Genomic DNA, 576716 nt, shown 5'->3' with positions numbered 1-576716 from the left:
TGCGGACAGCGGTCCAGGGTCATCACCGGACACGCCCTAGCCAATGACAAGACAATGCCTTAGTCTCCTGCGAGGCCCTCTAAGTAGGCACAGCGCGAACTCTGTCAGGTTCCCCTCCCCCCCCCCCCCCGGTAGGGTGAAGAAAGAGGCAGAAGCGAGTGGAACAGATTTGAGAAGGGCTCCTTACCCTCCTCTTCAGACATCGTGAGGCAGGGAGTCCCGCTCTGAGTGCCTTAGACTCGGCGTCTGCGCTGCGGCTGAATCGGCTGGATCGCGACCGCACCCACGAGGTAACTGCGGCAGACAGAGGCGCCAAATGGAAGGCGCCCAAACCTCCCCTCCTAAGAGAAGTTTCTGCAACTGCGCAGTAGCACCCAGAGCCCGCCATGGGGGTACTACTGTTGGGGGGAGGGCAGAGGTGGCGCAAGCGTGGTGCCTTGCTTCGCTCCGTTTCTATCTATATGTACACATTTTTAAGTGTGTTTCCCCCTCCCCCCAAAATGTGAACCGGTAGCCACCATTGTAATTCTGCTCTTCTCAAAATGCTCCTCACACAATACCTCATAGAAAAAATGTACAGTGTCAGAATTCAGACTTTGTAATGTTTTCCGGGTTGTATACTCATCGAGTCCAGCGCCAGCTTTGGGAACAAATCCAAAAACAATCCAACTTTTAAAATGTGTCCATAATAAGACCCGCTAAAGGGCGCCTGGGTGGCTCAGTTGGTTAAGCGACTGCCTTCGGCTCAGGTCATGATCCTGGAGTCCCAGGATCGAGTCCCGCATCGGGCTCCCTGCTCAGCAGGGAGTCTGCTTCTCCTTCTGACCCTCCCCCCTCTCATGCTCTCTCTCTATCTCATTCTCTCTCTCAAATAAATAAATAAAATCTTTAAAAAAAAAAAAAAAAATAAGACCCGCTAAATCCATGCCACCCTGCGCTTCAGCTGTCCTACTCTACTTGCCGTTTTCCAAAAAGCCATGTCCTTCATCCCAACTTAAAATAATAATAGCTACAATTTACTAAGTGCTCACCACAAACCAGCCGCTTAGTATGGCTGACCTTATGTGGTCCTTAACGGCTATAACAAGTCAGTATTATTGTCCCATTTTATTTATTTTTTTTTTAATTTTTTTTAAGACTTTATTTATTTATTTGCCAGAGAGAGAGAGCGAGAGCAGGAACACAAGCAGGGGGAGTGGGAGAGGGAGAAGCAGGTTTCCCGCCGAGCCGGGAGCCCGATGCGGGGCTCGATCCCAGTACCCCGGGATCCTGACCTGAGCTGAAGGCAGATGCTTAACAACTGAGCCACCCAGGCGCCCCTATTGGCCCATTTTAAACATACAGAAACAGATGCTTAGAGAGTTTAACTTGCTCAAAACCACAAGGCTAGCAGCAGGGTTATGATTTGAACACACATACCCCACCCCACAAAGCACATGCTCACATCCCCTATATTATTCTTCCTCCTACTCAATTGCCTATGGAAATTTTCCACACCCTTCAAAGCTTGTTCCAGACATCTATTTTTTTTTAAGATTTTTTAAAATTTATTTATTTGAGAGAGAGCAAGAGAGAGAGCACGAGTGGGGTGAGGGGCAGAGGGAGAAGCAGGCTCCAGGCTGAGCAGGGAGCCCAGTTCCCACCGATTGTGGGGAGGGGGGCTCCAGGATTATGACCTGAGCCAAAGGCAGATGCTTTACTGACTGAGCCACCCAGGAGGCCCCCTACACACACATCTGTTCGAATAATATCTGCACCAAGACACTTTCCTACAGCCCCCTGATAAGAATGAGGAGCAGCACCATGCATTATTTATATTAAATAGCACTTCCATCACAAGGTTCTAAGAATTAAAAGTTATGAAATATAAAGCACCCAGCACAGTGCCTGGAATTCTAGTTCATTTCGCTGTGTCAGTTACACAATGACTCCTGGCACCGCATCTCCTCATCATAGGGGAAGGGTAAATTGCTTTGCTTTTGAGAAGGAAAGGTGCATTTTCTTAGGTGGAAATATACAGTTGTTTCCCTGTTGTAAGGGAGTGTAAATGTGTGCAGGAGGGTGCATAAGGAAGCTGAAGAGAAGAATGGATGCACTATACAGTTTATTGATATATTACCTCTCAGCCAAATTCAGCCCTTTTTCCTGCTCTCAGAACATGGATATGGGCCCTTTAAATGTTTTCCTTTTGCCAGTAGCACAGTTGAATACTTTTCAGTAGGAAACATGGGAAAGAGAGTGTAGAAGAAACAAGTTGTGCTTCCTAGTCCCCGTTTGCTCTCTAGGCAGGCTGCTGCAGAGTGCAGCCTCCCAACCCAAACACCCACCCAACAGAGCATGTTTCCAGCACGTTCTAGAGGGCGGCTCTACAACAAGTCCCATCAGTGCTGCACCTAGTGACTTACCTCACTCAGTGAGTCAGAGTGGAGCTTTCTTGGGTGTGTCTACTCCTAGAGGTAGTAGCTCTTGTTTGTAGCTCTTATTACTATACTCTTTTGAGTTTCCTTTTTTTCTTACTAGCCAGTCCCGCATTACTCCAATCCTGATACACTTAATACTTCCTTATATTAAACATTCTCTGTTCAAATTACTGTGTGGTCTTTCTCTTCATCTTGGACCCGGACTGATCCACTCACCCTTTTGAGTTTCCTTTCATCAGCTAGTGCTCAATGGGAACACAAGGTCTGTTCCTACACTGTAATTAAGCATCCAACAAGATGTTCAACAACCACTTCAGTTTCATTTCCAGTCAGTCCTCTCCATTCATTCCTCTGACCCCTTTTCTCCATAGAGAGACGCAGAATGGAAGGATAGACTTTCCTACTGTCACTCCTAAGGCTAGCTCTTCTGGTCTACCTAGGCTGCATCAACCTGAGTAAGGCAAAATAGAGTGCCCAACAGGCAAGGGAGACCTGCCGGTGGTGGAGGACAAGCAATGGTGGTAGTGCCATCTACATCTTCTCACCTGAGAGCTGAGTCCCACAAGCTACTGACACAGCAGTGTTTCTATCAAAACCCTGTGCAGCCATGGGAACGTGGGGTTCTTTTTTTTTTTTTAACATTTTATTTATTTATTTGAGAGACAGAGCGGAGCGACAGACAGAACACGAGTTGCGGGGAGGGACAGAGGGAGAGGGACAAGCAGACGCCCCACTCAGCAAGAACCCTGATGCAGAGCTCAAGCCCAGGACTCCAAGATCATGATCTAAGCCAAAGGCAGACGCTTCAGCGACTGAGCTACCCAGGTGCCCCTGGACTTCTAATTCTTGTAATGATGAACTGCATAATACAGAGCCACCAGGCCCCTGAGAAACAACTAAAAAAGCTGGATGAACTGTTCTTAAAATACTCTCAAGAACAACAAAAAGTTAAAACAATAAGCAATTACTGAACTAAGAGCTCTGAAAGACCAGAAACCTAGAAAAATGTAAAAAGCTGGCAGGACTGCTTTTATTCTAAGACACTAATCTAGAAAAGTCTGAAAGAGGCCAGACTGTACTTCTGGTGACTTTGTAGGACTAGAAGCAAAAGTCAGAATCTGGGACCCACCAATGGCAGAGGGCTGGTAAACCACCCTCTGCTTGAACAGGGACCACGGTCACCCCATCAGAGTAAAAGTGATCAAGGGGCGCCTGGGTGGCTCAGTTGGTTGAGCGACTGCCTTTGGTTCAGGTCATGATCCTGGAGTCCCTGGATCGAGCCCCACATTGAGCTCCCTGCTGAGCAAGGAGCCTACTTCTCCCTCATCCTTTGCCTGCCGCTCCTCCTGCTTGTGTTCTCCTCTCTCAAATAAATAAATAAAATCGTTAATTTAAAAAAAAAAACAGAATTAAACAACAGTTAACTACACAGACTATGGTTCACTCTCATATTATCGAGGGATTTAACACACAGAGGTGCCTGGCATAAGCAAACAAAAATTCTTTGCCGTGAATATAAAATCAAGTTATTTCTACAAACGATATCTAAATAGAATATCCACCACAAAGTAGAATATAACCAAGTCTAGGAGAAGAAAAGATGGAAGAAATAAGCAATAAAAACATCTATGCTGAGTGACAGCACCTCCTGCTGGCAGCCACCGCAACAACCACACGGCGCTCGCACGCACGGTCGGCCTGACTCCTGCACCTTGCTGATGACGTTGGTCCTCTGGAAGCAGCTAGTCCGTGAGCACCTTACGACATCCGGGGGAAGGATCCAGATTGAAAATCCCCAGGACCCCAAGTTTTCAGGAAGGCACCTCCTCACCCTTTAGTAATGGATGGAAAACCTTGTTTCGGCAAAGCCAGCGAGAGAGGCTGAACTACGAGCTGGAGGACGGACGGCACAGACTCAGAGCGCATGGAGCCCAAGCGACAGCCGCCCCAACCGTGGTGGGGAGGAGAGAAATCCAGCAGGTGCAGGGCGGTGGGGCTCTTGGAAGGCAACAGGGAAGGACGGAAGGTGAGGTCTCAGAGAGCACGGACCCCAGGCTCGAGCCACTGCACTCGAGGGAGGGTGGGCAAGGAGCCCCCCACGTTACAGCTGCCACGGGACGCTCTTCTAAATGCCCATTCTTCACCCTGGCCACACGTGGATCCACCAGGGGAGCTGCAAACACTGCTGGGGCCCAGGCCCGGGCCCCAGACGTTCCCACGGCCCTGGTCAGGGGAGGCAGGGTGCTGAGCTTGACGGCGTCCAGGGGACCCCCACGGGCACCAGGCTGAGGGGCACTGCTCTGTACGCTTCGTGGGGCCGGTCCCAGGACCATTGCATTGAATTCTCGGGTCACCCGGGCAGGTTCACGTTACCAGCCTGGTTTATGGGCAGCAGGAGAGGGCAGGCCATGGCCACGGTGCAGCAAGAAGAGGGTGTGAAGTGACCGTAAATGCGACCGACGGGACCATGACCCACTCTGCCCACGAGACAGAAGGGGTGCGACACTCACAGAGCAGCACTGAGCTGTGTGGTGCTCAGGACACTCTACCGCTTTTATTCAGCTCTGTTAAAACGGGGGGATGGATCACAAAGCACGACTGATGACTGGATGCCACTTCAAGATGGGGGCACACGGATGTGTCTGTGTGTGTGAGAGATGGAGTGTGTGCGTGTGTGCGCGCACGTGTGTGTGTGTGTGAGGGGGAGGGAGGAAGGTAAAGAAAGTGTGAGAGAGAGAGATCGAGGAGACACAGAGCTAGAGGGGGAGGTGGGGCTTCGGTGGGGGCAGAGAACAGGAAAGAGACTCACAAGGAGTCCGTACATAGAAGCGGACACCTCCCCTTTGCTGTGTGAGTCTGACCACAGCCAGTCTGCCTTCCAGGCTGTCTGGGCCTCCAACCCTGGGAGGCTCCTACCAGGGAGCCATGGGGACAGCAGGGTGGCCCAGCTCTGGGGAGCAACGTGGCCACAAGCCCCCCTCCGCTCCAGGCTGACACCTTGTCCTGCCCATAGGCCACATGCTGACCACCAGCTTCGCAAGTCAGAAGCTCTCCTCCCTTGCCTTTTTTCTGGTGGTGACGCCAGTCCCACGTTGTTTCCTGGCTGTGGTCCCAGAGTTCGGGCAACCTTGAACGCGATTCCTTCTCGCATTTTAAAGACAAAGGTGGTTGCGCTTGACTGTTTGCTGGCTATCATGAACCCAACAACTCGGGCCATCCTCAGAGGGACACCTCCTCTGACAACAGCCCAGAAAAAGGTAAAATGAAATTGCCGGAGTCGCCTCCCAAAAGAATACCTGAATGGGATTCCATCAAGGGCACTGTGCATACTGAATGATGGATTCTGCTCACTGAGAGCCCGCCCCCTACCCCCAGTAGCTGCCAGAATGATCTGTCCAGAATGCTGGTCTGGCTGTGTGACGCCCACCCCCATTTATAATTCCTTAATTGCTTCCCACGGGCCTTAAGATACCATCCGTAGGTGACCCAAGGGCCTTCCTGTTCCAGGCCTTGTTCAGCTCCCCAAGTTCATAACGACTCCCCAGTATCCAGCCCGTGTTTCAGTCTCTCTCAGCACTTTGTGGTTTACCAGATGCCTCAAGATTACACAGCCTGGCAATGACCTGGATGGAATAAGGGAATCTGTCCCCCTTTAAGTGTGGCCCCAAGTGCTCCCATGGTCGGCTGAGCAGGGGTTCTTGTGAAGATGGAGGATTTGAATGAGAACCAAGGTGGAGGGAGGGAATGAACGCTCACAGGCAGAGCCGAGATTCTTCTTTAAAATGTGGGGTTAGCTTTACCTCACAGATAAATAAAAGGCCGGCCGCTCAAGAGCCCATGTCCCGCGGCCAGAGGGCTAAAGCCTTACGCCGATAACACGGAGGTCACATGAGGCCTGCATGCACATTTTGCTTGGCCTGGGCTTTCATATACTTATGCCTACATCTTACAGTTGGGAGACTTCACATGAAAATCTGCATTTCTACTTGCTTTGGAAAAGCTGGAAGATCTATAGCATAAGACTCAAAATTTTGCATGTTCACCACTGCAAGGACCACTCCTTGGGGGCAACAGGCGGGCTCCAACCGGACACGGCCCCCTCCGGTCGCCTGTGCACACGTAAGCACTGCACCCAGCCAGCTTCTCGGTGAGGCCGCCAACCTGGCCCAGCCCCAAAGCCTGTCTGCCATCACTTTAGCCTGAAAAACAAGGTGCACAGCCTCGTGGTAGAAACGATGCTACGTGTTGCCCGAGTCTTCCGTTTTCCTCTTCTTGGGAAAACCACCGTACCCAGCTCTCTTGCCCTTGAGCAGGGCCACGTGCTCGTTCTACCAGTGGGCCCTGAGGAGAAGTACCATGGGTCACCTCCGGGCTGAGGCAATGAAAAGATCCTTGGAGGCCACGTGTTCCGTGAGCAGTGCCACAGGAAAAACGCGGCAGCCACGGAGCATCGGACTTGGCCTGGGAGAAAAGGGACAAAAAGCAAAGGCACCGAGATGTCAGGGTCTGCTCGTTACTGCGGCAGAGCCTAGTGTATCCTGACCAGTCTAAGCACAGTGACCGACCGAAGCCACATCTTCATCAGGCAGTTTACTTATTATGACATAATGACAAAGCTTAAAATCTTTTGCACTGTTGTCATAAGTATATCCAGGTAGCAGGCAGTTCAAACATGTGGCAATGTCCGCAGTGGTGCTGATCCCCAACACTCCCCGCTCGGACCAGTACGTCGCCATAGCCGGCTGATGGAGGGAGGCTCCTGGTGGCTGTCAGGAAGGGATTGCCTCAGGGCAGTCATTCCTGACCAGTCATTTCTGCTGTACCTGCACTTTTTCTAACAGAAATATTGCTGTTGATTTTGCCGGCATCCATGCTACCTTCTGAAATATATTGGTACATAAATTAGTAAAGAAAGGTGCGGGAGGGGCGCCTGGGTGGCTCAGTTGTTAGGCGTCTGCCTTGTGCTCAGGTCATGATCCCAGGGTCCAGCGATCGAGCCCCACATCGGGATCCCTGCTCAGCAGGAGGCCTGCTTCTCTCTCCCACGCCCCCTGCTTGTGTTCCCTCTCTCGCTGTGTCTCTGTCAAATAAATAAATAAAATCTTTTTTTTTAAAAGAATCTATAAAAAAAAGGGGCGCCTGGGTGGCTCAGTCGTTAAGCGTCTGCCTTCAGCTCAGGTCATGATCCCAGGGTCCTGGGATCGAGCCCCGCATCGGGCTCCCTGCTCAGCCAGGAGCCTGCTTCTCCCTCTCCCACTCCCCCTGCTTGTGTTCCCTCTCTAGCTGTCTCTCTGTCAAATAAATAAATAAAATCTTTAAAAAAAAAAAATAAAAAAAATAAAAGAATCTATAAAAAAAAAAAAAGAAAAGAAAAGAAAGGGGCAGGAGCCCCTGGGTGGCTCTGTCGATTAAGCATCTGCCTTGTGCTCAGGTCATGATCCCAGGGTCCTGGGATCGAGCCCCGCATCGGGCTCCCTGCTCAGCGGGGAGCCTGCTTCTCCCTCTCCCTCTGCCACTCCCCCTGCTCCTGCTCTCTGTCTCTCTCTCAAATAAGTAAATCTTTTTTAAAAAAGGTGCAAATTAGAAACCAGGATTTCTCACTCAGTGACTGTTTCCAAATGCCGACATTCATATGCTGATTACACGTTATATATAAATTTCCCATATAGAAATGAGATCTATACTCTTTGTTTTTGATGACCTTGCACACTGTCCTCTTTGGAAGGAAGTCTCTGCCCGGCCCACAGGCAGGGCGGGGGCAGCAGTGCTCCACCCCCTTGAGTGAGAATCTACAGGATTTGGGCTTCTGCACAGGTGTGTCTATTCCCCCCCATCTGTTCATTTCTTCCATCACTTGTTCACAGCGGTACGCGCTCCTGGGGATTTATTTTATGCTTTGGGTTCTGAGCCGATACTACCTTCCTTGTTGCTCAAATCGTTCCAGACCGAGGTACTGGGAGCTCTTCCAGCTGGCTCGCGTAGCCCTGTGAAATGCCCCATCCTTGTGCCTTTGGGGGCACATCCTTCCCACACAGCAAGATGCTCCAGACTCATCTGGAATATTCCCTGCCCCGGTCCTAGAATGAGCCATTTCTCCAAGGAGCCCTAGTTCCTGTCACTAGAGAAGAGTGTCAGAAATGAATTATTCAGGTATGACAGTAGTATGGTTCCTTTTGAAAACATTTCTTTATCTTTTTGATATACATACTGACCTATTTAGATTAAATGGTAAGTCATATTGGCTTCAAAACAACGTGGAAGTGGGGGATGTGGGTGGGAGTATGGATGCAACAAGATTAGCCATGAGTTCATAATTATTGAAGCTGGGTGATGGGTCTGCAGTTCTTTTTACAATTCTGTTTTTGCAGGTGCTTGAAATGTACTATCGCAGAGCTTTTTTAAAAGAAGGGAACATTTGGGCGCCCGGGTGGCTCAGTTGGTTAGGCGACTGCCTTCGGCTCAGGTCATGATCCTGGAGTCCCGGGATCGAGTCCTGCATCGGGCTCCCTGCTCAGCAGGGAGTCTGCTTCTCCCTCTGACCTTCCACCCTCTCATGCTCTCTCTCTGTCATTCTCTCTCTCTCAATAAATAAATATCTTTAAAAAAAAAAAAAAAGACTGTTAAAAAAAAAAAAGAAGGGCACATTTGACAGGGCCAATGGAAACAGGTGTTTTATAGGAGATACCAACACCAAAGACAACTTTGACCTTCTATATTTTTATTTTTATTTATTTTTAAAAGATTTATTTATTTATTTGACAGAGAGAACACAAGCAGGGGGAGCGGCAGGCAGAGGGAGAGGGAGAAGCAGGCTCCCCACTGTGCAGGGAGCCCCCTGCGGGGCTCGATCCCAGGATCCTGAGATCATGACCTGAGCCGAAGGTACAAGCTTAACTGAGTCACCCAGGCGCCCCTATATTTTTATTTTTAAATTCCAATTCCAAAGCATAAAAAAGTGACCTCTAAATTGTAGAGAAAAATACTAGCCCGGTTCAAAAAAAAAGGGCACCAGCCAGCAATTGGTTTGGAGATAAAAGATATAAATTGTCTGTAGGACACAGGACAAAGGTTAAGTGTTTACAGGTCATAGTTAGCTCTTTAAATGCTAGTTAAACACGCACACACACATGCACACAGACACGCACTTGTGCTCATGCGTGCACCCAAAACAGCAAGCCATTTCTTTAAAGCACTTGGTTTGTGTCTTAGACAAACCTTTCAGTACGTGCGTACAAGGTCAGGACTTCTTCAGTTCTCCTACAAGCCCTGTCTGCCTTTGCCCCGAGAACCCCCGGGATCACTCGTCTTTCATTACTATTCAGACATCTGTGAGATGTGTCATGGTAGTGGGGGGGGGGGGCATGCGTGGATTATTCAAGTACAACTATCGATAAAAATAAGTTTATTTTAAACTGGGAGATGTACTGGAAATGGGCATGTTTTTCAGAAGAAAGTTTGGTTTTGTGTTCTTTTGTTTATTCAGCCGACATTTATGTATCTCTTGTGTAGGTGATACTCTGCTAAACCCTGGGAACACAAAATAAATACGAGCGTCAGCCGTGGAAGTGCTCCCAGGGAAGAAATTTAGCGTTTCCGACATGGCCTCTGGCAGCCAGCTCTGGGAACGACAGGCCGGGCGACCCAGAGGGCCAGAGAGTCGTGGGAGGTGGGAAGTGCGGGAGCTGGTGACCTCAGAGCTGCGGGGGCTGTGGGCCAGGAGGCGGACAGTGGCCGCCACCCCGTCAGGGGCCTGGCTGCGAGGGCAGGTGACGTGCTGTCAACAACGCAGGACTGGAGAGGGCTAGACTGGCAAAGAGAAGATGGGAAAAGATTTAGGTGTGATGAGTCGAAGACGTGCCTGGGAGCTAGCAGGTCGAGGCACCTTGAGACCACGGGATACACAGCAGTCCCCCTTATCTGCAGCGGATACGTTCCGAGACACCCAACGGGCCCCGGAAACACTATGATTTTCCTACACATACATGTCTCTGATGAAGTTTACTTTATGAATGAGGCACAGTAAGAGATGAACAACAATAACTAATGATAAACTAGAACAATTACAACAATGTACTGTAATGACAGTTCTGTGAATGCGGTCTCTCCCTCGCTCAGAATGTCTTATCGTACTGTACTCCCCCTTCTCCTTCTTCCTGTGATGATGCGTCAGGATCGTCCGCTTCCAGAGCCGGGTTGACCTCGGGGACCCGAAGTCCGTGGATGTGGGGAGACGACGAGATAGATAGGCCTACTACTCAAGGAGAATGTTCAGGAAAGAAGCTGTAGCTAGAAAGGTAGGGACGATTATTGTTTTCATTGTTAGTGTCTCAGGACTATCCCCTTAACCTCTAATTTTATGTCCCGGCCCGTAGCCTCTACTAACCCTGCTGTCTGTAATTTAGAGGGTACTTTGTACCTTAGGATGCACTCGATCTTGTTCCAGTTCCATAGATTCCTAAAAACACGGAATTCTTTTTTCCAATCTGATGTCTATCACTAATACCTTTTTCGTTATATCAGTATCTGCCCTTTAATTTTGCTTACTTATGTCAAAGGCTGAAAGATACAGTGAAGTCTTTTTTTTTCTATTGTATTTCTAGTAACTGATCTGTATGGTCTATCGGGTGTTGCTTTCTACTTGTTGATTCTATGTCATTGGCCATCGATGCCAGTCCATGATCTGTCGTCCCTGGACTCGAACCTCTCACCATGTAAGGACTCCTGATGCGTTGACTGCTTTTTGCCTGCAATTCTATGGTGCAGGGATCAATATTATCACTGGGCCCTACTTTTGGTTCATCTGCAGATTCCTTTCTCTCTAACCCTTTATTTTTAATGTTGAAAGCAAATGACAAGGTGGGTAAAAGCATATAATTGTTTTGAGAATCCATCCTTGAATTTTTTTAATATGGGTGTTTAATCTGTTTATACATATCATTAAATTAAGGTGGCCTTCTGACAAGGTTATGCTTTTTTCTTATGCTTTTGCTGTTTCTGCCTTCCACTACATGGCAGTGTGTTATTGCCTTTTATCTTCCAGTGATTTGAACATGCTATGGCCTGTGTTTTTGTAATTAAACAATCATTATAAAAGCAATACACTGCAGCCAGATCAGAAAGTAAAGATAAGCAAAATGAAATGAAACAGACCCGGAATCCCACCTACCCAGAGACGCCCACTGTAAACATGTTTGTATCTATCTTCCAAAAGGTCTTGTAGATCTGTAAACACATCTGTGTATAAACACACAATAGACTCCTCCGGGGAAGTCATGCTACCCGTCCGCTTCTGTGACCTACTTGGATCGACATATACCGCATGCCTTTCCATGTGAACAGGTCTCCTCTACTTAATTCTGAAAATCCCCTTGTTGTGGACCCAGTCAGCCTTCTTACAGATATTTATGTTCAAACTGCCCTTTGGATATGTTTGTACCAAATTTACTTCTCATCAGCATGAATAATTAATACTGTTTTTCATCTTTGCTAATTTGATAAAAGGGGAGGAATAACATGCATCCTGTTTTCATTCGTGCTAGTTTCAACCCTAGGCAAGCTGCACGTTTCTAGGTTTTCTTAGCATTTCTCCTTAAGGATTTAATATACGATGAAGGTGATTTTTTGGAACCAGTTGGGAAAGGAAGCAGTGTTCAGCAAATGATGTGGGAACCACTGATTCACCATGAGGACGAAAGGTTTTTGATAAAATGCTCACCAGATGTATTTATGATGTCTTCAAAAGAACCACAAATCTCCTAGAAGAGACATGGGTGTGCTTACAGCAGCTCAGCCCTGCTCGCTGTCCCTGGCCGTGAAAGCCCTCCGCCCTGCACACACACACACCCCCACCCCGCCCCTCCGTCATCCTTCTGGTCTGGGCTAAAGCGACACCTCCTTGGGCCGTGGCTCATCCTCCGCTCCACCAGGAAAACATCATCTGGTGTATCTCCTGCCTACTTGAGTTTTGCCACACGTTGTACATTTATAAGTGACCCAAGCCTTTGGAGCTTTTTCATGCTCTCTTCCCACATAGGCCGGAAGGTGCCTCAGGTCAGGGATCTCGCCTCTTGCCGTCCCTCTTCCCTGCCCAGGAGCCTTCCAATCATTTAGCCCCTTTCCGGGGGTGCTTCCTCCCACCTCCACTTTTTAAAGTACACGTTAGAAATACCATTGCCAGTGCGTGCTCCCTTCAGGCCTGTTCCTGCTTCGGCTTCCTCCTGCAAAGCTCTGCCTGGGGGGGGGTCTCTGGCCCACCTCCCCGAAGAGTGGCGCTCCCCTCCGCCTCCTTCCCGACCAGGGCCGCAGTGTGCTGGCTGTTTGGGAACTGACGTAGGAGAGTGGGAAAGCAAGGGCTGGAGCGTGGCAGAACCACGAAGGCCGCGCTTCGGGAAGTCTGAGGCCGCCCTGGGGTGTAATACACACCCAGACGTCAGACCTGTGTGCGCGTCGGGGGCGGGGGAGGAAGTACCTGTGCACGCGGAAGTCACGGGCATTTTCTCACGGACCTCCCAGTGAGTAGGAATACTTCCCAGACTCTAGCAAACGCAGGCCTGCCCATCTTTGCTTCCAGGAGCGGTGTGCGTTTTCCTCATTTTCATTTCCTTCCAGATATTGCATCTGGATAATAGGATATTTCATTTCCTATTCCAGATATTTAGTGGGAAGGCAAGAACGAGGGACTCGGGGGCTGCTGGCGAAATGTCACGTTAAACTAGATGACTGCTTGAGAATTCCAGTCTTTCACTCTCTTGGGAGCCACACTGTTCTCCAGTAACTCTTTCTCCCTACGGTTCCAGTGCTTGGCACTCTGTACGTAAAAACCAACCGGAAAATGATCTAAGGGCCAGGTGGCAAGTTATGGCGCTAACTCTCATACTTGTGGAAAGGCTCAGGATGAATTTGGTACCAAGAAAAACTCAAGCTAAATTTGATTCCCGGGAGGAGGAGTCAGTGCACAAATAGGCGGGCCCTACTCCGGGTCAGGTGCCCATCCGGACACTGCTGGCGCAAGAAACGAGCTGGTGAGACTCACTGCCCTTAACGCCGAGCTCGCTCTAGTGGGGGAGACCTCCAAGGTGCCAATGAACACGAGGTCAGCAAGGGCCTCAGCTACATTTCACCCTATTTTTGAGCTGCGCTGTCAAGTCCCCCAGACCCAGGAAGTTGCAGCCATTGACTTCTTCGGACATTCTCTGTAGGAGGCGCCAGGATGGCCTGGGCCAGCCGCACACGCCTTCTTGCTCCAGAAGCCAGTCTGAAGGAGCAGCCCCTGGGGGGCACGCGCTGTGCTCGTAGCAGAGGGGAATGAGAGAGAGATGAGCAAGAAGCCCCCGGGAAGCTTCTGCTGGGGCTTGATGTGCCGTAGGGCCACTTACGTCTCGGCCAAAGCAGGGTTCAGGGGCAGCGGTGGCCCGGACAACCGGCTTTGCCTGTAAGGAGGACCTGCTAGCCCGTGCCAACGGATGGGACGCAATATCCTCTGACAGGGAAAGGAGGGGGCGAGGGCTAGGCGCAGTTATATAGCCCACCCCGAGGGTAAGTGCTATGGAGAAGATCAAGCAGGGAGGGAGGGTCAGAGGAGCTGGGTGTGTGAGTGGAATGGGGGGAGGGGAGCATCCAGGAAATTGGCAGAATTCAAGGAGGTATGAATGTCTTACGTTTTGCTATTAGGATCACGACGTATGCTTGAGACGGCTGGCTGTTTGCCAAAGATCCAATTCCTGGTCTTCTTGGGCACAGACGTTGCTCATCACCATTTCAGTCTGGTGTGGCCACGTTGTCCTAAATGAGTAACTCTCTACTGTCATCTCATATCCACTGGGTGCCCACCTCTCCTGGACTGTCGCATAGATGCCTTTGTACTGTTGGCTTCTCTCAGGCTGGATCTAAACAAGGTCCACGCGTGGCATCTGGATGACATGTCCTTAAGACCGTGTTACTCTCCCATCATGGCAACTTCCTTTCTTTTCTTCGGTGGATGCAAGGAAATTGTTAAATGACCTGCTAAATGTGATGGCTTCTGTCTAGCATCGGCTGATGCCCAAAGACAAAATAGACACTCATGGCAAGACCTTCTGCTTATGCTATCGGCTACACTTTCACATTTCAAAGTCTCGAGAACTGCGAATCTCCGGCCGATCTGATTAGATTGCTCTGTTTTAATTTGTGCTGTGGTTGTTACTAAGCTCAGACTAGCGCTGCCCTTTTCTTGCTGTCCACTGGGCTCACATGATCAGTCTTTAGTTCTCCGTTTCTTTGCTTTATCCCTCTAAAACGACCTGTTCAGCTGTTGAGTTAACATTTTATGTCTTCACCCACCCACTTTTCCCCACCTCCTAACATCTATGAAATTGGCGGCATCGATGACCATGGCGTGTGATTTAAGAGGCGACCTTCCTCTCTCCTACTTGGTCCATTAAACGATGGCTCATCTTACAGCCAGAGGCGTCTCAGATCTGATTACATAAAGGCCCCTCGCTCTGGACCTTCTACTCCTCCCTGCCAACAGTGGGCAGCTTCTCCGGGGCAACCTTCTGAGGGAGGCAGACCAGTCAGGGTTGGAGAGGGCACTCGTGACATTCGAGGTCTTCAGAGTGGAAGTGGTTGGATACACATCCAGAAGCCTCTGCAGCTGCTGGAGGGCAGGGGGCCAAGGCGAGGCAGGCAGTTCCCAGAGATCCAGGCACGCAAGGGTTGCGGGGGAAGCCCCCCTCCATGGTTCCAGCCTCCTGCGTGCCTGACGTGGGGAAATCTCCAGACGACATCCAGTGGCCGCTGGCCAAATGCACGCCTGCCTTCTGCTCGGCCAAAGGCCTGTCCTGAGCAGCCACCAGAGGCAAACTGCTTCTGCTTACCTTCCACCTTCTCCCTCGCGGGGGCCTCTAACCCCCACCGCTGGCGAGGGGGCCTGGGAAATGCCGCCTCCAGGCTGCACGGGGGAGAACTTAGGCTGGGGGCGGGGCGGGGCGTGTCAACCCCATGCAGCGCTTCGGAACACGTCACGTGTGTCAGTCCATACATTCAACGTAAAGGAGCTTCGTTTCTCTCATCTTCTCTGAATGTAAAAAGAGCGTGTAGTATGTTCTTCCCCCCCACTGGACTGACTTCTTTCTGTGCCTCATGGAGCATATAGACCCCCACCCCCTGACGTCGATGAACTTGAGCAGCGCAGGCCAGCCAAAGGCAGGTGCCACAGTGAGGCCAAAGGTGGAGTGGGGCTTCCTGAGGCCACAGCCTGCCCGCCTGCCCCCTCGCCCCTGAGGGATCAGTTCCCCAACGCTTTGGTTCTTCAGCTGAAGAGCGGGACACAGAATTACTGCAGTAGTAGGACACTTAGCGCTCCCAGTCGCTAGGAACTGGCTCACGTGCTCTATCATGAGCTGCCCGAGGCTCTCCTTTCCATGAACGTTGGGTCACCGCAGTTATGGTCTAGGCAGCTGGAGGGCGGGAGGTAGGTCGCTTATTCCTTAAAGCTCGTCTCCTGGGTTGCGAGCGCCCCTGGAGCCAGAGCAGGGGGTCCCACATGTCCAGAGTTACCTCGAGTATAGCAAGGAGAGTGGGGAAGCTGGAGCGGAGGACGTGCTCACCGTGGAGAGTTGCTTTCAAGGTGCAGTTCCATCCACCTTCAGGAGAAAATTGGGGAAATGTCGGGAGGTAAAGGAAGGAACCCTGTCTGCCATGCATTGTGAACGTGGGCCCCGGGCGGCACATCCTCCATGCCCGAGAGCCCTCCCTCGTTCCCTGGATCCACGTCAGAGGACTGAGAGATACGAGCGCGTCCCAGCATCTCACCCAGAGATGCTGTACAAACAGCCCCAGAATTCCAACCGTACTTCATTCACTCAGCCAACGGTGAATGCAACCCCTTCGTACTTGGAAAGCGCTGCTTTCCTCGCCACGACATTGTTCCTAGTCACGAGGGTTAGCTTTTCATTTCTAGTCCTATTACAGAAGGGCCTGGCTTTTTCATGCTTACCGAGGGGGCCTGGGTTTGAAAGTCTGGGAAGTCCTACTCTGGAACGCATACTCTGAAGACGTTGCAATGACCAGAAATCATGCAGAGACGAAAGCAAATGCTCCACGCGCCCGGAGGGCTGCGAGGTCAGCTTGCAGAATTGCGCCAGCTGGTGTTGGAAGGAGGGACTGAGAGGCAAAACCAGAGGAAAGATCATTTTAAAAGCCCGGAGAGTTCACAAGAGCCTAACGTGGCATGCTCTCTCTGGACTACAAGCTGACAAACCAGACGGGAAAGAGCAAGTGGTTCTGAATCCCCCAAGTCCCAGACAAGCACAGTGACAGCCCCGTTCCAGCCACTAGAGCAGCAGCCTTGGAGCCTCGGCGAGGACCCTGTCATCTCCGAATGAACTAGCAGACACGCTGCTGCAGTGGGAGGAGCTTCGGGGTTCAAAGGCATGGAGCAGAAGCTCCCGGCGTAGGGGAGAGGGGCAAGGGGTCAGATACTGAAGGCGATGCGACCCCAAGCCCGAGCCTCCGAGGCTTTTCCGCCCCGTAAGCCGCGAGAGCTGAAGGCGGAAAGGCGGTGTGGCTCCTGGCCCTCCGCCCGGGGCCCACGTTCACAATGCATGGCAGACAGGGTTCCTTCCTTTACCTCCCGACATTTCCCCCAATTTTCTCCTGAAGGTGGATGGAACTGCACCTTGAAAGCAACTCTCCACGGTGAGCACGTCCTCAGCTCGAGCTTCCCCACTCTCCTTGCTATACTCGAGGTAACTCTGGACATGTGGGACCCCCTGCTCTGGCTCCAGGGGCGCTCGCAACCCAGGAGACGAGCTTTAAGGAATAAGCGACCTACCTCCCCCCCTCCAGCTGCCTAGACCATACCCCGGGGGTAAAAGGGCAGCCAGAACTGTGAGGCAGACGTAGGAACTCGGGGACGGGGACGAGATATGTGGGGGGCCCTGGTCTTTTCCAGCGCGCTCGCATCACCAATACCATTGCGAGCAACAGGTTTTGAGCACAAAGCTCACCGACGGAACTTCGTACTGCTCCCCTGGGGTCTCGTTTAGGCCCTACAAGAGATCGGCCCTTTGCTGCTAGCGATCTGCTTATCTGTAGAATGAGGGCAAGTGTTAATACCCAACTCTCTGGACGCAGAAAACCACAAACTTAGTAGAGCGTTTCTTTATCGACTCTAATAAATTCGTACATTAATGTCATGCGGTGAAAGCAAATAAAATCAAATCTGAGGCTTTGACATTATTGTGGTTTTAAAACTTTATTATATTTTAAAATCTGAAAACTGTAAAACATAGTATTCATACAAACACCTGAGGACTGTTCAACTGGGCACAGCATCTTCACACAAACAATTTGAAATAAGACCAGGTTTAAATTAGAATTTTGTCTTCTAACACAAAAGGAATAACATAGATAAGACCACCCTTTAAATAGTTGCATTCTTATATAAGGTACATTTGGTTTTCTGAGAAAGAAAATGTACATTCATGCCCCTGGTGTATATTTTATTGGCATTTACAACAAATGGCTAAGACTTTTAGCACAGATTCTCATAGCTTATAAACATTACACCAAACTTATACAATGTAATTACAACATATAGCACCATTTCCCCTTAAAAGTTCTAACTTTAAAAATAAAGCCCAAAATGATAAGTCAGAATTAATGCATCTTCCAAAATTTAGCAGAATAAATGGCTCAGAGCTAAGCAAATTAACTAGAAACATTGCATAGGACAGAGAGCTTCCCTGTATGAAAACCAACCTACGGATTGTTTCTTATCCCCTGAAGACAAAGCTGAGAGGTAATAGTAATAGCAACTGATGCACATATTTTTTACAGAATAAAAACCTCTAACTATATAAATAGTTCACCATTACCTCTGTGGCAGTACAAAGTGCCATATTAAATTCAAAAAGAACAGATTTACTTGTTTGTATACCTACAGGTATAGAATAATATATAAATACGGTATAGTATCCATATGAGGAATAAACACAGACAATAAAATATCTATCTTTAAAAAATTGGGGCACAGGTGTCTTCATATAGAGATGTGAGAAATGAATGCCCAGTTAAATGTCTACACTTAGCGAAAATATGTAATGTTTTAAAATAACAGGTATATTATTGAAAAATATTTAATCAGACTCCATCCAAACCACCCTTGTAGTATAATATCTCCTGCATAAAACAACCATTCTATTTATCCTATAATTGTTCAAAAGTTATCAAAAACTGAATAAGAACACTTTATGAAAGTTTATAAGCTTGCTTTTTTTCTTTAAATATGAACAAATACAACATACAGAGAAATAATAACAAAAGGAAAATAACTTATATGGCTTTCCCTTTCTAGAGACTGGCAGGACAGGAACAGAACTTGTAGTAACAGACATAAAATATCTGGAGAAAGAGATAGTATCTACAGCTGCATCTTTAAATTCTCTTCTAAGGAAAACTCGTCACAGATTTCATTAGAGAACTTGTCAGTCCCTGATACTTCCCCCTTTGGGATTTAGCTGTTTTGGTTCTATATATAAACATTAACTTAGTGGATCACTACAACAAAAACTAATGATATATTGTATGATGACTAGCATAATAAAATTAAATTAAAAAAAAAAACATTAACTGAAATCAAAGGTGTTTCTCTGTTTCCAGCATGAAAATACATTGTAAATTGTACAAAGTGATAAACTGTAAACTGTAAAACAATAAAAAGACATAAAGAACTCCCAATTTGAATATGCTAATACTAACACGTAAATGGTTTTTTAAAGAAGTAGATTGGACTATCATGTTGTTCTGCAATTCTGGATATAACCTATTTTTAGAGGAACTGTCTACCAAACAAAAGCTGCTAGGGGAATTAAAATATTTTTAAATTAAAAGTTATCAGGCTAACAGAGAATGCTGTCCAATCTAAACTTACACACTTTTTTTCAATTGTATTTTCCTTCTTTTAGTTTTTCAATGTAGTAACATAACTTTAATGCCGGCCCCAGCTTCAGCCCCATGTACTTCATCATCACATCACTTTTGAGTAGTAGCAGGGCCTTCCCATCAATTTCCTACAGAGAGAAAGAAATTACAATTAATAATGCATTCATATTTTGTCAAGTTATATATAAGAACATGTAAAATAGAGAGCAGTTGTACATTCTCGATATATATTCTCTGAATATGCATTTATTTCCTGAAAACTATTAAAAATATAATTTATACAGCAAGACATCATTTGATAATTTCTAAATTCACTTCAAATTTTAAGAAAAAGGAAATTTAACCCAGTATCTTTCAAAATTGGCCTAAGCACCAAACTATCTCCTTTTAAATACTGTGTGTTGAATAAAATACTACGTATCTATGACAAAGGTTAGAAAGCTATGAACTGTAGAACTGAATTTCAGACGGTCGTTAACTTTCTTAGCAAGGCTGGGAGTATGAGGATGTCAGCACCAATGCAAACCGTACATGTGCTCTACAGTGTTGTCTTCATGTTGGAAGCTCATCAGTTCGTTGTCTGAAGCTAAACTAACTAAATGCTAAAACTAATCACCGATTTTCTTAGAATACTAAAAAGGACAGAAGATATTTGGTCACTGATTTGTTACAAAAGACTATAAACATTACTTAATAGACACAAGGCATCCTCCTAAAATTTTTTATTTCCTTAATTAACCAATTTATGTCGGAGAAGCATATTATTTGGTATTCATGAGCTCCTATTTAAAATAAAACTGTACTTAATCTTACACAGTTGCTGGATTCATTGGGCAGGACACCCTGTCACAGCTTGTGGTTACCCCCTCCTACTCACGGTCCTGGGGCCGAGCAGGGAGCAGGTGGGGAGGAGGATCCTTGTGGGAGAAGACATCTGAGAGTGGCCATGCTGAATCATCTTCTCTTGAGAACTTGAAGACTTGTAGTATTTTAGGTACTCGGGTACCCATTTAAAGCACAGATCCAGCCTCTACCATTTAAGAATCTAACTTTGGGCCAAGTAACCTTTCTCACATATGGAAAAATCAGTTGATAGGGTTCCCCCACCATCCACACTAATCAGCATCCATCCAACTGAAGGGCCTGCACAGAGGTCATTGAAAGGCATTACGGCAGGAAAACCGGATCAAAAGATACATTACATGTTGCCTGAAGAGGTCGGCGAGGGGGCCTGATATCTGAGGATCTTTATGTTTCATAAACTGTATCACTTCATCCACAGACCAGGTTGAAGGGTCCTTAGAGAAGCCTTGTTTCAGGACACTGGGGTCAGGTACAGCTATATAACTTGGAGCTTCAATGGGGGGAAAAAAGACAAATCATACTTGACCTGATCATTATCCTGAAAGAAGAGATGTTAGGTAGGGAGAAATGGTCCCATTCCTGGAACCTTCTATTAAGCACCCCAGCAAGGACCCAGGACTCCAAGTGTAGAATCCAGTGAAAGCCTAGATTAGGATGACCTGAGGATGGCTACCCAAGAGCACCCCATCTGACCTCCCCCAAACAACAAAAGCAGCTTCAGAATTTACCTTAAAGCCTCAAAAATCATAAAACAGACTGATCAATCTGAGGCCTTGTGGGCCACAGGCAAAGACAGCAAAAGATCTGGTGTTTGGGGTAAATGAGGTTAATCTAAGCTAACCTATTATTCTTGAATTTCTCTCAATCTGTCTCCTCTTGGTCTGTCTAGATTAGGTTTCTTTTACTAGCTAAATAGAATGGAGAGTCTCCAGATTTAGTTTTATAGTTGCTTAAATTTATTCACTTTAATCAAGGAATCTCAATAACCCCATTATGTTTGAGAACCAAATGAGTTTTACCGAATCTCTCCCATGTATTCAATATGGATAATTTTAGCATCACTTTACTCTTCAAATGCCTGTCTCTTAAGGCTTAAATGGTTATCTGAATTTTGAAGAAAACAGGATTATTTTCTGCTTGGCTAGGTCAGAAGTAACTTTAACATTATACTGAATACCTCTCTCAAGTTTAATTGCATAGTAACAGATACTCTGGTTGAATGTTTATAGGTCAAAAAAAAGAAATAATTGAGAAACAGAATTAAGCACTCATACCTCAAAAAGTTTTAGCTGTGCTGTTCACCAAGTTGTGCTGTAATTTCTTTGTGTCCAGACAAGTATTCATTTTATTCAACCAGAGCACTTGACTCTCTAAAGATAGTGTGTGATAACAGAAGTGAGTTTTGTAATTTGCCGGGAAGATCTGTTTCTTTAAACAAGGACCGTCAACACAAATTTGGTCTTTTTTGGTGTGATTTAACCAAAGATATACGTTTTCTTTCCTATCATTTGGGCTCCAGCCATTTTAGGGGCATTTTGAGTATTTACCCAGGTAAAGGGCAAAGAAAAACAGAAGATAAAAGAACTCAGAACGTAAGTTTTTTTGTGTGTAGCTCAAAAGTGTACTTATTTTCTCCTTCAATATGACAACTTTGATGTGAAACAAAAACTCTTTACTAAAACATATCCTCCCTTTCACTTGTCAGAGATAAAAATGTTGGTCATATCTACCAAGAAATGCTACTGCACTATTTCAACCCAAATGAAAATGATGATGGTATAGACCATGCCATGCCTAAGGCATTCTAACAATTTAGGCAGAAAAGTCTTCTCCTTTAGTTCTAAGAAAGACTTAAGATGAAAAAACTACTGGCAAAGCTAATCAAGCTAATCATACCTCTAAATAACTTTTTTGTGGGATTTCTGGTTTATGTCATCAGAATCCGGTATTGTTATATCTTAAATAACATGCAACCAGTTTTATAGATTACTACAGAAAAACTATATGCAAAGATATAATTGATGGTATAAAACTATAATTTTATATTAAAAATAAAACAACTATAAGATCATCTATGTTTAATTCATTATGGAGAAATCATTCAATTGGGCCCATACCTTCAAAACAATCAGAGAAGTTGTAAACATTAGTGTTATTCAAATAATTACATGAAATAAACTAATTATGTGAAAAATAATCAAAGTCCAGTCGTGCTTTTCTCCTGAATGGCTCTGTCTTACACTAGAGTATCAGTGTTTCCGAAATAAATAAAAGTGATTTGATTTTATCCACAACAGTGTTATTGGATTTCTTTCCTATAACAAAAATGAACAATTTATTTCATTCAAATAATGGGGCAGGGCAGGAGGTTGTGAGAGCATCACCAGCAATCAGGGGTGGACTCAGCTTTAAGTAACAGTTCCAAGACCTTCAAGAAAACAATAGTAATGACACCTCTAGACAGTTTCCCAGGGAAATGCTTACCTATTCTCTGGAGACGGAAGCAGCCCAGCAGTTAAGCGTACAGCCTGGAGTCAAGAGTGCCTGGATTCAAGGACTGACCCAGCCACTTTCTAGCTGGGGACCTTAGTCAAGTGACTTCTCAGATTTCTCACATGAAAATGTTTACCAGCACGTACGTCTTAAGGAATTGCTGTAAAGGCTATGTAAAATATTACATGCCTGGCACACGTCAGATAGTGATGAAGATGATGCTGATTTCTATTATTACTAAGTAAATCACCAGTAAGTAATGTTATTACTATTAGTCTTTCCACTCCTGGGAAGACCAAAAGCTAGACTTCTCAAGCTCAAATACAGGCTACTTTGGCATAGTAGTATTAGTCATACATTTGAAAGTGAGGAATTCAGTATCAGGGGTAACCTTTTATAGCCTTTTGCTGAGAAGGCCTGTCTTCAAAGCTCTTATTTTGTGAAAATACCTAAAAATTCTGGGTATACTAACCCTTGATGGGATAAGCATCTACCATCAGACTCCTTGCAAATGTCATTCTGAAAGCAGAGACGATCTACATGAGGTGGGAGATGGGGGGATGATATTAAACATGTCATAGCATGTATACAGCGCAGTTGCCCATAGAAAACATCCATTAAGAAAAGCAATCAAGTTGGATGGTTCCTACTGCCTTCAATACTCACCTTGCCTAGATGCCTACCAGGAGAAAAAGGACAAAACACATTCCCACCCTTACCCCACCTCGGCCCGCCCCTACCCCCACCCCCTTCATCCTTAAAAGGGTAGAGGGTAACTATCTTTGCACATGGAAAACTATTCTGGCTCTTTCCAAATGGCAAAAGGACGCTGCCCTGTTTACACGTTATGTATTCCTGGTGGGTCTGAGGGAGTAACTGAAGATATGGAGAATGGGGAAACAGCTACAACAACAGAATACCAGAGCCCAGATCTGGGAGCCACACGCAGGCTGGAGTCAGGAAAGGTCTCAAAAGAGACAAGGAAGAGAGTACATCAGAAAGGAGAGGAAGTGCATCTTTCCCGGCCTCAGAGTCACATGAGGTTTCTGAGTCCAGACAGGATCCAGTGAAGTGATAAATTACAATGGAACCGTTAATAAGAAGTACTGATCTAAGAGGTCTATGAGAGACATGGCTGGGACCCAGATCCCCAGGGATACTTCTATGCCGCCATGAGGATCGGAGCATCTGTAGTGGCTTGACCCTGACAGTAACATAAACAGGGAGGACTCAAACTCCTCAATCTTGGCACTTTCTCCAATATGATACACTCTCAAGGGATGTTGTTGGGCAAAGAAACCTTAAGGAGAAAGAAACACGTTGGTTGAGAATCACTGTTTTTAAATATACCTTCACTTTTCTTCTGCATTTGGAATTTAACTTCATGGTGACTGCTCTTGGTAGATCTGGTCCCCACTAGTGCTGAACTTGAGGTGCCTGGCACACTTGCAGAAAAATTCCTGGAGACTGCAGTATGAGTGCTTACAGGATTTCTGCTGGTAGCACTTAAAGAACTTGCTGGATTTAGTGGTGGGTTTTTGGAATCTTCAGGAAGCTTTTCCTCTTTGGGCATGCCATTTCCCTCAGAAGACAATAGTTCTTCTACAAGAAAAAAAGACAAAGGCAATTATCTTCAGTAGACTTATAGCTTAAACACTACTAAAAGGTCAAAACATCTCCTAATCTTCAACAGTTCACTTAAGCCATGCTATACTGAACCATAAACCTCTAACATAAAGTGCGTGGCCACCCCCCTCCTTGGCATTTATAGTAATGGACACTGTCTTAAAATCCAAATTGATTCCACTATGTCACCTGTATTTCTCGTGGCAACTGTCCCTTCCCAGTCTTGCTACCAAGCCTGCGAACACCTCACTGAAGCACTCATTTTTAGGAATGCAGTTCTTCACAACCATTATAATAGGATCACACAGTTGGCTTCTAACACTTGCTTACTACTTGGACACTTAAAACTTTCAGTGGAGAAAGGCCCTAGGCACTAGGTTTTTCTATTCACTTTTTATCAGCTTTCAGTAATACAAAGCTGAATGGAAAATGTGACTGTAATTATTTTACTTTTATGTAAGGAGAAATGACAACTGTGTACCTCTGAAGGGAATGAGACTCTTGACAAAGCTGCCAAAGTAGGAGCCTCAATGCTCACCTGATCTGGGCAAATACACACCCCCACCCAAGAGCATATAGTTAAGTGGTAGTAGAGTGAGTTTTCTTCCCATGCCAGGAACTTGTAAATACTCTTTACCTTTAGGGGCATGCATCTTTGTTTTGGGGAGCTTAGGTGACACAGGAGCAACATAAGGTATAGGTTCCTGAGAAGACCGTTTGGGGCTTTTCTTTTCTGTTATGTCTTCTTTCACTGTTTAAAAAAAAAGGTGTCTGTTACAACTAACATTCCTCAAGCATTTTCAGATCATCAGCATATAACATTTTTGTTTCTAAAACATTTGCCTACTGTGACTTCATCAGCAATTTATCAATTACTTGGTTATTTATGAATAATATGTGTTGATTTCATCCCATTAAATATTTCAGTGACATCATATTCAAGAGCTAAAAGAATTATATCCAGGCATCATTTATTCTAGGATCATCAGATATCTCTAAGTATCTCAGGAAGCAGTGAGGCAATCAATTATAATGTGTCTAAAAAGGCCTAGGAAAACTGTTCTCATGAACAAAAAAAGTTAAGAATTCAGAGAAGGAGAAGACAGTGTATAGTGGACATCTCATTTTATAGGCAACAGTCCTGGCCCAGAGCTACCCTTCCTATAACTCTACAGCTTATTATTAAACCAAATGCATTTTTACCTAAAGGACCACTCTTTAAGGCATGATCCTGAAAGTAACGACATCTCAAATTATTAATTAAACTCTAAATATCAATCAGTATCTTGATTTAACCTCCAACTAAAAGGAAAAATTAAGTATAATAGAAATCTAAATAGTCTGATAATAGAACTTGCATGAGAAGACTGCAGTGAGAATGTACCAAAGTCAAACTTCACCTGGTTACTGATCACTAAAGAGTCTACGAGAGCTCTTACCACTTGATTTTATTTTTATTCATGGACTACAAAAACCAATAGGCAAAACATACTTCTGTGAACGGCAAATATTTCTATAATTAGGACATTTAAATTCCTATAAAGAAAAAAATTGGCTTTTTTCATACTCATTTAATGATATGGAAAATTCAAATACTAATGTATAGTTTTCTACAGATGTATGTTACCTCAGAATCTTAGCAAGATCAGAAAATCTTTTCTTTTACTTGTAATATTCTAATGCTTTCTTATAAAAAGTTAATGAAGCTAGTGTATGGTCTACTATCTGGGGCTGATAAAACATAAAAATGACTCTTGACTTCTGCTCCTGGGTATTGTAGTAAGCTCAGGCACGATAAACTTTTCCTGCAGAGATAACTAGAAAAAGCCAGATAATTTACAAAATATTTTAAAAGTCATCATAGAGAGGCACTGCCGGGATGACTGATTAAAAGACCTGCAAAATCCACTTCTTCATAAAAATAACGAGGAGATTGGCAAAATTAATTTTTCAAAAACTCTGGGCATTACATAAAGGCTTACAACAACCCAAAAAGCATTTGTTCAAGAAAAAAGTGGCTGAACCTCAGAAAGAACAGCAAATTCTGTGGCATTTTAGCTTCCCTACCATCATCCCCTTCACTGTTTTTGCAGCAGCTTTGCAAACCAACAGGTTCATAAGTACTGTAGCTGTGAAAGCCAGCAAATCCTAGCAGCCACTGGAGGGAACACAATGGGTTTGGAGCTCTCAAAAGGCCCTATCCCCAGAGAACCGGCACAATCTGACCAACCTTGAAACTCAATGGAAAGCTCTGATCTCAGGCCTTGTTTTATTGGACCTAAATCAGAGCCTGCTCTGTGTGAACAGTCCTATCTCTAAGGCATTGTTCAAACAATCAAACAAGCAAACAAATCAAACAAATCCACCGTAGTGATTGTTTAACACTATAGCTGCCTGAGGCAGCATCATCATTTGGGGCTGATAGGAAACTGACCAAAAAGCTTTAAAAACAAACCTGGAGAATAAAATGCCCATTAGCAGACTTTGAAAACCATAGAGATACTCCTGGGAATCTAGAAGGCCATATGCATGTGCAAGGCAGTATCCATGCCCAGGAAAGACCTAAGACCTTAATCTTTCATTTCTTGCTGACCTTGAAGCTCTGCACAAAGCAGACTTGTAAACTGCCTCCTGGAATGTTCAAGGTAAATTCCAACACATACATGAACTCTGTGGCAAAGGATGGAGGCATTTATGGAAATCCCTGTCCAATCATTTGTTGAACACTAAGCTAAATGAGCAGACTTCAGTGGCCACATATAATAAATGAGCCCAGGAAGTCATTAGGTTAGTCCAGGTAAGTTACTATACAAAAGGACCAGCAACAAAAAACCCTAGGGAAGAGGGGAAAATCTGATTTTCAGAGTTACTGCTTTACACTCTTTTAAAATGTCCAGTTTTCAATTAAAAATTAGGAGACATGCAAGAAACATAAAAGTATGGCCTATACAAAGGGGGGGGAAAACAGTCAATAGAAACTGCCTCTGAGGAAGCCCAGATACTGGAGTTAGTAAACAAGGACTTTAAATCAGCAATTTTATTTATGTTCAAAGAACTAAAAAATAATAATCATGTCTAAGGAACTAAAGGAAAGTATGAGAACAAAGTCTCACCAAATAGAGACTATCAATAAAATGATAAAAAATTACAAATCGAAATTAGGACTTGAAAAGTAGTATAAATGAAATGAAAAATTCACTAGAAGGGCTCAACAGCAGATTTGAACTAGCAGAAGAAAGAATCAGCAAATTTAAAGAAAGGTCAATTGAGATTTTAAAGTCTAAGGAACAGAAAGAAAAAAGAATGAGGAAAAATGAACAGACTCCAGAGACCTGTGGGATACCATCAACGACACCAAAATACACATAATGGAAGAGCTCCAGAAGAAGAAGTGACAGAGAGAAAGGGACAGAAAGAATATTTGAAAAAGTAATGGCTAAATGTTTCCCAAATTTGATAAAAAGCATTAATCTGAATATCCAAAAAACTCAACTATCTCCAACTAGGTAGGATAAATTCAAAGATAGCCACACCTAGAAAAAACACAGTCAAACTATCAAAAGCAAAAGACAAAGAGAATCTTGAAATTACCAAGCGAAAAGCAAATCATCATACAAGGGATCCTCAATAAGATTAACAACTGACTTCTCATCAGAAACTATAGAGGGCTAGTAGGAAGTGGGATGATATATTCAAATTGCTAAAACAGTCAACTAAGAATTCTACATCCAACAAAACTAAACTTTAAAAAATAAAGGAGAAATAAGAAATTCTTCACAAATGAAAAGTGAGGGGCACCTGGAGGGCTCAACTGGATGAGCATTTGACTCTCGGTTTTGGCTCCCATCATGACCTCAGGGTTGTGGGGTCAGGCTCTGCCCTGCGGGGAGTCTGCTTGAGATTCTCTCTCTCCCTCTCCTTCTGCCCCTCCCCCTGCTCTCTCTCTCCCTAAAATAATCTTTTTTTAAAGAAGTGAGAAAATTTGGGGTGCCTGGGTGGCTCAGTCGGTTGACCATCTGCCTTCGGCTCAGGTCGTGATCCTGGGGCCCTGGCACTAAGCCCCAAGTAGGGCTCTCTGCTCCGCGGGGAGCCTGCTTCTCCCTCTCCCTCTGCCTGCCGCTCCCCTGCTTGTGCTTGCTCTCTCTCTGTCAAATAAATAAAATCTTTAAAAAAAAAAAATTTTTTTTTAAAAAGGGAAAAAATTCCTCACTTGAACAGCTTACCTACAAGAAATGAAATTACATTCAATAGTAACTCAAATCCACATAAAAAATTAAAGAGTACTGCGGTGCCTGGGTGGCTCAGTTGTTAAGCATCTGCCTTCAGCTCAGGTCATGATCCCAGGGTCCTGATTTTGAAGCCAGTGTTGGGCTCCCTGCTCAGCAGGGGAGTCTGCTTCTCCCTCTCCCTCCCTCTGCCCCTGCTCATGTGCTCTCTCTCTCACTCGCTCTTTCTCTCAAATAAATAAAATCCTTAAAAAAATTAGAGTACCAGTTAAAATATCTATGGTTAAATATTTATTATGAGAGAGAGTGTGCATGCAGGGGAGGGAGGGGTAGAGGGAGAGGGAGAAAGAAACCCAAGCAGACTCATGCTGACTGTGGAGTGTGGAACCCGACGAAGGGCTCAATCTCACAACCCTGACATCAGACCTGAGCGGAAACCAAAGTTGGATGCTTTACTGACTGCGCCACCCAGGCACCCCAAATATATTTGTCTTTATAACTCTTTTCTTCTTCTTCTTCCCTTAAAAAAACAAGTAGGGGCGCCGGGCTGGCTCAGTCAGTAGAGCATGTGACTCTTGATCTCGGGGTCATGAGTTCAAGACCCATGTTGGGAAGAAAGCTTACTTAAAATACAAAAAAATGATAATAATAAAAAAATGAAAAAAATTACAAAATTGTATTTTGGGGCTTATAATGTATAAAATATAATTTGGCAATAAAAGAACAAAGAAGGGGGCAGGAAATAGAGCTGTAGTAGAGCAAGGTTTTTGCATAATATTAAAATTAAGTTGGTATTAATCCAAACGAGATTGTTTTAAATTAAGATATTAATTGTAATCCCCACGGCAGGCAACTACTATGAAAATAACCCCTGGACAGAAAAAAAAAAAAAAAACAACTCAAAAACTTTAGTAGAAGGAACAACAAAGGAATTAAGATAGTATACAAGAAAACATCTATTTAAAACTAGGATTCATATACAAATAAAAAAATAAAAACAGAAAAAAAGAGAAAACATCTATTTAAAACAAAAGAGGAAAGTTATCAAAGAAAAGAAGAAAAGACAAAAAGAAACAATAAGACCTAGAAAACAAATAACAAAATGGTAGATGTAAATCCAACCTTATGAATGAATGAATAAATAAATAAATTCTTATTAGTAATTATATTAACTGTCCATGAGATAAACACTCCAGTAAAAAAAATTAGCAGAATGGATTAAAAAAAAAAAAAACCATGTTCCAATTACATAATTAACACAAAAGATACACTTTAAATTCAAATATACAAATAAGTTCAAAGGGAAAGGTGAGAAAAAATATACCATACAAACAGTACTTAAAACTGGACTGCTTATAGTAACATCAGACAAAACGGACTAAGAAAATCCTAAGAAATTCACACAAACAAAAACCCCAATGGTAAGTAACAAATTCAGCAAGATCACAGAATAAAGATTAGTAATACAAAAATCAATTGCATTTCTACACACTTGCAATGAACAACTCAAAATTTAAGAAAATAATTCTATTTACAATAGTGTTAAGAACAATAAAATGTTTAGGGATGAATTTATCAAAAGAAGTGCCAGATGTGCTTTCTGAAAACTACAAAATATTATTGAAATAAATTAAGGAAGACCTAAATACATTGACATCCCATATTCATGAACTAGAAGACTCAATATTAATTTTTAAGAGATTTTATTAATTAATTAATTAATTAATTTGAGGTGGGGGAGGGAGAGAGAACATGCAAGCAGGGGAGAAGCAGAGGGAGAGGGACAAGCAGACTCCACATTGAGCATGGAGCTGGATGCGAGGCTCAATCCCAAGACCCTGAGATCATGACCTGAGCTGAAATCAAGAGCCACCCAGATTCAATATTATTAGATGGCAATAATCCCCGAATTGATCTACAGATTGAACACAATCTCTACTAAAATTCCAGCAGAAAATGACAAGCTGAACTTAAAAATCATATGGAAACCCAGAATTGCCAAAACAATCTTGAAAAAGGAGAACAAAGTTGGAAAACTCATACTTCCTAATTTCAAAAGTTACTACAAAAAGCTACAGTAATCAAGATAGTGTGGTACTGGGGTGCCTGGGTGGCTCAGTTGGCTAAGTGTCTGCCTTTGGCTCAGGTCATGATCCCAGGGTCCCATTCTCCCTGCTTGTGCTCTCTCTCTCTGTCAAATAAATAAATAAAATCTTAAAAAAAGAAAAAAAAGGATAGTGTGGTAGTGCCATGAGGATTGACATACAGATCAATGAAATACAAAGTCCAGAAATAAATCCATATATTTACAGCCAACTGATTTTTCACAAGGGTGCCAAGACAAGTCAATAGGGAAAGAGTAGTCTTTTCAACAAATGGTGCTGGGACAATTAGATATCCACATGTGAAAGAATGAAACTGGACCCTTATCTCACTGTATATAGAAAAATTCAAAATAGACCAATAACCTAAAATATAACAGCTAAAACTATAAAATTCTTAGGAGTAAACATAGGAGTAAATCTTTGTGAAACTGTATTAAGGAATATTTTCTTAGGTATGACACCAAAAGTACAAGAAACAAAAGAAAAAATAGGTAAATTGGACTTCACTGCAATTAAAAACTTTTGTGCTTCAAAGGACACCATCAAGAAAGTGAAAAGACAACCTACAGAATGGAAGAAAATATACGCAAAGGATATTTCTGATACGGAACTTGTATCCAGAATATACAAAGAACTCTTTATATATTAACAAATATAAATATAATATAATATATGAGGAACAAATATGTTTCATTTCTATGTAATAAAAAGACGAAGAACCCAATTAAAAATAGACAAAGGATTTAGATAGACATTTCTCCAAAGAACATCTACAAATAGCCAATAAGCACATGAAAAGATGCTTAACAACCTCAGCCATTAGGGAAATGCACATCAAACCACAGGATACTTTCAGGTTTTGATTCTCAAGTTCATTATGAATATAAGAAATTACTTGCCCACTTTGAATGAACAAAAACAACTATATATTATACATGTCTAATTAGTTCATGGTGGCTAAAATGTTTACTTTGAGGAGAACATGAGGAAAAACTAAATTACACAAGATTCTCACGTTAATTATAAAATATAAAATAGAAGCACAGTACACAATTTTACATTTTCTCTCACCTGATTTATTTTTATCATGCTCTGCAGGATTAAGAGTAGTACCTCTGTAAGAGCTAAAAGGCTGGCTACTCAGAAGGTTATCACACTGCAAGCTGTGGCACAGGGTCTCAAGAAAGCGAAGAGCAAATGATGCACTATTCACTGGAGGGAGCTGGATAGAGTGAGTTTCCCCATCAAAGGAAGCTATGGGGGGGAAAAGAGATGTCAGAGTTAGCTCATAGAAAGATAAAACTACAACATCAAAAAAAGCCATCAATTTAGGAAATGTATTATAAATCTAAGTCGTGGTTTTTGTAATTTATAAAGGAATATTCTTAAATTATAAAGGCCCCTCTCAAACACAACAGCCTACATTGGTAAAGGCATTCTCATTTACAAAGTATTCCCAAGGCAAACAACAACAAGGGCAGCAGCAGCAACCCAGCGATCTCTACCACTTCCTGCTACTCCAAGCATTCTGTGGGTATGAACATAGTAACTGATCAATCATGAAAGCCAGTTGGATCTTATCTCATTAGCAGTTCTTGAGTCACATTTTCATTTAGAGCTTCCTATAGATCAGTCTGTTTTCTAAAAACATTAAAATATATTATCAACCAAGGTATTTTGTCTATAGTGAGCTTAATACAGCATGTAAAAAAACCTTTTACCTCAATTTACAGTATGACTCTGACCATTGTCTATTTTGAACGTAAAGTTAAACTTTCCCACAGTTAAAAATCTATAAATAGGTATTATTATAAATATTCTATTATATCAATGTAAGTATGTCAATATTATAAGTAGTTAATAGACTATAAATATTATAAAATAATCTTTATATTATAAAATCCTTGCCTTTTTAAAATAAAATCAAATTTGTAAGAAGAGCTGAATAAAGGGTTAGTTGAGCATACCAGTTATCACTTCTCCTCCACGATGATCTGGCTTAAGAAATCCAAAAACAGTCTTACTTTGAATGGCACAATCCACACAGGCCTGCACGGTCCTCCGGAGCACCACATTCACGGGGCCCGGGCCAAAGTGGTCAGGCAGCTGCTGGATTTTCTTCTGATCCAGGTGAGGGCCACAGTTTCCATGTTTGTTTACATAGACACAGACTAGAGGAAACGTGTATATAAATACAACAATCAGATTGGTTAAAAGCAACATAAACATTACATAATTAATTACTATATCCCACTAGCCACACTTTACTCAGAGACCCAAATACAGTTAATATCAACAATCATTTCTGCTACCTAAAAATATGTATGCAAATATATTTTCACATTTGTATAAAGACCTTAAATCTAGAAATAATCCAAATGCCTAGTCAACTTTCTAGAATTTTGCCTAGAATAACTATAATAAAAACTATCCAACTTTTAGTAGCATCACAAAACAATTCTTCACACATTCCCACATCATGTAAAATGGTATAAAGATAAATATTTTCACCTTTTAACTGTACACACAGTATAAGAATTTTCTTTCAAAACTGATCATGTGAATACACTTCTTGGACTGAATTTATTTTAAATCACCAACATTGCACCTTCATTGTATTTTCTAAAGTAACCAAGTAATTTAAGATACATGCCACACAGTAAGTTCTAATGACCTAATTTTTTTTCATTAACTTAAGGAAAATAAAAATGTTCTTTATATACATGCCAAGGTTCACTGAAGAAAATTAAAAAATAACGCTTTCCTTAGTATAATAAAAGCATATGACTTAGAAGCAAATCATCTATAATCACACAAATGTCGTGTTTCCATAATATTTCTTCAGAGAATCAATAAATATAAATCAACATACAATATAACAATATGAGAGTACATTATTACCAAGCATAAAATATACTGTCCCCCTAAATCAAGAAGCACGTTATTTTTATCCATTACCTAATTTATATTGCCAAATTTTACATATACATGGTCTATATTCAGTACAATAAAAACCCATTAATCTCACTTTCACTATGTTGAAATACGTAATTCAACCTTGTGGCAATAGCCAAAGGAAGGATGGACTCTGTCACAGAAATGAAACAGCTATTAAAAACTTAACCGGGGGGTGCCTGGGTGGCATAGTCAGTTGGGCGTCCGACTCCTGGTTTCGGCTCAGGTTGTGATCTTGGGATCGTGAGTTGGGCTCCGCACTAAGCGCAGAGTCTGCTTGAGAATCTCTCTCCCTCTCCCTCTGCCCCTCCTGCTCATGCTCTCTCTCTCTCTCTCTCTCTCTAAAATAAGTAATAAATCTTTTTAAAAAAATAAAAATCCATGGTGCTGATGGGATGGACAAAGTCCTACTGAACACAAGTGAAGCTAAACAAAGATTTCAATGTTTTATCTCCTTTGCGTTATACTTATTTAGCTAGTCTCTCCTGCCAACAGACTAAAAATCAGAAATAATAAACTGACAAAATGAGGTATGTTACAACAATCCTTTAAGTGATTTCTATTTCAAAAAAAATAATTTATTTTTAATCAGGAAAGGGAAATTGGGAAGAAAAGTCTAAGGAACAGAAGAGTATAAGAAAGACAAAACTAGGAGAAAAAGCAATGGTACATGCTTTAAAAAAATAGGAAGGCAACAAGAAAACATAGAAGAGATGACAAATAAAAGGGGGATTTGTTCAGTCTAGGTTTGTGTCATTTCACTCTTCACATAACAGAGAGTAATTTAAAGTCATCATGCCCCTTGACAGGAAAGGATCTTTCAAGATTTTAAAAGACATTTTAAAAAGATTTGAAGTAGCTTTAAAAGTACATACAAGACAAAAAGACATTGTGAAATAAGATAAAGGGAAAACAAAAATAGATTTGACAATGGTGTAAATTTTGTAAATCTTACTAAGCTGGATAAAATACTTTAAGAGTAGTGAATTTTCAAGTGACTTGTATATTTAAACAGTTTTTCCATAACATCAAAATGAACAACCAGAATTTCAAAATACTTTAATATGAAAAATGCTAAGAAAAAACCAAAAACGTGTCTTATCATCTTTTTTCCTCTTATTTTATTGCTCAAATTTCAAAGACACTAAAATAACACAGAGTAAAAGATTAGTAATTTTATACCCTAATACCCTATACTATACTATACCCTAATACCCTATACTAATTTACCTGTTGACATCACTATTTTAGATGTGCCAGGAACAGCATCCTTATCATATGAAACACGACGGTCTCTGACCAGCGATTTTATAGAAGCTGAAGATGTAGAACACAAAACAGGAAAATATTTTTCCTGTAAAAAAAAAAAAAAAAGCACAAGTATATATTACATATTTTTAAAAATTCTTAGATAAGGAGGTCAGAAAATTATCAGTCAGTGGTCACAAATGATCAGCTGTCAGAAGTCCTTGGGGTTGGAAGCCCCTGTGTGTGTCACAAATTACAGTACTTTCCAAACTGCGCTCCTCAGAGGGGTCCATGAGCTGGTCAGGTGGGAGAAAAAGAGACCAAGAGTATGGGATTCCCAGCATTACCCCTCCTCCAACTGGTCACACCTTAGCCGAATGGCTCACTCTGTAAAACTTGTTTTTATTTTCTGAGGTTCCCTGCATGGCAAGTTTTTTTCACACTGCTGAAGTAAAGTCTGCAAATCCAATCCAGCAACACATCAAATGGGGGTGGGGAACCTCAACAAGGCAGAGGATGGACTTTGCCTTTACAAAGCAGTCACTCATCTGGCTTTTACTACATCTGGCCTGCATTTCTCCATATTATATACAATTTTGACAAAATTACATGTGCTTTGCTAAAGCCCATATAAAATTATGCCTACTGTATATAAGAACCAAATGTCTTCCAGGCATTGTTAAGTATCACTAGTGTTTTATTATTTTATATCAACTCTTGGGGTTTTCTTGGAGCTACCTTCAAACACAGCTCTCCAAAGTCAGAGAAGGGGGTCTTGTACCTAGAAAAGGTAATTAACACAGAGGATATTTTAAAAGCAGGGACAAAGGAGGATAAAATAGGATAACATTCATTGTTGTATTTCCTTATCTGTTTAAATTAATGACTGTCACTTGGGTTCACTGTATTCTAGTAAATCATGTTATTTTTTAAGTACTGAATTATAATTATTATGTTGATATATTCTCATTCTTTCAGTATTTTAAAAATCGGAAATCTGAATCCTTTGACTTAAAACATACCAAGATAGTATGCTTGTATTAACACTGTAAATTGAATAAAGGTACATTTATTTGAAAAATGTGCTTCTATACCTCTACAATCCTTAAAGGGGGGGCATATGTGGACAGTTGACAAAGAGTCTACTGTAAGAATAATTCGTACTCTAGTTCAAAGACTTCCTAAATAATTAAACTATGGGGGCACCTGGGTGGCTCAGTCGGGTAAGCGTTTACCTTTGGCTCAGGTCATGATCCCGGGGTCCTGGAATCAAGCCCTGTGTCAGGCTCCCTGCTTCTCCCTCTCCCTCTGCTCTTCCCCCCTCCATGCCCCTCTGCTCCTGCTCACTCTCTCTCTCATATAAATAAAATCTTAAAAAAAAAAATTAAACTATGGTGTGACAGTACTGAAAAAGGGATATAGGTAATTGCATGAGAATCTTCATCTTTTCATGATGAAATAATAAAGCTAATAAGATGGTGAATTAAAATTCTTCCTTTGAGGGGCGCCTGGGTGGCTCGGTCGTTGAGCGTCTGCCTTCGGCTCAAGTCATGATCCCAGGGTCCTGGGATCGAGCCCCGCATCAGGCTCCCTGCTCGGCGGGAAGCCTGCTTCTCCCTCTCCCACTCCCCCTGCTTGTGTTCCCTCTCTCGCTGTGTCTCTCTCTGTCAAATAAATAAATAAAATCTTTAAAAAAAAAAAAATTCTTCCTTTGAAACAAAAAATAGTTTATTATCCAAAAAAATTATAGAACCTGTCCCTTGCCCCACCCTACCACCTTATAAACAATATTTTCAAAAACACCTTTTTAAAATTGTCAAATTAGCACTGGAATTATTTGAAAATAAAGGAGTGAAGAGAAACTTTATGGAGTTATATCTTCATCATTATGCCAACTAATCACAAAGACTTTTTTCAGCAGCTGGAAAATACACATTAAAAATATGCATCAGGGGCACCTGGGTGGCAGAGTCAGTTGAGTCTCTGACTCTTGGCTTCAGCTCAGGTTGTGAGCTCAGGGTCATGAGATCAAGCCCCAAGTCCCGCTCCATGCTCAGCGCAGAGTCTGCTTGGGACTCTGTCCTTCTCCCTCTGCCCCTCCCCACTGTGCTCTCTCTCCCTCTCAAAGAAATAAACCTTAAAAAAAAAAAAATGCATCAATGACATCCTTGATACATTCTAGTTTTCAAAATGCATTTAAAATAAAGCATTATTTCCTCTTAAATATCACAACTTTCCTTAATTTTATGCAATTTATTTTGAATTTGAAAATTTTAATCTAATGATTTATATTAGAATAACCTGCTTATTTGATTTTTTCAATGTTTATGATTTTATATTTGAAATATATTCACTGTTATTGACTTTTAATTTTTATTTAAAAATTTTGAATGCTTTTTGAAATAAAAATACCAACATTAATTTAAGCATTTTAAAATCAGGGGCGCCTGGGTGGCTCAGTCAGTGAGCGTCTGCCTTCGGCTCGGGTCATGATCCCGGGGTCCTGGGATCGAGCCCCGCATCAGGCTCCCCGTTTGGCGGGGAGCCTGCTTCTCCTTCTCCCTCTGCCGCACCCTCTGCCACTTCCCCTGCTTGTGCTTTCTTGCTCTCTCTCTCAAATATTTGAGAGAGAGAGACACAGCGAGAGAGGGAACACAAGCAGGGGGGAGTGGGAGAGGGAGAAGCAGGCTCCCCGCCGAGCAGGGAGCCCGGTGCGGGGCTTGATCCCAGGACCCCGGGACCATGACCTGAGCAGAAGGCAGACGTTCAACGACTGAGCCACCCAGGCACCCCAATAAATAAGATCTTTTAAAAGAAAAAATAAATAAATAAAATAAAATAAAATCAAAATGGCATTGTCATTTTGCTCCATACTGTAAACATTAGTTGAAACAAAACAGAAATGTTATATACATTAATATCAGATGGCTGAACTCAGAAATGTTTATTACTGCTAAAATTTAATTTAGTTCTAATAAGATCTAAGAAGATTCTATGTGTTTATGTTAAGAATAAATCTCTTGTGGGGTCCCTGGGTGGTACAGTCGGTTAAGCATCTGACTCTTGGTTTCAGCTCAGGTCATGATCTCAGGGTTGGGCTCCAAGCTCAGTGAGGAGTCTGCTGAAGTTTCCTCTCTCCCTCTCCCTCCGCCCCTCCCCCTGCTTGCTCAGTTTCTCTCTCTCTTTCTCTGCCTCTAAAATAAATAAATAAATCTCAAAATATATATCTTGTAAAAAAAAAAAGAAAGAAAGAAAAAATACATCTCTTGTAGAACAGATATATTTGGGTCTTTTTAAAATCCATTTTTATAATCTCTGTCTTTTAATTGGAAAATTTAGTCCACCAACTTTTAAAGTAATTACTAATATGTTTGGGTCTGGGTATACCCTTTATTATTTCTTTTCTATTTGTCTCCTCTGTGTTTTATTCCTCTATTCCTCCTTTCCTTTTTTTTTTTTGTTTTCAATTACTTGTTGAATATTCTTTAGAATTCCATTTTAGTTTTCCTACTGGCTTTTTAGCTATACTTCTCTGCATTTGTGTTTTTACAATATGCCCTGGGGATTACACTGTATAACCCACATAGTTAATATTGTACTACTTAACATAAAATGTTGAAATCTTGCAATGACAGAAATCCATATCCCCTACTCAAAGCCTTTATACTCTGTTATAATGTATTACATCATGTTATGTATTGATGTTATGTAATGATGTATTATATCATGCCATATATATTACATTACCACACAAGCCCATATTATAATTCTTGCTTTAGTCACATTATTATAAAGAAATTAAGAAGAAAAAAAGCAAAAAACAAATCATTCACATTTACCCAGAGATAAACTTCCTTCAGCATTTCTTACAGTGCTTATCTGCCAGTGTGGAATTAATTCTCTAAGTATGCTTTTATCTGAAAAAGTCCTTAGTTCACCCTCACCCTTGAAGAGTATTTTTGCCAGATATAGAATTTTGTGTAACACGCCTACCTCCTGTGCGTACTGCCCCCAACCACAGTGTGTCTGCTTCCATTCAAGCTCCAGTATCTTCAAGTAGTTGTTTTTTCTATTATTTCCAGGTTTTAAAGTTGTTTTCTTTGGGGGAGTCAGTTAGGTAGCCTAGCATCGTTGAATTTATCACTTTGATTCCCCTTTCCACCCGCTTTATTGAGGTATAATTTATGTACAGTAAAACTCACTTCACATTCATTTCTAAAATGTACTGACTTTTAAATAAATTGGCCTGAACATAAATATACCCAAACAGTATGTCCAATGTGGTTTTGAAAAAGTTGAACACTATTCAAAGTTTTAAGTTTACCCAAGAAAAGAAATACCAATCTTGATAGCTAGCTATGTGGACTTTAAAAAGCTTTATATATGCTCTTTGTACGGTACATTCCTAAAGGGCCTCATCATACTCTTAGTAAATCCTAAACTCCATGTTATAAATAAGGCACTGCAGAGACCTCTAATACAAATTAGGAGGAGATTAACTAACCTTTTTTGGGGCTTTCTTCCTTGGTGTAGTATTTTTAACAGCACTTCCCTTCTTAGGGGCTGAAGTCTGTGCAGGTGGTTTAGTGCGACCTGATTTCCTGATCTGCTGTGTTGGTAATATTACAGCAGTTTTCTGTGGAGACTGCATTGAACGTTGGGTTGCTTTGGAAAGAGAAGACTGTGTTTTTGCTATATTCTTTGTAACAGGCACTGAGGAAAAAAAAAAACACAACACAAAAATAAAACTAAAGTAAATGACACTGGTGTTCTCTTCTTAGGACTCTAAAGAAATTTAACTCAACCGTTAAAAATATTCCAAAGGTTATTCATTAAAAACCACTTAAAATAAAAGTACCATTTAAAATGAAGTTTCAGAGGGCACCTGAGTGGTTCAGTCAGTTAAGTGTCTGACTCTTGATTTCAGCTCAGATCATGATCTGAGGGGTCATGAGATCAAGCCCCACATTGAGCTCCATGCTCAGCAAGAGTCTGCTTGAGATTCTCTCTCCCTCTGCCCCTCCCCCCACTCACACATGTGTGCCCTCTCCCTCTCCCACTAAATAAATAAAATCTAAATACATACATACATACATACATACATACATAAAATGAAGTTTTAGGTATTTAAGATTTCAGATTATCAGCAAGTAGTCGAATTCTCCAGAAAAAAATAAAGAGGCTTTTATAAGACAAACCAGTAACTTCAAACTTAGCATAGTGAAAATTTCTAGCAATTTACTTTTTGTCTGCTTCTCCTATTTTTAGTTCTTAGCACAGAAAAGAGTTTTCCCTTCAGAAAATACCATGCCAAAATATCTAATCATGCCATATGCAGGAATCACTTTACCCATCAATAGAGAAAAACACAGCAAAACAGCTATCAACTCCTAGTTCATCTTTCAGAGGCCAGAGGAATTCCCTGCACTTGATTTTTAATGGCTCAAGCACATTACGTTCCTATATGTATGTCTAGTAATAAAGCTTCATATACTACAATACAGACTCTACATTAACATTGTCATGGAAGGACCATTATCACACCTAAGTAAGCCCTATCCAGACAGTTTGAGCATGTCAAATGAAGTTACCTGCCAGGTTACTTTTGTCTATGTTCACAGTCAAGTAAAAAGAGATGTTTTTAGTATTAATCTCTTAATAATTTTATTACAAAAACATGAATTTGACATAGTAAGAAGTACTAATTTCAAAAATTCTTTACAGGAAGAGCTGTGTAAGTAAAACATTTATACATTTATGCAAAACTCAACTGCTTTTATTTTGAGGGCTTCATTTTACAACTTGAAACTAATCTATCACTTTGCTCCTCCCATACTCCAGGACTATGTATAAATCTGACCTTCGACGGAGAATACCACATCTTCCCTGTAGCCTTTTTATCTACCTTCTGTCACTTGCCAAACCAAGAGGAGGGAACAGCCTTCTCTCAGCTGCCAGGGCAAAGGGAAGACCACTTAACTGCCACCATCACTTCCCCTGCTTATTTACAGTAATTCATGTACTTACCCCAGTCTCCTTACCTCTTTACCATCATCTACCTCATACTCGACACTCAACTTCTGCTTTCTTCAGTAACTCCAGTGACCTAATTCACACTATTTCTTCTTACACAGTCTCCCTGTCATCATCTTCAGTAATTTAAACATCATAATCTGATGCTTCATCATCCTGACCTCATCACCAAGAGTTCAGCCCCTCCCTAAAATGGTTATACTTAGCTATTTCTGGAATTCTTCAATCTCCAAGACAACCACTGTGCCACCTTTCTTTACCTCCAATTTTCTTACCTGTCATCTTTGCTTCATACAAACTGACCATGCTTTTTATGCTCATTATGAGCTCTAGCCACAAACCCTCTCCATTTTCATTCAATCTATTAACTTTCTTCTGGCTTTGCTTTACTCCTTATCAACCTCCTATCCACTTCTACCAATACCCCTCTAACTAGTATCCCTTACTTTATCACCCCTTGATCTTTGATCATGTCTAGCATGTTGGCTCCCATCTTTGAGGCACACTATCATTTGCTTTCTTGGTCTTGAGCTACAGAACAAGGGTCAGCAATCTTTTTCTATAAGAGCCAGAGAGTAAGTATTTCAGGCTTTGAAGCCCGCATATAGTCTCCAACACACATTCTTCTTTGTTTGCTTGGTTTTCTTAAATCGTTTATGAATATAAAAACCATTCTTACCTCACAGGCTACATGGGCTGGATGTGGCTGGCCCTTGGATTGTAGTTTGCAACTCTTGCTTTGGAACATTAGAATATTATTGATTGCTATAAAATCCACACTAACCTCAATCGGGGTGTCACTGCTGCAACTCACTAATTTCCAAGTATGTTCCACAGCGGAATGTTTTTCCCTGTTGAAAGTTTCCATCTCCTTCTCACTCTATTCCATTCAGCAAACGATTATGGGAAGATTAAAGGGTATCTTTGGGAGTGACCATAACCATACCATTTCTCCATCTTAAAATGCTGTTAGTTTCATTCATTTTCATCTCTTGCTCTTGCATCAAATGAAAAGTTTTGTCTCTATTCTTCTAAGTCCAATCAATCCCCTTTACTTATGTCCTAATAACTATCTTCTTTGGTTCCTCTGGGACATTATGGTTTCAATGTCCTCCTCTCTCTTCATGGTATTTAGTCACTTGATTCCCAACTCCTTGCTCTCTCTTACAACCCTCATAAACCCTTTATTTTGAAGTTAGCTCTCCTAGTTTCTGGTATACTTTCAAGCCCTTGCATGAATCTCCTTCTATTCACTACCAAAATACCAAGAAGAATCACCTATACTTGATACTTCAATTTCCTTATTATTCTGTGTTTCCTTAGCCCCCTGTAATAAGCTTTTCTTCTTCCAAATATATTTTAAAGAAATTATTTCCCAGGTCAGTAATGACACTTTCCTAGTTACTAAATCCAAATAAATCGTCACTGTCTTGACTAATCTATTCATCTCCACACTTCTGGTCTCCACCTCTGAATACATGGCATGAAGAAAAGGAAACAGATTGGGCTTTAGACCTGAGTTTAAATTCTTGCGCCAGGTTGGTTTAAGACAGAACCTAGGAGAATAGAAGGTCCTCAAAAAATACTTACTGAATGAACAAAAACTATTTTCAACCTGCAAGCCAATGTTATTCCTCTAAAACCAGTATATTCTATATATAATATGTAATTAAGTTATAACGAATAGAACAGTAACTTTGTGGAACATGGCAAATGTAATGAAATCATTATTTGATTTAAGAATTTTGGCGTTTTAAAATTTAAAATTTGGCATTTGAAATTAATAAACCGTGGGACACAAACACTTGAGCTACAGCTTCAAATATTCCCCTAAAATGTAATATTGTATGACAATAAGAGCTCCTTAATTCATGGTATATACACATGTATGAGCAAAATAAGAAAAAACCATTATAAAAAATTTTATGTATGAAAAGAAATTTTCACTTTAGAAAGCAAGCTTCTCTTTTTTTTTTTTTTAATTTTATTATGTTATGTTAGTCACCATACAATACATTAGTTTTTGAGAAAGCAAGCTTTTCAAAGGCAAATACTCAGTTTCATTTACTGCCATATCCCCAGCACTTAGAACAAAATACTTTTTCAACTATTTTAACTAAAGAGGAAAGAGTAATCATCCAATATATTAGACATCAAAATTAATGTATATACATTATACATGTATTTATTATCTCCATAAAGCAATCATGTAACATATACACCATGTTGAAACTCAATATTAAATATTAATTAAATTATTTCCAATACAAAATAAATTTGTTTAAATGTTAAGGTTCAAATTATATATAGCACTATAACCATGTGTTCATAGTGGCCACGAAGTGAGTAAAAACCTTTTTGAAAAAAGTATGTGAAATATATAGAAGGATATACTAACCATCTTTAATAAAATTTTTATGTGAATACCTAACACAAAACCTACCTGGTTCTTCAGCTTATCCTCAGATAGAACAGAGAATGTTCAGCTAAGAAAAATATCCAGGAGATGAGAAGTTAGTGAATTGTGGAAATGCAAAAGAAATTAATAAGTCATGATCCTGGAGTCCCGGGATCGAGTCCCACATCGGGCTCCCTGCTCGGCGGGGGGTCTGCTTCTCCCTCTGACCCTCCTCCCTCTCATGCTCTCTGTCTCTCATTCTCTCTCTCGCAAAAAAAAAAAAAAAAAAAAGATAGATTTCCTTTTAAAAAAAAAAAAAAAAGAAATTAATAAATCTTGGGAAATGATCAGAAGGCAGTAAATAAAGTCAAGAGGAGGCCTGGAAGCCTGGAATGGGGGGAACTGAAGAAAGGAAACAGATGTCAATATTTATTGGCTACCCATTACATGCTAGGCACTTATATATATCTGCTATCCCATGTAATCCACCCAAACGTCCTATGAGGTAGGTATCATTTCCCCCACTTTCTACATGAGGAGACTTAGGCTCTGTGAGGTTAGATAATTTAGCCAAGATCACCCATTTGGCTAAGAGAGTTTGGTCTCCTAAGTGCATGCTTTTTCTAATATGCTGCCTTGCTTTCTGTCCTCTAGCAAAAAAAAGGCTATTAAAATTCACTCCCCTGAGTCAGAGTGCACATGTTTACAAAAAGGGGGTGAGGGGGACAAAAGACAACCTTGTGAATTCCTATGTGATATTTCACTAGAGATTCTATAGATGCTCTCTGACTTCGGTTTTTTTAAAAAACCAGAAGTAGAGGCATACTTACAACGACAAAACATTAACAGGTACAGACAAAAACATGCTGGTAAAACTTTTCATGCCTGGGGATTTAACCTTATTTAATATTTATTTCCAAATAGCACTCATTAAATATACATTTCTGCTGACACACGAAGATGCTTTATTATTGAAAGATAGTGCTTGCCTTCTCTGAATTGTGAAAAGACAGCTGCACATACAATTACCACAGAAAAGGAAATACACTTAGAAATGAACAGCAACTTCCTAGTTCCAGCTACTGTTACACATGTGCTGGTTTAGCTTACACGTGGCTGACTTGAACCTAAACAAAAATGGATCAGAGATATAAATTAATATGTATCTTGCTTTTGATCTAAAAAGACTTAAGAGGTATGGTTGCTTAGTGTTCTCCAGATTTTCCATCCACCAGTTACTCAATACTTAGTGTGTACTTTTTACCAGCCTAGGCAACTGAGGAAATCCAGAAGAAATAAATATGGTCCCAGTCATATAGTTCATGTTTCCCATGAGTATAATTGTGGATCCATAAAATTCCTATTTCCTTAAGTAGAAAGATGATACAGGATTTCCTTCTCCTCAAATAAACTGAATGCTATATGACAAGAAGAGCAGAAATTACTATAAAAACAGATTCCTTGAATTTGAGCCAAGAAATAAACAAAATCAATTTCTAAATAGCCAAAAACAGAAAAGTAAGATATGGTCTGGAGAAACCAAAGTCGTAAAAAAGAAAAATCTGTCATTGTAAACATTTGACTTTGGACCTTTTTCAGGGTTAGAAATTCTTTGCAAGTCATCTTCCTTGTTCTTAAAACTACATGTACAATTAAACTATCATTTATACTAAAATCTTTCATACTGCTAACTACAAACCCAAGGAAACAATATAAACCTCAACTGTAAAAAAATACAGAGGTATCAATAGAGACAGTTACACTTACACTATCATTATCCAAGGTACTTGAGGCCTGGTATTCACAAAAGCTCAGTTGAGGTGCCCAGTACCTTTATCTGGAATTTTGCTCCCTGACTCACTGAGCTCACAATGCCACAAACTGACTGGTCATGGGCCACAGTAAGAGCAAAGGGGAGGTAAGTCAGCTGCAAACCCCCTGATCTTCCTTCATTCACTCCTGCTGCCATCCCAGGCCATCACCCTGGCCTCCCTGACCGGGGTTTCAGATTCTGCCACATTTGTTCTCTCTTCTCTCCCAACCTGTATCACAGGAGCCGCCTATCCCATCCCAGAAGCCCAACCTTGCTTCAGAAACTAAATGTTCATAACAGCCAGAGTCTGCTTTTCCTCTGAAATTTTGAATCCCCAAGGACTCTTCTTGTCACATTAAGAGTTACCTTTCCCTTTCCATAAGCATGCTGAGAGTCTTTTATTTTTTTTTAAATATTTAACATCAAATGGGTTTTTTGTTGTTTGTTTGTTTTTTAAGATTTTATTCATTTATTTCAGAGAGAGAACATGAGTAGGGGGAGGGGAGAGAGACAGAAGGGGAGGGAGAGGGAAAGGGAGAGAGTCCCAAGCAGACTCCATGCCAAACTCAGAGCCCAACACGGGCCTTGATCCCACAACCCTGAGATCATGACCTGAGCAGAAACCAAGAGTCTGATGCTTAATCGACTGAGCCACCCAGGCATCCGTGAACCTCAATTAAGCTAAGAAAAACTCTTAAAGGAAACCACAGGGGGTAGTTACTAGTGGAAAGGAAAACAAGGAAGCATGTTCCTGACAACACAGGAGGCATTTGGAAGCCAGAAGCCAGCTGAGGACTATGAATCTTCTCAGAAGAAGCAGGGTAAAGATCAGATGGACATGGGACTCTGGTACCAACTACTCATTATACCTATTCCTTTCTCTGCTTCTCATTATCTAGGGCAGGGACACTGCTTCCAGATTAATTAGGTTCAAATCCAGATTTACCACATAATAACTATGAGACCTTAGGCAAATTCTTTAAATTCAGCATGTGGCACATGGTAAATACATTCAATAAATGTTAACTGTTAAGTAGCAGCAGCATCACCACCACCACCAGCCCTGTCGCTATTCTCACTCACCCTTCCCAGGCTCTGCGGGTGCTCCTGGCCCTGTTTTATCAATGGATAGGTTATTGGGGAAACCTTGTTGTCGACGCCTAACAAATGCAAGAAAAAATTTCCTCCAAGGAAGGAACTCCTATTTACCTACATTCTATCTAGCTAATACCTTCACTCCTTCCTTTCACGACCAAACTTCTTGAAAGACTAGCACGTTCACTATTACGGCCATTTTCTTATTTTTCAACCCTCTGCAATTACACTTCCAGACAACTCTTTTTAGGGAACCTCTGGGTGCTAAGGTCACCCACAAACTCCTAACAGCACTAAACACTTTCGATAATGTCTTCTTTTTTAAATTCTTTATTGGCTCTCATACAGCCACTCTCTCCTGGTCTTCCTTCTACTTGTCACTTTTCCTGTGGTGTTCCCCGGGATTAGCCACCTTCTCCCTACCCCCACCTCAGTTTTGAGTGCTTTAAGTTTACTCCCTTCATTTTAGCTACCGCCTACATATAATAATGATTGCCAAACTGCTTGCTCTTATGTTCTGCTGCCCACTTAAGTATTCATAAGCCACCTCCCACTCATCATAAGCCTCTCTCAAGTTTCAGAGCTGTGTTTTCAATAGCCAACTAGATAATCTAAATAGGCATCTCTTGGGACACCTGGGGGGCTCAGTTGGTTAAGCATCTGACTCTTGGTTTCGGTTCAGGTCATGATCTCATGGGTCCTGGGACTGAGCCCTGCATTGAACTCTGCCCTCAGTGGGGAGTCTGCTTCAAGATTCTTTCCCTCTGCCCTTCCCCCAACTCATGGGCGCATGTTCTCCTTCTCTCAAATATATAAATAAACCTTTAAATAGGCATCTCTGACTCAACATGTCCAAAACCAAAATTCATCATGCTTATCCATGATATGCTCTATCTTGAACGACATTACCTTTTACACCCAATTATCAAAAGTCAGAAATCTTGAAGACATCTTCGTACTCTTCCTCCATCCACATGTCTAACCAAGGCTACCTAAGTATTTCCTAGGTGTATTCTTCTTTATGCCCATGAAATGACTTGGTTCAGATTCTCATGACTTCTCACATAAGCTATAACACTAGCCTCTAAACTGGCATTCCTGGCTGCCCTTTCCAATCCATACTCGATAGCACATAATCATGATCTTTTTAAAATACAAACTATATGTGGGGCACCTGGCTGGCTCAGTCTGAAGAGCATGTGACTCTTGATCTCAGGGTTGTGAGTTTGAGCTCCATGTGGGGCGTAGAGATTACTTAAATAAATAAAAAACTTAAAAAAAAATCCAAACTGTATGTCAGTTTTCCTCTTAAAAATCTTCAGGACGCCTAAGTAGCTCAGTCAGTTAAGCATCCAACTCTTCATTTTGGCTCAGGTCATGATCTCATGAGTTATGAGATCGAGCCCCGCATCAGGCTTCACTCTCAGCAGGGAGTCTGCTTGAAAATTCTCTCACTCTACCCCTCCTCCCACTTGCACATGGTCTCTCTCTCTCTCTCTCTCTCACTCACTCAAATAAATAAATCTTCAGTGATGCCACAATATCCATAGGCTAAAATCTAAACTCCTTGGCCTGGTGTCCAAGGCCCTCTACATATCTTCACAGCCTCATCTCCTCTATTCTCCAACTATCATTATAGATTCAGCCATAATCATCTGTTTCAGGTCCCCTGACTGCCTTTGCAGAGGTTGATCCAAGCCTTCCCTCCCTTGTCAATGGCTTACCTACTATACGTTTGAAACTCTGCTCAATTATTAGCACTGCAAAATTCTAGCACTAAATTCCCAGGCATGCCGCAGGACCTAAGGCTCATAGACTGCACATAGTGCAGGTATCTCTGGCAGCACAGATATTACAGCATCTTATCTTTACTTACATATCTATCTGTCCCACCACACTGTGAATTCCTTTAGGGGAAAGAACTATGTAAGTTTGAACCGTTATTATACCTCCAATATCTGGTCTAATGCCTGCCACATAATGGGCATCCAATAAATGTTTGTTAAATGAATAAATGTTTAATATCCAAGTTTTGTCTCTGGTCATATATTCCCATAGAAACAGTGCAGGTAGTTTATGCATTAAATAGCCACCATGGCTTGATCACAACATTTTACAATTTTCTTGGAAAAATATGCTTCACTTCAACAAAGTAGGTTACAGAAGGAACACACCTCAACCTAATAAAGGCCATATATGAAAAACCCACAGCTAACATACACAATGGTGAAAAACTGAGAGCTTTTCCCTAAGATAAGGATGTCCACTCTTACCACTTTTATTCAACATAGTACTGGTAATCCTAGCTATAGCTATCACACAACAACAACAACAAATAAAAGGCATCCAAATTGGTAAGGAAGTAGTAAAACTTTCACTGTTTGCATATGACATGATAGTATATATAAAAACCCTAAAGACTCCACCAAAATACTATTAGAACTGACAAATGAATGCAGTAAGGTCATAGAATACACAATCAATGTACAGAAATCCATTGCATTTCTATACACTAAAAATGAAGTAGCAAAAAGAGAAATTAAGAAAACAATCCCATTTACAATTGCCCCCAAAATAATAAATTCCTAGGAATAAACTTAACCAAGGAGGTGAAAAACCTGTACTCTGGAAACTATAAAATACTGATAAAAGAAATTTCAGATGACACAAACAAATGGAAAGACAGTCCATGCTCATGGATTGGGAAAACCAATATTGTTAAAATATCCATACTACCCAAAGCAATCCACAGATTTAATACAATCCCTATCAAAATACCAACAGCATTTTCCACAAAACTAGACCAAATAATCCTAAAATTTGTATGGAACCACAAAAGACCCCGAACAGCCAAAACAATTTTGAAAAAGAAGAACAGGGGCGCCTGGGTGGCTCAGTCGTTAAGCATCTGCCTTCAGCTCTGGTCATGATCCCAGGGTCCTGGGATCAAGCCCCACATCGGGCTCCCTGCTTGGCAGGAAGCCTGCTTCTCCCTCTCCCACTCCCCCTGCTTGTGTTCCTGCTCTCTCTCTGTCAAATAAATAAATAAAATCCTTAAAAAAAAAAAAAAAAAGAACAGAACTAACTGGAAGTATCACAACCACAGATTTCAAGATATACTACAAAGCTATAGCAATCAAAATAGTATGGTATTGCAAAAAAATAAACACATAAATCAATGGAACAGAGTAGAGAGCCCAGAAATAAAACCACAATTACGTGGTCAATTAATCTTCAGCAAAGGAGGCAAGAATATGCAATGGGAAAAAGACAGTCTCTTCTACAAATGGTGCTGGGAAAACTGGACAGCTACATGCAAAATAATGAAACTAAAAAAAAAAAAAATGAAACTAGACTGCTTTCTTATACAGTACACAAAAATAAACTCAAAATGGATTAAAGATCTAAATCTGACATTTAAAACCATAAAAATCCCAGAGGAGAGCACAGGCAGTAATTTCTCTGATACTGACCATAGCAAATATTTTTTAGATTTGTCTCCTGAGGCAAGGAAAACAAAAGCAAAATTAAACTATTGGGACTACATCAAAATAAAAAGCTTCTACATAACAAAGGAAACAATCAACAAAACGAAAGGCAACTGAATGGGAGAAGATATATGTAAATGACATATCTGATAAGGGGTTAGTATACAAAATATATAAAGAACTTACAAAACTCAACACCCCCAAAAACACAAATAATCCAATTAAAAAATGGGCAGAAGATATGAACAGGCATTTCTCCAAAGAAGACATACAAATGGCCAACAGACACATGAAAAGATGCTCACCATCACTCACTATCAGGGAAATGCAAATCAAAACCACAATGAGATATCACCACACACCTGTCAGAATGGATAAATACAAAAACACAAGAGACAACAAGTGTTGGTGAGGATATGGAGAAATAAAAACCGCTATGCACTGTTGGTGGTAATGCAAACTGGTACAGCCACTCTGGAAGACAGTATGGAGGTTCTTCAAAAAATTAAAAATATAATTACCATAGGATCCAGTAATTCCACTATTGGGCATTTATTCAAAAAATACAAAAACACTAATTCAAAAAAATATATGCACCCTTATGTTTATTGCAGCATTATTTACAATAGCCAAATTATAGAACCAACTCAAGTGTCTACTGATAGATGAATGGATAAAGATGATGTGATACACACACACACACACACACACACACACATATATATAATGGAATATTACTCAGCCATAAAAAAGAAAGAGATCTTGCCATCTGCGACAACATGGATGGATCTAGAGAGTATAAGGCTAAGTGAAATAAGTCAGTAAGAGAAAGACAAATACCATATGATTTCACACATGTGGAACTTAAGAAACAAACAAACAAACAAACAAGAGACAAACCAAAAAACAGACTCTTAACTATAGAGAACAAATTGATGGTTACCAGAGAGGAGATGAGTGGGGGGATGGGTAAAATAGGTGAAGGGGATTAAGAGTTCACTTATGGTGGTGAGCACTGAGTAATGTACAGAATTGTTGAATCACTATATTGTACACCTGAAACTAATATAACATGGTATAAAAAAAAAAGCTTCAAATACTAATCAACTTAAAAATCAACTTCTAGGATACACTCTATGAACCATGAGAGACTACGGACTCTGAGAAACAAACTGAGGGTTCTAGAGGGGAGGCGGGTGGGGGGATGGGTTAGCCTGGTGATGGGTATTAAAGAGGGCAAGTACTGAATGGAGCACTGGGTGTTATACGCCAACAATGAATCATGGAACACTACATCAAAAACTAATGATGTAATGTATGGTGATTAACATAATAATAATAAAAAAATAAATGCAGGATTTCAAATCAAAATCACAATTTGGGGGCGCGTGGGTGGCTCAGTCAGTTAAGCATCTGCCTTCGGCTCAGGTCATGATCCCAAGGTCCTGGGATCAAGCCCTGCATCCGGCTCCCTGCTCAGCAGGGAGTCTACTTCTCCCTCTCCCTCTGCCCCTCCCTCTGCCACCTCAGGCTCTCTCTCGCTCTCACTCTCTCTCAAATAAATAAATAAATCTTAAAAAAAAATCACAATTTGGTACCACTTTACACTCACTAAGATGCCTATTAAAAAGGAAAATAGTAAGTGCTGACAGAGATATGGAAAAATTGTAACCCCCATACATTGCTGGTGGGAATGTAAACTGATGCAGCTGCTGGGAAACAGTTTGGCAGTACCAGAAAAAGTTAAACATAGAATTAACATATGAACCAGCAATTCCATTCCTAGGTACACACCCCAAATAAATGAAAACAGGGACTCTAACAAGTACATGTACAGGGATGTTCACAGCAGTATTATTCACAGAAGCCAAAGGGTGAAAACAGCCCAAATGTACATCAATGAATAAATGGATAAACAAATGTGTTGGGCGCCTGGGTGGCTCAGTCGTTAAGCGTCTGCCTTTGGCTCAGGTCATGATCCCAGGGTCCTGGGATCGAGCCCCACATCGGGCTCCCTGCTCTGCGGGAAGCCTGCTTCTCCCTCTCCCACTCCCCCTGCTTGTGTTCCTGCTCTCGCTATGTCTCTCTCTGTCAAATAAATAAATAAAATCTTTAAAAAAAAAAAAAAAAAAACAAATGTGTTATACATGCATACAATGGAAATATTTTTCATCCATAAAAGAGAATGAAGTATTGATACCTGAAATGGCATGAATGAATCTTGAAAACATTATACTAAGTGAAAGAAGCCAGACACAAAATCACATACTGTATGATTCAATTTACATGAAATATCTAAATAGGTAAATCTATAAAACAAAATACAGGTTAGTGGTTACCAGGGGCAACAGGGAAGAGAGAACGGGAAGCAACTACTCAGTGGGTACAGGGTTTCCTTTTAGGGTGATGAAAATGTTTTGAAATTAGATAAAGGTAGTAGCTGCACAACATTATGCATGTACTAAGTGACCCTAAATTGTGCATTTTAAAATGGCTAATTTTATGTTATGTGAATTTCACCTCATTTGAAAAAACAACACTGGGGGGAAAAGGAAATGTGTATACTTCAAATGGGCCAGAGACTTTGCATATATTATTAAAATCTGTGTTTATAATTTTGTAAAGCAAATATTATCTCCATTTTACATATAAAGAAATAGAGGCTCAGTGCGATAAGTAACATCTTTAAAAAAAAGATTTTATTTATTTATCTGAGAGAGAGAGAGAGCGCGCACAAGCAGGGGGAGAGGCAGAGATAGAGCTGAGCAGGGAGCCCAATGTGGGACTCGATCCCAGGACCCCGAGATCATGACCTGAGCCGAAGGCAGACGCTTAACCAACTGAGTCACCCAGGCGCCCTAAATAAATAAAATCTTAAAAAAATAAAAAAAATTAAAAATAAAGAAATGAGATTCAAATTCAGGACTGTCTCACCCAAAAGCCCATGCTCTTTGCTGAAACTGAATACTATTTTTAATTAGTGAGGGGAAATAATGAAAGGACATGTCTTTCAATTAAAATATTTTCTTCTATAAACTTAGCAAAACAAAATGCAGAATTAAATAGTTGGGTAAACACTTCTTCAGGTTCATATTTGAGGGAGCTTATGTGTAAACCACAAATAAAAATATCTAAAGTACTACTAAAAACAAATTATCAACATGCCCTTAATAATCCAATGTTTAGGGGCTTTCCTTTTTTTCAATTCTCTTGGCTAAATAAACCCTTAAGGAAAAAAAATTGCATCAAATATTGGAGGAGTACCTTCTTTACTCTAAATTTTCTTGGGAATTTTCTCAAAATCAAACATTTATAATCTGAACACATTTTATGTCTATTATTTACTAGAATAACAGAGTAAGAATACTTAAGTAGATAGGACCAAACCAATACAATTCTGTATACACAGAACAGAATACAACATATGCTTCTGAACACATCCTCAGCTGGTCTCAATGACTACTGGCAATTAACATTTCTGATTTTTTAATTAAAATATTCTGAGGTTTATATACCGAAATATTAGCAGATGGCAAGAATACAAGCAATTTTTAGATTTTACTCTGATCACTTATCTTTGTTCTCTAAATGTTCTACAATACCAATTTTGTCACTAAAAATATAAAATGCCCCAACAAAGATAAACCTAGCCACTTTTTTGAGTAACAGAACAAGTCATATCCCTAAAGAAAACAATTATTCAACATAAGCATTATAATATTTTATTTTGATAAAAAGCCATACAGCTTGTAGAGGCATACATGAATCCACTAAAAGTAACAGTAGAGACACCCATGCAGGCTCACTGCATACTGGCAGTGATCTTTAGAATCTGCACCTGTCTCCAGCAGTTTCAGAATTAAAGAGTAGATACCCTCAGTAGCACAGGCTGACTCAGCAGAATGTAATTGAAAAAGCATCTCTATCGCCCAGGCAGTTGACCAGTAGAGACACGTGGGCTGTACTTCCATTCATAGTAGCAGGGGTACTCTTGGTCTTGGTCAGACACCTCCCACAGGTATTTGCTTATCACTCTTCCTTTTATCATTACTTAAAGCCCTCTAAGATACTTTTTCACTTTTCTCACTTTTCCTACCGTGCCCAAAACAAGTATAAGAGTTCTTTTTGAGACCCGCCCCACCATTTCATTTTAAAAGTTTGTTTCACAACTAATCATTACATGGAAAAAGGATGGCAAACACTGGAAAAGTTACAACGGAAAACAAGGTCTCCAATTTTTAGTGGTAGCTGTCCCCAGTTTTTATGGAAATGGCACCTGTCTTCGTATTTTAACCCTTGTTGGACCTATTCTAACTTGAATGTTCTGCCCAGTTCCTTGCTCATTTACTAAAAAGAGATGGTTTAGTTGGCACAGCTGGCGTCCAATAGTGTGAACAAGTCCAGCCCTGTTGCCTTGGCTCCTCCATTGTCCTTCCTGAGTTTCGTTGATAACCCAAGTAGGTTTCCCTCTCAAAACCAAGAGCCACAGTTTTACAATATTAAAAATGCTTTAAACATATAATAAGAGGTAATTCCCACATATAAAAAATAAATAAACCATTTACTCACAAAAGTAGAGATCTCATTTAGAAGAGCTTGTTTTGGGGGTCTGACAGAGCATCCCCATTTGGGAAATGCTGCTATGTCTTTTCTAGGAGGTTTTAAAAATTACATCTGGATAACTAAACCAAAACCAATATACTGAAAGGCTTTTGTAGCTTTGATTTGCTCTCGTCTCCCCCATTTCAATACAGGGCTTGGAGATCTAAGATAAACAGATTCAAAAAGAGAGAAGAAACTCTTCATACACCTTATAAAATATATCTTAACCTGCATAGAATATTCGATCTTAAGGTTACTGAAAACTTATAAAAATGCTACTGGGAAAAATATCCCAAATGCAATTAAAAGGTTAAAGGATAACTCACTAACTTAAAATACAAAAAGCTACTTATCTCCATACCTAAATGACACTGCCTTTTTTCTTGGCATACATGCAAAATTAAAATAAAATCTAGTGGAATTTATAAGGTTTTCCTAACCTGTTATATAAGTATTCAGTCTAGAAAGGAAATCAAAAAAAAGGCAAGAAGCAGCTAGAAATCACAATTAAAATTTAGAAGGGTTTTAAGAGTGTTCTTTTAACAATACTTGCTGATCACAGATGCTTTGTAAACCGCTCCCTTCAGCTTCATGGGGGGTGCTTCCCATGAAGACCATTATATTTCACAATTGCTACTCCTATCTATCTGCTCACTTCAAAAGAAACCAAGATTTTGGTTACAATGACATTAAAGAAGATGACAATTTCCAAAACCTGTAATATTTTCAGAAGAAAGTTCACATGAAAAGAAGTAACTTCAGCTGTTTTAGGCCAATTCATAACTCCTCTAACAATTCTGAGCTTTTAAAAGCCACTCAATTTTTAAATCATAGCATCTTTTTTCTTACCAAATGACTTCTCTAGAATGACTTCCATTATGCTGTTAAAAAAAATCATAGCAGTCACTGCTATAATTTCCACAAAACATATTAAATGTATTGACACAATATTTAATTAGTAAAATGTTATCTGCATTTCTGTATCATAAAAATACTTCTAATAAGTCTCATATAACACTAATGAAAAATCGTGTCATATTCCTCAAGGCTACAGAAAAATATTTGACAATGCTCTTCATCACAAACTGGAGATTTAAATCGTCAATTTTGACTTACAATAGGGTTGTCTCTTTTTATTTTAAACCATTTTTATGCTAGAAATAACTAAAGACTAACTTTTCTCTTGTACCATATAACAGTTTTTAGAAATGACTGATCAAATAATAGTACCAACAATTTCAATAATTAATATTTAGAACAAAAAAGAATTTTTTTGAGATAACAGAAATGATTGGGATATTTAGTATACAAAAGCTAACAAAGCAGACAGTGAATTTCTTTAACCATACTTCAACTACAATATAAAGAAACTTTTGGGGTAATTCCTACCTTTAGAAATATTCCAGAGAAACAAGTTGTTGCTAGATTTACCATTAAGGTGACTTAGGTTCCACTTGATAGCCTTTCTCCTTTACCAGAAATAAAAGTGCCTTTCTGGAGAAAGCGAGTTAACAACAAAGCCCATGTTGCCAGAGCAAGCCTGGATTTCTAGCAAATGGGGATGAAGCTATTTGCATTTGTTGGTTTAAGGGGAGGAGGCATAGGAGGAGGGACTAAGAAGACTGTTAAAGTAATTCACATATTGTCTATGGGCTGTATGGACAGTGACCATCAGTCACCTACTCAAACTTCCTTCAGTCCTGCCTTCAGAGAAGAACCAAAGGTTACCCTGGGTCAGAGAATCTGGAAAGAAATAAGAAGACATGCAAAATCTAACTGCTAACCCATTGCATCTATAGACAAAGTTATCCCCGTTGGACCACATGTCCTAAAACCAAGACATTTCAAAAGTCTCAAAAGAACTTGTTAAAATATATCACAGAATAGAAACAAGAAAGAAGCTCCAGGCTCTGCTTGCAATTATTGCAGTATTTAGCTGAAATACTCAAAACAGAGAAAGGACATTTGTTGGGGGTTTTTTTCCCAAGATACTTCTTTGCATCACAATAGCCGTCTCATTTGCACAAGCAAAACATTTGTTCCAAGCTGTTAGTGCGAAAAAGAAAATATCAGCTGTTTTAAATTTCATGGCTTTTGAGTGAATAATTTGGGTGATAGCATTTCTATTTCCTTTATACCAAACAAGAAGAATACTAAATAAACTAAGTATACTAGTCTGTATTTTACCATAAGCTACACTAAGGGCAAAAATCTAAACAAATGCTTAAGTGTTCATTCAGAAGCTTTCTGGTGGGACTGACACACCTTGAACTTTTTACAGCCTTAATTATATGTATCTCTGTTTCTTTTGACCCACTATAACATAAAGGAAAAATGCTGCTTTATGTGGTTTTTACTAAACATACACAGTCCTATAAAAGAGGGAAAAAGTTGGTAAAGATACGTCCTAAAAACTATAAAATCTTAATTTTAAAACTTAGAGAAAGGTGAAGCCCAAGTTACAGAATCTACCACATACAACTCTATGCACATCTGCACAAAAAGCAAAAGCAGCCATAATTTCTTGTTTCTTAAAAAAAAAATGAGAATGAGGTGGGGGTGGGGAAGAGAGCACTTGTTTGCTCAATGGAAGCTTTGAAATGCTTCTCAAAAGACTAACTTTGAAACGGTTCAATAGGAAAATGCTACATGGGAAGGGCCTTACAAAATAAGATCACCATATAAAATGACTAGTTATATTTTTTTTAAATGATCAAAAGTTTAGATTTTAAAACCCACACTCCTATTTTCTTACACTCCTAAAATTTTAATCAAAAAATCCCTAAACCATATATATACACACCATGTACACACCACGTACACACACACACACCACGTACACACACACACACACACACCCCACAAAATAAACCAGCATTCAAAGCAGCAGCTAACAGTGCCCAAGATAATCACATTTAAAATCTGTTCAACACATTTTACTTTAATCTTAAGAAGAAAGTTCCTATTCATACAATTTATGTCTGAATTACCAACAAAGAAAATCTAGTATGTCAGTTCTATCAAATATCATCAAAAGTGTTTTACAAAGTTGTGAAAGAAATGCCATGTTACCACTGAGTTCCACCTAGAAATTAAAGCTTTTTCTGTGAGAGTTGGGGGGGGGCAGGAAACCCAATAGTTAAAGGATTTTATCAAGAAATGAGTTAAGATAGTCACTGATAGGCTATAGTACCACTAGAGAGGAATGCTTCCTGATTCTAGGTTTTCCCCTCCTCCACAGTTCCCTCTGGACCAGAGGAATTCCTCTAAACCCTTGGGATCCTGCAACTTTATACTCAAAGCATCTGGAAGTTTGCTGCCCTCCTTCCTGGTCTGTATGGTCACAACTGCTTAAAAAATTAGGCTATAAGATGACACTTCACACCAGTGTAGGTCATTAATTTATAATCAATAATGCATAAATCTGAAGCTAAGTTAAATAAAACTAATTCACTAATGTTTTAGAAATTATGTAAGTTCAAAGTTTAATATTCATAGTTAACTTTAAAAGTATTTAAGTGCCTCTAAAGCCAGGTAGAATGGTTTACAACGTGGCAATTTATATTTTAAAAAAAACAACTTTGAATTTCCCACAGTATGAGAAAAAAGTTAATATTAGGGCAAATTTTTATAAGAATCCTCTGCTTCTGGGAACGCCTGGGTGGCTCAGTCGGTTAATCGGCTGCCTTTGGATCAGGTCATGATCTCAGGGTCCTGGGATAGAGCCCCACAGGGAGCCCACAGGGAGCCAGCTTCTCTCTCTCCCTCTGCACCCCCCACCTATGCGCTCTCTCAAATAAATAAATAAAATCTGAAAAAAAAAAAAAAAGAAAGAATCCTCTGCTTCTGAGTATTTCCAATTTCTCAAGACTAGACACCTACATTTACTGTGTTTATAAATAAAATAGTAACCTATTTGTTTAGAAGCTTTCCCAAATAAAGGAAAAATTTCAATATTAAATAAAAAAAAATCACACATTGCCTTTAAAATACTGGTAGTTCCAGTTCTGATTCTAAGTTGCTGGATTTCAGGTCTTGCTCTTTCGTGTATTAAATATGTGGACTTTAATGAGATGACTGGCTATAAATCCTATAACTATATGTGCCAGAGACAAAAGAAGGGCAATGTGAGAATAAATCAATAGCTTACAGAACATTCTTAAATTTCTATTATTTTTTTCAGAGAGAACCAAGATATAAAATACAAAGGAGGTGGGGAACAAGTTGAAACAAAAAACAGCAAGATCAGATAAATTCGTCAAGAAGAAAAAATCTACAATGGGCCTTGTTTTAGTTTACTTGACTCAGCCTTCTTTAAGTTGTCAAGGACATAGTAGCACACATACTTCTTTCCTCTTTCTCACCAGATACCCTGTACAGGTCTCCAGAATAAATCTGATGAGCAGTGACAGCACCAACCAGAGGTGAAGGGCTTTGAAAGATTGTAGGGTCATAACAAGGGCCAAGAAAGGAAAACCTAAATAAACAAGAGAAAAAAAAAGCCACATAGCTTGCTGAATTTTCTACCCAAGGTACGTTTCCCAGTGGATTTTTCTACCAATGATAAGCATGAAAAGAACTTGGCTGTTTCTGATTATAGAAGTGTTAACACAGGGAGAAAAAAAAATTTGTTAGTCTAAGTTTTAAAGTATATTAAACTTTACTACTATTCTTGAAAAAAAAAAAAAAAGCCAGTAAAGCTTAAATAAGTAGTTTTTTTAATGTAAAGCCAAATCAAGTGGCATTCATGGATGCCTCATTACATTTCTTTAAGAAACTATGAAAGTTAATTATCTTTAGTCATTAGGTATTTAAAAAAGCTTTAAGTGTTGTATCTTAAAAAAATGTTGGAAAAGCAGTTATATAAAGGTCGAAAACCAAACATTTCCAGTGTGTTTAAGAAATATTCAAAAGTTGAACAAAACAATACATATTTTTAAAAATTTATGAAATTCAATTATTTGTGTGCCTTTTAAAATTATTTAGCTAAGACCCTTACTTTAGACCCTTAAATTATTTAATATTCAAGTCAATAAAATTAATATTTCTGCACATTTTTAAAGACCATAAATAACATTAGAAAGCAAATGACTGAGAAAAAAGTTTTTACTTTTATGACACCACACACCATACACAAAAATAAACCCAAAATGGATTAAAGACCTAAATGTGAGACCCGAAACCATAAAAATCCCAGAGGGGCACACAGGCAGTAATTTCTTTAGCAACATCTTTCTAGATATGTCTCATGAGGCAAGGGAAATAAAAGCAAAAAAAAACTATTGGGACTACATCAAAATAAAAAGCTTCTACACAACAAAGGAAACAATCAACAAAACTAAAAGACAACCTACAGAATGGAAGAAGGTATTTGCAAATGACATATTCAATATAGGGTTAGTATCCAAAATATATAAAGAACTGATACAACTCAACACCCCAAAAAACAAATAATCCAATTAAAAAATGGGCAGAAGATATGAACAGGCATTTCTCCAAAGAAGACATGCAGATGGCCAACAGACACATGAAAAGATGCTCAATACCACTTATTATCAGGGAAATGCAAATCAAAACCACAATGAGATATCACCACACACCTGTCAGAATGGCTAAAATCAAAAACACAAGAGACAAGAAGAGTTGGCAAGGATGTGGAGAAAAAGGAACCATTGTGCACTGTTGGTGGAAATGCAAACTGGTGTAGCCACTCTGGAAGACAGTATGGAGGTTCCTCAAAAAGTTAAAAACAGAACTACTCTATGATCTAGTAACCGCACTACTGAGTACTTGCCCCCAAAACACAAACACACTAACTCAAAAGGATACATGCACCTTATGTTTATTGCAGCATTATTTACAATAACCAGATTATGGAAGCAAACCAAGTATCCACTAAGAGATAAATGGATAAAGATGTGGTGTATACACACACACAGGGATATTATTCAGCCATAAAAAAAGAACGAAATCTTGCCATTTACAACAACATGGATGGAGCTAGAGAGTAAAATGCTAAGTGAAATAAGTCAGAGAAAGACAAATACCATATGATTCACTCATATGTGGATTTAAGGAATAAAACAAATGAGCAAAGGAAAGAGAGAAAAACCAAGAAACAGACTCTTAACTATAGAGAACAAACTGATGGTTACCAGAGGGAATGGGTGAAATAGGTGAAGGGGATTAAGAGTACACTTATAATGCGGGCGCCTGGGTGGCTCAGTCAATTAAGCATCTGACTTTGGCTCAGATCGTGACCTCAGGGTCCTGGGATCAAGTCCTGCATCAGGCTCCTCACTCAGTGGGAAGTCTGCTTATCCCTCTCCCTCTGCCCCTCCCCCCTCATGCTCTGTTTCTCTCTCAAATAAAATCTTTAAAATAAAAAAATAATTTTAAAAAAAGAGTACACTTATCATGATAAGCACTAAATAATGTATGGAATTGTTGGATCACTATATTACACACCTGAAACCAATATAACACTTTATATTAACTATACTGGAATTTGAAAAAAAGCAAATGACTAAGTTTTGACTTTTTTTTTTTTACTTTTTTGACATTTATTGCTATGTGTAATAAATGAAGCACTCAAAACAAATCAACACAAAAAGTAACAATAAGAAAAAAGCAGGAAAAGGGAATTAGCAGGAAAATTATAAAGAGATATTAATAGCCAGGTATATGGGAAAAAAAAATCCAACCTCACTAATAATCTAAGAAATGAAAATTTTAAAAACTTTTTTTGAAGATTTCATTTATTTGTCAGAGAGAAAGCACGTGTGCACGAGCCGGGGGCGCAGCAGGCAGAGGGAGAAGCAGGCTCCCCGCAGAGCAAGGAGCCCAATGCGGACTTGAACCCAGGACCCTGGGATCATGACCTGAGCCAAAGGCAGATGCTTAACCAACTGAGCCACCCAGGCGTCCCTTAAAAACATTTTTTTAATTAACAGAAATAATAAGATAATGCCCAAAGTTGACCAGAGAAGGAAAAAACCACTTTCACTCTCCTCTGAGGGGAATGGAAATGGGTATTACTTTCTGAAAGACAATTTGTCAGCCTTAGAAACATATCCCCTAACCCAGCAAACTTAGTCTATGGAAATAATTAGAGATATGCAAAGATATATTCATCATATCATCTATGTCAAACAAAATAGAAGTGTGGCTAAATTATGGTACAGCCATGTAATGTAATACAACACAGAAATATAATTTTGTAGGGATATATTTTACATGGGAACACAATCACAATGTATTATGAAAAAGTAGGTAAGAAACCAGAATATGCAGAATAATCCCTTTCAAAATAAAATTATTTTAAAGTACAAATGTAACCTACAGCATGTTCTTGTTTAAAAGAAAAAAAAAAAGCCACAGGGACACCTGGGTGGCTCAGTTGTCAAGCGTCTGCCTTCGGCTCGGGTCATAATCCCAGGGTCCTGGGATCGAGTCCCATATCAGGCTCCTTGCTCAGCGAGGAGCCTGTTTCTCCCTCTGCCTGCCGTTTCCCCTGCTTGTGCTTGCTTTCTCCCTTTCGTTCTCTCTCTCTGGCAAATAAATAAATAATAAAATCTTAAAAAAATTAATTAAAAATTAAAAAAAAAAAGCCACAGATAAAAGCAAAAGTTCCCTTTACCACTCAACACCCCTTCCCAGATATAATTACTACTAAAGATCTGATATATAGCCTTTCAGATCTTTTCTATGTATGAATATACATACATCTATAGTTACACATAGAAATACATTATTTGTTTTGACTTAATAGTATTATACTGTATGTATTTTGAGGGGTTGCTTTTTTCACTTAACACATCTTGGAAAGCCTTCTTAGTAAACAGGAATCCTCTCATTCTTCTAAATCGTTCTATATTGTTCTAAAGAATAACTATGCCACAACTTATTTCAACATTTCTCTTGATTTGGCCATGTGTGTTCTAAAGCTATATGTATAAGACAAAAAGAAGAAAAAGCAGTACAAAGCCAAGTACAGATCAAACTATTTGTCATGGTTATCTCTGCATGCTTTCCTGAATTTTTTGCTTTGAGTATTTATTACTTTTTTCTATTAGAGAAAAACTGTTATATTAAAATAATGAAAAATAATTTTAAAATATTATGATTTTAGAATATATCACATCACATCTAAGAAATGATATTTTTATATTATAGCTGTCATTTAATGAATGATTATTGGCTAAAGTAAATGTTTTCTCTACTCAAAGAGTATTTCACCTTGTATAATAAGTACAGCAATAACCCTATTAATCTATGTAATGAATAAGCAATGCTTGGAAAAAAGTAAAAATGAATCATTTATGAAATATCTTTGGGTGAGTATCAACTAACAATCTTTAACCATACTTTTCCCAGAATCCTAAGATTCTTCTGGGGACTTCTGTGAATCTTTACAAAACAGAATGTGGCAACAGGGGGCACATCTTTGTTTCTACTCTAAAGCTTCCAAATTCTACTTTCACATGGCTTGGATTATTTGTATTCATAAAGCAGTCATGAGAAGTGCTTTATAATGTCAAATCATTTGTGCCATTTGAAATCCTTATTGATGATAAAACAGTTAAAATGTAATATAAAACATTTAAAGTTTTTCACACATAAAAATAAACAAATCATCATTTGTATATATGTGGTTCTGCCAAGATATCAAGATTCAACAAAACCCACACCTAGAAGTATCAGAGTAAAACTGCAGAACACCAATATGAAATATTAAAGTAGCTAGAGAAAAAATATTAAAGTAGCTAGAGAAAAAAATATTAAAGTAGCTAGAGAAAACATTAAAGTAGCTAGAGAAAAAAATGACAGATCAGAGGAAAAATAATTAGATTGACAGTTGAATTCTCAATAGCAATGGAAACCAAAAGGTAAAAGAATGATATCTTCAATGTACTGAAAGAAAATGCCTGTCAATCTAGAATTCTACACCCAGAGAAAATGTCTTTCAAGGGAGGAGTTGAAATAATGACATATTCAGATGAATGTAAACTGAGAGGGCATGCCACTAGCAGACCCCCTCACTAAAGAAAAATCTGAAGGATCTATCTCAGACAGAAGAGAATTAATCCCAGATGAAAGGTTTGAGATGCTAAGAAGGAATAAACACGTTGAATATGTTGGTGAATCTCAACAAATACTGACTATATGAACGATAATAATAGCTAAGAGGATTCCTAAAAGATGTAACTAATTAAAATATACAACAGTGGAGTGCCCAGGTGACTCAGTTGGTTGGGTGTCCAACTCTTGATTTCGGCTCAGGTCATGATCTCAGGGTTCTAAGATTCAGGCCCGCATCGGGCTCCATGTTGGGCATGGAGCCTGCTTAAGATTCTCTCTCTCCCTCTGCCCCTCCCACACCTCAAAATAAATAAATAAAATAAATTAAAATAAAATATACAACAGTAACAACATGAATGTGAAGGGGATAAATGGGCAGAGTGTTCTAAGTTCCCTTTATTGTCTTAGTACAGAATAAAGAGATTGATCAATTTCAGACTTCCATTAAGTCAAGAAAGCATGTTAAAATTTTTAGAGTACTAAAAGAACAGAAAATATAATGTATAACTTCCAACCAAGAAGAGGGGAAAAATGGAATAAGAAAAAATAACCCCAGGGCGCCTGGGTGGCTCAGCTGGTTAAGCGACTGCCTTCGGCTCAGGTCATGATCCTGGAGTCCCTGGATCGAGTCCCGCATCGGGCTCCCTGCTCGGCAGGGAGTCTGCTTCTCCCTCTGACCCTCCCCCCTCTCATGTGCTTGCTCTCTCTCATTCTCTCTCTCTCCAATAAATAAATAAAAAATCTTTAAAAAAAAAAAAAAAAGAAAAGAAAAAATAACCCCAAAAGGACAAGAAAGGAAAATAAAACAGAAAAGGCAGGACAAATAAAAAGCTCAAAATAAGGTGGCATACTGAAAACCAAATATGTCTGTAATCACAATAAATATAAATAGATTTTAAAAGCTCCAGTTAAAAGACAGACTGGCTGACTAGCCAAAAAATCAAAATCCTACTATTTACAAGAAATTCAACTTTTTAGACAAGACTAGGTAAATGTTGAACATTAGAAACAGAGAGGCCAAGAACACCAACCAAACAAAAGCTGGTATAGCTATATATAGCTAATAGCAAATATAAAATAAAGCAGATTTTAAGGTTAAAAAAAAAAAAGCCACCATAAAGAGGGTTACTACAGAAGGTTCAACCAACCAGGACACTATAGTAGTTCAAAATTTGTACACACCTGATAACGTACCCACAAAACAGATAAAGCATAAAGTAAACACTAGAAGAACTACAAGCAAAAACAAACTTATAATCATAATGGAACCTACAGGGGAAAAACAATTTGAGTAACACCAAACTTCTCAAAAGAAACCCTGGAAGCCAGAAGGAAGTTGCACTACATTTTACAAGTGCTTAAAGAAAAGAACTGTCAACACAGAATTCTATATCCAGCAACTATCCTTCAAGAATGAAGGGAGGGCGCCTGGGTGGCTCAGTTGGTTAAGCGACTGCCTTCGGCTCAGGTCATGATCCTGGAGTCCTGGCATCGAGTCCCACATCGGGCTCCCAGCTCAGCGGCGAGCCTGCTTCTCCCTCTGACCTTCTCCCCTCTCATGCTGTTTCTCTCTCTCTCGCTCTCTAATACATAAATAAATAAAATCTTTAAAAAAAAAAAAAAGAATGAAGGGAAAATAAAAACATTCTTGGATGATGGAAAACTAAGAATTTGTTGCCAGATGACCTACCCTAAAAGAATGACTAAAAGAAGTTCTCTAAAACAGAGAGGAAATGATGATAAAAGGAATCTGAAAATCAGGAAGAAAGAAGTGAAATGGCAAAATGTGGGTAAATACTTCTGAATTTTCTAATTATGTTTAACAGTTGAACAAAAATTATAACACTAATTCATTCTCAATGAATGTAAGTATTTAAGAAAATATTATGAATGATGGAGGGTAAAGGGATACAAATTGAAGTAAGGTTTCTAAATTTCACTTTAACTTGTGAAATGTCTAGTGGGGTAAAGGACAGAGGAGGTGGATCTCAGAAAGTATCCATGAAACCACATTTTTAAAAAATGCTCTGCATCTATTTATTCAGCTCTCTAAATCTGGCTTTTCAAAGTAGTCTAGTAACCATGCTTTTACTTAAGACCACTAATGAGCTCTCCTCTCAACGTTTATGCTGTACTATCTTTCATCTCCTGTTGTTAGGGAAACCAACCTAGTAACTCTCCTACATTTACGTATACTTTTTCTCTTGATTTCTATCTTCTACTCATCCCTTATTTTTGTGTTTCTCAAAGTCTGGGCCTCAAACCATGTGCAATGGAAACACCAGAGCCCCACTCCAGACCTACTGATTCAGAACCCCTGGGTATGAGTTCCAGGGCATCAGCTTTTGAAAAAGTCCCCCCTCCCCCCCAGGTGATTCAAGTGTGAGAACTGTTTTAAATATTCACCCACAAGGTTCTGTCCTTGGTCCTTTTCTACTTCTACCTGTTACACATGCAAAATTAAAGCCACACCCAAAACTTCCCCCACTTACTGCTATCAATTGGATGTGTAAGCTGCCTACCATCCACCCCTCCCCCAGACAGCACCTATAATCCTACCTGACATACAGAATATTTATTTGAATGAGCATGATGGCTCTCAAACCTGCTTTGTCAACTAAGACCTATCTCTTTTGGGCTCCATACCTGCATGTGCAGCTATCCAATGGACATGTTCACCTGGTATCTTAAAGTTACCCTGAATTAGTTAGGATTAAATTCAGCTAACAGTAACAGAAAAACCTAAAAGAATAATGGTTTATATAACATAGAAGTTTATTTCTCTCAAATAACAGTCTGGAACAGGCCAGTATGAAAATTCTGCTCCACAAAATTCTCAGGGATTTTGGCTTATTTCTGCTTTTCACTCCACTATACCTAGAATATGGTCCCCATTTCATTGTTCAAGATGGAACTCCACCCAAAACAAGCACATAACTAGCATCAGGATAGAAGCAGGAAGAAGGAAGACAGAAGGGTACATTCATCTCTAATATACTTCCTATAAGTAGAACATACTAGCTCTACTTTTATCCCGTTGACCAGGACTTAGTCTCATGGCCATATATAACTGCTAGGGAGGCTGTAAATATAGCCTTCATGGTAGGCAGCTGAATTGTGTTACTAAGAAAAAAAGGGATACCAGATAGTGTAAAACAACAGCATTCTTGGTCATGCATTCCAAAGTCATCATGTTCCAAACTGAACTACCTCGTTTTCAGGGTAAACTGTGCGATTTTATACCTTTGTGAAGTGTCCACCCTACCTTTATCTCTATTCTGCCTGGCAAACTCCTTCTCTCTTAATACATCATGTGTCTTTCTGTTAAGCATTCCTTTACCCAACCGATTTTCCCTCCAGCCTAAACAAACTGGATGTCTTTGGGCCACTTTCGTATCTAGCACACGTCTCTATTTTTGCACTGCTGATTCTGTATATATACATATTTTTTTTTAAGTCTATTCTTCCATTTATCCCGCTAACTCCTTGAGGGCAGAGACTGCCTTAGTATCATACACACATAGATCTGGAGCATATTAAATTTTACAAAAATCAGCCATTAATATCTACTTCCTAGAATTATGGCAGCAGGGAACTGGTAAAATACGTCCCTAATAAAAAGGACATCACAGTATGTAGTATTGTAATATAATGGAATGTGTTAAAGTCCCAAATCAAAAAAGAAAGCAGTTACAAGAATATGGCTGTATGCTTTTATCTAGCCACTGCTCTCATCTTACACACATTACTTACACATTTTCTACACTCATCTTTTTTTCTGGTATAAATAAATTTTAGTTGGATAAATTTTAAGTATGTTTACATTTGATTCTACTAATAAGTTTGTATTTAACTTAAGCAAATGATTAGGTTCTATGCTTAGATCCCACTTAAATTTCAGCAGTTATTCCATCACAGAAGACCAGGTTAGGCATGTCTAAGCTCTTGGAAGACACCTAAGGAACCTCAATATTTTGATGATTTTTTTCTGAAAGAAAATATCTAGATGATCATAGAATTCAACTTAGGAAGCACAGCATTACAACTGATAAACACCTGACTATAATAACATGTTAATCTATGATGGTTTCCATAGTGTAAAATTTTCACTGACATGGGCGCCTGGGTGGCTGTCGGTTGAATGTCCAACTCTTGACTTCAGCTCAGGTCATGATCTCAGGGTTATGAAATCGAGTCCCATGTTGGGCTCAGAACGCAGCGGGGAGTCTGCTTGAGATTCTCTCCCTCAGCCCCTTCCCCAACTCATACGCACGTTCTCTCTCAAATAAATAAATCTTTTTAAAAAATAAAGTAAAATTTTCACTGACGGGTAGATTTTACTTAAGACTATCAAACTATCAATTTAACTTGAAAAAACTGACCAAAATTGTGCAAAACACATATATAACAGTTGTTACACCTTACCATTTAAAAACTACCTTTGAGATATAAACAATGGAATACTATGTATAATTTTAAATTGAATATCAACTACAAAGATAGCTAAGCACCCCAAAATGCTTTCAGTAACAAGGCTTCAATGGTCCAAGTGTGACTTGTAGCTTGCCCATATTCTCCAATGTGGACTGTCAATTCAGATTATGATGCTGAGTTGGCCCTCAAAAATTCTAATCATTGCCGTCTTCTACCTTCAGTTCTCTAGCCTAGGCAGTGCCCTCCCTGTCCTGTCTGCTGTTCCAGCTGAGCAAGAAGTCCTAACCTCAATGCCAATAGCAGTTAGATCTAACTTTAATAAAATAAAAGAACATGTAGTTACTTATTATCTTACCATGAGTTCCAGGTGGTTGTAATACATCTCCTGTCAGGCGACACCACCCAACTGGGAAAATATCTCGACAATCGTACTTGCACCAATAATCAAAAGCTCCACTCCAGCCATCAAATGTGATATAAACTTCATCTCCTCTAACATCTCCAATAGTTGCAGGGCAGATCAGATAAGGGTTCTTTTTGTCTATAGCTTCAAGTTTCATTCCCACTTTAAAATTATTTAGAGGTGGCTTTGGTGGTTCCTACCAAAACATTTTTAAAAAAAGTTTTTTGTTAAGATGTAATAAGAAGCATTTGTTCAACTGTATCTCACAACTTTTAGCAACCAAAAATTAAACTCCATGTTTATCAATTAAATACAGGAAGAAAACAGTTCTCAGAAGTCTCTCTGAAACTCTGCTCTACATCTCACTTACTCTGGAGCAGAGCCAAGAACCTGGATGGAAACAAAACCAGACTGATAGTAATTCATTCATTCATCTAAGAAATATGTGTTATATAGTATGTACCAGAAATTTAGGATTAATTAGTGAACAAAAAATAACAAAGATCCCGGCTCTGGTGGAGCTTACCTTCTAGTGGTGGGTGGTAGTAGTGGTTGGGTGCGGGTAGGGGAAAAAGAGAGAAGCAATCAACAAGAAATTTTAAAAGAGGGAATCAAACAAACCTAATAAATGTATAAATTACAGGGTATGTTGAAAGCTGGTAAGTCCAAAGAGAACGAACAGCAGCATATATTATCTAAAAAAACAAAAAAAGAAACCACCTCCAAGTATAAAATGCAGACACAAGAACATGAAAGTCATATAGTCTGGGGTCATTTATGATATCCAATCCAGAAACCAATATTAAAGAAGCATCCTTTAGTTATAAACATTTAAAGCATGCAAATGCTAACAGGATTCTTAAAAGCCTAAGTGCTATGTTAAAAGCAACACCTTTTCTTTCAATTTGCTTTTTATCCTAGTAAATAGCACCATCATCAGCCCAGTCATCCAAGCCAGAAGGCTGGAAATAGTCCTAGACCAGGGGTTATCAGCCCAACTAAACATCAAAATCACTTGGGGCCACACCCCCAGGATATTGATTTAATTGGTCTGGGGTGGGGCCCAGGCATCAGCACATTTTAATTCCCCAGGTGATCCTAATGTGCATCCAAGGCTGAGAACCACTGCGCTAGACACATCCTTTTCCCGTAACACTCACATTCAAAGACCAAGACCTGCCAATTCTATCCCTTAGATTCCTAGGATAACAACATTAAAAGTTAACCTTCAATCATTTAGTATAAGCCAGGCACTGTTCTAAATGTTTTCCATATATTTAATTCTCACAACTCTATAAAGTCAATGCAATTATTATCCCCATTTTATAGAGATAAAACTGATGCACAATTGCCTAAGAATATACCAGAAGTATCAGAGCTAGATTTTAAACGTAGGCTGACAACTCCTTGGAACATCCTACCACATTCACCTGCTTGGACAACTCCAACTGATCCACTTCAAAGCCCAGCTCTCCTGGTCTCTTTAAGGCTTCCCCGGCCAACTCCTGCCCACTCCTACACCCCCTCAAAGGAGGTGCTCTTGCCTTCAACTGCAAAAGTACTCTGGAAATGTGTTTACTCCTCTGAGGCTCAGGGATTCTCAAAAGCAGATATATCTTATTCATATTGTTATTTCCAGCAGAGTACTCAACAGCAAGATCTTTTTTTAAAAAAAAAAAACGAATTAACCAAGTAATCACCTGAAGAACAGTAAACAAGCTTTCAACTAATTCTTTCACCAAGATACAATTTAAAAACATACTGGTGGGTTGATTCCTTTTTTAAAATGCCCCCTTTAAACCCATCTCACTGTCCTGTACTTTTCCAGTGATATCCTTTATACCCGAAGTCTTAAAGTTCCTTAATTATTAGTCTTCAAAGTCCTTTTAATTACATAATCTTAATTTGGTTCTTAAAAACCACCCAAAAGTCAGCAGGGCAAAAGTTAGCTTGATCAAAGATCACAGTTATTTGATAAACAAGTAGCTGGTAAGAAGCAGACTTACTGCCACTTCATGAAGGGGCTAAAGGTCAACTAATTGTTACTACATATGGCAGGAGAAAAGGGAGGTGGATTTGACAAAAGAAAACTTTGGCAGTTGATAAACTTGTGCTGCACATTCACAGAATGGAGGAAATATTCAAGGCACACACAAGGTTCCTAGGACCTTACACTATCATATAACCAAATAAGAGTAAGACTTTCTGTAGCAAAGCAAACTAAATTCAAATGGCAAGACACATTTTCTGCTACAAAACAGAATTAAGACAGGAATGAGCAGGAAAGAAAATTTTAAGATTCAAACTCTAATCTAAAAAGAGATATCCCAAATGTAACAGTATGTCATCAATAACACTATTAGCTGACAAAAAAAACCAATGATTATGGACAAAATGCAATTTATTCTCTAAGATTTTCATACTGTTTATTAATTCTTCTAAATTTCATGAATACTCTACCAAAGTTACTTACATCAGTATAGCCATACAAACATATATTAACAGAGCTCTGGAAGAAAACAAATATATTGATTTTTAAAAAACCAAAGGAACTGCGCCTTTTTCATAAATAAATGAAAAGGTTTTCTCTCAAAACAAGCTACCTCCAGATTTAGATAATTGGCAAAATGGTTCCCTCTGCTGTCCACAAAAGGTAATGATATAAAGTAGCTTTTAAAAATGTTTTTAAAGAATGTTTTACATGTCATCATCAGTTCTTGAATGACTTCCTAAACACAAAGATATAATGTGTAGGGGCGCCTGGCTGGCTCAGTCGGTAGAGCATGCAACTCCTGATCTTGGGGTACTGAGTTCAAGCCCAACGTTGGGTGGAGAGCTTACTTATATATATGGTAGTAAAGAACGCTCTTTTAACCCCTCTCCTTGCCTACCTACCTACAATATGCTTCTCCTTAAAGGCTATTTCTTTTCATATCCCACAGACTCTGAGGCCAAGTGTGAGCATTATCTGCATTACCCCTCCGCTTGCAATATTCTTACCCTTGTAACCTCATGGTCCCTTCTCTCCCTTTCTTCAGATCTTCACTCCAATGGCATCTTCTCAGCAAGACCTTCCTGGCCAACCTATCTAAAATGTCACCCTCCCTTTTCCTTAGCAGTTACAACCATCAAACATAATATAGACTTTATTTATTTTGCATGGTTTATTATGCATTTCCCCAGCCAGAAGGCAAGCTCCATAAGGACAGGAGCTCTTTCACTGCTTTGTTTATGGCTGTATTCCCAGTCTACTCCTGACCACAGACTCTTATCCTTAACTTCTACGTCCTTACTTTTAATCAACTACTTCTTTGACCTCATCAAAAATTCTAGTCCTTTAAGCTTCATTTATTTATTCACAAATATTTACAAAGTGCCTACTAATGTCAGACACTACTGAAGGCTCCTGATACACATTAAGTAGCAAAATAGACAAAAATCCCCCCCTTGTGGTATTCACATGCTTAGTAAAGAGAAAGATGAGAAACACCGTAACATAAGCAAAATATATTCTATGTTAAAAATGATAAGTGCTATGCAAAAAAAGAAAGTAAAGCAGAGCAAGGGCGATCCAGAGAAAAATGTAAGGAAGGGGTTGTGCAAAACTTTAAATAGGGTGAGGAGCCTGGATGGTGCAGTCGGTTAAGCGGGACCAACTCTTGGTTTCAGCTTAGGTCCTGAGACTGAGCCCTGTGATGGGCACCCCACCCCCTGGCACATGCATGCGCAGGAGCTCTCTCTCTCTCTCTCTAATAAAATCTTTGAAAATAATAATAAATAAATCTTAAAAAGAAACACTTTATTTTTTTTAAGATTTTACTTATCTGAGAGAAAGAGAGAGAGAGAGGTGAGGGGTAGTGCACGAGTGGCAGGGGGAGGACAGAGAAAGGGAGAAGCAGACTCCCTGCTCAGCAGGGAGCCCAATATGGGGCTCGATTCCAGGACTCTGGGATCATGACCTAGCCGATGGCAGATGCTTAACCGACTGAGCCACCCAGGTGCCCCAAAAAGAAATACTTTAAATAGGGTAATGAGAACAAGCCTCATATGGAAGGTGACATGTGAACAGAACCCTAAAGGTGATTATTAACCACGCAGTTACCTACAGGCAGAGAGAATAGCCAGGGCCAAGGCCCTAAAGCAGGAGATGTGTCCACATGTTCGAAGAACAAGGAAGTGAGTGTGGCTACAATTTAGTATGCAAGTGAGAGAGCAGTAGGAAACAAGGTTAGAGAGATAATGAGGGGTCGTATGGAGAGCCATGGAGGCCACTATAAGGACTCTGAGTTTTACTGTGAGTAAAATGGTGAGCCCCTGGACAATTTTGAGCAGAGAAGTGATATAATCTCATTTATGTTTTAAAAGGAATATTCTGGTTACTGTGTTGACTACAAACTGTAAGGTTATAAATAAAGAGGTCAATGAGGAGGCTACTGAAGTAATCTAGGTGAGAGATAAAAGCAACTTGTACCAGCTGATAGCAAGAGAGATGTCAAGAAGTAGCTGGATTTTGAATATATTTTGAAGGTAACGCCCATAGGATTTCCTTATGGACTGGATGTAGTGTGTGAAAGAAATAATCACCAAGGTTTTTGGCCTGAGCAATTGGAATAACAGTTACCACTCCTCGAGATGGGAAAGGCTGCAGGCAAAAGTCTGAGATGTCTATTGGACATCCAAGTGGGGATGTTGAGTGGATACTCAAGTCTGAGTTGGGAACAAAAAGTCTGAATTGGAAATACGGATTTGAAAGTCATCTGCATATAAACTGTATTTAAAGCCAGGAATTAGATGAGATCACCAAGGAATTAATACAGATCAGAGTTTCTCAACGTTGGCACTATTGCCATTTGGAGTCAGAACATTCTGTTGTGGGGGCTGTTCTGTGCATTTTAGGATATTTAGCAGTGTCCCTGGTCTCTACCCATTAGATGTAAGTAGCACCCCCCACACACACACACACAGTTGTGATGAACAAAAATGTCCCCATATATTGCCAAATGTCTCGTGGGGGGCAAATCGCCCCCCTTCCCGGTTGAGAACCACTGATAGAGATAAAAAAGTGAAGGGGACCAAATACTCTAACATTCTATAAAATTCTTTCACATCCAGGTTACAGAGCATCATGTCACCCAAAATCGACTTATCCCGCTGTCATTTTATTATCTCCAAACCTTAATTCAAGATCACCATGGGATGCCTGGGTGGTTCAGTCGGTTAAGTGTCTGACTCTTGATTTTGGCTTAGGTTGTGATCTCAGGGTCACGAGATGAAGCCCCGCATCAGGCTCCACACTGAGGATGGAGTCTGCATGAGATGGTCTCTCTCCCTCTGTCCCTCCCCACCCCGCTTGTGCTCTAAATAAATAAATAAATAAGTAAAATCTTAAAAAAAAAAAAGATCACCATCCACTTTACCTATTTATACTTAGTTGCTGAACACTGCTGGAGAAAAGTCCCACATGTTTATTATATGTAGTACCATTTATTTAGTGTTCATCCTTAGCTGAATCCTCCAAAATATTATCATGTGTCCCTAGGCCAATCTTTTTCCCATCTCATACAGCTGTTGTTCCATTTACCATTCATTTTAAGACAAATTTTATGTATCCTCATTATATGTTAATTATTTTGTTAACTTTCTTCTCAACCAGAGAGTAAGTTCTCTACCCCAGTGCTGGAACACAGTAGACATTCAATCTATGTATGAATCCTTCCCTCCAGCCTTTGTCAGTTGCCTATTTCACAGAGTAAACTGAGGCTATCAGGAATGAACTCTTATCGATATTCTGCCCCCAAAACTACAAATTTAACTCTACCTGAGGACACTTTTCACCTGGTCGTTAGTTCTTGCTAATGTAACCAATAAACTTCCTATCCACCAAATAGTCAAGAATCAGCTTTCCTCTCAACTGACCTTTATTAAGTACCTGATATAGCTACTTATACATCATAAAGGTGAGTGGGTATTTCTCAAGGTTCTAGCCTTGATACTCTCCTCTTCTCCTTCTAGGTATTCTCTCTAGACTAGCTTTTTCATTCTCAAGGCTTCCATCATTACCATTTAAACTAAAAACTGCCATATCCACATACCCAAGCCAAACCTTGTTTTTAAGTTCTGAACACTTTACTTCCAACAGTCTGCTAGTAGTCATCCCTCCTCAAATTTCCAAGAGGCACCTTGACATGTCCAAAACAAAACGCATTTTCTCCCTCTATATGTATTCATCTTTCTGTATTCTCCAACCTTTCTTCATTTAACAAACAAGTATGTACCAAGACCTATGACAGACACCGAGAATACAAAGACATTAACTGTTCAAAAGGAACTCATAGTCTAGGAAGAGACAATGAAAATAATAATATAATCCAATTCCTATAAAGATTGAGATATGCGCAAGGTGCTAAAGAAGCATAAGAATAGAAAGGGGGAATTAGGGAAGATACATTGGAGGATTTAATGCCTAACTAGAAACTTAGCGTTAACCAGAGACAACCAGCTCAAAAAAGGAACATGGTATCAACAGGCTATCAGAAGCAATTTAGAACATAAAATACAAAGCAAGGAGTGGCAGCCATAATCCAGATCATACAGCACCTTAAAGGCCATATTAACAAACTTACACTTCATCCTGAGTGCAACTGGGAACTTCAAGAGTTTTAAGCAAGTGAATGATGTGGTTAAGGCTCCTATATCAGATATTTCTGGCAGTTGTGTGGAAGGATGAAGGTTAGAGGCAGTTATAAGGCTAGCTGAACAGTTCAGGCAAGAGGAAAGCCTGCACAAGGGGCAGTGGTGGTAAGGTTAGAAAGAGACATGAGAAAAAATAATTAGGAAGCTAAGTGGGTGGGCCTTCCTAATTAAATGGATATTCAGAGGCCACGGTCAAGAAGGAGTAGTGATTTAAAATGGCTCTTGGCAAAGTTTCAAGCTTGGCTGAAAGAGCACCCACAAAGCAATGAGTAAGAACAGAAATCCAACAGAAAAACAGGCAAAGGCTATAATCAGGTAATCCACAGAAAAATAAAAGGCCATTAAACACATTTTAAAAGCTCAGTTTCACTGGTAATCAGTTCAGTGCAAATTATAGCAATGAGATACCATCCCCACCCCCAACTCCCCCAGAAAAAGATAAATAAAATTTTTAAAGATCAATGATATTTGATGCTAGTGAAAGTGTAGGAATAGAAACATCTATACAATAATAGTGGAGCATAGCTTGAAACACCCATTGGGGTTGCAATTTAATAGTATATATCAACACTTAAAGCACACATTCCCTTTGAACCAAAAATTCTACTTCTACAAATATAGCCCTCACACTTATAAAGAAACCTCTAGATTACAGATGACTTAAACAAGAATATGGACACAACCTAAACATCCATCCTTAGGGACAGATTAAACCAATTATGGTAATCCCTACCACAGACTAGTACAACACAACCTAAAATACGTATGAAGCAAAATGGAAAGGTTTCCAGAAAACACATATTTTAAGGGTAAAAATAAATCACAGAACAATATTCACAATATATTCAAATTTATGTTTAAAAAAATAAAAGCCCATATATGTCTGTGAATGCACAGAAAAAAGTCTAGGAGAACACAAATAAAACTTCTATTTGGAGAGAAGAGGGTGGAAAGGAGGAAAGGATGGGACAGATAAAAAGACACACATTTTTTACTCTAGCTAAGTGCATATTTTGATATCCTCTCTCCAAACATGAATTACTTTCATAATTTTTAAAAATGAAAAACATAATGTGTGTGACATGTAGCATGTAACTAGCTAACAAAGCAATCTGATAATAAGTAAAATAAATCCGATGGCTTTTCTAAAGCCACAGCCCAAGCTAATAGTGTTTAATAAAGACTACTACTAAACATCTCTTTTGTTACTATTCTCACATATGCTTTACACATTGCCCAAAGGGCCTATGTCCCTTGCTGGGAGGTGGTAGGGCAAACCCACTTTCAGGCACTCTTGCTACTCAAAGTGGCACTCAAAGAATTTTTCTTTGCAATGCAAGAATCATATTAATTGATGTTTTACACATCCTTATGTCTTTAAGGTTCTCCAAAACCTTTTAAAACCTTAGCCAAAGCTGTCTTGAAAAAGAAGAACAAAGCTGGAAGTATCATAATCTCAGATTTCAAGATATACTATAAAGTTGTAGCAATCAAAACAGTATGGTACGGGCCAAAAATAGACACATAGATCAATGGAACAGAGTCCAGAAATAAACCCACACTTATATGGTCAACTGATTCACAGCAATGGGGAAAAGACAGTCTCTTCAACAAATGGTGCTGGGAAAACTGGACAGCTACACGCTAAACAACAAAACTGGACCACTTTGTTACACAAAAACAAACTTGAAATGGATTAAGAACCTAAATGTGGGGGCGCCTGGGTGGCTCAGTCGGTTAAGCATCTGCCTTCAGCTCAAGTCATGATCCCGGGGTCCCGGGATGGAGCCCCACATCCGGCTCCCTGCTCAGCGGGAGTCTGCTTCTCCCTCTGTCCCTGACCCTGCTTGTGCTCTCTCTTGTTCTGTCTCTCAAATAAATAAAATCTTAAAAAAACAAAAAACAAGAAACCTAAATGTGAGATCAGAAACCATAAAATTCCTAGAAGAAAACACAGGCAGTAATTTCTTTGACATTGGCCACAGAAACATTTTTTCTATGTGTCTCTGTTTTTCTATCTTTCTACTTTTCTATATGCCTCCTCTGGAAAGGGAAATAAAAGCAAAATTAAACCATTGGGACTACACCAAAATAAAAAGCTTCTGCACAGCAAAGGAAACCATCAACAAAACAAAAAGGCAACCTACTGAATGGGAGAAGATATCTGCAAATGATATATCTGATAAGGGGTTAATATTCAAAATATATAAAGAACTTAGAGAACTCAACACCAAAAAACGAAATAATCTGATTTAAAAAAATGGGCAGAGAACCTGAATAGCCATTTTTCCAAAGAAGACATCCAGATTGCCAACAGACACATGAAAAGATGCTCAACATCACTCATCATCAGGGAAATGCAAATCAAAGCCACAACGAGATATCACTTCACACCTGTCAGAATGGCTAAAGTCAAAAAGACAAGAAATAACAAATGTTGGCGAGGATATGGAGAAAAAGGAACCCTGGTGCACTGTTGGTGAGAATGCAAACTGGTGCAGCCACTGCGGAAACCAGTATGGAGGTTCCTCAAGAAATTAAAAATAGAATTACCCTATGATCCAGTAATTCCACTACTGGGTATTTACCCAAAGAAAATGAAAACACTAATTTGAAAAGATAAATGCACCCCTATGTTTACTGCAGTATTATATACAATAGCCAAAATATGGAAGCAACCTAAGTGTCCATCCATAAATGAATGGATAAAGATGTGGTATATATACATATATATACAATGGAATATTAGCCATGAAAAAGAAAGAGATCTTGCCATTTGCAACAACACGGATGGACCTAGAGAGTAAAATGCTAAGTGAAATAAGTCAGTCAGAGAAAGACAAATACCATATGATTTCACTCATGTGGAATTTAAGAAACAAAACAAAACAAAGAAAAAAGAGACAAACAAAAAAACAGACTCTTAAATAGAGAACAAACTGGTAGTTGCCAGAGGGGAGGTGAGTGGGGAGAGGGGTAAAATAGATAAAGGGGATTAAGAGTCCACTTATCTTGAGATAAGCACTGAGAAATGTATAGAATTGTTGAATCCCTTTTTAAAAAAAAACTACAATATTTACCATTCTTGACATGAATAACTGTAATAAAATTTAAGTGACTGAAAAAAGAATCAGGGCAGAGGGTGAGAAAGAAATATTTTGACCCGTAATTTAACTAAAACTTGGCTTTTATTCACTGTTTCTTAACATAGTGTACTCTTTCAACATTTTCTCAAGAGCATAAACTATCTTCGGAATTTTCCCTCTTTGTTATATAACAAATATTTCCTTATAACAAATGCTTTCTGATGACTGTTTTTAACATTCTTTTACTTCTGAAACCAAATCTCTCTAAGTAACTTTCAAGTGGTTTTTTGGCCCATCATCATTTTCTCCAATGTCGAAGGATGACTAATACAGCAAAGTGAGGGGAAGCTTCACTTCTGAAGGTAAATAAAAAATAGCAATGAATATTTGCTTCCAGTAGAGCACTCCTTTCATATCTAGGGTGAAGAAAGAGGGTACAAATTCATTTTGACGAGTGGGTGATTATAATTGAGACTTTTTTATGACTTGCTGTTATGGGCTGAAGCGTGTCCCCACCCCTGCCATATTCATATTTAAATCCTAACCCCAGTACCTCAGAATGTGATTTCATTTGGAGACAGGGTCTTTAAAGAGGTAATTAAGTTAAAATGAGGTCATCAGGGTGGGCCCTAATCCAATGACTGGTATCCTCATAAGAGGAGGAAAGGAAGACACAGACACACAGATCATGTGAAGACACAAAGAGAAGACAGCCATTTACAAGTCAACGAGAGAGGCCTCAAAAGAAACTAAGCCCGCTGATACCTTGATCTTGGACTTCTAACATCCAGAGCGGTAAGAAAATAAATTTCTGTTGTTTAAGTCACTATAACGAACTGAATGATGTCCTCCCAAATTCATAAATTGAAGCCCTAATCCCCAATGTCATTGTATTCAGAGATAGGGCCTTTAAGGAGGTAATAAAGGTTAAGTGAGGTCATAAGGGTCAAGTCCTAACCCAAAAGGACTAGTGTCCTTGTAAGAGGAAGAGAAACCAGAGATACCTTTCCTTCCCCACAGGCACAGAGAAGAGGCCATGTGAGGACACAGGAAAAAGGCGGCCATCTATAAGCCGAGGAACAAGGCCTCACTAGAAACCAACCCTGATGGCACTTCGATTTTGGACTTAGAGCTCCCAGGATTGTGAAAAAATAATTTTCTATTGTTTAAGCCACCCAGTCTGTGGTACTTTGTTAGGGCAGCTCTAGCAGATTAATACACGTGTCAATCCAGTAATTTAAAAAGAATTTTTTTTTCCATATCGGAGAAGACAAAGCATTTAAGTGCCCCTATTAAAACAACAAAACTACAGCCCAGGTGATGGAAGCTTTTTATAACATTTTTCTTACCTTCTTAAAGAATGTCGCAGGTGCCATTTCAGATCCATTCAGTGTTCGTAAGAGGAACATTGGCCAAGATGACGCATTCATCTGATACCCTATTTTATAAAATAAATCAGCATGAAAAAGTCTCCCTGTGATATTACAGCAAGTTAGTATAAAAAAGAGGTTTTGTTTACCATTCTTCTCCAGAGAATGACTTTCTTATTGAGAAACTAAGGACATAGCTAAGAGAAGCAGATGCACCCTCCAATCAGTTCTACGGTACCCACTGTACTACTTGGCAGCAATGCTACAGTAGGGGTAGAAACTCTCATTTTAGAGAAGCCACTAGCTAGAGGTCACCAACACACATGTATGTACGTTAGGAATGGGCCATAATACTAGGGGTGATCCAAGCCAAAACCCACAAGAGCTTCCAGTCCCCACCAACAGCCACACAAGCACAGCAAAGGCTGCAAAAGACTTCCAGCCCTTCTTTTTCCTTAGAGTCCCTGCCTTATTTCCTTTCAGAAAGACAGTTTCTTGTGAAACTCAGCAAACGTACACTTATGATGCATTTCACTGTATATAAATTTCACCTCAAAATTTAAAAAAAACTGTAAATAAACACTGAACTCTAGTTAATGATATGCATGCTAAAGTATTTAGGGGAAATGTACTAACATCAAAAACTTCCTCTGAAATACATTTAAAAATAAGATGGATTGATGAATCGATAGAAAGGCAGATAGATAAGGGATAAAGCAAGCATGTAAAATGACAATGGCAGAACCTAGGTGATGGGTATGTGGGTGTTCACTGTAAAATATTTTCACCTTTTCTGTATGTTTGAAATTTTTCATACAATGTTAGGAAAAAAGATAGCTCTCACTTTAGCAATCTTTACACACACTAAACAAGATCTTCTCTTAGAATTTGTATCAGATGAAATCAAAATACACTCAACAGGTGTCTTTTTTAGAGATCTCATCAAATAATAGTGAATATCACAGCATCTGGCACATGCAACAGGGGGTAGAGGTCTGCTAGTTGTATTGCTTTATTGCAATCCGTTTCATGCAACACTTGCCTGCACTGATGCCAGAATTAAAGAGAACTTGCCAGCATTCCTGATGGATACATGCATTAAGATAGGGAGGCACACGAATCACTGGCAATCACTGGCAATAGGTCCATCAGTAGGATTAACCATGCAAAAAAGTTCAGACAGAAAGTCATCCTATAATAATCCTATACCAAAATCCCCTTAATCTGAGGGGGGAAAAATTGGGGGAAGAAGGGGATTTATTATATACTCCCTTATAATAAGTCAGTATTATTAGTGATATCTAATAAATAATCATCCACAAAATGGATTTGCTACACTGTGGTTAGAATATTGCATAAAAATAATTCTCTGGTCCTTATGCCTTTCTCTTAACCCCCATCTTATCCTATTACATCATGTAATCATCATCATTGCTATCATCATCATCATCATCTTAATTTGACGTTTTTCTTATTTCTTTAATTGCCTAGGAGCACCTAGGTGGCTCAGTCGGTTAAGCAGCTGCCTTCAGCTCAGGTCATGATCCCAGGGTCCTGGGATTGAGCCCTGCATTGGGCTCTCTGTTCAGCGGGGAGCCTGCTTCTCCCTCTCCCTCTGCCTGCTGCTTCCCCTGCTTGTGCTCTCTCTCTCTCTGTCAAATAAATAAATAAAATATTTAAAAAAAAAATCTTTAATTGCCTGAAGTCAAACATCGATTAAAAGGCCAAAAATAGATGAAAGTGCATATAAAAACTCAAACACAGATAAAACTAATCTACAATGTTAGGAAGTCTAGACAGTGGTACCTTTGGGAATGGGAGGTTTATGACAGGATCAGCAGGAGTGGGGCTTCTGGGGTGCTGATAATATTCTGTTTCTTGATTTGGGTGATGGTTATATGGATGTGTTCATTTATAAGCTGTACACTTACAAACTGTATACTTTTCTGTTTGCATGCTAAAACTTTAAAAAAACTTTTAAATAATAACCTTTAAGGTTTAAATAACCTTTTAAAAAAGAAAACCAGGGCGCCTGGGTGGCTCAGTTGGTTAAGCGACTGCCTTCGGCTCAGGTCATGATCCTGGAGTCCCGGGATCGAGTCCCGCATCGGGCTCCCTGCTCAGCAGGGAGTCTGCTTCTCCCTCTCCCGCTCCCCCCTCTTGTGCTCTCTCTCTCTCTCACTCTCTCTCTCAAATAAATAAATAAAATCTTTAAAAAAAAAAAAAAAAAAAAAAAAAAAAAACCAAGTAAGTTGTGTTATAAAATGGAAACTAAACTATTCAAAGCACCTAATGAGCAAATTGGCAAAAATTGTCTATTTTTAATATGTACTATCAAAATATATATTCATCAGCATGTACTGCTATGTATTTCATATTTTTAATTAAAAAATTCTAAAAGTCATTTGAAAAAAGAATGATCATAAATCTGGCTATGTGTTTGAAATGTTGGCAATCACGACAGTTATGCTTCCTTTAAACAAAATTCCAAAAACATATTATCATTTGTAAACAAATCAAATCCAAACAGGGAAGCACTATGCCTCAGGTTTACACTTCTGTCTCTTATAGAATTCTGTAGGATATAAGAGATATTTAAAACATAAATGATATGAAGAAAGAAAAGAAGGCAAAAGGCAGAAAAGACACACACCCTAAACCACCTTCTTGGAATAACACATCTCTAATTAGTTATTTTTTAATATTTTAAACCAAATTAGGAATAATTAACAATTAGAGCAAGAAAAGTATAAAAATATATTGCTAAAAGAGTGGTAATTATTAATATCTTAAATTTTGGGTTCTGAGGAAATTTTTAACTATAGTAGGAAACAAAAAGAAATCCATTCTCTCATTGTGCTTTACACTAGAGAATTTTCATTTTCAGCATTGTAAAGAAGAAACAAAAACTAATATCTACCATTCACTCAAGACTATAGAAGTAATAGGGACGCCTGGGTGGCTCAGTTGGCTAAGCATCTGCCTTCAGCTCAGGTCATGATCCTGATCCCGGAGTCCCAGGATCAAGCCCCGCATCGCATTGGGCTCCCTGCTCAGTGGAGAGTCTGCTTCTCCCTCTGCCCCTTACCCCGCCCTCATGCTCTCTCTCAAATAAATAAAATCTTAAAAAAAAAAAAGACTGTAGAAGTAATAAAGGAAATCACTTATTTTCTACAGAATAACAGAGTACATCTAAAAATATTTTGGGGGGCCAGGCTTTTTTTTTTTTTATTAAAGATTTTATTTACTTATTTGACAGAGAGAGACACAGCGAGAGAGGGAACACAAGCAGGGGGAGTAGGAGAGGGAGAAGCAGGCTTCCTGCGGAGCAAGGAGCCCGATGCGGGGCTCGATCCCAGGACCCTGGGATCATGACCTGAGCTGAAGGCAGACGCTTAACGACTGAGCCACCCAGGTGCCCCCAGGCTTTTTTTTTTTAAGATTTTATTTATTTATTTGAAGAAGAGAGAGAGAGAGCACAAGCAGGGGGAGCAGTAAGCTGAGGGAGAGGGAAAAGCAGGGAGAGGGAGGAACAGGCAGAGGGAGAAGGGCAGGGAGCCTAATGCAGGGCTCAATCCCAGGACCACCCCCACCCCACCCACCCACCCCACCCCTGCCCACATCATGACCTGAGTCAAAGGCAGATGCTTAACTGACTGAGCCACCCAGGTGCCCCCAGGGGTTTTGTTTTTTTTAAAGATTTATTTATTTGGGGGGGGGGAGTGCACATGAGCACAGGAGGGAGGAGCAAAGGAAAAGGGAGAAAAAGTCTCAAGCAGACTCTGCGCTGAGAACAGAGCCCAACGTAGGGCTCGATCTCGTGACCCTCAGATCACGACCTGAGCTGAAACCAGCAGTTGTATGCTTAACCAACTGTGCCACCCAGGCACCCCTGGAGTACATCTGAATATTAAGAGAGAACAGGGATGGGGCGCCTGGGTGGCTCAGATGGTTAAGTGTCTGCCTTCGGCTCAGGTCATGATCCCAGGGTCCTGGGATCGAGTCCCACATCGGGCTCTCTGCTCAGCGGGGAGTCTGCTTCTCCCTCTGCCTGCCACTCCCCCTGCTTGTACTCTCCCTCTCTCTCTCCCTCTCTCTCTCCCTCTGGCAAATAAATAAATAAAATCTTTTAAAAAGAGAGAGAGAGAGAGAACAGGGATGCCTGGGTGGCACAGTTGGATTTTTGGTTTCCTCCCGGGTTGTGGTCTTGGGGTCGTGGGATCGCGTCCTGTGTCGGGCTCTGCACTGAATGCTGAGTCTATAAAGTTTCTCTCTCCCTCTCCCTCTCCCCCTCCCTGCCTTGTGCACACATGCTCTTTCTCTCTTTAAAATAAATAAATAAATCTTTTAAAAATAAATAAATATTAAGAGAGAACAATTTTGCCCAAAACTGGAGTCACATACTTTTTAGCTTTCAAAAACTTGGTCAAAATTCAGAGTTTTGTGCTTAAAAACCTTTGCTCATAAAGTTCCATCAATCTCCTTTTCAAAGATCTAAAGGTACTGACCCCTACCCCCTCACTGTGATTTCTTCTCATTATAGTTATAATGAAACTTCCAAGTTTGAAACTGGGGTCTGGATGTGGAATCATACCCTTCACCTGGGCTCCCCACCATGCCAAAAATGCTGAATGGCTCAACAGACAATAATGAGGGAGGAAGTGACTCAGTAAGAAATGCTACAAACTTCTCCCCCAGAAGGGTTTCTGAATCTGCATGTGTGACCTAGTAGAGCTGCTTCTGACATTTCAAGTTTGAAGACAGCATATGTCTTGCCCTGGAGTGGAGAACCTTCAGCACACATATGCCACATGTGTACTGACATGAAACTCTGTAACATATGGTACTGAGTTGATCTCTCATACATTCTCCACAATAACCATCTATTTGCAAAAATGCCTGTGAGAGATTTCTAAAAGGCTACTTCAGGGGCATACGGCTGGCTTGGTCAGTAGAGCAAGCGACTTGATCCTGGGGTTGTGAGTTCGAGCCCCACATTGGGTGTAAAGATTACTTAAAAATCAAATCTGGGGCGCCTGGGTGGCTCAGTTGGTTAGGCAGCTGACTCTTGATTTCGGCTCAGTCCTGATCTTGGGTCACGAGATCAAGGCCCACATGGGGCTTGATGCTCCGTGCAGAGCTCCCTCCCCCTCTGCCCCTCCCCCTGCTCACACACACTCTCTCTCTCAAATAAAAAATAAAACCTTTAAAAAAGTAAAATAAAATCTTTAAATAAATAAAAGGCCACTTGAAACTTTTTCTACTAAATATTACATTAATAAGAATATGTTACTTTAAAATTTGTTTATCCTTACCCAGTGGAGGCTGAAGTAAGTCCCCTTCCTTTTCACATGTCCCAATAGGCTGTATGTCTGGAGAATCGACAAGTCTCCAAAAATCATTTCTGTTGTCGCTACCATCCAGTCTTAAACGTAGCCTGGCACCAGTAATTCCAACAACCGTGGCTATACAGATTGAAGTCATATTGCGAGGGTCATGGGCTTCCAATTTCATACCAACTTTGAAGTCATTAGCTGGTGGAACCTTGGACTGTATATGTTACATATGTGTGTGTATGTGCACACACACATACACACACACACACACACACACACACAAATAAAGTTTTGTTAAAATGCATCAACTGTAAGAAAAACAAACGGTCAATTATGTTACCAGAATACCTGTGAAATGTTTTAAGTAACAGTCATAGCAGATGGTGAGCAAAAGAACTCTAAGGGTCAAGGAAAAGATCTTCTCCAAACCCTTTCCTTGGCTTGACATGCAGCATAAAAACACTGCCTATTGCTGGTCTTATTCCTTTGTCCACTTCCAGGCAACCCAAATACAGCCTATAAAATGTACCCTTAGTGGCCTTCTAAAATAAGACTCTGATTAGGCCATTCCCCTTGAAATAAACCAACTGGAAGCTCACCACTGCCTAAGTCCAAGTCCTCAATACAGTTTAAGAGCCCCCACACCTTTAACCTTATTCCCACACTATCACCTCTACCCACTTTGTCCTCCAGCCACTCCATGCTATCCCTCAATACTCAGGTTCTTTGTACATCCATGTGCCTTTGCTTTGGATGTTCTCTCTGCCTGGAATATCCTTCCCCTCATTCCAACCATCTCAGATATCACCTCTTCTGTGAGCACTCCCAGTATAGGGTTATCATACTTCTCATAATTAATTATTTACATGTCTGTCTTTCCCTCCAGATGGACAATCATAAGGGCTTAGTATACCTGACACAGAGTAAATTCTTAATGAATGAATGCAAATAAACCATCTGGCCCTTAAGTGGCATTACCACAATCCCATTATCTCCTCACACTGCTAGAACCTAACAATCACACAGACATCCCTCAACAAATTAACAGTTCACATTAATATATACAATATCTCTACAATTTTGGCATACCTGTCTGAAACATTCTGAAGGGGCACTCAAAGATCCAGTCTCTTTCAAGTAATTTTCCCAGTGGAAATCATCTGAAAAAAATATATATATACACAAAATAGGGGGTTTTTCAGTATATATATGTATACTAACTTTCAGGAGTAAAATGGGACTTTAGTTCCATATCTCGTTTATTTTTTTTTTTTTTTTAAAGATTTTTTATTTATTTATTTGAGAGAGAGAGAATGAGAGACAGAGAGCACAAGAGGGAAGAGGGTCAGAGGGAGAAGCAGACCCCCCGCTGAGCAGGGAGCCCGATGTGGGACTCGATCCTGGGACTCCAGGATCATGACCTGAGCTGAAGGCAGTCGCTTAACCAACTGAGCCACCCAGGCGCCCCCATATCTCGTTTAAAAAGGACTTCCTAAAGAGCAGATTCAAATTTCCTGATCTGCATTTGATTACCAGCATAGAAATAAAAAGACAACTTTCTGATAATAATGGCTCTGATATAATTACACTCCAGATCTTCTCCATGTAATGAGGAATTAGCACAATGATTCTAAAAACGTAGACTCTAAGAACAACTAAAGGATTTTTTTTATAGAGTAATAGCAAATTCTACTCATCTGTCTCTAATATAAATTTATTCAAGACATGTGTATACTCGGGGTGCCTGGGTGGCTCAGTCATTAAGCGTCTGCCTTCAGCTCAGGTCATGATCCCAGGGTCCTGGGATTGAGCCCCGCATCAGGCTCCCTGCTCAGTGGGAGGCCTTCTTCTCCCTCTCCCGCTTCCCCTGCTTGTGTTCCCTCTCTCGTTGTGTCTCTCTCTGTCAAATAAATAAATAAAATCTTAAAAAAAAAAAAAAAGACATGCATATACTCAAGACCATTTCATCCCATTAATGTGAAGCCACTTCTTTTTTTCATGGAGAACTAAAGGTGTTTAGGTATGTGGTCTAACAGAATCTTACCTCTGCAATGCTTTATGGAAAGAAAAAAATCTGAGAACCAGAGTTGTTTCTCAATTGACTATTAGATCTCCATACATGGTATCAAGAATATGGTGGCAGAACAAAGCAGTAAACCAGTCATCAGTACAGTCATGATATGAATTATTTTAATGATCTATATTTTCTACAAATGCTTACTGTCCCTTCTCTCACTCAGTCTTCATGATATATTACAATGGTATTGAAGGTCATAAAGGTATTGAAGGTACTTTGCCTGGCTTGCACCCTTCAATTCAGTGTTCCAGTCAGACTGCCAAGACACTGAGAAAATGACTTGATAGCAGTATCAAAGGTACTATTAATTCATACAAAGCTTTTTTGTTTTTTTTAAAGATTTATTTATTTATTTTAGACAGAGAGAGAGAGAGAGAGAGAGAGCACGAGCATGTGCGGGCGTGTGTGCAAGGAGAGGCAGAGGAGAGAGAGAAGCAGACTCCCGGCTGAGTGGGGAGCCCATGTGGGGCTCGATCCCAAGACCCCAAGATCATGACCTGAGCCGAAATCAAGAGTCAGACGCTTAACCAACTGAGCCACCCAGGCGCCCCATAATTCATACAAAGTTTAATTCTCATCAACCACCTATGCTCTTGTTTAATTTCCTCACACTTACTGGGTTTGACAGATTCCCTTCCTGGGGGAATCCGAATTACCAGCCTCTTATACATCCTTCCAAGGATAGAATACTTATACACACATACACATACACACAAATGGAGTGCTGTTAAATGATTAACAATCAGCTTTCCAGAATATACAAATAAAAAGCCTGACTGGTAGTGTTTGCAGATTTCTATGGTATAAATACTACCACCATGGCTGATCACAAGGTGACAGGGTGAAGTCGCCAACTACAAAGCTGGGAAGAGATGTGCACAAGTGGCTCTCCCAAGCTGGGGTGAGCCAGCTTCAGCATACCACTGTTATGTGTTTATGCATTTATATGTGTATGTACACATATTACATATGGCATTAAGCATGTCATACATAACACTGTGCACCCTGCTTTTTTTAACGATAAATCTAAGAGATTATTCCATTTAAAAAAAATACTGGGTTTAATTCTGTTTGTAGATATAAAGCTAGCACTACCACAGTGCTTAATGGCATGCAGCAGAATGTCAAGAATATGTGATCTGAGGTCGAACCTGCCTTCTTCCAGTCTGGCTCTGCTTCTTACAAGCTATGTGACCTAAGCAAGTCATTTCAGTTTCTCAGCCTCAGTTCCTACAAAATGAGGAAAAGTAATACATACGGTACAAGGTATTTTGAGAATTAAGTGTTGAAGCATACATATGTCACTCAATAAAAAGCATGCATTATTATTCTAAAACTAAAAGTCATACTTGTGCCTCAATTTATTAATACTGGATAGCTTTGTCAAAAGTGAAAACTGGGGGGCACCTGGGTGGCTCAGTCGTTAAGCGTCTGCCTTGGGCTCAGGTCATGATCCCAGGGTCCTGTGATCGAGCCCCGCATCGGGCTCCCTGATCTGTGGGAAGCCTGCCTCTCCCTCTCCCACTCCCCCTGCTTGTGTTCCCTCTCTCACTGTGTCTCTCTCTGTCAAATAAATAAGTAAAATCTTTAAAAAAAAAAAAGTTAAAACTGGGGTGCCTGGGTGGCTTAGTCGGTTAAACGTCTGCCTTCAGCTCAGGTCATGATCTCAGGGTTCTGGGATCAAGCCCCACATTGGGCTCCCTGATCAGTGAGGAATCTGCTTCTCCCTCTCCCTCTGCCTCTCCCCCTGGCTCATGCTCTCTCCCTCTCTATCTCTGTCAAATAAATAAATAAAATCTTAAAAAAAAAAAAAAAGTGAAAACCGAGGGGCGCCTGGCTGGCTCAGTCCATAGAGTGTGGGACTCTTGATCTCAGGGTCGTGAGTTCAAGCCCCACAGTGGGCATGGAGCTTACTTTAAAAATTTTTAGATATATATTTTGGGGGGCCGCGCCTGGGTGGCTCATTTGGTTAAGCATCTGCCTTCAGCTCAGGACATGATCTCAGGGTCCTGGGATAGAGCCCCACATCAACCTCCCTGCTCAGCAGGGAGTCTGCTTCTCTCTCTCTCCCTCTCCCTCTGTATGTGCTCTCTCTCTCTCTCTCTCTCTCTCTAGCTCTCACTATCTCTCAAATAAATAAATAAAATCTTTAAAAATAAATAAATAAAAGTGAAAATGGAGATCCATGGTTCCAAAATTAACTGACCAGGATATTTCAGTGACCTCCTAAGACTAACCTGACAATCAGGAAACCCAAGGTTCTAACTGAAGCTCTACCATCATATGACCTTGGAGAGCATTAAAAAAAGAAGAAAACAGGGGCACCTGGGCGGCTCAGTTGGTTAAGCATCTGACTCCTGGTTTTCGCTCAGGGTCATGGGATCAAGCCCTGTGTTGGACTCCATGCTCAGCATGGAGTCTGTTTGGGATTCTCTCCCTCTCCCTCTGCCCCTACCCCAGCTTGCTCTGTCTCTCAAATAAAATGTATAAATATTTTTTTAAACCAGGGGTGCGTGGATGGCTCAGTCAGTTAAGCATCTGACTCTGGATTTCAGTTCGGGTCATGATCGGAGTTGTGGGATCAAGCCCCACATCGGGCTCCACACTTAGTGGGGAGTCTGCTGAAGGATTCTCTCTCTCTCCCTCTCCCTCTGCCCCCCCCCCCCGGTCATGTCTCTTTCTCTCTCTCTCAAATAAACAAATCTTAAAAAAAATAAAAAGAAGAACGAAACACGAGTGGAGGGGAAAATCTGACTATGGCATCATTAAGGAGCCAACATCCCAGGAAGAAAGAAGCGTAAGTTGAAGATAATGACAGGGAAACTAAAATCATTTCATAATAATACCTCAAATAAACCAGCTACATTTGTAAAATTTTTCAATAACACTAGAAAAAAATTCATTTAACACTATTTTTTAAATATTTTATCACCATTTGTGTCTGAATGGGCTATAATTTGAGCTAGCAAATCCTTTATACCAGTATTCTGCAATATGATCATTTTCTATCACATTGCTAGCTAATGACCCCATGTAGCATTTAACCCTTGGAGCCTTAACTTTTTTTCTTTATTCTTAAGGCAATATTTTCAGCCCCCAAAGCTGTTCAGTTTGGCTGCCCACGTGCTGAGACCCTACCAATAACATAGGGAAACACACATAGCAACAGGCTTTACTTAGATTTAGATTTGCTTAAATTTAGATTTGACGTATCTTCAATAATACCACAGCTGGAATTCCTGAGCAGGAGCCAAAATAGTCAGAAAGTCTTATCCAAACCTGAGGACCCAGTCTGCCTATGCATCTTATCCTCATGGACAAACTGGAGCAGGGGAATGTTATTCTCCCTCAGAAAAGAGGCCTGGCAACTGACAGGTTTGTTCATGAGACAGTTGTACACATATAACCATGTGATCTGATTGTGATTTGCACATGTCCGTGGTCCTTCCTGTTTGCCTTGTACTCTATTCTAATCCATACATTAGCCCAAACACCTTTTGACAAACTGAACATAATCTATATGAGCCACCTTGGTTTTCTCCAGAGTAAATCAGAATCCTAATGTCTCCCAGCAGTGCTAGGCTTGGGTTCAGAGGCTCTGTAAAGAAGATGGGCAAAATATCTAGAGTTGGAAGCTTCTCGGCTGAATGATCAGCACCTACTACTTCACAGCAATTATCACAACTATAACTGGGGATTTGTTTAATGTCAATCTTGCCCCCTAAGCTCAAAGAGGGCAGGCATCATGTTTGTCTTATTCATCACTGGTTTTCCATAAAAGGTTGCCAGTATGTGCCAGGCACTGTCCTAGGTACTGTGGACACAGCAGTTAATAGAACAGACAAAAGTCCTGGCTCTCTTGGAGCTCACCTTCTAATGGTCACTGATTTCTAAGATGAGATGTTAGGGTCAGGACCCTGAGAAATATCTGCAGATGTCTGTAAATTTGATTAAGTAATCTCATTTTTTCCATCAAGTTTGAGAATTTTGAAAAGTTACTAGTTTCAATCTTTAAGAATATATTTTTTTAATTTCTTTTTATGAAATGTCCAGAATAGCAAATCTATAAAGACAGAAAGTAGATAAGTGGTTGCCTAGAGCTGAGGGAAGGAAGAGGCATTGGGGAAAAACAGGGAGTGACTACTAACTGGATACAGGATTTCTTTTTAGGATGATGAAAATGTTCTAAAACTGATTGTGGTGATAGCTGCACAAGTCTGTGAATATACCAAGAACCAATGAATTGTATACTTTAAATGGGTGAATTCTATGGTATGTGAATTATATCTCAATAAAATGGTTATATTAAAAAAATAAAACAGAGACGAATTTGTAGGGATGAGGAAGAACATTTTAACCTAATGGCCTCCCTTTCCTTGGAGGGTTTTGGGGGTTGGAGGGAATTGCTGAAGAACAAAATAAGGCCAATGGAAAAGGGAGCTAAGGAAGCACTGGAGGCTGAGCCACAGTGAGGAAGAAGAATGATTCCATGCGGATTACCGCTATAGGCAATCTTCCTGTAGGAACAGAAAGTCATAGGTGAACTACCCCAAGAGTGGGGCTGGCAGGACAGGTACAACAGAAAAACAAGGGGCAAAAGGTTTGCCTGGAAAACTCTGATAAACACAGTAAGTTTGTTATAGTTATTTTTTTATTCAGCTTTTTGTGTGCATATGACTAACTTTTTTGTTTTCCTTAAAAGCAGGTACAGATCCTATCTCCTGAGTCCCTGATGCAGTGCTATACACTTGCTGTCCACAATAAGGAACTTAAAACATGAATTAATAACTCACGGTTAATAAACATTTACTGAACATTTACTGTATGCCTAGGCATTATATTAGATGCTTTACATTCATTTGCTTTATTTAATTCCAATAGTCCCATGAAGTAAGTAGTATCATCCTTGTGCTACCGAGAAGAAAAAAGAGACTAAGAACATTGAGTAATTTGCCCAAGGTCAAAAAGCCGGTAAAGAATGAGGTCAGGATTCTAGAACAGGTCTGTCAGACCTCCCAATGCCTAAGCTTTCATCCAATGAACTATCTTTTGACCATCAAAAAATGGATTTCCACATTGACTCTAATATTAGAAGAGTTTTTATTAATCAAATTATCGTTTTTAATTGGTAATAAATGGTAATTATGAACTAAGTATCTTCAATTTGGCAAAAACTGCATTGAAATGCATGATTTTTTCTACTTTAATCCCATACCAATTTATCTCTAAAATAAAACCAAAGTAAAATTTTCAAAATAAAATCTTTTACCTTTCCTATTGCTAAGGTTTTACATTTACAGGAGTTTACTATACATAGACTATACCAAAAGCAATAAGAGTTCATACCAACACTGAGTGAAGAGAAAAATATATTGTACTGAACTACTTTAAAACCTACCATTTTGCACAGAAGATGTACCTGAGTGAGGAGCTTTCTCTTGATTCTCCTTCTTGGCATCCATTGAATCTAAAAAATGAAAGAAAATAGTGAGCAACACTGGAAGGCCATAGCAAAAGTCTAAAAGAGCTCTTAGAAAACCTATAAACTAGGGTGCCTGGGTGACTCAGTCGGGTGACTGTCTGACTCTCGGTTTGGCTCAGGTCATGATCTCATGGGTCATGGAGTAGAGCCCTGCATCAGGCTCCGTGCTCAGCAGGAGTCTGCTTGAGATTCTCTCCCTCTGTCCCTCACCCCACTCACGCTCGCTCTCTTTTTCTCTCTAAAATAAATAAATTAATCTTAAAAAAAAAAAGAAAACCTACAAACTAAAACTATTTTCTAATAGGACCCAGTTTTAATTTTATAATTAATATCCTTATTTTCTGCATAGGATTTCACTTTCTAACATACTGCGTATCTTACAATTTGCCCATTTATTTTGTCTATTGTATGTCTCATTCCACTCAAATGTAAGCTCCAAAAGGGAGCTTATCCCCTTCTCTCCCCCTCTATAAAATTAAAAAAAAAAAAAGAATTAACATACCCTAGAAATAAACCGCATGCTTTTAAGAGTTTAAAACGTAAGAGGGAAATTGGAATACATGTAATTCAATAGACAATGTAATAGGCAGAGATTTTTCTCTGTGCCAAGCTGAGGAGCTCCAATAGCACTAGACCTTGTGACTTTACAAATCTAAGACATTATTTTGTCCATATATATATATATATATATATATACACACACACATATATATACACACACATCTTAAAGGACTCATTTTTTAAAATTAATCATAATACTGTTATTATGCTGAAAAAAATTAACCATAATTCCTTAATAACATCAAATAAGCAGTCAGTGTTCATATTTCCCCAAACGTCTTATTTTAACTGTGTGAATCAGGACCCAAATAAAGTCCATATATAGCAATGGATAATAAGTGTCTTAAGTCTCTTTTGATACTTATAGGCTCCTCCTCCTCCTCTTTTTTTCCCCCCTTCCTCTGGATTTTTTTTTTGCTCATGATACCAGTTTAGTTTTACAGTCTGGATTGTGCTGACTAGCTCCTATGCTGCTGGGTTCTGGTCCTTATCTTTTCTCTAAATATAAGCTATTAGTGGGGCACCTGGGTGACTCAGTCAGTTAAGCATCTGCCTTCGGCTCAAGTCATGATCCCAGGCTCCTGGGATCAAGCCCCACATCAAGCTTCTTGCTCAGCAGGGAGCCTGCTTCTCCCTCTCCCTCTGCCTGCCACTCCCCCTGCTTGTGCTCTCTCTCTCTCTGACAAATAAATAAAATCTTAAATAAATAAATAAATAAAAGATATTAGTGTGTTGAGCTTAATCAGATTCAGGTTTGGCTTTTTTGAGGGGAGGAGAGAAGAAGGTGACTTCACAGGTGGTGTTGTGTACTTCTCACAAGAGGCTCCTAATATCTAGTTCTTTCTCTTTTTGTGATACGAACAGCCACAGATGGCTATTGCTTAGATCCATTAGTCCATTAGTGGTTACAAAATGGAGGTATTCTAATTTTATCATCCTGTCTTTATTAGCCAGAAAACTTGTATAGAAAGAAACCTCCCCTCTTCAATCATTCAATTACCTGAGGTACAAATCACATAGGAAAGTCACAAGCAACACTTCATTCTTTTCCTTTACTTTCTAATTTTCAAAATAATGAGCTGGATCCCAAGCATTCTCCAGATAACCAGTAAGTTTTGTTCTGCTGTGTCATTATGAACTCATGAATTTAACCATACTTAATGTGTTGCCAATCTAGCACTGTTTTACTCTTATTGATACCCAAATTGTCAAACGACAAGCTTCTCGAAGAAGGATCTATGAATGATACCAGGTATCATTTTAAGGTAACAATTTAAGGTAACAGATCTACTTTCTGGTTATGACTCAGTGCCTCTTCAAGATGTGTGAACATTTGAGATGGATATATAAATTGCTTTCTATTTAAATGATTTGACTAGTACAAAGAAAGTACACACCTATTTACTAAATAGTTCTACAGTAAGATTTTCTAATAGGAAAGAAAGTAAAACTGTAAAGGCATGGCTCCTGCTCTAGAGAAGCGGAGAATCTAGTTACAGAGACTACACTAAACACCTGACAAAAGTGGGAATAGCAGAGGACAACATTCAGCAGTCAGCCACAGAAAAGCTCCTAAGAGACACAGGACTTGAACTGGATCTTGAAGGAAGAACATGATTTAGGATGGCAAAGGTGTGCAGGATGTATTATAGAAAAGAAAATACAGTTGATCCTTGAGTAACATGGAAGTTAGGGGTACCCATCACCTTCAGTCAAAAATCCACAAATAACTTTTGACTCCCCAAAATCTTAAGTACTAATAATCCAGAAATGGTTCACTTGAGAGTTTTTTCAAATTGTCACAAATCTCCAAAAAATTTCCCAATATATTTATAAGAAAAAAATCCACATATAAGTGGACCCATGCAATTCAAACCCATGTTGTTCAAAGGTCAACTATACAACTCAAAAGAGAGAGTGCAAATGAGTGTGGCATATTCAAGGCAAGGTGAGCAGACTTCTCACTAAAGCAAGACAAGATGAAGCTTATTTATTTGTTTGTTTGTTTGTTTGTTTATGGGGGTGCGCAAAGGAAGAGAGAGAATCTTAAGCAGGTTCCATGCCCAGCACGGAACCCAACATGGAGCTTGATCTCATGACCCTGAGATCATGACCTGAGCCAAAATCAAGAGTCAGTCGCTTAGCCGACTAAGCCACCCAGGCACGCCAGGATGAAGCATTTTTTAACCAATCATATTAGAGTTAGAAGATTTGGATTCTGATTTTAACTTTGTCACAGACTGTTGTATGACCTGTTCACTTAAACTCCCTGTCAGTTTTCTCACTTATAAAACTTGGAAGAAGGGGCGCCTGGGTGGCTCAGTCGGTTAAGCATCTGCCTTTGGCTCAGGTCATGATCCCAGGGTCCTGGGATGGAGACCCACATCATCGGGCTCCCTGCTCAGTGGGGGGCCTGCTTCTCCCTCTCCCTCTGCTGTTCCTCCTGCTGTTCTCTCTCTTTCTCTCTGTCTCTCTCTGTCAAATGAATAAATAAAATCTTTAAAAAAAAACTAGTGAGGAAAAACATAATTATCTTTAATAGCTATTCAGTTCTGAAATTCCAATTCTAAGCACCTAACATCTCCTATGACTTTATTTCTAAAAGGACTTTTTTTCAAAAGTTCAGTCTACTAGAAGGTACTCATCCCAAATGAATAACTAAAAATATCATCACATTTAGGAATTAAATCTTACCTTCGTTCACTGTTTGCCCCATGGTATTCTTTTCTGGTACTCTTTCCTACAAGGAGAAAGATCAATTAATGCCTCCTTTTAGCATATTTCTGAAGGGCATTATTATTAGAAATCAGTTATAGATTTAGATCATTTTAATTTATTTCCCTTTACTAAAAATAAGTTCAGTAGATTAGTAGTTGGCAGGGGCTGGGGAAAGAGGGACTAGGGGAGCGACTACTAATGGGTATGGGTAAGGGGTCTCTTTTTTGGGGTGATGAAAATATTCTGGAATTAAATAGTGGTGATAGTTATACAACCTTGTGAATACACTAAAAACAACTGAATTATAACACTTTAAAAGGGTGAATTTTATGGTTAAATAAATTAAAAGGAGCAGATGGTAAATTGGTAGAGTTGGGATTCAATCTGAGGCCTATCCCAAAACCCACTTGAGCCCATATTATGGAGAGATGGAAGAATCATGACTGTGTTAGTAAAACTTGTAAGAACTGCAAGAGTCAAGTCTTCTAACAAGACAATTACTTGTTCAAAGATCTGTGTATTGTGAGCCATTAATTCATTCATTAATTCAAACTTTTCCTGCATGTCCTCAATATGCCAGGCAATCTACAACAAAGATAAATAATACACTGCCCTTGCCCTCCAACAGCTCCATCCAGGAGCTATGAATAAAAAACACAATATGAGTGCTATAGAAGAGGTATGTACACAGAAATATTTAATATGGCAATTGGATATCCATCTCTCATTACTCTGTGTGCCTGTGGTCAGAACATGATAATGTGTATAACAGAAGATAATTTGTTATTTAAAGAAGCCCATGGAGAACACATTCATTAAGCCACCCAGAACGCCTTCTGCATCTCTGACTCAACAGACTTAAACTCAAGCATCATCTCCTCAAAATCTGCTCCTTCTGACACTGACATTTTTGTTTCTCCTACCGACACACTACTCTTCCAGGTACTTGGGATTTAAAACTCCAGGTATGACTGAATGTGTGAAGTTCTCTTCTTTCACTCACACATTCAATCAGTAGCCAACATGCACTCTCTCATTTCTCTTTCCCCTGGCACTAACTGGTTTATACACTCATTAGCTCCTGCCTGGTCTAATACCATAGTCGCCTAACTCATTTTGCCACAAGAGTCTTTCCCCACCACAACCTACCCAATACCTGTCAGATACGGACTAAGCTGCTTTCTTGCCAAATCAGCTACCTGCTTCAGTGATTTCACTGACTACTGAATTGAACAAAAAATCTTCTGCTGGGCCTAGTTAAGGTCCCTCACAATTTCAAAGCCACCTGACATCTACCGCCTACAGCTATACTGTGGCCTAGTTCAAAACTCATCATGTTGTTCCATCTGCATGGGATACCCTTTCTTCTGCTGCTTCTTGAAATCCTAGGCATCCTTTAAGACCAAACATAAATCCCACCTCCTTCTTAAAGCTTTTCTTGTTCCTTTCTATATCACCACCATCTGTTTCCAGGTGTGATATAGTCATGTATTTAACAAATATTTACAGAATTCCTATATGCTTGGTGCTGTGTAGACAGAAGATACACAATCTACTACAAAAGACCTTAGAAATCTAGTGAAAGAGACTTATTAACAACTAATTATCGAACAAAGAATAAAATACAAGCTCTATTAAGAGAGGTAAAAGTGGTGCTCTGTGCAAAGACAAAAACACAATTAACTGGGAATATAAAAGAAGCCTTTTCAAAAGAAGTGGCACTTGAACTGGTCCTTTAAAGATGAGTATTTCAATGAGCAGAGAAGACAAAGAGAGGAATTTCAGACTGAAGATACAAAATGAGTGGACACTGAAGAGGCTCCTGCCTCCTCTACTTGATTATGAAATGCTAGACTTGCTCAGGTTCCTTCTGGGCTCTTATTTCCCTCTATAGTCTCTCAGGGCCCATGCCTTCAGAAGCCACCCATACAGAGATGATTCACAAAGCACTACCTCCCCTTCTGAGACATCAGCCCTGAAAGTCAGATTGGAATAATCAAATGAATTAAATATTCAATACCACTGTGAGTGAGGATGTTTTCAATTAAAGACCATAGCCGAGTGGCTAAAGAAAAAGACAAAGTGAGGGTGCCTGGGTGGCTCAGTCAGTTAAGCCTCTGCCTTCAGCTCAGGTCATGGTCCCAGGGTCCTGGGATTGAGCCCTGCATTGGGCTCCCTGCTCAGTGGGAAGCCTGCTTCTCCCTCTCCGTTTGCCCCCCACCCCACTCATGCTCTCTCTCTCTCTATCTCAAATAAATAAAATCTTAAAAAAATAAATTTAAAAAGAAAAGAAAAAGACAATATTTGAAATATATAAAGGGTGCTGAATCCAAGCAGAAAGTAAAGGGAGATGAGCTGTAATCCAGGTAGGGAGTGAAGGCACTTACCAACTCTAATCAGAGAGCAAAAAGTTGTGAATTACATTAAAATAAGTTCCTCTACTCTACAAAAGGGGCTCAGTTGAAAAACTGAGGGATGGGTCACACATAAAGGGTATACCCAGGTTCCTATGCCCTTCTTTCAAATCTCTGAACTATAACTGAACTCTTGATCTCAACTGTTATCATTTGCTCCCATTAGTTGAGTAAGTAATCTTATAATCCTAGGAGGTGAAGATATATGTATAGAGATGATTAAAAGTAAATCTCTGAAGACCTAAATAAGTAAATCCATGTACCATGCACACAAGTTGGAAGATTTCTTAAATAGGCATAAAATTGCACAAGCCATAAAAGAAAATATTAATAAACTGGATTTAATAATTTATCCAAAGGCAATATTTAATGAAGATAGAGTGGTATTGGCATAAGGATTGACATACTGACCAATGGAACAGAATAGAGTCCCAAAAGATACACATATATATATATATGATGAATAGATTTTCTTTTTTTTTTTTAATTTATTTGACAGAGAGACAGAGAGAGAGCACAAGTAGGCAGAGCAGCAGGCAGAGGGAGAGGGAGAAGCAGGCTCTCCGCTGAGCAAGGAGCCAGACATGGGCTTGATCCCAGGACCCTGGGATCATGACCTGAGCCGAAGGCAGCCGCCCAACAACTGAGCCACCCAGGCACCCCGTGAATAGATTTTCAACACAAGGGCCAAGGTAATTTAATGGAGAAAGGATAGTTTTGGGGTTTTTTCTTTTTCCAACAAATAGTACTAGAACATCTCCATGTACCAAAAAAAAAAGAAAAACAACACTTATCTCAGAAGTTAATACACAAAAATTACCTCAAAAAAAGATCATAAATTTAATGTAAAGCCTGCAACTATAAAATTTCTAGAAGAAAACACAGAGACCTTGTGACTCTAAATTAAGCTATGACTTCTTAAATATGACACAAAGAAGCACAACACATCAGAGAAAAAACTGATACACTGGACTTTATCAAAACTAACAACTGCTCTTCAAATGATACTGTTAAGAAAAGGACAAGCCACGGAATAGGAGAAAATACTTGCAAAATATGTATCTGATAAAAGATCTGCATCCAGAATATATAAAGAACTCTTACAACTCAATTTTTAAAAGGCAAACAGCCCAATAAAAACATAATTGGCAAAAGATTTGGACGATCACTTTGCTAAAGAAGATACACAAATGGCCTGTTAAGCATGTGAAAAGATGTTCAACATCATTAGTATTTGGGGAAGCACAAATTAAAACCACAATGAGATACGACTACATAAAATGGCTAAAATTAAAAAGAATGACAATACCAAATGTTGATGAAGATATGGAACAATTAGAACTCTCATATGCTACTGGTGGGTATAAAATAATTTTTTAAAAGATTTTATTTATTTGAGAGAGAGTAAAAGAGAGAGCAAGCAAGCATGAGTGGAGAGGGGCGGAGGGAGAGGGAGAAACAAGCTCCCGGCTGAGTGCTGAGCCCAACATGGGGCTCAATCCCAGGACTCCAGGATCATGACCTGAGCCACTCAGGTGCCCCTAAAATAAGTATTTCTATAAAAAAAGAACTTTCTTAGAGTTAAATGCAATGCAAATATTCTTAACTTCAAAACCAATGCTTTGGAATCCAAACCACTTATTTTAAAGGTAGACCCACAGACCAAGGAATAAAATAAATACTATTTACCCCCAGATAAAGACAGGAAGAATTCCAGATCCCTTTAGTCTGAGGTTAGCCATATTAGATAAGATCAACTCTTTCAGAGTTTGGAAACTTTTCCTTTTCAATTATCATAGTCACTCAGCACCAGTGCGCAGATGTATCCCTTGTGAATTCCAAAGTCATGCCAAATAAAGCCTTCAATACACAAAAAGAACTCAAACTGTTTATGAGTGCATGAGTCAGTGACTCAATAAGCTTTCCCTTTCAGCCCTCATGGTGTTAAAGTGCAGTGAGTTGTTTGAAGACACCATTCAGACTCAACCATAGAGAATAAACTGAAGGTTACCAGAGGGGAGGTGGGTAGGGGCGATGGGTGAAATAGGTGATGGGGATTAAGGAATGCACTTGTCATGATGAGCACTGAGTGATGTATGGAACTGTTGAATCACTATAAAATATTTGTTTTCAAATATTCTGAAATTCATATATTTCCTTGATTTGTTTTTCTCTCCTGACTCTCCCCAATATTTCTACTATCGAAGGTTTATATTTGGCATATGCAAATGTGTAAATTCTTTTTTCTTTTTCTTTTTTGGGGGGTGCCTGGGTGGCTCAGTCGATTAAGCAACTGCCTTCGGCTCAGGTCATGATCCCAGAGTCCTGGGACCGAGCCCCGTGGCAGGGGGGGGGGGGGTCCCTGCTCAGCGGAGAGTCTGCTTCTCCTCTCCCTCGGCCCCTTTCCACCACTTGAGCTCTTTCTTTCTCTCTTTCTCTCTCTCTCTCTCTGTCTCTCGCTTGAGTGCACTCTCCCTCAAATAAATAAATAGAATCTTTTAAAAAAAAAAAAAAGGAGAGTGCACCGCGGGGGGGGGGGGGTTGGTTAGGGAGGGACAGAGGGAGAAGGAGGGAGAGAATCTTAAGCAGGCTCCACCCCCAGTGCAGACCCCAATGCAGGACTCAATCTGAGGAACCTCTGAAATCAAGAGTAGGATGCTCAACTGACTGAGCCATCCAGGCACCACACAAATGTGTAAATTCTCAATCTAGGCACTAGATGTAAAATCAAGTGAATGCTTAAACTTACTTTTTTTTAAAAAATATATTTTTTTAATTATGAGACAGATAAGAAAAGGGGGAAAAAATCACCTATAACCCTACCATCAAACAATACCTGCTGTTAACCATCTGGTGTATATCCTTTCAATTGTTAAAAATCACATACGTAAATCCATATATAATATACATTTGAACCACTTTTAAATATACACTTTCCAAATTCCATATATCAATAATCTTCTAATAAAATTCTCCTCATATGATAATTCATAAAAGCAATATTTTTAGCTAAAATAAAAACTAGACAATAATAAATGCCTTTTAAAAGTTCATGCCTTGGGGCGCCTGGGTGGCTCAGTCGGTGAAGCGTCTGCCTTCAGCTCAGGTCATGATCTCAGGGCCCTGGGATTGAGCCCCGCGTCCGGCTCCCTGCTCAGCAGGGAGTCTGCTTCTCCCTCTCTCCACTCATGCACTCTCTGTCTCTCTCAAATAAATAAATAAAATCTTAAAAAAAAAAAAAGTTCATGTCTTAAGGAAAAACTCCACTATTCTCAAGATTAACACTCAAAATAGGAGAAAAATTAGTGCTTATTTTGTAATCTAAAAAGTGATAAACACCAGGGCACCTGGGTGGCTCAGCAGGTTAAGCTTCCAACTCTGAATTTCAGCTCAGATCAGGATCTCTGGGTCATGAGATCAAGCCCCCCATCAGGTTCTACACTGTGGGTAGAGCCTGCCTAAGATTCTCTCTTTCCTTCTCCTTCTGCCCCGCCCCTTAAAAAAAAAAAGTGATAAACACCAAGTTAGATGAAAATACATTTACTAGGGCATTGGGTTAATTTTTAAGTTTATGACATATTTATCAAACATTTTTAATATTGTTTGATCACCAAAACTTTTCACCATTTCTATATAATTGTTTTGTCCTATACCATGCTATTTTTAAGAAGGATTAGTAGTTCCAGTATAAAAACATACTTACAGAAGGATGGGGCTTTTATTATTAAAAAGAGCAATTAGGGGTGCCTGAGTGGCTCAGTTGGTTAAGCAACCAACTCTTGATTTTGGCTCAGGTCATGATCTCGGGGTCGTGAGATCCAGCCCTGTATTGGGCTCTGCGCTGGGCGTGGGACCTGCTTGGGATTCTCCCTCCCTCTGCCCCTCCCCACCCCTAAAAAAAAAAAAAGAGCAAATAAAAATGTACTAGTTGGAAAAAAATTAATACTCAACCTGAATGATTAATTTCTCTCTGGTCTATGTAAGTTTCACTACAAGATAAAAATACAAATTCAATGGAAAAAATAAACATTTTCCTAGGGCTGAGTACTAGGAGGAATATGTACAGATCTTGATGTAAAGAAATGCTGGTTAATTTAATACAAACTATCTTTAGGTATAATTTGAGAAAACATAAAAGTTCTATTGTCCGTCTTAAAATGCCCCAGCATTACACTGTAATTCACCTACATCTTTCGTCACAATACGAAGGTAGAGATTATAGAAGCCAAAGGAACAGACCATGATCTACTGGTAAATACTGCTAGCATTAACTCATAGTTGAATTCCCAGTGCCTCAAATAAAGATATGCCGTGGAGCTAAGAACATATCTATATGACTTACATACCAGATATGAAGATAGCACAGCTGCTGTCTTTCTGGAAAAAATTAAGAGCCTAACATTCTTTTAGAAATAAAAACGCATCTCACACAGTTGTCGTCTGCACAGGAAACAACAGAAAAGCTTAATTTTGCTCTCAATATACTTTGAACTGCTTCAGCACTTTTAAGAAAGACTCAAATAAGACTCCCAAAGTAGTTCTCCATGTTACATGAGAGAGAAAATTTGGGCAAGGAAAAAAAAAATTAAAAGCTTTGTTTTGTTTTTGCCAGCATACAGAGAAGTTGCTTCACTAAATGCATATAAGGAGCAACTTCACTGTGCTAAAAAAAAATTTTTTTTCAAGTATAAATCAGCCAAAAGAAAAGTATTAGGATAGCACTATTTTTTTTCAAAGATTTCATTTATTCATTTCAGAGAGAGAGAGAGAGCACACAAGTATGAGTGGGGGGAGGGGCAGAGGGAGAAACAGACACCCTGCTGAGCAGGAAGCCGGATGCAGGGCTCCATCCCAGGGTCCTGGGATCATGGCCTGAGCAGAAGGCAGACGCTTAACCAACTGAGCCACCCAGGCACCCCTGGTTAGCACTATTTTATAAGTGTCTGACACTGACATTTCCTTTACCAACATACCACAGCTACACTAAATCTAGTTGCTGTATCTAGCAAACTTTGAACAAGCATTGATATTCTGGGACCTTTTACAAAACCATTTGTTTTGAAGACTGTAATTTGTTATAGAATTAAGAGCTGAGAAGAGATCAACAAATGCTTTGAAAATCCCTGCATTGTCTTCAGCCATTTCTCAGTATGATTAAACAATGATTAATAGTGGAATTATTTTTTTAATTAATTATTTTTTTATTTTTAAAAGATTTTATTTATTTATTTGACAGAGAGAGAGAGAGAACACAAGCAGGCAGAGAGAGAGGGAGAAGCAGGCTCCCTGCTGAGCAGGGAGCCCGACGTGGGGCTCGATCCCAGGACCCTGGGATCATGACCTGAGCTAAAGGCAGATAGATGCTTAACCAACTGAGCCATCCAGGCACCCCAATAGTAGAATTATTAAACCTAAAATTCCCATTGATCTTACGTGATTCTGGAGAAAATTCTAGGGGTTTTTTTTCTTCTTTGAGAAAGACAAAGTTTTAAAGAACTATTTGGCAAGTTAATGGGTCTATAATTCTAAGATTACAGGGCCTTTCCATTACTTGTTTGTTTCAGGTTGTTGGTTTTGCTTTTCCATTTTTCTTTTTTTTTGGTTTTGTTTTGAAGGTAAGGTAATACACCTTGAGTCTCTTATTAGAGACCACTATGTGAAAAGTCAATAAGGGTAAACATTTTGACAAGGACAGGAACTTAAGTCTGACAAGGAAGAAATCTCCCAGGGCCCTTTTCAACTTTAAGCCATTGGTCAGATGTTATAAAATGGATGGAATTATATAGAATCTCAACCTGAGAAGGTATAAAAATAAACAAAATACAGCTGAAGAAGATAAGGTTGTTCCTGCACCAAGAGCAAAACTTGCTGCGTTATTTCCCAGACAGAAGTCCCATAGGTGGGAATACATAATGTCCAAACTTAAGCATTTATTATTAGACTTGTTCGCTGAACCTCCCCCATTTGGCAGATATTAAAATCCACATTTTTTTAAAGAGTAAAGTGACCTTAAATTGAGACAACATCAAAGTTTTATCGGTGTAGAAAAGATTCTCTACTATATTATACATTTACCAGACTAACTTTTCCTGGTAACTAAGATTTTGGTAATAAATAAAACAACACTCAAAACAAAAAGAGATGCTCGGATACTTTACTGTTTGCAATCTGACCACTACCTTCCTTCTTTTCCCACAACTGCTTTCCAAAACCCTAATTACTTCCCAGGGATCAGACCCCATTTCAGTGTTTCAGCCCTTATTCTCTTGACACTTCAGGAGTGATAGGTCACCCCTCAGTCCAGACACTTCTCGTCTAAGCCTCGGGTTCTCTGATTGTCCTACCTCTATTATCCCTCTGTGTCTACTTCCTCCTCCTGTCCTAGCCATTTATCTTCTCTATTCTCTAGTCAGTCTCTTTCTCTAGATTCTAGTAATTTTAGAGTCTAGAATCTCATTCTATTCCATGGTGATGCAACATCCCTATGTGTATGACTCCTACATCAGCATCTCTAGTCTCAATCTCTCTCCAAAATTTCTAGTCTAGCCAATTGAACATCTGTCTAAATGCCTCACAACTACTTCAAACATTACATATTTAAGAAATCAAACTCTTGGGGCACCTGGGTGGCTCAGTCGTTAAGCGTCTGCCTTCGGCTCGGGTTATGATCCCAGAGTCCTGGGATCGATTCCCGCATCGGGCTCCCTGCTCAGCCAGGAGCCTGCTTCTCCCTCTCCCACTCCCCCTGCTTGTGATCCCTCTGTCACTGTGTCTCTCTCTGTCAAATAAATAAAATCTTTTGCCTTCCAAAATAAGTGACTCTTCCTCTGCTTCCTTTTTTAATAAGCATTACTAATACCCAATCTTTCTGAAATAGAAGTCATCTTTGATTCTCTTCTTCCTTTGTCCAGTATCTTATCAATTACCAAGTTCTGCTGATCCTTGAAGAGCAGAAAGCTGGTAGTGAAAGAAAAATGATTCAAACCTAAGTCTGTTAAGACTCCAAAAAGACAGAGTTTCAATACACTGTCCATGCTTTGAAAGGGAAAAGGAGACACACCATGCACTTTGGATAGAGTGGATCCATGAGGCATAAGAAAGTAAAAATTATGGTCCCTAGGGTCTAATGATGATAGTGATGAAAATGGTAATAATAAATACTATGAGTTGTCACTGACTGAACTCTTGCTAAATGTCTGGTACCCTACTAGGGCCTTTATATACATTTTTCCTATCTAAAGCCTATTACAAGCCTGGAGGGTTGTTACTGTTATTAATGTCCATTTGAAAGTTAAGAATATTGAGGCTCAAAGATCTGCACAAGATCACCCAGTTAGATTGGACATAGGTCCTTGAATGCTTAACCATTTTACTAGAATTTCTTCTGTTGTGTTTGTGTACATGCTTTATCTCCCCTGGTGGAAATAAGCTTTTAGGGGCAGTATTATGCCTGGTTCATCTTTGTATTCTCCATTATCTATCCACAGTGTCTTTCATAATGTAGGGCCCCTAAAATGTTTGCTAAATGAGTAAATATAATCTGCTATGCTACTGGCTACTTATACCTAAACCATATAGTCCCAGGACATTGTGGTTTTAAAAAAATTGGGGGGGGGGGGGCTGGCTGTCATTGTTGTTCTTCTCTGTTCCTTCCTGCAATATTCAATCTGCTACGGTTTAATTTACACAAGTCTAGGTCAACAGGCCAAGGAGAAAAATTCTGTGAGATCTGAGACAGTCCCCTACTCCTCACATCATCCTCCTTCCCAACATCTGAAAAACCTTTAATTTTTTACTCTGAATTTGATTTCTAGGATGTTTGAGGTCTCAAAAAGACAGGCCCCCCAGTGTAAATTGGTCACTACTGTAAGTGTTTTTTTGGGGGGGGGAGGAGAACAGCTAGGAATATATGCTGTACCAGAATTCAGTTTATAAATTCAAATCACATTACAATTGGAACTAAAACACATGCTTTAAACCAATATTCACATACACAAAAAGGAAAAGACACTGTTGCTACACACAAAATAACTTGGTTGCATAAATATTTTATTATATTCCCTTGAGTATATCAATAGTATAAGAAGTTTCAAGGCCAAGAGAGGTTCACAGATATGCTTGCTGGTAGTTTTAAAGAAAATGTTGGAATAAGTGATAAAGTTATACACATACATAATTCACCAGAAAATATTAATGAAATAGCATAAGTAGAACTTTTTTTTCTTTTTTAGTCTATCTTGTTATAAAGACACTGTTTTTAAAATTGAATAACAAACAAAAAAGCTCTTCTTTGCTGCCCAGTCAATATGTAAGAGGATGATAGGGAAGCCTGAGTTAACTGCATTAAGATAGCACCTTTAAGTTTTTCATTTTGACTTGAAAATAGTTTATTACTTTGGTTGCAAAAAGTACTTCACATTTCTACCTAAATGCAAAAACTAATACCGATTTAAGTGAAATACATTATAGCTATATATTTTCCTTTGACAAAGAGCAGCTGGCTCTTTTTTAACTTTTTTAACTTTTTTTTGCTTCTGGTAATAGTGATCATCCTAATAGAGGATAGGAAAAATGTACATATCCATCATATAGCCATATATAACTTGTTGGAATTGGACGTGATTCATTACTTAAGGATCGCACAAACACCTACTCAATTCACTCAAGTAAATAATCAAATTTCCCATTTTCTGATATATCTATAAAAGTAATCAGAAAAAAAAAACCTCTGAATTCTAATGTTGCAATTACCTTTAAAACTAAAATTCCATCTCTGAATTGTGAATAATCAATATTAAGAATGAACATTTTTGATAGTGAGGATTTATCAAATCTAGCCTCCTGGAGGAAATTAAGGTTTCTAGAGGAGCAATTTTAATTATGCTTTAGTAAAATCTACCCCAAAAAGTTAGAAATTCATCTTTTTCTGTATCAAAACAAACCCAAGAAGAAAATAACTATTTTTAAGAATTTTTAATTTATCTCAAAAATTATAGCTTACAAGTTGAAATAATTACTTGCAATTTTAAAATAATTTATCTGAAAGCTATGCATTTACTTAAGTATGTTATGTCAGAAAACAGATAAATGATAGACAAGTCAAGGGTTGCCAAGATCCCAGTTTATAGTTGTAAATTCCTAAGGTTTTAAAGCATAGCCACAGGCTAATTGCCCAAAGACCTGCTGCCCACCGACATTTGCGGAGGACTGAAGTTAATAGCAGGGCATGTCAATTTACTACAGGCAGCTCTCGGTGCGACATTTTGACAAAAGAACTGGGTCAGGTTACAGCCTGTTCCTATTATCACAGCAGTCTAGATTTATGGTTTCTAACACCAGCCCTACAAGAAATAATGGAAATGATGACAACAACAATCCCTGCTAGACAACAGACTACAGAAAAGCATGCAATAAACCACAGTCTGAAGTGACCAGAAAACTAAACATCCCTGACAACACTTAAAACGTGAGGCAGGTGTCAGTAAATTATTCATTTAAGTATTTCTAGAACCTCTCAAAAATCTCAACCCCAAAAAATCTCAAATCAGAGTTTCTAATCTAAAACAAAGCAATATTTAAAGGTACTTACCAGTATAGAGTACTGCATTTTAATTCTTTTAATAACTACCAAAGATAATGTGTTTCATTTGAACAGATTTATGAAGCTCTACCAAATCAATAAAAAATAAAGATAATACTGATCATATTTTTCAAATAACATTAAAGTATATTGAGAAATACTCCAAATAATACTTTAAATCTTTCAAATGGAAGAAAAAAGACAACAGTTTTCACAGCAAAAAGCACATGTTTACAACTGTACAGAGAAGCAAGATAACAGAAAAAACACGTGATTCAATCACAACTTAAAACTAAATATATAAGCAAAATCTTAAACTAAGAATGATGAAAGGTGAGAAAAGTGACCAAATGATAAAGAAAATAAGAACTCTCTCAATACACATACTAAATTTAAAAGATCATGTCAAGGTTACAACGTACATACCAAGCAAATGAAGCTGTTTATGACTGGAATTCTGCACCAGTTAATCCTTATGAGAAACGGAGGTTGAGAAAAATCAAATATGTATTCTAAAGACAAAAAGCAAAGAGAGTCCCACCAACTTTTCCCTGAGAAAAGAAAGTATCCTAAAGGTATGCCCTAGAATTGCAATATATCTGCCCCTTCTGAAGTTTACAATGGCACATTACCACAAAAGGTGGGCACTCTCTTTCCGCTCTTACAACAATTTGCTCCTATAAACTTAGGAAGGGGCAGAGCCACAGCCATAAACACAGGTCACAAGTAGTAGGTAGTCAAATGCTATCTTCAAATGCTTCCCAGCTCTTTACTCATAAAAAAAGCTTATTCTTTTTTTTTTTTTCTCCTTGGTTAAATAAGAAATTCATCTAGCTTAGGGAGATGAGTATGAAATTAAATGGAACAGCACCATCATATAAACTGCTTAAAGGATTCTCAAATATTTCATTTTTCACGCAACAAGATATCCTCATTTTTTACGTCAAAACCTTTCCACCACATGCCCAAAAAATGAAAGTAGGGGAAGGTTTAGGGATATATGTTTAGTAGAAACCATTTAGCATAAAAATCACTCCTATTATTATTTCCAAGGTGGCCAAGGTTTACTTAGACAACATAAAGACAAAATAAGCAAAAATGCCTTACTCATAAAAAGCAAAGAATATATATATGCACATTCCAAATCTTGGATGGCTTCTAAAATTTTTTTTTAAGTTATCCGGCTTTAAGAACCATCACCTCTGTATCTTTTTTAAAATGAGATGTTATCACTATAGTAAAGGCATCTCTATACTTCGAGTAACCAAAGCCCAAACTAGTTAGAGCCTTGGAACACTTACCACTAAATTATACCAACCCATTCTAACATAAGATAAACAGCAGTGGTTTCTTTCAACTATTTCCCTAAGACAAAAGGATCACAAATATTAAGACCCCAACCCAGGGAAGGGTGAACTTTTTCTTTCAAAATCATCAACATCAGCCATTTTCAAAATTTCCAGGTTTTTGGTTCCTGAAATTAACTACCACTTCAAATCCTAAGATATTATATAGTAATTTTCAGACATCAATAATGTTCTTAAAATTCTTAGGGGTGCTTGATTTGCTCACTCCAAGCTACAAAACATCTCCTGGCAATGCCAGACCTATATTCACAACCACAGCCTCACAGCTCTAATACTGATGGCTGGCAGAGCTCACTTTGTTCATATCTTGTGTATCCTAAAAACCAGGAATATGACTATGAGGAGACAATGAAACTCCCAGAGAGGTGAACTAAAAGAGAAAATGACCTCAGATTTCCATTCACAGCTGGAACCAGAATAGAGCTGGCATAAAGGGGAAAAGGGGAGCGGACAGGGTAACCTGGCAAAAAAAAAAAAAAAAAAAAAAAAAAAAAGACTTAGAGGCAACTAATAACTCAAATAGCAGAGGATCCCTTGCATCCTCCAGTGTTCCAGTTACTAAAGTTACAACAATCATTTCTATTAACCCAAAGAGAGGGACAATAAAATATTCAAGTGAAATTTTCCTCCTCCTCCCTCTGCCCCCACCCCACCAAGAGCACAAACTAAAATTGGGATTTGGATTTTCCTTAAATGGAACAAGGGGCTACGTCATTTTCATTCAAAAGACTTGGTATTTACTCAGCCTTTTCAAGGCACTTCACTATCATCAATTATTTCTCGGTGAGGCAGCGCAAGATTACCCTGACCATTTCACTGATGCGGAAACAGACACCAACAGCAAAGGGAACGGGGGCAGGAAGAGGGGAGATAGGAAGCATCTGGGGGGAACAGGCAGGCAGCTAAAAAGGAACAAACCCAAAAGAAAATGAGAGTCACATCTGGCTTATAGCTGGCCACCATAACCCTTATTATTTTTTAGCTCAGAGATTTTTTAAACATTTTGAAAAAAGAAAGTGCTCTAAATTATGAGTCAGTTAATATTTAGTTACAAACTAAACTACTTGGTCATAGAAGCAAAGTTGTTTAGCATTAAAAAAAAAAAAACCTCAATCTCCAGAGCACATAGAGATTTCAATTTATACCAATAATTCATTTTTCTTCCCAAGCCTAATCCATATGTTTATCTGTCTGACCTAGAAAACAATCTCATAAAAATGTATAGCTTTCAACCCAAGTAAGAAATAATTCACAGTTACACCCAGAATTTTGTTTAGAGAATTATAAACAAAACACCGATTCCCTGAATTTGCCCTTGAAATAAAATAACTACTTGTTTTACATTCATATTGATTTTCTTAGCTATAACTTGGAAATTTTCAGGAATAAATTACTGATGGGCAGCCTTAAACATCCAGAAGCCAACATTCACAGCCTCTGAGTAAATGCACCTTGAACTAAACTCCATACTACAGACAGCACAGGCACTTCAAAAAGATGTATTGACTGAAACAAAAAGACTGACCAGTTGCCTCATGAGAAAAACTGATACCACCTCTTTAAGACTGACTCCAATGATTTTTGTAAATATCATGACATCATTAGCTTTAAAGCAACCTCACACATAATGTAGTTCAGTTACATTAATCTTTTTTTTCCAAACAATTTCAAAACAAATCAGGTTCTCTAAAGGAAACAGGTACACACCCTTAAGCTTATAAGGTTGTGTGATATATATGCTATCCATTCAAAAGTTTCAAAGCTGTTTTAAATGTGTTTAAGTTTTTGAAAAGATCTTTCAGATTGTTTTTGAAGACTATGGATAAAACTATAGCCAAACAAATACAAAGCATCAGGTGAGTGCTCATAAATTCACTCCTTTCTCAAAGTCCCAACTGGACTTTCTTCCAAAAGCTTATTTTCACCTTCCTCCCATTAAATATACAAAACCAAAGACTGAAAAAAAAAATTCATCCCTGGAAATACATTATTTAATGAATACCTAAGAAAAAGAATGGCAAGAAAGGCAAAATAGTGATTACTGAAGAACATTCCCAAGCACTGCTTTTGAAAAGAATCAAATGAATCTATGAACTATTGTTATAATACAATTGCTTGTCATAGGAAGTTGTACTCCATAAATGATATACATCTTATAATGCTGTTTCCCCAAAACAGAAACATGAATAGCTCTGGGAGCCTTAAAAATGCAGCAGCATCCGCAGTTGTTTTGGTAAAGAAAACTATCCCTGATAATTTTGTAAATCATATGATCAAAGTATCCACTTTCCCTGCCTTACCTTCCCCCTACTAACAGATCCACTCACTTTCCAGAGATATCCTAAAGTCACCTTAACACATAATTCATAAAAGCTAATCTAAATCTTCAAGATAAAAGCTAATTTCAAATTATAATCACACTTTGTAATGAATGACAAATGTTTTACAACCCTTAAAAACATCAATAGTCTTAAACGGGGATTTGTAACTACCGGTGCTGGCCAAACGTTTGGGGGCCGGAGAAGGGGGCAAATTACAGACCTCAAAGCTATGTATAACCTCAAGGTGCAAAATCTATTAAATTCGCCTGCTCGCTCTCTGGCGATTTGGCGATTTACACCAGGATGCAGCACAACCACTAGTCAGGTGGAAAAAGCAAGACCGCTGTTCCTTAAAGGCACCAATGGTCCCTAGACCAGGTCACGCCGCGAGAGCACAGCAGCCGCCCTGCAGCTCCTCGGGAGAGTTGGAGCTCCCCTCTCCGCCCCCCCCCACACACACACGCAAGGAGGGCCGCGCCCTCCCGCCCCACTTCTCCCCGGCGGGCGAGCCACCGGTGCCCCCCTCCCCAACCGTCCAGAGCCCCGGGGCGCGCGTCCGATGGGCACCTGGCACCGAGACCGAACCCGCGCTCCGCCACAGGCGCATCCTTCCGGGCTAACGTTTCCCTCCCAAACTCCAAAAGTTATCTCACAACTCCCCGGAAGGCAACCGGGCGGGCTTCAGCCCAGACCACTCAAAGTCATCACTGCTCCGCAGCCCCACCGCCCACCGCCGCTGCCCCGGGGCCCCAGCTCGGCCCCCCAGCCCAGCTCCACCCACAGCAAGAGGATGCTCAGGAGGGTACTGTCCGTGCTTTGGGCCAGGGGGCGGCTAGAGAGCGACACGGCAACCAAACGCCGCGCAAGGGATGGGCCCGTGACCAGCGACGGGGCCCCGGGGGAATGCGAGGGGCTGCGCAAAAGCAGCTGTGGGGCGTCGTGGAGGGCGCTAGGTGGGGCAGGGGAGCCCTGGCCTCTGGGGTGAGGCTGCCAAAGGTGGGCCACGGGGGTGCGGGGCCGAGCTAAGGCCGGACCCCGCGGAGCGGTAAGGGGGCGTTACTCGCGCGGGACGCGCCGCGGAGGGCTCCCGGCCACCCGCCCGCCCTCGGACAACGACCAGAGATCGGATGCCACGGCTCCGCCTCCCTGCTCCTCACGGGGCCCAGAGTCGCCACGCACCTCGGGTCTCGTCGGCGAAAGGAGCGAAATTGTCACACTGGTCCCGCGAGCCGGTACCGGTCTTCACACGGCCGCCGCCATGTTTGAGAAGCCGCGCGCGGAGCCGCGCATGCCCCGCAACCGCCGCCACCGCCGCCCCGCCCCCGCCCCGGCTGGCCCGCGTGCCCTGCGGTCGCCGCAAGCACGCCCTATGACCGCTGCCGCGTGCGGGGCCCGAGCTGGGGGCGCCGCCGGAAGGCAGTGTGAGCGGCGGCGGGCGACGAGACGCTGCAAGCCCAGGAAAGCCCTTGGTAGTTTTCCTCCATCCTCCCCCTCACCATCTACCCTCCCGCCAAAAAGAAGCCAGTCGCAGCCCAAGCACCCAAAACTGTGATGGGCCCCCAACTGAGACCCCGGGGTCCGCGTCAAGTTCCATTGCGGGAACTCGCTCCCCTTGGCCATCGCCTTTGACTCTTTGGTCACGCCACCGAAAAGGCAGGCGCTTGCCTAGGAACTGAAGCAAGTTCGATGAGCAAGGAAAATGCAACTCTTTAGAGCAGCTCGAGCAAAGCCACTCCTTCGCGGGTTGCAGCATATTCCTTGAAACGTTGTTTTTTTTTTTTTTTTTCCATGGGTTTTTGCCACGCATTCCCCTCCAGCTCCACATTCTGAATTTAGTTGTTCCTCTAAACCCAGGCTTGAGCTAACGGGACTAGGTTAACCCGGAGGGGAAAATAATTTGCTCACTGGTTTGACAGTGCTTGGGAGCGTCCTCGAGAATGCATTTTGGGGTCTCCTCTGCTGTAGCTTCCTCGCCCGGGGGCAAGCTGTTATGCAGGTGGAGGTCGCACCGAGGGGAAGGGGGCGGTCGTAAAAATAACCCTGAAACAGCCCACGAGTCTCCCCGCACAAAATGTAGCAAACAGAAAACCCGAGAAAAACATCCCATCCCTCGTTGTGAGGTTGGGTATAAGCAGATTTAAAACTTTTGTTTGAAAAATAATACAATGTGCTGTGTTAGCGAAAAGTAACCCATTGGCAGGCCTTCTCTCTCCAACTCTGAATAGCTGGATGTAGGTTTTTCATTTGTGATCGCCTTAACTTAGTATATAGGGCATACTGTATTTTTAAAATCATAATTAGGAAATTGAAGCCTAAAACTAAAAAACAAAACAAACAAAAAAACGCGGAATATAGCCATTTTTCACAATACAGAAATTATTTTCATACAGGACCTTTGCAATATTAAACGAAGGCCAAATTAAAGTTTTTATTGTATCTAGGTATTGAGAAATGGCACAAAATCAAACTGCCGAAATAAACGTTAGTGCAAATTTCATAAAAACTTTACAGCGAAACAGAAAACCTAGGCCACTGTTATGCAAATATTAAAGAGAGATTTGCCCATATCGATTGTATAATATATACCATGTAGAAGAGAATGTTGAAATGGTCCAAGATGAAGGTTCAAAAATGTTTTTAAAAGCCAGAAAGGTATCCTTAAGAGAAAAAAAATTAAACAGGTTAAATCTAAGCAGACCCTTAGTATGGGGCTACGGCAGGGCTTGGAGGGACGCGGGGACTGAAATTTTTAATTACTGGCCATTGTCTTTCTAATCTTGATGCAATGGAAATATTTGAAATTCATCTCTACATTCTGTATTAGAAAGACTTGGGTTGTCACTTACGCATCTTTTACATCTATGGACTCTTTATCAAGTTGTAGAAATACTACTCTGATTGTTAAATTGCCTGACAGGCATCTCATCTACTTCCCATATTCCTGTTTTTAATATGAAATTAGTGAAGCCCTTTCTCTAAAAACATACATCGCATTATCTATATTAGAACATCTTATCAGTAACTACGTTCATCAAAGCATTTATAGAAGTGTGACTCTGTTACATTAAATATGAGTTATTGATAATGATGACAGCTACCATGTGCTGAGAATCCTGCTAGTCTCTTTAGATACATAGTTGTCAATTTTCATCATATTCTTTCACAAAGTAGTTATGAGGTAGGTGCCCTTATTCCCAATTTATAGATGAGGAAATAGAGTATTAAATAGCAAATAAGTGGCAGAATCAGCTTCTGAACATACATATACCCAAACCTTTCCTATCCCTTTTACCCTGTCCTGAATCATATATTTTCATCGTAGACTTTGTGTATAAGCATTTAATAATAATTTTTTTATGTACTTATACTCTGCTTTTCCTTTTCCCGCTTTGCCAAAATAAACTTGAGACTGCTTTTTAATGCTGTTAGCATAGGTCAGAATATCACTGTTTCTTTTACATCATATGGAAGCACCTTGAACATAGTAGGAATTTGGTAAATATTTGTTAAATGACTAAATGGATGAACGAATACTTACTATTATGACATTCAATTAATTTTGCCTGGGGGCGCCTGGGTGGCTCAGTCTTTAAGCGTCTACCTTCGGCTCAGGTCATGATCCCAGTGTCCTGAGATCGAGTCCCACATCGGGCTCCCTGCTCAGCGGGAAGCCTGCTTCTCCCTCTCCCGCTCCCCCTGCTTGTGTTCCCTCTCTCGCTGTGTCTCTCTCTGTCAAATAAATAAATAAAATCTTTAAAAAAAAATTTTTGCCTGGAAAACATGAAAAGGAGACTACCTCAACTGAAAGAATAAGAACTAAGGCTGGTAAAATCCAAATTTTCATGATTATTTTTCAAGTCTCAGATTTGTTTCTGTCCATTTGCTCCTATAGTTCTGACTCAGCCCAAAAACTGTGACAACCTTAAAAAAGTTATGTCATCCTCACCCTGCCCAAATCCAATGCAAAATACTTGTGTCGCAAGTATGTTTGATAACTTCCTTTTGTACCTTTCTTTAGAATTTAATATTAGTCCATCAGAATAAAAAGATGGTCTTCTTTCCTAGATAAGCAAAATTTAATCTAGATTTCCATCAGCACACATGTCTGTATTGAAATGATATTACTTGCATAGGTAAAGTTAATGTTTCAGGATGATTAGTGAAGACTCCCTCTAGTTTTCCCACTTCATGCACTCCTTTCTCCCTAAAACACAGAAGCCTAACTAAACCAGGCAGAGGCTAGAGATCCGAGGTATTCCTGGTAAACTCACCAGTCATATTTTCACTTTAGTGGAAAAAATCCATATAGTAGGTACTAAATAACAAATTAATATAGTAACTAAGTTGACAAACATCTTCAGATCCTTGTTTCTAACAAATTGCCCTTTTTCCCCTATTAAACCAAGAACACATATCAGTAAGATATAAACTGTTCCTAGTATTGCTGTTGATGGTTATATTAAACCTCTTTTCCTAACTGCGAAGTAGTAACTTCCTTGGAAAAATATCAAGAGAGACTCTAGTCTAACAAGAAGACCGTCTTGTCAAAGAACAAAGTTCGATCAGGAAGTCTGAACGCTTGTCTTGAATCCCAACTCTATCATCCACTACTTAGATTTCTTTAGAATCTTTCCATGCCTCAGCTTTTTTTCATTTTAAAACTAAGGTAAATAGAATGTCACACTTACTTCACAGATGAGAAAGTCCTATTCAAATCTATCAGAAAACAAAACCATGGCCTTTCCTTAATGGATTCCACATTTTTAAAAAAAGATTTTATTTATTTATTTGTCAGACAGAGAGAGAGCAAGCACAAGCAGGGGGAGCTGCAGGCAGAGGGAGAAGCAGGCTCCCTGCTGAGCAAGGAGCCCAATGCAGGACTCAATCCCAGGACCCTGGGATCATGACCTGAGCTGAAGGCAGACGCCCAACCGACTGAGCCAACCAGGCATCCTGATCCCACATTAAAAAAAAAAAAAAACATAAATTAGTCTTTTTTGTTTTTTTTTCAAAGATTTTATTTATTTATTTGACAGAGAAAGAGAGAGCGAGAGCAGGAACACAAGCAGAGGGAGTGGGAGAGGGAGAAGCAGGCTTCCCGCCGAGCAGGGAGCCCGATGTGGGGCTCGATCCCAGGACCCTGGGATCATGACCTGAGCCAAAGGCAGATGCTCAACGACTGAGCCACCCAGGCGCCCCCATAAATTAGTCTTTTACCAACAAAATGTATGAAATTTAAGCCGACTTTGGCCAAGTCAAGTATTTTATATGCTGTGAAAACTGGCATAAACTCCATGAACACTATAAACTACACTTGGCCATTATTACATTCACTCAGTCCTTCATTCAAACACCAAACATTTTTTGAATGCTTGTTGTATGTGGCTCTGCTAGAGGTGAGGATACCAAAATGTCTAAGACAAATTCAACACTCCAGGATCTTACACCCAGTCCAAAGAGGAGAGAGAGAGAGTGCTCACAGAGATTTTAAGATGTTCAAAAGTAGGGTCTCTTATCACACCTTTCATCATATCAAACATTTTTATTTTTTTAAAGATTTATTTATTTGAGAGAGAGAGAGAGAGAGAGGGTGCGGCAGAGGGGTATAGAAGGAGAGAAGCAGACTCCCCGCTGAGCCGGATCCCACCACCCTGAGATCATGACCTGAGCTGAAACCAAGAGCTGGACACTTAACCGACTGAGCCGCCCGGGTGCCCCTCATCGTAAACATTTTTTTAGATGTCCCCATATAATATTGTATAACTAGATGAATGAAACTGTAGCTGGTCAGCTGACAGAAAGTCCTTTGCACATTTAATTAAAACATTTACTAATTTTGGGCGCCTGGGTGGCTCAGATGGTTAAGCGTCTGCCTTCGGCTCAGGTCATGATCCCAGAGACCCGGGATCGAGTCCCGCATCGGGCTCCCTGCTCCTTGGGAGCCTGCTTCTCCCTCTGCCTCTCTCTCTCTCTCTGTCTCTCATGAATAAATAAATAAAACCTTTAAAAAAATAAAAAATAAAAAAAATAAAACATTTACTAATTTTGATTTTACACGTTCTGTGCTGGTTATTCTGCATTTGAGCCATCCTCCACCCCATGAATTTTTACCCTTCTTTGCCTTATTCTGTGCCCCAGGGGACTTAACCTTCAGTAGTGTATCACTCCCTACAGCTGGTTTGGCCAATGGCAGGTACCATCAGGAGTAATGGAAGTCACGTCTATGGCAGGGGGTTAGCGGAGGGTGCAGTTCTTTCCCAAGCACTTCCTGCCTAGGATCTCCGTCTGCTGGTAGCAGCGGCTCCATGACAGCTCTGGGCAAAGGCTTCCCTTTCCAGGGTTGTCCTCACTGGGTCTTCAGTAAGTGGGAGGAACAGGTACAGCTTCCAGCTTCCAGTTTTCCCTAATCCCTGGGCAACTTCAGCATCCCTTGTTAGTTCCCTTAAACCTCCCCACACCTCTGTAAATAATTCGTTCAATTCTCTTCAAAATCACATGTGACTGTACTTTCGGTTCCTGCTGGGACCATTATTGAAATGCTTCTCTTTTCATATATCAAGCCGACCAATTAAGAGGATAGGGTAGGGTCTTCAAACATTTCTGTAAGCCCTCTGAGAATTTATATTCAGGGCACTGTGTAGGGCGCCTGGGTGGCTCAGTCAGTTAAGCCTCTGCCTTCCGCTCAGGTCATGATCCCAGGGTCCTGGGATCCAGTCCTGTGTTGGGCTCCCTGCTCAACGGGGAGTCTGCTTCTCCCTCTCCCTCTGCCCCTCCCCCGGCTCATGCTCTCTTGCGCGCGCATGTGTTCTCTCTAATAAATAAAATCTTTAAAAAAAATTTTTTTAAATAAAAAAAACAAGTATGGTATTGTCCTGGGCTTTTTTTTTTTTTCCAACTGAACTTTAACCTACATGCAATAAAGTGCACAAATCATAAATGTACAACTCAATTAAGTTTTACACAGGTATGCACCTATGTACTCAGAGACATCAAGGTATAATTTTCAGCACCCCAGAAAATCTTACAAATCCTCCCAGTCAAGAACACCCTCCACCACCAAGTAACTATTATTCTGGCTTCTATCATTATAGATTAGTTTTGCCTGTTCTTGGATATCTTATCAATGGACTTAAACAGTACATCCTCTTTTGCGTTTAGCTTCTTTCACTTCATGGCATGTCTCCAAGATTCACCCCTGTTGAAGCATCACCCTCATACTTACCAAGTCTTGCAGACAATTTCGCTGTCCCCTCTTTTCCACAGGCTGTTCTTGATTAAAGCCACTGTAATTTCTCTTACAATTATTGTCTCCTCTTCCTTACGATGAGTTCTCTTTAAGGCAGTAGTTGGGCCTCCAATTATATTAAAACTTATTATTTTGATAGTGAAAGCTTTGCTTTCTTCGAAGTCAAGGGTGGGTTTCACCTCATGCATGTGCCAGGCACTGTATAGGTAAACTATTGACCCTTCTCTTTTGGGTCCGCTCTCTAAATACAGATTTGTAAACCAACACGGTAGTTGGGAAGACAAATATTTAGAGACCCTTTGCATTGCATGTATTCCATAGATTTGGGCAGTTGGGTTTTGTTTGTTGTCTGCCCCTGCCTTGCCCAAAACACACAAGTAAAAACTAAAGCAAACAACCAAGAGAAATTGATTGGAAAAGTTGAAAGGCAAACTAACATAGGTAATAATGGATATAGCAGGCACAATCTGACAAAAGGAAGGGTAGAATTAGGGGAGTGTGAGTTCAAGAGAACTGGAAAAATGGTGGCTAGAAGTGGTCACCTACCCACCCTTGAAGGCCAGGGTGACTGGGAGCCTAAGAGATAGCACACAGCATTTTTTTGCCCTGTGAAGCATGCAATGTCCTTTGCTCCTTGACCAGTTCAATTCACTCGTTCTGTTCTTTTGTGCATACTGCTATCTTTGCTGGTTTACCTCTTCTACTTCCCTGGGGCCTCACACCATTCATTCCCCTTCTATCCCTGATCTTTCCTGGGCTGGCCACCTTAGGTCTTCTTGAGTCCCAGGGCCACCTTGATAAATGGCCCCTCTCACTACTGGTCCTAATAATACTTTCACTCTGGCTGTGTTACCACTCCTAGTACAGCTTGGATTTCACCAACCTAGGTCTTCGGAAGTCTTTTAAGTCATAATACTTAGACTTAACTATTTTTTTTTCTGATGTGTATATGTGTGTTTAATTTTTTAAATACACAGAAGTAGGGGTGCCTGGCTGGCTCAATCAGTAGAGCATGCAACTCTTGATCTCGGGGTTGTGAGTTTGAGCCCCCTGTTGGGTGTAGAGATTACTTAAATATAAAATCTTCAAAAATAGGGGCGCCTGGGTGGCTCAGTCGGTTAAGCGTCTGCCTTTGGCTCAGGTCATGATCCCAGGCGCCTGGGATGGAGTCCCACATCGGGCTCCCTGCTCAGTGGGGAGTCTGCTTCTCCCTCTGCTTGCCACTCCCCCTGCTTGTTCTCGTTTTCTCTCTGTATCTCTCTGTCAAATAAATAAATAATAAATAAATAATCTTTAAAAAAAATCTTCAAAAATAAAGGGGCACCTGGGTGGCTCAGTCAGTTAAGTGTCCGACTCTTGATTTCAGCTCAGGTCACAATCTCAGGGTCATGAGATCGAGCCCTGTCCTCACTGGGCATGGAGCCTGCTTGAGATTTTCTCTCTTCCTCTCCCTCTGCCCCTCCCCCCACTCACGCTCTTTCTCCCTCTAGAATAAATAAATAAAATCTTTTAAAAATAAATTAGGGGTGCCTGGGTGGCTCAGTCATTAAGCGTCTGCCTTCAGCTCAGGTCGTGATCCCAGGGTCCTGGGATTGAGCTCCACATCGGGCTCCCTGCTCAGCGGGAAGCCTGCTTCTCCCTCTCCCACTCCCCCTGCTTGGGTTCCCTCTCTCGCTGTGTCTCTCTCTGTCAAATAAATAAAATCTTTAAAAAATAAAAAATAAAAATAAATTAAATAATTAAATACACAAAAGTAGAGTAGTATAATGGACCCTATGCACCCATCACTCAGCACCCACAATTATGGCCAGTACTGCCTCATCCAAACCCCTCTGTAATCTACCCTGACCCCTATTATTTTGAAACAAATTCTAGACATCGTATCATTTATTTTGTAAATATTTAGTTGTCTATCACTAAAAGATGACTCTTTAGGGGCACCTGGGTGGCTCAGTCAGTTAAGCATCTGACTCTGGGTTTCAGCTCAGGTCATGTTGTCTCAGGGTCATGAGATTGGGCCCCACACGGTGCTCCGAGCTGAGTGTGGAGTCTGCTTGGGATTCTCTCTCCCTCTCCTCCCCGCCCCCCTGCTCATGTGCATGTGCACAGGCTCTCTTTCAAAAAAAAACTTTTAAAAATAATAAAAGTTGACTCTCTTTATAACATAACTGTATTACTGTTCTATTGCTGCTATGACAAATTACCACAAACTTATCGGATTAAAACAACAGAAGTTTAGGGGTGCCTGGCTGGCTCAGTCAGTGGAGTATGTGACTCTTGATCTCGGGGTTGTGAGTTCGAGCCCCCCATTAGGTGTAGAGATTATTTAAAAATAAAATCTTTTTGGAGCACCTGGGTGGCTCAGTCAGTTAAGGGTCCTGGAATCGAGCCCCGTGTTGGGCTTCCTGCTCGGTGGGGAGCCTGCTTCTCCCTCTCCCGCTCCCCCTTGCTTGTGCTCTGTCTCTCTCAAATAAATAAATAATATCTTTAAAAAAATAAAATCTTTTAAAACCAGATTTTTTTTAAAGATCTTATTTATTTGAGAGAGAGAGGGAGAGAGAGTGCGCGAGCACACAAGCAGGGGGGAGGGGCAGCGGGAGAGGATTCTGGGATCATGACCTGAGCCGAAGGCAGATGCTTATCCGACAGAGCCACCCAGGCGCCCCTAAAACCTTTTAAGATTCATTTATTGGAGAGAGCTTGAGTGAGCGGTGGGAGGGGCAGAAGGAGAGAGAGAGAAATCCTCAAGCAGACTCCCCACTGAGTGCGGAGACTGACGAGGGGCTGGATCCCAGGACGGAGATCATGACCAAAGCCGAAAACAGGAGTCAACTGCTCAACCAACTGAGCCACCCAGGTGCCCCCAAAGTAAAATCTTTAAACAAAACAAAACAAAGAAAACCCCCAGTAGTTTATTATATTATAGTTCCAAAGGTCAGAAGTCCAAAATGGGTAGGCAGGGCTGTGTTCTTTTTGGAGGCTCTAGAGGAGAATCCGTTTCCTTGCCTTTTCTAGCTTTAGACACCACCTGCATTCTTTGGCTTGTGGTTGCTTCCTCCATCTTCAAAGCCAGCAGTATAGCATCTTCCAATCCCCCACTCTCTCACGCTAACCTTTGCTTCACTTGTCACATCTCCTCTGACTCTGACTCTCCTAACCCCTCTTTCTTTTATAAGGACCCTGTGATTATACTGGACACACCTGGGTAATCCAAATAATTTCCCCATTCAAGATCCTTAATCACATCGGCAAAGTCCCTTTTGCCACATATTCACAGGTTCCAAGGATTAGGATGTAGGGCAAAGGCATTATCCTGTCTACCACAATACCATAATTAAAAATAATTAGATTTCAATACATAATTAGAAACAATTTCTCAACATCATTAAATATCCATGCACTATTCAAATTTCCAATTGTCCCATAAAATATCATGTATCTTTTTACACCTTAGGTAAGACAAAAAAAAGGATGCAAATAAGGTCCACACACTGCAACTGAATGATAGGCCTTTGAGGTCTTTTTTAATTGATAGATTCCTCCTCCATCTCTCTTTTTTCCTTGCAATTTATTAGTTGAAGAATCTTGGTTTCCCATGGTCTAGACTTTGCTAATTGCATCCCCATAGTTTAATGTGTTACTCTGTCCCTTATATTTCCTATAGATTGGTAGTTTAGAGCTTGGTAAGATTCAAGTTCTATTTTTTTTTTTTTTCCCCTGCAAGACTGCTTCCTGGGTAGTACATACTGTGCCCTTCCATCAGGAGGCACATAATGCCTGGTTGTCTCTCATTTTATGATATCAGCAGATGTTGATGTGCAGTGCCTCAATCTTTTAGGTCAGCAGTTCTCAAAGTGTGGTCCTCAGACCAGCAGTATCTACTTCACCTGGAAACGTGTCAGAAATGCCAAGTCTCTGGGGCGCATGGGTGGCTCAGTCAGTTGGGCATCTGCCTCTGGCTCGGGTCATGATCTCGGGGTCCTGGGATTGAGCCCCGCATCGGGCTCCCTGCTCAGTGGGGAGTCTGCTTCTTCCTCTGCCTCTGCCCCTCTCTCCGCTCATGCTCTCTGTCTCTCTCTCCCTCTCTCTCTCAAATAAATAAATAAAATCTTAAAAAACAAAACAAAACAAAAAAACAGACTGACTGAACCAGAAATGTTGAAGTGAAGGCTAGCAATCGGAGTTTTAACAAGTCCTCTAGGGGGTTTTGATGCAGGTTAAAGTTTGGGAAGCCTCACTGTTAGTTCATCAAGGGCCAAAGCAGGTATTTAAGACTGACATTAACGCAAAAGGGTTTAGGCAAAATAAAGAACAACCTCCAGAAGAAAGTAAGACCATGCTCAAAAGAGGCAGCTAGAAGAGCAAACATATTTTTAAGTAATTCAAAAGGCGTAAATGTGGAACCAACACTGCTTCATTGAAAAACACACATTAGAAGAACCAAACTCACAAATAGAACACATTGGTGGTTGTGGAGCAGGGAGCAGGGGAGGCTGAAATGGATGAAGGTGGTCAAAAGCGCACACTTCCAGTTATAAGATAAACGAGTCTTGGAGATGTAATGTACAGTGTACTGACTATGGTTACTAATACTATATTGTATATTTGAAAGTTGCTAAGAGAGCAGATCTTAAAAGTTCGCAACACAAGAAAAAAATTTTTATAGCTATATGGGGTGATGGAGGTTAACTACACTTATTGTGGCGATCATTTTGCAATATATACAAATACCGAATCTTTATGTTGTACACCTGAGACTAATATAACATCGTATGTCAATTATACCTCAATAAAAAGAAAAAGAAAACAAAAGACTGAGAAACACTGGTCTAAACCCCTGAAAAAACAAAACAAACACAATAGAGAAACTCAAAAAGAAAGGCTTACTCTTTTAAAATATTTTAAATTACTTCTTTGAAATAAGAGGGTAAATTAAGAATGCTTTAGAATCTACACAGTCTCTCGTCAAGATTTTTTAAAACGGAGAACAACAATAATGTTGAGTTAATGAACAAGTGGATGGAAAGACTAAAAGGCAATACTTTGGGCACTGTGGCATTCACAGGCTTGAATTCAGAAAGATACAACCACAATTCAAATTATTCCGCACAGGTTTTATAGCAGTTCCTCTATTTCCAACATACACGGTTTCTGAATAGAGAATAATAGAGAAAGCGTGGGGAGTCAGGGGATCTGGATTAAATTCGGCTCTGCCCCTTTCTGGGACTGTGACTAATTTAAAGTGCCCTGGACTGTACAGTGAGTGGAAAACAACCCCCCAGCCAGCCACAGCCCCTTTCAGGCTGGTCCAGACCACCTGCCTAAAGCCAGCATCTGGCATCATGATGCATCTACGCGACACCTTGCACGTTAATTTCTCATTCAGGCCAGAAGTATTTACTGAGCCTACTACATGCCAGGTCCTGGGCTAGAAGCATAGAGTCTGCAGACAAATAAACAAGCGATCTCAAGGGTAAGGGCTATCAGTGAGGGTAACACACTGATTATAGGCACCAATGGGTATTCATTTGTTGAGCAAACGGACCCTTACATGTGTATGTAAATGAATAAAAATAACCCTTCACACAAAATCCTGCAAACTTTGAATATAGGACACAGTCAAATCAGACGAGCTAACATGAAATTCACTTAGAGAACATTTTCCTCCTTTTCTTAAAGAAGTTCTTTAGCTCCTGGCTTCTGGAAATTTCCACCCAACTCTTCTTCATACATTCTCAGCAAGTTGTCTTTCCAAACCTTGCCTCTAGGCATCTAGAGGGAGGAAGTCAGTCAACCACATGGTCTAAAGCCTGGGGTCCAGCAGGTCTTGAATAGCATGGTGCTCTCAATGGCCTCTCTTCTCCCGTCTAGTGCCAGGAACCTCAACCCAGGTGCCTGAGAAAAGAAGATGGAAAGTTGTGGTTTTGTTAGGATGCTCTGTGTAAACCCAGTGTGCAAACCCTTTTTTATTATATAGTGTCAACTAGGAAAGGGGAAAAAAAAATATACCAAGCCTAAGTCTGCAAGCTTCCAAAGCACGACACAACACATTAAAGGTTTAGTGTCAGGAACAATCAGGTCCTTGTCGTCTACCCTTTTGCTAGCACAGTTTCCACAAATAACAGGCAAGCTCTAAATTTTCATAAAACATTTTGGCAGTGCACGATGGGCCAGCTTTCTGGCGGTCTCTCTAAGGAAATGACTGCAAATGTTTTTTGGTGTGAACAGCCTTAAGTATTTTAAATCCTTGGTAAATAGAGTTGCCAACAGTCCCAAATATGTTTTACTAGTTCTGAATTGGACATTCAGGATGATTTTAGGGGGAGTTTTTTTCAACAACAAATATTTCAATAAATGAGTTATCCTAATTCCCTTTCTTAAATGTTGATGACTCTGGGAGACTTTGTAAATGAGAAACAAATTTTAGTAGCCACATTGCAAAGGCTGAGATAAATAGAAATTTCCTAGAAAGACAACATGGCTATTGAGGCTTCCAGGAATAATATACACCCACAGTTTTTACTCTATGAGAACACTGATTTCTAAATCAAAGTTTTGAGTAACGAGCATAACTTCACTAACCTGAAATGATTCTAGACTTCTTTTAGCAAGTTATCCTGAAGAATGTTTGTTCTAAATTTGGCCAAAATGGTAGCCACTAGCCACATGTAGCTATTTCAATTTCAATTTCAATTAATTAAAATGAAATAAAATGTAAAATTCAGTCCCTTAGTCATATCAGCCTCACTTCAGTGCTGTACAACCATATGTGACTAGCGGCTGTGGTACGGGACAGTGTAGAACATTTCTATCTCAAAGGAAGTCATACTGAACAAAATTGTTCTAAATTCTTACTACTCAAAGCGTGGGCTAGCAGCTTCAGCAGCATCCAAGTGCTTGTTAAAAACACAGAATCTGGGGCGCCTGGGTGGCTCAGTTGGTTAAGCGACTGCCTTCGGCTCAGGTCATGATCCTGGAGTCCCGGGATCGAGTCCCACATCGGGCTCCCGGCTCGGCAGGAAGCCTGCTTCTCCCTTTCCCACGCCCCCTGCTTGTGTTCCCTCTCTCGCTGTCTCTCTCTCTGTCAAATAAATAAATAAAATCTTTAAAAAAAAAAAAAAAAAAAACACAGAATCTCATGCCCCCCACAAACCCACTTCATCAGAATCTTCATTTTAACAAGAGGCTCAGACGATTTGTGGGCATATGAAAGTTTGAGAAGCACTGGTCTAAATCAGTGTTTTCCAAACTGGCTTGATCTTAAGAATCACCTAGAGCACTCATTAATCATTCAGAGCCCAGGGTCCTGCCCTCGACCTACTAAATATGACTCTTCAGAGCAGGTATATGGAAATCTGTATGTTAAACAAGCACTCTAGGTGATTCTTATTACCCTGGAATTGGACATTGATATGTTTTTAAAACTCCCCAGGATTCTCATGGGCAGCAAAAGTTAAGCACCACTGCTATAAATGATTTCATCTCAAAACTGCTTCTGGTCTTGGGGCGCCTGGGTGGCTCAGTTGGTTGGGCGACTGCCTTTGGCTCAGGTCCTGATCCTGGAGTCCTGGGATCGAGTCCCGCATCGGGCTCCCTGCTCAGCGGGGAGTCTGCTTCTCCCTCTGACCCTCCCCCCTCTCATGTGCGCTCTCTCTCTTAAATAAATAAAATCTTAAAAAAAACCCTGCTTCTGGTCTTAAAATTGAATATTAGATTTTTAAACAGAGGTAAAATGAATGACATTAAAAGTAAATCTATCAGTCTGTGCAGCTTAGAAACTCAGCTAAAAATCTCCTTATTCTATATTCCATGAGCTAAAACAAGAAGTACTGATGTAAGGTTTTGGCTGGGAATTTTGCCAATTTCTAGCTTACATAATCAGACAGAATTCTATATGGTATTTTTCTGGTTTTGTTATCTATTTTTTTAAGTCTCGGCTTTCTGAATAAAATGATGACTTCCTTGAGGATAAAAATGAGGTTTTCTATTTTTTTTGAACCCTATAACTCCTACCATAAAGTACATACTTGTTGACTCTAACCAATAATGAGACCCAGATAAAACAAAGTCACAGTATTTTAACAGCAATAGCAAGCAGATAAGAAACCCCCAGACAAGGGGCGCCTGGGTGGCTCAGTCAGTTGGGCATCCGACTTTTGATTTCAGCTTAGGTCATGGTCTTGGGGCCATGGGGTCGAGCCCTGCATTGGGCTCCACTCTCAGTGTGGGGTCTGCTTGAGATTCTCTCTCTCTCCCTCTTCCCCTCCCCCCACTCAGGCATGCACACGTGTGCTAAAATCTTAAAAAAAAAAGAAAGAAAGAAAAGAAACCCCCAGACAAAAGACCACCCACCTGGGGCGCCTGGGTGGCTCAGTTGGTTAAGCGACTGCCTTCGGCTCAGGTCATGATCCTGGAGTCCCGGGATCGAGTCCCGCATCGGGCTCCCTGCTCAGCGGGGAGTCTGCTTCTCTCTCTGACCCTCCCCCCCCTCATGTGCTCTCTCTCTCTCTCAAATAAATAAATCTTTAAAAAAAAAAAAAAAAAAAAAGACCACCCACCTATGAAGAAATAACAGTCCTATAAAGATAAGGAATGGGTAACAGAAAGAGAAGTGGTAAAATATGCTATTAATAAGGAAAAGATGAAAAGGAAGTGTTCAGAATCAGAAAACAAAAGATAGGTAGTTGGTTCCCAGATACTAATTTTATGGTTATGTGTTATAACTTAACTTTTATAGCCCTAGATGCTTAGGGTAGAAAAGAGGAAAGACTTAAAATCAATTAATTATCCAACTTAAGAAGTTAAAAAAGAAAAAATAAATCCAAGGAAAGCAGAAGGAAAAAAATAAAAGCAAGTGAGCATATCAGTGAAATAAGAAACAAAGATAGAACAGACTAACAAAGCAGAAAGTTGGTTCTTGAAAAAAAGGAAACACACTTAGAAATGATTCACATAGCCAATCTCTGTAGATTCAGTGCAATTCCAAACAAAATTCCAGTGGGGGTGAGGGGGAGGTGACCGGGGTGGTGCAGTTGGTTGGGCGCCCAACTCTTGGTTTCAGTCCGGGTCACGATCTCAGGGTTCTGGAGTGGCACCCCACTCAGCGGGGAGTCTGCTGAAGACTCTCTTTCCCTCTCCCTCTGCCTTCCCCCCCCACCCCACTCGCTCCCCCACTCTAATAAATAAATAAATCTTTAAAAACAATTCCAGGGAGTTCGTTTCCTGATAAGCTGATTCTAAACTTTGCATCAGGGTTTCTCACCCTTGACAGTGTTGACATTTGGGGCCAAATAATTTTTTGTCCTGGGGAGTTGTACTATTGCACTGTAGGATGTCTTACAGCATCCCTGGCCTCTACCTGCTGTATGCCAGCAGAAAACTATCCCCCAACCCCAAGTTGTGACAATCAAAAATGACTGCAGACACTGCCGATGTCCCAGGGCGGGGGCGGGTGATAATATCACTCCCACATGAGAGCAACAGCTTTGTAGCTCTAAAAGGTAGGAACCAAAAATAGCCAGAATACTTCTGAAGTAGAACAGATTGGTCTCCCAGATCTCAGGACTAATTATGAAGTTATAGTAATTAGGACAATGATATGGTACTAGAATAGACCAGCGAGCCCAGATATAGTCCTCCTCCTGAATTACAAACCAGGAGAAGATATTTGCAATTAAGACAACTAGAATATATAAAGAACCCCTACAAATGAATAAGAACAACACAAGCAACCAAATAGGAAAATGGACAAAATTCATTGTTATGGACTAAATGTTTGTGTCCCCCAAAATTCATATGTTGAAATCGTTAACACTCAACGTGATGGTATAAGGATGTGGAGCCTCTGGGAGGTGATTAGGTCATGAGGGTGGGGCCCTCACGAATGAGATTGGTGCCTTCATAAAAAAAAAGACCCCAGATAGGGCGCCTGGGTGGCTCAGCTGGTTAAGCATTTGCCTTTGGCTCAGGTCATATTCTGAGTCCTGGGATCAAGTCCCACATCAGGCTCCCTGCTTAGTGCAGAGTCTGCTTCTCCCTCTCCCTTTGCCCCTCCCCCTACTTGTGCTCTCTCTCTTTCAAATAAATAAATAAAATCTAAAAAAAAAAGACCCCAGAGAATCCCCTTTCCATCCACAATGAGAAGATGGTCACATACAAAACAGGAAGCGGGCTCTCACGAGACACCAAATCTGCCAGCACCTTGATCTTGGACTTCTCAGCCTCCAGAACCATGAGAAATACATTTCTGTTGTTTATAAGCCACCCAGTCTATGGTATTCTGTTATAGCAGCCTGAAGGGACTAAGACAGGCATAAACAGACACTTCACAGAAGAGAAAACACATATGACCAATGGACATGTTAATAGATGTTAAACACCATTAATGATCAGGGAACTTCAAATCAAACCACAATGTGATGCTATTTTACACCCATTAGTTGGCAAAAATTTAAAAGTCTGGCAATACCAAGGGGCACCTGGGTGGCTCAGTCGTTAAGCATCTGCCTTCGGCTCGGGTCATGATCCCAGGGTCCTGGGATCGAGCCCCGCATCGGGCTCCCTGCTCCGCGGGAAGCCTGCTTCTCCCTCTCCCACTCCCCCGGCTTGTGTTTCCTCTCTCGCTATATCTCGCTGTCAAATAAATAAAATTAAAAAAAAAAAAAAAAAGAAGTGATCTTTAAAAAAAAAAAAAAAGAAAAGTCTGGCAATACCAAGTGTCGAAAAGGATATAGATCAAGAGAATCCTTTATATATTGCTGATAGGAGAGCATATTAATATAACCATCTTAGGAAATAATAAGTTTGACCTTATATCATGAAGTTGAACAGTCACATGCTCTATGATCCAGTAATTCTACTCCTAAATATATCACAGAGAAGCTCTTACAGAAGTATCTTAGGAGACCCATGTACACATATGGTCATAGTGGCATTGTTCACAATAGTAAAAATCTGAAAACAACCTAAATATTCATTGACAGAAGAGTGGATTGATCAACCATAGTATATTCATACAATGGAGTATTTTTTTTTTAAGATTTTATTTATTCATTTGAGACACAGAGATACAGAGAGAGAGAGAGAGAGCATGAGCAGGGAGAGAGGCAGAGGGAGAAGCAGGCTCCCCGCTGAGCCAGGAGCCCGATGTGGGGCTCAATGTGGGGCTCGATCCCAGGACCCTGGGACCATGACCTGAGCTGAAGGCAGACGCTTAACCATCTGAGCCACCCAGGCGCCCCACAATGGAGTATTATACACCATCAAAATAAACTACAGCAACACACACCAACAAGGACGAGTCTTAGCAACATAATACTAAGTAGATCAAGTCTGCAAATACTCCATACAATTCGATATTCTTTTTAAAAGTTAAAAACAACTGGGGCTCCTGGTTGGCTTAATCAGAAGAGCATGTGACTCTTGATTTCGGGGTCATGAGTTCAAGCCCCACGTTGGGTATAGAGATTACTTAAAAAAAACTTTAAAAAAAGTTAAAAAAAACTAAAATTAAAGATGGACTTTCAGGTCTGAATATAGATGGGTCAAGGAAAGCAAGAGAATGACTAACATAGGATTCAGATGGTTATCTCAGCTCAGGAGCGGAGTGATGAAATGGCTGAAGACCAAGTAGTTGGATGAACATTGTTGACTAAGTCCTAGCTTTCACAGTGGGTGGTAGGTTCACTGGTGCTTATCTGCTTACAATTTTTTCTTTAAGTATAAAGCTCTATGCCCAAAGTAGGGGTTGAACTCACGACCCCAAGATCAAGAGTCTCATACTCCACAGACAGAGCCATCTAGGTGCCCCTATTTATCTGTAATTTTAATTAGATAGATGGAGGGATAAATACATACATAGATAGAAAGACATAGTTGGAAAGGGTTATGAATGGACCAATGATGAGAGTTGTCTTCAACCAAGGATTGTAATTAATCCAAATCTGTGTACCAAAAGTCCATTAAAAACATATTACATGTCAAATATTTAATAATTAAGGAAAATGGAAAAATAAGAACGCTCATTGAAATTGTGGATGTAGTTCTGAAAAACCGTACACAATTTTTTTTTTTTTTTTGCCACTGGTATTGAAATCAAATTTCATATGTCTTACTAGACCTTGCCTTTTGTTATTTTTGGTTTTTTAAAATATTTTATTTACTTGAGAGAGAGAGAGAGAGAGCACAAGCAGGGGGAGCAGCAGGCAGAGGGAGAAGCAGCCTCCCCACTGAGCAGGGAGCCTCATACGGAACTCGATCCCAGGACCCTGGGATCATCACCTGGGCCGAAGGCAGATGCTTATCTGACTGAGCCACCCAGGCACCCCTGTTTTTGTTTTTAATAGCAACCTTATAACAGATCTTTTCCTAAGGTAAATAATCACTGTGCTGTGCATGTAATTATCCTCTAATTTACATATTTAGTAAGTTTTCACCTCCAGCCACTTTCTCACATCTCTCTCCGTGTTTGTGTGTATGTGTGTGTGTGTATACACACACATATATATAAAACCTCTACATATATAATCTCCTTCATACAAATAGCTACCCAGGGGGACCCCACACAAGTCCCCTTCTCTCTCAATTTTGCCAGAGTAGGGTTTCCATCCCCTCAACACAGCTTACCCTGCTTACCCTCCTCTAGCCTGGCATCTCTCTCACTTCCCTGGCCCTGGTTTCTCATCTCATCTCATTGACTGTGCAGGTCTTTGGGACCAGGACTATGCTCTTTGGTTTATTTTATTTTAAGAAAACTCTACCCTCAAAAGGGGAGCTTGAACTCACGACCCCGAGATCAAGAGTCACATGCTCTACCAACTGAGCCAGCCAGGTGCCCCAGGACTATGCTCTTTGAATCCGCAGCTCCTTCTACATCCCCAACAACCACACCCCCATTCCCCATCTCTCCACTCCAGAGACGCAGGCTTATTCCTTTCCTCGCTCAACAAATATTTACCAGCCACTTTCACTATGAGCAATGCACTGAATTAGGTACAATGGGAGATATGGGTGAACCAGAGGAAACCCTGGCCTCAGAAACATGCAGACCAGTGGAGGAGGTAAATATATATTGCAGAAGTAATTATGAGAGAAAAGAATGTGTCAGGTCTTGCCCACACCTATAAAACCAACATTGATTCAGATCCCAGGATGAATCTGACTTAAGGCCGGAAGCAATTAACACACTCCGGCCCCTGGAAGGCTGGACATAAGCACCCAGGTGCCCTTCCTCATCAATCAGTTCTGTCGTGGGGCCTTAATTCTTATATACAGGATTCTGACTTCTTCACTGCACCCAAGTTCCTGTTCTGGAAACTTGCTTAACATCTCAGTCCCCTACTGGAAGCTCCAGGCCTTATCAATGGACTCTATCTTGGCCTCTGCCCCTCGTTTCTGATTCTAATAACTTTCACAGTATAATGTCTTTTCTTTGGCTTGGGGGTGCTTGAACCGGAGAACTGTTCCAGAACTGCAGCTAATAGATGGAGGCTTGTTAGTTCTTCCTGATGATACTCTCTGATGCCACATTATGTCCGCTTTCAAATTGCACCTTCCTGGGATTATTGTGACTTACTGAGGATGGCTACTACTTCATCCTGCGTCCCCTCTGCCCTGTTTCTGTCCGACTCAACCGTAATTGTTCTTAGACCTCAAGCCCCTTCATATGTCCACCCTCCAGTCATTCCAGCTCCCCCAAAATGTCGTCCTGCAGCTAGGGAGGGGTCAGCTTCAGGCCCTGCCTCCCAGCCAGCCATATGACTGACCCTGTCCCCACTGAATAGTGGGGTATGACTTGAGATGCTGGAACAGGTATAGGTGAAGAGTTCACAGAGAGTTAAGCAAAGGAAGAGAGGGATTTTGTTCTAGACAAAAGGATGCACTTCATGGGGAAGCTCCAAAGGGCTTTTTCAGGCAAAAGCGCGAAAGTGAAGAAATTGGTGAGATGCACAGGAAACAGCAAATCATTCCATTTGGCTGGAGCAAAGAGCATAGAGCAGAGTGATTTGGTAAAAGCAGGCTGATTCTATTTTGTGGAGGACCTTGAACGACAGGCAGTGGAGTTTGGATGTTATTCACTAGAAAATGGGGAGCCACTATAGACTTTTGAGAATGATATGATTAGAGTTGCTCTTTTCCAGTATCTGGAGTATGTGTAGAGTTTATATACTGGAGACCTGTAATGGGTAGTCAACTTTAAACAGTCACAATGGGAAGGGAAAGGGAGGGACAATTACAAGAGCTGTAGAGGAGACAGAATTAAAAGAAGATGTCATAAATGATACTTCCCTCTTCTTTGAGTGGTTTCAATATTCATAGATGACTTAGGTTTGTAATTTGCAAACCAGAACGATGGCACTGTATATTTAAGAGAAATAAGAAATTCAGGTGATTAGGGTTCTTGTCACCAATTCCAACGTGTGTGGGTAGATCCCCCCAACACCAACAAACAGTGCAGACAACAGCTGGGTATCCTATAATTTAACTCGATCCTGACACCATCTACCTGGATGTAGCATTGATTCCACAGGTTGCGGGTTCAGTCCTACAGGACTGCCCATTCCCCACACTTCAGATGCCCCTTGCAAATCCAGATTATCACCTGTGCTTTTGACCTGACCAGCCACAAATTGGAGGTTCCAACAACCACCTGCCATTCAGGCTGCCAACTGCAAATTCAGGTTGTTACCAGTACTTCTGACCAACTGCCTATAAATCAGAGGTTCCCAGTACCCCCTCCTTGGTACAATTAATTTGCTAGAGCGGCTCACAGAACTCAGGAAACATTTTATTCACTAGATTGCCGGTGTATTATAAAAGGATATCAGTTGGGAACAGCCCAATGGAAGGGATGCACAAGGCAAGGCGCAGGGAAAGGGCACGGAGCTCCCTTGCCCTCTCCAGGGCACCACTATTCCCGTACCTCCACGTGTTCACGAAACCGGAAGCTCTTTGAACCCTGTCCCTTTGGGTTTTTGTTTTTGTTTTTTCTAAGATTTTATTTATTTATTTGAGAGACAGAGAAGGAGCACGGGCAGGGGGAGCGGCAGGCAGGGGAGCAGCAGGCTCCCCGCTGAGCAGGGAGCCGGACCTGAGCCGAAGGCAGACGCTTAACCAACCGAGCCACCCAGGCGCCCCCACTTTGGGTTTTTATGGAGGATTCATTACCTAGGCATGATTGATTAACTCATTGGCCATCAGCAATTGATTCAACCTCCCCCCCTCCCCTCCCCTCCCCTCCCCGGAAGTTTGTTGGAGGGGTGGGTATTACAAGTTCCAACCCTCTAATCACAGGTTGGTTCCCCTGGCAACCAGCCCCCATTCCAGTTAACTAAGGGCTGTCCAAAAGCAACTCATTAACATAACTAAAGACACCTTTGTGGCTCTTATCACAGGAAATTCCAAGGGCTTTAGGAGCTCTGTGCCATTCCTGTGGAAGACCAAATATATATTTCTTATTATAAATCCCAAATCACAGGAGGAGGAGGTGGTGGAGGAAAATCAGAGCCAGCTTACAACTGATCATGTTAAGCTGGACTCTTAGAGAAAGGTACAAATGCAGATAAAAATTTCAAAGTCATGGATTTGGGGGAGATTTATAAGAGAGAAGTATAGAGAAAGAGGAGGTTAGATCAAAAGCAGAATCTGGGTCCGGGCAGGAAACAGGAACCACACCAGTGATCCCAACAGTGAAAACTGAATATAAGGAATTGTTAACTAAGCAAAGGGTGGTTAACTACTGAAATGCAGAGACCTCAAAGGTGTAACAGAAATAACTACTGTGAAAAGAGGCTTGCCACTTCCAGGGCTGAGGGAAAAGTGAACAAAGAAGTACCTCAGAAAATCCGAGGAGTCCCCTAACCCCCAGCCCCGCAGAGCTGAGACTCAGACCTCTGGAGAGCTGGTGTCACTGCTGCAGGAACACGTGAGCCACCGCAAGAGTGAGGCAGAAACCCACTGGAGGCAGCTCCCAGAACTGTCACGAGCAGCCCACCGCCCGGACAGCCCTGCTGGGGCCAGCGGCACACGGAGCCAAGCAAGCCAATCACAGCAACGCGAAGACGAAACAAATAAGCAAACAGGAAGCAGAAAAGTCCTCCAGCGCCCCCTATTGACAGAGCCCAACCTAGAGCCGGCTGCCGAAGGAGAAAATGTGGTTTGCAGGGACCCACTCCAGTTTTACAAAGTGGGGGGAAAAAAGAGTGGGCTTGGAGCCCTGAGTGAATAAATTAATAACCGGGATATTGGTATTCATCTAAACTTAGAGGATGGGAGAAAGAGAAGCGAGACAAGAAACAAGATAAACTCGGTCTTTTAAAAAGAAAGAAAATTGGGGCGCCTGGGTGGCTCAGTTGATAAGCGTCTGCCTTCCGCTCAGGTCGTGATCCCGGAGTCTGGAGTCCAGAGACCGAGCCCCGCATCAGGCTCCCTGCTCAGTGGGGAGTCGGCTTCTCCCTTTGCTCTTCTCCCTGCTCGTGATCTCCCTCCCCCCCAATAAATAAATGAAATTTTTTTTTAAGATTTTATTTATTTATTTGACAGAGACACAGAGAGAGAGAGGGAACACAAGCAGGGGGAGTGGGAGAGGGAGAAGCAGGCTTCCCTACGAGCAGGGAGCCCGATGCGGGGCTCGATTCCAGGACCCCGGGATCATGACCTGAGCCGAAGCCAAACGCTTAACGACTGAGCCACCCAGGCGCCCCTAAATAAATAAAATCTTAAAAAAAAAAAAAAGATAAACTCGGAATTGCAAGTGGGAGCGTTGTCCACCAATCAAAGCCTGAGAAAACTCCACTATATTTAGGTAACTGGGAGGTTATCAGCGATATCTGGCTTTTTTCTTCTTAATTTTTTTACTCTAAACTAATCTATAGTTCCAGCAGTCAGAACAGTAGTTACCGTTGGGAGATGGGATACTGAGTGGGGACCTGAAAGGGACTTCAGAGGTGCTGGAAATACCTTGTGTATTGATCTGGGTCGTGGTAACACAGTTGTAGACATAAGTAAAAATTAGTCAAGCTGTACACTACAGATTTGTGCACTTTATGTATCTTATATCTCAATTAAAAAATTTTAATAACATTTGTTTCAACACTGTATGTTAACTATACTGGAATCAAAATAACCAGAGATGCCTGGGTGGCTCAGTCGTTAAGCGTCTGCCTTTAGCTCAGGTCATGATCCCAGCATCCTGGGATCAAGTCCCACATTGGGTTCCTTGCCCAGCAGGGAGCCTGCTGCTCCCCCTGCTTGTTCTCTCTCTCTCTCTGACAAATAAATAAATAAGACCTTTAAAAAAAATAGAAACTACTGTCTTCTGATTAACATTCTTCCTGATTCAGTAGAAAGGCTTTATTTTTTATTTTTATTCTTTAAAGGAACAACAGCTTTGTTTTTTTTTTTTAATTTTTAAAAGATTTTATTTATTTGTGAGAGAGAGAGAGAGAGTGCACAAGTAGGGGGAGCAGCAGACAGAGGGAGAAGCAGGCTCCTCACTGAGCTGAGCAAGGAGCCCAAGCGGGACTGGATCCCAGGCAAAGGCAGAGGCTTGAGCGACTGAGCCACCCGGGCGCCGCAGCGGCGGGAGCTAGAGACAGCACCTGCGGGCAGCGCGGCTCACGGCGGGCTCGACCGGGGGAGCTGGGGGGCAGGGGCAACCCTCCCCCACCCCAGAGCAGAAGTCCCCGGGGGAGTGGGAGAGTCGCGCACCACTCTCGACTGCCCGCCCCACCCCAAGTGTAAGCCAGCGGCCGCGTGGCGAAGGGAGGGGATAAAATAAAACAGTAACATTTGCTTCTAAGTTTGAAGATAATTTTTTACCTTCCCTGAGTAAATTTGGAAAATAAGGAAAAAGGACGTCTAGTTTCTGCCGTGGTAGTCCATATTATTTGGAACAATTCTCCTTATGAAAACAACTACAAATTCTAAGTAAAATATTGTTTTTAAAACTTCATAAAGACAGGGGCACCTGGGTGGCTCAGTTGGTTAAGGCTTCAGCTCGGGTCATGATCCTAGGGTCCTGGGATCCAGCCCCATATGGGGGTCCCTGCTGAGCCGGGAATCTGCTTCTTCCTCTCCCTCTGACCCTTCCCCAGCTCCCACCCCCCCCCCATGCTCTCTCTCTCTCAGATAAATAAATAAAATCTTTTTAAAAATTCATAAAAACAAGCAAACAAAAAACTTCATAAAAACATCAAAATGTTGGGGTGCCTGGCTGGCTCAGTTGGAAGAGCTTTTGACTCTTGATCTCGTGGTCATGAGTTTGAGCCCCACATTGGGTGTAGAGATTACTTAAATAAATAAAACTTTTTAAAAAATCAAAAAGCTGATAGGATTATAAGAATCAGGTGAAAAAAATTTTTTTAAAGATTTATTTACTGGGGCGCCTGGGTGGCTCAGTCAGTTGGGTGTCTGCCTTTCGCTAGGGTCATGATCTCAGGGTTCTGGGATCCGGGCCCATGTTGGGCTCCCTGCTCGGTGGGGCTTCTGCTTCTCCCTCTCCCTCTTCCCCTGCCCCCTACTCTCTCTCTCTCACTCTAATCTACCTCTCTCAAAAAAATAAATACATTCTTTAAAAAAAAAAAAAGAAAAAAAAGATTTATTTATTTATTTGAGAGACAGAGAGCATGGTGGGGACGGGGCATAGAGAGAGGGAGAGAGAATCCCCAACAGACCCCTGCTGAGCACAGAGCCCAACGCGAGGCTGGATCTCATGACCCTGAGTTCATGACCTGAGCAGAAATCAAGAGTTGATGGCCAACCAACTGAGCCACCCAGATGTACCAGAATCAGGTGAAAATCAGGAACCAAGTAGCCAGGGAGGTAAACATGGCACTTTTTGCTGCTTTTGCCCTAAGCAAAAAAGCATTCTACAAAACATTAAGTTGCAGAAGCAGACTTTCATTTTGAAAGCCAAAGGTGAGGAGTCCAATAGGAGACCCTGGCCACATTACACTGGGACAAAAGTGAACCAGCAGTAAACCTACCACTGCTCTTACCTCCAGGAGCCTGTAGTAATGCTTGCCTTGACTCAGAAAGAACAGGAGGAAAAAAAGAGTAGAAAACTTGATAAGGAAGTTTCACCCACAGGTTGATCCATGCAGGGAATTGTAGCCCAAATTCACATCACTGGGCTGTCCACAAAAACCTCAAGTCATAAATATAGTTTATGGCCATCAGATACTAGACTCCTAATGCCCTTAAGCCCCAGACAAAAGAAAAGCAAATTCTCAGTGGAGGGAGTTTCTGTCATCTTAGACTGTCAGGGAATCCTGACATATAAATGTTCAGGGGCACCAACAAATGTCCAGTCAAAGATAATCAAGCACACAAGGAAATAAGGCATCATGAACAAGAAACAGCAGAAACCAACTTCAGATGTTGTGGTCGTCTAGTGCATATTAAACAAACAAATAAACAAACCTGTGCTTACTTTCTTTAAAAAAATAACAGATAAATTTAAAATTATCTCCAGAAAAAAAGATATCATTAAAAAATGAATAGCAGATAATAAAAAAGCCTCTAGAAATGGAAAATATAATAACTGAAATTAAAAGCTCAAATTGGACAGTGATTGGACATAGTTTAAAAAAAAAAGTCTTATTGGATAGAATAGGGGTTGGCAAACTGTGGTCTGTGGGCAAAAATCTGGCCTGCCTGTTTTTATAAATGATGTTTTATTGTAACACAGTCATACCTATTCTTTTACTTATAGTCTATGGCTGCTTTTGTGCTAAGATGGGCGGAGTGGAGAAGTTGTGGCAGACCCTGCATGGTCTATTAAGGCTAAAATATTTACTCTTCGAACCTTTACAGAAAAAGTTTGCCAACTCCTGAACTAGAAGAAACATCAGAAGAATTTATCCAGAATTTAGCACAGAGAGACAAAAAGATGGAAAATATAGAAGAAAGTTTAAGAGAGGTGGAGGACAGAGTAAGAAGATCCAACATACATTCAATTATAGCTCTGAGGGAAAGAAAAAAGAATGGGGTAAAGGAATTATTTAAAGAGAGATTGGTATATCCAATGCAATATTATGCAGCCATCAAAAAAATGAAATATTGCCATTTGCAACGACGTGGATGGAACTAGAGGGTATTATGCTAAGTGAAGTAAGTCAACTAGAGAAAGACAATTATCATACGATCTCACTGATATGCAGAATTTAAGAAACAAGGCAGAGGATCATAGGGGAAGAGAGGAAAAAATGAAACAAGATGAAACCAGAGAGGAAGACAAACCATAGGAGACTCTTAATCTCAGGAAACAAACTGAGGGTTGCTGGAGGGGAGGGGGTGGGGGGTTGGGGTGGCTGGGTGATGGACATTGGGGAGGGTATGTGTTGTGGTGAGCACTTGAATTGTGTAAGACTGATGAATCACAGACCTGTACCCCTGAAACAAATAATACATTATATGTTAATAAAAAATTTTTTTTTCTAAAAAAAAATAAAGAGATATTGGCTGAAAATCTTTCAGACCTGTTGAAAGATAACAACCCACAGATTCTAAAAGCTTGGTGAATCCTAAGCAAGATAAATGAAAAGAAATTCAAAGCAGTCACATCGCAGCAAAACTCCAGAAAACCAAAAAGACAAAGAGAAAATCTGAAAAGCAGCAAAGAAAAAGAGATAGACCATTTCAAAGGAGTAATGGCTAGACGGACAGGTGAATTTTCAACAAATAAACAAAAACCTGGAAGGCAGATCTTTTCAAAGTGCTGAAATAAAATAATGGCCAACCTAAAATTCTATGCCCGCTGAAAATATTCTTCAAGATTGAAGACAAACAAAAACTGAGAAAATGAGCTTCTAGAAGACCTAAACTAAAGTAAATACTAAACTAAATTCTCTGGACAGAAGAAAAATGATCCCGGGGCAGCTGGTTGGCACAGTGGGTAGAGCATGCCGCTCTTAATCTCAGTGTTGTGAGTTTGAGCCCTGCGGTGGGCAGAGAGATTACTTTAAAAAAAAAAAAAATGACCCCACAGGGAAAACCAGAGATACAAAAAGGATTGGAGGCTAATGAAATAGTAAATATATGGGTAAATCTAAATGAATATTGACTGCATGAAACAATATAATAATGTCTTACGGGACATATATATCTGTACCACTTAGCTTGGGCTGTCATAATAAGATACCACAGACTGGGTGGCTTAAACTACAAAAATTTCTTTCTCCCAGTCTGGAGGCTGGAAGTCTGAGATCTGGATGCTGCCGCAGTTGGGTTCTGGTGAGGGCCCTCTTCCTGGTTTGCAGACGGTCTCCCTCTTGCTATGTGCTCACATGGCAGAGGAGAAGCTCTAGGTGTCTCTTCCTCTTCTTAAAAGGGTAATAATCACATCATGGGAACTCCACCCTTATGACCTCATCTAAACCTAATTACTTCCCAAAGGTGCTATCTCCTAATACCATCATCCTGGGGCATTCAGGCTTCCGCTTATGAATTTTGGGAGAACACAAAATATTCAGTATATGTGTATCCATACATACACACAGAGAGAGAGAGAGGGACAGAGAGACAGAAATAAAGAGAATAAAAATATACGAAACAAAGACATATAAGTGGGATGACCATATTATTTTATATACAACCCAGGACAGTTTGAGAGTGAAAGGGGGAGATACTACTTATGACACAGGGACAGCTGATGTAAACCAGGGCTTGGCTGGGCAAACTGGAGTATATAATCATCCTGAATACAAATCAAGAGGTAGGTAAGTAGAATTAAAGTGTCCTAAGGTCAGGCGCCTGGGTGGCTCAGTCGTTAAGCGTCTGCCTTCGGCTCAGGTCATGATCCCGGGGTCCTGGGATCGAGTCTCACATCTGGCTCCCCGCTCAGCGGGAAGCCTGCTTCTCCCTCTCCCACTCCCCCTGCTTGTGTTCCCTCTCTCGCTGTCTCTCTCTCTGTCAAATAAATAGAATCTTTAAAAATAAATAAATAAAATAAAGTGTCCTAAGGTCTATGAACTTCCAGGAAAAAGGAAAAAATATGATAGATTTTTGTTGGTGTTGTGAATGGTATATTTACTTAAATTTCACTTTCTGTTTTTGTTTTTAAATATAAACATACTAAACAGTCGTCAACCTCATTAGCAATCAGGGAAATACAAGTTAAAGTCACAGTGAGATACCACTACAAACCCTCCAAACTGGCAAAAAATTTAATTTGCAGTCTTTTCTTTTTTTTTCTAAAGATTTTATTTATTTATTTGACAGAGAGAGACACAGCAAAAGAGGGAACACAAGCAGGGGGAGTGGGAGAGGGAGAAGCAGGCTTCCCGCAGAGCAGGGAGCCCGATGTGGGGCTCGATCCCAGGACCCCGGGATCATGACCTGAGCCGAAGGCAGACGCTTAACGACTGAGCCACTCAGGTGCCCCTGAAGTCTTTTCAAAGAATGCCAATTATACATCCAAAAATATGACAATATCAGACTGTGATAATAATGTGGACCACAGAAGTCTCATACACTGCTGGTGAGACTATAAATTGGTAGAAATGTTTTAGAAAACAGTTTGGCGTTACCTAATAAAGTTGAAGACAAACAGAGCCTGAGGCCAATAGTTCTTTTATGTGTACACTCTGGAAAAACTGGTACATGCACTTTGTAAGCAAGATAAATGTTTAAGAATGTTCATGGCAACATGCTTTGTAACAGCCCCCAAATGAAAATCCCAAGTGCATCTATACTAAAATGGAAATACATATTGTGGCATATTTATTCAATAGAATGAATATGCTTTAGCCATGAAAATACACAGCTACACACTGTGATATAGATCAAATCTCAAAAACAAAACATTAAGCAGTAGAAGAGAAAGAGCAAAAGTATGAGAGAGAGAGAGAACCCAAACTGCATGATTCCATTCGGCCAATACTCAAATCCAGGATGCACACCTACAGGTAAAACAAAACCAAAGAAATGTGAAAAACAAGGACTTGATTATCAGGAGTTAGGAGCTACTTCTGGGGAGAAGACTGAGGGTCATGGTCATGGATGTTGCATGCGGAAAACTTCCATAAGGTTCTGTTTTATTGACCTGGATCAGCCACACTGTATTTGTCTTTTTTTTTTTTTTTTTGGCTTTAAAATAGAAAGTACAGGGGCGCCTGGGTGGCTCAGGCAGTTAGGCGTCCAACTCCTGATCTCAGCTCAGGTCTTGATCACAGGGTCGTGAGTTCGAGCCCCACATTGGGCTCCATGCTGGGCATGGAGCCTACTTATAATTTTAAAAATAAATAAATAAATAATATAAATTAATAATATAAATAATAAACTAGAAAGTACATATGTATGAGATACATTTTTGTATGTAGGTTATATTTCATTTTTTTAATAAAGTAAATATGAGAAAGTACAAAAAAGAGGGAAATATTGTGTATAACCCACCACTTGGGAATACCTATAGTTGGCATTTTAATAGATTGCCTTCCTGCTCTTTTTCTCTTTTCCTGGACTTATAAATACCCTTTCTGTTTTGTGTGTTTTTACAAAATTGAGATTATACTATAAAATTTATAAAATCGAGAACAAAGTTATTTTTTTCTCTTTATTAAATTTTTAAACCAAATTGATTTATTTATTTTAAAGTTTTATTTAAGTAATCTCTACACCCAACATGGGGTTCGAACCCACAACCTCAAGATCAAGCATTACATGATCTTCCGACTGAGCCAGCCAGGCACCCCTCTCTTTAATATTTTACCCTGATCTTATTGGAATCCTTGAAAGGCCAATGTCCCGTAGTGGTAAAGCCAGAAGACATTGTATGGGAGGTTGTCTGGGCAATTAGCAAGGTACTGGAGAAGGCATTTTACTTTGCTTTTTCAAGAAGCTTAGAATACCAAATATCTTTTAGAATAAGTAGGACTAACACATAATGTGTATTTGGGTTAAGTAGGACTTTGTGGGCAGATCTAATCATTGACCCAAATAAATATGGTGAAACCTGGTACATTTGTACAACACTGAAAAATTAATTGAGAGTGGAGTATTGGACATGTAGGACTTGGCAGAAAATTAGTATGCAGTTGTAGATGGGGCCAGATTGTGAAGGGTCTTCCAATGCCAGTAATATTGGATTTGGATTTCTCCTAAAGGTAAGAGGTAGCCAGGAGAGGTGTTTGGTTTTTTTTTTTTAATTTAAGGGGTGCCTGTCTGACTCTGTCGGTGGAGCATGTGACTCTTGATCTCAGGGTTGTGAGTTCGAGCCCCGTGTTGAGTGTAGAGATTACTTAAAAATAAAATCTTAAAAAAAAAAAGATAAAAAAATTTTAAAGAAAACTTTTATTTTATTTTTTTTTTTTTCACTAAGCAGAATTCCTTTATTTTTCGTAGAACTAACGCCTACATTTAGATGTTTCTGTTCAGCTTGACTTGTTTTGTCTTTTTTTTTTTTTAATTTTTTTATTGTTATGTTAATCCCCATACATTACATCATTAGTTTTAGATATAGTGTTCCATGATTCATTGTTTGTGCATAACACCCAGTGCTCCATGCAGAACGTGCCCTCCTCAATACCCATCACCAGGCTAACCCATCCTCCCAATCCCCTCCCCTCTAGAACCCTCAGTTTGTTTTTCAGAGTCCATTGTCTCTCATGGTTCTTCTCCCCCTCCGATTTCCCCCCCTTCATTCTTCCCCTCCTGCTACATTCTTCTTCTTCTTTTTTTCTTTCTTAACATATATTGCATTATTTGTTTCAGAGGTACAGATCTGAGATTCAACAGTCTTGCACAATTCACAGCGCTTACCAGAACACATACCCTCCCCAGTGTCCATCACCCAGTCACCCCATCCCTCCCACCCCACCCCCCACTCCAGCAACCCTCAGTTTGAGAAAACTTTTATTTTAGAATACTCTCAGATCTACATAAAAGTTGTGAAGATAGGGGCTCCTGGCTGACTCAGTCACTAGAACATGTAACCCTTGATCTCAGGGTTGTGGGTTCAAGCCCCATGTTAGGCATGGAGCCTACTTTAGAAAAAGTTGTGAAGACAGTAGAGAGAGTTCCCATATACCCCATACTTAGTTTTCCCTATTGCTAGCATGTTACATTGGTTTAGTACATTTGTCACAACTAAGGAACCAATATTGATACATTCGTTTCTCCGGATTTCCTTAGTTTTTACCCGATGTCTTTTTCCAGTTTCATAACTCCATCCAAGATACCATATTAGATTTAGTCATCATGTCTTCTTAGGGTCCAATTGTCTGTGACAGTTTCTCAGACTTCTGTGTTTTTGATAACTTTGGCAGTTTTGAGGAGGACTCGTCAGGTATTTTGTAGAATGCCCCTCTATTGAAATTTGTCTTGTGTTTTTCTCATGAATAAACAGATGTTATGTATTTCTGTGAAGAAGACCGCAGAGGTAAAATACCATTATTAGCACATCATATTGAAGGAACATGCTATCAATATGACTTATCACTGGTGATGTTGACCTTGATCACCTGGCTGAGACAGTGTTTGCCAGGTTTCTCCACTGTCAAGTTATTCCCCTCACTCCTGATATCCACAGTTTCCATACTCTTCTCTTTGGAAAGAAGTCAGTGCAGCCCACCCTCAAGAGGGGTGTGTGTGTGTGTGTGTGTGTGTGTGTGTGTGTGTGTGTTAAGCTTCACCTCCTTAAGGCTGGAGTATCTACATAAATTATTTGGAATTCCTCTGCCTGGGAGATTTGTCTCTTCTCTAGGGAAGGTTTTTAATCAAGGAAATGAGAATGCTAGATTTGGTTTTGGGAGGGAAACTCTGACATCGGTGTGAAGAATGAGCTACACAAGGGACCAAAAGATCGATAGATAAGATGCTCTGAGACAAACTAGGCCAGAGATAAAGACTTGGACAAGATAGTAGCCCTGGGAATAGAGAAGAAGGTCCTACAGGATTTGTGGGGACGGTGGGAGGGAGGAGACAGAATGTCAGTGCTGGAGGAAATAATGAATCCATGTTCACTTTACTGAGACATCAAGGGAAAGATATCAAGTATCCCGAGAGAATTTTTAGTGAAGAGCTTTGGTCACAGCTGGAGTTAAAATGTTGGCAGTTCTAAACGGGCACCTGGAAGGTGAAGCCATAGGAGGGGCTGAGCTTATCCAAGGAGAACACATAGTTGAAGAAGAAAGGAGGAATAAGGGAAGAAATTCTGGGAACACCAATTATGTTGAATAATATATGCCAAATTCCAAATTAATAGATGAATAATTTTGGAACGTTCTGCATTTGCCTGCACCAGTTCAAAAAATGCCTAATAATCAAGGACCTATTTTGGTACTGCTTTCTCTCTTTATAAAGGGACATGGTTTATCCAAAAATGTATGAAACATGCCAGTGTAATTTTTATATGTATTTTCAGAGTACCAGTAAAAAAAAAATCAAGTTTTCTTTTTTCAAATTAAAACAAACACTATTGTTCAGTACAGGAATTTTTAAAAAATCCAAAGTTGGAGATTTAAGAGTAGACTTTGCTTTTTAAACTATTCTTTTAATAAATTTTATTTTTAAAAAATTTTATTTATTTATTTGAGAAAAGTTTTCAATTAACAATAATCGCGCCTATTTGAAAGAGAGAGAATGAGAGAGAGAGCACCAGAGGGGGGAGGGTCAGAGGGAGAAGCAGACTCCCTGCTGGGCAGGGAGCCCAATGCGAGACTCTATCCTGAGACTTCAGGATCATGACCTGAGCCGAAGGCAGTCTTAACCAACTGAGCCACCCAGCCGCCCCTCTTTTAATAAATTTTAAATTGTACAATATTTAAGACATTCAAGAATGATGATTTAGAAGTGATAAGAATGGTCATTTTTCTCTTTTCCCCTTATTCAAAGGAAAGTTTTCAAAGTTTCACATTAAGATGCTATTTGCTTTCGGGGCACCTGGCTGGCTCAGTCATTGGAGTGTGCAACTCTTGATCTTGGAGTTGTGAGTTCAAGCCCCACATTGAGTATAAAGAGTACTTAAAAATAAAATCTTTTTAAAAAAGATGCTATTTGGGGTGCCTGGCTCAGTTAGTTAAGCAGCTGCCTTCTGCTCAGGTCATGATCCCAGGGTCCTGGGATCGAACCCCACGTTGGGCTCCCTGCTCAGTGGGGAGTCTGCTTCTCCCTCTCCCTCTGCCTCTCCTCCTTGCTCTTGCTCTCTCTATCTCTCTCAAATTAATAAATAAGATTTTTTTAAATCTTAAAAAAAAAAGATGCTATTTGCTTTCAATTTGTTTTTGTAGTTTAACTAGACTAAATCTCTAGAGAATAAAAGATATTATAGAAAAAGTGTCACATCATGGAAAAAAACATTAGTCATCAGAAAACCCAGGATCCATTTCTGATTCTCTTATTCACTGGGCAATCTTAAGGCACTGGCATTTCTGGGTGTCTCTTTCCTCATTGGTCAAAATGGGGGGGGATGGAAGACCTGCCCCCAAAAGAGTTGAAGGGCTGAAAAGAAACAGATCAATGAAACTACTTTAAAAATGAAAAACACTGGGAAAAACATTATTATTATTGAAAAAATTCTGAGAGCATATTAAGGGAAACAAAAAGGACTGGAATATCAAGAAAAGAAAGATAAGAAAATCTCAGCCTTTAAGATTTCTTCATTCATGGCTGCTCTTCAGTTTAGTTCTTTGCTCCAGGTCTTAGATTTTTAAATTTAAAAAAAAAAAAAAAAAAGATTTCTTCATTCATTCCATTTATTGAGCACAACTATGGTGGAATATTGTTTGGTGTTGAGGAATTCAGAGTTTTGAAAGGAAGGTAAGCAAGTAAACTGATACATAGAGAAGGAAAGATGGTCTACTATGAGAAAAGTGACTAATTCTGCCCTGGATAGTAAAAGTTGGCTTCTCAGAGGAGGTGACATTTGAACTGGATCTTGATAGATGAATTGGAGTTTGCAGGCGAGAAAATTTCAGGCAAGAGACAAAGAAGTCGTCGCTATAGCCCCAATAAAGGACTCTGAGGGGGAAAAATGTACAAATACATCACAGAGTTCCGCAAGGGAGGGCAAGATGAGTTTGGGAACTTGTGAGGCATTCAATGAACATGCAAATGACTTGTCTCATTAGCATGTAAATGAGTGCTTTCTTTAAAAAAAGCTCCTTTTGTAAAATGAAGTCTAATTAGTTTCAAAATTCTGTACATGTGGCAGACGCCAGGCATGAAGGATTACTGACAAAGGCTATTTTTATAACTAATTTCTGTTGTGGTTTTTCACATTTTAAAAAATCCTTACAATAGTTACAATGATAAGGATTTTAGATGAATGGTGAAAATTTTAATAGTCACACCTTGATCAGATTAATACTGTGCTATTTTTTTTCAAGTTAAAAGATGTTACATTTCATTTTCCCAGTAAAAAAAAAAATTCATTAGGCAAGTCATAGCAAGTAAGCCACCCCTCCTTTTCTAGCTACAAAGTTAGCTTCACATAAATCTTTCACTCACACAGATAGCCTTCCTAATGATCCGAAGGCACTGAAAAACATTTTTCTAAAAGCAACCCAAAAGTTGCTTAAAAGTCAGACATTGTCCTCTGTGCTCTTTTGCTCCTTAAATTCTAACAGTGGGGAAGAGTTTGCCCAGAATAAAAGCAAAGCTAACATTTGATTACATTCAGTTAAATACAAAAAGTCTGAGATAACTCAATTCCCCAATCTAATGAAGGTACTTACTGGGTGGCTAGAGATTAGTCAAAATTAACATGGGAAGGGGTGCCTGGCTGGCTCAGTTGGAAGAGCATATGACTCTTGATCTCAGGGTTGTGAGTTTGAACCCCATATTAGGGGTAGAGATTAATTAAAAATTAAATAAACTTAAAAAAAAAGAGGGGCACCTGGCTGGTTCAGTTGGTGGAGCACGTGACTCTTGATCTTGGGGTTGTAGGTTGTAGTCCCAGGTTGGGTGTAGAGATTAGTTAAAAATAAAATCTTAAAAAACAAAAACAAACAAAACAAAATTAACATGAAAAGACTCCAAATCCAAACTCAGGAAAAAAAGAAAGAAGTACTATTAGAAATTCACCAGAATCTAGACCCCATGGAAAGGATTAGCTGACAGTATATGTCCCAGGATCCACCAGCATGGTGTGATTTTTTTTTTTCTAAGATTTTATTTATTTTTGAGAGAGAGAGAGGGAGAGAAAGAGTGCACTTGAGCAGAGGGGAGGGGCAGAGTGAGAAGCAGACTCCCCACTGAGCAGGGAGCCCGATGCGGGGCTCGATCCCTGGACCCTGGGATCATGACCTGAGCTGAAGGCAGACGCTTAACCGACTGAGCCACCCAGGCGCGTGGTGTGATTTGACACAGACTGATTTTTTTTTTAAGATAATCTCTACACCCAATGTGGGACTTGAACAGATTGAGCCAACCAGGCACCCGAGACAGACTGATTTTAAAGATTACAATCTTTTCTCAACCTAAAATATATAGAAAAATTTCTACTAAACCTGGGAACTATAAGGTGTACATTGAGATATTGTAATGACAAATGCAAGCAGAGAGTGGACCTTAGGGACCCTTTAACAAAAGAGGAGGGTTGAATCTCAAAACTAGAACTTAATAATATCAGTTAGAGATTTATACTAGGGCACATTTTTCAGCTTGGGGTTTACCAGTTACACATGAGACACGTGGGTCCTTGCTACTTCCCCACATGTATGGGATCGGCTCCACAAGTTGCAGCAGTGGGGGACTCCATTGGTACTCTTCCCTAACAATGGGTGTTCAAGTAAGAAGCCAATTCAGAGGCGCCTGGGTGGTTCAGTCTGTTAAGCGGCTGCCTTCGTCTCAGGTCATGATCCCAGGGTCCTGGGATCGAGTCCCACGTCGGGCTCCCTGCTCAGTGGGGAGCTTGCTTCTCCCTCAACCTCTACCCCTCCTCCCTGCTCATGTTCTCTTTCTCTCAAATAAATAAATAAAATCTTAAAAAAAAAAAAAAGAAGCCAATTCGGTCTTCAGGGTAATGCGGAGGTGTTACTGAACACTTACTTAAGGGATGTAGCATTTCATAAAAAAAAAAAAAAGATTTTTATTTATTTATTTGAGAGAGAGAATGAGATAGAGAGAGAGAGAGCATGAGGGGGGAGGGTCAGAGGGAGAAGCAGACTCCCTGTTGAGCAGGGAGTCCGATGTGGAACTGGATCCCGGGACTCCAGGATCATGACCTGAGCCGAAGGCAGTCGCTTAACCAACTGAGCCACCCAGGCGCCCCCCCCCAAAAAAAAGATCTTAATAATACCAGTTAGAGATAACACTTCACCAGATTCACCACATATCAAAATGTTCTTTAAAACGATATAAATAAGGGGAGCTTGGGTGGCTTAGTCGGTTAAGCGTCTGCCTTTGGCTCAGGTCATGATCTCAGGGTCCTGGGATCGAGCCCCACGTCGGGCTCCCTGCTCAGCGGGGGGCCTGCTTCTCCCTCTCCCTCTGCCACTCGCCCTGCTTGTGTTCTCTCTCTCTCTCTCAAATAAATAAAATCTTAAAAAAAAACTATATAAATAAAATAATATGGTACTGATGAAGAAACTAAATCGATGAAACTGAATGGGGAATTTGAAAATGGACTCATGTATATGAGAAGTTAATGTATGATAAAGCTAGTATTTCAAATCAGTGGGCAAAGGATAGCTTGGTCAGTTAGAAGGGTTGGAAAAATTGGCTCTCCATTAGGGAAGAAAGACCCATATTTCATGATAAACAAGGAATTCCAGATGGATTAAGGGTGTAACTGTAAAAAAGATCTCTTAAAATATTAAAATAAGATCTATATGGGATTGTGTTTATAAACCTGCTGCAGTGGGGCGCCTGGGTGGCTCAGTCAGTTAAGTGTCCGACTCTTGATTTCTGCTCAGGTCATGATCTTGGGGTCGTGAGACTGAGCCCTGCAGAGGGCTCCCAGCTCAGTGGGGAGTCTGCTTCTCTCCCTTTTCCTCTCCCTCTGCACACGCATTCTCTTTCTTTCTCTCTCTAATAAAAATAAATAAAATCTTTAAAAAAAAACAACAACCCTACTGCAGAGTCAATCATCCTGAACAAGAAAAAAGTTCACAAACCGTCAAGGGAAATATTGATAATTTTAACTAAGTAAAAATTAAAACTGCTGTCCCATTTTAAAAGACACTACAAGTTTAAAGACAAGCAGTAGAGCAGTAGAAAATCTGTGTGACGTATTTTCCAGTCAAGGAATTAATATCCATAATTTATAAAGAACCTGAGTTTAAAGACAAAGAGAGGGGCGCCTGGGTGGCTCAATTGGTTAAGCATCCGACTTTGGCTCAGATCATGATCTCAGGGTCCTGGGATCAAGCTCCACGAGGGGCTCCCCACTCAGGAGGGAGTCTGCTTGTCTCTCACCCTCTCCCTTTGCCCCTCCCTCCACTCATAAAAGATTTTATTTATTTATTTGACAGAGAGAAGCGAGAGCAGGTGCACAAGCAGGGGGAGTGGGAGAGGGAGAAGCAGGCTTCCCGCCGAGCAGGGAGCCCGATGCAGGGCTCGATCCCAGGACCCCGGGATCATGACCTGAGCCGAAGGCAGACGCTTAACGACTGAGCCAACCAGGTGCCCCAATAAATAAAATCTTTAAAAAAAAAACGAATAAAGAGAAATAGCCACTTATACATAGATGGCTACACAAACTTTTATCCTCATTCTAGGCCTCTCCTGTGAGTGCCAGCCATCTGTAAACGGGAGGACAGAGTGGACACAGGTGGACCAGTTAGGAACCTATAGCAGTAGCCCAGGCCAGGTAGCTTGGATAAGGGCAATGGTGATGGAGGTGGGGTGAAGTGGATGGACTTAAGAGCTATTAAGACAGTTCAATTGAGGGGTACCTGGGTGGCTCGGTTAAGCGTCTGCCTTCCACTTGGGTGGTGATCTCAGGGTCCTGGGATCAAACCCCATATTGGGCTTCCTGCTCAGTGGGGAGTCTGCTTCTCCCTCTGCCCCTCACCCCGCTCTCGTGCTCTCTCTCTCAAATAAATAAATAAAATCTTTAGAAAAAAAAAGTTCAATTGACAGGGCTTCGTGAAAGATTGGAAATGAGGAATGACAGAGAGGGAGATCTCCAGGTTGATGCATAGCTTTCTGGTAGACTGATCTATCAATCTGGTGATTGACTTCTGTGAATCAATTGACAGAACTGATTCACAGAGCATTGACAGAATCAATTGATTCTGTCAATTCCAATTTAAAAAATAAAAAATGGTAGACTGATTTTTTTTCACAGAGAAAAAACAATGTTGAGGAGAAGTGGAGATGTGTGAGAAGATCACAAATTCTATTTGGGGCCTGATGAGTTTGAAGAACCTTTGAGTCACCCAAGAGATGTCAGGTCAAGTGACAGGCAGACGGCTTCCAAGCTCTCCAAGATCCGAGTTGTTTGCAAATCCATCATCCACGTTCTCCCCGTCATCAACCAGACTCAGAAAGAGAACCCCAGGAAATGCTACAAGGGTAAGTTGATGGAGCATACTTGTGAGAAGTACAAGTCCCTGGGTCTGCAGCTCAATAAGATACGTGCCATGCGCCACCAGCTGAACAAGCACGAGAAAAACCTGAAGACCCAGAAGCAGCGGCCGAAGGAGCAGCTGTACCCACTGAGGAAGTACACGGTCAAGGCCGGAGTACCGGCACCAATAAAAACAAACTGGCAAAAACCAAAGAAATAAAATAAAATAAAAAATATTTCCATTTTAGGAAGGAAGGGAAAATATTTCAGTTTTTAAGAGAGAAAGAAGAAGAAAAAGAGATAGATGAATCATGTGTGGTAAATAGCTGTTAAGTTGGGGCAATGGGTATATGTACTTATATATCTCTATACTTTTGAGTATGTTGAGATTTTTTTATTTAAACATTTCTTTAGGGGTGCCTGGGTGGCTCAGTCAGTTAAGCGTCTGCCTTCAGCTCAGGTCATGATCCCGTGGTCCTGGGATCGAGCCCCGTATCGGGTTCCCTACTCAGTGGGGAGCCTGCTTCTCCCTCTCCCTCTGACTCTCCCCGCTGCTTGTGCTCACTGTCTCAAATGAAGGAATAAAATCTTAAAAAAAAAAAAAAAAGAATTCAGTTGGAGAAATGAGATAAACAGTTGGCATCACAAAATTGATTTAATTTTGCAAGACTACCCTATAAAAGTTGGTTATATTCTCTGTGACCATAAGTCCTTCATTTTGGTGTCTGGTAACAGATGTCCAGTGGTTAGGCCACTCCGATGTGCACAAGTGAGAGGTGCACACAAAGCCCCCATTTCCACTCGCATGATTTGAAAGAGCAAAATAATTTTTTAGAAGAACTGTGTAAAGGGATGTCTTGAAGATTCCTCTTTGAAAGGTGTTTTGGGTCCCTTTCATTGCCATCTGCCACTGCCCAAATCTAGGCCATCATTGTCTTGCCTCTGGCCTATGGTGGTAGTCTCCCAGCTGGTCTCTCAACCTCCAGTTTCCTCCCCGGTGATCCATTTTCCATACGGCGGCCAGAATACGTTTCTAGAATGCAAATGTAATTATGTCACCGCTCTGCTTAAGTGGCTTCCTGTTGTTCTTCAGAGAAATCCTCAACTCCTTAACAAGCTTGGAAAGCCCTTCAAGGCTTCGTTCTCTCTCTCCAACCTCATCTCTCCCCATTTCATCCTCCTTTTCCCCAACTTCAACTCAGACGCTCTAGACATCCTGAACTTCTTTCAGGTCCTCAAAGAAGCTCTCTTTCCCTCACCTCTGAGCCTTTGAACTGTTCTTCCCTCTGCCTGGATGGCTCTTCCCACCCCTTTCCCAGGCTGTCTCCTGACTCATCCTTCCGTTGTCAACTTAAAGGTTGTTTTCTCTGGTTGTCCAGGTCGTGTTTTCAGAGTATCCTCTACTTGGCATTTACACTGCCCGATTGCCATTTCCCGCTTAATTACCATAAGCTTCTCAAAGGCAGGGTCAGTCTTCCGTTGTATCCTCAGCATCTGGAGCAATGACTGGGGAGTAGTAACAACTTAGTAAGTATATGTCAAATGAAGGAAGGAAACAACATGCTATGAAAACAGCCTCCCACATAGCTTACCTGATTCCACCTTCTTCTCCTCTAATTCTTGCTAGACTCATCTTTCTAAAACACCACTGTGCTCATGCTAGAAACACTTCATTTCTCTCTGTTTCTTGCAGATTGAGACAAAAGTGTTCAAGGAGTATTTTTCCTCCAGAAATGATGTCTGCCTTTGTTTTTTGCAAGAAAAGATTTAGGTTTCCCAGGGCCCCCCACCAGTTTTCATTTGCAAGGAGTGCCAGGGGCAAGGTGGGCATAGAGCCTGGGGTTCTCCGACTGTTCTAGAGTAGCCCAGAATAACTGACGTGTGGAGAAAGGAAGTCCTAGTAGCCACTTTTGCCTGGGAGACTAGACAACAGAGTGCAGCGGAGGAGAAAGGGAAGAGCAGAAGCTGCTAGCAGAACGATCGATTGGATGCGCAGCTAAAATCTCGTTTCCATGGCAACGATGGCCTCTTCGCACTCCCCAGGCCCGACAGATCTAGATGGCAGATCTTGGGTGCATAAAACCCCGCCTCTTCGGGATTATGCTTGCCAGTGGTGGGGCTGAAGCCGCGGGAAGGTGGCTTTCACCTCACTTCCATCTTGGGGAATGTAGTTTTTAGCTTTTTAAGGCCTGTGGTACAGGATATGCCCAAGAAGGAGGCTGAAATGCAATGCCCGGTGCCAATTGATCGTACCAGGCAAACTGGGGTGGGACAAATAGATGGCAGAAGTAGAAGCTTACGGTGGCAGCAGCAAGCAACCAAGTGCCAATGACTTCGAACCTTCCTTGTACTCATGAAAGAAACTGCTCAAGTCTATGACACTAAACTGATGGTCACCAGATGATGTCTATTTCCATCACTGAGGCTTTGGAGCCTCGGTTTATTGACTCATAAAATGACGTGGTTAGGCTAGACTTCTATTATTTTACCAAGAGTCAAATTTAATAATTACGGTGAAGTAAGAACAGCATATTCGTTTAGAGAACAGTAGGACCGTTGTGATCTAAATCAAGTTTTCATGCTTTCAAAAATATATAGCATCTGTAATTGGACTCATAATGTATTACCTGGGAAACAAATTTTAGCAAACAGATAAAAATGTTTGCCATCAGCACACTGATTTACTGCCTATATTTGGCATATCAAGTGTTTACATGTTGTATGTAAATGGTTGCCTCTAAAGGGATTGAATACAGCCTTTCCACTCAGTAGTCTTGTCTACACAATTAATTTGTTTAACAAAATTTTCATTATGGAAAATACAAAGATATGCTTCAGCTCAACCACAAAGTCAATGTTACTGGTATAGTCATTAAGGAGGTTTAATTGTAATTATTACATGTGGTAACAACTACAGCGATCATTTGAGAAAAAATTATTATATCACGGTAACCAACAACCTGCCTCCTTGTATTGCCTCTGAATATTCTAGTGAGTAATAGGTTACATAAATAAATCGGTGTCCTGCCTCTTAGGCAGGCAATGTGGATTACTGGAAAGATCTTGTTGGCTTCAGGGACCACACTTTCCCCTACCACCCACCAAGTCTCTGACCTTGAGCAGTTATCTTTAAAGGTAATTTTATTTTCAGTTTAGAAAAAACTGTGCATGAAGCCAAAGCAGAGTTAAGCCACAGAAGATAAATAGCACGCATCTGGTCACAGATGAGAAGTTGTGATAAAGCATCAGCATTCGTGAGATAAGGGCATCAAGACCCAGACGACCTAAACACTGAAAATCATCATGTATAATCTGATGTTTACAAAGATCTCACATTCACATGCCCTCCTCTCCGGGAGCCTTGGCCTACCCACGTACCACGTAGGCTGCCTCTGTATTGGGCACACGGGCTGTGGTCCTCTCTTTTGCCTACTGCTGTCCTGCTAGGCTTGTGCCTCTCAGAACCACTTCCTTTGTCATTGTGTCACATGGTCACGACAATTGTAAAGGAGCTCAATTACTGTGAGACCAGGATTTTCAGGCTCTGCCACTTTTGACATTTGCGCCATCATTATGTCATTAGTGGGAAGCCACGAATGGAGAGGTAGAATCTGTTTCTATTTTTGGTATTCCCACACAACAATTAAATCAGTGAGCTGCAGGGGCTCTTGTCTCTGTGGCTGTACCATCTGGTTTTTTTTAAAAGATTTAATTTATTTATTTGACAGAGAGAGACATAGTGAGAGAGAGAACATAAGCAGGCAGAGGGAGAGGGAGAAGCAGGCTTCCCGCTGAGCACAGAGCCCGATGCGGGGCTCGATCCCAGGACCCTGGGATCATGACCTGAGCCGAAGGCAGATGCTTAACAACTGAGCCACCCAGGCGCCCCTCCATCTGGGTTTTTGTTGGTACAACACCCAGGCACCTGTGTCCTGCAGTTCTAACATACTTTGCCCTAGCACCCAGGATGAGGTAGTTTTGAAGGCGGCTTGGTGAGAACCACAACCGTAAAGCTACTGACAGCCCATCAACGGGAGCAATATTTGCTGGAAATGGACCCTCAGACAATATGAATTTTAAGGCACAAATTCTAATTTTCTAAACCACAGAACTGCCTGCAGGCACTCAGGGAAACAAAGATGGTGAACATTTGAAACAATCACTACTGGGTTCACCTTAGGAATATTAGGGCATAAAGGGTAGGAGAAAGACCACAGACTAGGAATTTTAATTAGATGAAGCTTGTAATTAATATAACATTGAAGTGGAGTCCACAAAAGAGATTGGCCAGCAGAGATGATATCCAGTGAGAATTCAAGCGGCAGTAGATGGTTTTAATTACATTCCTGAAATAGAAGCCTGCAAACAGGATTTGAATAAATGGCTTAGATAAATCTTTGCTCCATTGACAGATCTTACTAGCAATATTCTCAGTCTACCAAAATGTTAAGGTGATAACAAGTTGGTAAAGAAGCATTCCAAAAAGGATTGTCGGAAAAGAGATCGAAAACTGGTGTGTAAATTTAATTTAAAGATTTTTTTTTTTTTTTAGGACGGTAGGTGCCTCAGAAGTTTATGCTATTGGTAGTAAGGAAACCTAAGTCCCATTTAAAAATTTTTCCCCCTCTTTACACCTTTCAGGTCAAATTTTCTGCTAGGTTCTTAACTCTTTAGCTTGCCAAGCAGAAGTGAATATCTGCATTTATGTAACATAGGATATTTCTATATATTTTGTAAGAAAGGTCAGGAATGGTGAAAAAATCTAATTTCGAAACCACCCCCATTTCTACAACTTCTTTTATATTGCCTGCCATGGACTGCAGGTAGCTTTTTAGGTGACAATATTGGATTGAGGGGAAGGGGCAGAGAGAGAGGGAGAGAGAAAATCTTAAGCAGACTCCACGCTCAGCGCGGAGCCCCACGTGGAGCTCAATCTCACGACCCTGAGATTATGACCTGAGTCGAAATCAAGAGTCGGACGCTTAACCGACTGAGCCACCAAGGCGCCCCCAGAAATGTATTTTCTCACAGTTCTTGAGGCCAGAAGTTTGAAATCAGTTTTACTGGGCCCATATCAAGGTGTCAGCAGGACATGCAATGATCCTCCGGAGGCTCCAGCGGAGAATCTCTTTCCCGCCTCTTCCCCTTCTGCATTCCTTGCCTCACAGAAGCATCACTCCAACCTCTAAGCTCTGCCTCTGTGATCACATTGCCTTCCCTTCTGCCTGCATCATCTCCCTTTGTCTCCCTCTCATAAGGACCCTTGTGATTGCAGTTAGGGTCAATCTGGATAATCCAGCCCTCAAATTCCTTGGCTTAATCACATCGGCAACGTCTTTGCCATAGAAGGCAGTATTCCCAGGTTCCAGGGAATGGATCTGATGTATTCAGGGTGCCTTACTTGGCCTACCATAAATATAAATAACACTAACAACAGCATATATTGGTATTCATCACATGAGAAGTACTGGGCTAAGCACATATGTTCATTTCATCCTCGCCATCACCCCAAAAGGGGGTACAGATAAGGAAGCTGAGTCTTAGAGAGGTTAACTTGCCAGTGATCAATCAGTTGCTTCTAACTCATTACATCATGTGTTCATTACATTGCTCATTACATCATGTGCCCTCCTTAATGCCCATCCCCCAGTTACCCTATCCCCTCAGGGTTTTGTTGTTGTTGTTTAAGCAGGAAAATGGTTTCATTATAAACTCTGTAGGAGTTTGGGGCAAAAGCAATCCCGAATTTGTGCCCTCGTGACAACGGGTCAAACCAAGTGGATAGGGAGTTGCTTCCCAGACTGGGCACAAAACACAATTGGGGTTTTGCAGACTGGAGAATCCTGGCTCAAAACCACAACTGATGCTATGGCGAGGGGGTCTTTCTGGTCGGTGCCTTGATGCTGGGTACAGCCTGTAATGATCCTTCTGAGCGACCCTGGAGGTAGAGACTTGGCCCCTCTCTGGCATCTATCCACATGGCACCGAGGAGCTCCTCACAGTTTTCTCTCTTCCAGCTCAGCTCCAGTAGCTCCCTCGGGCCCCACCTTATTTTGTACTGGATTTTGTATTGCTCCAGCCCTGTCTCCAGAAAGCTCTTCTTACATGTATGTCTCTGCAAAGGTCCAAACACAGAGTTTTGCCCCCCAGCTGACAGTTCAAAAATATTGGTGGCGTGAAAACCTTGAAGAGGAGTAGAATATACCACTCAAAATAAGCCTCTTTGGCATAAGGATTATTTTGAGCTCGTTATTTTTAAGAAACAGCAGACATGCAAATGCTCTGAAAACCAAGTGGTAGAAGTTACCTTTTTGTAAGAGGCACTTAGATGAATAAGGAAAATCTCCATTTGTAAGGGTGTCTCCCTCTCTGCACCAGGAGGAAGGGGATGACTCTCAATCTCTAGAAACTCTTTTTTTTTTTTTAAAGATTTTATTTATTTATGGACAGAGAGAAACACAGCGAAAGAGGGAACACAAGCAGGGGGAGTGGGAGAGGGAGAAGCATGCTTCCGTCTGAGCAGGGAGCCTGATGCGGGGCTCGATCCCAGGACCCCGAGATCATGACCTGAGCCAAAGGCAGCCGCTTAAGGACTGAGCCACCCAGGCGCCTCTAGAAACTCTTATCCACAGAGAAGGCAGTGCCCTAAATCTGCATCACAATCCTACCCTTCTTTATTGGGCTAGCCAGGTAACTTCCCATAAGTGTCCCCCAACACCTCCTTTTGTGTTTAGAATGGTGGCTTGGTCCATTCCATGGAGTTAGTCAGTTTTCCTGGGTCTCTCCGATGTCTATAGGAGGTGTACCTGTTATTAAACTTCTGTTTGTTTTTCTCCTGTTAATCTGACTTTTTTTTCCTCTCCCAGCATCCCTAATTGGATGAAAACATCATTTCTGACATCATCAAACAATAAAAATCAAAACTTTAGGCCATTCAAGTGCTCAAAGAAATTCTAAAATCCTTATTTAAACGCTTCGAAAGAACTTTTAGGCTTTTAAAAGTTTTAGTTACATAGAGCTGTGGGAGTTTATTAGTGTTACAAAACAAAACACACCGTGGACACAATCTTGGTTCCCTCCCAGAAAAGGAACTGCGTTAAGGGGCACCTGTCTGGCTCAGTTGGTAGAGCATGCGACCCTTGATCTCAGTGTCCGTGAGTTCAAGCCCCATGCTGGGCGTGGAGTCTACTAAAAATAACAACAACAACAAAAACTCACACCCCCCACTCTCCAAAGTGGTTCATACCTTAAAGAAGGAACTGCTGCGATAAAACAGAAAGTAACTCTCAGGTGCCTGCCAGTTTCAGACAATAGATGGCACTGTGGGACAATTATACACGATCATTTTTCTCTTCCCTCACAGCAAGCCCAAGAAGGAAACAAAAAACCACAGTAATCTTACAGAGGTTCCGAATCCATTTAAAATCTGCTTCTCCGAGGAGGGTCTTCTAGAAAAGTCCCCTGCTCAGGTGCGTGGGCTACTCTGGTCTATTCGCTTGCTACTCAGAAGTGTTCCTGGCATCAGCGGTGCCGGCATCACCCGAGAGCGTGTTAGAAATGCAGAATCTCAGACCCAAACCCCCCAAGACAGAAGCCACCACGTGGGCAATGTCTTCTTAGCCGACCAAAAGCTTTAGAGAAGTTTTTAGTTATGGAGAAGCGCAGATGTTCGTCAACATTACAAAACAAAGCCAAGCAAACCAAAATGATCCTCGTTCCCTTTAAGAAAAAAACTGCTTTTGTAAAAATACACACTAAAAGCACTTGCAGAGCCTGGCGCTTTCGGGCAGCAGATGGCACTGTGGCACAACTTTCGCGACTTTTTCCTGTGGCTAGGAGAAAGTCCCAGAAACGGAATCGAACAGAACAATCTCCCACTAGATCTGGATCTATTTAATATCTACATCTCCCAGGCCAGGAGATCAGGAACTCTTCTGGATGAGGGAAAAGAAAAGCAGTTTATAGAGGAAGTGGTGAAAAAGACAAGGACTTTGCTCAGGAAGAGAAAGAAGTTACATTTATATGTGCTCAGTGTCAGACAGGTTCTCTGAAATTGTTTCTTAAAATCTATTGTTAGAAAATAATACATTTTGTGTTTAAAAAAAAAAAGACGAAGAAGATAGCAGGAGGGGAAGAATGAAGGGGGCGAAATCGGAGGGGGAGATGAACCATGAGAGACTATGGACTGTGAGAAACAAACTGAGGGTTCTAGAGGGGAGGGGATGGGAGGATGGGTTAGCCTGGTGATGGGTATTAAAGAGGGCACGTTCTGCATGGAGCACTGGGTGTTATACGCAAACAATGAATCATGGAACACTCCATCAAAAACTAATGATGCAATGTATGGTGATTAACATAACATAATAATAAAAAAAGATTTAAAAAAAAATCTATTGTTAGAACTCCAGCCCTTTGAATTACTGCTTAAGAAACAAATGCCCCTAGGAGGCAATACATTTCACCATCACTAATTGCCTTTCTAGGCATTATTTCTCACCTTGCTTTGTAATAAAGTTCCCCCCCAACCCCGCCCACTCCTGGGCAAGATTTACCCAAAGACAACAGAAGATTAAATATTTATTTATTTATTTGAGAGAGAGCTCGCTCACAATCATGGGGGAGGGGCAGAGGGAGAAGCAGACTCCCTGCTGAGCAGGGAGCCCCATGTGGGACTTGACCCTAGAACCCCCGGATCATGACTCCAGCTGAAGGCAGATGCCTAACCAACTGAACCACCCAGGCACCCAAGAGAAGATTAAGTATGATGCTCAGGGGTGTGAGTCCAGGTGGGACCTCAGAGTCTGACCGGGTCCTCCCACCCCCACCCGTGGTGTGGGCAAGGGGAGTCTGGAAGGGAAGGGAGCTGGGCTCCAAATGTGAACCCACTGGCCTCTTCAGAGGCTTTGGCCAGTGGAGGACAATGGGGGAAGCTGAATCTAAACATCCAGAGTTTGGGACAGGAACGTGCTCCTGAGCCTCCTCCAGGGACAGGCCTCCTCTGTCTGTCTTGCTCAACTGCACCTGAGAGCCCTAGGTCTACTTTGGGAGGCACCACCCATTGTCAAACCCATATTAAAGGAAGACCCAACACAGGGTTACGGATGACTGAAAACTACACTGAGGGGCATCTGAAGAACATGAAATCAATTCATCACATACAATTTACAGAACCCAAACCATGTTGAAGACATTCTTTTAGAAAGGACAAAACTCAAACAAGAATTCCATTCCCCAGATAGAGTGGCCAGATTTAGCAACAACAAAAGCAAAACAGGACTCCCAGTTAAATTTTATTTTCAGATAAATAATAAATGATTGTTTTTAGTATAAATAGGTACCATGCACTATTTAGGACAAACTTAGACTAAAAAATTAATGTTTTACTGAAATTCAAATGTAACTGGGTATCCTATATTTGATCTGGCAGCCCTACCACCACCATTGAAGTTCTCACACCCGGGGCGCCCGGGGGGCTCAGTTGGTTAAGCGTCTGCCGCCGGCTCAGGTCACGATCCCAGAGTCCTGGGATCCAGCCCCACGCCGAGCAGGGAGGCCGCTTCTCCCTCTCCCTTTGCAGCTTCCCCTGCTTGTGCTCTCTCTCGGTCTAATAAATAAATAAAATCTTTAAAAAAAAGAAAGAAAAAACGAAATTCTCACACAAAGATCAAACAGATGCACAAAGATGCCTACCACGGCCTGTTACGTAGTAGAGAGGACAGCAAAATCAATTTAACTAGGCTTATTGTGAGGAGAGAAACACAGTGTGGGAGGATAAAAGTAATTTTCCCTCCACCCTTCTAGGATCTTGGTGAGACCCTCCTGTAATAAAAGTCAGATTAACAGGAGAAAATCAAACAGAAGTTTAATAACAGGTACACCTCCTATAAGACATCGGAGAGACCCAGGAAAACCGAGTAACTCCAGAATGCCCCTAGCCACCACCTTAAATGTTATCTCCAGCTGAAGACAAAAACAGATGTGGGGAGTCAGTTAGGGGCGGTTACCTGGCCAAGCCCAGTAAACAAGGGTAGGATTGTGATGCAGATTTAGGGCACTGCCTTCTCCACAGATAAGAGTTTCTAGAGATTGAGAGTCATCCCCTTCCTCCTGGTGCAGAGAGGGAGACACCCCTACAAATGGAGATTTCCCTTATTCATGTAAGTGCCTCTTACAAAAGGGTAACTTCTACCACTTGGTTTTCAGAGCATTTCCATGTCTGCTGTTTCTTAAAAATAACCAGCTCAAAATAATCCTTATGCCAAAGAGGCTTATTTTGGGGTGGCAGATTCTGCTCCTTTCCAACGGTCACAGCCAAACCACAGTCCATCAGGGAGGGGGCAGGGGAGAGTGGGGCTCTCATCTGCAGTCTGCTCTGTCTCCCACCTGAAAGCAAGAGGACCAGGGAGCCCGGAGTTTGCAGTCTTCAGAGGTCAGCTTCCAGGGCTGTGCTGGGGCCAATGGTGAGCCTCCCCTCCCAACTCCTTAATCCGTGACGCCATGTTGATCAGTTGAAATTGGCCATGGTGGGAGTATTTACACCACAGAAATCAGCAAACCCTACAAATCAGGGTCATTTTTTTTCCCCCCATGGTGCTTGTGTCAACCACTTACCAGCACCCCGCCGTCAGTTTCCCAGGCACAGAGCAGGATGGAGAAGGGTTGCGAATGTGTTTAGAAAGGAAAATGGAGACTACCTGGCATAACTGTTGTGTCATAGTCCATCGTATGAAGAATTGTCCATTTATGTACCCATTCTCCTAAGGAGGCAACCAATCTCCCATAACTGTTTCTCCCTGGCTTCCTTCCCTGTCTCCTCCCCTAGGCCCTTCAGGCTTAGGAGTGATGACTGGGTATCAGTTTGGGGCCAATCAGAAAAGAGGAGCTACACAGTAGTTTAAACAGAGAAAGTTTAATATAAAGAATTACAACCTATAACAGGGAATTGGAGTCATGAGAGGTTGGCTAGGAGGAAGTAAAGAGAATTCTGGAGAATACGGGCCTAAGTGACATGAGAGCAGCCACCACCCCTCCAGCTGCCATCCAGCACCCGCACAAGAGTCCCTTCCCCTCCAAAGCTTGCAAGAGGGCACAGCCATGGCTCATGAAACAGCAGAGAGTCATCGCAGCGCTGCTCCTGTGGAAGCTACTAGAACTCCGTGCTCTGGAACTTGCTGGGAATTGTCCCTCTAGGGCAGCAGGCAAAGGTGCTCACAGGGAGGTGTATCGCCCGGGGCCCCTGCTGGCGGCTGGACCCTGGAGAAGCCGTGAATGCTGCAGGAGCCCGCACAGTCCTCCTGCCGTGTCACGGCCCGACTACTGACAGCATGCCAGCTGGCCAAGGCAAGACATTTAAAGGGCTCAGGTCCACGGTCGCAGAGCTAGCCGTGCAGGATTTGGAGCCAAGCTAATCTGCACAAAAGCTTCCTGATGCTGCTAGTCCCGGCGACTTCACTATCCCTCGCTGGTTCCCTTAACCCTGCTCACACCTCTAGAAAGCGTCCCTTTAGTGGACTCTTTGCAGTTAATACTTCTGGATATGACTTCTCAGAGGGATCCTGACTGATTCAACGGTTACAGCGAATGACAGGTACAATGAATGAAGGTATCCACATGACTAAATCTCAAAAACATAACCTTAGGTGAAAAAAAAAAGCTACATCAGAACAGATAGATACGACATGGTATTTGCGTAAAATTTTAAAACACAATTAATAAAAATCTTAAAAATTGTAAAACACAATTATTGATATATTATTTACAGAAATACAAATATCTCTTAAAATGACACACATTCGGGGCGCCTGGGTGGCTCAGTCGGTGAAGCGGCTGCCTTCGGCTCAGGTCATGATCCCGGGGTCCTGGGATGGAGCCCCGCATCGCATCGGGCTCCCTGCTCAGCGGGAAGCCTGCTTCTCCCTCTCCCTCTGCGTCAAGCAAATAAATAAAATCTTAAAAAAAAAAAAGGAAATGTAGCGATGGTAATAGAAGATGGATGCTCACACGAGAGGTATTAGAAATACACTGCTTCAGAGACATTCACCAGAGGGAAGGGACACTAGGAATGTCCTGGGAAAGGTGTGCAGAAGAGAGGAACGGAATGGGGTCTTGATGTTGGCTAGGACCTGTCTAGTGGGCTGGAAGCGGGTTAGCACTCCCAACAGTGAAAACTGAGTGTTGCAAAGTGCGGCGGTCACACAGTGGGGCATCCTGGGCGGCCAGCAGTGTTGGGTGGGTCTGCACTTCTGGCCCAGGACGGGGAGCTATTAGGAGCAGGACTCTGTTAAGCCTGAAGCTTCTCCCCATCTGGATCATTCTGCTCATGCCTCCACCTTCCCGGCAAAAAGCAGCCTGCAAAAGGCCTCCAAAGTCCCTTGAGGAGCCTGGATCTTTCTTTGTGGAGCGTGGGCAGTCCTAGCTTTTCTTAGCTAAGCAGTGACAGGATCCAAGCTGTGATTTAGGCAGATCAGCTTGGCAAATCCACACAGGGTGGACTGAAGCGGAGAGACAAATTGCAAGAGAAATTGTTGAGAAGTCAAAGTCATTGTGGAAAGATATGGGGAGGCAATGGGCCTGAACTGGGACCACGGCCGGAGGAATGAAAATGGGGAAAAAATAAAAGAAACTTGAAAATCGCTGACTGAACCCTTTGCAACTGTTGCGTCCAGAAGACTAAGATGAAATTGAAGAGGGCTCCAAGGGCTGGGAGAATAGTGATGCTCTTAGAGGACAATAAGTGGCACTGGGAGGGGCAGGCAGGTTTGGGAAGGTTCCAAGGTCACTGGTATACATTTTGAGCCTACAGTGGCATCTAAGTGGCCAGTTCGTTCAGCAGGGGATCTGAGACTGGGAGGTTGGAGGCAAGTCAAACCTGCCGATTCAGATTTAGTCACTGTCTTAGAAGCCACGGGATTGTATACGCTTTGATGCACCAAAGGCCTTTTCTTGGAGAATAAAGAGTAGGAAGATACGAGGAAGCAGGGACAAAGAAAGTGGTAGAACCGCACCAAAGGGAGAAGCAGATGGTGACGAGGGTGAGGCCATGCTCACCAACACAAGAGGAGAATCAGGTTTGCACAGGCTTTGGCAGGTGCTTGCCCACCTAGCATCCTTTGGGCAGGACAGAACTGAGTCCAGTAGGGTTTCTAGTGGCCTCTTGCTTTCCATCTGCTCTGGCAAGTCACAGGCACCCAGGACCTTTGAATCTTGACCAATCTTTAATTCTCTCAGGAAATTATCATCTCATCAGTTCTCTCATTTCTCACCTGTCTGGAAATGACACTAACAATTAAGTGTGCCTTCCTCTGTAACCCCACAGCACAATTCTTGCCCCTCCATTGGCCATCAAATAAATCCCTCTAAAGAAGATTCTAGAGTTACACACCTGGGTTTAGATCTAGGCTCCATTAATTACTCTCGGTGACCTTAAGCCAATTACTAAACCTGCCATATTTGATTCAATTTTTATCCGGGGGGCCTAACACAGTGACTAATGTAGTTAATATTTATTGAGTTGAATCAGATTTTATATAACCTCTGGCTTCACGTGTCACTCCTACTTTGTCTCCATATTTTCATTCTATCTGCACCAGGATATTTTCAGCAGAAAAGCAGGGAGTATGGACCACGTGTTCAAGAAGGAGAGCGGTAAGGAACAGAGAGAAATGGGATGGTAGCTAGAGGAAACAGGGAAAGGCTTTTCCAGAGTAGTGAAGAGCTGCCTGTAATTGAAGAGCAGAGGAAAGAACTGATGTATGTTCAAGCGCTGGAAATGGAAGGAATCTTGCAGCGCTGTTAACTAAGAAGAGGGCAGGAAGGATTTAAATCATGAGGGCCAAGGGAAGGAGTTTGCCTTTCCTTTATTAATAACATTTTTTTATTTCTTTGGAAGCACTAAAAATCTTCTTAAATAAAAATTAATGGTAATTAGCTGAGAAAGCCATCATGTTAAATATATTATTATTTAAACTGATCCTTCACTGAATCCTTGAAGTTTTCCTGCATGAACTGATAAAGGTATATGCATTCGTATTGTCCATGTATGCCTACAAAAGGATAAAACAAATGCATTCAACTCAAGTGATTCTATTGAGAAATTCTACGCCAGAGGAACTTCACAGAAGCTAAATGACTTACTGAGCTCACCTGGAATACAGTCTGGTTCTTCTGTTTTTTCCTTTAGTTAAATTTTATTTTGAAAAAATTTCAAAACTATAAGAAATGTTGCATGAATATTACAGTGAACTCCTGACTTCCCTTCCCCCAGATCCGGCCATTGTTAACATGATGCCCTATGTGTTTTATTTCTTTCTTCAAATATATGTATATATAAAATACATAATAATACACACATTACACTTATTAATGTAGCTATATAAATATAAATATTTTTAAATATTTTATCAGTACACTCTTTTTTTTAAAAGATGTTATTTATTTATTTGACAGAGAGAGAGAGAGACAGAGAACACAAGTAGACAGAGAGGCAGGAAGAGGGAGAGGGAGAAGCAGCCTCCCCACCGAGCAGGGAGCCCGACGCAGGGCTCCATCCCAGGGCCCTGGGATCATGACCTGAGCCAAAGGCAGACGCTTAACCAACTGAGTCACCCAGGTGCCCTAATATATATATATTTTTTGCTCAATTGTTGGAGAGTAAATTATAGACATCATCACCTTCTCCTCTAAATACATATGTATACATGTCTTAAAAACAGGAATATTTCTTTATGTAACCATATTGCAACCATCAAATTCAGGAAATTTAATATTGACACAATACCTTATCTAATACATAGTTCAAATTTAAATTTCACTGATTGTCTTAATAGCGTTCTTCATAGCAAAGTGTTCTTTATAGCAAAGTTCCCCCCATGCAAGATCCAAACCAGGATCATGGATTATATTCCATTTCATGAGGGGTTTGCTTTTGTTTTAAAAAATTATTTTTAAAGATTTATTTGAGGGATGCCTGGGTGGCTCAGTCGTTAAGCGTCTGCCTTCGACTCAGGTCATGATCCCAGGGTCCTGGGATCAAGCCCCGCATCGGGCTCTCTGCTCAGCAGGAAGCCTGCTTCTCCCTCTCCCACTCCCCCTGCTTGTGTTCCCTCTCTCACTGTCTCTCTCTCTCTGTCAAATAAAATCTTAAAAAAAAAAAAAGATTTATTTATTTGAGGGACAGAGAGAGAGAGAAAAAGAGAAAGTGCATGTGGGCAGGGAGGGGCAGAGGGAGAGGAAGAGAATCCCAAGCAGACTCCCCACTGAACGCAGAGCATGACCCAGGACTCAATCGCAGGACCCTGAGATCATGACCTGAGCCGAAACCAAGAGTCGGACGCTTAACCAACTAAGCCACCCAGGCTCCCCAAGGGGTTTGCCTTTATTTTGTTTATTTTAATTAATTTATTTCTTATTCTAAGTAGTATCCAGGCCCAACTTAAAGCTTAAACTCTCAGCCCTAAGATCAAGAGTTACCTGATCTACCAACTGAGCCAGCCAGGTGCCCCAAGGGGTTTGTCTTTAAAAAGAGGACTGACACTTCTACTGAAACAGTAAAGAAGGAAGAAAGGGGTAGGTGTGGAAAAGGAGAAAGTCAGTCTTATCTGATGACCTGATGTCAGTAGAGGGGAGGACATGAGTTGGGGATAAGGGAGGTAAGTAGAACTGGGCACTTGAAGCAAAAGGGAAGCTTTTGAAGAGATGTCTTTTTCTTTTCTTTTTTAAAAGTAAGCTCTACACCCAGTGTGGGGCTTGAATTCATGACCCTGAGATCAAGGGTCACGTGCTCTCCCACCTGAGCCAGCCAGGTGCCCCTTGAAGAGATGTGTTAGTGTTGGAGACAAAGAGATAAATTAGAAGACTACACGATAGCATTGAACACCCAGTTGAAGTTGGACAATTTAAACTTGTAAATCATTACTGTTCTGTGGCGTCCTCTAGAACAAGTCAGTAGAAAATGAGATGGTTTGGGGCTCCTGGGTGGCTGTTGGTTAAGCATCCAACTATTGATTTCAACTCAGGTGATGATCTCAGGGTCATGGGATCGAGCCCCACGTGGAGCCCCTCATTGGACTCCATGCTCAGTGGAAAGTCTGCTTCTCTCTCTCTCCTTCTCCCTCTGGCCCTGCCCCAGCTTGTGCATTCTCCCTCTCTCTCTGAAATAAATAAATACATCTTTTTTTAAAAAAGGTAAGATGGTTAGAAAGATTCAGCAAAAGGGTGCTGGCTAGCTCAGTTGGTGGAGTATGTAACTCTTGGTCTTGGGGTTGTGGGTTTAAGCCCCACGTTGGGTATAGAGATTACTTAAAAATAAAATCTTTTTTTTTTCTCCCCCTCTTTTTTTTTTTAAGTAGGCTCCGGAGCCTAACGCAGGGCTTGAACTCATGACTCTAAGATCAAGACCTGAGCTGAGTCGGATGCTTAACCAACTGAGCCACCCAGGTGCCCCCCACATAGAATCTTAAAAAAAAAGAAAGAAAAAAGAAAGAAAGAAAGAAAGAAAGAAAGAAGAAAGAAAGAAAGAAAGAAAGAAAGAAAGAAAGAAAGAAAGAAAGAAAGAAAGAAAGAAAGATTGACTGATTCAGCAAGGAACTTTGGAACAACAAACTTGGCAGAGGTCAACATGAGGCTTAAGTATCAGCAAAGAATGCACTAAGGCGGTTAACTGGGTAATCAGGCCTGGGAGGGAGTTAGGATCATTAATGGATTTGGGCAAAGTGGTGGAGTTTGAAAATTAGACAGTAAATAACTGGGTGGAGGTTGTGGAAGGGAGAAGCTGACCAGGTGAGAGTCAAGGAGCTAGCATTCCAAGTGCGACATCTTTTTTTTTTTTTAAAGATTTTATTCATTTGAGGCACAGAGATACAGAGGGAGAGAAAGCATGAGCAGGGAGAGAGGCAGAGGGAGAGGGAGAAGCAGGCTCCCCGCTGAGCCAGGAGCCCAACGTGGGCCTCGATCCCAGGACTCTGGGATCATGACCTGAGCCGAAGGCAGACGCTTAACCATCTGAGCCACCCAGGCGCCCCTCCAAGTGTGACATCTCGAGGTAGCGTGTGACCTCTGAGCTATTCAGGCTTCACCTGGGCTGGGGACGTCGCTAACTCTGGTATCACTGGAGGCCTGCGATGCAGCCAGAATGGCGGGGAAACGGTGGTTTTTGTTGATGCGTTCACAGAGATATTGATTTCACAAGTGCCTGCCTCGCAATCATCATGGGCTGACTTTATAATAATGTCAGCTAACACTTACTTGGCACTTACTGCATGCCAGGCATTGCTCTAAGTCCTTCACACGTGCTAATTTGCTTAATCCTCTCAACAACTCCCAGAGAGTAAGTATGATTAGTATTCCCTATTTTGTAGGTGAGTAAACTGAGGCATGAAATACTTAAGAAACTTGCCCAAGGTCAGCTGGGAAGTGGCTGAACCAGAATTTGAAATTAAGCCAGAGTCTATTCTCTTAACCACTCCACTGCCTTTATAGAGATGGTTACCTTAGAGCAACCACAGAGATGGTCCTGGACCCCTCTCACTTGTTCCTGACCAGCTTTTCATCTCAGCTCAGTCTCCCTCTGATTCATAACTCTCAGCTTTCAAGACAATCTAGATCCTGTCTCTGGCCTTTGGAACAAATGTCTGTATTTGATCTTTCCAGTGGAGTCTCCAGTGACTCTGACTACATTTGTCCCTCTGGCTCTCCATAACCCGTGTTGCTCTAAACAGGAACCTGGGCCAGGTCCCAGACTTTCTAAACCTGTTTGCCCCCCTTGTACCCAGCCTCCCAAGGCCCCACAGTTTACCTTCCACCTCAGTCTGGCTAAATTTCCAGTGAACTGTATCCACTCCCCCCCAGCCCCGTCATATGTTGAAGTTACCACAATACCTCAGAATGTGACCTTATTTGGAAATAGGGTCATTGCAGATAGAATTAGTTAAGATGAGATCATGGTGGAGTATGGTGGGCCCCAAATCCAATATGACTAATGTCTTTATAAAAAGGGGAAATTTGGACACAGGGAGAATGCCATGTGAAAATGAAGGCAAAGATTGGGGTGATGCATTTACAAACTAAGGAAAGCCAAAGATTGCCAGCAACCCACCAGAAGCTAGGGAAGAGGTATGGAACAGATTCTCCTTCACAGCTCTCAGAAAGAACCAACCTGAGATCAGAAGATTCTCAGACTTCTAGCCTCTAGAGCTGTCAGATGATAAATTTCTCTTGTTTAAGCCTCTCAGTTTATGGTACTTTGTTGTGGCCACGCTAGGAAGTACAGTGGGGGAGGATCTACCTCTCTTGAAGGGATACAGTGCTGTATGCACTGACCACTGGGTCTCATGGGAAGTGGTGTGAGCATTTCTGCGATGAGAAGAGGCAGGAGTGAGGGGACATGAAGTACACTGAAGCCCAGTTACAGGGACCAGGTGGCTGTGGCAGAGAGAGCCAGATCTTGGGCACCTGGCTGGCTCAGTCGGTAGAGCACGTGACTCTTGATCTCGGGGTCATGAGTTCAAGCCCCACATCGGGCATAGAGCTTACTTAAAAAAAAATTTTGAAGTGGAGAATGAGGGATTGAAATAATCCATGGCGGGGGGGGGGGGGGCGCCTGGGTGGCTCAGTCAGTTAAACGTCTGCCTTCGGCTCGGGTGGTGATCTCCTGTCCTGGGATCCAGCCCTGTGTCAGGCTCCCGGCTCAGTGGGAAGCCTGCCTCTCCCTCTCCCCCCCTGCTCGTGCTCTCTCTCTCGCTATCTCTCTCTCTCTTGCTCTTTCTCAAATAAATAAATAAAATCTTAAAAAAAAGAAAGAATCCATGGTATTTGCATGATGGGAGAGAGATCGCAAATGATAGGGAGGAGAAAACTGGATTATAAGTATTGTGAGGTTGCAAACTGGGCCCGACTTGTCATGTTCTCAGGGACTCCAGGGAGGTTTAGTTACTTTTGGAGGCTGGGCTGTGCTGCTTTGAACGTCACTCAGTGTGTAGACTGGATTATGCGGGGTGCTGACTTTTATGTGAGTTACAAAAGAAGCAAAAGAAGGAAAGAAGGTGTGAGGTCAGGGTTTTTTGCTCATGATTTGCACATTTTTATGACTTAGGTATTTGAGTAACAGACGCCACTGCAACTGGATGCTTTTAACAGACAAAATGCAAAGAAAAAAAAAAAGAAAGAAATTAAACATTAAATACAGATAGGATTTCCCAAATGGTGTCAGCTTGGCACCACTGCTCCCTCCAATTGTTTAACTATGACTAATTCTTTTCCCTAATTTGACATATTTAATCTGAAATAGAGGCAAAGAAACCTTTCGGTTGCTGAGTTAATACAGGCCTGCTTGCTGCCATTTCAGCGGCCGTCACATTATGGTAATAAAGCCTGACGCTTTTTTTTTTTAGGTTTATTTATTTTTCAGTTATCTCTACACCCAACCTGGGGCTCGAACTTATGGCCCTGAGATCAAGAGTCGCATGCTCCACTGACTGGGCCAGTCAGGTGCCCCAAAACCTGATACTTTCTGAGCTGTAACTAATCTGAGGAAGGTGAAATTATGAGGAAAGCAAGACTTAGGGGTGCCTGGGTGGCTCAGTCGGTTAAGCATCTGACTCTTGGTTTCGGCTCAGGTCATGATCTCACGGTCCTGGGATCGAGCCCCACCTCAGGCTCCACACTCAGTGGGGAGTGCTTGAAGATTTCTCTCCCTCTGCCTCTTCCCCAGCTCACACTCCCTCTCTCTCTGTCAAATAAATGAACAAATCTTTAAAAAACATGGACGAAAGGCAGACTTAAAGAGGTGAAGTTGCTTGTCCAGCTGGTAAGCTGCAGAGCTCAGAGCAGGCTGAGCGCACGTGTGTGCCACGTGAGTGCGGTGCCCCAGGGGTGGACCTGCACACAGCTTTCCTTCGTTGTACATTCTCCCGGTCTATAGAAATTTGCTGCAACTTAATGAATGAATGAAAAAATTTAATTCATATTATCTAAACTTGCAAGGGTTATAACCTTTGCTTAATGCCTCGTATATATAAATGTGCGTGTGTGTGGAAGAGAAGGAGGAGGAAAGGCTTCAACTCACAAAGGGGTTTTCTCCCAAAGTTTATGTATTTATTTTTTATTTTTTTAAGATTTTATTTATTTATTTATTTTTTAAAGGTTTTATTTATTTGACAGAGAGAGACACAGCGAGAGAGGGAACACAAGCAGGGGGAGTGGGAGAGGGAGAAGCAGGCGTCCTGCTGAGCAGGGAGCCCGATGCAGGGCTCGATCCCAGGACCCGGGGATCATGACCCGAACTGAAGGCAGACGCTTAACGACTGAGCCAGCCAGGCGCCCCTTTTTTAAGATTTTATTTATTTATTTGTCAGAGAGAGAGAGCACGAGCAGGGTGAGTGGCAGGCAGAGGAAGAGGGAGAAGCAGACTCTCCGCTGAGCAGGGAGCCCAACGCCGGACTCGATCCCAGGACCCTGAGATCATGACCTAAGCTGAAGGCAGATGCTTAACTGACTGAGCCATCCAGGCGCCCCTAACTGTGTGTTTTTTTAAGTAGGTGTTCTTCCCAGAACTACTTTTGAAAAGCAGAGGATAGGAGAATACACAGGGTACTGAATCTGGGATGATGTGGAGCCTGGAAAAAGGAGCAGAAAAGGGAGGTTGGGGCCCCTAACATGAATACAATTCCTTGATCTTACCTTGTGTAAATGCATTCATTATAGATAAAGTTTCCAAAGGGGACTGAGATATTGCAACCATTTAATTGATGTGTTGCTGTAGGTACCCTTTTCCTGGAAGCCAGTAAACAGACAACAAGAGACATTGAAATCTATCCACGAAGTCTTGAAGTTTTATCTTTTACACTAGTGAAATTGATTAGTTAGAAAATAAACTTCGGTTTTGTTTTTATCTGGTTAGGCTATGCAATATTTTCAGGAGTTGATTGCCTTGCTTATAAATCAGTAAAGTAACAGCCTTTTCTTTCTTTTCTCACAATTCCTTTTTGATTATGTCTGTGTTTATTAGCAGTTTGGAGGAGAAATAATAAGGAAAATATAGCTTATGATGATTGGCTGCTGCATTTATGTATCCCCACTGTGATAAGTACAGTGTTTTCTATATCACAGGCTCTCATTAATCTTTGTTGGATGGATGAACTCAAGCCAACCTGGCCATTTGCTAGCAATTTTCATGAAAAAAAAGGTTGCATATGTGAGAGACTAACAAAATTGGTTTAAGTGAAATAGTTGGATTATTGATAGATGTCAGTTGGTTGCAATCTCTGCCTGCAGTCGCTGCATAACAGACTACCCCCAGATACGGTGGCTTCCGATCATTTATTTTGATTATCAGTCTCAATTTGAGCAGGGCTTGGTGTGGCCTGATTGTCTCCATTACAGGCAGAATCAACTGGGTGGCTCTTCTAGGGCTGGAGGATACACTTCCAAAGGTGACCCACTCACATACATGGTAAGCTGAAACTGGGTGTTAGTTCCTCTCCATCTCAGTAGGGTGGCTTGGGCTTTCTCACAACAGTGTAGCTGGATAAAAACAATGAACTCCCCAAAAGAACCACGCAGCAGCTGTATTGCCTTTTGTAACCTGGCCTTGGAAATCACACAATGTCCTTTTCATCACAATTACAAGCCAGCTAAGATTCGAGGGGAAGGGACAGACACCCCCACCTGTCTATGGGAAGAGTGTCAAAGTCACATTGTAAGAAGAACACGTGGGATGAGAGGTATTGTTGCAGCCATCTTTGGAAAGTACAGTTTGCCATAGCAATTATTTATGATCTTTCTTCATACCTCCAATTTCCCACATTTAAAGATTTTTTTCTATTTGTCTTTTTTTTTTTTTGAGATTTTAGAGTAATCTCTACACCCAATTTAGGGCTCAAACCCAAAACCCCGAGATCAAGAATTCCACACTCTACCAACTGAGCCAGCCAGGTGCCCCTCTATTTGTCTTCATGATCTTTTTTTCCAACTGCCTCTTCTAGACTTGGTAGCTATAATATCTCAGAAGCTAACATTCTTTTTTTTTTAATTTTTATTTTAAGTAAGGTCTACGCCCAGCATGGGGCTTGAACTCACAACCCTGAGGTCAAGAGTCACATGCTCTACCAACTGAGCCAACCAGGCACCCCTCAGTAGCTAACATTCTTTAAAATAACTTATGCATGGAAGATTGTTTTTCTGGTACACTGAAGGTATATGCCAGGGCGCCTGGGTGGCTCAGTTGGTTAAGCGACTGCCTTTGGCTCAGGTCATGATCCTGGAGTCCCGGAATCGAGTCCCGCATCGGGCTCCCTGCTCGGCAGGAAGTCTGCTTCTCCCTCTGACCCTCCCCCCTCTCATGTGCTCTCTCTCTCTCTCACTCTCTCAAATAAATGAATAAATAAAATCTTTAAAAAAAAAATGAAGGTATATGCTGAACAACGTTCTAGGATAGGGGTGTATCCAGCTAGGTTTATTCTTCCATATAATTCTTACCTCTGTCTGGTTTGGAGAAGAGACTAACACACGGGTAGGCATAGTCCTAAATATAAGAAATAAAATAAATGAGAAGATACATATAGATATAGATATAGATATGTTTTTTTTTGTTTTTTTGTGGTTTTTTTTGCCTGGGGCAGCTTTAAGTCAATTTTGGGGAGGTTCTGTGGTGCAGGTGATGGGTGGATTCAGCTGAAAATCCTACAGACATGTAGAATAATAAGTGGTCTCTATTTTGGGGTTATCATGGCAATGCAAGTTAATGATTTATGTGTGTGTGTGTGTGTGTGTGTGTGTTTGTAACTGATCCTAATTAAGCTGGAATACTAAGGCTGGTTAGCAGTGATTTGGTCATAACTTTGAGTGAAATCTTGAACTTGAAATCATAAAGCAACATACATATTTCTATCAAAGTAGCATTTTCCCTGACATTTTTAAAAAAGATTTTATTTATTTTAGAGAGTGAGAGAGAGAGCAAGGAGGGAGAGGGGCAGAGGGAGGGGCACAAGCAGACTCTGTGCCCAGCACGGAGCCCGACTTGGGGTTTGATCCCAGGACCCTGAGATCATGACCTGAGCCAAAACCAAGAGTCAGACGCTTAACCGAACGAGCCACCCAGGCGCCCCTTCCCTGACATTTTTATCAAAATGTTCAAAATACTAAAAGTTGGAAGAATTACACAGTGAACATCCACATACCCATCACCCATATTCTACAATTAGCATTTCAAATTGCTTCATCTCATATCTATCTATGCATCCATCCCTCTATTCCTCCACAAATCCATCTTTTTTTTAATACATTACAAAGTAATTTACAGTCATCAGCAGACATATTTTGAGTTTTGCTTAAAAATGTGGACAATTTTCTTATTTCAATCTATCTTGTATTTGACAAATATGTAAAATCAGGTGGACTTGATCTTTTGTCACTGTATTAAAAATGAAATCTATGAGAATTTAGAGAGAAGTTGCTGGAGAAACAAACTCTGTAAAGATTGTGCTCTGTGATGCATATTATTTAATGGGCTTCAGATCATAGCTTTGCCTTTGCTTGAGAATGTAATCAAAACGTATGCATTTTGAACTGGATAATTGAGTCCCTTGATAGTGAAAAGGCTATCATTTTTCATTTTCTTTTCATTGTACCTTTTCATTTCCTTAAGCATGTTGGAAACCATATTGGATTTATGTCTGTAAAGCTGGTCAAGAATTTCTTTTAGAGAAATGAAATCAAGACTTGAGACAATTGTACAGGTAGACCAGGTTCACTCTACAGTGTCTACACTTTTTTATTCCAACCTGCCTCCTCCACATGGTATAACCTCAATTTACCTAGCCACTTTTGTGTTCATCCTTCTTTTGTTCTTCAGGTAGCTGTCTAAATCCTTAATTTTCCTCTATTGTGTATCAACACGGCACAAAATGATGTAGGAACTCCTTGATCTGTTCACTGATCTCATTGAGCAAATGCTTTTTTTTTTTTTCAAAGATTTTATTTATTTATTTGACAGAGAGAGAGAGAGATCACAAGTAGGCAGAGAGGCAGGCAGAGGGAGAGGGAAAAGCAGGCTCCCCGCTGAGCAAGGAGCCCTATGTGGGGCTCAATCCCAGGACCCTGGGATCATGACCTGAGCCAAAGGCAGATGCTTAACCATCTGAGCCACCCAGGCATCCCTGAGCAAATGCTTTTTGAGCATCAGGTCCTGTCTTAGGCACTGGCAAAACAAAAATGAATAAGACATAATGTTTATTTTCAATGCAAAGCCATTAATATGGTACATTGAGCAATATAGGTGACAAAACTGGATAACTGAGGCCTGTTGGAAGATTTTTCCACTTTTCCAAAGACAGTAGCTATTGCTCTTGACCCAATCTCTGCTTTATGTCATGTAGATACCAAATAAAATTATACACAGAAGACCAATGTTTGATAATGACTCATTATTGTATTAGAACATTTTAAGAGAGTGAGAATTGTTTTATGGATCTGAGAAGAAGCAAGGTCAATATGTTTTCTACTGTGTGTGTTTTTATATAACCAGCCCAGAATTCCAAGGTACCTTATAAGAAGTCTGTAAAATTGCATTGAATCAGGTCTGATATTAAAGCTAGGAAAAGAAAGGCACAACCATTTTATTACTTTTTAATACTTAGACTCTACGAACTCATTTGTTTTCTTTACAAATTAAATGCCGTGTGTGTGTTTTTAATTTTTCCATTTTTAATTAAAAATTTGAGATAAATAATATATACTGTATATTACATCTTAGTCTATCTGCATATATTCAAGGAAAGGGCATCATTTGCGGTCATTTTATTTTATTTTTAAAGATTTTATTTATTTGGGAGAGAGAGCAAGTGAGAAAGAGAGAGCACGGGCAGAGGGGGAGACAGACTCTTCGCTGAGCAGGGAGCCCGATGCGGGGCTCGATCCCAGGACCCTAGGATCATGACCTGAGCCGAAGGCAGAAGCTTAACCAACTAAGCCACCCAGGCACCCCGCGGTCATTTTAAACTTTCAAAACTTTTTGAGGGAAGGATATTAGTAAGGTGCTTGTCAAGTCGCCTCACATTTGAGCTAAGCAAGTAAGCAAAGGACGAAAATGAGGTGGACAACAGTGCTGCCTCCCTTGCATACCTTCATGCACATCCTTATCATTCAATTCCCATGATAAGATAGTAACTTTGCCTTGATGCCTTTGAAAGTCAGGAAAAAGTTTTTCCTGCAGAGCTGCTGTGGGAGTAAACGAGATAGTGTAAGGAAAGTTCCTGGCACATAGCACCATCGCGTAAATGGTTTCTACTGCTTAGAGGGTAGAGCTTAGTGGTTAAGGATTAGGCTTCTGGAGTCAGATGTCTGGTCTGCATATTGGTTCCACTGCTTACTGACTGAGGAAGCTTGGCCAAGTTACTAAAACCATGTCTAAAAATGGAGATAGGATCCACTTGCGTGAGTTACCCATTGCTGTGTAACAAATTACCCTAACACTTAGTGGCTTAAAACGAGAAACATTTGTTATCTCATAGTTTCTGTGGGTCGGGAATTCAGGAGTGGCTTAGCCGGCTGGTTCTGGCTCAGGATCTCTCGAGGTTGCTGTTACCTGAAGGCTTGATTGGGGCTGGAGGAACTGCTTTCAGAATGGCACACTCACATGGCTATTGGCAGTTTCTTGCTGGCTGTTGATGGAAGGCTTATGTTCCTCACCCTATGCTCTCTCCATACGGAGTCTTGAGAGTGTCCCCACAACATGTGGGGCTTTCCCCATAGCGAGTGATCCAAGAGAACAAGGAAGAAGCTGCAAAACCTTTTTTGACCTGGTCTCAGGTCATGACTCTCTATGACCATCACTTCTGCCATATTTTATTTGTTAGGAGTGAATAAGTGCAGTCCACACACAAAGGGAGGGGAATTTAGCTTTATGTTTTGAGGGGGGGAGTAGGGGGACAAGTTTGTGAGGATATCTTAAAACTACTACATGACTTCACATGGATATTGTGAAGATTAAATGAGATAATCCATGTAAAATGCTCAGCACAATGCCCGGCACAAAGTAAGCACTCAATAAATGTTGATTTTCTTTTCTTTTTTCTTTCTTTCTTTCTTTCTTTCTTTCTTTCTTTCTTTCTTTCTTTCGAGAGAGGGAGAGAGAGTGGGCAAGCCAGGGGGCAGGGGGAGAGAGAGAATCCCAAGCAGGCTCCACACTCAGCATGGAGCCCAACACGGGGCTCAATCCCACAACCCCAAGATCATGACCCAAGTTGAAATCAAGAGTTGGATGCTCAACTAACCGAGCCATCCAGGTGCCCCTGATTAATATTATTTCTAAAGGAAGATGAAGAGACTGTTGTTTAGCTAGGGAAATATGGTTTCATCTGGATTAAGACACTAACATAAGAAAAAAATAATTTATTGATATTTAAAAGTTGTGTAGAATTATGTATGTTTAGCAGAAAGAGGTATCTGAGGCAACAAGTGCTTCTGACATACTCTTCTGGCTTTAGGTCTCTTTCATAATTTTGTGCATTGTGTTGGGGAGGACGGGGAACTAGATGTTGGGAACTGCCTTTATACCTAAAATCATCAAGTTTGAAATGTGTAAAACTATTAAATTATTTAGGATATTCTAGCATCTTTCCATGCTAGATGCTAGAATAGAATAGGATAGAAAGATGCTAGAATAATTCTTCATTGTGTGTCCGAATTCTCACAATTTTCCTGTTGCTATCTATAAAATTAGCTGGCTCACTTCTTACAAAGCCGAAGACAGCACATCTGCATTATCTTTTTTTTTTTTAAAGATTTTATTTATTTGACAGAGAGAGACACAGCGAGAGAGGGAACACAAGCAGGGGCAGAGGGAGAGGGAGAAGCAGGCCTCCCGCGGAGCAGGGAGCCTGAAGCGGCACTCGATCCCAGGACCCTGGGATCATGACCTGAGCCAAAGGCAGACGCTTAACGACTGAGCCACCCAGGCGCCCCATAAAAAGACCTTCTATGTCAGTAACAACATCTATTAGCACTGCCACACTCTAGCTCCCTGGATACCGCTGATCTCAGATGATCTGGGCAGACTAGACTAAGGATGACCAAGGAATCCACAACCACCCTAGGGGATTGAAAATGGGGCAGGGAAGGGGCAGTGGTTTTGAGGAGGCTTCTAGAAGAAACTGTTATCTCAAAGGATCCTCAAAGTAGCCAAGTTTCAGGCTTCTTCCTCAAAGGTTTAAATCTTTCCAAGAAGATGTCTCATCAAATGTGGAGAGCCCATATTATTCTCCCCTATTTTGGCTACCAGCCTGTGGTTGGAGAACATTCTTAAGATGACTACAGTTCTGAGAAAAACGTTCTGTAAAATGGGCATAATAGTGGGTTCTGTAAAATAGGCATGATAATACTCTTGGCTGGAGGACATACTGTTGTTACCCCAGCACTCACTTCCACCTGCTCAAGGACACTTATTGTGATCACTTAGGATTCTCTTCCCAAAGTTTTTTTTCCCCAGGCTGAGGGATCACACTCTGCCTGCACAGAAGGAGAACTAGAAATGCTGGGGAGCTAATGCCTGGAAGAGCTTTCAATATGGTGGAGAAACACCCCAGCTTCCTGGAAGGGGAGAAGGTTCTACATCATCTTCCAGCAGTCCCCAGCAAATCCTGCTGAGCTCCAATCGCCCACAGCAGTAAGTGGCTTGCTAACACACCTATTATTGGCTTCCTTCTCTTCCCTGTCTCACTAGCCCACTCATCTTCTGGTGTTTCTTGGGATCGACTCTCAAATAACACTACTTACACTCACATCACTGTCTCAGGGGCTGCTTTTGGGGAAACCCAAACTAAGACATCACTCATCGAGTCAATGTGAGGATTAAAAGAGATAATGTAAGCACAATGCCTGGTGTATAATAATAGCAGTTAGCATTTATTGATCAGTTTCTTCGAGCCAGAACTGCTTTAAGCACCTTACATGCATTAACTTATCTAACCCTACATTAATCTTCATAACAACTCATTATTATTTCCCTACTCCAGATGAGGAGACCAAGACACAGAGAGAGTAACTTCAAGATCACACACTATTCGAACCAGTGAAACCGTTATTCAGATCCAGGCAGTAAACATGGAAGCATTCTTTCGGGATGCTGGAGTGGCTCTTTGAGTTATTGGAACTCTAACTTTTATTAAATTAACCTGGGGAGAATCTGGCTTGCTTTTGCTGTGTTGTTGACAAATGGGTGAAGTATCTTGAGAGAGATTTTTCCTGTTGCCTCCACTTAGGAGGGCTTCTGTTGGAGAAGTGAGAGCCACAGGCTGTGGGTGGTGGCTCTGGGGATGGGAGCTGGAAGGGGGATTTACACCTGTCATTCAACAGAGGTCAACTACAGCCAAGATGAGGGGGTAGGGAGAAGTGCATACGGAAGGGGGGTGATGTTCATGGGTTGTTAAGAGAAGAGCTGACGGCCCCTTCTCCCCTCTATCTCCTACGAGCCCCCGTGGTCAGGGGAGTTGGGTTTGGTGAGGGAACTGACCTTGCTATCCAAGGAACTGGAGGAGAAAAGTTGACAGGGACGACCACACCCCTTGGTCAGGTGCCTTGAGCCACAAGCCTGGCAGGTGATGATGGTGGGACTCAGGTGGGGGAAATGAGATTTAAAGAAAAGGTAACGTTTGAGTTTTAAACTGGATTGATTTTTAATAGCTGAAAAAGACCTAAAAGTCAGAAAAACTGGGCAATATGTGAAGGGACATGAAGGGCAAATTTGCCGTAAAAGCATGGTTCTTAGGTGAAATAGGTGAAGGGGATTAAGAGGTATAAACTTCCAGTTATAAAATAAGTTATGGGGATGTCATGTACAACATAGGAACTATATATATGTTATAGTCAGTAATATTGTAATAACCATATGGTGACAGATGGTAACTAGACTTATTGGGGTGATCATTTCACAGTGTATAAAAATATCAAATCACTATAATGTACACCTGAAACTAATGGGATATTATATGTCACTTATACATTAAAAAATACATGGTTCAAAGTAGTGATTGGAGAAAAATAAACTGCTTCATATTTATACCCCCCGGAATTGAGCCTGCTCAATAACAGCTAATCCTTGTAAAATCCTTACCACGGGCCAGGTACTCTGCTAAGCATTTCACAATTAGTCACTCACATAGACCTATCAGGTGAGAACTACTATTATTATTTTTTAAAAGATTTTATTTATTTATTTGACAGAGAGAGAGAGCACATGTAGGCAGAGCGGCAGGCAGAGGGAGAGGGAAAAGCAGGCTCTCCGCTCAGCGGAGAGCCTGATGCGGGGCTCGATCCCAGGACCCTGGGATCATGACCTGAGCTGAAAGCAGACGCTCAACCGACTGAGCCACCCAGGCACCCCATGGTGAGAACTATTATTATCACCATCTTCCCGTTTTATAGAGGAAGAAACTGAGGCACAAAGAAGTTGAACAATTTGCCCAAGGACATAACTAGACCTGGCACTTAAATGCGGGCAATCTGGCTCCCAGGCCTATGGTTTTAGCCACTAAACTACACTGCCTTGCCAACCATCCACTTTCATATGGTATTTTATTCTGGTGTGGTTTTCCCTCTTGGGTCTTTTGAGGCTGACATTTCTGTTCTTTCCACACTGTTTGTGGTTAAACTTAGTGCCTGGAGGATAGGGATAGAGGTTTTAATAGTTTAAAATGAGGTACTGGACTCGCATTTCTAAAATGACATTTTCCCAAATGGCATGAACTTTAAATGAAAACACGTAAGATCTGACAGTCTGATTTAAGCTCTGAGCAGGGCCGAGGAATAACTAATGCTCACCTCTTCCTACAAACACTACAAATTTACACACTGGGGTACCTGGGTGGCTCAGTCAGTTAAGCGTCTGCCTTCAGCTTGGGTCATGATCCTGGGGTCCTGGGATCAAGTCCCACATCGGGCTCCCTGCTCAGTGGGGAGCCTGCTTCTCCCTCTCCCACTCTCCCTGTTTATGTGCTCTCTCTCTTTCTCCCTCTGTCAAAATAAGTAAATAAAATCTTTAAAAAAAGTTATACATTGATTCGATTCTTAAGCTTTTCTCCTAGATCTTGATTGCATTATGAGGTCTAAGCCCAATGGGCATTTCATATATGCTTCGTATCACCCCCTACCCCACCGGGAACGCAGTCCCTCACCAACAGAAGTTGCAGCCCAGTTTCCCACGTTTGGGGAAATCACTGGGGTCAGAATGACCTGAGTGCAGTGGATGAGACTCACCTTAAGAGAACCACCCTCGTGATCATGGTATCTTCCTTGCCAGGTAAATATCATCATAAATGCTTTTTGACAATGATTTGAAGGCTTATTTAGTCTTCCAGACCTGTCCAACATGTATCCAGGATAAAAATGTCTTTTGTCTTGATGGCCACTTATTCATTTATTATTGAGACCCATAATGAGTAGCACACATGGGCTCTGTAGTGGGATACTTTTGAGGCATCTAACAGAAAGTTTGATGTAAACTGTCTTAAATGCAAGGCAAAGGCAGAATTTGTTTAATTAAGCAACTCGGTGTTGTCATCAAGAACCCAGGTTTTTTGTTTGTTTCTTTTTTCTATTTTTCAGCTCTGCCTTATGTAGTGTACAGACTTTGACCAAAGTTTGATTTTCCTCTAATCACAAAATGGCTGCCAGAAGCAACTCAGGTACTCGGCTTCCTTGTTCATCAAGCAGGGTAGAAGGGAAAACCTTTCCCTCAAATCATAGGATGTTAAGTCCTTTTCTTTAGTCTAATTGGGCCTTCGTCATTGATTAAGACTAATAAGCACCCACCGCTAAGACTAATAAGCACCCACACTAATAAGTGTGGATACCTGAACACAGTTGGGGTTCTATTAGAAGGAGGATGGAATAAATCGATGCTGGAGAACCTCTGAAGCTATTGCTTCATCTGGAAAAAGGTGACCTAACAGAAGATATTTCAGAGAATCATGAGCCTCAGAGATAATATATGCAGGGTTGCCAGATTTAGCAAATAAAAATACAGGATTCCCAGTGAAATTTGAATTTCAGATAAAAAGCAAAAAATTTTTTAGTATAAGTATATGCACCTCTTTCTACAAACAGTACACAGGGACACATTGATTTGGTCCTTTTTTGTTTTTTCACACTGATTTGGTTCTTAAGCTTTTCTCCCAGACCCTGATTTCGTTATGAGGTCTGGGCCCAGAGGGGCAATTTCAAAAATGCTTTTTTGGACAATGATTAGAAAGCTTATTTAGTCTTCTACCCTTGTCCCACATGTATCCAGGATAAAAATATATACTTACACTAAAAAATTACTTGCTGCTTATCTGAAATTCAAATTTAACAGGCCTCCTGTATTTTATCTGGCAGCTCTAAATGTATGTAAAATTCTTGGCGCATAGCAGGCATTCATTCAGTGGTTAAGTATTAGTGTTCTTTCTACATAAGAAGAGAGCTCAGTTAAATGGCAGCGTGGTACTTTTTAACTCTTACTGACCTAGAAAATATATGCTTTTGATCAATATTGCAATTAACGGACCTGGATGTGGTTCTAAGAAACCCTTCACCAACTCCTCAAAACCAGATCGAAGTAAATGTCCCTAAGTGGAAGGTCATAGTTATATATATGCGGTGGCACATTATAAAACATCTAAAATTACTACTTAAAACGAAATTGGACCTATGTCAATGAATATTCAGTTATTGGTTTTTCTCAGTCTATGCAGATAAACCATTCTTCATTTGATTCAGAAGTAATGCTGCTGCAATTCCTGGCACGAAGGTGCTAACACACAGGGATGAAAATGCATGATTGGCCCAGGAATTCTGGCTCCACGTGGGTGAAGCTCTAGGTCACAGCACTGTTACTTTGCATCTGGAGGAGGCAGGAGACTCTGCAAAGATCTGCTGTTGGCTCTGACTCCATTTTCCCTCACTGCTAATTCACTGTTCCTACCTGAAAAATTTTCTAATATGTTTCCTGAAAAGCTGAAGGGAAAGCAGGCACCTTCATTTCCTCATCAAATATTCACCATGCTATGAAAAAGAAAACCCTAGTGGCTTGGCACCAAGTGGCCAAACCCAGCATGTTGTTACATATTGTTACCAGCTTCACGACAGGAATAGATTAAGTGGATTTAATTCAAGATATCTATTTCCCATTACCGTACAGTACTGCTTATTTCTCATTTGGTGGCTGCTATGACCTCATAGACTGCTTTTCTGTGCTTTTCCTAAACCAGAAAAGAAACCCCATTTTTCCTCTTTGCTTTAAGTGGAAATTATTATGCAGCTTTAGATAGATTTGTCCACAAAGCCTTTAAACAAGATTATTATTTTTCTGAATTTTCAAAAAGTGGCATTGGAAATGTATCTCCTTCCATTTCATCACCTCGTCATCCTCATTGGAAACCTGATCCTTGGTAGGTATTAAGATCTTTACATTTCTACTGGTCGGGGGGATGACTTCACTGCCAGCTGGGGAATCTTGTGTGGCGGAGCATTGGACTTAAGCAGAGCTGTGGGCTGATACCTCTGCTGCAACAGCCTTTTGCATGCATCCAGCTGCTGTGTAAGGAATCCTCAGGCTACTAGTTCCCTGCTCCTAATTCACCCAAGGGATCGCAGGCTGCTGGATGAGTGTATGTGTGAATGTGTGTACATGTGCGTGTGTGTGTGCACGCACAGCTGCAACAGTTGGGCAGCAGCTGCAATGAACTTCGATATCATTTTTACCAAAGACAGAGATAAACCGTCCTCCATCCTTTATTTCCAAGTAGTGCCTCGGCTCCCGCCCCAAATGTGTTCTCCCCGCTCTTCCACGACCCCCCCGGCCCCCCGCACGTGTCCCTCTGGAGGGAGGCCAGGATAGCTGCGCCGCAGGCAGGATTCCCCTTTTTTTTCCGCAGTGACAGGCGGATTCCCGGGCCTCTTCGGCCCTGCACCCCCGCAGCCGCCCCTTTCTTAGTCACGATCTTCCCCGCCCCTCCCCCCCTTCCCCTACACTCCTCCTCCTAACCCCCTCCCCCCCCGACCGCTCACGGCTCGGACCCCGCCCCTCCCAGCCACCCGGCCCAGGTTGCTAGGGCCTGGCTGGGCAACCAAACCTGGCCCGCGAGGAGATGCGGCGCGCGCGCGCGCAGGCGAGCTTATACAAGAAACCAGCCTTCTTAGGCTTCTGGGGCCCGAGCACGAGCGGCGCGGGCGGGGCGCGCGGGCCCGAGCTCGAGGACGAGCGCTCTTTCCGCATTGGTTTCTATCAGAAGTGGGCGGGGCGCAGGCGGGACCCGCCGAGGTCTTTGAAGCTTCTTTATTGGTCCGAACGGGACGGCCGGGGAGGGCCAGTTAGCAAATTAGGCTGCGCTTTCGCCTCTGCGAGAGGGCGGGGCCGGAGGTTTCCATTAGTTGTCCCTGCCACTGGGAAAGGTAAATCGGCGACGGCGGCCTCAGGAGCTGTGGGGTCCCCGGCTGGAGGTGGGGGACTCGGCTGGGTGAGTAGTTGAGCCGCCACCCGCCCGTCAGGCCTTCCTGTCCTCACGTCGGTTTCGCGCCACCCAGCTTCTCCTGAGACAGGGGACCCACCCGGTCCCCCCGGGCAGACGTGAGAAGGGGCGGCGGCGCAGGTCCCCCCAGAGCAGGGCGACGCGGCGAGGGTGCCCCAGCCTGGAGTGGCCCCTCCTCAGCGCCCCATTGCGCCACTGGAAGGGCTTCCCCGGCGAGAGGTTGGGGCTGTATTTTGGGGCGTTGGGAGACGGGAGGATGTGAGGAGTGGCGGCGGGTCGAGGCAGCCCGGCGGGGCTCCCCTCAGCAGCGGGTCTGCGGCGTCCCCGCCCCGCCGCCCCCGCGGCGCGAGCTCCCCCGGGCTTGCGGCGAGGGAAGCCCCTTCCCGCCGGCGCCGAGGAGGAGCCTGTGCGCGGGAGCCCCTCGCCCGAGTTCCGAGGGAGTCCGGGACCCGCCGGGGGCTGCGAGCCGGCGCCGGGGCCCCGGCCCTGCTGACTGACCTTGGCTGCCCGCGAGGGTGGGCGAAAGACCCACCGCCTAACCCGCATCTCTTCCAGCCTCCTCCCAACAAGTTTTCAGGCGTTGCTATGAAGTTCACGACTGGCATAGTGGGGAGAAGCAGAAATTGGCCCCTTCCCAGACCTTCGTACCCTTTGGACCCTCATAGAAATTAAATCCTGGGGTTTGGAACCATTTCCAAACGAACAGGTCCTGCTCGCATTGACACGTTTTATTCCCACGTTGGGGGGAAAAAAATAACCTGAACGTATTTCTGTGTAAAGGCAGATCTTGAGGGTTTTTTTTTTTTTTTTCCTTTTCTTCTCTTCACTTGAGTGTTAAAGCACTGATGCCTGAATAAGAAAAGCCTGACCTTAGTATCTCCACAGTGAGATTAGACGGATGCTGTGATATTTAAGTAGTTGCAGATCAGTGTTCTGTTAACACAATCTATTTTAATTGGCTGAAATTTAGGCTGATTTTAGAAAGTATTGCAGACACAGAATAATTTCCTCCCGTGAATCTGAATAAGGTTTGTTTGGACGTAATGGTCATGTAGTTAATGTAAGAGATTACACAAATTAATGTCTGAGAGCATTTGACTGAAACGGGAGACATAAATATGTATAGAATAGGATTATCGTTTTAGGTAGCATTTCCAGCTTGTTCCTTTCTTGCTGTTGGGTTATAAAAAAGGCATCTTTACGGAGGCTATTCGGAATTATATGTGAATGACATTTAGATGTAAATTTGTTTTTAATTTAAGTGTTTTAAAATATTTTATTCGTAAAATGTGAAGAACCTATGTTTACTTGTGTGTTTAGTGTTGAAGGGGGGGGGAGTATAATCTTATATTTAGCAACCCAATTAGGGTTCATTAATAATACATTTTTTAAAAAGGTGTGCCTCTTTTTGAGAACATGGTACTTGAATACCTTAGCAATTCTTTTAATTTCTTTATTAAAAGTACTATTTTAGGTTTGAGCATTTTTGGCGTTCACACTGGAACAGGAGTAAGGAAGCCTGCAGCAGTATTACCAGTTTGACACCACCAGTGGGTGTTTCTGTTGACAAATGCGGAGAAGAGAACATTTGGGAAGGAAATCTTTTTTTCGGGGTGGGGGGGTGGGGGGGTTGGGTGAGGGGGGGAAGGAGCCAGAAGATAGAAGCTGCAGAACTAAAGCTGCCAGCACAGTGTATGCTGAGCGTTTCACAAGTACAAGGAAACCTAATTAGGATGAAAAAAAAAACCAGTTTGGCTGTATTAAATAATAGAATTCCAAAAGAGGCATGCTAAATAAAGTTAATCATACCAAGAGTGTTAAATAATCTACCATTTCAGAGGAGTTTGGAGGGTCTTGAACTGGAGTGCCAAATCTTTTTAAATTGTCTTGCCTTTTAAACATAATGCAGTGATTAATTTGATGTATGTGTGTGTATATATATATATGTCTTGTATTCTAGTTTTGCTGATTTTTCCTAAGACTAATTTTTTTGAAAACAAAACTTGATATATTAAAAAACATTAGAAATAAACATTCTCTCTCCAGAGAGGATTTCTTTTTTCCTGGTCAGATTTATAATTTAGTCATGATTTAGGGGCTTGTGGAAGGGTTTTTTTACCCCTTATCTCAGGTTTTTGATTTTTACTTAGGCAAGTTCCCTGGACTAAATCTGCCATTATTTTCATTGTAATTTTCTTGCAGTCATCTTGCAGTCATTTAAATCAGAGTGTGGTATCTACAGTATTCCCCGGGGTTTTAGAAGAAAAGGCTCCCATTGAGGGAAATTGCAGGGCCATCTCGCATAGATGAGTAATAGAAGGTTGACTGCGAATCAGTTGTATTCTGTTCCAAATATGCTGCATGGGGTTAAGGCAGTCATTTAATGAGAACCAGATTTTACATGGTATTTCTACTTTGAAGGTGCAGTATTGTTCCATTACAAATTAAAATACAGAGGTGGAGAAATTCCTTCAAGTATGCCTTTTCCCCCCCAGCCTTGCTTCACTACTGTGTCCAAGAATCTGTGAGAGACTCTTTCAACAATAGTTGCATTGTTAGAAATGACAGTGGCTTCTGTGCAGAAACTAACCTTTCACTATGATTTGTGTTTCAGTTTACTTTGTGATAGAAAATTCAGCTATATCTAAGAATATGGCTGTAGAAAATTTGTAAGGAAGTGAACCAAGAAAATAAACCTCTTCAGCGTGTCTGTTAAAAGTTCACCTTTTTTTCCCTTCCATTTTGATAACTTTGGTAGTTACCTCTTTTATTTCTTCTAGGTTTTAGAAGGTATGTTAGCATAGTACTTTATTTTTGGCAGTAAATGTGGGGATAAGACTTTTTCATGTGATAAATTGATACCAAATAATAAGGCATTTAGAAGAAACCACCCACATATACAGACCCAAAATGTGAGGGAAGTCTTTTAGATAACCCTTAACTTTGGTACGAGAATAGCAAAATTTTAAGTATTAAGTTGCTTTCTACGTAGTAAAAGGCTGTTTACTCAGAATTTGATAGTTTTAGATTCCAAAGGTTGTTTTGTTTGTAACATCAAATTCCTTGGTAGAGGAGGAGATAGAATCTCAAAGCTTCTTTATCATCTGATGTTGTCAATTGGGTCACGTATTTCAACTTACGAAAACACTGCAATTAAAAGACTAAATTTAAACTTTCTGTTTGGGAAGGTTTTCCAATTTACTTTCAATCTTAAACTCAACATTAGAAATCTTTTGTTGACAATGCATCACTTTCGTGTTTGGATTTATATTCTTGATAGTTTCTAGAATGTTTCCTTCATATAGAGCAGCGCATGGATGACTAGATTACTCAAAGGTTTGGCCTCATTTCTCATTCAAGTTTGTACATTTACTTCATAATACTGAGATAGGAAGTTGGGTGCAATTCTGTCAGTGGGTATGAAAGCTGAGTGAGGACTTTCTACCTAAAGAGCCTGATAACATTTAGACAATTAAGATTTGGGAATTAACAGAAAATTACTTACTAGGTTAAAAGGGATCTACCCCATTCAGGTCTTTGAAATTGTCAACATTTTGAATTAAGCTCTTAGAAACATTTGTGTTGGAGACAGTTCTAATTAAGATCATGTTTTGGGAGTGGTCTCTCTTTTGGGTAGTCTTTATAACGTACTATTTATTGAGCCTTACTGAAGACCAGATACTATAATAAATAATTTATTTGTTTGGGTAGATGTGTGTATGTGTGTTCTCACAACACTTGTGTGAGGTAGATGTTTTCCTTATTTTCCTATACACTTGATCAGATGGGCTCAGAGAGAGAAAATAATTTGCTCAGATTACCCAGCTAGGCTGTAGCAGAGGCAAAACTTTCATCCAAACCGGTCTGAACCTGTGTTCTTCAAAACATGCTCTCTGCTTCTCTTTAGGAATCTGTTTACCCAAACATATTTTGAGGTCCTACTGTAAAGTCACTCCTGGGGTGGGACTAGAGGTCTAGATATGCCTCCTGGAGTTCACAGGCTACATTGGTAGGGCCGCCTGACCTGTAGTCACATGGGAGGCTGGACTCAGATCCATCAGCACTTACGGATAGGACAACTGGAAGTGCAGACTTTTATAACAGAGGGTCATTAGTTCTGTTTCTTCATAAATGAAGGTTGTACATAATTATTTACACCCAAAATGAGGTAGCTGTTTCTAATTAACTACTTGGTATTTCATGTTTCTGCATGTTCCACTGTAACTTTTGACTGACTTTGATTAAATTTGCTATACTAATAAAGGTGATGAAGATATTCCTTGAATTCAATTTTGTGGTTTAGATGCACTCTAAATGGCAGCCATTACAATTTGCAGATGGGTATCTCTTCTGTAATTGTTCTGACTTAAGTGAAATAAAAATAAAACCTGGAGGTAAATGAAGTTTACAGAGGTATGTTATTGTTGCTTCTTAATACATAGAAGTTGGGGGGCACCTGGGTGGCTCAGTCGTTAAGTGTCTGCCTTCGGCTCAGGTCATGATCCCAGGGTCCAGGGATCGAGCCCCGCATCGGGCTCCCTGCTCAGTGGGAGGTCTGCTTCTCCCTCTCCCACTCCCCCTGCTTGTGTTCCCTCTCTCGCTGTGTCTCTCTCTGTCAAATAAATAAATAAAATCTTAAAAAATATATATATATAGAAGTTGGACTCTGACAAAAATATTTCTACTTGAAAGTAGAATTTTCTGCTACTTGAAGCCTCTTGTGATTGTGTGTGTGTGTGTGTGTGTGTGTTTTAAAACAAGACCCATCATTAAGAGAGCTAAACAGTTGCTTAGCCCAAAGGAATGCTCAGAGGTCCATGTTAGGGAGGAAAAGGACTTAATGTTTTATTCTATAATTGATGAGAATCACTTTTGTCATTTATTAAAGTTAGAAACCAGTGATGAATATTGTAGAACCTCAGGACTGGAAATCATCTTGGACAGAGCAGGACAGTTGTTCTATGATGATGGGACCTACACCTAAATTATTGTGGATTTATTTCTTTACCAAGTGCAGGTTTTCAATATGCATTTTTAAAAAAAGATTTTATTTATTTATTTGATAGACGTAGTAGAGAGCACAAGTGGGGAGTGGAGAGAGGGAGAAGCAGGCTCCCCGCTGAGCAGGGAGCCTGAGGCAGGGCTTGATCCCAGGACCCCAGGATCAGGATCCTGAGCCGGGATCACGACCTGTGCGGAAGGCAGATGATGCTTAACCAACTGAGCCACCCAGGCACCCCTCAATGTGCATTTTTAACAGCGTTATTGAGGTGTACTTTACATATTATAAAATTCACCTGTTTAAGTGTACCATTCAGTGATTTTTGGGGTTAATTTATGGACTTGTGTAATCGTCACTACAATCCAATTTTAGAACATTTCCATTGCCCCAAAAAGATCTTCCTGCTAACGTGCATTTTTAAAAATCTTACTTACTTGCTTCCACCTAGATCCCTTTATCATCAGGCATTAATAGAATGGTGTAGATCTTAAAAGATAGGTCTTTTAAAAATAATTTTTTACACATACTGCAATTTCTTAGTGTTTTTTTGTATTTTCAAAAGCTTTGCCTATGGGTGCCTGGCTGGCTTGGTGGGTGGAGCGTGCAGCTCCTCATCTCAAGGTCATGAGTTTGAGCCCCCCATTGGGTGTAGAGATTGCTTAAATAAATAAAAACTTAAAAAAAAAGTTTTTGCCTAAACATAATATATAGCAGAATATAAAGGACAATCCTGCAAGTTGTAGAAATTACCTTGTCTTTGTGGTTTTGATTTTGTTTTGATCTTTTTTAAACCAGCGAATAAAACAGAATGTTCTTAGTGATATGTTGGAAAAGCAGGGATAAGAAATCAAGGTAGGGGGATGCCTGGGTGGCTCAGTCGGTTAAGCGTCTGCCTTTGGCTCGGGTCATGATCCCGGGGTCCTGGGATCGAGTCCCGCATCGGGCTCCCTACTCTGCGGGGAGCCTGCTTCTCCCTCTGCCTCTGCCTCTTCCTCTCTCCCTCTCTCTGTCTCTCATGAATGAATAAATAAAATCTTAAAAAAAAAAAAAGAAATCAAGGTAGGGGTGCCTGACTGATTCAGTCGGAGCATGCAATTCCATCTGGGGCTTGTGAGTTCAAGCCCCAAGCTGGGCATGGAAATTACTTGGGGGAAAAAAAAAGAAATCATGGTAAAAGTAATATAATTATTGGGCATGAAAAAAATTCCTTTAAGATTTAAGACCATGGGTAGAATAATTGGTTTTCTTGATTTTAAGCCAATAACATTGTGCATTTTATTGTTTGAGTTGTAATCCCCCTTGAGAGATTCATGCCCACTGTGCATGCCATAGAGCAGGCTTCATTAAATTCAGGTATTCAAACACATTGTCTCCTTTCTGTGTTGCTTCACAGACTGGATTGTTGTGGGATTTAGAAACTTAACCTGCAAGGTACTGTAGCTACAGTTTTCCTGTTTTCCTGCCTGCATCATTTTCTTTTTAGTTACCCTGAAAGGATGGGTGTGGGAGTAAAGCTACCTTGGGAACGAGTTGTACAGCATGGGCTGATCTCCATGCTCCCTGTTGCTCTCCTTTGCTCAAAGCACTGCATGTGTAGATGGACATTGCTGATAGGATAGTTTAGGAATGTTGTTTTTTGGGGTACACAGAAGAAGGCAGTGCTTTGGTTGGAAGTATAAAGTGTTTTGGAAACAAACTTTCATTGCTTTTAGGTGAATGTTTCTCTATAGAAAGTGACCCTTACAAGTGCCAGCCAGGTAAATCAATAACTCCTTGTGTGGTAGATTGTATCTGGATTTTTAATAACAGATTGGACACAGCACTGCTCTGATAATAATGGTTTACTGTAAATTCAGTCATAACTGGTTTGAAATAGGTTTACTTTTTTTTTTTTTTTAACTGTTTAACAGCTATGGCTGTATGATTCTATTGTTACTTTGTATTCTTTGTGAGAGAGAGGTCTAATGTCAAATAGTTACATAATGAAGTGCTTTCTGACAATGTAACCTTTTTGATTTAGAGGGAAACAGTCATTTTCAATGTGCCAACTTTGATTTCTGGAAGTTAACAAAACATAGATGAATAGGTTATCTATTTATTTTTAAAGACCCCCCCTTTTTTGTAAGTTACAATTTTATTTATTATTTTTTAAAGTTTATTTTTTAACATAATCTCTACACCCAGTGTGGGGCTCAAACTCACGACCCCGAGATCAAGAGTCGCATGTTCTTCCAACTGAGCCAGCCACAGGCCCTAGGTAAGTTGCAATTTTATTTTATTTTATTTTTTTAAAGATTTTATTTATTTATTTGACAGAGAGAGACACAACAAGAGAGGGAACACAAGCAGGGGGAGTGGGAGAGGGAGAAGCAGGCTTCCCGCGGAGCAGGGAGCCCGATGTGGGGCTCGATCCCAGGACCCTGGGATCATGACCTGAGCCGAAGGCAGACGTGTAACGACTGAGCCACCCAGGTGCCCCTAAGTTGCAATTTTAGATCTCAGTTTTGTATTTCTATTTTGTATTATGCCCGAAGATTAGGTTCTTGGCAGTGTAAGATCCTATTGTAATAATCAGATTAAGCACACATACATTCACTTAAGGAAGATATGGCAGATAAAAAATGGTGATAAGTAGTAGTTGAAGCACAGCTTACTGACTTGGGTTTGCCCAATTATTCTGATACTGGCTGGGTAGAAACTAGTTTCCTGATAAATAGAATTTTTCAGAGATTACAGAAGTTGGTTCATGTCCTAGAATTTATCCACACACCCCATCTGGTTTGTTAGTCTCTCACAGAATGTATTAACTTTAATTACTAGTACTGTAATTTTTTTTTTTTTTTTAAGTAGGTTCTATGCCCAGCGTGGGGCTTGAACTCATGACCCTGAGATAAGAGTCGCATGCTCTACTGACTGGGTCAGCCAGGCACCCCACTAGTACTGTAATTGTTATTAGTAATGTTACCACTAAAATTTTAAGATTAGTATTGCAAACGAAAAGAAGACTTTATTTTAATTGTTAATAATTGAAAATAGTTGAGGTAGACAAAATCTAATTTTGTGCAAATTGGTATTTCATACTTTATCAATTATTTCTTTCTAAAATAACCCGTCCTACATCCTGTGGATCTATCCTTCATTTAGCAAATACTTTCTATCTTCTGTGTACCAAACTGTGATGGAAGCTGGATAGGGTGATAGGTAGAAGATAAGGAGGGCTTGCCCTTTCTTTTTTTTTTTAAAGATTATTTATTAGAGCCACGTGTGTGCTGGGGGAGGGGCCGAGGTGGGGGGAGAGAGAGAGAGAGAGAGAGAGAATCCAAGCAGACTCTGAGCTGAGTTTGGAGCCCTACTTGGGGCTCGATCCCATGACCCTGAGATTGTGAGATTGTAACATGAGCCAAAACCAAGAGTCTGATGCTTAACTGACTGAGCCACCCAGCCTCCCCCCACCCTCCCACCCCCCACCTTTTAAGGAGGCCTTGCCCTTAAAGAATTTACAGTCTCGAGTTGGAGTCAGAGGCAAGGTACAAGGCACTATGGGATTATGTAACAGGGTAGGGATTAGGATCTGTCCTGGGGGGAGCAAGTAGGAAGGCCATACTGAGGAGTTAACATTTAAGTGAGACCTGAAGGATGAGAAGGACATGTCTAGTTGGGGAAATAAATTTTCTTGGCCATCAGGTGCAAATGCCCTCAGGCAGGGTGAGAGAGAGAGAGGCTTTTGAAAAACAACCTTTTAAAGAACTGAGAATAAATCCAAAATGGCTGGAAAGTAGAGAAGCAGGTGATGAAGCAGAATTAGGCAGGGGCCAAGTCCTGAAAAGGCTTAGTAGGCCATCTACTGGGTTTTTGAGCTTGTCCTAAGTCCTCTGGTAAGCTATTGAAGGTTTTAAGCAGGGGTTTGACATGAAATGAAATGCTGCCTCCTCCTCCCCCAAACAAAACCAAACCCAAGAGTTTTAGCTCAATGGAACCTTGATAATTTACCAGAAAGGTCATAATCTGTGCAAGGTAAAATATTCTTCGTTCATCTCACTAAAATTTTTGCAACTGCTTTGATTGATTGTCATCTGTGATACTCTTTTCATTGTTTTTGTAGAAATTATCTTTGATTTTCTAAAGGCTCCTTTTATCCTTCACCATTCTGTTAACCTTATATAGGAATGTCATTTCTATTTATAACTGAGTTAAATTTTTTTTCTAATCGTGTCTGTCAGCTCTCTTCCGTATTTAAACTTAAAATTCCTCACTGCCCCCACCCCACTTTTAATCTGCTCAAGGTATTTAATGTTTTAATGAAATGTTTCATTAAATATCAGCATTAAATTTGCTTTTTTCTTTTTTTTCCCCAAATACAATGTCTTAGGTCTAGTTTAATATTTTCAGCATTTATGCTCTTTCATGTTTTATGAAATCTCATTTGGGCACCTATAATGTTTTTAGAGAATTTTGTTAATATTGTTTAGGAATACGAATCTTTGGCCTTAAGTGCCAATTTCAAATCTGGTTCACGTTCTGTGACCTTATCTTTCATATTAGACTGGTCCTGTTGAGCTTCTTATGTTCAAGTGAGCTTATGTGTATAAAAGTGCTACAAAGGTTTTATAAAATAAAGTAAAAGTAAAACTTATGCTGATTTGTTTCTCCTTCTACAGTATGTGTTCCTACATGCTCACTTCTTTTTGGAATTCATCAGCCATGCTAAATTTTTGCTTGCCTTTGTGATTGAATAAGTCTTCGTAAAGCTGTTAGTTTGTGCCTGTAGAGAATGCTGTTGAGCACTTTTGCCCTCCACATATACAAAGAATAACTGCAGCATCACCTCCTTCTTCAAGCGTTTCTTTCGAAATCTATTTTGATGTAGCCTCTAACTTAGCTCACTTTGGCCTTGAGTTCTTAGGCTTTTCTGAACCACTCTTTACTTGCTCTGTATTCTCTCCTTGTTGCTTTAATCATTTTTTTTTCCTGGTGCTGGTAACTTGAAGTTTGCAATGGTTTTTGGCATTACATTTTTGCTTCCTATTCAGCCTAGGACATTTATTTTAGAAGAGTTGCCTCATTTTAGATCTTAGAGTTCGAAAGTGATGTTTTTGTGCTAGTGATTTCTCTAGCATCCAAAGTGACTGTCCTTGATCTGGAGTTGTGCTCTTGAGTCTCTCCTTCTGCCCAGGGTTGGTAAAGGAGGGCTGCATTTGTCTTTGGTTGACTTTATGAAAGGGTGATGATTTGGAAATCTCGGTGTCAGCATCACGGTACGTGATGGAGATACAAAGCCAAGCTGTGGTGTTGGGCCCTCATGGAGTTTGTAATCCAGCAGAAGAGGCAAAGAGCCATGACTAAAGTGCAAGAGATATGCGTGTTCAGATGGAAATACAGGGCGCTGGTACTCTAGGCCAGAAGTGGTGCACTTAGTGAACACTTAAGGGGACTGGGAAAGGTAGTGATTCCTGAGTGTCTGTGAAGAGTCTTAAAGGAGGCGCAGAATGTCAGGTGAAGGGAAGGGGTTTTCCAGCAGATAGTGTACTCAAAGACATGGGTCTAAGAATGAGCATATAAAATTGGGAAAATAACATGAAGTAATATGGATTTATGTATTGCATGCTTTTTTTTTTTTTTTTTAAGATTTTATTTATTTGACAGAGAGAGAGACAGCGAGAGAGGGAACACAAGCAGGGGGAGTGGGAGAGGGAGAAGCAGGCTTCCCACCAAGCACAGAGCCCGACGTGGGGCCTGCCCAGAACCCGGGATCACGACCCAAGCAGAAGGCAGATGCCCAACGACTGAGCCACCCAGGCTCCCCTGCATGCTTTTTTTTTTTTTTAAATAAAGATTTTATTTATTCATTTGAGAGAGAGAGCACAAGCAGGGGGAGGAGCAGAGGGAGAGGGAGAAGCAGACTCCCTGCTAAGCAGGGAGCCTGATGTGGGGCTCGATGTGGGGCTGGATTCCGCCACTCCGGAATCATGACCTGAGCTGAAGGCAGGTGCTTAACCGACCAAGCCACCCAGGTGCTCCCGCATGCTTTGTTCTGATGCTTTTATCTCAGCTACATCCCAGGATCTTGATTTTTTTTCTTTATGGCCATCTTTTGGCTTTTTTTCTGTCCATTTTCACTTTTACATAGGAAACTACTGTGTATACTTAGGAAATACTGAAACTAGGAATTTAAGTAGGGGTGGGCCTTTGGTAAAATGGATAAACGGATAGTATCAGTTTTCTACTGTAAGCTCCTGGAGGCATGGTGTTGACTATTGTATTGTAGCCTCAGCATCTAGTGCATTGCCTGGCACATAGGAAATGCTCAATAAATATTTCTCTTATGAAAGGTACCTCTTTTCTGACCCCCTTCCCCATCTCTTCATGTCAGTGCCTTCTTCCTTGTCCAGTGGCTTCTCTTCTCTGACAGGTACCTACCTAGTGGATCTTCCTCTCTGCTTGCCCAATAGACATGCTTGTCCTGTATCTAGTCAGTCGTCTTGGATGTAACTGTGTTATAATTGGATCCACACTGGTGTGTAAATAGGTGCTAATGGCTTCCTGTAGCATCCCTGAAACTTTCCTACCGACGTTTACAGTATGGCAGATGAGGGGGAGGCCAAAGTTCGCAACTAGAAGAGTGACATTTCTTTTAAGTATTTTCATGATTTATTGCATGAATTCTTGAAATGCTAAGTTCTGTTCCATAACAAACTCTCATGTGTGCGTGCATATATGTGCTTCTATATATCTGCATTGTACATTAGTTACCATTAAGCAAAAACTGACATTCTGTGAAGATGTTTGCTTGTTTATCATAAGACTTCACACACCTCCAGATTACTGTTCATGTCCCTCAGATTGGGAGGCTGGTTTTATTTATTTATTTTTTTAAAGTAATCTCTAGGTCCAACATGGGGTTTGAATTCATGACCCCCAAGACCCCAAGATCAAGAATTGCATGCTCTACCGACTGAGCCAGCCACGCGCCCTAGGAGGCTGGTTTTAAATGTGTTCCCATAGTGAGATAAAATATGTGCCTTGTAAAAAGACCTCTGCAGTGACTTCACCAAAGAATCCACTCTACAACATTAAATGGTTAGATGAAGGTTTTTTTGTTTTTGTTTTTGTTTTTTAAAAGATTTATTTATTTTAGAGAGAGAGAGTGGGGGAAGAAGCAGAGGAGGAAGGGAGAGAGCGAGAATCTCCAGTAGCCTCCCCACTGAGCACGGAGCTGATTTCAACCTGAGCGGGAATCAAGACTCAGCTCCTTAACCAACTGAGCCACCCAGGTGCCCGTATTTTTATTTTTTAAAAGTTTCATTTATTAGGCACCTGGGTGGCTCAGTCGCTTAAGTGTCTGCCTTCGGCTCAGGTCATGATCCCAGGGTCCTGGGATCTAGCCCCTGTCGGGCTCCCTGCTCAGCAGCCTGCTTCTCCCTCTCTGTCTGCCCCTCTTCCTTGCTTGTGCTGTCTCTCTCTCTCAAATAAACAAAAAGAATCTTTAAAACAAAACAAAAAATATTAGAGAGAGCAAGAGAGAGAGTGTGCGGGAGTGGGGGGAGGGATGGGGGGAGAGGGAGAGAGAAACCCAAGCAGACTCTAAGCTCTGAGTGTGGAATGTGACTTGGGGTTCAATCTCATGACCCCAAGATCACAGCCTGAGCTGAAAACAAGAGTTAAACACCCAACTGACTATACCACCCAGGTATTTTTTTATTTTATTATTAAATTTTTATTTAATTTTTAATTTTTCTGAACATAATCTTTTTAAAAAAGATTTTATTTACTTATTTATTAGAGAGAACGTTCTCTCAGGAGGGATGGAGAGGGAAGGGTGGGGGGAGCAAGAAGGAGACAGAATCTCGAGCAGACTCTGTGCTCGAGTTGGATGCTTAACTGACTGAGCCACCCAGGTGCCCCTAAACATAACTTTTTAAAAAAAGTTTACTTATTTTTAAGTAATCTGTATACCCAGTGTGGGGCTTGCACTCACAACCCTGAGATCAAGTCACATGCTCTTCTGACCGAGCCAGCCAGGTGCCCCTGTTTTTGTTTTTATTTATTTATTAAAGATTTTTATTAGAGAGAGTGCATGTGTGTGTGTTGGGGGAGGGGCAGAGGGAGAGGGAATCTCAAGCAGACTCCACACTGAGCGTGGAGTGCAATGCAGGGCTCGATCTCACAACCCTGAGATCAGGACCTGAGCTGAAATTGACTCTGATAATTAACTGACTGAGCCACCCAGGTGCCCCCTGTTTTTAAGCATGCTGTCCTAGACTTTTAAATATCTTCTCTACATTTTGGTAGTTTCTCATATTATGGGTCCCACTTGCCCAGAAAACTCACATCCCCGATCTCTTTTACAGCTAGGACATAGGCTTGTGACCTAGGTTTGAACAGTGATTTACACAGAGTGAAACTTATAGTATATAAAGGAGAGCATTGTGAGGTGGCCATCATGTGTAGTTGAATTGATGACCTCGTGGTCATAGTGACAGAGGTGTTTTGATTTTTTTTTTTTTTTAAGTTTTATTTGAGTAATCTCTACACCTAACATGGGGCTCAAACTCATGACCCTGGGCGCCTGGGTGGCTCAGTCATTAAGCATCTGCCTTCGGCTCAGGTCATGATCCCAGGGTCCTGGGATCGAGTCCCACATCGGGCTCCTTGCTCAGCGGGGAGCCTGCTTCTCCCTCTGCCGCTCCCTGCCACTCTGCCTACTTGTGATTCCTCTCTCTCTCTCTGTATGTCAAATAAATAAATAAAATCTTTAAAAAAAAACCCCAAAAAACTCATGACCCTGAGATCAAGAGTTGCATGCGCTTCTGACTCAACTAGCCAGGCCCCCCTTGATTTCTTTTTTTTTTTTTTAAAGAGTGGCAATGGCAGAGCTTATGGAATTCAGTCTCAAGTGATGTTGGTGCCTAGTAGTGGCAATAAATTTTATGGGGTGAAGGGTGTTCGTCTTCCTGTTTTGTGATCATTTGGGATTTGTGGTTAGATGTCTTATTAATTTTGGAATATTTTCAGGTATTATCTCTTCAATTATTTCTTTTGTCCTATTCTCCTATTTCTGTGATTCCATTTACCAGTATGTTAGAACCTTTGATATTTTCCCATAGCTCTTGAATGTTTTTGTTTGGTTTTTCACTGTGTTTTCTCACAGTGTTTTGGTTGGGGTAATACCTGTTGACTAATTTTCAAGTTCATGGATTCTTTGCTTGGCTGAGTTGAGTCTAGTGAAGAGCCTATTGAAGGAACTCTTCATTTCTCTTAACTGTGTTTTTAATTTTAACACTTTTATGTATTTATTTTTTAAAGTAGGTTCTATGCCCAGCATGGGACTTGAACTCAGGACCTCGAGATTGAAAACTGTATGCTCTACTGACTGAGCCAGCCAGATGCCCCTCATTTTATTCTTATAGTTTCCATCTCTCTGCCGAATTACCCTTGATTTTATGTTATTCTCCTTTTAGGTTAGAGCTCTAAACACGTTACTCATAATATTTTAAATTTCATTGTAGATATTTCCAGAATCTGAGTCTGTGTCCAGTTTTGATACATTCTTTGTCTTTTCTGAGTGTTGTTTTTTTCTTTGCCTTTTCTTAGGTCTTGTGATTTTTTTTTCCTTGTTGCAAGACTGACTTATTTTGAAGAATAGTAGAGACTGAGGTACATAATTTTTATGTCTGTAAATGGGCACATTTTTCCTTGTGCTAGGCCTTTGGGCAAGGATTTGAGTTAGTCAGGAGTTGGGCTGGGTTTGAGTTTGATTGTTGCTGTGGTTACCCTCAGTGTACCTCAGGCTTCAAATTCTCATAGTTTGTGATTGGGGTGGGAATTAGTTTATTTTATTAAAAAAAAAATTTTTTTTTAAATATTTTTAATTTATATTTTAAAAAGATTTATTTTAGAGAGAGAGAGAAAGTGTGTGCATGTGCACTTGTGTAAGGGGAGGGGAGGCAGAGGGAGAGAAGCAGACTTTCAGCTAAGCACCAAGCCTAACACAGGGCTCAATCCCATGACCCCGAGATCATGACCTGAGCTAAAACCAAGAGTCGGATGCCCAATGGACTGAGTCGCCCAGGTGCCCTGGGATTTGGTTTATTTTGAGTTTTAGGTGTTTCTTTTGAACTGTGGCTTAGAGAGGGTCTCCTTATATGATCTTGTTTTTTCCTGTTCCTCTGCCAGTAGTACTCTGCTATTTACTTGAAGTTGGTTACTAGAAGCTGGTTAGCTTGGAGGTGGGGAGTGATAGTGGGGAGTCTTTTGTTCTGGTTCATCCTTGGATTTAGGCCTTCATCAGTGTCCCAAAGCCTTGCCCCACCTCTGGCTTTTGTGGTGGGCTCAGTGTGTAATCCTGCCCCTCTCCTAGGAGGAGGGTGCCCATCCCTTCCCCCAGCTGCAGCAAGTTTTTACCAGTGCTTTAAGGGTAGAAGCACTTACTGGCCTTGAAGAGACTTTTCTCCCTTAGCTGAGATAGGGAGAGAAGGATCTGACTTCTCTTGCTTCTGAGGCACAGCTGCAGTTCCCTTCCCCCCCGGTCTGCATCACAATGGGCATCCTCAGGGCTCTTTCCTCTCTGTGAGTGCCTGGTGGGGTTGGTGGAAGAAGATCCTGCAGAAGTTGGGGTCTACCCAATTTCTGTGACCTCCCCAGTGGTTTCATACTGTCCCTTCAGCAAAGCCACGTCGGGCTTTTATCAACTTGCCAATTATTCTTGCTGCACTTGTCTTACCAGTGTCCAGTTGCAGTCTACCCCAGGTGAGCACAAGGTTGTCTCCTGTCTCCTTCCAGGCCCTGTCTCCTAAGACTTTGAGCCACTTGGTTGTTCTATGATGGGTTTAAAGAAAGTCATGAATTTGAAATCAGTCCAGCTCTTTTTCATTGTAAGGGTGGGCAGCTTTGTTCCTTTCAGCTTTCTTATTCCAGGGTGGAAGACAGAAGTTTGGTTACCTTTAAAATTTTAACATGCACATTTAACTAAGTCTAAACTTAATACCTCTAACATCCTGCATAAGGCAAAATTTTTAGAATGGTTTACCTTTTAACTCTCATCCCCTCTTTCATGTTAGTTATTTATGCTTTAGTTTTGTCTTGTTTAAGTCACCTTAAGCCTATACAAATAGTGAATGTTTAGTCACCAACATGTTTTCCAAATTTCTTAGCTCACCATTCTTCATTCACCCCATTTCTTCATTTTGGGTTCAGTTTCCTTTTTTATAATGTTCTTAAGTAGTTCTTTCACCAAAGGCCTGTTAGTAATAAACTTGATCTTGGTATTTCTGAAAGTGTCTTTACTTCACGTTTTCTCTTGAATGATTGTTCAGCTGGGTATAGAATTTACATTGACAATTATTTTCCCTCAGCACTTTCATAATGTTATTCCCTGTGTTTTGACAAGTCTTGTTAATGAAAAAAAAAGTCTTGTTAATGAGAAGTCTTTAGTCAGTTCAGGTGTAATTTCTTTATATGTAGGTAATTATCTTTTCCCTTGGGCTACCTTTAAGATTTTTCTCTTTGTTTTTGATCTGCAGTTTCTTTGTGGTATCTCTACATGTAGATTTGTTTTTGTTTTGCTTTTATTTGGTGTATTCTATCAGTCTGAGGACTCATGATGCCTACAGTTGTTAAAAAAAAAAAAAAATCCTAGCCATTATCTTTTTAAATTGCTTCTCCTGTGGGGCGCCTGGGTGGCTCAGTTGTTAAGCATCTGCCTTCAGCTCAGGTCATGATCCCAGGGTCCTGGGATTGAGCCCTGCATTGGGCTCCCTGCTCGGTGGGAAGCCTGCTTCTCCCTCTCCCACTCCCCCTGCTTGTGTTCCCTCTCTTGTTGTGTCTCTCTCTGTCAAATAAATAAATAAAATCTTTAAAAAAAAAAATTGCTTCTCCTCCATTTTCCATTTCTGGAACTATTTAGATATGTGTTGTATCTTTTCATTGTATCCTCCCTGTTGCTTAAATTTTCTTTAATATTTTCCATTTTTACTTCTGGGTGATTTCCTGACACTCATCTTACGATTGACTAATTTCTTTTTACCTGTGTCTAGTCATTTGGTTAAACCATTTATTGAGAATTTTAACTAAAAACACTTGGCTATTTTTTTAAATGTAAAAATTTCTTTTTCTTTTTTTTTTTAAAGTTTTTATTTATTTAAGAGAGAGAGTGAGCACAAGCTGGGGGAGAGGCAGAGGGAGAGAGAGAAGCAGGCTGAGCAGGGAGCCAATCCCAGGACCCTGGGATCATGACCTGAGTCAAAGGCAGACTCTTAACTGACTGAGCCACCCAGGCGCCCTTAAATGTAAAAAAAAAATTTTTTTAAAGATTTTATTTATTTGAGATAGAGATAGAGAGAGAGAGAGATCGATCACAAGCAGGGGGGAAGGGTAGAGGGAGAAGCAGACTCCTCAATGAGCAGGGAGCCTGATGGAGGACTCGATCCCAGGGTCCTGGGATCATGACCTGAGCCGAAGGCAGATGCTTAACCAACTGGGCCGCTCAGGTGCCCAGTGCAAAAATTCCTGTGTACAAATCTACTTTTGGATTTTCATAAGGGCATTTTCTTTTCATTTCTTTGAACATTTAAAAACATGTTTGTCTCCTTTGGATTATTGTAGTTCTTAAGGAGTGAAATCTCTGATTTGTGTGCCCTCCCTCCTTGCTCCAAATTTTGCTCGTCAGGGTTTGCAATATGTGACAGTTTGGGAATTATTTGCTTGTGCCTGGCTTGTGGGATGCTTCTTTGAATGGTTTTGCATTTTTCTCTAATGGGACTCTGGATTCACTCTTGCTGGCAGTTTTCAATCTATTCTTTTTTTTTTTAATATTTTATTTATTTGTTTGACAGAGAGAGACACAGTGAGAGAGGGAACACAAGGAGGGGGAGTGGGAGAGGGAGAAGCAGGCTTCCCGCCGAGCAGGGAGCCTGATGCGGGGCTCGATCCCAGAACCCTGGGATCATGACCTGAGCTGAAGGCAGACGCTTAACGACTGAACCACCCAGGCTCCCAGTTTTCAATCTATTCTTACATGGATTTCTGATAACCGGGGAGTGGTGTGAATTTGACTCCATATCTATGGTAGAGCAAAGCCTTGGGTTTTCCATTTTGTTTGGTCATTCCTTCAACACACAGCCCTGGGCTTCTGTGTATAAGTTTTCTTTTTTCTTATTCATCCAAGGATAGGCCTTTGTATCTCTTCTTGGCTTTATGCTGGTGGTTCACTTCCAGCTTCTTTCCCATACACGGACTTGAGGAACATCTCTGCTTTCCTGGTCCCATAATCATTTGAGTTTGTAGCTGTTGGTTTAGACAGCAGGAGTGAGCAGGCAGGTCTTTGTCTTGTGACAAGGAAGAGGAAGGTCTCTGTCCTGTGACAAGGAAGAATCTCATTTAATAAGCCCTTGTCTTTGCAGCCACTCCTTTCTATTCTGTTCTTCCTGACTGTTGGTCAGGAGGTATTTCATCCAGTTAAGAACTAGGAAGTAGTTGCAACCATAGGCATCCTCTAATTTGAACAGATTATTCACTAAAAGTTCATTTAGGCATGGGTTGTGTAGAACACAGTTCATATTATCTGATAGGAACTATGTATGTTATTTTAAAAAATGGGTTAGTTTCCCAGGTAACCCTTAGGAGTCTGTTCTTTCCATGATGCAGTTGAAATTCACATAGACTTGTGAGCTCTTTGGGATTGTAATCAGTATGTAGAAGGTGATTTATGTGGGGGGGTGCATTTTAACATTCTCAGTGAGAGAAGGGAGTCTGGCGGTTTCCAACCTCATTTGGTCTTCTCTGGTTGTGACCTGCCAGCTACCAGGCCCTATTAATTGTTATAAAGTCAGGCCACTGTTCTCAGACCTGCTGCCAAATCATCTCCTCTCATACTTAGCACACAACCTTGCCTCCGCTCCACTGAGAATATTGAGGGCCTTTTGGTGGATTTTCTGCAGCTTCTGGCTCCATCTACAAATTTATCAGTCCCTTTCTCTCCAGAGCTGTTGTTTTTCTCCTGTCTCAGAAGATGAGGTGCTTCTGCTGTTCCAGGACAGTCCCTTGCCTGGTGTCCTCAGCTTCAGTGATGCTTCTTTAGCAGTGTTTTTCCATCAGTTATTCCTTCTTCCTCCTTGTCCTGTATGCCAGTGGCTTTCAACCAGGGGCACTTCTGCCCCCAGGGGACATTTTGCAATCTGAAGACATTTTTAGTTGTCACAACTTGGGGTGATGGTATGTGTGCTCCTAGCATATGGTGGATGGAGACCAGGGATGCTGCTTAACATCTTAGAGTGCACAGCACAGCCCCCCACAGCAAAGAATTTACGTGTTCTAAAATGTTGGTTGTGCTGAAGTTGAGTAACCTTATTATATCCTTAGCCTCGCCTTTTGACTTTGTTTTTCTCTGATCTTATTCCTAAGATTCTTGTCCTAGAAAACTTTCTCTAAACCACTTGTCCACTCCTCTCCTAACTACCTAACATTCTCCAAACTTCTGAGAGAGTGGTCTATATGTAGTTTGTCCTTTTCTCATTCACTTCAGCTCTTGCTCTCTGACTTCCCACTCTCAGTGCTATTTAAACTGTTTTTGCTGAGATCACCTGTGACCTCTTGTGTGCTGCAGTTGGTAGATTCATTCAGTTCTAATTTTACTTGACATTTCTGTTGCACCTGACACCGTTAATCACTATCTCCTTGAAGCAGTGTGTTCCCTTGGCATCTTTGTTCTCCATGTCCTCCTCTCACATTTCTTTATCTGCAACCTCTATTGGCTTGTCCCAATCCACTTACTCCTTACACACTGCTGTTACCTGGGCTTGACTTCTTAGCCAAGTGTTATCATAGGTCATTGTCTCAATTACACCCAGAGTTTCAGTTCTACTTGTATGCAGATGTTTTTCTAAATTTCTAATTCTTCCCCACTTTTCCCTACAAGCTTCAGACTCATTTTTCCCCCCAGACTCATTCTTTTTTTAAATATTTTATTTATTTATTTGTCAGAGAGAGAGAGTACAAGCAGGGGGAGTGGCAGGCAGAGGCAGAGGGAGAGGGAGAAGCAGACTCCCTGCTGAGCAGGGAGCCCAGTGCGGGGCTCGATCCCAGGACTCTGGGGTCATGACCTGAGCCGAAGGCAGACGCTTAACCAACCGAGCCACCCAGGCGCCCCAGCCCCCAGACTCATTCTTAATAACCTTCTGGAAATCTACACCTGAGTATTCTTACAAGTACCTTATACTGAGCATGTCTCATATGAAGTACAGCTTCCTTTCCTCATACTTTGTCCTCCTTAATTGAAGAAAAAAAATCTCCTATTGGTTCCACCATCCACTCAGGCTCCTAAGGTAGATAACTGGGTCTTGTTGAACTCCATATACATTATTTACAGTTGCTAGTATGATATAAAATGTGAATTTGATCATATCACTGATGTGCCTGAAAGCCTGCAATTGTGCTCTCTTGTTGACAGGAGAAAGAGAAAGGATAAAGACTGAATTCATTTATATGGCCTGTCAGGCTCTCTTTGGTATGTTCTCTACCTATCTACCTCTCCAGCCTCATATCCTTTCCCTGTCAGCCTCAAACACTATGCTTGGATACGTAGAATTCCCCATAAAATTCTGTTTCAAATGTGATGTCTTTTTTTTTTTTTTTTAAGATTTTATTTACTTATTTTTGAGAGAGAGAGAGCACGTGCAAGAGAGCATAAGCCAGGGTTGGGGGGTGGTTAGAAGGAGAAGCAGACTCCGTGCTGAGCAAGGAGCTCAACACGGGGCTCGATCCCAGGACCCCAGGATCATGACCTGAGCCGAAGGCAGATGCTTAACTGACTGAGCCACCCAGACATCCCAAATTTGCTGTCTTTGCTTATGCTCTCTCTTTTGCCTGGAAGGCAGTGTTTCTCTATAGAGTTGCTACCTCTTTAGGTGGTGGGACTCCCTATTCCTCATGGAAGCTACAGTTAATTGGCATCTTTTCCCATTTCTGTGGCCTCAATGTTATTGAGTATTCCTTTTCTGAACTATGATTTTGGAGAGCCAGGACTGGGTAAAAATGTTGGCCTTAGTCCGGCAGAAAGAGGGCAGGGAGTGGGCACAGGTAAAGGTTTTTACAGCTTTTCAATTATGTGGTTACTATTAAGCCATTTCTTTTTTTAGTCCCTAATACCTGTAGTAGTTATTTTATCTTTCAGGGGTTCTGGAAAAAAATGTATTTTTTGAGGGAGCTATCTTTTATTGGCCTACATGAAGTTGTGGGTATTTCAGCTCTACTGAGTTTTGCCACCCATAATCTTTTTTTTTTTTTTTTTTTAAAGTAGGCTCCATGCCCTTTGTGGGGCTTGAACTCACTACCCTGAGATTGAGTTGCATGCTCTACAACTGAGCCAGCTAGGCGCCCCTGCCACCCATCCAGTCTTAACCTGCTTCATGGTTCCTTGGAATTCTTCACTGATCTGCCTGCTGGGGGCACTTCCTACAATCCCAGGGCTGCTCTGGTTTTTTAAAAATTTTTATTTTATTTTATTTCTTTTCTTTTTCTTTTTTTAAAGTAGGCTCCACACCCAGCGTGGAGCCCAGTGCAGGGCCAGAACTCATGACCCTGAAATAAAGACCTGAGCTGAGATCAAGAGTAAGATGCCCAACTGACTGAGCCACCCAGGAGCCCCTTTTTATAATTCTTTTGCTTATTTCAGTGGGTTTTAGAAGGAAAGGTAAACACGTATTTGGTCAGCCATTTAGAAGTAGAACTTCAGTGCTCTGTACCTCATGTAGGTTCTCCTTTTTTCCCTCTATTGTAAACATCATGGCAAAAAATGTCTATTCATTTATATACTTATTTATTGCAAAGAATGCCTTTTAAAGGGAATCCTTGCATATGTCTTTGATCATGTTCTTAGGATACTAGTCTTACATTCCCCTTGAGAATCACTGGGGGTAAGGATAGATGACCCTGATGAGATTGTGCCATACCTGTGAAGGGTGTGAAGGAGACACTGCTAATTTCCCTAAAGGAAAGCTTGCCAGTTAAAAATGTTTACTATTTTGACCAATGTGGTCAAACGGTTTCTCTTTATTGTTCATTGGATTTAAAAAAAAAAAAAAAATTACCTCTAAGATTGAATATTTACCAAATTTACTTATTAGCCATTTGTATTTTTTTTTGTACATTTTCTTTTCATGTTAAAGCCTTTTTTTTTTTAATACTCCTTTCTAGGGTTCACTCAGGTTCTTTTTTTTTTTTTTAAGATTTTATTTATTTATTTGACAGAGAAAGAGAGAAAGCACAAGCAGTGGGAGCTGCAGAGGGAGAGGGAGAAGCAGGCTCCCCACTGAGCAGGGAGCCCAGTGTGGGGCTCCATCCTAGGACCCTGGGATCATGACCAGAGCCGAAGGCTTAACTGACTGAGCCACCCAGGCGCCCCTCAGTTCTTTCTTTTAACATGAAATAAGCAAATGCTGCCAAATTAAGATCCATTGCTCATTCTTTCAGTTTAGATTTATTATGACCTGATTCTTGGAAAATCAAAATCCACTCCTAGTTTTGTGATTATTAATAATACTTCACAGGGTAGCTGTGAAAATTAATTGAAATAACATAGATGAAGTGCCCAACACAGTAACTTGATATATAACAAGCATCAGTAAATATTAGTTCCTTCTGTGCATTCTTTCTCCTTTGCCAGATTATTAAAATAACTGCAGTGTTCCATACCTGAGAGGGAGAGAAGAAAAAAAGATGGCATGTATTTACTGAACCCTTGTTAAATGAAGGGCAGTAGGCCAAATACCTTGAGAGATACAGAGATGTTTAAGCCTGCTTCCTGTTCAGGAATAAACAGTAGCTTACTATATATATTTTTATTTTTCTAGGCTGCTGCTGCTTTTTTTTTTTTTTCTTTTTAAATGTGCCATTCTGAAAACCTTTCGGTCTTTAAAGTGTGTTTTGTTTGAGTACAGAACATTTTAAAGGTCGGTTTGTCACATTTAATCCATTACATTTCTATGAGAATAATTATTAGCTCCATTTTATAGATGGGGGTCCTGAAGGGTGATCTGTCTAGCTTCTAGCCGGGATAAAAATAGGATATATTAGGATGTAGAAGAATGCTAACCATTGTATTTCCAGCCTTAGTAGATGCTGAATAAATATTTGTTGAATGAATGAATCCTCTTTTATTAAATGGTATGTTAAGCCCATTCCTAAATCGCATCTGTAATTCTTACTGTTTTATTCTCTCCCTTTGTAATTTATTCTGCTAAAGTGGTCAATTAAACTTTAAAATTCACTGGTTGGTGCAGAAGACCTTAGAAGTTGGAAGACAAATGGTACACTGTTTTAGTCATAATGAAAAAGGGCTTTGAGAGGAGATTTTTGTGTTGATACTGACTGTATTTGCCAATTGAATGTTTTTAAAGCTTTTTAATTAATTGATTTAAGTAATCCCTACACCCAACTTGGGGCTTGAACTCATTACCCCAAGATCAAGAGTCACGTGCTCTATTGACTGAGCCAGCCACGCACTCCGCCAGTTTAATTTTTTGTCCTGGTGCTGATTCTTTGCAAGACCTACCTTTCTAGTTCTTGGGAAGTTTGGGGCTAGGGAAAATGGTCCAGTTTTTTGTACTCTAAGGATGACTCTGCTGTTAATAGTCAGGTTTTTCATTTAATCTCTAGTAATGTAGAAAAATTAGCAATTATAATTAGGCTCTGGAGATTTGAGGGGAAAATTTTTTAGTGGATGAACTAGCAAATATACAGACTTTAATAGAATTAGCGATTAACATGCCAGAGTTTGCTCTGTATTTAGCTTTTTGTAGTTGGTTGGCTTGGATAGTGAAATAAGGGCTCTTAGTAAAAATGGTAAGATCCTGGAAAGGATTGGTGATGGGACATCCATTGCAGAAAATAGTATTAACACATCTTCATTTTGCACATGGAACACTCTGTTTAGTCTTAGCCTTGCTAAATTCACTTCTTTTTACAAACTTTATGAATAGATAGATCTGTTCATCACATTGTTGGTTTTCCCAGTTTATTTTTTTTTTACTTTGGATGCATTCAGTGAAGCTTATAAACAATTGTCTTGTAAACATAAATTTTTGGGAAGGGTTAGAAAAACCTTGCTTTGATTCTTTCTAGCTGGTGACCAGGGACAAGGTTTATGATGACTCTGGGTCTATTTTCTTTTCTTTTTTAAGATTTTATTTATTTATTTATTTATTTGAGACAGAGAGTGCACACACAAGCTGGGGGAGGAGTTGGGGGAGAGGGAGAAGCAGACTGCTGAGCAGGGAGCCCTACTTGGGGCTCAATTCCAGGACCCCAAGATCATGGCCTGAGCCAGGGGCCGATGCTTAACTGACTGAGTCACCCAGATGCCCCTAAAGATTTTATTTTTTAAAGTAATTTCTACACCCAGCTTGGGGCTCACAACCCTGAGATTGAGTCACATGTTCCCCCGACTGAGCCAGCCAGGTGCCCCTCTGGGACTATTATCTTTTTTTTTTTTTTTAAAGATTTTATTTATTTATTTGTCAGAGAGAGAGAGAGAGAGAGCACAGATAGGCAGAGCAGCAGGCAGAGGGAGAAGCAGGCTTCCCGCTGAGCAGGGAGCCCGATGTGGGGCTTGATCCCAGGACTCCGGGATCATGACCTGAGCCGAAGGCAGACGCTTAACGACTGAGCCACCCAGGCGTCCCTTTTAATATCTTTTAATACTGTTAGGATTAAATGTGATAATGTATGTAAAAATACTTAGCGTATATCCGATGTATGGAAGTGCTCCAGAAGCACAAATTGAAGCTATTTGTTACTGCTAAGGCTATACCATAGTGGCTAACTATGGGAATTTTGGAGCGTGACTGTTTGGGTTTGAGTTTCAGTTCTGGCACTTACTGGCTAGGGGTCTAATTTCTCTATTAGTGTCCTTGTTGGTAAAATGAGGTTTCTAGTAGTGAAGGACCAAAAAAGGTTCTTGTGAGGATTAAATAAATTAATGTAAATAAAGCAGCTAGATCAGTGGTTAGCACACAAGTGCCGTATGTTTTAGCTGTTGTTACTATTTTATCACATTTGGAAACCTGCTGTGCCCATCTGATTTTATTTGAAATATTTTATTTTCCTGGAATTTTTTTTTTTTTTTTTTGAATCTTTTTGATTTCAAGCTCCATGAGGGCAGGGTCTGCTCTGTTTTGTTCACTACTGTATTGCAAACATCTGCAATAGTGACTTGCATAGAGTACTTATTTAGTAAATATTTGTGGAATGAATGAATAAATGAGTAAATGAATGATGAGTGTTCCATTTGCCTTGAATTATGTTGGCCAGTATTCTAATTCAAGTAGTTTTTTATTGTTAAGTCACTGTTAAAAAAAAATATGTAGCAAAACTTGTAGTAAGTTCCCAATATTTACAGGCTGAAATTCAAGTTTCTTAGCTTTGCATTCAAAAATATGTGGAATCTAACCATACCCAGTTTTCTTTTTTACAATGTGGAGTTTAGACCAGATATCCTTTTTTTTTTTTCCCTAAGGATATATTTATTTATTTATTTGAGAGCGGGAGAGAACGAGAGAAAGCGTAGCTGCTCGCGCAAGTGGGAAGGGGGAGGGACAGAGGGAGAGAGAGAGAATTCTGAAGCAGACACCCGGCTGAACCCTGAGCCTGACGCAGGGTTCAGTCTCACCATCCTGAGATTATGACCTGAGCTGAAACCAAGAGTTGGTCATTTAACCAACTGAGCCACCTAGGTGCCCCACCAGATATCCTTTTTCTATCTCATTTCAAATGTATGAATCTCTGGGTTGTGAATTAATTCACTGGGTTGTTGTGATATCCAGTCAGTGAAATCGTAAATGTGAAAATACTTTGCAAATTATATAATATCATCATCATCATTATTTATAGTAATCCTTAAGTGTTTCTTTTTTTTTTTTTTTAAAGATTTTATTTATTCATTTGAGACACAGAGATAGAGAGAGAGAGAAAGCATGAGCAGGGAGAGAGGCAGAGGGAGAGGGAGAAGCAGGCTCCTCGCTGAGCCAGGAGCCCGATGTGGGGCTCGATCCCAGGACTCTGGGATCGTGACCTGAGCTAAAGGCAGACGGACGCTTAACCATCTGAGCCACCCAGGCGCCCCAATCCTTAAGTGTTTTTAACCAGATTTTGCTGGAATGTGCTGTCTTCTATTTGCTCACACAATGTAACTGTAACCCAATACATGTTTCCAGACCTAGTTCAAATCCACGTTCCTGTGTAAAACATAACCTCTTCAGTCTAAAATGAGCACTCTTTGAACATTTATAGCCGTTGTGATTTGTATGGTTTATTTGGTAATCATTATTTGATAGATTGAAGTCCATAATTGGAAAGTGAATTTTAAAAAAATGGTAAAGTTCTAAGTAATTATATAAGAATGTGCATACAACAAACATTTTGCCATAAAGCATATGTTTCTTTGCTACTGTTTTGAGGTGAGGCCAAGGCCTTTTTTTTCTGAGAATGAATCAGCTGACTGAAGGTCAATGTCATCTGTGTTGTATGAACCATACTCCTAGCCCATCCTATCTGTGTGGTAGGTCCAGTTTTGATTTCTTGAAAGTGGAGCAGTAATTTAGATAACTTATGACACCATCTAGTGCAGAATTGCAGATTTTAACAGCTTTTTCCTTTTTTTTAAAACATTATCTAATCTGTATCTAATTTGAGTCACTTTTTAAAGTAAACTCTACCCTCAACGTGGGGCTCGAACTCACAACCCTGAGATCAAGGGTTGCATGCTCTACTGACTGAGACAGCCATCCCCCACCCCAACAGTCACATTTTTAACATGACTCATCACCTTTATCACATCTTGCCAAAGCATCCAACCTGATTTTCACAGAAACTGCAACTTTCTTTTAATTGGTTTGTATACTATTTGAAAACCATGTGATGGCTATTACAAGAGGAGCTGATGTACTTTTGGGGAAGAAATGCAACTGACTTGGATGCTAAGCATGCAGCAGCTCCATTTAAGGGAGCAGAAGTGTGAAGTTGAAGCAGTTATCTATTAGCCAAAAACATTTGTACTATTGGCATCAGCCAATCTGTTTCACAGAAGTAATGGGGAGTTGGTAACTGTTAGTTTTGTTAAGAGAAATGCTGGAGGCCAGTATGGCTTGACTGCACTGTGCAAATGGACTTCTGTAATACATTTTATACTTTTCAAAAAGTCCATTTTCCATGAATAACACTTTAAAAAAAATAATATAACAGAGATAACTGAACTATTCAGAGTGCCTGGAGAAAATCACTCTGTACAAGTAAGATTGCTGTGAAACCTTTTCCCCAAGTGGAGTTTCCCTTTTGTCCCGGACATAAGTAGTTTCCACCTCTTCTGGGCATGTCAAACACCTTTCATATACCGTTCTAGGTTTCTCACATTTAGTTAACTCACCTGTTTGCCTCTTCTATGAGCTCTTCCTTTGAGGAGCTTTTGTATACCATGTCTGATCCATAGTTGGTGCCCAACAAATTGAATGGAAAAGTTTTGGCCATTTAAACAGATGGCACAACCCAATCTTGCTGAGATACAGTTTTCATTGATGTGCCATGAGAAAATAAGCCATTAGTATCTATAAATTCAATCCAGAAAATATTTTAGTATAATTATACTCAGTTGAGTTTTTATATTCCATATGTCCAAGGTACTGTGCTATTTCTACAAAGGCATTGAATTTAATAATACATGGTTCTTGTCTTTGGACATGTATTTTAGTAGGATAGTGGGATATATGGAGAGGCAAGAGTAATTAGGGGCTGGAGCAATTTGTGTGGTGTTCAAGGTAGATAGTACCTGACCTGGGCTGTGAATGCTAACACCAATTAGGGCTTTTCAGTACGTATTTATTGCTTTATGGCATTTGGATGGCAGTCTGGATGTCCTTCAACCTCTCCTTGCTTTTTTTTCTGTCACACACTCCCAGTCTTCTTACTCCTATTTCTAGTCTTGCTTTAACATTCTGCCTTTGGTCACATTCCTTTTTCTGCCCTTGGTGTAATGCGTTTTTGTTTTAACTCTAACCCTGAGCTTCTGGAAATAGGCTTTTCTCTCTACATATCCACACAACTTTATCATTGTCCCTCTTACAGCATCACTCTCTCTCTGCACTATAGTTATATACATACATACCCTTTACTGGACTGTAACTTCTGAGAGCAAGTTGCAGCTTTGTGGTTCTAAAAATATCTAGTATATAGTTTTATAAGTAGTAGGTACCACATAATCTTTTAAATTTAGCTTCTTTCCCCAAACTCAGTTCCTCTTTCAGACATTCCTTTTTCTGTTCATGGTACTAGAGTTCTGCCTTTAATTCCACATTCTGGTCAGCGGGCTCTGCTGCTCCTGTCTTCAAAATGTTATTTGTAGTCGTACCATTCCTACCACTCTCATCAATGCATGCCAATTAAAAAAAAATACCGAGTGCATATTGTATCAGTATAGGTGCTGGAAATACAAATATTACAGATTCAGCCCTTGCCATAAGAATACCAGCAGGAGAGAGACACACTTCAACTGACACTTTTTTGCGACAATGTTTATTGAACACCTCTTTGTGCTGGGTGCTATTGTAGCATGGATGTATTTTGGAGTCATTTTCCACAGGCTGCTTACTTCAAAGGGGAAGAGGCCTAGAAAACACAGCTACTGGATCTCCTCTGTTATAAAGTGCATTTTCCTCCCCAGGCTTTAGCATTTCTGAAATCCAGATGAGTTTTAAGTCAGCCATGTATGTTTAATGTAGTTTTTATTCCTCTTCCAAGAGCTATCAAATTGATGGTGCTTACAACTAGTAGAATCTTATAATTGGGGAAGTATAATATATATCAATGGTAAGTATTATAAGTATGTGTGGAATTACACTGTCAAATATGGTAGCTTCTAGCCACATGTGGATACTTAAATTTAAACTTTAATTAGACATTAAGTTGATTAAGTTTAAGGTTAATTAAATAAAATGAAGATTCAGTTCTTCAGTCACACTAGCCATAATTCAAATACCCAGTTGTTTGATTAGTGGCTACTGTATTGGACAGTGTAGATATAGAACAGCCCCATCATTGCAGAATGTTTATAATTGTAGAGTGTGGTTCCACAGTTATACCTGGTGAGTTGGAAGAGCTTTAGTCAGTTGCTTGCTGGCATTACTATCTTATGTATTTCTTCCTTCTGGGAGGTCAGGGAACTTGTCTTTTCCTCTTTTTCTTCTTTGCTTTGTTGGTTTTACCTCAGGGCCTGGGATAGTAAATAGTAGGTACTCAGAAATAACAACTGGAGTGTTAAAAGAGTTGGGATAGAAGGGGGAAAGGCTCTATTTTCATAACAGGAGGTAGCTTAGCTGGTTTTATTCAGTGTATCCTAGTGACCTTTTTTAAAGAGGGATTTTGTTTTATTTTATTATTTAAAAAATTTTTAAAAATGATTTTATTTGATGTAGAGCATGTGAGAGCCCGCAAGCCTGAGTGGGGGGAGGGATCAAGGGAGGGGGAGAAGGATAAGCAGACTCCCTGCTGAGCATGGGGCTGGATCCTAGGACCTTGAGATCATGACCCAAGCCAAAGTCAGACGCTTAACCAACTGAACCACCTGGGCACCCCAAGAGGGATTTTGTTTTATTTTTATTTTATTTTATTTTTTAAGATTTTATTTATTCATTTGAGACAGAGAGATACAGAGAGAGAGCGAGAGCATGAGCAGGGGAGAGGCAGAGGGTGAGGGAGAAGCAGGCTCCCCGCCGAGCCAGGAGCCAGACTGAGGCTCGATCCCAGGACCCTGGGATCATGACCTGAGCTGAAGGCAGATGCTTAACCATCTGAGCCACCCAGGTGCCCCAGGGATTTTGTTTTAAAGCAGAATACATTTTTTTTTATTCCTCCCAGCTTTATTGAGGTATAATTGACAAATAAAATTGTATATATTTGAAGTGTGCAATGAGATGACTTGATACATGTATACATTGTGAAATGATTACTGCAGTCAAGTTAATAAACCCATCATTTCACAGTTAACTTTTTTTTGGTGAGAGTGCGTAAGATCTTTCTTAGCAAATTTCAAGTATACAATACAGTATTATTAACCAAAGTAACCAAGCTGTACATTGGATCTTCAGAACTTATTTATCTTATAACTGAAAGTTTGTACCCTTGGACCAACATTTTTCCACTTCCCTATCCCCTGGCAATCACCATTCTACTCTGTTTCTATGAATTTAACTTTTTTTTTTTTTTAAAGATTTCACATATGTGTGATATCATAGAGTATTGTCTTTCTCTGGCTTATTTCACTTAGTATACTGCCCATTATGTTCATTTAGGTTGTTGCAAATGGCAGAATTTTCTTCTCCTCCTTTTTAAAATAGTTGAATAGTAGTCCATTGTATATACACCACATTTTCTTTATTCATCCATCAATAGACATTTAGATTGTTTCCATATCTTGGCTATTTTAGTAATGCTGCAGTGAACATGGGAGTGCAGATATCTCTTAAAGGAACTGATTTTGCTTCCTTTGGATATAAACCCAGAAGTGAGATTATTTGGATTGTATAGTAGTTCTATTTTTAAATTTTTGAGGATTTGGAGGATTTTTATTTTTTTATTTCACTATTACTGTTTTTTAAGTAGGCTCCACGCCCACAATGGAGCCCAACCTGGGGCTTGAACCCACGACCCTGAGATCAAGACCTGAGCGGAGATCAAGAGTTGGACGCTTAACTGACTGAGCCACCCAGGCACCCTTAGGATTTAGAGGATTTTAAAAAGAAATTTCAGGGGCGCCTGGGTGGCTCAGATGGTTAAACGTCTGCCTTCGGCTCGGTCATGATCCCAGGGTCCTGGGATTGAGCCCTGCATCGGGCTCCCTGCTTGGCGGGGAGCCTGCTTCTCCCTCTCCCTCTCCCTCTACTGTTCTCCCTACTTGTGCTCTCTCGCTCTTTCTGTCAAATAAATAAATAAAATCTTAAAAAAAAAATTTCATTACATTGAAAATTTAAGAACTGTTACCTAGGTTCTTACCACTTATCAGATGGGATTCAGCAGGTGGCCCATTATGTTCGAAGGCTATGGTTTGATGGGATGCACTACAATGAAAATTACCAGGTTTCTAAATTTGATATTTGCAGTGTTACATGTCATTTCTCAGGGAAGATATAATTGGATATCATAGAAATATTTATGTGAACCGTTCACTCCCATGGCTTTCTCAGTGAGTGTGGTTTGCAATGATTGGAGCAAAAGTTTCCTGAATCTTTTTCTGATTTCAGTTTTATGGAAAATCAGTTTTATGGTAAAACACAATTTATCCATTCTCGTTAATGGATATTTAGGTGGTTTCTTGGTTTTGGCTAATGCAGATAAACTATTATGTATGTCTTTTAGTGGGCAGATGCTTTCATTTGTCTTGGGTACATACCTAGGAGGAAAATTGCTAAAGCATAGCACATGTACGTTATACCGAACAACTTTGTAAAGTAGCTGTACCAGTTTATGCTGTTTTCTTTTTGGTACCACACAAAAGATTAAAGTTTATCATCTAGGTATATGTACTGTCTGAATGTTCTATTTTCCCCAAGCCTGAGTGAGTTATCAGTCACTACATGTCACAGACCTTGGGGTCATTTCCAAATAAATCTGAAAATAATACAGACCTATCTTTCAGATGGCTTTAAAATAGTACAAAAACTAAGCATTCTAGAATGCTAAATAGAATTCCTTTGTTAACAGTCTTGATTGACTTTCAAGACCCATAGTTCTTTGAAGAAACTGGTTCCTGCCTTTGTAAATTGTTTTGAGTGCCTTTTGCTATGGGAACTAGTGTACTTTGCATGGCATTAATATGACTAGTTACTATTTGAAGGCTTACAATGTGAAGTCTGTAGTTGAATAAAGAAAAAAGATCCTTTTGAAATGTTACTAGTTCAGTTCAGGAAGTTTCAAACTGAGTTCTTATTTGCAAGGTTCTGTCCTATGCATCTCCATGTCCAAAGACCCATAAGGATGAGTTTTGTTTTGTTTTGTTTTTTAAATAGAACAAGGAGAGAGATGGGAGGGGCAGAGGGAGAGAGAGAATCTTAAGGAAGCTCCACGCCCAGCACAGAACCCTACTCAGGGCTCGATCTCACAACCCTGAGATCATGACCTGAGCTGAAATCAAAAGTTGGATGCCCAACCAACTGAGCCACCCAGGCGCCCCAAGGATGAGTCTCTTAACCTTATAATCCTAGTGTAACGGATATAGGAGACAAACATAGTGATACAAGACCAGATATATTGTCAATTCTAGTGAAAGTGCTGTGGGACCTCCGTATCACACCTTTTTTTTTTTTTTTTTTTTAAAGATTTTATTTATTCATTTGACAGAGAGAGAGAGAGACAGCAAGAGCAGGAACACAAGCAGGGGGGAGTGGGAGAGGGAGAAGGAGGCTTCCCGCCGAGCAGGGAGCCCGATGTGGGACTCGATCCCAGGACCCTGGGATCATGACCTGAGCCGAAGGCAGACGCTTAACGACTGAGCCACCCAGGCGCCCTCCGTATCACATCTTAACTTGAGTTGCAGAGAGGGGAAGGTACTCATGTTTGGGTTCATGTAGGGGGGTTGGTGTATGAGGTCGATCTTGAAAGGATTTCAATTGGGGTGGTGTTTTACATGCCAGAGGAAGGGAATTGTTTGATGGAGTCATGGAGCAGGAAAGTATACAGATCTTCTTTGACTTAGAATGGAGTTATGTCCCAATAAACCCATTGTAAATTGAAAATATTTTAAGTAGAAAATGGATTTAATACATCTAACCTACTGAACATCATAGTTGATGATCAGAAGTTGGAATGATCCCAGAATTGTAGTTAGCACCTTAAATGTGCTCAGAACACTACATTTGGGTAAAGTCATCAAACACAAAGCCTATTTTTTTTTTTTAAGATTTTAATTATTTGAGAGAGAGAGCCAGAGCAGCGGGGAGAGGCAGAGGGAGAAGCAGACTCCCCACTGAGCAGGGAGCCTGATGCAGGGTTCCATCCTAGGATCCTGAGATCATGACCTGAGCTGAAGGCAGACACTTAACTGACTGAGCCACCCAGGTGCCCCCACAAAGCCTATTTTATAATAAAGTGTTGAATATCATGTAGTTCATTGATACTGTACTGCAAATGAAAAACAGAATGGTTGTAAGTATATCAGTTTGTTGACCCTTGTGATCACATGGCTGACTGGGAGCTGAGGCTTACTGTAGCTGCCTAGCATGACAGATTTATCATGAGATTATCATACCACATATTGCTAGCCCAGGAAAAGATCAAAATTCAAAGTATGGTTTTTACTGAATTTTGAAGTATTGCTTTTGCACCATTGTAAAGTTGAAAAATCCTAAGTTGAACTGTTGTAAGTTGGGGACCATCTATAATTTATACCAATTGGCTCTCAGAGTGTGATCCCCGAACCAGCAGCATCAGTATCATCTCCCGGCCTACTGAACTAGAAACTCGGGGAGTTGATCCCAGAAATGTGGTTTTTAACAAGCCATCCAGGTGACTATGATGTGCTGAAATCTGAGAACCACTGGTCTACCTTTGATTAGTTAGAGCATAGTCAGTTGCCTTTTGGTTGGAGAGTAAGGTTTAAGAAAGGTAGTGGATGAGAACAAGAAGGCAGGATTAAAGCAGGGACCTTGAATACTAGAGTTGTGAGTATGTAGGGCCTAGGGAACCATTTCAGTTAAGGGACATCCTGGGAGCTTGCTTTAGGGAAAGTAAGCCAACAGACATTATTTGCTTGTTTATTTTCTTTTCATGACAACTGTCCTTTGATTTTTATTATCTTTTTAAATTAAAAAACATTTTTGATATTTATTTGAGAGAGAGTGCGAGCATGAGCAGGGGTAGGGGCAGAGGGAGAAGCAGACTCTCCGCTGAGTGGGTAACCCGACTGGGGGCTCGATCCCAGGACTTTGGGATCATGACCTGAGCCAAAGGCAGACGCTTAACCGACTGAGGCACCCAGGCACCCTTATCTTTTTTTATTTGAGATAGTTGACACACAATGTTATGTTGATTTCATGTGTACAATTTAGTGATTTGGCAAATTTGTACATTATGCTATGTTCACGATAAGTGTAGCTATCATCTGTCCTGTTATGTTGCTATTAAAATATCATTGACTGTGTTCCTTAATGTTGTGCCTTTTACTCCTGTGACTTACTTATTCCATAACTGGAAAGCCTATTATCTTCCTCTCTCCTTCCCCCATTTTGCCCCAGCCCCCACCCCCTTCGCATCTGGAAACCATCAGTTTGTTTTCTGTATTTATAGGTCTGATTCTGCTTTTTGTTTGTTTCTTCTTTTCTTTTTTTTTTTAGATTCCACTTATGAGTGGACTCATAATGGTATTTGTCTTTCTCAGTCTGAATCATTTCACTTAGCATAATACCTTCTAGGTCTATCCATATTGTCTCAAATGGCATGATCTCATCCTTTTCTGTGGCTGTGTAGTATTGCATCGTGTGTGTATGTGTGTGTGTACACTACATTTTCCTTATCCATTTGCCTATTGATGGACACTTAGGTTGCTTCCATATCTTGGCTATTGTACACAATGCTGCAATAAACATAGTGATGTATATCTTTTTGAATTAGTGTTTTCATTTTCTTTGGGTAAATACCCAATAGTGGAATTCTTGGATCATATGGTATTTCTATTTTTTAATTTTTAAAAAAGATTTTATTTATTTGAGAGAGAGAGCACAAGTCGGGGGTGGGGCAGAGGGAGAGGGACAGACTCCCCACTGAGTGCGGAGCTCGGTGTGGGGCTTGATCCCAGGAACCTAAGATCCGGACCTCAGCCAAAGTCAGATGTTTAACTTACTGAACCATCCAGGCGCCGTTATTTTTTAATTTTTTGAGGAACCTCCATAATGTTTTCCACGGTGGCTGCATCAGTTTACATTCCCATTGTGTACAAGGGTTTCCTTTTCTCTCCATCCTCTCCAGCACTTGTTATTTCTTGTCATTTTGATTTTAGCTGTTCTAACTGGTGTCAGGTGATATCTCATTGTGGTTTTGATTTGCATTTCCCTGATGAATAGTGATGTTAAGCATCTGTAAGCTGACAGACTCTTATAGGGTGAATTAAAACTCAAAGATACTGGAAGCTGTGAGATAAATTAAGGGAGGAGTAGTTTTGGGAATAGAAAGGAGACTGCTGCCCAGGAGTAATATGGCTGGGCTAGATAGATAAGCCTTGACAGCCAGCTGGGTAGGTGTCCAGACAGAGGCAATGATCTGAGAAGAAGCTGAGGCATTGAACCTGGTGTTGGGAGAGAGTACAGTGGTGCCTACTGATACAATGCGGGCAAAAGATGGAGATGCCACATGGTACAGGAAGTGGGGTATGGAGGAAGATCATTTTTTCTAAAAAGAGATAGCTTCTTCCCCTGATTGATATAAACTCATTACAAGAAATTTAGACACTGGGGAAGGTGAAGAAGAAAGCAAAATCACCTCAAATCCCACCTTAGAGAGAGGCAGTACATTTTTCTGTTTAAATATTGGAGTATTCATTGATTTAAATTCAGTTTTGTATACACATGGAATTATACAGTTCTGAAAATTCCTTAGGCAAATTAAATTGATCTTGAACACCTGTCAATATTTCATGTATGAAAGATTATATACAGGTTAATGTATGTTTAGAAATTGATGGATTTTGTATTTTGGAAACATTGTTTATATAAGCAGCTAATTGGTAACAGTAGCAATTTCATTTCACATGGTCATAAAAACATCTTCTCCATATCAGGTGTTATAGTGGAAATCTGTGGTGAAACAGTACGAGGTGCCCTGTTTGCCAACAGTAGTTTTGGGAAAAGAGCCCCAACTGTATTTAAGATGAAACATTGTGGGGGTGCCTGTGTGGCTCAGTTTGTTGGGCATCTGACTTTGGCTCACGTCACCATCTCAGGGTCCTGGGATGGAGCGCTGTGTTGGGGCTCCCTGCTCAGCAGGGAGTCTGCTTCTCCCTCTTCCTCCCCGCTCCCGCTGCTCGTGCTGTCTCTCTCTCAAATAAATAAATAAAATCTTAAAAAAAAGAGAGATGAAACATGTGGCTTTTATTAGAATAACAAAGTTATTCTAGTGTCTTATAAGAACCAATTAATACTGGGTATAAAATGGCCTCATACATAGGAACTCAATACCCAATTCCAAAATTCTTTTAAATAGGCAGAAAGCCTATTTAAACCGACTGAGGCACCCAGGATGAATTTCTTAAGCAACAAGCAAAGATGTGGAATAGTTTGCTTATTTCTTTTTGTGAAAAAAAGATTTTTTAAAAAAAGATTTTATTTTATTTATTTGAGAGAGAGAGAGAAACAGCGAGAGAGGGAACACAAGCAGGGGGAGTGGGAGAGGGAGAAGCAGGCTTCCTGCAGAGCAGGGAACCCGATGCGGGGCTCGATCCCAGGACCCTGGGACCATGACCTGAGCTGAAGGCAGATGCTTAACAACTGAGCCACCAAGGCGCCCCGAAAAAAAGATTTTTTTATTGACAGAATATACCATGTTCTATAGCATGATTTTTTCCTTAAGATATTATAGCTCTTTTTCTGTATCAGTAAATATAGTTAAATAATAGTGGCATGATTCTCCATATTATGTGACATCATTTACTTATCAATCCTACATTGACATTAGGTTGTTTTTTATTGTTAATTATTCTGAACAGCACTGCAGCAGTATGCAACCTTTGCAGTATCCTTCTTTGCCCATTTGTCTGATATTTTCCTTAGCATAAGTCTCTAGTAGTAGGATGAGTTTTTGAATCAAATGGTACTCCTAAATTTAAAATATTGATATAATTACTGCCAGATTATCCTTCCAGAAATCTTTATATTCCTACCTGAAGTGAATGAGTTCACATATTCCCATACCTATGAAAGAGCATTAGATGTTTCTCAGTTAATTTAATCATTACCAGTGTGTTGGGTTAAAAATAATTTCTTTCTCTCTCTCTCTTTTTTTTTATTTAATTGATTACTAGTGAGAGTGAACAGGTTTTCATAGATTAGATATTTGTATTTTGTGAAAGACCTGTTTATATCTGTTCCTGCTTTCTTTTTTGTAAGAAAATTTGTAAGATGCTAACTACAATTCTGGGATCATTCCAACTTCTGATCATCAACAAGGATTCTGTACCCCAGAATGTGGTGTGTGTGGTGTGTATTTACAATACTACCAAGCAATTCTCCAGACACCACCTGGGTGTCCTACAATTCAACTCAATTCTGACACTATTTACCTGGAGAGAGCATCAGATCCCACAGATTAAGGGCTCAGTTTTTTTTTTTTTTAAGATTTTATTTATTTGACAGAAAGACCGCGAGAGAGGGAACACAAGCAGGGGGAGTGGGAGAGGGAGAAGCAGGCTTCCTGCTGAGCAGGGAGCCTGATGATGCGGGACTTGATTCTGGGACTCCAGGATCATGACCTGAGCCGAAGGCAGATGCTTAACGACTGAGCCACTGAGGCGCCCCTAAGGGCTCAGTTCTAAAAGATTGCCTCTGTCCGCCCTGCCATAACCCCCTTCAGAGGATAGTCCACGTCCAGGTATGGTCACTTGGGCTTCTGACTGACTGGCTATAGATTGGAAGTTCCAACGACCCCCTCCTGGGTTTGATTAATTTGCTAGAGTGGCTCACTGAACTCAGAGAAACATTTTACTTAACTAGATTATTGGTTTATTTTAAAAGGATATAACTATGGAACAGCCAGATGGAGATGTATGTTATATGGCAAGGTATGGAGAAAGGGCACAGAGCTTCTATGCCCTCTCTGAGCACACCACTCTCCCTAAATCTCTATGTGTTCACCAACCCAGAAGCTTTCTGAATGCCATCCTTGAGGCCTTTTTTGGGGACTCCATTATATAGGCATGGTTGATTAAATCATTGGCCATTGGTGTTTGAACTCAATCTCTAGCTCCTCCCCTCCTGGGGGGTGGGGGTAGGACTGAAAGTTCTAACCCTCTAATGGGGTGGTTTTCCTTAGGTTACCTAGGGGTCTTTCCAAAAGTCACCTCATTACCATAACAAGAGACACCTTTGTCTGTCATCACTTAGGAAATTCTAAGGGTTTTAGGAGCTTTGTGCCATAAACTGGAAGAAAGACCAAATATATATCTGTTTCTTATTGTGTATCACAATATCACCCTAACATATTAAGGATATTCAGTCTTTGTTTCGTTTTTTTTGTTTGTTTTGTAAATCAGGAGGTATACATATTTCACCCTTTGATTTTTTTTTAACTGTTTTGTGGTGAAGGATGTTAAACACTTGATAAGGTGTATAAGACATCGGTGAACAGCCCAGTGTATTGTCACAAAGCCGACACTTCTCTAACTTGACCCAGGTAAAGACCTAAACATTGCGGATCTTCAAAAGTTAGTGGTATATCAAGGGCTGGGAGTGATGGGTCTGGTCTGTCCCAGGTTCAGACAATAACAGTGCATTTTCTATAGAGAATTTAAAAACAATAGAATTTATTGATTAAAAGTTGACCTGTTTTTTATCATCATCTTGTGTTGACCTTTTTTTTTAAAAAAGATTTTATTTTATTTATTTATGAGAGAGAGAGAGAGAGAGAGAGAGAGAGAAAACAGGCATGGGGAGTGGCAGGCAGAGGAAGGAGAAGCAGGCCTCCCGCTGAGCAGGGATCCCAACACAGGGCTTGATCCCAGGACCCTGGGATCATGACCTGAGCCGAAGGTAGAAGCTTAACTGAGTCACCCAGGCGTCCCTTGTGTTGACCGTTTTAAGAAACTCTGTTTATATAATAATATCTGCTTTACTTCAAGGCTTACGTGGTCATTCTTTTTTTGATGAATAGGAGTTCTTAATTTTGTTTTTAAAGATTTATTTATTTATTTATTTTTTAAAATTTTATTTTATTTATTTGTCAGAGAGAAAGAGAACAAGGAGGGGGAGTGGCAGGCAGAGGGAGCAAGGAGCCTGATGCGGGACTTGATCCCAGGACCCTGGGATCATGACCTGAGCCAAAGGCAGCTGCCCAACCAACTGAGCCACCCAGGCGTCCCAAAGATTTATTTATTTTATTTTTATTTTTATTTATTTATTTTTTAAAGATTTTATTTGTTTATTTGACAGAGAGAGACACAGCGAGAGAGGGAACACCAGCAGGGGGAGTGGGAGAGGGAGAAGCAGGCTTCTCGCCGAGCAGGGAGCCCGATGCGGGGCTTGATCCCAGGAGCCCGGGATCATGATCTGAGCCGAAGGCAGACGCTTAACGACTGAGCTACCCAGGCGCCCCAGATTTATTTATTTTAGAGGGAGTATGCGAGCGCAAGCAGGGCAAGGGGCATAGGGAGAGGATCTCAAGCACACTCTTCACTGAGTGCAGAGTCCCAAGCAGAGCTTGATTTCACAACCCTGAGATCATGACCTGAGCCGAAACCAAGAGTCGGACGTTTAACTGAATGAGGCACCCAGCTGCCCTAGTTCTTATTTTTATTTTTATTATTTATTTATTTAATAAAGATTTTATTTATCAGAGTGAGAGCATAAGCAGGGGAGCAGCAGGCGGAGGGAGTGGGAGAAGCAGGCTTCCCGCTGAGCAGGGAGCCCCATGTGGAACTCGAGCAGGGAGCCCCATGTGGGACTCGATCAGGACCCTGGGATCATGACCCAAGCCAAAGGTAGCTGCCTAACCCACTGAGCCACCCAGGCATCCCCCTAGTTCATAATTTTAATATAGTCCAGTTTATCTGCCCCATTCTTTATGGTTGGTGCTTGTTGTATGCCCAGAGAAATAATCCTCTACATTATCTTTTAGGAGCTTTATGTTTTGTCTTTTACATTGAGATCTATAATATACCTGAAATTATTGTTTGTGTATATGATGAGGTAGAGGTCAAGTTTAATTTTGTTTTTCCTATGCATATTCAAATGACTTAGCACCCTTTATAGACAAAGATTGAACTTTACTCGCTGGTCTGTGGTGGCACCTTTGTTGTACAGCAAGCATCCATTCATTTCATGTATGATTTATTTCTCTGCTTCTATTCTTTACTTTCATCTGTTTGCCTAATATACTGCTCCCCCCCCCAATATACTGTTTTAATGACTGTGCTTTATAATAAGTCTTGATACCTGGGAAGAAAGTCTTTTTGTTCTTCAAGACTGTCTTGTTTTCCTTGGCTGCTTGCATTTCTATATACATTTTTGAGTAAGCCTGCAAATTTCCATTAAAAAAACTTACTCAGGTTGATTGGGATTGTATTGGGTATCTAAATCAATTTGGATAGGATTGACATCTTTACTATCATAAGTCTCAAGAACGTGGAATATCCCTTTACTTATTAGGTTTCCTTTAATTTTGTAACATACTGTTTCTATAGCTTTCTGTGTAAAGATTTTTCCACTTTTATTTTTATTTCTAGAAATTTGATTCATGTGTTTTTTTAAAGTTTGTTTATTTAAGCAATGTCTACACCCAACGTGGGGCTCAAACTCACAACCCCAAGATCAAGAGCCACGTGTTCCATTGACTGAGCCAGCCCTGTGCCCCCAAATTTGGTATTTTTTGATGGTATTGTAAATGGTATTGAAAATTCATTTTCTGGGGTGCATGGGTGGCTCTGTCGGTTAAGCATCTGCCTTCAGCTCAGGTCATGATCCTAGGTCCTGGGATCCATCCCCATGTCAGGCTCCCTGCTCATCAGGGAGCCTACTTCTCCCTTTGCCCCTCCCCGTGCTCGTACTTTGTCTCTCTCAAATAAATAAATAAAAATCTTTAAAAAAAAGTTAAAAATTTCTGACTTTATTGCGGTATATACAAATACAGTTGAGTTTTGAACATTAACTTTTTTATTCCTCAGCTTTGGTAAACTCATTTTTTTTCTTATGGTTTATTTGTAGATTATTTTGGATTTTCTATATGTGTAGTCTGTGAACTCCTTTTTTCCCCTTCGTTCTCAGTTGTCTTCTTTTTGTCCAGCTTTTTATTGTTTGCAGTGGAAGGGTTTGCCTGAGTTATCCAGCATTATTGGAAACACAAATTCTTCCTAAATGAAAACTTAAAACTGTATCTCATTCTTATGACTGAATTACCTTTGAATTTAAACCCAAATGTCGGGGCGCCTGGGTGGCTCAGTCATTAAGCATCTGCGTTCAGCTCAGGTCATGATCCCAGGGTCCTGGGATCGAGCCCTGCATCGGGCTCCCTGCTCAGTGGGGAGCCTGCTTCTCCCTCTCCCAGTCCCCCTGCTTGTGTTCCCTCTCTCGCTGTGTCTTTCTCTGTCAAATAAATAAATAAAATCTTAAAAAAAAAAAAAACCCAAATGTCTTAGTACCTCAACAGTCATGAGGCCCAGTGAAAGGTAATAGTATCTTTTTTTTTTTTTATTTATTTTTTATTTTTTATTTTTTTTAAAGATTTTATTTATTTATTTGATAGAGACACAGCGAGAGAGGGAACACAATCGGGGAGTGGGAGAGAGAGAAGCAGGCCTCCCGCTGAGCGGGGAGCCCGATGTGGGGCTCGATCCCAGGACCCTGGGACCATGACCTGAGCCGAAGGCAGATGCTTAACGACTGAGCCACCCAGGCGCCCCTGTAATAGTATCTTTTGAGATGACATAAATGTTCCTACAGTCTGTATAAACAAATTTTATGAAATCTTTAAATGTTTAAAATTTAATGTGATGGTGAGAATTCTTAATGTATCCCAAGACTTGTATATATATGAAAGCTTATCAGTAGTTTAAAGAATTCCTCAGTAGTGGAGTCACAGGTACTTCTGATGTACCGGTTTTTCGTAAGCATCATTTTAGAAGCCTCATACCAGAAGTAGCCCTGGAATTCTCCACTTCTGCAGAGGGCATTGGCTTTCTCGGATAGTGCTATGTGGTGCCGATAGAGACAACTGCAGGAAAAACTCTTGAAACTGTGTGGGGAGAGAAGTGGTATATGAGTGTCAATATGGCAGAAGTCAGGTAGTGTTTCACAGGAAAATTCCAAGTTGACTACTTGGTGGATTGCAGCTGAGGGATCAGAGTCTTGTTGTAGCTTGTCCTCTGGCAATGTTATGCATGCTCTGCGAGCTGGAGGAGTCTTTGGGCTGCTATCATCATGGGAGTCTGCAGATGTCGATCAGTCTTGGGAAGGTGATTGCAACTTCAAATAGTCAACTTCTGCAGGAACATCCCTATGGGTGGGGGGAGTCTGTGCCATCCTGGTTGTGGAATATTAACAGTAACATGGAGCTGTAGAGATGGACCAGCAAAAAAAAGGCAATTATAATGAGCAAGGATTCTGTTGACTATTTTGTGAATCATGGGAGTGAACAAACAAAAGCTGAAGCTGTAATTAGCTTTGTGGAATGACACCCCCACTCCCATGTCTTCCAAAATGCTTTACACATGGTAGGTGTTCGATTAATGTCATATGTGTGTGAACTGTCATTAAGACTTTAGAAAACTTTTCGAAGCTTGCAAGTAATGACTCAAATTTGCTCATTTAAGAAATTAGTATCTTTAATCAGTCTAGCAGGTTAATAATTTCATTATTCCTTTAGATCAAAAATTTTTAAAGATCAAGTTTAGAAGAAAATCTTTTTCTAATTTTGGACCATGCTGTATTTGAATTCAATTTGCAATTTTCCAGTTTGAAAAAATATATAGCTGTAATTATAAACAGCAAATGGATGGGGGTGTAAGACTGATTTAAGTTAAAAAAAAATTGTGACCTTAATTAATTCAGAATATTCTCCATTCATTTCAAAATGTATTGGCACTGTAAGTAAAATTTTAATGTAGTAAATGTTTTAGGATTCTTTTTAAAAATTTTTTTAATTTTTAAAAAAGATTTTATTTATTTATTAGAGAGAGAGAGAGAGAGAGCACAAGCAGGGGGAGTGGCAGGCAGAGGGAGAAGGAGAAGCAGGCTTCCCGCTGAGCAGGGGGGAGCCCTATATGGGACTCTATCCTAGGACCCGGGGTCATGACCTGAGCTGAAGGCAGTTGCTTAACCAACTGAGCCACCCAGGCACCCATGTTTTAGGATTCTATAGGAAGCTACATAGAATCAAATGCTATGCACCATTTTTTCCCCCATTGGTGGTTTACTGAATCATTTTATTAGTTGTTGTATGTACCTTTCTTGAGTTGGGAATTTTGCAGGGGGTTAAAGAAATCCTTTCCAATCAAAATGTAAACTGTATACCATTTTGTGGGTAGGGATTCAATACCGAGCCTTTCTTTCTTTCTTTCTTTCTTTCTTTCTCTTTCTTTCTTTCTTTAAAATGTTTATTTTATTTACTTATTTTTTATTTTTAATTTTTTAATTTTTTTTTTTAAAGATTTTATTTATTTATTTGACAGAGAGAGAGATAGCGAGAGCAGGAACATAAGCAGGGGGAGTGGGAGAGGGAGATGCAGGCTTCCTGCTGAGCAGGGAGCCTGATGTGGGGCTCAGTTGGTTAAGCGACTGCCTTCGGCTCAGGTCATGATCCTGGAGTCCCTGGATCGAGTCCCGCATCGGGCTCCCTGCTCGGCAGGGAGTCTTCTTCTCCCTCTGACCCTCCCCCCTCTCATGTGCTCTCTCTCATTCTCTCTCTCTCAAATAAATAAATAAAATCTTAAAAAAAAATAAATAAATAAAAGGCAAGGCAATCCCTTACCAGCCTGACTTCAGGGACAAAGCATTCATGGAATCAATCCAGAAAAAGGGTTGACTTTGTCTAGGCCTTCTTGTTGTATAGCTAAAAGACTGGCAGCTGGTGTTTATTTTTTCCCTTCAAGGCCTGGCGAGGGTGGGAGGTAGCAACTTCATAGATAAGGGTAGTCCTGATCATTTACCTACGGAACAGAGATAGCCTATCCCTTCCTGCCTTAAATCCTGGTGTTTACTTCTCTTCCTTACTAATAAATGTCCTTTGTGGTATTTTTTTTCCAGAAGAGGGCACTTTTGTCTGCATTAAAAACCTGTTCAGTCAGATACCCTTTTTCCTCAATGATTTTCATTTTTCTTTTTTTCTTATAATGAGCTTTATTCGAAAGTTTTCAAAAATTTACACTTGACAACAGTCAGTGCGTAAGTTCAAATCTGCTAGATACTCATTGGCTATAGGTAAACTCAGTCTCTCACTTAGTTAAGCAATGCCTATGGTCAACCCTGAGGGCTTTACATGCATTCTTTCTTCTTCACCACCACCCTCTTCATTGTGATTCAACAAATAGGCCTGTCTTTGTGAAGCTTACATTCTAGCAGGGAACAGGTAATAGGTATGTAAGTGAACAAATAACCTAGTTTCTTGAACCTATTTGACAGTGACCATGAGCACTGAATCCAAGCGCCAGTGAATATCAACGTTCTCCTAAAATGAAATTAATAATAAACTTTTTTATGGCCAAAAAAGGCAAGTAAGCAGTGCTGGCCCTACTCACCCTTTACTGTTTATCTCCGTTTTACAGAAGAAAATTGATTCGTTATCATGAATATAGATTTCTTTCCCTAACATTTTCTCTAAATGGCTTAGCACCCTGCATCCCTCATCTACCTTTTTTTTTTTTTAAGATTTTATTTATTTACTTGACAGAGACAGAGCAGGAGAGCACAAGCAGGGGCAGCGGCAGAGGGAGAGAGAGAAGCAGGCTTCCCACTGAGCAAGGAGCCCGATGCGGGGCTTGATCCCATGACCCTGGGATCATGACCTGAGCCGAAGGCAGTTGCTTAACCAACTGAGCCACCCAGGCGCCCCCATCATCTACCTTTTGATCCACATACTACACCCAGTACTGAAAGCTGCATGTTTATCTTTTAGTTCCTTCTCTAGTTTCAATGCCAAGAATTCAAGCTACACTTTGTTTAACATACACAGGAAAGGAACCGATGTAGGACTTCCGCTCAGGAAGCTTTTTATTATGCTCTGTACCACTGGACTAGTCTATTTCTTTAGTCTTTTGACAACATTACTATGAACAAAACCCACCTCTAAGGATGTACCCAGAATTAATATATTTTTTTTTTTGCATAACCCAAAAGAACTATTTTTTTCCATGTGAATAAGTTGTCAGGTTGCTAAAATGTTCATCAGTTTGTTTATATTCAACTTTTAAAAAGGGGGTGGCACTTTCACTGTCCCTGCCCCTTATCTTTAATCCTCAGTGATTTTCTTAATGGCATCTGGGAACTCGGCTACTGCATCTTGATGGACAGAAGCTGTTTCTACTGTTATCCTGACATTAAAAAAAAAAAATTATTTGAGAGAAAACGTGCCCACGCATGTGCGCGAGAGCGAGCGAGCGAGAGTGCACCAACTGGGGGGAGGAGCAGAAGCAGAGGCAGAGAGAAAGCAGACTCCCCGCTGAGCGTGGAACCAGGACCCTGAGATCATGACCCGAGTCAAAGTCAGACACATTAACCGACTGAGCCACCCAGGTGCCCTGTCCTGACATTTTTAAAACCAGACCTCTTTCTGAATCATTAAACCATCCTTTGCTGGCATTAAATTCTCCAGCTTTGTATCCTTTATGTTCCTTTTGCTTTAAGTTGTCATATAATGACTTGGCATTTTCGTGATTCATATTAGAGTCTACAGCAATACTGTACCCACATAAAAGCTGCCCTCCCTTCCTCCCTCCCTCCCTCCCTTCCTTCCTTCCTTTCTTGCTTCCTTGCTTGCTTCCTTCCTTCCTTCCTTCCTTCCTTCCTTCCTTCCTTCGAGAGCCTGAATGGGAGGGGAGGGACAGACGGAGAGAGAGAATCCCAAGCAGGCTTCATGTCTAGCTCGGAGCCTGTGGTACGTATCAAGGAATTCAACTTTTTCTTGTCATGACTTTTGTCTGCTTCTTGGGAGCACTTCCAGCATTACTAGTGGCACTTTTTATGGGTCCCATGGTGTTATTCACGGTATACAGTATTGCACTAAACACCATGTGAGAACTGTGAGAGATCACTTTTTACTGTGATAAGCAATTTACTGGAGGGATGAACTGCTCACACGAAGATGTTTAGTGTCACATGGCATTTTAAGAAGATACAGCAGTGGAGCTCACCTCAAAAGCAACAGAAGGTAGCTAGGAAATTATTACAGTAGTACAGTATGTACTACGGTTTTATGCAGTTGTGATTTAATACTGTATCTTTACATTTGTTTACATTTCACTCGACTGAATGGCACCATGTATGGTCTGTGTGTGCATAACTTTTGGCAATTTTAACTTTTTTAATAGATTTGTGTATATTTTATGGTAGTAAATGATACAATAGGCTAGTATGTAGGTGTATTTTATGCTTCAGGACATACCTTTTTCTTAATTTTTTGATATTTTTGGCTTTGTGGTTTGTCTGTTTTTCAAATTATTGCAAGTCTCCAAAGAATTTTCCAATATATTTAATTAAAAAAATCGTGTTGGGGCACCTGGATGGCTCAGTCAGTTCTGTCCAACTCTTGGTTTCAGCTCAGGTCATGATCTCAGGGTCATGAGATTGAGCCCCACGCTGGGCTCTGCATTCAGTGTCTGCTGCAGAGTCTGCTGGAGATTCTTTCTTGCCTCTCCCTCTGCACGCGCACTCTCTTTCTCTCTCTCTCTCTCTCAAATGAATAAATAAATAAATAAATCTTCAAGAAAATTTGTGTAAAAGTGGACCAACACAATTCAAACTTGTGTTGTTCAAGGGTCAACTGTAATAAGTTTTCTCAGTCATAAGTAGTGCTTTAGAGATCAGTACCTGAATCTGTATTTAATTATGGTTCTTACTCATGGCAGAATGTCTTTTCAATTGTGAGTTGTTTTTATGCCTTTGAATATGGTAGGCTAACTAGAGGACATTTTAATGTCATAGTTATGAAGAAAATAGTCAATAATTTGTAAAAGTATGAGAATGTATGTTAGGTGGTTAAGGTTGTTAAGTTCCAAATAGAGCTTGGGGAATCTTTAGAAAAGGTGACTTAAAGAATCATTGAATCCAGACTTATGAGTGTATAGTTCAGGACTTGAGTGCTTAGTATATGTTCATTTCTTTTTTGTGGGGGAAGGTGTTTCTAATGATTAAAAGTTTTGCATTTTTATAATTTTAGAATTCATGGGCCCATTTCAGAGAAGATATCTTAAGAATCACTAATTTCTTGTCCATTTGTCTCTTAGCAAGTTCTCAGATGATAAATTGGTTAAACAATACTTACAAAATAAATATTAACATTCTTAGTAAAACAACTTAGAATAAATACTATAATTTGGATTATTTAGTAAGTTTTTTAAATGTGCTATATGTAGGGAAATAAAAGGAACAGAGCAGTGCTTTTAGGAATCCCTTGATAGAAAGCAGCGAACATTTCTCATATATAGAAATAAATTGGTGGAGTGAACCTGGTTATCTCAGGAAAAATTCAGCTTAGTAGTTATAGGGAAATGGCTTTCAGTATTTAAATCCTTTTTGTCAATACTGCTGGATTATAAATTTGCTGAATTTTGAGTATATTAGTCAAGATTCTTTCTGAGAAATAGAACCGCTCTGAGTGTTCTGGGATAAGGGATTTATTATAGTAAGCAGACTATATACAACTGTAGAGTTACTGGGGATGTGAAAATCAGGAAGGGGATGGATAAGAAAAATAGTCACTGGAGCACCTGGGTGGTTCGGTCAGTTGAGCGTCTGGCTCTTGGTTTCCGCCCAGGTCATGATCTCAGGGTCGTGGGATTGAGCTCTGAGTCAGGCCGGCTTAAGATTCTCTCCTTCTCCCTTTACCCCTCCCCCCTCAAATAAATAAATAAGTCTTTAAAAAAAATAAAACTAATAGATTTTCCTGAGGCACTGGTACAGGTGTATAAGTCAGAGCTTACTGGGAAAATTTTAACAAGCCATGTGTGTAAGAGCCATCAAAGTGGGAATGCAAAGAGGGTTATTGTGAAGAGGTCTGTGGGAGGCTATTTCCTCTGTGTAGCTACTTCCTTAATGGGTCCAAAGCCCACAGCCTGTCTCTAATTGATGGGTCTTGGGCCACTATTGGCTAGGTGAGGAAGAAGAGCTGGACATAGAGGGGACAAGATGAAGGTGAAGACAAGCTGAAACCTGCCAGGTGCATCTACATTTGTCCTCACCATGTCTTAACCATAAACACCTTCCAAGAGTTTGGCCATCTCTAACTTGATGTACTATACAGGGAAGGGAATTCTGGGAAACACAGTTTCTAGCTGGATGAAGTTCACAATAGAATGATCCAATACATTGAGTTTCCCATTTTGGTCATCTATTTTGGCCTCATTTCATCAGTACATGGTAGGGATGTTATAATACTTTGAGCCTCAAGATTTCCATTTTCTTACAGTATTTACTGAGGAAATGTTATTATGCTATCGTCACTTGAGAATTTAAAATGCTGTATTTTGGATAACTTTTTTTTTTATTAACAGCATGGCCTTTTCCTAATGTATTTTACTATGTAATTTCTCTTTATTCACTGATTTTTCCTGTTGTTATTAAAATTTTACAATCCTAAGAAATGAATTCCAGGTCAGAAAACCTTTGGGAGTTTTGGGAAAGAAAACAGGCACAAAATTTAAATATGAATAGTTCTACATAGTCTTTGGTGGATGTGGGGTTAAAAGTAACCAAATATGTCATGAGATTGTGTTGACTTTCTGATATGTTCATAGTCCATTCTACTAATGGTGAATAAAAGGAAGTAGCCTTTTGCAAGAGATTTTAATTTGAGAACTTCGAGGGTCTCTGAAATAGAGTCTCAAAATTTTGTCAGCTAGATTGATACATTCAGCCAGCAAAATTAAGTGGTCTGCTCTTCTCAGACTCCCACTACATCCTTTTCTTTCCAGGTCTGCCTTCTGTCTTCTGCAGTGCACGTGTAACATGCCTGCTAGCTCTGGATTATTATTTTTTTTTAAATGGATGATCTGAAAGAGTAAGGGAGTAAGGACATGATAAAAGAAAGTGCTGAAAATAGTTTTCATTTATCTCCTTCCTGTAGTCCATAATGTGTGTGTTGGGGGTGGTTCATTTGTCTCTTTCCCATTTAATTTTCCTTTTTTTCTTCTCAAGGGTTGGAGAATCTCTTCTAATTTCTTTTAAAAGAGCATTCACTATGGGGCACCTGGGTGGCTAGGTCACTAAGCATCTGCCTTCGGCTTAGGTCCTGATCCCAGGGTTCTGGGATCAAGCCCCACATCAGGTCCTGATCCCAGGGTTCTGGGATCAAGCCCCACATCAGGTCCTGATCCCAGGATTCTGGGATCAAGCCCCACATCAGGCTCCCTGCTCAGCGGGGAGCCTGCTTCTCCCTCTCCCTGTCTGCTGCTCCCCCTGCTTGTGCTCTGTCTCTCTGTCAAATAAATAAATAAAACCTTTTAAAAAAAATAAAAGAGCATTCACTGATAATGACTGAAGTATTCTGGAGAGTTAGATGTACCGCTTAGACGTAGTCTTAGACTAATGTATTTTAACTTCCAATATCTGTTCACTTTTACTGTAATAATTGGTGTTTTTTAACAGGTGCTTGCCACCCAGATAAAGACTACATTTCCCAGTTTCCTTTGCAGCCCGGTGTGGGTGTAGGATTAAGTGTTGGCCAATAGAATATGGAAACTCTGGGTACATATTTTGTGGTGTTCCCTAAGAAGAAAGAGTTTTGCCCTTCTTGTACCCCACTTTTTCCTCTATCCTGTATCTGGGATGCAGGCAGAATGGTGAGAGCTGAAGCATATATCTTGGTCTGTGAGCTGGAAAGCAACTCATCCAGACTTTTACATGAGAGAGAAATAAACTTCTCTTTTATTTAAGCCACTAATATTTTGGGTCTCTCTGTTAGAGCAGCCAAATTGATTACTTAATACATATATTAATATATTAATGTGATATACTTCATATTATAATTAAGCAGTGTCTTAAGGAATAGAAACTTCCTTAACAAAACATAAGTAAGTAAAATGAGGTTTTATTGTAAGAACCTGGAATATGCCTGGACTCAATTGCAGGAAATAATCAAGCAATTGCTTCTCTCACCCCTTGCCTGTCCGAATTGCTTCTCTTTAAGTCATTTTCAAATTTCTCACTCATTCACTTGCAGGTAGTATGTTACAGCTGCCTTAAAACAGCAGCTTAAGCCCTTGAGTTTACAGGATCTTCTTAGCTCTTTAATAGCTAATCACTGTCTTGGTCTCTGAGTTTGAATTCCCATCTCCCAGAAAGGAGAATATGATAGTTCTGGCTTCAGCCACAAGCTTTTTCTTTAGTCCAATAAGCTGTGGCAAAGGGCCAGTGTCCAATGATATGTAGGACTGGCTTCTGGGACCATGGGTGGAATTCTTTTTTTTTTCTTTAAAGGAATGTGGCTGGGGCCCCCCCGAAATAATAATTGGCATCTTATATAGAGAAAAACTTAGACGATCAAGGTTTTTTGAAATGTGTAGGTTAGGTCATAAGCCCTAAAATAAAATGCTAACATTGCTTAGGAGAATGTATAAGAATATCCTATAAATCCATGAATCGTAATATACACCATGTAGTTTAAAAAATGTAATTTCTGTTATTTGACAAGATGGGAAAGTGATGATACAAATTGAAAGATAAGGAGTTTGTTCCTTTTGTATTTATCTCATTAGACAGTAAGATATAGCATCTATTTGTTATACATCTTAATCTGGAACAATTTGGCTCAAGTTGGCAATGAAGTATCCTTTCATTCTAAGTTTATTTTCTGAATTTTAGAATGTTTCTTGGGCTTTCCCCCGTGGATGGACATATTGGCTATAATTAGGAATGTGTATTAAGAGGTATAAATAATACTCATTTTATGGATTATTAGAAAATTTTCTTTCTATGCGGATCAAAACTGAATTTTAATAAGACAGATGCTTCTATGCTTTCATGAAAAAAAGGAAAAATAAAGCTAACATAGAGCACTTTTTTGTATGTGCCACATTGTTCATACAATAGAATATGTAAGGCAGGTAATTATTATGAATTATAGATGACCCTTGAACGGCATGGATTTGAATTGAACAGGTCCACCTATACATGGATTTTTTTCAATAGATTTCAGTACTGTAAATGTATTTTTCTTATGATTTTTTCTTTCTTTCTTTCTTTCTCTCTCTTTTTAAAGATTTTATTTATTTGAGAGAGAGAGAGTGAGAGAAACAAGCAGGGGGAGGGGCAGTGGGAGAGGGAGAAGCAGCCTCCCCGCTGAGCAGGGAGCCCAATGTGGAGATGTTGGGGCTCCATCCCAGGACCCTGGGATCATGACCTGAGCCGAAGGCAGACTCTAAACCAACTGAGCCACCGAGGCCTTCCTTCTTATGATTTTCTTAATAACATTTTCTTTTCTCTAGCTTACTTTAAGAATATAGTATATAATACATATAACCTACAAAATGTGTTAATCAACTGTATGTTTTTGGTAAGGCTTCTGGTTAAGGGGAGTCAAAGTCACACATGGATTTTTGACTGTGCAGGGGTCCCTCCCCCTAATCCCTTAATTATTGAAGGGTCAACTGTATATACCTTTAAAACAGAAGTTCTTGAGGCAGCCAGGATCCCTTGCTTAATTCACAGTGACTGAAGATGCCTCATGTTATTTGTTGTTGTGACTTCAAAGAAGGAAGTAGAATAAGATACTGTACAAAAGGTAATGGCTTCACAAAAAAAATTTGTGTGCCCCTCCTTTCCAATATTTATTTTCGGTACCTTATCTTTAATTAGTGGTCCAGAAAAATCCTAGTTATAAGTGAGGTGTGTGAAGCCAATGCTTTTTACTTCTTTGACTATAAAGATCCTTTGTTTAAAACAAAATTTCAATTTTACTTTTTGCCTAATTTAGTCTCTGGCATCTAATTTTAAGTATAAGAGTTGTGGTCTTTTTAAAGACCTAGAGGGAGAAGATGGTATACAAAAAGTAGGCCATCAAGGGAACTTTAATTCTAATGAAATAAAATCTCTACAAATTAAAATAATCATTTTTGTTCCCTTTGACAGTATCAGACTAGATTTTGTCCATATTTATAGGCATTTCTGGCAGTGATTATTCACCTCATGGTCTAGTATGGTAACAGAAAAATTTTAACGGTATGGTATGTGTTAATTATTTCCCTGAAAACTATCCCATGTCCACCTCTGCTATTGTTGTGATGTGGGCTGGGAGCTGGGAACAATCAAGAAGAAATTCTTAAGGTGGTTTCTGTGCAAAAAGGTGTTTTTATTAAAGCATGGGGGACAGGACCCCTGGGCTGTAAGAGCTGCCCTGGGATTGTGTGGAGTGATTACATACTTTTAAATTGCGGGGGAGGGGTAAAGACAAAGAAAGTTTCCAGAAGAATTTTCATATGTTGAAGAAGAGTTACAGAATCCTGGAGGTCTGCCTGTTGTCAAGCTAAGGTTGCTTTTTGCCTCTAGCAGAGCATTAAGACAGTTGTGAGTTCTTTGAGGAATGTCATACTCTGCTTGTCTCAAGTATTTGTCAGTGGGCTGCAAGTTGTAAGGAAATTTAATTTTATCTACATTTCTTTTGCCTTTGTTCTCATCGCTCTTACTACCTTATCTTACCTGGCCTTTTGCAGTACTATTTTAATTGTTTTGCTAGTCTCCCAAGTTTCTATCTCTTCCAAACCACTCCCCTCCCACCCCTTGCAACAGTGCTTTCTTATTTACAAGTTCAGTGGTATCACTAAATTTAGGAACTACTGGGGAAGAAAAGTTTACTTCTACTTTTAAAGGTTATTCTAGCTGGTCTAAGAATGATATTGACATATGAGGCAGATTAACAAGAACTTATCAAACAAGGTTTAACAATACGTATAACTTTTGTAAACCTGGGAGAGACCCAGGAAAAGTGAGCAGCTCTGAAATGGCTGAAGCCATTACCTTAAATACCATCTTCAGCCAAAGATAAAAGATGTTGGGGGTAGAGAGTCAGTTATGGGAGGTTACCAGGAAGAGCACAGTAAACAAGGGTAGGGTTGTTACGCAAATTTCAGTCCAGGCCTTCTCCACTGGTGACAGTTTCTAGAGATTTAGTCATCCCCTTCTTTCAGGTCCAGATTGGGACACACCCTTACAAATGGACATTTCCCTTATAAATGTAAATGTCTTTTACAAAAAGGTGACTCTCTTTATTTTTCTAGATTAAAATTACTGTTTTTGAGATTTATTTATTTGAGAGAGATACTGAGAGAGAGAGAGAGAGAGAGAGAGGGTGGGTGCGCAAACAGGGGGAGGGGCAGAAGGAGAGGAAGAGAGACAAGCAGACTCCCTGCTGAGCAGGGAGCCCTATGTGGGGCTTGATCCCAGGACCTTTAACAGAAGGGTCGCTTCAGTTAGCTACCTGAGCCGAAGGCAGATGCTTAACTGACTGAGCCACCCAGGCACCACAAAAAGGTGACTTCTTACTTGGCTTTTTAAAGCTTCTGTGTTTGCAGTTTCTCAAAAATAACCAGCAGGGTCAGATTGAAAAGCACATTGCATTTAAGTTGAAGGGCTTTCAAAGATTTCAGCCTCTGTCCCTTTGGAGAACTTTCCTGGACACAGATTTACTTTCTCTTATATCTCCTAGAAAACATAGCAACATGAAAAGCAACTAATCTATTAAGAGGTGTTTCTGAACTCAAAGCCTGTTGGTTCTTTCTCTCTTTTTTTAACGTAGGCTCCACACACATTGTGGAACCCCATGGGGGGCTTGAACTCATAACCCTGAAATCAAGAGCTGAGCTGAGATCAAGAGTCAGATGTTTAACTGACTGAGCCACCCAAGTGCCCCAGAAGCATATTTTAGGGTGGCAAAATTTTCTCCCTTACAGAACCTTCAATAATTTCAAATACCTAAAGATTAAAGTATACACACTGTAGTATTAAGTCAAGGTCCTTTTATAGCATATTGATTAAATGGAAGTGACTTACCCAAGGTCACAGAGTTACTGGTAGACGAAGATAAATGTGGAGGTCTGTTTTGCTGCACAGAAGAAATACAGAACTGTGAAAATGGAATCCTTGCTCCTAGGTACTTTAACCTGGTGGAGAGGCAATTCAGGGCTTAGGTATTTTCTATTCCAAAGTTAGAAGTAAACATAAGATAGTGCATGATTTCTGTGGGACATCCCTATCAGATGGGGGCCAGGAGTGTGGGTGGTGAAAGAATTCACCCAAGGCAGAACAAAGGAGACAAGTTTACTGAATACATTGCAAGGAAGAAGCAGGCAGGACAGCAAAGGAGAGACGATCTATGATGAGGCTATAGTGAGGGGCCACAGTTATAGGGTGGAATGAGGGAGTATGGGGACATGGAATTTTCACTTTTTTGGTAACTGTGCCTGGTTGTAAGTAGCCCATTGGTTAGTTCGGATCTATCACTATTTCATCAGGGTCCGTCACTTAATGAGCTTGTTTGCATTCAGCCTGGTGGTGGTCGGTTGGTCGCTGTGGGCCGTTTCGCCTTTTCATTGCTCAAGACTGTTGTCTAAAAGTGGCCCCTACAGTTTTCAAGAACCTATCGACCAAACTTGTCTAAAGAAGTTGAATAGCAAAGATCTTACATATTGAAACAATTTTCCTATGATGTGGTGAGTTTTCATGTATTTTAAACTGTAATTTTTAACTAACATTTTAAGAAAATGATAAATGGAAAAATAGCATCTCTACTTTTTCCCTCTCACATACTATGTACATTATTTGTAATACGTTTGAACCTTTTAATATTTAGTATTAATACAAATTAAAATTGATGGTAGTATTTTAATGTTCCAAACTTGATTTGGAAAGGACAATGTAAATAACTACTAAAGTGTTTATAGTTATTTCTATTTTCTAATACCTAAATTAAAAAAAAAATGTTTTATAGGGGTGCTAGGTGGCTCAGTCATTTGGGCATCTGCCTTTGGCTCAGGTCATGATCCCAGGGGCCTGGGATGGAGCCCCACATTGGGCTCCTTGCTCAGCGGGGAGCCTGCTTCTCCCTCTCCCTCTCCCTCTGCCATTCCCCCCTCTTGTGCTGTCTGGCTCTCTCTCTCAAATAAATAAAATCTTTTAAAAAAATGTTTTATAGAGATGTTTACTCATATTAACAGTTTTTAGGTTTTATTCCTGTAATATATTCATAAAAGAAGCAACATTAGCATTCCTTAGTAACTTATATATAACTCAAGACTAGAAAACATATTTATCAGACAAAACTTGCAGTCAGATTTAGGTATTGATACATTAACAAAGGATAGGTCCCCATGAGTATTTTCTCGGCAGTTGATCCCTTATTATCCGTATCTTGCTTGTGCTCATCCAAATTTTCTTATTTCTTTGGTTCAGTTTTGGTGTGTATATTTATAATTTTTATATCTTCCTGATGGATTGACCCTTTTAACACTATAAAATGTTTATATTTAGTAAATGACTATTGATTACTGGTTATGGATTACTGATATTGGTTATTATCGAAGTGCATATTTTATTGAGATTTCCTTAGTTTCTACCTAATAGTTTTAGTCTTAATGTCTGTTTAGTCTGATTTTAATATAGCCATTCTAGCTTTCTTAAGCATGATGTGTCTTTATTCATCTTTTTTACTTTCAACCTATTTGTATCTTTGAATCTAAAGTGTGTCTCCTGTAGACAGCATATAGTTGGATCTTGTTTATTTATCCAGTCTTACAATTCATACTTTTTGATTGGATTGTTTAATCTTTTCACATTTAATATTTTTATTGATATTATTGGATTTCATCTATTATTTTGCTTTTTGTTTTCTGTATATTTCATGTCTTTCTTGTTTCTCTGTTTTTTCTTTACTTCTCTAGTCAGGGAGCTGGGGTTAGAGTATGCCCTGTCTTCCTGGCTATACCCACCTGGAGTAGAGCTGGGGGGTAGGGTGGAGTAAGGAAGTGGGTTGTGGCTCAGATAACACAGATTCACTGCTTTTGCCGCTAAGGCAAATGTCCTTAAGGCACTTTTGAGACATTGTTAATATAATTTTCATTATTTAAGATTGTTTTGCTGGGGAAGAGGTCCATGTGGAGTTCCTCACACCAACATTCTGGAAGTGCTTTTCCTCTTTGGTTTAATTTTGTTGGAATAAAATAATGGTTTATGGAAACTGTTAAAGGTTATTTTGCCTGTTCTAAACAATAATCTATTGCCTCCACCTTTTTTTAAAATCCTTTGATAGTAATTAATTGATAGCACATTTCTTTAGAGTTTAGACTTTGTAACTCACCTCTCCTTTTTGTGTTTTATCTTTTGAAAATGAGGAATCATTTTCATAGTTCAAGCATAGTGCTTCTATTTGTAGTCCCCTAACTGTACCTTTTTTGTTTGTCTCATTTCTTTGGTTTCTTTCTTGAAACATTTTAGAGCTACAGGTAATTGAAGTGCATTTGCTTGCACTCCAAATCAAATGCTTTACAAATATATCTCACCAGTTCTGCTTATCGATGCTCATCAATCTGTCAATTCTTGGTTTTTGTCCTGGCACAATGGAAGATGTTTTACTTTATATAGTTAGTGGAAGGTATCTTTACTTACACAACTTTGTATTATCAGTAGTGTTGATAGTACAATGCAGTTTCAGAAATGGTTCTGGATTTAGCATAGTTCTAAATTGTTTAGGGTGAGTACAAATTTTCCAGTGATACTATTCAACTTAATAAAATAAAAGTGCTTTGCAAATAATTTAATTGTCATCGGAACTGGCAAGACTAAGATATTGCTTTAAAAATGTTCTATTTTCTTCAACAAAAATATTGCTTTTAAAAATGCTAATGACGTTTCATGAATCTATTATTCCTTTTGGGTCTTGACATAAATTACTTGTCTCAACTGGGGAATCTTTTCAAGGGCAGGCTCAAAACTGAGATGATAAATCCCACTTTCTAGAGTTATTAGCCTTCTTATTTCCTTTATTATGTTAAACTCATGTTATTATTTAATTACTAATAATAGTTGTTTTTTATTATGTGCTTTCCATGCATCAGAGGCTTTACTTATATAACCTTGAATCCTCCCCATTAGCCTATAAGCAGGTAGTATCAGTCCCTCTTAGTGAATGAGAAAACAGGCTTAAAAACATTAAATAACTTGTCTGTGGTCAAGTAATATATTACCCTGAGCCTAAATTTTCCCCTCTGTAAAATAAGGTCAGATGAGATGATCTCTAACCTACTTCATAGGTATTCAATAGGTATTTTTGTATAATTACTGAGGGTTGACACCCTCATGTCAGAAGACACCCTGATTCTCAGAAGAATAGAAACAGGGTCCAGGTAGAGGAAGGGTTTGTGCCAACAAGGAGTGCACTAGACCTGATTATTCATCAATCTAGTTAGTGTTGATTACTGAAATAATGATTTTTCATTTTCTTTCTTTCCTTTTTTTAGAGAGGGGAGGGGGAGAGGGAGAGAATCTTAAGCAGGCTCCATACCCAGCATGGAGCTGATGCGGGGCCTCCATCTCACAACTCTGAGGTCATGACCAGAGCCAAAAATCAAGGCTTAACTGACTGAGCCACCCAGGCGCTGTGATTTTTCATTTTCTAAGGAGCATATATTAAAGTGTAGAAACTAAAAACTCACTTTTGGTTTTTAAAATTATTAGGTTATATTAACCTATGTTGACATAGGCATATGTTTGAATAATTCAAAGTAGATAATAGACAATATTTACATTTTGAATGTGCATGGGTTTCTTTAAAATATTGAGTCGTGTGTCTGTGATTAAGTAAACTGGGAGTTACTTCAAGGAAAATGATGATAACATGCTGAAAAGCAAGCTCTGGGGACACTAGGAAGCTCTCTAGTTTTCCCACTTACTATGTTGTGAATGGCCCTTCAGTCAAGCCAGAGCAGAGCTCCTCCTTAATAAACTGATTAGGAGACCTGGATATAAGCTTTGTTTCTTCATTCATATGACTAGATAGGGTTTATTTTAGGTTTTAGGCTCTGAGTCCTTAAACAGAAAGGTGGTTTGTATTTCACAGGGCTTTACATATTATTTGCATGAAATTAAAAACACAAGTACTGTGGATCTAAGTGTACTATGGATAATCTACATAAAGATGGTAGTTGAGAGTGATATTATTTACAAGTTCATTCTCTGTCAGTCACTGTTACAAATATGCATAGTCAATTCTTATTTTGGAAATGTGGATCATTATTAAGTTCTTTCTCTGTTGACAGTCAGAAAAGAGTTGAAATGTGGATTGATTTTTATTTTGATACTTTATAAAAGATTTGATAGGAATGAAAATGAACCCCCCCCCCCCAAGCTTTGGAAGTACCTGAATTTTATTTATCTGTTTTGTTTTAGAAATTAAAAAAATATTTTTTTGAGTACTTATTTTATGTGCAAGGCCTAGACACAGCATTTAGTAAAGGTATGGATGGATGGTATCTAGTTTCTAGGAAATTTTGATTAAGGGAGATAGACATGTATGTAAACAATAATATTTAAGTATATGATTCAAGTCATGTAAGACTAAGATTTTATAGACTCTTCTTTTGAATTTTTATCATGGGAATCTATCAAATAATCTTAAAAGAAAAAGGTGAGCTTATAGATTTTATAGAGGATAACTTTTAAGTGCACTGAATAGAGAGGAAGTTACAATTTACTTGATTTTTGAAAAATGATGGCTAACATTTTCAGTCAGCAAAGACTGGGACTAGGCGTGCGGAAATGATCTGAACAAAAGCATGGAAGTGGGAATGTGAAAGGCATGTTCTAGGTGTTGATGCGTAAGTGTAGTTGGTTTGGAGCCAAGGATTCTTATAGAGGAGAAAGTGGGTGATTGCCAAAGAGTATAGTTAAATTCACAGGAAAGCAATTGCCAAAGGTTATAGTTAATTTTACATTAAGTAATATATTACCCTGAGCCTAAATTTTCCCCTCTGTAAAATAAGGTCAGATGAGATGATCTCTAACCTACTTCATAGGTATTCAATAGGTATTTTTGTTGAATGATGAATAAATGAGTGAGCGAGTGAGGAAAGAGATGTTGTTAGTTATTTTCCTTGACATTTGTGCCTTAGAAATTTAGACTTTTTTGGGTAGGCAGTGGGAAATTAAATTTTTTAAAATAAGATTTTATTTATTTATTTGAGAGAGAGTGAGCGTGTACAGGGGGAGAGGCAGAGAGAGAAAGGGAGAAGCAGGCTCCCTGTTAAACAGGAAACCAGATGTGTGGGGCTTGATCCCAGGACCCTGGGATTATGACCTGAACCGAAGGCAGACGCCCGAAGGCCACCCAGGTGCCTTGGAAATTAAGTTTTTGATAGTAAAATGATATAACAACCTTAGTCCAAAAAGAATAAGTCATGGTCTCTTCCTATAAATAATGGTTATATGTTTTTAAATTTATTTCTTTGCTGGAATCAGTGGATCCCTTTTTGGATTATGAATTCTCAGGATTTTTTTTTAATTAACATATAATGTATTATTTGTTTCAGGGGTACAGGTCTGTGATTCATCAGTCTTACACAATTCACAGCACTCACCATAGCATGTACCCTCCCCAATGTCTATTATCCAGCCACCCTGTCCCTCCCACCCCCCTCCCCTCCAGCAACCCTCAGTTTGTTTCCTGAGATTAAGAGTCTCCTATGGTTTGTCTCCCTCTCTGGTTTCGTCTTGTTTCATTTTTCCCTCCCTTCCCCTGTGATCCTCTGCCTTGTTTCTCAAATTCCTCCTATCAGTGAGATCGTATGATAATTGTCTTTCTCTGATTGGCTTATTTCACTTAGCCTAATACCCTCTAGTTCCATCCATGTCATTGCAAATGGCAAGATTTCGTTTTTTGATGGCTGCATAATATTCCATTTTGTGTGTGTGTGTGTGTGTGTGTGTGTGTGTGTGTGTGTGTGTGTGTATACCACATCTTTATCTCAGGATTTTTTTTACACTTAAAATATTGAGTCTTAAAAGTATTAAGTATTTTGTAGAAAAGTATTTAAAATGAGTGTAAGAGTATAGAAACTTAAGGTAATTTAATATTGCCACCCCATTTTTACTGTATTTTACAAAACAGTAACGTGGGATTGAAAAACAAACAAAGTAGACCTTTACTGCAAATAGTTGGAGAAACTCTTGGGACATCTGGGTGGTTCAGTCGGTTAAGCATCTGCCTTCAGGTCAGGTCATGATCCCAGGGTCCTGGGATAGAGTCCCGCATCTGGCTCCTTGCTCAGCAGGGAGCCTGCTTCTCCCTTTGCCTGCTGCTTCCCCTACTTGTACTCTGTTTCTCTCTCTCTCTCTCTCTCTCTCTCTCTCTGGCAAATAAAATCTTCAAATAGTTGGAGAAACTCTGGTCTAAATGATTCCAAAGTTTCTGGCTTGTGTTGATCACAATGCCATGATTGTATGAATCAATCTCTTTCCAAGGCATCTTTTCCAAGGATTCTATAAAGATGTGATTATAATGGATTCATCTGAAAAGTGACTTAATCATGGAGGCTGAGAATATATGACAGGCTGTTTTACCCTTAGAGCAGGTTATATTCCTTATGAGGTTGCCTTAAGTTGGAAATTAAGTATGTTAAGCCTTGAATTTTTCATATTTTCAATGTATATGGCTTATATTCCTTACTATTGACCTGAAGTTTAACTCTGTATTCATTCAGCTATCCATGATATATCTGTATTGTACAGCACAAAGCTTCCCATATAAACATATAAGATCCCATAATTGGCAGCCATATAATACTGTTTTCTTAATGCTCTTCTGTATTCCTAGTTTCAGTTAGCAGTGCCCCCAGTACACCTAGTAGTCAAGGCAGAAGTTTTGCAATCATCTAGACTTCTCCGTGGGGCCTCCCATCCGGTGGCCTCCCAGCAGCACAGGTGGTGAAAGAATTCACCCAAGGCAGAACAAAGGAGATAGAAGTTTATTGAGTACATTGCATGGGGGTGGCAGGCAGGATAGCAAAGTAGAGACCGTTTGCCATAAGGCAGTGGGGGTTTGTAGTTAAGGGGGAAGGTGAACGGGGTGTGGGAAGTGTGAAATTTGTCTTTTTTTGGTACCTGTGTCCGGGTGTAAGTAACCCATTGGTCAGCTAGGGCTTATGGATATTTTCAGGTGAGTTGCCTAATGGGCCTATTTGTGTTCAGCCAAGAGGTAGGCGATCACTATGGACCCTTCTACCTTATTCAGGTTTCTGTTGTTCAAGTTGGCGGCCTAAAAGCAGCCTCTACATTCTCCATTTCTCTTTCATCAACTATTTTAAAATTGTCACTGTGTTTTTTCTTTTTTTTTAAATACCTTTAAAAAAATTTTTTTTAGAGCATATGCGTGCACCCACGGGAGCCAGGGAAGGGGCAGAGGGAGAGGGGGAGAGAGAATCTCAAACAGACTGCCTGCTGAGCGCAGAGCATGACTTGGGTCTCCTGACTCAGGCTCTGTTTCACGACCTGAGCTGAGACCAAGAGTCCCACGCTCAACTGATTGAGCTGCCCAGGTGCCCTGTGTCTTTTGAATACATCATCTTCTTTTTTTTTTAATTTATATTTTTAAAATATTTTGTTTATTTGAGAGAGAGAGTGAGCGAGTGAGCGAGAGAACACGAGTGGGGGGCGGGGAAGGCAGAGGGAGAGGGAGAAGCAGACACCCCACTGAGCAAGAACTCCAGGATCATGACCTGAGCCGAAGGCAGATGCTTTTTTTTTTTTTTAAAGATTTTATTTATTTATTTGACAGAGAGAGAGAGACAGCGAGAGAGGGAACACAAACAGGGGGAGGGGAGAGGGAGAAGCAGGCTTCCCACGGCGGAACAGGGAGCCCGATGTGGGGCTCAATCCCAGGACCCTGGGATCATGACCTGAGCCGAAGGCAGATGCTTAATGACTGAGCCACCCAGGCGCCCCTGGATACATCTTCTAAATGTCTTAAATCTGTCCTCCTTTCTCTGTTCTGTTGCTTCTTTAGTTGAGATTTTCATCCTTTTGTGCCTGGCCTCTATCAGTCCAGTAGCGTTCTGATTAGTGTTTCTGCCCTAACCTTCTTTCTGCCTCCATGGTGATTTTTCTGAAACAACACTGATAAGTATTCACCTAAAAGGCTTCTCTTGATTTACTATTGTCTCTGGCAGAGGACTTCAAAGTTCTAGTACTGTATGTAGTTGAATCCTTTCTTTAAATATAGGGAAACATACCTGTGGCTTGGTATACAAGGTTTTTATGATTTAGTCCTAGCCTCATTTCTTGCCATTCCTGGACCTGTGCCCTGATTTCAGAGAAGCAGAATGACTTGAATTCTACAAATAGCCTTTTTTTTTTTTTTTTTTTTTTTGCCTATTTTAGCACAAACTTTGCCTAGAATGCCTTTACCTTGTCTATTCAGTATTCTGTTCTTGTCTTAAAAATGTTAACCTTAATCTCCTGAGTGATAGTCTCTTTTGTATGTTAGTGGGATGACTCCTGGCAGAGTCCCTAGATAACTTTCTGGATGGGGCCTGGTCACCAGAAGGATAAGCCATGATTAGAAGGTTAGAACTTTTTTTTTTTTTTTTTAAGTAAGCTCTTCGTCCAAAGTGGGGCTTGAACCCACAACCCCAAGATCAAGAGCCATGTATTTTACCAGCCAGGTGCTCCTAGTAGGTTAGAACTTTCAGCTCCCTTCTCCTACCTCTTACTGCTGGGGAAGGGAGAGAGGCTGGAGATTGAGTTCGGTTATCAATGGTCAGTGATTTAGTGAATCATGCCTACATAATGAAACCCTCATAAAAACCCCTTAAAGAACTGGGTTTGGGGAACTTTTGGATTGGTGAACACACCGATGTGCTTGGAGGATGGTGCACCCTAAGAGGGCATGGAAGCCCTTTGTGCTTCCCCCTGACTCCCCAATACTTTGTTCTATTCATCTCTTCCATTTGGCTGTTCCTGAGTTAAGTATCCTTTATAATAAACCAGCAATGGTAAGTGATGTGAAATGTTGGGGTTCAGGAGCAAACAGTCAAGAAAGAATTCTTGAGACGTCTTCAGTGCAAAAAGGGCAGTTGTATTAAGGCACCGGGAAAGGACCTGTGGGCAGAAAGAGCTGTACTTGGGTTGTAAGGAGCTGCCGATTATATACTTTCAAGTTTGGAGGAGGTTAGGGATAGTGTAAGTCTCTAAGGAATTTGGAAACAAGGTTTCCAGGACCTTGAGGGGTCATTTACTACTGCCTAGTAAAACCTTAGTCATGAGACCCTTCAGATGTATATCAGTGGGCCATATGTTTGGAGGATGATTGCTAACATATATCTTGGCAGGGGTGGGGGCAGTAAGGGGGTGGGGGGTGGGTAGAGATAAAAGAAGTTTCCAAAGGGATTTTTACAGGATTGTGGAGGTTGGGCTAATGTCACGCTAAGGTTGTCTTTTGCCTTTAGCAAAGTATTCATGTTGTGGCAGTTGAGTTCCTGGAGGAAGGTCACTCTGCCTATCTCGAGTACTTGTCAATGGGCTGTAAATTATAAGGAAGTTTAATTTTCTTTTCTATATTTTGCCTTTGTTCCCCACATCAGTAAGTAAGTGTTTTCCTGAGTTCTGTGAGTCCTTCTAGGAAATTATCAAACCTGAGGAGGAGTTGGTGGGAACCCCCAAAGTTTTAGCCAAGTTGGACATAATAGCAGGTGGCCTGGGGACCTGGGACGTGTGACAGGTGTCTGAAGTTAAGTCTGTGGGACCAACCCTTTAAACCTGTGGAGTCTGATGTTAACTCTGGGTTGTTAGTGTTAGAATGGATTGTAGCGACACCCAGATGGTGCCAGAGAATTGGTGTTGGAAGATGCCACATATTTGGTGTCAGGGCACTTAACCCCAGTTTATAAATGGAAACAAACCAGTTATAATGTTTTATAATGTTTTCCCACAACTCAACATTAAGTTAGTATGTGGGAAAGCTGTAATTCAAAAGTCCTGTTAACCATAATTTTGTTTTGTTTTATTTTTTTAATTGTAATTTCCTTGAAGGAAAGAACCTATCTTTCCTTTTAACATACTAAATTTTAATTTTAATTTATTTTAAAATAAAAAATTTTTATTAGTTATGTGTTCAGATCCCTCTCTTTTTTAAAGATTTATTTATTTACTTTAGAGAGAGCGAGCAAGCACGAGCAGGAGGGGTGGAGGGAGAGGGAGAGAGAATCTCAAGCAGACTCCACACTGAGCCCGGAACCCAACGTTGTGCTGGATCTTACGAACCTGAGATCACCACCCCAGCCGAAACCAAGAGTCTGACACTCAACCAACTCCACCACCTAGGCACCCCTCAGATTTCTTGACCTTAATTGAATGCTTTCATCAATTAATTGCCTTGATGGATTGCTTGTAATTTTTACTGTTATTTGTTTGGTCAAAGTATCGTTACTCTTCTAAAGTTAGCAGGACAGAGAGCTGACTGAGGAAGTTTAAGATCTTTAGCTTGATTTTAAGTTCCTTCTATGTTTTAAATAGGACACAAATATCTCTAAATAAAAATAACTTCCTCCTAACCCATTTGGAATATATCCCAGACTTTTTCATGCCTTGCGAAGTTGCTGCTGTCTAGTTATCATTACTATTTGTTTTTTCTCTTTAACATAAGTGACCCTCCCAGGAATAGTTTAATCACCAGATGTTTGGCTAGCAGCATTCTCCTTATTCTGGTTTTGCAGTTTTTCTGAAATAGGCTGAAAGGTAATCATGCCATTCCTTCCCTTGTTCTAAGCTGATTTTACTCCATTGCTCTTGAAACTTACTTTGGTAAGTGATTTGGAATCATAATGAAAAGAGAGAGGGGAGGGTGTATGTATTTTATACTGGTCCCAACTTAGGAATTGACGATTTTGATGCTCATTTTCAGTTTGAGAGGTTCTGAGTTTTTAGAAATGAAATTGTGGTATTTGGAAGCTACAAGGGACCTTAGAGATCATCCAACAGAGGAGCTTTATTTTTTTTTAACTGAGGAAATGAAAGTTGTCAAGGTCAACTATAAGTCTGATACTTTGCCTTGGTGAGAAAAACCCAGGCTTTAGAATCTCTCTGATGTAATCTCCAGTCTGCAGTCACATCAGTTACAAGGACCACGAATCTGGATACATAATAAAGAAGATCAATTTGTGACAGCATTGACACTGTTTAGCCTGGAAGCCGCCTTTGTGAATTTTCCAAATTATTGGCAGTGTTTGAAAACACTTGATGTCTTCAGGTCCAGTAAACTCAACCATGTACTTTTATACTCTTCAATTAGTAGATTTTTCAAACTTCCAAAAAATAACAATAAATATCCTTTTTCAAATATAATTTTATGTAGAACCAGTATACAAAACAGATATAAGTGGTATTTAATTAGAATACAATTTTAAGTATAATTTTGATTTATTGGAAAATTAGTGAAAACTCAAATTTGTGAAATAGACCTATTTCCCTTCTTTCTCTAGCTTAAAAAAATTGAATGGATGTACCACAGTTCATTTATCCAGGCCCCTATTGATGCATACTTAAAGGTTGTTTCCATTTTGCTTTTACAAACAATACTTCTGTGAATTATGTATGCTTATCTGTGTGTGTGTGTGTTTCTGATGATCAATTTCTAGAAATTTTTTTTTTTTAAAGATTTTATTTATTTATTTGAGAGAGAGAGTGAGAGAGAGAAAGAGCACAAGAGGGGGGAGCGGGAGAGGGAGAAGCAGACTCCCTGCTGAGCAGGTAGCCCGATGCGGGACTCGATCCCGGGACTCCAGGATCATGACCTGAGCCGAAGGCAGTCGCTTAACCAACTGAGCCACCCAGGCGCCCCAATTTCTAGAAATTTAATTGCTGTGTCATTAGAATACGTTTGTTTTTAGTTTTGAAAGATATTATCAAATTAGCCTCCAAAAATTATATTAATATACATTCCCACCAGCAATGTATGAATAAGCATAATTTCCTCATGTTCTCATCGACATGGCATGTTAATTTTGTTTTTTGCTAATCTGAGAAATTGAATCTCACTGTAGTTTTTTAAAAATTATATTTACTTATTAAAGTAATGTCTACACCCAACATGGGGCTTGAACTCACAACCCTGAGATCAAGAATCCCGTGCTCTACCCACTGAGCCAGCTACGCACCCTGAATCTCAGTGTAGTTTTAATCTTCAGTTTTCATTATATGTAAAGTTGAGTAACGTTTTATGTGTTTAAGAGCCATGCACCCCGAATCTCAGTGTAGTTTTAATCTTCAGTTTTTATTATATGTAAAGTCGAGTAACATTTTATGTAAGAGCCATTTGTGTTTCCTTTACTGTGAACTATTTGTTCATAGCACTTTAGCACTTTGCCCATTTTATTTATTTATTTATTTTTAAAGATTTATTTATTTTAGATAAAGTGCCTAAGAATGAGCAGGGAGAGGGGCCGAGGGAGAGGGAGAGAAATCCTCAAGCAGACTCCCGCTGAGCACGGATCCTGAGTTGGGGCCTGATCCCAGCACCCCCAGGATCCTGAGATCATGACCTGAGCTGAAATCAAGAGTCAGATGCTTAACCAAAGGAGCCACCCAGGTGTCTCCCACTTTGCCCATTTTAAAAATTGGGTTTCTTCCTATCTTATTAAGCAGTAGGAATCTTTTATGTGTTAGGATGAACTCTTTGTGATATAAGTTACAAATTCTTTTCCTCAGTTTTTTATTTTTCTTTTCCCTTTGGTTTTTGTCTGTTTCATTTTTATATATATCTAAATGCAAACTTAACATGGCTAAAGTAGAATCCTGGATTTCCCCCCTCCTCCCTTCCTTTAATCTGCTTTTCTAGTTTTCCTCAATCAAGAAACAACCTCCATCTACTCATAGCCCAAACTCCAAATCAAGAAGTTATCCTTGATTTCTCTCTCTCTCTTTTTTTTTTTTGAGATTTATTCCCTTTTGGGTGTAGGCACTGTGGGGTGGTACAGAGTACAGAGATTTGGAATAAGACTTTGCAATTTTTTTAAGTAAACTACCCTCAATGTGAGGCTCAAACTCATGACCCCAACATCAAGAGTCACATGCTCTTCCCATTGAGCCAGCCATGCGCCAATCCTTGTTTTCTCTTATAGTTCCCATCTCTAATCCATCCTGAGTTGTATTGGTTTCCCCTCCAAATATATTTCTTAATCTTTTCATTTTCTTTATATCCACCAACTAAGTCCATCCTGCCCTAATTCTTCACCTGGGTGTCTGCTGTGGCTTTCCACTTGTTATGCCCCCAAACTGGCATCTTCTCTTCCCTGTAATGAGCCATCCACTTCTCTGTAGCTTATATGATTTTTTTCCAAACACATATCATCTGATTGTCATACCACCCCCTGAAATCACCCCTCCCATTGTTCAAACCCTCCTGTGTCTGCTTGTGTTTTATGATAAAGATAATTATAACTATGTAAAATAACCTAATCTATTTATCCAGTCTCACCTGGTACTAGGTTATTAACTACCCCACCCCTGCTACCTTTGAGTCTCTTGTCTCTGTCATGTTCCCTTCTGACTTGGGACTTTCACATAAATTGTTCTCTCCTGGAGCATTCCTCCTCCTCCATAAGTTTATGTCTAATTGTCCTACAGATCTTAGCTTACTGGACACTCTCTCTGGAAAAGCCAACCTTCCCTAATTAGGTGGCAACCCTCTTACAAGCCCTTGTAGCACCTTATATCTCTTTTCTATAGGACTTATATTTGCAATTTTATGCTTATTCTGTGATTCTTTGATAAACTCCATGAAGTAAGGAGTCTTGTCTGTTTCCTTTACTGATAAGTTCCTACTGTTTATTCCAGTGCCTAGCATATGGTTAGCTCTCAAGACATTTATTGAATGATTGTTTAATTAAAAGTTCACAGGTGTAGTGTTGTTTACAGAATGTACCATTTTACCCTTTCTGAAAAATGTGACTACTTTTGCTCTAGGCCAGTCTTTTTCATCTTTTCTGTAGGACTTGCCCAATACCACTAAGGTTCAGCAATCTCATCTCTGAAGTCTTAAAGCATTTCAGGGATGAAATGTATCTAGGCCACTGGTCTTGATTTCATTTAAATCCTGTGAGTGTTCTTCAACAGTCTTGGACTTCAGTTCCTTCTATCTTTTTTCAGGTGAATGTTAGTTTTTTGTTGTTGTTGTTTTTGTTTTTGAGTAGAGGACAATAACTTAGATCTATTTTCTGATCCACATCAACTCAGCATATCTAGGTGTGGTCCCCAACTTTTGTAAGTTTATTTTAAAATCAGTTATTTGGAATTTGGAGGTCAGAACAAATTATCCCATGGAAACCATGATAAAGTTGATACTTATATATTCATGCAAGTACCTTCAAAACCTTTTTAACCAATAGTGTGTCTTTTTTTTTTTTTTAAAGATTTTATTTATTTATCTGACAGAGAGAGACACAGCGAGAGAGGGAACACAAGCAGGGGGAGTGGGAGAGGGAGAAGCAGGCTTCCTGCCGAGCAGGAAGCCCCACGCGGGGCTCGATCCCAGGACCCTGGGATCATGACCTGAGCCGAAGGCAGATGCTTAACGACTGAGCCACCCAGGCGCCCCCAATAGTGTGTCTTAAATAGTACAATATTGGGGTACCTGGTTGGCTCAATTGAAAGAGCATGCAACTCTTGTTCTCAGGGTCATGAGTTTGAGCCCCACATGGGGTGTAGAGATTACTTAAGTAAAAACTTAAAAAAAAAAGTACAATATTAATTTGAACCCTGAATTTCTCTGATCTGAGTTGAGCTCTTTTTTTCAATCTGAATCATGAGGCCCTCGGAGTCTCAGAGAACTAAAGGGTTCTCTAGGATTGGCAGTGCTTAGGCGAAATATCAAGTAGCTGGGTAGAAGGAGATCCATTGAGTTGTTACTGAATTTCCTACCTTGTGGATGGATTGTAGAGAGTGGGGAGGTAAAGCTAGGTTTGGAAGTTTGAAATGTTTATGTTATTAAACTGTATGTTACTCATGGTAGTCAAATATCAGTTGGATTTAATAATGGGAATTGATTTATAGAGAATGGATTGATAAATCACTTTTTCTACTATTGGTAGAATAAAGGAAAATTATTAATTATGGGTGATGTGGTCTCATCTAGGAGGAAAACTAGTGCATTTTCTCCTCACTTATATGCAACACGGAGAAATTCTCCAAGGAGAGTAATTAGGATTTTTTGTTTTTTTGCAAGGCTGTGCTTTCCATAGACATGGTTTCTTTCTATACATGGATCATGAGTTTTAAGATGCTTTCAAACCATTTAAACTTTCTTATAACAAGTTTTGTCATGTACCAAATTCATTCCTGTGCCGTTTTCAGTAACAAAATGGTTCTCTCATTTGTATGTATAAAAACAATGCCAGAGACAAGAACAAAACTTATGATTCAACTGATTTTGGTACTCTCTTTGGGAAGAAGAAAAGACCTGTTGAGATGAAGATTATAATTTCAGCACAAAGGAAACATTCAAGGCCCAGGCAACTCTTAAATTCAATACTAATAATACATGAAATAAATTATAAGCCTTCCATTTCTGTCAGTTCTTGTAGGTACTTGCTTGCCAATACAGAGACAAGTTTGCTTAATTCTAGGTGTATTTCTTAGTGCAGAACACATCCACTTTAAAGTTTATTCTGTTACTTGTTTACAAAGTTAATACTAATAAAAAAAACTCAAGGTTTTTGAGAGATTCTTAGAATTTTCATGTTGGAAGGGATCTTAGAGGACATCTAGTTTAGTGCATGACTTTCCTACCATGGCCAGGCCAAACTGCATCCAGCGGCCTCTTCCTGCCCCCTGCTGGTCCCCTTCTTGTCTGCTATGCTTCAGATCACAGGTCTTCTTTGTTCCTTGAAATTGTCAAACTCTGTGGGTCTTTGTACTTCTGGAACGCTCTTCACCCATCCCTGTTCCTGTGGCTTGTTTCTTTACATTAAACAGATTTTGCTCAAATCTCAACTCCTCAGACAGGCCTTTCCCAGGCCACCCTATCTAAAAGAGGGTCGTCTCCTCCCCCCCCCCCCCCCCCCCAGTTATCGAAAGACTGTTTTCTTTCCTTTGTAATACTTGTCAGTGCCTGGAATGATCATGTTTATTTGTTTACTGTCTCTCTCCCCTCATTAGGCTCCATGAGAGCAAGGGCCTTGTTTGTGTTGTTCACTGCTGTATCCTGAAGCGTCTAAAGTGGGCTGGCCCACTGCAGCTATCTGACAGATATTTATAAGAATGCATGAGTAAGAGATTTATAAGAATGCATGAGTAACCATTGATGGTTCATTGATGTCCAGTCACTACTGAGCTGACATCTGTCTCCTTTTCACTTATACCTCTGATCTTCGTTCTTCCCCCTAAAGTAATTCAAATCATCTGCTCTATTCCCTCTTTCAAAGAGTCTTCAGACATTTAGATGTCCGCCATCTCTCATCAAAGTCAAACTTGCCTAGTTTTCTTACCAGCTCCTTATCTGGTATAGTTTTAGAGTGTGGTCATCATCCAGGTTATCCATCACTGAGAGTTTTGGTCACTCAGATAACATGAAACTGTAATTCAAGTCTGTCCAAGGGCTGATTTATTTCTGGTTTCCTTTATCCTGGGAGTGTAGCTCTGAGGTTTCTGCTTTAAGTGAGTGGTGGCTTATCAAACTTCCTCCTTTTGGCACTCTTGCCTTTGACTTTTGCTTCTGGGTTTTTAAAGGTTTTAAGAGCTTTTTTCTCCCATTTTTTTTCTGGATCTTCAAGTGCCTGAGAGCTGAAACCATTTTGGGTGGTTTGGATTATATCTCTGGGTCCTATTCTTTTGCCTTGATTTCAACCAGCTAATTCTTTACAATCTTAAGTCTTTGGGGTTTTTAGGCTGTTTTAAAATATTTCCTCCAGTATTTGTATTTGTCCTCAAAGGGATTTCATCCAAGTTATTTAGTTAGTTGAAGCTAAAGTATCTGAGTTTTTAGGTCTTAAAAATTACTCAGTGTTATTCATATAAAATTGTAGTGAAATCCAATTTGGCATACAGTTTTTTTCTCAGTATGAATACTGGTAGTTAAAAGACTGCTCTTGACACCTATGTTATGTATTTACCTCACACGTTTGAATTCTGATTCCCAGTTTGCATTACTCAATTTTCATTTCCATATAGAGAATAGGTGGGACCAAATGTTCTTTATATATACTTAGGTACATAACTTTTGGGGGGCTGGGTCTTCTTAGTGGGAATGATTTAATTTTTATCTCAAGGTTCCTTTGAAATGAGCCATGCCATTATTGGCAGAGTGGGATATTTAAATACTTCCTGGGTGTTCTTCCAAATCAGCTATAGAAAATAAAAGAATAATTCATTTTCAGAAGCACTCTGAGCATCTTTTACCTGTAATGTGACTGACTTAGATCTTCGTATGGCTGGCTCCTTCTTGTTACTGATATGTTTCAACTCAAATACCACTTTTTTAGAGAGGTCTCTGAGAAATTTTGCCTTTATGAATGATGTTTATTGTATGATTTTGTCAGATACTTTATCATGCTATAAACATTTAAAAGCATTTAATTATGGACATGCTGCTCTTTAGAAAGCTTGTATCAGTTTGTATTTCTACCATCAGCATGTGAAAAGGCACACTTCAAGTCAGTACTTTTCCACACCACATGGGTACTCTTATTTTTAAAAAGTTTCAGATTTCATAGGCAGCAAAGAATTTATTGGTTTTGATTTATTTTTTTCCTTTTAAACCAATATTTTGTGTTGGTACAGCTGTTATTTTTCATAAAGATGGGATAGTTTTTTTTGAAACAAAATAACTTATTTTTAAATAATTTCAGATTTAGAGAAAAGTTGCATAGATAGTACGAAGAATTTCCTGTTTCATAGACCCTTGACCCAAATTCCCCAAATGTTAACATTTTAATCATTCTTTGTCTCTTCCTCCATACACATGTACTTATTATTTTTTTCCTGAATGGTTTAAGTTGCAGACTTTATCTCTAAAAATGTTGGTGTTCGTTCTTTTTTTGTTAAAATTTTTTATTAGACTGTCTTATTCTAGAGATTCTGGGCTGCACCTTATTAATTCATCAATTGAACTATTATTGACATGAAACATTATTAGTTTCAAGTGTACAACATAGTGATTCGATATTTGTATATATTGTGAAATGATCACAGTAAGTCTAGTTAACATTCATCACTACACACAGTTACCAATTTTTATTCCTTGTGATGAGAACTTTAAAGATCTACTCTCTTAACAACTTTCAAATATATAATATTAACCACAGTCACATGTGGTACATCACTCATAATAATTTTAGTAAAAAAAATATTTTTTCTTGTCCTGGTTTAATCCAGTCCAGGATCATACATTATATTTAGTTATCACATCTCCTAATCTTCTTTTGTGGAACAGTTATTTGGTTCCCTGTCCTTTATAACTTAGACATTTTTAAAGAATACAGGACAGTTACTTAGTAGAATGTCCTTCAGTTTGGGCTTGTCTGTTTTACCTTTTTGGAAGGAATGCCACAGAAGTGACATTGTGTTGTATCCTATCAGAAGGCATATGATGTTGACTTGTTCTATTATTGACAATGTTAACTTTGATCACTTAATTAAGGTGGTGTCTGGCAGGATTCTTCACTATGAAATTACTATTTTTCCCCTTTTAATTAGTGGGTATTTTGTAGTGGAGCTACTTTGAGACTAGATAATATCCTGTTTTCCATCAAACCTTAAACCACTAGTTTCAGCATATGTTGATGATACTTGCCTGAAATAATTATTACCAGGGTGGTTGCCAAATGGTGATTTTCTAATTCCATCACTACATTTATTATTTGGAATTATACTCTCAGAAAGAGCTTTTCCTTCTCCCCTCATTTATTTATGTAAGTAAGGACTGGTGTGTTTTTATTTTATTCTATGGTTTATAATCTACTATTTTCATTTATTTTGTTTAGTTGTTTCTCATTTGACCAGAAGAGACTCCTGTGTCCTTCAGACATGCTCCTGTCATTCTTTGAGCATTACCAGCCTTTCTGGCACCACAAAAGTATATCCTGGGCTCATATTGTACTTTTCCTTGCTCTTGCCTGGGAATCAGCCATTTCTCTGAGGAAGCTGTTTCGTTTTATTGGTGCACTAACTGTCCTGGTGGGATGTTGGAGTGTCATTGCTTCTAGGCCTCCTCAGCAGACAGAGCTACGGAATATATATATGTGTGTATGTATATTTACACACACATTTATATCTATTTCTGCATCTTTATATTAAGAACTGAGCTCCTATGGTTAGCTCTAATTCCAAGCCTTCATCCTTTTCATATTTGTAACTTCTTTTTATGAGAATAAGAAGCCAAACTCTCATTATCCACAATGTATTTATTTACTTATTTGCTCAGTCCGAGAACACACATAATTTCATACCTCTGTGTAAAAACAAGTATATAAGTATAGTATTTGTTTATAAATAATTTTTTTTTGTTTTTAGCTTGAGGAGAATGTGTAGTTAAAACATTGTTTTCAAAAGTTACCTGGAGTTAATTCCTTTCCCCCTGACTCCCCCTCCCCGCTTCAATGTGGTTATGTTATTCATTTCAAATACAGTTAGGTACATTTGTTTTTGTTCCATTTTGGGTTCTTCTCTCTTGCTATTTTTTCTTTTTTCTTTTTTTTTTAAGTATATGAAACATTAACATTTAAAAAAACTGTACAAAATAATAGGATAGATTATTAGAGTGCTGAATATAAAACTTAATGGCTTTTTTCTTTTCTCTTTCAGGGAATCATTTAATACTTCACATTAGAACAAATATGTGAAAGTCCCTGCCAACCTGTGAGAATTTCTTCCTTCGACATTTTGGTTCTACTTCACAACTTTCTTAGAAGTTCTTTCTTGATGCCATGTTCTGTGGCTTGCATCAAAAGAGGAGTTTGTCTTCATGAAGATTCCTAACATTGGTAATGTGATGAATAAATTTGAGATCCTTGGGGTTGTAGGTGAAGGTAAGTTTAGCATTCCTTGAGTTTCTGAGCAATGTATGTAGTTATACTTACCACTGAAAAAGTTACTAATTCAGATCCTGTTAATTTTTACCTATATTAATTCAGATATGTGCTTAAGTGAAATATTAAAAATAAAATTGTGCTATTTGGGTTTTATTCTCCAATTGAAAGTTAATATTTTAAAGCCCTTTAAAATTTACTAAATCAGATATTTCTTAAGGCTGCCTTCATCTCTTTTTTCTTTTTTTTTTTTTAAAGATTTTATTTTTTTTAAGTAATCTCTACACTGAAGGTGGGGCTCAAACTCACAACCCCGAGGTCGAGTTGCATGCTCTTCTGACTGAGCCAGCCAGGTTTCCCAAGGCTGCCTTCATTTCATTGTTTTCATTAGCAATTACGGTTTCATAGTCTATAATTTTTTGTTACATTTTATTTTTATATCAAGTTTATTTTGGATAACTTAAAATTTATTTGTATAAGTTAAATTTTGCTTAATACATGGTAAATAAGTGAATAAGCTTCTATTTGTCTTTGAGAATGACAGACCACATTTTTATAAATTCTGAGGCACACAACTTGGTTATATTTTAACATTTCTGAAATCAGGATGTGAGTTATAATCCATAGCATGTCATGGTTTAATTGGCAGTTCTTTTCCCCCCCTAGTAGTACATAAAATAATGCTTATGATTAATGACATCATTAATTTGATGAAATATGGTAATTCATTTTTCATAAGTCTTCCTGATTTTCCTTCCTTTTTTTTTCTTTTTAAAGATTTTATTTATTAGAGCAGGAGAGAGCACAAGTGGAGGGGAGGGGCAGAGGGAGAGGGAGAAGCCAACTCCCCACTGAGCAGGGAGCCCCATGTGTGGGGCCGATCACAGGACCTTGGGATCATGACCTGAGCATGGGCAGACACTTAACCCATGGAGCCATCCAGGTGCCCCCCTGATTTTTCCTTCTTAGTAATTTTTGCTTTTGACTTAAAGATAACTTTATGGAGATTTTGAGAAATGATTCTGTTAACAGGGTATGAGTAATTATAATTATGGTTTCTTAGCATTTATTTATTTTTTTAGAGGGGGAAGGGAGGAGGAAGAGGGGCAGAGTGAGAGGGAGAGAGAGAATCTTAAGCAGGCTTCACGCCCAGCCTGGAGCCCAGTGTGGGGCTTGATCGCATGACCACTTGAGCTGAATCAAGAGTCAGAGGCTTAACTGACTGAGCCACCCAGGCGCCCCTAGCATTTATATCTTTAAAGCAAATGTTATAAAAATTTTTATTTTATGAATTTTCAAATGTGAATTTTAAAAGAAGTTTTGAAGATTTACCTGTGAACAGCAAAGCTGTTCTAGATTTTAATATTAAGTAGTTAAATCCTTTTCAAATAAAGAGAAACAATTAAAATACAGTCCGGGTGACTGGGCGGTGCAGTCGGTTAAGTGCCTGATTTTGGTTTCGGCTCAGGTTGTGATCTCAGGGCTGTGAGATCAAGTCGCACATTGTGCCCTGTGCTGGGCACGGAATCTGCTTGGGATTCTCTCTCCCTTTCCTTCTGCCCCTCCCCCTGTGCTCTTGTTCTCTCTCTGTCTCTCTCTTTCTCTCTCTAAAATAAATAAATAAATCTTAAAAAAAAAATACAGTCTAATTATTGGGTGCTTGCTTTAAGGTCTGAAGTTGAAACTATATAAAAAGAATGGATCCTTCTCCCTTCACCAGTCAACTCCTTTTCCTTTTCTTCATTGATAGTAATTATGTAAATAAAATTCATTCTTTTTCTTTTTTTTAGTAATTTCTTTTTAAAAAGATTTTATTTATTTATTTGAGAGAGAGAGAGAGAGAACACAGAGGGAGAGTGACAGGGAGAAGCAGACTCCCCACTGAGCAGGGAGTCCGATGTGGGGCTCTATCCCAGGACCCTGAGATCATGACCTGAGCTGAAGGCAGACACTTAATCGACTGAGCCACCCTGGCACCCCAATAAAATTCATTCTTGATATCTTATCTACTGTTTTATATAGCTGCCTTTTTTTGTTTGTTTTTTTCCAAAGTGTTATAATTAGAAACTAATGCAGTAAAGCTACTGATTGGAGCCAGTCAGCTCATAGGGTGTAGCAGGGTTGGAATGTTTCAAATTCTGGGCCCCAGTTTTTCTGGATCACAACCTTGGTTTTCTTAGTATACCTGTAGGTGATCATCTCCTTAGGAATTAGCTCAGATTAACTAAACTACTAGAGTGCTCAGAATATGTCAGTTTTAGTTATAGTCAGAACCATCATTGCTATATATTTTTTCTTTGTAAACTACCTCAGAAATACATATATATTATGGAAACTAAAAACTGTCTAGTAAACTCTGCACTCCTGTAGCCTGGGCCGTGTGTTTTCATTCCATCGAAAAACTGGCATGAGCAGTTAAAATGGGATTGAAGGATTGCCTGGTGATTGTGGAATTAAGTTGGATGGTTGTAGTAGCTGATTCCGTCCTGACTATGATAATAAGATTCATCCATCTCCACCAAAGTGAGGGAGACTTGTTCCGGTTCTCCAGATTCTGTTTGAGACACATTTCCCAATTTCATCTCTCTGAAGTTCCCTTGTCATAGATGTATGCAGACTTTGTCTGTCTGTTAATGTTCTTGACATTTCTACAAACCTCAAGTTACTGTACATTACATTTTTTTTTTTTTAGATTATTTATTTATTTATTTATTTGACAGAGAGAGAGAGATAGCGAGAGCAGGAACACAAGCAGGGGGAGTGGGAGAGGGAGAAGCAGGCTTCCCGCTGAGCGGGGAGCCGGATGTGGGACTCGATCCCAGGACCCTGGGATCATGACCTGAGCCGAAGGCAGACGCTTAACGACTGAGCCACCCAGGTGCCCCTGTACATTACATTTTGATTCTGCTAATTAGGTTGTCACAGTTTTAACTCTAACTTCAGTTTCCTGGGTACCTTGCTGTCAACTCTGTTCTGCCTCTAAAGAGGTTTTTCGGCTAGGTAAGAGGATAAGTAACCCAAACTGTAGTGATGAATCTCATCAAAGTATACCAAAGAAAGTGGAAGTGCTTGGCTATAAATGGCCAGAAAGCCTTGGACTACTTATGGTCTGTGCCTTTGCACTGAGTCTTTATTTATGGCAAAAATGTAGCAATTCCTACTAGTTATTAATTGGAATGCTTAAGCCTATATTATTCTGCCTGTCAGAAAAGACATTCCAGTATCCTGGAAGAGTACTTAAATGTCTCCTAGGACTGAGAACATATTTGGTAGGCTTGGTACCTGAGCTTACTATTGGGAAACAATTAGCTTTTAAATTTTACGTTTTCTACAGTCTTTTGAGTTTTTTTTTTTTTCCATTTACTCTTAAAGTTCTTATGTCCATATCTTGTCTCCAGTAATTTTGAGCTTAAATTTAAAACGTTTCAAGTGAAGTTTTCTTTAAAAAGAGAAACATTTAAAAATACTTGTTGGGTAAATGAGTTGCTTATACTCTTGTTTTATAAAAAAAAGATATATACTAAATATCCACATTTTGTTTGTATGAGGCTCATTGCATTATCACTGCAGGGTATTGTCATTTTAGGAACCATTATTATATCAGATACTGATAGCCAATATAAATGTAATAGAACTTTTATTTCTCTAAGAGCTATGGTTTGTATATGTCCCCTAATTTTTTATTTCTTTTTATTGTAGGAGCCTATGGAGTTGTACTTAAATGCAGACACAAGGCAAGTACATGGTTTTTAAAAAGAAAATAATGTATATGTTTAACTGTTTAGAAACTAATGTATTGTTCTGTGCATGTGGGCATATAATTAAAACTGTCTGGCTACGATAATGATGCTTAATGAAGTAGAATGAACATGTGAACCTAGAAAAAGACTACTTTTGGACAAGCTTTATCATGATTAGGTAGTCATTAGTTATTTGCAGTCATATGCTGTTTTTTCTCAACTGCCCTAGTGTATAGGTGAAAAGCTTCCTAATGGGAAGAGAGAAAAGGTGATATAGAAGAAATCAAGGTAGTGACAGATTTATGTTCAAGTGCTTATGAGCAAGAAGAAGTTTCATTCAGTCATTATTTTTCACGTAGACCCAGTAACTTACAGTGCTTGGTAGATCTGAATCCAGATTTCGAAAGGTAGCAGATAGGTGTTTGGTTATGAAATAGGGCTTCAGATAATTGTGTATGATTATCATTATTGGTTGTAGTTGATCACCCTTGAATAGCCTTGAAATGGATCTTACTATATAGATTATTTACTATACTATATAGTATAGATTATTTGACTGTTATCACCAATTATTCAGGGAAGTTATTTCAGGATTCCCATAGCTGTTGCTCAGTGATAAGCGTGTTTTACTCAGAGACTAAGGTGGCAAGTGTTGCAGCTGTAATAATTTTAAATGTTAGGTTAAATATTTTCCTGTTATGGTATACCTAGTCTGAGTATTAGTATCTGCCTCATGCTATTTTGTGTATAATTTTGTTAAGACCAAAGATTAAAGTTTTTTGTGATATTTTCTAATGGAATTATTTATATCTGAGATGAGTTTAAAAATTTAGCTCAAGACATAATTTAAACTCTCAAATCTATCATGACATATATGTATGTGTATATATGCATAAATAAGATACCGTTTTTATGTTTTTTCTTTCCTGTTGTACAAAATAGTATGTTTTGGATATAAGGCTTCATGACAGTTGATGTATTTTTGGGTTTTAGATCATAAATCTCTTCCATTAATTTTCTATTCTTAAAATTGGGTGTTCAAAGTATCTATGTTGGTAATAGTTACCTGAAGATCTCTGCCAGTAAATCCTCAAAAAATGGTTTGAATACTGTGGTTATTGATTTAGGATGATTAAGAATTTAAAATAATAAATTAAACACAATCAAAATAAATTTAGCACCTTGAATACCTCATTAAGGAATATTACTGCAGTTGGAAATTAAACAAATGAAAAGCTCTCTAATGAATTGCTATACTGTTAATGAGTTGCCTTGAGTTATAATACATTTCTGAAGCTTTAAAAAAAATAAAATTCCTTGGTGGATACTACTCAGGGGAAATAGGTTGTAAATTTGACTCTTTAAATAAACATAATACTTCCTTTTATACCATGGCTCTGTTTATGTAGCATAATAAATGGACGCTTCAGTTCTTAGTCTTAATCTTTGAGTTTTAAAATTGAAAGATTTCTGATACATAATGCAAATCTTCTAACAGTGTTTTCTCTCAGTCTTGTCCCACTTCTTCCTATGACTGTTTCCCCTATACTTTTTTTTTTGACCTTATCTAAGCTCTCTTTGTGCCTTTTATGTAAAAATAAACTTTACTAGTTGAATATATTGTTTTTATCTTTCCCTGTGTCTGGTTTATTCGTGTATGAAGATATGTTTGTTACCTGTACCTGGTTCTCATAATGCACACTGTTAATCCCAGCAAGATGGGCCCATAATGAAAGTAGATGAGAACAGGTTATCTCTGCTCTTGGGAAACCAACTCTAAACATGAACTCAGATTCCTAGGGCAGTTTGAGTTAAAAGGACGAATAAACCATAGTTTTCTTGCTCTTGTCTGGCTTACGGTCTGAAGAGGTAGAAGAGATACTTGAAAAAATAACCCATGAGGTTGCTGCAAATGACATTGCATCTAAAAAATATCTCTTTTCACTGCCCTTCACTAAATGAGGGACTCACAGACCAGCTCTCCAAGTATTGTTGCTTTTTCCTTTACATGCATCTAAAAAGATATTGCTGGATGGAAAATGTAAAGCTAAATTAGTGCCTACCTCAGAGTAATATAAAACTCTTTTTAGAATCTGAAACTGTTTAGTCATTAGACTTGTTAGAGATATATCCTCTTTTCAGCTAGAATCAGAGCTTCAGTCTTTTCCGCATTATCCAAAAAGAGAGAATTTGATGCTTCTAAGATTTACCCTTTGGGATCAAACAAATGGACTACTATGAAATCTCATGTTATATTTAAAAATGGATATAATCCTCCCTGTTGTACCCATGATATGTAAAATAATCATACCTATATATTTTGAATAGCTTTTATTTATTATTATTTTTTAAGATTTTATTTATTTATTTGACAGAGAGAGACACAGCGAGAGAAGGAACACAAGCAGGGGGAGTGGGAGAGGGAGAAGCAAGCTTCCCGCAGAACAGGGAGCCCGATATAGGGCTCGATCCCAGGACCCTGGGATCATGACCTGAGCCGAAGGCAGACGCTTAACAACTGAGCCACCCAGGCGCCCCTTGAATAGCTTTTAAAGACTTAATGAAACGCTTATAAAAATGTATAAATCAGGTCTGTATGATTACGTATGCGTAGGTACGTGTGATCACTTATGCATCAATTTGATCTCTTTTGGATAAGGTTAGCTGTGGGTGTATATATAATTAAATAATTCCTAGCGCATTATATATTTGAGCAAGTATGAAAGAAAGTTATTGTTTTAAATCATATACTGTTGCAAGAAATTTAGAGGTCATGTTTATAAACAAATGTATCTTGTCTATTGTGAACACAAAGTGGTATTGGGTTATTCTAGGCCAAAGACCATACTTATTAATTTTCTGAAACAAATGCTGAACAATTAAAAAAGAAATACATAACTGTACTCTCTTTTTCACAGCTTCTGTTTATTGTATATATGCACATTGGCATATATATGAAAATTCTTAGCAGTAAGTGTTAAGCTACTTAACGGCACCTTAGGACTACTCACATTTGGAAGAAGTTCTCATTTGGACCTTTACTCTCCAGATATGCATTGCTGGTTCTCTTTTTATTTGCATGTCTGCTTTGAAGTGCTTATGCTTATTTTACAGCATACTTTTCTTTGCAGAAACTCAGAGAGGTCATCCTTACAACAAAGTCGGGCAAATGGAATGTAGTGACATAGGGAGATGTGATTAGAACTGGAGACAAGGCTTTGTGCAGCCTGATTGAGAGAGGTTGGGGGGGCAATGCTAATTGATCCTAGGACAAGGAAGTGGTGATTCATGTATTTCCTTTCCTGTGGCTGAGGTTGACATATGAGAAATTTTTGTTTGTTTTGAAGTGGTAGGTGACATATAGCTAATTACACAAAGGCATGAAGAATCCAGCATTGGGGTAGAGCGTAGAAGTATTTAATACATAATAAAGTTGACTTAAATTATAGAACCAAAAATGAACGCCACTGTAGAGAGCTATTGTAGAGTACCAGGTCCCTGTGGAAGGATTAGAGATGATCCCAGGGGTTTGTGCTAAACTGAAAAATCACTGCTATTATTTATATGACTTACAAACTTATAAAGGGTATGTAAGTTTTGGGGGAGAAATAATGAGTTTGGCTTTCATAAAAAAGAATAAAATGGCAGCAGAATACCAAACCTGATAATAAATACCACATATTGAGCATCTAACGTATGCCAGTTAACTCTGCTAGATGTTGTCCATTTACTACTCACAACAGCCCTACTCTTACACCGTTTTACAAATAAGAAAGCGGAGTCATTAGAGAGGTTCTGTGTTAGGGCCAAGATTATGCAGCTAAGAAGTGGTGGAACCAGGCTTCGTCTGATGCCAGAAATCACTAACTTGAGCATAACTGTGAAATGTTATGGACCTCCAAGGGGGGGTGCAGAGCAGAGTTAAGGGCATGCCTTAAATAGTTGTACCGAAAGGAGTGGGAGGCAGACATCTAGAAAGCAAGGAAGAAAGATTTTTAAAAATGGTACTCACCAACAGTGTAAAAATCCATAAAAAGATCCATGATGATAAGGATTGAGGGATGAGAAAACCCATTTAATTTAATATTGTCATTTATTGATGACCCCTTTAAGTGAAATGGTACATTGAATGCCAAATTGCAGGAGGTTAAGGAGAGAGCAGGTTGAGAAAATCCAGATTGTGCCATTTTTCTCTTTTGAGGGTTGAGAAATTGAGATTGAGAGTAGTAGGAGGAATAGATGTGATTAAATATTCACTAGTCAGGAATACCCATATTTTGCCCCACTAAAAAGCATTCTTGGGTTATTAATCACTTATTATGCACAATTTGTCTTTTGCTATAAGCGTTCATTTTTAGCATGCATTATATATTTTGAATTACTGATTCCTGTTTTTCTTTTTCAGATTAATTTTGTTTTCTACAAAAAAGCTGAATGGTGATTCGGTCATTTTTAAAAATAAAAAACAACTATTTTAAGCAGATACTTGAGGGAAAAGTCAATGAACCATCACCAGTTTAACAGATTATTTATAGTGTGCCATCTAAAATCGTAGTTATTTTCTACTAAAAATAAACGTTGTTTCAGCTTTTTTCCACATTATATGAAAGAAGCCTTAAAAATTTTTTTTAGATTTAAGTTTTACAAGTGAATTGAGCTTTTAAAACACAACTTAAAAGAGATGAATCAACAATGGCAAACTGAATATATGGGATTAATTATATTATTTTCTTTGTCATTACTTTCCTCCTTATTTAAATATAAGTAGGATGTGGATTCCTGCTTCTTGTGTACAAAATTTCTACCATCTGAAGAAAATTAGAGGCTTGGGTTTTTAATAAAGATTGTAAGTAGCTGGAAATATTTCAGTATTATTTCACCATAATCATTTTTTTTAAGTAATCACACTTTTCTAAATGACTTTAATTTACTGCAGGTTATGGAGATTAACGAGATGCCACTGTTCAACTGGACATTGGGTCAGGAACAAAGATCATAGGAATTAGTGGGGGAGGATATCTTCTGTCTACTCTTAAAGGGTCACTCATAAACCATTACTTCTGTGTGGGTTCCTCTCTTGACCTAGCTTTTCTTGCTGATCCAATTAATTGTAGAACAGTTTCTGGAACACTACGAAAGTCTTTTAAAAATCATACTTCTTTGTATTATAATATTCTGTATTTCAGATTCTGCTAAATTTAAATTTAATTAATTAACATATAATGTATTATTAGTTTCAGAGGTAGAGGTCAGTGATTCATCAGTCTTATATAATACCCAGTGCTCATTACATCACATGCCCTCCTTAATGTCCATCACCCAGTTACCCCATCCCCCCACCCCTCTCCCCTCCAGCAACACTCAGTTTGTTTCCTATGAATAAGAGTTTCTTATGGTTTGTCTCCCTCTCTGATTTCGTCTTGTTTTATTTTTTCCTCTCTTCCCCTATGATCCTCTGTTTTGTTTCTTAAATTCCACATATGAGTGAGATCATATAATTGTCTTTCTCTGATTAACTTATTTCGCTTAGCACAATACCCCCTAATTCTATCTACGTCATTGCAAATGGCAAGATTTCATTTTTTGATGGCTGAGTAGTATTCCATTGTGTGTGTGGATGATTTTCATCCATTTTGAGTCTATTTTTGTGAATGGTGTAAGGAAATGGTCCTGTTTCATTCTTCTGCATATGGCTGTCCAATTTTCTCAACACCATTTGTTGAAGAGACTGTCTTTTTTCCATTGGATATTCTTTCCTGCTTTGTCCAAGATTAGTTGACCATAGAGTTGAGGGTCCATTTCTGGGTTCTCTATTCTGTTGCATTGATCTTTATGTCTGTTTTTGTGCCAGTACCATACTGTTTTGATGATTATAGCTTTATAATAAAGTCCAGAATTGTGATGCCACCAGCTTTGGTTTTCTTTTTCTACATTCCCTTGGGTATTCAGGGTCTTTTCTGGTTCCATACAAATTTTAGGATTATTTGTTCCGGCTCTGAAAAAAGTTGATGGTGTTTTGATAGGGATTGCATTGAATGTATAGATTGCTCTAGGTAGCATAGACATTTAACAGTATTTGTTCTTCCAATCCATGAAAATGGGACGTTTTCCCATTTCTTTGTGTCTTCCTCAATTTCTTTCATGAGTGTTCTATAGTTTTCTGAGTACCGATCTTTTGCCTCTTTGGTTAGGTTTATTCCTAGGTATCTTATGGTTTTGGGTGCAATTGTAAATGGGATCGACTCCTTAATTTCTCTTTCTTCTGTCTCATTGTTAGTGTATAGAAATGCGACTGATTTCTGTGCATTGATTTTATATCCTGCCACATTGCTGAATCCTGTGAGTTCTAGCAATTTTGGGGTGGAGTCTTTGGGTTTTCTACATAAAGTATCATGTCATCTGTGGAGAGTGAGAGTTTGACTTCTTTGCTGATTTGGATGCATTTTATTTCTTTTTGTTGTCTGTTTGCTGAGGCTAGGACTTCTAGTACTATGTTGAATAGCAGTGGTGATAGTGGACATCCCTGCCGTGTTCCTGACCTTAGGAGAAAAGCTCTCAGTGTTTCCCATTGAGAATGATATTCACTGTGGGCTTTTTGTAGATGGCTTTTATGATACTGAGGTATGTTCCCTCTATCCCTACACTGTGAATTCAGAGTTTTAATCAAGAAAGGATGCTGTACTTTCTCAGATGGTTTTTCTGCATCTATTGAGATGATCATATGGTTCTTGTCCTTTGTTTTATTTTTTATTTTTTATTTTTTTTTAAGATTTTATTTATTTATTTGACAGAGAGAGACACAGCAAGAGAGGGAACACAAGCAGGGGGAATGGTAGAGGGAGAAGCAGGCTTCCCGCAGAGCGGGGAGCCTGATGCGGGGCTTGATCCCAGGACCCTGGGATCATGACCTGAGCCGAAGGCAGATGGTTAACGACTGAGCCACCCAGGCGCCCCAGTCCTTTGTTTTATTTATGTAGTGTATCACATTGATTAATTTGTGGATGTTGAACCACCCTTGCAGCCCAGGAATAAATCGCACTTGGTTGTGGTGAATCATCATTTTAATGTACTGTTAGATCCTATTGGGTAGTATCTTGGTGAGAATTTTTGCATCCATGTTTATCGGGGATATTGGTGTGTAATTCTCCTTTTTGGTGGGGTCCTTGGTTTTGGGATCAAGGTAATGCTGGCCTCACAGAATGAGTTTGGAAGTTTTCCTTCCATTTCTATTTTTTGAAACAGCTTCAGAAGAATAGGTGTTAATTCTTCTTTAAATGTTTGGTAGAATTCCCCTGGGAAGCCATTTGGCCCTGGGCTCTTGTTTGTTGGGAGATTTTTGATTACTGCTTCAATTTCCTTGCTGGTTATGGGTCCGTTCGGTTTTCTGTTTCTTCCTGTTTCAGTTTGTTAGTTTGTATGTCGCTAGGAATGCATCCATTTCTTCCAGATTGCCTAAGTTGTTGGCATATATTGCTCATGATATGTTCTTAATAATTGTTTGTTTTTCTTTGGTGTTGGTTCTGATCTCTCCTTTTTCATTGATGGTTTTATTAATTTGGGTCCTTTCTCTTTTCTTCTTGATAAGTTTGGCCAGGGGTTTATCAGTCTTATTAATTCTTTCAAAGATCCAGCTTCTTGTTTCGTTGATCTGTTCTACTATTCTTTTGGTTTCTATTTTATTGATTTCTGCTCTGATCCTTATTATTTCTCTTCTGCTGGGTTTAGGCTTTATTTGCTGTTCTTTCTCCAGCTCCTTTAGGTGTAAGTTTAGGTTGTGTATTTGAGACCTTTCTTGTTTCTTGAGAAAGACTTGTATTACTATATACTTCCCTCTCAAAGATTTTGAACAGTTGTGTTTTCATTTTCATTTGTTTCCATGAATTTTTTAAATTCTTCTTTAAATTCCTGGTTGACCGATTCATTCTTTAGTAGGATGCTCTTTAGCCTCCATGTATTTGAGTTCTTTCCAAATTTCCTCTTGTGATTGAGTTCTAGGTTCAAAGCATTGTGGTCTGAGAATATGCAGGAAATGATCTCAGTCTTTTGGTACTGGTTGAGACCTGATTTGTGACCCAGTATGTGATCTGTTTTGGAGAATGTTCCATGTGCACTCGAGAAGAATGTGTGTTCTGTTGCTTTAAGATGGAATGTTCTAAATATATCTGTGAAGTCCATCTGGTCCAGTGTGTCATTCAAAGCCCTTATTTCCTTGTTGGTCTTCTGCTTAGATGATCTGTCTATTGCAGTGAGGGGGGTGTTGAAGTCCCCTACTCTTACTGTATTATTATTGATGTGTTTTTTTAAATTTTATTATTAATTGGGTTATATAATTGGCTGCTCCCATGTTAGGGGCATAAATATTTACAATTGTTAGATCTTCTTGTTGGATAGACCCTTTAAGTATGATATAGTGTCCTTCCTCATCTCTCAATACAGTCTTTGGTTTAAAATCTGATTTGTCGGGACGCCTGGGTGTCTCAGTCAGTTAAGCGCCTGCCTTTGGCTCAGGTCATGATCCCAGGGTCCTGGGATCGAGTCCCGCATCGGGCTCCTTGCTCAGCGGGGAGCCTGCTTCTCCCTCTGCCTGCCTCTTCCCCTGCCTGTGCTCTCTCTGTCTGACACATAAATAAGTAAAATCTTAAAAAAAAATAAATAAAATCTAATTTGTATGATGTAAGGATTGCCACCCCAGCTTTCTTTTGATGTCCATTAGCATGATAAATGGTTTTCCATCCCTCACTTTAAATATGGAGGTGTCTTTGGGTCTAAAATGTGTCTCTTGCAGATAGCATATTGATGGGTCTTGCTTTTTTATCCAATCTGATGTCCTGTGTCTTTTGATTGGGGCATTAAGCCCATTTACATTCAGAATTACTATGGAAAGATATGAATTTAGTGCCATTGTATTACCTGTGAAGTGACTGTGTCTGTATATTGTCTCTGTTCCTTTCTGGTCTATGTTACTTTTGGGTTCTATCTTTGCTTAGAGGATCCCTTTTAATATTTCTTGTAGGGCTAGTTTGGTGACCACGAATTCTTTTAGTGTCTGTTTGTCCTGGAAGCTTTTTTATCACTCCTATTTTGAATGATATCCTAGCTGGGTGAAGTATTCCTGGCTGCATATTTTTCTCATTTAGCACCCTGAGTATATCATGCCAGTCCTTTCTGGCCTGCCACGTCTCTGTGGATAGCTCTGCTGCCAATCTAATGTTTCTACCCTTATAGGTTACAGACCTCTTGTCCTAAGCTGCTTTCAGGATTTTCTTTTTGTCTCTGAGATTTGCAAGTTTCACTATTATATGTCAGGGTGTTGACCTATTTTTATTGATTTTGAGGGGGGTTCTCTGTGCCTCCTGGACTTTGATGTCTGTTTCCTTCCCCAGATTAGGGAAGTTCTCTGCTATAATTTGCTCCAGTATACCTTCTGCCCCCCTCTTTCTCTCCTCTTCTTCTGGGATCCCAATTGTTTTAATATTGTTTCACTTTATTATATCACTTATCTCTTGAATTCTCCCCTCGTGATCCAGTAGTTGTTTATCTCTCTTTGTCTCAGCTTCTTTATGCTCCATCATTTTGTCTTTTATATCACTAATTCTCTCTTCTTCATTTATCCTATCAGTTAGAGCCTCCGTTTTTTATTACATCTCATTAATATCCTTTATGATATCCTTTTGATATCTACTTTAGTTCTTTTATTTCTCCAGAGATTCTCTAGTGTCTTCTATGCTTTTTTCAAGCCCAGCTAATATCTTTATAATCGTTATTCTGAACTATAGTTCCAACATTTTATTTATATCTATACTGATTAGGTCCCTGGCAGTCAGTACTGCCTCCTCTTCTCTTTTTTGAAGTGAGTTTTTCCATCTTGTTATTCTGTCCAGAGAAGACTAGATGAACGAGAGAATGAAATACTGAAATGGCAACAATGACCCCAGAGAAATATACACTAAACAAATTAGTAGAGACCCAAACCCAGAAAAAAAGAAATTAAAAAACAAAAAGATAATATAATCAGACAGGTGAATATAGGAATGCACTGGATCCTGTGTGTATTTTGGTCAGTTTGTTAGGAAACTAAATCCCCAAAATTGTAAAGAAAGAAAAACTTATATATGTATGAAAATAAAATTAATTACAATGAAAGGATAGAATGTAACTGTAAAAATGAAAATTAAGAGAGAAAGGGGGAAAAAAAAAGAATATAAACAGACAGGTGAACAGAGCAATACACTATGTCCTGAGTGTATTTTGGTTGGTTTGTTAGAAGAAACTGCATCCGAAAATTGTAGAGAAAGAAAACATATATATATACACAAAAATAAAATTAAATACATTGAAAGGATAGAATATAACTGTAACGATGAAAATTAAAAAAAAATTTTATTTTTTTTTTTTTTATTTTTTTTTTTTTAAAGATTTTATTTATTTATTCATTAGAGACAGAGAGAGAGAAGCAGAGGGAGAAGCAGGCTCCCAAGGAGCAGGGAGCCCGATGCGGGACTCGATCCCAGGACCCTGAGATCATGACCTGAGCCGAAGGCAGACGCTTAACCATCTGAGCCACCCAGGCGCCCAAAAAAAAATTTTAAAAAAGAGTTGACAAAATAAGAAATTGTTTGAAAATGAAAGAGAAAAAAACCAAATTGAAAGACTAAAGAATCGTGGGGGGCAAAAAAACCCATGAATTCTGTATACTATTTTCCCCTAACGCTGGAGTTTTGCAGTTCTCTGTGACTGGTAAATTTGGTCTTAGAGGGATGTTCTTGCTGATCTTCTGGGGGAGGGGCCTGTTGCATTGATTCTCAAGTGTCTTTTCCCGGGGTGGAATTGCACGTCCTTGCCAGGGGGCCAAATTAAGTAATCTGCTCAGTATTGTTCTTTGTGGCTTTTGTTCCCTGAAGGCTTTCTGCGCCACTTAAGAGGATGAGAGTGAAAATGGTGGCCTCCCAATCTCCAGCCCCAGAGCCAAAAGAGCTCGGCTCCCCACTCCTCAGTGCACCCTCAGGGAAAAGCAGTCAATCAATCACTCCTATCTCCCTGGTCTCCATCTGCATTCCATGCTCACCCAGCCGCTGACTGAGTATGTCTCTCTCAGCCACGTGACCCTATTTCGAGTCTCTAAACCCTGCAGACTCCTGCAGCTCACACCCATGCTGCTCCTCGGGGGAAGGGAGGAGAGGGTTTCGTGGCAGTGCTGCTGCTCGCTGGGCCCCTGCTCAGAGAGCAGTTGCCCGACTGTGCCGCGGTTGGAGGTATATGGTAACCCCTAGCTGAGAGCCCGCTTCTGGGCTCACTGATTGCAGCTGTCTTCCCCATTCCAATGCTTGGGAGCTCTGCCACACTCAGACACCCCTGGTCTTCCTGTGACCCCGAGGATCCTGAGACCACACTGTCCCACCTAGGATTCTGCCCCACTTCACCACATGAACACCTTTCAGGCAGGGACGTTCCTCACTGGAGTAGACTTCTAAAAGTTCGATTTTGTGCTCTGCTGCCAAATTACTTTGTGGTGCCCGCAGATGGAGGCCCCTCTTGCCCCACCCCCCCTACCCACATGTATCTTTCCATATATTGCCTGGGATTTACTTCTGTGCACCTCCTACTGCAGAAAGTGGTTACTTTTCTCTTTGTAGAGTTGCAGCTATTCTTTTCTTAGATCTCTGGTTGAGTTCTCAGGTTTTCAGAATGATTTGATAGCTATCTAGCTGAATTCCTGGGACCAGAGGAAACTAAGTTCTCCTACTCCTCCACCATCTTGGGCTCAGCTCTCTGCTAGTGTTTTGATACAGGGCAAACTACTTATGTTTCTGTTGTCTTATTATCAATAAAAGAAATAATGGCTCATACAGGGCAAACTACTTATGTTTCTGTTGTCTTATTATCAATAAAAGAAATAATGGCTCATATATCAGTTCATAGGTGAGTCTGACTTCTTCAGGCAAATAAAAGAATTTTGGGCTTTTACCAGCTTCATGGTTACCTTTGTCCTCATCATCCTAATCTAGATTTGCTTTGTTTGTTTGGTTTTTAGTAAATGGGATAAAGAAATCGTCATTTAGAACTGGCTGGTACTAACTCTGCGTGCATTGTCTGTCTACACAGAAGACTTTACCTTGTTCATCCTTCTCACAGTGACTCAATTCCTAAATGATTTGTCCCTCCCTCCCCCACACACTCCTCTACCCCCTTCTAGAGGATGAGTTGGCAGGGACACTAGATGGACTCTAAAGTCTTCTTTTCCACTAATCATAAAAACATAGTTCAAAGAAAAGAACATTCTATACCTTCTTCAGATGAGTAATTTCATTAGTCTCTGATAAATGTCTGTGCTTAAGGGATTTACACTAGCTCTTTAATGCATCTTCTTTTCAAAACTTCAGGAGCAAAAATGAAAGTGAATCTTTTTTCTTTTTTTTTTTTTACACAGGCCTGAATTATATATTCACTGGTAATATAAGAAAAGGAACTGATCAACAAATGCCCATATGATGGATACTTTTAAGTAGTTAAGCATAACTATCAGTTGTTGAAAGCAGTAACTGGAAAGTAGTACACAATGATCTATTTCTGTATAAATAGTAATCCAACCCTGAAATACTATTAGAAGCTATAGCTGATATTCTACAATGCTTTTGAGCTTTATTTACTCTTTCTGAATTTAAAGGTTTGTTTCATATGTTAAAGCCTTTTAATTTTAAAATATCCAAAATTTTTGGACCTTCTGTACTTAAAGCACTGTTCTAGGCATGGCATTATAAAGTACAATTCAACCAAATATCTGCTTAAGCAAAATCTGTTGAGTGCCCACAAAATGTCAGGTACTCTGCCTGGCACTGGCTCTGTAGAAGTCAGTAAGTAATTCCTATTTTTGAGGAATTTAGCCTAGCACGTATAAATCAAAAATGTAAGATGCTGTTTTCTTTTGTCAAGAAGCTTAACACATAGCTTGGGAGAGGTAAGTTTGAGAGAAGATTGTAGTTGAAATGATAGTGTGAAACCTTCTTTCACATTTTTTCAATAAATTCTTCATGAAAGCCTACTTAGGAAAATATTCATGTCAGTAATAAAGGAAAAACAAGTATTTCCCAAACCCCATAACTGCATGGGGGTTGTTTCCCCCCTCCACCTTTTGGCTATTGTGAATAGTGCTGCTGTGAACTTTTGTGTACAAGTTTTGTTTGAGTTCCTGTTTTCAATTGTTTGTGGGTTTATACCTAAGAGTGGAAGTGATAGGTAATATGGGAGTTCTATGTTCAACTTTTCGAGGAACTGCAAAACTGTTTTCCACAGCAGCTGCACCACTTTACATTCCTACCAGCAATGTACAAGGGTTTCAATTTCTCCATATCCTTGCTAATACTTGTTTCCTTATTTCTTTTTGTTGTGGCCATCCTAGTGACATAAAGTGGTAGCATATTGTGTATTTTATTTGCATGTCTGTAATGATTAGTGATGTTGAGCATCTTTTCTTGTGCTTGTTGGCCATTTGCATATCCTCTTTGGAAAAATGTATCCTTTGTCCATTCTTTAAAATTTAAATTCAAGTTAGTTAACATATAGTATAGTATTGGTCTCAGGAGTAGAATTTAGTGATTCATCATTTACATTTAACACCCATTGCTCATCCCAAATGTGCCCTCTTTAATACCCATCATCCATTTAGCCCATCTCCCTACCCTGCCCATTTTTTAATTGGGTTGTTTTTGTTGAGTTGCAAGAATTCTTTATATATTTTGGATGTAAGTCCTTTATCAGATATATGGTTTGCAAATATTTTTTCTCATTCTGTAGGTTGTCTGTTCACTTTCTTGATAATGCTCTTTGCATAAAAGTTTTTAATTTTGATGAAGTCCAGTTTATCTCTTTTTTTTCTTCTCTTGCTCATGTTTTTGAAACCACAGCCAAATCCAAGGTCATGATGGCTTATGCCTTTTAAAAATTAATAGTATAATTTTAGCTCTTAGATTTAAGTGGTTAATCCATTTTGAGTTAATTTTTATTTGTGATATGAGATAGGGGTCCACCTTCATTCTTTTGGATGTGGATATGCAATTGTTCCAATACCATTTGTTGAAGAGAGTTTTTTCCCTATTTATTGGTTTTGTCACCTTGTTGAAAATAAATTGACCATCACTGTATGGGTTTATTTCCAGACTCTCAATTTTATACCTGTGGTCTATGTGTCTATCCTTATGCTAGTGCCACACTGTTCTAATTACTGTGGATTTGTATTAAGTTTTGAAATCAGTAAGTATGAATCTACCAACTTTGTTCCTTTTTTTCCCCCCAAAACTATTTTAGTTATTGACAGCTCCTTGTAATTCCATATGAATTTGAGGATTACCTTTTCCATTTCTGAAAAAAAGGCCATTGGAAATTTGATAGGGATGTCACTGAATCTGTGGATTACTTTGCATAGTATTGTTGCCTTAACAGTATAAAGTTTTCTAATCCATGAACGTAGGACTTTCCATTTACTTAAGTCTTCTTTAACTTCTTTCATCAATACTTTGTAGTTTTCAATGTGTTAGTCTTTTACCTGCTTGGTTAGATTTATTCCTAGGTATTTATTCATTTGGATGCTATTATAAATGGAATTGCTTTCTTAATTTCCATTTTGGGTCATCAGTTGCTAGTGTATACAAATACTACTGATTTTTTTTATGGGTGTATACAAATACTACTGATTTTTTTTATTGTAAAATATGTATAACAATTTACCATTTTAAGCATTTCTAAGTGTACAGTTCAGTGTCATCAACTGTATTCACAATATTTGTGTAACCATCACCTATATATTTCCAATTTTCCTTATCACCCCCAAAAGAAACTGTAGCAGTTAAGCAATAACTCCCCCATTCCCTCTTACCCCCAACCCCTAGTAAGTTCTGATCTACTTTGTCTCTACAGTTTTTCCTATTTTAGATATTTCATTTAAGTGGAATAATACAATATTTGTCTTTTTGTGTCTGGTTTCCATTACTTAGCATAATGTTTTTAAGGTTCATTCATATTCTATGTATCAGAACTTCATTCCTTTTTATAGCTGAATAATATTCCATTGTATGTATATACCACATTTTGTTTATCCATTCATTTGTCGATGGACAGTTGAATTGTTTCCACTTTTGGCTAATGTGAATAATGTTACTATGAATATTCACAGACAAGTATCTTGAGTCCTTGCTTTTAATTCCTTTGTATATATACCTAGGAGTAGAATTGCTGGGTCGTATGGTAACATTTTGTGGACTACTGGCTATTGTATTTTGATTTTTTATCCTGCAACTTCAGTGAATTTGTTTGTTAGCTCTAATGTATGGATTCTTTAGGATTTTCTATGTGTATAATTATATCATCTGTGGATGAGACTAGTTTTATTCCTTCCTTTTTAATTTGGACACCTTTTATTTCTTTGTCTTGCCCAGTTGTTCTAGCTAGAATTTCCAGTATAATGTTATCAAGTGGCAAAAGTGGGCATCTTTGTCTTGTTCCTGATCTTGGGGAGAAGCCTTTCAGTCTTTTACCATTGAGTATGCATGATGTTAGCTATGGATTTTTCATAAATGTTCTTTATCAGGTTGAGGAAGTTGCCTTCTATTTGTTGTCTGTTTGTCCATCATGGTTATGGTGTGTGAGGTGGGCAGTTTAAAATGCATATTACACTCATATCACAAAGTAGCTACTTCCTTTATCAAGTCTTTCCCTGGTTGTTTTAAGTTTTTGACTAGTTGCAGAGGTATAGAAAAGTTGATTCTAATACTTTTTGCCAGCTCATTATTTGTTTCTGTGGAAGGATGGAGTCCTAGATTTCCCTATTTTGCCATCTTCAGTGACATCACTCTGCAGATATGTGTTTTGCACATATTTCTCCGTTTGTGGCATATTTTTTGTTCTGTTAACAGTGACTTTAGCAGAGCAGAAAAATTTTTTAATTTTAATGACACCCAATGTACCAGGTTTTTTTTTGTGAATTGTCCTTTTGGTGTTGTATCTAAAAACTCATCACCGGGGCGCCTGGGTGGCTCAGTTGTTTAAGCGACTGCCTTCGGCTCAGGTCATGATCCTGGAGTCCCGGGATCGAGTCCCGCATCGGGCTCCCTGCTCGGCAGGGAGTCTGCTTCTCCCTCTGACTCTCCCCCTCTCATGCTCTCTATCACTATCTCTCTCAATAAATAAATAAAAAAATCTTAAAAAAAAAAAACAAAAAAACTCATCACCAAAGTCAAGAGTCACCTAGATTTTCTAGGTTATTTTTTAGAAGTTTTGTAATTTTGTATCTAGGTCTATGATCCACTTTGAGTTAGTTTTTGTTAAACTTAAAAGGTTTGTATCTAGATTCTTTATTTTGCATATGGATGTCTAGTACCATTTGTTGAAAAGACCGTTTTTCCCATTGGATTGCCTCTGCTTCTTTGTCAAAGATCAGCTGTGTTTGTGTTGAGTCTATTTTGGGGCTCTTTTCTGTTTCACAAAATAGCTTACTAGGTTTGGGATCGCATTGAATCTATAAATCAAGTTGAGAAGAATTGACATCTTAATACTGAGTTTTCTAATCCACGAATGCAGAGTATTTCCATTTATTTAAATCTTTGATTTCTTTCAACATAGCTATGTAGATTTTTGCATGCAGATCTTGGGAAAATTGTGTTAGATTTATACTTCAGTACTTTTTTTGTGTGTGTGATAATGTAAGTGGTATTGTTTTAAATTTTTATTTCCAATTATTCATTGCTGGTATATGGGAAAGCAGTTGACTTTTGTATATTACCCTTGTAATTTGTGACCTAGATAGAATTATTAGTTCCAGGAGTTTTTCACTGTAGGTTTTTTGAGATTTTCTTCATGGACAGTCCTGTCATCTGTGAACAAAACAGTTTATTTTTTCTTTCCCAATCTATATCCCTTTTATTTCCTTTTCTTGTCTTGTTGTATTAGTTATGACTTCCAGTAAAACGTTGAATAAAAGTGGTGAGAGGGGTCATTCTTATCTTGTTCCTGAGCTTAGTAGGAAGGCAGCAGTTTCTTACCATTAAGAATGATGTTAACTGTAGGTTTTTTGTAGATGTTCTTTATTAAATTGATGACGTTCTCTCTATTCCTAGATTACTAAGAGCTTTTATCACGAGTGGGTGTTGGGTTTTGTCAGTGCTTTTCTACATCAATTGTTGTGATGATACGATGTTTCTATTTTAGCTCACTGATGATGGTAGATTTACATGAATTGATTTTAGAATGTTGAACCAGCCTTGCACACCTGGGACAAATCCCATATGGTCATGGTGTGTCATTCTTTTTATACATTGCTGTATTTACTTTGCTAATATTTGCTGAAGATTTCTACATCTTTGTTCGTGAAAGATATTTGTCTGTAGTTTACCTTTCTTTTAATGATTTTATCTGGTTTTGGTATTAACGTAATAGTGGCTTCATAGAGTGAGTTAAGAATTGTTCCTCCACTTCTGGAAGGAAGAGATTTTTCTGGAAGAGATTGTAGAGAATTGGTGTAATCTCTCCTTAAATCTTTAGAAGTCACCAATGAAACAATCTGGGTATGGGACTTTTTGTTATTGATTTTCTTCCACACATTTAGGCGTATTCAGATTATCTTTTATTCCTTATGTACATTTTGATAGTTTGTATCTTTCAAGGAATTGGTCCATTTACCTAAGTTACCAAATTGATAGGCATAGATTTGTTCATAATATTCTTTTATAATCCTTTTAATGTCCATGTGATGGGTAGTGGTGACTCTTCTTTCATTTCTGATATTAATAATTTGTGTCTTTTCTCAAGTATCATATCTCACTGATATGAGGAATTTGAGAAACAAGACAGAGGGTCATAGGGGAAGGGAGGAAAAAATGAAACAAGATGAAACCAGAGCGGGAGACAAACCATAAGAGACTCTTAATCTCAGGAAACAAACTGAGGGTTGCTGGAGTGGTGGGGGGTGGGAGGGATGGGGTTGGCTGTGTGATGGACATTGGGGAGGGTATGTGCTATGGTGAGTGCTGTGAATTATGTAAGACTGATGAATCACAGACCTGTACCTCTGAAACAAACAATACATTATATGTTAAAAAAAAAAAAAGAAGAAGTGGCGCCTGGGTGGCTCAGTTGTTAAGCATCTGCCTTCAGCTCAGGTCATGATCCCAGGGTCCTGGGATCAAGCCCCGCATCGGGCTCCCTGCTCCGCAGGAGGCCTGCTTCTCCCTCTCCCACTCCCCCTGCTTGTGTTCCCTCTCTCACTGTCTCTCTGTCAAATAAACAAATAAAATCTTTAAAAAAAAAAAAAAAAGGATAGTAGGAAGGGAAAAATGAAGGGGGGGAATTGGAGGGGGAGACGAACCATGAGAGACTATGGACTCCAAGAAACAAACTGAGGGTTTTAGAGGGGAGGGGGTTGGGGGGATGGGTTAGCCTGGTGATGGGTATTAAGGAGGGCATGTATTGCATGGAGCACTGGGTGTTATACGGAAACAATGAATCATGGAACACTACATCAAAAACTAAAGATGTAATGTATGGTGACTAACATAACATAATAAAATAAAATTTAAAAATAATAATTTGTGTTTTTTCTTTTTCTTGGTTAGCCTGACTAGAGGTTTATCAATTTTACTGATCTTTTAAAAGAGCCAGCTTTTGTTTTCATTGATTTTCCACTGGTGAGTTCCTGTATTCAATTTCATTGATTACTTCTGTAAACTTTATTATTATTTTCTTCTTGTTTTAGGCTTAAGTTATCCCTCTGTCTTATTTCCTAAGATAGAAGCTTAATTACTGATTGTATTTTTTTAAATTTTAATTTATTTTTTTAGTTAATGATTTTAGGTCTGTTTTCTTTTCTCATGTATGCATTCCATGCTATAAACTTTTTTCCTATACACTGCTTTTGCTGCATCACACAAATTTTGTTTTGTACTGTCATTTTCATTTAGTTCAAAATATTTTTACATTTCTAAAGATTTCGTCTTTGACCTGTGTGCTATTTTTTTATTTTTATTTTTTTATTTAGGCTTTATGCCCAGTGTGGTGGGGCTTGTACTCATGACCCCAAGATCAAGAGTTGCATGCTTCACTGACTGAGCCAGCCAGGTGCCCCTGATCCATGTTATTTAGAAGTGTCTTGGTTAATCTCTAAATATTTTGAGATTTTCCAGCTTTATGTTCTTGATTTCTAGTTTAATTCCATTGGTTGTGAGCATATACTTTGTTTATTGAGAGTGAGTGAGCACTAGAGCAGCAGGGGTGGGTGGGGTGGGGGGGTGGGTAGGGGCAAAGGGAGAGAGAGAGAAAGAATCCCAAGCAGGCTCCATGACCCTGAGATCGTGACCTGAGCGGAAATCAAGAGTTGGATGCTTAACTGACTCAGCCACCTGGGTGCCCCGTGAGAGTATACTTTGTATGATTTTTATGCTTCAAAATGTGTTGTGTTTTATGGCCCAGAATTTGTTCTACCTTGAGGAATGCTCCATGTAAGCTTGAGAAGAATATGTATTGTGCTTCTCTTAGAAGTATTACATAAATGTCTAGTAGATCTACTTACTTAATGGTGCTGTTCAGTTCACCTATATCCTTACTCTTTCTTTCTTTCTTTCTTTCTTTCTTTCTTTCTTTCTTTCTTTCTTTCTTTCTTTCTTTCTTTCTTTCTTTCTTTCTTTCTTTCTTTCGTGTCAGTAACTGAAAGAGGTGGGTGTTGAAGTCTCCAACTATAATGTTGGATTTGTCTATTTCTCCTTGCAGTTCTATCTATATTTACCTCATGTATTTTGGTGCTCTTTTGTTTGGTGCCTGCATATTAAGGATTGTTAGGTCTTCTTGAAGAATGTATCATTTTGTAATCTCCCTCTTTATTCCTGATGATTGTCTTGGTTCTGAAATCTGCTTTGTCTAAAATTGATACAGCTACTCCAGCTTTCTTTAGATTAGTGTTAACGTGGTATACCTTTTTGCATCCCTTTGCTTTTAAGCTATGTGTCTTTTTATTTAAAGTGGTTTTAAAAATCCATTCTCACAGGGGCGTCTGGGTTACTCAGTCAGTTAAGCAGCTGACACTTGATTTCTGCTCAGGTCATCATCTTGGGGTTGTGGGATTGAGCCCCGCATTGGGCTCCGTGTTGAGTGTGGAGCCTGCATAAGATTCTCTCCCTCACCCTCTGCCCCTCTCTGCCCCCTGCTTGCATGCATGCGTGCTCTTTTTTTAAAGCCATTTGCATTTGTAATGATTTTAATGTGATTATTAATATAATTGAGCTAATATGAACCTTTTTTTTACTTTTGTAACTTTTCTAATTACATTTTAAAAATTATTTTTATTTATTTATTTATTTAAAAGATCTTTTTTTTTTTTTTTTTTAAAGATTTTATTTATTTATGTGACAGACACAGAGAGAGAGGGAACACAAGCAGGGGGAGTGGGAGAGGGAGAAGCAGGCTTCCCGCGGAGCAGGGAGCCCGATGCGGGGCTCGATCCCAGGACCCTGAGATCATGACCTGAGCCGAAGGCAGACGCTTAACGACTGAGCCACCCAGGCGCCCCTAAAAGATCTTATTTATTCATTTGACAGAGAGAGAGAGAGAGCACAAGCAAGGGGAATGGCAGGCAGAGGGAGAGGACTGAGCAGAGAGCCAGATGCGGGGCTCGATCCCAGGGCCCTGGGATCATGACCTGAGGCTAAAGCAGATGCTTAACCAACTGAGCCGCCCAGGAGCTCCATTACACTTTTTTAAAAAGATTATTTATTTGAGAGAGAGCATGTGGGGAGGGAGGGGCAGAGGGAGAGGGAGAAAGAGAATCTCAAGCAGACTCCCTGCAGAGGGTGGAGCCCAATGCAATGTGGGGCTCAGTTCCAGGATCCTGAGATCAAGATCTGGGCCCAGATCAAGAGTTGGATGCTCAACCAGTTGAGCCATCCAGGCGCCCCCCCTTTTTTCTTTTTTTCATTTTTTTGGGGGAGGGCTAATCTCTGCACCCAATGTGGGGCTCCAACTCATTTCCCTGAGATCAAGGGGTCATAAGCCAGCCAGGCCTCCCTTCTTTTTTTTTTTTTCTTTAAACAAAAATATTCCCCTCTTTTTCTTCCTTTTGATTTTAATTGACCATTTTAAATGATTCTGTTTTCTGTCATGTCTTAGTATGTCCATTGTACTTCTTTTCAAAAGATTTTTAGGGGGCACCTGGGTGACTCAGTTGGTTAAGCGACTGCCTTTGGCTCAGGTCATGATCCTGGAGTCTGGGGATCGAGTCCCACATGGGGCTCCCTGCTCAGCAGGGAGTCTGCTTCTCCCTCTGACCCTCCCTCCTCTCATGTGCTCTCTTTCTCTCTCTTCATTCTCTCTCTTTCAAATAAATAAATAAAAAATCTTTAAAAAAAAAAAAGATTTTTAGTCCTTGCCCTAGAGTTTATTGTATATATTTACAACTTACCTAAGTCCACCATCAGATAAATGTATTCCGCTTCTTAGGCACTGCATGTACCTTAACTAGAATTTTCCCAATTCCTCCTTCCCATCTTCCTTGTAACATTGCTGTCATTCATTTTACTTATCCATATGCTATAATCAGTGAATACATTGTTACTCTTGTTACTTTGAATGGTTATCTATTAATTAAGAATAGGAAAAGCAGATTTTATTTTGCCTTCATTTATTCCTTCTCCAGTGCTCTTATTTTGTGTAGATTTGACTTTATGACCTGTATAATTTTCCTTCCCTAAAGAACTTTTTAAAACAGCTCTTACTAGCCTGGTCTGTTAAAAAATTCCCTCAGTGTTTGTTTATCTGAAAAAGTATTTCTCCTTCACTTTTGAAGGATAATTTCACTGAATACTTTGTAGGGTGGTGGTTTTTTTCCCCCAACACTTTACATATTTCACTTCATGGCTTCTGAAAAAAATTGGATGTATTGCCTGTCCTTGTTCTCTGTAGGTAAGATATCTTTTCCCCCGGTTGATTTCATGATTTTATGTTTGATTTTTCTGTAGTTTGAATATGATGTCGTTTAGGTGTAGTTTTTTTTATATTTATCTTGCTTGGTCTGCTCTGAGCTTTTTTGATGTGTGGTTTGGTATCATTAATTTCGGAAGATTTTTGGCCATTATTCCTTCAAATATTTCTTTTCCTTTTTCTCATTTTTTTCCTTCTGGTAATCTGGTTACACCTTTTGTAATTGTTCTGTAGTTCTTAGATACTGTGTTCTGCTTTATAATATTTCTTTTTTCTCTTTGCATTTAGTTTGGGAAGTTTCTATTGAAATATTTTTAAATTCACTAATTCTTTCCTTGGCCATATCCAATCTATTGATAAGTCCATTAAAAGCATTCATTTTGTTGTAGTGTTTTTTACTTGTAGTATTTCTTTTAATTCTTTCGTAGAATTGTGTATGCTTACATTACCCGTCTGTACTTGCATGTTGTCTACTTTTTCCATTAGAGCTCTTAACAGAGAACTCATAGTTATTTTAAATTCCCTATCTGAAATTATTCCTGATAATCCCCAAATCTGTGCCATATCTGAGTCTGGTTCTGATGTGTACTTTGTCTCCTCAGACTGCCTTTTGTCTTGCCTTTTAGCACGCTTTTTAATGTTTTTTAAAACCCAGAGGGGGGCGCCTGAGTGGCTCAGTCGGTTAAGCGTTTTCTGCTTCTCCGTCTCCCTCTCCCTCTGCTGCTCCCCCTGCTTGTGCTCGCTCTCTCTGTCAAATAAATAAATAAAATCTTAAAAAAAAACAAAAAAACAACCCAGATAGGATATATCGGGTAATAGGAACTGAGGTAAATAGGCATTTAGTGTAATGTTTTAGGTTATTTGGCTTGGGGCTGGGCTGTTAAATGTTGTACGCGTAGGTGCCAGAGGCTTCAGTTTCCTCTAGTGTCTTTTTGTTTATTTTTCTCCCCCATTGTCTTTGTGTTTCCCTAAGAACTCCTTTTTAAATAGTTTAAGTAGTTAATAGTTTAAATAGCTTCTTGCAACTCTTTCTGTTGAAATCCGCTGTTACTGTACCAGAACCTTGTGACCTGGTGGTAGAGTATGGGGAAGAGGAAGTGTTCTATAATCTTAGGACCAAATCTTAAGTCTTTTGGTAGCCTGAGTCCTGGCCTGCAACCTTCAGAAGTATTTTTTAGCCTTTTTTCTCCCCTTCTTTTTAGGTGAAGCAAGAAGGCTAGAGGGGCTGTAGCTGGCTAATTTCCCCTCTCCCAGGACAACATGTAAGGCTCTGGTAATTTTCCCTTTGAGTGTTGGCCTTTGTTATGGAGAACATTCTAGGCTTATTTCAAAACCATTACTTTTTCCCTGGGTGTTTTTCAAAATGGTTATATTCCCCTTCTTCCTCAAAAGGGAGAAGGTTTTTATTGGATCTTTTCTCTGGGCATATTTCAAAATTGTTACTTTTTTTTTTTTTTTTTTTTTTCTAACTCTCACCCAAAAGGGGAGGAGATCATTCTTGGATCTTCATGTTCAGAACCTGGTGAAGTCCTGGAGGTAAAGCCAAGAGAGTGTGGAGGGCCCTCCTAAGACTTGGTCGCTAGGAGTTCTTACTTGGCAAGCCTTTGTCTAAATTACCATTTAAGTTTTCTCCCTAGCGTATTGCTCTAGTGCCTTCTGCTCCAGGTAAGCTGTTCTTGGGTGTGATTCTTTTTGCCTGTCTCTCCAGATTTTAGGAGTTCAGTTTGCCTTATGTCCTTAATTCTCTGATAAGCCTAAGGAAAGTTGATTTTCAGTGGGTTTTTTTTTTTCCCTCTTGCTGTAAGGATAGGAGTGAAAATATTCAAGCGCTTTATTTGTTGGGACTGAAACCTGACGCTTTATGTTTATGTTTTAAAATGGAAATACCTTGTCCAGTCTAAAAATAATTGTTCAGCAAGAGACTTTTAATTTCTCTATGAAACATTTGCTTGGCTGAGATGACTCATTCTTAGTTATTTTCATCTCTTTGAATCTCGGATCTATATATTTTCAAAGTGCTTAGCAAGAACTTCTTCAGAACAAAATATTTGAAAAACTTAAGAGCTTCTTATAGTTCTAGAAAATTGCTAATAACTTTACGCTAAATTAACTGGAATTATTGATTTTCTCCCTCCCTACCCCTCCCAGCACTGTTTTTAATCAGATACCTTTTAGAATCGGTGCTAAAGTAGTTTCAGGGATTATTGTCTTTAACCTTCACTTGCTATTACTTTACCCTAGTTGTTTTTGAAAAAGTAACTCAATTTTCTGAGGCATTTTGAAATCTCTGGAGACTAAGCACTGTTTAAATTTGAAAAACTAATGAGAATAAATGCCTAACTCTTATGCTGCCAGTGGTTTATTTTCAATTAACTTTGAAGAATGTATTAATTATAAACTGTAGATCTTGGTAACTTTAGCCTAATAGGATTAATTTCAGAATCTGCATGATAAAGGACAATTTGGCTAAAATGTGTTATTTAAGCAACTGAGAAAGTACAGTGTATACTTCAAAGCCTTGTAATTTGATTACTTGCTAAAAAATTGCATTTTGGGAACCTTCAGTTCTTATCCTTGGAGAACAGTTGTAACCAACCTTGGGCAATTGAGACATTGTAAATTACATTAACCTTGCCCTCTTTTTTTAGGTTTCATTTTAAGTTTTATTTTTCTCACTGAATCTACTGTGAGGAATAGCTGTTAAACCAAGAAACAAATCAGCTGAATGGTATTTAAGATTATTAGTTGGCAAACTCATGTTTAAGAAATATTTTTCTCTTTTAATTTTCTTAATTGTTTAAAATGAATATCTGTCTTTGCGAATGAAAGTTTTTCAGGAGGGAGAATTAAAATATTAACCATTATGGGTTTTATCCTAACATACTAAATAAAATTTGTTTTTAGAAATGATGAGTTCATGCTGTATTGAAAGAATTTGATTGAAAATAATTATTTTTTGCCATGTAATAATCAATGAGTTGTGGTTTGTTTTAAAGTAAGCTCCAGGGCGCCTGGCTGGCTCAGTTGTTGGAGCATGCGACTCTTGATTTCAGGGTCATGTGTTTGAGACCACGTTGGGTGTAGAGATTACTTAAAAATAAAATCTTAAAAAAAAAAATAAAGATCCATTTGTCTAGCATGATTTGAATTAGAGGCAGAAACCTTTACTTAGGCTTTTGCTTACAGACATTTCTTATAAAGAAATAGGGCTGTCAGGAGGAAAGGGAGAAAGAAGAGCAGGTCTTCAGTAGGGGCACAGTTACGGGTTGTGCCCCACGCCAGCTCCCACCAGCCCTGAACAGATTAGTGGTCGGTATCTATGTTTCTCCTCCTGAAACTTAAACCCTCCCTTAAAGCCCCCCCTAAACTGGTGATATAACAGTCTCCTAGAAGAAACCCACACAAATGAACACAGTGTATTCATATTTTAGTCTTAACAGAAAAGCTTCCATGTGTTCACATTTCAATGGAGATAGTGGTTCACATTCAGTAAATAAGTAAGTTGAGGCCTCTGTTGGCTGGATCCTGACTTGCAATTTCCAGATAAGAAGGGAGCTGTAGCTCCTCTTTTTTTTTTTTTTTTTTTTTTTGGTCCTGATCTTGCTACTTTATGCTAACTGGGATGGCAGCTACCTTTACAAAATGTCCCTTCATTCACCACAGCATTCAGGACCGCAGTGCCAGGATTGGTCATCTGTTACCCTCTCTAGGGGAGAGACTCTCAGGGTCACCCCCATGATTCTTGACATCCTCTTCTCCTTTTTGTCACCACCAAAACTCACTGGCTAACCATTTTAGCACAGAACCCTCATCCCTGTACTGCTCTGTACATTCTTCAATTGTACCCTCTCTCTTCCCCCAGCCTTCCTACAGACCCCTAGAGCTCCTGAACTGCCATTAGTAATTTCTCCCTCAGTTTCAGTCTTGCCGCAGCATCACAGTATAATCATGCTTTCTGCTCCTGGATTTCTCTGCTGCTGCTAAGCAGATGCCTGAGGTAGCCTCCTCCAGCACCAGTCTTGGGCTCTGCTACCTCTACTTAATACCTGGTAACCAGTTTGCCTGCCTTTGAGCTCCCTGAGTACAGTGAGTTCTCCCACCCTCAGAGCTTTGCCCATGCTGACTTCCATCACAACTAATAGTTTTCAGACTCTTTGCCTGGCTGACTCTATACAGACTGATCTGGATTTCCTTGAGTTAATTTCTGTCAGTACCTATTTTGTTTTTACTTCTTAGTACTTATTTAAAATTGCAATTCTATATTCATTTAGCCTTTTTCATTGATTCTAAGATGTACATTTCCCCTCACATTTCTGAAATCAAGGCACCTCTTAACACTGGATGCCTTGATTGCTTTCTGAATGGTAAGTAACATAATGGTTTATCTTATAATCGGTTGTGTCTTAGATTTAATAAAATACTGGACTTTTTTTTTTCTTCAAAGTAGGCTCCACGGAGTTCAATGCGGAGCTTGAACTCACAACCCTGAGATCAAGACCTGAGCTGAGATCAAGAATCAGTTAACCGACTGAGCCACCCAGGCACCCCTAAAATATTGTACTTTTAATGATCTGTTTCCTCTAGTTAATTGCAAGTTGCACAAGTACAGGAATTCTGTTTTACTCGCCCATAGGGACCAGTGCCCAGTATAGTACCTGGTATCTAGTAGGCACTGAATAAATAATGCTGGGATGAATATCATTATATATTTGGTTCCTCCCCCCCCACCCCCCCTTTTTAGAGTAGTCTCCACACCAACACGGGGCTTGAACTCACAACCTGGAGATCAAGAATCACACGCTCTACCGACCAAGCCAGCCAGGCACCCCTATCATTACCTACTTCAGAAATGATGGCCCTAATAACGTTTGAAGATGAATTGGTCAATATATGCATGTGAATTTTTAATTCAGTTTCTGTGTTTCAGTCTTTGTCTTTGGAGATTGCTTTATTCTGGAATTGAAGGAAACCTTTAGATGTGTTTATGTTGTTTCCTCATTTTTTTTTTTTAAATTTTATTTATTTATTTGATAGAGCACACAAGCAGGGGGAGCAGCAGGCAGAGGGAGAGGGAGAAGCAGGCTCCCCGCTGAGCAGGGAGCCCGATGGGGGGCTCGATCCCAGGACCCTGGGATCATGACCTGAGCCGAAGGCAGACGCTTAACCAACTGAGCCACCCAGGCGCCCCTAAGTTGTTCCCTCATTTATGTAATTTGTCCCATTACTGATATATGTACATCCTTATTTAAGAGTATTTGCTCACCATGTATGAAAATGAATCCATATAAGCTTTTATTAGGTATCAGCAGTTGTCTTTCATTAGGAAGAAGAGTGAGGAAGGTACCAAAGGGTGTAGCAGACTTTTAAACTTCAGAAAGTTTTGAGTGCTTGAACTTACTTTTTCATTTTACTTCATCCTCCAAGGAGTGCAATCACTTGGTGTCCTACTTCACTTCTTTTAAGCGAAAGAACAGCGAACAGGCAACATGAGTGACTGGAGTGCCTTAGGCCAACTCCTTGACAAGGTTCAAGCTTACTCCACCCCTGGAGGGCAGGTGTGGCTCTCGGTCCTTTTCATTTTCCGAATCCTGCTACTGGGGACAGCGGTTGAGTCAGCCTGGGATGATGAGCAGTTTGCCTTTCGTTGTAATACTCGGCAGCCTGGTTGTGAAAACGTCTGCTATGATAAATCCTTCCCGATCTCTCATGTGCGCTTCTGGGTCCTGCAGATCATATTTGTGTCCATCCCCTCACTCTTGTACCTAGTGCACGTATTCTACGTGGTCCGCAAGGAAGAGAAGTTGAAAAAGAGAGGGGAGGAACTCAGAGTCGCTCAAAATGCTGGTGTCCACATGGAGGTGCACTTGCAGGAAATCGAAATTGAGATCAAGAAGTTCAAATATAGCATTGAAGAACACTGTAAGGTGACTATGAGAAGGGGCTTGCTGCGAATCTATGCCATTAGCGTCTTCTTCAAGTCTGTTTTTGAGGTGGCCTTCCTGCTGATCCAGTGGTACATCTATGGATTCAGCCTGAATGCGGTTTACACTTGCGAACGAGACCCCTGCCCGCATCAGGTGGACTGCTTCCTCTCTCGCCCCACAGAGAAAAGCATCTTCATTATCTTCATGCTGGTGGTGTCCTTGGTGTCTCTTGCTTTGAACATCCTCGAGTTATTCTGTGTCTTCTTCAAGGGCATTAAGGACCGTGTGAAGGATCCAGAGAGTGAGCCTTACCTTGATTCATCTGGTCTGCCAAGCCCCTCCACTGGCTCTTCATCAGCTGTTGCTCTCTCCACCCTGTCCCTTCCCAGGGACGAGGTGGTTCCTGGAAACAGGAGCAGTTCTTCCTGCCGCAGTTACAATAAACAAGGAAATGAGAAAAGCCGTGCTAAACAGAGTGCATAGCAAGATCTAATAGGGCAGGCAGGAAGCACCACCTCCAACTTGCATGCATAGCCTTTTGATTTCCCTGATAATAAGCAGAATTCTAGGGGTGGGGGTGGGGATGACAAAAGTAGCTACTGGGTAGTAGTCATTGTAGACCAGCAGCCATTCTGCAAAGCCAGCAGTCATGCCAGCAGCAGGCGTAATGACCTAGAGATCTAGACACATGCCTGAAAACATTATGATTCTGCTCAATTGTTGAAGAAAAGGAAGGTACAGTGGAGAGTGTACTTTTGTTCCAGAGGAGGTGGTACTCAACAACGTCAGTTATGAGGCTTAACAGACATAAAGGGTTCTTTTTGGGGGGTCTGGGATAGGAGAGGAGAAAGGGGGGGATTAATGGAGGAACATAGTTGGTATTTGAAATGGTTGATGCGAAGAATTTACATTCTAAATAAAAGTTGCATTAGGTGGCACATAAGTAAGGACTTTTTCTCTCCCATATTTCCTGAGAATGGTTCAGTGTATATGAAAGAGTGATAGATATCTGTCATGTATTGGTACAAACAGATGCAATATAAACTCATGAACATGGATTTTAAAATAATGCAGGGTTCAAATTTGAGCCTTTCTCATGGATTTTGCGGTGTGGGCCATATGATGTTTACATAATTCCTACTGTGAAAGTGAAACACACTTCCCTCCCCAAAGTGCCCCCCTTTACCCAGTTTAGCCTGTTATGGATACTGGTTCTACTCATTGTTTTTTCTTTTATAGAAAGATATCAGGAATGATGTCCTTTTTCTGAAATGTAATGACTGACACTTGAATGATAAGACTTTTAGTTCTGTAAACAGCACTCATTAATGTGAGAAACTTAAAAAGAATCCTTAGAGCTGGACTATTAAATGTTCTTACATGAATTTTACAGTAACTGATAGTGCTTGGATTTATTTTACTTAATAAATCCTACGTAATAAGCATTATTTTAGAACTCGTGTTCTGTTAATGAGTTTGGTAGGCAGTTTTTTGGGGTGGCCAGTGTTTTTGATGTTTGTACTAAGATTTTATTTGGAATGCAAGAAAGGTTGAAAGAGGTTTGAGTATTACCTATGTACCTAATGTGTTGGAAATATATACTAAAGAAATCTGTTTATTCAAATGACTTTTCTAAAACTCACAGATGGTTGGTGAAAATGCTGAGCTTCATACTTTGTTCTTGCGTGACAGCTACGTAAACAGTTTTGTACACTAAATGGTTTAACATTTCACATTAAACTAATGTCATGTTCAGCTTTATTAAATGCAAATGTAGAACTAGTCCATCATATATTCTAGAGAATGTTCTTTATTTAATAAAGTTTTAAGAGAGCAACCTGCCTGTCTGCCTCCTCTGAGAGTTTCTGGCTGCATTCATCTTCCCTAGTCTTTTGAACTCTTCCTTGGTACATCTTAATCTAAGCAGAATCTACTACAGAGTTTTAGAAATGGAATTGGAGTGATTCTATTACAGAAGGTTTTAGTATTAGCATCTTTAATTATATATAGCAGGATCACAGATAGACCCACTACATAGATGTGCAAAAAATGTAGCTTCTTTTTTTTCTTTTAACTGACTGATCTACTCTTCATCAGAAGCTTCTTCCCACCCCACAGGGCAGAAGGAAGGAGAAGATGGGAACAACTGAAATGTTAAACCTGCCAATGAACAGCATCTTGCTCTGACAGTTTAAATGGTCTCATTTGTAAAACCCAGTCTCTTGGCTCATTAAAGAGTCTTTCAGATTTCCTTCTCACAAACTGTTTTGTGAGGAATAAGCACAGTTATTTACTAATGGGATGTGTGTTTCTATGGGGCACTGCAAAACCTCTGAAATCTTGGATTGGACTTCCTGTTTCACGTTGATTTTCACATATTGCTTGCTTGATTTTGTTAAAATTTTTATCTTGAGATAATTACAGATTTACATGCAATGGTAAGAAATAATAGATTCCATGTATCTTTCAACTAATTGCTCCCAATAGTAACATCTTGCATAACTATAGTAGAATATTATAACCAGAAAACTGACATTGATATAATCCATTGACCTTATTCATATTTCACCAATTTTACATGCACTCATATATACATACATGCGCGCACACGTGTGTCGTTTTTATCACTTGTGTAGGTTCATGTGGCCACCACAGTCAAGATACGGAACAGTTTTATGACAAGGATCCCTTGTGCCGTTGATAGCCACGGTTGCACTCCTCCATGCCCCTCTCCCTAACTCTTTGCAACCACTAATCTGTTCATCTCTATAATTTTGTCATTTCAAGAATACTATTTAAATGGAATGGTACAGTGTATAACCTTTTGAGATTGGCATTTTTCTCAGCAAAACTCCCTTGAGACCCATCCAAATTTTTGTATGAACCAGTAAGTTTTTTAATTTAATTTTTTTTATTTTTTTATTGCTGAGTAGTAGTCCATAGTATGGAGGTACCACTGTTTATTCACGCGTTGAAGGACCTTTAGGTTGTTTCCAGGTTTTGGCTATTACAAATAAAGCTGTTTGAACATTTGTGTATAGGTTTTTTTGTGAACAAATGTTTTCATTTCCCTGCGATAAATGCTCAAGATCGTTACTGCTGAGTTGTAAGTGAATATATAGTTTTATAAGAAACTGGCATGTTCTTTTTCCGGAGTGGTTTACATTCCCATCAATAATATATGAGTGATCTCATTTCTCTACATGCTCACCAGCATTTGGTATTATCACTGTTTTTTATTTTAGCCATTCTGATAGGTGTGTAGATGATCTCATTGTGGTTTAAATTTGCATTTTTCTAATGGCTGCTAATGTTGAGCATCTTTTCATGTGCTTAATTGGGATCTGTGTGTCCTCTTCCGTGAGATATCTGTTTCTTCTGTCCATTTTCTAATTGGATTCTTTGTTTTATTACTATTGAGTTTAAGGAGTTAAAAAAAATATATTTATATTATGGGTTAAAATCCTTTGTTGGATATGCCTGAAAATATTTTCTCCCTGCTTGTAGCTTGTTTTTCATCACTCAATAAAGTCTTCCACAGAGCAAATTATTTTAATTTTGATAAGATCATTTATCAGTTTTTCCTTTTATGGATTGTGTTTTTGGTGGTAAGTCTAAGAACTTTTTGTCTAGTCCTATATCCTAAAGATTTTCTTCTTTGTTTTCTAAAAGTTTTATAGGTTTACATTTAAGTAAATGTAAGTCCATGATCTTGCTTTTAAGTCCATGATCGATTTTGAGTAAATTTTTGTATTAGTTGTGAGATTTTAGGTTGAGGCATTTTTCTTCTCATCTTGTCTCATCTCGTCTTGTCTCGTCTCTTTTCTTTCTTGGCTATGGAGTCCAATTGCTGTAGCATCACCATTTGTGGAAAAGTCTCTCCTTCCTCAATTGAATTGCTTTTGCAGGCAAAAATCAGTTAGATGTATCTGTGTGGCCCTACTGATCTGTGTGTTTATCCCTCTGCCAGTATCACACTGTTCTGTAGCTATGTAGTAAGCCTTAACATCAGGTATAGTGATTCCTCTCATTTTACTCTGCTTTTTCAAAATTTCTTCAGCAATTCCAGGTCATGTGCCTTTCCATTTTCATTTTAGAATAAATTTGCCTATATCTACAAAACTCTTGCTGGGATTTTTTATAGGAATTGCATTAAAGCTATATATCAATTTGGGGAAAATTGGCATCTTGTTGAGTTTTCTAATACATGAGTATAGTATGTTTCTCAATTAACTTAGGGTTTCTTCAGTTTTTTTCATTAACATTTTGTAATTTGTAGGATACAGATCCTGTACATATTTCATTAAGTTTATATTGGACTATTTCATTTCCTTGGAGTAACTTTTTTAAAGATTTTTATTTATTTATTTTAGAGACAGAGAGAGAACAAGTGCGGGGGGAGGAGCAGAGGGAGAGGGACAAGCAGACTCCGTGCTGAGCGTGGAGCCCTACATGGGTCGGTCCCACGACCCCGAGATCATGACCTGAGCTGAAATCAAGAGTCTGATGCATGGACTGAGCCACCCAGGCACCCCTTTCCTTGGAGTAATTTTAAATGATATTTTGCTTTTAACTTCTGTCTCCCATTTTTGTTGTTTGCATATAGAAATGTGATTGATTGGGGTGCCTAGGTGGCACAGTCCGTTAAGCCACCAACTCTTGGTTTCGGCTCAGGTCATGATTGCAGGGTCCTGGGATTGGCCATGTTGGGCTCTGTGCTCAGTGCGGAGTCTGCTTGAGGTTCTCTCTCCCTCTTCCTCAGTCCCTCCTGCTTGTGCTGTCTGTTTCTCTCTCTAAAATAAATAAGTAAATAAATCTTAAAAAAAAAAAGGAAATGTGATTGATTTTTGTGTGTTGATCTTGTATTCTACAATCTTGCTAAACTTATTAGTTCTAGGAGGTTTTGGTGGATTCTTGGGATTTTTTTTGTGTGTGTAGATGATCATGTCATCTGCAAATAGTGTCAGTTTTATTCCTTTGTTTACAGTCTGTATGCTTTTTATTTCTTTTTCTTGGCTTATTACTCTTATTAGAACTTCCAGTACTGTGTTCAGTAATAGTGATGAGAGCAGACATTCTTTTCATGTTCCTGATCTTAGAGAAAAAGCATTCCGTCTTTCACTGTTAAATATGTTAGCTCTAGGGTTTTGTGGATGATATTTATAAAGCTTGAAAGAAACTTATCTTCTATTTATAGTTAGCCAGAGGTTTTTTTTTTTTTATCATAAACTGGTGATCAATTTTGTCATTCTTTTATTGTATCAGTTGATATGATCATATGAGTTTTCTTCTTTACCCTGTTGACATGGTTTTCAAATGTTGAATCAGCCTTGCATATCTAGAATAAATCCAACTGGTCATGTTATACAGTTCTTTCTATATATCACTGGATTTGAAATGCTAATATATTGTTGAGGATTTTTGTACGTGAGTTTGTAAGAGATGTTGGTCTAAACTTTCTGTTTTTTTTTTTTTTTTTGTGCTGTCTTTGTCAGGTTTTGATATCATTGTATTAGTAGGCTCATAAAATGAGTTGGGAAGTGTTTCCTCCTCTTCTAATTTCTGGAAGAGATTGTGTAAAATTGGCGTTAATTCTCCTTAAAATGTTTGGTAGAATTCTCTAGTGAACCCATATGAGCCTGAAGTTTTTTTTATTGGGAACTTTAAAATTACAAATTCAATTAATACTTATACAACTATTTAAATTGTTTATTTCATCTTGGTTATGTTTGGTAGTTTGTGGTTTTCCGGGAATTGGCCTATTCCTTCTAAGTTGTGAAACTTAAGGAGTGTGAAGTTTATGGCCATGGGATTCTAGGGATCTCTCCCCTGTTTTGTTACTGATATTGATGATTTTCATCTTCTCTTTATGTTTATCAGTCTTGCTAGAAGTTTATCAATTTTACTAATCTTTTAGCAGGACCAGTTTTAACTTCATTGATTTCCCTAATTTAAAAAATTTTTTAATTATTTTATTTTATTTTCCTGTTTGATATTTCACTGATTCCTTCTTGTTTTGGGCTCATTTCTTTTTCTGGTATTGAGGTAAGAATTTAGATTATTTATTTGAGAACTTTCCTCTTTTCTAATGTGTGCATTTAGTGCTATAAATTTCTCTGTTAGTACTGCTTTAGCCGCATCACACATATTTTGATTTAATGTATTTTCATTAAGTTCTATGAAATTAAAATTTCCTCTGAGACTTTCTCTTTGTATGATGGCTACGTTGAAATTCTTGCCAAATAATTCTGCCATCTCTGTGTTAGCATCTTTTGATAGTCTTTTCTCATTCTTGTTGAGGTTTTCCTAGTTCTTAATATGATGACTGATTTTCTGTAGAAACCTGGACATTTTGGATATTATGTCATTAGACTATCTTATTTAATCTTCTGTTTTATCTGGTCTTTTATGACAGTGCTCTGCAAGGTAGGGGGCACAAATGGGGATGGTAGTTCAGTTTCCTCCTTCGGCCTCCATTGATACCTACTGGGGAGGGGCTCCTTGATACCGATGTGAATGGGAGTTTGGCTTCTTATGTGGCCTTCACTGGTACTACCCTGGCAGGGGATTGGACATGCTTCCCACTTCGCCCTTATTGATGTGAATGGAGCCAGTGTTTCATTTCGCTGGAGTAGGGTGGTTGGTTATTGTCTAAATGTTTTCTGTCATGCTAGGCTGCTCCTTGCTTGGTCCTTTAGCTTGAGAGAGCAGGCTTTCATTGGAGCTTAGGCTGCTCCTTGCCTGGTCCTTTAGCTTGAGAGAGCAGGCTTTCATTGGAGCTTAGGCTGATCCTTGCCTGGTCCTTTAGCTTGAGAGAGCAGGCTTTCATTGGAGCTATTTTTAATCTCTGCCCATGGGTGTTTCTGGGTCGCTTGTTGAAGTAGTTTTATTAAGGTTGCTTTAAAATCTTTGTCAGATTCTAACATCTGATTCATCTCTGTGGTGACGTCTCTTTTCTAATTCAAGTTGTGACTTTCATGGTCCTTGGTATGATTGATATATATATTTTTATTGTATCCTGGTCAGTTTGGATATCATGACCTCTGGACTTTATTTATTTATTTTTGTTCAGCAGTCAGTCTCCCTGTTGGGTGGTAGTCTGATGGCTGGCTAGGTATGTTCAGCTTCCTGCTTGGCCCCCCCCCCATTGTTCTTACTCTCACTGCCTCCTTGCAGAAGGGTGGGGTGGATGTTTACCTCCTCATTTGGCCCTACTAACAGCTTCCCAGAGAAAAGTGGACCAGTGATTCACATTGCCTTATTGCTTCTGCTCCATCCTGCAGACACCACTGCGGCAGAGGGGCCAGAGTACTGTTGCCTACTTCTGCCTGGAGGGAAATGGAAGATCAGCTCTTGACTGGACTTGCCAATATGACAAGGCAGGGAATGGGAGCTGTGCCTGCTTCTGCCAGGCAGGGGATGGAAGATTAGCTCCCTGCTCAACCCCACCAACAGGGACAGCACCAGGTGGGGAGTTAGGGAGTTGGAGCCCTGCTGCCTGCTTCCTTGGTGTGTGTGTGTGTGTGTGTGTGTGTGTGTGTGTATGTGTGTGTGTGTATGTATAAGTAAGGAGTGTCTTATCTGCTCAGCCCCGCTGAAACCTCAGTGGGATGGTAGTGCAGTTTTTCCATTGATGTTTGCCTGGAGTAGGGTGAGTGTTGCCCAAAAGATTTTCTCTTGTTAGCTCATCCTTTTCCTGTCTTTTGGCTGTAAGGACAGACTTTTCTTGGCACTTCTTTATATTTGCCTCCTGTCGGTCCTAGGTTGGAGGCTTCTGCAATACTCTTTTGGGGATGCATAGGAGACAGTGGGGAAACCCAGGGAACTCACTGCCACGGTGGTTCCTCAAGTCCTGAAGTCCCAAGGCAGTTGGCCACTTTCCCACCTTGTCTTCCTATGCTTAGTTGTATGTTATATACAGGGATTTTTAGTTTCAAGAGGAAGGACCTGGGAGAAGTGGGGCTGCTCCATCTTTACCAAAACTAGAAGTCTCCACGTGTGTGTGAAAATTCTGTAAATATCGGTTTATATGATAACATCAGTTTGTTCTTGAAACAAACCATATATCAGGGACTGTGATTGGCCCTGGGGACTATAGATGGTACTGAGATAGCATCCTTAACTTCAGAGACCTCGCCATTTTGTAGAGTTTAAAGACCTGTGAAATAGATTTTAATTTGCCTCATGACACTGAGGTAGAAAACACAATTCTTTATTTTAGAAATGAAACTAAAGGGGCGCCTGGGTGACTCAGTCGTTAAACATCTGCCTTTGGCTCAGGTCATGATCCCAGGGTCTTGGGGTCGAGCCCCACATCAGGCTCCCTGGTTGGTGGGAAACCTGCTTCTCCCTCTCCTACTCCCCCCTGCTTGTGTTCCCTCTCTCTCTGTCAAATAAATAAATAAAATCTTAAAAAAAAAAAGAAATGAAACTAAATCTAGCTCCATACCATGTGGCTTGTGGCATTGGAGCTCCTTTGCTTCCCATTGACTGATATAAGCCTTCTTTGGTTTATGAAGTGCCAGGCAAATGGGGAAGAGGCCTAATCCTTAAGTGCCTTGTTGTTCTCATGGTTACCATTGCTTGTTACTCTGGTTACCATTAAACCTTTTGCCAGGCACTACCCTCCAGTGGGCATTGTTTCCCTGTCCCCAGCTCTCCAGACTATGGTGCTTAGTGATCAGACTGGAGGAATCTAGCCAAGTAACACCACTGTCCAAAGTTCTGGACACCCCTCTGCCTCATGCAGAAGCCCCAGATCTGTGATCCTCCCAGTCCTGGAGGATCCTCTGCTCCTGGAAGAACATCAGCTCTCTTTGACATTAGCCTATTGGATGGGAAGTTCAGCTCCACTGCCTTTGTAAGTCTGGGCTTTATAATAATGACTTAGTTCTCCCTAGGGACAGGAGAAGGCACCCCCTCCCCTCACCCCCAGGGACAAACCCCATGTTCTCTGAGTTCCTCTGGAAACATATTTGGGAATGCCTAGAGCATTTTGAACTTTCTCCCTGATGATAGTAATAATAGTAGTAACATTTAGTTCATGTGCTGTTCTGAGCATTTTACTTGTATCCCCTTATTCAGTCCTAATAGCAATCTCAGGAATAAGTGACGTTAGACACAATTTTCAGAAAAGGAAATTGAGGCACCGAGAAGTTAAGTAACTTGTCAAAGGTCACTTACCTAGTAAATGGTAGAGCCATGATTTAAATTCAGGCAGTTTGGCTCTAGATCTGAAGTTCTTACCCTTCTTCTGGATGTGTGACAGCCTTTGAGTTTCACTTTGCTTTATTATTATTTGTTTGAAATCAAGATTGTGTCTGAAGGAAGTGCTTCTGGGTTTCTAAAAGGTATCATCAATTAAGTAATTTTATGTAATTAAAGACTTTCTAATTAGAAACACTTTGTTTCCTTTCTTATGAAACCACATAGATCTGGCAATGAGAGTACGAAAAATAACCAGTACATATCTTGTATTTTAAATTGTTTGGGGTACAGTCCTCTAATAATCAGGTTTTTAAATTTGTTTCAGAAAGTAAGAAATAATTTTGTTAGAAATTTCTGCATTTTCTTTGGTTGTTTAGAGTTCAAGAGAAAATTTAGCCAGATTATATTGTATTATATACATCTATTATTTGTCACATCTATTTATACATTTATGATATTTTCTATTGCTTTAGGTGCCTCTTTGTTCAAATACAGCTAGTAGAATAACTAGAAGGATGTGATTCACAAGTCATTATATTAATATTATCCATGCCATTAGATTTAAATTCTACTTTTGGGGCTTATTGTACTTAGAATGTAATCAAGTTTTTCTGTTTAGGAGCGATTCATGCTGCCCTTTACCTTGCTTTTTCAGTGAAAATTTAAATTTTCTCATTTAAAATGTGGACTCAAGTTTCGTTTACATATTCTGTGTACTAGGTAGTATAACAGTTTGTTCTATTCTTTATAAACACAGTGTTGAATATAAAATTTGTCGTGTTTTGTTAGAGAATGATGTATAATTTCTCTTAAAATAATTCATTGATTTGCATTTTTCATGTCATTGGTGTTTAAATTTCCACAGGCACTTACCCACTCTGTGACTTATCTGAAGCAGATCTTTCAAATTCATATTGATTTATTATCAATGCCATTTAAATACATTCTTTGTTGATGTATAAAGGGATCTTTGTTAGTTCTAGCTCAAGAGAAACCACAGGAGCGAGTTTTAGAACTTAAAGTTAATTCATTAAGCAGACATTTATTAAAGCACCTGTAGTGAGTTCTGCTGGATGTTTGGGATAAAGAACAAAAAGGGCATGGTTCATGATTGTGGAGAGCCCACATTCTAGAAGAAAAAGGCTCATGACAGCATAGTGGTTAGAATGTGGTCTCTGCCCTTGAGTAGTTCATAGGCTGTCGGTGCATGAGAATGTTAAGAAACAAATAGGTCACTCATTTCAAAACTCAGGTGGTTGGTCTTTTTAACAAGATACTATTTCAGTCTTTATTTTCTGTGATGTTTTTAGTTAAAATTTAAATATCTCTATTCTCTGTGTGTCCATGGCTTTATTTCTTCTTGGTCCCTGTAAGATCCTTAAGAGGTACTTAGAGCAGCTCAAGTGCCTAACTCATTTAGCCTACCTTTTTGGAGTGTCTTTCTGCTAGGTCTTAGGGGCATAGAGTTATGTGAAGTGCTTAGGCTTATGGATCTTACAGTCTTGAGGTGGGAAGTGAGGCTGAATGGCAAACCCCAGATTCCCATGCAGGTATGCTAAGATCCTGGTTGGAGGTGTGTATAGAGTGCTAGGGACCACAAAAAAGGAACATAGAAAATAAGCTGGGGGATCTTGGAGTGCTTCCCAAAGGAGGGTTTTAAAGGAAAAAGAAGAAATAACTTGAAGTAGCAGGGTTGGCTTCTTGTGATTTAAGTTCCAGCTAAAAACAAGTCACCTCCATGGGTACTCCCTCACCCAAATAAATACTCTATTTGAATTGCCCTGTTTTGTTTAGCACAGTACCTGTCACCGGGTAGGAGCTTGAAAACTGTTTGTTGTTTGAATAAATGAATGAATGAAGAAAGGATGAATGCTGGAGGCAGAGTGTAAGCAAGTATATGTGAAGATTCACTTGAGAAACTACAAATAATTAGGTGTGACAGGAGCAGGGTTTTTGTTGTTGTTTTGGGTTTTTTGTTTTTTTTTTTTGAAGTTAGGAGATGAAGCATGGAATTAAAACCTTATATTGAAAGCCTTGGAAAGCTGCCAGGCTGCATGGTATGTAATACATCTTTCTTTTCCTCAATCCTGTGATTGAAAGTAGAGTATGTTTGAAATATCTATTATGTGCAAACTGATGACCTCACTGAGGTCTTTGGAGAATATTCCTACAAGAGGATTTCAACTAGAATGCCTCAGTGGTATTCTTGACATCAAATAACCAGCCACACAAGAATTTTGTTCAGGTTATACAGTGTTTCTTGGCTGATTCTCTCAAAACAGTGAACTGCTTGAGACTTCTATTCCACAATTGTTTCAAAGGCATGGCCATTTCTGGGATTTTTGTCCTCTCCTTCTCTTTTGCTTTAGCTCTCAAGGTGGTGTGTTTGAGGTCATTCAGCTTCCTTTATGATGGTGGTAAACAGTTCCATGCCTGTACAACAAGATGGTACAGTTCATTTCTGTGGACATTTTTGTTACATAGCTATCATATGTAAGATAAAGTGCTGGGTACTTGGATATAAAGGCTAACCAGACTTGCTCTTTCAAGAATATTTAGGCTGTTGTTTTATGTTTGATACTCATCTCTTTCTGTGGTAAGAGAAAGTGAATCTGACATTCTCTAGTTTTCTCCACAATGCATAAAAGATAAAATAAGTTTTAACTAAACTAGATACTTTGAAAATAAGTTTTTAAGAAAAGAAAAACTGTTGCTACCTATGTTGAATGTAATTTTCAGTTTTCTACATGGATATGGTTACGGCAAAAAGTGGTGACTTGGAACTTGTTTCAGATTTTAGTTGTACCATTTTTGTTTGCATATGTGTGAGCGTATCTATCAGAATTTATGATCATGACTTCCCTAGAGGTAATCCAGTTCAGTTGTTTGAACAGAGAGCTTCTGAGTTTGTTTCACTCTCCCTATCAGTCTTTCACATTTTGGCAACATTGTAGTAAGCTGGAGGACCTTATGCTTTGGTAGCCTAACCGTGTTATATGGAACATAATTTCTGTTGCTTTTGAACTTTGGAGTTTCCTTAAGCATGTTTCTGTCCTAAATCCCAGGCATATTTCTCATGAGTTGGAAGAAAACATGGTGTTTTGACTTTCTTCACCAGTTTTCAGTACTCTGATTGTTCTTCTTTTATAGGTAAATTTAAAAGTAGGGCCAGGGGCGCCTGGGAGGCTCAGTCGGTTAAGTGGCTGCTTTCGGCTCAGGTCATGATCCCGGGGTCCTGGGATCGAGCCCCACGTCGGACTCTCTGCTCAGCGGGGAGTCTGCTTCTCCCTCTCCCACTCCCCCTGCTTGTGCTCTTGCTCTGTCAAATAAATAAATAAAATCTTCAAAAAAAGTGAAAGTAGGGCCAAAAATCAAGAATTACAGATTTTACATTTTATATATGCATGTACGATTTATCAGCTTATTGATGAATAAAAGCAAAATGGAATCAGACATTCTTAAGCAGTGGTTTTATAATCACTTTAGTAGTAATGTTTCTAACTTGAGCAGAAGGTGTGAGTATATACTCATGGATCTGGTTGTTGTTAGCGCTCCCAGAGAGCAGTGAGCAACTTGCCTCTATATTAGCTCTGCTATTGTTAGCATTCTATACATTGTTTACCCACCAATGTCTGCAAAACTTAAGTATGCTGACTTCATTGGTATCTACACAATTTCCTGGAAAAAATTGGCCCTGAGAAAGCTAGGCACAGTCATTCCTTCCTTCAGTAAAGAAATCTGTAGCAAGCAGTCTATCACTAGTAAAACAGGACAGTAGATTTTGTCTTCATTTGGACCATATTTTTTTATGTTGATCATCAGTGCATTTTAGTTATAAACGTTTTTTTTCTTTTCCCCTGTCATTGTACCTGAATCTTTATATATTTAACAGGGGCAATATTTATGGAATACCTGGTGATGTATCTTGGGTCAGTAAACTGGTTTTTTTCTTCTTTTTCTTCTATCTTGGTTCCAGGTAAGAGAGTAGGGTGAATGCCTCTTTGTAGGGGAAATTACTGTGAGACTTAAAAGAGAGATGAAAGGTGCCAAAGGGGTGTGAGCCGAACAGGCTGAGTTAGGGCAGGCAAGTCTTGACAGTCTCTCCCCCTGCCCCCCATTACCTCAGGGAACTGAAATTCTGGATTTAGGGAGACCATAGGTTGAGGGTAAATAAAGCTGAAAGTGAAGGAAGCTTATGCCCCATTCCCCTTTTGGAACTGAGGGAACTGCCTTGCAAAGTTGCCTCATCACAGTGGAAGCAGCAACAGCAGAGTAAAATGTGGCATGCTGTGGTTAGGTGGAGAGATTCCTGGGTCTCTCTTCAGCTTGTGACTGGCTTCTAAGGAATCAAAAGTTACTGCACACTCTAGGTGGCTGGGTTGAGAGCCAGTGAACCTATCAGTGGGGATGCTATGTTGAGGGGCAAGCTGATAACACTATGGTTGATAGCCAGGTCGTGGGTATAAATGAGATTGAGGAGTTGGATGTCTTCACCAATTAAAGATGAGAAGGGGCCAGACACCTGGGCTATAAGCCAAGAGCACGTAGCTGAGTCCACAGTCCCCATGGGGTCCAACAGCAACATTGGGCCAGTGCTCTGGGGTCCAGGCCTATAAGGAACCTTGTCTTGGAGACCAGAGTCCCAGGGGACAGTACAAGGGCCTGTATTTATCTGAAAGCCCTTCCCTTACCACAATGAAGTTCTGTAACCCCAACCCACATCCATACATCCATCTGCCATCTTGGTAGAAACAGGGAGAAAATCTTAGGGGGAAGCTGAGCATTTTCTTGAAAGAGACTATAAACCAGAAAAGACTGAGTTACTATAGAATGCAAATTAAATCAAGGTCAGAGCTTGGAAAGAAAGGTTAAAAGTTATAGAAAATTAAAAAGCTACATTTTCTTGGCACATCTTAGATTTAGTCTTTGAGGATGTATTTACAATGTTAAATGTAAATTTTGTACTCTTCGTTCACTATGGAACACAGCTTAAGTCAATGATTATCTGATTGAGGATATAGATTGCCTGCATTTGGCATGCCTAATTAATACTATCTTCTCAATTGACCCCTAGAGGTGAAGTTTTCATTTTCTCATTGTCTGCTTATTGTTGTAAGATAGGGGCAAAATGAAATACAACTCTAACACAATTGCACAATAACTAGAGTAGGACATGATGGTTAATATTACTAAACTGAAATGCTGTCTGACAGGCATCATTGCCATGTACTCTTTGAATTTCCTTTCATTTGTGGATATAATCACAGTCTGAGTGTGGTTGTAGACAAAGTGATTTAAGAGCATCTGTATATAATGTCTGAACGCGTTATATAAAAATCAGGTATATCTCAAATTTTGTGTGATCTATAAATACAGAGCTAAATTGTTTTGGAAGTCTCTCTCTATTGAAAAGAATTGTTATTTGCTCTGCCATAGAAGTTAGTGAAAATTGTTCTTTGGGTGCCTGATTTTCCATCTTAACTGCATTTATTTTTTGAACTTTTTATTAATTATATTAACAGTGTAGCAAGTTTATATTGGTCTATAACTATGAGGTGAATTATTTTTAAATCATTTTTTATTATTTTTTGTAGTATTTTTTAATTTTTAAATTAACATATAATGTATTATTTGTTTCAGTGGTACAGGTCTGTGATTCATCAGTCTTACACAACACCCAGCACTCACCACAACACATACCCTCCCCAGTGTCCATCACCCAGCCACCCCATCCCCCCACCCCCTCCCCCTCCAGCAACCCTCAATTTGTTTCCTGAGATTAAGAGTCTCTCTTATGGTTTGTCTCCCTCTCTGTTTTCATCTTGTTTCATTTTTTCCTCTCTTCCCCAATGATCCTCTGCCTTGTTTCTTAAATTCTGCATATCAGTGAGATCATATGTTAATTGTCTTTCTCTGATTGACTTATTTTGCTTAGCGTAATACCCTCTAGTTCCATCCATGTCATTGCAAATGGCAAGATTTCATTTTTTTTTTGATGGCTGCTTAAATAATTCATTTTAAATCAACTTTTTTGAGGTATAATTTGCATATAAGCATATCCCTTATATACAATAAGATGTACCTATTTTAAGTGTACAGTTCTGTGTGAACTAGTTTCCTTAATTCATCACGGTTACATCCTTTGATGTAACCAGCCAATGTCCAGGTTGATATTGATCCACCAACAGGCATTCTGGGCCTATTAGAAGTACTTACAGGGGCTTTCCGGGTATGTGGGTTAGCTTGTATTTATCAACTAAATATTCCTAGACTTTTATGGTTTTTATTATATTTGTGGCCCCAAGTCTCACAGTATTACTGGATATATTTATTTTTAATGTTCAAATAAAAATAGTTGAAGACTTTAGTGTAGGAATTCCAGTGGCCTCCTTAAGAATGTGGCTTATAGGGGCACCTGGGTGGCTCAGTTGGTTAAGCATCTGCCTTCGGCTCAGGTCATGATCTCAGGGTCCTGGGATCAAGCCCTGCATCTGGCTCCCTGCTCAGTGGGGAGTCTGCTTCTCTCTCTGCCCCTCCTCCCCGCTCTGGCACTTTCTCTTTCTCTCTCTCTCCACAAATAAACAAGTAAAACCTTAAAAAAAACAACAACAACAACAACCCAATGTGGCTTATATTTACAAGAGAGCCTCTCCCTTTGATTTTTTCTTCCCACAAAACTCATGGTCTTTTATCCCACCTGTAGAGGCTCTTCCCTTCTTTCTGTTCCACATGGGCCCAAGCTTTACCCCTTTTCTTTGACTTCCCCCAAACACCATTAATACAAAATTACTGGATGTTTGTAGCACGTTTGCACTAAGGATTTGGCAACCATGATACTAAACAACATCATGAGCATCGTGTTAGCCAGTTCTCAGATCTGTGACTATTTCCATCATTGGGAATGTTTCTTTTCACACAAATATTAGATATTAGTAGTTATGTGACATCTCTGTTTTCATATTATGTTTTTCTAGGCTAGAGGAAATATCTCACTAGCTTTGTCTCAGAATGGAGTAGAGGTGATGGTGAAGGATAACAATCTTTATTTTGTTGTTTCAGGTGGAGAAATAAGTCAATAAATACTAATTTTTTAATTTAGTAAGCCTTCTTATATAACTTGGTAAATATTGGCAACCTTGTAACTGCAGCCATTTTATAGTAATGCTAAAAAAGAAATTTTTTTTTTTTTTTTTTTTTTTTTTTTTTTTTTTTTTTTTTTTTTATTTTTTTTTAAAGATTTTATTTATTTATTTGACAGAGAGAGACACAGCGAGAGAGGGAACACAAGCAGGGGGAGTGGGAGAGGGAGAAGCAGGCTCCCCGCGGAGCAGGGAGCCCGATGCGGGGCTCGATCCCAGGACCCGGGATCATGACCTGAGCCGAAGGCAGACGCTTAACGACTGAGCCACCCAGGCGCCACCTAAAAAAGAAATTTTTAACAGAAAGAAAGCAATATCAGTTTTGCAGTACGTTTTTATGATCTGTAGGAGGCCAGAGTAGCCAAATAGCAAAACAGGTTTTTATTTATTATTTATTTATTTTTTAAAAAAGATTCTATTTATTTGAGAGAGACAGTAAAAGAGAGCATTAGCAGGGGGAGGAGCAGAGGGAGAGGGAGAAGCATACTCCCCGCTGAGCAGGGAGCCCAAGGACGCTGGGCTCAATCTCAGGACCTTGGGCTCAATCTCGGGACCTTGGGATCATGACTTGAGCTGAAGGCAGCTGTTTAACCGACCGAGCCACCCAGGCACCCTGCAAAACAGGCTTTTAATCAAGACACTATAATTCCTTCAGAATTTTTTTTTTTTAAAGATTTTATTTATTTATTTGACAGAGAGAGACATAGCGAGAGAGGGAACACAAGCAGGGGAAGTAGGAGAGGGAGAAGCAGGCTTCCCCGCGGAGCAGGGAGCCCGATGTGGGGCTCGATCCCAGGACCCTGGGATCACGACCTGAGCCGAAGGCAGACGTGTAACGACTGAGCCACCCAGGCGCCCCCTTCAGAATTTTAAGAGCTTATTCAAATACTTGCCTACTGAAGGGCTTCTGGAGAGGGCCAGATGAAATTTTGAAGGGTCTTATGTTTCATTATCTTCCCATTTTTTGAAACGTTTTAAAGAAAGAAGGAGACAGGTCTATCTTAATATGTCTCCTAGGGATATACTGTTCTTTAAAAAACTTAAATGTGTATATGTATATTCTTTGTTCTCATGTTTTATTGGCTTTAAAAAAATTCCTTATATCCCAAAGAAGGTCTTTTTTTTTTTTTTTTTAATTATCGTAGGAAAAAGTGTTTCTCCGTTAGGCTATGGTGGAATTAGTAAATTTCATCCAAGAAGAAACATGATCTGGGCCAGCAGGATGTAAATTTTGAACTGGTGATGCTGTACAGTGAGACTTTTGCACTGGATCTGCCTCTCTCTTGCATAGTTCACTTTTGAACCAGTCATACATTATTTTTCACCCACATGCCTGGAGTCCAGTGGTGGAGTCAGACCTTTATCCAAGTGGTCATAAAATATGTGAAGGTGTCACTTTAATAATTATGAAGAGATGTTTGCTAAGAAAACATATGGGGCTTCAGACTTAGTCACAGGGCAGTGGGAACGCCCCCCTGAGGAAGTGATGATTTGTGCCAAGGTCTGAGAGAGGGGTAATTTAGGGTTGAGTGGGGCAGGGGAGGGCAAAACTTTTAGGAGCAAAAGGAACTATAGCAGGGGAGGTCTTGGTGATGATGGCTGGGGCTCACCAAGCAAGGGAGACCTAGGGAGAGGAGGCTGGAGAGCATTCATGGAGTAGTCCCTGGATGGGCCTTGCTGGCCACATGGAGGGGCTTTGACATAGTCTTTAGGGCAAGGGAGTTTTGCAGTTTTATGGGGACTGGTGGAGTGAAAGCAGATTTCCATTTTCAAATAGCCACCAGGCTCTCCCAGTGGCAGACATTATTAGAAGGGTTTGGAGGGTAGGTAGTACTCCAAGTGGGAATGTGAGGGGCTGGAATTAGGATGGGAGTCAGGTAGAGAAGAACTATGGACCGATTTGAAAAAGATTTAGGAGGCAAAATTCAACAGCACTTGGATGGGTTTGGGGGTGCAGACAAGGGAGATATCAAAAGTGATCCTAAATATCTAGCTAGATATTTATCTGTTTACTGAGATACAGGGACAGGAGACAGGACCAGGTTCAGAGAGGGAAAAGAGGGAATGGTTGGTTAGGCATTCTATCTAGATATTTTATACTTCATTTACTGTCATCTTACATCTCAGTAAAGATTTCTGGAGGGCATATCCAGCCCAGAGGAGGGTAGAAGGGATATGATGTTTTAATGGAAATAAATGAGAAACTAGGTTTTGTTACATAGAAATTTTATTACTGACTTGGCTTGAAGGCAGTTGTTTTCTATGTGAGTCTTAAGATTCCACTTCCCACATCTTCCTTTTTTGGCTGCATGCTTGCTCTCTCATGTTCTTGATAATCTATTAATATTTTCATGAGACTATCTTCTTTTTAGAAGCTGAGCATGAAGTAAATTGATTATGAGTTTTCCTTGTAATGGTTTTTTTTTTTTAAGATTTTATTTATTTGACAGAGAGACAGCAAGAGAGGGAACACAAGCAGGGGGAGTGGGAGAGGGAGAAGCATGCTTCCGTCTGAGCAGGGAGCCTGATGCGGGGCTCTATCCCAGGGCCCTGGGATCATGACCTGAGCCTAAGGCAGCCGCTTGACTGACTGAGCCACCCAGGTGCCCCCCTTGTAATGCTTTTTAAAATGTAAGAGTTTTTGTGTAATAGTCTTAGCATACAAATAATGGACAGTTTAGAATTTACACCAGTATTTCCTGTAACACTATCCCATAACATGAACCTTTGTTGCAGTTTTGCTAGTTATTGGTGTAGACTTTGTGTGACTGCCAAATTCTTTTGGGCCAGTTGAAAAGCATCACTGAATTTTTAACAAAAAAGTAAATAATATATATCTTTTGGTATATTTCACTATAGGATGTTTAAATGGGGCCATATTACAAAAGTTATAAAAGTAATCATTTTATGAAAATGAGAGGAGTGTAGACATTTTAGTGCCATGATTAATGGCTTTAATAATTTTTGAAGAATAAGTCTTTAATCATCTCATTTTCACCTAAAATTTCTTTTCACAGTATATTATCCTTTTCAAAAGCTTTATTTGATCTCAAAAAGTGGTCACTCTCTCTTTAAAGGGGGATTGTTTATAGTGGAACACCACAAAACAGTTAAAATGAATGAACTAGAGCAGAGTTTTTCGATGCCAGCACTTTTGACATTTGGGGATGGGTAATTTTTTGTCATGGGGGCTGTCCTGTGCAATGTAGAATGTTCAGCAGTCCTGGGCTCTACCTAGTAGTTGCCAGTAGCCTCCACTCCACCCCATTGCGACAACCAAAAGGATCTCTAGACATTGCCAGATGTCCCTGGGGTGGGGGGAGGTGCACAGTGTCCCCAGTTGAGTGCCACTGAACTAGATTTTGTTTAAATCTCAGAAACACAATGTTGTGCTTAAAAACAAAAAGCTATTGCAAAAGATGCTCACAGTAACATGCCACTTACATGATTTTCAGTGTTCAAAACAGTAGTAAAATTGCTTATGGGTAAATCCATTTGTAATAATAAATATGTGCATGGAGTGGTACATAACAGTTTCAGGATAGAAGTTACCTCTGGGGAGAGAAGGAATGGGAATGAATGAAGGTATATTTATGACATTTTAATTTCAGCAAGAGAATGATCAGAAGCAAATCGACATATTATCGACTTAAATCTGACATTTTTTTCTGTATATTTACATGATCAATCTGTTTTGAACTCCTGCAGCATATCATATAACATTTGTTGTACTTTTAAACTATTGTCATAAATTTTAATTTACTGACATGCATTATTACCTACCACCAGATGTCATATAAAATATCCTCATATAAAGCAGGGGCCCAATGGACCGTTCTTAGATGACTGATGGAAATGCTCTCCTTCTTTGCTATAGATTCTTTTCCTTCCTGATATGGTCTGAAATACTTCACTTTGGTAGTTAATCTAACTTTTAATATTAGCAAACTATGGTAGTTTGTAGGTAATAAATAATACAAGTAACGAGATTTCTTGGAAAGCAATCTAGTTTTCATCATTTTGTATCCTGGTTAATAACTTGTATTTCTATGGTACTTGGCAAACACATGTTAGTTCCATTGTATCTACCTGCCATGGAATGTATCCTGTGCATGAATTTACTCCAATTTTATAATTTTGCTCATAATGTTAAAAATAATTTCTTTATTTTAGGTTTCTGTGACATAAGAGAATAAAGATAAAGATGGAAATAAGGAAATTTTTGCACATACTTTTAGGTGTATAAGTTTTATAACAGACATTAGAAAACTATTTGAACATTTTTATTGGTGATAACATATATTTTTGAGAAAAACACAGATGAGAAATAATGATGCCTCCCCAGTGTGGAGGTGTGTACGTATGTTTCAGAATATATCCTTCCCCCCCCTTTTTTTATTATGTTATGTTAATCACCATACATTACATCATTAGTTTTTGATGTAGTGTTCCATGATTCAGTGTTTGCGTATAACACCCAGTGCTCCATTCAGTACGTGCCCTTTTAATCCTTTTTAACAACAAAATTTACATCTATGGCTTGCGAAGGTGGTATAGCATGACCATGGATGAGAAATGGCCTCCAGAATCAGACTTCCTGGGTTTAAAATCTTAGCTCTATTACTTCTTAGTCATATGATCTTGGGGTAAGTTGCAGAGCCTCATTAAAACTCAGTGTTGAATCACCATGTTATACACCTGAAACTAATGTAACATTGTGTGTCAACTGTACTCAAAAAACAAAAACAGACAACCCCCCCCCCCCCCACAACTCAGTATATGCTCATCTATAAAATGAGCATGATGGTAAGATCCTCTTCAGTAAGTGATTTGAGGATTAAATGAGATAATACATCGGAAGCACTTAGCACAGGGCCTGGTGCAAAGTACTTAAATAATCTAAAATAAAGCTTGCTTTTTCAGGTACCATATTGGTCTCTCTGGTAACAACAGTGCCTACGGTTGTAGGGTTTTGCTCCTGCTGAAGGAGGCTCATGTCAATCTGTAAAAGAACTTAAGACAGTTGGGATATTTACGTACAAATCATGGATTGAAATATTTTAAAATACTTTAGTGTCAAATTGTATTTCCTGCTATTTGGATGAAGAAATAAAAAATTTCTCCCAAGGAATGGCTTCCTCAGGGAATAATTAATTACAGAATGAATTGTATAGTAAAACCTTGGGAATCCATGAATAGTAGAGTAAACTAAAATCACTATTTTTTTCTGTTTTCTTTTATAATGCATGTTGGATATTTTAAATTACAGAGCAAAACATTTAATGATTCCTGATACTTCCTTATAAAGTGTGTGATCAATTTAGAGAATTCATAATTCAAGTTATGTAATTGCATTTTAAATACCTTAGTAAATTTTACAATTGTTAATACCATTTAGTTGCTTTGCCAACATTTAATTTGTTTTTTTTTTAAAGATTTTATTTATTTATTTGACAGAGAGAGACACAGTGAGAGAAGGAACACAAGCAAGGGGAGTGAGAGAGGGAGAAGGGCTCGATCCCAGGACCTTGAGGTCATGACCTGAGCTGAAGGCAGACGCTTAACGACTGAGCCACCCAGGCGCCCCCCCCCCTTTTTTTTTTTTTTTTGCTTTGCCAACATTTTAAGGAACAGTTGATTCTGGCCATAAACCAGTGACTAGGGAGGGTGAGACGGTCACTAACTGGCAGGAGTAAGTTTTGGTTACAGATCTCTGTGTCCAGGATGGTTATTCAGTGATTGAGGCATGAATTTTATGAGGTGGAAATCTTGACAATACTGGAAGAAATATAGGTCCTCTGGATATTTTTCTATTTTTTACTACGCATAAAATTTCTTTTTCATTCTCTTTCTAATTTTTTTTTTTCAGCTGAGGAAATTTATTTTGGTAAATGTTAAATGCCTTGATATAGCTTGTTCACACATGGAGATAGCACAATTTAGGAACCTCTATCTTTTTGCATTTCAAAGTAATATAATTCCAATTTTGAGACAAAATTATGGGTGAGGTATGAAATTATCATTAATGGTTTACTTATATATTTTATCACATCCTTAGTTTGTTGTTCAGAATGTCAGCTTTTAACTAACTCATTGTTTAAACAAAGTAAGATACTGAAACAGTAGAAAATTATGCCTATCATGCTGACTACAGCTGGTGACATTCTGCTGCAGACGTTGTGGGGGCAATGGCAAGCTTTTGTGAATAAATTGAATTTAAAACACAGTTCTTTAGAGCTGTTTTTCATATATTTTTCTTCTTTGTCTACACCCATATTATGTGTAGCATCTCAGGGTGGTAGTACAAGTAATAAAACTTAGTGTATCATCTCTTACCTCTCCATTAAATACCCATGAAGAGATTTAAAAAAACCAAAAACATAAAATTTCTGTAAATTAAGAAACTAAAAATTGAAGATTGTTGGCAAAGTCCAGGGAGATGGATTGAAAAATACAGTCTTGAACATCATGCTCCTTATTCTACTTTCTGAACCAGACTAGAGTAAACTGTCAAAATGGAGTAGCAAAAGGCTTGGTTGGACCCATGCCCGCTGGAGCTGGAAACAGGTAGCCCTCTCATGGCGGTAACTATTATTTGACCCTGAGGGAGCTGGAGTTCTCTGTCCCCCAACTAGCCCACATCAGCACCTGTATTGCCAGATCTTTTCAGAGACTAAGCACCCCAAATACAGTATGGCAAGAAGCAGAGAAGGATTAGAAGCAGCAAGTTGCATCCTAGGATTCACAGACCCCCATGGCAAGGTGTGGTGAATGTAGAGGAGAGGGAACAGGATGTGCTAGGAAGGGTAGGTTCAGCAAACAGCTTATTCTGACAACTCTGCACAGGGGATTCAGCCTCAGCCCAGCCAACCCAATGAGAAGAATATTTGCTGGGAATCCAGGTTTTGACATTGGGCTCAGGTACATCAATCTGCTTTTGAAGCCCAGGTGGCTGAAAAACCCCAACTAGCCTTTCAGGTGCCAGGCCTAGTGAATCTCTTCCAATCTTAGCAGGGATGAGTTTAAAAAAAAAAAAAAAAGGCAGGGATGTGTACCTTATGAAAAGACATGGGAAGATAAGACACTGCTCTGAAGATTTAGAAGCAACACATAGTTCTAAAAATGATTTTTTGTAACAAGCAGATGCAGTCTCCTGAAGGAGAGCCAGGACGATATGACCTCTATAGTGAGAACAAGCTGAAACAAGGCAAAAATTGCTGAAGTCGAAGTCAGCTGAAATAAGATGATAGAGAAACCTAAAATGGAGGAAGTAAAAGAACAAAATTGATGTAGCAGTTTTGATTAATTCACTCATGAAATATTTATTGAACCTACTATGTGCCTGCTATTCTAGGCACTTATGCAATAGTGAATAAAACATACAAAGCAACTATGAAAGATCCAACCTAAAAGTTACAAGGTTTCTAGTGAAAAATATTAGGAAAACAGGTGTAGAAACAACCTTTAAGGTTGCTAGAAGAAAACTTTTCTAATTTCATTGATTTCCAGATAATATTAGTTCAACCCCCCCCCCCCTCTAGATATATTCTGGTAATTTAAAATTTTTATTCCAAGGAAAAGGAAAAGTCCTAATAGGATCTAGGCGGAAACAAAGTTATCTGTGTTGGAACAAAAATCAAATTGGCCTCAGACTTCATTTTCTTCCTCTTGGAAGGAGAAGAAAGTGTATGGAGAAGAATGAAGTACATGGATTTTGTTATAGACTTTTTACTCCTATGTGCTGGAAAGTTGCTTTAATAAACATACAAACCTACAATGTCTATGATGTGAATGGCATTTTCCAGGGCTTTGCTGTGCATACAACTTTACAGGGATCCTGAAGATGGTGGAGAACATAAGGTTGCCTTCCCAAGAATTCTATGCCTGCCAAGTTGCCATTCATGTGTGAGGACTTGCACACATGTAATGATTTGGAAAATAGGGTACTTCCTCAGAAAGCCACTCAAAGATGCACACTGAGCAAAAAATGCAAATCGAGCTCCAAAAAAATGTGAAAACCACAGTAGAAAAGGAATAGAGGTAAAGACTGAAGCCAATAAAATATATAAAGAAATATAGATTATGTATAACTGCTCATGTGTGTATAATTATAAATTAAATACAACAGCCAAAATCTATTCTCAAAAATAAATTATACAAAATGGTAAAAGAAGAACCAGGGTCTGTAATCCCAGATTAATTTAAAACAGGTCACAGTAGGGGCACCTGGGTGGCTCAGTCAGTTAAGTGTTCAACTCGTGGTTTTGGCTCAGGTCATGATCTCAGGGTTGTGGGATCGAGCCCCACGTAGGGCTCAGAATGGAGTGTGGTTGAGATTCTTTCCCCCTTCTTTTCCCTCCCCCTCTGCTGCTCCTCCTGTTCGTGCGTGTTCCCTCTCTTAAATTAAAATAAATAAAAAATAAATAAAACAGGTCACAATAATTTAAATTGATTCTGACATAAGAATCAACAGATCAATCATGTAGACTAGACTAGAAAGCTCTGAAAGAAAATCTGGAGCATATATGTAAGAATGCTAAGATACAACAAAGAACTAAAAATCTGTGGTAAAGGGGCACTTGGGTGGCTCAGTCGTTAAGTGTCTGCCTTCGGCTCAGGTCGTGATCCCAGGATGCTGGGATTGAGCCCCGCATCTGGCTCCCTGCTCCGCGGGAGGCCTACTTCTCCCTCTCCCACTCCCCCTGCTTTTATTCCCTCTCTCGCTGTCTCTCTCTGTCAAATAAATAAATAAAAATAAAATCTTAAAAAAAAAAAATCCATAGTAAAGAGTATTGGGAAAATCGATTCAGTATTTAGAATTATATTAAATATAGATTCCCTCACCATGTCATATATTAAATGACAGGTGGATCAAGTTTAAGGAAAGAAATTAAATCATTAAAATATTGAGACATAAATGTGGATGAATATTAACCATACTCAGGCTAAGTAAGGACTTTGAACACAAAAGTAGTGGACATAAAGGCATATATCAATAAATGTGACTATAATTATAAGTTATATTCAACAACAACCAAACCCTAAATAATTTAATGACCACAACAATCTGGGGAAGATATTTGTAACAAAATTTGGCAACAGGTTCACATCCATAACATCAAGAAAAATATTAAGCTTAGTAGACTTTTTTTCACTTACCAGTTGATAGAATGAAACTTCTCTGACCTCACTGATGTCTAAAGACTTTTTTCAGAGATTGTATTTACTATTGGCTATGGTTATAGAGTGTGTGTTCTTATATATTGCTGAAGGGAACTGTGAAATGATGTATTTTTGTATATCCACTTTGGCAGTATTAGGAGCCTTTAATGTTCGTACCGTTTGACCCAGATATATCACCTGCAGAATTTACTCTATGGAAATAAAGACACAGATGTCAAAGTATATGCACAGTTAAATAACAGTCCATTAAAAAATAATGGTTTTAAAAATTATTTAATGACAGATTAAAATATAGCTCATACAATATCAAGTGAAATAAAAACATGTAACACCGTACATAATATTACTATTCCAATTTGAGAAAAATTTACTGGGAAAAAATAAACCAAAATGCTAGCAATGGTTATACCTTTTATATTTTATGTTTTCTGTAATGAGTTTGTATTATTTTTATAAGCAGCTTGAATAAAAGTGAAATGTCAAATTCTTTCCAGCATTTTCTGCTCTTAAATGCATGTAGTTTCCACTAAACATTGAGTTGATTTTATATAGAAAACTTCATGTTTCACTCATTCTTTAAGTAAATATATAAACTGTATTGAGTAAATGAGAGAGAGAGAGAGAGAGAGAGTGTGTGTGTGTGTGTGTGTGTGTGTGTGTGTGTGTTGAGACAGGATTTCCATGGTATTGGTGAAAGGATGAATAATAAACATTTTATTTGACCCATTTTCAGGCAACTGTTTTATACAATGAATTCTATTTATGAGATGCCAGAAATTAATCAGTTTCTTTCTTGAAGATGATGTAAATAAGTTTGTTGTAAATGTAAATTTGTAGTCCTATCATGGGCGAATTAGAACTAAGGAAGACCTTTTATAAAATCAGACAACGTTAACACTTAGGATGCAATAGAAAGGTGCCTTGGCATGTGATATAATGAGTACTGGGTATTATATAAGACTGATGAATCACTGACCTCTAACTCTGAAACCAATAATACATTATATGTTAATTAATTAAATTTAAATTAAACAAGATACCTTGGGACTCCATTTAGAGTGCAATATAGGATGAAGCATGACTTGGAAGATCTCTCAGCTGAAATGTGAGCAGTTTTTGTTTTTTTTTTTAAGATTTTATTTTTATTTATTAGAGAGAGGGCAGGGGAGGGGTAGAGGGAGAAGCAGACTCCTTGCTGAGCAGGGAGCCTGATATGGGGCTTGACATGGGGCTCTACACGGGGCAGGATACCAGGACCCTGGGATCATGACCTGAGCTGAAAGCAGACCCTTAACCAACTGGGCCACCCAGGTGCCCTGAAATGTGAGCAGTTTTACTCCCTTCCTAGGTGCCTATCATGCTGCCTCTTTGTGTCTGGAGCCGAGTTTCCTGATAGTGTTTGTTCTTTCTCTTATGCCATTTGTAGTTTGCTGGCTAGAGCCTTTTGAAAAGGAGCAGTGTAAGAAAATGGTTATCACTGTGTTAAGAGGGAGTAGCATACCTCGCAGAGTTACCTGCTACCACCTGTACTAATATTCTAGCTGATCATCCCCCACATCACTTTGAATTTGCAGTTATTTGTTCCCAATAATGAAACACTTCCAATATCAGAAAGTACCTGGAAGGCTGAGTACAAATAAATTGTATCCCAGAAGCTGTCTGTACTCTACAATTCTATCAATCCTCCATTAACAACAAAAATGTAATACTCGTAAGAACCTTTTTCCTCAGTAGCCTATAGCACTTTCAGATGAATTTTTTTCTCCTATAACAAAGATGAAAGCTGGTATTTTCTTATTTCACGGGGCAGATGAGAAGCAGAAAGGGTTTGATTTTACAGACCTAGTTACGACTCAGGGTTTGTCGTTGAGCATAAGAATTTAAATGGTCATTCCTCCCCCCGCCCCCCGCTTTCATGATCCCCCTTTGCTTTTATAAACAACTAAAAAAAAGTGTTTATTTTTAATAAGTTAATGATTTATACCTTGTTATTGCCTGCTATTTTGTGCATTTTTAAAGCCTTTGTTTTGATGTGGGGACACTCTTTTATTAAAAGATTTGCTCCTACAGATCTGAAAGTGTACCCACTTAGAGTACAAAAAAGCAGACCTGAGTCATTCAGAAGACCTTTCTATATAACATGTTGGCTTTGAAGAATCTATATATTATTTTGCCAAAAGCTTTTTTTATTCCTTTTATAGACCAGAATTAGACATGAGTTATTTAACCTCATGGTGCTTAGTTCTGAGCATTTCCATTTCCTTTCCAGCCCTTATATTTTTTTGAAATGTTTCAGTTTAAAGTAGGGTTCTGCTCACAAACTACTTCTGTTCAGGAGACCGAAATAAGGGCAGGAGGGGAGGTAGTGATTGGTATTTGGCAGCAGATGTTTGTCTCTCTTTGGGTTTGAAATGACCATCAATAGGGGAGAACTGGTGAACTAGATAGTTTGTTAGGAAAAGTTAAGTGAAGGGAGGAGACTTTCTTTCAAGGGGAATTCTGCTACCATCAACTACCGAGTATTGTAGAAGCCTTTTCTCTGCTATAGAAGTCCAATTAAAATGTGTCCCTGAGTTTCAGAAGGAAGTACAGATGATGGTATATTTTATTGTCAGTCATCCTGACATTTTTGTGTAGCCTCAAGACCTCAACACTTCTGGTTTATCCATGGTCTATCACCATCTCTACTCTTCGTCCCCTTCTCTCTCCCCCTTATTTTTTTTCCTTTTCTGACAATGTCTGTAGGGTGGTAAGAAAGAGAATTTTGGAACCATGAAATGAGGGGCTGGGAAAGAAGACGATCTATTGGTTTACTTTCTGGTTTCTTGCTGTTCTGTCCCCAAATATACCCCCAGACAATTGGGATTCCCAGTTTTAGAAACACTGGGAAATGACTTTCTGCCTCTTTTTTCCTTTGCAGGAAACACATGAAATTGTGGCAATCAAGAAATTCAAGGACAGTGAAGGTATATATATATATATATTTTTTTTTTTTTTTTTTTTTTCCTTTTTGTATTTAGTCCTTGTGAATAGAATGTGGAAGAGATGGGATCTAGCTAACTAGACTTTGTTCCTGGAATTTTAAAGTGTCCATCTCAGAAAGTGAGTATAGCTTATTTATTATCATGTTTTGCTTTGAAACATTTGGCTCTTTCTGTGTGGATCTTTTCATATTTCATGATATTAGAAAATTTATCTTCTATTTTAAAGTACAGTCAACATTGTGGAAATCTTGCTTCAAATGCTGGGTAGAAGGCATGCTATTTATGCTATTCCTTAATATTATTAAAATGAGAAAACTGATTTGAAATAAATACTTTTGTGAGTTCACACAAGTAGTAAGTGCTGTTTGAAGGGCTTTGGTATTGGTTACTGTGATCTCCGGTTTCTAGTCAATTAGAAATACAAGGATAAGTGGTATGTAGATGGTACCAAGAAAGTGATTATATATTTAAAATAACTCATTGGAAGAATAAAACCTTTTCAAGAAGAAATACCATAGTTGGAGTCCTTGGTTACATCCAGACCATTTCAGATGGAGTATTAAAATTACCCTATGCTGGGCAAGAAAATTTAAAATAAAGCACTAAAAAAAAATAGTGTACAAAATATAAATAAATAAAGCATTTCAGTAGTTCATTAGGTTTTAAATCTAGACTATTGGCCATCTAAAGATAGCCAAGTAGAAAAATTTACCATGAAGGCACACATGGCCTTTCAGAAGCTCTAGGCAGCATTTCCCCAATTTTTTTTTCCTACAGAGACCCACAGAAATACTTTTTTACATTCTAATCCAGTATCCACATACATAATGTCCTATATATAACTGAAGCAAAAATGTCACAAAACTATTACACTAACGTGAGGTTCTTCGTTTTCTGTTCTTTCCTGCTCATATAAATTCACATAAATGCCTATTTGTGGCATCAGATAACATTGATTTTTACCACTGAATCATAACCTACTTTGAAAAAGAGCGCTAAGAGGCCCCGGCATAGCATTAACTTTCCTGTCTAACTGCACGTATGACAATGGCAGTCATAGCCTACCTCCGTCAGCACACATTGACTAAGTACTGTAAGACACCAGCCTCTATAGTTGTGAACAGTTTCATCACTCCTACTTTAGACACTTAGTAAACATTAAATAACCAAAAGGGCTCACTAACAAATAACGAAGTCCTGGGGTAGATTCAGTAGTATTTGATATAACCCACCTCTGATGTGCTGGTTATGTGGAGCACATCACATCATCTGGGAAACCTTAGCAGCCATTGTCTTGCCAGCCTTAAAGAGAAGGCAATAAAAAATGCTTTTTAGCTTGTTCTAAAGAAAAAAAAAAAAACCTGCTTCAAATGATGGACCTGTAGTCTAACAGGAAACAATAGCCCCAGGCCAGTCCACTCTGAGACCATTGGCAATGAGCTCTTTGAGCAGTGGCTTTGGGCTAACCACAGGTGGCCAAGAGACAAATGGTGATCTACTAAAAAGAGTGGTTGCAACAGTAGATCAAAGCATAACCTTTGCCTTCGTGTAAAGACTTCTGGCTGTGCATTCATCTTGTAAGGCAAACCGTCAAGCATTGGTTACCACCAAAAATAATAATTGTCACGAAGTTTTTGAAAGGCAGTACAATCTAGGTCATGTATGCCATTGCTTTAAAAAAAAAAAAAACAACTAAGTGCCATATTCTTCACAATCCCTGTTCTGTGCATACCTATTCTTAGCTTCAGTTAAACAATGTGTTTGTACCTGTGTGCTGATACCTTCAGAGTGGTAATCAATAGCATATCTGTTGAAATTTATTGAGCACTGAGCCAGATGCTGTAAGAGACATGAGGGTAAATCAAGTGTGCGTAATTTCAGGAAGCTTAGTAGAATTAAGACCTGTAAATAAAGAGCAGTAAAACAGAGTAGAAAGCAGTCAGTGCCTGAATGAATTTGAATAATTTTGAGGCAAGAGACATTGTTTCTAGCTGTGGCATCCAGAAAGTGTATGAATAGTCTAGACATTATACGAAACATTTGATCAGCCTTCATTTCTGTGTGCTGAGAAAGCATGAATCCCCTCTGCCCTCATCTCTGCCAGACCATTATTAGTTACCATACCTTACGGACACGCAACCTTATCACCCAGCCACCTAGCAGACGGACACCTTTGTAGGACCACCCATATATACTTCTAGAGGGATACTTCCTTAACATTTCTATGATAGAATCTGAAGACATGCAATTATTCATAACTTTTTCGTTCCAGTTCTGTTCTAGGCACACTTTCCTACTGTTTCCAGCTCTCCCTGGGAGATCTCATACTCTTCTTTTCTGCCTTTACCCTTTTCCTCTTACCTGAGTAGAATCTTGCTTAATAGAAGTAAGGGAACATGTGCGGTGAACAGTCCTTTTGGAATGTGAAGTGCACATAGATAGTTCAGTACAGATGAGAATGTCCATTCAACCCCTGTGGAAACCACTTAATTCTGAACCATTTATCACCTTAAATTTCAGTCAGGACAATTCTAACAAAAATAGAGTTTCATCATAATATCCTTATTGTCATATAGCTCTCGTTAATTTCGTTTATTAGTTACTCTGAAAATATTCTGTTGATATTATGTTAGTGAATTTTCTAAACCCAATGTTTAAAAATCTTTGTGAAGATCATGACATAATCCTATAAAAACATTGTTACACTGAAATAGGATCTGAACTTGGTCTGATTTGCATTCAAGCTAGTCAAGTATTCTCATACTGATGCTATCAAGGGATATTTTATGAGAGAATATATTCTGTTAGCTTTAAGAGATTGTGATCATGTCCTATTTTCTTAGTAAATTCATATATATCTACAAATTTGTATAAAATGTTTTTGAAACTACATTTTAAGGTAGACCACTATTTAATTCAAGCTGTCCTTGTTATCCCAGGATAATAGATGCTTATCTAAAATCGGAACCAAACTTTAATAGTAAATAAAAGGTTAGACTGGGGAGTGCCTGGGTGGCTCAGTTGGTTAAGCGACTGCCTTCGGCTTGGGTCATGATCTCAGGGTCCTGGGATCGAGCCCTCTCCCACTTCCCCTGCTTGTGTTCCCTCTCTCGCTGTCTCTCTCTTCTGTCAAATAAATAAATAAAATCTTAAAAAAAAAAAAAGAAAGGTTAGACTGGGACTTTAGGTTGGGAAAATGGAACAAAAATTATAAAAATAAGTTTATCTTATAGTTACAGTTTGGATTATAATAGCAACTATGTGCTATTTCTTAGAAAAAAAAAATCAAGTGTTACCTTTTTTGGGAGAGGGGCAATTTTTACAGTAAAACTGTAGGCTAAGTCAATGAATGACTTTCATAATAAAAAGAGGCTCATTAAAAAAATACACCAAAGGCTTTGTCAGTTTTCCCTTTGTCTGTCCCCGTCTTTCTGTCTTCATCCTTGTCAGTTTTTTACTCTCCAGTTATTAGCTGTTACAACTCTGTCAGATCAATTGTCAGTGTCTTTTGTCTATGATTTTCCTCGAAAGACTGACATACTGGGTGAGGATAAAAACTCATGTTAAAATGGAGGACTTGTGTGAGTGATGACATTTTTATCTGAGATCTCTTCATTAGTTAATATTGTTTTGTTTTGATGACTTTTGCTTCTTTATTCATCATCATCAATGTAGAGTTTCAGATAATTAATTCTTTTTTTTTGAGAGAGAGAGCACACACATGCGAGTGGTGGGGAATGGGCAGAGGGAGAAGGAGAAAGAGAATCTTAAGCAGCCTCTAGGCCTAGCATGGAGCCCGAAGCATGGCTTGATCTCATGACCCATGAGATCACGACCTGAGCCAAAACCAAGAGTCAGACGCTTAACCGATTGAGCCACCCAGGCACCCCTATGAGTTTGTCTATTAATATAAGTTCCCACAAAGAAACATTAACTATAAACACCTAATCAACCAGGAGTCTTCATAGAATTAGTTCTACTTAGTATTTGGATTTTCTGAGAAGAGAAAAATGACCACAGACCAAAAAGTTACTAGAAATGATTTAGTTGAAAGATATTTTTTGGACTATGTATAATGATAAATTTAGCCTAATTCATCTACCCTTCCTATAACTCCAATTTTGTACAATGAGATTTGATGTTCAGATGATAATCTTCTATCACTGTTGGAAGATCATTCTCATGCACACACATGTACAAATGTCTGCCATCCTCAATTTATTGAATAATCCAAGAGCCATGATTTAGCCTAGATAGATTTGAATTAACAAGAATTAAAAATGTCTGTTCATCTTTTACTTGAGGAGGTCCTGTGATCTAGGATTTATTTTTGACATACATTTGGATCTTCTGGTGCGACATCTTTAGCTTCTTAGGACTTTTTAGTCTTTCCCTAAAAGTACAGGTGATGGGGTGAGGAGGGATCCTCCCATTGTCACTGGGCCTTGGTACATGGCAAGGAGGCTGATTCTGAGGGAGCTGTATAGCAGTCCATAGTTAAGATGGAATTTAGGTTGTGCCTCTGCTTGCATTTCATATCCTGCTTATCTTTTCTGTAGATAAATATTTTTTCTCTTGGAATGGACATATTTATTCTTTTTAAACATGAGAAAATGTTTAATTGGTCATCCCTTCTTCTCTCCAGTTTATTTCATCATTATTTTTACCCAGACTTTAGAAAGCTCTAGCCTGATCTCTGGTTTGAGGAAACTCTGATCTCATTCTGTATAATGATACAAAACAAGAGTTCATAGTCTTTGGTCCTTAAATTCAAAAACCTGATTTCTCTGTAAATGAGGCCTTAAAACAAACTTTCCTACCTTTGGTTAAACAGAGAATTCAGTTAACTAAGCTTGAGCGTTCTGGCTCGTCATGATTTCACCACACTTCTTTTAATGTCCAGAATGGATCTCTTTCAAGCTTCAGGGATTCTTCTAGGATTTGATGAGCATTTGTACCTTTCATACTTTAATAAATTTCTGTTGTGCTCTACCCGGCCTTCATTGCCGAAGATTTAAGGATTTTCATCTTTTTTGGTATATATGATAGCAGTACCGCCATTCAGCCCCCCCGGCCATGTTAATTGCCCTCTTGTTGGTATTCCTTCTTTAGTCAGGGCAACCAGACTCAAACATGGTATCCTTATGGTTTTGTACAAAGATGGGTTGGCTTTTTCCCCCTCCATTGTACCCGTTTAAAGGTCCATTTTGGGGGGCCTCTTTGGCTATACAAGAATGTCAGGTTTGTGATTTCATAAAGTAGGTTACAGCTATTTCTGGATTTCTTTTTCAAGTGCACAGTTCTTTAAAAATAGAGTTACAATAGAGTTTCTGCTCATCTTTAGATTTTTCTCTTTTTATTACTTACTTTGCATTTCTTTTGCTCCTGTGATTTTTTTTTTTTCTTAAAAATTGTTTTCTTTTACTTTAGTGAATCTCCCTTCTTGATTTTTAGTGTGTTAACTTGCCTAACTGGCAAGCTAAAAGTAGGTTAGTTCTTTGTTTTTTTTCTTACTTAGCGTCCTTTTTCTACCCTGCCATTTAATCATCATTCAAAAGAATTTATGTAACATTGTCAGACTTGCTGCCCGGACTAAGCTAAACACCCTCACTGGTAACTGATGACCAGGTCCATCAACGTGCACATAAGTAGGACTTGCATGGAAGCACCAGGTCTTAGAGCTGGAAGCACCCTCAGAATCATCTAGTAGAAGTCTGACTCCAGTTTACAGCCAAGGAATCCAAGGCCCAAAGGTGCATAGCTAGTATGTAATTAACTGGGAAAGATGCAGACCTCAAGATCTTTGTCGAGTTTTTCTTGGACCCATACCATATTGCTTTGCCACTCCGCTAAGCAGTAGCAGAGTGCAGACCTGCACTTGGGTGTTCTGACTCATTCTCTAAAGCTTGCTCACTATCTTACACCATGTTGCCTATGTCCCTGTGTTCTACTTAGTGTGGCATTCCCTTCACTCATCCTGAGGAAGTTATTCTTTCTAGACTTGGTTTCTTCATTTGTAAACTGGAGAAGCCTAGCCTAAATAAAGAATCCACAGGATTATTTCAACTGGGAGGCAGGGATTTTTGTGCTCATGTCAGTAGGCTGTGCTATCACCTTTGAAAAACTGCCTTGCTGAAGAGCTTGGCTACTTTCTGAACCTGAGGTGAGAAGCATGTGTAAGTGGAATGTGTATTGCCTTTCCCCATTATCTCATCATTTAGTCACAGTTTTGTCCAAGTACAGAGTAAGCCAGGAGCCTTAAAAGTACTTAGAGAAACAAAAATGGTAGGATAGACCAAGTAATGAAGAGTATGCGTTTTGCTTGCACTTAGGGAATTAATAACTCCACTTCCGGCCTGTTCCCATTCACTGCATTCTTAGTGCCAAAGTGCTTACTTCAACTTTTACTATCTGTGACAGGCATACATTAGAGGAACCTTCATTTCCTAAAATAGATAGGCAGCTCAAATGAGGTGGTTTTGGCCCCATATGCTAGGTGATTTTGTGAGCTGCTTTTCGAAGATTCATTTCTCTTTCTTCTCTAGCCATTTTTTATGTAGAGTTGGTATAGATTTGAATGATGTCTGTATAACGAAGTAGCAAAATTCAGTGAGGTTTATGCTCATAATCAATGAGATTTTAATGGAAAGAAGTCATTGATTATTAGATTTGGAAAAAGCCATGGGATTTTTTTAGGGTGTGTGTGGGTGGGGAGGGTGCCCATTTATTTAGTTATTTTATGAATGAAAAGTTAAGTGGCTTGCCCAACATCATATTTCACAGTGTTGGTTCATTAACAGGATCCAAACTCCAGGTCTCCCAAATCCTATTCCAGCATTCCTTCTTCTAAAGCCATTCTACTTCAGCCATTCTGAGGTGGCTCAATCTGTTAGCAAAGTGAAACTGCCACAAGTTGCTAATAATACAAAGCTCCCTTATTTCAGTTGCTTTTCGGGTGCCAAGAATTCACCAAGCATTTGACTAGAAAAGATACACCAGCTGTATTTACTTTTGACTTGTTTGCAACATTTCATTTGTACCCAGCTCCAGCAGAGCTTATGGATATTGTTAATGAATGGTTAAGTATATATATATGTGTGTTCTTGACCCTTAGTACTTTCAGTTTTTTTGAGACTCCATATTTTATAATCACATATTATGGAAGACAACCAGGCATGGAGATGAATAGGGGAAAATAAATTTAGTTTGTCTTACTGCCTGAAAAGCTGCCCTCTCAACCTTCTAGAGATAAGATTGAAAGCATTGTACTCAAAACTGAGAGGGCGAAGGGCCTCTTGTTTGCCATCACTTTGCTGCTTCCCAAGAATGAGAGCGAAGATTTCCTCATGGCACCAGCGAAAGCATTTGTGTCAGAAGTATTTAGTGATCCCTTCTTTGTGCCAGGTGCAGTCCTAGGTGGTTGAGTGTATATTGTTGAACTGCAGAACTTTGGCCTGTCCTCTAAGAGCTCTTGGTTTAGCAGGGGTAGCCACCTGTAAGCAAAACAATCTATAAATAAAAATGGTGAGAAGGTCTGCGAAAGAAAAGTTCAGAGTAGTGTGATAAGGAATAATAGGGATGAAGGCCTGCTTTGGTTTAGTGATCTAGGCAAAGCTTGTGAGGAGCGCTATTTAAACTGAAACCCAAAGAAGAGCCAGCCCTGTAAGGAGTCTGGGTTGTAGAATGCGAGTTCTAGGCAGAGGGAACAAGTTCAAAGGCCCTAAGGTTGAAAAAATAAAGTTGGGGCTGTTTTGGGAACTGAAAGACTAGCATGAGGGAGGGGAAGGAAGGATATGAGATGGGGATGGAAAAGCAGACAGGAACCAGGTCATGAGTAATCAGTATATTTGTCTGTATTGAATTATTTCCTTGTTGGAAGATCATTTGCTTTGTATTGAGACCTGTGTGGCATTCTGTGTATTAGAGATAGGTGAACTTTAGTTTGATTATCCCAGTCTTGAAAGTAACCCAGATGGGGTAGCAGAGAAGCAGGTTATGAGCCTACCTCATAACACTAAAGGCTTTCTAGCGTTCCCTACATTTTAGCCATTCTAAAAGTCACAAAACACCACTTCTCTGGCTTAGCCGCAATTTGCAGAACAGCTGGACCTCTGTCCCACCACAGTCCTCTAAGCCACTTTGGGAAGTCCCCTGATCACACCTCGTACATTCCCCCTACTGCCAGGTGGCCCCTGCGGTGTCATATTCTTTTCCCCTGACAGGCGGGCCCTGTGAGTCCCCAGTTCCCAATTGACCCCCCTGGTGTGGGCTGGGCTGGCTCACTGCTTATGCCACTGTTGGCCTTTGTTACTGCTAGTTCTTGCTTTCTGATAAGCAGTATCTTTCTCTGTCCTTTTCTAATCTCTGCTCCAGCATTCCCCAACAGTTTTTTTTTTTTTTTTTTTTTTTGCTGAAGTAAGGAGAATATTTCACTTGTGTAACCAGTTCACAAAGGAGTGTTGACTTTATGTTCCCTGTCTGTTACAGGTACTGTGGTGCTACAAAGCCCCTGCTTTTATTACTGTCTCTTTATTCTTTAAACTCAGTTTGAATGGGGGCTGAGAAATGGGCTGAGAAGTACTCCTGGTTCCTGATTTAGAATCTTCCGTCCCCCATTTGGAGGGAAGATTCAGCCCCTTTTTTCTTGTGTATCTTGCTTAGGAAGCATTTCTCCCTAGAAGGCATTTTCATCTTTCTCACCTTCATCCCCAAACTCCATTTTCTTCCTGAGGGAGGTTAGATATGACTGAACCTGAGAATCACAAGACTTAGACTCTCAAGCTAGGATTTTGACTCTGACCCCAAACCTTGGGGACAAATGTGTTTTAGAATTTATAACTTCTGGGTTTTAGAATGGAAATATGGCATGCTACTTTAGCATTTTGTAATCAGATACTATTTCTAAAGCAAACATATGAATATTCATACTAAGTGGGATAAACAAAGAATATAAGTGGTCTCGTGTCCGTTCAGGTTTTACTTCTAAAGAGATTTGCCATAAACTTAGAAAAAGTGTTCAGTCTTTAGACTGATTTTTGAAGTTGCATATAAAGGATTATGAACCTGTGTTCTTGTGTGTGTGCACACATATATGTGTATATGTGGACATGGTAGTTAGAATTTCTTTTTTTTTTTACATCTAAACCAACTCTTAACTTTATTTTTTTTTATTTTTTTATTTTTTTTTTTAAAGATTTTATTTATTTATTCATGAGAGACAGAGAGAGAGAGAGAGAGAGAGAGAGGCAGAGGGAGAAGCAGACTCCCAAGGAGCAGGGAGCCCGATGCGGGACTCGATCCCAGGACCCTGAGATCATGACCCGAGCCGAAGGCAGACGCCCAACCATCTGAGCCACCCAGGCGCCCGGTAGTTAGAATTTCTAGGCTAAATCTGAAGGTATCATAAAAACTCATTTAAAATAAAGTATTACCTTCCCTACTCCCCTGCCAATTCATCCATTAGAGTTAATGTGATTTCTGTCCTTCCTCCATGCCTGGGGGAGCTATCATGAATGAATTTGATGACATGGAAGAGTATATTGGTTCAGCATAAGTTCTCCATCCCAGTACGGCTACACCATCTGGGATGGACAGATGGACATGCCACAGGAAGACAGCAGGAACCTCTAGCAGCTGCTGCTCAGAGAGATCAGACACTCTTAGAAACCCCTGCAACTTGACTGTGAGCTGCACTGTGGGTGCCTGGTACGTGACCTCTGCTCACTGAGGTGCCTCACGTGCAGCCTGAAGAAGAACATGCTCTTTTAAGCCAAAACTACAGGCCAAAGTTAAAAACATCAGCTGCTACAGCTGCTGCGTAGAGGCTCCTCTGCACACCGATATAGTTGATGCCTTCTTACCCTTTTAAACTCCTTCTTTCTCAGTATGTAGTGTTAGAATGAAAATGACAGTGGATTCATATGTCGTATCTGTCAGTCTCTGTTTACACATATACTTTGCAATACACAGTATAAGAAAACACAAGCAGAAAATTAGGTTCCTGCTGGTCAAGTAAGCATTTTCTTCTGTAAGATGCTAATTCTTGATCCTTTCAACAAGAAAATGTGATACTTAATCTTCCATCCTTGAACTTCTTATGCAGAAGTACTCAAAGTGGAAAGTGAAATTGGTATGTTTTCACTGTTCTTAGAATTTTTTGAACAGTAGCTTGAAAGCTTTAATTTTACTCTATTCACCATTGTTTACATTCTAGAAAATGAAGAAGTCAAGGAAACGACTTTACGAGAGCTTAAAATGCTTCGTACTCTCAAGCAGGAAAACATCGTGGAGCTGAAGGAAGCCTTTCGTCGGAGGGGGAAATTGTACTTGGTGTTTGAGTATGTTGAAAAAGTAAGTCACTAATTGATAGTATGGAGATTTGCCTGATTCTTCTTTTTTTTTTTTAACTTTTATTTTATTTTTTAAAGTAATCTCTATACCCAGCGTGTGGCTCAAACTCATGACCCTGAGATCAACAGTCGCATGCTCTACCTCCTGAGCGAGCCAGGCGCCTCTGCCTGATTCTTTTATTTAGGGTTGTTTCTGACAGTATTCAAGGAGGCATTATTATCTAGTGTGTTTTGTCAATGTACTCAAAATCTCAGTATTTTAAAAATGAAGTTATTATCCATAATCATTAGAAGCCCTGAAATATATTGAAGTATTTTGTGCAATTTAACTATACAGAGATCATCCTACATTTTTCTTTTTTTTTTTTTTAAGATTTTATTTATTTATTTGACAGAGATTGCGAGAGAGCACAAGCAGGGGGAACAGTAGAGGGAGAGGGAGAAGCAGGCTCCCTGGCAAGCAGGGAGCCTGATGCTGGTCTCGATCCCAGGACCCTGGGACCATGACCTGAGCCGAAGGCAGATGCTTAACGACTGAGCCACCCAGGCGCCCCTCATCTTACACTTCAACAGTGAATTAGTTTGGCTTCTGATGTTTTAGAATCAGTGTTCAACAATTAATTTTTTGGGCTTGGTTTATTTAAATTAAACCTAGGCAAGGCCTCTGAGGGAGAGACAAGTAAATTGACAGTGATGACATACGATGTCAGAGGTATGTAAGTCAGCCTGCAAGCATAGGATGGCTGCCTAAATCAGACCTAGAGTGGCAAATGAGTGGGCTCATGGAGCAACCTTTTGTGAATTGCCAGTGCTTTGGCTTTAAGGGAAGAAGATGTGCCAGGAGGCATAAGGTGAGGCTTGAGGAGATAGATGAGGCCACAAATAAGGAATTGGAAGCATGGGAGAAGAGTGGAAAAGTATACACAGTTCAGATTGTCTGCATATTTGCTTTAGTATTTTTTTTTTTAAATTGGTAACTATTAGTGACAATTTTAATGTTGTGTGGCCTAGGGGCAAGTGTATGCTACAGTAATCAATATGTGTGTCTTTGAATTTCTTTGAGGGCAGCTGCCCTACAGTGCTTGGTTATTGTCCAAAACTGAAATAATTACCTTAACAAGAGTAGAATAAACTGGAGCCAGATGGACCTTTTAGAGGTTTTCTTGATGAATAAATATGTGGCTCCTGATTTCCTGTTATTATCAAACAACAGTAAAAATGATTACTTTTATTAAATTTCACTTCTTGAATACATGTCTCTGTAGGACTCTACATGATAAAATGAGGAATTTCTAAATTATAAAATGAGGCTTTCTAAAGAAGGTGAAGACTGGGGAGGGTTATGTTTGCCAGCTGCTTTCTGTTGCATAAATGACAGTGTCCCACCACCATCATCATTACAAAATAGAAAGCAGTGTTGCCAAGGTGATGGACCAGGAATGTGGCTTTTGATTTAATTCAGCCTTTACAAATTATTTTTCTAATGAAAATAAATAGACATAGTAACTTCATTTCAAGCAAATCTTGAAGAGTATTATAAGTTTCTTTGTCATTTTAAAACACTTTATGTTTCTTTTACAAAATCTGCTTAAAGGTTTCTTTTTCTTTTCCTTTCTTTCTTTTCCTTTCTTCTTTCTCTCTCTTTCTTCTTTCTTTCTTTCTCTTTTTTAAACGAAGACAGATCTTTATTTTTTTGACGGGGTGAGGAGGGGAAGAGGGAGAGGGAGAATCCCAGGCAGGCTCCATGCCCAGCGTGGAGCCTGACACAGGGCTCGATCCTACAGCCCTGAGACCATGACCTGAGCCGAAATCAAGAGTTGGACACCTAACCAACTGAGCCACCCAGGTGCCCCTTAAGGTTTCTTTTCCTGTATCAATTTAGGTGTTTTCCTAAGGGAACTTCCCCACCAAAATTAAACTGAAATTTGATACTTATTAAAAAGTTATAAAAAAGGATTGCTGTAAAAATCAGAAGCTCTGGGGCACCTGGGTGGCTCAGTCGTTAAGCGTCTGCCTTCAGCTCAGGTCATGATCCCAGGGTCCTGGGATCGAGCCCCACATCGGGCTCCTTGCTCAGCGGGAAGCCTGCTTCTCCCTCTCCCACTCCCCCTGCTTGTGTTCCCTCTCTCGCTGTCTCTCTCTCTGTCAAAAAATAAATAAAATCTTAAAAAAAAAAAAAAATCAGAAGCTCTTTATATTATTTTTTAGTTGTCAAGAATAAAACCTAGGTTGCTTCTGCCTTTCTGCTCTACCACCCCTGAGATGTGGCCCTTGTTCTCAAGGTCAGGATCAGGCTCCAGCTATCACATCCCATTGGCCAGGACTTAGTTTCATGGCCACCCTAGCTGCAAGGCAGAGGGGAAATGTACTCTTCATTCTGAGCACCTATGCATCCACTTACAAATTGTATTACTGTGGGCTAAAGGAAGAATGGATATCGAGGGGCATTCTTCTCTGCCACTGATGAATTTAGAGTATAATGGGAAATGAGACAGACGGTTTATTTTCTATATTGCAAAACCTTCTTATTCCTCGTGTACATTTGGGACCTCCTATGCATTTGTTAATTGAAAAAGGCAGTTTAAGTGGAGAATCATTAAAAAATGATGCATACATAGTTCAAACATTTTAACTTAAAATATATCACTATATATTCATTTACTACTCTTTAGAGGTAGGGTCAAGGCCTTTTGAGTATCTGTCTTCTGATTGTTCTGATGAGTCTTTCTTAAATACATCATATTCATAGTGCATCAACTATGATAGCCTGTGAGAGCATCTTTAAAGTGAAGTGAAAGCTTAAAAACATAGTAAAGCAGTCTCAGTGCAGAATCCTTATCACCATCACCACCTGTCCCCTGGCAGCGTTTTGTAGTTTTTGCACTCACATTTGATTAGGCAGCAGTATGTTTAGTGGTTTTCCTTTACGAAGTCTTTCCAAAGTATTAAACTTTGTTTTCTTATAAACAGCAACTCTCTTTATTTAAAACATTATTTCATTGGTTTATATGATATTTAATTGTATTAAAATAACAAGTGCATCTGTTATAAATAGGTATGAGAGTGTTATAAACAAACAACTGATTGTATATATGCAGCTCAACTGGTGGGAACACAATTGTGAGGTTGTATTAGAGCCAGCAGGTCTTCTAACTTTTTGGTCTTACGACTCCTATACTCTTAACTGGAAACCCTAAGAGCTTATTATTTATGTGGGTTTTATCTATTAATATTATATTATGAGTCAAAACTGAGCAATATAGGGGCGCCTGGGTGGCTCAGTTGGTTAAGCGACTGCCTTCGGCTCAGGTCATGATCCTGGAGTCCCTGGATCGAGTCCCGCATCGGGCTCCCTGCTTGGCGGGGAGCCTGCTTCTCCCTCTGACCCTCCCCCCTCTCATGTGCTCTCTCTCTCTCTCTCATTCTGTCTCAAATAAATAAATAAAATCTTTAAAAAAAAAAAACAAAAAACTGAGCAATATAAATTATTAATTCATTTAAGAGTAATGATAATAATCCCATTACATGCTAATATAAATATGGTTGTGGGTCATTCTTTCAAGTAAGAAATGGTGTTCTACCAAAAACAAGCAGGTAGTTCAGCTTGCAACTCACTCAAGTGATTTTCTTCAAGACAACCATCTTGCTTTGTTATGTAACAGAAGTGCTTTATGTGTATTCTTCATTTTATCATATAGATTCCTAAAAAGACATGTACTCGTAAGTTGAAATTTAATACAAGTAATAATTTTTACTGCTTCATCATAGAAAGACATCCTTAACTAAAACGGGCTTTTTGTCTTTTTTTTTTTTTTTTTAACTGCAAGAGTGTAACGTTGAAGAATCCAATGCCTTGATTTATGCTAAGGTGCCACCAGTTCACCCATCCTTGCTTTGAGTCATCAGTGTAAATACAAACATAGTGAAAGAGCCAACGAGCTGAGTGTTGCTATGAATATAGTTTTGACTTTATGGGCCTTCTGTAAGATCTGGTAACCACCCCTAAGAGATCCACAGATCATGCTTTGAGACCTGCTTTCCTAGATGGTCGTCTACAAACAATAAACTCTAATCATGCTGTGGACCTTAGTGTTGTACTTTACAGAGGGAATGGAAAATGTGTGGTTAATCTGGAAATTCAGTGGAGACTGGTTAAGTGGAGTTTCTACTTAATAAAAAATTTTACATGAATTTTAGAATTGTCTCTGACTCCAGACTAAGAGTTTCAAAACTTGATTTATTGGGAGTCTGTCATTCTTTATTTCACCAACATTTTCTGGCCTGTCTTAATTTTTGTATTGATTGCATGGATCACTTCTAATCTTAGGGATCATTTTCTTTTAAGAATATTTCCCAGGTCTCCCAGAAATATTTTCAAGGCTTGATTTTATTGCAGGGTTCTATTAAACATGCATAGTGGGATGTGTTAAAATGACTGTTTCCCCCCTCCTTTATACATTACAGCATCTTGTCTCTACTTTGTATTGCTTTTCCCTTGAAAGTATTCTAAAGTGATGCCTGAAAGGTTTTAGGGAGAGTGGAAAGTGCCAGGGTTATTATTTGGGGCATCACTGGGGAGTAGTAAAAATGGAATTTCTCTTAAAAGAGAGCTTTGATTTAATACAGTATCCTGCTTCTGCATGAAAAAGATAGTAGATGGAAAACAAAACAGTTTTTAAAAATGCATGCTGTATATTGGGTGAATTACCATCCAAGATGCTTTCTTAAGTTGTTAATACATGATTTATGGGTCTACCTAATTTGTGGAGATTAATGGCTCCCTATTTAATTTTTAGAATATGCTTGAATTGCTGGAAGAAATGCCAAATGGAGTTCCACCTGAAAAAGTTAAAAGTTACATCTATCAGCTAATCAAAGCTATTCACTGGTGCCATAAGAATGATATTGTCCATAGAGGTAAGTATGGAATTTTTGAAATGGAAAATATTAAGAAAACATCAGAGTTAACAATGAAATATTTTACATATTACTGTCTTAAGAGTATTTCCATGGGCACTGACGTTCCATTTAAATTAAATACATTTTGAAAGTACAGGATATGAGATGTCGTTCACCTTCCAAGTCTCCTTTTGGATCACCAAAAAGATGGACTGCAAATTTATTTGGATATTATGGTGAGATATCTGTTTGTATAACCAGATCTATTCTCAACTTTAGAAATGCCTAGGGATATAAAGAACTCAACAAATAGGAACTTTGAAGCTTACTTTGGGCAAAAAGAGCAAAGGGATGTTCTCTGTTGCCTTTTGGTCCTACTGGTAGACCAGAAAATGTGAAACCACCCAGAATAAGGCTTTAAACGTGGTCACTGACCCCCATTGACAGTCACCTCTCATTCCCTGTTAGACCAACCACCTCTGGTATATACCCTTCACTTCCTGAATTTCCCTATCCATTAGTGAAAAGTGCCCATTGCAAGTTGTAGGCATGATCAACCTTGCATAAAGGTAATGAGTTCGCTTCCGTAAACTGTTTTATTGCTATGAGGTGGGTGGTTTATAATAATAAAAGGGAAATTACTTTCTCAGCACGGTCTTTGACTGTACACTGTTTGTCTTCTCCTGATAATCTCTCTTGAATTCCAGAGTTTTACAGTAATGGGACACACTGATAAAATAATGAAGCCAGAAGATGTTTATCAGAAAGTCTTACAATATCTACTTCTTGTCTCTGAATTATCAGATAAATGAATACTACATTTTAATTTACCTATACAAACACACAAGCATATCACTTTAAAAATAGTCTCACTTTAAGAATAGCTTAAAGGTCATGTGAAGAATGCCAACTCCTATTATATCTAGAAAAAGACATTTTATATTTCTCTTGGATTTGACTTTCATACTAGTTACCTCATCAAGGTTTTTGGTGGTATAGATAGATCTCCAAGTCAACTGCATATCTATCTAGTGTCTAGGGTAATGATTCTATTAACAGTCTATACTACAATATGAGGCTATTAATAAGGAACTGATTTAGCTTCATTTCTATAGTGATGCTGTGATTTGGTTAAGTATATAGTAATAAATCAATGGTTGTGAATTAGCAGTAGAAACCATGATTCTGAAATCTACAGATTTTGCTCCTATTGCTTCCCTTTTTCCATTTTCACCTCTGCCATCTGATATAGATGATGGGTACTCTAAAAATAAAATTGTGAGATCTCCCAAGGCAGGAATTAAATAGCATTTTCTGTATATTTCTACTCAGCTCCCACCACATCTTCTGAAGATCCATGGAAAAAATGAGAAATGTTTTCTTGATTCATGTAGGATAACTTCAGCATTAGGTATTTATAATTGTGAACCACACAGAAAAGCTAAAGAGATATGTAAATGTAGACATTATATACAAAATCACAACAAATTCTATCGTTTTATATAGTTTTTCCTCTAGTAAATATAATGCTAGCTACTTATATGTGTTTTTTTTTAAAAGGTGGCAATCTTGTTTATTTTATTTATTTTTAAATTTTTTTAAAGATTTAAAGAGAGAGACACAGCGAGAGAGGGAACACAAGCAGGGGGAGTGGGAGAGGGAGAAGCAGACTCCCCACGGAGCAGGGAGCCCGATGCGGGGCTTGATCCCAGGACCCTGGGATCATGACCTGAGCCGAAGGCAGACGCTGAACCACTGAGCCACCCAGGCGCCCCTACTTATATGTGTTTTTAAAGTATCTGGGGGGGCGCCTGGGTGGCTCAGTCTGTTAAGCAGCTGCCTTCGGCTCAGGTCATGATCCTGGGGTCTTGGGATCGAGCCCCACATCTGGCTCCCTGCTCAGCGGAGAGCCTGTTTCTCCCTCTCCATCTGCCTGCCACTCTGCCTACTTGTGCTCTCTCTCTCTCTGTCAAATAAATAAATAAAATCTTTAAAATAAAATAAAATAAAATAAAGTATCTTGTGGGTGTGAACATTTCTTTTGATATTCTATCTCCCATAAATTTTTTACTACTTTATAAAGTAGTATAGTTCCTTGAAACGTGGTGGCCTAGATTCAGTGATTCTTAAATTCCTTTCAGAGATCGCTTTAATACCTTTAAGATTTGAAGGGAAAAATATTTTTTAAATTGTGGGTTTTCATGTTTCTCAAAAAGAAATTAGTTGAAACTTTTATGTATCAGCAAAAAAGGTGTTACCCTGCTTTTCACTGCCACAGTTTCTATTCACATTACCGTGGATATTTCTAATTAGGTGCCATTATAGTGATCCAATAGTGTCAATCAGCAGTCCATAGAACATTTTTTAATAATTGTTTTTTTTGTCTTTATACTTCAGATATAAAGCCAGAAAATCTCTTAATCAGCCACAATGATGTTTTGAAACTGTGTGATTTTGGTAAGTTAAAAAAGAAATTGAGCCCTGTAAGTAGAATTAATTTAATATAACATATAGGTAGCTTTTAAAGGCTTATTAAAAGTATTTTTTTATGTTTTGACTTCAATTAGCAGAGGAATATTCTGTTGGGTCGTATGTTGAAAAATTGATTGCTGGGAAAATACTCTCTTTGCATAGTGTTGTCTATTCTTTTTTAAAAATTCATAATGCAGTATTTGTTCAGTGAGAACACAAAGCAAATAGATGCACGTGCATATATTCATAAACCCAGTACTTAATGATTCCAAAAAACCAATTTTCTATGAAATCCACTATGCCTTCTGTTTTGGGTAGGATAAAAGAAATATTTTTAAAGTATTAAAGTAGGAATTATTTTAGGTATAATCATAAACACTAACAATATGCATAGGTAGATACATATGTATCATGTATATGCAATAGTTACATATCTATAAAGGTCAAAGACATTTTTAGAACAATTCCATTTATTCCCTTTAAATGTTCAATGAATGAGATTAGTAATTGATGTGTAATATTCCAGCTCCTGGTTGAGTGTATAAGGAAGCTTTTGAATTGTACTCTCTCCTAGTAGAAAATTGTGCATTCTTTTCCATATATATGAAACTGTATTAAGTGCTATTAAAAATTTGAGTTAAAATAATTCAAAAAAGTTTTAAAACTATAAATTAGGGTGTTTAAGTTCTGGGTCACCTTAAAAAAATCTTTTGTCTAATCCATATGCTGAAAAATAACAACTTGATTTTTTTTAATGTTTTTTTATATATTCAAGTATAATCATAAATATAATGTAAACCTCTACATATAAGTGAGAATTCATCTCCTTTCATAAGCATAGGTTAGATTAGTACCTCGGAGGTGGATCGAACAAATGAGAAATAGAAGCATTCTAAGAATGCACTGTGTGAATGACTAGTTTTCTCCAGTGTAGCTATTAGAAGCATGTGTAACTGTTTTCACTCAGTGTTTGCAAAGAATTTGAATATTATGAACCTGCTTGCCTGAGGAAAAATGTTTTATAGTAAGGGCTTAAATTTTTTCATACTTTATAAAGAATATTGCAAAGAAGAGTCCTGCTATATGTTAAACATCTTATGAAGTGCTTAGAAGAATAAAAAAGAAATACCAAAATACAGTTATTTAAAAGATTTTGACCTTGACATTTTTAGCACTTTCTTAGTATTATGATTTTCAGGAATATTTCTGGTTCTATTTCTCACTTCCTATCCATAATTGTGACTACCATCAAATACTGAGATTTTATGCACCTCATATGCCCTTTACTATGCATCCATGATTCTATGGGTTGGTGATCTGCTTAAACCCCCAAATTACTGAAATTTGTAAACAAGTTATAAATACAAAAGAGATGCTATAGAATGGTTAATAATAGGAAAAGAGTATCCCTGGCCTGGCATCATTTCTTTTCTTTTTTTATTTTTATTTTTTAAAGATTTGTTTATTTATTTTAGGGAGGGAGGGAGAGAGAGAGAGTGTGTGTTTCGGGGGGGCAAAGGGAGAGGGAGAGAGAATTCTCAAGCAGACTTCCCGTTGAGCACGGAGCCAGACTCAGGGCTTGATCCCAGGACCCTGAGATCATGACCTGAGCTGAAATCAAGAGTCGGACACTTAACCAAATGAGCCACCCAGGCACCCCCTGGCATCATTTCTTAAAGGAAAGGCAATTTGAAGTGGTAAGGAAATTTCACATGGCTGCACTGCATGTGGTTCTCTATGTCCTACGTGTCCCCAGTGAACACTTCTCAACTGCTTTCCTTCCCAGAGCGCCGGGCTCCTTTGTCTAGCTTGAAGAATCCCATTTGAAAATAGGAATATTTCTTCCAAATATGTCTTATGAAGAAGCGTTGATTAACTGACGTTAGGGCTTTGTTTTTTGCTGTGGTTGTTTTTATTTTTTACTGTTACACTGTTTTCTACTTTTCAAAACTGACACCTTAATTTTTACCCCTAATTTTAATGTTCTGGTTCTCTGTGACTATCCATAATGCTTTTGGTGAGTTAGGTGGCTTATTTTTTGGCCCCAAAACCTTTTGAAAGGGTTTGGAGGGAAAATAATTATTGATAGAGTCTGTAAGTAATTAAGATACCCCTAATATGCTTCTCAGTCACATTAGGAGATTAAAATAATTTTGGCCTGCTTAGTTTCCATCATTGCCAACCATTAGTTATCTATATAATGGCTAGAACTGATCAGCAACAGTAGATCTACAAATAGTAATGTTAAGTCCCACATATCAGAATATAATGAGTGGCTCAGTTGGTTGAGTGTCTGCCTTCCACTCGGGTCATGATCTCGTGGTCCTGGGATCGTGTCCCCCATTGGGCTCCCTGCTCAGTGGGGAGTCTGCTTTTCCCTCTCCCTCTGTGATCTCTCTCTCAAGTAAACAAATAAAAAATCTTTGGGCGAAAAAAAAAGAATATAATGACCATCTGTGACAGGGTATTTTAGCTTTGACTTGGGCTCTTGTAGGGACTTCATTTTGGTCCTAAGATTTGCATTTATTGAGAGAGCTGACTTAGAAGTATGCTCTGAATGCTTATAAAAGCATGTGATAACTTGAAAAATATGGATTTCTTTAATATAGGAGGAGACTGGTTTTTTTAGTGAGTACACTGTATATTTTAATTGACATATGAATGGACTAATGTTTTAAAATAACAAAGGCACCATTAATAAACAGCCCATTCAGTGCCAGTTATTATGTTCTTTTGATGTTCCTTTAAAATATTACTAGCACTGAAATACTTTGCCAACATGAAGTTATTATTTCTTTTTCAAAGTTATACCTTTGGGTTTTTCTGTCTTTCAGGTTTTGCTCGGAATCTATCAGAAGGCAATAATGCTAATTATACAGAATATGTGGCCACCAGGTGGTATCGGTCCCCAGAACTCTTACTTGGGTAAGTTACCTTCCCCAGATAAAATAACTTTTATATATCTGCTGATCGTGTATCATTAGCTTTGGGATCATCTATGGAAGATAAGAACTTTAGTTAATTAAATACCAGTTACCTATTGCAGTGTAACAAACCACTCAAACACTTAATGGTATAAAACAAACACCATTTTATTTGCTCACAGTTCTGGGTACCAGTGATTTGGGGGAGTCAGTAATTGAAATTCAGCTGGATTGTTCTTCTGCTGGTCTCAATGGGAATCACTCAGGTAGCAACAGTCACTCAGCAGATCATTTGGAGGCTGGTTGGTTTACGAGGCCTCAGCTGGGACAGACCATCTCTGTTCCATGGAGACTCATCCTCCAGTGGGCCAGTCCAAGTTGCTTCATGTGATAACCAAAAACTTCCCTGCAGCAAGAGGGCAAGCCTCAAAGCAAAGGTGGTTTTGAAGCCTCTCTTTGCATGGCTTTTGCCTCATTGGCCGAAACCTGTTACATGGCCAAGTCCTGATTCAAGGGATAAGGAAATAAACTCGACCTCTTGTTGGGAGGACTGGCCTCCCTGTTGGTTCGTTCGTTCATTCATTCATTCATTCATTCATTCAACAAACAGTAATCAAGTATCTCTTATACCTAACCACTTTGCTAGAAACATGATGTAATTATTGAAGCAGTTGCCAATTTTCTTCTGAATAGAGAAATCCTGTTTGATGATAAATGGCTATTCAAACACACTGCATTGATGATTTTCTCAGCAACATCATATCCATCCACTTTGTGCCCACCCTTCCACTTTCAGTGCTCTTTCATTCATCTGTTAACCCCAGAAAAGGGTTTTCTGATAAGATTCTTCTTTTCTTTTTAGTAACTTGAGAGCCTAAGAAGGAGCCTATCCTCCTGAACTCAATCACATAGTTAATATGAATAATCCTCTACTTACCTTAGTGGTAGTATTTTCTTATTTTCCCTACATTGTATTTCCTTCTTGGGGACCATCCAAGAATGGAGAAAGAAGGCACATTCTGCAAATAAAATGAGATGTGGTGATGATGACTGGTGCTCTAATTACAGGTTTCATCTTTTTAGTGTGCCATATATATATCTGGGGGACATGAGAAATTTAATTTTTAAAGGCTTTATTTATTTGTTCATTTTAGAAAGAGAACTTGAGTGGGTGGAGGAGCAGAGGAAGAGGGAGAGAGAGAATCTCAAGTAGACTCTGTGCTGAGTGTGGAGCCTCACACGAGGCTTGATCCCACAACCTGGAGATCATGGCCCGAGCTGAAATCTGGAGTCAGACACTCAACCCACTGAGCCACCCAGGCACCCCGAGAAATTGAATTTTTAAAAGATACTTTTTATATAGTAGGAATACAAATTTCTGTGTTTCTTTTGTTGACGATCATGATGACTATATGTGTAAGTTACTGAGGGTTTATTTTGATATTGACAATTTCCCAGTGTCTATCAACCATCTGATTGTAATTCTTGATTCATTGCTGACATAGAGCATATAAGAATTATTGATACCAGGGGCGCCTGGGTGGCTCAGTCGTTAAGCGTCTGCCTTCAGCTCAGGTCATGATCCCAGGGTCTTGGGATCGAGCCCCTCAGCGGGCTCCCTGCTCAGCGGGAAGCCTGCTTCTCCCTCTCCCACTCCCCCTGCTTGTGTTCCCTCTCTCGCTGTGTCTCTGTCAAATAAATAAATAAAATCTTAAAAAAAAAAAAAAGAATTATTGATACCAGTTACTGAAAGCTTTACTGTTTTTTTTTCTTTTTTTTTTTTAAATCAAAAGCTTGGTTTATCTTGGGAAACAAATGGTGGTTAGTCACTTTATTATTTCTCTTTGTGTGGATAGATTTTAGAATTTCTGTGCTAATTTTTAAATTTGGTTTTAGGATTGATTTTCTTTTGTGTTTGTCTTTGTTTCTTTTTCTGTGTACCTCTGTCTGGACTTAATGGGATGCATAATCCATTTTCTTTTGGGAAGGATTGGAATTTGAGTTTACTGGACAGATTTACCAAAGAAGAAATGAGTATGAAGTAGGTCGTTCTTAGAACACCATCCGAGGATTCAAGTATGGTAGAGGACTTTTTATGATAGGTTTTGTCTATATGATGGCCCCAAGGAGTTCATTCTGAGGACACCCTTATTATAGACCTTCAGAGAGTATTTGCTGCCTAATAATACCTGTCAGGAAGCTGCAGTTATGTTTAGAGATGTGTGGGAGCTACCAAAAGTAGATGGGGACTCCAATTAATTTGAGCCAAATTATACATTGCTAATTAAACGATTGTCAAGTACTAGTTGAAGAACCATATTATTCGTGTAAAAATCCCATTGACATCAGTTGATAGTTGGTTAATATTAAGAATTTACATTTTTGTACATTCTTAAGACTTTGTTCTTGACATTCAAAATAATTCCAGCTGCATAAATTATTCACATCCGTTGACAGAAGAAAAATAGCGCAATTTGGGTATGTAGCGATTTTCCATAAGTTTCTCTATCTAGCACAAGTTTTTTCTTCTGTACAGATATTAAAGAAAGATCAGTATCCTTCCCTCCCCAACAAGCTACCAAAAAAAAATTTACATGAAGTTTCCTAATATGGTCCTTAGGTTTTTGTGGGAAGGAAATGAGATAAAGAAAATACTGACTTTCGGTTGTAATGACTTACTGTCCTAGAAACATATTCTGTATAGTGTTAACAGTGCTTTAATTTAGAGTGTCTGTTAAAAGTTTTGTATTCCTGCTGTATCATTATGGCATTCTAGAATTTCATCCCGTATTTTTTTCAGATACTTTATTTTGTCTTACCTTCTTTTAACTTTTTTTTTTTTTTTTTTAATTTCTTTAGAGAAAGAAAGACAGTATGAACAGGGGGGAGGGGTACAGGGAGGGAGAGAGAGAATCTTAAGCAGGTTCCATGCATGGAGCCTGATGTGGGGCTCGATCCCACAACCCCGAGATCATGACCTGAGCCAAAACCAAGAGTCAGACACGCAACCTACTGAGCCACCCAGGCACCCCTGGCTTTCCTTTGTTAAAACTTGGATTATTTGTGTTTGAAACTAAAGAAAATAGGTTTCTTAATCTGCCACATATAATTTGATTTAAGACTATAGATATTGGGGCATACATATAAAGCTGTTTTTGGAGTACTTAGGTTTTCACTTATAGCCTTCATTTATTAATAACAGTAATACTCCTAAAGCCCTCTGGTAAACTCAGATCCTAGAGGGGAACTGTAAACCCCTAAGGAAATGGAAAAAGCATGCTTTGAGGCAAATAGTTATCATAAAGCTCCATATACACAGGGTACAAATAGTTTTAGGTAAATAATGCAGTAGAGCTTAGCCCACTCTTAGGTATTAGAAATTGTGATTCTATGCAATCAGAAGTTAAATAGTACTCAGTGTTTATTGTTTAAGAAGACATGTGAGTCGGTAGTACATTTTAATAGACTGATCTCAAAAAATGGATGAGGTATATAACTTTTTGACATTTCAAGAGCTAAAGGATAATTACCTAGAAAATGCATTTCTTGGAAGCATTTGATTTTCTAAGTGAAGTGTTAACTCATCAGACATGTGCACTGTTTTAGGGTTTATTAAGCCATTCATGTTCAAGATATGCCCAGATATGAATAGATTTCAACTTAGTGTATACCAACTAAATTATTATTAAACTGATGGTTTTACTAGCATAGATTTATTTACTTGTGCTCTGAATTTTTACTTGGATATCCGTAATTCCTTTTTTTCAGCCTCATTTTTAATTCCTTAAATACACAAATTGCTTTAAATCATGAATCTGTTCAAAGTAATTTGGAAATTATTAAAATGTATTTCTTCATTTGCAAGATAATCTCTCCCTTTGCTTTTCAGAGCTCCCTATGGAAAGTCCGTCGATATGTGGTCAGTGGGCTGTATTCTTGGGGAGCTTAGCGATGGACAGCCTTTATTTCCTGGAGAAAGCGAAATTGACCAACTTTTTACTATTCAGAAGGTGCTAGGACCACTTCCATCTGAACAGATGAAGCTCTTCTACAGTAATCCTCGATTCCATGGGCTCCGGGTAAGAGGCTTTACTAAAACTCCAAATGGAATCAATACAGCAGTATTTAAATCATTGTTCATTGCACAATGGAATGCTAAGCTGTCCATTGAATACTATTCCCTTTCCCAATACAATGTTTATAATCCTCATTATAATATTTTATCTTTGAATCTTACATAGTATTTGTGAATTTTAAGAAGTAGTCTGAATTTGAAAGTGGCAGCTGCTAATGTTTTTCCTAATTTATAAGTTCCAAATTTTCAACTCTGTTCTAGCATATGCATTATTATATTCTACACTTTGGTTATCTCAGAATGTTTCTTTGTCTAAAATATTAAGCATCCCCAAAAGATACAAAATGTATAAATGACTTGCTAATTTGAACAAATGTATTTGTAATGATTTGAGGGAGAATATGAATACTTGCATTCTATAGATTTAAAGGTTGTGTTCTAGCATGTATTTCTTGTCTCTTGACAGTGAAACATCAGATCTTCTTTTTAAGCCAGTATATTGTCTTGGGCAGCCTTTTCTAGACTTGCTAACTTTGTACAAAACTTGTTTTCAGAGCATATGCTTAAAAAGGATCTTAAGGTATAAACTTTCCCCAGGTGAGAGACAAGCAACTTGCAGAGGCACCTTATTAGAGTAGCCAGATATAGGCTGCTTCTCTCTTCCATCTACCCCCAAAGCTACTTTTTTAGTTTTCAACTACTCTGGGCTAACATGCCAATTGGTGACCATTGTGAGAACTCTAAAATAAGCTCACCGCCACTTCCTTTCTTTCTCTTAAATGCATGATTCTCAAACCATGTTTTCTTGACATTCGCAAAGCACTTCATTTTTTCTTTTGACTTTCTGGACCTCCGTTCATTCCACTTTGAAGAGCATCCCCTCCTCATACATGAGAGCACCCAACATGGTGCCCGCTCCTCTCCAAACTCTTACCATGCTTGTCTTTCCTTTTCTTTGCCTTCTATAAACATTTTACGATTTTTCCGGCTTCATGGATTTGGGATTTGTGGCTCCTTCTCCCGGGAAGGTGCTTCTGTTGTGTGGTCCCTTCTCACTTCGTAAATCTCAGCTCCAAGAATGTACCCTTCTGGGGCACCTGGGTGGCTCAGTCGGTAAGCGTCTGCCTTCAGCTCAGGTCATGATCCCTTCTGGGATCGAGCCTCGCATCGAGCTCCCTGCTCCTCGGGAAGCTTGCTTCTCCCTCTCCCACTCCCCCTCCTTGTGTTCCCTCTCTCGCTGTTTCTCTCTCTGTCAAATAAATAAATAAAATCGTTAAAAAAAAAAAAAAAGAATGTGCCCTTCTCTGATGACACCAACATACTGCCCCCACCCTCTTCCTAGTGTCTCCCATAGCACCACCCTTTTTTTTTTCCATCCTAGCACTTCCCCTGGTATGTAGTTGTGTTGTTCATTTGTTTACTTGTTAATTATTAACTGTTGAGTTCTCAACTACTGGAGTATAAACTCCCCAATGGCAGAAATCAACTGTTTTTTCACTCTATTTCTAACATCTATAGCAGAGCCCAGCACATCTAGTTAGGGACACAGTGAATACTTGAATGATGGATTGAGCCAGTTTGTGTCACCAGCACTCAAGCTCAGCTGAACCTCCCTTCTCTCCATCTCTAATGCTTCTTTCACCCTTAGCACCTTTTTACCTGAAATATTGATGATCACTCCTAAACACATCTCTCCAACTTTCTGTCTTCACTTTAGTGTTTTCACATTGCCTTTGGAATAATCTTCCCTCAAATTATGCATTCAATTATATCTCCTTTGTATTTGAAAGTCTGTATGGGATTGCTTACATTTAAACTCCTTAGGGGGTAGCATTAAGAACCCCTTGCTCTTAGCCCTTCAGCCTTGTCTGCCACTCATTCCCACCATTGCCCCCTACTTGTCAACGTACTGAACTTCTTACCATTTCCTTGACATGTTCCTTCTACAGCGCTGTATTTTCATTTCTATGATGCTCCTAGTACTCGCTCTACTTCATGGACAGCTTTTCCTCCTCCTTCCCCCAGACTGATGTCAAGTGTTCTCCTTCCGGGAAGCCCTTCTAGACTCCTCCAGGGAGTGGGTGACTCCCCCTTCTGCGCTCCAGTAGCTCTCATTGCCATCTCTTTTAAATAGCTGTTTAAAAAAAAAAAATGTATCCTCACTGAACTGATGAATTTCTTGAGGAAATGAACTATCATGTCCACCATTATATTCACAGCACATCTAGAGTAGTGCCTACAAGGTTGAATAGTAATGAAAGATTGAATATTTGACCTCAGGATTTTAGCAGTAACTTCTGGAACATCAAGCTTGGCCTGCTGGCTGCCTGTTCTTTGCCTGGTTAAAGAGACTCCGTGCTGGATTGCCTGAAGAGAGTGTAAACAGATGTGTTATGGTACCTGGCCTTAATAACTTATAAACTAGCTGAAGAATTGAGACGTTTTTGCATGAAATAATCGGAAAGCAATATAACTTATAATAAAGCACCTCATTCTTTACTGCATTGCACTGTTTTCTAATACATCTCTCAGTATGGCTGAGATCATGAGAGTGTTAAACATTCTGGAAAGTTAGAAATCATAGTTGGCTGGATTCACTTGAGAAAGATTTATAGAAATTTGAAATTTGTATGGATATGAAGAATGAGTAGCATTTAGATTAGATAGGCCAAACGAAGGATTTCTTTCCCTCATTTGTGTGTGGTCCGTTTTGTTCACAGTCTCCTCACTAAATAGTATTATCTGTAAAATGCTGGATAGCACATGACAGCATCGCTTATAAATAATCTTCATAGAAATTGCTGCTTCCATGACACTTTGATTTTTATAAACTTTAATATTTTACAGTTTAGTCTGAATGTGTTTGTGGTATTTTAACTAAATTAGATTAATCTTTTTGGAGGTTTAGCAATGTCATTTGAGAGAAATGTCTTCCTTTATCATTTTGTTGGAGAATATCTGTGGAAGATAGCTAAGCATGTAGAGTGTGGGAACTGGAACTTCCATGAGATACAGACTCGCCGGTGACCAGTCTAGTGTTATTGGCGTTTTGATTCAGTTGTGTAGAGATTGGAAAGTCAACCAGATGTTGCTCTATTGGTATGCTTTATTTTGAAAAAGTAACAGTTGATGTCCCATAGTCTAGGGCATAGACTCTGGAGTTAGACTGCTGGGGTTCAAAGCCTGGCTCCATATTTCCTACATGAATGACTTTGGCAAGTTTCTTATGCCTCTGTTTCTTTGTGTAGAAAATGCTGATAACAGAAGTACTACCCTTTAGGGTTGTTGTGAAGGTGAAATGTTATCTGTAACATGCCCAGACCAGTGCCTGACACATAGTAAGTGCTCGCTAAAGACGTACTCTCGTGGTATTGTGTTGTTCAAGTGATTAAGAAAGAAAAGCTACTCATTGGGATATAATTTAAACTTTTATGCTTGAGTTTTGGTTATTTGTTGAATTATTACATGAGAATGGTAAATTTCATTCAAAAGCATATATATTAAATTTTTTTAACTTTGGTCATTTTTTTATCATATTTTTAATACCTTTTCACTCTGCATTAATTTTCTTATCAATGAAATGTTACTTCTGAAGAAAGAAAGGGACATCTGGTAGCATAAGATAGACCTCATAAGCAAAATATTAATTAAAATGTAGCAGTACAGAGTTATTTATCACAGCATGACAGGTGTCTCTCTTTGGGCTGATATTTAATACTCCAACAACATCCAAAAGAACTTCCGTTGAGAGAGGTGCCTAGGTTCAGAAAGAGTGTGGGTTTGGATTATAGACCTGGGTGCAAATATTAGTTCTGCTTTTTAATTATGTAACTTGCCTTGAATCAGTTATTTGAACTTTCTGATTGTCACCTTCTTCATCTCTAAAATAAGAAGAATTGCTAAAATGCCTTGTATAGCATCGCTTCCCTCTGTAATTAGTTATAGATTATTGCCTGTGTGTCTGTGTTAAGTTCATGTTATTCCTTCTACTTCCTTTATCTGGGGTGCTGTCCTACTTTTCTCTGTCCTCACATTTTTCTTATCTTTCAAAACCTAGTTCAAATATTATCTGTGGATTCTTTTTTTCTCCAGCTGCAAACCACCTTGGTCTCTCCTTGCTCCGAGCTTCAAGTAGAATTTTTGGCTGCACATTTCAGTGCTGATTGCTGTCCCAGCCAGAGTGTAGGTTGCTTAAGTGCATGGTTTAGGTCTGACCCATATGCTGTAATTCCTGCCATCCCTAGCACAGTGTGCAGATAATAGATAATGTCATAATCTCAACTTAAGTGCCTTGTTTGAATTTTCCTCCATAACTAGTCCTCCCATGCACGTATTGAACACGTTTAAGGATTCTAGTACTTTGAAATGCCTTTTTTTTTTTTAAGATTTTATTTATTTATTTGACAGAGAGAGAGTTAGCGAGAGCAGAAACACAAGCAGGGAGAGTGGGAGAGGGAGAAGCAGGCTTCCCGCTGAGCAGAGAGCCCGATGTGGGACTCAAACCCAGGACCCTGAGATCATGACCTGAGCCAAAGGCAGATGCTTAACCGACTGAGCCACCCTGGCGCCCCTGACATGCTTTTATATTGGTATAAAGGAAATAAAGCAAAGGAGCCTTCCCATTAGGGTGGAGTACATGGCATTGGGCTCTAATACTTTCTCATCCACTTAGATGTTGCAAAATGCGAGGTGGCAGAGAGGACAGAGCACCTAAATAAATTTGACCTCTTCTCCTCATTTTATTTAGAAAGGCATTTATTAATTTAGGAGACTGTTTGCCTTCTGTTCCAACTTATATAAAGGAAGGAATTGAAAATAGGTCATTAAAAGAGTATTTTAAAAGCATTGTTAGAACATATGTCTGAATTCACTATTGCTATTTCTGTGGCCTTTCAAGTACTGACCTCTCTGCCTTCTCGCTCTCTCTTTTTAAGATTTTTATTTATTTATTTGAGATAGAGCATGAGCGGGCTTGGGGGGTGGGCAGAGGCAGAGGGAGAGGGAGAGGGAGAAGCAGGTTCTCCACTGAGCAGGGAGCCCAACACGGAGCTCGATCCCAGGACCCTGGGATCATGACCTGAGCTGAGCTTAACTGACTGGGCCACCCAGGTGCCCCTTCTCTCTCTCTCTTCTTTTTCACTTCTCTAATTTTCAGGAGTAAATGATGTTGTGAAAAAGGCTTAAGAATTGTCTATGTAAGCAGACAAATTCTGTATAAACTGTATTATAACTGAACTATCTATATAAACAAGACAGTACTGTGTAAACTGTATACACTCAAGTTTTTACAGTTAGGTTTGTTTTACATGCTTCATTGACTAGATTTAATATCCTCTTTCATCTGTACATTTTTCTGTTACTTAACACCCAGTCCTATTAATCTGTACCTCAAATACATAGACATAAAAGTAATAGACATATGAAATGAATTTGACTTTGGCACTAGGGCAGTAACTTCTGTTCCTTTGCTACCTTTTTCAGCACTCACAGCACATATGCACATGTGTCCCCTCCCCCACGTGCTAACACTCCTGTCCTGTTCTTACAGTTTCCAGCTGTTAACCATCCTCAGACATTGGAGAGAAGATACCTTGGAATTCTAAATAGCGTCTTACTTGACTTAATGAAGGTGGGCCAAGTTGATGTTGTCTGTATACATGTATTTCACAGAAGTAGGCTCTGGTCACATGTAAACACAAAAAAATCCTGTTTCTCCAGCTTTCATTGCACCAGCCAGTCCATAAGCTGGTGCTGGTTGTTTGATAGTAGACCTTCAAAAAACACTTGTTAATGGATCAGTTTTATTTTATGCCCATTTAGTTTATTGTTCAAAATCAGAGGAGGTTACATTATGCACAGAGTCTTTAAAGGTACACTTGGTACAGTTGGAAATTGCTGAGAGCACTCTCAGAACTTTGCTGTGCTTTAAACTATGTTCCTGTGTGTCCTGAGGAGCACTGTGCAAATTGGTGTGGGGGCAATGGTGGGGGAGGGGGCATGGCTTTTAGAAAGGCCACATACCACATAACCTTTTGTAGAGAATCACAATATTCATTAATTTATGAAGGCTTTCAGAAATCCCATAGTAAAGAAGCATTTATGTCTTGCTCAACATTTCCCAAATTCAATTAAATACTGAATACTTTTTTAAAAAAATAACTACAGTGCTGGTGTTCTGAACACAGGTTGAGAGAAGCTATTAAAAAGATAGCCCTCAAGGGTCTTTCATGTTAATTAGGCATAAATTATCTCTTGAATCAGTTGGATTTTGTCAATATGTTGTGTCATACAATCAATATTTATCAGGGCTTAATGATTTGGTAACTTAAAAATGTAAATAGAATAAAGAAGAAGAACTGAGTTAAATACATATATTAAATACATAAATATTTATAAGGTATGCAAATTATATATACATTTCAGTTAGTGGAGGTATATAAAAATGATTTTGGTCTCACTGGCAGTTAAAACAGTTAACATCAAAATGGTTTCAAATGTATGATACTAGTTGAATATAGAAAAGTTGGCTCCTGAGTAGTATTTTAAATTAGAAGTACATACGACTTTTCACAAGCCAAATATCTACTAGCGTCAAAGTGCTATTTTAAGATTATCAACTGTAGAAATTACTGCATATACAGACAAAGAACTATTTTCAAATTACTTAAAAGGAGGAGGTCATTATGAGGAAAGTATAAAACTCACTGAGTAAATAGCTTCAAAATTCAGTATTTAGGGGGAAAAAACAACATTTTTTTAAAACTAAAATAGAGTCCATATAAATTACTGTAGTTTGGATTAATTCTGGTAACCTGTATCCCCTCTAAAATGGCCAATATGTATAAACAGATGCAGGATGAGATGGCCATTTTAGGTACTTATATATGGACAAAATTAACAAATCTGCTTTAGGGAATGGCATAGAGAATATATTTCTTCATGAAAAGATAAATAATGTTATTTACTTTTCAAATTCATTTTAAAAATAGCTAAAAGACAAAGGAATAATTCTGTTTATATAACATTCAATAACAAGGCAATATTAATCTTTGGTGAGAAAACTCAGAATTGTGGTTTCCAGGAGTGAGGAGGCACAGGGGTATAGAGCCAGGGATGGGGGTCTTGATGAGGTTTCTGGGGTGTTAATAATTTTCTCTATCTCAGTCTTGATGTGGTTACATGGATATGTTTACCTTCTAAAAACTAACTGAAATGTATACATAATTTGCATACCTTATGAATGTACATTTCAATAAAAATGTTTACTTAGTGTTAAAGAAATTTGAAGCTAAATATACTAAATAGGAATTAGTTTAATTTCCAAATTGGTATCAATACAGAAAGATTCCAGTTATCTTTGTACTTTTATCTGTGCTAGATTTTACCAGGTACCACACTGACCCTTGGTAATTAGACTTGGTAATGATTTAACAAAAAAAAGTTCAGTTATTTTTTTAAAAAGACAAAAAGCAAAAAACGTGAAATTGTATTTAATTCAGTTCTTTATTCTATTTACATTTTTAAGTTTCATTTTCTAAAGAGGAGAATATAACTGAGATAAGTTTAGAATTGTGTCTGAGTCAACATGAATATAAACCCACTTGCATGTAAACAGTGGCTTGGGTTACCAGAATCTTTTGACCCAAAATGAATGTTTCAGTGTGTGGTAGGATCAGATTTCAAATTTTCTGTGGTGCTAGGTTATTAAAGGTGGTTGTCTGAAATTGAATTCTGGCTCACTGGGAGCAAATCTAGGTTTGTTCTCACTGTTCAAGTGGATCACAAAGAGATTAACTGTGGGTAAAACCAATGAAAGTGACCTAGAGATGGATTTGGGAATGCTGGAATTTGAACATTCTTCCTTTCTCTGAGAGAAAATGCCATCAGTGAATTTTGCTGTGAGAATATCATCACAGCAGATTCCAGTGTGCTCTACTGAGTTGTGTTAGGTTATGTAGGTTTATGTTTTATATATTTGCTTAATTTGTCGATAAAAATTATTTTAATAATGATTCACCTTTTAAAATCTTGTCCAATTACTAATAAGATAAATAGTATTAGAAGAAAACATTTTAGTTGTTAAAACATCTACTATGTGCAACATAAAAGGGTTAGTTACTGTAATATATAAAGAACACTTAAAAATAAATTAAGACGGGGCACCTGGGTGGCTCAGTCGGTTGGGCATCCAAATCTTGATTTTGGCTCAGGGCATGATCTCAGGGTTCTGGGATCCAGCCCCAGTCTGGCTCCTCGCTCAGCGAGGAGTCTGCTTGAGGATTTTCTCTCTCCCTCTCCCTCTGCCCCCCCACCCATTAATAAGTAAATCTTTAAAAAAAAAATTAGGACAGATGCACAAATAGAAAAATAAGAAGGAATATAAGTAACCAATAAGCATAAAAATATTCAACCTCATTAGTAATCACAGATGTGAATTAAAACAGCTATGAGATACCATTTATTAAATGTCTATAGTTTACAAGTAGTGAAAAAAAAAAAAAAATGAAGGTGCCAGGAAGTTGGTAGATTCTCAGTTGCTAAGAAGGAGTATCATTTCAGTCAACCTTCCCAGGGGATGATTTTTCAACACATAGAAAATAATCCTCAAAAGTTTGCATAGCTAACAATCTATCTCTGGGATTTTATCCTATGAGAGGGATCATGTATGTGTGCAAGGATTTCAGGTGTTTATCATAGCATTAATTATAATAGTGCAAAGCAGCAGCCATCTAAATGTCCAACAGTAGAGACCAGTTGAGTAAATTATGGTATATCTATACCACACACTTCTTTAGTCATTTAAAAACATGTTGTAAAGTTATTTGTTGCAGTATTTTTCATAAAGGAAACAACCAAAATGTTTATCATTAGGGAATTGCTAAAAACAACCTAAGGCATATCCATAGAGTAAAAGCTTTTCACTGATATGCAATGATCTCTTAAGATCTAATGTCCATTGGAAAGAAAGCTAAGTGCAGACCATTGTGTGTCTGCTACTATATGGGTAAAATAAAAGGAACAGACAGAGATAGGTACTAGGTACAGAGTATCTATGGAAGGATGCACAAGAAACTGATAACATGGGCTGCCTCCCGAGAGGGGGACAGGAGAAAGATGAGTGTATATTCTTTCATGTGAATATACACTTCTTCCAAAATATATTTCAAATGTTTAAGTTATGTTGTAAAAAATGTTTTTGATTAGTCTGTGAAAAATGCAGGATCCACAACTTATATGTATAATATAAGCCAGATTTTATAAAAGAAAATATGTATATACGATATTCAAAAAAGGGCTGGGAGGGCTTATTCCCAGAGGACAACAGTAGTAAGATAATGTGGTAATTTATTTTTTTAATTTTTAAAAAAATTTTTAAAAGGATTTTATCTATTTGAGAGAGAGAGCGAGTGAGCGAGCATGAGCGGGGGGCGGGGAGGGGCAGAGGGAGAGGGAGAAGGAGAAGCATACCCCCGCTGAGCATGGAACCTGGCACAGGGCTTGATCCCAGGACCCCAAGACCTGAGCTGAATTCAGACACTTAACCAACTGAGTCACCCAGGCATCCTGACAGTTTGGTAATTTAAATAGTCCTATTAAAAAAATTTTTTTTTACTAAACTGTGTTTGCTAGATATTTTGCAATGACCATGCATTTCCTTTATTAGGAAAAGAAATAAGGTTTTTATTACAATTTAAATTTGACTTTGTAATGTTCTTTCCAATCCTAACTTTGTTTCCTAAGAATTTACTGAAGTTGGACCCAGCTGACAGATACTTGACAGAACAGTGTTTGAATCACCCTACATTTCAAACCCAGAGACTTTTGGATCGCTCCCCTTCAAGGTCAGCAAAAAGAAAACCTTACCACGTGGAAAGCAGCACTTTGTCTAATAGGTAAATATTCCCTTTTAAGGAAATACAGATGCAGTGTTGGTCTTACAAGTAGGTGGAGGAGGTGGCTGCTTAAATGATGCAATTAGAGAAAAGAAGGAAAGCCCTCTTTATTCAAAAATATCTTTCTTATGCTTATTACATGATTCAGAACCACAATTAAAGAGTTGTGTGGGTCTTAAAGACTTTCTTACCTTTAACAAGTATATTATGGAAACCTATGCATTTCCTGGGAAAGGTAGCATAGGTTAGCAACTAAGGGTGTTTCCAGACTCACGAACTAGAAGATTCTGTGTAAATGGGGCCCAGGTGTGATTCTTGGAGGCAAAAGGGTGGGTGAGGGCAAGGGGATTTCTGGAGGGAGAAGAGGATGTCAAACACAAGTGGGTAGGAAGCCACCTAGGACAATCTTTGCAACTGAACCAAGTAGGTTTGGCTCTATTAGAAGGCTCTTATGTTTTTGTTGTTCTTTTATTTTTATTTTTATTTAATTAATTAATTTATTTAACAGAGAGAGACACAGCGAGAGAGGGAACACAAGCAGGGGGAGTGGGAGAGGGAGAAGCAGGCTTCCCGCCGAGCAGGGAGCCCAATGTGGGGCTCAATCCCAGGATGCAGGGATCATGACCTGAGCCGAAGACAGATGCTTAACGACTGAGCCACCCAGGCGCCCCTGTTATTCTTTTAATCATTGAGTTGAGAAGTTAGTTTTTCATAAGAATAAGAATATGGAAATAGTAAAGTCAGTTTGGTAGATAGTGATTAAAATTGGTGCTTCTTAAAATAAAAATTTTTAGCATAATCTTAAAAAAAAAAACAAAAAACCTCTATTTCTGGGCTGAGGGGCTGTCTTCCCTCCTCTACCAAGAAGCTGGTCTTGTCATCTGGTGTTGCTCAGACTCTGGGATTAGTGAGTTGTTTCGCTCATCTACTATTAGAAGAGAAACAGAAAATGATAATTCTTAATATGAAGCTTTTTGAATATAAATTTTTTCTCCTTTCACCGCAATTTTCTCTCCACATAGAATAATTGTTATTAATCTATTGGAATTTTGAAAGCCCAAGACCTGGTACTTTTTGAAGATCTGTGAGCATATCCATAAATTGGCAATAACCATTTATCCTATGTTTTCTCTGCCTAACTGCGATGGTGTGATTGTGTTTTACTGCTCTTTACTCTTTTAAATGTTTGGTTTTGGTTATTGTTTCCCTCACATCTTATAGACCATTCTTACCTGGATTGTTTTATTTGTTTGGGTTTTTTTTTTTGTTTCTTTTTTTTTTCCCCCAGGGAGGCCTGTGAGCAGATTCAAATTCTGCTTAACCAAGTTTGTGTTCACTTTGTTATCTGTTTCCATGAGATTTTAGTATACTAAGGAATAATAGTCATCATGTAGTTACTCCTTTCCATTTAGGAAGTTCACATTATGCCTCTGTCTTATCTGGGATCACTCACAGTTCGGGTACTTTTGTCTCCCTTCTACCTTTTTTTTTTTTTTTTTTTTTTTTTAAAGATTTTGTTTATTTATTTGACAGAGAGAGATACACAGCGAGAGAGAGAACACAAGCAGGGGGAGTGGGAGAGGGAGAAGCAGGCTTCCCACAGAGCAGGGAGCCCAATGTGGGGCTCGATCCCAGGACCCTGGGACCATGACCTGAGCCGAAGGCAGACGCTTAACGACTGAGCCACCCAGGCGCCACCAGCTCTCCCTTCTACCTTAATTATCACTTGACTCCTCTAGTTTACATTTGCAAAGGAAAAGGATCCCAAGGATATAAAGTTCAGTAGACTGATGATAAGTTTTTGCTTCGTGCTGTAGTGATTAGTGGTAATAACCCATATCATGAAAGGGGGCCTGTGTGTTTGTCCTCTAATGACTTGGCTTGAGAGATCCCCGATGGGGATCTGAGGCTCTCCCTGGGAACCTTCTTTAGGAATCTGTCAAGGAGGATGTGTGTGGTGATAAGGCTATAGCTTACATGGGTCTTCAAGGAGTCTGCCCAAATCTTCTTTTGAAGTAGGCAAGAATAGAAATAAGTAAATAAAATCTCTGGAAGGTTTTGTTTTTAGGTCTTAACACTTGTGTAGAATTTTAAAAGAAAAAGTCCTAAGTGGTTTCTTTAGGAATGATCTCAGCTCAGTTTACATGTATGTGGAAATGTCCTTTTCTCTACACATGTCTATGGAATCCCTTCTTGTTGGGGACACTAACTACACAAACCATGGCTAACTCGGACTTCCCAGCACTATTGTAGAGGTGTTCACGGCATCACCGCTGCCCTGAGACACATTCACACACCGTGTCTTCTATTGTCCAAGTTCATGTCTCTGTAGAAGAGGCAGTGGACTCTTGGCATTACCTTGCCCTGCCTGAGTCTCCTTCAGACTGTCCTGAGGTTCTCCTGACCTTGGACGTGGTGGGATGGTGTTTCAGCCTGCCCTGCCCTCTCACCAGTTCTGCTTTGCCATCCTTCTCCATAAAAATGTAGCTTTGCATCTTTGATGTTTACTTTGGAAAGTTATTTTAACTAAAGAGATTAACTATCTGTCCTGCCAGCCATTTCAGAAGGGTTTATATATAAAATCCTCTTAAGTGCTTGGCAGTTTAACACAGATTCCTTACAGTTGTGTGCCAAAGAGATCTATGGAATTTTCGGAGCAGTTTTTTATTGTTGTGCTTTGGCAGAACTCCAATTTGAAGACAACTTGATGCCCTTTCTACTTAAGAATTATGTACAAAGCTCAATGGCTTCAAATTAATACTAAGACAGAAGTGTTCAGAATAGGGGTTTAGGCTCTTTGTACTTTTATGGGAAACCTAACTCTTTGATAAATGTTTCTGCCTTAACATTATAACCTCCCTTTTCACATTAGAAACTGTATCTTACATTGCTATGAATTTGTTCTTCCTAACATGTAGGTTTGTGCTCTACTTTGAGATCAGTGTTTTCCAATAGTTTCAAAAGCTTTAGCAGCTGTCTTCACTCTTCTCTATCCTTTTCTGGTTTTCTTTGGAGCTTCGGGCATTACACAGTATCTGTGTGTGTTATCTCTGCTATTACCCTCTCTAGACCTGAAGGAGAAAGGGGAGGAAGTAGGAATATGAGAGCCCAGGGGAACCAGGCAGGAGGATCCACCCCATCAGAGCTATAATCTGGACAGACACAGCTGTGACCCGAGTTAGGGTGCATGCTGGGAAAGAGTAGGGAAGACAGCCCCCGGCCCCTTGCACTGCTAAGTGCAACTGGGAGTTAGGTGGCAAGGGATCCCGGGTGATGCTGTATGCAGCATTAGACTCCTGAGGCCCTGAGCGGGGCAGAGCAAAATGGAGAACAGACTGGGGGTTGGGTAAATGGGAGATAACCAGCACACGTAGACCTATTTATGGGTTAGACTATTTGCATATTGTTGTTTGGGTTTTTGAAAAGTTGCTTAGATATTTTAGTTATCGAGATATAAATTGACAAATGACTCTGATGGCTTAAAACCTGATGCCTTTAGGGCACCTGGGTGGCTCAGTCAGTTAAGCCTCCGGCTTTTGATTTTGGCTCAGGTCATGATCTCAGGGTCCTGGTATCGAGCTCCACTCCGTGCTCAGTGCAGAGTCTGCTTAAGATCCTCTCCCTCTGCCCCCTCTCCACTGCCATCTCGCCAGTGTGCTCTCTCTCTCTTTAAAAAACAAACAAACAAAAAAAACCAACCTGATGCCTTAGGATATGATGACTGCCCTTTATTGATCCTGGGGATAGAGTCAGTTGACATCATTTAACAGAAGGTGAAACTTTTGTTTCTTTTTTATTTAAAAAAATTTTTTTTATTTATCATTCATTTATTTAGAGAGCGCACGCAAGTGGAGGAGAGGGGAGAGGGAGAGAGGTAGACTCCCTGCTGAGCGCAGAGCCCCATATGGGGCTCGATCTCACAATCCTGGGGCCACGACCTGATCCAAGATCAAGACTCCGACACTTAACTGACTGAGCCACCCAGGCATCCCGAAACTCTTGTTTCTTTGTAATTTCTTTCTAGGTCTAGGACCTGCTATTTATTTAGTTAGCTCATATTTAAGGGACCTTATTTGATGCTGCAATTGTGACTGAGCCAGGAGAGATTAGTGAGTATATTTAGGAGATGAGGCCTTCCACAACTGTTACAGGCTTGCTTGTTATCAGATACTTTTTTTAACACTCTGAAGGGTAGGAGGATGGGAAAAGAGCCCTTACCTTTGATGCCTGAGCAATGGGTTCTTAGGGAAAATGGGAAGGAATAGTTTCACAGATTACCATTATACAGACAAAAAAATGTGACTCTTCTTCCAGTTAGTGTGTGATGGGAACAAACCTCCCCATGTCAAACCATCTTTAGCAATAGAAATATTTGCAGCAGAATTTTCTGAATGCATAATAAAAAGGGAATTGTGTAAATTATTTTTCACTTAAAAGCGTTCTCCTATCTCAAACTATAATTTGGTCCTTTAAATAGTTGCAGTTGAACAAACTGACCTTGCTGTGAGGTCAATTTTAGCTTTCCATTAGAGGACAAGGTTTTCCTCTGGATTTGTATTTTGTATTTTAAGCCAGGTAGGAAATGAAGCTTTAAATCTTAAAGAAGGCCTTAGTCGGTTTGGAATAATGACGTGTGAGATGATGGAGAAGAGAATAAATTGTGTCTTCTGGAGAGAAATTAACTCTCTAGATCCCTGTGATGAAGTTAGAGACACATTCCTGTTTAGGGTACAAGGAGGTACCTGAAGTACCCTAAAAGTATTGCCACTTCTCTAAAACATAAACATTGATCATCATGTTTTCCAACAAAGTTTACGTTTGGTTTTAGAGTGTCATTTTCTTTTTTTGAGTATATTGCAAGAACTCTCATTCTTTGACGATACAGACTAAAGACAAAAGGATACTGGTGTCTGTGTGTGCTGTGAGTATGTATCTCTGAAGCAGGCAGTGAGTTTCACAAATAAAAGGGAAGTTCAAGGAACATCATGACGTTCAAGTCCACATGTTACCTCTGAAATTCAAGCATTCAAAGAGTTATAAGGAGTTTGTTATAGCTTAGCTCTCTTCTTCTTATCAGGCATTCTATAACAAACACTCATGTGAGCACCAGCATAGCAAAAACATGTTTTCCCAGATTATCAGTTAGAAACCGTGTTGGCAACAAGTTAGTTGAACATTTAAGGATGTCAAAATCATTTCGTCAGGACCATTGCTTTGTTGCAGAGTGACTTGATCTAACCAGCTTACTTTTTATGGTTACTTGTCATTTGTTGGCATGTGTTTGAGCGAATTAAATGTTTTTAGTCTTTGAGGTGTTTTAAGGGTGTGTGCGTGTGTGTATTTTTTTTAAACAGTACTTTTTGTGTGTCTGCTATTGAAGGAAACTGATATCCTTCTTTTGTTTTTAACATAGAAACCAAGGCAGCAAAAGTGCTGCTTTGCAGTCTCACCACAGATCCAACAGCAAGGACATCCAGAACCTAAGTGTGGGTCTGCCCCGGGCTGACGAAGGTCTTCCTGCCAACGAAAGCTTCCTAAACGGAAATCTTGCTGGAGCTACTCTTAGTCCCATGCACACCAAAACCTACCAAGCAAGCAGCCAACCTGGGTCTACCAGCAAAGATCTTACCAACAATAACATACCACATCTTCTCAGCCCAAAAGAAGCCAAGTCAAAGACAGAGTTTGATTTTAATATTGACCCAAAGCCTTCGGAGGGCCCAGGCACAAAGTACCTCAAGTCAAGCAGCAGATCTCAGCAGAACCGGCACTCATTTATGGAAAGCTCTCAGAGCAAAGCTGGGACGCTGCAGCCCACTGAAAAGCAGAGTCGGCATAGCTACATTGACACTATTCCACAGTCCTCTAGGAGTCCCTCCTACAGGACCAAGGCCAAAAGCCACGGGGCGTTGAGTGACTCCAAGTCTGTGAGCAACCTTTCTGAAGCTAGGGCCCAAATTGCAGAGTCTAATACCAGCAGGTACTTCCCATCCAGCTGCTTGGACTTGAACTCTCCCACCAGCCCAACACCCACCAGGCACAGTGACACGAGAACTTTGCTCAGCCCCTCGGGGAGAAATAATCGAAGTGAAGGCACTCTTGACTCACGCCGAACCACAACCAGGCATTCTAAAACGATGGAGGAGTTGAAGCTGCCCGAGCACATGGACAGCAGCCATTCCCATTCTCTGTCTGCACCTCATGAATCCTTTTCTTATGGGCTGGGCTACACTAGCCCCTTCTCTTCCCAGCAGCGTCCACATAGGCATTCCATGTACGTGACCCGGGACAAAGTGAGAGCCAAAGGCTTGGACGGAAGCTTGAGTGTAGGGCAAGGAATGGCGGCCAGGGCCAACAGCCTGCAGCTCTTATCACCTCAGGTACAGACTGGACCTTGACTAGATCTGTTGGCTCATCATGGGAAGGTGGTGCAGGGGTGTGAATAGAGTCAGTCTGCAGTTTTCCCTACTGTAGGAGGTTGTGCTTTTTTGATAGAATGCATTTAGGGAAGCAATACTTGAAGGACTATCTGTTAAAAAAATTAATTATTTAAGGCCCACTGTTGAGTACTCAGGAGAATTCAAAAAAAACTTGTTTTTAGAAATCTGCTTCTTAAGTGTTCCTTTCTGGCATATTTTGTTGAGAGAATCCTATTTTGATTTAGTATGGAGTTCATCAGTTGTATGGGATAGTTTTTAATTTTCTCAAAATTTAGTGTGATTTGTAGAGATCTTCTCTAATCTTTCCAGACCACGTTTGTTTAAATCAGACACTTTTACTTATACCTTACTCGATATTTTCACTGAATTGAAAAATTTCTAATTTATCTAGAACTATAGGTAAATTTAACTTCAGGCCAAAATAAATGTTAATTTACAGTCTTTTGGATTGTTTTTAAATCTCAAGGCATTGTTTTTATCCTCATGCTTCCTCCGTCTTACTGATTTTTCAAACTCTAGAACTGCTGACAGTAACCTGTTTAAAAGAAGTAGCAGTCCTACAACAGAACACGTTTTTTAAATTACATTTTCATTCTATGAAACATTCATCTGCATCAACGAAATGAGGGTGGAGATAAGCCAGTGTCAGAAGGAGAGAAGAATTTCATGTAGGGAAAGTACTCCCCTTTTCGAGGATATGAAAATAAATTCACCAGACAGTTCTGTGTCAGAACTCCAGAAAATACGGATGGAATATGTAATGGGAGGTTTAGCAAGATAGGTGCTGAAGATGGGGTGGAAATAGTAACAGACCAGTCGATGTAGCAAAGCAGCTAAGAGCTCAGGTTGGGAAACCAGGCGGACCTGGGTTTGTGTCCCAGTTCTGTAGTCTGCTTCAAATGATGTAAATCTGGGGAAGTGATATAATCTCTCTTTGCCTCAGATTCCTCATCTGAGTCGTGTCGTAAGGTTTCAACATGGTGTATAAAGCACCGTGCCCCGTGCCTGGCAGAGTGTCAAACACATTTTAATTGTTGCTGCTTCTGTGATGGTGGGGACTGTTTTCTAGACATTTAACATTCTCTCTATGCTAGGTGTTCTCAGACACTCAAAAGAGTCTGAGGTAGGGTTCTTGCCCTTGACAAACTTATCTTCTCTCAGGGAACATTAAATTATACATGATAACAATGAAATAATTAAGAAGCAAATTACTACGGCACTGGCTATAAATAGGAGCTGAGAACAGGGAGAGATCATGAATAGGAGCAGTTAGAAATGGCTTTGGGAGCAACTAAAGGTCTTGCTCTGAGCTAGGATGTAGAGAGAAGCTTTGGATGGCTAAAGAATGAGGATGTGTTCAGTATTTACTGAATGAGGCACCATAGTGGGCTCTCCTGAGAAAGATGAAAAAGGTATGACCCCTGTACTCTTGGAGTGCACGTTGGGGCCCACTTGCCAGGGATCGGTCATGGCGATACCGTGAGGCTGTTGTGCCCACGCCACGCTAGAGGCAAGTGTGCCGTAGACAGAGAGGCATGGCCCAGTCCAGGCAGGGGTTGTGGAAGGTTCCCTGGGGAGGTGGTGTCTGAGAAGAGATTTCTGGGGCTTAACTAGGGGGAGAAAGTGGAGTTGACCTTAAGAAAGGCTGGAAAGGAGGGCAGAAAAGAGGAGGAGGCTAATAGAGACATTAAACAGCATGGTGTGCTGTGGGGATTGCAACTTGTTCCTCGTTGCCGAAGTGAAAAATTCAAGATTTGAGGTCGCTTTTGGAGTAAATCAAGCATGAGGGGAGGGGGAAATGTTCTACCCTTAGTGCTGGTGGGAAAACAGAAATAGTGGGTCTTAAAGACTCCTCAGAAGTACAAAGAGCAGGATATGTGAATTGAAAGATTGAAGACAGGAAAAAGGAAGCCTTCAGGTTTCTTTCCTAGGAACTCCTTTTCAGAGTAGGAGAAAGGACTTTTGAAGTTACCTAATTCAACCCCTTCATTTCATAGATGAGTGTGCTAAGGATCTAAGAAGTTAGGTGGGTTGCCCAAGTTTTACCCAACTAGTCCAAGGTGGAGCTGGGATCATGAGACAGTGTCTAGGTCCCTAGGCCAGCATTCTTTGCACTGTATCATGCTGACCTGTTGAGGCTGAAGTGACCCTAGGCCCCTAAGCAGAGCTGTCCTTTATGAGGTTGGAAAGACTGGTGCCCAGGTAAGAGGAGGAGGAGTGGGAGATGCATACTTGCAGATGGAGGAGATGGCACATGGCAGGAGATGCCATGATTGGAGTCAGAACAGTGGTTGGAGGAGTCCCTCTAGAGAAGAGAGAACCTCTAGGGCCTAGAAAGATCTCTAGAGCCTGGCAGCTGCCCATAAACCTTAGATGGAGGTCAAAACCAGGTAAAGCGTGCTAGCATGCAGCATAGTGTAAATAAAGGAGATGTAAGAAAAATAAAAAGCTGGAACTTGGAGAAAAGACAAATGGACTGGTTCTCAGAGTTCCAGAAAAAAGACTGTGAACATCGTGGAGATAATCTAATTATAAATGGTTACTGTGGGCTAAGCACAGACCCAACTGTTACAGAATTTTAAGTCCAGTTCGGGAGGTACAGTTCCAAGCTGCAAGATAGTACAAGTTTAAAGGCACAAAGATGACATTGACTAAAGCCATGGGTAAATGATGAGAATCACTGTCCTACAAAATATTCTGGCCACCTTCAAAAGGAAGGGGACTGAACTAGCACTGTCACTTAAGAGTTAGGTTAGATATAAATCATTGTTTTCTAAAAGACTTTTCTAGAGGGCTTTGTGAAGTATAAGGGTGCTGAAATTCAAATGAGATCTTATCACAAGTTAGGAAGAAGAAAGGCTACCTAGGATGATTTCCTGCCCAGAATATTCTTTCATAGTACATCTGGGGAGTGAGGGAGACAAAGACAGAATCCTATTTAAAGTTTAAATAAAATGTTTTTGATATATCACGTAAGGCTCAAGATACGACTCTCTGCAGATATGCAATGCAGCTAAGTCCTCCTAATGCCTTGGTAATTTTGTTCCTTAATCTTGTTTTCCTCAAGGGTAGAAGATGCCACTTTTCCCCTCAGTGAACACCATTGTCGACCAAGGCTGCTCTTAGCTTGTGTTTCACTTCCTTGAGGGAAATAGGCAGTGTCTCCTGAGATGTGTGCTGTCCTGATCATGGTTTAGAAAGTACAATGAAATACAAGTACTGTTACCCTAGAGAAGATTAAGAAAACTTTAAGTACATAAAATTACAGTAGTTAGGGAATTTTAAGACAAATGATTAAGAGTACTGATTCTCTTCCATGATCTATCAAAAGAACATTTGATTTCATCTGAATCTGCCATTTAAGTTCTTAGTGAAAAATAATTTTGGATCTGCATAGTTCTCTTTGGAAAAATCTGCTAAAGAAATTTTGGATTAACTAATAGAATCTAATTAGAGTGCTGCACAGAACCATGACTATCTAGATATTAGGAAGATAATTTTCTTTGTTTTTAATAATTAATTGAACTATTTTCAGCGTAATTCTTTCCCTGCTTGCCTTAACTTTAATGAGAATTTCACTTTCCATCTGTGTGACATTTGTTTGAATTATTTTACATTCATCAGATGATTCACTCTTTTATGGGACAATTTGTGTTTTAGCCAACTAACATTTTTTTATTTTAGCTGGTGAAGGTACTAATTATGCCAAATAAAGCCCATGGTGATTTAGGTGATTTTCATCCCTAGGAACAGGACACTCTTATAAATCCTTTTAAATTTGACTTCCAGCCTGGAGAACAGCTCCCTCCAGAGATGACTGTGGCTCGATCTTCCGTTAAAGAATCTTCCAGAGAAGGCACCTCTTCGTTCCATGCAAGGCAGAAGTCTGAGGTCTGAATTCTCCACAAGTTGCTAACTTTTACGATAAAACTTGTCTGTAAAGAGTAGTCATGTGACATCATTACAGCCTATCTTTTAAAATTTCTTCATACGTAATCTCCTGCAAATAACTTAAACTGGCTTATGAAGTTAAGTAGTTTTCCTCATGCCATAATTCTGAGTTTTCTCTTTAAAAGATCCTGGAGTAAATTCTAGATCAGTTACACACTATTCTAAGTTAATAGGCCACATCATCATCGCTCTATTGTTAACTTTTTATAAACCTCTTTCTTGTCTCAGGGTGGAGCATATCATGACCCCCACTCTGATGATGGCACCGCCCCCAAAGAAAATAGACACCTGTACAATGACCCTGTTCCGAGGAGAGTTGGCAGTTTCTACCGAGGTGAGCCCAGCCCTGAGCACCCACCCGGGTCCTCTCTCTCTTCCCCTTCCCTGCACCTCCAGCCCATGCCCTCCATTACACTTCACTGCCTTGACTTCAGGTCAGCGCGGTTCTTGTCTGTGCTGTTGCCTTCCAACACTTCTCTCTGCTTCAGGTCCTGCTGTCTTAGTTCAGGCCCTCATGGCTTCTGACTTGGGTTCTTTGAGTAGCCTCCCAGCTGATCTCCCTATTTCCCAAGGTTGCGATCAAACCAGTCCCTGGAATGATCCATTTGCAGCTGTGTCCTGGCCATCCCACTCATTCCTTCAATTAAGTGCCTAAGGTATTCATTGATGTCACCTGTGTGCCAGGTGCTGGTCTAGCTTAGACCATGTCAGTGAACAAGACAGCCAGAGGTCTCCACCTTCATGGAGCTCACATTCTCTCGAGGAGAGAACTACACTAAATGTAAGAATTATTAGAGCAGTAAAAGATAATAAATGCTACGAGGCAAAAACAGAGCAAGGCAACCCACTGCCTGCCCCCAGTCCTTACTGTCTCTCACCAGCTGACGGTCCTCCGGTGGTTTCCCATTGACATCACAACAAAATCTGGATTCCCTAAGATGACTTTCCAGATATTCCATGCCCTGGCCCTTGCCGTCCTCTCCAGGTGCTGCTCCTCCCTCCTGAAACACACTCCTCCCCTGCTTGGATAGCTTGTTTCTGTCCCATTTAAGGTTCTACTTTGAAGTCCTCTGCAGTACGATGTCTTCCCTCTCCACCTAAAGTGAAATGTTTTCTTCTCCGTTCTACCCATGGTTCCTTGTCTAGCCCTCTAACATGACACAGACTACATGGTATTGATTCTTTGTCTGCATTTCTCTCTCACAAGGTTGCAAGGCCCTTGATCATATGTTCCTCTTTTACCTTCATTGACTAGCGCACTGCCTGACAGTTTCATAAATATTTGTTGATTGAATGAAAGAAAATCCTCAAGTGTACTTGCACAGCCCTAAAAATGTACTTCGATGGTTAACTGACAACTAAAACAGAGGCTTTGGAGGCTGTATGGATTTAGGAGATGTTGACAGAGAAAAGCATCCCCTTTGAAGAGCTATGTAGCAATAGAGTGAGAACCCCTCCAGAGCTCTAGCCCCTGGTAGGGAGACTAACAGCAAGCCCACCAGGGTAGAGGCAAGGTCCTAGATGTTTCAGAGGCTCAGCTTCTGAAAGCCTGTAAGAGTCATCATGACCTTCTATAGTTGCCCTCACCTACATCGTTTGGCTGTTCACTATTCTTTTGATTTGGGGGGACAGCTGGAAAGGGACAGGAATTGGGGGAGAACACGGACAGCTGCTTGGTCATCTTAACTAGGAACCTGAGCTAAATAAATGTATAGAAGTATTATTTAGGACTAAATATGTATTGATTTAGGCTACTTGTTCCTTCCCAGCCCCATTTGAAAAAAGCATAGGGCATTGAATATGCCTTTTAATGCATTTGGTTTTTTCTCATGCGGTGGTCACTTTATAATCTTAAGGGACTAAAATTTTAATTCAGATTAAAGTTAGCTAAAATATTGTAGTGTATATGAGCAAATGCCCTTTTTTCTGTCACTGTAAGTTTTACTTCCAAAATGGATCATACCTGTGTTATTCCTATAGATGTCTGGAGTATATACTTTAATATAAAATGTTAATAAAGTTTTGATTAATTAGGAAAGACAGTTTTATTTTGATTGCAAGTGAATTGAATTGGTTCATGTCAGCAAAGCCCCTCATTTGTCTTCCTCATAATACACTTCAGGGTTTAGCAGGTAGAACATTTTTATTTTAGAAAGTCCAGAAATAGAAGGAAGAGATTTAACCAGGTGAAACATCTGGAGACATCTGTCATTTCAGTGATTCTTCTAAATCTAACTGGATGAAGATTTAGTGGTATCATTGAAATGACAGATGTTTCTAGAATACTTCCTGTTTTCAGTCCTACTCGTCAAGAGGCAAGTGAAGGGCGCCTGGGTGGCTCAGATGGTTAAGCGTCTGCCTTCGGCTCAGGTCATGATCTCAGGGTCCTGGGATCGAGTCCTGCATCGGGCTCCCTGCTCAGTGCAGAGCCTGCTTCTGCCATTCCCTTCTGCTTGTGCTCTTCTGTCTATCTCTCTGTCAAATAAATAAATAAAATCTTAAAAAAAAAAAAAAAGAGGCAAGTGAAATGGTGTCATTTATCTTGATACTCAGCCTGTATATTCCTTTTGTGATGAAATTTGCCATATATTTTGATTTATGATCGAGCTTATAAAGTAACAGGGGCGCCTGGGTGGCACAGTCGGTTAAGCCCCTGCCTTCGGCTCAGGTCATGATCTCGGGGTCCTGGGATTGAGTCCCACATTGGGCTCATTGCTTAGCGGGGAGCTTGCTTCTCCCTTTCCCTCCACCTCCCATTCCCCTGCTTATGGTCTCTCTCTGTGTCAAATAAATAAAATCTTTAAAAAAAAAAAAAAAGATAGTAACAGCCACCACCCCACCCCAATAAAGGGCAAGAAGGTACTTACCCACATATGTTGTAGTTTGTCTTTCTGTTCTTTCCTGGACTGAGAACTTAGAGAAAAATAGTATTTTTTGCAAATAACTGAATTTCTTTGGAATGTAGTTTAAAAAATAGAAAATTGACTCTGCCTCCCAAGTGTAAGGCTTAAAGCACAGTTAGTATATTCTAGCACACATATTGTTAAGAGTCACTTCAGACTGAGAATAGATTTTGCATAGTTGAATCTATGATGTCAGAAAGCCTCAGTTTCAAAGAATGCCGAAACAGTGAAAGGGGGCTATCCTGTTCATACTTTTAAATGTTCCACAATGTTCTTCATTTAATCAGCTGACAGGTCAATTTGTGTTTTGAATATATATTGCCTGATGTTAACTGACCCTTGCAAATTAATGTTATAATCAGTGGGGGGCGGGAGAATGTTTCCTGGAATGCCTCCACTCTCAGAAAACACAAAAGTTATATAAAGGGCAGGGGAGGGTTTTGATTTACTTGTTTGTTTTATTTGTGTGAGAGAAAATGCAGTAGAATCAGGTAAGAACTGCTTCAGCCAAAAAAGTACATCAGTGACTGACTTTTTCTTTATTCAGTGCCATCTCCTCGTCCAGACAATTCTTTCCATGAAAATAATGTATCAACCAGAGTTTCTTCCCTACCATCAGAGAGCAGTTCTGGAACCAACCACTCAAAAAGACAACCAGCATTCGATCCATGGTGAGTATTTTGATTTGTTTTTACTCTCCTTTTTTCTAATTGTAGATTCGAGATTTCAAAGAATTCTGGGTACACTTTTTAGCTTGCTTGCTTTCTCAAGAGAGATTGTTGATAAGGAAACTGATTTGTCATTATTTGTAATGGTTTATTTCAAGTTCAGCATTTATATTAAATATCATGTAAAAGAAGAAAAAATCTGCTGGGTCACTAAATGCCTCATATCTCACATATCTTCCACTGCATTCTTCTGATAGGAATGCAGTCTTTCACTGTCTCTTTTGTTATTGTATCACAGAGCAGACACTTTGTTTAGCACTTTGTGTGCGCTGGCTCACTTGGTTCTCACGGTCAGCCTTTGGGGTGGGGGCAGCTCCCATTCCACAGATGAGGAAGCCGCAGCCTCCAAAAGAGAGAGCACTTGCCTGGCACTGGGCAGCCCATAGCAGGGAGAGGGGAGCCAGGATCTAGCCCTACATGGGGTCTGACTCCAAAGCTTATGTTTTTCACCTCTGTGCCACCTGACTTGCATTCAGGGTGAAAGGAAAGAAATGGAGGGACACCCTTTATGCTACCACAAAAAAACATACTGGTAGTCAGAGGCTAAAATGATGTGCCAGCTTTGCTTATCCTTTTATCTTCTTTGCGTCATACGTATTAAAAATTTAAGGACAGTTATATCGAGTATTAAGTCTCATCAGAAGATCTGCCTAGGGAGTAAGGACCTTTTTAAAAAAAATAATAACATAGACTTGATACTCTCAGCTGCCCAAAGAGACTGCCCAGAATCTAGATGTGAGGGATGGTTATGTGTACTTCGTGAAACTACCAAGTTCTCTACTTGGAATAAAATGGTACATCACCGTAACATTGCGAATTTAGAATAGGGCCATTCTGTCAGATTCCAACTCTGGTGTTTATTGCTGGAAGTCACAGAAAGGTCTTAGGTCAGTCAGTAAGTACTCCTGACCCTGTGTGGTTGTGCAGCTTTCACCCTTTTGGCAGGGTTGTATCAAGGTTTTAGTGCTTCTGTGCCCTATGGTAAAAATAACTTCATTATTTTTAAAACAGTAGTAAAGACAATGTTTTTAAAGCTATAAATATTTTCATAAGCACAGTTTATATCCATTGCCTTATTTATTAAATGAGAGTTTTAACATTAGTAACTAAGAGGTTAGACTCTGGAAATAGGACATCTTGATTAATGTCACCTTCTGTCTGTGTGACTTTAACCTCTGCCCCTCAGTTTCCTCATCTGTAAAAACAGGCCTAAGAATACTACCTCCCTCACAGGATTAATGTGATCATTAAATGAGGGAAAACATCAAAAGCAACCCAGAGCAGTGCCTGGCACACTGTGACTTGTTACTGTTAGCTGCAGCAATTTTTACCACGGATGATGTCTTCTAACTTCAGTATGACTTGTCACATGTCTCCCCTCCACTTCCTTTGCTGAGAAGCTTTGCTGCATTCTTTTTCCATGTGACTGTAGACCAGCTCTCCTATACATTAACCTGGGAGCACAGGTACAACATGTAGTTACCAGCTTTGACAGTTTTCAGGTGACGCTTTGATAAGCCATGTGAATAGTGTCTCACTTGTGAGACTAAGGAAGTATAGAAGAAATTGTTCTTCCTATTGGACGTTGCATAATGGAGTGGTGATGGTTTAAAAGAGAATCAATTACAGATTAACATAGTTCCATCAAAATTAGGTAGGTCAGATCAAAACTAAATCCAGATGTGGGATAGGTAGTATTAACAACATACTGTTTTTGTCTTTTCGATAGTCAGTTTGAGTAGAGCTTGTTTAGACCAGGTATATGTAGAAACTGAAAACAGTTGTTTGTTTTTTGTTGTTGTTGTTGTTGTTGTTTTTAAGAATTAGAGGCATAATTGGGATGTTTGAACTTTAGACTTTAGACAAGCTGTCGTTGAGTCGTCCCTACTCTGATATTGCTGTGATGAAGCTTGAGAGGGTTTCAGAATTACCAGTTGGAATTGCAGTAGCCTTTTGTTCCCACTGGCCCTCATGTTAATGCTGCTATGATACTTCTCCTTTGGGCATCACATCTAACTTAGTCTAAGTCATTCATTGAGCTTGACTTATCTTGATTTTTTTTTTTCTTGAACAAGAGATCTCATTGGTTCACCGTATTGTGTATATTCGAGAGAAATGCAGCTTGATAATGTACAAAAACGTGAACAAGTCTTGCTATGGTAACATAGTGAGTCGCTCTTCCTAAATTATCACTTGCCTAAGGGCAGTCTGTTTCTCCTTGATAGTGGTGCTTCCCATTTCTTTTGGGACGAGAATATTTGTACAGTGTACATATTTCTTGGAATGGAAAGATCGACTTACTAAATCATATTTAATAGATAAAGATATTGTAGTATAATATCCAGAGTGGTTATTCTAGCCATCTCAGCTATCCAGAATCCAGTTAAGAACTGGGAGATAAGCCAGAATATCTCGGAACAAAAAACAGGGTTAATGCAGTCAGATTCATTTTTACTAATGGGAAAACACCTCCACCCTCCCTATAAGCCTGTTTACTCTTTTTTTTTTTTTTTTTTTTTTTTAGATTTTATTTAATTATTCGAGAGAGAGAGAATGCATGTGCACAAGCAGGGAGACGGGTGGGGAGGAGATGGAGAGAGAATCTCTAGCAGACTCTGCGCTGAGCGCGGAGCCCAACATGGCCCTCCATCTCATGACCCTGAGATCATGACCTGAGCCAAAATCAAGATTCGGATGCTCAACCGACTGAACCACCCCTAAGCCTGTTTACTCTTACACACAGTTTTAGCAGTTGGCAGTGAGGTTGTCAGGCAAGAAGTAATCCCGGGTAACAATACAGTGTGAGGAGGGAGAAAGATCCCAAATAATAGCCAGGGAGAGGAGAGGGGTATTTTTGCCTTTTCTCAGGCTCCCAGTAGGAATATAATTTCTGGCCCTCATGATTTCATATGTAGAATAGATATCCATGAAGCATATAGATTTCTAAAACAGGCTGTTCTTACTTTCCTTAAAAAGGCAAAGTATATAAAATATGTTTGTAGGAATCCCAGTAATTAAGGTAAGTGAAGGATTGCTGTCACTGCTTGCACAGCCCCAGGCTTTTTCTTCTGGTTAAGTTATGAATATATTGGCATCCATTATTGCTTGCCACCATAACTCACAAAATTGTTCACTGATTGCTTTCTTCTCAGACATCAGCTGACTAGTTTAGTCCCATGGCCCCGGGAGGGGGGTAGCAGGGAAAGTGTCACACTACTGTACTGAAGCACTAGGATCTGACCCTCTGTCGAACCTGTGGGTATCCCACCTTGAGTCTGTGAGCAGCTTGAGGTCTCACTCCTTGTTTTATTTTTCTCTCTAGCCCCAACACCTCTAACACCAGGCCCACCACATACACAGTATTCCATAAATGTTGGTTAACTTCCATTCAGTCAACTTTAATTCCTTCCTTTTTTAGGGAAGTCTTGAATTCTCTTTCCTCTTGACCCTTTATAAAACAGCTGTTACATTAGAGGATGTCAGAGTAGGGGGAGGTCCCCCACCCCAACCCCAGCTGCTAGCTGGGTGGTCCTTCTCAAAGGTCCTGTACCTGAGATGGATGTGATCACCCATTTGCCCTTCTCTTGTGCTGCTCCTCTTGGACCCGTCTATTGCCTATACCAGGTAGAATCATAGGGTCCGGAATTCACAAATGAGATAAATTATGGTGTAGTACTGATTGTATCTCTGTCTTTATTCTTTTGTACAACACACAGCTTTTCAGGTGCCTGTGTTCCAGCCGGCTTTTCTCCATCTCTGCCTCTCTCTGAGTCTATCTTCCAGGCTTTCTCCCTCTGTTTCTCTAACTCTCTGTATGTGTATGTTTCCATGTAGCTTCTCCCTCTCTTTGTCCTTTCTCTATCTCCCTCTCTCTTTCTCTCCCACTTGCGCTCTTTTTCTGACTTCCTTTTTGTGTCTTTTGTGATACATGCACACTCACGCTTCACTCATAGCTTTCATCTTTCTAGTTCAAGGGTAATTTATTTTCCTTTTTGTTTTGGTCTCTGGGATCTTTCCCAACCCGAATCTTGGCCCCACTACCTCTGTTCAGTCTCAGTCTGAAGATGTTTTTCTCATCATTCCTCCTTTCCCTGGGCTCTGGCTTACCCAGTGTCTCTGAAAAGACCCTGCAGAGGGTCTCTGATTTATCTTCCCTGCATTTTGTGCTCACAAGGGACTGCAAACCCTGGGCTTTTTGTCCTCCTGCTGTTTCTCATTCATTACCGTTCTCACCGGTCCCCCTCACTTTCATCTTACTGGATAGAGACTTCTTCCCATCCCAGATCTGTTCCTCCTAGGATTAGTGTCTCAAGACTTCTCTTGCTCTCACGCCAGCATTAGTAGTCTTACAGTAATGTCCATTCCCATCCTGAGCTTGCAGTCATGATGAACGTGTCCCCCTTAGAGATTTCCTGGATTGGCAGAAAGCACTTTTACTACTGACCCTTGGCAGACCTTGGAGATTTTGTTAGACTTACGTTCTGATTGGTTAAAAAAAAAAAAAAAAATTCTACCTGTTAATCTGAATACTTTGCTGTGCTTCTAGGTTAGGTGCAGACCCCATTATGGAAAGACATAAGCTATATCATAAGCAGATAGTTCTTTAACCTCTGTAAGTTATAAGACATTAAAAATAGTATTGCTGGTTGGTCTAGATGCTATGTGAGGTTCCTTTCAATTCTGAGAGTTGTGCTTTTGTGATTCCAGGAAACTACATTGTTTTACTATGTTCCTTAGAACCGAACTTTTCACTATTCCATTCTTACCTATTCCATCATATCTGAAGTTTTCTAGCTTTCAGAATTGTAAATGTATCATTTTGAGTTCCAATGCTAGTTATTTTTATTGGTTGTGTTGTATTATAAAACTTTCACTTCAGAGCTTGGAACTCTCAATGATGTTTAAAATTGCAGGTCCTAATGAGTTTCAGGAACGCTTGGGCCTACAGTCCCAAGTTTTTACTTCCTTGGTATTCCCATTAACTTTCAGGCTAGACACTTAAGAAGAAATGATCATTGCTCCTTCACAGAGTCATGTTTTCCTGTTTTTTAATCTGTCTGTCTGTCTTTTTCAGTCTCTTCCCTTGTTGTCTTAGATCTTGAGTTTTTGGGTTTTCAAATAAGTTTTCTGTGGTTTCTACAACGTTTTTATTATATCTGTAGCACATGTTTAATGTTGAAACTAAAAAGAAGAAATAATAAATCACCAATAATCTTACTACCCAGAGATGATAGCTGTTAAGATTTTATTTTATTTTATTTCTGCCTTTAAAAAGGTATGTGTGTGTGTACATACATATATGCCTTTTTATTTTAAAGATTTACTTATTTATTTGAGGGAGAGAGAGCATAAGCAGGAGAGGCAGAGGCAGAAGGAGAGAGAATCCCAAGCAGACTCCGTGCTGAGCATGGAGCCTGACGCAGGGCTCGATCCCATGACCTGAGATCATGACCTGAACCAAAACCAAGAGTCCGATGCGCAACCAACTGCGCCGCATAGGCACCCCATCCCACCCCATCCTTTTTTTTTTTTTTTTTAAATACAGTTAGGCTCATATTATGTAGCAAGTTTTGAATCTTGTCGTTTTTCACTTAGTATTATATTTTAAATATTCCTTTAGATGACTGAAAATTCTTTGAAGATATGATTTATTTTTGATAGCTTTGTGGTGTTTTCTATCATGTGGCTCTGTAACAGTTTATATAGATGTTTACTGTCTCCACACAGATTTAATCAAGAATGCCACTTTGCGGGGCGCCTGGGTGGCTCAGTCGTTAAGTGTCTGCCTTCGGCTCAGGTCATGATCCCAGGGTCCTGGGATCGAGCCCCGCATCGGGCTCCCTGCTCCACAGGAGGCCTGCTTCTCCTTCTCCCACTCCCCCTGCTTGTGTTCCTTCTCTCACTGTGTCTCTCTCTGTCAAATAAATAAAATCTTAAAAAAAAAAAAGAATGCCACTTTGCTCATATTTTCTTAGATATTGTAGTAACTTCATCACCATTACGTGTTCTAAAATCACCAATATGAATGAACTCTTACCTTTAATGTTTTACTCTTGATTTTAGGGAATAGCTAATAGAAGGAATTCAATTATTTGAGAAAATGGTTTTGCACAGTCATACATTAAAATTTAAAATAGAACCCATGGAATGTGTCTTTTTGAAGAATACCACCAGTTGAGTTGCTTTTTAAAGACTGTAAATTAAATTAAGTAATACAGGGCCTTTGTTAACATACAGGTCAGCAACTTATTAGGGCCAAGGTGTTCTGTTTGCTGTCTGTTAATACCTCCTATTTGTGTTAAAATACCTGGTGGAGGGGCGCCTGGGTGGCTCAGTTGGTTAAGCGACTGCCTTCGGCTCAGGTCATGATCCCGGAATCCTGGGATGAGTCCCACATCGGGCTCCCGGCTCAGCGGGGAGCCTGCTTCTCCCTCTGACCCTCTCCCCTGTCATGCTGTTTCTCTCTCTCTCTCTCTCAAATAAATAAATAAATAAATAAATAAAATCTTAAAAAAAAAAAAAAAAAAAACAAAAAACCTGGTAGAGTCAGTGTGGTATGAAGCTTAATGTTGTCAGTATTTTCAGTTATAAGTTTTTTTTCCACGAGTACTTTGTATTAAAGCATTCATCTTGTCCACGTTTTTTCTTACCTGATCTATTTTTCAATTTAGTTTCAATAAATAGATGTTAGGTTTTTATAAAGGAATTTTCCAGTTTGAGGCAATTTTTACTTTTATTTACAACACTTCTGTAGCACCATTGTTTTTTGTTTGTTTGTTTGTTTGTTTTATGTTCAGTATCTTGGCAAACCACTAATAATGAACTTCTTGAGCTGGTTTTAGAAAGGTAAATAGAAAAACGAAGATATTGAAAATGTTTCAGCTATTTCCCTTGGAGGGTTATGAAAAAGGCATCCATCCTTTAAACTGTGTGCTTTTCAGCTTCTCCAATTCGGAGGTTTTCAACAGCATGAAAATGGTCCTGCAGCACGGTTAGCAGGTCATTTGTAATAATGCTCAAACTGCCAGTTCAAGTGCGCCTGTGCCAAAGGCTAGTCATTAACCCTGGTTGATTAGATTCACTTCCTCCTGTGCTTCTTAGAGGCTCTTTAACTACGGGCTTTATTTTTCATGGCTGTTTGAATCTGGTTTCATGCATTTTTAAGTTTTCATTGTATTTGTCATAGAGTGGCAGGAGAAAGATTGAAAGATCAATATGATAAAAAATGTCTTCCCATTTAGGAAAAGTCCTGAAAACATTAGTCATTCCGAACAACTCAAGGAAAAGGAGAAACAAGGTTTTTTCAGGTCAATGAAAAAGAAAAAGAAGAAATCTCAAACAGTAAGTAGATGGCTACTTTCTATATACAGTGGCATACGAGTCTGCATTAGTCTGTGGGTACTTGACATTTTGTACATGGCAATGAAAGTGAATTATTTTCTTACTGAGATTTGACATACATACATTGTATATGTGTCTTTCTAAATTCTATACAACTATCCTCCTCTCACAGAGCCTCTTCTAGATTCCACAGAATCTCCAGGAATAGAAGAAATTTAATTTGGATGAGAGAGAACACTAACCTCTCTCAATAAACATCCATGTGGATTTATATTCATGTAAAAACTACGAAGCTGCAGGATTTATTTTTCTTTGGGGGTTAAAGATGTGTGAAAACTTAGGAAATGGTTTTGATGTGTGCTTAAATCTTGAAATTTATAACTAACCATCATTCATTATTCTTCCCTGGCTGGTTTTCCAGTTGCCATGTTGACAAGTGCATTTCTGGGCTGCATAATCACAGAGAGGAGAATAGTATTTGACATTTTAGGGCTTGCTTTAGTAGGAAGACATGTTTATCTTGGGACTGAACTGTGAATTGGAACGAGTCTTATCTCCTGGGAGCCCTCTGCCTCAACCAAGGTTTGGCTCCATGGAACCGTGCACATCATATCACTGAACCACCCAAGCAAGGATTCTGCTGGTTAGTGACGTGAGGAAACATGGGAAAGCCAGGCCTCTAGGCCAGCAGGAGCTTCTTCACCCACGTGAGGCCTGCTTCCCTCTTTGCTTTATGATACTTTCAAGGCCAGACAGTGTTGAGTCAGCTATTTTAAATGCTTTTGTTTCTATTTCTTCTTCATACATGATTGACTCTCATTTATTTAAAAAGGAAAAAAGATTCTAGGATTATGACTCAGTGGTAAGTAAAGATGAGATAGATGATAGTAGCAAAGAATGTAATACCCAAAGTAAGGATCACAGATATTCTAGAAATATTAATAAAGACCTTCCTAGATTACGTTTCTAGATCATTCTTTCACTTGCATATTTGTTAAATTGATGTGTTTCATTATAGAAAAATTGAAGAAAAAAAGATCATTTCTAATCTTATCACCTGTCACACTGATCTTATCACCCTGTTACAACTAGCATTAGGATTTTGGTATATTTCCTCCTAGCTTTTTAGTCTATGCATATGTTTGTAGAAAGAAGGTGGTTTTTTAGTTCGTTTTAAATAATAGTAATCCTTGTACAGTTTTGTATTCTGACCTTTAATAGTATATCTGTCAATCACACATACACATAATATATGTTACTACACAGATCCTATCATCTTCATTTTAATGGCTGCATAATATTTCCTGAAACATTCATGTTTTTTTTAAAAAAAGGTCTATATCTCTACCTGAAATTCATGTAAAGCAAAATGTCAAATCAAAATGCCACTCAATCAAATATTGCTACATTTGTTATTTAGACTGGATAAACAAAATAGACCTGATTAAAGTGGAGAAGCTTAAAATATTTAAAATGCTAATACAATAAAACTTTTATCATTGTCTGTAGAACATATTTATCCATCATGAACATTGAACTTAGACTCCCTCTCCTAACCCCTGTTATTTTTATTTTGAGGTTTTTGTTTTTGTTCTTAACCTCAGGTCTGTAGCCACTGTGGGGTAATTAAGTGGAAGAAAGTAGCAGGAACCAAGGAATTGAAGGTGTTTTGTGTATAGATTTGGCTTTCAATGTCTGTCTGCATTAGACTAACATTAAACCTAAAGCCCCTGGCTCACCATGGCCTGAGTTGAGTGTATACATGTTGATTAACTCTGTTATTCAGGATCTCGTTCAAATTTTAGATTTTTAAATAGTATAGGTTAGGGCAAATAGGAAAATAATTATTCTCTAACATCCTCTCCACTCAAACTTTTTAAAGGTTTTTATACATTTCATTTTCGATATGTAAAGTAACTGCAAAATATCTCTATATAGGCCACAATGCTTTAAGCCTTCCAAATCAAAAGTTGAGCCTCTGCATTTTTTAGTTAAAAGAAAAAGAATTTTTTTGAGAGAGAGGGGGCGCACAGGGAGAGAGAGAACCCCAAGCAGGCTCCACAACCAGTGTAGAGCCCAAAGCGGAGCTCGATCTCAACAACCCTGAGATCATGACCTGAGCCAAAATCAAGAGTCAGACGCCCAACCAACTGAGCCACCCAGCCACCCCAGAAGAAAATTTTTTTTAAGGCCTTTGGTTTGTAGAGTAAGATTTCCAAAGAGCCCTCTGAATTCTGCCAGACCTCAGTCTCCTAAGCCTAGCATGACGTCAACTCTGCCTCCTTCAAGTGAGCATTGAAACAGAATTAAAGTTACCTTTTTTTCACTTTCTAGAACTCAGCAAAAGGAAACTAGGTAAACCAGCTTTGAAAGATTTAAAGCTTTGTGGTCTTTGCATAAAACTCAAAAAGAAAAAGAAAAAAAGGAAGGAAAGAAAGCAAGAAATGTGGCACCCAGTGCATGTAGAGAAACAGGACATTTTTGAACCTCACTGGCTCCTAAATCTAGTTTAACACCTTTATTTCACCGATGGAGGACTGCTCAGGCAAGTTGTGACCTGCCCAAAGTCGCACAATCAGTCGGGAGAACTAGAGGTGGGTTCTCCTAAATAGCAGGCCCAGGCTCAGTCCCTGCCACAGACCCACCTCTGGTAGAGAGCCTCTGGCCACTGATTCCTGGGAACTCTCCTGTGGCCTCCTTAGTGAGGTAAGTTAAACTCTTCCCTGGGATCCCATCCTGGGAACAGGAACCTTCACTTGATCTTAGCCAAAAGGCCGAGAAGCGATGGGAACAGTAACCTTCAATGGGCCATCTTAATTGAATGGCTTCATACAAGGTGATCTGAATACCTTCATATATATTCTAGTTCTCTAACAATTGAGCTATCCAAAACAGGGAAAAGTGGTGCCAAAAAATAATTCTGTATTGCAAAGGTGCCTGCTTTGACTCAAGCAAATCTGGAAGCCGCCTTGGGAAATCTGGCTTCAGTTCCATATCCAGAGTTACATAAGCCCTCAGAGCATATGGTGACTTTGCCAACTTGGTAATTGTACCCTAGTTAGTTAGTATCTCAATTGGTAATCATGCGTCAATTTAAAGATTGAACTTTCTGTTTTTTCACTTTGAAAACCTGTATTCTGAATGGTGCCACATATTTTCCATGGAGTGAGTATTTCTTTAATAGCATAGAACCAGGCTTCTTCCATGATGGTAGACCAAGTGATGTTTTCTGGTTCAAGAGTTGACCATGTTCAAAAGGGTTTGCTATATCTTCTTCTCCCCCTCTCCGCCATAGGCAGATCACATGGTCAATTATTTAGTTCCTGAAGTCCTCACTAGCAATTAGGAAAAGATTGAAGTTCATCAGTAGCTCTTTAAACACAATTCTTTATAATAATCTTACTCCTGATAATAAATAAATCCTTAAATGTTTTGTAAGCTCAGTGTGACTAGATATGTGTAGGTTTCTAGGCATTCCTATTATAGGTAAGGATCATGACCACATGTTCTTTTTATACATTGAAGTTTTTGCAGGTTTTGAATTTACTTTGTTGGCATCTTCATGTCCAGGTGAGAAATGACACAGAACTCCTCTAGCGCACACAGCACAGAGATTCCTTAAGTGACTATTAATATTGAACAATATCAGGGCTCCCAAGGGCTAGGAGTTTCAGTAAGAATACCCTTTTTTCTTTCTCTTCTTTCTTTCTTTCTTTTCTTTTCTTTTCTTTTCTTTTCTTTCTTTCTTTCTTTCTTTCTTTCTTTCTTTTTTTTTTGCAATTAGTTTATTTGTATCTTATATTGCAGACAGATTCCACCAACGGGGAGAATCCAAGCATCAAGAAATCCCTCTTTCCTCTTTTTAATTCAAAGAATCATTTAAAGCATAGTTCTTCTTTGAAAAAGCTTCCTGTAGTCACTCCACCCATGGTACCCATTTTTACGTACGGTAGCCCTGCACACTGCTCCAGTAAACTTGTTTTACTGATGACCACAGCATGTCTTGTATTTTCATGGGGTCATATTCTCTTTGTGCTAGTTAAGTACCTGAGCCAGTTCCATAAAGTTACTGAAATATCAATTCTTAGCCATTCTGGATTTTGTGAATCAGTTAAGGAAGTTGAAGCATAAAAGGCTACTAAACAAACTAGTGAAAGGCTAGTTTGGGTTGTCTGGTTAGCCACTTGTGGGCAGACGGCATTCATAAAATCCCTTATTTCTTTTAAAGAATTTGATTAACATTTATAATTAACAGTGTCTTTTCATTTGGCTCACAACGTCTGTTAACACTTGGTTGGCAGTTTGTTCTTTGAAACCAAGTTGAATTGACCAAATTGAGTGAGCCAGCAGGCTCCACTTTTCTTAGTTGGTGATTTGCTTTTTCCTTGCCTGGCTCTAGCTTTTGCTGGTCACTTAGTGTAAAGCCAGGGCTTTTGCTTGGCATTTGGCATTATTCTGTGTTCACCAAAATCGGTGAATGGACCAACTGCATTCATCTGGAGTTTGTGGCACAAATTTCCAGGATTTTTATAGTGCGTAATGCTAGACCCAGATTTCCTGGGCAGTGTCTTGGGAATATGATTCAAACCATACTTTTCCCACTTCAATCCTTGAAAGCCTGCTAGATTTCTTTGGGCACCACCAAATACAGTGTTTGGATCATTTTCCCAGCAGGAGCAAATTTTTGTTTTATTGAACTGGTTCATAACCTAACTGCAATATGGAATGAGGATACGACAGCAATTTCTGGTACAGCCCAATTTAACTGCTCTCTCTTACAGCGACTAAAACTAACAGCATGGGAATGCTTTAAGGGTTGAGGTTTTAACAAAGCTGCATGACATCTGCCAATTTTTCCTAATGCAGGGAAAATTATTAAGAGGGCAGCAGAATTTAACTGGCATCACTTGCATTGTGAACATTGGGAGAGTTTTGGTTTCGTTTTTTATTGAGGGGCTGGGGTAGAGGTTTGGTTTCCTTTGATTTGCTTTTGTTCTCCTCTTGGGTGTGGTTGCATATCTTAGTAAGGCTTATTAGGGTTCTTATTGAATCCTTGCCCATATTCTGCTCTAGGTGCCCAATTCTGACGGCCCCGATCTGCTGACATTACAGAAAGCCATTCACTCTGCTAGCACCCCGAGCAGCAGACCAAAGGAGTGGCGTCCTGAGAAGATCTCTGATCTACAGACCCAAGTGAGTGGTGCCTGTAACACTCCTAGATTCTTAGACTCTGCAGTGACTATCTCGCTTGAGAGGAGGGCAAGGTTGAGGAATTTAGCCTCTCAGTGTTACAACAAGACTGAGAGTCTCCTCAGATTATATCCTCACTGTGAATAGCAGATGCATCTTGGGAGTCCAGATGAATCTTGTTTCAGTGCCCCATGTCCTAATGGGAAAAGAAGTGAGCTTCCATTAGCCTTCACCTAGCCCCGGGTGGGGTAGGGTAGGGGGGTGGGTGTCAGAGGGGTGTAAGGGGAATAAGTAAGACGTGGTCCCAGCCCATAAATACTACACATCCTAGGAGAGAGAGAAAATCTTATAAGTAACCATAATTCATGGTAAAAAGTGAGACATGCCATAAAATGTAGGGGAGGGTGAGAGGAGGAGGTAGTGGGAAGATGAAGGTTTTGTTAAATATGGTAGCATGTGAATTGGGCCTTGAAAGACAGATATGATAACCTTTCTTGAAAGAATAAGCTTCTGAAATTGATAGTATTTTGATAGAAAACCAAGCAGTTGCCTTAGGAACTGCATAGTATACAGTATTGTATAATTGCATTTATCTGCCATAATGGGGAATAAACAGAAAATGAATCAGTAAATTTTTTCAGGTAACTGAGGTTTATCTCCTTTGGACAACTCTTTTGATTGGAATGTTGTAATATTGCATCTTTTCAGTATCCCATAATGAGCACAGTGACTTAATCTAACTTGTTTTTTGATGATATTAACATTTTTAAAAATCTAATATTCCTCTGTACTGTAATTTCTGATAACCCTCATGAGCTTTTGAAGCTCTAGGATTGCTTATACCTATAGATGACCACAGATTTCTGTGATTTGGAGGAAGAGGGTCTATTTTTATAGGTTTAACTGTTACTTAGAGCCACTGACAGGAATTCCCAAATTTCACTTGTATTTGCCCAACCATTTATGTTTTCTGCTTCTAATATAATGTAGGCTAAGGGGAGGGAAGGTGATAGAAAGGGTATAGAGAACCAGATATCCAAGTTATTGGATATGTATCTGAACTAAGAGCACAAGGCTCTGAGTGAGGGCCTGATGTTCTCTTCCCAGTTTTATATAAAAGAGTACGGGGAAAAACAAACTGAGGGTTCTAGAGGGGAGGGGGGTGGGAGGATGGGTTAGCCCGGTGATGGGTATTAAAGAGGGCACGTTCTGCGTGGAGCACTGGGAGTTATACGCAAACAATGAATCATGGAACACTACATCAAAAACTAATGATGTAATGTATGGGGATTAACATAACAACAAAAAATTTTAAAAAAAGGTATGGGGCTTTAGAACCTTCTTTGTGTAGCCATTTCTTTTGCTAAGAAGCCCTTTTCAGGTTACTTTGTATCTCCAGCTGGACCCAAATTATTGTAATTGCTCAACAGTTGCATGTGGTCAGGGCTATAAAAATCACCAGGAGCCTCATTGTGTTATCATTCCAGTTTCAATAACAAAAAACGTAACTTTGAGCACTTAGGATGTACACTGTACTGTGCCACCTCCCCTGGGGACCACAAAGCTTTCATGGACAGACTTTGGAATAGTCATGGAGGATGCTTCCTCAAGAGCAATTTCTACCTAAGTCCATTCTCAAGCAATTTCCCTTTGATTCAGTGCTCTGATCCTTCAAATCTTGTAGTATTCCTTGAGATCATCAACATTTTATTAAAACTTTGCCAAGCCCTTAAACGGATGGCTCTTGAAGATTGGTAGCCAGAGGTGGCCCAAGACTAGGGCTACATCCTGAGTGCAGGGTCCCCGTTGAGGGCCTTGAATTTCAGGGTGCTTTCACATGCCTCTTCTGATGGTAAGCCTCATCACACATCACATGGAGGAGGAGAGGGGAGTGAACCACCTTTCACCAGTGGGGGAGCCCATGGTTCAGCAGTCGCCTGAGAAGAGTTGCCTAGTGTAGGCTAGGTGGCTGCCAGGACCCTCCCTTCTGCCTTGAAGCACAGTCCCCTCCATGGTAAAGCACCTGTGGGGTCCGGGCCCCAGCCACACAGCAGACAAGCAGGGCAGCTGTGAGCCCATGTTAGGAATCCAAAGCCTCCTGTGAGTGAATTGTGTTTTAGAGTCTGCAGGGCTTTTGCTTGTTTTTCTCTGCTTTGTTCACTTTTCAGTGCTTAGACCTTCCCCCCACCCCCAAAAAAGTAAAAGTGCAGAAAGGGAACATTTAGATTTTATAATATCAAGGAAGAGGGAAAATTGGGGCGATCAGAATAGAAGGGGGATATGCAGTTTTTCGCTGAGTGTATTGCTACCTAAATGAAACATTGCATTTCTTCAGTTTTCTCTTGCCGCTAGATTAGGGTTGAATGGCTGAGTCCTGGCTGGTGAAAAATAAGTGGCAGGTTTATGTGGAGCTGTTGGGAAGTCTTCTCAAAAAGGGAGAGGCATATTCCTTTTGCTGCTTCCTGCTGGCTGAGGCATGAGATCTCCCCCCTGTAAAGGTGGGATGCCGTCAGAGAGCAGGTACCTAAGCCTTTGATCAGCCACCACACCAGCTCTAGATTTCTTATCTAGATTTCTAGGCTTTTTCGTTAAAGCTAAATAACTTCGATCTTGTCTGAAAAAGAACAAAAGGACAGATAAGGCTAGACTTAGCCCCTCCTCCCCTGTGCCTGCCCTGCAGGCTACATGCAGTCATCTCAGATCTGTGCTCCGTCTCTCCCAGCTTTGGAGTCTACTCTAAATTAAGTCCTATGCGCGCTCTCATCTTTTCTTTCAGAGCCAGCCGTTAAAATCACTGCGCAAGCTGTTACATCTCTCTTCAGCCTCAAATCACCCGGCTTCCTCAGACCCCCGCTTCCAGCCCTTAACGACTCAACAAGCCAAAAATTCCTTCTCAGAAATCCGGATCCACCCTCTGAGCCAGGCCTCTGGCGGGAGCACTAACATCCGGCAGGAGCCCACACCAAAGGGCAGACCAGCCCTCCAGCTGCCAGGTCAGATGGACTCTGGTTGGCATGTGTCCTCTGTGACCCGGAGTGCCACAGAGGGGCCTTCTTACTCTGAACAGCTGGGTGCCAAGAGTGGGCCAAATGGGCACCCCTATAACAGAACAAATCGGTCTCGAATGCCAAATCTGAATGATTTAAAAGAGACAGCCTTGTAATGTGTGCTGGGGTGGGGGGTGGGGGGCTAGGTAAGCCAGTGGGAAGGGGATGGGAGGGTGTGGGTGGGTGGGGAATGGGCTGGGCTGGGGTGGTCAGCCAGTATTTTCAGCTTTATGAAGGTGAGTGCAATATTGTATGTGTGGAGCCCTCTGGCTCCTCACGGTCACAAATGCTAGTCAGGGATCTTAGAGCCACAGGAGTTCCTTAGGGACCGCCAGTCCCCATGGATCTTGTGTGAGAATGGATAGAGTGTGCCATTGAGGAAGAAGACATTCTTGCCAGTTTCTCCCCTGTACATTCCAGCTTTAGTGCAATCCCTGTTGAACTTGGGAAAGCCAGGATGTGTTCTGGTACTGCAAGGGATAGAAAAACTCATGCTGACCGATGCCCTTACCACAGTTTTGTTTTTTGGTTTTTGGGTTTTTTTGGCCTAAACTAAATGTGGGGTTTATTGTAATCCAAGAGTATCCCTTTGAAGGGTTAGCAGATGAACTAACTGTAAGTCTTAAATTGTTTTCTAAACTTCCATATTTGATAGGATTTGTAACATTTATTTATAATTAATATTGTACTGTTCTAATCATACCTTTTATGTTAAATGTAAAGTTATTTTGAGCTGTTTGGAACATTGTGAAGCAGTGGGACAGCTACAGTAGTTTCTATAAAAACTAAACAGTAACATTTATATATTGCATCAGGAGTATTTTATTCTATATATAAATATATATATATGGTAAATATCTGTCTGTTTTATAAATATAATCATTTAAAGAAAGTATCATTATGACACTATCTGCCATATTTTTATACATTTGTGATATGAAGTGAGTATTATACTTCTAATCAAGGGAGTTGAATTGTGGCTATGTGTGACTAACAGTGGGAACCGTGCTCAACTTTTAGGCCCCAGCAGTAGCCTCTAGACATGATCCTTGGTAGCAGATGAGATGCAGCATCTCCTCCCGAACCCATAGGCAAGAAAGGTGGTTAGGCCAGTGAGAACTCTAGCAGGTCTCTGTCCTGTCTCTGTCCTCACAGTTGGCTCCTGTTCGCATCCAGGGACGTTCCTTGCACCTGAGGGGAGAATAGATCCAGGGTTACTCATGGGTCTTTGTTGAGAGAATATGCTTTTCTCCTTAGCATTGGTGTAGAGTGTAGACCAAAGATTTGCCAGTGAACATTCCTAGGTTGCAAGGTTGCAAGAGGCACCTGTCTGTAGATCTTGCAAACCAGCTCTATGCTCCTGAATCCTGTGCACTGTACCGGAGACTCTTGGCTGGTGGGGTGTGAGATCCGTGTGTGGCATTTCTATTTCTAAATGTTTTTGTTGTTCTTGTTGTTGTGATTGCTCTTTCCAGTATATTTAAAAGGCTCCTGAAGCAATTCCAGATGTAGAGAAAATTGCTATACTCATTTTTTTCTTCCTGGGACTGTCCATTTATAACAAGGTTATCACGTACATCAGTACACACACACGATCAGAACGGGACTTCTCTCCCTCATTTGACCTCCTTCGACTCCCAAGTTATTCTCAAGCATCATCAAGGCCTATGGCCAACAAGGGTTATAGCCCGGTGTCTCTGGGCCATTCTTGACAGAAATCACCTCAATACCATCTATCAAGAGAATTAGATTTTTGGAAGTAGTCTCTTAGCAATAATATTTTTAAAGACCCACCCCCACCCCTCAAAGGGGTAACTTCTCAATATTTATTACTTGTCCCAGGATTCTGAGAGCATCGACCCCTGAATCAAGTCAGTGATAATTGAAATGTGCTGAATTACTGCTCCCCCTCCCCCCAAGATTTTGAGAATCATAGCTCTGATGATTATAAAGATTATAAAGAAAAGGTCTTCGTTTCTTTGAAGCTTAAATTGTGTGCATATTACATTTTTATATAACTACTGTAATGTGTATTGATTATATATAGAGGTCATTTTAAGGTGCTTTTTATTTGATTTTAATAAGTGTAATAGGCACTAAAATGAAACTCAACTGGGTACTATCATTAAAACAGTTTGATTCAAACCAATAGTTTGCATGCTCTTTGGTTCTTTTTATATCTTGTTTCTTTCACCAGTTCAGTACTGTTCAAGTAGCTCTGAATTCTGGCTTTTCCCAGGCAAGCTGCTCAGTTATATAAGTGACGTGAACCCTTAGCAGTTTTTGCCTGGATACTAATGAACTCTAAAAGGGTGTGTAACTCTTCTTTTTCATACTAGATCTGTACCTTGTATCCCCCCTCCTTGCAAACCAGAAACTACATTTTTTTCCTCCGGAAAGACTTCTCACTGTGCTGTGCGCTTAGGAACTGCGCAGTCACATTGCCATGCTGTGGCATTTGAGGCTCGTTGTCACCTAGGGGCTGGTTTCCCATGTTTTCATCCTTGCTAACACTGGGATCTCAGATGTTTGCAGAACATTTATATTCATGATGGTTCTTCAAAGAAGGGCTAGAATAATTGCCTTCTACCTAGAGCAAAAGTAAACCTAACTGATGAAGAGTCAATACATACTTTTCGTACATTCCCAGATTTGAGCCAGAAAATATCTACAGTATTTTCAACTAGTGTTTTTGAGGTAGCTCTTTTATCCTCGTCTCTGCTTTTGTCCATTCTGACTTTTCATTGACCTCAGTAAGCTATAATAAGTGAACTACAATCCGCATTTCTAGCATGTATAATTCTCTTCCTGCTCGCCGAGGGGAATGGTCAAGTTTTCTCTCAAATCTAATGGGCCCTCTCTTAGCTTTTAGCTGTTGTTTTCCTCTGGTAGATGAATCATTGACCTCACAAAAATTGCCATCCATGATGAGAAGGATTTGATTTAAAGTCACAAAAGTCTGCATTTTCTTTAGGAAGAGAAATTTAGGATGTTCATATTCTGCTCTCTGCCCTAACTTCCTAACGGATAAAATACCACTGAATGAAGGCTTAATGAATTACTTTGTTTTATGGAAGTATTGCTGATCTCCTTTTGAAAAGAAACTCTGCTTCTCTGTTTTTCTACTTTTGCTTTACCACCATCCTCGTTCTTCTTCTCAGAAGTTCTGAATGAACTTTTACTGAACCTTGCTTGGTCTCAGTCTGAGGGTTAGCCTCTTCAGAGCCCAAGATCAAAAGTGTTCCATGCTAAGGAGCTCAAGTGAGCTGTCTCTGTAGCAGTGGTTCTCAGTCAGGGCCAATTCTGCCTCCCTGGGACATTTGGCAACATCAGGAGACATGGTTGGTTGTTATAAGCAGGAGTGGTGGGGGAGCTCCTGGCATCTAGTGGGTAGAGGCCAGGGATGCTGCTGAACATCCTGCCGACAGAGGATCCCCCCACAAACAAAGAATGATCCAGCCTCAAATGTCACTCGTGGTGAGGTTGAGAAACCCTGCTCTACTGGATTCCAAGCCCACTGCTCTGCAGAGCTTGGCTCTGTCCTTGTTCTCTCCAGGCTACTGGAGAAACTGCGGGTATGAATTCTGCAGTATCTCATTTTCTGCAAGAATCTTCTACCACTTTTTTTGAATCCCTGGAATCCTGTTTGTTTTCATTGTCTGGGCCTGCTACAAGGTGCGTCCTTTGGGAGGAGACCAGAGTGGCTTTATAGGTGTTTGAGTACTTAAATTCTAGGTCAGCATCTTGAGAAAATCTTGCATAGAGCCATGAGGCTTATATTTAGAAGCGAGCAGCAGCCTGGCAGATTGGCATGATTTTTACCAACTGCTCAAAGGCATCCATGGCTTCTAGCTGTGTCTCCCAAAGGAAAATGTCATTGTCTTTTATTCAAGGCATTTAATAGCTCTTTACAAATATTGGCATATGACAGACCGATTAGAAGCAAAAAAACTCTCTCCTGGTGGTTGTGATGTGGCTGTTATAGGAGTGTTTGTGCTGTACGCTTTGGTTAAATCTGTTTTAAAACCTGCTTTAAGATTTGCCATATGCAGTTGTACTTTAATTCTAAGCTCAGAGCTGTGCTGGTTAGTTTCTAGTCACGTCCTGTATTATAAAGTATGTTGTGGTTGTAGAGTTAGCCAGTTTAGCATGTTCCTAATCTGAAAATTAGTGGACTTCACTAGGAAATGCTATCCCATTTTCCCTTCCCAGCACCCCTTATCTTAGTTAACGTCATAGTATCCTCACTTCTTAAACTAGTTTTTAGAGTAAATAAGGAAAAAAGCCATTTATTTTCTTCTAGCTATGTATTGAGAATGACTCAATAAGTGTACAACTTTTTTTTAAAGGCCAGAGGATTACTTTTCAAGTGTGTAGAAGGCTGTGTCCATTTCTGTTCACCTAGGTCCTGGTGGTGACCCAACTTGCAGCAAGGGCAATCGCTCATTGCGACTTACTCCCAGAGTTCAGCTGGGACTCAGAAATCTGCATATTCTCTCCTGGTCACAACATTTTTTCTGGAGAGCACTGCTTTTATATCTAGAAGTTCGTTACCTCCTACATTATAGTGGGATATTGAGCTCCATGTGAGCACTGAGATCTGCAGACTCATACTTTTGTGAGCTGGGGATATGGTATGATACACTGAACCAAGTCAGAACATATTGAAATATTTCCTTGCCTCCTTCAGTTCATCACTATTAAAGTGTGTAGGCAGAGACAATGGATTTACGCTTTTTAAAAAATGGTTTCTTTAAAAGGGGCTGCAGGAAAGCATCCTGCTGCTAATCTCCAGGGCCAGAATCTCACAAGTTTCTCTCAGAGACTTAAAGAACCATCTTACAAAAACAAAACCTTGTAAGTGGTTCTGATTTCTTCATTTTGTATCTTAACCAGCTGAAATATAGAATATCTTGAGGTCTGATTCATCAGCTGGGTAAAAAATTCCGTCTTCGAAACCATGAGTAAATGCAAGAAAATGAAGCCGTGACAGGACGAGTCCCTCGTCTGTCTGTATACACACAATGTGGTAGAAGTAAGGTGGCGAGGAAACTCTGGGCCTGCTGCCCTATTCTATTCTATTCTTTTTTAATTGAATGTACTATAAAAGATCATAGACTTGTGCCAAGTCAGTTACTCTGTGAATATTCATTTCCCTTAGTGCTTTGTTAATTCATCAGCGTTAGGCCTGGTCCTGACTCCACCTTTCTCCACTCCAGGCACTGGCCCACCTTTCTGTGTATTTCCTATAGGATATTAAAGATGATCATGACCTACATTGTATCTTCATTCAATAACTGTTTACTCCCAAATTTGAGGGAGGTGTGTCTTTTGTTTTGCCAGAAAAAATTTGTAGTAGTCTGCACGTTGGATTTCTAGGGCCAGAGAACTGCAGCAGTGAAACTGGTTTCACTTCTAAGGCCCTTCATTACCCACAAGGTTAAGCTCTCTGAACCGCATTTGATCCTTGGGTCATATTTTGATCCTCCTTTGGAATCTTAAAAAAAAATCGGTGTCCATGTTGTATGCAGATTAGAAGTTGCCTTGTTCGCTACTCTTCCAGCACAGAGTATCAGGGAGAAAGAGGCCTTATCCGTTCCTCCATCCCTTCCGTTTTGACAGACTGCTAAGATTTCCTCAGGACTTCCTTTGGTTTGGGATTTTACTTTCCCAAAAGCCTGATCTGATTCATTTCAGGCATAGACAAGCTTGTCCTAGTGCTCTGCTTCAGGGCTAATCAGATGAAACCCAGGAATAGAAAAGGTAGATGCCTTGACTTTTGTCCCTGTTGGGGGATTAAAGTGTTTATCGCCAGAGTTATCAAAAGCTCTAGTTACAAAGCATTCAGAGTTTCAAGGAAAAAAAAAATGATGCTTTTTCTCTTGGAGAACTTTTAAGTTCTCCACCATGGCTTAGATTTTCCAAAATGGAAAGCAAAGCTTGTATAAAATCCATTTTCACTAGAGATATACAATTGAGTATAGTCATCTCAGTCTATTTCCCTCTCCTTATTTCCGCCTTGGTCACTGATTGAGTCAGGCTGGAGGGGTAAGTTATGATTGCAAGAAGTGAATTTTCACTGTAAACTTGGATTGATTAACAGAAACAATAAAACCAAACAAAATAGTTGCCCCTAATTCCTATCTCCAAGAATTGCTTTGTGCCATTTCGAATTCAGGTAGTTATTCTGTATATACTTAGAAGACTGTTCTGAGCTTCTTCAATCTCCAGGAAGTTCAAAAGGGGTATCTGGGAAGACACAGGGCAGGGTGATTTTGAGAACCCTACTCATGCATGAAATTAAAAATATGGATAAGCCAGAATGATGTAACATCCAAATTTGTGGTAGATGAAGAATCAGTGGAAATTCTTAATTGCACAGACTTTATAATCCATAATACAGAGTGTAATTCCATACTTTTTACTGTGGCAAGGGTGTGATGTGGTGTTAACCTTTTTAATTTTTGAATCCAAACTGAATTTAAAGTGTTGAATATTTAAATTCCTCACAAGCTAATTATGAACCATTTGTAAAGTGTTTATATAACTCTTTGTATCATGTGTTGGTACATCTTATCAAGTTTTTTCTGGCATGTATTCCATTCTAAACTTCTGTAAAAATTTCTATTGTTGCTGTAAATATTATACAAATATCTATTCCGTGGTAACCTTAATTATCAGCATGAAATGGTTAATTTTTACTGAGCACAATGTATTTTTGAATGGATCTTCCCAAATGTCTTTAATAAAATGCAGATTTTGCACTGACTGATGTGATTACCAGGCTGTCCCCATCTTGAGCATTGTGGTCCCTCCTTTTGTACAGCAAGCAGCTCCATGTTAGTTCCTTCTTTGTAAAGAACTCATTTGATTTCAAATGGGGGATAATGGGCCTTTGAAGTTGAAAGCAGTTTAAGGGACAGAAAGTAATGTTAAAGCAGGGCAAATCCTGTTACTTAATGATGATAGTCTTTTTTTTTTCCCTATTTATAAAGCTCTTTTTCCCTCCTGGCCTTTTGAAAACTGGTTTCTTTCATACTGGAGTGTTGTGTTGTCTCCTTTGCACATTGCTAGACACTCACTTGGTGGTTTGGGAGGATGGGAAGAGATGTCTGCCTCCTGCTCAGTGTGATGGAGAAAGCAAAGATGAAGTATTTCTTCATGTTTTAGAGTAGGAGTTTGGCAAACTTTGTTTTTTTTTTCTGCCGGATAGTAAATAATTGAGGCTCTGTGGGCCATAAGCAGCATAGGCAATATGTAAATGGGTATGGCTGTGTTCCAATAAAACTTTATTTACAAAAACAGATGGGGGTGGGGGCAGATTTACCGACCCATTTTAGGCCCTCACTTTTGTCTTTGGTCATTTGCTCAGTTGGTCTTATTGTTAATGGGGGAAAGGACTTAAATTGTGTGATAACATATATAAATATTCTCCAACTTTATCTCTAAACAAAGGATAGGAACTAAAACCCAGTGATGTGCATTCTTAAAAGCACCGTGTCTCCAACTTCTTCACTCCCGAGTTTCTCCTTACCGTCCCAGAAACTTGTGGTCTGTGATTTCAACTATACTTTTTATCAAGACTGAATCAAACGATCTATTGGCTTGTAATTTTTCTGTTTGTAGCACTTATTATGGCTGGGCACAATGCCAAGGCTTTTACTTTTATTATTACATTTACTTGTCAGAGCAATTCACTGAAGCGAGTAGTATCCTCATTTTGTGGATGAGGAAACTGAGGTTTATGGACTTCACGTTAACTTACCCACGGTCACCTGGCTAGGATTTGAAGCCTAGTGTGTTCACTGTGAAGCCCACACCCTTCAACACTAGTAAGCAGGGCAGTTGCTGCGTCTCCACGTATAGAGAACTGACATGGGGTTCATGACATATATGCGATTCATGTGCCATCTTTCATCTCCCAGCAGGTGGTAGTTGATTTGATTTGAGAACAGAGCAGTTCGTTGAAACAAGTCACTAGAGGTCCAGAGACTGGTGAAGTGGCTAAGAGCACAGGATCTGGAGTCTGATTGCCTGAGTAGAATCCTGGCTGTATCACCTACATCTTGTGTGGCCTTAGTCATGTGACTTAACTTTTCTGTGCCTCAGTTTCCTTGTCTTTGAATGGAAATAATAATAGTACCTACTTCATTGGGTTGTTGTGAGGATTTAATAAGATGGTAACCTGCAAAGCACTTGATAGATTCTAAATAAATAGTAGCTAGCTATTATTTGTGCCTCAGTTGGCAGCCCTATGAAGTTAAAAAGCAGTGTTACTGGGTCTTGACTGCCAGTTCTAGAGAGCTATTAAGCTCTTTAGATGTACTTATGCTATTTGATCTTCACATCAGCCTTGTAAAGTTGTCGGGGTTAAGAACCACCCAGCCTGGCACTATTCTTGGGATCACAAGGGAAGCAACAGCCCTTACAGCTGTGCATTTGTCGGCAGGCCCTTGCCACCCACGCTCCAGGTAGACACAAAGATGGGCTTCTGTCAGCGTCTCTCCAGAGGCTCACCTGAGGGGTGCAGTCTTCTGGCCTCCGAGACTGCATTCATAGTGGTACCTTTATTTTGAAAGGCCCAAGTAACCTTTGCTTTGTCCAAGTAACCTTCTCCCACACTCAATACCAAAATCAGCTCCGATTTTTTTTTAATCTTGGCAACACTTAATGCCACTTCTTTGTTCATAGCATTTCATTTAGTTGTTTAAAAGTCTCCTGCAATATGTTATGTATATTTTACCGCAATTAAAAAAAAAAAAATCTCCTGAAAGTGTAGACTTTCACACTCTAGCATTTGTGAGACTAAAAGTAAACGTGTTCACCTAAGGTAAAATAATGAGTTGTTACTACACTACATACATTTTTTTAATTGAAATTTTTCCCCACAAAAGAAATAATACTACAAACATAGTTCATGTGTTAGCAAGATTCTGTTAGGCTTCAGATGTCCCTCAATAAAAGTTTTGTTTTTATACTTTGTTATAAATTAAATGAAGTAAATAATTAATATGCTGTTATAAACAAGTTGCCTGATGATAGGCATCTTATGGATATCGATATATCATTGTTTATTAAATCCTGGAGTATAGAGCAATTTCCAATGTGAAATCTCAGCTGGCTTTGCAGAAATTGACATATTGACCCTAAAATTCATATGGAAATTCAAAGGACTCAATAGCCAAAACATTTTTGGAGAATTCACATGTTCCAATTTCAATACTCACTACAAAGCTACAGTAATCAAAACTGTGTGGTACTGGCATAAAAGACATATAAATCAATGGAATAGAACTAAGAATCCAGAAATAAATTCTCACCTTTATGGTCAATTGATTTCTCAAAAAGGATGCCAAGACCATTCAGGGGGAAAAATGGTCTTTTCAGCAAATGGCGCTGGGACAACTGGATGTCCACGTGCAAAGAATGAAGTTGGACCCCTACCTCATACCATTTTCAAAAAGTAACCCAAAATAGATCAAAGATCTAAATGTAAGAGGTAAAACTATAAAACTCTTGAAAGAAAACAGAGGAGTAAATCTTCATGATCTGGATTTGGCAATGGTTTCTCAGGTATGACACCAAAAACACAAGCAACAAAAAGAAAAGAATAAATTGAACTTAATCAAAATTTTAAAATACGTTTCTAAGGATTCCATCAAGAGAGTAAAAAGAGAACCTACAGAATAGGAGAAAATATTTGCAAGTTGTGTATCTGGTAAGGGGATTGTATCTAGAATATATAAAGAACTCTTACAGTTCAATAATAAAAAGACCGCCTGATTTTAAAATGGGTAAAGGATCTGAATAGACATTTCTCCAAAGAGTTGTACGAAAGGGCAGTGAACACGTAAAAAGATACTTAGCCTCATTAGTCATAGGGAAATGCAGATCAAAACCAGTGTGATACTACTTCATACACACCAGGATGGCTCTAATCAGAAAGGTAATAACAAATGTGGAGAACCTGGAACTCTCATATATTGCTGGTGGGAACGCATAACAGTGTGGCCACTTTGGAAAATTGACAGTTCCTCAAAAGGTTAAACATAGAGTTGCCATGTAACCCAACAGTTATACTCCAAGGTATATACCCAAGATAAATAAAAACACCTCCAAACAAAAACTTGTACACAGTTGTTTATAGCAGCATTATTCATAATAGCCAAAAACATGGAAACAACCCAGATGTCCATCAACAGATGAATGGATAAATACAATGTGATCTATGCATATAAATGGAATGATACTCAGCTGTAAAAAGGAATTAAGTACATGCTACAACATGAATGAACCTTGGAAAAACACTATGCTAAGCAAAAGAAGCCAGACAGAAAAGACCACAATTGTATGATTCCATTTACATGAAATGTCAAGAATAGGCAAATCTACAGAAACAGAAAGTGGATCAGTGGTTGCCTAGGGCTAGGTGGGTGAGTTGGTTGGGGCGGGGGGGGGACGATGGCTAATGGGTGCAGGGTTTCTTTGTAGGGTGATGAATTTTTCTAAAATTGTGATAATGGTCACTCTTGAGTATACTAAAAGTCATTCATAGTACACTTGAAATGGGTGAAATTTGTATGGTATATGACTATCTCATTAAACCTTTACAAAACAAAAATTTCCAACATGAACAACTACTTGGAGAACCTTTATCGCTGCCTCACACCGTTTCATTCTTTTCTTCTTTCCCCTTAACTGTACTCCCCTCCTGTGTTGTAGAGGACCTGAGCTCTTAGCTACCGCCATTTTCTCTGACAATCCATGTCATGATAAAAGTTCATTCAGCTTTCCAGTAAGGGGCTCCGATCCGGCGTCTGCTCTAAATGGATTTATTCAAGTTTTCCTAAGGCCAGAGAAGGATTTTTTTTTTTTTTCCCTCCACCTTGAATTTGATATGTTTGTATCTGAGAGAATACTGAGCAAGGAAAGCTTTTTTCCAGCTTCAAGTATACAGCATGGGGATTAGAAGGATGGTGGGTTGAATATAAAGCTGTTCTAAGCCCAAAACACCAGGGAGGAGATTTGGGGCTTTTAGGAGGCTTCCTGCTCACAGAGAAGGTGAATGTGATGTCCAGTATTGCGTGAGTGGGAGTCCATTCAGTTGGCTTGGCATTTGAAATAGAAAGTAACTTAGGAAAATGAGCCGCTAGTAGAGGTTCGGCAGTGTCAAGGCCAGGACAGTCTTGGATTCCCCAGTCTTGACAGAGGGCCCTCATCCTCTGCTGTCACCCCCCTCAGCGCCTACTTTCATATACCTCTCCTTTCCACCCCCCGTGTTTTCAGCCTCTCCCAGGGAAGGGCCTGAAAACTCAGGCCGAGCTATAAACGACAGAGGAGACTTAGGCTGTTGTCCCTGAAAGGTCCCTGCTTAATGCATTCCGCAGGCCCATTCCTGGCCCGGTCCTTCCCAAGGCCGTTTCAGCCTCAGGAGCAGGCATGCTTGTGTGTTGCAAGGCAAGGGGGAGAGGGTAAACAGTTGGGTCACAAGAGACGTAGCCACATTGCCCTTCTTAGGACGTAGGGTCTGACCACTTCCTGCAAAGCATGCAGTTAGCTAATGGGCCTCCCTGGGTAGCCAGTGATAGCTCCTGGGCCTACTGTTTTTAAAATGTTAAGCTTGTTGAAAAATGGTAGCCCTAGATAAGGGGAAATTCTGGTGTGCTCTGGTCATTTGGATTTCCTAAAGATAGACAAACTTTGCTACTTAGATGTGCAGCCTGTCCCATGTGTTCACCCAAGTAGCGGCCACAGATGAAAACTTTGCTAGAATGGAACTGTATGTAATGAGAGCTCTGGAACCACCCCCCACTCCCACCCCAATCCTTGCGTGCTGGGGGTGAAAGCTCAGAGCAGAGGAGGCCCTTTTACCTGGGGTGATGGGTTGTGTCCACCTCCCAGGAGACCAGGACACAGGCTCCCAACAGTTGTACTCGTCTCGGCCAACCAGTCACCCAAAACCTTGCCCTCTGCACACCCAATACTCTGAAGTCCTAAAAGGCCATGATCCACTGAAAACTTGAAGGAGAAACTGCAAGCTTGCTCTCCATTTGCATTCAAATCAAAGTTTTATGAAACTATGTTCCTGTTTTCAGTGTGGTAAAGCAAAAGAGTTTTTAAATTATCAGGGCTCCTTTGTGTTCCCTGGGACCACATCTTTCACACTGTCAGACCAAAAACAAAACAAAAACAAAAACCAAGAGCAGCAAATTACCCCTGCTACTTAGGCTTTTGTATGAAAACTGGTTTTAGGGACATTTTCTTTGTTCTTATTTTCTTTGGCCTGCAGTGGGGAATAAGTTCATTTTTCTTTTTCTTTGAAATTGGAAACTATATTTTTTAGAAAAAGAAATTCTTTCTGCCCAGCTCTGCACTGAAAACAGCTTGTAAAATACAGCTGTGTTTGTCACCCTGTTCGAGTCAGGGTTCCCCTACAGGCTGCTCTGAGCCCTCACCCCCCCCCCCCCCACGGCAGGTGCTGAGCTGAGGGAGGCCTCAGGCACACTTGCTGACGCACTCCAGCAGCTCCATCCGGATGGCAATACGGACGTGCCAGCCCAGCGGGATCAGCCGGATGAAGCGGGAAATGATGGGGGGCCGCAGGAGGTTCTGGACTGTGGAGGTTCGGTCTGAGTTTCCATAGAAGACCTAAAGAGAGAGGAAATCTTATCGCGATCACATCAGAGGACGGTAAAGGAAGAACAACTCTTATCCGAAGCTGGCCTCAACTTTTAAGTTTGAGAAATCTCAGCAACTGGTTAAGGCTCAGAGAATTGCACGTGCCCCCCCCCCCCCCAAATCTGAACTTGCATGTTAGTCAGCACCTGTGTGCTCTAGGCATCTCCGAGTCACTCTGTGGGGACATCTAGAACTGCACCATCCAGTATGGAAGCATTAGCCACATGTGGCTCTTTAAATTTAAGCGAATTAAAATTAGGTAACAGTTTCCTTCCTCAGTCACACTAGTTGTGGTTCAAGTGCCCCATAGCTATGTGTAATTAGTGGCTTCCATATTGGACAGTGCAGATATTAACATTTCCATCATCACAGAATGTTCTATTGGATGGCACTGATAGAAAATGCCTCTTGATCCTTATCACCAATTTTGTGTTTTAATCCTTTGCCTTTTGACAAATTTTGAAAAGGACCATATCACACTTACAAAGAGGAATGTCCCTCTATTCCAAAGGTATCCAAAGTGGGGCTTGAGTAAAGCTCGAGTATGCTGGCCCTGAAGTTGTGAGCCAAAGCTTAAGTGTGTATCTCTACATCGATACAAATGGCAAATAGACTTGGGAAACTGCTTTTAGAAAAGAAAGAGACATCAAAACAAGATTCTGACAGGGGGAATGCAGTACCCAAAGTAGAGAGAAGAAGGGCTTGCTTCGTGTTTTGGGGGGATGCAACATAGCATGATGCCATGGCTGTTTGGCTACATTTCCAAAGAAATCATTCTTTGCAGTCTTTCTAGAGTTGCAATGACACTGGAACATTTCATTTCTTTCTGGGACTATCTCCTAAAAAAAATCTGGCTGCTACATTGGCCTCATCCATCTACAAAACAAGAAGGACCTCAGATGCCATGATCTTGCCCCTCTTCCCAGTAGCAACAGCCCACATCCCTTTCTCTCAGCTTTTTGCCCTTGAGCCTATTCAAGTCGGGACAGCTGCAGAGGGAGGATGGGACAGGCCCCTCCAGATTGCACAAGGGCCTGAGTAGAGTGCCTTTTTGCAAAAAACTGTCAAGGCCTTCAGAAATGCAGACAGGACTAGAAAAAGAATTCTCATTTCTTTTTGAAAAGCCAACTAACAAGAGCAAAAATGAAATAAAATGTGTAAGTATCAAGATGGTTTTTCTTATTGTACTCAATCAAACTCCTTGAAATCTCAACCCATGAATGTCTTGCTGTACAACTTGTCATCAGAGAGTACAAAGCCTTCTGATTTCCAGCCACACGTGTCTACTTAATCTGATTAAATGTCCAAATTAGCCTCAGAAGTCCTTACTCTCAGGCAAAAGGACAGTTAACATTTCCAAACAGCTAGTGAGTTTTTAATTCATTGCAAATATACATTATATATATATATATATATATATATATATATATATATATATATAACTATATATATATAATAATGATTATATATACTTAATTACGAGCCTACTGTGTTCGGTCTATGGTGAACAAGACTTGGGGCTTGGCCTTTAGAGGTTAGTAGGATATATAGTTGTGCAAAGGCTTAAGTTCCTCTGTGTTTGCACTGCTGGAGTCATTTTAATCATTTACATAGCTCAGTGGCTAACTTGCTGGATTGTCCAAATCTTCCTAGAAGTCAGTCTCAGTAGTAAGGAGAGGCCATATCTACATAAATGGACAAGGGCCTAGCCACATCAATAACAGGTCAAGTCAGACCCATGTAGCAAAGTGTTCAATGGCCCAGTGAGTTTGGAATAGTCCAAATGGCCAGTTTTGATTATTCAAGCAACTATAAACTGATAGGTGAATTCAGACAAAGATTTCTTCTGTACACAACAGTGGTGCTCATTCACAAACAAGCTGCTAGGCACCCAAGATTCAGCAAGAAAAGACACCTGCCTTGTCGTCTGAGAGTAGACCATGTTGTGGGGAAGATCACAGATGACTTCCCTTGCCATGGAGTCAGTGGTCTGACAGGGTGGAAGCAGGAAGGAAGCCCCAGAGAGTGTGAGCTGAAGGTAGTTTGGGGTAAGCCAGACTTACCCGGTTGTTTCCTGTCTGGTCCTTATAGTAAATCCAGTTCAGGTTCTCATCCGTCCTGTACTGCACGCTGTACTTGGTCATCCACTCATCGATGTCGCAGCGCCCCTGGGTGAGGATCCCTGAAATCACCTTGACCTCCTTCAGATCTATCTGTAGCCACTGGCTGCTGTCCTGGTACTTGGAGAGCCAGGCACACCTGCCAGGGACACAGCAAATCACCAGGAGCCTTTCCCCATGAGCACCTCCAAAGAGCTGAGCGGCACTGCCCTCTGAGGGGTTACCAGCGCCTGAAGAACCTCTGCAATGCTCGGGCAGTCTGAGCTGCGATCTGGTAAGCACCAAAAGGCCTGTCTTCAAGGAGTATCCAGCCTCTGTTACACTTGTATCATTGTCTTTCTCCCTGCATCTCCACTGCGCAAAGAACAATGGCCAGATTCAACTGATTGGTCAAAGAAGTGCCTCTGCGTGTAGCTGAAATCACCTTTGAGGTGTGGTTGAACAGGTCTTTCTTCAAAACATGAAAATGCATGGTTATTACACCCGCCAGCCCCCTTCCGTTTTCATTAGTCTCTCCTGGTGTCTCTTTCTCCATGAGTCTTACCCTAATTTCACTCCCTTTATACGTATCTGCATCTCCTTCAGGTGCTGTCATTCATGGCTTTCAGAGAGTATCTCCCATGTGCAGAACACTGAGCCAAGAGGCTCTGAAGAGCTTTTGACAATTGTAAAGCAAACTAACCATTGAAGGAACTGGTTTGTTTTTTAGCTATATCCCTCCTGAATTGTGGAAACCTGTAATTTCCCCTTTGAGGTTTTTATTTATTTTTTGCATATTAATTAGCTTCTTGGGACTCAGTCCTTGGCTGCCTTCTCGTCTAACTCCAGACTTGCTCCTTGGGTGGCTCTTGAATTTTTAACTTCCATCCCAGACCTTTTCTCAATTCCAAAATCTGAGAATCAGTTGCTGTCTAGACAACTTCTAGATGCCTTACAGCATCCCAAATGAAACCTGTCCAAGAATGAACTCCTAATTATCTCCACCCCAACTGCTCCTTCCAGTATCCATCTCTTGGAATGCTACCTCCATCCTCCTGGGTGTTCATGCCAGTGATCTGAGAGAGATCCTTGGCCCCTTCCTCTCTGTCACCTCAAACATCCAATCCATCTATTGAGTCCATCTCAAATTTTTTCAAATTCATTTACTTTTCTCCATTTCACTGGCACTGCTCTAGCCCATATCATCCTCAGTTCTTGCCTGGATGATTGCTACTTTACCTCTCTTCACTGGTCTCCCTGGGTTCCCCCCCCCCCCACTAAACAGTTCTCCCCCACAGGAGCCAGATTTTTCTTAAAACACAAGTCAGACTGTAATACTCCCCAACTTCAAATCTTTCTCTGGTAGAGTCTTCTAATTGTCTCCCAATATCCTCTTGCCATTTTCCTTTAGTCATAGAATACCACCAAGTTTTATCTGGGCAAATGGTCACCCAGCAGAGTTCATATTTCCCAGTCTCCTTTGCAGCTAGGTGGGACGTTCTGACCAAATTCTGATTAATGGGATGTGGGCAAAGTAGCCAATATGATTATGCTTGTATCCTTAAAAGTGCGTGCACCCTGCTCTTCTTTTCTCCCCACTGACTAGAATGTAGATGTGATAGTGGAAGCGAGGGCAGCCATTTTGTGCCCCAAGATGGAAGCTTCATGTGAAGAATGACAGAACAAGGTAGAAAGAGTCTGGAACCCTGATACCATTAGCCATCATACCAACCCTACACTGCCTAATGAAACTTTTAGATGACCAAGAAATAAACCTCTATCCCCATGCTTTGGGGCTCTTTGTTACAGCAGCACAAACTTGTATTCTAACTAATGCACATTCAAGGAACTCATTATGCCCAAAACAAGGACCATAATCCTTAACATGACTTCATGATCTGACTTCTGCCTGCCTCTCTAGCCTTATCTCCCTTGTGTCCTAACTTTGCTGACCTTCTTTACCATCCCATGCATGCCCTTCAGGGAGCCTCCCAACTAAGGGCCTTTGCACCTGCTGTATTCTGTGCCTCCCCGACCCCCTCACCTGGACAACTGCAAGTCTCAGGTTAAATATCTTTTCCTTAGAAAGTCTTCCCTGGTACTTCAAATGAATGAGGTCTTTCTTCTTTGTCTCCTGCAGAGCATTTAACACACTAAATGATCAGTTGTGTGATTATGTGCTCAGAGTCCCTCTGGCCCCCTAAACTGTGTGCTTCTAGAAGGCTGGGACCTCATCCACCTTGTCCACAGTCCTCAGCACATGGAAGGCACTCAATGAATATTTGTTGAATAAATAAATAAATGCATTCTGCCATTTGTTTATTACAGAGACGTGCATTTTTCAAATCACATGAAAAAAATTGCCTGAGTCATCTGCCCTGCTTACCCAAAGCCTTGACTGTTGAGCCGGGCCTTGTTAGCTGTCCATGAGGAATACCAGCCCACATACTGCTCCAGGTTGGAGCAGGTGATCTGGTCCGGTGTAACCTCTCCTGACTCAAACCCCAGGGGCTTATGATATGGGCATTCTGGAAAAGAAAAGGCAACATATATTAAAACACTCGTATCACATCGCAACACTCAACAAACACGACATGACTAAAATGACAAATCAAACCATCTCATTTGCACTTTGGAAGGTGGAGAATGTTTTGCTTGGCAGCGCAGTTCACGATGGATCTTCAACCTACTCACTGCTCTTATGAGAAGAGAGTGAAGATGAAGTAAAAGGATTTCCATAGAGACTCACAACATTCATAAAAGCAGACAAAAGGGGCTCTATGGCAACCTGAGGTGGGGGGGCTGAGAAATACTTCTCCTCCTCCACAAACCTAGACATTTAAAAAACCAAGAGGTTCACAGAGAAATATCATACTTAAATGCCATACTCTTTATTTTCTGCATGAACACAGTTTTAGCCATCCTGCATGATGACATCAGGGTCCCTACTTATCCCCGGGCAGCATAGGATGCTAATGATAGAAACAAAACAATGGTGAGAGGCAAGAAAGGCAATTATATATTGAGACTGATTTCTCACTTGTAAATTGCAGTTTTCTCACTAGTTTAATGGGAAAAAAAGGGCGGGGGGTGAAATGTGCCTGACTATTAAATGAGGTGCAGTTGAAAGGAGCTTTTTTTTCCAAATACGAATAGCCAAAGCTAGTTCTTAGATGTTAACCGTTTGCTGCTTGTCATGTATTTCTTCTCGCATTTAGTGTTGGGTTACCTGGTCAAAAACTTTTGCCCAGCATCCATTCTCCCCTTCTTTTTGACGAAAGAGCCCTAATTTTGTTGGGCAGCAATGTAACCAGCTAAAAAAACCCCAATCTTTCCCAGTCTCTTCTGTGGTTAGAAGTGACCACATGATACAATTTGTGACCAGTGAGATATAAGATGATGTCTGCTGGGGATTTCTGATCAGTTTTTGCTCGCCCTTTCTTCCTGTGGCCTAGAAGGAAAACCTGACGGCTAGCACAGAGGCAGCCATCTTGCACAATGAGGGTAAGGCCAAAAGAACTGCAGAGACCTCAGCCCTGATATCCTTACTACATGAGTCAAAACAAAAGTAATTTCATAAGCCACTACTTAGGGGGGATCTTTTCTAATCAAACGCAGGTTCTAGCTAAACTTCTATAGAAAACAAATGATAAACTTATACAAAGACATTCTTCCAGTTTTCTGATTGTGAACGATAAATGTCAAGTAAGTTATTTTTTTTTCCATGTGTAAATTTGAGTTCAGTTTGAAGAGCTGAACGTATTTCCTGGGGCATCATCGCCTCCCAACAGTAAGATGAGTGCTGAGGTCTTTCTGGAGCATGATTTTCAAAAGTCAGTAAGACAGAATGAAGCATGCAAAAGCTTGAATGCGATCCATCCCGAGACCAGAATGCCCGCACAGTAGTCATGCCCTGTCCTCAGAGGGCTGAAGACAGAAAGACAGCTTCAGGCCTCTGAGCAGGGAGGCTTCACCACCTTTTTGCCCAGTGCACCAAAGGGAAGTGTCCAACCCCCACCAGTAGCTGCAGCTCAGTGGGGCTGGAGGTGAGGGGACTGTACTGGTAGTTTATCTAGTACCCAAGGCTTCAGGAACCTATTAAAAGAATGGGAATTCCTGGGAGTGAGGACAGGAGTGCTTTATGGGCCGCTCGATCAGGCCTCGTGTGGTCAAATCATCAGGAGGGCTTGCTAAGGATGCAGTTTCCAGTATTCCACCCCTGGAGCAGCCTTATTTTTAACAAGCACACTTTCAAAGCGCACTTTGGAAACCTTGACCTGTCAGGGAAGGCCTTTGTTGGTTGGCAGATTCAGTGACCTACTGCCTGTGGCCTTGGGGCCTCCTCCCCCTCCTCAATTCCCCTCTGACCTGGAAGACAAGCCCGTGCCCCCCAAAAGGAGGGACAAGGTCGCAGCACCAGAAAGCTGTGTTTCAGTGGGGCCCAAGGTTGTCACTTAAATTCTAACTGTGGATGTCTTTAAGGCCCCTCCATCCTGAACCTCCCCTTTCCTGCTCCGGGGCCGCCAGCTTGGAGGGCTGGAGCAGAGGGGAAGGAAAAGCCATCAGCCCGTTCCTGATTGCTTTATTCTTGGCATTTTGCTCTTTCTCTGTTTTCCCCTCACAACTCTTTTGCCATTTCTTTCCAATTAGCCCATCTAATAGTTAAGAGTGGGCTGGGAACCTACGGAGACCTAGCCAGCGGCAATGGCCTCGGAGGCCGGTGAGATCTAGGCATGGGCTCTGCCCACACTCTCCAGGAAAGTGATGATCTTGCCGTCCCCATGGCCTCAGTTGCCATCTGGGAGTCAATGCCAGACTCTCAGGCCCCAAGCCTTAGCTAACCATTGTCCATTTTCCAGGTGAACGGTTCCATCTGGGTGACCCCAAAACCCCTCACACCCACCCATCCAAAACCGAGCCCTTCAGCATCCAAGCCCCAAGCCTGCCCCTGTCCGGTGCTCCTGTCTCCGGCATTGGTGCCTCTAGCTACCCAGCTGTCCACCCAGAAAGCCGGTGGTGTGGCCCAGGGCACAAAGCAGAGACTGTCTGACAGGTCTCTGCCTGGGCATCACCTGGGGAGTTACGGAAGTGCTAATGTTCAGGTCACCCTGCAGAGATGCCGATGTCATTGGTCTGGGGTAGGACCTGGCTAGGGGTAAAGCTGCAAGGGATTGTAATGAGCAGCCAAGGTCAAGAATGCCTGCTTAGAGTCAATGTGAGCTGGGATTGGATCCCACTCTGTGTGAGCTCAAGCAAGCTGTTTAACCTCTCTGGATCTCAATTTCCTCATCTGTGAAATGGGCACAACAGTATCTGCCTCCATAATGTCCCTGGGCTTACATGAAATAATGTTTGTAGAGTCTGTAGTGCCTGGCCAAGAGCAACGGATTATATTGGTGTAATAGAAAAAAAGATATATATATATATATTGGTGTAATAGGGTGAAGTTGTGGGAATATATTGATGTCTTCTTGAGTTTTTCACGTTTGTCTTTCTGGTGAAGACTCACCCGGGGAGGAAATGTAACTTCACTCTGTCCTGCCCCCATCATCCCCGGTACATCTCCTCAAGAAGGAGTCCAGCTTCATGTTTCTAAAGCTCTGCTCTTCTTGCGCCAGGAAGAATAAGCCCCACGCTCGTGTTTGTGTGTGCGTGTGCTCGTGTGTGTGAGATTCAGGAGAGGAAAAGGCTGTTGACAGCATAGCATCTCTCAGATTTATGAATTTGGAAGGTCTAGGCCTCAACAGAAATTAGCTGATGGTGCTAGAGGAGGTGACTGGAGATTCTGGACTTTGGCCTTTGTGGGGGAAAGGGGGGTGCTCATGGAGGGGCCTGAGCTCAGTGGGGACATGCTTCCTCTGAGAGGGCTGGACCACGGATAGGGTCAGGGAGACCCCCTCAGGAAACCCGGGCAGGTCCCTGGGACTGAGCTGAGCTTGGTTCAGAGGGAGAAGAGCCACCACCAAGGTGTCCACCTTCAGGTGGGGTTGTGGGCCAGGCAGAGAGTCTGCCGCCTAGCCTGAGCCTAAGCCCTGCCCCCAAGCAGCCCTTGCAAGCCCATGGGGGCTTCATGTAGTCCAAGGAGAGAGGAAGGACCTTTAACAAGCCTGTCTTTAGACTCCTCACAGGCCATGACAAAGGAGGCCTCAAGCTGGAGTTATTTAAACTTGGAAAAATAGGAAATGTGATATTTCTCATGCTGTGTGCTGTGGAGTAAACTGCAGTCAAGTTATGTTATTTTTCCTGACTCCTCCTTTCCCCCCTTTCTCCTCTCCTCCTCCTTCCGTGGTCCCGGCTGAGCTCCCTTTGGGTCCTCATACACGCCTGGAGGCCTTCCAATGAGGCTGCTCCCTCTGCCTGTGACACTCCTGTCCCCTCTCCTCCTCTTTCACCTGGCCAACTCTACTCATGCTTAAGATCTCAGCCCTCTTCCCCTTCCTGCCCTGAGCTGGGTAAGGGACCCCAGCTGCTGCCTCCCCAGGCACCCTGTTCCTGTTACTTATTCCCTGTCCTTGTGATAATTTAATTGCCAGCTCCCTGGTCTGTCTGGCTCACCATTCTAGCCTCTGAGCTGAGCAGAACGCCTGCACGTGCTAGGCATTCGATAGTTATTGATTGGATGCTGCATGAAGGGATCAACAAAGATTATCACCCATCTTGGGGGGCCGCTAGGAGTAAGCAGAGAAAACAGCAGAAACAGGAAGCAGAAAGCTCAGGGCGGAGACAGAGGTTGCCCAGCCCAGGGAACACCCACCGCCCTGAGCAAAAAGAAACTGTCACTTGAGCATAAACTAGGATTAAGCGACACAAATAACATTGCTGGAGGAATTAAGGGGCTCGCCATCAGATTTACACGGAATATGGCCTTCGCACGTTTTCTGCCCGATGGAAGTTAGTGTAGCTATAAAGCCTGTTTTTACCCTCATCTTAAGGAGAAAAAGAATGTTTCTAACATTCATTTTAAGGAAAAACCTACGTCTTCTGAGCGAGTGATGCTTTGCTCATTCCATGGATAAAGGCATAGTCATAATGTGCTGCTAATCCAGACTATACTTAACATACTAGCCGTTCTCATTCAGTAGCTGATTTCTCGGCTGGTAGGCATGAAGGCCAGACAGGCTTCTAAAGAACGTTAACCTAGAGAAGCACAAGGAGAGCTGAGGGACGTTCTTGACAAGAGAGAGGTGAATATTAATATGCATGTGTATGAGACTTGAACCGATATGGCCATGTAGTAGAATCTAGAATAATGTTTATAGAATAGAGTAGAAACTCGAAAATAATATAGGAATATAAGATCTAGAATAAAAGGAAAGCAGTAACGAATCATTGGATTTCTTATATTTTGATACTTGCTTACACTGTTTCCCCCTCGGAGTGCCAAGGTAATCTTAGCTCAACTGCGGAAGACGGACCCTTTAGTAATTTTAGTAATTTTCATAACGTTAAGCCGAAGTCAGTCACTTTCTTCTTCGTGGGTGGGGACACTGGACAATAACAGCCAGTGTGCCCCTGGGAGCGCCTCCTGGCAGCTCCGAGTGACGCTCCCTCCTGTCCTTCTGTACTTTCTAGGCTCTTCTTCCCTCCTAAGGCGGGCTCTGGTGGAAGCGCGGAATCTCAGGGTCCAGAGCAACCAAGCAACATTCTTAACATTCCACTGAGGATCTGAGGCACTGATGGGCAAGTGACTTCTGGAACATTGTGGCTAGTCCTACTGCCCTGAATCATCTCTTTCGTGGAAAAACCCATTAACACCAGCAAACCAACTCTTTCACACTTAGGTTGCATTTTCTCCTTCCTGGAAATATCTGCGCTATTAAAAAATAAAACAAAAGCAAAAACCAACCAAAAAAAATGGTGGGGAGAGGGGAATGCTTAAGCTAAAAGAATTTCTGATTTCAGAACTTCAAGTTCCTGGCAGGTGTGTGGGGAGAGAGCTTGGGGAACCCGGGTCGACTTCACATTCCTCAAACACACAGCCCTCCTCAGCCTCACAGTTGATTGGGTCAATGAAGCCCATCTGCAGAAATAATCTCTTTTTAAGTTGCTTGCAGAAAGAACTTCGAGTGGAGTTCCAGCCGGTCTTCAGGTCTCTGCTGAAGAGAACATTTATTGCCACCGCATGGGCAACTCCTTCGGGCTGGAGCTAATGCCTTCATTTTCATCTTCCTGTCGGCGCCTAGCATATAATCGGCCCATGATGACAAAGGGTGGAACTGAGTTTGAAATGGGTTATTAAGGAGGGTGCTTCCATATTGACTGGGCAGGGCACCCCAGTACAGAGCGGTTGCAGGAGCTCCCGCCGGGGCACACAGTGGGTGGGAGTCCGGTAGAAGCCCCCCAGACTCGACGGCACTTAGTGCTTTCCTCACCGCCGGGACCCCTCTGCGGCTCGCCAACAGACTTAGCTCACACACCACTCCTACCCCTTTAGTAAACAGGAAAACGGAGCCAGTAAAGGCCATTGTAGACTCCCCTGCCTCCCCCGCAATTTGCTATTTTAATGCAAATTTAATGAAATAAGAGAAGCTCACACATGTACGCACACAGTGTGTCTAGCGGAGCTATTACTAGGCGATTATGTGAAGTGAGTGACTTGGCACGGCACCATCATAGCCCCGGAGAGGGGTGACGAAGACCGTCTCAAGCAGAGAGGCTCTGAGCCCTGGAGAGGACTGAGCGCCGCGAGTACTTGCTGGGCCCCCGAGCCCCGGGCCGCCGCCTGCGAGCTCTCAGGAGCCCCAACAGAGGGAGCTGACCTTTATTGAGCGACAGTTTGCCGGGTACAACGCGAGACGCTTTTCATGCCTCCTCCCACTGAGTCCTCATAACAACTCCTTAGAGCAGGGGTCAGCAAACTGTGGCCCTTGGGTCAACTGTGGCTCGCCACCTGTTTTTGTAAATAAAGTTTTATTGGCACACAGCCGTGCTCTATGGCCGTGTGTCCCGTCTATGGCTGCTTTCGCCCTGCAGCGGCAGGACCGAGGAGCTGAGCCCCTTTGACCTGCGAAGTCATAAATATTTAGCATCTGCTCCTTTACAGACCAAGTCCGCTGGCACGAACCCTACAGGAAGACATTCAGAGCAGCCAGGAAGGCCTATGTTACGCTGCAGAACAAATTGCCTTGGAAATTTCAGAGGCTTCACACAACAAACGGTTTTCGCTCAGGTGACTTGTCCCTTATAGGTTGGCAGGGGTTTCTGCTCCATTTAATCTCCTGGGACCCACACTGAAGGAGAAGCCACTTTCTCAAGCAGGGAAGGGAGAGCCAGAGAGTCGAGGACCAGCCCTGAGATGCTCCTTTGGGAAGAGACGCTGCTCACTTCGGCTGGAACAGCTCCTGCGGCGCCTGCCTCCGGGGGGCTGGGATGCGGGGAAGCGCATGGCGGTCCGGTGAGCACAAACCCTCGGGCACAGCACAGCCACCGCAGTCGGACAGAGAAAGACCGAAGTGCGAGTCCCAGAGTTAAGAAAGGAGGCAGCCAGGGGTCCACCTCTGGTCTTTCTGGCTCAAAAGCCTGTGCCTTTCTCAAAATGCCCCACCTCCTACCATCGATTTCTTTTCATAAATTCCATGAGTCTGTTGCATTGCAAATAGGTTCCGGCTCACCGTCTCCGTAGGCCGAGGGGAGACGCAAGAAGCTGTTCCGAACGACACCAGGGTGGTATGTTGGCACAGTGCCCGTTGTGGGATTTAAAGCTCAGAGGCCAACTGTGTGTTCCGGGGCGGGGGGGGGGGGTGTTAATTCAGCCAGGTTGAGGGGAAGAGGGGAAACGGTGTTCCTAAGGACACCCCAAGGATCGGTGCCCTAAGGAGAGGGGACACTCACCTGGTATGCAGTCTAAGGAGGTGGCGCCAGCAGACCAGAGGGCATTAGCACCTCCTTGGCAATCACATTTGCAGGCTTTCTGGTACCAGGGGTCCTCACCCTCATCCTGCGGGAAGCCAGAGGGGCAGGAGGGTCAGTCACAGTCAAAGGCAAGTCTGGCCAGAGCCCCTGGGAAAAGTTTGTGTTCAAAAACCTTGCTCATGGGCGCCTGGGTGTTTCAGTCGGTTGAGCGTCTGCCTTCAGCTCAGGTCATGATCCTGGGGTCCTGGGATCAAGTCCCGCATCGGGCTCTCTGCTCTGCGGGGAGTCTGCTTCTCCCTCTCCCTCTGCCCCTCCCCCCTGCTTGTGCTCTCTCTCTCTCTCTCTCTCTCTGTCAAATAAATAAATAAAATCTTAAAAAACAAAAAACAGGGGCACCTGGGTGGCTCAGTCGTTAAGCGTCTGCCTTCGGCTCAGGTCATGGTCCCGGGGTCCTGGGATCGAGCCCCAGATCAGGCTCCCTGCTCTGCGGAAAGCCTGCTTCTCCCTCCCCCACTCCCCCGCTTGTGTTCCCTCTCTCTCTCTCTTTCTGTCAAATAAATAAATAAAAATCTTAAAAAAAAACAATAAAAAACAAAACCCCTAGATTATTATTTCAGCCTTAACACACACTTGCCACTCATCTTTGAGTCCAGATTAATAAACGTCCACCACTGTGGGTGAACAGACACATCCAGGCAGGGAGCACTGTTTGCCCCATTGTAGTTATCTTCAGGGGCTGGGGCAGCCCCAGTCCAAGGTCAGGCTCCTCACTTCCCCTGGAAGTCCCTTTTAGGGATCCAGTTTTAAAAGGTAATGGAGGGGCACCTGGGTGGCTCAGTCTGTTAAGCGTCTGCTTTTGGCTCAGGTCCTGATCCCAGGGTCCTGGGATGGAGCCCCGAGTTGGGCTCCCTGCTCAGTGGGGAGCTTGCTTCTCTTTCTCCCTCTGCCTGCCTTTCTGCCTACTTATGCTCTGGCACTCTCTGTCAAATAAATAAAATCTTAAAAAAAAAAAGGTAATGGATTCAAGATTACATCACCTATATTAAGACCCGGTTTCCTTACATTCTCTCATTAAAACACCAGTCTTGAACTTGCCCAGAGAAAATGTGCCATTGCCGCCACCAGAATAAAATATCTTTAAAAAATACCTTTTTTTTAAAAGTGATAATCCTACACATTATTTTGAGCTAGGAAAATCTTCAAAAACAGCTTTCTTACTGTAACATACCTCAGTAGACGATAATCCCAGTATGGCTAAGCAAAAGGACAAGAGAGGGAAAAAAATCAAGTTAAAAAAAGAAAGAGAAATTCAACAAAATTATTCATTCCATGGAAAAGTGAAATAAAAATAGTCACATAAAAGTCAACAAAGCCAGGGGCGCCTGGGTGGCTCAGTCGTTAAGCGTCTGCCTTCGGCTCAGGTCATGATCCCAGGGTCCTGGGATCGAGCCCCGCATTGGGCTCCCTGCTCAGCGGGAAGCCTGCTTCTCCCTCTCCCACTCCCCCTGCTTATGTTCCCTCTCTCACTGTGTCTCTCTCTGTCAAATAAATAAAATCTTTAAAAAAAAAAAAAAAATATTAAAAAGTCAACAAAGCCCCTTCTGGAAGAAGTCAAACTAAGTAAATATCTGCCAGGAATAACATCCACAGATGCTGAGAAACTAGGGACAGTAAAATTAAACAGACAAGGATAATAATTATTATTATTTTAAATTGAACTCTCCCCCCAAAGTGTGGCTCCAACTCACGACCCCAAGAAGAGTCACATCCTCTACTTATTGAGCCAGCCAGATGTTCGTATTATTTTTGTTCTTTATAGAATTTTGGAAAATACATTAATGTAGCAAAGAGGGGAAAAAATGCACCTGTATTTCTTATCACCAAAGGCAACACTGTTAACATTTTCATATAAATCTTTCCAGTCTTTTTTTCTATGTGTATTTTTTAAAACATATTTGAGAACCTACTACCTAAACAATGCTTACAATTTACATTTACATTGTTACATTTGACATTAACAGTGCTAGCTTTTCCCTTTACTTATTAACCCTTCATCATCATCATCATCATCATCAACATCCCTAGTGTCTGCCAAATGTGCTATTCAGAAGCTGATTCCTAGCCCTCTCCTCCTACCCCCAGTGACACACTTAGTTTATTTAGGATTACCACATTGTTCAAAAAATCTTTTTAAGGTTTGTTTATGATGTACAGGAAATATCAAACCACAAAGTACAAAGTACAAATACTGTATAATTAATGTGGGAAAACTAAGTGTGCAAAATTTAACATAAAACTAACATCTGAGGGGCATCTGGGTGGCTCGGTCGCTAAGCGTCTGCCTTTGGCTCAGGTCATGATCCCAGGGTCCTGGGATCGAGCCCCACATCAGGCTCCTTGCTTGGCGGGAAGCCTGCTTCTCCCTCTCCCACTCCCCCTGCTTGTGTTCCCTCTCTCACTGTGTCTCTCTCTGTCAAATAAATAAATAAAATCTTTAAAAAAAATAAAAAATAAAAATAAATAAATAAAATAAAATATTAAAAAAACAAAACTAACATCTGAACTATCTTTATAGAAGTATGAATAAAGAGAATGAATGCACAATTTATTTTTTTAACAGTTTTTATTTAAATTCAATTAATTAACATACAACATATTGTTGGTTTCAGAAGTAGAGGTCAGTGATTCATCAGTCTTTTTTTTTTTTCAATTCCTCAATCACACCAGCCACATTTCAAGTGCTTCCTGGCCACATGTGGCTAGGGGCTGATGCACTGCCCAGGTACAGAACATTTTATTAATAGCAGAAGGTTCCATTAGACAGTCCTTGCTAGTTTAAAGCACCAGAGCTCCATTTCCCATTTTCAACCAAACGGAAACCTTCCTTTCTTTTCCGATTATAAAAGCAACACATACCTATTATAAAAATCTTGAACAAAACTTGAGAGTAGGCAATAGGAAATAAAAGTCCCTCCTTAACCATTTTTCCTATCTAAAAGTTGAATATGATGCCCACGAAAAAAACCTTTCAGGTTGTTTTAGAGAGTGAAGGAATGGTCTCATCTTTTGTGTCACAATTATAAAAGCTATCTTTTTCAAATTGTGCCTTCATTTAAATACTACATATTTACCTATTCTGCAAACCACTTTTTAATGTCCAATGTGAGCCTGGCACCACATCAGGGCCTGGGCTTTCTGAAATGGAAGCCTCGCTCTTTGCCCGCAAGGGGCTGGAGGACCCAGGAGAAGACAGGCCGCTGGAGGATGCATGTGGTGAGTATCAGGCCAGGTTATGCGGAGGCTGCTGCGGGAGTCCGGGGGAGCGTATCCTTTAGTCAGAGCACTTCAGGGCTACCCCTCACCTGTAGTCACCACACTTCTGTCTCCCCTGAGCCCTTGTTCACGGGTTATTCATTCCGGAGATTCCCTGGTCTACCTGTTAAGGGCAGAATTGATCCTCTCAGGTCTCGACGAAGGTTAGGAGTGCCATCTTGGAGGCCAAGTCCTGTGCTGGCAAAAGAAGTTACTGACTTCTCATTTTCACATCCAATGGACTCTTCCCAACACTGACCTTATGTCTTCATGCTCCAACATGCTCTCAGTCCCTCCCATCTTCCTTTAGCTTCCATCCCACTGTTCACCTGATTCTCCCATCACTCTCAATATCCTCTCAGGCTCCTTTGATAGCTCTGCTTCTTCCACCCACCTCATAAAGCTTCCTAAGCCCCAAATTCCAACTCTTGCTTTGAGTGGTTTACCAGGTATCTCCCCATAGATGTCTCTTACTCTCCGAAATTGGACCCAACCAAGTCCCGACACAGTCATGGAGCAAACTGAACTCTCCTATGTTGCTGGTGGGGATGTAAGTCAGTCTAACTTCTCTGAAAAACTATTTGGCAGCTTACACTAAGGTGGAACATATATGTGCCCTATGAACCAGGAATTCTACTCCAAAGTAGCTACCCACCAGAAATGCATACATATGTTCTCCAACTGACAAAAACATGTGCTAGATTACCCTCAGCAGCAGTATTTGTATTAACCCCAAACTGGAAACACTCATATGCCCGTCAAGGGTAGAATGGGTAGGGGCACCTGTGGCTCAGTTGGTTAAGTGTCAGACTCTTGATTTTGGCTCAGGTGGTGATCTCTGTGTCGTGAGACTGAGCCCCGCATCGGGCTCCGTGCTGGGCGTGGAGCCTGCTTAAGATTCTCTCTCTTCCTCTCCCTCTGCCCCTTCCACATGCCCCTTTTCTCTCTCTCCCTCTCTAAAAAAAAAAAAAAAGGAGTAGAATGGGTACAGGTGGCAAATTCCCACTAGCGGAACACTAAACTGCAATGAAAATGGATGACCTGCAACTCCATGCCACAATACGGCCGCATCTCACAAACAATGCTGAGTGGAAAGTCAGATGCTAGAGTGGACACACCGTATGAATCCATTCGAAATGTACAGAAGCAGGCAAAAGTAATCTATGCCATTAGACACTAGGGTCCTGGTCACATCTGGAGCAGGGAGCGGCCGGGGAGGCTATCTGGGGGGCTGGTGATATTCTGTTACTTGATTGGAGTGCTGGTTATGTGGGTGTGTTCAGTAGTGAAAATTCACTGAGCTATACACTTACCTGTACTTTTCTGTATGTATGTTGTACTTCAATAGAAAGTTTTTTAAAAATAGAACTCATTGCATCCTTCCTCAAATTGTTCTTCTCCTTTATTTCTTATCTTACTGAATGGCTTCACCATCCATTTAGCACCCCATCTAGAGACTTGGGGCTTGTCTTAGTCACCTTTTTTCCCTAAACCCCCATATCCAGTGTCAAGCAGGGGCCTTTTTCCTCTCGACGCACCCCCCCGTCACTTCCTGTGTTAGGCCCCCAGTCTTCCTGCTCCCATACTCTCCCTGCTGAAGGGAGAACTTGCCTCATCCACCCTTCATGCTGCCGATGGAATGGAATGCACACCTGATTGTGTCATTTTCTTGCTGCAAAACCTTTGCTGGGTCCTCATTGCAAGGCTCCAGGTTCCATCTCTCTCACTTATTAGTTATATGGCCACATCTCTCCATTTCCTCATCCCTAAAATGGGTGTGATAATAATGTGTCTTTCAAGGGGCCGCCATGATCTATCTCCTGCCTGCTTCCCCAAATGTATCTTTTGCACGCTCTACTAGCTGCAATTCATCGCGTGTGCCAGGCTGTTTCATGCCTCCAGACATGTCTGTCTGGTTTCATGGCTTTAAAGGCTCTCATCTTCCAACTCTTCTGCCTGCCTACCCCCTTCCCTGTGCAGGGGACTTCTTCTGTCCCCCCGCCCCCGTGTACAACTCACCACTTGCTCTGGCTTGTGTCCTGCCTCTCTCTTGGGCACAGGTTTATCTAAGCACTTGTACACTTAGAGAAATTGATATAAAAAACATGCCTGAAATTGACTGGTCCCAAAGCATTTATTCTTTAAGTAATAGTCATTGAGTATCTACTATATTCCAGGCCCGGCTTTGGGTGCTGGGGATATAGCAGTTAACAAAATAGGAGAAGGGAGGCGCCTGGGTGACTCAGTCGATTAAGCGTCTGCCTTCGGCTCAGGTCATGATCCCAGGGTCCTGGGATCGAGCTCCGCATCGGGCTCCCTGCTCAGTGAGAGACTGCTTCTCCCTCTCCCCACTCCGCCTCTTTGTACTCTCTCTCTCTGTGTCAGATAAATAAATAAAATCTTAAAAAACAAAAATAAAAACAAAACAAAATAGGATGTACATCATAGGATGTATATAGTCTAGGCTGGGGGTGTTGAGGGCTAATGAATGAATGAATAAAATATCCTGCAGTGAGAAGGTGATATTGGAGCAAAGACCTGAAAGAGGAGGGAGACCTGTGAGCAAAGCACTCTGGGCAGAGGGAAGAGCAAGTGTAAGGACCCTAAGGTGGGTGGCTCCTGGGTGGGTACTTGGTGTGCCCTAGACAGAGCGAGGAGACTCTGGGGCTGGAGCCGATGAGTAAAAGAGTTTTAGGAGATGAAGGGGCAAAGTGGGGCGGGGGGGGGCGGTCAGAGGGGAGGCGTGTGGGTCACTGACAGTGTGGCCTTAAAAACCAAATCAGTTTGGCTCAGAGCCTGTGCCTGTCGCTGAGGAGGGTTTTTGCAGCTGCAACTAAGCAAACCCAGAGATCCAGCGAGACCCCTGATTGCTGTGGCCTTCGGGGCCTTTCCCTTTCCCCAGGGTCACAGGCGGGCCCTGGGGGTGCTGCGTTCTGCAGAAACAAAGCAGAAGGCCGAAAGGAAAGGGAGGTGGGGCGCGTGTGTGCGTGTGTGTGTGCGTGTGTGTGTGTGTGTGTGTGTGTGTGTGTGTGCGGTTCTGCCACTGTGTCCCCGTGGGGAGGAAGAGTCCTAAGAGGAAGGCCTGCTTTCAGAGCCACTTCCCGAGTTCACTCAGATGTTGGGCAGACTTGTGATGTTTTCTCCTTCCCAGGCTCCCCTCCCCAGAAAGCGTTCGTCTATAGGCAGCCTGGGGATCTGAGGCACCAGATCCTTATGGAAATGAGCAGAGAGAGAAGGAACAACAAGTATTTTTCAGGAAAATCTGTCACCAAGGGAGCAGCAACATGGCTGGAGAGTCCCCGAAATGATTTCCTCACCAAAAAGCCGGTGAGCAAAAAGCAAAAGCGTGCTTGACTACAACATCTTATAATACCAGAAAATAACATTGCTGGAATGAGCGACAGAAAACAGGTCAGCCTTGAAAGGAAAAAGAGGAAAAGATTTTGATTGTGTGGTTGCATATTTTTCTCCCTCCTGGGATTGTGTTTGAGATTTCTCCCCATGTTACGGGTGTCCGCTCGAGCGTCTGGGATGTGTCCCACTCACCGATCTTAGATTCATGCAACATGGGCTCATCCTGCCTTCTGCCCTTTCGCCCAAAGGGCCGCTCCGTGGGGAAACCCTTGTTACCACAGCAAGAAAATTCAAGGCTTGCTGTCTCTCAAAATGTACCTTGCAAGCTCAAGAGGAAAAGTGGGCATTAGACACACATAGGAAAGACTCTTTGAGTCTTTCTGATGGATGTCACTAAGTCCAGAGCTTTCCTTCCCATGGAAACAGATGAAGCTGAGGAGAAAAGCATAAAATTATGAATGGCAAAAGCTGTCAGTAACTAGCTTCTCATCTACTTGAGAACCAAGAGTAAGACACAGGAAGAAAGCAGCAGGCTGCAATAATGTCCCTCTCGAAGAAGAAGAAAGAAGGAAATTGTCCTGGTGTGAAAATGTTGCTATTTGTGGCTACCGGCATATTCCTGGGTAAATCTGTTATCTGTACATGCTTCAACACAGATGAATCGCAAAAACATATGCTAAGTGAAAGATAAAAGACCATATGTTGCATGATTCCACTTAAATGTAATGTCTGGAACAGACAAATCTACAGAGACAGGAAGTAGATCGGCGTTTGCCAGGGGCTGGGGAGAGGGGGAAACGGGCTTAATGTCTACCGGTTTCTTTGGGGAAGGGGGTGGTGACGAAAATGTTCTAAAATTGGATTGTGTGCGCCACAAATCTATAAATACACTAAACACCATTGAATCGCACATTTTAAATGGGGGAATTTAATGCTATGTAAATTACATCTCAATAAGCTGCTTAAAAAAAAACTCTGCTGTCACCTGCAAAGGAGACACACCTGTAAGATGAGGCTTGCTTTTTAAAAAAAAAAAAAAAAAAATATATATATATATAAACATGACCAAGTAATGGATCTCTTTATTTTAATAAGGTGAATTTTTAAAAATCATCATTTGCATTTAACCCAAGATGTACAATGTAAGATAAATAGAAGCCTGCCTCCGTTATCAGATGTAGGTAGTGCTTTACGATGACAGTGTCTCGGTTCCCAAATGAATCTTCACCCAACGCACAGGTGGTGGAGTCAATCCATTTATCTCAGTTCACTGTAACAAGGAGCTGCTGCCACCGTGAAACAGAAACAGTGTAGAGTACACTAGACAAAGAACCTTTGTCTTCCGGTTCCCAGTTGTGCAACAGAAAACATTTTTCCCCTGTGCTTTGGCCTTGATTCTCTCTCTGGATGGGAAGCTGAGGAAGTGCAGCAACCGCATCCTATATTCCTGTATTTTTTTCTCTGCCTTTTGAGCATCCCTCTAGCTCAGGGTAGAGCACACATAGGTCGCTAAGCCACACTGACCATAAAATGGTCCCTGGACCACCCCGGGGACCACATTGCAGTCCACCCAGCCAGATGGTATTTTCTGCTCTTCATGGAAATTTCTGGAGCCCCTCAGCCATGCACACAGATTGGTAAGAGATAGAACAGGAAAGAATGCTGTGCTCCGGGCCTCCTGACAGCGTGTCTTTTATTACAGGTATCTCCTGAATGGGCAGGTCTAATTTAAAAAGGGGTTGGTAAACTTTTATAGGGCTTTTTCCTATTTGGGGGTCACAGAGCACAGGTGTTAGACTCAGCACTGTGAAAGTAATAAAGATCTGCCCTGCGTGTCAAATTCTTACACAGTGTTTGGCCCATAGCAGCAATTCAGGGGTGGGTTTTTAACGAACCGACAAAAAGATGAGTGGATGGATGGATGGCTGGATGAATCTCAATGCCGATCACACAGAAGAGAAATCGGAGGGTGAGGCCTATGGGTATCAGAGAACCGGAAATATGGGAATCTAAGCTTTGAAAGGTTCTGTTTAGATTTTCTTGCTGAGGAAAGCGCAAGGAGTAAAGGAAAAACAACAAAACACCCGGAGCACCTTCAAGTATTGAGAGTTACTGAGACAAGTCGCTGACTCTTCATTGCAAAGCGGAAAAAAAAACAAAAACGAAAACAGACAATTGGTCTCAATGATCCCTACTTAAGAAATGTATTTGGGTTTGCAAAATGACCTTGGGATTATATTCATACAGATCTTTCCAAATACTGAGAACGGTGACGAAATACCAAAAGGCATGCGATTGGGGGAATCATGGAAGCACATACTCTACCAATAACGTCTAATGGGAGGGCAGAGAGGAGCGTGATTTAAACCAGGAGTTCTGACTCCACTTGTGTGAGTTGCGTCCCGTCTGTCCACCAGGTCATTTGCAGAGTGGAGAGGCCTCCTCCTTCCCGCCCTTCTTATTTATTTCCTGTGACACGCATAAATACACAATCACCTCGAAGAAGACATTCAACCAATTTCTAATGTTCAGAATGAATCTAGAAAGGAATTCTGAGCTAACAGGTCCTTGAGAGTTGAGAGAGGCATGAAGGACTATTATTTCAAAGGTTGAGAGAGAATTTAAAAGTTGAATTGGATGATATCTTAGAGATTTGCTTTTAATTTCTCCTTATTTAAGCATATTACTCCTGCCAGGGCCATATTGAGAAATTTAAAAACGATTGAGTGTATAGAGTCTTTGGAGCTTCCTGACTCTCCGTTGGATTATGCTTTCTATTAGAGTTCAGTGGTAGTCGGCATGTTATGTTAATCCATATTTAAACTAGAGTGACCTCACGTCTGGATTTGCCCGGGACAGCCCTGGTTTACACCTGTTGTCCCAGCAGAATTATTAATAGCATCCTCTTCCGCTCTCAGTAGTGTCCTAGTTTGGAAGATTAAATTCTACAGGCACTCTAACTTTGACTCCTAAAAATTTTCAAGGCTACACCACACTTTGTTGTTAATTGTTGCAATTTATAGTTATTTTCTACAATTTCTGAGGCCCTTCCTTCTTCCTGTCCCATTTCAAGCGTCCTTGGAACTTTAGAAGGCTCCTCAGAGAACCAGAAAGCCCGTGGTGAAACCGAGAGAACCACATCCACATAAAGACAACTGTTGTTCATTAACAATGCATCTTGACCAATTAACACGCCTTGCTAGTTAATGATATTTTAATTATTCAGGTTGCATTTCTATTAATCAGCAAAATTACTAATTCAATTGTACTATTAAGTATTTGATAAATGCTAATGGTTGCACAGCACATACCTTCATAGCCGAAGAGCAGTAAAAACAAGAAGCCTTCTATCTTGCGTGGCATGCTCCGCTTGTCCCTGGCTGCAGCTCTACCTTATCCAAGTGCAGAGCTTCCCCAGGAGCAGGGGCTTAACTTGAGCACTGGTCTCATTAAGCATCTTATTCCATTTAGTTCTTAGGGCTTTGGCTGAGCCCTAGGAAGTTAACCCACATCCTGCCTCAACAAGCAAGTCTCAGAGAGGAGTCTAATGTCAACTGAGGTTGGTTTAGCAAAGGAAGATACTGGTTTTACTCTATCTTTATTTATTTATTTTTTAAGATGCATTTATTTATTTTGAGAGAGAGAGTGAGCTAGCAGGGGGAGAGAGAATCCCAAGCGGACTCTCCACTGAGCAGGGAGCCAGACGTGGGGCTCGATCCCACAACCTGAGATCATGACCTGAGCGGGAACCGAGAGTTGGTTGCTCAACCGACTGAACCACCCCAGGCGCCCCTATGGTATCTTTAAATCTAAGAGAAATAGTGGAGGGCAAGAGAAACTACAATCAGAAGACCCAGGTCTTAATCCTTTCTTTGCCATCGTCTTCTCGGGGGTGACCTTGAGCAATTTCCTGCCAAATCAGCACTAACATTGTCAAATTCTATGAAAGGGACATGGATTTTCTTCTTGGAAAGCAACTTGGCATCATGTTCATACCTATTCACTCAGGAAAATACTCAGTTTGGGAGGGGGAGATGGTTACACACAAAGACGTACCTTGCTTTGTTATTTATAATAACAAAAAACAGGAAACAGTCTACACGGCCAAGGTCAGGGGGTTCAATGTAGCAGGTAGAGTTAAGAGCACTGATTCCCGTGCCAGACTGGGTGCAAATCTCAGCTCAACCACTTGTCATGTGACCTTCGGCAAGTTACTTGAGGTCTCTGTGCCTCAACTTTCTCATCTATAAGATGATGATAATAATGCCTACTTCATAGAGTCAGTTTGAGGTTCAAGTGGGGCGATTACATATATACTTAAAAACAGTGCTAGACATAATTAGTTATTATTATTATACAGCCATTAATAATAAAGTTGATGGGTGAAAAGGGGAGTTGTTTAATGAGTACAGAGTTTCAGTTTTGCAAGATGAAAAAGTTCTGGAGATCTTTTTCACAACAATGTGAATATATTTAGCATTACTGAATTGTGCACTTAAACATGGTTAAGATGATAAAAAATAAAACAAGTTAATGAAACGATTGTGATAATAGGGACAAACGTGTGTTATACTCTTGATTTAGAAAAGGATGCAAACGTACACATTGTATGAGCCAAAGAATGTGGAAAAATGCAGAGAAAAATACCGAGTTTCCCCCTCCCTTTTTGGTTTTGGGCCACCACGATTCCACCGCAGCCCCCAGGGTCCCAGACACCTTCCCTTCATTCCTCTTGTCAAAGATGAAAAAGGCCAATCTAAAAAGATAATAATGACCCCCCCGAAAGTGTAATGAACTATAAGGAGGAACAAAAAGGAGCTAGAGAAACACTTAGTCATTTAGTCAGTATTTATTGGGTGTCTACAAGCCCGACATTTACTCTGTACCGTGTACAGATTCGTCATTACACAGAGGAAGGTCTATTGAACAAACCCTACTGCTGTATTAAAAAGTAAAGGACTATTTTACCCCTGCTCTGCATTTTAGAGTTTAATGAAAAATTAACCCTTTAATAATAATAATAATAATAATAATAATAATAATAATAATAAACCTGTAATAATTCAACTGCAGTCAAAGCGCTTTTTCATTGCCATATTTCAGTTGGAGGCTTTGGGGCCAGGTGGTCTTGCTTCCTAGGAACTCCGGATTTTCCCAGGCCGCCTTGGCCCCGGGCGGGGACGTCCTCGGGACTATGACACGACCAGGCACCCACCTCTGCTGTTGCTGATGGGAGGAGAGGGTATTTGTCATTATGCTTCTGCAATAAAAACATATCCCCCCCCCCAAAAAAAATTAAAAATTAAGAAAAAAAATTTAAATGTCCCCAAATAGAAAAGTAAAACAAATATTATTTTTAAAGGAGTAAGAAAAGAACTTTGTCTTGCTTTCCGTTTTTTTTTTGCCTGTGCACTCAAATGTTAAAAGTGGAAGAGAAAAGGAAGTCCGCACCCGTGGTTCCACTGGGGCTCGAACCCAGGACCTTCTGCGTGTAAAGCAGACGTGATAACCACTACACTATGGAACCTCCGCGTTACAAAATCGCCATCATTAGCTTATTCATAGTCTCACATCCGAAACAGCGCCTCCGCTCAAAACCCGCCTCTCGGCCGTAGCTCCACCTCCGCCGTGGCCCCGCCCCACCTGCAAGGTAGGGTGTTCGCGGCCAAGTCCCCGGCTCCGCCCGTGGCGTTTGGGCTGCTCGCGTAACCTGCCCGCCACGTTCGTCACCCCTGTGACCAGGGCGAGGCCAGGGCTGGGGTTACCCTCCTGAGAGCCGCCCCGCTAATCACCCGTCCCAAACTTTCTGGCCGCGCGAGGCCGGCGGGACCCGCCCAGAGGGCGGGCGGAAGCGGACCGTGCCGCGGCCACGACCGCTCTAGGCAGCTTCCCTCGGCTGGCGAGGGAGCCGCGCTTTCCCGCTTTATCCCTGGGCCCCCTGAGCCGCTGCCGGCAGCACTGGGGGGCTTGAGTCCGGAGCGGGGCGGACAGGAGCGCCACTTGGGGCCAAAGATTCAGGCGGCGCGGGGTTTGGGTGTGGGCTGGGGGCCACTGTCATTTTGGCATTTCTGTTGCCAGGGTTGGAAGAGGCCGCTGGTTAGTGGGCCCCCTGCCCGAGGGTGTAGGCTCCTAAAGCTCCCCTGACATTTTCACCGCGTTCGTCCTCTCCCGAACCCCCCACCCCCGCCCACGGGGGCTGAAAGTCGCAGGACTTTTGATGGCCCCTATGTGTCTGGGCTGGGGTGGGGATGGGAGGGCCGGTGTAGACGGGCCACCCCTTTACGGCTGGGGGTGATGAAGCGGGACCCGCCGCAAGAGTTGAGGGGCCCAGTGCAAAATGAAAATGCCAGGTTCCTTGTGCACGAGTTATTAGGAACTCCAAAACGGTGAAAAGCAGAGCATTAAACCCAGCGCCGGCCCCTGCGAGCCCACAGGTCGTGGCCCGTGAACCTGTCGCTGTGCTTCCGGGACTGTGGGCCCCGATCAGATGCTGGAACCCTCCATCACGAAGGGCTCCTGTGTGGTCTCGCTTTTTAGTTTTCATTGTCAGTGCCGTTTGCCCTCCCCAGTGCCTTTGGATGGATCTTCGTCACCGTCCTAGGATTGCTCACCATCCTCAAGCTTGAAAACCCACTGAAGATCAGGCATCTTTAAGTGCTGAGTTGAACATGGCTGAAGGCTGGGGCTGTCTTTTTCCCTGGCGTCTTCCTCTGAAGCTGGCAGAATGATGGAGAGATGGTACTGATGGTATGAAAGCAACCCCTTCAGCCAATCCCTGTCTTCCTGGGAAGACCCCTGGAAGAAACAGGTGGGTGGAAGGCACACTAATCTGGGGGGCATAATCTGGATTCTAGCCCTGCCCTGGTTGCTCATTAGCTATGTGCTCTTCAGTTCACCTCCCAAGCCTCAGTGTCCTCCTTTGTGAAATGCGTGGGTTGGACTAGATACCCCCACTTCCCCTCTGGGTCTAAATGTTATCCCTCCTTTCCAGGTGGGCAAATGAAGGCAGTCACCTGCCATGTATGTTTTCCACAGGAATAGAGGCAGGCCTGCAGCTAGGGCTTGGGTTCTCTACTGCCAGGCTTCCTACCTCCTACTGAGCTCCCTGGAATATTCATCATGGGGCCCGTTGCAGAATGCCTGTTTGTTGATGCCTTTCTCCAGGCCTCTTGAGCACTTAATGCAGATGACCACGAGTGGATAGCCACCAGCAGGAGGATGGATTCATGAAAGCTCAACGTTTCCTGCTAATCCATGAACCGTAATGACTCCCAGGATGCCCTATGATAAGTATATCCCACCTGTTTCCAAACCTCTGTCAGTGCAGAACAAGGCTGCCGCGAATTAGGCCTGAAATTACACTCACAGCTGTGTTTTGGTTTTTCTCTAGGGAATGCTTTGCTGGTCTTCCAGCTTTCTGTCTGCCCTTGCTCCAGAGGATGGGTTCTCCGAGTGCAAGCTTTGGCCAAGTTCCCACACATACTCCATGTAGAAAAGAAGCTGGTGCCCCCCTCTGCGGCATGCCACGTAGGTTTCTGCCTTTAGCGAAAAACTCTTGTGCCTTTTTTCCATTCGGACAAGGAGGGAGACTTTTGTTCCACTTTCCTGCTGCCCTCAAAGTGTAGGCACAATCTCTATTGTTAGTAAAGTACAAGATGGTTTACAAAGCACTTTCACATACACTCCTGTGAGGTGGCCGTGCTAAGTATGACTATCTTCATTTTTCGGCTGAGGAAGTTAAAGCCGACGAGTCTGAATGCCTTGCCTGAGACCATTCTGCTTATACTCAGTCTTCTGATACCTAAGTGATTTCAGGAGGCCCATGTCCGCAAAGGCTACATGTTGTTCCCATAAGAGTGCCCTTGGTTTCTTTTTTTTTTTTTTAAAGATTTTATTTATTTATTTGACAGAGAGAGACACAGCGAGAGAGAGAACACAAGCAGAGGGAGTGGGAAAGGGAGAAGCAGACTTCCTGCCGAGCAGGGAGCCCGATGCGGGGCTCGATCCCAGGACCCTGGGATCATGACCTGAGCTGAAGGCAGACGCTTAACGACTGAGCCACCCAGGCGCCCCGCCCTTGGTTTCTTGTAATATTTCATAATGCGCTCAGGGAGGAAATGGATACCTTTTATTTTTTCCTTTGTAATTTTATTCCTTTTTTTTTTTTAAGATTTATTTATTTGAGAGAGAGAGAGAATCTTGAGCCGACTCCCTGCAGAGCGTGGAGCCTAAAGCAGCGCTTGATTCCATGACCCTCAGAGGGTGACCGGAACACGGGGCTGGATCCCAAGACCCTGAGATCATGACGTGAGCCGACACCAAGAGTCAGGCGCTCAACCAACTGAGCTACCCAGGTGTCCCTCCTTTGTAATTTTAAGATGAAGTCCTCAAAAGCAGGAAACAAAAGCCTGCCCAGAAACAACCGTTGGTGACTTTGACCTTGGAAGCGTCAGCATCATGGATAGCCTTTCAGATGGCCACAGTTTTGCCTGGTACTTCAGGCAGTTCAGTCAGATGTGTGAGGCCCGCCCCCCGCCCCCAGGTATGCCCATAAGCATCTGAACAACTGTAAGTCAAATCCACCAACAAACTAGTAAATAAGGACTAGAAGTCACTTCAAACTTTTGAGTCCCCTGATTTCTCGGGTGTTTGGTGTGGCTTCCCTAGCGGATGGCTTCACTGATGGAGAGCAACTCAACCAGGGAAACCATGGCCCCAAACACTGAGCTGACTTAGGAAGCTCCGTTTATCTGGTTACATTTAGAAATGGTTATGCTCTGTCTTTCAGTATCGTGCTCCAGTATTGACTAAGACAACGTCATTACCTTAGTATGTCAGCTCACCTTAATTTCCTCCCTTTTGCAGCTCATCATGTTCAAAACATTTGAAAGTAGCCTATTGGAATGGATATTTGATGTTTGTTGCTCTTTGCCCACCTACCTTTTCATAGTCATCTACATCTCTCTGTCTTCTTACCCGGCTCAACTTCTGTGGTCATTTTTATCGCTCGTGCGCCCTTTCGTTGCTTGTACTTGTTGGCAAAACCACAGTCTGTGAAGTCCAGCTCTCTCCATACTCTGCCCTTGTATATGGCCCCAAGAGGAACACGTATCCAGGTCAACGGATTTCACACTAAATTCTTGACTACTTACCTCAAGTGAACGCTTAATGTAGCCTAGAATCGCGTCTACTTCCCCGTCCATTCATTCTCCTCTTCTCCTAAAGGACAGTTTCATATCTTCTCTCCCTGAACTTCCTGTACCTCCTTCCCAGCCTCACAGCTGATGAACCTGCTTCTTTTTTCAATAAAGAGATGGAAGCAATGAGAAGAGAACTTCCACAAGTCCCCACCACCTCTGCCCACCCACCGGTGTCTGTGCCATCAGAGATCTCAACCAGGCCTCTTCCTGTAGATCAGGGCTTCTCAGCAGCTGTGTTGACATTTGGGACCGAGTAACTCTTGGTCGTGGGGGTCGTTCTGTGCATGGTGGGATGCCTCACAGCATCCCCGGCCTCTACCCACTCGATGCCCCTAGCACCCCTCCCCCCCAGTTGTGACCACCCAAAATGTCCCCTGGTGGGGGGCGAAATCTTGGGGGCCACTTGGTAATGTGTGCAGACACTTTCGGTGGTCACAGCATGGGGGCAGGGGCTGGTGCGCTGCTGACTTCTAGGGGGTAGGGACCGGGGATGCTGTGAAACATCCTGCCAAGCACACAACAGGCCCCCACGGCAAGGCTTACCCAGTCCCGGATGTCTGTAGTGCTGTCGCCGAGAGAGCCGGTCCTAGGTGAACTGTCTGCATTCCTCTCAAAATCCAGCCCGCCACCTGCTCTTGCCTCCTCCTGGAAATCACTCCAGCAAGTCCCCTTTCTCCTACATCATTATTTACCTTCTCTGTTCTCTCCTTCGGATGAGCCTACGAGCAACGCTGCAATCTCTCTCAGCATTAAAAAGAGCTCTTGAGGGGCGCCTGGGTGGCTCAGTCTGCCTTCGGCTCAGGTCGTGATCCCTGGGATCGAGCCCCGCGTCGGGCTCCCTGCTCAGCGGGGAGCCTGCTTCTCCCTCTCTCACTCCCCCTGCTTGTGTTCCCTCTCTCGCTCTGTCTGTCAAATAAATAAATAAATTCTGAAAAAAAGAATAAAAAAAAAAAACTCTTGATCCCCTTTCTGCCTCTAGCTAGTTTGGTTTGTTTGCTCTTCTTTGCAGCAGAACTCCTAGAAAGATGTGTCCATAGGCACTGCTCCGATTCCTCTCCTTTTGGAAGCACTTTGCCCTCCTGGCTTTTAGGACCCCGTCCTCTCCCGATTTTTGTTTCCTACCTTGGGAGTCACCGCTTCTCAGTCACCTTTGCACTTGGACTTCTTCTCTATTCATTCCCACCCCCTGGACGACCTCATTCATTTGAATGGCTTGAAATAACACCTATAACCTCATTGAGACTTTCCTCCCAAACTCCGAATCTACCTGCTCCACATGTCCATTTAGATGTGTGTCTAATAGGCATCTCAAACCTATCAGAGCTGCAGCGAAGCTCCTGATGTCCACCTTCAATCTGCTCCCTTCTCTCTTCCTTCTGTCAGATCGCAACAGCTTCATCTTTCCACCTATTGAGGCCCAAAACTTTGAATTAGACTTGATTCTTCTTTTCCTCATACCCTGAATCTAATCCTACTAGCAAATCCTATTGGCTTCCCCTTTAGGATCTATGTAGAATCCGATCCGTCACTTTCTGTGTCTCCTCTGCTACCACACCAGTCAGGGCCATCATCCCATTTGGCCTGGGTCATTGCCAAACACCTCATGTCCTGGCCTCCCAGCTTCTGCCCTTTTCTCCCTATGGAATATTCTCTGCACAGTAGCCGGAGTGACCTTGTTAAAAGGTAAGTTGGATCGTCTCACTCCTCTGCTCAGAACCCTCCAGTAGCTGCTCGCCGTAGCTAGAGTGAAAGCCAAGGGCATACAGTGGCCTGCCAGGCCCTGTGGGATGCGCCTTCTCCCCCGTCCATTACCTCTTGGATTATACATCCTATCACTTTGCCTTTTCTTTTACTGTGTACTCCGGCCACACTTGCCTGCTTGCTGTTCTTCAAACACACTGGGCCTCTTCTGCCTCGGGGCCTTTGGACCTGCTGTTCTCTCAGCCTTGAATGCTCATTCCCTAGGCCATCCCATTGCTCGCTCTCTCACCTTGCTCAGGTCTTTGCCCAAATATCGTGTCAGCAAGGCCTCTCCTGACTGCCCTATTTACAGTTACTCTTCCCCCCCCTTCTTCACACTGGAAATGCGGTACCCCCCTTTCCCGCCTTATTTTGCTTTGCAAGACTTACTGCCATCTCATTTGCTGGATATTTACTTACTCGTTTTGTTGCTTGTCCCCCGCCATCCTGAACTAGAATGCAAGTTCCATGAAGGTGTGGATTTGGTTCTGTTCACTGCTTTGCTCCACAGGGCCTAAGTAGTACCTGATACATAGTAAGGGTCCAGTAAATATGTCTTGAATGAATCTGTTCAGGGTTGGGAATCTGTTCAGAGCCGGCTCAGTTACTCCCAATCAGAGCTAAACCTGGGGCTTTTCCCTGAACTCCGAGAAGAGACATTTCCTTGTTCCTCGATCCTTGACTTGAACGTGAGATCATCCAGAGGCTGGAGGTTCTGCTGCCCTCACCTGACTATTGCAATGTATCAGACCGGACTCGTAGTCGCATACAGCAGAACCCTCTTGTTCACAGTACTCACTGCTCTTCCCCCTGTGGGATTTTAACACCATTTCCCCCGCCGTAGGCTTGACTGAGTGACTTGTTCGGTCGAATGAATGTGGGCAGAAGTGATGTGTATCACTTCTAAGCAGAAGTGTGAAGAGCCAACTTGGGATTCGCTACTTCAGTGTTGCCCTTTGCTATGGGAAAAACAACGCTCAGAGAGAGGTTGTCCTGAGTCTTAGAGAAAAGACCCCAGGTGATGGAACTGCAGCCAACCTACACTGGCCATGGAATCAGAGTGAAAAGTAAACCTTGATCATTGTAAGCCATGAAGATTTGGGATCGTTTGTTACCAAAGCCTCACATCACCTAACTGGATTCAACACTTCTGCTAGTTTCATAAGAAAATGAGTTTATTAAAGGATAGTTGGTGGCATACAGTATCTCCAAAAAGGCCTTGGAGACTCCAAAGCCAGGAATAATGTCTTAATCTCACCGCGGGGCTGCACCAGCCAAGACGCCCACTGAGTACAGAGGCAGCAACTCAAGCCAGTGATGGGGCGCCGCGCCTCTGAAAACTGAACCCCTCTGTCACTAATGTTGTCACAAGATGGATTTCATAACCCCTTGGCTCCTCGTGCTGCCCTCTTAAGTGAAGTCTCTGGCAGAGCCTAAGTTACCCCCCTGTGCTCTTGTCTGGAGAGAGGCTGGAAAAGCGAACGTCTTGTTTCTCCTTTGAGGAGGTGGGAGTCAAATGCGGGGAATGGAGAAGGGAGTGAGTGACCACAAAGCATGAAGACATCTGCTGCCTGCTTGAAGCCTAAGAATGGAGCGAGGGGTTAGAGCTGAGAAGGAGAACGATTGGATGCCGTCCTGTAAGGCCTCCACCCAGCCATGCCTTACGTACGCCTGTTGACTCCTCAGTTATTGGAAGAAGGCATTCCTGGTTTTGCTTAGGCCAGCTGGAGTGGGTTCGCTGACGCTCGCGACAGAAGGAGTCCTGATGATTCGTCGAAAGTGGATGGGCGTCAGCGCAGTGCCTGGCAGTGGGGTCCTGTCTCAGATGCTCGGAAGTTTTGGTTGCCTTCAGTTCCCAGTAAATGGGGAAAGAGCCCCTTCCAGCAGGGCAGGGTTTCGGTGTCATTGTGTCTTGGGAGCCAGCCAGCGGTTCTCAAACACAGCAGGGTACTTGCTCACCCGGAGCCCAGTAGCCAGGACACGTGGGGGTCGAGACAACACATCAGGGCTACCGTTGGTTGCTTACCCCCAATTCATTCTTCTTCTTTTCCTCAGTAATAAAGATAAGAATAAACCCTTGTATAGTACTTGCTATGTATTAGAGACCATTCTAAACTCTTTGCTCAGATTAACTCATTTAATCCACACGGAACCCTGTGAGAAAAGGTTGTCGTGCCTGGCTTATAGATGAGAAAACGGAGGCCTAGAATAATTAAGTGACTTGTGTAAGTCATACAGCTAGTAAATAAGGAGCAGGGCTTTACACCAGGCCAGCTGGCTCCGTAGGCTGTATTCAACCTCTACACTGCACTGCCTGATTTTGTTTCATTTGGCAATGTATCCAGCGAAAACAACTTGATTTCCCAGGCTCCCTTGCAGCTAAAAGAGACTGCACAGCCCAGTTCTGGCCATGAGATGTTTGGAAGCAGGGGGGCTTCCAAAACCATTTCTTTAAATGAAGGTAGACTCAGGTGGTATGCGTCAGTTTGCCCTTAGTTGTTTGCTTTCTGCCTGGAATGCAAATGTGGATGTTGGAGGTAGAGCAGCTACTTTGTGACCGTGAGTTGACAATTTTGAATAAGAAAGCTACGTGACTCGGCTGAAAGAAAGAAGGTGCCTGGGTCCCAGCCCCAGATTTCGTACTTCCAGATTCTTTGTTTCATGTGAAAAATAAAACCCCTAATTTGTAATGCCGTTGTTTAGTAGGAGTTTCAGTTACGTGAAGGGAAAATATATACCTACCGATTCAACATTTCCACATTTCTCACCCTTCGATGTCTCCTGTATCATTTTGACAGCGTCTCTGATCTGCCCACCAGTTACTGAGGGGCTGCTCTGTGTCGCAGTCCCTTGGCCTGCAATATGTCTAGGAGCACAGTATTGGGTAGTGTGGGAGGTTGGGTTTGTTTTGTTTTGTTTTTTTTTAAGTGTATGAAATGGCCCCATCTCAAGGAGTTTGAAGAACAGTAATTTACCTGAAGGACTGATTTGTTCCAAGCTGTTAATGGATGATAATGGTTTGATGTTGTTTTCCTAACTCAGGATGTTATTGAATTTTAATAGACCCTGTCTCCTCTCAAAGTAGAGACTCAAAAGAAGAGAAGGCAGAGGGGAGAGGGGGCAGGGTGATATGTGAAAAGTCTGTCTAACAGTAAAGATGGCCTCGTGTGGTATTCCTCTCAACACCAGCTATCTCTAATCTCCAAAATCACTCGCAGTCACAACCAGTCACAACCAATGAGCTTAAATTTGGTAGAGATAGCCACCCGGGAGAGGAACAGATCAGATCAAAATCCTTTGTCTTCACCTCCCTTGTTTGTATGTCTTGAGATGCCACTAGTTTCTAAAGTCACTCCCTTGGGACTTCGTAACTGAGCACAGAACAATTTGGCCACTCCCCTCTCCTACAGAATCCCACTTAAAAGGAAATATCTGATAGCTGCATCTAGCCAATGCTAATTGTTGACAGAAATGAAATTGGCTACTCCCTCGACTTGCCCAGCACTTACTATCTTCTTTAGATTTACAAGGAGATTCAACAGTGCACACAATGGGACTTGCCTCTAAGTTGTTCCTCATAGTCTGATGGGAAGATTTCAAGAGTGATGCAGGTGTTAAACAAAAATTATATTATGGGTTTTTATTAGTGATTTTAAGTATTTGTGATTTGGGGGGAATATAATTAGGGTATAGTCTGAGGGCTAATGTAATAATAAAACCAATTAGCAGGTTGTTTAACTCAGTTAGAGGCTGTCTGCCGGCTAGCAGCTTTCCTCTGATAAATCCTGTTAAAATTCAGGGGGTTCTATTTTGTGCAGAATGAGCAGGCTGCCATGACAACTGTCTGTGAATACTGTTTCAGTATTAGTCACAGGTTTACAGTGTCAGCCTCTGGGTCCAACGTTCATTCTAAAACCCAAATACACATCTGTTCTTAAAGGAGTTGTCCTGGACATGTTTACAAAAAAACAAAAATAAAACACTTTCAGTTGCCTGGGTTTTCTCTTTTGGAAAAGAAATATGAATGAATTTACACGATTGCAAATTGCAGATTTTATTGCTGTTCCTTTCTGTTGGAAAGGCAATTTGGGTATGAATTTACATTGTGCTTGACCCTAGGTTTGATTACATAGATGCACTAGGCAAGAGTACGGAAAGTATCTTTTAAGTCTATAATCCTTATGTTAAATTCTTCTTTTTTTTTTCTTTTTTCCCCGTCTGACAGTGTCAGAAGGAATCTTGTGATCGCAAGTGACAGACGACTGAATCCGAACCAAGTTAGCAAAACCAGTCTCAAATGAATGTGACTTGAAAATTCGTAAGGTAAAATGTCATGCCGAGATTTCCGATGGAGGGCCCCAGCTCTATTTCCCTGCCCTCTCCTGGTCACCCTTGTACCCCTCACACCGGCTCTCCTCGTGGTGCTGGCCTTCCCCAGAGCACCACACCTGGGGCAGGACAGTGAGTCTAGATCCCAGCGCTCTCTCCAGGAACCCCGAGATTCACTTATATTGCCAGTCTTTAGCTCCATGCCCACCTGAACACTCCCTTTTGCCAAGTAAAGGTGATGTGTTCACTGCCTGAGGCCTGAGTTATGGGCCCATCCCTTGACAATCACTGTTGTTTGGGACGTGGACTCATGCTGATTTGCTTAAGCCTATCAGGGCCTATACTTTTTTTTTTTTAAGATTTTATTTATTTATTTAAGAGCAACAGAGGGATAGAGAGAGAGAGGGAGCCAGAACGTGCATGAGCTGGGGGAGGGGCAGAGGGAGAGGAAGAGGGAGAAGCAGGCTCCCCGCTAAGCATGGAGCCTGATGTGGGGCTCGATCCCAGGACCCTGAGATCATGACCTGAGCCAAGGCAGATGCTTAACTGACTGAGCCACCCAGGTGCCCCCAGGGCCTATACTTAAAGTAGGGGTGATGTCAATCCCATGGAAACCACAGGGCTGAGAATAAGGAGAGAGTTGATTTCAAAAAGGAAAATTGGGGTACTATTGCAAGGAAGTGAGGGGAATACTTGCTAACCATCTGGTTAGGGAACAGAATGCTGTGCAAATTATAATAGTAACAACAGCTAACATTTATTCAATACTAATGATGAGCTAGGCACTACTAAAACTGCTTTATAGGTATACTGGTTAGAGAATGTGGTTGGCTGCATGTAATAAGGTAAGTGAAATAGCAAGGACTTAACACAGAGGGGTTGGTTTTTATGCCATGTGATATGAAGTCACGAGAGAAGCAACTTCACATTATTATCCATGTCTCAGGCTCATCTTTCAACCTTTCTGCATTATCGTTCTCAGCATGAGGCTCTCTTCCTAATGCTCACAAGAAGGCTGCTCCTCCTCCAGACATTGTGTCCTGGTTCCAGACAGAATGGGGGAAGGGCAAAGAGGAAAGGGCTCATGTCAGCTGAGTCTTGTCTTTTTTTTTTTTTTTTTTTTTAAATCAGGAAAATAGCTTTTCTGGGAACCTCAGCCAGTAGATTTCGGCTTATATTTTGTTATCCAGAACTGTGTCACATGACCACCCCTAACTGCAAGGGAATCTAGCAAATCAAATTTTGTTGGCTAAGCCCATTGCCACCTAGAACAAAATTGAGATTTTACTTGTAAGGAAGAAAGGGAGAATGGATATTGGTTAGGCAACTAACTAGGCTGCCGTGATATATATTAAGTCATTTATTCCTTACTTTAACCCAGTGTGGTGGTACTATTACTATCCAAGTTTTTCTTTTTCTTTTTCTTTTCCTTTCCTTTCTTTTCTCTCTTTTCTTTTTTTATATGCTGGTTTTCTAAGAAACAGGCACAGTGGGGCGCCTGGGTGGCTCAGTCGTTAAGCGTCTGCCTTCGGCTCAGGTCATGATCCCAGGGTCCTGGGATTGAGCCCCGCATCGGGCTCCCCGCTCAGCGGAATGCCTGCTTCTCCCTCTCCCACTCCCCCTGCTTGTGTTCCCTCTCTCGCTGTGTCTCTCTCTGTCAAATAAATAAATAAAATCTTTAAAAAAAAAAAAAAAAAAAAAAAGAAACAGGCACAGAGAGGTAATATAAAATTTTCTCAAATTCACACACAGCTGTTACGTGGCAGGTCTGATATTTTTATGAAATAACAAGAACTTACTCCTGGTTCCCTTTCCTAATCCTCCTATTCTGTGCACAGAAAAGTTCATTTTTAATTTTTAAAAAATGACAGTAGTTTGCTCTAGGCCCTATATTTCACAACCTTCTCAGGAAAAACAATGCATAGAAATCTTGGATCTCTCACCAGCTTGTTTTCATAGTGTCTTTTTCACATAGCCACACCAGCAGGAATATGACAAACCAGCAGGAATTGTGTTTGGTAGTGAGAAGCAGACCTAAAAGGGAGATGTTGGGGAAGAAAAATCTTTTTATACCCTTCAAAGTTCTTCCTGCTGGTCTAAGAATTGAACTGACATGAAGCAGATTTACAGGAGAAAATAAAACTTAATTATGTACATGCAGGAAATCCACACAGACATGAGATCCCAAAGATAGGCATGATGAGGTCTCTATGTCATCCTGAACCAAGGAGAAGAGGGTAGGAGTCTGGGACTTCAAAGGGAAGGGAAGCAATTCACAGGAAGATGGAAAAGAGTAGATGTTGGGTAAACAAATGTTTGCTGGGCCACTCAGAAACAATGGGACATAGAGAGGAATTTGATCAAACAGGTCTCGTTAGGTTCCTTCCCGTCTACCATACCTAGTTCATATCATGATATAGTTAGCTATGGCGACAGCTCTCTTCCTGGAGCAGGTCCTCTGTATAAATTCTTTTACACAGTTAGGGGGAAGGTTCAAGTTTCTTCATGTGTCTTTTGGGGCCTTGATTGATTTTAGCTGGAAATAATCTCTGTGCCAAAGTGGCACATTTTGGGGTGGCCTGCCTTTGACCTATTTGTTGAATGAATATATGAATGAAACCAAGACAAGAATAAGTGCTCTTAAAGAAAATTCTCTGAACACTTTTCTAAAGGCTTCACAATGAGTGCTTAGTCCTCTCGGGCAATAGCAGCAAGGCTTTTGAAAAGAAAGCCATGGATCTTTCCCAGGCCTTGTTTTAGCTAATAGTTTCAACGTTCCTCCAAGAAACCAACTGTTCTTTGTTTTCTGTGTTCATGATGCAAAAATGGTTGACAGGGAGGCAAATAGTGGCAGAAAGAAAGCTTGAAGAACCTGGAATCTGCCTTTCCAATAAACAGGAAGTGGTTCTCTCGTCCAGCTTGTGTTGTGCACATTCTGTTGGCAGGTACTCTCATATCTGCTTCTGACATTGTGGGGTTGCCAAGGCAACCTATTAAGGAATCATTCTAGAATTTACCTCTGGAAAATTCCAGATGAGGCTGAGGATTTCTCTTTAAGTAAGACCTATGAGCGTGACAATGGATAGTGTCCTGAGCCTGCAGGTCAGGCTGAAAGATTCAGCCACCAACAAAGTGAAGATCTAGGAGTCTATTTCCTTGAACCAGTGCAGAACTGATAAAACTTAGAAGGGTAAGAACGCTTAATGGAGTAGATGAGTTGAATGAAATCTGGGTAGGCATGGAACCATATGATTGAAAGTTAGCCTTCTTCCTCTGTTTGTTTCGCCAACTCTGGTAGACTCTATGTTTTGTGTATGGTGTTTATCATACTTTAATATGTATTTTTATATATTTTACTATAATTTATATTTGGGCGATCTTTATAGGGTAGAATTGGGTCACCTTGGTGTAGAAGGAGTATTGGCCACTGAATCGTAAGACTGTAATGTTGGGGAGGCCACCTAACCTCTCTGGGCCTTGTGTCCTCTCCTATAAAATGAAGGACCCTTCTGAGCAATTCCAGAGGACCAGAGTGTCTTACCACATCACAGGCTCACCTGTGACAGAGCTCTAGGCCAAGAACCTCATGATGATCTTGCAAGGGGACTCCACTGTGTGCCTAGATCAGTTTTACCCAATTCCCAGTGCCTTGATATGAAAGGCAGTTGCATAAATGTATATTCTTGTTTTATTTTTGTCTTGGAATGGCAGATTATAGCTCCTGCAGAAGGAAAATAAGAAGTAAGAAATTACCATTACTCTGCCATTGACTCATGCTAGATGTCAAACCGAGATACATGCAAAACGCAAAGCACATACAAGCTAAAGGAACAGATTGTGGCAATATTTAAAAATATCACAACTCTCTAAATAAGCAGTTCTGATAAGCCTATTTGGCATTCATGCAAAATACCCGTAACTCTGAAAAATCTGAATTGTACATTGCCAAGGTAAATTACTTCTACACAGTAATTATAGATGCAAGTAAATTGGATTATATGAGAATACCTGTCTCCCTTGGTTTACAGATACCCCTCTCTCCCGGGCCTCTTCCTTTCCAGATTGTTGCTTTTTTAGTCTCCTTTGTTCCTTCCTCCTCCTCCTTTCCTTTAAATGTCTCAATTCCCCAGGCTTCTGCTTTTGCCCCCTCTTGCCTTCTTTCTCTACAAGCTCTCCCTGGCTCTTTCGTCTTCTCCACCCGCCTCAGTTGTTATCCATAACCTGATGACCTCTTAATGAGAATCTATAGACCTGACTTATTTCCTGGGCTCTACACTCAGGCTTCTGCTGCCTTCGGGACATGTAAACTTGTTATTTTTCTCCGCCTCCCCTTCGTGTCCTACCCCTGTACCCGCTAATACTCTCCCACAGTTAATGGCATTGCGCACCAGACTGTAAATGACAAGAGGGCAGGGACAGTGTCTGTCTTACCCACCACGGTACACCCAGCACTTGGTGTCATGCCTGGCATAGGGTGGACACAAAGTAAATACTGAAGAAGTGATTAATCCATCTATTATTTCAAACTAGAAACCTCCCTCACTTCCTATACCCAGTCCGGGACCTGTGGGATTTATGACGGGAAAGGCTTTCCCATCGGGCCCCTCCTCTCTACCCCCACCACCCCCCGCTTTAATCCAGCCCTTCTCATCTCCTGGATTGTGGCCGGGGCTTCCTCGTCAGTCTTCCTATGGCTGGCTTTCCCCCAGTTCCTCATCATCTGACCCTCAGAGTGATCCTCCTCAAGCTTGAATCTAATCAGAGCACCCTCAGGCTTCCCTTCACTTAGAGATTGAGTTCGCCGTCTGGCAGCCTCACACCGAATCCGTGGAGCTTGTACCGTGTTTTGAGAAGATGAGAATGACTGCATTGCATTGATTCTAAGATGACCGTGTTTTTCACATTTTAGCACCTCTGAGATTGGGATGTGTCTTAAAATCGATGGAGTGTCATGGTTTGATGGGTGGCTTTTTTCCTTCTTCTTGGTACGTAAAATAATGATGTACCTTATAATCGATGGCATCCTAAATTTGCAGAAAGACACTGACATTTAAAAGTAGGGAGATTTTACATAAAAATATGTTCAGCTTCTCTTGGAAAATTACACTGGGCAACCCTGGGCCAGGATTTCTGGATGGCAGCCCAGGAGGGAGCTACCAGTAAGTAGCAGCTGCCTCATTCAGACACAAACTCTCTAGAATGTCCCATCACTTCTACCTAGGCTGCTTTATTCATTTATCTCACCTGCCCCAGCCCATGCGAGCGTTTAAAATTGTAATCCCTGACTGATGAGTTAAAGTCTGAACTCTTTGTTATGGTTTACAAGAATGATCACAGCTGGTCCCAGCCTACCTCCCCATCCTCTGCTCTATACACCCCCTACCCCCCAGTCTCAGGAAACATTACTCAAATATATCATGCTCCCATGCTCCCTGGAATGCCTTTTCCCACCTTTCATGTTCTATGAAGTATTTCTTCACTTGCCCTGGCAGAACTACTATCCTTCTAGACTCCAACAGTCTGTGGGCATATCTCTGTACCCACACCTCCTGTCTGGAAATTACTTGTGGACAGACCCGTGTCCCTCATTCAACCGTGAACCTGCAAGGGAGATGGATCAGAATGTATTCATTATTGTATCCCTGCCTTGTAGCTAGAACATGCTCAGTAAGTACCTGTTGAATAAAGAATGGTTGGGGTACATTTTCTGACTGGGATCTCTGTTTTCTGAGTTTTGCTCATGGATAGAGAGCCAAAGGTGAAGTCAGAGGGAAGGGCCAGTGTTTTTCTTAGCGCTCGTAGTTGACAGTAGAAGGCGCTCCTCCTGGCTGGGATTTAGGGCGGCCCTTGGCACAGTCAGCCCGTGGGGACTTTAATATCTTGCAGACCCCAAGGCACTAAACCAGAGCCAGCTCTGAAGCTTTTTATTTTAAAAATCATGTACAGGAAAGTCGACTTGTACAGTTTTGTGAATCTGGACACATGGCTAGATTAGTGTAACCACCACCCTAATTAGGATACAGAACACTGCCCCCCAAACTTGCTCTTGCTATCCTCTTGTAGTCACATCCTCCACCCCACCCCACCCCCGCCCTTAGCCCTGACAACCACTGAGCAGTTCTCCATCACTGTGGTGTTATCTTCCCAAGAATGTCATAGAAATGTATGTGACATTTTAAGACAGGTTCTTTTATTCAACATAATGCCTTTGAGATTCATTCAGGTTGTGTGTATCAATAATTTGTTCCTTTTTCTTGTTAAGTAGTAGTCCATTGTACAGAGGTCCCACAGACATGCATCCATTCACCCACCGAAGGACATCTGGGCTGTTTGCAGTGTTTGACCGTATGAACCTATGCATAAGCTTTTGTGTGAATATAGGCTTTCGTTTCTCTAGAGTAAATACCCAGGGGTAGGATCGCGCTGTCATATGGTAAAGTGTATGTTCAACTTTACAAGAAACTACCGAACTATTTTTCAGAGTAAATGTACTATTTTGCATCCTCACCAGCAAAGCATGAGAGTTCTAGTCACGCTACATCCTAACCAGCGCTGGGTATGATTAGATTGTTTTTAACTGTCCTAATAGGTGTACTGTGTTATCTCATTGTGGCTTTATTTTGAATATTTGCTTCCTCAGATCCAGGCTAGGGGAACTGGAGGGAAGAAAATGGCCAACTCGCCACCAGTTTTGTGATACTTCAAACTCTGATCTTCTTCCTCAATCTTCCTTCTGCTACTTACTTTTCAGAGTCCTTGTGTTACTTATTCATTGCTATGTAACAAATTACCAAAAACCTTAGAAGCTTAAAATGCACATTTATGATCTCACAGCTTCTGTGGGTTTGGGTTAGGAGTCCGGGCATGGCTTACCTGGGTCCCCAAGAGCTGCTGCAGTCAAGGTGTTGGCTAGGCCACAGTCATCGGAAGGCTTAACCGGAGAAGGATCCACTTCCAATCTCAAGTGGTTGTTGGCAGGATTCATTTCCTTGAGGTCTGTTTGACCGAGGGCCTCCGTTCCTTGCTGGCTTTTGGTCAGAGACTTCCTTCAGTCCTCTGTCATGTGGGCCTCTCCACCATAGCAGCTTACTTCATCAAAAGCACACAAGCTGTGAAGGCAATCGAGAGAGTCTGCTAGCAAGACAGAAAGTCACAGTCTTTTATAACCTAGTCACAGAAACAATATGCCATCACCTCTGCCGTATTTTATTGATTAGAAATCAGTCACTAACTAGGTCCAGCCTTATACTGAAGGAGAGGGGATTACACAAGAGCATGAATACCAGGAGGCGGGGATTATTGGGGGCCATCTTGGGTCTGCCTGCCACAGTCCTCAGATAGCTGCTCCGTGGATCCTGTCCAGGTGTTTTACAGCTTCATTCTGCAGGAGAGACGGGTGGAGTGGGGAGTGTGCCCTTAGTCTACCCAGACCGTGACTCTCTATGAAGCTTTTTGATTTGATTTTTGAACATTCAGGGTTAATTTTAGGAGTCTGTTTGTTTGTGGGTTGGTTGGTTTTAACTTAAAGCCATCTGGGACCAAGCTAGGGTTAGATTAAGCAGTGGTCAAAATTTAAATTCTCGGGTGCCTGGGTGGCTCAGTTGGTTAAGCGACTGCCTTCGGCTCAGGTCATGATCCTGGAGTCCCAGGATCGAGTCCCGCATCGGGCTCCCTGCTCGGCAGGGAGTCTGCTTCTCCCTCTGACCCTCCTCCCTCTCATGCTCTCTGTCTCTCATTCTCTCTCTCTCAAATAAATAAATAAAATCTTTAAAAAAAAAAAAAAATTTAAATTCTCATACCCACCAATCTTTTGTTTATTAAATTACAACCATGGAGAGCTCAACTTTTGTAGCCTTCTCAAAGCTGACCTTGTAAACTTCAACACATAATGACAGCTATTTCAGCCTGTCATTGTGGCTGCTGACCAGGTGACCCCAACAGATACATCTGGCCAGCACTGGCCTTTATGAATTTCTTTCCCTCGATAGTGAATTGTAACCCACTTTTAATTTCTTTTAATGGCTTTCTAATGACTTGCCAAATCTGGCCTCTCTTTTCTGTTCCTTAATGTGGCTTTTCAATACCCAGAATTCATCCCTGGAGATATGCGTGATCCTTTCTCTCTATTGAAACATAAAATTACTTGGTATTCCTTTCCTCTCTTTAAAAGGCTCTTTAGATCAAGATTCTTTGAATGTTTTTGATCGTGAACCTGTCACAGTACAAGCTCTTTGAGAATGGACCCCTAATATGGGTACGTTAATGTATTTGTAATCAATACTACTGAACTCGTGTATTGTGTACATTACCAAACATACATGAAAATAGGAAATTCAAAAAGAATTTAAAAATAGATAAAAATATGATTTCTAATATTTTGCTTTCTACTGTCCAAAGGGGTGCTGCTGGGCATTGAGGTATCGGGGCCATGAGTGGAGAGACACCTTAAGTCCTCACCACCGAACAGATCAGCACACATTGTTTCTTTTCTCAGTCTCTTCCCAAATCCAGCTGCTCTGTCTAGAGTCTAGCATATTCCCCAGTGTGTGTCATGACCAATAATAGGAGCTGCCCATTAGAATTACTTTTCCTTGGTAGAAGATGGAACTGGGGCCAACTCCAGGACGCTTGCGGGGTAGGAGAGGTCTGCCGGCAATGCCCAGTCTGTCCCTTGTGAGGTAACCAGCCTCTCCGTTCCTCTCTGTCTTTCCGTAGCTTGCTGCCACCATAGACTAACCAAGTGTCCTGGTCTGGGTTCCCTCAGAGGCAGACCCTGAGACAAGCATTTGAGAGCAAGGAAGGTGAAGGCAAACCCGGTAGGGAAATGGGGAAGTGAGAAAGGAAGGAGAGACAGCCAAGACAGCCAAGAGAGAGTAAGTCCAGCCTGCAGGGGTAGAGAGGCTGCCATTCTTCAATAAAATAGCAGACGGGCACTTTTCTCTACCCACTTGTACACCTACTTGCAGTATTGTAATTGGGAGCTCAGGGCATTCTGATTTTTGTCTTACCTCTCCCATCTCACGTCCTTGTTAAGCACTATGAAATACACATTATCGGCAAGAACACTCTCTTCTCTCCCCCACCTCTTTTCTTCTCGGTTAACTTCTAACTTCTGGCTGCTCAGTCATCAGGTCTCAGGTGGGGCATCACTTCTTTTCTTTTTCTTTCCTTTTTCTTTAACTAAGCTTTATGCCCAACAGGGGGCTTGCCCTCACAACCTTGAGATCAAGAGTTACCCCGCTCTGCTCTACCAGCTGAGCTGGCCAGGCACCCCAATGACACTACGTTTAGAAAGCCTTCCTTCATCCCCCTTACTGGGATGGGGCTCTTTCTCTGCACCCCATCCCTGTCCTATTAGAGATCTTATCGTACCATATTGCTTTTATTTATTCATGTAATAAATATCTATTATGTGCCTGGCACTGTTTTAGGTACCTGGAGTTTATATTCCAATAGGAGAGAAAGATTTTAATTTGTGATTTTATTTCAGTTTCTTCTTTACCCATGTGTTTGCCCCACCTAATCATGCCCATGTGGTTCACCTGCTATGTCCCTGTCCTTCAGCAGTGCCTGCCACGTAGGGGTGCTCAGAGTGGTGTGTTGAACTGTGTCGAATTGAAGAGCACAAGCCATCTTAGTTCAGGATGATTTGGTATTGCCATGGCCTTTTCCAACCTTTCCTGTTGGCCGTTTTCATACGGTGATGTGCCCACTGAGAGAGAGACATTGACCTCGACTGTTTGGGGCACAAGTCTGTTAACGAGTGAGTTTAAAACTGTGAACGTTACTTTGCCAATTGTTTTTTCTGTTTTCAGGCTGGGAGAACACATCCCTGCTCAGCTGGAGGAAAGTCAGAGAGCATCTGAGAAGAGGCTGGGACCTTCATTTTGCAAACACATAAGGTGCTGACCGAGGCAGTATATAGTGTAAGGATCATAAGTAGGGGTTCGAGAGTCTAAGTGCCTGGGTTCAAATCCCAGCTCTGCCACTCATTTGCTGTTTGACTTTGGGCTCTAGGTCCTAAAGTGTAAATGGGAATGATAATAATAGTATATGCCTCATAGGATGGTGTGTGGATGAAATAAGATTATTACGTATAAAATTAACAAGTGCCTAGAACCTAGCACATGCTCAATAAATGTTATTATCGTTATTACCATCTAATAACATCTGTCAGTGCTGGTTCATTCAGCAATTGGAGGCTGGCTATAAGACTCTTTGTGGTGCTCAAAGTCACATTTCAGCATTCTTCATACAATGGAAAAATATGGTGAAGTTCTTCATTTTAAGCGAATTCAGAGTTTTAGATAGATCACGTAAAGGGTACAGCTAATGCAGTTCATGGTCCAGAGGCTGACCATTAAAATAACCACGTAAATCACGAGTTCTTTCCCTCCTTTCCTTTCTTTCTGTGATGAAACAAGCATTTGGTGAGTACCTCTTATGCATTTGGTGCCGGGAACACCAAGAAGAATGAAATGGATCCTTTCCTTTCAGGATTTCCTATGTAAGAGGACAAATTACAGTGCACTTTGGGAAGCTTTATAATTGGACGCGCACATGGCTTTGAGAGCCAGAAGACAGAGTGCCGAACTCCCCTTTGGCGATTTAGGAAAGGCTTCACACAGAGGAGGTGACATTTGAACAACCGTATCTAGACATAGCCATCATTTAACCCTTGTGGACTGAATAGGCATTTGGCTGGAAACAGCCGTAGAGCGACATGGTCCACTATTTGTTTGAGAGCCTGGGTAATGACGCTATCATTTACAAAGCGTATGGCAGCCTCATCAGGTCCTAGTCTTGGAGCCCCTGCCATGGAAACCTATACGGTCGTACTGCCTCATAATGAGGCCCTCTGATAGTATTTAATACGCTAATAGGAGTACAGAAGCCCAGAGCTGCCTTTCCAGTTATTTTTAAAGTGACCCCATTAGATTAAATAGCAAGCGAGGTACCCATTTCACTGGATCGCCTATGGCTCTCAAGTGCAGAAAGGAGTTGGCTAAAGAGCAGCTTGGGCGGGGTTATGAGATGATTTTGGCCGCAGTCCTTTAAATCCTAGCTTGCGATGCCGAAGGCCAGGAAGCTCGAAAACAAGATGCTGGTTAACCAGCCAAGCAGCACTGGGGAGAGAATTGCTGTGAGTGCAGCTGCAGTCAGTTTGAGCCGGTGGGAGCAAGATCACCCTGGACGGCCTCGAAAGATGCCAGAACCGTGCCTGGCGGCCCCCGTCCTACCACCAGCATCTCATTTCCCAAATGTGTCTCCCTCCTCTTCCTTCTCAAACTCAGCAAAATTACAGGTCGACTCTCAGTTTCCTTCCGGCCGCGGAAGGGAGGTGAGTCTCTCTCTCACAGATGGGTTCTCCATCACGCAGCTAATGGAACAGCGAGAGGGATGGAACGGCAGCCCGGCAGCCAGGGCTGCTCCCTGCGCCCCATGCCTTTTCAAGTCCCAAGGAGGAACGTATAGCGTGCCCACGCCTCTTAGTCATACCCGGTGGCTGCCGTGTTGCCTAAAAATCAGCCTCGGTGGACCTAAAGAGTTAGCCACTGAACGCTCTTCTGCCCTGCCCTAGTCAAATTCCTCGTGTGTTTTGTACCGATGCATATTACTTATGCCAACAGCGGCCTGGCCCTGCCTGTCCAGGGCCGGGTCCCCTGGAAAGCAGTCATGTGACCACAGCCCATTACTTGAGTGTGTCCCTTGCTCTCCGGGCCGAGGCGGGAACAGGGCAGGGTCGGGGCAGGCAGGGCGGCTCCCAGGCCAACCCGGCCTCGCCCGGATCTGTGGCTGTGGGCTCGCCTTCCAGGCTGAAAGGCAAAAAGCAGCCGTGGCCTGTTCGAGTTATTTCTTTGTGCATATGTATTTATTTCTTGATTTATTTGTGATTTATTTAAGCAAGAGCTCTCCCTGCAGAGAGCTGCAGAGGTGTGAGATGTGGAGTGTGTGCGTGCGTGCTTGTGTGCGTGCGTGCGTGTGTGTGTGTGTGTGTGTGTATGTGGGGAGGGGGTGCTCCAGAGAGAGCTGGAATTGTACCTCTTTTCTTTCAGACCTCTGCATCCCTCATAGAGAAGGTTTTTTTCTTGTTTTTGTGTCTCCTGAAACACCTGGGCTGAGGAAAAACCTCTGCGTTGGCCAAGCAGAAGAAAGAGGTAATATGTTTGTTCTTAGGTCTACATTATAAACATCTATTGTGTAGCGATGGGACAGGAAACGTGTACGCCTTAGAGTTTATTTTATTGCTTTGCAATTTCTCGGAGTGATTTTTTCTCAAAGAGTCTGATTCCTAATCAGTTGTCCTCATCTTGAAAAGCTGTACAGATGACTTTGCAATTTGAAGGGTCGCAGTCTATTTCAAAGGAATTTGGTATTTGGAAAAACTCTGTGGTCACTTGGGTGAGGACTAGAAATGAGGGAAGAGATACTTTGAGAAACCCTTCTAGACCCTTTGTGGGGGCATTACCCAAGGCCCACTACACAACTGCATGTTCAGAAATCTTCCTGTAACTCCCTTGCCTCTTACGATCTCAGGGGATCACTGGGTTTCCATCTCTCTATAGGAAAGGGAAGCAGAATTCCTTGAAATGTTCGAGAATTCTCTTTAGTGATTTAGTGCTTCAGACTGGCTCTGAAACCAAGGTGTAGCTAACCCTTTAGTGGACATTTTTGCTCTTTCACCATTGAACAGAATGGGTCTTCACCTGTGCCACGGAGTACCATATTTAATTGCTGAGTCTCAGTTCTTCATCCGTAATGCGGGAGTGATGGTACCACCTTAAGAATTGCTGTGAAGATTAACTGGAGTAAGAGAAATATAAAGCACCCACTGGGCTGGGTAAACAGTAGTCCCTTAATAAATAGTAGTGATTTTAGCTATTATGATTATTACTGGCAGAGCATTCTTTCAGATCTTAGTGCTCTCAGAGGAAGAGAGTTCATTTCTTATGAATCTACAGTTATGCCAGAAGGAGTAGACACCCGAGGGTTTTAGCCTCTGGAGGTCCCAGACCATGCATTCTGAAGGAAGAGATCTGAGCAAACATAGTCTCGTTTCAGCACTTGTGCAGGGTGGGCACCCACCCATGCATGGCCCCTCCGGACTCATTCAGCTAAGAAGAATTGCTTTTTGTTCAAGCTGTTTTTTCCACCCTGAGCTCCTCAGTAGTCCTCAGTACAAAGCCTGTAAGGTGGGCATTATTATTCCTATTAAGAGAAAACTGAGGTGCAGTGGAATTAATGTTAATTAGTTAATTAACTAATTAATTTTTATTTAAGTAGTCTCCACACCCAATGTGCGGCTTGAACGCACCACCCTGAGATCAAGAGTCACATGCTCTACAGACTTGAGCCAGCCAGATACCCCCAGTTTGTTTGACCTCTAAACCCCAGGCTCTACTGAGCCATCATTAAGCAGGTAGGAACAATAGATGCTCTTGAGACGCTTTACCTCAAAAGGGTCCCCTGCTAGGCTGTTTGGGAAACAGTGGACACTCTGGCTCTTTCTTAGAGATTCCTATTAGAGATGTATATGAACATGTTAAAGGCTCTGAGGAATCTTGCAGTCAAGAAATCTGTTTAATCCTCCTCTCCTCAACTTATTCCATTGTGGGACCTTTTTTTGCCCTATTCCTAGAATCATAAAGCACGGAGAACTACTCTTCCACAAACATATTGTGGAAAACCTGGCACCAGGCCAAGCTGCCTCTCGATGACCATCCTGTCTGATACAACAACAGATACCTTCAGACACCTTCTGGTGGTCAGTGTGGTTTCCTCCCTGTTCTTATCCTTTCAACTGATGAGACCCGGGAAGAGTCACCGGGTCGGTCTCACAGACTTCCCCTTATTCATTTAAGACCCCAGACGCAAAGATATGAACAAGGAAACGCTACAGTGTTCTCCGGGAAAGGTAGTGATGGAAGGGGCCTCTTTAGCGCCATCGGCCAGGGCCTCCTCTACCCCACTCTAGGCCCCTTGGTTGTCCTTAGGCCACAGACAACAGGCTATAGAACCCCTGTTTTGATGAATACCAGAGAGAATGCAGCAGCGTGAGCCTGAAGAGGTATCTGTCCTTCATGCTCCTGTCTCCACAGTGCAAGGGGGGAAGAATTAGACCGGCCTACTTAATTCCCCCTTTGAGGGGTGGGAGTGTGGTGCCAGTTGAACGACTTTGGGTTCTGGATTTGGGTTCCTCGGGGCCAGAGCTAGAGTAGGAATTTCTCATAAGAGGCAGCACCACGTGATTCGCATCTAGAATGCCAGAGGCAGAATCCAGGTCCAGGTAGCTGAGTGGAGGTGTGGGAGTTCAATAAGAATGTACTCTGGAATAAAATAAAGAATGAATAACAACAACTTGGGGAGGTTGGGCTAGCACTTGGAGAGTGCTTGATGGCTGAGGTTAGGTTGGCTCCAAGGGCCACCATTTGTTCTTTCCATGTATCTTCATCTTGGGAAGTGAAAGTGATTGGGATGAAAAGAGCCGGACCTCAAACCCTTCGGCCCTTCAGTTACCCTCCCCGCCCCCACGTACAGTAAAACCTTCCAGCAGAAGCCTTAGAAGCCTTTTCTTTTTCAGATTATAAGTGAGTGCCAATGATGAGTCAGTGTTTCATCTTTGTGCTTTAAAACCATCCTCGATACATAAATATTAGTAGGGGCAGCGGCACTGGGCAAATTTCAAACCGTTTTTTGCCAAGATCCGCCTTTTCAGTGTACATGTCACTGATTATGGCCTCCTTGGGTCTTCGTGAACGCTGCAGAAACTCCCCACCTCTGGAGCCGGAGGACCCATTTCAGGTCCTAGGGAATCATTTCTCCAGAGACTTCTTTGGCACACTAAGTGCTTTTCTAATGCTGACAGAGGGCTGGAAATGGAAGGAGCTTCGATTTTTCTCAATAATGGAAAATCCCCAAATCATTGTTATCAGCTTTACAGCCAACTAGAGATGTCCTCAAAGAGACATACACTGCTTAAAAACTTGTTTTCCTCTCTGCCTTTAAGTGGATGATGGCAGTGTAGTTTGGGCAGTGTGTGGGAGTATTAAGTGGCACCTGGCCTTACCCAGCTTTTGTCTGGTGAGCATTAAAATGAGCTCTTTTTGGTTTGTTTGTTTTAACTGTTACCTGAAGGAGAAAAACAGTTTAAGGATAACTTGCTTAATACTTATTTCATAATGTAAAATTTTCAATAGCAAATCTTTTCCTGATAACCAAAGAATTCTAGAATAGTTCTCAGTTTTTCTCCATCATGATTTTAAAATCTTCTTTAAAAATAAGTGTGTAAGTACTACCCATTTTCTGGTTTAATAAAAGGCTTTTGTATAATCAAATAGCATGTATTTGTGCACCAAGTCATGGACTAATACTGACTTTTAGTAATTATTATTTTTTTAAGATTTTATTTATTTATCTGAGAGAGAGAGAGTGTGTGTGCACAAGCGAGTGAGCATGAGCAGGGGGAGGGGCAAAGGGGGAGGGAGAGGGAGAGAAAAAAAAATCTCTCCAGCAGACTCTGCGTGGAGCCGGACACAGGGCTCCACCCCACAACCCTGATATCATGACCTGAGCTGAAATCAAGAGTTGGATGCTCAACCGACTGAGCCACCCAGGCGCCCCAGCAATTAATTTTTTAAAATACCCCGCCTGGGGCGCCTGGGTGGTTCAGTCATTTAAGCGTCTGCCTTCGGCTCAGGTCATGATCTCAGGATCCTGGGATCGAGCCCCGAGTTGGGCTCCCTGCTCAGAGGGGGGAGTCTGCTTCTCCCTCTCCCTCTGCCCCTCACCCCCTTCCCCCCGCTCATGTGCTCTCTCTCTCTCTCTCTCTCTCTCGTTCTCTCTATCCCAAATAAATAAATAAAATGTTTAAAAAGAAAACAAAGGACCCTAGCTTAGAAAGCTCCATTAATGCATTTAGCATTTATCAAACACCTGCTATGCGAAAGGTAGTGTGTAGGTGCCAGAGATTCAAGGAGTATTTAGAAAGAAAGATACCCATGGAGCTTACAGTCTAACAGAAATATACTCAAGTTTGATGCTTTTTAGTTCCTAGTGAATTTTTTACATGGAATTTTGTTTGTTGTGTAATGAACTGAGGGGTGGCTGAGAACCAAATGCCTCTGGGGAGATATACTGCTTTGTTTTTTTTTCTGGAAAAAGAAAATCAAGACTGAAATGTCTCACTTCTTCTTGTTTAATCAGTGTTGCCTACTCAGTGCCCAACTCTTCTGTATTCACAAAACGGGGTAGGAAAAGTAGCATAAAAATGAAAGTGAAGCCCAAAGGAGATAACGGAGAGCAGTGTCTCCACCTGAGATCTGGGAGCAGCTGTGTCAGAGTCCCCTGAAGGCTGCATTCTAACTGCAGATTCCCAGACCCTCCACACTGAGTACTGGTGGTAAAGCCTGAGAAGCTTCATGTTTTAATAGCCTCCCCTGGTGAGTCTTGTGATACTCATGACAAAGAGCACTGATCTGGGTGCGCGGAGAAGGTCACCAGGACGAGGTGAACCACTTCAAAGGGTGATGAAGGAGCCCAGCAGATATGTTCTCAGAGGTGCTACAGATAACCTATAAGAAATTTCTGAGTTTAGGGACGGCTGGGTGGCTCAGTCGGTTGAGCGTTCGACTAGGTTTCGCCTCGGGTGGTGATCTCAGGGTTGTGAGATGGGGCCCCAGTCTGCTCCATGCTCCGTGCAGAGTCTGCTTGAGATTCTCTCTCTCCCACTCCCTCTGCCCCTCCCCCTCCCTCCCTCCCTCCCTCCCTTCCTCTTCCCCCCCTCTCTGTCTCTAAATAAATGGATAAAATCTTAAAAAAAAAAAAAAGACATTTCTGAGTACAGAGAGAAGGCAGGTGATGGGTAAATACTGCCCAGATTTCAAAAACGAGAAAAGAAGAGATGCCAGAAACCACCGCTTTATAAGCCTGACATGACCTTTGGAAAAATTCTGTTCCAAACAGATGGAGTCAAAGCATTTAGAGGAAAATGTGATGATCCTTAGGTGTCATCATGGGTTTGCTAAAACATTGTCACTATTAAAGACTGTCAAATTTGGCTGCACATTAGAATCATCTGGGGAGTTTTAAAAAATCTTGATGCCCAACCCCCACCCAGTACCGGTTACATCAGAATCTCTGGGGATGGGACCCAGGCATCCGTCTTTTTAAACCCCCAGAGATTCTCATTTAATGCAGTGCTGTCTGAGCACTGGGAGTTTTAAAAGCTCCCTGGGCTATGGTAATAGGCAAACAAGTTTGACAACCCATTTTTCTATACGACATTAGGCAAGTTGCTTGACTTCCTTGCACTTTGTGTAAATTCTAGACAATTTAAAGGTCTCTCCCACCTTTCAACTTCTGGTGATTCTCTTATTAAAAGTCATGCCAAACTGATTTCCTCCCTCCTTCCCTCCTTCTGTTCTCCTCCTCCTTTTCGTTTTCTTTCTTCTGGGGGCTGGGATAGTCAAGGTGTCAAAGTATATATCATAACTTCATGAAAATATTTAGCAAAATTTCCCAGGATGTCTCATAGACAAATAAGATGGTAGTTATGATGGGTGGATTTAGCACCTAACTGAACAAATATGCTCACAGTATGAATGTAATGGGTGTGCAGTAACCCTGGAGAATGGGCCGGAGTGGAACGTTACAGGGGCTGCTGTGCCCTTGGAGCTGACCTTGTTAACATTTTTTATCCAGGTTGTAGGTAAGAAAGATATGAAAGAAATGCCTGTCAAATTTGGAGATAACCCAACGTTTAGGAGGCTTAATTCATACTATACATAAAAGAACCAGGCCTAGGTCTGAGCAGAATATCTGTTTATTAAGGTTGTTATTGTTTTAACAGTATTTCCATAATTCAAATATTGTGCTCGTTTTATTTTTTCTCTTTCTTTAGTTGAGTCAAATTTGGAGGCTTTTGTGTACTGCTAATGGAAAAACAGCCCTGGTAGGGTCTCAAGTCAGTTGTTCTCTGACTTTGTTCCTATCTAGCAGTGCAAATCGATTAGATCCGGCTGGTTTGGAGCAATACAAAATAAAGGAAGTGTCACCCCAAAAAGCCACGAGGTGGAATACTAAAATCCAGTTTAGCAGTTTCGGCTGATGAGCGTGAGGATAGACCTGGGAGGGGAGGGTGTCTCAGAAACACGTGGACGGCTTATTTAAAAAGGGCCGACTGGACTCTTGATCACAGGTCGTGAGTTCAAGCCCTCTTTGGGCACAGAGTTTACTGAAAAAAAAAAAGAAGAAGAGAACACATACAAACGAAAAGGGCGCTCGGCTCCCCCCCCCCATTGTGACACCCTAGTCTGGGGGGAGGCCTCGAGCCTGCTTTTTTAAAACAAGCTCTCCAGCTGATTCTGAGAAGTAGTGTTGAGGAACTCACTTTGATTTGAGTTTTGGCAGAGTTGTTTAAATATGTTGTTTTGTCTCATAGTCCGTCTCCAGTCTGTGTTTCTAAAAGCCCAGATAGATTTAATTATTTTGCGCTTACAACCCAAACAGTTAAATTATATCAGGTCCTTCATATCCCATTCCCTGTATTTCAATTAGAAAGCCGTATGCTCTTACATTTCCGGTTTCCCTTTCATTTTTAATGCTTTATTTTATACAGACCTCGATCTGACCTCGACACGGGGAAAATATAATTTATGTGTAGCGCAAAAGCAATCTAGAATAGCTGCTCGGATGCCGTGGCTGTGTTTTGGAAAACGCACCCGGCTTAGATTATGCCTGATCATTTTCCGCATCACATGCTGAACAGCAGTTGCGAAGAAGCATACAATGAATGCTGCTGAGCAGCCCTCAGATACCTTGCTGTTAACGGGTGCTTTCCTCCCCCCCGCCCCCTGCCTCCCGTGTCTTCCTCAGCAGGATCTATGACTGAGGTGGATCTGCTAGGAGTGGCTCCTCGCTGCATAGAGGGAGGCACTTTTCACACTCTGTTTTGGAATGAGAAGTTAAATTCATGAGCACACATGATTTAGAAGACATGGGCTGTGGCACTTCGTCTTCAAGGAAAGACAGGAAATCTGAGAAAGGTGAGTGCCAGCGGGGGTGCCTGTCTTCCTGAATGAATGGGGAGCCTAGCGAGAGTGAGCCAGCTTCGCCCTCTCCCCTCTCCCTGGGCAGTCACTTGCTTCTCCAGCAGCCCCGCGCGCTTGGGCACAAGGCACCATCACTTGAGCTGAATACTGAAGGTTGAATATTGGCATAACACGGGGAACTACCTTTAGGAAGATGTAGCTTTGAACTTACGAGGTACCATAAAGTATTATCTAAGAGAGAGCTTATGTTTGATTTGATTTCAGCTGAAAACGCACCAATATAAAAAATCTCCCTTTCAAACTCACTGGCAGGGAACAAGAAAGCCTCTGTAAATTTCTCTCTGTTTATTCAACATGCTTATAAATAGCTATACCCATACCTATGTGGCATTTAGCTGCAGCATTGACTTTTTATTAGATTTTGTAACTCAGTGATTGGATTATTTTTTATAGCTATTCAACACAGAACTTCATGAGATTTGCCCCACGTTTTTAGACTATTCCGGGTAGAATTTGGGAAACGCAAGATCATCTGCTTCCTAAAAAGTGTGTTGTTTCTACATAGAGGACATGCCCCCCACGATCCCCATATAATTAGAGGCTTAACTATTGCCTTTGTTTATTTTGTACTGAAGTTCTTTCTCATACCTACTAAAATCTAGTTGCAACTCACTTGAGTGTTTAAGGGACATAGTCTCCACAAGCAAATAAAAATAAAAATAAACAAACTGGGATGATTATGTGAATAATTTGTTCTTAAACTCCATTCTTTTCGTGTCTAGGTTATAGATAATTTTCCCAGTTTCTTTTCCATGTCTTGTTTTTGGAAGTTTACTCAGGCTTAAGATGGACAGTTTAGGATGCAGAGTATTCTATACTAATTAGCATGTGATGTTTTTTCTTGGGAATCAAATGCTATTCTGCCTCCCAGCTGATTTGTGCTGGTCAGTTAGCAAAGCTGGCCTCCCACAGTAGGGACACGGGAGATGTACTAACTCTTTCAAATCTGTAAGTCTTTCAAAAGCTCCAACTGAGCTAATTCCATGGTAATAATTTATTATAAGAGAGCAAAGGGAGTAATATTCTTTTTACATCTAGGATTATCTAGAGTTCTTTAAATTTAGCCAAATTTCTCAGGTTACTAAAAAAAAAGGCCACGCCCAACTTGTAAAAGTAAATTCTCTCTTTTTGAAATACTTCTCAACTTTTAAAATGTTGCAGGTAAATGGAAATGTTGCCTTAGATTTTGGGATTGGTTTTTCTTTTAATTTACCGAGGTGAAATTCACATAACACAAAATTAATCATTTTAAGGGGACATTTCAGTGGCATTTGGTACCTTCACAAGGTTGTGTAACCACCCCTTCTAGTCTAGTTCCAAACATTTTCATCACTCCAAAGCAAACCCCCTTATCTATTGGGCAGTTTCTCCCTATTTCCCTCTCCTTCTAGCCCCTGGCAACCACTAGTGTTGTATTCTGTCTCTGTGAATTTACTGATTCTGGATATGTCGGGTAAATGGAATCATACACAATGTAACCTCTGCCTCCTTTCACTTAGCATGTTTTTGGGGTTCATTCATGTTGTAGCATCTATCATACTTCATTCCTTTTTAAGGCTGAATAGTATTCCATTGTATGTATAGACCACATTTTGTTTATCCATTCATCTATTGATGACATTTGGGTTGTTTCCACCCGTTTGGCTACTGGGAACAGTGCTGCTATGAACATGAGCGTATGTGTACTTGCTTGAGTTCCTGTTTTCAGTTCTTTGGGGGTATATACCCAGGAATGAAATTGCCAGGTCATATGGTAATTCTATGTTTAACTATTTGAGGAAATGCCAAAGTCTTTTCCTGGATCACTCTCTTAAAAGAGCAGTTTTATTGAGCTGTAATTCACAGACCACACAATTCACCAGTTTAAAGGATATAATTCATTGGTTTTCAGTATATTCACAGAGCTGTACAACCATCACCACTATCAGTTTTAGAACATTTTTCATATCCCTCCTCCAAACCATTAGCTGTGACTCCCCTACCCACTACCTCCCAAGCCCTAGGCAATCACTAATCTACTTTCTGTCTCTATAGATTTGGGCTCTTCTGGACATTTCCTATCAATGTAATCAGACCACATGGAGTCTTCTCTGTCTGAATTCTTTCATTCGGCATAGTGTTTTCAAAGTTCATGTCATAGCAAGAATCAGAATTTCATTCCTTTTCATCGCTGAATAATACTCCATTGTCGGAATGTGCCACATCGTATTCATCCATTCATTAATTGATAGACATTTGGGTTGTTTCTACCTTTTTACTACTGTGAACAATGCTACTATGAACATTCGTGTACAAGTTATAGTGTAAACACATGGTTTTGGGGCACCTGGGTGGCTCAGTCATTAAGCATATGCCTTCAGCGCAGGTCATGATCCCAGGGTCCTGGGATCGAGCCCCGCATTGGGCTCCCTGCTCCGTGGGAAGCCTACTTCTCCCTCTCCCACTCCCCCTGCTTGTGTTCCTGCTCTCGATATATCTCTCTCTGTCAAATAAGTAAATAAAATCCTTAAAACAAACAAACAAACAAACAAACAAACAAACACGTGTTTTTGGTGCTCTTGGGTATATACCTAGGAGTAGAATTGCTGGGTCATATGGTAGCTCAATGTTTAACATTTTGAGAAACTCCCAAACTGTTTTCCCAAGTGCCTGCACCATTCTTCATTTCCACCCGCAGCGTATAATGGTTTTAATTTTTCCACATCCTTTGCAATACTTGTTATTGTCTGTCCTTCTGATTATACCCATCCTAGCAGGTATGAAATGGTAGTTCATTAGGGTTTTCATTTGCATTTCCCTAATGACTAATGATATTTAGCATCTTGTCATGTGTATATTAGCCATTTGCAGATCTTTGGAAGAATGTCTATTCAGATCATCTGTCCATTTTTAGTTATTTGTTTTTATATTATTTTGTTGTAAGAATTTTCTTTATATATTCCAGTTATAAGTTCTTTATCAAATATATGATTTGCAAATGTTTTCTTCCTTTCCGTGGGCTGTCTTCTCACTTTCTTGATGCTGTCCTTTGAAGCAGAAAGGTTTTTAATTTTGATGAAATCCAATTTATTTTTTCTTTGGTTGCTTATGCTTTTGGCATCATGCCAAAGAATCCATTGCCAAAGCCAAGATTGTTTATGGCTGTGTTTTCTTCTAAAAGTTTTATATTTTTAGCCCTTACATTTAGGTTTTTGATACATTTTGAGTTAGTTTTCATATACGGTATGAGGTAGAGGAACAGATTTGTTCTTTGCATGTGGATATCCAGTCATTCCAGTACCATTTGTTGAAAAGACTATTCTTTCTCCTTTGAATGGTCTTGGCACTCTTGTCAAAAATCAATTGACTGTAGATATGAGGGTTTATTTCTGGACTCTGAATTTTATTCCATTGATCTATATGTCTATCCTTATGCCAGTACCACACTGTCTTGATTACTGTATTTTATAGAAAGTTGAAATTGGGAGTTTGAGTCCTTCAACTTTGTTTCTCTTTTTCAAGATTGTTTTGGCTTTCTGGGTCCCTTGTATTTCTGTATGAATTTTAGGATCAATTTGTCAGTTTCTCAAAAGAAGCCATCTGGAATGTTGATGGGGATTGCACTGAATCTGTATACCGATTGGGGGAGTATTGCCAGCTTAGTGGTTAAATCATCTGATCCATGAACATGGAATGTCTTCCCATTTGTTTAGGTCTTTAATTTCTTTCAACAATGTTTTGTAGCATTCAAAGCTTAAGTTTTACACTTCTTTTGTTAAACTTACTCCAAGTATTTTCATTCTTTTTAATGCTGTTATAAAATGGGATTATTTTCTTACTTTCATTTTTGGATTGCTCATTGCAAGTGTATAGAAAACAATTGATTTCTGTATATTGATCTTGTATCCCAAGACTTCGGTTGATTCTTTAGGATTTTCTATTTATAAACTATGTCATCTGCATATAGTTTAACTTCTTCCTTTCTATTCTATGCCCTTTTTTTTTCATTTTCTTGCATAATAATCCTGGCTAGAACCTCTCTTAGTGTTGAATAGAAATTCACGAATACACATCCTTGTCTTGTTCCTGATCATAGGGGGAAAACATTCAATCTTTCGTCTTTAAGTATGATATTAACTGTGGCTTTTTCTAAGATATTCTTTATCAGGTTGAGGAAGTTCATTCCTATTCCTAGTTTATTGGTTGTTTTTTATTAAGAAGTGGTGTTTAGGGGTGCCTGGGTGGCTCAGTCAGTTGGGCATCTGCCTTTGGTTCAGGTCATGATCCCAGGGTCCTGGGATTTAGCCCTGAGTCAGGCTCCCCACTCATCAGGGAGTCTGTTTCTCTCGCTCCCTCTGCCCCTCCCCCCCCACTCATGTGCGCGCTCTCTCTCTCAAATAAAATCTTAAAAAAAAAAAAGAAGTGGTGTTTAATTTTGTCAAATGCTTTATCTGCATGTTGAAATGATCATGTAGTTTTGCCCTTTATTCTATGATGAGTTAATTGAATTTCAGATGTTGAACCAACTTGGCATTCCTGGGATAAATCCCTCTTGGTCGTGGGGTATAATATTTTTTATATGTTGCTGGATTCAGTTTGTTAGAGTTTTGTTTAGGATTTTTGCATCTGTATTCATAAGAAATATTGGTCTGTAGTTTTCTTTTCATGTAATGTGTTTGTGTGGTTTTGTGATCAGGGTAATACTAGCCTCATAGAATGAGTTGCAAAGTCTTTCTTTTCTTCCACCTTTTAGAAGAGTTTGTGAAGAATTGGTATTCTTTAAATGTTTGGTAGAATTCATCAGTGAAACTGAGTATGGGCCTTTGTGGGTAGTTTTTTGATTATGTATTCTACTTTTGTTATAGGTCTATTCAGATTTTCTATTTCTTCTTGATTCATTTTTAGTAGTTTGTGTCCTTCTAGGAATTTGCCCATTTCATCTAAGCTATTTAATATATTAGCATATACTGTCAGAATATTCCCTTATAGTTCTTTTTATTCTTCCATTATCTCTTGTTGAATATGTCAGTGTTTATTATGATTTCGTAATAATAAACCTGCTGAAAACTGAAGCAATGTTATTTACTTACATTTAGCCATAAAAAGTTTTTCTCATTTAGAAATATTGTAAAATATAGAAAAGCTGGTGGAAATAATATTCATCATTCTACTACCCAGTGACAACAACTGTTAACATTTTGGTAATTTCTTTTTTCATTTTTTTTTTTTTTTTGGTATAGTATAGATTTCTGATCATCCTAAATATTAATTTCTTGTAGCTTAATTTTTTGGCACTAAGACATTATTATATAAACATTTCTCAAGTTGTTATAAATGCTTTGTAAATAGCATTTTAACCATTACTAAACATTTTACTTAATGGATAGATCATCATAGTCTTAATTATTCCTCTAATATTGAATCTTTTTTTTTTTTTTTTTTTTACTAATATAGACAATACTTGGAAGAATTTCTTTGTGTAGTTTTTTCCTTACTTTGGATTATTCCCATATTCAGGTGATTAGACATGAACTTATTGTGTCAAGTGTTATGAATGTTTTGAAAGCTCTTGATAGAAAAATAATAGTTACTATTTCCTGATTACTAACTATATTCTAGAGAGTGTTCAAAATATCCTGCATACTTTTTATTTAATCCTTGCAATAAACCTGAGTAAAGTGTTATTATTCCTTTTTTGTATAATTGAAGAAGCTCATGCTCAGTGAGGTAAGTACTTGTCCAGGTCATATTAGTAACCACTGCCAGAGTTGGGATTTGAACCCAAGGAGTTCTGAATATAGTGTTGTGGGTTTTTTTGCCATCAACAGTTATACCCTTTTATGGTGCCTCTCAACATTGCTGCTCTTGGAAACTAACTTTAATTAAATTTACTCATATAAAGTATCTTTTAATTGCATAGTGCTTTTATAGTTGTACAGGCCCTTTCATATACATTTGAGCTTCACAGCCTGTGAAGGATTGTTCTCAATTTGTAAACAAGGAAATAGAGGCTTTGAGAGGCAAAGTGATTTGCTTAAAAACGCATAGCTAGTAAGTGGCAGAGCCGGGGTTAGGGCTTGCCCCCTGTTTCTCATGGTCTGACTGGTGTGAAGGGCTTTTCCCCCCACTTTGGTCACTCAGCCCCAATACAAAACTCTGCCTCTAGAGTATGATGGCATTTAAAAAATATATATTTATTTATTTGAGAGAGAGAGAGAGCACGCATGTGTGAGCGAACGGGGGAGAGGGAGAGAGAGTCCTCAAATAGACACCCCATTGAGTGTAGAGCAGGGCTCAGTCCCAGGACCCTGAGAACATGACCTGAGCAGAAACCAAGAGGTGGATGGTTAACTGACTGAGCCACCCAGGCGCCCCTATCATGGCATTTTTGAAAAAAAATAGCCTACATATAAAATTGAGGCTATCCCCTTCTTGTGGGCTATCTACTTTCATGTAGAGAAGTAGCACTGATGTTGTATTATTATTGTTATTTTGCTTCTTTTGTGATATGCAACAGGGAAGAGAAAAATCATAGCTATCATTTATATTGCGTGCCTATTACATTCATTATTTCTATTTCTCTGCAAAACTCTTGGAGGAAGCTCTGGGGCACCTGGGTGGCTCAGCTGGTTAAATGTTCGACTTTTGGTTTCAGCTCAGGTCATGATCTCAGGGTCCTGAGATCGAGCCCTATGTCGTGGGGCTCCACGCTCAGTGGGGTGTCTGTTTGTCCCTCTCCCTCCCCCGACTTGTGCTCTCTCTCTCTGAAATAAATAAATAAAATCTTAAAAAAAAAACCCAACTCTTGGTGGAAGCTTTGATTAGTCTCCTTTTCTAGATGAAGAAACTGAGACTTAGATTAAAGAACTGTCCAAAGTCATGTACTAGTTGACCTGGATCGGAACTGGCCTTGACAGATTCCAAAGTCCATGCTCTTTTTGATATGGTACCCTGCCTTGTAAAATTGGAATTTATCCAGAAATAGGAATTAAACATTGCAATTTCATTCTCCTGAACTTCACTTTATACTTAAAATTTTATATTGATGTATTTTGAATTAATAATCTATTGTGCTTTTTTTTTTCCATGGAGCACTTTGAAAACACGATGATATATTTTCTTTTATTTCTTCCCTTGAGACCATTTAGAAATGCATTTATTCATTTTCCCTAAGTGCTGAGGAGCCTACAAAGGCTTTTGGCTTTGGAGTTGGATGCTTTAAGCTATGAAAGATGGAAATTTTCTCTAATGGAGATTGTTCTTTTAAAAAATATTTGTTCTTTATTTTCACTAGTTAGTAAACCAAATATTTCTTTAATTCCCGGAATAACATGTAGTTCATTTAGTTGTTTAAAAATCTAATGGTCAAGCCATTCACAGCTGCCTGAGAAATGCCCTCTTTCCACCCTAAGGCCCAGATCCCTCACCTCCTCTGTCCCAAAGTTAAGTCCTTTACAATGCTGTATATTAAATTTGGGACCTTCATGGAAAAAAAATGAATGACATGTTTCCTTTATCTTTGTTGTTCTCGGAAAAAATTTCTGAAACTTTAGAGGGGCCCTTGCCATTCTTGTTATTGTTGGAGGATTTTCCTTTATAATTGCCATCAAGTAATCTTGGGATCTCCCTCATTTTCCTCCTCGGTGAAATGGGACATCAGATAAGATGCTCTTTAAAATTCTCGCCACTCAAAAGTCTATCAGAATGCTCTCTAGCTGCAAGTGCATGTGGAGAGATGGGGGACATTGATTTCCCCCTTCTACTTCTCTTGCTCGCTCCCTTAGCTGTTACCCCATTAACATTCTTTTTTTTTTTTTTTTTAAGAGAGAGAGAGAGAGCACTGCTAGCAGGGTGGGGAATGGGAGAAAGGGCAGAGGGAGAGGGAGAGAGAGAATCTTAAACAGGCTCCCCACCCAGTGTGGAGCCCGATGTAGGGCTCAATGCAGGGCTCTATCTCACAACCCTGAGATCATGACCTGAGCCAAAATCAAGAGTCAGTCGCTTGGACTGAGCCACTCGGGTGTCCCACCCTGTTAACACTCTAACAGGCTCAAGTGTCTTTCCTCTTTTTTCCTTTTCTTTTGGTTTGGATGCATTTTTTTCCTCATGCCCTTCTGCTTTGCTTTACCCCCAACTTCTTATTTTTAAAAATGGCAAACCTACAGAGAGAAGATGAAAGAAGAATACAGCGAACACCCACATCCTCTTCTCCGAGATTCACCACTTTGTTAACATTTTACCATTTTCTTTCTCCCTCTCTCCTTCTCTATCTCCCTCTCCATTTGAAAGTAAGTTGTAGACAGTATGATATTAACCTCCATATACTTCAGCATGAGTGTCCTAAAAAGAGGGATATTCTTTTATATAACTATAATACTATATCACTCTGAAAAAAAATTAGCATTGGTGGATTAATATTGCCTAACATAGAGTTCATATTCAGAATTTTCCTGTTGTCCAGAATGGCCCTTTGTAACTCTTTTTTCCTTGCCTTTGGAAGAAAGCCTTCCCTTGCCCTCTTCTCCCCTCCAGTTACTCTCCTCCCTCTCAGAGCTTGCTCCTGAAAGGGACGTTCCCACTGCTATCTCCTACTTTCTCTGTTCCATCCCATGGAAAATGATTTTGACAAGTTCTTGAATGACCTTGAAGTCCAGTGGACCATTTTCAGTTCTTATTTGGCTTGGCTTCCTGGTAGTACTTGGCACTCTGCACACACCCCTCTTAAAATACTCATGGCCCTTGGCTTCAGCGACAGCACATTCTCCTGGTTTTCCTTGTGTCTCTGAACTGTTCATAAGGGCTCCACTTTCTCCCAAGTTCTAAATATTAGGATTCCTCTGGGTTCCTCTTGGTCCTTTTATTTTGTCACTCTAATGCTCTCCTTGGGTGACTTTACTCTCGTGGCTTTAATTATCATCCATATATCAAAACAGCCAAATCTTTATTTTTGGCCCATATCATATATTATATCCCTGGTTTGTTGGCGTCAATTGAGAATCATTTTCTTTTCTTTTTTTAATTCCACTATAATTAACATACAGTGTTATATTAGTTTCAGGTGTACAATATATGGTGATTCAACAATTCTATATACTACTCAGTGCTCATCACAGTAAGAGTACTCTTAGGGAATCATTATATTTTATTTTATTTTTAAAAGATTTTATTTATTTTAGAGAGCGAGCGGGGGAAGGGGGGGAGCAGAGGGAGAGGGACAGCAGACCCTGTGCCGAGCACAGAGCCTGATGTGGGGCTCAGTCCCACGACCCTGAGATCATGACCTGAGCCAAAATCAAGAGTCAGATGACCAATTGACTGAGCCACCCAGGTGCCCCAGGAATCATTTTAAATGAGTACTTTTCTTTTTTCTTTTTTTAAAAATTATTTTTTTATTTAAGTAATCTCTCTAACCAACGTGGAGCTCGAACTTGTGACCCTGAGATCAGAAGTCCCATGCTCCTCTGCCTGAGCCAGCCAGGCGCCCCAAGAGTACTTTTCTTTGTAAAAGGAGACCACTTTCTTCATCTGAAATTATGATCCCTCTCAATAATAATTTTTAGTTAGTCATTCATTTTTTGACATGATAATGTGTTGGCCTTGAGGTTTATATAGGACTGATACTACAAACACATTGGTTGCCTGTATGAAACAGACACACACACAAAATGAAACATCCTTTTTAGTCTTTATACCCATTAAATGCGTCTTCATATTTTTCTTTATTTGCTGTGTGGCTAATCCACTTCTGCTTTAGAAATGTTCAGTATTATGAGACTCCACCATGGACTGTTTAGATATCCATTCTAGAATCATGAGCCTTTAGGGGATAGAAAGTATTGCTGAAAGGATATGAAGTCCCACCCCACCCCACCCCCATTTAAATGCTCTTTGTCAGCTTCCAGCCTTGACTAGACAATTCACAAAGAAGCCAGCTTTTAGTTGGATCCTGTTAATTGTTAGAAAATCCTGTTACAAAGAGACATATTTCAACCAAGTGTAAGAAAGGGCATTACCTCAGCCGCAATTGCCAGTTATTTCCCGTAATCAGAAAACTTTCCTTATATGATTATGGCTTTATATGGCATTATCTTTTTTAGCAGCTGCAAGAGACAAAATTTAATGCTGATCGTATCTGACCTTGGGTGAATGAATGTGTCAATAGAACTCAGATTAGTAATTAATGACAAGGGAGACATAAAACAGAATTGCAGTCAAGACATTTAATTTTTTAATTCTGAGTGGGGATTAGAGGTCATTATTGAATTGTTGAATAGAACCTATTTCCTATGAGAAAATATTTTAATAATTTAAAATGCTAGTAGTACTTTTACACAGCTAAATTTCTTACATACTTAAAAATATAATAGTTTTTAAGAAAAATTGAGATCTTCATGAGAATGATTCTTTGGGGAAATTGGCAGAAATTCGTAAGGCGGAGAGATCACAGTTACTTGTAAACTGTTATTTTCCTGATTTCACTGATTTAGCTTATTAGTTCGGTATTGTATAGATAAAGCTTCATATTTTCCTGAACTATGGTGTAGCCAAGGATTTCAATTCTTATGGAAACTTCCATAAGATGGGCTTTATGTAGTCTTCGTGTTGTTCCATTGCCCTGTTGAATAAAAGAAGGCTTTAAATGGCATTTAAAAATCTGAATCCTAATAAATGTAGAGCGAAAGAGTTAGAAAATCGCTCTTTTGCAACCACTGTCGAAAGAATTGATTTGGGCAAAAATTATCCATGGATGTTTTGGAGAACAGAATATATACACGGTCCTAAAGCATGTTCCTGCAAATTGTTTATTAATTATAAAGAGGAAGCAAATACATCTACAGTAGAGAATTCTAGGTAGACAGTATGGGGTGACCTGATTGGGTGGAGGCCGGCGGCATGGGTGGTGAAAGAATTCACCCGAAGCAGAACAAAGGAGATAAGAGGTTTATTGGCTACATGACAACAGGGAGGCAGGCAGGACCGCAGAAGAGAGACTGTCTGCCAGGAGGCAGTAATGAGGGGCTGTAGTAAGCGGGGCGGGGGGGGGGGGGGGGGGGGGGAAGGTGAGGAGCTTTGGGAACATATGGAATTTTCCTTTCTGGGTACCTATGCCTGGTTGTAAGTAGCCCATTGGTCAGCGAGGGCCTATGGTTATTTTGAGGTGGGTCGCCTAATGAGCCAGTTTGCATTCATCCCGGTCGTCGCTTGTGGGCCCTTTTAACCTTACTCAGGTTCCCATTGCTCAAGCCTGCTGCCCAAAAGCAACCTCTACAGATACCACCTTAACCAAATAATCTAAGTTCATATCAGCAGTAATGAGACAAATGAACATCGCGTTCTTCCCGATGTAACGCACTTGAGAAAGACGCATCACTTATCCCTGCCAAAATATATAACCTGAATCTAATCACGAGGAAGTAGCAGACAGATCCAATTTGAGGGATATTTTGAATAACTAGCCTGTACTCTTCAAAAATTTCAGTGTAAAGAGAAAGAAAGGCTAAGGAATTGTTCTAGAATAAAGAAGACTGAAGAAATGATGTTATTATGCGTGGGGAGAGAGACAGAGCCAGAGAGAGAGTAGGAGAATGAATATGTGACAAAATATTAACAACTGTACTCTTCTTACCTTTCCCCGTATGTTTGAAAATGTTTCAAAATAAAAAGGTAAGAATATCCCAGTCCGGTACAACCTGAGCTCCGTTCGCCAAGTCTGGGGTGACTGCAGCCTAGGGTTCTGCCCTTTGGGAGTGCCATTTATTAGCTCTTCCTTGTTTTTGCCTTCTTCCACCTTCCCCATCTATCGCAGACTCTGTGTACCACGTCCGGCATCATCTTGAGCAGCTTCATTGTAGCCATGAACAACTGCAAATGCGCTGGTGTCTCAGTTCCTTGACCTGCTAAGCCCCAGCATCCCCTTACTCACTCTACTTGAGCTACTCGCTCCCATTTCCTGGGCCCTGTGGCCACCCGGATCAGCTCTGCCTCTGCAGTCTTTATGATTATTTTCCCATTTTCTGATCTCTCGATCTTCATTGAAACCTCTGGACCTTAGCCCCTTCTCATGTGTGTCTGTCTCCCCATCCATCTCTCCCCATCTATTGGCTATCACTCGAGTCAGTTAAGAGATCATACACAGTAATCATACTTTAGGCAATTTAAAAGAGAAGTAACGGGTGAAGTGTTTAATGTTCCTAGACCACTTGCTAGCAAACTGCTACAATTCCTTGATGGGAAAGCCAAGGATATTATTGACTTGACTTGGATTTTTCTACGGGAATGATTCAGATTGTTTTTTTTGTTTGTTTGTTTGTTTGTTTGTTTTTTTGAGTAGCCTTTAGAATTTGTCCTCTTTGTCAAGAAGCTTCTGATTTGAGTGTTCACAGGTACATGTCCTATTTTGTCCTTGCATGGTTACTTTCAGCTTTGCTATGTGCAATAATAGGTAGGCTGCAGCTGTGGCCTTAAAAAAATAGAATGATAAATTAGAATATTTTATAACTGGAGGGAATCTTAGAGATCACATAATTCCAAGTTTTAATTGTTCACATGGGATACTGAGGACCAGAGAGGTTAAACAATCTGCCCAAGGTTACACGGTTGGCACCTGGTTGAGTCAGAACCAAAATGGAAGTCTCTAGATTACAAATTCAAAACTTATTTTTATTATCCCATGTGGATGGGTTGCTGGGATATTTTTATTATCCCATGTGGTGGGTGAGTACATGAGTAAATAAAAAGTCAAAGAAATGACCTCTAATTCTTGTCCCTCTCTGACTGGGACACCAGAGGTTTCCAAGAATGATCAACTTATGACCTCTTGTCATTTAGGGAAAGTGATAGTTTCGTTTAGGAGGTATGTCAGTGTTTGGAGACTGGGCCTCATGCTTTCCTTTCATTTCCCTCTTGTTTAGGAAAAATGCTTTGCAGGGGCACCTGGGTGGCTCAGTCAGTTAAGAATCCAACTCCTGGTTCAGGCTCAGGTCATGATCTCAGGGTTGTGAGATTGAGCCCCACGTTGGGCTCCACGCTCAACACGGAGTCTGCTTGGGATTCTCTCCCTTTTCCTTGGCCCCTCCCGCTGCTCTCTCTCTCTCTCTCTCTCTCTCTCAAATAAATAAATAAATAAATACATAAATAAAATCTTAAAGAAAAAGAAAAATGCTTTCCAGGGACAAGAATGCTGCATTGCGCCCTCGCTGTGCAGGGATGCCACAGTTTGTGGATGAGCAAGTCTCATAGGGTTCTTGTCTTGCTTGCTGCCCAAGAAGCAGGCTTTGTGACCATCTCATGCCCACTGGGCATGTGCTTTGAGCTGTTTTTCCAGTGAAGCTGAAGCCTCCCTGTGCCAGGCACACACTCTAGCAGATGGCAGATATAGAATAGCTGTAAACAAAAATAGCAAGGAAAACTGTGCTCCCAGAGCTGAGCCAGACTCTATTCTCATCATGCTTTGAAGAGCTGAGGTAATAGATGTTTTTCCCCCTTGTTTAAAGCCTTTTGCTACTACAGGGTTCATGCTCTTTCCAGTTCATTTGAATTCATTTTAGTGAATTCTATCATCCTTGTGCCTCTCTTTCTTCCTGACTGGATAGCAGGCCCCTTAAAGTTACGTGAAATATTTCTTCATCCTGATGCCTCCTCAGGAGGCCTCTGCCAGCAGAATTCCAAAGGCAGAGAGTCTTTAGATGCCTTATCGTTCTGAATATAAGCTTCTTATTTAAAGAAATGTCAAATAAACTCCTATTTAAAAAACAAACCAAACCTAAGACTCCACCTGTCAGCATAAAGAGAAACACAAGACAGAAAGTCTTAACTAAAGAGCAATTTCATTCATTCAACAAATACTTATTTTTTTATGTTATGTTAATCACCATACATTACATCATTAGTTTTTGATGTAGTGTTCCATGATTCATTGTTTGCGTATAACACCCAGTGCTCCATTCAATATGTGCCCTCTTTAATACCCATCACCAGGCTAACCCATCCCCCCACCCCCCTCCCCTCTAGAACCCTCAGTTTGTTTCTCAGAGTCTATAGACTCTCATGGTTCATCTCCCCCTCCGATTTTCCCCCCTTCATTCTTCCCTTCCTGCTATCTTCTTCCTCTTCTTTTTTTTTTTTTAACATAATAATGTATTATTTGTTTCAGAGGTACAGGTCCGTGATTCAACAGTCTTGCACAATTCACAGTGCTCACCATAGCACATACCCTCCCCAGTGTCTATCACCCAGCCACCCCATCCCTCCCACCCCCCACCACTCCAGCAACCCTCAGTTTGTTTCCTGAGATTAAGAATTCCTCATATCAGTGAGATCATATGATACATGTCTTTCTTTGATTGACTTATTTCGCTCAGCATAATACCCTCCAGTTCCATCCATGTCGTTGCAAATGGCAAGATTTCATTCCTTTTGATGGCTGCATAATATTCCATTGTGTATATATACCACATCTTCTTTATCCATTCCTCTGTCGATGGACATCTTGGCTCTTTCTATAGTTTGGCTATTGTGGACATTGCTGCTATAAACATCGGGGTGCACGTACTTATTGAGCATCGACTATGTTCTAGGGACTATTCCAGTCTCAGGGGATATAGCAGCTAACCCAATGGACTAAAATCCCAGCCCTTACAGAGATTACATCCTAGTGGAAGGAGACAGATAATGACAAATGAATAAAATATATGCTATATCAGATAGTGTTAAGTGCTGTGGTGAGGAAATGAGATAGGCAGTGGGGGCCAGGGGGCCATTTTGAAAAGGGTGGTCAGGAAAGGCCTCGCTGAGAAGGCAGCGTTTGAGCCAAGAGTCTGCTCTCTAAGGGAGTGAGGCCTATGGATCCTGGTTGGCACTGTTCTTCTCGCTCCTTACTCTTGGGTTCTGAGATGGTGTGGGTTTGTCCACAGTAGTTTGTGAAATTTTTAATAAACTGTTATGTATAATTAAGAATCTGGCGGGGAGGGGGCACTAGAAGTTGTTAACTGGGAGAGAGACAATCATGATCTCTTTTTCCCCCCTTTTTAAAAAAAAGCATCTACTGTTTATTGAATGCTTCCTATGTAGCAGGCATGTGCTAAGCATTTTATATTAATCAATCAATTAATATATTATGAATACCTGTATCAACACATTACTGATACATTATTATACATTGCTAATACATCATTATTATAACAGCCCTAGAAGGTATTTGTTCATTTGTTCAACAAATATCCATTGCCAGGCCTTACCCTAGGTGCTGGGGATATGGCAGTGAACAAAATAAAGTCCCTATTCTCATGTAGCTTAGCTAATAGGGGGAGATAGACAATAAACACATAAACATACGACTATATAGAATATCAGATGGTAAAACGTGCTATGGAGAACAATAGAACAGGTGAAGAGCATAGGGATTGTGAGGTAGGGAAGGTGTGGGAGGGAGGGCATACTATTCTACATATTGTCTCATTTTTTATGGCTGATTCCAAATGCCACACTGGGTTGTACAGCATAATGGTTATAAGCCCAGTTTCTGGAATGACCGAGATCCAGATTTGACTCTGTATTTTCCCACTGACAAGTGATGTGACCCCAAACAAGTTATTTCTGAGCCTCAGTTTCCTTATCTGTAAAATAAGGATAATGACACTTCCTAGGATTGTTGGGAGGATTAAATCAAATCAAATGAAAGGATCCACATAAAGCACTGTCTGGCACAAAACAGATGCTCTGAACTTATTATTTGCCTTCTTCATTGACCTCCTACATGGATATTCATTCCATGTAAAATACCTGATAATGGCTGCCACCACAGAAAAGAAGCCATTAAAAAACAAAAGCCCCCAGCTTGGCAATAGAGGATCCACCTGTGCTGGGTACAGGAAATTGGCCAGGTAACTTGTTAAACCTATGCTGTTGCTTCCTTCTAGAAACAAAAATAGAAGGCCCTTGGGACACATATGGCAATAGCTTTTATTTATTTTTTTTTCTGCCTGGAATTAATGTGACAGGGAAGACAAGCCCTGTTATGTGATGAAGCAGCAGGACCAGAAGCAGATCTAAGCTGTCCAACAAGTCCAGAACTAGATGACACAGATCTTCAACTCTGCAGGCAGGGTTGGGGGTTATGGAGCCAGCAGCCCCTCGGGTAGGGTCTATCCTACCTGGGCTCTACCCTTTGCCATTTTGCAGGTTTCTGCTCCAGAGGAGAGTCCTCAGCTGGCTAGAGTGGCTGTGTGTGTGTGTGTGTGTGTGTGTGTGTGTGTGCGTGTTTGGGGTGGGGTGGGGGCTTCTTAGGAATCAGGTGAGGTTTTAGAGGTCTGGTGTTGGTACACTTAACCCTGCCCTGCTGGTCTCCTTCCCTGTGCGGGAGGGGATGCTGGGGGGACTGTGGGCCGAAGGAGCAGGAGCAGGATGCGGATCAAAGTCTGTTTTGTCAACTGCTGCTGAAGTGCTCAAAATCCCGATGTACGATTCTGATAAGGGCCTGAGCTGGAGCATCCAGGAAGGTGGACGCTTGAGGCCTAACCTGAGCCTGTTCTTCCCGCCCGATGAGACTGGCTCATCAGGCAGGGTCTAGTCAGGAGGCAGAAACCATAGAGGGATGTGACGAGAGAAGTGAAAGGAAAGAGCTGTTAAGTGGGTATCAGATTGTTCCTAGGTAACGGAAACGTCTCTGAAGGAGCTCTGAGGCCTATGGAGGTACGACAGTTACCATCTCTAGGGCTGAGAGAACAAAGGGGAGAGACTGGAATTATTACAATCTAGAAACTTGGAGGAGGGTTCCTGCAGAATTGAGATTCAGACCTTTGACAATGGGGGCTGCTCAGCTGGCGCTGGTGTCTCTGAGGGGCAGCCCCGAGGCTGGTTGTGCAAGTGCTGCATAATGCACACTGGATCCAGCTGCTGCTACAAGGAGAAACTGCTGCGGGGGGGGGGGGGCTGGGGGGGGGAGCCATTGCTAGGCAACACTAAGAGGAACAGGAAGCAGACAGGAAGGAGTGTGTCTCTCATCCCTCCTCCAGCCTCACCATCTCCCTCTACCTCCCCCTTTGGCAAAGCCAAGCAGGTAGTTCCCCCCCCACCCCCCCGGGGGGCTGATCAGAAATGTGGCCTGCAGAGCCCCAGTTTCAGCATCAGGTGAGCAGACTAGAGAAGTGTGGGGTGACAGCTGACACGTGATAGCTTAGCAAGTGGCATTCATGCCACGGTAAGCTCCGGTGAGGAATGCAAGCATCAGCAGGCATGGTGGCTTTCTGAGCCCGGAAGGGAGCAGGGGATGGCTCGGCTTACTGCCTTTGGAGCAGAAAAGGAAATGCAAGAGCCAGGGAACTGAGCATGGCCGTCTGCCTTCCACACCTACTAGTGAAATACAGCCCCCCAAAGTACTGTGTGCTTATCAGATAAAATAGCAACTCCTCCCCTGGGGAGTGGGGCGGGATCCCGGCAAGGGACTGGACTGGAGAAGGCAGAGATAGGACAGGGGGCTTCCATCACCTATTTCCCCTCACGGGGGAGGAGTAGAAGCGGTAGTATAGGTATCGTGTGTAGCTTGGTGCCGGGCACATAGTAGGCATTCCATAAACGGTGGCCCTTATTCAAAGGAAGGAAAGGTGCACATAGGTTAGGGAAAGAAGTAGCTGGCTATAGTGGAGAGAGCCCAGAGTTTGGACTCAGAAGACCTGAGTCCATACGAGGTAAGTGACTTGGAGCAAGATACTTGCCTCTCTGAACCTGAAGTTTTCTTATGTGTAACATAGAGATGATACTTGTGGGGGCTAAATCTCTTCTAGCAGCCCCTTCACGTAGGGTAGCTATTTTGTCCCATTATTAATTATAGAAATAGTAAGCGTGATTATTTCTTATCAGTGGTGCTAGCCCTAAGTAGAAGAAACTTTAGTGATCATTTATTCCACTGCATCATTGTGCAGATGAAGAAACTGAGACGCAGCGAAAGGTCAGTAGGTCTACGGAGGTTAAGTGAGACCTGGCTTCCGTTCTGCACTGTGCATTTCCACTTAGTGGCTAAGTGACCTTAAGTAGTCTGTCTCAGCTTCTCGGTGTGGCGAGGACTGTGGAAATGAATCCATGGCCTGGCCCTCAGTAAGTGCTCGGTAAATAGCCCTGGGACAGTTCCTTTGCACTTGACGAACAGAGAGAGGCCCTGAGGTGAGGGTTGGCTGGTCATGACAGGGACTGTCCCATAGAACAGACCTTGCAGGTGAGCCTGGGCTCTCTGTAATGATACAGTGAGAACACTTGAGATTTTGAGCCTCCCAATCATTTGCTTTGCGATATTGAACAAGTCACTCTTACTTCTTCTCCCTGTGGTGTTCCCCTATAAAGATCATGATATTTGACCTTATGTCTATTGCCTGGGGTCTTCTGGAAGCTGAATAATGAAATGAGTGTCTCTGGAACCAGAGAGTCTTGGAGAAACTCATAAATAAATACCCTCAGATGACTAGCATATCTAGTGTACCAGAGCAGTATTAAGCCAAGGATACTGGGACTGGAGGCTAGAATCCTGCTTTTAGAATTCAAATTGTTCTTGTTATAGTCAACTCTTAATTTTTATGTGCTAACTGGGAAAAATTATAGCATGAATAAAAGAAGCCAGCTGGTGTTGATTGCTCTTCGCTCAAAAACTTGAGGAAGGCATAAGAGACTATATTTTAAATCTCGTTATCTCTCACCTGATCGCTTTCTTCAAAGCCATGAAGCGACAGGATGATTCAAAGGCTCAGAGCCCCAGAAGAGAGTCAGTGTACTGAATAATCCACAAACAAGACGATGCTTATCACTATAGTAGCCGTTTGTTTAGCCATTTATTAACCAGGCATGGGGATAAACTCTTCACCCGTAGTAGCTCATTTCATCCTTATTGTAACGCTATGAAGGAGGGAGGTGTGTTCATTTATCCGTCTGTCTTGTATCAGTTGAATCTCAGGTGCAGAAGCTGGAGTGAATCATACTTTTCAATTCATCGTACATTGTCATCACTGGTCTGTGCGAGACCCTTCCTTATGTTAGCTAATTAATTTGCTTGTTCCTTTTTACCCACGTACACTATATTCATTCACCCCCCCCATAAATAACCAATCTATTTTTTTAGTGTCTTTTCCTTTGTATATATTCTTATGAAGTGTATATTTTGGTTTTGTGTATGTGTGTTTTAAATTTATATAAAATGACATCATGTTATATTTCATTGTCTCTAACTAAAACTGTTCTCCCTAAAGCACTATATTTTTAAGCCGCATCCATGTTGCTATGGGTTTACTTAATCTGTTGCTTCCAGTTGTGACATAATAGGCCATGGTGTGCGCCCACCACGGTCACACATTCTCCTACCCAGCAATGGCCATCCAGGCTGTGTTGGGGTCAAACTCCCTACTGCCACAAGCAAAGAAACACTGTATCCCCATACGTCTCCCTTACGGGCTCTGTGAGGATTGCTTGGGGGTATATAGTGAAGAATGGAATTGCTACTTCATAGGGATACATAGAATGTGAATATGCCTGGGTAGTGCCAGAGGTAGGTGCTGTTATTTCCCCCATTTTACAGGTGAGGAAACTGAGGCTTTGAGAGTTTTAATAACTTACCAGAGTCACACAGACAGTGATTAGCATAGCTGGGATTCAAATTCAGACCTTCTTGCCCCAAAAATTCTACCCTTTTTTCCCCCCCAAGAGAGAGTGCACATAAGCAGGAGGGCAGGGGAAGGGGCCGAGGGAGAGAGAATCCCAAGCAGAGCCTGACTCGGGGCTCCAACCCACGACCCTGAGATCATGACCTGAGCCAAAATCAAGAGTTGGACACTCAACCGACTGAGCCACCCAGGCGCCCCCCAGAAATTCTACTCTTAATGGCTATGCCATCATTATTCTCTGAGTATTGGAGACTTGAGGACGTTCTACAGAAACATAAAGGTAAATCCCATTGTGGTGTGTATATTCTTAGAACCTAGGAATCCAGGTGGACTGATTTTTTTCTAAAGCACCTACTTCCCTGTCCCATAGCTGCATACTAACTGGTTTCCTCTGGTTTTCATATGCTATGGGTCTGCAGTGCTAAAAGCCGCGTTGGTCATCCAGAACTGGTACCGAAGCTACAGTGCTCGGTGGAAGGCCAGACAGCGCTATGCCCTCACCATCTTCCAGTCTATCGAATATGCTGACGAACAAGGCCAACTGCAGGTCTGTGTTGCCGGCTTGTCTCTTCTTTTGGTAAAATGCTTCTCTTTACCCCTCATGATTGAGAAAAGGAAAGTTTGGGTCCATTTACCTTGGTGAAAGCTTTAATAGAGGGCGACACTGTCTTGGAAGTAGCTGTGGAGAGAGAGTAGGATTTGGGAAGAGGACGGTATTTTTCATTTCTGAAGTTTATATTTTGAACAGGGCTGCCAGATGTCTAGTTAACTAATAAAAAATGATCTTATTCTGTTCTTGGGCACGTGTCCCAGGAGGAAGTAAAGTTGTTACTTTACGAAGGAAAAAATATTTTAAGGAGTTAAAAAAATGAAAGAATTTCCTGAGAACAAACCTGAGAGAGTTCTAGAAGAAAATAGAGATGGGCGAGGAAGGCCTTTTTCAAGCTTGCAAAAATGCTGTACAAATCCAGCTTTAATGCTTCTTAGTAGAAAAAAAGTCCTTTTTGGCCATTAAGGGGAAGGAGGATATGTGATATCCTCTGCTTCTGCAGGGGGTGCTGCCCACCGGCTGAGGGAGGAGGGAGGCAGGTAGAGGCTGGGAGAGCGCGCCAACAGTATTTGCCATGGTGGCTGTTTGGGGACCATTCACTGACTAATGTATTTCTATTTTGTCCAGCTATCCAATTTCTTTTCCTTCATGTTGGAAAACTATACACATATACACGAGAAAGACCCAGGTAAGTAAAATGTTTAGTCTTTTGAAAAGCAGTCATTAAATATTGAATTGTCCTCATCAAGGGATGTAAACTCTGAAGATGGCAGGGCACTAAGAAATTAAAAAGATGCCCACCCGTCTTGTCTTTGTGACACCAAACTGGTGAAATCAGTTCAAGTGGCTTTTTTCTCTGATTGTTGTTTACTAAATTTGTTTAATTTTGTCACTTTCACGAAGCTGAATTAGATTTCATTCAATGTTAATTTGTTGAACACCTTCTCTGAACCACAATCTGTTGATGTACAATGGTAGCTGTAATAAAGAGGATCTTATTTTTTTATCCACAAAACTTTCATGCCGAGAGATCAAAATAAACAAATCTGGGGGGACATGGTGGATTGAACACGGTTTTCTGTTTTCTGCAGAGCTAGCTGTCCGTCTCTCTGTCTCTTTATCATTTATGTAGTCGTTCTGAAATGACTAAGTAAATCATCTCAGGGACAGGCAATGTCAGGATGGTTCAAAATGATTTTAAAATTATAGTTATTCCCAAGGCATGCATGCATTTCTCCTGCAAAATCAAGATGACTGTTGTTAACTTCAAGGTAGATGCTAGACTTAAAAACTTATTTTTCTTTAATTTGGGCCAACCATTTTTTGTTCTAATTAAAAGTGTATGGCATCCAAGAGCTCCTTTTAAATCATCCAGTGAGCGAGCACCCTTCACTGTGGCAAAAGAATGGTATTTTAATGGCATGCTTTGAGCTGAGCACATATGTATGAAACTAATTAAAGCATTTAATGATCTGTAGAAGCTTTCTAAATGGTAGAATAGCCAAACCTGAGGAGTGGGGAGTGGGAGGAAGTGGGTATTTTGCCATTTTCTTTCTTTTAGATAATTGCAATTTGAAGATAGTTGTTTGTGCTTCATGTTCTTTGGCAAAATATTTCTGAGAGGAAATATAATGATGATGAAATGAAGCAGCACTGTTTTTGCTAATGACCTAATATTTCAATCTGGGCTGTGCATCAGAATCACTTCTGGAGATTCGTAGCCACAGATGGCTGGGTTCCAGCCCAGAGATATTGACTCAGGCTCTGTATTTTAAAAAATCTGCATGTCAAAAAATTCTGTAGGTGATTTAAAAATATTAAAAGATTTTATCAAAGAAGGAGACAGTGGTTTAATCTTCTTAGGTAAACTTTTCTTCAAGTATAACATACATTAAAACACACAAATCTTAAGTACAAGAATCAATAAATTTTCTTGAAGTAAGCATGCCCTTGTAACCTGCACCCAGAACAAGAAAGAAAACATTATCAGAGCCACCGAAGCCTCTCTCCTGTCCCCCTCCAGTCACTTCCCAACTCCCCCATGATGGCTTTCCTGACTTCTACGTCCTAGATTGGTTTTGCTTGTTTTTGAACTTCACTAGATAAATGAAAGCACAGTGTTGAGTCTTGTCTTTTACTCAATGGCGTATTTGTGAGAGTCATCCATGTTGTTGCAATTCGGTCATTCTTATTGCTGAATGATGTTCCGTTTTACAAATTTACCAAAACGTATCCATTCTATTGTTTATGGACATTTGGGTTGTTTTCAGTTTGGGTAATTTGAATGGTACTGCTATGCACATTCTTGTACATGTCCTTTTTGGTGAACATATATATCATTTTCTTTTGCTATATTCTCATTTCCAGTTATCTATTGCTGCATAACAAATCACCCCCAAATTTAGAGGCTTAAAAACAACAGCTATTTTATTGCTCGTTATTCTGTGGATCGGGCATTTGATCTGGGCTCCGTGCAGATGGCTTGTCTTCGTTCCATGCGGTGTCAGTTTGGCTCACTCAACCTCGCTGGGCTGGGTAGGGAGGTCTAGATGGTTTTACTCACCTGTCTGGGACTTTGGTGTTGGCTATGAACTTAGATACCTCAATTCTCCTCATGCAGCCTCTCTGTCTAGCAGGATATCCCAGACTTCTTTACATGGTAGCTGGATCCCAAGAGGACAAAGGCAGAAGCTACAAGGCCTCTTAAGGTCTATTCTCTGGAACTCACATAAGATCGTTTCTGCCGTATTCTATTGGTCCAAGCAAGTCACAAGGGCAGCCACAGATCCACAGGGGTTAGGAAAGCTCCATCTCTTGCGGGGCGGGGAGCAGCAGCGTTATATTGGAAAGGGATGAAGGATATAGAGGGGCTTGATTCACTGGGGGCCATTATTATAAAGTTGTACCATGACCCCGGAGTGGAAGTTTTGGGTTACAGGGCATGCGTGTGTTCAGCTTTATTAGATACTGACAAACCTTCTTATAAAATTGTTGTACCAACTTATACTGCCACCAGTGGATGAGAGTTCCAGTGTTTTCTATCCTCTTCAACACTTGGAGTTGTCATTCCTTTTCATTTTAGCCATTCTGCCTGATACGTAGTAGTATCCCATTTCTGCTTTAATTTGTATTTCCCTGGTGAGCGGTGAAATTGGTCACCTTTTTGTCTATGTAGTGGCCATGTGAACATCCTGTTTGGTGAAGTGCCTATTCAGGTCTCTTGCCATCCTTTTATTGGGTGAGCTGTTTTCCTCTTACCAATTTTTAAGAGTGCTCCAAGTATTCTACATATGATAATATGAATCTTTGTTAGATAAACATATTGCATATATCTTCTCCTAGTCTTTGGCTTTTATCTCCCTAATCTTTAAATGCTGCCTTTTGATGATAACAGACATTCTTGATTTTAATGTAGTACAATTTTTTTCCCTTTATGGTTAATACTTTCTGCATCTTGTTTGAGAAATCTTTGTCTGATATGAATGTGTGTGTGTGTGTGTGTGTGTGTGTGTGTGCGCGCGCACACAAAAATAAATACAGGAGAAACCTATAGGATAAACCAGAAACTAATGGCCTTGTTTACCTACAGGGGATGAGTGGATGGGTGGGAACAGGGGAGAAAGAAAGAATGGGAGAATGGAGTTGGGTAGAGGGCTGTGGGAGGAGTAACACTCCTCTGAATGTACCTTTTTGTAGTTTTGACTCTTAGAACCATGATAATGTTTCACATCCATTAAACAAATTTTTACAAACAAGAAAAGAATGTATGTGTGTGTATTTCCAAAATAGAATACACACAGTGACAAATGAATTTAACTGTATTACAAATAACAGAATCACCTCTTGCAGTTAGGGAAGAAACAAACTAACCTAAGTAACATTGGAAAATAGGGCTTTAACTATAATGAGCCTTGATGATGCTTCATTTATATTTTATCCTGTGTGGGGTTTGCTTGAGCTTCTGTGATATCTAGGTTGATATTTTCCATCAGGTATAGAAAGTTTTTACCCATTAATTATTTAAAATATCTTTCAAGTCTAAATATCTTTTTCTTTGTGAATCCCTGCTTTTAAACTTAGAAGGCCTTGAAATATTTAAAATGTGGATCGCTATGCCTGGATTTCTAGATTTTTTTTATGGTTTGACTTTTAAAATTTTTAACACTTCATAAATTTGGGATTTTTTATATTAAACCAAAAAAGGAAATCTTGATGCCTTGTGGTTGAAAACAAAGAGCACAGCTAAAAAGAAAATGTCCAAGTAGTTAACCAGTTTTTCCCACAATGTTTATTTCATAACGTATCTTTTCACCATGGTTTGTAGTGCCTCCTTCACCATGTATTCATTTAAAAAATATGTATTAGGGCATATTTCTAGGCCTCTATTCTCTTATACATCTCTCTATTATAGAGTCCTAGAATCTTACCGATTTAATTATTGTGTGTAATGGAAAAATTAATTTGCAGATTACTTTTGTAGGTTGATTTCTTTTAAAAATTTTTTCCACGGGGCACCTGACTGGCTCAGTCGTTAAGCGTCTGCCTTCGGCTCAGGTCATGATCCCAGGGTCCTGGGATCGAGCCCCGCATCGGGCTCCCTGCTCCACAGGAAGCCTGCTTCTCCCTCTCCCACTCCCCCTGCTTGTGTTCCCTCTTTCGCTGTGTCTCTCTCTGTCAAATAAATAAATAAAATCTTTAAAACAAATTTTTTTTCCAGCTTTATTGAAATATAGTTGACATATAACACTGTAGAAGTTTAAGGTATACACTGCAGTGATTTCATATATGAATATATTATGAAATGATTACCCCAACAATGTGGGTTAACACATCCATCACCTCACAGTTACAAGTCCTTTGTGTGTGGTGAGCCCTTTAAAAATGTACTCTCTTAGTAACTTTCAAGCATACACTAAGAGTAGTGTTAACTAGGGTCACGGTGCTGTACATTACTGTGGGTTGCTTTCTGATGGCCTTCTTTGGTGGGAAGGTTCCACACAACGTCCACCTAGGCCTGTTTTTGCAGAAGCGCCAGGACCGCTAAGCAGGGTGTATTTAGGGACCAGAAGATCACTTAACATTCCCAGATATCGTCGGACTAATGGTTTTAACTCTGAGGCACAGTGTTAGTTGAGACATCCTGGGTGTTCCATAGGTAGGAGGTGATCTGGAAGCCATTCATTTCCGTGTCCTACTACTTAGTGGCTCAAACCAGTTTGTAGGACTTGATGGGGAGACTCAACACATCCATCCCATAAGGTAGAAAGCCAAAGCTGCTGTACAGAGCAATAGGTTTAAACAGAGACTGGTGGAAGTGGGGAGTGGGATGGAGCGTGTGCAAGTGTTGTTTTGACTATCCTTTCTGCTTCCCAGATCAGCCAAAATGTCCTATCAGACCCAGGTATTTTATATTTTTTTGTGGCTATGGCCAGTAGGTTATTTTCCCCATGGTATCTCCCCAGTGATTATTGGTAGTATTTAACAAGCCTTTGACTTATATCTATTTGTATTGTGCTACTATTGAACAATAGCATGAATGAACTTATTGTTATTATTATTAATTATTATTATTGCTGGTATCTATTACATGTTTGCCATGTGCCATGTCTTTTAAGTGCTTTAAATATTTCATTTAGTCTTCATGACAAACCACTGAGATTAGTATTATTATCATCCCCTTTTATTGGATGAGAATATTGAGGCTTAGAAGGTGACCTCCCAAGGTTATTCATCTCAGCAGTGGTAAAGCTGTGGTTCAAACCTCTGTAGTGTGGAATTCTCCTATCAGTTCTGGGAGTTTCTCAACTGATTTTCCGGAGTATGGATATTTAATCACACTGGGCACAAGTAACTTTATTTTTACCTCTTTCTATCCAAGCTCTTATTTCAGCTTTGTATTTTGTTGCATTGGCTAGAAATAGCAGAACAATGTGAAAAGTAAGCAGTGAAACTAGGCATCCTGATTTGTTAATGCTTTAATGGAAAAACCAGTCTTGTTGATTTAAATTTTTAAAATTCTGTTAAGGAGGTAGGCTTTCATTCCTAGTTTTCTGAGTTTTTAAATAATCAGGAACAGGTGTTGAATCTTATGAAATGCAGTTTTGCCATTTCTTGAGTTTATTATATGGACACTCATAGTTTTAATCCAGATTCATAACTGAGAAATGAAATAACTATAAAATGCAGTTCAATTGGTGCTTTTCTTTTCCCAGCCATATCTGTAGCTTGTTTTCAAAGTGACACATGGGCAGTAGGGGCAGAAAGTGTGTGTGTGTGTGCGCGCGCGTGTGTGTGTGTGTGTGTGTGTTGTTTTTTTTTTTTTAATTATGGGCTTTAACATGTTCCCTGTCCAGTTTTTGAATTTGTACTGGCTAAAAGAAAAGATTATATGTGGGGGGTAGTTTTGAGATATTTTCTTTAGAACAACTTATAAAGGTATCATTTGGTTATAATTCAAGATTTCATTATATTTAATTAGTTTAGATTCATGTTGCCAGAATTGTAAATCAAACAGGTAAAGATTCATTCAAATTACATGGTGCACAAATCTTTACATATTGTTGGCATTCATTAAATTATTCTTATTAGTTATAATAGTTACAGCCCATACTACTTGCATTCGAATTGGTACAGCTTCTGATTGTTTTCATATATGACCCACATTAGCTACCCATATTAGGAAGAGAATCTATGTTATTTTTTTTTAAATGTGGCTAAAAGTCAGCAAAAGGATTATGATTTGATGTTTACTGATATTTCATATTGAGTAGTTTTGACTAAGAAATGGCTTAGGGAAATGGTGCTTTTTCGTGTATTTATCACAGAACTTATAAGAAATGAAGGTGAACAAATGTATGGAAAGAAGGGCCAGACCAAGCTTTTTGTTTGTTTGTTTTAAAGAAGAAAAACAGGGGGCGCCTGGGTGGCTCAGTCGTTAAGCGTCTGCCTTCAGCTCAGGTCATGATCCCAGGGTCCTGGGATCGAGCCCCGCATCGGGCTCCCCGCTCCGCGGGAAGCCTGCTTCTCCCCTTCACACTCCCCTTGCTTGTGTTCCCTCTCTCGCTGGCTCTCTCTCTGTCAAATAAATAAATAAAATCTTAAAAAAAAATAAATAAATAAAATAAAAAATAAAGAAGAAAAACAGTACTTTAATTTTGTTCTTAAACAAAACAAGACTGCATTGGGCTGATGAGAAAGGGAGAGCGGACAGAGCACGGGTGAAGAAACTCATGTCATGCTTGTACTTCACACAGGTGGGATTACTCAATAAGTCAGTTATAAGATGATATAGTGGGACCAGCGGGGTTGTTTTTGTCTTTCTTTGTTGTTATTGTTGTTTTCCCAAGAGGAGCCCAATATTTCAGTGTGTAGAGTCAGGAAGATGTATCTCTAAGAACGGAATGGTATGATCATTAAGACAGTTAAGTAGAGTATTGAGGCTTTACTGCTTGCACGATGGAATCTGAGATAAAATTTACCAAGCTGCTCTGCATTTCTAGTTTTCAAACATAAAACGGAATAATTAAGTGATTCTCAAATCTCAAACCAAATCCAAATGAGAAAAATACACTGCGCTGGACCACACTGAAGACACACCTTATTATTCCTACATCTAACTTCTTATAAAACATCATCAACCACCACCAAAGAAGTGTTGGGGTGGGTACACAATAATTTAGAAAGCATTTTTAAATTACCAAATATCATGACTTACTTTAGCAAGTTTTTTTTTTCAAGTTTAGTTCTTAACTCTAATCTCTCAGCATAACTGGATCATGAAAAAACATGCATTCTATCTACATCTGCTAACGTCACACTTTCCAAACATGTCTACTCTAAATATTCAAAAAGATAGAAACTACTTGCAGAAAACTTCTGATTCCCATTGGCTTGGTAGCAATTGTTAATGAGTTGAAGAATACATCACCATCCTCTGTATCCGTTATCTGTTAATGAAATAATACTGTGTATTAAACAACCACAATAGCTCAGTGGCATGTAATAAACATTTCTTTTGCCCACAAGTCTACAGGTTATCTGAGTACTTCTGCTGATCTTGACAGGCTTGATTTGGCAGTTTTCCTCAGCTCTTGGCGAGAGTTCACTCATGTATTTGGAGGTCTGCTGGCTAATGGCTGATCTGGGATGGCCTTGGCTGGGGTGACTCAGTTTTGTTCCCCATAGTCTTGGAGCTTTCATTAGGTTAGCCTGGGCTTTGTGCTAGTAGCTTGGGTTCGAAAGAGAGAGCATGGAAACATACAAGGCCTTCTGAGGTCTTGACTTGGAAATGGTACGTAACACTTCCACCACATTCTTTAGGCCAACACAGGTCATGAACCCCACAACCCAGATTCAAAGCCTGGGGAAATAAACTCTTGATGAGAGTAGCTGCAAATCGCATTAAAAAGAGCCAGGCTAAATGTCGGGATAGACAATCGGGGTCACTTTTGCAATCAGTCTACCATACCCACTTTCCTCTTTCTACAACCGAATTGGCCAGATTTCTGTTCTTGGGCTGACTTTTTTATAGGCAGCCTAGCAAGAAAGGGACCCTGGATCTCAGCACCTACTGAAATGGGCAGTGCAGGCAATCTGTTACACAGAAATGTTTCTCTGAGAGAGAGACCCTATGGGTATTTCTGCCTATGTTTCATCATCTAACTTTATCTGCTTTGTTATCAAGAAGAAAAAGAAAATCATGTCAGAAAATCTGTTTTTATGTGAAAAGTGTTTAACAGGGGAAAAATTGAATGTTGCAGTTTAATTTTCTGAATAGCACAGATGTTTGAATCAAATGCAATACATTGTTATGTGTTCAGCCCGATTTGTAAAAATCTGAGATGTAAGAGTAGGCAAAAAATGTAGAGGTAGAGTTTCAGAGCATCAAAGTGCCTTGATTGCCCAGTTTTCCCTGTGTTTCTCCTTCTCCTCCCCACCAATGAACTCACTGCTTTGGTACAATGTCCACTCGGGAAGGGATGAGGGTGATTCATGTAAATGTACCTAATGATCTGAGAACAAATCCTTCCTCATGATTATATGTGGGATAGCTTGGTATTCATAACACATAGCACAGTGCCTCATGTGGGCTCGATATTCAAGAAGGTATTTATTGAATTTAAGTATGGGAATGTTGATTCCCCCACCCTTTCTGTCTTTCCTTTTCCAGAATTAGTTGCTCGACTTTTTGGTAGCACCCTCCAGGACTGCAAGGATAGACAGGAGTATGTCTCATTCATAGACGTCCCAGACTCCTATAATGGTCCTCGGCTGCAATTTCCTCTCACTTTTACTGACATTGATTTACTTGTTGAGGCCTTCAAGCAACAACAGGCAAGTGGAAGCAGATACTGCCATGATTCTTGTACATAGCATGTGCTCAGTGACTATCTGTTGAATGAATGAATGAAAATACTATAGCGGAAATGTACTCCCTTGGGGGAAAAGCTTCATAATAAGTGAGAGCTACCCTCTGCTTTGCTTAACCTATTAAATAGAAGTCTCCTCAGATGCACAGAAACCTCCTATCTATAGGCGTACAGCATTTCCTTTTTCTGAGATATAATTCGCATATCATAAAATTCATCATTTTCAAGTGAGTGATTTAAGGGTGGGGGGATGGGTGAAATGGGTGAAAGAGAGTGGGAAATCCAGGCATTCCAGTTAGAATGAGTAAGTCATCAGGTTAGAAGTTACAGCATAGGGAATATAGCCGATGGTACTGTAATAGTGTTGTATGGTGACAGATGGGAGCTACACTTGTGGTGAGCCCAGCATAACGTATAGAGTTGTCGACTCACTGTGTTGTACCCCTCACACTAATGTAACATTGTTTGTCAACAATTCTCCAGTGAAAAATAAATAAATAGGGCGCCTGGGTGGCTCAGTTGGTTAAGCGACTGCCTTTGGCTCAGGTCATGATCCCAGAGTCCTGGGATCGAGTCCCACATCGGACTCCCTGCTCAGTAGGGAGTCTGCTTCTCCCTCTGACCCTCTCGCCTCTCATGCTCTCTCTCACTCTCTCTCTCTCAAATAAATAAATAAAATCTCAAAAAATAAATAAATAAGAATGTGTACAATTCAGTGGTTTTTAGTGCATTCACAAAATAGTGCAACCATCACCAATATCTAATTCCAAAACATTTTCATCACCCCAAAAAGAAACTCCACACTCATTACCATCCCTCCTCCCTCAGCCCTGGCAACTATTATTCTACTTTGTGTCTCTATGGATTTGTCTGTTTTGGACATTTCAAACAAATGGAATTGTATAATATGTAACCTCTTGTGTCTGGCTTTTTCACTTAGCCAATGTTTTTAGGGTACATTCATGCCATGGCATGTTTCATTGCTCCTTTATTGCACTGTCTAATATTCTGTTATAAGGATATACCACATTTTGTTTATTCATTCGTCAGTGGATGAACATTTGGATTTTTTTCTACTTTTTGGCTATCATCAACAATGCTTCTATGAACATTCACTTACAGGTTTTTGTGTGAATGTGTCCTCAGTTTTCTCTTGAGTATATATAACTAGGAGTGGAACTGCTGGGTCATATGGTAACTCTGTTTAACTTTTTGAGGAACTGCTAAATTGTTTTCCACAGTGGCTGTGCCACTTTACCTTCCCACCAGCGATGCATGAGGGTTCCAGTTTCTTCACATTTTTTGCCAACACTTGTTTTTGCTTTTGTTTATTCTTTTTAATTGTGTTTTCATTATAGCCATCCTAGTTGTATGTGAACTGATACCTCATACTGGTTTTGATTTGCATTTCCCTAATGACTGAAGATGTTGAACATCTTTCCATGTTTACTAGGCATTTGTACACTTCTTTGGAGAAATATCTATTCAGATGCTTTGCCCATTTTGAAATCAGGTTATTTGTCTTTATATTATTGAGTTGTAAGATTTCTTTATATATTCTGGATACAAATCTCTTACCAGATATATGATTTTTTTAAAAAGATTTATTTATTTGAGAGAGAGAGAGCATGTGGGGGGGAGGGACAGAAGGAGAGGGAGAGAGAGACAGAATCTCCAGCAGACCCCTCGCTGAGCAAGGAGCCCAATGTGGGGCTCGATCCCACGACCCTGAGATCATGACCTGAGCCCAAACCAAGAGTTGGATGCTTAATCAACTGGGTCACCTAGGCACCCCTCAGATATATGATTTGAAATTTTTTTTTTCATTCTTTAAGTTGTCTTTTCACTTTCTTGATAATGTCCTTTGATTCACAAAAGTTTCTAATTTTGGTGAAGTCCAGTGTATCTATTTTTTTTTCCTTTGGTTGCTTGTGCTTTTGTGTTATATCTAAGAATCCATTGCCAAATCCAAGGTCATGAAGATTTACCCTTTATATTTCCTCTTAAGAATTTTATAGTTTTAGCTCTTACATTTAGTTCCATGAACCATTTTCAGTTATTTTCTGGGGGTATATGGTATGAGGTAGGGGTCCAACTTTATTTTTTGCACATGGATATGCAGTTGTCCTAGCACCTTCTGTTGAAGAGTTCATTCTTTCCCCATTGAATGGTCTTGATATCCTTGTTGAAAACTAATAGGCCACAGATGTGTTGATTTATGTCTGGACTCCCAATTCTATTCATTTGTGTGTCTATCCTTATGCCAATACCACATTGTCTTAATTACTATAGCCTTGTAGTTAAGTTTTGAAATCAGGAAGTATGAATCCTTCAATTTAGTTCTTCTTTTTGAATATTATTTTGGCATTTGGTTTCCCTTGCAATGAATTTGAGGATTGGACATTTCCATTTCTTTAAAAAAAAGCCCATTGTGATTTTGGTAGGGATTGCATTGAATCTATAGATCACTTTGGACAGTATTACCATCTTGACAATATTAAGTCTTCCAATTCATAAACACATGATGTCTTTCCATTTATTTTGGTCTTCTTTGATTTCTTTCAGAAATGTTTTCTAATTTTCAGTGCACAAGTCTTTTTCTACCTTAAATTTATTCTTTGGTATTTTATTCTCTTGATTGCTATTATAAAAAGGATTGCTTTCTTAATTCACTTTTGGATTGTTTATTGTTGGTGTATAAAAGGACACTTGATTTTTGTGGGTTGAGTTTTCACTCTGCCACTTTGCTTTGCTAAGTTCTTTTATTAGCTCTAGTAGTGTGTGTGTGTGTGTGTGTGTGTATGTGTGTGTGTGTGTATTTTGAGACAATCTATATACGGGATCATGTCATCTGGGAATAGAGGTAGTTTTACTTTTTCTTTTTTGATTTAGATGCCTTTTATTTCTTTTTCTTGCCTAATGCTCTGGCTAGAACTTCCAGTACGATGTTGAATAGCAGTCGTGCGGGCAGGCATGCTTGTCTTGTTCTTGATCTTAGTGGGAAAGCTTTCAGTCTTTCACCACTGAGTTTGATGTTAGTTGTGGGTTTTTCATAAATGCCTTTCATCATGTTGAGGAAGTTTTCTCCCATTCTTAGTTTTCTGAGTGTCTTTGTCATGTAAATATGTTAGCTGTTGTCAAATACTTATTCTGCACCAATTAAGATGACCCTGTGTTTTTTTCCTTCACTTTATTAATATGTATATTACATTGATTAATTTTGTGTGTGTGTTGAACCACCTTGTATTCCTGGAATAAATCCCACTGGGTCATGGTCTATGCTTCTTTTAAAATTTTATTGGATTTTGTTTGCTGGTATTTTGTTGAAGTTTTTTTTTTCATTTTATTCATAAAGGATATTGATGTGTATGTTCTTATGGTGTCTTTATCTGACTTTGGTATTAGGGTGATATTGCCTTCATAGAATGAGTTAGGAATTGTTTCCTCCTCTTAATTTTTTTGGAAGAGTTTAAGAAGGATTGGTGTTAATTCTTCAAATGTTCAGTAGAGTTCACCAATGAAGCTGCCTGTCTTGGACTTTTCCTTGTTAGGAGGTTTTTGATTACTGATTCAATCTGTACTTGCCCTAGATCTGTTCAGATTTTCTATTTCTTCTTGAATCGGTTTTGGGAATTCGTATGTTTCCAGGAATTTGTCCATTTCATCTAAGTTATCTAATTTGTTAGTGTATAATTATTCATAGAATTCTCTTATAATTCTTTTTATTTCTTTAATGTTGGTGGTAATGTCTCCACTTTTAGTTCTGATTATGCTTACTTGCATTTTCTCTCTTTGTTTTTCTGTGTCAGTCTAGTTAAAGGTTTGTCAATTTTGTTAATATTTTCAAAAAACCAACTTTGAGTTTTGTTGAATCTTTCTATTGTTTCTCTGTTGTCTGTTTCATTTATCTGAACTCTAATCCTTTTTCCCCCTCTGCTAGCTTTTGGCTTAGTTTGTTCTTTTTCTAGTTCCTTAGTGTCAAATTAGGCTTTTCATTTGAGATCTTTCTTCTTTTTAATGTAGGCATTTGCAATTATAAATTTCTCTCTGAGCATTGCTTTTGCTGCATCCCATATATTTTGGTATGTAACGTTTTCATTTTTGTTCACCTCAAAGTAGTTTCTAATTTCCTTTGTGATTTCTTCTTTGACCTATTGATTGTTTGAGTATGTTGTTTAATTTCTACATATTCGTGAATTTTTCAGTTTTCCTTCTGTTATTGATTTCAAGCTTCATTCCCTTGTGATCAGAGAAGGTGCTTTGCATGATTCCAATTTTTTAAATTTATTGAGGCTTGTTTTGGGGCCTAGCATCTGGTCTATCCTGGAGAATGTTCCATGTGTTCTTGTTAAAAAAATGTGTAGCCTGATGTTGGGTAGAGTGTTCTATAGATGTATGCTAGGTCTAGTTGTGTGTGAGGTCTCTGAAGTCTCTGTTCTTTTAGCTTGTGTTCAGCTAGTATTTGATAGAGATTTCCTTGAACACCAGGAGCCAGAGAGAGAGAGAGAGAGAATGAGAGAGAGAGTGGGAGAGAGACAGAAGCTAAGCAAAGCAAAGACAAGCCTAGTCTTTGCAGATGGGCTCTGTGTTGGTAAACTTCTTCACTGCTTAGCTAGGCTGTTTACAAACCTATTTTAGCCTTTACTCTCTGCTTGCACTGAGCCATTTTTAAGTTACCTTTTTCTTGATTCAGCCTTTGCTTGGTTACTGTGAACTTTATTTTCCAGGGTTCTGTGAAAGTTGATTTTGACAGTTTTTTTTGTTTAAGTTTTCAGTGTTTCTGTGTAGTGATAGGACCTGTGAGCTACCTATTCCATTGTTTTCTCTAACATTACCCCAAAACCCTCATTCGCAGGTTTGGACCCTAAGGGCATACCCTAGGAGTAAGAGTGAACTATAAGTAGATTGTCTCTGTAGGGATTGAAGCAAAGCTTGGAATCATCTAATTCCTGAAATTAAATTGAGATTATCCTAGATAGCTGGTGTTCCTAGCCACCTGCCAAATGAAAAAGTAAATCCTCTCTGGAAGGAAATAGACCTCAAATTATTTCTTCAAATTGTTATGTACAATGTCCAGAACTTAATACAAATATTAGCCAGGCATAGGAGGATACAAGATTCATGACAGAAAACTGAGGCAAACAACAAACAACAGAAACAGACCAATATTTTGATAAGGGCATTATCAAACTCAGAGTTTAAGATAAATGTGCTTAATATGTTCAAAGAGAGAAAAGATATGACAAAAGTCCAAGGAGCTATAACAGAAAAGATCAATAATTCTGACTTTATAAAAATGAGAAAATTATGTTGTTAAGGGAAGACTGAAAGGTTCAACATAGAGTCCAGTGTGCTCCCATTTGTAAAAAAAAAAATTAAGTATTATATATATTTTGATTTTCAAAAATTAAGATAAAATTTACATAACATAAAATAGATCATATTAACCATTTAAAAGTGTACAATTTAGCAGTTTTTAGTATATTCAAAGTGTTGTGCAACCATCACCACTAATTCCAGAACATTTCATCACCCCAAAGCAAAACCCTGTACCCATCAAGCAGTCACTCCCCATTGCCCCTTCTCCCTAGCCCCTGGCAAACACTAATTCGCCTTCTGTCTCTACGAATTTGCCTAATCTGGACATTTCATATAAACGGAATCATATAATATGTGACCTTTTATGTCTGGCTTCTGCTTGGCAAAATGTATTCAAGATTCATCCATGTTTTAGTATGTGTCAGTATTTCATTCCTACTTTTAGTTGAATAGCATTCCTTTGTATGAATATACCCCACATTTTGTTTAAGGGATTATATATTTATAGAATAGAATATATATATTAATATTACATACTCATATGTGTTATATTAATTTTTATATGCTTGCAAATGCATATAAATAGACTATGTTTTGGAAAGATAATGAAGACACTCTTAACAGTGACTGTTTCTGGGGACAGGGACTGAGGTCTGGGGAAGAAAGAAAATTGCTTTTCACTTATAGTCTTTTTTACTATTTAACTTTTTGTTTCAACTGAAAAATGAGATTTTTCTTCATTTGAAAACTCGTTATTTCATACAAAGAAATATCCTTTAAAAGTAGTATTTTCCTCCCTCATTGCCTTTAAAATAATATGAATATTTTAAGTTGCTATTTACTCTGACCATCTCTATAAATGTAGAAACCAACATCTCAGTTAACTTTTTTGAATATTTAATATTGCGACTGTAAACACAATTATAATGCTATTTAGAGACAGCACTGTAAGCAAATACTGATGTTAGCTATGTGATTTTAGCCTATTGAAAAAGGAACCAGGGCATCTGGCTGGCTCAGTCGGTGGAGCATGCGACTCTTGATCTCGGGGTTGTGAGTTCGAGCCCCACGTTGGGTGTAGAGATTACTTTAAAAAAAAAATAATAAAAAAAAGTGAAAAAAAAAAAAAGGAAAAGAAAAAGGACCAAGAAAAAATATTTTAACAATAGGAATTTTCTGTTGTAACATATTCTCAGTGTTTTTTTTTAACTTACTAAACAAAACAAAACAAAACAAAACTACCTTTTCAGACAGCAGTTACTCTGATTAGTGCTACAAATGGACCAGAAAATCTGCAGTGGCAAATTGAGGTAACACTGAAGCCTGTCTTGGGAATCAATAGACTAAATATGCAAAGTGAAAATAAGTATTGTATTAAGGTGTTTTACCTGTTCCTTTAAAATGGGGCTAAAAGAAAGTTCACATTCAAGATTTGACTCAAGTTGTGGATTGAATGGACTTAAAATGCTTTTGTAGGAAAAGTCTTTAGCAGTTCATTAGGTCTTGGAGAGCAAGGAAATATGGGTCTCTCCACTCATCTATATCCAGGGACCTTTCTCTTTCCTCCTAATTCTCACATTGCTTCAAATCCTGATTCCTGTTCTTAAAAAGTATACGCAAACAATGAATCCTGGAACACTACATAAAAAAATTAATTAATTTTTTAAAAAGTATACTTACTCAGGGGCACCTGGGTGGCTCAGTCAGTTAAGTGTCTGACTCTTGATTTTGGCTCAGGTCATGATCTCAGGGTCATGGGATTGAGCCCTGAGTTGGGCTCCCCGCTAGGCATGGAGCCTGCTTAAGATTCTCTCTCTCCCACCTGAGAGGGAGACAAAGATTAAGAGACTCTTAATCTCAGGAAACAAACTAAGGGTTGCTGGAGTGGAGGCAGGTGGGAGGGATGGGGTGGCTGGGTGATGGACACTGGGGAGGGTATGTGCTATGGTGAGCGCTGTGAATTGTGTAAGACTGATGAATTACAGACCTGTACCCCTGAAACAAATAATACATTATATGTTAATTAAAAAAAAAAAAGATTCTCTCTCTCCCTTTCCCTCTGCCCCTCCCCCTGCTCTCGCTCTCTCTTAAAAAAAAAAAAAAGTATATTTAATCATGAAAATTCTCTAAACTTAAATCATGTTTTTGGGGTATGGGATAGGAAATAGTTTTGTCATTTTAATAGCTATGTGCAAATAAACATTTTAAGACACCATGAGACAAGATTGTTCCAAAGGAGCAAAGGATTCCATCTGTTCCAAAACCCATAACCAAAGCAGTATCTGAACAATATGTAGAAATGACCCCTCTCAGCCTTTAATCATTTAAACCAGTGGTGTCCACTAGAGATATAATCTGAGCCACATACATAATTAAAAATGTTCTAGTAGTCACATTAAAAAATTAAAAACACATGGGGTGTAAAGATTACTAAAATAAATAAACTTTTAAAAATGTAAAAAAGGTGAAAATAATTTTAATACTTTATTTAATCCAACAGATGAAATTATTATCATTTTAATATGTTCTCAAGTTAAAAGTTTTTAATGAGACATTTTACTTTTTTACTTTTTCATACACTGAGTCTTTGAAAACCAGTGTGTATTTTGTACTCACAGCACATCTCGATTTCGGCCAGCCCCATTTCAAGTGGTGCAAACAGTCCTGCCCCATGAAGTGGTGTTAGCATCTGTTGAATTTGTGTCGGCTATATTACTTCGGGGATTATGTATTTGGAATATTTTATAATTTTTAAAAAAGGGAGAATAACACACTGGATTTAAAACAAACAAACAAAAGCCCAGCAGAGAAAGCGGAGTAAATCTGTCCAAAACAATGATGTCATCAACACTGTAACTGGAGGAGGGCAACTGGATAAATAGTCATAATAGGAGGCAACGCAAATGGTTTATTTGGGTTTGGAATATGTTTTATATTTAGATTAGTATATAAATGCGCTTGCTATTCTGTATACTCTCATGTCTGTGCACCCAGCATTGAGCCACCTGGGATTCTTGGCTCAGGGGTTCCTTGGGGCTGCTCCGGCTGCCTTGTGTGAGATCTGTGAACCCAGCGCCACCACCTGGTTGCCATCCCAGGTGGCAGGATGTCCCAAACAAATGCAAGGCAGCCCCACTTCCACAGTCGCTCTCTCCTTCTCTCTCTTTCTCCCGTCCTTCCTTCTCTTTTATTTATTTATTTCTGTCTGCCTGTTTCCCTGGGGCAAGGGAGTCTCTTTTTTCCCCCTGACACTTCTCTTGGGCTCTACGGACCGAGAATAATCAGAAACGTTCTGTGAATGGGTGATGTCAGTTAAGAACAGGAAAGTATAAATGTCCTAGGAACCATTCATTCGTTCCATTTACAAATCTCTAGTGAGGGCTTACTGTATGCCAGACACAGTGCCAGAATAATCTATTTGAGACTCATGTAGAGATTATCCTGCAATACAGCTTCCTGAAATGGGCTCATATGCTCCCCTGTTATAGCTTTCTACGTCGTCATGCCTTTCTTGCCAGTTCATTATATATATTTCCTCTGCTCCGCCCTCACAGATACTTCATGCTCATTATGTCTTAGAGGTGCTCTTTGAAACAAGGAGAGTCCTGAAGCAAATGCCGAACTTCACTCACGTAAAAACTTCTCCCTCCAAAGAGTTAACAATCTGTGGTAAGTTTCAGAGCGGAGCTGCCAAATTAATATTTAGGAGCGTCTTGGTTCTACATCGTTTGCTTAATGCGAAAACTGTGCAAATTGGACTGTATTAAGGGAAAAGTGTTAATATAGAGTTATCTATCCTGATAATACTGTTCCCCATCTTGTCTTTGTTTTGCATACCAGCTGGCAGGAATTAATTATGTGAGAAATTAAAGAACTCATAGCTTTTTATAAAGGCAGGCGGCATTTTAATACGGAAAACCACCCATGGGTGGAATGAGCCTTCTTTGCCCTCCGTCTAGCTCTCATTATCTTCGTTCCATGTTACTTTCGCTAGGTGCGCCTCCGCATGCCCTTTATGCTGGGAGACCAAAAGCCCAAGGCCGGGTGGACATTAAACTCTTCTCTGACCTTGGCTGCTCTTTTAGATTTTTCCAACTGGTCGCTGCAGCTTTTAGAAGAGTGGGAATGTCCCAGAAATCTGTTCCTTGTTCTTCTAAATAACAAGACTTGAGATTTTGTTATCGTATAGGCCAGCCTGGCAGGATATCGCTTCAAGAAACAGTACACATTGAAATTCAACACAGCTGGTGCCCAGCAGGCTTGCAACTGTCTGAGAATGGGGTGCGTGGAAGGAACAGCAACTCCCTTAACTTCTGATTAGGCCCTTAGGTTACAAAACAGTCATTGTTATTTTCCAAATCAATTTTTAGCCTGTGTTTCTTTTCCGCTGGCAGGTAGAAGTGGATTTGATAATCTAGTCAAACCGTTTGCATTGCTAGCGCCTGATAGTGGTGGTGGGGACTTCATGGCAGCAGTACATGCTACAGGCCCGGACTCGAGCTGCTGAAGCATCTTCCCTGATTCCAGCCGAGTCGGGCCGACGCACCTCTGCCTGACAGATGATGCAGCTCAGCAGTGGGGGCCTTTTATTCAAGGCCTCACCAGCTCTTACTTTGCACAGAGATTAAGACTTGGGGGTCATGAAGCTCAGGGAGCCGTGCCCACCCACGGAATCCATGGAGCCAGGGCTAGGTATGCTATCAGAGTGTATATAAAAAGCCAGAGAGTGAGATCTGCTCCCACATGTTTCCAGTATACCTGCAGTTGCCATTGTAGATTTCTCTTTGGGTAAAAGGATCTAGAAGAAGACGTGAATATAGAGGGCAAGGGAGTTCTGGCATCACACAGTGTAAGAACCGAATGGTTCTTACTGGGACTAGTCTCTCACTTGTTCTTGCAGATGAAATTGAGGCCCAGAGAGGAAAAGGAAAGTGTATTGCCTTCCCTACATTCCTTCCTCCCTTTCCTTCTTCCTTCCTTTCTTTCTTTTTTCTAAATATTTTATTTTTTATTTATTTTTTTAAAGATTTTATTTATTTATTTGAGAGAGAGAATGAGATAGAGAGAGAGAGCATGAGAGGGGGGAGGGTCAGAGGGAGAAGCAGACTCCCTGCTGAGCTGGGAGCCCGATGCAGGACTCGATCCTGGGACTCCAGGATCATGACCTGAGCCGAAGGCAGTCGCTTAGCCAACTGAGCCACCCAGGCGCCCCAAGATTTTATTTTTTAAATAACCTCTACACCCAACGTGGGACTCAAACGTACAACCCCAGGATCAAGAGTCACATGCTCCACTGACTGAGCCAGCCAGGCACCTATCTTTCCCTGCATTTCTCTGTAGTGACTTTCCCCCACCTCCCTGCCCCCAGGCTCACTCAGCTAGTTAGTGGTAGGGTCAGAATCAAAAATCAGGTCCTTTGCATCCCAGGTTAGGGCCGGCCCCATATCTGCTATCCCAACTTCCATCACGCATCTCTCTGACTGATGTGTCATTTTCCCTCATGAGACAAAGACTAGGGAATGGATTGATTGGACAGTTCATTCACTTAAAGATCTCCACCTCTTGGGCATTTATTTGCAGACATTTTTCCATGAAGCACCATGGCTAGAGAGAAAAGCCAAGGCCTGTACTTTCCCTTAGCTTAGGAATTATTATTTTTGGTCTTTGTAGCCCCATTAAACTTAGATAAATTTGGTCATCATTTAAAATTCAAAATTGGGGCTGTATTTTCAAAAACATCTGTTTAAGACAGTACTAGGAGAGGGAGAGAAAGTGTGATGAAATTATTTTAATTTCCAGATGCATTTTTTTACATGAACATCTCAACATGCTGCATAGTTCTCAACACTCAAGCAATATAGAAGGTGTTTTGGTCTCTAGTTATGTTATAAAAGATAACCAATTCTGCACTCATGTTTTTGTTTGCAGTGGAAATATCTCTCTGTGGCTGTCTTTCTGTGATACATCAAGTTTTATCTATTGCTGTCCAACTAGAAGTTAAAAATACTTATATAGCTCAATTCCTAATATGCTGAAACCAATTCATTTTTTAGTATGCCGGCTGCAACAATTTTGTCTCCCAAATCTTTGAAAGACAAGTCACCCTGAGGAAAATAAAATAATTTAAAATATATATTTAATTGATAAGTAAGAAGTCCTTCCATTTTTATTTCCTTAGATTTGGAGTAAGATCATAGGAAAGCAATGAGATTTAAGTATACAACAGCATTAATATGCTCTTAATATTATAGTTGTTTTATAAATAAGTGCTGGTGATGTAGGACTTTTATTTTATTATTCTCATTATAATCGGAGTCTACTGTTGCATATATTTGGTTAATTTTGGTTGTGGGATTTCAAGCAAACCGAGGAAAGGTATTTCTATATTAAACTCTATTTGGTAATCAAGTTGGATGCAAAGAATAAAAATTAATGATCAGAGCCTATGAAAGATATTTTACCTAGAAATATTTACCAAATAGGGCTTTTGACTAATATAGTCACTCTTAATTTTTAATTAATGGCTTCCTATGTTTATATGGTTTCCCTTAGTTAGCTGAGTTTTATAAAGCCATGCTTTCATTTTTATTTCCTATAACTGTCTCATCAAAAGAATGTCAACTCACAATTTTTAAATTTTAGATGCTATTGCTGGAGCATATTCTCTAATACATGGCTTTAAATACATAGCTTTTAAAAAGCTGTGCGTTTAGCAATTAAGTGTATTTATTGATTGCTTATTATGTACCGGGTACTATGAGAGGCACTGGGGATTTAATGCCAACTGACAGATACTATTGCAGCTCTCCTGCAGATTACAGTGTAAACAGTACCGAGTAATTGCTAAGAGCTTGAGTTTGGAGTGAGATAAAGTTGGGTTTGAATTCCAGCTCTGATACTTGGTAGCTGGGTAATTTTGCATCAGTTAACTACTCTGAACCTCCTTTGTAACCTCAGAATGATGAAAATAATACCCATCTGACAGAGCTGTTGTAAGGATTGAACAGGATAATTCATGTAAACCCTTAATGCAGTGCTTGGCATAGAGGAAGCTAAGCACCGCGGAAATGGCAGGAGCGGACAGGTAATTATAACATCAGACGCTGTCTCCCATAGGAAAGGGGACAAGAAGAGAGCTATGAAAACAAATTGTTGCATTAATACCATCATAGGGTAAAACCCCAATGCCCTGAGAATACTTAGAGTATATTGGCAGCATTTCAGTTTCAAAATTCTGTAATGAAATCGGCATTTTCTTGTTTCCTACTGAATAGTGATTTTTCGTTTGCACTCCAGGTGATTTGCATGGGAAACTGGATGATCTTTTTTTGATCTTCTATAAGGTAAATAATTATTTTGCTAAATAGTGGCATTTTTGTTGGGGGAGGCAGTCCTAGGGCAGATAATAACAACATTGGTTTTACTAGGGATATGGACAAATACAGATGTATGTAACAGTTTTTTTCTAGGAAGCCGAAATATTTATAGAAGGATATCTTTTGTCTTTGTAACACATATTTCACCAAAACAATCTTTTAAAAAATTTAATCTGGGTCTTTGATATTACGGTTATCTATATATCCAGTGGGATTTGCACCTGATTATATTTATGGTCTTTCACATCGTAAATGTCTAGATGGCACAGAATGGGGAGGGGAGCAATCTGGTTTGTTTTTATTTTGTTCAGGAGTGAGCATGTCACATACCAGTCTTCTCTTGGAAAGCACGCTCATTATGTATGAAGGGAGTGCCCCACTTAGGATGTTCCAAATTGCTCTCTTCCCTACCCTGATTCACCATCGCTGAGCTCAGCGCTGTGACTCCTCTCCATTTGTTGGGTTTCGGTTGTGGGGGCCCACACAGAGGGCACAGAGCAGCATGGCTGCCATGGGGTTTCTCTGCATCTCTACAATGGGATTCATTTCTCTCTCTGAGCCAGCAGTGACAACCTGAATATTTGCTTCTGGGACAACTGATCCTGAGGTGACCTCTGCCTTCATCCCTTTATGTCTCTTGTTGATCCCTGTGTCAGTCCCCACGGCTAGCATATTGAATAATTGGGCAGAGCATAGGTGTCTCCGGTGGTTGAAAGAAAATATATTCTGATTATTATGATGGCCAATCATTTCTACTCTTTGGAGACTGTGAGAGCTTAAGTAAGCCACGTAACCTCCATGAAATTCAATTTTTTATTTTTTGGCTGTAATATTCTTGAGGTTCCACCCCACAAAAGGCTGTCTTATGGATAAAATAATGAATATCCAAAAGCATTTTTTAAGGTAATAAATTATAACAGAAATGCGAGGTTTTAATTTCATTCATTTGGAGTGGAAGCTTAGAAGGGAATGGAGTGGGCCAAACCAGGAGTGGATGAATGGAGCTGGCACTTAGGACATTCAGTGGAGACTGCAGGAGACCTAAGCAAGGATCCAGAGCCTGGTAGCCGGAGAACCGGAGCAGAGGAAGTAGGAGGCTGCCCAGGAAGTTAGGTTGGTGCCAGGAAGTCCAGCCGAAGTTTTTCTGGTAGGGAGCTGACGGTGCTAGCAAAAGAGCAATTCCTGAGATCAAGCCCAGAATCCAAGCTGGGCAGGGAAGGAAGAGAAGTCAGGATGGGCCAGTCAACTAGGAGAAATGGGAGGACGGCAGGACTGGCATGCTTTCTGAGCAAGGGAGCAGACAGGTTGGGGCAAGGGCCTTGGGAAGCAGGAAGGGTGGGAAGTTATTCGGGGAAGAGTCCTAGGAGATGAGTGTGTCCACATTGGAGTCTAGAAGGTGGGTGGCTGAACAGAGTGAAAGAGAATATTGGAGATGAGGGGGTTGAGGATGTGGAAAGCAAGTGTGTTAAGTGAGTTGGCCACAGGACTGTGAGGTGAGGAGCAGGGGAAGGAAGGCTAGTCAGAGGTCATGAGCTGGAAAGGAGGAGGGGCTTTTAGCCAAGGCTGGCAAAATGTTGGTCTTTTAGTGGCTCTGAGGAGCATGTGAGGAGTCCATCAGCCTTCTTGGGGGGGGGGGCCCAGATTTCAAGAGGGAAGTCTTCTAGATGAGTTGAAGGCAGAAGAGAGTTTATTTACCATGAAATGGGGATTCTACTGGCCAAATTGGAAAGCTGTGGGAGTGGTGGGAGAATGGACTGGTGAGAGGACACTAAGGAGTTACACAGTTTGGGGAATGAGATTTGTTTAACTCAGTTCATGGGGCCATATTAAATGTTCAGAAGTTCAATCCTGCTACCGTTGACAGTGACAATTGGAGGAAGGAAGAGAGGGCAGGAGGATGTGGGGAACAACCACAAGAGAAAATCCAGCGATTACGTTTTTAGAGGTTTGGGGAGATACATAAAAGGGAAAATAGTTGAGTAAATGAGATGGGAAAAATGACTTCTGAGGCATTTAGAAATGCAAATTTCTTGAGAGGTAGTTGAGGAGATTAAGATGTGATCAGGGAAAGGACTTGGGAGTAGACAGATGAGAAAAGAGAATTACAACATGTTCCTTTAACTCTGTCGGCAGAGCGGTATGGAACATATGAAACTGGAAAGTGCTAACGTAAAGACTGAACAGGAGGAGGTGGGTGGTAAGGAGTACCATAAAAAGAACGAAAGGTGAAAATATAGCATTCACATGAAAGCAAGAGGTATTTTGAGAGTTAACCAATGACAGTGTTCCAGAAGTGGAGACTGAGAGTCCAGCAGTGGAAGAGTAGGGCACTCTCATTTGGGAGGGATTTGGGGAGAGGGAGGTGAGAGGGATGTTTGGAAAATATGAATTCAAGTTTTAACAGGCGTGAGCGAGAAGCAGCTAAAATGCATCTCAGATGTGGGATAAACCATGCGCCACAGGATCTTGAAATTGCCTGGTTTGAAAGGGGAAACTGAGGGAGGAGCCACTAAGAACAGCAAGGTTCCACTGTCAGAAGCTGAGAAGGTGCTGTCGTTGATGGAGTCTGAGAGGGGAGAAGGGCCTGGTGGGCCCGTGATGATGGCGAGCCACTCAGCTTAGGGGCAGCGAGGGCAGTGAGGGTCCGGAGTTGCAGGCCCCGAGAGGAAAGGGCAGTCACGCGGGCATGTCTGAGTAAGCTCCTTCACATGATGACCTCACTCGCAAAAGTCAGCATTTTGCCTTTCTCTGTTTCACTTTTTATCTGAAGTTTAAATAAGGAATGTAGGAGGCAAGGGGACAGTGCAGCCTGAAACCAGATACACACACTGTTCAGGAAACAATGTTTGTACCGGAATACAAAGGGCAGTGACAGCCCCCTACCCAGGGGGCGGACTCCCGTGTACTTATCTTCACTTGGCTCTCCTCTGTGGTCCCAAACCGACACAATTAAGGAGAAAGGGTCTCTAAGTTCTTGAAATCGCTGTCACAAATCCAGTGAACTTTCCTCACAGGATGGACCCCAGGCCCTTACTCAAAGACCAGTGAACATCATCTCAGTAAAATCCTATCTGATACATTCTTGCTATAAGGAGGCCTGCCTGCTCCCCACCCCAGCAAATGAGGGAGTGGGAGGGGAAAGGCAGAAGTGAGAAACGAGGACAACGATGAAAAGTAAAGCTCCTACTGACAGAGGAGATCTAGACCTCTAAGTGTGAGATAGGAAATGTGTACAGGGGAGAGGGTTCTATATTTCTCAAAAGTACCTGAGAGGATGCTTAGATCGACAAGCCTTGCAGGGTCAAGAAAGTGTCAAGGGCTGTGGTGCATACTCGGTTAAGAAGTAGAGAGAACAAATAGCGCATTTTCAAAACCCTTAATTAAAATGGTTAAAGTAATTTAAAAACGCATTTTAGCTTTTAAAGGAGTAAGCTTCAGTGATCTGGAGATTTCATCTTAGCAGTACTTACAGTATGAGTGAGTATCATTATTGGGTCTTAGGTATAGGAGGACAAAAGAACATGAGAGAGAAAAAAAAAAAGATTAGTTGAGAGAAGCATAATGGGCCAGGAAAGTAGATGAGGGGGAAAGAAAGCACATCTTACGAACAAAGCAGGAAAAGGGGGAGTGCTGGATTTCTCTCTGTGGCCTCACACGGGATTGACAGCAGGTGTCAACTATGACCTAAGCCATCTCTCAATTGCTTCAGGAAATGGTAGGGTTTCTGTGATGGCAGATGATGCTCACTGCAAAACTCAGTGCATCAACAGTGTGGTTTTGATTCCCGATTATGTGGAATGCCCTGTGTGTGGCCCTTTCCTCTCGTTCATCCTCAGCAGCACACAGGACTGAGGCGCCTCAGCGTAAGCCTCGCGCTCTCCACCTCCTACTTAGAAGCAGCTAGTGGCCGTGCTTTCACTTACCCTTATTTTATTATGATTTGTTTAGTAAAACTATCATCTGATGTTTGTTTTATTTTTTCTCATTTAATTTTTCACCATGCATTTTATTCACATTCTGATTGAACTTGAATTGTAGGGAATAGTTTGGCAAACTAGTGTTGGAGATCTTTGGAGCTGTAAATCACTAAAGTTTATATTATGCTCTGACTGATTCCTCTCAGTCAACCCAAAAGAGAAACCAGGAAACCCCCAGGCCTTGAATTAAGGCAAACTTGATATTCATCTTTCAGTGGGTAATTCGCTGGGCCATTTCTTCCTTGTCAGGACTGGGGCTGGCCCAAGGCCAATCAAAGGCATAGCCTGAGAGGGAGAGTTACAGTGGAGGGTCCCTGAGATGCTTTACCATGCTACTGTTTTCATCCAAATGGTTGGCTTGGTTCAAGACTCAAATCCTTATAACCAATCATATACAAAAGTGAGTCTGTCCACAAATTTATTCATTTAATACACTTTTATCTGGTCCTTCCAGTGTTCAAGGCACTGTATGAAAACTGTGAAGATACAAAGATGAATATGAACTTTCTTCATTTCACATGTATTTATTAAACCCGTTATGAATGAGGTGCTCTGCTAAGGATTGGCAAGACAGTATGACGAAGATGCAGTTTTCAGCCCCAGAGACATCACAGTTTAGTGGGGAAGGTCAACTAGTAAAAAGACAAGACAGGTCAGGGTGGGACATATTAATGCTAAGGATAAGCACAAGTCTCCAAGGTAGCATGTTGGAGGGGTACCTCACCTCATGGGAGACTTCCTGGAGGAGGTGACATTTAAGACAACCCGTTCAAAGAATTTTAGTCATTTAGTAAGTGCCTAAATCATGAAAGAACGTTTTGGAGGATCGGAAAAGATTTTATTCTCACACACTTTTTGCGGTGCCCTGTAATAAATAATGGGATTCATACCAGTGATTGCTTTTGATTATTTATGTTGAGATTTTGGTTCCTTTCATATTTGGTTGTCCTTACAAATTGTAGCATTTAGCACCTTAAGACTAAGCTAGACATTTTCAGCTACCATCCTATTTGGGTTTGAAAAGAATGCTTTCCTCATTGTTAACCATGACAGACCTTTGCTAAAAGGGCATCTCAGCATTATATGGCTTCAAATACCATCAAGTGAAGCAATTTACATAGTATTAGTTAAGTTATATTTTTAGATTTTATTTTCTGAAAAGGTTAATTTTAATCAGCCACTTTTGCTTAATTAGAATGACCATTGTGAAATACTTCATTCAGAGCCTCAATGAGCCTTGCTAAAATTACAAGACATTTTTTTCCTCGTTGAATGGAAAGCTTGAAAGTTTAGATCACGTATTGGCAAACTGGTTTGTTAAATTGATGCTCTGAGTGGAGACCTCCTGAAGCTGAAAAAGAGGTGCACACGGACAGAGAGAAGCTAATTAACTCTTAACCCTGTGGGTGTCACACTGATGCTGTCCATTGGAAGCCATGCCACCTTGTTTTCCTTTTCTTTCTCTCTTCCCTACCATCCGCCACCCTCCATCCCCATGATTTTCCACTTGAGAAGGTCATTAAATATTTTCTTTTTTCTCTATCGCTGATATGCTGCACACTGCCGCAGTAGTCAATTCTTTTTCTTTGGAGATTAAGACGGTATGTTGCAATCAGAAGAAGAGGTCTCTAAAACAGGGTTTGCAAAAGAAATAAAAATTAAAATCATGTGGAGCTGTGGTCCAGAGGTTATTGTTTGATGTGCCTTGGGAAAAAGTGCAAAAAAATGGCATAACATCTAGATGATTATCATAAAATACTTCAGTAGAAAATAGGTGAGAATATAGGGAAACATCTTGTTTTTTCTCTATTCAAGTGAATTAATTGTGGTCTGCTATTCTTTCCCCTTCAGGTCATCTGAATGCTGTTCAGAGTTGTAGTTACCCTGGGTTTTCTATATTTGTCAACATCATTTCCATGTCATAGATGGTTTGTTGTATATCAGCTGCAGAACAAGCCAGAGAGTTTGGTTTACTGGAACTGAGTGAAGGATGGGTTATAGCAAAAGTTTTTGCTTTTTTGAAGGAAACCCAGTCAAATCTCATTAGCCAGAAACCTAAGTATCCTAGAGACTTTAGGTACAAGGACACTTAGCTCCTCATCTTCTTATCTGTTTTCTACTTTCCTTATTATTCTAAGACAAAAATGTATTTGAACTCATACTGTATAAAGTAATATGACTAATCCTGAACCAACAGGACAGATCTGATATATTCAAATAAGTCTTGCCTTCTTTGAAGTGGCTGTTCTGAGAGGCTTAATGTGTACAAGAGTTCAGTAGACATTTAAGACTCCTTTTAGAATCACTTTCAGAGACTGTGACATATTCTATCGAATGAGCTTCATTATCACAAATCTTAGTCTTTTGACAACATGTGTAATTTTTTGAAAAGGTTAGAACTCACTGGATGTTAAGGGTGCCATATAAGGTGGATGGCCTAGGTGACCATTACTCTTGTGGGCTTAAAATTAGGTTTGACTAAAGGAATTCATTATTCTTTGCCCGTGGTAGAGGTGAAATACCTACAGAGTCTGGTTTAACTGGAGATGAGAAGTTCTAATACGAGCAAATTTGTCATCACAGTGGAAAACATGTTTACTATCCAAATATAATAAATATAATTTTAAACCACTGAATGCTTTTCTTGTATTTTGATATTAAGGTTATGCTGGTTTCATGAAGTGAATTGAAAAGATTTTCATCTTTTTCTATGGTTTGGAATAATTAAAGGCCCTGGTTCTCAAACTTGACATTGTAAACACCTAAGGAATTGGAAAAAAAAAATTACTGATACGGGGCACCTGGGTGGCTCAGTCGTTAAGCGTCTGCCTTCGGCTCAGGTCATGATCCCAGGGTCCTGGGATCGAGTCCCACATCAGGCTCCTTGCTCAGCGGGGAGCCTGCTTCTCCCTCTGCCGTTCCCTGCCACTCTGCCTACTTGTGATTCCTCTCTCTCTCTCTCTCTGTGTCAAATAAATAAATTAAATCTTTAAAAAAAAAAAAATTACTGATACGTGAGCCATACTCTCAGAGACTCTGATGGACACCTAGGGACTTTTAAAAGCCCCCCACATGATTCCGATGTATAACCAAGGATAGGAATCATTGGTTTAAATAACATTAAAACTGGGGCGCCTGGGTGGCTCAGTCATTAAGCATCTGCCTTTGGCTCAGGTCATGATCCCAGGGTCCTGGAATCGAGTCCCGCATCAGGCTCCCTGCTCCGCGGGAAGCCTGCTTCTCCCTCTCCCACTCCCCCTGCTTGTGTTCCCTCTCTCGCTGTCTCTCTCTCTCTCTCTCTCTCTCTGTGTCAAATAAATAAATAAATTCTTTAAAAAAAAAACATTAAAACTATTTGCTCTTGAAAATTGAGATAGAGCTCTGCCTTAAAGCCACAGGGAGATGTACTGTTCAAGTTTTCTACTTCTTTTGAATCAGTTCTCAGTTCTCATAGTTTCTTATTTTCAGTGAAATCCTCCATTTCTCTAGACTATAAAAGTACATTGCCATAGATGTCGATATTATATTGTTTACATGTATGTAACTCTTTTATCTAGTTCTCTACATCTTTTTTCCTACTCTTTAATCTTACATATTTTTAAAAAGATTTTATTTTTAAGTAATCTCTATACCCAACATGGGGCTCAAACTCACAACCCCGAGATCAAGAGTCACATGCTCTATTGATGAGCCAGCCAGGCACCTCAATCTTACATTTTTTTTTAAAGATTTTATTTATTTATTTGAGAGAGAGAGAGAGAATGAGCAGGTGGGAGAGGGACAAGCAGACTCCATGCTGAGTAGGGAGCCCAACTCAGGGCTCGATCCCAAGCCCCCAGGATCATGACCTGAGCCAAAGGCAGACGCCAACTGACGAGCCACCCAGGTGCCCCGTTACATATTTTTTAATTCTCTCTTTTTTTACTTATCCTTAATCAGGCTCATGATGAGTTTATCAATTTTATTCGTTCTCTCAAAGAATCATCTTTTAGATTTATGTATTTTTTCTTTTTTATTTGCTTTCTATTTCACTAATTTCAGCTTTTATCTTTATTTGATTGACTTTATTGTTCTGTTTCTAATTTCCTGAGATGAATAGTCTTTCATGTGCATCTTCTTTAAGCTTTAATAATGAAGGCATTTAAAGCTACGCATCTTTTCTTTCCTTTTTTAAGATTTTATTTATTTATTTATTTGAGAGAGAGAGAGCACATGGGAGGGGGGAGGGTCAGAGGGAGAAGCAGACTCCCTGCTGAGCAGGGAGCCCGATGCGGGACTTGATCCTAGGACTCCAGGATCATGACCTGAGCCGAAGGCAGTCGCTTGACCAACTGATCCACCCAGGCACCCCAAAGCTACACATCTTTTCTTTTTTTTTAAGATTTATTTATTTACTTGAGAGAGAGAAAGCACGTGTGAGAGAGAGCAAGTGGGGGGAGGGGCAGAGGGAGAGAATCTCTAGTTGAGCAGACTCCCCTGGTCAGCAGGATCCCAACGTGGGGCTCATTCTCATGACTTACGAGATTACAACCTGAGCTGAAACCAAGAGTTGGGCACTTGACCGACTGAGTCACTGAGGTGCCCCCCCTACACATCTTTTCTATTTTTAGTTTTAATTGACCCTTCTATCGAACTTGTAATTTTCTTTTAATTTTCTCTTTGATCTAATGCTTGTTAAGATGACAATTTTTAATTTCCAAGGATCTTAATTAAAGGAGCTAGAATTCTTTAAACCATATCTTTATTATTTATTTCAAACTTTATTGGATTATGATATGAGAATATATCCTAAGAAATGTTTATTATTTTGAATTTATTCAGGATTTCTTTGAAATCAAGTATATGATTCGTTCTTATAAAATCTCTTTGGACATATAAAAAATTAATTATACTCTCTATAGGATGTAAAGTTCTTCCTGTATCTACCTATTAAATTAAGTTCATTGATTAAATATTTAATTTTCCACATATTTAGTTTCTAATATATCTGTCTAAATATGTATATTATATATTGCTGCGTAACAAGTTACCCCAGTACTTAGTGGCTTAAAACTATAAACATTTAGTATCTCCCAGTTTCTGTGGGTCAGAAATTTGAGTGCAGCTTAGCTGAATGGTTCTGGCTTATGGTCTCTCATGAGGTGGCAGTCAAACTATTGACCAGGGCTGCATTCATCTGAAAGGTTGACTGGGGCTCAAGGACCTATTTCCATGATTGCTAACTCACGGGGCTGCAGGCACAGCATTTTGGTTCCTCACTGGTTATTGGCAGAACAGCTACATGGGCCTCTCCATAGGGTACCTGAGTGTTCTCATGATATAGCAGCTGGCTTTCCCCAGAGTGAGTGATGCAAAAGAGAGAGAAGGCAGGAAACTGTAGTGTCTTTTATGACTTAGTCTCCAAAGTTGCACACTATCGCTCCTGCTTTTTTTTTTTTTCCAATTTACTAGAAGCAAATCACTAAATCCAACCCACATTCAAGAAGAGGCAAATTAGGCTTCACCTTTTAAAGGGAGTGTCAAGAATTTGTAGACATTATTTGTAGACATTATTTTAAGCCAATAATTCAATCTGAATTTTGTATTTGTGTTTGTATTTTTAAACAGTTTCTTCTTGCATTTATTGTAGTTAAATATATGAAGCAAAAACTTATTCTTTTGTTTATTGAGTACAAGTTCATGAATTGTATCTTCTTCATAAGTGTCTTTTATTATGTAATGTTGCTTTGTGATCATGTTTAGCACTTTTAATCTTAAATTCTTAAACTGTCTCATATCAATATTTACATTCTTGTTTTCTCTTTTTCTCTTGTTTTCAACCTCTCTTTACCTATTTTTTTAATGTGTGTTTCTCACAAACTATATATACCTGAGTTTTGTATTTTAATATAGTCTAGTAATCTTGGTATTTTAATGGGAGAATTTAACCCATTCACATTTAGTATAACAACAGATATTTTTGAAAATTTTTCTTCTATTTTACTTTGCTTACTACTTATTTCACTATGTTTCATCTTCTCCCTTTTCTTTGTGCTGTTTCGGTGAAGTTTTCTTTATTGTTTTCTTTGGTGTTTTTACTGTGCTTTTCTATTCAATAGTGGTTATCTTCCCATTCCTGACATTTCTGATAAATAATGTGTGTGTATATTTCTCAGATATCTATAACTTTATTCTTCCACCATTATCTTCTCTCTCCTCCAGTAAGATAAATGTATTTATTTTCACACTTTCCGTGTGTGTCCCCTATTGGGATGAGATTTGTGGAGAATTTGCTTTTCTCCCCTAACCTCCCCTGCAAATTCAAGTTACTGCTCATGCCATATTTTTAGTTCTTGACCATTATTAGGTTTTTCTTCATAGAATGTCTCTTCTATTTCTAGAATCCTTGCTTAGTACTTAAATTCAAGTTCAACATTATCACTATTGATTTATATTTATATTTAATTATATACTGGAGGGCTCATTGTTCATTGTTCACATCTATATTCTATATAATATATTTGTTCCTCTTGGATCTTTCCCTGGCTGTTACTTCGTTAGAATATTTTCTTGAATGTTTTCCTCTATGGGGCATGTGGGTGCTATATTCTCTGAATGCAAGCTCCTTGAATGCAGGGACTTTGTATTATTTACCTCTGTGTTTCTAGCACTTAAAACTGTGTCTAGCACATAACAAGCAATCAATACATGTTCATTGCTTTTGTGGTATTAGATCACTGCATACTCACATATGTCTTTCTTCTACCCTGATGATCATCTATATTGTTGCTGATATTTGATCCTTTACACATCTGCAAATATTATCTATCACCCTAAGAAGTTAATGATGTTTTGGCCAATATAGAATTCTTGGGTCACAGTCCTTTTCTGTCTTTAATCTGTAGATTTATTACACCATCTTCTGCCTCCCACTACTGCATATGAGAAGTCTAATGCCAGGATGATTCTTTTCCCTTTGTAACTTACTCTTTCTGTCTAGCAGCTTCTAAGACGTTTACCAGGTAATAGGGATATTTTTTCCCCTATCAATTGTGCATAGGATTCAGGAGCTCTTTCAGACTTCAGGCTGAAGTCCCTTTTTAACCATAGAAATCTCCCTTTCTTCGTTATGTAATTATTGCCTCTTCTCCATCTGTTCCTTTTTCCTGATTCTAGAATGATTATTGGCATATTAGTTCTCTTGGCTTTGAACTCTAATTTCTTACTCATTCCTTATGATTTCCATCATTTTGCTTTTTAATCCGTGTGAGAGATTTTTCATCTGTTTGCTTTTTCAGGTCAATAATGTATTTTCCAATCACTGTTTCTTTTAATTAGCTCTAATCTATTGATATTTTAAATTCGGAAAGCACAGTTTAAATGGCAAGAATTATTAACTTTTTCTTCTTTATTTATTGTCCTCTCATTTTTTAAAATAACGTTTTCCTCTGTCCTCCAACAATCCTAGCTCATTAGGTGATAGAACTTTAGCAGATCTGATTGGTCTGTCCCTCTCTGGTTACTGGATCCCCTTAAGTGCTAGGTTATTTTCATTTTCTATTCTCTGCTTAAGCTAAATTAAGCCTGTCTATAGTTGAATGCACAACAGTTGCTACTCCTGCACCAAGAGTGTGAAAGGAAGTGTCTATGTTCCTAGGTATCCCTAAATGCAAGTGTTAGTTTTCTTTTAGCTTCAGAAATAGAGATGAAGTTCCCTACACTTTTTCTAGTAAGATCCAGCTCCCTCTCCCCCAAACCAGGACCATACTAATGCTCTGAGTCAGGGTCTCCCCTTAATCAAGGGATGCACAGGTCCCCTCAGGCCTAGTTCTTCCATGTTCTCACCCCAGGGCTCTCTACTGCTGCTCCTCTAGCCCCCTAGAATCCCAAGAGAGCCAATAGCCTCTAACACCCCTCAGATTCCTCTGGTTTACTCATCCCAGCCAGCTGAAGGCCGAGGGAAGGAAGAGTATCAGAGATGCAGAATCCTTCCTTTTATTCTTTAAGTTTTGATAAGCAATAGCCTATGTTTTTGCAACTGGCTCACACTCTTTAAGCCCAATGTGATAAAGGTATGTGAATTAATGTATAAGAAAATATAAAATAATGGGATCTTAAAATTAGAAATAACATGGAGATCATAATAAAACGAATCTTCTCATTTGTATGGTTCTCTATGGTTTTCATGCAATTTTATACACACAGTCTCATTCAAGTTCCAGAGTAGCCCTGTATGGTAAGTATGGAAGTTATCCTCCCCATTTTACAGATGAGGGAACTATAGCTCATAAAGATTAAATAATTTACCCAAGGACACGTGGGTAATAGTGGAGCTGGACTAGCAAATAAGTCTTCTTATTTCTGGCCCAGGACACTGTACTACTGCTTGCTTGCTTGTTTGTTTGTTTCCAATTGTCTTCAGAACATGTTACATTACATGATGATTTGGGGAATCCCTGAGTTATATATTGTGACCTGTATGATATATTTTTTCAACCATTTCTACTATATTGGTATGAATAATTTTAAATGTATATAAATACTGGGACAGTGGCTATAAGGTCATAAGATTTTCTTTTGTAGTTTGAAATCTAAAAAAAGAAGAATTTGAAAATAGTTTGAAAAAGATTAATATAACTAGAATATGTAGATTATTTCCTGAAGGTAACTTTTTTGAAGGGGGACATACATTTGGACATATGAGTACTTAAATTTTTCTCTTTGTGATGTATTTTTTAACCATTCGAATTTATTTTACTATGCAATAGAATGCACTTGACCATTTCCCTACCAGGCATGATATGCCTGGTGGGTCTGGCACGTTTGTTTTGTCTTATAGTTTAGTAGTACAGAAGTAAATGAATCAATATCTGTTATAAAGACCAGACCTTTGTCCTGATCCCAGTTTTTTTCCTACTAACACTGTGTTTAAAAGTATTATCTCATACTCAGGAGTGATAATCAAAATATTTAACAACTAATATGGCCTGGTCAGTGAGCAGTCACAATATTGCCAGCTATCCACACCTGGTGTAATTGTATCAGAGTGTACTGGTGATAAATCAGCCCTGCTCACAGTTGCATGGTACCTTACACTTTGCTGGGTATTTTCATATCCATTCTCTTGTTTGATGTGGGGAGGGGAGTGGATATAGTATCGTTCCCCTTTTGTAAATTGAGGGATTCACAGCCCAAAGAAGTTAAACATAGGGCCTCTTAGAATGAAAGACTTTTGGCTCTTGGTTCAGTGTTCTTCCTTGGGTGGAAGTTTCCCTCTTTTCAAGGGAGAAAAAAGAGATAAATTTAGCCATTTTTAAAATTTTTTTTAAAAGATTTTATTTATTTATTTTTGAGAGAGAAATTGAGAGCATGCGTGAGAGCACTGGAGGGGGGCGCAGAGGGAGAAGTAGACTCCCCACTGACTGAGCAATGCAGGCGCCCAAGGTTAGCCATTTTTGATAGGACAAAAATCAGCTCCTTTGAGAGAAAACTCATAGTAGCTAGTGGGTAGAATGAGCAGTCACCATCCCCCTGGAATCTTCCTATCCAAAGCTAATGCTTCACTTCCAAGGTCCCTTGCAGGTGATGCCTGCCCTGGAAGAGTGAAACTACCTCAAGTTAGTGAGCAGATTTTTCCCAGTGGTGGAACTGACTCAGCCTCTTTTCTCCATATTCACAGGGACATTTAAGTACAAAGCCTTACTTTAAAAGTACATTCTTTTAACTGCTTGTTTTTCCCCCTCTCCTCCTTCCACAGAATGGTCTTCCCTCAGGGAACAACTCATATATTTTCAATGGTGATTTTGTAGATCGAGGAAAACATTCCATAGAGATCCTAATGATCCTGTTTGTGAGTTTTCTTGTCTACCCCAATGACCTGCACTTGAACAGAGGGAACCATGAAGATTTTATGATGAATCTGAGGTAACCTAGGCTTTTAGATTTCCTCTTTTTTCCCATACTGAAAAATACTGCCATGTTTAGTTCCTAGCAGAGAGTTAGAGGTGAGTGTAGAGAAGTAGGGATGAGGGGAATCTCAAGGGAGACCTCAGTTCTTACCTCTATTTACCACCTCAGTCTTCTACTGAGTGAGTATACGTTGCTTCCAAGTCTTCTTCCTATCTTTCTTCCAGTTCTGTCCTTACTTCTCCCTTCTATTATGTTCTTTCTTTTCCTCCCGTGCCTCCCATCACAGGCTAAATTGTTTCCTGGATGGATGTGTTAGGCAAGCTTTGGAGGTGTGGTAGGTTCTATGAGCGGGCTTAGATGAGATCATTCTGTTGCTACTCTTTTGGCTTGCCTCAGATGTTGTCTCAGAAACTAGTACTGTGTTTTTCACTGATGTGTATATTTTTTTACGACATGGTGATTGCTTCTGGCATAATTGTTCATAAACATATTTGAGAACAGCTGTAATGTAGCATTTCAACTATCTGACTCACTGGAGATTTGAGGAATAAAGATTGGTTAAATGGTTTACCCAATTTTGCTGAAAGACACAGTCGGGGATAAATGTTCCCCTTTCCCTTCTTTCTTCTTCCTTTGCCCCTCCTTTACCAGTTTGCTCTAGGGCAGTAGAAGGCATGACATGTCTCATGCTTTAGGTTCTAGGTTTTTGGGTGCCTTGATCAAAGCTCAGCAACTGATTAGTTTTGTGTTTGGGGCAGTTTCACCCCCTGGCTTGAGTACAGACTTTCAGTTCTAATTTTTCAGGTATGGAAGCAGATGCTAAGACTATGATGAAAAAAATCCCAGACTGTTATCCGAGGTCCCTTATATGTAATGTAGCTCGGTACTTTTATTTGGGCATGCCACTTATCCTTTCATTTATTCAGTTAGCCAATCATATTTATCTAGTGTCTGTGATTGTTAATGAAAGAGACATGGCCCCTGCCCTCACAGAGTTTACATCTAGCAGGGAAGACTTAGGTTGAACAGGTTTTTCAAGTATGATGAGTTTATAAAGTGGGGACCTAACTTGTCTGGGGGGGTGATAGAAGGTTCTCCCATAGAAGTATAGTATCAGCCTGAGACCTGAGGATGAATTAGGCAATTCAGAGACAGCCATGGTATTGGCTGAGAAATGGTATCCCACAGTGAGGGGACAACTTAGGCAGAGCTTGAGACAACACTTTTTATATGAAAGAACTTTAGGAGGGTAGGAGCACAGACTGAGGGACAGGATGGTCCCTAATAGGGCTGGAGACATAAGACATGGTTGGATCATGCAAAGGAATTTGGACTTTTTTCTAAGGACAACAAAAATAATCATAGAAGAGTATCATAGAATTTGTGTTTTAAATGCAGCAGGAAGAAATATTTGAATGTGGGAGGCCAATTAGGAGGTAGTTGAAGAGACAGATGATGGATTCTCACGTAGACCAAGGTAGTAGGGATGGAGATGCAAAGAAGTAGACAGATTCAAGAGGAGTTTAGGCAATGATGGTTTAAAGCCTGGTAATGTGATATGGGGGACTTGAAAGAGGAGAGAATCAAGGATAACCTCTAGGTTCCCGGCTTGAATTTGGGAGTACGTTGGCATTGTTCGCTGATACTGGGAACATGATAAGAAGAAAAGGTTGGGATGAGAGAGAATGGTAAGTTCATTTTGGGGTAAGGTGATTTGAAGTGCTTTTGATTAGGTAGTTTGTCAACGTCTAGTGCGTTGGGGTCCCTGGGTAAGGGTCGCGAAATCACCGGGACACAGGGGATGCAGAGCAAAGGCAGCACTTGCAACTGCATACTGCCGTTTATTTCTTGACATCTTTTATGCTCTTTACAATCAAAATATATTGTTACTGATTAACAATGTAAGCATTAAGATATCCCGATACTTCTTTACGCAAGAGAGGACAAAATCAAATTCGGTTGCACCGGAATAATTACATATCTTAAGTAAATCTCATTCTCTGATCAGTTCTTATGCAAAGGTACCTTATGACCCATTCCCCGAAACTACATAAAATCAAACCCTATGCAGGAATGCTGAGATCAGACAACACCCCGCATATACATTTGAAGCAGGATGTTATCTGATCATCACATCCCCGCACACGAAGCCACTCTCCTCGGTGGGCGTCACAAGGAACAATGTGCCCAAGATTACTCAAAACATCATGAGCCATTTCTCAGCTGACCGGATGCCTGAGGCATAGGCACACAACAAGGCGAGGGAGACTTTTCCCCCTCTCAGGCCTGGGCGTTCCCGACCTTACCCTGCGTGCGCCACAGCACACAAACAATTCCGGCCACAGAGGGCTCACATGCCTATGTTGGCCTCAGTAGTTGAGTGTACGTGTCCAGAGCTCAGAAATGCAGTGTGGCCTGAAGCGTTGTCCTGCAATATTGGCACATAGTACCCAAAGCCCTAGGCAAGGATGAGATTACGGAGAGAGAAAGTAAGGGGAGAAGAGGGCCTAGGACAGAATCTAAAGGAAAGCCACCATCCAAGGTTAGGCAGAGAAAAACTTGCAAAGGAGTTGTAGAATACCCAGAAAGGTACGAGGAAAACCAAGAGGGTTTATTGTCACAGAATCCAAGAGAAGAAAAGTTTTCTAGAAGGATGATGTAGTCAACCATATTTAGTGCTTCAGGGAGGGCAAGAAAGATGAGGACTTCAAGGTGTCCTTTGGATTTAACAACATAGACACCTTTGGTGAGTATAGGACTGAATTCATCTCGGAAAACATAACATTACACTGTAGAAGCCTGATGTGACATGATTTGCATGGATACCTGGAGTGAATATGCTGTGTTCTGACTTCCCTATGTTGGGCCTTAAGAACGTATATTATTATCTTTAGGCAAGAAAAGTAATAAAAAAAAATTTCCATCATTAAAGCTCCCTTCATGATTGCTATTCAGGCATGAAAATTCCTGACTCTTTCTATTAAAATCTTGAATACCATTACATGAACTATATCGGAGAGAGTATAAAGGGCCAACTTGTTGTCTTCTATCTAGGCTTTTCTTTGTCTCGGTTCAGTCTCCCCCACCAACCCCCTTCCCACGCCTTCATTCATTTACTATAAGGTTTAGGATGTCTGAGAAATACTCTCTAAATGAAAGGCATTCTCCTGCACAGCTTCCCCCAGCTGCCACTGCACACTTCGCTGACTACTTGCAGCATCTACATATCCTATACCTAGCACATACTTCTTAAGTTGCCTTGTAATTGTTTCATGAAAATTTATCTTCTTTCTCCAACTATGCTATAAGCTCCTTCCAAGTAGGGATGATGTCATTGACTGCTTTTGTTCTTTCCCATCATGCCTAGCAAAAACTTGGGTAAGTAAGAGTTTCAACTAAACCCTAGTTTCTTGAGTTCTTGACACTTGTGATAATGAGATGTCAATGGGTCCCCTTTTTGCGTGACTCACGTTAAGTAGGCGTTATCAACGTTTAATTAGTTTAAATACCACTGTTGTTGTTTTTTTTTCAGGTATGGCTTCACAAAAGAAATTTTGCATAAATATAAGGTAAGACTCGGACTTTTTTTTTTTTTTTAATGCATTCTCTTTGCTGTTTATACATAGAACTACAAAAAAAGAGCCTTTGGGAAGGGTGATGGGTAAAAATAAAAGCACAGCAGGAAGCCCTGGCCAGGGTAGAGGCCTAATTTTCTTCCTGGACCAAACCAAGCTGTTTCATTGTGACCTTTGTGTTAGTTTCAGCACAGATACAAACATATTCTATTGTTGTAAAGGTACCCAGGATTTGTTTTATGGTAAAACATGCAGATACAGAAATGACTATCTTAAAGGAAGAGATTTTTACTCCCTGAGTGAGTGTGGGTGTGGGCTCTGGATTGGTTGGTTTGCATATGAAAGGCACTCTCATCTGCATATGAAGGGCAACTCATCGACAATTTCTAGGCATTACCTAGCTCTGGGAGGAGCAATCTCTCCTCCAGGGTCAGCAAGGCACCAAGATGTCCAAGTATCAAAAATATAGAACAAACAAACAAACAAACAGAATAAAAAGACATGATTAATGCGTGCTGGTGGGTTAGTGACTCCATGCCGACTTCCTTTGCTCCTTTGCCTCGCATGAAAGCTGTTGCATTTTGTGATAAACTTGAACTTACCAAAAAAACAAAACTTACTCAAATTCTTACTTACAGATGCATGGAAAGAAAATCTTACAAATCTTAGAAGACGTCTATACCTGGCTCCCAATTGGTACAATCATTGACAATGAAATCCTGGTCATACATGGTGGGATATCAGAGTCCACAGACTTGAATTTGCTCCACCGTTTAGAAAGAAACAAAGTAAGAAATGTTTACATAAATCTTGTCGCAGAGTTTTATAAGGGGGTATATATATACCTCTTTTCATTTATTATTTTGTATTCATTTGCGTTTTAGTGGTTGTCGTAACTGCAAAAATTAGTATAAATTTTAAGAAAATCTATGATGGCAAGATAAAGAAATGAATGGGTAACTTCTAAATAAGGCAAATATATTGTTTTAACTTCGTGATGAAAGTGGAAAACGAGGAAATGTTGGCATTTCATGTAGTTCCTAAAAGTGAAAATCCTGATTTTTAAAAATTAAAATTTCGGATTAATGTTGTAGTAAAATATACATAACATAAAATTGACCACTTTAATTAACCATTTTTAAGTGTACAGTTCAGTGGTGTTAAGTACATTCACATTGTAGTGCAGCCGTCCCCGCCATCCATCTCCAGAACTTTTCATCTTCCCAAATGGAAACTCTACCCATTAAGCGACAACTCTCCCTTCTCCCCTCTCCCTAGCGCCTGGTGACCACCATGCTATTTTCTGTCTCTGAATCTGACTACTTTGGGTGCCTCATTATAGATGGAATCATACAGCAGTTTATTTCTGAGTTGCTATGACTTCTCTTATATTCCAAATGGCTCAGGGTATTTTGGGGGGAAATATTTTAAACTGAGTAATCATATTAAGTACAACAGAAGCAGAGCAAGAACGTGTATAGAACCTCTAAGGGAAGAGTCTGTGTGTGGCCTGTAAAGCTCCCGTACTTAGTGAAGGGCTCCTTTGGCTGGGCCTTGCAGAGTGACTGGAATTATCTTTGTCCTGTACCAGGGCCCAGCCAAAGGCCCAAGACCAGGGGCATAGGAGGACCAATAGCAGCTCTGGAACCAGATGATCGTATATGGTCCTAGTGAGAAACCTGAACCCTTACCCCTCAAGACTGATAGTCAACTTCCAACCAATCTAGGCAAGTAGAGTCTAGAGCTGGAATTTAATTTCATATAGACAGAAAGGTGACCCCTATTCACTTTGAGTTTCTGGAGCCCTTATACCTTTATATACATATGAAAGATAGTATTATTGCTAACTTCTTCTCATCCTGAGCCTTCTAAGCCTCAGTTTCTGCACCTGTGTATGGAAGCAAAAAATACCTACTATATTGAGTTGTTAGGAGGATTAAATAGAATTACCTAGATGAAGAAAACAGCATAGAGTAAGTTCTGAACACAAAGCTCTCTCCCTCCAACTCTCTCCTCTCTTTCCTGATACTTGGAACCGAAGTTTGAATTTTAGTCACCAAGACACCCCCTGGGGAGAAGTTTTTGGGCCAGGAGTTTTCCCAGGAAACCAAATTTCACCTCCTTTGGGGGTCATCGTTCCACCTACTCATAAGCCTGGTTTTAAAGATAGAAATTTGACTTGTGTACTCTCTGAGTCTTCTACCCCTCCTAGAGTGAGGTTGAATTGGCAGCACATACTTGTTGTATTAAATACAATTGAACTGTAGCAAAAGTAGTAGGTTTAAGCCTTTGGAACTCTACCAAATGAAATACAAAAGTAGATTTTCAAGTCCAATTTTACATCTTTCCCACTTTCTCCACTTCCCCATCCCTTAGGACCCTCTAAGTGTAGGGATGACCATGCTTCCTGGGTTATGCCTGCTGTTGTGGTAGGATTGTTAATGGCGGTGGGGAGTCGGGTTGGGGGAACTTCATGACAACCTCCTTCTAGGTTCATTAAAGGCATTTTGTAAGGTGGGTGGGTTGGTGGGGGTGTCAACGCAGAGGGACAGAGAAGGAAGATTCTATAAACTGAGATTCTAGTTTAGAATTCTTTAAACTCCCTGGCAGGGGGTGTGAGAAAGGATGGCTAGCAGGGCTCCCAGGAGAAAATGACGGTGTGGTACTTTAGGGGGGAGCTGGGCAAAGTATCCTGATCCTAAGTGGCCTTAAGAAACACGTGTTCTTCGTCAGGTTGAGGCACAGCAATAGAGACAGAGTGGCAACTGGCACTGAAGTTTCTGCATGTGGCACATGAAACATAGGGTTTGGCTAAAGTGTGACTTTGTTTTGTAGATGAAATCTGTGCTGATGCCACCAATTCCCTTAGTTGAAGACCATGATACTGACTTGAAGACAAATAAAGTAGGTGCAACTCTTATACCTCGGGAACTCAAAACAAATGGATCCCTTTCTGAGCAGTTAACAAAGCATGAATGGGAACAGGTAGGTATCAAAGTGTCCCCCAAAATGGCAGTGAAGATGCGGCATAGATGAAGTTATCCCTTAGATACATAACAAGTGACTTACCTTTATAAGCAGAGCATATTCTTCCTTCTGAACTCATCACTATACTTTTAATAGCTTCATTGCGATAGACTCCTTCATTTAAAGTATATAATTCAATGGTTTGGGTATATTCACAGTGTTGTGCAACTGTCATGACAATCTAATTTTAGGACTTTTTCATTGCCTGAAAAAGAAACTCCATACCTATTACTAGTCACTCCCCATTCTCTCCCCAACCACCCCCTCCTCCAGCCTTAGGCAACCACTAATCTACTTTTGGTCTTTATAGATTTTCCTATTCTGGACATGTTCTAGAAATGGACCCATACAATATGTGATCTTTTGTGTCTGGCTTCTTGTACTCAGCTCAATGTTTTGAGGTTCATCCATGTTGTAGGATGTATCAGTACTTTGTTTCTTTTTATTGCTAAATAATATTCTGTTGTGTGGATATACTACATTTTGTTTATTCATTCATCAGTGGGTAGACATTTGAGTTGTTTCTGCTTCTTGGCTATTATGAATAATGCTGCTGTAAACATTCACACACAAGTTTTTCTGTGGATGTATGCTTTCATTTCTCTTTGGTATATACCTAGGAGTGGAATTGCTCGGTTATAAGATAATTCTAAGTTGAACGTTTTGAGAAACTTCCAAACTGTTCTCCCGAGTGGCTGCACCATTTTACATTTCCATTACCAATGTATGAAGGTTCCAATTTCTTCACGTCCTCTCCTTTTGATTATGGCTGTCCTAGTGGGTGTGAGGTGGAATCTCATTATGGTTTTGATTTGTTGTGGTTTTGGCATTTCTCTAATCATTAATGATGTTGAGCATCTTTTCATGTGCTAATTGGCCATCTGTATGTCTTTGGAGAAATATCTGTACAGATCCTTTGCTCATTTTAAAAATTGAGTTATTTATCTTTTTATTATTGCATTGTAAGAGTTCTCCATATATTCTGGATATAAATTCCTTCTCAGATATATTATTTGCAGGTATTCTTTCCTATTCTGTGGACTATTTTTTCCCTCTCTTGATGGTATTATTTGCAGCACGAAAGTTTTTAATTTTGATGAAATCTAATATTATGGTTTTTTTCTGTTTTGCTTGTGCTTTTGGTGTTGTATCTAAGACACCATTGTCTGATCCAAAGTCATGAGGATTTATTGCTGTAGTTTCTTCTAAGAATTTTATAGATTAAGCTCTTCCATTTGGGTAATCCATTTTGAGTTAATTTTTGTGTAAGGTGGGAGGTAGAGGTCTAGCTTTAATCTTTTACATGTGGATATCCAGTGATCCCAATACCACTTGTTAAAAGGACTTTTCTCATTGAATTTTCTTGGCGCTTTTATCAAATCAACTGACCATAAATATGAAGGTTTATTTCTAGACTCTTAGTTCTACTCCCTGATCTATATGTCTATCCTTACGTCAGTACTACACAGTTTTGATGACTATACCTTTGTAGAAAGTTTTGAAAGTGGGAAGTGTGGGTTCTTTGTTTTGTTGTTCTTTTTCAAGATTGTTTTGACTGTTCTGGGTCCTTTGAATTTCCATATGAATTTTAGGGACAGCTTGTCAATTTCTACCAAGAAACAGCTGGGATTGCTTTGAATCTGTGTTCTTATTGCAATCTTAACGATATTATATCTCCAATTCCACGAACATGGAATGTCTTTCCATGTATTTACATCTTTAATTTCAACAGTGTTTTGTAATAATGTACACTGAGGCGCTTGTTTTGCTCAAGTTGAAAATAAATATTCCAAAGTACTTTCAACGCTATTGTAAAATAGAATTGTTTTTTAAATTACCTTTAGAAATATAGTTGACTTATGTATACTGATCTCATGTTGTGAACCTTGATAAGCCTGTTTATTCATTCTAATGATTTTTAGTGGATTCCTTGGGACTTTTATATACATGAGCATGTTATCTGTGAATAAAGATAATTTTGCTTCTTCCTTTCCAAGCTGTCTGCCTTTTATTTCTTTTTCTTCCTTAATTACCCTGTCTAGAACCTCTAGTACAGCGTTGAATAGAAGTGGTGAGAGTAGACTTATTCCTGATATTAGGGGAAAGCATTCAGTCTTTCACCATTAAGTGTATTAGCTGTTTGTTTGTATATTAGCTGCCCTTCATCATGAGGAGGGTCCCTTCCGTGCCTACTTTGTTGAATGTTTTTATCGTGAAAGAGTGTTGGATTTTGTCAAATGTTTTTTTTTATCTATTAAGATGATCGTGTGGGGTTTCCCTTTTATTCTATCAATATGGTGTATTACATTGATTGATTTAAACCAACCTTACATTCCTGGTATAAATCCCACTTAGTCATGGTGTGTAATCCATTTTATATGTTGCTGGCTTCAGTTTGCTAATTTTTTTAAGGATTTTACATCTGTATTCATAAGGGGTATTGTTCTGTACTTTTCTTGTGATATCTTTGGTATTAGCATAAGACTGGCCTCATAGGATGAGTTGGGAAGCATTAGCTCCTCTTCCAGTTTTTGGAGGTGTTTGTGAAGGACTGATAATAATTTTTCTTCATATGTTTGGTAGAATTCATCAGTGAAATGATCTGAGCCTGGGCTTTTCTTTGTAGGAATTTTAAAAATTACTAATTCAATCTTTTTCTTGCTATAGTTCTATTCAGATTTTGTATTTCTTCTTGAGTGGTTTTTATCTTGGTGGTCCTGATAGTTTCTCTTCCTTGGAATTTGTTCATTTCATCTAATTTATCTAATTTGTTGGCCTAAAGTTGTTTGTAATATATATATTTAAATATATATATAAAGTCAGTAGTGCTGTCACCTCTTTCATTCCTAATTTTAGTAAGTTGAGTCTCTTTTTTTCTTGGTCAGTCTCACTAAGGTTTGTTAATTTTATTGATCTTTTCAAAGAACCAATTTTTGGTTTTATTGACTTCCTTTATTATTTTCTATTCTTTCCTTCATTTATTTCTGTTCTCATCTTTATTATTTCCTTTTTCTGCTTGCTTTAGATTTAGTTTGCTCTTCTTTTTCTAGTTTCCTAAGGTGAAAGGTAATGTCATTGATTCAAGATCTCTTGCCTTTTGTAATGAAGCTATAAATTTTCCTGTAACTACTACTTTAGCTCCATCCTGTAAATTTTGTGGTGTTGTGCTTTCATTTTCATTCATCTCAAAGTATTTTCTAATTTCCCTTGTGATTTCTTCTTTAACCCATATATTATTTAGCAGCATGTTATTTAATTTCTGCATATTTGTGAATTTCTCATATTTCTTTCTCTTATTGCTTTCTACTTGAATTCAGTTTTGGTTGGAGAACATACTTTATATGATTTAAATCCTTTGAAAACATAGTGAGGCTTTTTTTATGGGTGGTGTATGGTCTATCTTGGAGAATGCTCCGTGTGCTCTTGAGAAGAAAATGTATTCCATTCCTGTTGAGTGGAGTGCTGTATCTATATATATCCATGTCTGTCTGTCTTTGAATGTATTTATCTGTCTTTGAATATATTTATAATAGTTGCTTTGAAATCTTTGTCCACTAAGTCAACATCTAATCCCCTCAAAGGCAATTTCTATTGCCTGCTTGTTTTTCCCTGTGTATTTTTTTCTTTGCATGTCTTGTAACTTTTTTGTTGAAAACTGGGCATTTTAAGTAACATATTGTAGTAACTCTAGATTGTTACTCCCATGCTCCTCTGGGGCTTGTTGTTATTTGCGTTTTCACTCATTTATTTGTTTAGGGCTTGACTAGTTCAGTGAAGTCTGTGACCTCTCAGTGTGTCGTCCCTGACTCCTGGGGGTCATTGTAGTTTTAGGTAGGCTCTCTTTGTCTCTTTCCCTGACTTCCCCTTTAAGCTTTGGCCCATCTGCCTCTCATACCCAGCTGTTAGCCTTCGCTAATTGCTAGCTGATTGGGCTATTGTTCTTAACAATGCCCTGGGGCTCACAAATAGCTCCACAATCTGATCCCATTAAAGTCAGTCTCCTTTGCAGGGGCAGGGTATGACAATCCTTGAGGCTTATTCTGGCCCTAGGAGGGCTCTTCTCATCTGCCCCTTTCCCTGATTCTGTCTGTGAAACTTCTGTCTGGTCTGCTCTTGCTGCTAGTATCGTGGAACCATCAGCCTTCTTCTAATTGCTTAGCTCTAAGAGGGCTCTATTTCTTGACTCTGTACTCTTATACCTTGACTGCTGAAAATGTTGACTAAAATGTGATTTCTGTTGTAAAATATCCTCTAATCAATGAGGAGAAAGAGAGAGCTGAGGGGATAGAGAGGGAGGGAGAAGGGGTAGTGGGAGAGAAATAGAATTCATCAATGGCTTGTGCGTCCAAAGTATTTAAAAATCAAGTAAATACAAGAGACAACTTATAGCAAGTTGGAAAGGATGCTTCCTTAAATTCTGACATCCAAATTCCAAAGACCAAAGGTTAGAACAAGCACTTCTAGGATGGTGAATAAAAAGGATGATGCCAAAGAGATTGGAGTTTCACAAAAAGAAAATTCTGGCCTCTGGAAGCCTAGATAAGTTTAGAATTCTAGAGAGATGGAGCCTTAAGAAGTGGGAGGGAGGAGACTGGGGGTCATTATTCTGTAATAAAACTTCCCACCACCCCAACAATATAGACGAGGCATCTTGCAGTCTCCATGTACATAACTAGAGCTGAGACAGGGTAAAATGGACCAGAATCTCATTCCCAATATTTTTTTTTTAAAGATTTTATTTATTTATTTATTTATTTATTTGACAGAGAGAGAGAGAGATAGCGAGAGCAGGAACACAAGCAGGAGGAGTGGGAGAGGGAGAAGCAGGCTTCCCGCTGAGCAGGGAGCCCAATGTAGGGCTCGATCCCAGGACCCTGGGATTATGACCTGAGCTGAAGGCAGACACTTAACGACTGAGCCACCCAGGCACCCCTCATTCCCAATATTTTAATAATTTCAGTTGTACACTTAGTTTTCTTCTCTCAGTTGCTGGTACAAAGTGGGTATGCATACTTTAGTTAGCTAGAGTTGAAATTTCCAGATAAAAACAGATTTCATACTTTATTTCTCAATAGCTATGAGCTATGTTATAATAAAGGTCATAGGCTCTTTATTTGTCCCCTACTCACAGAAGTGCATAATTCTTGGCTGAGTGCTATAATTTAAGTTTTATCTTATGTTCACAGAGATGTGGGGGATATATGTACTCATAGCTACGTCACTGTATAGAGACAAGCGTGATACCCTTCCTTTAGGACGGACTTGCAACAAGAAGACCAGAGAGGTTTATTATTTATTTCCTGAGTGACTCCCTTCTCTTAATTCGTCCATTTAATAAGTATTTATTGAACACCTGCTATGTGTCAGTCACTGTTCTAGGCTTTTGAGAATGTCAGTGACCAAAGATCTACTACCTCATGAAGCTTACATTCTAGGGGGAGGAGTTAAATAATAATATCACAAAAAGCAAGTAAATTATATAATATGCTAAGTGAGAGGTTCTATGGAAAAAAAATTAAAACTAGAACAAGATTAGGAGTATCAGGAGAACTGGAGGTAGAGGACAGAGTTGTAATTTTAAATAGGGTAGTCGGCCTCATTGTGCAGGCTCCCAAGAGTGAAACGGCTTGGTCGCAGTCACTTGGCTAGTCACTGCGCGATAGAGCAGGATGTGATTCCAGGTCTGCCTTTAATGCCCATGCTCCTTTTCCGAAGGGAAAGATGACTTCAAAGTGATAGGAGGTCTCAAGAAGGAAATGAACTGCTCTAGTGTGTCCTCATCCAGTGAGACAATGGGTAAACAAGGAGTAGGCATCTGAAGCAGTTTAGGTATTGCTGGAAGGTTTGGGTTGAGCACAGCTTTTAAAACGACATGTTCAAAAGCTGGAAGGAGGACACATCACCAAGGGAAAATACAAAAGAATAGCGAATCTATAGTATTAGTGTCTTAGAAGAGAAGCATTTAGGTACACCTTTCAGAGCTATTAACTCTCCCCCAAAGCATACTTTTGGGAACTGGATTATTTAGAGCTGCAGACAAGCACAGGGCACTTCTTGCTGGATTTATTCTGGATTTAGGAGGTTTAAAGGCTGAGACACAGATAGATTTTTGTTGACCAGGCCCTATAAAAACTGTCATTCAGTAAAACTTTTCCAATTTTTGGTTTGAAAATTTTCAGGAAGGAATGTTGTAAATAACTGTTCTTTCATGCACTTACCACTCCCAAGGCCCTTGCATTTCAGAGGAGAGGATGTTGGAAGGAAAGAGACTGTCTCTGCTGAGGAATTTGTTTTACCAACAAAGGGCCTCAGGATCAAATCTGTATTATAGCCACAGTCTGGGTAAACCGAGTCAAGTGAATGAGTTCTAGACAGAAAAAAGAAATGCAAACTTACGGAATGGATAATTCTGAAGACATTCATTTCTATAAAACTCATACCCCCTTTGACTTTGAGTCAAAGAAAAATGAATGTTAGATTTATCTTTCTCATTTCATTGATGAGCCAACTAAAGCTCAAATAGGTTAAATGATTTGCCCAAGGTGACACAGGTGACGCTTGAGGAACTAACTCCTTGGTCAGTGCTTTTTCTAGTTCAACAGAGTCCACTGTATACACTGAATTTGTGTAAATTTCAACGTCACGTATGCGACAAAAAGGAGAAAAGTATGTAAAATTTTATTTTCACGAAGGTTATTTATCCCATGATACATTATCACATATATAAAATATTCACACACCCGTATTATTGTATAGGAATGGATATACAAATCATGTATAGTGTGCATTGAGGGTCATTTAAGAGGTGTTCCGGGGGTAATTTTGGCTATAAATGACTTGCATTTCATGTGAGAATTTAAAACTTAATCCCCTCCTTATAAAACACAATTCCTTGTGTTCTGTGTTTCTGCCTTCATTACACTAAAGGTCAAATCAGGACCCCCAAACATGAATTCATGGTGTAAGAGCCAGATATGATAAGGCAAGTGTTTGTTTTATCATAAACACCAGCAAGGCAAATGGGCTCCACTGTATTTATTGGTAGGGTAGGATTGTGCCAATGAGGGAGTGAGGTAGGGGAAAAAGGAGAATCCTGGTCTGAATCTACTTTGGGTGGTTTTAACTCTCACTGCAGTCAATCATCAGAAATTCCCTAAGTGTCTGGTTCGTGCCTGATGGAGGGTTGTTATAGGCTCTGACCAAGTGCTTTTCATTCCAGAGTTCTCCTACCAGTTCTCTTCTTCTCTTCACCTCACTGTCTTCTTCCTCACTTATTTCTAGCTCCCCTTCGAAACCAAATCTATAAATCGGTGTACAGTGCAGTTTACTGGGACAACCACTTCTGGTTCTCTTGTTAAGACCTGACTTGGACTCGCTTGAGTAACTGCAGAACTTAAAATGTGTGCTCCTTCAAGCCTGCAGAACAAAAACGTGGAAAAGACAGACTCTTAGAATCATAGTCTCTTGGAACTTTGAGATACTTTACAAGTAACCAGGCCCAAACCCCTGATTTTAAAGATCTGGAAACAGAGACCCAGAGAGTTTTCTCGAGGCCGTACAGCTTTAGTGACAAAGCTAGTTTTTCTCACTACTGCTTAAACTCCTGTAGGAGTTTAGATAAAGAAACATTATATGTAGATCAGAACAATGAAAAATATTCTTAGAAACTTGGATCTTCAGTCTTGGACATCATGGAGGCTGCATTTTCCTCTTTCAGCCCCAAAAGGAAATGTTATGCTAATAAAATACTTGTGGATTTAGGAGGACACATTGTGGGAACCAGTTATTGGAACTGAGAATGTTCTTATCAATGGGACAGAAAGGGAAGGAGATGACTTAGGAAGTATTCCTGGATGAACACTTGTCTGTATTTGTGGTGGGAAAAAGTCTTCCTCATGCTATCTGCTCTACGGGAGAAAAACCAGGGCCGAAGCCACAGCTGGGAGACCTACCTTGTCTCTTTGAACATATTAAGAACCTCTAATGTGTGTTCATTGTGGGGAGCTGCTTTCTTCTTGGAACATGACAATGAAGTTCTTTTAAGAGAAAAGACCTTGAGGGGCACCTGGGTGGCTCAGTCGGTTAAGGGTCTGCCTTCGGCTCAGGTCATGATCCCAGGGTCCTGGGCTCGAGCCCTGCATCGGGCTCCTTGCTCTGCGGGGAGCCTGCTTCTCCCTCTCTGCTGCTGCCTTCCTCCCCACACCCCCCCCCCCCGTGCTTGTGCTCTCTCACTCTCACTCTCTCAAATAAATAAATAACAATTTTTTAAAAGAGAGAGAGAAAAGACCTTGGTAGATTCAGCAATTGTGAAACAATCATGATGAGATTTTTAAAGACAAACAAAAGCAAGGGCTGATTCTTCATGATTATGAAGTATGGCTGCACTGGTTATTGGGGATGAGCAGAAAGGGACCACAGTGGCTATGGGCATTACAATTAGTGTGGAAAAGATTCATGGAGGAGATGAGTCTGAAACAAGTTTGAAGGAGGAATGAGAAACAGACTCTGGGATAACTTGGGTTGATATTTCTGGCAAATAAGTTGGAATCTAGAAAGATAGACTCTCGCTTATAACTAACTAGTGGCCTAATCTGGTTTGTTGTTTAAAGGTTATCGATATTCTGTGGAGTGATCCCAGAGGCAAGAGAGGCTGTTACCCAAACACAAGTCGAGGAGGGGGCTGCTATTTTGGACCAGATATTACCTCCAAGGTTCTTAATAAATACCAGTTGAAGATGCTCATTAGGTCTCATGAATGTAAGCCCGAAGGGTATGAAATCTGCCACGATGGGAAGGTAAGCTAACATTGTTGGTGACATCATCACACACATCCTTGCCCCAAACACTCTTTCATCACAGGATGCATCTTACCTAGAGGCCCATGGGAAGGTGTCTTCCCCAGGACCAAAACAGGAGGCCATGCTTTGGTAGACAGAAACAGGAGACTACAGAGTTCACACAGGTTGTTTGAAGGGGCCCCACTGTGCCTCACCCTAAGAGATATTTGGCTTATTTCCCTGATCTTCCTGAATCCCAGAGATAGAAATTCTGACGTGTAGCTCTAAGTACACCCACAGACAGGCTTCCTTCTTTACTAATCGAAAGGCAACTCTCCGGTCCAGCGCGGTTAAGAATGTACTTACCCTCACAGAGCACGTCAAAGGCAGCAACGGATCCAGGTCGCTCTCTTTCACCTTTTGTACTTGCCCTGTGCGGAACAGAGCCGCAGAAGCCACGTCCCTTCTACTCACTGAGTAGGTGAGCTCTAGCGAGCCACCTGCTGTGGTCAGTTTAGCCGCAGCCGCTGGAATGGAGTGTGTTGTGCTCCTTCACGGGTGTCTGGTAAGGCCGGAAGAGGGCTGAGGAACTGGTTTCTTGTTCCAAGCTGTCTTGGGATGTCCCTTGTCTACCAGAGAATAACAATAAATAAAACACAATACCAAATCATGTGGCATCTGTTTCTATTTCAAGACTTCCGCTTTTCTTAACTCCATTAGTTCACTTTCGGCTCCTGCTAATGTTGTGAGATAGTGAAGGCAAGGATTATTTAAGGTTTCTTTGTACTGAGAAAACAGAGAGAAAATAGCTTGTCTGAAGTAGCAGGCTGATGAGGGCAGAACTGGGCCCGAGCCAGGTTGCCTGTCAAGGACAAGGGTTACCCTGCCATCCCCCACCATGGCCCCAAGGCTGGTTCCTTCCCAGCAGAGTGGTCCTGGCCACTCTGTATTCTGGCCACTATTTTCTCTGCCCTTAAAGGACTGGTTTTGTAGAGGGCCCCAAGCCCTCTACATCAGGCAGCTTTAAGCAAAAGAAAAAGACTGAGAGTAGAGGAGTTTTATTTTGAACGCTCAAATATCACAAGGAAAGAAAACAAAGGCTTTACCCGCTTGGAAAATTAGAATTTGCAAAACCAAGCGTTAAGTAGAATTCTAAGACACGGAACTGAAATTGTACACAGGATTGCAAGGCTGTGCACTATGGGGATGACTGGCTGGAAGTTAGTGTTCCCGGGGACACTGATTTCAAAGCCTTGTTGCTCTCCAGTGGAATCACAGAAAATCCTGTCAGACTTGGATAATTTGGATGGATTTGGAACTTTGTTTGATTTTTGCTTTTTTAGGAATTGAGCTATTTCTGCTTTTATTGAAGGACCTTTTGAGAACTAACTCTATGTGAACCTGGCCCTCTTTTTCTTTAATCAGGTTGTTACTGTATTTTCTGCTTCTAATTATTATGAAGAAGGCAGCAATCGAGGAGCTTACATCAAACTGTGTTGTGATATGACCCCTCGATTTTTCCAGTACCAAGTAACTAGGACAACGTGCTCGAGGCCTCTTTACCAAAGGTGTGTATGCTCTAAGGAGAATTCTGAGCGCTGGTACTGGTGACCAAGTAGAAACAGTCCAGAGTGACTAAGAGCGGCCACGAGAGTGAAGACAACTACTTACTGGTTACTCATTGGTATAAACACCATAGAATTAGTTCCAGACACCAAGTGGTGAATGCATTCATATTTGAAACCAAGAGGAGCAATTTTCAATTCATATGTCTCTTTAAACGGGTAAAGCAATCAGTGTCCACGAGCAGCCTCTAATTGAATGTAAAGAAAAGACGGTCCCCACATCCACCCAGTCCCACACCCAACAGCCCTCCCTGTCCCCCAAACAGCCCTGTGTGCTCTTGCCTCTTGGTCTCTTCTCTACCCAGAAGTGTATAATGACAAGAGTTGAGTGTCCCTCCATGTGATGGCATCCATAGCTTATCTTCCTTTTCTCCATTCAACGTGATCTTTTAAAGAAGTTTTCATTATAAAATGAGTATGTTTGTTGTTAACAAGTGAGACCAAACAAAGATGTATACAGAAAATGCTAATGATCTTCTCTCCCTCTCCTTCTTAATAATCCTTTTCCCCAGAGGCAACTGAAATTGATAGCCTAGAGTGCACATTTCTTCCCTCTTCTTGCTCCTACAAAAATAGACAATCCATTATATTCATCGAATTTAAAAATTTTTTGAGCACCTACTATGTATCACACACTGTTCTAGGCACAGGCGATATGGCAATGAACAAAACAGACAAAAGTCCTTTCCCTCATCAGATGCAGATCCCGGGGGAGGAGAAAGGCAGTCAGCAACATACGTACATTTTTTTTTTTTTTTTACAAAGGTAGAATAACACAGCACACTCTATTCTACAACTGACCTTTTCTCTAAAGATGGTATCATGAACATTACTCCAAGTTAATACACATAGACCTAACTCAATCTTTCTAGTAGATGTGCCATAACAACTATGGAGTGACTAAATCTTATTCAATTGATGGCCATCCAGATTGGTTCCAGGGTTTTGCACTTAAAAGCAAAGCTATATATAACAAACACTTCTCTGTGTGTGTGTGTATACATACATACATACACACGCATGCATACACACATACGTACATACACACGGGCATACACACAGCCTGTGTGTATGTATTTAAGATTTAGTGCTTTTTTTTTACATAAAATTTCAAAATGTGGAATTTATGGATTTATGGTTTAAAATTTTGCTAGATACTCCAAAAGAGTTTTAACGATTAACAATCTGAAAAACAACATACCGATTTTTCCACATCCTCATTAGTCTTAGATATTATCACACTTCTTAATTTTTGCCAAGCTGATGGATGAAAACGGTAAATTTCGTTGTTTTAATTAGCACTTTTTAGATAGCTGAGTTTGCCCATCTTATGTTTTTGGACACTGCATTTTTTTCTTCTTGGCATTTCCTATTTATATTATTCCCCCATTTTATATTGGGTTGTTTGTCATTTTCTGATCAGTCTTTAGGAGTTCTTTGCAAATGAGGGACAGAGGATTTTTACAGTTACATTGCATATATTTTGTTGGAATCAAAATGTTGGTGTCTTCATTTTGCTTTAGTTCTATGAAATCACATTTATATATATAATTTCATTATATCTTTTGGATTTTCATCTTTGTTAGAAAAATGTCTCCACAGCAAGTTTATATTATATTGTATTTTATTATATTAGTAAGTTAATCTCAATTTATTTTAACAGCTTTGTTGAGACATAATTCACATACCATAAAGGTGACCAATTTAAAATATACAATTCACCGATAGTATATTTACAGAGTTGTGCAACCATTGCCATAATCAGTTTGTAAACATTTTTGCCATCCTAAAAAGACAACTTGAACCCATTAGCAGTCACCAGTCACTTCCCCCTATCACAACTCTAGGCAACCAGTAGTCTGCTTTCTGTTTCTATAAATTTACCTATTCTGGACATTTCGTGTAAATGGGATCACACAATATGTGGTCTTCTGTGACTGGCTTCTTTCACTTAGGACAGTGTTTTTGAGGTTCATTCACGTTGTAACATGTATGAATGTGTCATTCCTTTTTATGGCTGAATAATATTCCATTATATGAATAGACCACATTTTCCTTTTTTTTTAATTAAAAAATTTTTTTAAGTTTTTAATTCCAGTACAGTGAACACATAGTATTACATTAGCTTCAGGTGTACAATATAGTGATTTAACAATTCCATACATCATCCTGTGCTCATCACAAGTGCACACCTTACTCCCCATCACCTCTTTCATCCATCCCCCCACCTACCTTCCCTCTGGTAACCATCACTTTGTTCTCTATAGTTAAGGGTCTCTTTCTTGGTTTGCCTCTCTCTCTCTCTCCTTTTGCTCATTTGTTTTGTTCCTTAAATTTCACATATGAGTGAAATCATACGGTATTTGTCTTTCTCTGACTGACTTACTTCACTTAGCATAGTACTCTCTAGCTCCATCCATGTCATTGCAAATGGCAAGATTTCATTCTTTTTGATGGCTGAGCAATATTCCATTGTATATATGCCACTATTCTTTATCTATTCATCATTTGATGGACACTTGTGTTGCTTCCATTATCTTGGCTATTGTAAATAATGCTGCTATAAACGTAGGGGTGCATGTATCCCTTTGAATTAGGATTCTTGTATTCTTTGGGTAAATACCTGGTAAGTGTGATTGCTGGATTAAAGGTATTTCTATTTTTAACTTTTTGAGGACCCTCCATACTGTTTTCCACAGTGGCTGCACCAATTTGCCTTCCCACCAACAGTGCAAGAGGGTTCCCGTTTCTCCACATCCTCGCCAACACCTGTTGCTTCCTGTGTTGTTGATTTTAGCCATTTCTGACAAGTGTGAGGTGATATCTCATTGTGGTTTTGATTTGCATTTCCCTGATGGTAAGTGATGATGAGCATCCTTTCATGTATCTGTTGGCCATCTGTATGTCTTCTTTGGAGAAATGTCTGTTCTTGTCTTCTGCCCATTTTTAAATTGGATTATTTGTTTTTTGGATGTTGAGTTTGATACATTCTTTATATGTTTTGGATACTAACCCATTGTCGGATATGTCATTTGCAAATATCTTCTCCCATTCCGCAGGTTGCCTTTTAGTTTTGTTGACTGTTCCCTTTGCTGTGCAGAAGCTTTTTATTTTGATGTAGTCCCAATTGTTTATTTTTGCTTTTGTGCCCCTTGCCTCAGAGGACCTATCTAGAAAAAGTTGCTATGGCCAGTGCCAGAGAGGTTCCTGCCTGTGCTCTCTTCTAGGATGTTTATGGTTTCAAGTCTCACATTTAGGTCTTTATTCCATTTTGAGTTTATTTTTGTGTATGGTGTAAGAAAGTGGTTTCATTCCTTGCATGTAGCTGTCCAGTTTTCCCAACAACATTTGTTGAAGAGACTGTCTTTTCCTCATTGCATATACTTTCCTGCTTTGTCGAAGATTAAGTGACCATATAATTGTGAGTTTATTTCTGGGTTTTCTGTTCCGTTCTATTGATCTATGTGTCTATTTTTGTGCCAGTAACATATTGTTTTGATTACTACAGCTTTGTAAAATAACAAGTCTGGAATTGTGATAACTCCAGTTTTATTTTTATTTTTCAAGATTGCTTTGGCTTGAATAGTTCACATTTTCTTTGACCATTCATCAGACCATCGATGGAAATTTGGGTTTTTTCCACTTTTTGGCTATTATGAATGATAATGTTTTGAACATCAGTGGACAGATTTTCTGCATACATATGTTTTCATTTCTCTTGGGTATATACCTGAAAGTGGAATTGTTGGATTATATGGTAACTCTGTTTTTAACATTTTGAATAACTTGTTAGCTTTTTTTCCCAAGGGTCTGCATGATTTTACATTCCCACCAGCAGTGTATGAGGATTCCAGTTTTCCCACATCCTTGCCAACCCTTATTATGATCTTTTTTATTGTAGCCACCTTAGTGAATGTGAAATAGAATCTCATTGTGGTTTTGATTTGCATTTTTCTAATGACCAGTGATATTGAGGACCTTTGTATGTGTTTATTGAACATTTGCTTATCTTCTTTGGAGAAATGTCTATATCAGATCATTTTTCAATTTTTTAAAAAAGATTTTATTCGTTTATTTGAGAAAGAGAACAAGCAGGGGGAGGGGCAGAAGGAGAGGGAGAAGTAGACACACACCCCCCCCCCCAGCAGGGAACCTGATGTGGGGCTCGATCCCAGGACCCTGGGATGATGACCCAAGCCGTAGGCAGACACTCAACCAACTGAGCCACCGAGTTGCCCCTCCTTTTTCAATTTTTAATTGAGTTCTTACTCTTTTTATTAGGGTGTTGTAAGAATTTTTTATCTATCCTATATACACATCACTTATTAGATAAATGATTTGCAGATAGTCTCTCTCATTCTGTGGGATATCTTTTCCCTTTCTTGATGGTATTATTTGTAGCACAAAAATTTTTAATTTTGATGAAATCCAATCTCTCTCTCTCTCTCTCTTTGGCTTGTGCTTTTGGTGTTGTATGTAAGAAGCCATCGCCTAACCCAAAGGTATGAGGATTTATTCCTATATTGTCTTCTAAGAATTTTATAGATTAAGCTCTTACATTTGGGTATCTGATCCATTTTGAGTTAATCTTTGTGTATGGTATGAGGTAGGGCTCTAACTTTATTCTTTTACATGTGGCTATCCAGTTGTCCAGTGCCATCAGTTGGAAAGATTATTCTTCTCCCATTTAATTAATTGTCTTGGCACATTTGTCAAAAGTCAATTGACCATAAAGGTATGGGTTTATTTCTGGACTTTAAATTGTATTCCATTGATTTGTATGTCTATCCTAATGCAAGTAACACACTGTCCTGATTACTACAGCTTTGTAGTAAGTTTTGAAACTGGGAAATGTGAGTTGAACTTTGTTCTTGTTTTTTAAGATTGTTTCAGTTATTCTGGCATCCTGGCATTTCCATATGAATTTTAGAATCAGCTTGTCAACTTCTACAAAAATGCCAACTGGGATTTTGATAGGGATTATTTTGAATCTATAGATATATTTGGTGGTCATTGCCATTTTATTTTTACTTTTAAAAGACTTTATTTATTTATTTATTTGGAGGAGGGGGAGAGGGAGAGAGAGAATCTTAAAAAGACTCCCCACTGAGCACAGAGCCCAATATGGGGCTCAGTCTCTCAACCCTTAGATCATGACCCTGAGATCAAGACCTGAGCTGAAACCAAGAGTCAGACGCTTAACCGACTGAGCCACCCAGGTGCCCCTGTTTATTGCCATTTTAACAATATTAGGTCTTCGAGTCCATGAACATGGAATATTGTTCTATTTATTTAGATCTTTAATTTCCTTGAACAGAGTTTTGGTTTCTCAGTGTAAAAATCTTGAATTTATTTTGTTAAATTCATTTCTGAGTATTTTATTCTTTTTGGTGTTATAGTAAGTAGAATTGCTTTCTTAATTTACATTTTTGGATTGTTCATTTCAAGTGTATAAAAATACAATTGATTTTTGTATATTGTGCAATCTTGATTAACTTGTTTATTCTAATAGTTTTTAGTAGGTTCCTTGGGATTATTTATATACAAGATCATATTATTTCTGAGTGAAAATAGTTTTACTTCTTTTCCAATCTGGATGCCTTTTACTTCTTTTTCTTGTTTAATTGTCCTGGCTAGACCCTCTAGACTAATGTTGACTAGAAGTGGTGAGAGCAGATATCCTTGTTTTGTTCCCGTTCTTGAGGGGGACACATTCAGTCTTTCACCATTAAGTATATCAGCCATGTGTTTTATGTAGATGCCTCTCATCAGAGTGAGGAAGTTCCCTTCTATGCTGAATTTGTTGAGTGTTTTTATCATGAAAGAGTGTTAGAGTTTGTCAAATGCTTTTTCTGTATCTACTGAGAAGATCATGTGGTTTTTGTTCTTTTCTTTTTGTTAATATGGTGTGTTACATTTGTTTATTTCAGATATTAAACAAACCTTGCATTCCTGGGATAAATTCCACTTGTTCATGGTATATAATCCCTTTTATATATTGCTGGATGCAGTTTGCTAGTATTTTGTTGAGGATTTTCCACCTATATTCATTTTTTTTCAAATTAAAAAAAAAGTTTTTTCAAGTAATCTTGATGCTCAACATGGGACTTGAACTCACAACCCTGAAATCAAGAGTCGTATGCTGTACTGACTGAGCCAGCCAGATGCCCCTCCATCTATATTTATAAGAGATATTGTAGTGATGTGTAGTTTTCTTGTGATCTTTGGTTTTGGTTTGAGGATAAAATACTGGCTTCATATAATAAGATGGGTAGTATGCCCACCTCTTCTATTTTTTGGAAGAGTTTGTGAATGATTGGTATTAATTCTTCTTTAAATGTTTGGTAGACTTCACCAGGGAAGCCATCTCATCCTGCGCTTTTCTTCATGAGAAGTTGTTTGATTACCTATTCAATCTTTTTATCTGTTCTAAGTATGTTCAGGTTTTCTATTCTTAGTCAATTTTGGTAGCTTGTATCTTTATAGGAATTGGTCCATTTCATCTGGATTATCTAATTTGTTGGTGTACAATTGCTTACAGTATTCCCTTATAATCTTTTATTTCTGTGAGGTCAGTTGTGATGACCCCTCTTTAATTCTTGATTTTAGAAATTTGAGTACTTTTTTCTTTTTTTCTTGGCCAGTCTAGCTAAAATTTTGTCAATTTTATTGATCTTTTCAAAGAAGCAATTTTTTGCTTTGTTGATTTTCTCTATTGTTTTTCTGTTTTTTATTTCATTTACAGGCACACCTCAGAGATATTGCAGGTTCAGTTTCAGACCACCATAATAAAGCAAATCTTACAATAAAGCAAGTCAGGAGAATTTTTCAGTTTCCTAGTGCATATAAAAGTTATGTTTACATTATACTGTAGTCTATTAAGTGTGCAATAGCATTTCTAAAAAACAATGTATATACTTTAATTTTAAAATACTCTATTGTTAAAAAAAATAGTAGTCATCATCTGAACTTTCGGCCAGTCATAATCTTGCTGGTGGAGGGTCTTGCCTCAATCTTGATGGCTATGACTGATCAGGGTGATGGTTGGTGAACATTGGGGCAGGTGTGGCAATTCCTTAAAATAAGACAACAATGAAATTTGCTAAATTGATTGGCTGTTCCTTTCATGAACAATTTCTCTGTAGCATGCGATGCTGTTTGACAGCATTTTGCCCACAGTAACTTCTTTCAGAGTTGGAGTCAGTCCTCTCAAAACTCTGCTGCTGCTTTATCAGCTAAATGTATATACTATTTTAGATCCTTTGTTGTCATTTCAATAATCTTCACAGCATCTTCACCAGGAGTAGATTCATCTCAAAAAACCACTTTCTTTGCTAATCCATAAGAAGCAACTCGTCGTCCATTAAAATTTTATCCTGAGATGATAGCAATTCAGTCACATCTTCAGACTCCACTTCTAATTCTAGTTCTCTTGTTGTTTCCACCACATCTGCAGTGACTGCCTGAAGTCTTGAACCCCTCAAAGTCATCCATGAGGTTTGGAATCAACTTCTTCCAAACTCCTGTTAATGTTGATATTTGACCTCTTCCAATGAATCATGAATGTTCTTAATGGCATCTAGAATGGTGAATCCTTTTCAGAAGGTTTTCAAATTACTTTGCCCAGATCAATCAGAGGAATCACTATCTATGGCAGCTATAGCCTTATAAAATGTATTTCTTTTTTTTTTTCCAGAAGAGAAAAGCTCTTGTTAGCATTTAATGAACCTCCCCCCACCAACGTGGCTTCAAGCTACTAGAACGCAGGCGTCCCCAACACCCTTAGTCTTCTCCTCTGCTCTTCTACTGAAGAATTTGGCCTTCATGATGACAGGCTGTTTTGGGAGTTTTCCCTTTCCCAACACTTTGTAGTAGCCCGATCACACCACATCAATGATAGGAGCAGCCCCAGTCTTGTTTTTGGCGGCATTTACCCATGTCTGCTCACCGACTAAGGTCCACAGTTTATCAAGGTTGACAGTTGGGCAGAAGCTCTGGTTCTTCTTTAAGTGGTAATGTCTCATACCAACTTTTTCAAAGTAACCTGGGTGATATTTGTCGAAGTTGATCCTGTGGTGATGCATGCCACCAGCATTACCCCGGCCTCCTGGGTGCTTCTGGTGCTTGCCGATGCGGCCGTGGCCGTGGCTTATGTGGCCCCGAAGTTTCCGGGTCTTCCTCAGTCTGGATGGCATGTCGGCAGCCCAGACAGAAAAGCATAAAATGTATTTCTTAAATAATAAGATTTGAAAGTCTAAATTCCTCCTTGGTCCATGGGCTGCAGAATGAATATTGTGTTAGCAGTCACAAACCATGAATCTCACTGTCCATCTCATCAGAGCTCTCAGGTGACCAGGTGCATTGTCAGTGAGCAGTCATGTTTGAAAAGGAATCTTTCTTTCTGAGCAGTAGGCCTCAACAACGGGCTTAAAATATTCACTAAACCATGTTGTAAAACAAGTGTGCTGTCATTTAGGCTTTGTTGTTCCATTTATAGAGCACAGGCAGAGCAGATTTAGCATAATTCTTAAAGGCCCTAAGATTTTCAGAATGGTAAATAAACATTGCCTTCAGGGCGCCTGGGTGGCTCAGTCAGTTCAGTGTCTGCCTTTGGCTCAGGTCATGATCCCGGGGTTCTGGGGTCGAGCTCCATGTCAGGCTCCCTGCTCAGTGGGGAGTCTGCTTCTCCCTTTCCCTCTGCCTCTGCCCCTGCTCATGCTCTCGCTCTCTCTCTCTCTCAAATAAATAAATAAATAAAATCTTAAAAAAACCCCACAAAACATTGCCTTCAACTTAAAGTCACCAGCTGCATTAGCCCCTAACAAGAGAGTCAGCCTGTCCTTGGAAGCTTTGAAGCCAGGCATTGATTTCTCCTCTCTAGCTATGGAAGTCCTAGATGGCATCTTCTTCCAATAGAAGGCTGTTTCATCTGCATTGAAAATCTGTTGTTTAGGGCGCCTGGGTGGCTCAGTTGGTTAAGCGACTGCCTTCGGCTCAGGTCATGATCCTGGAGTCCCAGGATCGAGTCCCGCATCGGGCTCCCTGCTCGGCAGGGAGTCTGCTTCTCCCTCTGACCCTCCTCCCTCTCATGCTCTCTGTCTCTCATTCTCTCTCTCTCAAATAAATAAATAAAAAAAAAATCTTTAAAAAAAAAAAAAAAAAAAAAAAAAAAAAGAAAATCTGTTGTTTAGTGGAGCCCCCTTCATTAATTATTGTAGCCAGATTTTCTGAATCACTTGCTGCAGCTTCTACATCAGCACTTGCTGCTTCACCTTCAACTTTAATATTATGGAGATGGCTTCTTTCCTTAAACCTCATGAACTGACCTTTGCTAGTTTCACACCTTTCATCCGCCTTCTTCACCTCTCTCAGCCTTCATGGAATTGAAGAGAGTTAGGACTTTGCTCTGGAGTAGGCTTTGGCCTAAGAGAATATTATGGCTGGTTTGATCTTCTAACCAGACCACTTGGACTTTCTCCATATCAGCAATAAGGCTGTTTCACTTTCTTCTCATTTGGTTTATTGGAATAGCACTTTTAATTTCCTTCAAAATTTTTTTCTTTGCATTAACAACTTGGCTACCTTTTTGGCACAAGAGCCTGAGTTTTCAGCCTCTCTTGGCTTTCAACACGCCTTCTTCACTAAGCGTAATCATTGCTAGCTTGTGATTTAAAGTGAGAGGGGCACCTGGCTGCCTCAGTCAGAAGAGCATGTGACTCTTGACCTCGGGGTTGTGAGTTTGAGCCCCACATTGGGTGTAGAGATTACTAAAAATAAATAAATAAACTTAAAAAATATGAGGGGCACCCGGGTGGCTCAGTTGGTTGGGCGGCTGCCTTCGGCTCGGGTCGTGATCCTGGAGTCCCGGGATTGAGTCCCACATCGGGCTCCCTGCTGAGCGGGGGGTCTGCTTCTCCCTCTGACCCTCCCCCATCTCATTCTCTCTCTCTCTCTCATTCTCTCTCTCAAATGGATAAATAAATAAAATCTTTAAAAAAAAAAATAAAAATAAAAATAAAAATAAAAAAATAAAAAATATGAAGTGAGAGATCTATGACTCCCTTTCACTTGGAACACTTAGAGGCCATTGTAGGGTTATTAGTTGGTCCACTTTCAATATTGTTGTGTCTCAGAGAATAGGGAGGCTCAAGGAGAGGGAGAGAGATGGGGGAATGACTGGTCAGTAGAGCAGTCAGAACAGATACAATATTTATCAATTAAGTTGGTTCTCTTATATGGGCATAGTTTGTGGCACCCCCAAACAATTACAATACTAACATTAAAGATCACCGATCATAGGTCACCATAACAAATAAAATAATAATGGAAAAGTTTGAAGTATTGCAAGAATTACCAAAATGTGACACACAGACACAAAGTGAGCAAATGCTATTTGAAAAATGGCACCGATAGACTTGCTCAATGCAGGGTTACCACAAACCTTCAATATGTAAAAATACCTGTGAAGTACTATAAAACATTTATGCCTATAGTTTTCCTCTATTCTTTATTCTTTCTGTCCTGCTTTCTTTCGGTTTACTCTTTTTTTTTCTAGTTTTTGAAGGCAGAGATTATGTTATCGATTTGAGATCTTTTTTAATATAGGTATTCGTAGCTGTAAATTTTCCTCTAAGCACTGTTTTGGTTGTGTCTCATATGATTTGACATATTGTGTTTTAATCTTCATTTATCTTAAAGTATTTTCTAATTTCTCTTGTGATTTCTTCTTTGACCCATTGGTTATTTAGGATTGTGTTGTTTAATTTCCTTGTATTTATGATTTCCCCAAATTTCTTTCTGTTATTAATCTCTAATTTATTCCCTTTGTAGTCAGAAAAGATACTTCGTATTATTTTAATCATGTTAAATCTATTGAGACTTATATTGTGGCCTAGCATAGGATCTATTGTGGAGAATGTTCTATATGTGCTTTAGAAAAATGTATATTCTGCTGTTGTTGGGTAGAGTGTTTTATACATATCTATTAAATTTAGTTGGTTTATAGTGCTGTTCAAGTCTTTTATATCCTTTTTTTCCTGCCTCATTGTTCTATCCATTATTGAAAGTAGAATATTGAAGTCCCCAACTATTATCGTTAAATTGTCTATTTCTCCCTTCAATTCTGTCTGTTTTTGCTTCATATAGTTTTGGGCTCTGTTGTTAGGTTCATATAGGTTTACAATTATCTTGTCTGACTCTTTTATCATTATAAAATATCCTTTATCTCTAGTAATATATTTTGTCTTCAAGTCTATTCTACTATTCGTATAGCCACTCTAACTCTCTTATGGTTGCTGTTTGCATAATACATCTTTGTTGTTGTTGTTGTTCTTTCAAGCTCTTTATATCTTTGAAACTAAAGTGTATCTCCTGTAGAGAACATACAGCTGGGTCTGCCACCTCTGCCATCTTGCTTTTTTGGGGAGGGGGTGTATGACTCATAGCTACTTTATTTCTCTCTTCCTCCTTCATTTAGAATTTATTTTTGTAAATGGTCGAGGTGGTTTAGCATCTAGACAGATAACTATGCTAGCTAGCGCCATGTTTAAAAAAATAGCCCTTTTCTACTGAATTGTAATACCTTCTTTGTCATATGTACTGTTCCCATATATAGTTCGCTAAGTTTGTGCAATTTCTATTATGTTCTGTTCATGGATCTGTCTTCTCTTGTGGCAATACCTATTGTTTGGTTTTAGCAACTTCACAGTAAATTTTAATGTCTGCTATAGCAAGTCCCTCTTTATTTTTCTTGTTTTTTAAAATTATCTCGGATATGCTCAGACATCAATTGCTCATGTAAATCTTTGAAATCAAAAAGAAAACACCAGTGGTAATCCTTTTAAAATTTCACAATACAGTCACACACATATGTACATACACAAACACTGACCACCTAATAACAGGGTATGTGTGAAGTTAGGCAATTCATTTGAAGTAGAATCTGGTAAGTGGTAATATAACACATTAAAACAAGACACAATGGGATGATTTATGTGTCTTTCACCTAATAATTGTTTTGTTACCGTAGGGTGAATGTTCTTGAAAGTAGTGCCATCAGGATATTGAAAGAGAGAATGATTTCACGAAAAACTGACCTCATTTGTGCTTTCCAACTTCAAGACCGCAGTAAATCAGGTAATAAAATTATGTAATGCTTACTATTTCTTAACATACCAGCTTACATACAAATCAGTTTTCTTTTTCTTTTTCTTTTTTTTTTTTTTTTTGCTCCCTTAAGATTTCAGTTTTCTATTTTTACTAGCAAGGAAAGACAGAGATAAAAATAAAATGTAATCCATTATGTACTTGAAAAAAGCCATATTCCTCCTTTGCAGTAAGTTTCTTTCAACTTAAAACAACAACAACCCTTCTATTCTGGTAGTATCTCAGACTAGATACTCTGTAAGGCCCTCCTCTTAAGAAACAGATAGATTCTAGAGGATACAGAATTTTAATGCATCTACCAGCCTCACAATAAGATAAATATCTAGGAAACATTCTATTTCCTCATGAAAGGTTTTTTGAAACCACATATGGGGGCATGGAGCAACAAGCAAGCACAAAATGGTAGATTGTCCTGAGGGCAAATGCTAATTTTGGTGTAACACTCAATCCTAAGACTAAACCATGGGATAATAGAAAGATGGATAAGCTGGATCTGAGACTTCTGCATTAAGCCTGGGCCCTCAAAGTGGCTATGGTAGGCCTGCGTTTGTAGTGCCCCCTGAGTCTTGGCAAAGAAATGCAAATCCGTGTTCAAGGGATGCATCCCTAATTTTGGCCACTAATATATCCAGAGATTAAGATCAACCACGAGCTCATAACCAAAGATCATGAAACACACAAGGAGACAAGCTACCATGAGTAAGAGTCAACAGAAACAACAAACTACAGATTTAGTTCCCTAAAGACATCAGATATTAGAATTATCAAATACAAACAACTAAGAAATGTTTAAAGAAATAAAAGATGGAATTGCAGACATGCATTTGAAAATGATTTGACAAACCAAATAGCTATAAAAATATACTTGTTTAAAAAAACATAGTGGATGGGTTAAACAGAAGATTAGACATTGCTTAAGAAAGAATTAGAAAGATTAAGAGTTATGGACAGTAAAATAAAGTCTAACATACATCTACTCAGAGTCCCAGGAGGAGAGACTATAAGAGAGGATATATTTGACATGATTATGGCTGAGACTTTTCCAGAACTGATGAGCAACTCACATTCACAGGTAGAGAGGCACAGTGTTTCTCAAACAGGATAAAAAAATTAAATCCACACCTATACACACTTGTGGAGAAACTACAGAGCACCAACAGCAAATAAAAATATCTTAAAAGCAGAGAGAAATACACGTTGCTACAAAGAGAAAACAACTGGACTGTTACCAGACTTCTCAACAGTTGCAATAGAAGCCAGTAGACAGTAGAATCATATATACAAAACGGTGAAAATAAAATTTAGAAAAAGATATAACATGAAAATACTAACAAAACTAAAGTTGTAACAGCTCTATTAATATTAGACAAAGTAGACTTCAAGGAAATATACATTACTAGAAATAAAAAGGGACACTTTATAATGATAAAGTATTCAGTTTGCCAATTGAATCCATTCTAAATGTGTACGTACTTCTTAATATAGCCTCAAAAATATGTTTAAAAAAATTAACAGAACAAATAAAAGTAGAAAAATCTACCATCATATTGGGAGATTTTAATACTCCTTTAACTAAAAGAATTAACTGACAAAAAGATTAGCGGACTTTCCCTAAAAGACGTATATAGAACCCTGCACCCAACATTGCAGAATACACATTTTAGTCAAGCACAAATGGAACACTTACAAAAATTGATTATAAACTGGAACAGAAAGCAAATCTCAACAAATTTTGTATAAGAAACATACAGAATAAATTTTCTGTCATAGTAAGTTGACAGAAGGTAGCCAGAAAATTACCTGGGGCTTAGAAATGAGAAATACACTTCTAAATAACCCTTAGATCAAAGGAGAAATAACAGTGGAAATTAGAATTCTGCAACTGAATGAAAATGAAAATGCAACATATTGAAACTTATAAGATGCAAGTTAGAGAAGCACTGAACATGCATATATTTTAATATTTTAAAAGATGAAACTATGGGGGCGCCTGGGTGGCTCAGTCGTTAAACGTCTGCCTTCGGCTCAGGTCAGGGTCCTGGGATCGAGCCCTGCATCAGGCTCCCTTCTCAGCAGGAAGCCTGCTTCTCCCTCTCCCACTCCCCCTGCTTGTGTTCCCTCTCTCGCTGTCTCTCTCTGTCAAATAAATAAATAAAATCGTTAAACAAATAAAAGATAAAAAAAGTAAAAGGCGATACTATGATCAACAAAGTAAAAAAATAAAGATTCTTTAAGAAACTGATAAAGTTGATAAAACATTGGTAAGGAGACAGAGAAATAACCAATGCCAGAATTGAAAGGAGAGATGTTACTACAGATTTTACAGATATTAAGAAGTTCATAAGATGTATTATAGAAACTCTTATGCTAATAATGAACACTTTAGATTAAATGGGCAAATTCCTACACACACCCACACACTCTCTCTTACCAAAACTGACGCAAAAAGAAATAGAAAATCTAAACAATCCTATAACTGTTGAAGAAAATGGATCTGAAATTTTGAAACTTGCCCCAAAGAAAGCTTAGTTCAGATAGCTTCATTAGCCATTATAATACACATTTAAGAATAAAACCAGTATTACACAAACTCTTCCAGAGAATGTAAATAGAAGGAATATTTCCAAGATTATTTTAGGCGGTCAGCATAACCTTGATACCAAAACCTAACAAAAACTTTATGGAAAAGGAAAATTAACGGCTAATCTCACTCATAAATTTAGATGAAAAAAATCCTAAATGAAATATTAGCAAAAGGTTAATATATCACAACCAAGTTTGGTTTATTCTAGAAATGTTAGGAATTCTAGGTTGTTTTAACATTCAGAAATCGATCAGTGTAATTCACTGCTTTAACAAAATTAAAGAAGTCATGATTCTCTCAAAATAAGAAAAACTTGTTGGATGTGTTTTACCTTGGTGTCATGGCTTTAGAAAACACTTAGAAAACTAAAAATAGAAGCAAATTTCCTTAGTCTCATAAAGGGTATCTAACGAAGCCTATAGGAAAAAGCACACCTGACAGAGTAATGTTGAAACCCTTTCTTCTAAGATTGGGAATGAGAGAAAGAGGCTGAATAATTCCCATCCCCCAATATGTCTACATCCTAATCCCCAGAATCTCTGAATGTTACCTTATATGGCTAAAGGGATTTTGCAGATGTGATTAAAATAATGATCTTGACCTAGGGAGACAGTCTTGCATTATCTAGGTGGAACTGATATAATCACAATGGTCCTTATAAGAGGGATGTAGGAGGAGTCAGAGTCAGAGGAGAAGGTGATGTGCTGGTGGAAGCAAATATTGAAATGATACACCCTGAAAACGGAGGAAGGTGCCTCAAGTCAAGGAATATAGGCAGCCTTTAGAATTTGAAAAGGGAAAGAAAATGGATCCTCCCATCAGAGTTTCCTAAAGGAACCAGCCCTGCTGACACTTTGACTTGGCCCAGCAAACAGATTTTGGGCTTCTAATCTCCAGAACTTTAAGAGAATAAATTTGTGTTATTTTAAGCCACTAAGTCTGTGGTAATTTGTTACAGCAGCAGTAGGAAACGAATACAGATAGCTACTCTCAAGATTGTTCAACATTGTACTAGGGATGCTAGCTACTGCAATAAGGCAAGTTAAATAAGATGATAAGAATTAGAAAGGAAGAAATAAAATGTTACTATGTGTAGACAATATAATTGAGTATACAGAAAACCTAAACAAAGACCCAGAAAAACTCTTAGAATTAATAAGTGAATTTAACAAGTTGTAGAACACAAGGTCAATACACAGAAATTGATTGCATTTCCATATATTAGTATATTGGTTAGAGTCTGTTGAGCCAGAAACCACAGCAATAATTTGAACAGAGAAATTTAATATAAAGAATTATTAACTAGTAAAAGGTGATTAATTACTAAAATGGCTAAAAGAGAACTCTAAAGAATATAGGAATAGAAATTATAGAGAGCAGCTACTCTCTCTATGGCTGAGAAAGTGTACCCAAGGAAGGAACAAACTTGGAAGAGTCCCCTACAGTCACCAAGGCTAAGATTCAGATCTCATTGGAGAGGGAGTGACTATGGCCCACTAGATGGGGTGGAAGTTCACTGAGGTGTCTCATGTCAAAGCTGGTCTATAGCTGGTGGACCAGGACTGAAGAGGATGGAGCTACCCACTGGGGTGCCAGCAAAACCCTCTTTGGGCTGTGTACCACTGAGTCTCCAACACACTCCTGGCAAGGAAGCTATTCTCTGTGGTGTCAGTGAAATTGACTAGATAGTGGGTGCCAATGCATTTCCCACACACCTCTGGCAACCATGCTGTGCTGTAAAAGCAAGAAGGAAAGCATACCAGAAGTATTTCTTCTGCCAAGTCTTAGAGCATTCTTCCTGTACCCTCTACTGACATTATACCAGCTGCCAAAAGAGAAATATTTACAGGGTTCAGTTCCAGTATCACAAAACAGGGCAAAGAAGGGTAGATTTGGAGCTGAGTGGGAATAAACTGATAACTGACATAGCTAGGACTTAACTTTTAGATAATGAAAATCTTAAAAGATACCATTCACAGCAGATAAGCAAGGACTGAGGAAGGAACCTAATGATTGATGTATGAGATTTCTAAAATATTATTAAGAGAAATTAAAAAGGACTGAAATAAATGGGTGGATATTACTGTGTGCAAAGGCTGAAGTTGTCAAGATATAAATTCTCTTCAAATTGAGCTATAGGTTCAATGCACCAAAAGGGCATGTACAGAAACGTTCTTAGCAGCACTGTTTGTAATAGCCCCAAACTGGGGATAACCCTAATGTCCACCAACAGGAGAATGGATATATAAATTGTGTGTATTCACACCATGGAATACTATACACCAATGACAATGAAGATGCTAAAACTGAATGGAACAACATGGCTGACTCTCATGAACTTAGTGTTACCAAAAGAAGTCAGACTCCCCCCAGAATATATACTTCATGATTCCATTTACATGTAGATCAAAAAAGACAAAAGGTTAATTATAGTGTTGGAAATCAAGATAGCAGCTCTCCTTAGTAAAGTGGGAGGTGGTAGTAATTGTGAGAGGCCACAAGGGGGCCTTTTGAATATTGGCAGTGTTCTATTTCTTCTTTTTTTTTTTTTAACTTTGAGTTTTTATTTAAGTTCCAGTTAACATACAGTGTAATATTAGTTTCAGGTGTACAATATAGTGATTCAACACTTTTACGCATCACCCGGTCCTCATCACCTGTTTAACCCCATCCCCCCACCCATCTCCCCTCTGGTAACCATCAGTGTGTTCTCTACAGTTAAGAGTCTATTTCTTAGTTTGCCTCTCTCTTTTTTTTCCCCTTTGCTCATTTGTTTCTTAAATTTCACATGAATGAAATCATATGGTATTTGGCAATGTTCTATTTCTTGTCCTTGGTGGTGGCTACATAGGAACTCCCTTTGTGAAAATTCGCTGAGCTCTGGATTTGTTTTGTGAACTTTTCTGTATGTATTGAACTTTAATTTTAAAAAAAGAATTATGGCCAACAGACACATGAAAAGATGCTCATCATCATTTACCATCAGGAAAATGCAAATCAAAACCACAATGAGCTATCACCTCACACCTCTCAGAATAGCTAAAATCAATAACACAAGAAACAACAGGTGTTGGTGAGGATGTGGAGAAAAAGGAACCCTTGAGCACTGTTGGTGGGAATGCAAACTGGTGTGGCCACTGTGGAAAACAGTATGGAGGGTCCTCAAAAAAGTTAAAAATAGAAATACCTTTTAAACCAGCAATCACACTACTGGGTATTTACCCAAAGAATACAAGAACACTAATTCAAAGGGATACACGCACCCCTATGTTTATAGAAGCATTATTTACAACAGCCAAGATACGGAAGCAATGCAGGTGTCCATCGATTGATGAATGGATAAAGAATAGTGGTATATATACACAATGGAATATTACTCAGCCATAAAAAATAATGAAATCTTGCCATTTGCAATGGCATGGATGGAGCTAGAGAGTATTATGCTGAGTGAAATAAGTCAGAGAAAGACAAATACCATATGATTTCACTCATGTGAAATTTAAGAAACAAAACAAACAAAAGGATAAAATAAGAGAGAGAGAGACAAATCAAGAAACAGACTCTTAACTCTAGAGAACAAACTGCTGGTTACCGGAGGGGAGGGGCTGGGGGGGATAGGGGAAACAGGTGATGGGGATTAAGGAGGGCACTGGTCCTGATGAGCACCGGGTGATGTATAGAAGTGTGGAATTACTATATTATATACCAGAGCTGTGGTACCTGTTGGGACAAGTCACCAAGGAGAGCAGGAGGCACCCAGGCCTCAAAACCCCAGGCTGCTCCCTGGCCCTGCCAAGTAGGTTGCATTTCTTTACCAAATTATCAACCAATGATATGGGCTTTGTTGTTGTTGTTAGGAAAACTTTCTATGGGCCAGTGGGCTTTTTCCATGGAGAACATTTTGGGGCTGAACTTACCATGGAGATCCCTGAGTTCTCGGCTGGTAACCACAGACGACAATGGAAATATTAACTACATGTCCAGCTTCCAGGATATCCACATTCAGAAACCTGTGAAAGAGGCAAGTGAAATGGAGCCCCAGCTAAAACCTGGCTGGAGCGATGGGGCACCTGGGTGGCTTAGTCAGTTAAGCATCAGACTCTTGGTTTCAGCTCAGGTCATGATCTCATGGATCCTGGAATTGAGCCCCACATCGAGCTCCAAGTTCAGTGCGGAGTCTGCTTAGGATTCTCTCTCTCCCTCTGCCCCTCCCCACCCCTCACACATGTGCTCTCTCTCTTTAAAAAAATAAAAAATAAAAAACAAACAAACAAAACCCTGGCTGGAGCAAAACACCCTTCAGACGACCTATAAAAGGAACTCAGTCCTTTGAAAAGTTGGGGACGGGGTGCCTGGGTGGCTCAGGGTCCTGGGATCGAGCCCCGCATCGGGCTCCCTGCTCAGCGGGAGTCTTTTTCTCCCTCTGCTCCTCACCCTGCTTTCGTGCTCTCTGTCTCTCTCTCTGACAAATAAATAAAATCTTAAAAAAACAAAAAAAAGAAAAAAGAAAAGTTGGGGAGTGAGAATCACCTAATGGATGGGTGTGGCAGTCTTGGGAAAGGCCTAAGGGGGCTCTCCCAGGTACATCGTGATCTGTTCAGGAAATTTGTGCCTTCTAAGGATAGGCAACATGGAAAAAGAAGGAAAAGCTTCTGCAAGCAAATCCATGTCAAATATGTGATTCTTCTCTGACATGCTGTCCAGCAAAAGGACAGATATGACATCCATTCTTTCATTCAACTCCCCCCTTAAAATACTCAACAGAGTCCCTATTAAACTGTGGGGCAATAAACTTGCTGACGTGACATTTTATGCCTTAAAGACTTGTAAACTTTAGAATCTCTTATTAAAATGGGAATACCCCAGGGAGAATTATTAGACCCCACTCCCCATACTTATTAGTCAACAACCCTTTGGCAATTAGTTATAACCCTGAGCTGAAAGGGAGCTCATGGGAACTAAGAATGGGGTGATTGTTTGCAGGGGAGATGAGAAGGTAAGAGCAGAGAGAAGAAAACTAAAGTGCAGGTGAGAGAGTAAAATACCCACATGAAGGAGGCTTTTGGCTTCACCTAAGAGGCAGTTTACCATGATGACCAAACCCATAGGCCTTGGCTTCAGGCTGCTGAGAGTCAGATCTCATTTACCAGCTATGTGAACCCTGGGAAACTTACTTTACCTCTCTGTTTTCTAATCTGTAAAATGGACATAATAATAATTCTGTTCCTTGGGGCTCTTGTTGAGGACACAATGAAATGACCCATGGAAAACTCTCAGTGCAGAGCCTGCACTTGGGTGTTCTCAGTAAATGTTGGCTATTGTTCATCGCTTCCTGATTGGCGTGGGCCCTGTCCCCTGACATACACAAGCTGCACTTGCTTCCACATACAAGAGCATGGTCTTGTCTTCGATTAAAGGGGTTGGTCCTCCAAGGAAGGCCTGCCTTCTCAAATTTCTATCTAAATCACATCCTTTGAACCGCTGATAATGTTTTGTGTTTGTTACATTTACTAAAATTGGCCTGTGTTATTAAGTCTATGTGTTTTAACATTTAGAACATCTTTATTTTAGGCTCAGTCTACTCTAATTGAAACTCTGTACAGATACCGCTCTGACCTGCAAATCATCTTCAATGTCATTGACTCTGATCACTCAGGTAAATGAGCGTTGATTAGCTCAGTAGCAGTAGAAAGCAAAGGCTAATCTGTTTCTCAGAAAGCAGAACTCTGTTTTCATCTGTTGCGTTCTTCGCCCAAACTTGATTTAACTTGGGGGTAGGGGGGCGGGAATAAACTCATGTTTAATATTATTATTATTTTAGTTTGTCCAAAAACTGTATTCAAGACCTTACAGTTCCTATAGGCCTCTGTATCTATTAGACAAGAAGAGCTCCTTTTATAAGTCACCACACAGATGAAAAGATAATTTCCTGGCCATTTAAACATAGTGGTTACTCCAGGCAATAAAAATCATTCCTGGACTTCTGATTCTGCTTTTGGGACTCAGGGCCACGAGAATTCATTTCTGCTTGGCTTTGAGGCACGATTACTTATTTTCAAACTCTAAAAAAAATTCGTTGGATAATCCCCAACTGCAGAGATCACTGAATACCAAAAGGTCAATAATCAAAATATGAAAGTAAATCATTGCCTATAAAACATGGCAGAGCCATTGTTTACAATCCTCTTATTGAGGGCCAGGGTATCTTCTCCCTCTGCTTTGATGTCCCTTTCCCTTAGATTTGAGATCTTATCATTTCTATACCACGTAGAGTCCCACAGTCTACAATCTACCCTCATCCCTTTGGTGTATACTCATTCCAGGTTTGGAATAATCTCAGGATCACTTGGTACTTGAATGTGACATATTGTGTCTTATATTAACAGTCTGACTTTTCTGTTTCCTTCAGTGTCTCGATGGTCGGGGCATGTGAGTGAGCTTCTCATTAGGACTATTCAATCAGTATAACTTCACCCCTCCATTAGGTGGGTCTTAAAACCAACACTCATACATTCTTCTATATTCCTTTAGGCCTGATTTCCATGGAAGAATTTCGTGCCATGTGGAAACTCTTCAATAGTCACTACAGCATTCATATTGATGATTTTCAAATTGATGAGCTCGCTGAAAGAATGGACTTAAACAAGGATGGAAGCATTGACTTTAATGAGTTTCTAAAGGCTTTCTATGTAGTGCATAAATTGGATAAGTTGAACAAATCAGATGGCAACCCTCCTTAACAAGAATAGAGCTTTCCCTCCTGTAAACTCTTGGGCCCAAATCACTGATGCCATCTTTCCAGAACCCTTGTAATTCATAATCAGTAGTAGAGAAAAGTAGACCCCCATTCATACCATGAGCAGATGTATAATGTGGGTTTCTGAAGTCCCCATGAAGCGGTAATTGGTAAAACTAGATTAAATGTCAGCTGATAGGATTTGGCTCCAGTGTTAGGACTCACACATTGCCAGGTAGAAACTAGGTTTGAGCCTAGTGTTGGCCTCTTGGACCAGGAGACCAGAGCAGTTTGGAAACATGTTGAAAGGAACCCACAGAGCACCAGAGAAAAGTGCAACATGTGTGAGTGACTGAGGGATGGGAGGAGGAATACCAAACTATTAATGGAATAAAATATGTCCATCTTTAAACTGAATCTTCTTTGGAGACTGTAAACCAGTGATTCTCAATCGTGGAGGAACCACACTTGAGGGATGGGGGCCATATCAGATTCTTGGTGGAAGCTGTGGGAGAGTATTGTTTGAAAAAGCCTATTTTTTCCTGTCTGTTGGAGATACAAAGTGAACACAATTCAGATTGAACCCTAGAGTTAATATCGTTTGACACCTTCATTGGTGAGATGGGGCCTTGATTATGCATACACTATGCAATTTATTCCGCTATTCCGATTGCATATCAAACATAATAGATTTCTCTTTAAAGGCGAGTATGTGTTTCATTTTTTTTCTAATTTTGAGAACCTTAAGATCTATCAATATGCCAGGTTAGATATCCACAACCCTACTTGGTACACACACCAGGAATAATGGATAAAATATAACAAATATCGTTTTTAAATGCATAGCTGAGCTGGCAAGAAAGTAATAGAAACCCCTAGTGGGCAAGAAAAAAAAGAGCATAATTAAAACTGTAGCAATACTAACGTCAGACAGGATATAGACTTTGAGGCAAAAAATATCATTAGGGATAAAAGGGGTCATTACTGAATGCTAAGAGGAACGATTCACCAAGAGGATAGAAGAATTATAAACGTATATGCATCTAATAACAGCTTTAAAATTTATAATGCAAAAATGGACATAACTAACTAGGAAAAATTGATAGAGGGAGATTTTTAATATACCTATGTCAGGAATTGACCATGTATATAAAAAAATAGTGTATAGACTTTTGGACAACCCAGTTAATCCACCTAATTGCAATTGTGGATGTGTGTGTAGTTTTAGAGAATACACATTGTTTTCAAGCACACATGGAACATTTGTAAGAGTTGACCATGTATTAGACTACAACACATATCTCAAATACCAAGCAACCAAAAACAAAGATACTACATTCTCTGATCATAATGCAATTAAATTAGAAACAACATAAGATAACCATATTAATGAGTGAAAAGGAATATAACTGTAGCTCTACCAGAAATTGCTAAAAATAGTTCACGAGAATACTGTGAGTAACCATTTTTAAAAATAGGCGAATGGAGTGTTTCTTAGAGAAAAATGTGATTTACTAAGACTGACTCAAGAACAAAAGGAGGGTCTGAAGAGACACAACCATTAAAGAATGTGATGGCTTCGCAACGTGTCAGTTTGGCTAGACGAACTGCATTTCTCAGAATTCCTGTTTTTGTATGTTTCTGGTTAATGTGGGTGGCCAGGGAGATTCTTGAGTGATTGGGAAGGCAAAGGGAAGTAGCGGCCAGAGTGTAGCTCGCACACACTGTTGCTGAGCTGCTGAGTCACTTTGTTGAGGTCAAGTGGCCCGAAATTGCTCTAAGTTCCACTGGATCCTCCGTCAGCTTCTTTGATTCCTGGGCCAGGCATGTGTGTTTAGTTCCGTTGACGAAGGGGCCTGGCTTCTGCAGGTGACCTCATCACTAACGCCCGAGGCGGTAAGAAGGAACTCAGTCTGCAGTCCGTTCTTGCGGGAGGCCAGCTTGTACTCGCTGGGTCGAGCCGACTTTTCATCTTCCCCTCCTGACTACCTGCCCTGTGGATTCCGAGCTCCAACACCGGGTATGGCGTCTTCCTGAGGCTGCTTAACCAGCTCCCACATTTGCATAAGCCCCTTCTACTGGTTTTATGTATATATAGAACCCCAACTGATACAGAATTTCATACTGAGAGTGGTTCCAAAAGAACAGAATCTTTTTTTTTGAGAGAGCAAGAGCGAGAGCACAAGCAGGGGGAGTGGCAGGCAGAGGGAGAAGCAGGCTCCCCACTGAGCAAGGAGCCCGATGTGGGGCTCGATCCCAGAGCCCCGGGGTCGTGACCTGAGCCGAAGGCAGCTGCTCAACCAACTGAGCCACCCAGGTGCCCCGAAATAACAAAATCTTGATGAATGCTCTGAATGTGTACAACCTGATGTGTATAGAGCTTCTGCCCCATTATCTCGCGTGAAAATCCACTGATAATACCAGGATAGTGGTTTTAAGAAATGTCCAATCCCTGGCGGTCGAGGATGAGTCTTTTTGTTGCTTCCTGAGTATCATTTGGTTATCTATTCTTGGGTTTTTTTCTGGAACTCTCATTTTCTTCCTTGGGCTTCTAATCTCTGGAATTAAATGCCTTTGTTGGAAATTTTACCTAAAAATGTACTTAGATTTTACTGAAGATTGTTATTGAATGTTGTGAAACTTCTGCTTGAAACACGAGTTCTCCTTAGCCACATTTCAATTTTATAAAGTATATATGTACAATATAGAGAGTTGTGAAATCTCACTTTTAATTTGTATTTCTTTATTACAAATGAGATGGAACATCTTTTTGTTTGTTGGCCAGTCTGTTTTAAGAAAATGTTGTTCTTTTGCTCATTTTTCTAATAGCTACATGTCTTTTTTTTTTTTATTGATTTCTAGGAACTTTAAAACTCTCCTTGATACTAATCCTTTGTTTATCTGGGGAGCACATTATTTTCTCCCCGTCTGTGACTTTATTTTTCCCTTTTTTTCTGACATAAATATATTTTTAAGGTTTTATTTTAATTCCAGTTAGTTAACATACAGTGTTATCTTCATTTCAGGTGGACAATATAGTGATTCCGGTTTTTTTTAAGTTTCCTGCTGACATAGATTTTTAAGCAGAAGTCTTTTTTTGTTTAGTTATTTCATAATTCTAAACTTAACTGCGATCCAGCTAGACTTGGAGAGGAATAGGAAAATATGGAACCCATAGAGCTGCAGCGAGAGCTCAAAGATTGTAGGATATTTTGAGCAGATGGGGGTGAAGGGGTGCCCTCCTGAGCTGCAGAAGGAACAGTCTGGTAGTTAAGATAAAACGCAAGTCAAATTTATGAGATTCGTCCACAGTCGGCAATAGTGATCTTCTTGCTGGTCTTGCCATTCCCGGACCCAGAGCGCTCCATGGCATCCACAATATTCCTGCCCTCGCTCACCTTGCCAAAGACCAAATGCTTGCCATCTGACCACTCAGGCTTTGGCAGTGGAGGTGAAAAACTGGGAACCATTTGTGTGGGGGCCAGCATTTGCCCTGGACAAGATGCCAGGACCCGTGTGCTTCAGGAAGAAATTCTCATCAAATTTCTCCCCATAGATGGACTAGGCGCCAGTGCCATGATGGCGTGTGACGTCACCACCCTGGCACAGAAATTGCGGAATAATCCTGTGAAAGCAGGAACCTTTATCCTTTCTCCCCAGTGGTCAGAGCACGGAAGTCCTCTGCTGTCACTGAACTTTGCCAACAGCTCATGGGAGCCGCGGGCCAAGGGCTCACGGTCCACAGCGATATGGAAGAGCGGGGGGGGGGGGGGGGGGGGGTTGACGATGGTTGGGTGGTGCAAGAAGAGGCTCCAGGGCGGCGTCTGCGGGGCCGAGCAGAAGTTTTAAATGTCCATTTACCTAGCCTGTCAGTCTTCTCCATTATAATTTGGGCTTTCTGCATCTTGTCTAAAAAACAAATATTCTTTCCAACCCTGGAAATACAAAGATACAGTGGTTGCTTATAATTTGCGGGTTCTGTATTTGCGAATTCACCTACTCACTGAAATTTGTAACCCCAAGTCGATATTTATGGTGGCCGTGTGCAAGGTAGTGAAATTTGGGGTCAAAGGTGTACCGGCTGAGGTCAAACAAGGCAACGCTCTGCCTTCGGGTTCAGTTCTCCTACTGTAAACAAGCGTCCTTTGCATGGTGTATTTATTTTATTTTATTTTATTTTTTAAAGATTTTATTTATTTGAGAGAGAGAGTGAGAGAGAGAGAGAGCACAAGAGGGGGGAGCGGGAGAGGGAGAAGCAGACTCCCCGCTGAGCAGGTAGCCGATGCGGGACTCGATCCCGGGACTCCAGAATCATGACCTGAGCCGAAGGCAGTCGCTTAACCAACTGAGCCACCCAGGCGCCCCTGCATGGTGTATTTAGTGCCCCCCCCTTTTTTTGTATTTTTGTGCTTTGTGTTGGTGATTTCACTGTTTAAAATGATCCTCAAACCTAGTGCTGAAGGGCTTTCTAGTGTTGTTCCTAAGTGCAAGAAGGCCCTGGGGTGGGATGGGGGAGTGGGAAGGGGGAGTGAGATGGTGGGGGTGGGGGGGGAAATGGTCGCGCGAAAACAGGTGTGTTAGGTAAGCTTCCTTCAGGCTGAGGTGGAGCGCTGCTGGCCCGAGTTCAGTGTTAATAAATCAGCTCTATGTATGAAGTGAGGTGTCTTTGAACAGAAACACATAAAAGGAGGTCAATTGTTGATGAATTGACGAAAATCTTGTGACCAGAGGCTTGCAGGGCCCAAGCCCTGTCTTCCCCGGGAGCAGAACTTCAGTATTCACAAAACTGTACATTTTAGGATTTCTGTGAAATCTGTTGGATTTTGCTGGGAACTGCCTTAAATTTATAGATTAACCTGGAGAGAATTGACATCTTTACTATATCGAGTCTGCCTATCCATAAACATGGTGTATTTTTTTCCAATTAGTTTAGTCTTCTCTAATGTCTTTTAATAAAGAATTTTTCATTATCATTACAATCTTCTCAAAAAGATTTATTCTAAGATACATGATGGGCTTTCTCCTATTTTATCTTTTTCAATCCTGCTGGCTCTTTCGTTCGTAGGGTTTAGTTCTTTTAGGATTTGTTTTCTTCCTTTCTAGTTTTCATTTTATGTGTATTTCTTTGATAATCTCTTTCTGGCTATCTCTCTGTGTTTAGCGTTCCTGGGGGTATAATTCTATATGCAGACTCTTGATCGGGTTGGATCGTTCCCTCATGGGCTCTGCCGTTTTTTATTGTGAACTCCTCCTTAGCAGGGCTTGTGGGTTTTTTTCCTGGGTAAAATCCCATAATATTTGGGGGTGTGGGCGCAATTCTTCAGAGAAGTTTTTTGTTTGCTTCTGCCTTGGGCCATGGTAGTATCACTGCTTGAGGAATAATTCTGTTACTTTTGAGTCTGGAGTTTCTGAACTATGTGGGTAGAGTAAAAGCAATGTGAATTGTGGTCCTGTGGTTTTGAATTCTCAGAGAGCTTTTCTTTTTTTCCCACCCAAAGCCCTGTGTCCTGTGGTCTCTCTTGTTTTTAAATCTTTTCATAAATAAAAGAATCCTTTAAGGGTCTTGGCTTTATGCAAAGTACTCAGTTCCAATTCCCTACCTCCCAAAGCTTCATTTATTACCCCTGTGTGGGAATGAACACCAAACCCCTGGGTTCTGGAGACAAATACCCTCCCCCATTAGCGCAAGCACTCACCCCTGGGCTTTCTCACCTCCCTCTTTGTTTCCAGCACCTGGGGATTTGCTTTTATTATTTGTGAGCTTAGCTGCACATTTAAAATAATTATGTTACATTTTACCCAGTACTTCTAGGTGATTATGGTAAAAGGATTGTCAAGTTGTTGAAGTCCACCATATTGCTAAAAGCCAATAAATAGATTTTTTTGGTATCTACTACTATTTGTTAATAATCTTGAGACTTCATATTTTTCTTGGGCAGTGATTGATGTTCACAATATGCCATGGTGCTGGAATTATGCAATACTGTCATTTAGTGAGTCTCAGTTGTTAAACTTCGGTACAACTTCTCTCTAATCTTCCTTTTTAATGTTTTAAAAATTTCTTTTACACAAATGGGATATTTTTTATACATTTTTTAAAGAAACAAGGGCCCCCTTTTTTCCTTCATAACATAATCATGGCCTTCATCATCCTTTTTCCCTCACCTAGGGAAGCCATGTGAACCCACTATATGGCCTTCCATATTTTTATCTGTCCCATATGAACCAATACAGACCTATATCTGTCCTCGTGCAAGCATGTATTTACATACACAGTAATCCATAAGGTGGTTTTATTATTGCATACTGTATAAAAATGAGATTCTATTCTACATGTTTTTCTGAGTTCTGCTTTTCTCAACCAATAATACCTAGTTGAAATCCCTACAAGTTATAATGCATCTAATTCTTTTTCTTTTTTGAATGCACACATCATGAGGGTACTGCTTGGTGAATCTCCACAATCAATACACCCATGTAACCACCCAGATCGAGAAACAGAACATGACCAGTGTCCCAGAATCCCCCTCATGCCTCCTTCCATGTTTCTCCCCCATCTCCCATCCAAGAGTAACTATCACTGTGATTTGTAACCATGTAGATATTTTTTAGCCTGCTTTGTATACATGGAATCATTCAGTACCTACTCTTTTGTGCGACATTGTATTTATGACATCAACAGGGCTGTTGTATGTAGTTGTAATTTGTTAATTCTGGTTATTCTCTAATCCCCTGTTGTGTGAATATATTAGAATTTATTTTAAGGTTTTATTTATTTATTTGACAGAGAGAGACAGCGAGAGTGGGAACACAAGCAGGGGGAGTGGGAGAGGGAGAAGCAGGCTTCCCGCCGAGCAGCGAGCCCGATGCGGGGCTCGATCCCAGGACCCCAAGATCATGACCTGAGCCGAAGGCAGACGCTTAACGACTGAGCCACCCAGGCGCCCCTATACCAGAATTTATTTATCCACTCTACTACTGAGAGACTTTGGGGTAATTATGGACCGTGCTACCATGAACATTTTTGTTCACTAATTTTTCTTTTTAATGGCCATATGATAATTCAGTGCTATGGAGGACCATCCTTGATTCAGCCAGCCTGCTTTTAATAGGCGTTTACTTTGTTTCCAGCTCTCGACCCCTAAGGCAAAGCTGCAATAAATATTGAATGTATGTCCCTACATAGGTGTACTAATCCATCCCTACTAATGGGACAGACTGCCAGAACCAGGGACAAATTGCTGCTTAGTATAGTAATTGTCTTTTAAAATTAAGAGCTGAGCTGTTGTTGTGTTGTCTTCCTAAAATTCTGTGGCAATGCCATTTCCATCAGTAATGTATGAAAATTCCCTTCTTCCTCATCTCGACTAGCATTAGATGTTATAGTTCTGTTTTGTGACTCTGGGTACAAAATGATCTCATAAGTTCTTTAATTTATATTCTCTCCTAGAGAATGTGTGCATCTTTTCATGTGTTTGGACATGCTGTTCTGTGGGTTGTATATTTGTATTTTTTGCTCATTTTTTCTTTTGAGCTCTTCATCTTATCAGTTGGTAAGGTATTTTCATATAATATAGAAATTAACCCTTTGTCATTTATGTTAGAAATTTTTTTTTTTTTTTAAGATTTTTTGTTTATTTATTTGACAGAGAGAGACACAGCAAGAGAGGGAACACAAGCAGGGGGAGTGGGAGAGGGAAAAGCAGCTTCCTGCCGAGCACGGAGCCCGATGCAGGGCTCGATCCCAGGACCCTGGGATCATGACCTGAGCTTAACAACTGAGCCACCCAGGCGCCCCTATGGTAGAAATTTTTGTCCACATCTCGTCTGTTGACTTTGTTATGTTACCTTTGCCTTACAAAAGGTCTTATATTGGGGTGCCTGGGTGGCTCGGTCGGTTAAGCGTCTGCCTTCGGCTCAGGTCATGATTCTGGGGTCCTGGGATAGAGCCCCATGTCAGGCTCTCTGCTCAGTGGGAAGCCTGCTTCTCCCTCTCCCACTCCCCCTGCTTGTGTTCCCTCTCTTGCTGTCTCTCTCAAACAAATAAATAAAATCTTTAAAAAAAAATAAAAAATATAAAAAAAGGTCTTATATTTCATGTAGTAAATATATCCATATTTGCTTTTTTACTTTCATAATATGTATTTTTTAATTTTTAATTTTTTTGAGTATAGTTGACACAATGTTACATTAGTTTTGGTTGTACAATGTAGTGATTCAACAAAGTGTAGCTACCGTCTGCCCTGATACATCCCTGTTACAATAGCATTGACTGTGTGCCTTATGCTGTGTCTTTTATTCCCCTGACTCATTCCGTAACTGGAAGACTGTATCTCCCACTCCCCTTCACCCATTTTACTCAACACGGTCCTCCCTCCCCTCAGGCAACCATCAGCTTGTTCTCTGTATTTATAGGTTTGATTCTGCTTTTTGTTTATTTGTCTTTGTTTTTTTTTTTTAAGATTCCACTTACGAGTGAAGTCATATGATATTGGTCTTCATCTGACTTATTTCTCTTAGCATAACACCCTCTAGGTCCATCCATGTTGTCTCATGACCTCATCCTCTTTTATGGCTGCATAATATGCCATTGGATGTATGTGTATACACACACATCCCACATCTTCCTTATCCATTTATCAGTGGACACTTAGGTTGCTTCCATATCTTGACTATCGTAAATAAAGCTGCAGTAAACATAGGGGTGCATCTTTTTGAAGTAGTGTTTTTGTTTTCTTTGGGTAAATACCCAGTAGTGGAATTCTGGGATCATATGGTAGTTCTATTTTTAATTTTTCAAGGAGTCTCCATTACTGTTTTCCATAGTGGCTGTACCAATTTACATTCCCACCAGCAGTGTATGAGGGTTCCTTTTTCTCCACATCCTCGCCAATACTTGTTACCTGTGTTTTTGACATTCTGACAGGTGTGTGGTGATCTCTCATTGAGGTTTTGATGTATACATTTCCCTGATGATGAGTGATGTTGAGCATCTTTTCATGTGTCTGTTGGCCATCTGTATGTCTTCTTTAAAAGTCTATTCAGGTCTTCTGCCCATTTTTAAATTGGATTTTTTTTTTTTAGTATTGAGTTGTACAAGGTCTTTATATTTTTTGGATATTAACTCCTTATCAGATATGTCATTTGTAAATATATTCTCTCATTCAGGAGGTTGTCTTTTTGTTTTGTTGATGGTTTCCTTCACCGTGTAAAGGTTTTTATTTTGATGTAGTCCTAATAGTTTATTTTTGCTTTGTTTCCCTTGCCTCAGGAGACATACCTAGAAAAATGTTGCTGTGGCTGATGTCAGAGAAGTTACTGCCTGTGCTCTCCTCTAGGATTTTTATGGTTTCAGGTCTCACATTTAGGTCTTTAATCCATTTGGGGTTTATTTTTATGTATGGTATTAAAAAGTGGTCCAGTTTTGGGGCACCTGGGTGGCTCAGTCGGTTAAGCATCTGCATTTGACTCAGGTCATGATTCCAGGGTTCTGGGATCGAGCCCTGCATCAGGCTCCGTGTCTCAAATGAGTAAATAAAACCTCTTTAAGAAAAAAAAAGTGGTCCGTTTGATTCTTTTACATGTAGCTGTCCAGTTTTCCCAACACCATTTGTTGAAGAGACTGTCTTTTCCCCATGTATATTCTTGCCTCCTTTGTCACAGATTGACAAAGGATTGGACATATAATTGTAGGTTTATTTCTGGGCTCTCTATTCTGTTCCATTGATCTCTGTGTCTTGTTCTCTGCTGGTATCACGCCATTTTGCTTACTAAGCTTTGTAGTATATCTTGAAACCTGGAATTGTGACACCTCCAGCTTTTTTCTTCTTTCTCAAGATTGCTTTGTCTACTTGGGGTCTTCTGCAGTTCCGTGCAAATTTTAGTATTATTTGTTCTAGTTTTGTGAAAAATACTGTTGGCATTTTGATCAAGATTGCATTGACTCTGCAGATTAGGTCATATGGATATTTTAACAATAGTAATTCTTCCAATCCATGAGCATGGAATATCTTTCCGTTTGTGTCATCTCAAATTTAATTCATTAGTTTTTCCATTCCATTCCATTGTGTCATCTCAAATTTAATTCATTTATAGTTTTTGGAGTACAGGTCTTTTACCTCTTTGGTTACATTTATTCCTAGGTATCTTATTCCTTTTGGTGCAATTGTAAATTTCTCAATTTCTTTCTGCCATTTTATTATTGGTGTATAGAAATGCTACCAATTTGGGGGTATTAATTTTGTATCCAGTAACTTTACTGAATTATCTAGTAGTTTTTTGGTGGTATATAGGATTGACTATGTATAGTATCATGGTATCTGCAAATAATGACATTTTAACTTCTTTACCAATATGGATTCCTCTTCTTTTTCTTGTCTGATTGCTGTGGCTAGGACTTCTAGTACTATGTTGGATAAAAGTGGTGAGAGTAGACATTCTTGTCTTGTTCCTGATCTTCGAGGAAAAACTCCCAGTGTTTTACAATTGAGTATGATGTTAGGTGTGGGTTTTTCAGATATGGCCTTTATTAATGTTGAGGTATATTCCCTCTAACACCACTTTGTTAAGAGGTTGTTTTTTTGTTTTTTGTTTTTATCATGAGTAAATGTTGAGTTTTGTCAGATGCTTTTTCTGCATCTATTGAGATGATCATATGATTTTTATCCTTCATTTTGTTGATGTGGTGTATCACGTTGATTTGCAAATACTGAACCATCTGTGAATCCCTGGAATAAATTTCAGTTGTGGCGAATTATCTTTTTAATGTATTGTTTTATGTGGTTTGCTAATATTCTGTTGAGGATTTTTGCATCTATGTTCATCAGGAATATTGGCCTGTAGTTTTTTTTCTTCTTCTATTCTTTTTTTTTTTTCTTTGGTCTTTGGTTTTGGTATCAGGGTAATGCTGCTTTGCAGAATGTATTTGGAAGCTTTTCCTTCCTCTTCTATTTTTTAGAATAGTTTGAGGAGAATAGGTATTAGCTCTTCTTTAAATGTTTGGTCAAATTCACTTGTGAATTTATCTGGTCCTGGATTTTTATTTTTTGGTAGTTTTTTGATTACCAACTCATTTTTGTTACTTATAATCTGTTTAGATTTTCTATTTCCTCCTCGTTCAGTTTTAGAAGATTGTATGTTTCTAGGAATTTATCCATTTCTTTTAGATTGTCTAATTCATTAGCCTATAAGTTTCATAGTATTCTCTAATTCTTTGTATTTTTGTAATGTCAATTATTTCTTCTCTCTTGTTTCTGATTTTATTTATTTGGGTCCTTTCTCGCTTTTCTTGATGAATGTGGGTAAGGCTTTATCAGTTTCATCTTTTCCAAAAACCAGCTTTTGCCTTCATTGACTTTTTTTTTCTTTCTTTTTTTTTTAAGTCTCTGTCATTTATTTCTGCTCTGATCTGTATTATTTCCTTTCTTCTACTCACCTTGGGCTTTGTTATTCTTTTTCTAGTTCCTTTAGGCATAAGATTAGATTATTATTATTATTATTTTTTAAGAGAGAGCAAGCAGTGGGGAGGGATAGAGGAGAGGGAGAGAGAGAATCTTAAGCAGGCTCCATGCCCAGTGCAGAGCCCAATGCAGAGCTCGATCTCACAACCCTGAGATCATGACCTGAGTCAAAATCAAGAATCAGACACTTAACTGACTGAGCCACCCAGGTGCCCCTGTAATGCCCTTCTTTGTCTCTTGTTACAGTGTTTGTTTTAAAGTCTATTTTGTCTGATATAAAGCTACCCCAGCTTTTATTTTCACTTCCATTTGCATGGTAAATGTTTTTCCCTGCCTTCATTTTCAGTCTGTATGTGTCTTTAGATCTGAGGTGAGTTTCTTGTAGGCAGCATATAGATGTGTTTTTGTTTTGTTTTTATCCATTCCAGCACCCTATGTCTTTTGATTGAATCATTTAGGCCATTTACATTTAGTGTAATTATTCATCAGTATGTACTTCTTGCCTTTTGTTATTTGTTTTCTGGTTGCTTTTGTATTTCTTCTATGTTCTTTTGCTCTCTTTTTTGTGATTGATGAGTTTCTATAGTGTTTGGCTTTCTTTCTGTTTATTTTTTGTGGTTCCTATATAATGTCCTAAGTAAATGGTCTATATTTATTGTCATTTAATTTCAAATACATTCTAAAAAAAAAACAAAAACCAAAAAAAACTTTTCCCCTTCTTTTCCTGTTTACTCCCTCCTCTGTGTTTTGTGTATATGTTGTCATATTTTACATCTTTTAATTCATAATTTTCTTATGTCTAATTATGGACATTTCTTTTCCACTTAAAGAAGTCCCTTTAACATTTCTTGTAAAGCTGGTTTATTAGTGATTAACTCCTTTATCTTTTGTTTGGGGGAGTTCTATCTCTTCAAATCTGAATGATCACTTTGCAAGGTAGGGTATGCTTAGTTGCAGGTGTTTTTCCTTTCAGCACTTTGAATATATCATGCCATTTTCTTCTGTCTTGCCAAGTTTCTGCTGATAAATCAGCTGATAGCTTTATGGGGTTTTCACTTGAAGATAACTTTTCGTTTCTCTCTTGCTGCTTTCAAAATTCTTTATCTTTAAACTTTGACATTTTAATTATTATGTGTAGTGATGTGGACCTTGTTGGGTTCTTCTTGTTTGGAACTCTGGTGCTTTTTGGACTTGGGAGTCCATTTCCTTTCCTAGGTTAGAGAAGTTTTCAGCTATTTCTTCAAATAAGTTTCCTAACCCCTTCTCCCTCTTTGTCTTCTGGAACCCCTATAATGCAAGTGTTGGTTTGCTTGATGTCCAAGAGATCCCTTAACCTATCCTCATTTTTAAAAATTTTTTTCTCTTTTTGCTGCTCAACTTGGGTACTTTCCATTACCCTGTCTTCCAGATCACTGATACATTCTTCTGCATCTGCTAATGTACTGTTAATTCTCTCTAGTGTTTTTTATTTTATTTCAATTATTGTATTCTTCAACTCTGGTTTTTTTATGTATCTTCTATCTCTTTATTGAAGGTCTCACTGAATTTTTCCACTCATCTCTTTGGCCCAGTGAATATTTTTATGATCATTAAATTCTTTATCAGGCATATTGCTTATCTCTGTTTCATTTAGTTGTTTTTCTGAAGTTTTTCTTCTTGTTTGTTCTTTTTTTTTTTTTAAGATTTTATTTATTTGACAGAGAGAGAGGGAGAGAGAGCACAAGCAGGGGGAGTGGCAGGTAGAGGGAGAGGGAGAAGCAGACTCCCTGCTGAGCAGGGAGCCTGATGTGGGGCTTGATCCCAGGACTCCAGGATCATGACCTGAGCTGAAGGCAAATGCTTAACTAACTGAGCCACTGAGGCACCGCTCTTGTTCTTTCTTCTGGAGCATATTTCTGTCTCCCTATTTTGCTTGACTTCCTGTGTTTGTTTCTGTGGATTAGGTAGAATGGCTACTTCTCCTAAAGTTGAAGGAATGGCCTTGTGCTTGGTCGTTCCCTGTACCAACTGTGTGTGCTAGCGACTTTTGCTGGCTGGCTGGAGCTGTGGCTGGCATGGAATAGGGGTCCTGCGGCTTTCTGTGTAGCAGGTGCCCTGTCAGGACAGCTGAAACTGAAGTGGATGCATGCCAAGGTGTCCCGGGGATCTATTTGCTGAAGTTACACCAGCAGGATAGCTGAAGCTGAAATGGGTGCAAGCCAGAGGGTTCCATGGTGCTCTGTGCAGGGGGTACATTGACGAGGTGGTTAGAGCTGATGTGGTGTGTGGGCTGGGAGGTCCCTGAGCTCTCTGTGGGGAGGGTGCTCTAGTAGGATAGCTGAAACTAAAGTGCATGCAGGCTGGGGGGACCTGGGGCTCTACAAATAGAGGAGAACCTTGGCTAGATAGCTGAAGCAGAAGTGGATAGAAACCAGGGTGTTCCTGGACTCCGCACAGAGGTTGCTCTGAATGAAGGGGTGGCTGGAACTGAGGTAAGGTACAGGCCAGGAGGTCCCGGGGTGCTTTGCATAGAGGGTACCCTGGCAGGACAGCTAAAGCTAAAATGGGCATGGGCTGATGTGGTCCCTGGGCTCTCCCTGCAAACTGCCCTGGCAGGACAGCTGAAGGTCAACTGCGTGCGAGCCAGGGTGTCCCAAGGTGTTTCTACACTGTACACAGGGGGTGCCCTGGTGATGTCGCTGAAACTGATGCAAGCACGGCCTGGGGTTTCCAGGGCACTCCACGCAGGGGGTACCCTGGTAGGGCAGCTGGATCAGACGCAGGTGTCAGTTGAGATGTTCTGGAGCACTCTACATCAGGGGTACCCTAGCAAGCCATCTGAAGCCAAAGTGGTGTGGGCCTGGAGCAGCCTGGGGTACTGTGCACCTATGTCACCTTGGTGTGAAGGCCGGGCCTGTAGTGAGTGCCACCCAGGGGTATCCTAGCGTGCACTGCCCTGTGGTCACCTCAGTGGGACAGCTGGAGCTGGTGTGGGCTAGAGGCCCAGGGTTTGCGGAAGTGGCAGGCTGGTTAGGGTGCCCAGATTGTGCATTCTGTGCTTTCAAGGTAGAAGGGGAGTACAGACTATGTCCATGAGCCCCTCCCACCTGGAGAGTTCCAGCAGAGCTCCCCTGCCTTTGGGTGGAGTTCTAGGGCTGACTCTTTCATATGCTAGTTGCTCTTTTAAACTGTGGCTTTTTAGAGAAAGAAAACAATAATAATAAAAAGAAAAAGAAAAAAAGAAAAGGATAAAAACAAGAGCAAAACCAAACAAGGCAAAAAGACCCCATGGCTTCTTTTCTCTTTTGGGGGGAGGGGGAGGGACTGGTGTGGGCTTACGGACCCTGCATATTTGTGTTTGTAACTTCTGGACTTGAAGAAAGTCTTCTCATTCCCTCTAGATGATGTAATTACTCTCTTGGATTTTCTTTCTTTCTTTTCTTTTTTTTTTTAAAGATTTATTTATTTTAGAGAGAACAAGGGGCGGGGGCACAGGGAAAGGGAGAGAGAGAATCTCAAGCAGACTCCCTGCTGAGCACAGAGCCTGACGTGGGGCTCTATCCCATGACTCTGAGATCATGACCTGAGACAAAAATCAAGAGTCAGATGCTTAATCAACTGAGCCACCCAGATGCCCCTACTCTCTTGGATTTTCTTGCAAGATTTTTATTTTTGCATTAAGTCTTTATGTCCAGGAGTTTATTTTATATACTATACTGTATGGTTTATTTGTATATTCTTCCATATGGATACCCTGTCATTCCAGTCTCATTTCTTGAACAGTCCATGCTTTGACACTGACCTGAACCACCACATGTGTCATATACTAATTTCTCAAATATACCAATATTTAATTCTAGATTTTCTAGATAAGTTCATTAATTTTTGTCTCCTTTCATACTGATGTTAATTTGATTTTTGTGGTTTTATAGAATTCCCAGATAAGTGGGAAGGCTCCTCCACTGTGCTTTTTGTCCTTTTCTTAGCTATTCTCAGACATTTATTTCTCTGTATGAACTTTAAGATAACCTTATACAATTCCAAGAAAAGTCCTGTTAAGATTCTAATTGAAATTGAATGAAATTTATATATTACATTTGGGAAATTTAACATTTTTAATTAAGTATTCCTATCTAAGAACAATTATAACCTTCCATTTGTTCATAAATTGTTTTCTGTCTTTTAATAGGGTATTAATAGGATTTCTTTTATGGGTCTTATGTCTCTTGTATTAAATTTATTCCTGAATATTTTATAGTTTTTTGCCACTATTATAACTGAGAAACATCCCCATTTGCATTTCTAGGTATTTATTATTAGAGTAAAAAAAAAAAAAGGCTGTGTGTTATATCTGGTATCTAGCCTCCTTATCAAATATTGTTAATAATAGTAAAGGGTTTTTTTTAATAGGATCTCTTGGGTTTTCAAGGTAGACAATTTTAGCACTAATAAACAGAGCTAATTTATCTTTTCTTTTAGGGTTACTAGACATAGCAAAAAAAAAATGCAGAATTCCCAGTTAAATACGAATTTCAGATAATAATTTTTTAGAATGAGTTTGTCCCATGCAATACTTGGGACATACTTATCCTACCAAATTATTCATTGTTCATTTGAAATTCTGCATTTTATCTGGCAACTCCACGTCTTTCCCAATGATCATACCTGCTATTTTATTTTCTTTACATGTTGCATTTGCTGAAGCCTCTGAGACTGGTTCTCACTCCAGATTGTGTATGAACATCAGCCAGGAAGCTTTTTTTAAAAATTGTAGTGCCAGGCCCCTAGGCTCAGAGATTGAATTCGTATATATTTTTGAAAAGCTTCCCAGAGGATTCTGACAGGCATCTGGAGTTGAGAACTACTGCCCCCAAAACAGTATTAAATAATAATGGTGTTAGTATGCATCCCTGTCTCCTCCTTGATTTTAATTAAACATTTTTAGTGTTTTCACTTTTAAAGTATTTGTTGTTGGTTTTTAATAAATATTCTTAGTTTTGTGTACATAGTTTCCATCTATTCCTATTTTGCTTAAATTTTTTATTAGGAATGGCTGCTTTTAGCATCTATTGGCATTAAGGGCTGCTTATATGGTTTTCTCTTGGTTTATTGATAGAATCATATTGCTAGGTTTCTTCATATTGAAGCACTTTCTACATCTTTTATTTCCTGCCAGAGTCTATTTGCTAATGTTATTTAGAATTTCCATCTATATTTGTAAAAGAAGTTGAGGTTGAGGGCACCTTACTGTTGTTAGAATGAGCTTTGTCTGATTTTGGTATTGAAGTTAATGCTAGCTTTGTAAAGTGAACCGGGGAATTTTCTGTTTTCCCCTACTGCCTGAAAGAGTTAAATCCTTGCTACTCAAGTGGGTTCCATGAACCAGCAGCATCCACGTCACCTGGGAGCTGGTTAGAAAGGCAGAATCTCAGGCCCCCTCCAGATCTACTAAATCTCAATCTACATTTTGAAGAGAGCCCCGTATCATTTGTGTCCACATTCAGTTTGAGAAAAGCAGATACAGAGAACCCTGGACTCACTTGTCCACTAAAGGTTGGATAAAACTCAGCAGTGGGCCTATGTGGGCCTGGTGCCTTTTTCATGATAGACTGCCATGCCTCCTTTTTAATCTGGAATTGGTCTCGTTTAAGTTGTTGGTCTGTGTTGGTGGCCTGTGTTTTGTAAAGATATCATTCATGTCCTTTAAGTTGTTCAAATTGACTTGTAACTGTTCTTGATTGTTTTAATTTCTACTAAATCTGTGGGTAGGTCACCTTTCCTATTCCTCCTCTTGGGAATTTGGGCTTGTTTTCTTTTTGCTTTGATCTGTCTTGCCAGGGGCTTGCAAGATTCTATTATTTGTCTTTTCTAAGTACCAGTTTGTTTTTCCCTTGAGCTATTTTGGGGAAGGGATCTTTGTTGTCTATTTCATTTCTTTCAGCTTTTATCTGTATACATTCTCTCTTCTGTGTTCTGGTTATTATTTTGCCATTCTTTTTCTAATGTCTTAAGTTTGGTATAGGTCCAACATTTAAAAAAATAATGAAGACATTTAAACTATTAATTTTCCTTTAAGACCTGCTTTCTCTGTGTCCTGTAAATTTTAGGCAATAAAACTTTTCTCCTTTTTAGATTATAGGCAGTAATTTCCTTTTGAATTTCCTCTTTAAGGGGTTTCTAGGAGGGTCTTTCTTTACACATTTAAAACATTCCATACTTTAATATTTCATTCTTAATTATGCCTTAAAAATTTGTTAAAAAACAAACTCCAACTGAATAAATTTGGAGATCTAATTGGCTTTATTAAATGATTCATGAATTGGGGAGCATCCCATCTAGCAAGTAGAGGGGAGCTCAGAGGAGCTGTACATAATGGAAGGATTTTATAGGAGGGTGGGATAAGAAAGTCATAAGTAAAAGGATTGTTCCAGGCCAGGTGCTTTCCTTTAGGGGGGAAAGCAGAGGGATCTTACCATGCAGATTACCTCCTTTTTGGGGGATGGAGAGGGCCCACAGGGCAGACTCATTGGCACTCTTCAGAAAGTTCTTGACTGACCAGTTAAGTAAGACTACATTTCTTGGGGAGGTTGAAACTGCAATTAGAATACATCTTAAGCCCTGGCTTGGGTACTTGGCCTAAGTGGTACTACTTTGCGCTTGTGGTTTTCTTTTTAACAGATTTAATAAAATTTTCTTTGTGGTCATGTACCTGATCTATTTCTGTAAATATTTCATGGACATGCAAAGTGTACATTTTCCATCTGAAGTCAGACTATGTATTTGTTACCCCAAACTATTAGTTGTATCAATCACTTCACCTATGCTCCTACTGATTTTTTTGCTTATTAGATATACCCAATTCTGGGGCACCTGGGTGGCTCAGTCAGTTAAGCGTCCGACTCCTGATTTCGGCTCAGGTCATGATCTCAGGGTCATGAGATTGAGCCCCGCATCTAGCTCCGCACTGGGTGTGGAGTCTGGTTAGGATTCTCTCTCTCCCTCTCCTTCTGCTTCCGCCCTGGCTCTCTCTCTCTCTCTCTCTCTCTAAAGATAAAATAAAAATTAAATAAGATATATCTAATCCTGAAAGAGGTGAATTAAAACATCCTTCCATCACTGTATTTTTATTATATTCTATTTGCATTTCTAAAGGGTTTTTTCCCTTATGATTTTGGCATCTATGTTATTGAATGCACATAAGTTTATGAGTATTATATGTGCTTAATTGTATTTTTAATCATATACAGCATCCTTTTTGATCCTATTTAGTGTTTTGAGCATTAATTTTCTCTTTACCTCTGTTTTTCCTGCTTTCTTCTTGTTAACATTTTTCTTACATCTTTTTGGTATTTTATTTTCAATCCTCTTTTGTCACTTTATTTTATGTGGTTTTTTTCTAAGCAGAATAAACCTAGATTTTTATTTTTAACTCTGACAGTCTTTTTTGTTTTGCTTTGTTTTTTAAAGATTTTATTTATTTATTTGACAGAGACGCAGCGAGAGAGGGAACACAAGCAGGGGGAGTGGGAGAGGGAGAAGTAGGCTTCCCACTGAGCAGGGAGCCCGACGCGGGGCTCGATCCCAGGACCCTGGGACCATGACCTGAGCCAAAGGCAGATGCTTAACGACTGAGCCACCCAGGCACCCCCCAGTCTTTGTTTTTTATTGGGTAAATTCACTTTAGCTAATTTTGGTGAATTAAATAATATGCTTGATTTTACTTTACTCATCTTACTCTGTTTGTTTATTAAACTGTCTGGGGATTTTTCCCTCTATTTTTTCTAGTTTGATTAAGTTGCCATTCATTCCATTTCCCCCTACATTAATAGAGACTATAGAGAGTTTAAATGGAACTTCTGGGTGTGTAGTTGTGTGTGTGTGTGTTTTGTAAGTTTTTTACATGAGAGTTTTAAGTGACAAAGAGGCAGAGAAATTCACAGAATTGAAAGTCAAACCTATGTCCTTGTGACTCTAATCCCAGTGACCTTTCCACAATACCAGGGATTCCTAGCAAAGCCAAGCATTTCTAACTAAATAAACCCGGCTCATGTTCAGATCAGCTTAGGGTCAGAGTCTGTCACTCTCTCCTGGGGCACATTGGTGAGGGTCTTAGTGAGCCAGAACTGAGCAGCTCAGGTAGGAAGGGTGGATCCTCAGTGTCACATGGCTTCATGGGCCTGGTGTGGCCAGAACCACAGGCCTGTTAGCTATGATGTTCAGGAGGCCCTGTGGGAGAGTCCTGGATTTCCTGCCCTTTTAGGAACGTGTCTTTACTAGTCGAGAGTTATACCTTTGAATTCTGAGCATGTCAGAGATGGCGCAGATGTTTGGGATGCGTCCAGAACTTCAGGAAGGTGGCCTTCCGAGGGCCCCTATGGCCTTAGGGGCTGTCACCAAGGATGAAGGCCATGAATCTTCAGAGTGGGCAGTCTCTGCCTTGAGCACAAGCTGGAGGCCCTATTCCCAGCACCAGCTATTGGGCCTCTTCCTGTCCTGCACTGCTGCCTCCTTGGGTCTGTGCCCAATCATTATCCCTTAGGGGACTGCCATGGTGGGATCAGAGCCCACGGCTCCCCTCCTGGGGTCCATAGGCCTCCTGAGAGGGCAGTCATCTTAACACGAGTCCACAAGATGTCATTTTATAAAGCTCTCAGAGACTGTTCATGGAGCTTCAGTAAGCTATCTCGGGCCAAGAAAAATGTCACATTTCTTTGCTTTTGGCAGGAATCTCAGCTCCTCAGCTTGGGAACACCATTTATCCTTGCTGAACAGAAACTTCATTTGGCCATTATGTTGGTCTCCAATTAATAAATTACGGGAGAACAAATTAATTTACTTATCACTTGCAGCTTGCTAGATAAAATCCTTCAAAGCCTAGGGAACATGGCGTGATAATGAAAACATCCCTGTTGGAAAAAAGTTGGGGATTTCTGAGGCCACGTACATGTTGGGTCTGAGTAAATAGCTCCCAGGGAATCTGCTGCAGGGGCAGAGCACCCCCCACCCCCAGCCTCCTGGGACTCGGGGGAGGGTCTGCCTAAGATGACAGGGTTGCAACTTGCCGTGGCCTGGACGTGTGTGATGAGGGTGGTTGTGTCGTGGTTGTGGGGGCCCCTGCTGACAAAGTCTGGTGTGGCTCCAAGTGGCAGCCGGTTCCTCATCAGCTGCCCGTCTTCTAGGGTGGAAAACCTGCTGCCCTCCCCGAGAATGGTGAGCAGCCGCATGACCTGCACGTGACAGAGCTCAGGAAGGGGTGTCAGAGGACCCTTCTGCTCCGGCTTGCTCGCTAATGGGAGGGAGACGGGGCTTGGGTTTCCTCACCGGTGACAAAAACGACTGGTCCATATATACAATGGAATGTTACTCAGCCATCAGAAAGGATGAATACCCAACTTTTACATCAACATGGGTGGGACTGGAGGGGATTATGCTAAGTGAAATAAGTCAAGCAGAGAAAGTCAATTATCATATGGTTTCACTTATTTGTGGAACATAAGGAATAGCATGGAGGACATTAGGAGCAGGGAGGGAAAAATGGGGAGGGGAAAATCAGAGGGGGAGACGAACCATGAGAGACTATGGACTCTGAGAAACAAACTGAGGGTTCTAGAGGGGAGGGGGGTGGGGGGATGGGTGAGCCCGGTGATGGGTATTAAAGAGGGCACGTTCTGCATGGAGCACTGTGTGTTATATGCAAACAATGAATCCTGGATCACTACATCAAAAACTAATGTATTATATGGTGACTAACATAGCATAATAAAATTAAAAAAAAAAAAAATACGACTGGGACGGGAGACCAGGAAGGCCCTTGGCAGCTCCGGCCGCCTGAGAATCCTGGCTGGGGCTGTCTGCAAAGCGAGCGTGGCTCTGTTCCCCCCGCGCTGACACCAGAGGTCGGCCGCAGACCAAAGCTCCCACAGCTCGCACTTCCTCTAGGCCCTGCCCGTCGGAGGCTTCCTGCATGTTAACTCCTTACTCCCTCAGCCAGGGCAGGCGGTAAGCGCTCTTCTCCTAGCTCCTATTTGACGGCCACAGACCAAGCCGGGTCCCCAGAGCCGGGAACTCTGTGGAGGGGGCGGCGAGCCTGCTGCCGGCCCGGGGTCCGCGTGCTCCCTGGGCTCTGCGGCCTGGGAACCGTCCTGGGAGCTGAGTTAACCAAAAACTGCACAAGGACCAGGAAACTCCATTTTAACCTGGAGTTTCCACCTCTTCACCTCTCACTAAATTTGACTTGAAAAAAACAAAAAAACCCACCCAAACCAACCCTGGAGATACTAGCAATGGTTGAAAGGGCTGCATTTCCCTCCCCCCCAGGTCATCCACCCCTGGTGCTGGTGAGGGGGGCCGCCTCGGTCCTGGCCGGGCCCCACTCCTGCTCTCCTCCTTCAAGGCTGCCCCCCTGGACCCCGGACCCTTAGGCACAGCCCGCTTGAGGCTTTCTCCCAAGGAGGGAGAAGGAATGCAGGCGGAGAGGGCCCAGGATCTGGAACCGAAGTATAAAGACCCCAAATGGAGGAGATATAAACGGAAACTCTGAGGCTGTGTGATTCACTTCACCATCGTGACTCATGCTCTGCTAAGGTTTCCGTGAACAGTATGTTCACAGTCTGATTTAATTATAGCCTCGATTCACTGCTGCCTCGGTGAGCTTCCGAGTGCACCCCATCCCTCACTCCCCGGGCGATGTGGCACGAGCTGAGATGCCCCCCCGGGGGGGGACAGGGGCGGGGGGCACTGGAGATGGCTTGCTGCGGGGGCCATTTGTCCTCTAACACGTGCTGGACAGCTCTTGAGGGGACCTCCGCGAGGAGGGCGGCTTCCTCCAACGGGCCGACGAAGCTTTGTGCTTGGTCCCAAGCCCACCGGGGGTGTCTGCCTCTTGGGTTTCCCCTCCGTGCAGAGGCTGGTGCTGAGACTCCCGAGTGCCGGTGTGTGGGTGCGAGTGAGGGACTGAGGGAGGGAGAGGATTTCGTCAAAGCTGCCCCGGCGCGAGGATGGCGGGGAGCCCAAGGCTGCTGCCAAGCGCAGGGACGCTTGTCGGGCTCGGCGCCCGCGCTGGGAGTGCCCGCGCTCGCAGGGGGTCGGCGCCCAGAAGAGATGCGCCCGCGCTTCCAGCCCTCGTGTCGAGCTAACCAGTAGCCGCGGCCCCTGCCCCCCGCCAGCATTGCGGGGGGACGGGAGCGGTGGCCCCAGCAGCTGGCATTGCGCGTCATTCACACCGACCGGCCTCGGGGACAGAGGGCGGCCTGACACGGCCGCCGTCAGGGTTGCCAGATACAACACAGGGCGCCCAGGTGGCTTCGAAATCCAGGTGATGAATAACTGTTTAGTCCCAAATACTGACTGGGACATGCTGGTACTGAAAATGTAGTTGTTGTTTATCTGAAACTCCAATCTGGGCATCCCGTGTTTCTTCATTCGCTAACTCTGGTCACCCTACGAGGCCTCTGAAGCTACACAGCTTCTCCCCCTTTGCCACCGAGGGGCTGTGCAAGTCGGTGCACGAATGACTCGAGCATTTGGAGCCTCTCTTCCTTGTCCTGCACGCCGTAGGCCTCCCACAGGAAGCCACTGTTGGTGGCCACGCACATCGCCTTCGTGCCCGATGCCCCCACTGCCCAGCTTCTGGGACTGCTGGGTACTGACCCCTCACAGCCGTACCCCTTCCCCGAAGGTGCCCGAGGCTGAGGGGGAGGCACCTGCCTAGGAGGTCACGACCCCGGCCCCCCACACCACCTGCGGCAGCCAGTGGCGGGCTGGCCAGGGATGGGCCCACCGTTCCAGCCCCTCCACGGCAGGACCCGCTGGGTCTCACCGCTGACACTCAGGGCTCCCCAGGGGTCAAGCTAAAGCTAGTCTCCATCTGGATGCACATCCTTTCTCAGCAACTCCCCCTGTTCTCTTATTCCACTTCTCTCACTTGCTTCCAGGTCTCTCCTAAGAACAAGGCCTCAATAGATCACCTGCACAAAACTCCAGCTACGGCACCGGAATTACCGTTAGGCTCCCTGGACGACCGTGTTCGCGCAAGCCTGTGACCTCTCAGTGCCAGAGCCCAGGGATGGCTCAGGCTCCGGCGCTGGGGGCACGGTGGGGGGCATGTGGTCCTTGGGGTGGGCAGCAGAGAAGGGACTTGTCTCCTCAGGGAAGCTGGGAAGCGGAGGGGCAGGCCTCAGGCTGGGAGTCCTCTCTGCACAGTGGGTCGGAACACCGCGGGGGCGGGTGGCTGAGGCCCAGCTGCCTTCTCTCCCCGGAGCCGGGCCCAGGAGGCCACAAGCCCCGGGGAGGCCTGGCCTCAGCAGGGCAGTGACTGGGGAAATGGTCAGGATTAAATTCAGAAAAGCGCCATGAATTGAGGGGCTCCTCTGGGTGCCGTGTGAACGCCTTCCTTGCCTTCCCCTCTCGCCGTGGCTTGCGCACGCCGCACCACACGTAAAAGGAAGCCGGGGGAAGGAGGACTCTTCAGGAGAAGGTGCACTGTTTTAAAGAGCACGGCCTGGCTTTGAATCTCAGCTCTGCCGATTCGGTGCAGGCTGGAATCTGGAGCCTCGGGGCCCCGCCCGGCTGCAGTTTCCTTCCTACAAAATGGAAACAAGAATGGCTCTCCTGGGGGGGGGGGGGGGGGGCTGGTGGTGAAGAACAAATGAGCCGCCAAGAGCTGCTTATTTTCTTTGTCATGAAAGTTACTCTCTCAATGTGAATTTCAAGTTTTAAGAACATCGTGAGGCACACACAGAGAGGACGTTTTAATTTTGACATTTGAAATCTAGCTCTTTGCCACTCACACGACAGTTGCTGAATTTTAATGGCCAAAGGAACAGGTGGTTGTCTGACTTCGGAAATTAGGGAGGATGGCCGAGCTTAACTGGCCGCTGGGAGCTCTGGAATTCTGAATGGACATTCTCGGAAGCCAGAGTCTGGGAGTTGATGAGCCTTGGGTCACCTTCTGAGGAAAGAGGATCCTTTGAGTGGGGCGAACGGCACAGGGCACAGAGGCCGGCCCCTCGGGAGGTGCAGGACGTCCCTGGGGGGGCAGCAGTCCTTAGCAGAGTGGCCTCCATGCTCAGTCTTCTCTTGGTCCCTCCCAGGGAATTGGCACAGGTGCTGCTTTGCTTTGCCAGGGTCTGTGTGGCAGGAAACAGCCTGTGGGTCATCCGTACGAGGGACAGTGCCCCTGGGCCTAAGGGGGCACTCCTGGTCCTGGAAGGGCGCCCCACCTTGGCAGGGCTCTGGACCTCAGCGGCCCCTGGCTTCCCGACCCCGGGCCTGCCCTCGAGCCGTCTGTGGATCTCCTGGGGTTTGCACCTGTTGGCCTGGCCATCCTGGCAGTTACATTTAGCATTTCTCATTCCGCTGGCTCGCGTAGTAGACACTCGCCAGCGACTCTGCTCAATGGGTACCGCCCTGTGGCTGCCTCTCGGAGCAGCACCGTCCCTTCTGCTTTCAGAAAAGCAGGGCGGGTGCCCTTCACGGGCCAGCTGTCTGTTGGCATGCTGGATGAGTCGGAACGAGCAGAACCCCGGCTCCCGATTTCAAAACGTCGGTGACCTCTCCAAATGTTGACTGTGGCGGGGCCGATCCCTGAGGGACAGGGCCGTGACTTGGGTGGGACACGTACAGGGGCCTGCATGAGGCCCCGAGCGCACAGCTCCTCTCCCCGCCAGTGGGGCCCCGGCAAGCGGGGATGCTGGCTGGCCTTGACATGGGTCCCCGCTCCAGTCAGCAGCCAGGGCCACGCCGTCCTTTGGGAGTGGAGAAGGTGCTTCCTGCGGAGGGACCAGTGCCGATCACCGTTCCTGTGATCGTGTGGATGGTCCCCCTCCCAGGCAGCACGGCCGCCATGGGCCGCGGCACCTCAGGGCCATGACCCCGCTTCACCTGTCAAATTCAACACGCCCCCGGCAGACAAGCCCTGCTGTGCGTGGCCGGCGCCAGCCCAACCCCTCGGGGCCGCCCCGCCTCATGCGCTCCCCGCCCGCCTCGTCCGTCAGCAAAGCGTCTTGGCTCTCTTGTCGACGTGCCTCCAGAATCCGACCCTGGTCACCAGGTCCTGTGCCCCCAGCCTGGGTCACGCTACCATCCTCTCCGCCCCTCCGTGACTGCACTCACCCCTGCTTCTCTCGCCGCCGCCCCCCCTTCCCGGGTTGACCCTCTTTAAAACGTAAGTTATGTTAGGTCCTGGCTCTGCGCAGAACCCCACAGTGGTTTCCAGTCTCAGGCTCAAAGGCCAAGTCCTTCCAGTGCCCTCTGAGGCCCTGTGGGATCTGCCCCCGGGGGGGGATGCTCTCCCTCCCTCCGCTTGCTCACAGCACAGCGCGCGGCTCGCTCAGCTCGCAGGGCAAGGGCCCCTGCCTTCGGGCCCCCGGTGCGGCCGTCTCTCCCAGAGCCCCCGGCGCTCTCCCGCAGCCCTTTGGCGTCCTGGTTCAAACCTTGCCCCCGCGAGCCCCAGCCTGAGCTCCCTAGCTAAGACTGCAGCCTGACTCCCACACTCCGACCTTCCTTGGTGTCGGGCTTCGGAGCCAGCCTCCCTGTCCGGCCCCCCTCGGAACGGCCTTCTTCATCGCGGGTATCGGTTACCGTCCGTCTCTGCTGGAAGTCGGGCTCCCACAAGGGAGCGCTGCTGTCTCGCTCGCTGAGGCGTCCCGTGTGCCCAGATCAGTGCCTGGCATGTAGTGGGCGCTCACGAAATGTGTGTCAAGGAGCGTGACCTGGGAAAGTACGGCCCGACGTGGTTGAACCCCGCGCGCAGGTCCCCCAGCAACCTGGGCTTAGAGCGGGGATGCGAGCGCAGACTCTAGCCCCGAGATCCAGGCTCTTACCCGCTGCGCTCTGCTGCCCACCCCGTGACGCGCTGCGTCCTTGCAGTGACCTCTGCCCCTCTTGTCCTGGTCTCAGCAGGCTGGGCCTGCACCCTGCAGCCTCTTCTGGTGCCACCCAGGCTGATGATGTCTGGCTTCTCCCCGGGGCTCCCACTCCTGCCTCTCTAGCCCTTCGAGGAAGTCAACTGGTCCCTACCACCTGTCCCCACGATGCCCGACAGCCCCTCAGAGGGGCAGGAGGCCTCCAGAGTGCCCCCCTCCGAACGTGGCCTGGCCTAGCCGGTGGCCAACAGCAATTAGCGTGGCTCTTGCCTTCGAGAGATGCCCACATGATCTTTCGCAGCTCTCGGAGGACTGTCCCCTGGTCCTTTTACCCCCAGGCCAGTCCTGCCCTCTCAGAAATCCTCTCTCTGGCGGTTAGTTTCCTATCAGGCAGGGTCAAAATCGAATCCTGAGCAGCAGCTGGTTCCAGTAAGCAGGGAAAGCTGAGCCGAGCGGTGGCTGAGTCCCACCAGCAGCTCACTTGCCACATGTCCTTGCAGAGGCGCCAGCTGCGGGGGCTGAGCCGGGGCGGGGGGGGGAAGCCTTGAGCCCCCCCCGCCGCAACTGCACCAGCTCCGAGGTTCCGGGGGAAATGTAGTAATGATTGCACGCTTGCTAGCTTTTCTGTCTCTTTCTTTTCTCCCGTCAGCCTATGTTCCTCATTCCTCATCGGGTCAGCATGACCTGCTTCAATTTACTAATTTAGCTAGCCATTTTTAATAATAAGCTCATGCAAACCCACTACCCTGAACAAAAAGCCAGGACCTTGCCAATAACTTCTACTGGGTCAGGTGGTCCCCACGTCACTGCGTCCTTATCTCCCCGGCCCCCACACTTTGTTCTCCCCCTTTTCTCTATGTTCTTTGCATCTGTGTGTGTTCCTAGAAAGTATACGCATAGATTTTTTTCATTTTATAAAAAGGGTGTCCTACTGTCTGCAGGCTTTTTGGACATCCTGCTGTATTGCTAAGATGCTAAGATTCACCCATGTTGTTGCATCGCAGTGGTTCATTCATTCTGAATCCCTCAGGAAACGCCATCTTGTGCACAGACCGGGGAAGCCCTCATAAGCTCGGCCCCGCGAGCATCGCCAACCCCTCTTCTGGTCTCCGTTGCAAGATCGCGGCATGTTGATGAATTTGCTGCTCTTCTTTTATTATCCTTTTTTAAACATCTGATTTTCCTGTAGTCATGTCCCCCTTTCCATCCATAATATTTTGAGCAACCTTGACAGAGGTTTACCTATTTTGTTACTTTTCCTAAAAGGGTAACTTTTGGCTTTGTGGATCTCTCTTGTATCTTTAATAATCTGTGCTTATTTTTATTGTCTTTGTTCTTTGTCTAATTTCTTAAAAGGGAAACCTCACTCATTAATCTGGAGGCTCTCCTCTTTTCTAACATAAGCATTTAAGGTTATAAATTTCCCTCAAAGCACTGGGTTTTTCGTATCTCACAAGCTTTGATACGTGATAGTTTCTTTTTCATTGACTTTTGGATATTTTAAAGGTTTCATGACTTCTTTAGCTTGGGAGTTATTTATCAATTTAAACATTTCCAAATGTATTGGCATCATTTACCTTTTAAAAGGTCAGAGATCGTGGTCTGTGTATTTATTTTTAACTAGTTCCTTCTTTATGGCTTATTATATAATCACCATTTTAATGCTCCAAGTGTACATGGAGAAGCCAAATGTGTATTCCCGAAGTGTTGCATAGGCCTGTGTAAGTGTCCATTAGATAAAGGTCGTTGATTGTGTCATTTGGATCTTCTGTCCTTGATGAGCTTTTGGGCCGCTCTGCTTAGCAGTAGTCAAGACATGCGTTCCCGTTGTGAGGACGGATCCATCAGCTCCTCCTCATAGTTCTCATAATGCTTCCTTTACATATGCTGAAGCGATTTTACTGGGTACGTCTGTGTTTAAAATGGAAATCTCTTCTTGGTGAATTTCATCTTTTATCCTCATGTAGTCAGCCTTTTCATCCCTAATACTACTTTTTGTCCTCAAGTCTACTTTAGCCGATGTCCCCACAGCTTGCTTCTGGTTACCACCTGCCTGACAAGGCCTTTTCATCCTTTTACTGTCCCTCTTTCATGTTCACGTGCTGATGAACAGCACACATCTCTCTGTATTAATCCAGTTGGCGTGTCTTCTAACCGGCCGTCTGGATTGTGTGATCCTCGTTCTCTGTAGCTTGTTTCTAACTTTCTCTCCTAGATTGGGGCTTGTCTTACCTTGTGTTTCTATGCTTTATCCCATCGTGTAGGGAGGTTAAGAATGTGGTGGGGGGAAGGGGTTAGAGTTGATGGAAACAAGTAGAAAAATCCAAAGTAGTGAACAACAGCTCACCCCAAGCCTCAAAGGGCTCTGGATAAGGCACGAGAAATTTCAGGAAGCATGAGAGAGGCCAGGACGATGACCTGGGGGCTAAGTGCTCATGACAGGCTCTGGGTTGCCCATCCAGCAGCCATCTCCCGTCTTCCTCATTAACAGAACCCCAACTCTGTGTCAGCTGTGACAGGTGAGGTCTCAGAAGGTGGCTTCTACCCCCAGATCTACGAGAGTTCTAGATTTAGAACTACCATAGTTCCTAAAGCTGTCCTGTTAATCCTTATTGGTTTTGCCAGTGATCAGTCTAAAATTGGTATGTGACTCATTTCTGGCCAATGAGAATTAAGGGAAAGTCTGCTAAGGGGAGGGAGGTGGTGGGGGGAAGTGGGAGAGAGAGAGAAGCTCAAGAAGAAGGCTCTGCCCTCCTTCCTGGTCGGGATGTTGTCTTTTAAGCGTGTGATGTCTTGAGCTGTGGCAGCCATCTTGCAACCACAAGAGAAAACGCCACACTCTGAAGAGGATGGGGAAGGAAGATGGGAAGGGCATGGATCCTTTATGGCATTGTTGAACCACGGTTCCAACCCCACAACTTCTCAGCGCCAGACTTCTTGCTAAAGTAGATCCATGTCTTTATTGTTTGAGCTACTGATGGCTACGTAGTCCATGATGTACAGCTCAAAGTATCCAGAGATTACTGAAGAATTTGTCCACTTGTAGGATCCTGCCTTTTTGAGTTCTGGGAGCAGATAGGCCTTCAGAGTGCACAGTGCCAGCCCACACTGAGGCAGAAAACACTCCAGGTGGAGGTTGTGGGCCCTTTACCCTCCCCTCTCCTCTGCCCTGTCCTCTCTCTGTTGCACTGTCTAGGCCAGAGGCTAAGAATTCCCCAAGTTAGAGCTTTTGCTGAGACTAAAACGGGACCGGAAATGCAAATGCCTCTGAAAGGGCCTGCAAGGCTGCTTTCCTCTAAAACTCTCAGAGGACATAGGAGACTGGCTGGAGTGAGGACCGAAGGGGAGCGGAGGCCCTCGGGGGTCGTGTTTAAACAGGAACTCACTGAATGGTTACCTTCACTAATTTTTTTTATTAAGCAAACATTTATTTAGCACTTACTATGGTGCCAAGTGATATCCAAGCACTTTATGAATATTAATATATTTTATCCTTGCAACAACCCTATGAGGTGGAAGTGCTAGGATGAACCCCAGTTTACGGAGGATTCGGGCCTGGCGCACCAGCCCCAGCTCGGGCCTGTGCTCTTAGCCGTTCCGGATGCAAGGCGGCTCTCGGGGTTTCAGGCAAAGCGGCCCTGTGCACTGCCCGCTCCCGGGCCCCAAGCCCTCTGGGGCTGCCGTCCTGGTGGGGTGGACTGGACCACCTATGTGGCCCGGCCCCACGACTGTGCGCATCCCAGGCGCTTTCTTCTCCAAAGGCCTCAGTATCTCTCCCAACCAGGGGAGCAGACTCCACACCTCTCTTTTCACACCAGGCCCTTGGTGACAGATTGTAAGAGGAAGAAGGAATTCAGAAGGTGATGAGAATAGGGCTTTGAAGCTCTCCGCTCCTCTTCCCAAAAGCGCCATCCCCTCCCTCCATCGGCCCTGCTTCATCGTTGGTCCACAGCAGAGAGCCCTGCTCAGGGCGGAGCAGCGGATAGTAACCTTGACCTCTCGAGAGTGTTAGTAACTGTTGCCTGAATTAGGCCAACCCACGCTTTGCCAGGTTGCAGTCCTGATAGACTGCTCTAAATTTTTTTTTTTTAATTCCCATTATCTAATTGTCAGTGGTCCCCCACAACCTTACATGACGAGCACTATTATCCCCATGTGACAAACGAGGAAACGCAGCTCAGAAAGTGACTTCATGTCCATGGCCATCCATGGCCGCCCAGCTTAAAAGTGGCCTGAGTCCAAAGCCCACATTCATAAGCACCTGGGCTGCCTCCCATGGGGCTCAGAAGCGTGCAGACCTAAGTGGTGCCACCAGAGCAGGGGGCACCCGCAGCCAGTCTACTGAGCCTCTGCCGTACGCCATGGCCTATGTATGTTATCACATGTGACTATATATACATTAGATACTTTATCCAATATTTGGTACCGCCCAGTGACAACAGCTTATATAACCACCACCCCATTCCACAGAGGATCAAACTGCAGCACCAAGAGACTGTGTATCATCCGAAGGTACCTAGGCCTGAGCAGCAACCTGGAGACCTGACTTCAGGCCTGGCTGACTCCAGAGCACCCGGCAGGGAAAGGGCCAGGGTGCCCAGGAGGTGGTCAGGGCCAGGTGTGACGACACCTTAAGCCAAACGCTGCCTCCATCACAGTTTTGTGGAAGGCTGACCATCGGTCAAGGTCTCTAGGGTAGCAGGGACTACATGAATAGGTACTCTAGTTGTTAAGAGCTTTGCAGTTCCCAAAGCACTGACCGCCTTTCTTCTGATTTGAAACCCTTAGAGAAAATGGAGCAGGACCTGGCCTCCCTGCTTTAGCTGGGGAGCCGAGGGCCACAGAGGGGCTGGCAAGGACTAAGCCCCCAGCACTGTTAGTCTAGCCCTGGCCCCGACACACACTCCAGGCACCCAGAGTGCTCGGATGGGTGTGTCCGGTCCTTGAGTTGGGTGGAGTGTTTCACGCGGCACCAGGCTGCCCATTTGCAAACAGGATTGGGATCATCTTAGGCTGCGTTGGCTTTTTGTTTTTTTTTTTTAAATCCCTGTATGCTAAACTGAGACTCCCTGTCCCCTGCAATACTTCTCTCCATATGTACCATCCAAACCTTGTGTAAACCAAGGAAATGAGTCTCTCTTCTGAGGTAAATTTGTAAAGGCAGTGCAGTGTTCTTTGCCCAGATCTGGGTAAACATGGAGTCTTGAAACACAGGCTTCAATCTGGATCTAAAGTGGGAGAATTTATGCAAGCCACATGCCTGTTGAGCCTCAGTTTCCCCATCTGTAAAATCCTGGTGCTAATAATGGTCCAGTAACTAAGCAAAGGTATGATGAAGATAGGTTCGTTCTTTACCAATATCTGAGGGATGTGCAGTTGGAAACCTCTGCCACCTTCCTCTGTCTTTCCAAGACACCCGAGGCTGGCCCAGAAATAAGACCCCCAGAAGACGCTTATTCTAGGGACTCTTCAGAGCCAACCCTGTGGGCTTCACCTGTTCCCGACGTATCTCCACTCTCTCGCCTTTACGGTACACAACCCCTGGCCGTCTCCTGGAAGGTTCCCCTAACCACTGCTTCTGATCAGGGAGCCGTTCTTCCTCCCGAGGATGAGTCACTACGTTGCTTGCTTGCTTGCTTTCCATTGTGCTTTTTTTAAGTTCGAAAAAAGAAATGTGTCAAATTTAAAACTGAGCACAGCACATCTATTTAAAGTGCAGAGGAAGAAGCCTTTGAGCGATTTTGCAGAACCTGAAGGCCTCAGCCCCAGTCTTTCCCGTGCTTTCTAAGGCCCGACTTGAAAGGCGGGCGGGCGCTTGCGGTCTGAGCCCTCTGGGCTGGGGACGGGGAGAAGCCCCTCTGCGAGGGCAGGCGGGAGCAGGCAAAGGCGTGCCCGAAGGCGAGCCCCGGGGACGGTTTCCGGCCTCGGCGCCCCTGCCGCCCACGACACACGGGGCTGGGGGCCCCCGCGCCGGACGTGGCGCAGGCAGAGGCAGGGCGACAGCTGTGCGCACGCGCGCGCTTGCCGGCAGGTGGTCTGGGGCCGGGGACGGGGACAGCGCCCCTCAGTCACCGGATGGCCTCTCCGTTCCAGCTCCCCGATTCCTGCCCCTGAACGGTCGCAGAGCAGGGGTGCTCCGGGAGCTTGGGGGCGTCTCAGGAGGAGTGGAGGAAGGTCCGTCTTGGGCACTTGCCTCCTTCCCCCCGCTTCCCAGACACAGCCCCCCCCAGAGCTGCTGTACAATGAAACCCTTCTCCCCTCCGCCCTGAGCCACCGCCCTGCCCCACCCCCCCCCCCCCTCCCCGGCAGCAAACCCCTCTGCAACACACGTTCCCGAGACAGAACGGACAACTAGGGGGTGGCCTGGGAGGCCTGTGGCGGGAAGGCAGCCCAGGAGGCTGGGCAGTGTCCTTCCGCAGAGGCCTTCACGACTGAGCGGCGTTTGTTCAGCCCACGCGCTCGTCCATATTCCTGCGAGCCGAGCAACGCCCGGCCCGAAGTAGGCCACAGTAAATGCTTTCCGAGCAATTCATGTTTCAGAATAGCTGGCAGATTGCAGTAAGGCGGAGGGATGCGCCACGTGACTTCAGAGTTCACTGGTTCCGATTACCCCACTCCGTCTGAGAAGCCGTTTTTGCCAAAATTGCACATATGTTCCTGAAAAACACACACACAGTTGTTTTCTGGTGGAATTGTTCCCTCTCCCAAACCATCAGACACTCCGTGTGTTAGACTCCCGAATAGTCTCCGGTGGTTTCAGTTCTTCTCACGCCTCAGAGAACTCTCTTGGTTAACCCAATGGCTTTTTCTGAATGGCTTTGAGGGGGACAAGGGCCCTGGGCTTTAAGAGGGCGACAGCGCGGCTTTACCTTCCCCTGGCAAGCAGAGGACTCAGTGGTCAAGTCCGGGCGAACAGAGGCATTCTGGGAGCATGCAAAGAGTAGAGACACGCACAACAGATGGCAGGGGCTTCAAAAGCGTTAAGAGTCACCTTGAAAGATAATGGCACCGAGGTGCGGGGTTGGGAGGCTTTTGTACCCTCTGACAACGAGGAAGCAGGGAAGACAAAAGCTATTTGCCAGATTTGTGCGCGCGGGTCTATAGAACTGAACGATGGTTCTGCTATAATTTACATCAAGGGAGGCTGAGCCTCCTGTCGTCTTGTCCAGAAATAAATGGCATCAATCAGCTGACAAACTGTTTCTCTTGCCTCCTGATCTTCTGGTCTTTTTTCTTTTTCTTTTTTTTAAACACAGGGAGCATTTAAATTCTATTTAGGCACCTAATGTGTAACAATCTCCTTCCGTTCACTAGGCCCCAGAAAACTGACAGATACCCACCCCAGGAGACACGGGCATGACCTGGAGACCCGTATGGCTCTGGCCCTTGGCCTGGCTGGGGGCTGCCATCGGGCAAATCCGGATTCTTGTGAACGGGGAGCCCCAGGCTCCGACTGCCAGAGGCAGGGAGTAGAAGGGGATCC

The 576716-nt window shown here is 40.7% G+C and overlaps 5 protein-coding genes, 2 long non-coding RNA genes, 1 other non-coding gene and 3 pseudogenes across 14 annotated transcripts; 4 read left to right on the top strand and 7 right to left on the bottom strand.

Annotated features, from left to right (window-relative positions):
- Positions 1-17636: 17636 nt before the first annotated feature.
- Positions 17637-112505, bottom strand: LOC118535206 (sex comb on midleg-like protein 2). Of its 4 annotated transcripts, none has more exons than XM_078065348.1 (15): positions 112392-112505; positions 95507-95552; positions 92168-92236; positions 85782-85852; positions 84672-84906; positions 79336-79424; positions 68160-68403; positions 39365-39573; positions 34843-34966; positions 32625-32828; positions 31729-31911; positions 24964-25077; positions 24051-24302; positions 20546-20697; positions 17637-19471 (listed from the first exon to the last, which is right to left on the bottom strand). In XM_078065348.1, the coding sequence occupies exons 2-15, from the start codon at positions 95526-95528 to the stop codon at positions 19343-19345; spliced, it is 2097 nt and encodes a 698-aa protein (XP_077921474.1). In that variant the 5' UTR covers positions 95529-95552; positions 112392-112505; the 3' UTR covers positions 17637-19342. The 4 variants fall into 4 exon arrangements, with proteins under 4 accessions (XP_077921474.1, XP_077921476.1, XP_077921475.1 ...); XM_078065350.1 differs by having other exon boundaries at positions 32682-32828; XM_078065349.1 differs by having other exon boundaries at positions 92189-92236.
- A 9633-nt stretch (positions 112506-122138) lies between these two features.
- On the bottom strand, positions 122139-158725 carry LOC118548676 (uncharacterized). Of its 3 annotated transcripts, XR_004923700.2 has the most exons (3): positions 158154-158725; positions 152354-152413; positions 151507-151940 (listed from the first exon to the last, which is right to left on the bottom strand). It is a non-coding gene; the product is annotated as an uncharacterized LOC118548676 (long non-coding RNA). The 3 variants fall into 3 exon arrangements; XR_013444583.1 differs by lacking the exons at positions 151507-151940; positions 152354-152413 and adding an exon at positions 122139-124353; XR_013444582.1 differs by lacking the exons at positions 151507-151940; positions 152354-152413; positions 158154-158725 and adding exons at positions 122139-124353; positions 134291-134471.
- Positions 158726-181047: 22322 nt separating this feature from the next.
- Positions 181048-181201, bottom strand: LOC118522188 (U1 spliceosomal RNA; annotated as a pseudogene).
- A 3042-nt stretch (positions 181202-184243) lies between these two features.
- On the top strand, positions 184244-382793 carry CDKL5 (cyclin dependent kinase like 5). 2 transcript variants are annotated; one of them, XM_078065479.1, is made up of 19 exons: positions 184244-184389; positions 258109-258332; positions 262032-262066; positions 318397-318442; positions 328674-328810; positions 333606-333726; positions 336106-336165; positions 339015-339105; positions 342994-343183; positions 348728-348808; positions 352921-353072; positions 358486-359452; positions 363302-363403; positions 363692-363797; positions 366914-367037; positions 374336-374435; positions 378243-378365; positions 379509-379628; positions 382402-382793. In XM_078065479.1, the coding sequence occupies exons 2-19, from the start codon at positions 258269-258271 to the stop codon at positions 382786-382788; spliced, it is 3006 nt and encodes a 1001-aa protein (XP_077921605.1). In that variant the 5' UTR covers positions 184244-184389; positions 258109-258268; the 3' UTR covers positions 382789-382793. The 2 variants fall into 2 exon arrangements, with proteins under 2 accessions (XP_077921605.1, XP_077921606.1); XM_078065480.1 differs by lacking the exon at positions 378243-378365.
- Positions 288933-291778, top strand: LOC118541867 (gap junction alpha-1 protein-like). The gene has a single exon (XM_078064150.1). The coding sequence runs from the start codon at positions 289510-289512 to the stop codon at positions 290428-290430; it is 921 nt and encodes a 306-aa protein (XP_077920276.1). The 5' UTR covers positions 288933-289509; the 3' UTR covers positions 290431-291778.
- Positions 382794-395167: 12374 nt separating the features above from the next.
- Positions 395168-417330, bottom strand: RS1 (retinoschisin 1). Its single transcript, XM_078064397.1, has 6 exons — positions 417279-417330; positions 408530-408555; positions 407281-407386; positions 399836-399977; positions 397414-397609; positions 395168-395320 (listed from the first exon to the last, which is right to left on the bottom strand). Exons 1-6 carry the CDS (start codon positions 417328-417330, stop codon positions 395168-395170), a joined length of 675 nt encoding a protein of 224 aa, XP_077920523.1.
- Positions 417331-419421: 2091 nt separating this feature from the next.
- On the bottom strand, positions 419422-419494 carry TRNAV-UAC (transfer RNA valine (anticodon UAC)). The gene has a single exon. It is a non-coding gene; the product is annotated as a tRNA-Val (tRNA).
- Positions 419495-419918: 424 nt separating this feature from the next.
- LOC144380444 (uncharacterized) lies at positions 419919-421488 on the top strand. Its single transcript, XR_013444597.1, has 3 exons — positions 419919-420775; positions 421132-421257; positions 421358-421488. It is a non-coding gene; the product is annotated as an uncharacterized LOC144380444 (long non-coding RNA).
- A 7641-nt stretch (positions 421489-429129) lies between these two features.
- Positions 429130-543343, top strand: PPEF1 (protein phosphatase with EF-hand domain 1). Its single transcript, XM_078063946.1, has 19 exons — positions 429130-429230; positions 439052-439138; positions 441293-441394; positions 448113-448279; positions 468384-468511; positions 469142-469202; positions 477684-477847; positions 486756-486870; positions 490498-490544; positions 504291-504457; positions 507975-508011; positions 508656-508805; positions 510853-511002; positions 519654-519839; positions 521247-521389; positions 533475-533581; positions 540053-540216; positions 541767-541851; positions 542727-543343. Exons 4-19 carry the CDS (start codon positions 448207-448209, stop codon positions 542933-542935), a joined length of 1986 nt encoding a protein of 661 aa, XP_077920072.1. The 5' UTR covers positions 429130-429230; positions 439052-439138; positions 441293-441394; positions 448113-448206; the 3' UTR covers positions 542936-543343.
- Positions 529152-529650, bottom strand: LOC118519553 (large ribosomal subunit protein uL15 pseudogene; annotated as a pseudogene).
- A 2881-nt stretch (positions 543344-546224) lies between the features above and the next one.
- LOC118519557 (peptidyl-prolyl cis-trans isomerase A pseudogene) lies at positions 546225-574877 on the bottom strand (annotated as a pseudogene).
- Positions 574878-576716: the final 1839 nt, after the last annotated feature.

This window comes from Halichoerus grypus, chromosome X (genome assembly GCF_964656455.1).
Source record: "Halichoerus grypus chromosome X, mHalGry1.hap1.1, whole genome shotgun sequence".
Lineage (NCBI taxonomy): Eukaryota > Metazoa > Chordata > Mammalia > Carnivora > Phocidae > Halichoerus > Halichoerus grypus.
The sequence above is the reverse complement of the archived record's forward strand: the minus strand, read 5'-3'. Positions and strand labels throughout refer to the sequence as shown.

What these genes read in the sequence shown, in the direction of transcription:
- RS1 (XM_078064397.1), bottom strand. Translation starts at nt 417,330, where the DNA reads ATGCCACGCAAGATAGAAGGCTTCTTGTTTTTACTGCTCTTCGGCTAT. An exon ending in ACTGCTCTTCGGCTATGAAG is followed by an intron (nt 408,556 to 417,278) that starts GTATGTGCTGTG and finishes CCTTTTGCTTAG; the next exon opens with CCATACTGGGATTATCGTCT. An exon ending in TGGGATTATCGTCTACTGAG is followed by an intron (nt 407,387 to 408,529) that starts GTATGTTACAGT and finishes GGCTTCCCGCAG; the next exon opens with GATGAGGGTGAGGACCCCTG.
- CDKL5 (XM_078065479.1), top strand. Translation starts at nt 258,269, where the DNA reads ATGAAGATTCCTAACATTGGTAATGTGATGAATAAATTTGAGATCCTT. An exon ending in AGCAGCACTTTGTCTAATAG is followed by an intron (nt 353,073 to 358,485) that starts GTAAATATTCCC and finishes TTTTTAACATAG; the next exon opens with AAACCAAGGCAGCAAAAGTG. An exon ending in TGCAGCTCTTATCACCTCAG is followed by an intron (nt 359,453 to 363,301) that starts GTACAGACTGGA and finishes TTTGACTTCCAG; the next exon opens with CCTGGAGAACAGCTCCCTCC.
- LOC118541867 (XM_078064150.1), top strand. Translation starts at nt 289,510, where the DNA reads ATGAGTGACTGGAGTGCCTTAGGCCAACTCCTTGACAAGGTTCAAGCT.
- LOC118535206 (XM_078065348.1), bottom strand. Translation starts at nt 95,528, where the DNA reads ATGGGGCAAACAGTGAACGAAG. An exon ending in GGAAGAAAGCCCCAAAAAAG is followed by an intron (nt 34,967 to 39,364) that starts GTTAGTTAATCT and finishes TTTTTTTTACAG; the next exon opens with GAAAAATATTTTCCTGTTTT. An exon ending in AAAGATGCATGCCCCTAAAG is followed by an intron (nt 24,303 to 24,963) that starts GTAAAGAGTATT and finishes TTTTTCTTGTAG; the next exon opens with AAGAACTATTGTCTTCTGAG.
- PPEF1 (XM_078063946.1), top strand. Translation starts at nt 448,207, where the DNA reads ATGAGCACACATGATTTAGAAGACATGGGCTGTGGCACTTCGTCTTCA. An exon ending in TATACACGAGAAAGACCCAG is followed by an intron (nt 469,203 to 477,683) that starts GTAAGTAAAATG and finishes TTCCTTTTCCAG; the next exon opens with AATTAGTTGCTCGACTTTTT. An exon ending in ACCGTTTAGAAAGAAACAAA is followed by an intron (nt 508,806 to 510,852) that starts GTAAGAAATGTT and finishes TTTGTTTTGTAG; the next exon opens with ATGAAATCTGTGCTGATGCC.